Source organism: Lynx canadensis, chromosome F2, assembly GCF_007474595.2.
Source record: "Lynx canadensis isolate LIC74 chromosome F2, mLynCan4.pri.v2, whole genome shotgun sequence".
NCBI lineage: Eukaryota > Metazoa > Chordata > Mammalia > Carnivora > Felidae > Lynx > Lynx canadensis.
In genome coordinates, this window is record NC_044320.2 from 65162075 (window position 1) to 65623939 (window position 461865).

Genomic DNA, 461865 nt, shown 5'->3' on the forward strand with positions numbered 1-461865 from the left:
TAATGGGAAAATGCAATTAAATTTGCTTAAACAAAGAGGAGATCTATTGCCCACTAGAACTGAAAACAGCAGAGATTGAATTAGCTTCAGGTGCCAGTTGACTTAAGGTCAAACGATGTTATGAGGACCAGATTCCTTTCTCATCATCTCTGACTTTGCCATGCATGAAGCTGGCTTTATTTTCAGGTGGGCTACCTCTTAAAGACTGCAGCATGGCTACACTCCAACTACTCTAAAGTTCCAAATCTCATGGGACAAGACTTTGCAACCCTTATGGCTAAAACCAAAGCTTCAGATTTGAGTTGGCTTTGAATGGGCCTGACTCTGAGTCCCTTATAGGTTCAACACTGACTAACTCAGGGAACCAGGGGTGAAGCTCATCTCCCAGAGCACAAGGGCTGTAGTAATGGAGAGCTTGACACCATAATGAGAACTGGGGCTCACCAGTGAAGGAGAAGGAATGAGAATGTGTGACAAGTCACAGATGTTTGCTAGTATACTATCATTATTAAAAGATAACAATCATTTTGTTATATTTTGTTATATAACAATAAGAAATTGGAGCATTTAAAAACTGATTTATAGGAACTTGACACCAAATTTAAAATTCTGTATTACTCCATTTATATGAATTTCTTAAAAAATAAGTCTAAAACAAGAATAGTGGGTGCCTGAGACTGGAGGTGGGAAGATGATAGAAATGTTCTATGTCTTGAAGGGAAACAAAAATAATATAAAAACAGGGAGGGGGACAAAACAAAAGAGACTCATAAATATGGAGAACAAACTGAGGGTTGCTGGAGGGGTTGTGGGAGGGAGGATGGGCTAAATGGGTAAGGAGCATTAAGGAATCTACTGAAATCATTGCCTCACTATATACTAACTAATTTGGATATAAATTTTAAAAAATAAAAAATTAAATTAAATTAAATTAAAAGAAATGTTCTGTCTTGATTATGATGGTGCTTATACAATTTGTCAAAACATAAAACTATACCCTGAAAATGTGTGAATTTTATTGTATATAGTTGTACCTAACTAAAGTTGAAGATAAAACTCAACTAAAAAATAAAAACTGATTTATAATCTTCTCTTTTTACTTTTTAATGTATGATAAGCATTGTTGTATGAGAAGAAACTATTTTCAATTTTATAATTAGCACCAAGCCCCCAAATTATGGAATTAGTAGAGCTGAGTTAAAATTTTCTAAATCAAGTTCAGGAACATATGAAAGATTTTAAACAGAAAAAAACATTCAACTTCATGACTTTTGCATTCGAGATTCAGAGCTACTAATCTATCAAAAACTTTGTATATAGTATCTGAGCAGATCATTCATGACTAATTTTAACAAATGTTCTTAAATTCATTTAAAAGATAAATATAGTGAAAACTAAAGCAATATTTCAGATAGGGCCCAAACCAAAAGACAGAATAGACATGATGAATTATCCTTACTTATGACTGATACATTGAAATTTTTCTCAGCCAAAACAACTTCAATAAAATAATACCATACTGGTCAGGGACCTTAGTAACTGATACCAAGTATAGCAGGGACAGAGTTGGTTAGAAAGGTTCATATTTAAATGGCAATGTAGTGTGTGTATGTATATATGTGTGTGTGTGTATATATATGTATGTATGTATGTATGTATGTATGTATATTCATCTGGTTTAGATTTGTTAAGAATAAAGTATCTGGCATAAGAGAAAGTTTCTACCAATGCTACTAACTGTTCATATTTGATTTCTACTTTAATTCCACAATGGCCAAACTGCATTTATTACTTAGAGGGTCTCAGTAGTCTTCTTATAATCCCCTCTTTTAACTGAATTTTGTGATCTTATAATTTGGGGCATGTAGCATTCACAGGATGCTCCGGTGAGATGTGCTGGACATGAGAGGTGAGCTCTATGATCAAAGAACAACAAGATCCATTGTTTCCAGATATTGAAATGAAGGTCATTTCTCAAGTGTGTCTCCTTGGAAATAGGAGTATGTTTATTGTTGGTAGTACAAAATATATATGTGCTATTTGAGATGGTCAAAAGTCTCCAAACAATTTTTACATGCCATCTCTCTCAATGGCTGGCCCGGATAGAGTGGCATTTTTTAAAAAAATTTTTTTTAACATTTATTTATTTTTGAGACAGAGAGAGACAGAGCATGAACGGGGGAGGGTCAGAGAGAGGGAGACACAGAATCTGAAGCAGGCTCCAGGCTCTGAGCTGTCAGCACAGAGCCCGACGTGGGGCTTGAACTCACGGACTGCGAGATCATGAGCCGACGTCGGCCGCTTAACTGACTGAGCCACCCAGACGCCCCTAGAGTGGCATTTTTATATAATATTTTACAGGTGTCGGATCTAAGTCAGCATCAACGGGTAACAAAACCAATGGAGGGCCTTGACTCCAGGACAAGGAATTACTCATGATTATTCACGATTCCTTCCAAGAGATAGAAAATCATTGGATTTGGAACAAGAGAAGGAGTAGACTTGGAACAAGAGAAGGAGTTTTCAGCAGAAATGTTTTTCTCTTTTAGAAAGATAATTTTGGCAGACTGGCAGAATGGATTGGTATGTGGAAAGAAAAATTTAGAGGTACAGAAAAAAGTTGGAGTGTATTACAATAGGTCAGGCTTGAGGTGACAAGGGTCAGAACAAGGATTTAGCATTTCCAAGTGTAGGTGTAAATAATAATAGTGAAGAAACACAGTCTGAATGCCTCCATACAGACAAAGGTTTTGCTCTATACTCCTTGTTCACTGAGTCAAGGTAAAAGTCACAACTGAAGTGGGACAAAGCAATGGCATCACGAAGGGAAAACCAGGTTTCAGTTACGGGAAAGGGCAAGAAGATAGAGAGGATCAGTGTATTCTTTCAGCAGGTTGGACAAAACAGAAAAGTTCAGGTCTGGAGCTAGAAATACCCGTTTGGTGACCAGACCCATTTTCTGAAAGGTTCAGAATTTTAGGTGAATGGATTCCAGAGAAGGTGAAGACAACCAACAGATGGGAATCTAAGTGGGTAGGTGGCATCAGGATGGTTTAAGGAAGTAAAAAAAAAAAGTGTTGTCAAGATTAGACAGACCCAAGGGGCACCGGGGTGGCTTAGTTGGTTAAGCGTTCAACTTCAGCTCAGGTAATGATCTCACAGTTCATGGGTTTGAGGCCCACATCGGGGTCTGTGCTGACAGCTCAGAGCCTGGAGCCTGCTTCAGATTCTGTGTCACCCTCTCTCTGCTTCTTACCTGCTCTCTCTCTCTCTCAAAAATAAATAAACATTAAAAAAATATTAAAAAAAAATTAGATCCAAAAGGTGAATGTGGGAACCAGAAAGATGTGGAAATCTAAGTAGCAGTCCACTAGGTAGATCTGATGTCTGATGAGGCAAGACCTGTTCTAGGTCCTAGCACACTGGGCGGGTATTTGACACAAGGGACCCAGCAAGAACAGGGCCCAAGGCTACTGGTACTAGAGGACGAGTGGAAACCTGGTTAATGCTCAACTATGAAAACTGAGACACAAAGTCAAAGTGGGGTTGATTTAATGTTGAAACATTTGAATATTGAAGCAAAAAGGATAAACTGGCCACAGAGTCCAGAGCCAGTGGTCATGTGGTCCTTTCCATGTATAGAAAAGGAGTATAAAGGTAAAGAGACACTAGTGTTTTCTGAAGTATTTTAGGGAGTATTGAGATCAAAGGGTAGTTTGTTGAAAACAAGGCTTCTAAAGGAATGATGAAAAAAATTATATGTGACAACTATTTAAAGTCTAATTTAAGAAGAAAATATAACTTTCTCAAAAGGTAATTAAAACTTCTCCTTTCTCCTTACTCCATGGTATTATAACAGGAAGGTAGGAAAGAAGGAAGGAAGGAAGGAAGAGAAAGGGAAGGGAAAGGGGAAGGGAAGAGACCTTCTTTCAAGAAAGAGGCTCAAGGAGTTGCATTCATGACGTTGTTGTTGTTACTCTTATATTATTGGTATCACATGACTCTCTTTATCATCAGGACCACCCAGTGTTTTTTTTAATGTTTATTTACTTTTGAGAGTGAGAGAGACCGAATGCGAGTGGGGGAGGGGCAGAGAGAGAGGGAGACACAGAATCTGAAGCAGGCTCCAGGCTCTGAGCTGTCAGCACAGAGCCCCATGCAGTACTCAAACTCACAAGAGGCGAGATCATGACCTGAGCCAAAGTCCGATGCTCAACCAATTGAGCCACCCAGGTGGCCCTAGAATCCTGTTTTTTGAATCTGTAATTCATTATTGTCTTCTTACTTTAATGATCAAATTGTTCCACATTTCATCTGTTGAAGCATCCTTATGTGTGTTAGCACTTGTGTCCTTTTAACATGCTTTCATCATTTAAAAGTGTATATATTTTCTTGTTCCTAGCTTAACAAGACTTTTTACTCATTTTGTACTTTCCCTTCCCTGGCTCTGGAAACAACTATTTCTCTGAGGAGCCCTGGTACTTTTAGTGGGGAAAGGTATTACAGAGCAAGATGTGAGCACTAGAGGTACCCATACTCTTGGAATGCCTCTGCTTCTTGGATCTTTCAGCAGATAGAGCTGGAACACACACACACACACACACACACATGCACATTTGTGTACATGCACACATACATATACATATTTTAGAATTCATGAGTTCACACCAACATCCCCATTCTAGTTTATCTCCATAGGGACCTTCCTTGCCTTCTCTCATTCCAAACATGTATGACCTTTCTTCCTTGCTCCCAAAACATCAACACATTTAGTTATTTGCTTGATCCTATCATATAACTAAAATAGTTACAGAATTGCTTCACCAATACCACTATAAAAACTAAGCCTAATAAAAGTGATTCTGTATTTTCTTGCCTTTTTTCACACCATCACCACCACCAAGAAGATACATGGTCAACACTGTGTTCATAAGTTACTGAAATTCATCTCTCCCCTTCTTTAGTGCAATATGTTATTAATTTGAAATACAGTTGGTTCCTTTGTTTCAGTCTGCTTTCTGTTTTAGTTTTTTCCCTTTCCCATCTTTGTTGATTTCATGTTATTTTTTGATATGTAAAACATTAGCAGAGTTCCAAAAGTCAAAAATATTACAAATGATACACTCAGAAAAATGTCTTGAATCTCTTCCAACTGGGTCCCCTGTACTAACCATTGTAGGTGACTAACTTCATTGTTTTCTGGTTTTTCATTCCTGTGCATCTCTTTGTAAAGACTAGTGTGTACACACACACACACACACACACACACACACAGTATGTGTGTGTATACACACACAGATATATATACATGTATAATATATACATATATATCTGTGTGTGTGTATGTATCATTTCCCCTTCTTTATTAAAGGTAGCAGAGCACATATGCTCTATATATGCCTTAATAAATCCAGAGAATCATTCCAATCAGTTTATAGAGATCATCCAGTTCTTTGTTACACATGGAGAATACTTCATTGTGTTGATTTAGCTAATCTCCTATTTTTGGAAAATTAGTAATTTCCAATACTTGTTAGAATTTGTTTTCTTTAGGGGCGCCTGGGTGGTGCAGTCGGTTAAGCGTCCGACTTCAGCCAGGTCACGATCTCGCGGTCCGTGAGTTCGAGCCCCGCGTCGGGCTCTGGGCTGATGGCTCGGAGCCTGGAGCCTGTTTCTGATTCTGTGTCTCCCTCTCTCTCTGCCCCTCCCCCGTTCATGCTCTGTCTCTCTCTGTCCCCAAAATAAATAAACGTTGAAAAAAAAAAATTAAAAAAAAAAAAAAAAAGAATTTGTTTTCTTTATCCACTTACATGTTATTTGATGTCCATGGCATTCTCTGTCTCCTACCAATGCTGAAAAGTCTGAGTTTTATATGATTATATTTATTTTTGTGTTAATTTTATGTCATTTTGAGAGAGTATGGGAAGATTTGAAATCAGGTGGTTAGCATTAACCTCCAGACTATCAATTGAACTTTTAAATTTTAAAAATTATCTTTCTTTACTGCTTTTTTATAGCAATCTATTCTTGTCTTATAGATCAGTATATTTCAAAATCTCTCAGAGCACATTAACAAGATTTTTTAAAAATTTCTCTTCTGATCTCTCAATTGTCTGTTTTATCCAAGGTCAGTTTTGTTTTTTGTGTATGTCTTTATTGTCCTTGAAAATAAATGATTATTAATTGTCCATTCCCATTCATGGATAAAGGGCTGAGATGCTAATGTGGTATACAATATGGACATTCTGAATATGTAGAGTCTAATTTTCCTACTAACTCCTCTACCTGAATGGGAAAGTTAACTGTAGTCTCCATGTACATGAGTGCTACCTGTCATTTGGCAAGACAGGACACACCCCCTAAACTCCCATCCTCACCAGACACAAAAAGGGCTTTACTTTGGAGTATCTATATCCACACTCAAATTCCTATCTTCCTCACACAGACCAGCTGACGTTTTTAGAGATCATTGCTTCAATTATATCTTAGGAACTCACAGTGCCTTGAGGAGATGATAGCAAGTGATGGGGTTGATAGCCCAACCTCAAAATCCTTCTTTAGCTAACTCTTTAATAAATCACCTGCCAAGTCTTATCTTCTTTCTTACCAACTCTTGGTCTGTAGTCTCTCTGTGGCTATGGTAGTGACTGCTACCTCCACTGTAGACCCTTTCCTGGTATTCTTTTGAAATTGAGTTTCTGCTCTAATTTATTTTTCAATATCATTGTTTTGGTTTTTTATCTTCAAGAAACCAGTTTTTTAATTGAAGTACAGTTGACCTACAATGTTATGTTAGGTGCAGGCATACCACATAGTGAATCAATAGTTCTACATTGCACAATGCTCCCCACAATAAGTGTTGTTGATCTCTGATCTTCAGTTGTTCTCTCATCTCAGGGATATCACGAATTAATTCTAATTTAAATTTCCGTATAGTCATTTCAGTGGAATGCATGGAGGGGACGGATGTCAATGTGAATATTCAGTTAAATAAACTTGTGTAATTGTCTTTATTGAGCATAAGTAGCACCATGAATTCTGGACGGATGGTGTAGGGTGAGACTACTACTTAGGACAAGTGTTAAGGCACATGAGGTTTTGCACCCGGGGTAGGAACTGTGGCTCACAGGAACCATGTTGTAAGTTCTACTTCAGGCTGAGGGCACAAGTCATTGAGGGTAGAAGAGCTAATGGAGTAAAAGAAGTGCTTGGTTAGTTGTTCTGGTTGGTGCAGAGGTTCCTAGTGGAATGTTTTGCTTCTTCAGTAAGTTCATCCCTTGGTATATCACAACATGCAATTCTACCACCTTAGAATATAAAGGGGTTTTATAGGATGATACAATCATAAGTAGATACCAGGATTTCAGTCCCCTAGTCTTCCCACTTTCTAGTACTTCTGTACACACAGAACATTTGAAGACTCTGTTTATCTCACTATGGCGATGCTATTCGTCTTCCATACTAAATAATATTAGATACAAAAGAGAGACCCCCAGACTAAGTCAACCTCAGGATTCAACTACCAAGAAAAGCTAGGCTGCTTTTCCCATTTATATATTACTTCTGCACACAGTCATTTTATAACAGTAGCAGTAATATTCCATTTTTGAATATCTTTATTAGATTAAGGAGAAGGTTGAATATTTCTCAAAAAGCATTTATAGTAATGGCATTCTATTTTTTGAGCTAAACTTTAAGGATTTCATGAGAGTCACTTCAATTTTTTAGCATTGGCTGTGAAAACTGAAAGATACTAGAAAATGAAAGCTATTTTTCTTCATAGGCATGGGTAGAGAGGAAATTTTAACATTTGGTAAGACCAAAACCCATTTAATTGCTGGATGATTCTGCATTCATTGTACAAGAAGAACTGGAGAGGCTTAATCTCTCCTCAGGCTCTCCTGTAGAGTTTTTATCTCTGCATGTTGCTTTGTGCGTGCTGTAGTGATTAATCAGCAATATTGTCCGTTCTGCATTTCATATTTCCTTTTTTTAAATCCCTGTGTGAAGTTTCTAAATATTCATTTCCTTATTTCCTCATTTGTTCTTGAGCCAGGCCTTCTACGGCTTTGCAGATTTCTTATTAATGATCACACATAAAAAGTTTGCTACAGGGAAACTCAAGCTCAGATTAGGAATGACTTTTTTTTTTCTCAAGAATCTGACTCTCATTCTCCTTACTCAGTGTCTTTTGCGGGTTTTGTTTTGTTTTGTTTTTGTTTTTTATCTGCTATGTGACGTTTATTAACTTGTATTCACATTCATAGAAAAAAGACTTGTCACTGTCATAATCACACTTTCAAAAAAGGGATGCTAAGGAAAGGATCTCAAGCCTGAGTTGCTAATGCCATCTAAAATTCTGTTTGATTTGTCATCTCTCTTTCTTATTTTTTTTTTCTTACCTATTCACCTGTCAGTTAGCATGCTTTAAGGATAAGGGTTTCAAAAAGACCAAAAGGACAGATAAGGCAGATATAAAGTTGATGGGAGCTTACCAAAATCTGGTGAAGTCTTTGATATAAATAGAATTCTTTTTAAAAGTGGATTTAGAATTTTCAGCTTCAAAGTCTTATTACTGTATCTCTTCCATCAAAGATTTTAAAAGTAATAAATGACCTTCTGGCTCAAATAAACTTCTGGCTCAATAAATAACCTTCTTTAATAGTTTATGAAGAGTACTTTACTGGGTGTAGAACAGCCCACTCATTCTATTATGTACTCAACTTTACAGAAGTATGGTTAAAAACATGGGTTTTATAGTCAGAAAGACCGGGGTTCAAGTGTATCTCTAACACTTATTATTTACATGGTTTGGAATATGTTACTTAATATTGATGAGCTTCATTTTTTAAGGTATAAAATAGGGTTATAATAATAGTAATAATAATAATATCTATTTCCTAGAGTTGTTACAAGGATTGAATTAGATAATGTATACAAAGTACTTAGCAGAGATCTTGGTTAGCAAGAGATCTTAGCAGAGATCTTGGTTAGTACTTAGTTAGCAGAGATCTTGGTGCATAGTAAGGACAGTAAAATATTAATAAACACAAAGAAATACCTTTTGAATAGTATTTCTATACGGTTACAAAAAAGTTCTCTTATTTATTTGTTATTTAAATATATTTTATGAATGGAATTTTTACCTTCTAGATGTAACTTCTAAAAATACTTAATAAAATATATTTTTACAATTCTTTTGGAAGACCGAATAAGCCTGTGAGAAAGTGTGAGGGAAAAAAACATGAAGAAGAGGAGCAAAGCAGAAGCATGAGATGAGGGAAGAGACTGAGCACCAAATCTGTGGAATGCTTAGGAGCAATCCCACCCCAAAGCCTGGAGCTTCTGAGCACAAGCGGGACTGGGGGCAAAGCCTTGGGCCTTTGTAGAGAAGGGAGCTGGATCAAAGGTCACTCACTTATAATCAAGATTATAGAGGAAACATACTCCAATGAACAGGACAAACTAGGGGGAAAAAATAACCTTTCCACAAAAGCAGTTGTCAAGTAAGTTTTCTGTCTTGGTTGTAGATACAGGTGGGAAAAGAAAAAGTCTCCCCTAAGAATTCTTGCTGACTGGCCAGACTTCATGTGTATTTAGGGTCTAATGATTTACAATCTTTTTATGGTCCTAAAAACTGCAAACCGAAAACTATAAAGTCTGTGAAAGCTTATAATACCCCAGGTAATGGTAGGAACAAACCTAAGTACCCCTTGAAGGAATAGATACTCATGTCCAGATTTAAAGAATTCTCAGAAAAACTTCCAACATTTACAAGTTCACGCTAAAAAATATATGAAAATCCATAAGAAAAATGAGTCACCATGAATGAGAGTCAGAAAAAAACAAACAAAAACAGAATCAGACATGCAAAAACATAAAACACTAGAATTTTCAAATCCAGAATACAAAATAATTATGCTAAATGTGTTTAAGGGGGGAAAATGGAACAAAATGGAGCAGGAGACTATAAAAAAGCACACAGGCAGATTTTTTAAAGAACCAAAGAGAAATTCTAGAAATGAATTACATAATAACTTAATTTTAGAACTATCTAGAATAGTCAAACAGCACACCTGAGATAAGAATTAGGAAGCTTGAAGGTATTGGATAAAATTACCCAGAATGCAGAAAACATAGAAAGAGGTGAAAGATACTTAAAGTAGATTAGTAGAAATTGAAGACCTAATGTGAAGCTATACCATTTGTATCACTTGGGTTTCTCTTCCCAGTGCTCCTCTAACTCTGGAAGCAGAGGCCAACTTCTTGCTCTCACTCAACTCTGAATTACAATCCTCTGTACAGTTTCTTAGCATTCCTGTCACCTCTGTAACCAATTCCTTGTATTAAATTCCCTCTCCTGAAAGACTTACTTACAGTGCTGTCTGTTTTCCTGGCTGGACCCAGAATGATTAAAAAACAAACAAACAAAAACCAAAAAAACCCCAAAACATTGACTATGTTTGAATTTTCTAAGTTAAATATGCAGGTTATGCATTTAAGAGTAAACATGGGGGGGGGGGGAGTGGAAGGAGGAAAGAGAGCCCAGTCAATTTAAAAATAGACAACAAAGGAAGAGGAAAATAGGAAAGAGAAAAATAAGAAAAGCACAAAATAAAATGGTATGGATAAATGCATATATATTAGTATTTATAATAAATTTAAATGGATTAATGAAAATAATTGAACTCTTCAGTGAAATGGCAGAAAATCATATATGAAGTCAGTATTCAGCTATATGCAAAAAGGAAGTGATGCATAAGGGGTCCAAAGGAAGGTTGAAAATAAAAGAATAGAAATAGTTATATAAGGCAAATACCAACAATAGAAAATTGGGGTAGCTATACTAATATCAGGAAAAACAGAAATTAGGGCAAAAATACTTTTGCAATGATAAAATGCTTTTGTTATGATAAAAGTTTCAGTTCACCAGAAGGATAAAACAGTTCTAAGTTCTTTTGTACCTAATAGCATAACTTCAAAAATACAAGCAAAAAATAATAGGAGAAATAGGCAAATTCACCATTATAAAAGGTGATTTTTGACACATCTCTCATAATGGATAGAACAAGTAGATTTTTAAAATAGGTAAACAATCATGAATGTCATAGTTAACCACCTTGATCTAATCGACATACATAGAACCCTAAACAACAATTAGAGAATACCCATTTTCCTCACGTGTGGGAAAACTTCTATATCATGAATTATGATCCTTCAGCAGAAGCACTGCTCTGCAGGATTCTGTGGTTTCTATCAGCTTGCTGAGTTGTTTTTGCTCCTTCACAGACTGAAATGCCAGGGGCCATCCTGGTGCAGTCTAACTTGTTCAACATTTTTCAAACCATTATGCACAATATCTGATCTCCCTTGGTCCCTAATGTTCTCACAGATGCTAAACAAAGTTTTCCTCTTCCCTTCCTTTCACAAAACTCCTCTTCAGAGAAAGCTAAAATTGCCCATTTTAAGTGGATTCCCAGGAAGTCCTAACCAGTGTTCATCCCTCAGTCATAGCAGATGCTTCTGGAACATGTTTACTTGTTCTTAAAATCACTTAAATTCCCCACCCTGTAAGTTCAATGAAAACTCAATTAAAAGATGGTTTTCTGTTTGGTAATTTGCTTTTCATGTTCTCTCTAAAAACTTTTATAAGCACCAAATATGTTTTTCTTTAAAAAAAAATCTCCAAATACATAATCATGTAGTACATAAAAATAGTTTTGAGGGGCGCCTGGGTGGCTCAGTCGGTTAAACGGCCGACTTCAGCTCAGGTCACGATCTCGCCGTCCGTGAGTTCGAGCCCCGCGTCGGGCTCTGGGCTGATGGCTCAGAGCCTGGAGCCTGCTTCCGATTCTGTGTCTCCCTCTCTCTCTGACCCTCCCCCCGTTCATGCTCTGTCTCTCTCTGTCTCAAAAATAAATAAACGTTAAAAAAATAGTTTTGAATGATACAAAATGTTCATATAGTATCTGAAGTTACAAGGCAGAGAAAGCCTTCCCAGGGATGATACCATCTGCCTGTGTGTATCAGGGGCCAATGGTCAAAGAGGTGGTGAAGCAGAGAGCTTATTATAAAGTAACAATGTTGAGCTTCATCTGGGCCCTGTGCTCCTGGACAGTAGTGACAGCTGAGAAACCTCCCCATCCTTTTGTAACTCTTCTTTGTTTGGGATGTGACAAAATGGCTAAACAGGTAACCAGTTAACTACAAAGGACCACCATGACCTTGTAAAACCTCAAGTTTTCTCCATATTCTTTGAGACCTTTATCATAACAAATACTCTCTCTGTTGCAATGGCCTGAATAAAATCATTTCCTTAACTGTCTGGAGCCTTTTGTCTTTTGGGGTTAGGTGCCAACAACCCAGATAGTATTTGTCCTTGCCTCAGGGTCCTGTTTACTCCTACCGGGTAATGAGACCCCCCTCAGAGCCTTTGTGCTTCATTCCTATGTGGTGATCCAAGGACCCAAAAGTGAGCTCAGTTTCTGATCCTGTGTTCTGGACTCTTGTCCATTCATAGCACGATAAAGATTTGATTCAATACCTTTTGAGTACTTGCTTCATATCTGGTGCCCAATTCTTCTGGTTTCATGGTCTGATCATTTTATGATTTCTGTAAATGTATCAATGGTTTATACAGATCTTGTTTTCTCAGTTGAAAGACAGAGAACTGGTATATTGGTCTTTTCTGTTTATCTTTTTCCCTGTTTTGAGATAAAATCAGCTAAGAATTTATTACCAACTGGTAATAAAACCCAATAGAATTTAGACCACTGATATTTTATTTCTGTGTGTATGCTTGACCCATGGATCAATTTTTTGAATAAAGTTGTAAGCTGTCTACTTATGTCTGTTTGTATGTTTATATATCTGTAATTCAGAAAGGTCTTTACATCTCATTGTGTAAGTATATAATATTTTCCTGCCCTTCATGGTATTAATAAATTAGATTGTAAAATCTCTTAAGGGAGCCCTACTCTGATTGGCTTAGTGATAAAAAGCACTTATGTAAGCTGAATGTTCCATAAACTTCCAGATATTAAGGAAATTAAACCTCACATATTTTCAATGTAAAAAAGGAGGTATCCTTATAGAAATGAACCCAGAAATGTTTTAAGAATTCAGGCGCACATAATTTAGGTAAATCCGTGGCAAGCAAGACTCGTTATTTTGATTTAATTGAAAGCAGCTACAGGGGCTTCTGGCTGGCTCAGTCGGTTAAGCGTCCGACTTCGGCTCAGGTCATGATCTCATAGTTCATGAGTTTGAGCCCGGCATCGGACTGTGTGCTGACAGCTCAGAGCCTGGAGCCTGCTTCAGATTCTGTGTGTCTCTCTCTCTGCTCCTCCCCTGCTCATGCTCTGTCTCTCTCTCTCTCACAAAATAAACATTAAAAAAAATTTCATTGAAAGCAGCTACATATTTTCCATTAGATCAATGTTAAGTGTAGACTTTTATTCTATTTAGATATATCTTTCCTAAACATACACAGGTTTGCTGAATGGAAAAGATATCACTACTTTTACTAAATGTTTAATCTTATGAGATATGTAAATATTTATGACCAAAATTGAATCATATTTTGACAAATTTTATTCCAACAGGGTTGTGGACACTCTTGCAAAGAAAAGATGAACATCCACCCAAAATGTGGTTCAAACTGGAGACTGATGATGCCACAGGAACACCAAGAAGGTAGGAATATTACTTACATTATGAAGCTCTCTGGAGAGAGCAGGGGAAGCCTCCCAAACAGGTCAAAAGAGGCTTGAAAGAAAACAAGAAAGGAGACTGGCATGGGTCTTTTATGTTGGTTAGGGGCAGGGCTGGAGTGAAGTTTCCTACATACAGGCAGGGACTTGGTATGATTCAAACTTACCACCAGTAGCAAAGGAGGAAGCACCTTACTTTTCTTATCAACTCTCCTAAATGTGGGACAGAAGAGGAGGAGGAGATTTAAGGCTTAAAAGCTGTCAGCAGTCAAACATGAACTTAGGCATACTCCTAACTGCAAACAGTATTAACATTTTGTAATATGTCCACTTGAAGATAATTTCTAAAATTTTTAGGTAACTTCAAATCTTGTATTGGTATCGAGTTAGTTAATCAATATTTACTAGATGCCTAGATCATTTCTATGTGAGACAATACTGAAACATTAATTACTAAGCATAATTTTAAATTTATATTTTTCCCTCTTATTTTATGATACAGAGAGAGTATGTATTTGGGTCTGTTAAAGAAGATGTTCAGGGGCACCTGGGTGGCGCAGTCGGTTAAGCGTCCGACTTCAGCCAGGTCACGATCTCGCGGTCCGTGAGTTCGAGCCCCGCGTCGGGCTCTGGGCTGATGGCTCAGAGCCTGGAGCCTGTTTCCGATTCTGTGCCTCCCTCTCTCTCTGCCCCTCCCCCGTTCATGCTCTGTCTCTCTCTGTCCCAAAAATAAATAAACGTTGAAAAAAAAAAAATTAAAAAAAAAAAAAAAAAAAAAAGAAGATGTTCATTTTTTGCCACTTTGAGACATTGTACTATAAGAGATGTGTTTGTGTTAAGGAGATACGAGTAGTTTTGCCCTAAAGTTAAATGACTGGTTGCTCCAGAATAAGAAGAGGAAAATGTAAGACAAAACCCAAATGAATATAGAAAGTTATGGAAGGTGTGCTAGAAGGGATTTGTTTTTCTTTTTGTAATGGCCAAAGCTGACTAAAGTTTGATGGGTGTATTAGTTTTCTTTTGCTGCTATAACAAATTACCACAACTAGGTACCTTAGTCCAAAAGTCCAAAATGGGTCCCACTGGGCTAAAATCAGGATAGTAGGGCTGCATGCCTGCATTCCAGGTTCTACGAGAGAATCAATTTTCTTGCCTTTTCATGCTTGTAGAGGCTGCCTGGAATCCTTGATTCGCAGCCCCCTTGCATCTTCAAAGCCAGCAATAACTAGTTAGTCTTTTTCACATTGCATCATTCTGACACTGACTTGTCTGCCTCTCTCTTCCACATTTAAACAACCATTGTGATTACATTGGGTCCACCAGGTAATCAGGGATGACTTGTTATTTTAAGGGCAGATGATTGGTAACTTTATTCCCCTCTACAATGGAACTAATTCCCTCTTGTCATGTAACAACATATTCACAAGTTTCAGGGATTAGGAAGTGAAAATCTTTGAGGGGCCAATTTTCTGCCTAATACAATGAATTTATTTATAAGATTTTCCAGGGGCGCCTGGGTGGCGCAGTCGGTTAAGCGTCCGACTTCAGCCAGGTCACGATCTCCCGGTCCGTGAGTTCGAGCCCCGCGTCGGGCTCTGGGCTGATGGCTCAGAGCCTGGAGCCTGTTTCCGATTCTGTGTCTCCCTCTCTCTCTGCCCCTCCCCCGTTCATGCTCTGTCTCTCTCTGTCCCAAAAATAAATAAACGTTGAAAAAAAAAAATTAAAAAAAAATATAAGATTTTCCAAAGGAGAATTCATGACAAATATTATAATGGTACAAAGATAGAATTTTGTCTTCTCAGTTAAAGTGGAAAATTTTTCTTGGATTATTAGCCTGCTCTAAGAAGTGGTTGTATAAAATTATTCTCATCTTCTGTGTCATCTGTCTATATTACTGCCCAGATCACTATCAGGACTTTAGGTTTTCTGGCAGGTGGCCCTTTCCTTCAGAATATGAAGAACCCTGTGAGCTGAAGCCCGAGGACTTAGTATAAACCTCAAAGCACTCACCACCACAGTAGACCATGCATGGGCCAGAGTTCCTTCTGGATATTAAAGGAGATGTAAAGACATCTTAGTGGATGTCTAGGCCGCTAAATTCTCTCCCTCTTCTTTGAGACATTCATTAATGAACATTCTCTCTATTACAATAGCCTGAACAAACATTTCCTTAATTGTCTAGTACATTTTATCTTTCACAAAATCAAAAAACCATCCTTAAATTCCCTGTTTTCCAAGCTGACTTATGCTTCACTTGGAACTCTTGCTCTTGAAGAAAAGTGTAGCTTGATCAGCTTGATCAGTCCAGAGCATGGGGTCTGGAGCAAGTCACAAATTCTGGCTCTGTGTGACAATGGGCAGGGACTTGATCTTCCTGTGCCTCAATGTACATGTACATAAATGGAGATGATGATGATGATGGAGATGATGATAATGGGGATGGTGAAGATGATGATGGTGATGATGATGGTGATGATGAAACCTTTTTGTTACAAAAAGAGCTCAGAGTAAGTGTCTGGTTCAGATTGCTGTACATGCATCTGCTCTTATTATTTGAGGAACAACTAAGGCTCACCAAGTGCTAATATTCTGAGGAAAGTTTATTTTCCATTCCATTCTTTTCAACTGAAATTTTATGCTCACCTTTTAACTTCCACGCTTACACGGCACATAGATTGTAGGAGCACAATAAATACTGAGTGAATCAATGGAGGATGAGTGAATGGGTGGATTTTTTGAGGAAGGAAGGAAATATGGGTGAAGAGGCAAGTATTAGTAGAAGCAAAAGATGACTGATTTTCATCACCTGTAGTATTTCTTTACAATTAAAAGAACAATTTGAATTCTAAGCTCTGTCTCAAAGATGTTTCATTAATTCTCAGAAATAAAATTAAATACATTTCATTTAGGGAGTGGGTGCTACACAGGCAGCTGATATGATTAAGAACATTGACTCTATGTTCTGGGGTCAAGGCATGTGAGGCAGTGTGTCCTATCTTCAGTTAATGACGACTATCTCTGGAAACCTGGTTTCTTTCCTTAGGGAAACAGTATAAATTAAGGTCTACCCAGATTGAAATGCATCACTGTTCAACTGAGTACAGAAACTTGAATTCACACTTTGATTTGTCAGGAAGACAGAAATGCTTTCAACATCCAATCAGCCCCGTCATTCTTCACACCAAACGGAAATACACAGCCTGATCCAGGCACCTAATGTGGGGAATCTTTTTAAACTTTAAAACAGACAACAGAACTGTATGTCATTTTTTAAAATTAAGCTGTAATGTGGTATTCAGTTTATGTTCTGAAACAATCAATATTTCAGGCAACCAGCCATAACGCTTGCTATCTACTGCCCTCCAGTGGATTTCTGTCAGATATAACCTCTGAAAATTATTTTAAATAACCTATACACAAGCTTTCCTTTCCAATGTGATGTTAAATCTTCAACATAAACTTTAAAAATTCACTTGTAAATACTCAATAATAATCCTCAAGACTTTTTTGTAAATCACTTGGTCTTTAAATGACCTGATGTCAAGGTAAAGTTCCCATTTATTTCCCCCAGAGCTTGGCTCTCCCTCAGGAGTTTTATTTCCGTTTTGGCCCATGTCATTAGGCCCTGAACCTGCTACTACTTCTAACTAAATTCACTCTGGGCAAAAGGAATGGCTTGATACTTGTCAGAAGAAGCTCAAATAGCTCCTGTAGACACTGCCTTGACACTGCTGCAAGCAACCATTTCCTCTCATTTTACAAACAGAGGTCACAAATCAGTGATACCCGTTGAGAGTAAAACTGAGATGCTCCCGCTCCTGGTGACCCCTGGATGTAGCAAGTTCTGATAACAGGAAGCTGACTTCCAGTGCGCTGAGGTTTGACTGTTCTGTTCCATCAGAATGTGGTTTGATGAAGTGTTAGCTGTCTTTTGGTGGCTACTCAATTTCTCACTGCCTCTGTTTTAGTAACATTTTTGTTGTCTTAAAATAATACACCTCATGGGGCACCCAGGTGGCTCAGTCAAGCATCTGACTCTTGATCTCGGCTCAGGTCCTGAGCCCCACGGCAGCATGGAGCCTGCTTGGGATTCTCTCTCTCCCTGTCTGTCTGCCTCTCTCCCACTCTTGCACTCTCTCTCTCTCTCTCAAAAAAAAAGTTAAAATAAATACATACATACATACATAAATGAATAAATAAATAAGATAATATACCTCATAATAAGGGCTGTTCCTCATAAGGTACATTGGTATAATTGTCTTCCTCATTTTCCTTTGGTAAACATAGAACAAACATTATGCAAAAAATTGGGAATTTAATGCATGAGATTTTCTCAGGGCAGGAAACTATGGTGAATACCAACTAAATAACAGGACTCTCACAGGTAACTAATTACATGGAAAAGATAATGACCAGGAAGACATTTCTGGAAGAAAATTACTGGTTTTTCCCTTTAAAGTAAGCATGACTAAAGCTAAGCTCAATTTAGTCCTCTAAATATACACATAAAATATGAAATCATTCAGCAGAAACTAGCCTCCTTCTAGCTGGGGTTTTAGAAGTGGGGTTCTAAAATACTGCTCCACCAGTAATTCACCACCAGATTGATGAACACTGAAAATACATTTTCAGTCTAATGAAATTTTGAGATAACACAGCACTTCAAGTCGTGCTATTTGGGTTCATTAGAATGCATTTTCTTCTATATTCTATTTGCTTATCAAAATACTCCCTCAAGACCCACAAAAGTGAATATAGGAAATTGTCTGTTTAGCTTATTATAATAATAGCCTCAGTTACATTTTAGATATGCTGCAACTGAACTCTGAGATAAATCTCTTTACATAATGCTTTGACAAAAAAGACAGATTAAGAGGAGCTCTAGAAAGTGACTGATTAAATTGGACTCTAGTCTAATTTTATATATTCAACATGTATTTCCTTATTCACTCTCTTGCTCTAAAAATATTCATTGAGCATCTACTATATACCAGAATGTAAAATACAGAGGGTTCAAACATGATCAAGAAGGTCCTGCTGAGAAGTTCAACATTTAGTGGGCAAGACAGATGGGTAAATACATAATTAAAATACACCATAGTTAAGTGTTATAATAGAGAGTGGTAGGGATTATTATGGGAACATATAACTCCAAGTGGGGACATTGCAGAGAAGGGGCATTATTTGCATTTTTTAAAATAAGTGAGTTTATTGGGTACACAGTCTGCAGTGAGCTCAGTCCAAATGCAAATATAGCCAGGTGCCAAAAGGCTGGCTTGTATGAGAAATTGCAGATAGTTCCATTTGGCCTGAGCAAGGGCAATCTGGCGGGAAAGGGGGGGTCTGCTGGGTGGGTGGTGGCCTTATATGTTTCAACAGGTGCTTTGGAAAGTTTATGGAAACAGTTGAAGAATGCTATGATCAGAATTAAATTTTAGAAAGTGTACTCTGATGGAGGAAAAAATTGTGAGAGACATTTCATTAGCAGCAGGAGGTATTGGAGGTATTCCAAATATGAGATGATGAGAAACGCAAAACCAAAAAGACATAAATCCAATCGAATACATCTTAAGAAACTTACATTATTTTCCATATTTATAAATTCTGTAAAGTGAGTGTTTTATAAACCATGCCAAATCATTTCTCAGGTAAAAAATGTATACAAGTAAATTTCTAACCAGAAATATAACCACATATTTTTAATATAAGCAGGTGTTGTTCATATTTACTTATTTTTTTCTTTTTCATGGGGTATCATTCTGTACACCTACTTGTTTCTGCTCATGTCTCTTATTTGCCAAGTATAGAATCAGATCCGAATTTTGCCTTCCCCAAGTATATCCCAGCCCTTTCTAGGTTATTTGAGTTATTTAAAAGTCTTATTCATGGGCCAAAAGAAATCTCTGAAATAAGAGCAGCAGGGGAAAGAATTGGTAGGAAAAAATGACAAGAGACAATGATAGACACTTAGGATAATACACTGGCCCTCCACAATGACTAAAGACAATCTAGATCACAGTGCACTGATCCTTAATGAGACAGAACTAATCTAAGAATCATTTATAAAGGCACCTCAATCCTGGGCCAAATAAAATAAAAATGAGCCCAATTTCAATGCTTAAATGAAATCATATTGCAGGGGGGAAAAGCCAAAACTCTTTATGACAACTGAACTCCATTTCAGTAGGCAAAAATTAAACAAGAGTGCTTAGTTTGGAGGGTGGGGGGGGGTGGGGGGAAGCAAATGTGGGTGTGTTGTCATGACCTACGTGCACTTGAGCGTCCACTCCAGACTGGATGAAGAAGTCTCTTGATGCAAATCCTCTAGGTGCCAAGGTCTGCACAGCCACCTGCTGGCTGTGGGTCCTTGGACACATTACTTAGCCTGTCGAGGCCTAGTTTCTTCATCTATAAAAGGGTTTCATGGGACTATTGACATGTTTAGGCCAGGTTCCAGGGGGAAGTCTGAAACATAGTCTCAGGCTGTTTACCCAGGAGATTCTGAGTGTATTTCCTCCAGTGTGAGGTGAAGCCCCTGCCTGTGTTCAGCCTCATCCCCCTATGGGTGACTGCTCATACACACATCTCCACATTGTAGACACCATGCACCCAGGCTAAATCTTTGCAGAGAAGAGCAGTGTTTCCCAAAGAATTAAAATCTACGAGAACGACACTCTGGCTGAAACAAAAGGAATTCACATTGCAAAGTAAACCTCTAGGTTTTTAGTCTTTTTTTTTTTCAATATATGAAGTTTATTGTCAAATTGGTTTCCCATACAACACCCAGTGCTCATCCCAAAAGGTGCCCTCCTCAATACCCATCACCCACACTCCCCTCCCCCCCCCCATCAACCCTCAGTTTGTTCTCAGTTTTTAAGAGTCTCTTATGCTTTGGCTCTCGTCCACTCTAACCTCTTTTTTTTTTCCTTCCCCTCCCCCCATGGGTTTCTGTTAGTTTCTCAGGATCCACATAGGAGTGAAACCATATGGTATCTGTCTTTCTCTGTATGGCTTATTTCACTTAGCATAACACTCTCCAGTTCCATCCATGTTGCTACAAAGAACCATATCTCATTCTTTCTCATTGCCACATAGTACTCCATTGTGTATATAAACAACAATTTCTTTATCCATTCATCAGTTGATGGACATTTAGGCTCTTTCCATAACAAATAATCCAGTGAAGAAATGGGCAGAAAACATGAATAGACACTTCTCTAAAGAAGACATCCAGATGGCCAACAGGCACATGAAAAGATGCTCAACGTCGCTCCTCATCAGGGAAATACAAATCAAAACCACACTCAGATATCACCTCACACCAGTCAGAGTGGCCAAAATGAACAAATCAGGAGACTATAGATGCTGGCGAGGATGTGGAGAAACAGGAACCCTCTTGCACTGTTGGTGGGAATGCAAACTGGTGCAGCCACTCTGGAAAACAGTGTGGAGGTTCCTCAAAAAATTAAGAATAGATCTACCCTATGACCCGGCAATAGCACTGCTAGGAATTTACCCAAGAAATACAGGAGTACTGATGCATAGGAGCACTTGTACCCCAATGTTTATAGCAGCACTCTGAACAATAAGTTTTTAGTCTTTAAACATCTGCATCCCACTCACAATTTTCCTTAAGAATCATAGTGTGGATTATTAATGTTTGGGTAAATAAAGAATCTATTTATTGTTGTTCATGAAAATAAAAGCCCTATCCAAATTCAAGTTTTTCTCTTTTGCTAGATAGAAACGGTTTGCATGCACATTTGAAGCCAGAGTTTGCCCTAACTTCTAGCATTAACAAAATGTTATGTTCATTTAGTTTATTGATTGATTTTAGGAACTGAGTTTTAATTTAGACATCTTGCTACAAATATGAATTTCATCCTTTTTTTGCTTGCTTTTAAATTTGGACTGCTAATTTTAACTTCTTTTTAAAACTTGCAAACTACAAAGCCACATCTGATGGCCAATTTAATGTAAGAAGGGTCTAGGCTCCACTATTAGAGGATATCTTTTTCTTCTTATTTGCCAATTTGAAAACATCTTGAGCTTTTCTTTTATTGACACATCTTCTCTATCATTACTTCTTCTGGGTGAATAATTGAACGTCCAGAGCTAAAAGATGGGATAAAGAGAAAGTTATGTATCAAGTAAACATGGAGATTTTTAAGTTTTTTAAAAATATTTATCGGCACTCTCAGTTTCTAAAACAGATTTTTAGATAAAATATGTGGAATTTGAAGCAAAAAATTAAGATGACTTGTGTGGCCTAAGACACAGCTGAGGGATTCTAAACCATCCCCCACCATGTCAGAATGTCATCTGCTATCAGCTATTAGTTCTTCAGCTATTGCTTCGCGTGTTGAGGACAAAGAAATGACCCCTGAGCCCACTTGAAAAGTGTTGAGCCATGCAGGAAGCAGGGGAAGACATTTAAATATCTTTTGTGGCTTTTGCCATTTCTCTAGGCAAAGGACTTCAAACTGCTCCATGTGGTATAATCAACTACAAAAATAGAAAATTCTCAGAGAGGTATTAGATATTTCTCTTTCTGCCCTCATCAAGAACAATAGTGTTAATAATTATAATCTAGGGTCCACTAAATTTTATGAAACGTTGTAATAGTCTCAGTAAGCAGGCCAAATGACACTTGCCTAGTTGCTTATCCTTATAATTACATGCTGATTTTGCCTGAAAAATAGAAATGATTAGCTTCCAGCAAATCTCACCAGGTGCCACTTCTGTATATGGGGAATCACTGCCAACAGGGTGTGAGTTTATGGATATAAAGAAATATCTTCTATCCCAAATACCTCTGCTACGCTTTTCTCAGGCATTTGGGTTTCATGTCTTTGAGATAAGGGGTTCCTTCATCTGCAAAGTGGGAGTAATAATAGCTCTGTACCAACAGGGCAGTGAAATGAGATACACGTGGAGGAGCTGAAACCTAATGACCTGGGCACTGCCATGGGAAGAAGGAAACCTAAATAGGAATGGGGGCAAATATTGAAGACAAGCTTGCTCACTACACAATTTTTCCAAGGGCAAATCCACTCCAATTCCCATGATTTACCTCTTCTCTTCTGACTTATTGAAGTCACAATTGTGGGATCTAAAAGGTCAGTTTTCATTTTAATTCCAGTTAGTTAACATACAGTGTGGCAAGATTTCAATATTTTTTATGGCTGAATAATATTCTATTGTATACGTATGTATATATATAGTATTTCCTCTTTATCCATTCCTCAATCAGTGGACATTGGGCTGCTTCCATATCTTAGCTTTATGTAAATAATGCTGCTATAAATATAGGAGTACATGTATCCCTTTGAATTAGTGTTTTTGTATTCTTTGGGTAAACAATAGAATGATTGCTGGAACATAGGGTACTTCTCTTTTTAACTTTTTGAGGAAACTCAAAAAACATACGATTTTAGAAAGTGACTGTACCACTTTCTATTCCCACCAACAGAGTAGGAAGGTTCCTTTTTCTCCACATCCTCTCCAACACCTGTTTTATCTTGTGTTGTTGATTTTAGCCATCTAACAGATGTGAAGTGATCTTATTATAGTTTTGGTTTGCATTTCGCTGATGGTAAATGATGATGAATATCTTTCCATGTGTCTGTTGGCCATCTATATGTATTATTTAGAGAAATGTCTGTGGATAACTTCTGCCCATTTTTTAATTGGATGATTTGTTTTTTGGGTGTTGACTTTTATATGTTCTTTATATATTTTGGGTACTAATCCTTTATCAGATATGTCATTTGCAAATATGTCCTCCTAATCCATAGGCAGCCTTTTAGTTTTGTTGATTGTTTCCTTCACTGTGCAGAAGCCTTCTCTTTTGATATAGTCCCAATAGTTTATTTTTGCTTCTGTTTCCCTTGCCTCAGGAGACATATCTAGAAAAAAGTTGGTATGGCCGATGTCAAAGCGTTTACTGCCCATATTTACTGGAGGATTTTTATGGCTTCAGGTCTCACGTATAAGCCTTTAATCCATTTTGAATGTATTTTTGTGTATGGCATCAGAAAGTGGTCCAGCTTCTTTCTTTTGCATTTTGCTGTCCAGTTTTCCCAATACCATTTCTTTAAGAGACTTTGTTTTCCCACTGGATTTTCTTTCTGCTTTGTTGAAGATTAATTGACCATATAGTTGTTGGTTTATTTGTGGGTTTTCTATTCTGCTCTGTTGATCTAGGTGTCTATTTATGTGCCAATATCAGAGTGGTTCGATTACTACAGCTTTGTAATATAACTTGAAGTTTGTAATTGTAATGCCTCCAGCTTTGCTTTTCTTTTTCAAGATTGCTTTGCCTATTTGGGGTCTTTGTGGTTCCATACAAATTCTAGAATTATTTGCTCTAGTTCTGTGGAAAATACTGTTTGTATATTGATAGGGATTGCATTAAATATGTAGATTGCTTTGGGTAGTATAGACATTTTAACAATATTTGTTCTTCTGTTCCATGAGCATGGAATATCTTTCCATCTCTTTGTGTCACCTTCAGTTTCTTTCACCAGTGTTCATAGTTTTCAGAGTACAAGTCTTTCACCTCTTTGGTTAGGTTTATTCCTAAGTATCATATTGTTTTTGGTGCAGTTATAAATGGGATTGTTTTCTTAATTTCTCTTTCTGCTGCTTCATTATTAGGGTATAGAAATGCAACAGATTTCTGCATGTTGATTTTATATTCTGCAATTCTACTAAATTTGTTTATCATTTCAATAAGTTTTTTTGGTAGAGTTTTTGGGGTTTCCCATATAGAGTATATGTCATCTGCAAATAGTGAAAGTTTTACTTCTTCCTTACTGATTTGGATGTCTTTTATTTATTTTTGTTTTCTGATTGCTGTGGCTAGGACTTTCAGTACTGTGTTGAATACAAGCGGTGAGAATGGATATCCTTGTCTTGTTTCTGACCTTAGGGGAAAGCTCTATGTTTTTCCCCTTTGAGTATGATGTTAGCTGTGGGTTTTTCATATATGCCCTTTATTGTGTTGAAGTATGTTCCTTCTACACCTACTTTGATGAGGGTGTTTATCATGAATGGATGTTGTACTTTGTCAAATGCTTTCTCTATTGAAATGATCACATGGTTCTTATCCTTTCTCTTGTTGATGTGATGTGTCATGTGGATTGATTTGCAAATATTGAACCATTCTTGTATCCTGGCGATAAATCCCATTTGATAATGGTGAATTATTTTTTAATATACCGTTGGATTTGGTTTGCTAGTATTTTGTTGAGGATTTTTACATCTATGTTCATCAGGGATATTGGCTTGTTGTTCTCTTTTTTTGTGGTGTCTTTATCTGGTTTTGGTATGAGAATAATGAACTCATAAAATGAATTTGGAAGTTTTCCTTCCTTTTCTCCTTTTTGAGTAGTTTGAGAAGAATAGGTATTAATTCTTCTTTAAATGTGTGGTAGAATTTGCCCATAAATCCATCTGGTCCTGGACTTTTGTGTTTTGGGAGTTTATAAATTACTGGTTCTATTTCTTTGGTGGTTATTGATCTGTTCAAATTTTATATTTCTTCCTGCTTCATTTTGGTAGTTTCTAGGAATTTATCCATTTCTTCTAGGTTGTCCAACTTGTTGGCATATAGTTTTGAGTAATATTCTCTTATGATTGTTTGTATTCCTGTGGTGTTGGTTGTTATTTCACCTATGTCATTTGTGATTTTATTTGAGTCATTTCTTTTTTTTTTCATGTTAGTCTGGCTAGAGGTTTATCAGATACACTGATTTTTTTCAAGAACCAGCTCCTGGTTTAATTGATCTATTCTATTGTTTTTTAAGTGTCTGTATCATTTACTTCTGCTCTTATCTTTATTATTTCCTTCCTTCTGCTGGTTTTAGGTTTTATTTGTTATTCTTTTTACAGCTACTTTAGGTGTAAGGTTAGGTTGTTTATTTGAGATTTTTCTTACTTCTTGAGGTAGACCTGTATTGCTATGTACTTCCCCTCTTAGAACCACCTTTCTGCATCCCAGAGGTTTTTGACTATTGTATTGTTCATTTTCACTTATTTCCACATATTTTTTTATTTCTTCTTTGATTTCCTGGTTGACCTATTCATTATTTAGTAGGATGTTCTTTAACCTCCATGTATTTCTGGCCTTTCCAGATTTTTTTCTTGTGGTTGACTTCTAGTTTCATAGTGTTGTGGTCAAAAAAGATGCATGGTATGATTTCAATCTTCTTGAATTTGTTGAGGTTTGTTTTGTGGGCTAATATGTGATTTATTCTGGGGAATGTTCTGTATGCACTTGAAAAAGAATGTGTATTCTGCTGTTTTAGGATGAAATGTTTTAGATGGATGAATATATTAAATCCATCTGTTCTATTATGCCATTCAAAGCCATTGTTTCCTTATTGATTTTCTGTTTAGATGACCTGGCCATTGATGTACGTGGGGTGTGAAAGTCCCCTACTATTATTTTATTATTATCAAATAGTTTCTTTATGTTTGTTATTAACTGTTTTATGGATTTGGATGCTTCTCTGTTGGATACATAAATACAATAAAGCCTTGTATTGTGAATAACTTGTTCTGCAAGTGTTCCATAAGACAAGCAAACGTTTCTAATAAATCTGAACTTGATAAACCAGTGATGTCTTGCAATATGAGTAGTACATGATGCCTAATGTTACATGATCACAACTGACCCAATGGTTGTTAAAATTCGCTTTGATATGTGAGTGCTTTTTACGAGCATATTTCCAGAACAAATTATGCTCTCAAACCAAGGTTTTACTGTATTTACAATTGTATTATCTTCTTGTTGGACTGTTCTCTTAATGATTATATAATGTCCTTCTTTATCTCTTGCTATATAGTCTTTGTTTTAAAGTTGATTTTGTCTGATATAAGTATTGTTACTCCAGCTCTCTTTTGACATCCATTTGCATGGCAGATGTTTCTTTGTCCTCTCACTTTCAATCTGTAGGTGTCTTCAAGTCTAAAAATAAGTCTCATGTAGACAGCATATAGATGAGTCTTGTTTTTTATCCATTATGTCACCCTATGTCTTTTGATAGAGCATTTAGTGCATTTACATTCAAGGTAATTATTCATAGATATGTATTTAGTGCCATTTTATTACTTGTTTTGGGTTGTTTCTGAATATTTTCTCTGATCATTTCTTGTTTTCTCTGTCTAGTGTTTGTGGATTTGATTTTCTTTGGTGATATGTTTGGCTTTCTTTCTCTTTCTTCTTTGTTAGTAGTTGTTTATATATGTGGTTATCATTAGGTTTGTATCTATTCTCTTCTGCATATAGCAGTCTATAAAGTTAATGGTTGATTAAGTTTGAACCCATTCTTTTCTCCTCTCCTCCCCATATTTTAAGTATATGTTATTATATTTTATATCCTTTTTTGTGAGTTTCTTGACTGATTTTTTTATAGAAATATTTTTGTTACTGCTTTTGTGTTTTCTGCCTCTATAATGTCTCCTTTGGTGTCTCTTTTCCACTCAATGAGTCCCCTTTAATATTTCTTGCAAGGATGGTTTAGTGGTCATGAACCTCTTTTGTTTTTGTTTGTCTGGGAAACTCTTTATCTCTATTTCTACTCTGAATGATAGCTTTGCTGGATAGAGAATTAGGGGCTTCAGATTTCTCCCATTCAGCATTTTGAATATATCATGCCACCCCATCTGACTTTCAAAGTTTCTGTTGAAAAATATCCTGCTAGCCTTATGGGTTCTCCCTTGTAAGTTAATGAGTTCTTTTGTCTTGTTGCTTTTAAAATACATTCTTTATCACTATTTGTTGACAATTTAATTACAATATGTCCTGGGATGGGTCTGCTTTTGTTGATTTTGACGGGAGTTCTTTGTGCCTCCTGGATCTGGATATCTGTTTCCTTCCCCAGATTAGGGAAGTTTTCAGCTATTCTTTCCTTTTTTAAAATTTTTATTTACTTATGGAGAGAGAGAGAGGGAGAGAGAGCGAGGAGGGGTAGAGAGAGAAGGAGAGAGAATGCCAAGCAGGTTCCATGCTTATCACAGAGCCCAGCCTAAAACTTGATCTCATGATTGTGAGATCTTGACCTAAGCTGATATCAAGAGTTGGACGCTTAACCAACTGAGCCACCCAGGCTCTCCTATTGTTTCTTCAAATAAGTTTTCTGCCCCCTTTTCTCTCTCCTCTTCTGGGACTCCTATAATACAAACGCTATTGCATTTGATGAAGTCACTGAGTTCTCTAAGTCTGTTTTCATTTTGTGTAATTCTTTTCTCTCTCTCTCTCTTTTGTTCAGTTTGATTACTTTCCATTACTCTGTCTTCTAGTTCACTAATTCATTCCTCCCCTTCTCCCAACCTGCTGTTCATTCCATCAAGCATGAGTCTCATTTTATTTCTCATTTTATTGAGCCCTTTATCTCTTTTATGTTTTTCCTATCTCAATGTGTTAAGGATCCTACTCATGTCTTCCACTTTTGTCTCAAGTTCAGTGAATATCCTTTCAATTATTGCTTTAAATTCTCTATTGCATATGTTACTTAAATCTGTTTCACTTAGACCTCTGGCTATGGTCTTGTCCTGTCCTTTCATTTGGGATAAATTTCTCTGTCTTCTCATTTTGTCTGCCTCTTTGTGTCTGTTTCTGTGTGGTAAGAAAATCATCTCTGTCTTCTGCTCTTGAAAGTAGTGGCTTTATGAAGAAAAGGTCCTGGAGTGCCCTGCAGTGCAGTGTCCCCTGTGCACAGAACCTGGCACTTCAAGAGAGTATCCTGTGTGTGTTGCTTACATCTTATGTTGTGTCTGAGTCACTTCTCCTTTCAGTGCAGTCATGTGCACTGACTCTCTGCCTGATGTGGGTTGTGCTTGCTTTCTGTGGTGTTAGTGGGACCCAGGGAGGACAGCTCTGAGGGGGGGGGGCAATGCCCTCTGGGGAACTTGGGAGGGGTGTCAGTGTTAGCAAAATTTACTTTGGGACACTAGCCCTATACTGGATCCCCCAAAGCACTGTGACAGCTCAGGGCTGTGTGCCAGGGCAGCCAGGGGCATGAGGCTGGGTGCAGCACATGGCAGTGATGGGGGGCATGTGGCTGAGTGTGGGGCATGGCAGTGGCTGCGTATCCAGTGGCTGTGTGGAGTGTGCATGCAACTTTAACAAAATTTGCCCTGAGCCCTAGGCCAAGGATAGCAGGCTTGGAGAAGGTGAGTTCTCAGGATAACTTGTGGGCATGGTATGCTGCTAGAAAGTTAGGTAGCAAGTATCTGTGCATCCTTGCCTTCCACAAGTTGCTCTGTGTTTCTGCTGGGAGGTGGGGGAGGAAAATGGAAACTGCCAGCTCCCTCATTTTTGGAGAAGTCTCCCAATATACTTCAAAATCAGTATGAACAGGTCTGTCTCCCATTTGCCCCTGGTGTTGTGTAAACTACCACTTTTATCACTCACTAGCTATCACTGGTGAGTGATTTTTATCACTTCCAGCCATCACTCACCCTCCTGGCTTGTCCAGTGCTGAGTCAGCTGACTTTTAAAGTTCCAGGTTCCAAGTCCCACTGTTTTTAAAAACTGGTAAACTCTGGTAATTCAACCCTCTGGATTTTAAAGCCAAATGTTAATGGAGATTAGTCTTTCCAGTGTGAGCTCCCTGGTGCCAGGGCTCATTTCTCTGCCCTTTCCACCTATGCAGCTCCCTCCCTCCTGTAGGCAGCCTCCTGCCTTTCTGACTGTCCTAACCTTTCAGATGAAGCTTATTCTCTATGTTTATTTGTGGGGTTTGTTTTGCTAGTCTTCAGATTACTCTCCAGCTTATTGACTTGGATGTTGATGGTATCTAGTTGTAAACATGGGACAGGGTGAGTTCAGGGTCCTCCTACCCCACCATCTTCCCAAGTCTCAAGTTAAAAATTTTAACTGACATCATCACTGCCCAGATGAATGTTACAATTTTAAGACTACTTTTGTAGTAAAGGTGTGACAATATGTCTAATTTCCAGACAAGAGGGAAGGAATCCCTCTTCCAGCTTCCAGGTCTTGTCCTTAAAGGAAAAACCACACAGACTATTTCCCCTTCACCCAGCTCCCACTGCTAGGATGTGGAAATAGCCATCTTAAAACACAACTAGACACTAAATGTTGATAATTGTTAAGCAACAGACGAGGAGCCTGGATTCTTAGGATCATACAGCTACCATCCCAAGCATGAACTATGTATTGGGACTTTTGCATTACAGAGAAAAAAACCTTCCATCTTGTTTAATTGACTGTTATTAGCACCAAACCAACTCCCTAACAGACCATTACATCTTCACAACAATCTTAAATAGAAAGTGTTATTATTTTCATCTTACAAATGAGGAAATTGAAGAGAGAAAAAAAAACAACTTGGTAGTTTCCAGAACCAGTAAGTGGCAAACCTCAGCTTAAAACTCAAATCCAACTTTCTACTGTATTACTGAAACTCTTACTGTGCTGAAACAGTTTTATGCTAGATCTGGCTTTTTACGGCTTTGGAACAGTCATACTTATCCCATTGCAGCCTCAGTTTTTGTTGTCTGTAAAGCCTAGTGCAGGAAACAAACCACTCTAAGTATTTAAACAGAATAAGATTAATACAGAAATTTTCATCTTTACAATACTCTGAAAGTTCTGGATGAGCTTCCACTGGATTTTAGGTTTTAAGGGCATACCACCTTAGATGTGGCCAGGAAATAGCTGCTTTTACTACTAAGGCTGCTTCTACACATACACTGCCTCACAGGTATGATTCAGAGGGCAAACTCCACCCAGAACCTTAGCTGCAGAGGAATCTGGGAAATCTAGCTTTTACCTTTTCAGCTCCTCCATATAGGAGGAAATGTGGAAGGAAATGAAAATGAATCACAGAGAAAATTAGAAGAAGTAATCTCCAAGAATCCCGGCCCCACTTCTTACTTGCTGTATGTGTGTCTTTTGGTAAATTATTTAACCTATTTGTGCCTCAATTTCCTCATCTAAATATGAGGATAATAATGGTACTTACTACATGGGATTGTTGTGAAGATTAAATTAGCATAAAAATATGTAAAATATTTAGACAGTGACTGGCACATGGTATTATATGTGTTATCTATTATAATTGTTATCATTATCATTAAATCTCTTCTAATTCTAAAATTCTCCAATATTTGTTTCTTAGTGAGTCCAAAAGTTGAAGAACATAGGTGACCAACTTCAAATTCAAACACCTTGAGCTGAGAAGTATAGAATTTTAGAGACACATGTACCCTCAATTTAAGAAATTTCAAGAACATTCACCCAGCATTCTCTCACATTAGCTGCATGAAGAACCTTTGACTGTTGGAGCAAATCTGTGACATATCTCTTCTGCTGAGATTTCTGGTCAATTTTTATTTTATTATTTTTTAAATATAATTAATTGTCAAATTGGCTTACATACAACACCGAGTGCTCATCCCAACAAGTGCCGTCCTCAATGCCCATCACCCATTTTCCCCTCTCCCTGCCGTCCACCCTCAGTTTGTTCTCCGTATTTAAGAGTCTCTTGTGGTTTGCTTCCTTCCCTCTCTGTTTGTAACTATTTTCTCCCTTCCCTTCCCCCATGGACTTCTGTTGAATTTCTGAAGATCCACATATGAGTGAAAACATGACAGCTGTCCTCTGACTGACTTATTTCACTCAGTATAATACCTTCCATGTTGCTGCAAATGGCATGATATCATTCTTTCTCATTGCCAAGTAGTATTCCATTGTATATATAAACCACATCTTCTTTATCCATTCATCAGTTGATGGGCATTTAGGCTCTTTCCATAATTTAGCTATTGTTGAAAGCGCTGCTATAAACATTGGGGTACATGTGCCTCTATGAATCGGCACTCCCGTATCAGTTGGATAAATTCCTAGTAGTGTTATTGCTGGGTCATAGGGTAGATCTATTTTTAATTTTTTGAGAAACCTCCATACTGTTTTCCAGAGAGGCTGCATCTGGTCAATTTTTAAATAATACTATGGAAGAGCATGATGTTTTTCCTGAAGTAAATATTCTCTCTCTATGTCTCCTAGTGATAGGTACCTGTTCTTTGGCTAAATATATGCTAATCAGAGCAAATATGGCATTTCAACATCCTTGCAGCTAGGACGAGCACGTGACTAAGTTCTGTCCTATGGTCATGAACAGAAGTGGAACCTCATTTTACCCTTAAACAGAAAGCTATACCTTCTCCTTACTCCTCCCCTTTTTTCTGTCTGTGTTATGCTGCTTTCCCCTAAACCTGCCTTATGAAAGGTGATTGTTAAACATGCAGGAATTTTGCAAGACAGTTGTTAAACTGATGGTAGTTTTATCAGCCATGGTAGAAGTATTTATAACATGGAAATCCACAAATATTACAAATCAGAGCCAATATCCCCCAACTGGGGACTTTTTTTTTAGAGAGTCATTTTACCAACACACCATTGTCCCTGTTCTCCTAGAATCAGGATATGTGAGTAAGATCTGTGGGCCCATATGATAAGGGCAGGTCCTGGAGATGGCAAGGCAAGGAATCTGAGTTCCTAATGCAGAATGAAGCCATTGTGTCAGCTTAGACTCTTTATGTGTGAGATAAACATTTGTATCTAGCTCAGTGATTCTCAGCAGGGGACAACTTTACCCACCACACCCCAGCCCCCAGAGGACATTTAGAAACGTAAGGAGACATTTTTGGTTTCATTAATTTGGAGAGTGTGGTTGTTTCTGGCATCTGTGGGTAGAGCCCTGTGATGCTGCTAAACATCTACAATACACCAGACAGCTCCCACTTCCAAGAATTACATGATCCAAGATGTCAACGGTACCAAGGCTCAGAAATCCCGATATAGTTTAAGCCACTATTTTGTTGGGTTTTTATTACAGCCAGAAAACCTGTAGCCTAACACTAATATAAATATACAACTGAAATCTCCAGTATTCTTTTATATAAATACAAATGCACACATATACCTGCATGTACATGCATATATGTACATGCAGTTATATAATAATAACTGTTATTTAAAATAAAGTTTGAAGGAAACCTATCATATAATGGGTTTCTTAGCGTTTTTCTACTTTTGAGCACTTATTCTTTGAAATCTCTGAACACTGTTCTGGGCAATGGAAGAGGTAATTTACCAAGTGGCTAGAGAGGTCTAAAAGAGTTAATGCTTCTTCAGAAAATGAGTAACTCACTCCTACCTAGAATCTTATATTGGGAGCAAGAGGTGAGGGTGTTAATATTTCCCCTCCAAGAAAGTGGTAAACCTGAGTGCTGTCTGTAATTTCCTCCTGAAATCACACCAAGGATGTTATTGAATTTGACCAATAGAGTTCTTCTGATCACAGAGAAGTAAAAATGGATTCTGAAGACATGTCCACTGGGGAAATAAAAATGTTGACAAAGATAAAGAAATAGAAATTCAAGCTGTCCACGAATGTTCTGTTGAAATAAAACTGAAAATGCATATGCTGTTAGACCAGAGTGAACTTGAGAATGAAAAAGCAATAAATACTTCCCAGTCTTTATGTAAGGGAAAAATGGACAGAGTTCTGATCACTCCAAGGCAAATAGACTTTTTAACAATTAAGTATTACCAGAAGTTTATCTCATTTATATAATGTGAACAGTATATCTATAATATAAATTATATAGATGTGTCTGTATGTGTATGTGTGCATATAAACTAAACTGATGAGTTCTAAAATTTTAAACATAATTATAATAAACATTAATTTAACTTGATTTTATCTCTCATATTTTACCTGATTAATGAATCATACTTCTGAAAATAATAGTAACTTTTCTTTCCATCATTCCAGACATACCCTGTGGTTTCTACCCCTTAACACTGTCTGATTTTTTTCTTTCTACCTTTCTTTCTCTCTAAAATTCATCCTGGTCTGTGATTTCTTCTATCCCTCACCTTCTTGAGCAAAATTACCTGGTGCTCTAGATTGTCAAGTACACTATCTCCAAAAATTGTCTAATATTCATCATCATTATTATTTATAATCAAAGCACTTCCTTCCCAGCCCCTCAATTCAAATCTTTTACTGATTTATCAAGCTTAAAAGCTATTATTAATCTAATCACCACCAGACATATATTTGTTGAATAGCTTTTATGTGCTAATGCTCTGGAGGAGACACAAATGAATCAGACAGGTCCTCCTCTAAAGAGGCTTATAATCTATTAAGGGAGTTCAGACATTTTAAAGAAATTATATTTCATTTACTTCATGCTTGAAGAGGAAGTTGTTATGGCTCATTAAATCATCATAATACTAAAGTGACACATAGTACTTTGTGTTCATATATTCTTTTTTTTTAATGTTTATTTATTTGGGGAGAGAGAGAGAGAGAGACTGAGGGAATGGCAGAGAGAGAGGAAGACAGAGAATCCCAAGCAGGCTCCACACTGTTAGCACAGAGCCCAACGTGGGACTACAAACTGTGAGATCATGACCTGAGCCAAAATCAAGAGTCAGAGGCTTAACCAACTGAGCCATCCAGGCGCCTCTGTGTTCATATATTCTCGAATTTTTATGCTAAATAATTAAATATCTTTTGGATAATGCTTGCTTTTTCAAAGAAAGGTAAATATTTAATTTTGAAGAATCTCTAATTCCTCTTCATAATTTTCTATACAGTAATTATTACTATTGGTTTCCCTGCATGTACACAAATTCAGCCTTATAAATGTTAACATGTATGTGCAAAGTATGAACAGAACTGTAGCCTGCATTCCACTCCTGACTCAGGGGTTGCAAACTGGCACCCAAGTCACTTCTAACCCCAGGTGTGCTTGGTTGAGCACATACTATCATGTTTTTTAAAAAGCATTATTATTTTTCATACTTCAGGCAATTTATCATGCACATTATTATTTCCATACTTTTTCTTTTGTTGTTCCTCTGATCTTCAGGTTTAGGCCATTACCCCGACTTGGCCCTTTGAGATATGCAAATTCTGCCTATTCTTTTAAACCTGGGGACCCAAGTCTTGCTATAAAGCTTTTCTTAGTTGTGCTAGTTCTCATTGATCTGACTCTACACTCTTTCTATTATCCATGTAATTTATTCATACATCCTTTCTATATGTGAGATCATGTCCTGAAAGATTCATTCATTCTTCATCTCTGGAAGTGGCTTCTCCTACAAAGACAAACTGACTACTACTATTCACTTCTGGGGAATCCCCTAGAGGTCTTGAATGTCTTAGAGCTTCATTTGTGGTCTAAATTTTCTATACCAATATGCGATTTGGGTGTCACCCGGATATCATATCTGTTGTTACTTCAGGTACTACATGTCTGTGTAGGGTTTTATGAATATAAAACATAATGATTTCAGAATAATTTTTCTTGACATACAGAAAGACAACATTTATTTCACTCAAGCTTTCCTATAAGAAGTTAAACAAAATAATCCATAGTTGAAGGCATTACCAAAAATATTCTTAACATTGTTTCATGTATCCCTTCAGTGATCAAATAAAGGAAAAAGTTATCTGAATGAAAGAATAAGAATGACCATCTTCACAGTGGGTTTACTTCGGCATGTGGAGAAAAAAATCCATATAGGTTGGACATAAAATAGCAAATGAACTTACTAGGTTCGTACAGGTGATGGAAATCCCACTGATGTATTAAAGTTCTCAAGAGCTCCCAAGACCTGGGGATCACTTTTCAACAATTGTAGAACAGCCATAGTTATTCCCGTAATTCACTGCCCCCTTTTCCCTCAACCATTTTACAGCTAAGAGAGGAAAATAGAAACAAAATACAATTTTCCCACTCCCATGTCAGACTCTTTCTATCCTTATTGTGGGAACTGATTTCAAAAGAGTGATACCTAACCCATGGCATGTAGGAACCTGTCACCAAAGTTCTAGTGAATGTGAATATCATATTGCCAGAAAACTTTGAAATTTACTGTTTTGAAAAATACATACTAGATATTAATATAGCTATAAATGGCTATGGAACAACACAAATCATTTTTTCAGTTGCGTACCCAACACACAGGGAAACTGTAATAAACCAATTACTCATGCATAATTTTAACTATTAGAATTACTGATGGTGAGATATGCTAATTCTTTATACACAATACATCACTATTATTCCTAAATAATTCCTTAAGACCCATGTATACCTAAATGTAATATTTATGATGGATAAATACATGTAATCATTTGGTGTAAAACCAAGAAGAAGAAAACAAATGAAGCAAAACAACTTCACTCCCTCAAAAATAAAATGAAACCTATAGTCCTTAGTAACATTTCAGATTAGAATTCTTATTGAAGAGTTTTCAGTTTGTTTTCATTATATTTAATTAAGCTTATTTCCTCCCAAGCAATATACTCATAAGTCTTTCTCAGGAGGATGATCACTCATATTGACAACATGCACTGTGCTAATTCTAGGGCAGAAGGTATGCTCGATGACAAATGTTCTGATTTAACACTGACAAACCACCGGAGTCAGGCAGCGACAGAGAGACCGGATTCCACGGGCAGCTAGGCTCTCCTTTCTAAAGTGAAGAGTTGGGATGGAAAGGCAGGTGTGCAGATCACTTTACAGATGTACACAGAGAAGGTGTGACTTTGCGGCAAGATCTTGTCCATGGATGTACACCAGCATCACCAGGGCTGGCTTTGGACAGAAGCACATTAAGCTTCGATATTGCCTGTTTGTCCTCCAGCAGCCAGATGAAGAGTGAAGACCATGTGGGATGTTGGGACCTCAAAATTGAAAGAGACTCAGTCCCTGAATTCACCTGGAAAAAGCTGCCTCCTGACTATGAACACACACACTTGACTTTTACAGGAACAAAACATTTCTGGTGCTCAACCGCTAGATTTTGGTTTTGCTGTTATTGTCTTGATATAGCAAATATAGTTAAGTAAACTGTACACACCCCCTTTTTTTGCACAGCACCTGGTCAAGTTGACAACTATAATACTGATAATATGTATACTACTGGGTTGTGTTATAAAGTCGTGACTTTCAGTGAAGGGTTGTTATTATTCATGATACTAGTCAAATCCAACATAAGGTTCCTATTAAAATGGAAGTAATTTACTCTCGTGAAAACTCATCATTCTCTAGTTATTTAACATGTAATTTAGATATGGACAATTGAAAGTTTTAGTACCTCTGGCGTGAAAGGCTCTGTTTTCTTCCTATGTCCTCTCATTTGAAATATATTGAGCATATAATCCAAAGAGTAGAATGTTTCAAAGAGATTTTTTTTGACATGCATGATTGTGATGGTTAATTTTATTGTCAACCTGTCACGGGGTACCCATATTAAACACTTCTGGGTATGTCTGTGAGGATGTTTCCAGATGACATTATCGCTGGAATCATGGACACAGTAAAGCAGATTGCCCTTCCCAAGGTAGATGAGTAGCTGGGATATATCAAAAAGCAGAGAATGGGAGAATTCACCCCTTTTTCCTGCCTCACTGCTTGAGCCAAGACATCTCATCTCATCTTCTGCCCTTGGTCTGGGAGTTACATCATTGCCTCCCCTGTCCCTCAGGCCTTTGGACTTGGGACTTTGGACTGAATTACACCACTGGCTTTCCTGTTGCTCCAGCTTGCAGTTAGCCACCTTGTGGGACTTTTCAGCCTCCATAATTGTGTAAGCCAATTCCTCATAATTAATAAACAAACAAACAATCACACACTACTGATCCTGTTTCTCTAAAGAACCCTAATACAATGATGATCTTTCTTTCTCCTCACTTTTGTTCAAATGAATTTAAAACAAAGTCAGGTGTTTCAGAAATATGTTTCCCAGAAATGATATATTTTCAAAACTACATGTAATGCTTAACTAGTTTTTATGCCACAGAAAAAGAGATACTGTCAATAATCATATCAAAGATATCTTAAAATGATCTTTTTAAGAAGTTTTAAGTCAGTAAGTTACATAGAATATATTTTTCTATCAAGTACTATATAATTCTCAGTTTTTATTCCAACGTAATATTCATTTTTATAAAAGATTCAGTTTTACTTAGTAGTTCAATTTTTAAGTTTCCAAAGACATATATTAATTAGGAACAAATTTTAACAAATGAGATCAATTACAGAGTAAAGGTAACATTTAAATTAGTGCTGTCTGCATATTCCTAGGTCTTAACAAGTGATACCCATGATCACTGACCTACTAAAGCTTTATCTTTCTCAGTCACTTCTCCAATCCTTGCTGTGGCTTTAATTGATCTACTTGAGTGTCCTAAAAATGTTTCTTTGATACTATTTCCAGAAGTCTCCGAAATGGTTCAAGATATTATTTCAACAATATTTACTCCAAGGCCACAGCAAGTAAAAACTAATGTTTCCTAAACCTGGATATGCATCAGAATTATCTAGAGACTTTGTTAAATGGCTTCACCCTCATAGTTTCTGGCTTAGTAGATTCAGGGAAGCATGCTGAAGCATAAAGAATGGGTCTAGAAGAACAATTCCCCAATATACAATGAGATGGTACAATGAAGGGGTATCAGTGTAGGGTTCAGCAAGCCAATAGGTGGTTCAAGCCACTCACATTCAAATAGTGCACAATGAAGGACTGCCTCCTGTGGGATGAGTCATCTACATGGTGTATCACTGTACTTGCTGATACACCTTCTTTACTTCTGGAATCACTGCCATTCTATTTCCCAATTTAAATGAGGAATCATGTTTTCATCCAAAAGTAAGAATAACCCCTTACTACGGACTAAATGTTTGTGTCCTTCCAAAATTGATATGTTGAAACCTTACCTCCCAATGTTATGGCATTTGGGGGTGGGGGTTTTAGAGGGTAATTAGGTTTGAATGAGGTCATAAGGGTGGAGTTCTTATGTTGGGAATAGTACCTTTTAAAGAAAAGATAGATCTAGTTCACTCTTTCTCTGCCATGTGAGGATATAAAAAAGAGAATGCCGTTTGTAAGCCAGAAAGAGACCTCTCACCAGAACCCAACCACCTTAGCACCCTAATCTTTTCCCCACTAACATTCCTGAACCCCACTGTCTTGTTCCACTTTTTTCCATAATATTCATTGCCCTCTACCATATTTCAGAATTCACTTACTTTTACATGTATTGTACTCACAAGAATTTAATTCTATAAAAATAGAAATCTTTGTCAGTTTTGTTCACTGATATATTCCACATAGCTAGAGCAGAGCCTGGTATCTAGTTGATGCTCTACAAACATTGGTCAAGTGCTCAAATCTCACTCTTTCTCTTTTGTTCCTAGTATTTAGTAATATGTAGCTTAATATTTACAGCTTATCCTTTCTGCTGTCCTATCTGCTTCTGGAAAATGCACTGTATATAAAACTATATGATTCTTATGAATAAAAAAATTTTCTCATGAGTTCCACCCTAAAGGTTTATTCACCATCCAAGCCCCTTACCACCTCCTCTTCAAAGCCAGAAGGTTTTTTGGGCTAGAATCTCTACAGTTACTTTAGCTGTTTAATACCTGTGTAAGAATATCTTTCCCTGCCTTACCATTTATAACTATCACCAAAATAAAATACCATCATTTTCTCATTGATTAACATAAAATATCTGAACTGCCTGTCTTATAAGCTCATCTTTTCATGTTTTGGAAATTGGTGGCATCACAATATTCTGGGCCACAGGCACAACTGTTTTGGGGTCTTGTATGCCCCTTCCATTCTCAAATGTCTCTCAGCTGTGACTCTATAAACCAAAGATAGCAATGCATCTCAAGACTACTTGGAAATGTCCCAACCTATAATTAGGAAATCACTTTGTATTTGGGAAGTTTTCATATGACCCTTCCTATCCAAGAATGACAAGTAGGGAGCAGGTAGCATAGGGAAAGAGGCATCATCCAAGGCCTGCCTTATTTGAACAAATCATTCATGACATTCCCAGGTGCCAAATTGATGCAGACACTATAATGGGTTTAGGGTCCAAAACCTCAAAGCAAAATAAAATGTTCCCCTGGGTATAGTATCCCTCCAAGGACTCAGAAGGGCTGACAGCAACCACTCTGTTCTCCTGGTCATGGCTGCTATGCATGGGTGTCCTCTCTGCCTATCTCCCTCTTGAATCTGCTAGTACATTGAGCAGCCAGGGGGAAAGCAGGGCATTCAGGATATTGGCTATTTTATTCTCCATGTGCATCCAGCTTCACCTTGGAGTTGTGACTAACACTTATTACCACACAGCTTTCAAGAGTCAAACTGAATGAAGGTGGGAACAGAAAATATTAGCTAAAGTGGAATGTGAGATTATCTCTAGATTTCAGTGATGTGTTTTTTCTCTCCTATTTGTTTGCTTTGGTTTTGGTTTTTGCTGTGCTTTGTTATTACTGGTGCAAAATTGTGTGCAACTTAGACTGGTAAGAGGAGACAAAACCCTTACCATTAAAATACTCATATTTTGCTGCCAAGCCAACACCAAAACCTTATCTCGGTTTTGAAATAACAAACAGTTTCTTGTCTTCCCTGGTCTTGATCTCTCTGTTGTGAATGCCAGTTAGCACGCCATCTTGTTCTCAGGTAGACTTTGGTGATATTTGTGCTCATCCCCAATGCCCTTTCACTTCTTGCCCTTACCATGTGCTTCATCAGCCCCCAGCAATATGTAAGTTAGAAGCCACTGAATTTCTATTTTCTCATTTCCCCCTAGTCAAAAATAAGTCAAGCCCACTGCCCAAAGATAAGGATCTAAAACTGAGTCCCATGCTCTCTATCAGGGATACAACCAGGGCACTCTAACAATTCAAATGGTTTCATGCAATATCAATGCATAAAAATTGCATAAGCAAGCCTTAAAGGAATAAGAGGGACCTCCTGGTATTAAAAAAAAATCTGTCCCCTCGTATTAAAAACACCAAAGGACTCCCAAACAGCTGAGTTTAATAAAGCATTTTTCAATGTATGCTTCATATAGAGACATTTCCAATGTGTGTCTCATGCTATAATGCTCAACAGCTGCATCTGTAACCCTCAATGTGTTCCATATGGAGCTGTGGTTATAATCGGCTCCTTCTGTGAAAGGCTCTCTTGGACTTCTTCTGTAATTAGGATTAAAATGCACTGAGGGCCCACAGGAGATGCAAGAGAGGCCTTTTATTTCAGTCATTATCATTTCTCTCAGGCAAGATTACCTTTCAGAAAAAGCTGTGTAGATTCTGTCTCTAATCTTCACCAAAAGAGGTCCAGCTTGTTAAACTAAATTCCTTCTTCTTCTTCTTTTTTTTTTTTATAATCTGAAAATGACTTTGAGGCAGCAAGCTTTAGCAGAATAGCAATTGTTCATTGCTCTACAAAAAGATGCTGCTGGGACCAACAGGGAATTGGAGCATTTGTAAGGAAATTAATAAATGTGAACCTCATTGAGAAGAGCAGACACAGGAACCTTAGAAAGAAAACTGATGGGTCATTTTAATGAGAGAATGTTCCCCCCAAACATTATCTATGACAAGGCAATTATTTAAATGAACATACACTGAAGGCTTGAGCGATCTCAGTAAAAGAGCTACCAGAAATCAACTATGTGCACAAAAGCAAAATTCATAAAAGGAATAGATAGATCACTTGACTGCTAAAACCATAAAGCTACTATATGACAAAACACTAGAAATAAAATCAAAATGCAAACAACAAACCTGGGGTGGGGAGAGGAGATTGCAATATATATGTCAAACTGAAGGTTAATATCTTCCATATAGGAAAAGCTCATACAACTCTATAAGAATAAAATATATAAAACACCTCAATAGAAATTTTAGTAAAGCCAAAGAATAGGAAATTCACAAAAGAACAAGTACCAGTAGATATAATCAACAAAATTAAACCTTATAGTTAATCACAAAAATTCAAACTAAAGCAACCAGGAAAGATCAGTTTCCACTATTAAATGGGCACAGAATTAAAACAAAAAATTTTAAGAGGTATTTATGAGGAATTTTCTTTAAAAGAGGTGTTTTAAGGAACTAAGAGAGACGTAACTTCCAATATGACAAGAGTATCAGGAAGAAAGACTAGAAGGAAAACAAATTGCTAGAAACTTTTTGAAGGAAAATTTGGCAATAAATACTTAAAAAATTAAAATTGTACCTATCCCCTTATTGGAGGAGGACGTTGAGAGAGCGTGGCTGTGGGTTGACCCATGAGCTAGACCCGAACAATTGGAGACTCCTCACCCTCTCCCCTGTCCTTGAAGTGTACAATTCTGCCCACTGTTCCCATAGTAGGAGCCAGTTTCAAGGATGCAAACTCAAGAGAGTAATGTGGTGTTGAGACCATACATTTCTAGATAGAGGACTGAACCCAGTTAAGATCTGTCTGTGTATAAACTTTTAAGATCTGGCAGATGGGTATGGAGATCTACTTATCTTGTGGCACCCAAGATAAGTATGTAAGCTCCCTCGCTTATTAAATCTGCTAACTACCAATCTGGTGTCTTGGTCTCCCTTTGCCCTCCATGTACTAGGCCAGTTTCAGAATTCATTTGGGAAATTCCTGCATTTGTAACCAACACTCCTTGACCCAGTAATTCCACAGCTGGGAAAAATGCAATTATTTGCCTTTAATTGGAAGGTTGATATTGAAATTTATATTTTTGATATTTAAATCTTTTTATGTTTAAATTTATAACTTAATGAATTATTAACATTTTAATAAATAACATTAATATTCATTTAAATGTATTCAAAACATCTAAACTATTGATTTCTTAATATAATACCTATATTTTCTTAAAAATAATATGAAAATGGAAAAAAAATTACCTCATAAGAATTCTCCCTCTGATCATGTTCTCATTGTCATGTACTTCCATTTCTTCCCTGCTAATGACTCTGCTTCATTATCTTCACGGAAAGAAGAGACACCATGACAGTGGCTCTAATGTTAGGTGACCTGAGTTAGCACTTCAATCTACCTCTTACTACCTGTGCATCTGGGGCAAGTCTTCTAGCCATGGTCAAGTTCAGTTTCCTTATATGGCCACTTGGGAATAATCATCCAACCTAAGTCTTGGGACAGGTACAAGGATTACATGAGCTACTATGTACTGGTCACTTAGCACAGTACCTGCCTCAGATTGAACACCTAATGAAGGGTAATTCTTATATAAAAAGTGTAGAAATAAACATTATGTATATTTTATATGTTACTGACTACTGATGCCTTAAATGTGGTATTCTAAAATCCCATTGCTAACAGAATATTGAAGTTCTGGTCCATCACATAAAATTAGCACTATCTCACCTCTATGATGAATAGTAGTAGTATGGAGAATTGCCCGTAATGGTGATTTTGAAAAAAAAAAAAAAAGTAAATTCCTACAAGATGGAATTCATTAAATCAATTATTATATCTATATATATATCTATATATATAGGATGTATACTATATACCTATTGAAATTATGTTATAGATAAGTCTTAAATGTATTTAATGGATATTTACAGGGCCCTTGTTTTCTCATCTGTGAAACCAGACATAGATTAGAGATGATACTTAGTCATTTTGAGCTATTTTCTTCCATTTTGGCTGTAGATTTTCATTGTAATTTAGTTTTTTTAGTTTGCTATCAGAGGGTTCTTTTTAAATTTATTTATTTAAATTCAAAGTTAGTTATCATACAGTGTAGTATTGGCTTCAGGAGTAGAGCCCAGTGATTCATCAATTTTTAAAAAAAATTTCACGTATTTAAACTCAGGTTCATTATTATACAGTGTAGTATTGGGGATATGAAGGTATTTTACCCACACTGAAAGAAAATAGATGGGAATGAAGAGAAGAGGACATCACAGCAACTAGATTTTCAGGAAATAGTGAAAAACATTCTGCCCATAGAACTGCAGCAAGTTGGAGTTGTGCAGGATGCAGCCCTGTGGTGAAATCTACTTGCTTCAGGTAGGAGAGGCTTTTCCACAGAACATGGAGTTAATGCTGAGACTGATGGGTCCAATCAAAACACATCAACAATCCAAAGCCTTCCCCAGCAACCAGCAGCAGAAATTCAATAGGCATTTGCCTATCTAGCAGAAGAGAAAATATTTTGTTTTAGAAATGTGTATTTAATCTTGTCAGTGTCTAGAAAATCGTGCAGAAAAAAAAATTCCGAAATAAAAGGACACAATCTTATAACAACCACTTCAAAATTCAGAAGGTGATACCAAACATATCAAATAAATACCAAACAGTTAACACTGGTTGCCTTTTTAACTGTAGGAAGTTCATCCTGAGTAGGCACCCAGTCCCTTCTCCCTGGATCTCTCTCCCTCTTTCAGCTTTTTTTATGCTCTTTTGCCTGGTCCCTGGGTCCCAGACTCATCCTCCCACAACCCCTTGTGGTGAAGGTAGAGGAATGTCTTAGGTCTGGAGAGAGAAAGCAAAATCTGCAAAGCCAGGCAGCTAATCAGACCTATCTCTAGGCCAAAAGGTCAGAATCAGAAAGGTCTAAATTAAAAATTCAGAATCAGAAATTTTGGGGTGGGGCACAGCCATCTGTGTTTTCACAAGCTCTCTTCTGATGCCCTAAAATTTGAGAACTACCAGTCTCTTCCATTCTGTTGCTTTGCTCCATCTTTGGCTCAGTCAAAACAAGTACGTTCACAAGGATATCATCTCAATGGCATCCTTTGAAAATGCTCCCTTCTCATTTTTCTCTCTTACCTCTGCTTATGGAAGGCTATCCTTACCTGGATAATATATTAAGTTGGATAAAGTGACGTTTATTCTGCCACAGTTGTGTGTGTGTGTGTGTGTGTGTGTGTGTGTGTGTGTGTGTTTGTATTTTACTCAGAGGGAGTGGACTGACAAACTGAAGCCAGGGGTGCTTGAGATTTTAAATACGTTTTATGATGTTTTGAGTGTCAGATTAAGTAATAGAGTACCTACTTTGCATTCACATGTTCTGTTTCTTTTTTTTTTTAATATATGAAATTTATTGTCAAATTGGTTTCCATACAACACCCAGTGCTCATCCCAAAAGATGCCCTCTTCAATACCCATCACCTCCCCTCCCCTCCCTCATGTTCTGTTTCTTTCCTACAGCTTATTCTTGTAGTTCAGCCCTCATTCCAATGTTATAATTCGTAGGAAAATCAATTCAGCATCTATTTCATTATAACTCTTTTATATAGTATATTAAATGTGTTCTCAAGCATTTGGTGTTGATCTCTCAGTTCTTTCTCTGGTTAGTGCCAGTGAAACTTAGGTGTGATCTCCTAACGATTGAAGACCTCCAAGGTGGGCTTTATTTTAAAAGCTTAGTAACTAAAAGTCAGACAGGGAAATAATCCTTAGGTCTTTGACCCACAGCTGTGGCATTTGCCAACAGGTCCCATTGTCACATTTGTGTATGCCACAGTGTTAGGTGTCCTGGCCACCCTCCAAGGTACTTTGTTTGCTCAGGGATAAGAAAAGCACACATTTCATCATTCAGTAAGAGTTGAAACAGTTTCCAAAAGATCTAACACCAAACTGATACAACTGTGCACTACTGAAGTCAGCTTTTATTAATTGAATGTCATACAATCTTTGTAGTTAGGTTCACAAAACGAATTTATCCAGAGGGATTTGCTTCCCTTCTGATGGCATTCTATCCAGAAAGCAATCTCCTGTTAAGCCTCATAGCAGGTTGCAAGGAATGACATAACTCACACATTCTGCCCTCAATGAAGTACACTGCTTCTTCTTCAGCATGGGAATCATTTTCCATTTCAATCCAGGAACAAAACATATGGCTCTGTGTATTTTCCTCTTCAGAACACTAAAATGTAGAAGCACAGGGCTGCTTTCTGGCTTTTGCAGCAAGAGCTAAATTATTGGCCTTAAGAAACTCTCCATAGAAATACGTGCTTTATAGATTGCTCATAATTATAAGTAGGAGGCTGAGTAGACTGACTCCATTTCATAAACATCTAATGTAAAGGAGCAGCTGTCAGGCCTCCCAACAAGATGGTGGTTCAGTGACTTTCACTGGTACCGAGCATCATTTTCTGGTTAAACTATTGTGCCCCATGGATTAGAATTTAGGGCTTTTGCTGTCTATCCCCAGAGTCCCTACGTCCCTTCACACCAGTTCTCCTATATCCCAGCCACATCTCATTGAGATACCACAGGTAGAAATTCAAGGGAATGCTTCTCCCATCTCGAAAAGCCTCATAGAATTCTACAAATCAGAAGTTTCATGGGGGAGAGCGTGGGACACCAGAGGCTTGTTCTCTGCCTTCATTTAAAGACAGCTGGCAATTTTCAGTGTGCCCTAACATGCAGCCTTCCCACCCTATCTTTGCCAACCACATAGTTACATACCAAACACATGTATTTGACCCCAGGACTTCAAATTCACAATGAATACATAGTAATAATATCCATGCCAGAGTATGATCCAAGTTTAGCATTTTCTTATATTTGAAGTTCACAGTTTTATGGAGTATCATTTTATTTCTGCTTTCAAACCCTATTAAAGGATCCTCCATAACACTGTTTTCATACCTTTTTCACACCGTGACAAATGCATAAACTTACCGGGAGAAATAGGAAGTGGAAGAGGGCAGCCCAGTCCACCTCTTCAAAGGCATCCAAAGGTCGACCATCTGTCCCGCCATCTTGCCTGCCACCTCAGTTGCTTTATTTGAATACATATAAGCACAGACACCAGGTGTCCCCATCTTCTATGGCTTTCTGACCAACTATACCCTAAAACAAAACTTGGTAAAAACAAAACAAAACAAAGAAAGACTGCAGGCAGACAGGACTAGATCAAGATAAAACTGTGAAGTTGGTAAGGTCCTCTTTGGTTGCCTTTTCCTACTTTACATTTCAGAATCCTCCTTCCATTCAGGGTACCCACACCCTGCCAACCCACTCTGCCCTTATGCTATTTCCAATAGCCGAAAGCAACTACTAGGAGATCCTATCTGGCTTGTCCTTCCTGAGTTGCACCTGGTTATCTGAATAAGAAAAGTTCTCTCCTCTCCTCACACATGCCATCAAATATTATACATTCTATTTCAATTGTATCTCTTAGAACCCTAATCTCTTCTTGTTTCTCTGACAAAAACTATAATCGAATTAATAGGTACAAATAAATTAATATTACTTTTCCTAGAAAATAGCATCTTTCTTCATGTTTCTTAGTGACCTAGCATCTATTAAGTACATACTGTGAATACAGCCCCATGCTACAAAAGGGAATAAAGCATGGTTTCTGCATTTAAGAAGGTTGCAGTCTAGCTAGGAGCAATGGTGCCCAGCCAAACACCACTTAAACAGAAAACACAAAACATGATATCACTAAGTGCTATGATGGAAATGTGCAAAGACTGATATGGAGACACTAGACAGAAAAAAGAATGAGGAGAAGAATGGACAAGAGCATCTGGAAGTGAAGCTACAAATAATAGCTAAAGACCAGTTATGAAAAACTGTGTTGTCCTAATGACTTAGGGCTTTCTTTCTCCTATAAGTGGCAAATTTAAACAATTACTTTCTGAAGATAACTTGACCCAGTGAAGCAACTATAAGTGGAAGGCTGTAGGGGTACCCCCTTTGAGGTTATGCTTTGGGTCTTGCAAGATCTTCCAGTCTATGTAACTCTGTCTTCTCAGAGGATTTTGGAAAAAGGCACTTACACTTCCAACTGAAAGAAGTATAATGTTACCTAAATGAAAAGGTTTGGGAGAAAAATATTCTTGCTTGGAAGCAGCAAAACCCATCAATAGACAACACTAAAAGAAAGTATATAATTCATATTTAACTGACAAACAGATTGTCAGCAGATGTCAGATGAAAAAGAATGAAAGTGCATAAAATAAAAGGTATATAATAAAAACTGTGGTTTAGAGGTTAGTAATGAGTCTTTTGTTTCTTTAATATAATGCTTAGAAACCCAGCATGTAATGTGACAAAATATAACCTTTAACATTATACATCTCCCTGTGAATTTTTTAAACCATTGCACATAATTTTGACAACCACAGCTATGTACTATGGGAAAGTCTAAGCCAAAAACCACAGCAATCGGAGCCAGTGAGTGAAAGGAAGGAGTGTGAGATTAATGGATGGTAAACTTATGAAGAAAAAAAAATGAGAACTTCCCCAAAGTACAGAATTAAAGTCAGTCCCATAGCTACATAAAGAAACTCTGAACTAAAATAGACGTGCTATTCAGTATTCTGAAATTATAATTGGCCTTTAGCATTATTTTGCATGGAGGTAGTCTCCTCTATTAACCCAGAAATACCAGCCCCAACCAATGCATCTTCCCAGTACCCCCAAAATTTCATAAAAATCATTACTTTCTTTAGTATACATGAATTTCAAATTTTTGCCGAATGATTTCTTAAACTACATTCTAAATAGGATTACATGCATTGGCACACAGGAATGCCAATAAGGAGCTACAGCCGTTCCCAATTTAAAACTTGATTGCATTCCAAAAATGTATTGGAAAGTTTGACTAATTGGAGCACAGAATATATCTTCTTGTGGAAATAAATGGTAGATAATTTCCTGGACAGACCCCACCAGGTAAGCCAGGCCACGACATACCTAAGCCACCATTCCAATAGCCCAGCCTAAACTGTAGATCCAGACAACAGGTTCTTTAGGGAAGAGTAGGTACAAAGAAGATATAGTGAGGTTTGCTCCTCTTTTGTTTAAGATTACTGTTATTATACATTAAATAGGTTAAGAGTGTCTTAGCCATTCTCTCTTCCCATTTAATATCTCTCCAGCCCTCCCCACTCCTGCTAGTGAAGTGCTCCGAGCTCCAAAAGTACCTTCCCTACATCCATCCCAACCCTACCCTATGGTCTTCATGCCAAGAGTTCAGTAGAATGGGAGGCAGTGATAGAAAGACACATTTGCCGTTAGTCAGACCTGCCACTTACAACCTTTCTTATTGGCCAGAATGATATTAGTAGCAGCAGTTCCTCTAATTGCTTGTTCTGGCTTTTAGGAGCTCAAACTGTCATTAAGAAAAAAAAAAAATCAGTAACTTTTCAGATGTTCTATTCTTGGCAGGAAAAGGGCCCTGGCAAATGTCCAGATAGCAGAAGTCCCTGCTGCCATTATTTCTTGCTCCTGTGCCAGTTTTGAATTGGTTTTTAAAAAGCTGTCTATGGAGTATGTCCCTCCTTTTCTCTTTCCTTGAATGTTCTTCAGCACATTTTCTTTAAACATTCAGTGCTCCCTTTAAGGGAGATCTGCGTCTTTTGAAGCAGGTGTGTTTATCACTGTCTCCTTCTGATCATGAGTTCCGTTACTGAAGACCATGTTGTCTTTGCATCCAGTGTGAACTTGGATGGAGAGACAGCAGGCGAGGAACAGGCATGGCAGGAAGGGTTTGGCTCAATGCAAACTCTGGCAATTGATGGAGGTTGCCTGGAAAGTGACAAATGGGGGCTGGCAAAAAGAGAAAGATTCTGAGGAGAATTGTTGACTCTGGCAGGAGTATTGACCAGAAGTCCACAAGGGATCCCACACACTTACATACTTTCAATCCCTGGCAGTGTGAGGTCAGACTAATTTGGGTTCAAATCCTGCTTTTCCATTTGCTAGCTGTGTGGCATCAGGTAATTTTCTTTTAGTGTCTTCTTTTGAAAACTTGAGATAAAATCTACATCAAAGAATACTTGTGATAAATAAAGTTAACATTTGTAAGGATACAAAAATTCCAAAATGTTTATTCTTATTCCCTTCACTAACACTTCCTGCCATTCTTTTAATTAGCTGTGTTAATAAGTGTTGGTCTTGACTCTCTTTCTAGTCATTTTCTCTTAAATTAATGAGATTTTTATTATTTAAAATTTAACAGATGTACTTTTTTTCTCCACAATGATTGCTTGGAGCAGATCATATGTCTTTCTTCCACATAATCCCTCACTTCTAACATGGCATTATTTGTAAGATGTTTTGCATTGAGTTTATAAAATAGCTTTTTGATGGGGGTGGGAGGTTACACATTTGGATTAAATGTACACATCACCTGTAAATCAAAAATTCCTAATTTTCATAAAAGTCAAAAGTAATATTTCTAAAAATTGAGTAAATAGTTTCTCCTCTATTTTGTTACCTATCAAGAAACAGGTTGTATAAAGTAATAAAGTTTTCTTTAATTCTGACATTTAAGATTAAAGATATTAAATTAGCAAATTCCTAGTTGTTACTAGAGTTTTCTATAGTGTATACCCTATGATTATAAAGATACAGGTCAAAGATGGCCAAGTGGTAGCTAGCAACAACACACCAATTTTTACCCAATAATTTTAAAATCATGCATCAGACTCTGAATAAAAATTTTTGCCAAACAAAAATGATATTTGTTACACTAAAATTTAGCACTTTAGTGACAGCCAGAAGTTCTCATATTTTCTATCTCCAAATTCTCTAATATAATTTTATTTTCTGATACTGAAGCATGCAACTTGTTCACGTAAGGCATGAGTGTGTTATTTTTGTCACTAGAGGGCAGGAAATTAAAGTACATTATTTCTAAAACCCTTTATATCTAGGGAATCTTAAATGATTTTCTAAAAGAAGAAAACAATCTGATAAACACATATTATCCTAGCAAGAAATTCATAAGCACTAGTAAACATAAAAAAATAATAAGCTCAATTGTTTTTGTTTTAATAAATTTTATAGGAAAGAAATACGAATTTCTATTGGATGATAATCTCAAGAATGAACATTTCTCCTAACACAATACATCTTCTGTTTAGTGGTTTTCATTTGCTGTAAAAAAAATCCTTTCTTTCTGCTATGACTATTCGTCATGCAATATGTTTCTTTTCTCAGAAGTTTATTTAACCTTGTTAAATGTTTAGCTAATGGTTTAAGTTTTAAATAATGGAACTCCATCCATTGATTTCCAGTCACCTTCCAAACGGCTTTCCAGGTGCTCTTCCTTATCTGGCACACCTGTGAATACCTCCTTGTATGAGACCTCCAGGTAAATGCCCTGGGAGGTATTTGCCCGCCTAACATTTCTGGAAGTACCTTCTAAATGAACTAGACAGAGCTCAGTGCCTTCCCATGTCTCTTGGATTCGAAACACAGACCCAAAGTTAGAAATTCAAATAACAAAACAATAGAAAGGAAATAACCAAATGCGAATTCTGTGGACAGAGAACTCAAATCAGATGATCTAAGGCTTTCATTGATCATTTGTCTCAAACCTAGTGTGGTATGTGGAATAATTTCCTCTCAGAACCTGTGACTATGTTACCTGCTATGGCAAAGGAACTCACAGATGATGAAGGTTAATAACCTTAAAATGGAGACATTTTTTGGATTCTCCAGGTGGACTAGTCTAGTCCCATGAACTCAAATTCAGAAAAGGGAGACAGAAGGAAGGGGGCCAGAGGATGAGATGGCAGGAGGAGGGGAGATCAGAACAAAAGTGTGAGAGGGGACTGACCATTACTAGCTTTGAAGAAGTGGAGGCAGGACCACAAGCCAGGGGATATGAACCTCTAGAACCTATGAGTGGCCCTCAGCTGAGAGCAGCAAGAAAATAAGGACCATGGAACAGAATTCTGCCAACAACCTGAATGAATAAGGAAATGGATTCTCCCTTAGAGCCTTCAGAAAAGGACACAGCCTGAAGAAACCTTGACCTTAGCCCAGTGAAACCTGTGTTGGGCTTCTGATCTCCAGAACTGTAAGTGTCATTTAAGCCACTACATTTGTGGGAATTTCTTACAGCAGCCCTAGGAAAGAAATACATCTGGTCACTGCTGATGGGATGGAAGAGTTCTCCCTTCCAGGTCCCATCCAATACTGTCCTTAGGTTTGCAAGGTGTGCCCAGATTCTGGAACATACCCCAAGTTTTTTAGCTTACCTACAACTTGGCTAAGTCTTTCTGCAAGAGATGTGCCTGAGTCTTGTAGTAGGAGTTAGCCAAAAGAAGAGGGAGTTGCTCCAGGCAGAAGGGACAGTGCCGGGAATTGTATGCCTATGCCACGTGGGAAGGAAGTGAAGGCTGCCCTACCATCTGAAGCATAAACTGAGGCAGGGAGCATAGAGAATGAGGCTGAAGAGATTGGCCAGAGCCAAACCAGGAAAATAAATGCCATGTTAAATACCACCTAAACCTATAGGCAATGGGGAGCCATTCATACAGTGTTAGGCCGAGTTTTTTTTTTTTTTTCAACGTTTTTTAATTTATTTTTGGGACAGAGAGAGACAGAGCATGAACAGGGGAGGGGCAGAGAGAGAGGGAGACACAGAATCGGAAACAGGCTCCAGGCTCCGAGCCATCAGCCCAGAGCCTGACGCGGGGCTCGAACTCACGGACCGCGAGATCGTGACCTGGCTGAAGTCGGACGCTTAACCGACTGTGCCACCCAGGCGCCCCTAGGCCGAGTTTTTTTTTAAATTTTTTTTTTCAACGTTTATTTATTTTTTTGGGACAGAGAGAGACAGAGCATGAACGGGGGAGGGGCAGAGAGAGAGGGAGACACAGAATCGGAAACAGGCTCCAGGCTCCGAGCCATCAGCCCAGAGCCCGACGCGGGGCTCGAACTCACGGACCGGGAGATCGTGACCTGGCTGAAGTCGGACGCTTAACCGACTGTGCCACCCAGGCGCCCCTAGGCCGAGTTTTAAACAAGGTTTTAGATCATGCTTCATAGGTGACTCTTCTTGCAGCTGTCAGGGAAAAAGATGCAAGGGAAATGAAACATTACAACATCCATGTAGAAGCCCAGGTAAGATACAATGCTGACCTAAGACATTGGTAGGATGGACAGCTGTTTGAGGATGAATTCAACAGGCATATAGCTCATAAAATCAGCAAAACTTAGTGATTGATTAGATATGGGCTTTGAGTGAGAAGTAAAGCCATGCCTAACTCCCAGAGCCTGAGTAAATGGTAGTATCTCCAACAGAGATGAAAATATACAAAAGGAAGAGGTGTTTAGTGGAAAAGAAGGTAATATGCTATTGTTGGCGAATGCTATGGAATTTGAGATGTCTATGGTATATCAAGGATTAGCTATCTACCACTCAGCTTTCAGACCTGTGTTTAGGAAATTCAGAGGAGATGTCTCTGTTGTAAGTATGAATATGGAAGTTACCAACGTATGGCAAATGGGGAGTTGTGAAACTCATGAGTGGCAACAATTCCCAGAAAAAAATATGTAGAATGAAAAGAGATAAGAATCTCAGCTTAAACCTTTGAGCACACAATATTAGAGCCACAGAGAGGAAAAAGAACCCACAAAGGGACCAGAAAAGGAAAAGTTGGGGGTGGAGTGTGATATAACCAAAATAAAAAGAAAAGAGAGATTCCAGAAAAAGGAAGTGGCTAGCAGTAAGGTAAGACCTACAATATGTCCTTGAATCCAGCATTAAGCCATTGGTGATGGCCCTCTCAGTAGCACAGGCAAAGATGAAGCAAGTTACAAAAATTGAGGAGTATATAGCACATGACAAAATAAAGAGAGTGCTATTTCTTCCTTAATATTGATTGCATTTTGGCTCTGACATCCATTCATTGTCTTACCAGGGCATGGAATCTTGCCTGTTTCATTAAAAGTAAAGTTTACTGAGCACCTACTTAATGTATTACAGTGACATAGGAAACTATGAGGAAGACAAAGATACATTAAAATGTAGGTTTCCCTTAAGGAAGTTAGAATTGAAAGGCAAAATAATGCATAATAAAAATGTTTATTCAACATTTTCGATGTGCCAGGCACTGATTTCATTAACTCTTTTAATCTTTATAACAAACCATTAAGTTAGTCATGGTTATTATCCTTGTTTTCCTTTTTTTAGATGAAGAAACTGAAGCACAGAAATATGAGGTAACTTGCCCAAGGTCACTCATCTAGTAAATATTCACATAAGAATCAACTTTGAGAGATATGGTTCCAGACTATGTGCATTTAACTACTATGAGCTACAACTGTAAGGAAAGGTTGAGCAAAATAGGAGTCAGGAAGAGAGGAACCATGAAGCACTTCAGGTGTTCAGAGGAAAGAGAGTAACTTCTGCTGAGGGAACCAGGAAAGAACCTGTGAGGACATGGCATTTGGGTAAGCCTTAATGAACACATGAGCCATGGTATGCTGACAGCGAGGGCAACTGGTCAGAGGAGGGTAGATGATCAAAGCTCCAGAGGTGCAGATGGGATTGCATGTGGGATGCACAGGGCAGAGGTGTGCCTGGTTTGCTATAAAAAGACAAAGAGGAGAACTAGGGCTAAAAGGGAAGTGTGGGGGCGTCTGGGGGGCTCCATTGGTTTAAGCTTCTGACTTTTGATTTCAGCTCAAATCATGATCTCACAGTTCATGGGTTCAAACCCCACATTGGGCTCCGTGCTGACAGTGCAGAGCCTGCTTGGGATTCTCTCTCCCTCTCTCTCTCTCTGTCTCTCTCATCATTAAATAAATGGGAACTGTGTCCAGAATATAGAGGAAGTTAATTAGACTTTCTAAAAGTCATTCCTCCACCAAAAAAACCCTACAGATTATTTTGAAAGGGGTTAAGAACATGATTGGTATTATATTTTTAGAAAGATTAATTCAGCAGCAGTGTTCAGGGAGAGTTAAAATACCAGCTCTCTTTAATCCCACGAATCTCCCAAAGTTGTCTTATCAGAAGTTATTTAAGAATTCATATTTGTCTCCCATGGCTGTGATAACAAAGTACCAAACTTTGTGGCTTAAAACAACACACGTTTATTTTACAGTTCTGGAGGTCAGAAATCCAAAATGGGTTTCACTGGGCTGAAATCAAAGTGTTAGCAGCGCCTTGCTTCCTCTAGAAACCGTAGGGAAGAATCTGTTCCCTTGCTGTTTTCAGTTTCTAGAGCCGCATTTCTCGCATTCTTTTTCCTGTGGCCCCTTCCATCTTCAAAGTCTTGAAAGCCAGTAGTGAAGCATCTTACTTCAGCGGTCCCGTTGTCCTCCTTTTCTGTCTCAAATCTCCCTAAGATGTTATGCCTCCTTTTTGTAAGAATACTTGTGATTGCATTTAGGGCCCACCTGGATAATCCAGGCTCGTCTTCTCCTAAATCCTTAAATCAATCACATCTGTGATACCCCTTGTTGCCATTAGAGGTAATACTCACAGATTCTAGAGATTGAGACTTGGATATCTTTGGAGGCCATTATTCAGCCTCAAGCAACATCCATTTAAAACGACAGTTCCAAATCTTTGGCCTGTTTTTCATCCTTGCCCTTGAGGGACTGAATGGTGACAGAAAAGATTTCCATTCAATTGGAAGAGTGGTCTGGAGTTGGCAGTGGGGTAAGGGGAACATGCAAACCCCTCTGCGCACCCCTGTGGTGTTATAGGAAGAAGGGAAGGACACACTAAGAGACCATTTGACCAAGAGATTAGTGAGATGCCCACTACAGTTCATGGTGGGGGGGGGGGGGAAGTGGATGATTTACTTACAGAACATGTATTCGTGGAATGACAGAAGAGACCAGTATGCAGGTATACTGGAGTAGAGGCACTGCCATCATTTAGGACCATGCTGGCTGAAGACAAGGAGTTTGGGAGAAAAAATCAGGGCACAGACCAGTTATAAAGACCAAGTACAGAACCCCCAGTTGTAGCTGAGGTACATGGAAAGGATAGGAGTCCTAGGCGGGAGGAAGTCCTGAAAACTTGGATGCCGTAGAGAATGGATTTACGAAGAGGTTAGTTTAGCCCCTTTCATGATAATCAGAAATTCTGAATGTAAAGTAACTAATTCATGAAACTTTACAACACAATTGACTCACTTTTTGCTACATTTCCCCTATTAATACAATTTTTTGCAAAATTTGATTTTAAATCTTTTTATGTTGCTCTGTGCAACTTAAAATAAGTGTACAATGGCTAATAATAGTGAGTCAAATAGGTAATTAATTTGTATTAAGGAAATAGTGAAAAAAAATATTGCTAAAGGAGATCAAGCCTTTGGGGACTGAATTACAATGATCTTTCTTAAGGTATTCATTCCATTTGGGCCAGAATCAAAACTGGCCAAATCCAAAATAGTGGATTTCTATAAATACACTATTAAAAACTTAAACTATTTTAAGCTGATAATGCACATTACCATATTGATAAATCTCCAGGACGGAAATGGGGGTTACCTACTTTGGAAACCCAGTTATCTTACTATGAAGATGTTTGCACACTAGATATTTCAGTCAAGGTCCTGGAACTGGACAGATGACATCATTAGCTGGGATTTTTGAGGAAGCCTTTTTGGCGAAGGAATCGTTTGCAGTGGTGTAGACAGGGTTAAGGGAACCAGCAGGAGATGTTGAGGCATGCTCAAGGACTAGCAGCAGCTGAAAACGATTACCATCCACAGGCCTGAAGGGTAGGAGGAGCAAGGCTTTCCTGGAACCGGGAAAGGCCAAGGCCTTGGGAGACGGAGAATAATCATCACACTGGCCAATAACATATACTTTGGTAAGGCTGGAAAACTTCAAGAATGAAAATGTCAGCAACTTTGCCCCTTCTCCCACCTGTCACGGCATACAATATGTTGCCCTGAGGTGTAAGAGTTGGCCACAGTCCAGAAGAAAGATAATCTTTCCTGGAGATCGCCTTTGAAAAATTGTGTGCACCCTCAGTTTCAGCCAAACACAGGAACTAAGGTGCCTCTTAGCAGCCTTATGTTTATGAGAGCTCTGATTGGTTTGACACAGACTGGAAAGGATTAGAGCAACCTGAAGCATGGGCTCCTATCATCAAGCCTGTATGAAATAGGGCCTCGTTTACGCCCTAGGCAACAGTTCTGACTTCACTTAATGGAAGAAGACAACATACCTTATTTCTCATTTATCATAGCCCGATGCACGGTGTGTTGCCCAAGGTGAGCCCTGAATGCAAAAGCTGGAAGGAATCCTGGTCATCCTTCAAGCCAGCAAACAATTCCTGTAGGACTTGACACCCGAAGAGAGATGCCTGGAAGGTAATATAAAAGCTTTCAACAAGAAACGCTTTTGTTAAAGGATTTTCCATACATTCTAAATGGGAAATGTCAGTACTGGAATATTATTTTTATTGTCATTATTATCACTTTTGCTGGAACAAGCAAATCATCACATATGGACTTTACAGCTGAACAGTATTTCCCAGCTTTTCAGTTCCTCTGACAGGCCCAAAATAGGTAATTACAGAAGCAAATGAAACTCTTTACACAATCCAAAGGTTTGGAGGGAGCCATCACCACCTACACACTGGGCAGCAGGTCCCATGGGAAACATTCAGTGTGAGCCACATGTGAATCAAAGTGGAAACCGACAGCTTCAGTTCTGGCTTTGGAACATATGGTGCGGTAAATTATCAGCATGCAGTCTATAATTAAGGACACAGTTTCTCATAATAATGCCTAAATGTGCATGTACTCAGCTGCACATTATCTTCTGGAATGGAGTCAGATATGACTGAGCTTTGGTCTGAGGCCACACTGATGCTTTGGGGACTGTAATGAACAGCCCCTGAATTATAAATGCCTTCTTCACCTACTCCCACCAGCTTCCTAGTAGCCAGCAGTACTGTCTCACTCACATGTTTCATATCTTGTATCATGTGACCCATCTGGCCACAAGCAAATGGGTCAGGGACTGGGGTCTGAGCCAGCATCTATGGTCAGCAGCCTACGACATAGTTAGGCCTGAGAACCCCACAGAGGCACTCTGCACTAAAAAGTGTCAATGCAGTGCAATGACATATTCTCTCTAGAGAAGTCTCAATGGAAGCAGAAGCCAGGCAGCAGAAGCATCCAGGAGCAGGCACAAACTGTGATATAGAATGCAAGAGAACAGTGAAGACGGCAGTAGGAGGTGACAGAGAAGCTGTAGCTTGGCATAAAGCACAGCAGTAGAAATTGAGGGTCCAGAATAGCAGTGTAATTAAAATAGAGAGGAGGGAGGGATGGATGCCTGATTCGGGTACAGCCACTGAAGCAGCCTGAGCAGCCGTGAGTGACATTTCACTTCCTTAAGTGCCTGGCTCTGAAATTGCAGGTATCATTTCCCTACATATCCTTACAGAAATGCCTATGACTGAGGATGCTTCTGTGAAACCTCTGAGCATGTGGTGTCTTTGAGCATGATCTGTGCCTTGCAACTTGAAAAAAAAAAAAAAGAAAGAAAACAGAACACAGAAGATTTTGGGTTGAAACCACATGTGCACAAATGAAAGTCATCTCCCTCAGGAACGTTCTCTTTGCACATATAGGATAACGATGGATGAGTATACGGCTAGGAGAAAATCAAGCTTCTATCCCAAAGCAGCATTCCATTTCAGCTCTGCCAAACCAAGTGAATAATTGACCATGTGTCAGAAACTGTGCTGGGACAAAATTGGTCACTGGGAAAATCGTTGCAAATAACTTGTAAGAAACAGGAATGCTTGCAGAGTTTAATTCTGGCTGAACATAACACTACAATATTCACACCAACACGACTACACTGTGGATTCCTTGAGCATCAGAAATTCATTAGCGCTCTTTGTGCTTATACAGGACCTTGCAAGCATATCGGACTATGTGACTCTGGTCACTACTTCTTAGGTCTGGATTGTCAAGGCACCTGGTCTGGCATGTACGTAGATGTGGCCTTGGAACAGCATTGTCTTAGATTTCTGATTGCATGATTTTCCCACCTGTAAATCAGTGAAATAACAAAAAGTAATCTCTTGAGTATAAGTGTTAACACCCACCTCATTATGAAGAGCAGGCAAAAGAGAACTTCCACCAATTTCTTGGTAGAAATGGCTTGTAGTTTGCAATGGAAGCAGTTCTCATTTCATGGGAGAGGGCTGGCTAGTTGACCCTCACAAAATGGCAGTGAGTGGTCAATTCCCCAACAACACGTGGTTAGGCCTGTTTTGCAGACACACAGAGATGAATGTCTAGAGTAGAATGTCAGTTTACAAATTTACCTTAACAATGTCACCGCCAGGTGGCAGGCAATTCACATCTGCTTTAGCAAGGTCTCCCAAGAGGGGAGGTGCATGGAAAGCCATATTCCAAGGGGTTCCTAGTTTGAACGCATCAAAGGAAGAGGGGTGAAGCGTATGCGTTTCCTTTTGTCACATCAGGCTCTGTTTACTTGCTGCAACCTTCTCTAGCATGGGCAGGTTTCTGCCTGGCATATGAACCCTTTCACAGGCCTGATGGGACACCCTTGCTACTAAGCAGGGTTTGGATGAGCACTGTCACCTAGTTCTGGCCTTCCACATCCCTTTTTGATGTTACGGGTCTGTAATTTTTAACTTTCTTGGCCACCAACTCCTTTGGCAGTCTGACAAAGCCCATGAATCCCTTCTTAGAATAGTAATTTTAAATGCATAAAATAACACATAGGATCATAAATGAAAGCAATTATAATGAAACATAGTTCAATCCATTCAGGTTAAGATCCCCTACAACCTGACCAATTCAATATAGTTTTTCTCCAAATATGGTATAATAAATTTGACTGTATTTCCCCTCGCTAAAGTAAGTTCATATTTCTGCCTGGCCTCTTTATTATTGTTTAGATTGCCTTAGTTAGAGTTTGGCAAATTTCCAACTCTTTTGTTCTTTTGCTACATAATCACAGACCACTTCCTGGTCATGAGAACACATGGCTTCATACATGGCCAACCAAATCCATCATTTCTTTCATCTCCAAGTCCTTGAGATTTGGTGTGATGATGAGGAAACCCCACTATCCTCCTGAGTAATAATACAGAGTAGAGAACTAGTAAGAAGCTATTTAGTGCAGTGAGACAACCTAGAGATGGAACCCCCTGATTGTAGCTTGCCTCATGTATGCTAAGCACCTACTATGTATCAAATTCTACACAGCGATCCACTCCCTGCTCTCAGCTTTGTCTGGAGTCGGAAAACTTGTTTTGCAATTCAATCTCATCTCCTAAACAACTCTGGGCAAATCATAACCCTCTGGGCTTCAATTTCCTCATGTGTAAAATATGTAAATAACAGCCATAGCTCTGGAGATTGTTGTGCATGAACTAAATAAAAGAATGGATGTGAAAGGGCTGTGTGTTAGCAAATTGGGCACTGAAAGTACCAACACCTAAGTAATTTGTAGAGCCTTCCTCACACCTAAATTCAGTTCTTGTTAATTACTGTTGCATGGACCCCCTCCTCTTCCCAACTTCCTTCAAGTTCAGAAGCGTCAGGATCTTATCCACTCTCACTGTAGCCTATAATCCTTTCTATTATAATTACTAAGATAGAAGTTGTTTTTAAAATAATAGCATCTTAAAATATCCTTGGTCCTCCTAGGATATTTTAGCCCAAAACACAATTGTGGGGGGGGCGGTAAGCTCCAGGACTGTAACTACACACTATTGACATCTCAGAAACTGAACTCCCCATCCTTAGAGCTATTTAAGCAGGAGCTTGATGTGTCTGTAACACTTGTTGAGAGGGTCCAGTCTTCATGACCTGCATTCCAGGAAGCCAACAACCTGTACTGTTTTTATTTTACACATTTCCTAATCAGAACTTCTGGAGCAATCTACCTGCCCTTGCTCTGCAAGACTGGTGTTAGGATTTTCCTTCCTAGTCATCCTTTCAGATTGCCTCCCTGCTTCATTTCCAGGTTGAATGGGTTACAAGCTACACTCACATGTAAAAGAACAGGCAAAATGACTCTGGCCCTCTTCTTCCTATAAACCTGCCAAACACACCCCACCTATGTAGACATTTGTCACTGAAATCTAAACCCTGCTAATATGAGAGAAGACTCCCAGCTCTTTTTCCTATGCTCACCATATCAGACTTCTTTTGGGGCGTGGAGGCATGGTACAAGAAAAAAAAAGAAACTTTTTTTTTTAAATGTTTATTTATTTTTGAGAGAGAGAGAGATACAGAGCGTGAGCAGGAGAGGGGCATAGAGAGAGGGAGACACAGAATCTGAAGCAGGCTCCAGGCATTGAGCTGTCAGCACAAAGCATGACATGGGGTTCAAACTCATGAAACGCAAGATCATGACCTGAGCCGAAGTCTGATTCTTAACCCACTGAGCCACCCAGGTGCCCCAAACCTGTTTTTTCTTTCTCTTTCTCTGTAAACTACAAGAGCAACCCTATTATTACCCCTCATAGACATATGACAACCTTACTACAGTCCTCACCACTGTCTTGGTCACAGAAAAATTCTCTCCTGCTTGAAATTAATTCACAGGAAATAAATTCTGCTAGCTATATCAGACTCCCAGAAACTACACATTTTCTAGAAATGTTAAAAAGTCGGAAAATGTTCTTGTCCTGAAGCTTTGAATGCACCGGAGCAGCTTTTATGCCACGGAGCAGAAATACCTTCCCAGCCACAGTTGTTCTCCCTGGGCTCCTCCCCGCCAGGTCCACCGCGTTTCCCTCTGCAGCAGGTGTGTGTGAGGTTGGCACCGGCCATATAAGTTTGAGTGAGACACAGTCTCTGACCTCTAAGAATTTACGGTCTTAGTACAGCTTTCAATATTGGTATCTGTGTATACGAGTTACGAAGTAATTTGTTACCATCAGTGGTACCACTACTGACCTACTGAAGATCGTGGATAATTTACTTTCTTTTTTATAAATTAGATCACTTTATAGTCACCCCTATAGTTGCATGTGGATCATTCTGATTTGCTTTTTCTTTAAGTTTATTTATTTTTGAGACAGAGAGAGAGAGCAGGGGAAGGGCAGAGAGAGAAGGAAAGCCAGAATCCCAAGCAGGCTCTGCACTGTCAGCACAGAGCCCAACACAGGGCTCGAATTCACAAACTGTGAGATCATGACCTGAGCTGAAATCAAGAGTGTGGACGCGTAACCAACTGAGACACCCAGGCGTGCTTCGATTTGCTTTCTCGAGTGAGATGGAAAAGGGTGGAGTTACAGTGATACCCAGATTTTACATGAGGGATAGATGAACATTACATTTCACAGAGAGGAAGAGGGGTTGAGAACAGGTGCCCTGGGACATGCAATGATGTGCAGGTCTTGATAATTACAAGAAAGTTAAGACATGGCTCCTGGCCTTAAGGAGTTTATAATATAACTAGAGGGCTATATCAGATAGCCATGTGGATAATGTATAATTAAGAGCTGAATTATGGAGTTTGACTACAGAAGTGGGAGAGAGCAGGACAAAGGGAGAAATGACTTCACATCAGTGTTGGGACGTTTTGTAGAGGTGGGGAGACTTCAATGTAGGGAAGGTTTGGACAGGTGAGAGTCATAGAGACAAGCATATCAGAGAGGGGAGGCTCCCCCCAAAGGGAGACTGACAGGCTTCTCCTGGTATCTTCAAGAGTCTTCCCATGACCATACTAATGTGCTCAGAGCTGTAGCTCTCACCAGGCCAAACTTCAAATCCACCCTCTTCTCTGTATCCCCACCCACATCCACCTTAACTCAGGACCTCATCAGGGCTCACCTCTATTCCTGTGACAGCCACCAAATGGTTCTCCTGGCCTCCATTATTGTCTGCCTTGAATCCATCCTTCCCAGAAAGACCCTCCCAATATCAAATTGACCAAATACTAACTCTTCTGCTTAAAATCATTCAGTGACTCATCTGTTACCTCCACGAGGAAGCCTAGTCATGGGATGTAAGACCTTTAACAGTGTAACTTACTCTCCTGCCTTATCTCTTGCCTTTCCCCACCTTCTATCCTCCTGAGCCATTGAATTAACTTGTCTTAGTCGGGTCATGTTGCTATAACAAAATACCTTAGGCTGGGAGGCTGAAACAACAGAAATTTATTTTCTCATATTTCTGTAGACTGGAAATCCAAGATCAAGGTGCCAGCAGGATCAGTGTCTGGTGAGAGTTCTCTTTGGGTTGTAGATGGTAGCCTTCTCATTATGTCTTTGCACGGCCTTTCCTTGGCATGTATGCATGGAAAAGAGTGAGTGAGCTTGTCTCCTTTTATAAGGACAGTAATCCTATTGGATCTGGGCTCTACCCTTATTACTCAATCTATCCCTAATTACTTCCCAAAGGCCCTATCTCCAGATACCATGACATTGGGGGGAGGGGGAACACAAACATTCAGTTCATAACACTTGTTATTCTCTGAACACACCATGTTTTCCCACGTAACCCAGTGCCTTTGTATAAGCTGTTCCCTCTACCTGGTGTGCCCTTCTCTGAACCCTCCCCAGCACCCTTATCTATCACCCCCTCTACCTCTTATCTTTGTTAATTCCTTTATCACCTCGAGACTCAGTTCAGGCTCAGCTGTGTGTTCTTAGGAAGGTTCCAATGGGGGGTCTTACATGCCTCCATCAGAGATGAAATATAGCTACTAATACAGGACTGTGATTTCCTTCTGGGGGAAACTATGTCTTATCCTTATCCATCATCCTATCCCTAATGCTTAGCACAGTGCCTGGCACATATTTGTTGCATGCACGCATGCATGAATAAATGAATGAATGAATAAATGAATAGTGAATAATAAGTAAGGTAAGGCTATGTTGTGGGGAAAAAATGAGGCAGAGAATTTAGGCTTGATTAAATAAGTAGTGTGAAGGCCTTATATGTTCTTCAGCATAAAAGTATGATTCAAGTTGGGGGGACCTGGTTGGTTGAGTCGGTTAAGCGTCCAACTCTTGGTTTCAGCTCAGGTCATGATCTTACAGTTTGTGGGTTTGAGTCCCACATCAGGCTCTGTGCTGACAGTGTGGAGCCTGCTTGGGATTCTCTGTCTCCCTCTCTCCCTTTGCCCCTCCCACACCTGCTATCTTTCTCAAAAAAATAAATAAACTTTAAAAATATATATATGATTCAAGTGGTTTTAGAAGGATGACTGGGAAGGTTTATTCATGAATGTTAGAGGATGGGTAAGGAAGACAGCTAGCAGAGTATTGTAATCATCCCATATTTATATAATGATATTGGACATAGGAATGGTGACAATTATATCTAACATTTATATCTAACAATTTATATCTAACAATTATATCTAACAACCCTATATGCCAGGCAATGTTTTGTTTTGTTTTCTTTCTCAGGTTTTTAAAATTGAAGTATAGTTGTATGTAGTGTTACATTAGTTTAAAGTGTACAACATAGTGATTCCACAAATTTATACATTATGCTATGCTCACTAAGAGTACAGCTGTGATCTGTCACCATAACCACTATCATAAACCATTGACTATATTCACTGTGCCACGCCTTTTATCCCTGTAACTTTTTCATTCCATAACTACTGGAAGTGCCTGGTACTGTATTAAGTGTTTTCGATATATTAACTTATTCTCAAAAGAACCCCAGCCTAAGGGATCAAAATGTGTGTGTGTGTGTGTGTGTGTGTATGTGTGTGTGTATTATTATTTTTATCCTATTTTACACATAAGGCAGCTGAAATACCAAAAGGTTAGGTAACTTACCCAAGGTCACAGATCTAGGAAGTGGCAGAAATTAAAGGCAAACCGTGAGATATTTCAAAGGGAAAAGAAACACAGCTTCCTAAAAGGGTATAAAATAGTGGGATGTGAGAGGCAAAGTTGACTTTCAGGTTCCTGACCTAGGAAAAGAGAAAACTGAAGAAGTCAGGATGGAAAGTCAATTTGCTGAGGGATGCTGCAGTCATCTGGGATGAATTGACCTTAATGTAATGACTGGACATCCCCATAGAGATGACCTGTGGGCAGTTATAAATATTCATAGCAATCCCACATAGATCTACTGAAAGCCTATTATAACAAACACACTTGTCTAGGTCTAAGGAGTTGCAAACATGGTTTTATATGACATTTTCCAAAGTATTGCCTTTATACTATGTAGGCAAGGGGAGTCAGTGAAGGATTTAAAACAGTAGGTTGATGTGGTTTTAGTTCATTTCAGAAACCATGTGAAGGCTGGAATTAAGGAGGACATAGTGAAGTCAGGGACACAGGTTAGGAGTTGAGGGTTTATACACTTAAAAATGACCGAAATGGTACATTTAGTATTATATATATTTTACCACAATAAAAAAGAGTTGAGAAGCTGCTTCAGGGGTCCAGGTAAGAGTTGATAAAGGCATAAACTGGGAAAGGGTCAGGGGAAAACTTAATAAGGAGGATTTACTGAGTTATCCATATAATAGAATAGCCCAGTTATTTTAGCTAGAAACATAGGAGCTATTTATTATTTAGCATTTATTGACCTCGTACTACATGCCAGGCACTGTGCTAGGGCACAAAGGTGAATAACAATCCCTATCCTCAAATTGCACAACGCACTCAATTGTCTAGTGAGATAGATACATATACAACATTCATAATACAATATATCAGGGCAGCATTGAAGACAAGTATAGGGCATTATGGAAGCACAGAGGAGAGCAACCAGTAAGTTGTGGCAAATAGTCAGGGGGAGGGGTTTTTAGAAATGGTGGCTCCTGAGTTGAGTCTTAAACAATGATGAAGATCTTGCCGGGTAAAGGACAGTTGCAGGGAGGAAGGCATTCTGAGTAGGAAAGAGCATATAAGTTGTTAAAATATTTGCTGGGAGGCACAGAGGGGCAAAGGAAGGGTCTGGGAGGCCCTGGCCCTCAAGGGACTCTTGCTATACCAGCACACCCACTCCTACCAAGACAGGACCCATTCCCCTTGCCTGTAGATGGTTCGAGCCCCGAGTCAGGCTCTGTGCTGACAGCTCAGAGCATGGACCCTGCTTTGGATTCTGTGTCTCCCTCTCGCTCTGCTCCCCTTGCCAGAAGCCCTACATACCCCAGGTGGGGAGAGCAGCCCTATCAGGCAGTGTAGACAGCCTGATACCTTTAGAAGCATTGGGAAAAAAGTGTCTGGGTCCCCCTCCAGAAGGGAAAGCAGTGGAGAGGCCTTTCAGAAGATTTTGAGGACAGTGTAGACCTCAGGAATGGTGTAGTTAATACCAAGAGAAGATTGAGTAAGAGTGGGGAAATGGAAGATTCCCAGGGCTAACTTTACAGTTTTATTAATGAGTGCCCTTGGGACACATCTTAGATATTCCCAGAACAAATGTAGTAGTCACTTGAGGGGAAATGAACTTCCAGGAGCATCTCTAATGGTGTCTGAAGGAAAAAAAAAATGCATCGCTTAGTAGGTAAGAGCAGGCCTTGAAATCAAGCAAAGTTGCTTTAAAATTTACTCTACCAGTTAATAACTATCTGAACTGGGCAATTTTGTTAAGCTTTCTGAGCCTCTACTACTTTTCCTATAAAATGAGGATTATAATTGGGGCACCTGGGTGGCTCAGTCAGTTAAGTGTCTGACTTCAGCTCAGGTCATGATCTCACAGTTCATGGGTTTGAGCCCCGCATGGGGCTCTGTGCTGACAGCTCAGAGCCTGGATCCTGCTTTGGATTCTGTGTCTCCCTCTCGCTCTGCTCCTCCCCGACTCACGCTCTGTCTCTCTCTCTCAAAAGTAAATAAACATTTTTTAAAAATGAGGATTATAATAATATCTGCTACATGATGCTGCCATAGGGACTGAATGTTAAGGACACCCCTGTCCTTCACATAGTCACATAGTTGCTAACACATGGTAAGGCATTCAGTGTTGGTTACTACATCCATTACTACTAAAGTGACACCATTTTACCTTCCCCAGTCAGAAGGACGAGACGTACAGAAATGAAAATACCAGTGGTAACATTTTTCAAATTTATAGTGTAAATCAGTTATTTTTCTTAAATGCTTATTTATTCCTGAGAAAGGGAGAGAGACAGAGTGTGAGCAGGGTAAGGGAAGAGAGAAAGAGAGAGAGAGAGAGCTAGAGAGAGACAGAATCCTAAGCTGACTCCAGGATCCGAGCTGTCAGCACAGAGCCCTACACGGGGCTCGAACCCATGGACAGAGAGATCACGACCTGAGCTGAAGTCTGACGCTTAACCGACTGAGCCACCCAGGCACCCCTAAATCAGTTATTTTTGAGAGAGAGAGAGAGAGAGAGAGAGAGAGAGAGAGAGAGCACACATGAGTGAGAGTGGTGGGCAGAAGGAGGGAGACAGACTCTTATGTAGGCTCCACGCTGAGCATGGAGCCTGATGCAGGGCTAGATCCCATGACCCTGGGATCGTGACCTGAGCCTAAATCAAGAGTCGAATTAACAACGACTCAACCAACTGAGCCACCCAGGTCCTCCAGTTACTTTTTTAAATATTGATTTCTTAATTTAATTTAATTTAATTTAATTTAATTTAGTTTAATTTAATTTATATCCAATAAATATAATTTATTGTAAAGTTTGCTAAAATTTGGTGTATACAGTGTGCTTTTGGCTTTGAGGGTAGATTCCTGTGATTCCTCACTTATGTACAGCAACCAGTGCTCATCCCAACAAGTGCTCTCCTCAATGTCCATCACCCATTTTCTCCTATCCCCTGCCCCGCCCACATCAACCTTCAGTTTGTTCTCTGTATTTAAGAGTCTCTTATGGTTTGCCTCCCTCTCTGTTTGAAACTATTTTTCCCCATCTCTTTCCCCATGGTCTTCTGTTAAGTTTCTCAAATTCCACATATGAGTGAAAACATATGATATCTGTCTTTCTCTGACTGACTTATTTTACTTAGCATAATACCCTCCAGTTCCATCCATGTTGTTGCAAATGGCAGGATTTCATTCTTTCTCATTGCCAAGTAGTATTCCATTATATATATAAACCACATCTTCTTTATCCATTCATCAGTTGTTGGATATTTGGGCTTTTTCCCTAATTTGGCTATTGTTGAAAGTGCTGCTATAAACATTGGGGTACATGTGCCCCTATACATCAGCACTCCTGTATCCTTTGGATAAATTCCTAGTAGTGCTATTGCTGGGTCATAGGGTAGTTCTATTTTTAATTTTTTGAGGAACCTCCACACTGTTTTCCAGAGCGGCTACACCAGTTTGCATTCCCACCAACAGTGCAAGAGGGTTCCCATTTCTCCATGCCCTCGCCAACATCTATTGTTTCCTGAGTTGTTAATTTTAGCCACCGTGACCAGTGTCATGTGGTACCTCAATTTGGTTTCTATTTGCATTTCCCTGATGATGAGTGATGTTGAACATCTTTTCATGTGTCTGTTACCCATCTGAATGTCTTCTTTGGAAATGTGTCTATTCATGTCTTCTGCCCATTTCTTCACTGGATTATTTGTTTTTTGGGTGTTGAATTTGATAAGCTCTTTATATATTTTGGATATTGACACTTTATCTGATATGTCATTTGCAAATATCTTCTTCCATTCCGTCAGTTGCCATGTAGTTTTTTTTTTAATTTTTTAAATCTTTATTTATTATTTTTGAGAGAGAGACAGAGTGTGGAGCAGGGGAGGAGCAGAGAGGGAGACACAGAATCCGAAGCAGCCTCCAGGTTCTAAGCTGTCAGCACAGAGCCCAATGTGGGGCTCGAACCCACGAACAGTGAGATCATGACCTGAGCCAAAATTGAATGCTCAACCGACTGAGCCACCTAGGCGCCCCAGTTGCCATTTAGTTTTGCTGATTACTTCCTTTGCAGTGCAGAGTTTTTTATCCTGATGAGGTCCCAATAGTTCATTTTTGCTTTTATTTCCCTTGCCTTCAGAGACGTGTTGAGTAAGAAACTGCTGTGGCTGAGTTCGAAGAGGTTGTTGCCTGTTTTCTCCTGTAGGGTGTTGATGGTTTCCTGTCTCACATTTAGCTCTTTCATCCATTTTGAGTTTATTCTGTGTATGGTGTAAGAAAGTGGTCTGGTTTCATTCTTCTGCATGTTGCTGTCAAGTTCTCCCAGCACCATATGCTAAAAAGACTGTTTCTTTTCCATTGGATACTCTTTCCTGCTTTGTCAAAGATGAGTTGGCCATACATATGTGGGCCCAATTCTGGGTTCTCTATTCTATTCCATTGGTCTATGTGTCTGTTTTTGTGCCAATACCATACTGTCTTCATCACAGCTTTGTAGTAGAGGCTAAAATCCAGGATCGTGATGCTCCGGCTTTGGTTTTCTTTTTCACCATTCCTTTGGCTATTCAGGGTCTTTTGTGGTTCCATACACATTTTAGGACTGTTTGTTATGGCTTTGAGAAGAATGCTGGTGCAATTTTGATTGGGATTGGATTGAATGTGTAGATTGCTTTGGGTAGTATTGACATTTTAACAATATTTGTTCTTCCAATCCATGAGCATGGAATATTTTTCCAATTATTTGTGACTTCTTCAATTTCTTTCATGATTTTCCTATAGTTTTCAGCATATAGACCATTTACATCTTTGGTTAGGATTATTCCAAGGTATTTATGATTCTTGGTGCAATTTTAAATGGGATCGATTCCTTGATTTCTCTTTCTGCTGCTTCATTATTGGTGTATAGAAATGCAACCTGTAAAAGGGGAACATCAACACATTTCAGTGAGTTTTTCCCCTGGGAAATTGTGCCAGGTACATTGATTTTGTATCCTGTGACTTTGCTGAATTCATGTATCAGTTCTAGCAGCTTTTTGGTGGAGGCTTTCAGGTTTTCCATGTAGAGTATCATGTCATTTGCAAAAAGTGGAAGTTTGACTTCTTTGCCAATCTGGATGCCTTTTATTTCATTATATTGTCTAATTGCTGAGGCTAGGACTTCCAACACTATGTTAAACAACAGTGGTGAGAGTGGACATCCCTGTTGTGTTCCTGATCTCAGGGGGAAAGCTCTCAGTTTTTCCCCATTGAGGATGATATTAACTGTGGGCTTTTCATATATGGCTTTTATGATGTTCAGGTATGTTCCTTCTATCCCAACTTTCTTGAGGGTTTTTATTAAGAAAGGATGCTGTATTTTTTCAAATGCTTTTTCTGCATCTACTGACAAGATCATATGGTTCTTATCCTTTCTTTTACTAATGTGATGTATCACATTGATTTGCAAACAGTTATTTTTTTTTTCAACGTTTATTTATTTTTGGGACAGAGAGAGACAGAGCATGAACGGGGGAGGGGCAGAGAGAGAGGGAGACACAGAATTGGAAGCAGGCTCCAGGCTCTGAGCCATCAGCCCAGAGCCTGACGCGGGGCTCGAACTCCCGGACCGCGAGATCGTGACCTGGCCGAAGTCTGACGCTTAACCGACTGCGCCACCCAGGCGCCCCGGAACAGTTATTTTTTAAAAGAGTTAGTGTTCTAGATGTTTCCTCCCATGGAGTGAAGCACACCAATGGGAGGGTGTGCTTTTAACAGCTGAATATCTATTTATGAAGCAAAAAATGGGAAAGTTACAGGTTATTGAGAAATTGCTTTCAGTTTACTGGAAATACAAAATACAATATGCCAAATATGACTGTCTCAACATTAATTTTGGAATGAACTAATTAACAAGAATTTTCTTTTTCTGTCCTTATTTTCATAGTTTCTTTGTTTAGTAAGAGCCAAGCAGTCCAGCTAATGAAGTTAGTTTATTAGACAGAGTTGATGTCCTCAGAGACTCTTGCAGGGGAAGGGCTTATGTTTCACACACAGAGTAAAGGAGCACGTGGCAGCTGTTTCTAAAGCTGAGAAAGGGGAACATCAACACATTTCAGTGAGTTTTTCCCCTGGGAAATTGTGCCAGGTACACATTTTATGTTTTCAGATGGTAAGATACTAAATATCTTAAAATATAGGAACTAACTCATAACTCCAGTGCTATATGCTAACCATCTTAAATCACTCTTATCATACAAAGGATCCAAAAGTGAAATGAAGCTTTCTATTTTTTTTGTAAGAAGAAAAATAAAGCCAAGGAGGGAAATGTTGCCTGCCTTAAAAAAAAAAGTATGAATTCTAATGAATACAAATATAATTTGTAGGGAAAAACATAAATTTTTTCTATGTGAAATTAAATCTTGAAGTCATTTTAGAAAACAATACTCCAAGTTCTTTATTGAAAACTGATGCCTTAAAAATTGGGGGTACAAAATTATCTGGCAATGTTAATTTCTGCCTCGTCCATTGGGGTGAATGATCTTCCAACTGTGCAGATAGGACAAGTGTAGTGAAGAGGGAAGTGAATCCCAAGATATAGAGAAGAGTAGAAGAGTACTTGGTCACAATAAATATGACCATACTTTCAGACCAAGTTATATCTCAGGATACAAAAGGAATATGCAGGTACAGTCAAGGATCCAAATATATAACTACTGAGAAATCATATAGAAATTGAGAAAAATCTTAAGACTTGAGGGGAAAAAATGCCTCTCTTTTCCAGAAGATAAGCCCAAGAAACTACCAACAAATACACTTTAAGTTTATGTATTTATTTTGAAAGAGAAAGAAGAGTGAGCATGAGAGGGACAGAGATTCCCAAGCAGACTCCACATTGCCACTCCCTATGTGGGGCTCGAACTCACAAACCATGAGATTATGCCCTGAGCTGTGATCAAGAGTCAGGTGTTTAACTGACTAAGCCACCCAGGTGCCCCCTACAACAAATAAACTATACCTAGCAAACTCCTAAAATGATTTATAGCTTTCCAATACTTAGCAAACAAAGAGGTGGTCAGGGATCAATAGAATCCAAATGGGTTCACTAAAGGGAAAGAATTGCCCAACTAGCAGTTAAAGAGTTGTCACAGGTATCAAGTACCAGGATTTTAGCAATGCAGTTTAAAAGCTTCTCAAAAAAATCCATTAGCCAAGGGCATATTTGCATGCTTAATGTAGGTGAATTCACAGGTGGTTGAATAATGTTAAATATGAGTAAGAATCCACTTAGAGCTTTTAAGGGTTTTGTATCTGGTCTAGTTCTTTCCTGTAGTGATGGCGAAAGGACACCACTAAGGCACGTAAATCTCAATTGCATGATTAATTCATTAAATTATAAATACTTCAATAGATTTTTGCCTTTTTTTCCCAGACTGGTGAAAAACTGGGTCCAAAATAAGTACGATGAAATTTATGAAATGTAAATAGAAAAATTTTCATGTCAGTTCGAAAGGCAAATATGTAAGGTTTTTCTAAATTTATTTTTAGAATGACTCCGCGAGGTGGGTATTATATTCACAATGTTGAGGATGATAAAACTGAGGTTTGGTGAATTAGTAACTTTCCCAAGTCATATTACAACTTCTTCTACTATCTCATCTCCATTTATTCAATCTGACTTTCCTACCTCCCTCTTATAAGGAATCTTGTGATTACATTAAGCCTGCCTAGATAATCCAGGATGATCTCCTCATCTCAAAATCTTTAATTTAATCCTATCTGCAAAGTCATATATATATATATATATATATATATATTTCAGACATGGACACATTTGGGGGCTATTATTTAGCCAACCATACTGGTGCATAGTGAGCAAGGTGAGGAGTAGTTGGAGATGAGATCAGAGAGGTGACTAAGAACTAAATCACCTAGCCTTGAAGGCTATCATGAGACTCTTGGGTTTTACCATAAGTTAAATGGAGAAATATGCAGAGTAGTGACACAGTTGAACTTGTGTGTTTCAAGGACCATTCCAGTGGCTGTATTGAAAAGAGATACAAGGAGGCATGATAGATGCAAGAAGACCAGTGAGAAGGTGCTTGGAGTGGTCTAGGGGACAGAAAGTGCTTGGGGAAGGTGCTAGGGGACAGATGGTGCCAGCTCACACCAGGCAGTGGGAGTGGCCAGAAGTAGTTGGATTCTGGAGATACTTTGAAGAAATCCAACAGAATTTTCTGACAGATTCAGTGTGCTCAGAGAAAGAGCGATCCAGGGATTATTTCTTTTCAGTCTGATCAGCTCAAACAGTGGAATTGTCATCAACTCAAATGGAAACTTCTATTAGAAGGAATAGTTTTAGAGGAGTGGTTAGAATAGAACCATATATTCTGGTTTTCAGTCAATATTGTCATGACTATTGGACATCAAAGTAGAGATCTGAATGGAGAGTTGTATTTTGGAATTTGGAATTCAGGAGAAAATTCAGAGCTAGAAATATTAATATGGGAATATAGGAACTGTCAGCATATAGATAGTGTTTTCAGCCACAAGACTGGATGAGATCTTTAAGGGGAATAAGCGTAAAATAAACAAGAAATGATCAAGGAATGAATTCTGGAGCACATCCTTGTTAGGAGGACAAGAAAAAAAAAAGGGAATTTCTAAACAAGAGCTAAGAGAAAACAACAGTGCAACTGCAGTTTCCTGGAAGACAAGTGAAAGAGTAAATATTTTAAGGATGAAGAATTATCAAATGTGACATGTGAGATGAACATCAAGTACTGCATTGACCACCCCATGTGATCTAGGTTAGTCTCACAACTCAGAGTAGTAATGGTCCAGATGGTGAGTTGATATAGATGTATCACTTAGAACAATGGTTTCCAAACTTTGCTGCATTTTGGAATGAATCACCTGAGAATCTTTTAAAAATAGTGATACCTAGCCCCACCCCCCAAAAAGAAAACCCCATTCTGATTAGGATTTTTTAAATACATTTTTTAATGTTTATTTATTTTTGAGAGAGAGAGAGAGAGTGGGGGAGGGACAGAGAAAGAGGGAGATACAGAATCCAAAAGCAGGCTCTAGGCTCTGAGCTGTCAGCACAAAGCCCGATGTGGGGCTCGAACTCACAAGCTGCAGGATCATGACCTGAGCTGAAGTCGGATACTTAACCAACTGAGCCACCCAGGCACCCCTGATTTGGATTTTTTTAAAGCTCCCCAGCTGAATCTCACGTACAGCAAAGTTTAGGACACACTAGTTTAGAACAATGCCAGCAAAAAAAAAAAAAAAAAGGTTTTGGGGACAAATTAAGTTGAGGAAGCTTGTGGGAAAGGACAGGGTTTGGGGGAAAGGGAGTTGAAATTACTGTGCAATTGACAAATTATGGAGGCAGAATAATTGTAAATTGATTATTCATGATCCAAGGGCTGCCTTGGCAAGTATAATTACATCAGTTTTTCCTCACTTGGCACACCAAAACTTTTGGTCCTTCTACCCAAATTAAGTAGATCTTTAGCTCTGCTCAGCAACTGTTGAACAAAGGCAAAAAAAAAAAAAAAAAAAGTCTCTATGAGAGATTAATGCTTCTGAATGGTGGACAAAGCCAGAATGCACAGACTGAAAAAGAGCCAGTGATGAGTCACCCTCAGCCCCAGTGACAATTTGCAGTGACACTTTCCAAGCAGCTCTGAAAACAGTTCCTACCACCACTTCAGACTGCCTGAAAAATTAAGATCACAGATAGGTTTTATTTCTTCTGTAGCTGATGTAACCCTATCCAGACTATTTGTTCTCTCTTAGAAATCTTGCAGCTGTGAGTTTAATGCCAAGTTGCATGTTTCAAATAAAGATCAATAAAAAAGACCTAAGTCAGAAAACAAGAGACTCTCTGAGATTCTTTATACACCAGCTGTTAACTTTTGTGTTGAAATTCTGGTTGGATATTTGATGCTTTCCTTTAATTCAGAAAAGCACTTAAAGCACTTAGGGAAGCACTGGATTGATTTTCAATTTGGGAATCCCATGTCTTCAGAGCAACTCAGAAATAGTTCAATAAAATTTTGTGAGTAAGTTTTCTGCTCTAGCAAGCAGGTAAATGGAGTTAGAAATGCATTCTGGAAAAACGAAAGTTTGCTTATGATGCAATAAGAAGCTCACAAAGAAGGAAATGTGGACACAATCGGGAGGGAAATCAGATGTGAGTGCCCTGACTAGGTAGGAGGGTTCCAATTTGTGTGTGTGGGGGGGTCAAAAATTAGGAGTTGCAGCGGCAATTGTAAAAGAAAGAAAAACCTGGAAAAAGAGAGATCCCTGATCAGAGAGAAGGGGTAGATAAAAGAATAAAGAATCATTGTGAATAGGAGAAATAAGAAAGGAAAGAAACATGCAAAAAAAGAGTCCCAAGACAAGAGTGAAGAGGCATAAGAAGGCCAGTTAACTGGAAAACTTTGGGGCAGGAGAAAGGAAAAGGGAGTGTTCCTGGAACTGACAGGGACCGGTGGTTATGGCCGAAGCTGGGAGAAAGGTTCTGTCCTGATCTGAAGGAGGAAGAAGGATCAAACTCTCTGTTTTCTGCCATTACTGATGACTTTTCAAACTGTCATCCCTACAGCAAAAAAAAAAAAACGTCGGAGTAAAACAAAAACTATCTGTAGATGACAGAAATTAAAATAGTTGTGGTTAATTTATTGCTGATCATTTCCAAATGTGAAAGGTCTGATGAAAGTTCATAACAAGAACAGTGCAACTGACAAGCAAATTTGGCTGAATACGTGGCATGAAAAACAAAATCGGAGAGTCCTTTCAAAACACTTCAGTGAATGAGTAAGCATATTTGCAAAGAAGTCAGTGGATGTTATATCTGATTTATAAAATTAAATGAATATACAGAGGAAACACTTTTGTGATACAATAATCCTGAGACATAATACACATAACATACCAACAATATGCAAATAGTATGCTAAGAATATCCCAAGATTATCCAATAAAGAGATCTAATAAGTATGGTGTATAGACATCCATATTTTTATAAAACCTCATGGAACCGTCTGATGTACATCCTCAACTGAGAGTCACTGGCCTAGAAGATATTAGATCCAAATGAAGAAGTTTGTGGCCAATAAGCATTTTAAATAATAACTGAAATTTATGACTAATAACAGTTTAGTATTTAGTTTGATGCCTAATATCATAAGGCAAAATAGCACCAAGTAGAATCATGTAGTGGACAGCAAGAGCATTGACAAATCCCTAGGAACTTCATATACGTTGAAATTTCTGAAATATTTATATTAATAATATTTCACTTATAAAAATTTTACCTAGGGGAAGGATAAACATCTCTTTTCAATTGACAGCTCTTCTCAATAGGAACATAGATTTTTTTTAAGCCTAATTATTTCTAGTACTTTCCAAGATGAAGGAATAAATCTTCGTGATTTTGCAGGGACCCTCTGGGAAATCACAAATATAGTTCTAGGTACAAAAACTATCCTGTAAATTTTATGTTATTTTTCTTCCTATACTGAGAGCTTGATTTGGGGAAGGCAAAAATAAATATTATTGGAGGAGATTTAGACTTATGATAAGACCATGGGTGCCTATAAAATAAAACTTGCTACCTATTTAATTGAGTGACAGAAGAATTTTAAAATACACATAGAAGGTAGCATAATTGTAAAAATGTTAGCTTTTTCAGAAGTGAAGCTTCTTTGTTCTTCTCTTTTTTTAATTGTTTTTTTAAAAAGTAATACAGGATGTAATAAAGACAACATAAAGCACAGAAAGTTACTGATAAGACAATCTTTGTTATGTAGGCAAATAACACAGAAAGATTAACCCTTCATATTATAATGAAAGCAATAAACAGTAAATCAAGGAAGCAATCCCATCAACACTGAGCAAACTTTGCCAAGCTATTAAAACATTCCATAGCTTTTCAGACTCAGGTATTATAAACCAAGGCAAATAAAATTTACATTCCAAGCTTTGGCCTTTCATTGTGCCTTCAAGTATTCTGGAACATACTGGGCCTTTAGGATAAATATTGTAAGACCGTGAGAACTAATTTCATAAGAAACAACATACAAGGCTTTCATCATTACTACCTTCAAATGAACCAATAAAAGAGCATTTTAAAAGATCTCAGTTTCCAATACATTTAAAAATCAGTAGACATAACCCACATAAACACTCTTTGGAGTCCTTGATAAGGTATAAGGGTATAAATGGGTCTGAAGAACAAAAAAAAAAAAAGGGAGGGGGTGGACAGAGAAGTACTGTGTTAGGAAAAAACTATTATTTTCCTTGGAAATAGAAGTACATATGTAGTCATATTTTCTGTCACTATTGCTCCTAGTAGTCTCAAGCAACAATATTAATGATAAGTTTTAACCAAAGTAACTGAAGTCTATTTCACAGAGAAAATTTGGGTATGGATAATGGACACCAGTCTGTCACAAATTAGCATTTTAGCCCACAAGCAGAACTCATAAGTACATGCTTTCTATAGACACATACTTTCTATAGACACATACTTGCTACAGCCTAATATGCCTTCTGAAAGTGGCAAAACTTTACTAAAGATCTAGCATATCTGTAGCATATTAAAAGCAAAAGCATATAAACAAAAGTATGCTTAGTCATCAATTGTCCTGTGTTCTTACTTAAAAATGATTTAGCTATCCAGGATTAGCTCACTTCAATCTGTCTAAAGTTTCAAGTTCCCTAAAGATATTTTTTTTTAATTGAGGTATAACTTACATACCATAAAATTCCCCATGTTAACATGTACATTTCAGTGGCTTTTCGTATATTCACAAGATTGTGCAACCATCACCATTACCCAATTCCAGAATATTTTCATCACTCTCAAAAGAAAACCCCATACCCATTAGCAGTAACTTCCCATTTTCCCCTTTCCCCCACTCTTGACAACTGCTAATATACTACCTGTATGTCTATTTGCTTTTACCTACTCTGTACATTTCATATAAATGGAGTCCTACAACATGTGGCCTTTTGTTTTTGGCAGTATGTATCAAAATTTTCTCCCTTTTTATGATCAAATAATATTCCATTGTATGAATATACCACAATATGTTTATATCTCCATCAGTTGGTGAATATATGGGTTGTTCCCACTTCGGGGCTATTATGAATAATGCCTCTATAAACATCTGTGTACAACTTTTGATATGAACATACGGTTGAATTTTCTTGAGTGGAACCTAGCGGTTGAAATTTCTGGCTCATATGGTAACTCTACATTTAATTTTTGAGGAACTACAAAACAGTTTCCAGAGCAGCTGAATTATTTTCTATTCATGCCAGCAATGTCTGAGGGTTCCTATTTTTCTACATTCTCACCAACACTCATTATTGTCTTTGATTACAGCCATCTCAGTGTGTGTGAAGTGGTATTTCATTGTGGTTTTTAATTGCAATTCTCTAGTGACTAATGAGGTTGAGCATCTTTTTCATGTACTTCCTGGTCATTTGTATATATTCCTTAAAGAAATGTTTATTCAGATCCTTTGCCCATTTTTCAAGTTGTTATTTGTCTTTTTATTGTTAAGTTCCCTAAAGATCTTAGAAATTATCGTCAAGCTGGCATACTTGAAAACATGATTCCTATTGAAATAGTTTCAATTTAGTGTTTTGAATAATAATGAATTTTAAATACACAGTTTCACATTTTTATAAACAATCAGTATACCTTCATAAGTTTAGATAAAGCATGCCCAAATAGAATTTTAAAAATGCACTTTTATATTATATTCAACATTGGTAAATATTGCTGTTATCATACCAAAATTACTCAGTTAGTCCTATTTGCCAAAGTTTTACCTTAATTATGTGAACATGGATTCTTAAAATGTTTCTGAGTTTCTGCAAGAGTGCTTTTAAAAAAAAAAAGCTGTAGCACACTAACAGTATTATTAGCTCAAATACCATATTTTCTTGGAATTTTAGAGATATTCAAAGTATACATTTATCTCTAAGCTAATTGGAATAGAGCTCCTTTATTTTTCTATTTACTCTTTCTGTCCTTCAGCACCAGGGAAACAGTCTTCTCCCTCTGCCTGAGTGTCCAGTGGTCTGACCACAAAGCATTACTGCCTGCCTGACTTCTCTCATTCCTCCCGGCTTTTCTTTCTCAGGCCAGATTCCATGACCTACTCTCTTGATCTTTGTTATATCTGAAATTTCCCCTCTACCTCATCTTTTTTGTAAAAGTCTTGTTTATATCTGAGTCTTTTCTGTCATTACTTTTCCATTCTTATTTGTTTTTGTCTTTTTTTCAACTGTTGCCCTAGGCAAATGGATAAAAGAGTAGCTCTTCAATCATTTGCTTTACTGTTGCTTTAGACTTTTATCCTTTTTTCAAGTTTATTTATTTTGAGAGAGAGTGTGTGTGCATGCATGTGCAAGCGGGGTAGGGACAGAGAAAGGGAGGGGGGAGAGAGAGAGAGAGAGAGACAGAGGGAGAGGGAGAGGGAGAGGGAGAGGGAGAGGGAGAGGGAGAGGGAGAGGGAGAGGGAGAGGGTGAGGGAGAGGGAGAGAGGAAGAATACCCAGCAGACTCCATGGTGTTAGCACAGAGCCCAACATGGGGCTCCATGTGGAACTTGATCTCACGAACCGTGACATCATAACCTGAGCTGAAACCAAGAGTCAGACTCTTAACAGACTGAGCTACCCAGGTGCCCTGCTTTAGACTTTATTCTAATCAAACTTTCTTAATCTCTATTTTATGCTCCATCCATCTCAAATTTCTTAATTTTCATTAAAGCACTTAATGTTACAAACAGTATAACACAAACATCCTTTCTCTGTCATTTGAAGTAGTAATCTTTAAAGTATTTTTATCTACTATGTTTTCCCTACCGTCTCTCTTCATAAGAACCTTGGAGACAGGTCTCAGGAAGGAAGGGGAGCCAGGAGGGAGAAGAGGAGGGAAGGAGGGAGAGAAAGAAAAGGCAAAGAGAGGGAGAAGATGGGAAGTCCCTTTGGCTGCTTGGACTCAGCAGATAGAACTTGTTCCCACCTTCCTGCATTAGAATACTTGGGCTTTGCTCCATAAATTCTATAAAACATCTTTGTAACATAATTACAAGTGCTTAAAAATATAATAATAGGTTTGTCCATCAATAACACTTGCTTCAAATTGCTCTTTCATCCTAGTGAGCAAGACTCTTTTTGTGAGAGAGCTAGCCAAGGATAAGGGTGCATTCTGGGGTTCTAGACAAGGGCTCCCCTTAACAGTTGAAAGGTCCCAGGAGGTCTAAGCTGAAAGGTAAGCCAACAACTTGGTTGTTAATGGATGTCAACTATGGATCCAGCAGAACTCCAGGCATTGTGGAACATGAAGATGTACACAATAGAGTGCCTGCCCTCAAGCAGTTTATAATAAATGGTAATACTGAATTAAGTGTCTATATACACCAGAACATAAGGGTGTACATGAGTGACTATATCAGTGCTTAGAAGGTGAGCACTGTGGACAGAAATGAGACTAGCTTGAACTGTACCTAGAAGGAAGGGAAGGATTTGGCTGGATAGAAGACATGAAGGCTGAAGAGAGATGGCCATTATTATCAAATAAATGTAAGCCAACCCAGAGGAAGGAAAAGATACAGAGTATTCAGAAAATATTGAAGAAGATAAAAATGAAAATGTTTTCAAGGGCCTTGAAGGCCAAACTGAGGACCCTGAATGTTGCTTTTTATCCTGTCTTGACTGGAGAAAGGACTGTAAATTCTGAACAGCACTTCTTTGCCTGTGCTATTCCCTCTACCAGCAATGGTCTCGTCTTCACCCTCACTCCCACCACCACCCTTTTCTTGCTATGGCCAGCTCTTCATATTTGCTTTGAAGGTCCACTTCCTCAGAACACCCTGCATATGTAATCTACTCCCCCTTAACTTTCTGTCACAGAATCTGTGATTTGTTTGCATATAATTAATTCAACCACCAAGTATAACTCTGTATTTATTTATCTACCTAGCTCTTCCATCAGCACCAACTTTCACAAACTCAAGGACCACATCCTTTGTATTTGTTTATGATGTTTCCTTGATAATAATGGCCACCTCTCTCCAGCTTTCCTATCTCAATACGGCCAAACCCTTCCTTCCCTTCTAGACCCAAATCAAGTCACTCTCATCCACAAAACTATTCCAGCCATTTCTGTCCACAGCACATCAAGAAGAGAGAGGGCCAACACCCCTGTGAATGTCAACTTTGTAAGCAGTTAAAAAATAGGAGAGGGACTCTAAGAAAGAGAGGAATGGAGGAGACAATGTCCCCAATCACAAGAAAGAAGAGTTTCAAACAGGGCAGGGGCGTGGTGGTGGTGGTGACAAATAGCCTTAGAAACCATACAAATGCAGAATGACAACAAAGGGTTTCCCACTTAGAAATAACCATGGATCTTTAAGAGAAAGTTTCATAAGTGTTCAGGATGGAAAGCATACTAATAAGCATAATAATAATAAGCATCATAAGTAGGGATGGAAAGCATATTGTCAGAATTCAAGAGTGTACTTTTGAGAAGTCTGGAAATAGAAGAAAGGTAGGTTGCATTTAAAGATAGGAGAAATATGGATAGTTGACAAGAGAAAGATTAAAGATGTAGAGGCAAGAAGGGATGGCTGATGGTGTTGAATAAGAGAGTTGGGTGGGAGTCATTAGTGTTGCATTGTTAAAGGAAGCTTCACAACATTCTTCACAGAATTGCCAAGACTGCATAAGGCAGTAACTTAACATCACATGTGCCAATTCCTCATGTGTTGGGACAATAGCAAAAGGCCATAAAAGATGCCTGACAAGCAACAGGTCTGTGTTAATAAGACATTGAGGAATGAGCACAAAACCAACTGAGGTAATTGGGGGGTTGCCCAACCATACCCATTTAACTTCTCCTCCATTTATCTTTACCAAAATAAATTTTCAGGGCTTTCATTCATATACTTAAGAAAATGTTTTGCAAAATCTTTCCCTACAACATCATAGAATTCAGATTGAGAAAGGGCATTAACGTTATGTAATCAGCAATGGGCAGGAGATGTGAATAGACATTTCTCCAAAGAAGACACAGATGGCACATGAATAGGCACATGAAAAGATGCTCAATATCATTAACCATCAGGAAAATGCAAAATAAAGCCACAATAAGATATTAACCTTATACCTGTCAGAATGGCTATCCTCAGAAAAACAAGAAATAACAAGTGTTGGCCAGATTGTGGAGAGAAGGGACCCTCTTACTGTTGGTGGGAATGTAAATAGGCACAGTCACTATGGAAAACAGTATGGGGGTTCTTCAAAAAGCTAAAAATAGAATTACTCTATGATCTAGTAATTGCACAAATGGGTATATACCTAAAAAATACAAAAACACTAATTCAAAGGGATACATGCACCCCTATGTTTATTGCAGCATTATTTTTAATAACCAAACCATGGAAGCAGCCCAAGTGTCCACTGATACATGAATGGATAAAGAAGATGTGGTATATATACAAAATGGAATATTATTCAGTCATAAAAAGGAATTAAATCTTAACATTTGCAACAACACGGATGGAGCCAGAGAATATGGTGCTAAGTGAAATAAGTCAGTCAGAGAAAGACAAATACCATATGATTTCACTTGTATGTGGAATTTTAGAAACAAAACAAACAAGTAACGGGGGGGGGGGGGGCGGGGAGGAGAAAGACACACCGAGAAATAGACTCTTAACTATAGAGAACTGATGGTTACCAGAGCAGAGGTGGGTAGGAGGATGTTTGAAACAGGTGATGGGGATTAAAGAGTACACTTATCATGATGAGCACTATGTATAGAATTATTGAATCACTGTATTATACCCCTAATATAACACTGTATGTTAACTAACTAGAATTTAAATTAAAAACTTAATAAAGAAAAAAAAAGAAAATGAAAACACTAACTTGAAAAGATACATGCACTCCCATGTTCAATGCAACATTAATTACAACAGTCAAGACACAGAAAAAACCAAAGTGTCTGTCAATAGATGAATGGATAAAGAAGATGTGGTATATACATACATATATATACAACAGTAATAACTCAACCATACAAAAAGAATGAAATCTTGCCATTTATAACAACGTGGATGAACCTAAAGGGTATTATGCTTAGTGAAATAAGTCAGACCAAGAAAGACAAATACTGTATGATTTCACTTATGTGTGGAATTTAAACAACAAAACAAAAGCAACTCAGATAAACAAAACAGAATGATGGTTTCCAGAGGAGAGGAAGATTCGGAGGTGGAGGGAGGGGGGGTGAATAGGTGAAGGGGACCAAGAGGTATAAACTTCTAGTTATAAAATAAATAAGCCACGGCAATAATAATGTACAGCATAGGGGATATAGTCAATGTCGTATTAGGTTTCTGTGGTGACAGATGGTAACTGGACTAATTGTGGTCACTATTTCATAATATATATAGATGTTGAATCACTATGTTATACATATGAAACTAAAATAATATTGTGTGCTAACTACACTTCAATAAAAAAAACTTATCTAATCATGGACAACAATGCACCCAAATCAAGAATGACATTTTCTTTTCCCAACTGTAGTTTCCTTTTGCTTCTCTGTAGGGTAGTATTTCTTTTTAAAACATTTCACTCTTCCACTAAAATATGACAAAGGCATAGTCAATAAATAGAAATTCTCATCTTTCCATGTCCAAATCTCTAACTGGTTTAATAATTCACTCCCTCTCAGTGCCTAAAAAATGGGACTTTTATCTTTGAATCTATCTGTAAAGCCATTCTCTTCCCCTCCCACTTGCTAAATGGACTCCATTTATCACTCATTTTATGGGAGCTTATCTAATCCAGGAGAAGTTTGATCAGATAACCTGGTCCTTAGAAAACCAGAGGAAGATTGCTAGGAATGACTTCTATTGTTTGAGAATCTCTCTTTGATCTGAAATTTTTAGGAAGGCTACAGGATGTCTCCAGGGTCTCTTGCATTTTTGATGGTCCAGGAAATGATTACCCTGGTCTCAGAGTCTGCAGAGTCTTTGCTGAACGTGCTCACTGGATTGAATCCTTCAGAATGATTTGAGGATGAGCTTAATCCCCAGTCAGAGACCGAACATTCCTAGTTTAATGTTGTGATATAATATGACAGATTTATACATTGTTCTGACATAGTGAAATGCAAAGGAATGAAGTGTTTTATTTACAAAATAACCTCTTATTTCCACAGTTCATTCATAGTTACATAGGCTTTCTTGACCTTGTCAAAATGGCCCCAGGAAGCATCGCCATGAACCTTGCAGAACAGCCTGACCACTTTACAAAGACCAGAGCATTGGGCCAGAAAGTCATGAGGGAAGGAAACAACAACATAAACAAGAAACAAAACCAGGAGACCTGGGACCATCCACTCCTCAAGAGCCTCCATCCTTTCCTCTGTGTGGATACAGAAGTCACAGAGTAAATGTTGAATGAATCCCTTCTCAGGTTCATCATTCACTCAACAAACATTGCTGATCATTGCTTCAGCAAACATTGTGTTCTCTCTAGGAGATATAAGGAAATGCATACAAAGATGAAAGGGGTACCGTTCTACACTCAAGGAGAAGGCAGCCTCGAGAGAGAATGAGGCAAATACTTAAATTCAATGTACTATACCCTACAGTAGAAAACATACAGGTATTAGGGGGTCACAGAGAAGAGATTAAACTAATCCTGGGGTAGTTAAGGAAGCCTTAGAGAATCATTTTAACTGAAAATCATTTCAGCTGTGTTATAAACCAAACTCCTATGAGTTTGGTTCAACTCCCCATGTAGAGACCATGGGGAAAGATTGGGTACTTTCTCTTCTAAACAGTGTTCTGGCTATAATATTAGAGGGTACAGAATCCTTGGCTATGACTCTTCAGGAAATTTGGAAAGTGTTTGAGTGAGTGTATAGAGAGACACTGATTCTCACTCTCTTCCAGAGTAGTACAGGGCCTTGGCATGGGGTATTCCCCATATCTAGTCACTCTAGATAACGCCGTTCTTATTTACTAGAGCAAAGTACATGCCCCCAGATGGGTTTTCTGGTATATATGGGTAGGAGCAAGTGGATAAAAAAAAGAAATGCCTTTTTCATCATCAAAGTTTTTTATTCCCCCCTAGTTTTGAGAGAGAGGAGAAAAAGCAGACCTCATTCTCAAGTACAGCTCTGCTCAAAATGTGGTGGAAACATCAGCAGCATGAGCATCACCTGAAAGCTTTTTAGAAATGCAGAATCTCAGGCCCCAGGCCCAAACTACTGCATCAGAGGCTGCAGTTTAACAATCCACAGGTGATTTGATTTCTATGCCTGTTAAAGTTTGAGAGGCTCCGCTCTAGACCAGCGTGGTGGTTGAACACTGCAATCACCTGAGGAGGCTTTTAAATTACTGATCCCACCCCCCCCCCCCCCCAGGAGTTCTGATTTAAATGGTCTGGCTTCCTAAATGATTCCAAATGTGAGAGAAGGTAGTAAAGCACATGGAAGCCTCCTGTTCCCTATAAGAACCTCTGAAATCGCAGCGGGTCTGGGTGCTGCTGACGGGGAGTGGGTAGGAAGAGCTTCCTGAAGCCCAGCGAAGCGGCTGCCCCTTCATACAGGTAGGAGCCGGGACCAGGCTGTCTGTTCAGGTTCAGGGGCTGGACTTACCCTTGGGCACGAACTCGTTAGGGCTATTCACCAGGCACTTCAGTATGTGGAATCCATGTAGAAATTTGTTATGGTAGATCAAAACCTTAAGCCTGGAATGTTCTACGTATGCTTACGTGTTTAGCTCATCCTCAGGCAAATCATTTGCATTCAGAGGAGGGTCCTGCTGTGTGGAAGGTAATAGAAAGGGAAAAGTCCAAGGAAAGCGAGCGGCCTAAAGCTGTCAAGCAAGAGACAAATAAAAAACCAGAGAGGAGTTACTCAAAGGATGCAGCACCCAGGGAACCCCAGCCATGAGTCAGCACAGGGGAGGCCCAGCCCCTTCTAGGGGAGCCTGACTGAGGATCAGGCTCAGCTGCTGGGCTGGGCAGTGCGTGCTGCTGTTTCTCGTCCCAAGACCAAGTCTTAATAGCAACTTCCCTTCCTCGGCTGCTTAGACTTTTTTCCCCCCTGTGGCTGGAAAGAAGTGTCACATTTTACTCTTAGCTCTCTCCCCCCACCCCCTCCCAGAGAGCATTTGCCCATGGTGGGGGGGGGGGGCGCGGCACTGTGAGTTCCCTCCAGCCTCGGGTGACTGCTGTAAGTAACTTTCAGCTCCTCTCCTTGTAACACCATGACGTTCCTCCGGAAGCTTAGGAGCCGGACAGCTGCTTTTCTGCCTCTCTCCCTGCTCTTTTTGAAGATTCTGCAACCAGGGTACAGCCACCTTTATAGCAACCGCTACGCTGGGTGAGTGGAGCGACTTTCATTCCCTATATGGCTTTTAGTTGGAGGAGGGCGCTGATTTGCTCCTGAACATGCCTCACTTTTCCCCCCACGTCTGTGGTCTCTGTGTGAATCTGTACACTTTCCTGGTCACATTTCCTAAAGTAAAATGTGCGTGCAGCTCCCGGCTCTTGGGTTTAGCTCACTGAGAGAATGTGACGGTCCCAACTGTAGCTTTTCATACTTCTTATAGTGGGCCAGCCTGTGGCCCGCAGTTGAATGAGATTCTGTCCTTGGAGGAGCCACGGCCAGTATTTGCGGTGTTTGCCTTGGTTGATGCTCCGTAGGAAGGATGCTGTTGTTCCATGTGAACTATGACCTGAAAATGAAGACTTCTCCTTCAGAATTGTACACAGGAGTGGTTGAAACTCCATGGTGATTGAGAATGGTGTGTGAGGGTGTGTGAGTACTTGCTAACCTACGGAGTAGTTACTAGATCTTCAAATCTGAACAATGCAAATGAGCCAACTCAAAATAAGCAGAATAAAAGTAGCCAATTGTGAAGCTATCGTATTTTTCTCAAGGGAGGAACTTAAACGGGGAAAACAATGAGGTACCTCCCCACCCCCACACAGGTTAGGGTAGTTCACGTTTGCCTCTCATAAGGAGGCCCAGGGCTGCGTATAAAGCAGTGTGACTATGCACCTTATTCTGAAGGCTTGCTGTGGAATATACGGCAAGCGCTTTGCTCCTATTTGCAGGGGGGTGGTTCTTCGAATCTGGAAGTTAGGGCATTGCTGCATTTTTAAAGCAGGAATGAACCTTCGATGGCTCATCTAGCTCAATTGCATTTTGCAGAGGAGGAAAACCAGGTCTTGGATCTTTTGACCCAATCCTTGAAGAACTACCAGTTGAGGAAAGTTTTTCACCTAGATGCGGAGTAGGACCAGGTAGTGCCTGGGATCTTAAGGCAAAGTTGTTTTTAACAGGAATGGTGTAAAGAAGAGTTCAGAAGTATGACCCTGAGAAAGCAAATGTTTCCCTTGCTCAAAGAATCTAAGCACTGCCTTCACTGTGTCTCCTGAATACAGTGCTTGCAGAGGAAACTTCAGAAAAGCTGTCCTCCATTTTAGGGGGTGCAGGCTGGGGGTGGAGGCATTGGCTGAGATAAGGGCTATAGATAACTCAATCCCCAGTTTTTACACCAGGGTGTTCCCGGGAGGCACAGAAAGGCATGAACATCTGAAGGCTGCTTTCCAGACTCCTAGACACATGGTACAGGCTTTACATTCTGTAATGTCCTTGCCCTTGGAGATCTGGGCAAGGGAACCATGTTTAATGACTGGTGGCGCAGGCCCAGCTGTAGAATTTACTGACTCTCCTGGCTGGCGTCAGACCAGGTGATAATCTATCTCGGGGCCCGTGTGACCTAGGATTGCTCCTCCATTCAGCTGTGGCCCTGTTCTTCATTATCTCAGTTATGTGGTGTTGACCAAGTTCCCGGACCTGCTTCAGCTGAGCAGGTGTGTGCACTTCCCTAAGTGCCGCTTAGAGGAAACGAGGCCAATAGTGGAGACTTGGCTTTAGGGTTTGCTACCACTGGAACCTTTATGGAGGAAGCTGAACTACCTTGTCTGTTCTGCAGTGAAAGCCTCAATTGCCGTTTTCCCTTTGGCTGCTATGTAAGTTAGTCCCAAATGTATAAATTACCAAATGTCTGAAAGTTGGAGGAAAAAGCTGAAACACTCAAAACTGAAAGTAGCCTTGTCCATCACTGTGGAAGCCTAGAGTTGCTGTAAAACCAGGAGTGTCTCAGAACACTTCCATCAAAAATGGGTTTTAACTTTGCTTTATTCTCATTCTCTCCTTACCAAAGACAGAAATGCCACTTTGGTTTGGGATTATTTTGCTTTATTTACTCAGGAACTACTTTGTGCAAGTCTAGCTCTTCCGCAAATAAAAACCTGATGAGGGTGCATCTGGGTGGCCAGTCTGTTAAGCGTCTCTTGACCTTGGCTCCAGTCAGGGTCTCACTGTCATGAAATTGAGCCTCGCATCCTGCTTGGATTCTCCCTCCCTCTCTCAATACTTTTTTTTTTTTTTTTTTTTTAAACACTAAAAACCTGATGGATGACCTGGTGCAATAGTTAAGCCCCTATGAGGAGCTCGAACTCCCAAATTGTGAGATCATGACCTGAGCTGAGATCAAGAGTCCAATGCTTAACCAACTGTGCTACCTAGGCACCCCTGGAGCAACCCTATTTCTTGGATGTTAGTAAATCATTTTTGTATGTCTTGGTTGAGTCTAATAAGCAATTATCATTTGTGGGACTCCCTACCTGAATAAAACAGAACACTCCAGGCAGACCAGCATGCTTCCTGAGTGCAGCTAATGAGCTCAGTCCTCTTTCTACATAAACTATTAACAGTTGTGCAATGCCAATTGTATAATGCTTAGTAAGTGGCAAATTGAATCATCTGGGGGTGGGGGAGGAATTAGACCAGGAAAACTTGACAAAAGTTAATACCTTTTTAGAGAGCTGTATTACATAATTACAAGAGAAATCTTAAAAATACATAGAAAAATGAAGCCAAGTACACAAAAATTTCAAATGGTATTGATGGATACTGTCAGAAGGCTTCAGGGATTACAAATCCATAGTCCAACATTTCTGTGTTTAACACCAGTCAGTGGGATTCCTACACAAGCAACACTGCCTTTTTTTTTTTCCTTGCCATGAATTCCTGGAAGCAGACTTAATGGTTCTGTGATTATATCTGAAGCAAAAAAACAAGGATCTTCTGCATCACCTGAAATCTGTGTGCATGTGTGTGTATACTCTAAGGCCATGAAACAAATTCTGGAAGTGGTGTAAAATCAAAGTGGGTATGATTTTTAGAACTACAGTATCTTCTTCGTGCCAGTCAGTGAGCATAACGTTTGAAAGTCCAGAGGTTCAACTGTCTGGGTTTCCATTTGTGCTTTGCCACTGTTAGTAGCTCTGTTACCTGGGGGCAAGCTCCTTAACCTCTCTGACCCTCCATTTCCTTATCTGGGATAATGGAGATAATCCGAGAACCTTCCTCAAATTGTGAGGATTGAATGCAATAGGAGGTTATTGTATGGTTCTTGACACTAAGTTAACAGGGTGATAAAGTAGCTAATACTTCCCAATACTTGATATCAACTGTTTTAAAAATTTCTGAACAACCTCATGTAATTCTGGGTATCCCTCTTTTCCAGATAAGCTAAATGAGGTACAGACTGGGTAAAACCCAAGTTCAGAGCTAACTAACCCAAAGTCACTATACGAGCAGAGATCGGATTCTAACCCAGCTGGGTGTGACCTGACAAGCTCTATTTCACACTATCCCCTGTCTAGATACGGGGGAGGGGGGGAGGGAGAGGGAAAGAACTGCTCTTAAGGAAAACTGAAGGTTTAACCTTGTTTGGGGAACTGCTAGTTTCAGGATAAGGTGTGGATTATGTAGATAAAACTGAAGGTTTAGTTGTGGTTCTTATCTAGGGTGAGGAGTCACTGATGTCTACCTGCTTTTCTAATAAGGGATAGGAAATGGAAGGTGAAGGAATTTTAGGTGGTCACTACAAAGCACAGAAAGTAGCCATGGATGTGTGCCTTCATTCAAGTAATACCCTGTGCCAAGAACCGTGACCAACAGAGTCCATGCTGATGGTCTTCAGTTTAGTAAAGAAAATAGCCCCACACACCACCTTAGTAGACAATGTATAAATGTTGTATGGGATGATCAGACACTAAGTATTGAAGTAATCTCTGAACCGAGAAGGGAGGAATAGAAATCTCTTCCAGGCCTGGCCTATTTCTGGTCCCCCAGCCCTGCTATAGCTCAGCTGGGGAGGAGAGAGCATATGTCCTGCTGCCAAAATCTTGAACCCACTGGTATTGATCTGCCTGCCAAGACCTCACACACTCCTTCCTCATTCTGCCCTGCCCATTTTGAAGACACCTGTCTGTGTGGTTATTTCCCCTCTTAGGGGAGCAGCTTCAAGGACTAAGTATCTTTCCCATGACCATAGGTACATGTGTGTAGGACTGGTTCCAGCCCACTAGCCAGCTGATGCATTCTGCTTAGGGTCCATGCTATACCCACACACCCAGCCCCAACCCTGTTGTCCCCACTGCCACCCCCCACCCTAGTAACTTGTCAACTTCACTAGTCCTTCATGGACATAGGATATGGAGACTGAAGACTTGAAGGAAATAAAGGGGTGGTAGTGGTGGTTTTAAAGCCATTTGGTCCTTGAAATGCTATAAGCAAGGAGGTTCCCAATTGGGATGTGACCTATTGAAAAGATAACTGAGAAATCCAGTGACTCAGTAGCATAGATTGAATTTCAGAGGCCTTGTATTTTCCACCTTACCTCTCTGGTTATTCCCCTAGGTGTCTCAACAGCAGCTTTTTATTCTTATCCCTGGATGGTGGCTTCATTTTAATGTCCTTAACTTCCAGAAACTTGGGGCTAGAGTTGGAGATCAAATTGATTGTGTGAATCTGAGTCCTCCTCTATGTTGGCAGTTAAAGCTCTTTTCAGGTAGGGTGGTCAGAAATCCTGATTTGCCCAAGACTGGCAATCTGCTGTTCTGGCCTGGTAATTGGCAATGCCCCATTTCAGTCTGAGCAGGGTCCTTATCTGGATGGTAAATCATGGGTTCAGCCTTCTTATTCACTATATTTGCCTTTTTAATGAGCTTTACTTCACGTCCTCAACTATTCAGAGAGCAAATTTAGCTCCTTCTATTCCTATAAAAAGTATCCTACTTGTCCTTGCCTCTCCTTTGCAACAGCTACCAGTTGTGTTCGGGATTTCCTTATCTCAGCCTAGATTAAGGTAGTTTTCTCCTGATCTACCTTTACCTAGTCCATTATCACACTGATGATCTTTCTAAAATAAGACTGTGTTCCTCTCTTGGTCCAAGATCTGTGGCTCCCTGTTGCCAGCTACATCAAATCTAGAATCCTTTGCCTGGCCTTCAAGGCCTCTGTGTCAGACTCTCTGGTCCTCTTGTCTTGATTTCACTCTTCCTCAGCCTCGAGACTCCTCTATATCAGGTCAGAGAAATAGCTTCAGCATTGCTTCATCCTTAAAACAGGTAGGCTCCATTCATCATGAGGGCCTAAAGCAAGAATGAGCCATCTCAGATCATGAATGATAGTTTGAAATGTGTGTGATACAGATTTGGGGCATTAGGAATTAAGGATGTACAGTGGGTTTTAAGGCTGGTTTTGAACCTATTCTTCACAAGTCAGCATGTGGCCAATAAAATAGGTCTTCAGTATTCTCTGGAAGTTCCTTTGAGTTCTTGGCCCTTATAAACGGGAGAATAACTAGTTTTCCTTCTGCATTAGATCAAAGTGCAACTTGTAGGTGCTGGTTATCAGCTGTTTATACCCAAAGCTTTATGCCCTGCAGTCTCTTCTGTGTGTTGAGGCCTCTTGCTTTGCTTGCAATGCTGCAGGTCTCTATTCCTCTGACCTGAGCTCCCCATGGAGTACTGCCTGTCTGGGATCTGCATTCCCTCTGTCACTGAGCTAGTATAAAGAGAAGTGTTTTATGTGCTTCTGGACCACTTTCTCCTTGGAGCCCAATCGGATAATGGAGCCTTTATTGTATGGCACCCAGATACATTCTGGGTAATACCATTAAGCATAATCACTTCCACTCCCTGAAAAGCAAGGAAGGAGGTTACTATTTCAGAACTTCAGTCTATATTGTAAAAGCTACATAAAGCATTAAACTTTTTGCCTGTGTAAATGGAACCACTGATCAGAAAATGTCTTGTGACTTGTTATGTTCATTATGAGCACTCAGATAACTGGTTTATAGGATTAGAATTTGCATTGCCAAACATCCCTGCCCAATTTGCCTCTGGGCATCAGCTTCTTAGGATAAAGTAGAATGTAAACTATGAAGTTTTCAGGTAGCTCTGGGTAGTAAATTTCATAAATGATTTTACTAAAAGTTCAAGCAAACTTCTAAGTACTTTGAAACTTTCATGTACTTTGAAAATCATAAAATATTATGTTATTGAGGATACTGTTGTAGGTTTCTTTTTCTATAACCCCAAATCTCGATGGTTTAAACAAAGTTTTTCTGTAGAAATCCATGCGGGTATAGTTGGTGGTACCAGAGAACTAGGCTCTCTGTCCTGTCTCTCTGCCATGCTCAACACTCCCAAGTGTGATTCAGTGAATCTTCTAGCTCTTGCAGTCCAGCCAGCAGGCCCATAGAAAGGGTCGGTCACTCTCCTTTAAGACCACAGTCCTTTAATGTCCCTCCCTACTGGCCACAGTTGATTAGAGGGCTTTGGCTGCATAGAAGACTATGAAATAATGGCTGAAGATGGAGAAGAGGGGTGTTGGGGAGAACACACTAGGAAATCAGCATCTATCCATGGTCACCCTGATATTTAATAACTACCAACCCATTTTCCCTTCTACTTGGTTCTTCTAAAGTAGTGTATCCAGATGGGCTTCTATAATTCTGTACTTCACATGGATTCGAAATGTGCATTTTTATTCTGTAAATGGTTTTGAAGTCAGTGTCAGAACTGAAAGAGACCACAAAATAAGAGCTCAGTCCCCTTACTGAATATGTGAAGAAGCCCAGCTTCAAAATAAGATTTGCAGAGCTGGGCGGGACTTGTAGCATTCCTAACTGTTAAACAGTTTGGTGAATCCAGAAATCTTAGTCTTCCCTATTCCCTAGGGTTATTGAGGATGAAGTAAAGGGATTTGGCAAGGCTGGGAAGTGCTTAATGAGGGAGGATTTCATTTCATTTCCATAAATATTTGTAGTGTATCTGGCCCTCTGCTCATCTGGGACTACAGATAAAAGAGCGGTTCATGTGCACGGCATAATGAGTAACTTGGGCAAGTAAACAATTCAACTCTGGCATCACTGTGCCCACAGACAAAACTCTGTGCTGACCAAGTACAGGAGAGGGTCACTTAATCTAGGACAAAGAGTGGAGAAAGTCAAAAAGGCTCTTGGGCTGTGAGAGGAGTTGTTAAAAGATAAGAATCTGGAATCAAAGTGAATTATTAAATATGCAAGATATTTTACATTTTTCTTTTGAATGATTGGGAGTCCAAGGACCTGGCTCTCCTCTCAGTCATAAAGAACAAATAGAAATTAGGTTAAGGCTTTCGGGGCACTGAGAACATATTTCCTGTGCAAAGAACTACAGGTGAGCATTCAGTCCAAGTCTAGAAAATCAGAGTAATTAAGTATGACCAAAATGCCACTTCTCTGGGAGTGAGGAGAGGTGAGGTAAGCCTTCAAGGTCATGAAACCCTTTATGTCCCATAATATGGAGTTCTGGTTTCTCCCAAAGATGACAGGGTGCTAATCAAGAATTTTACAAAGGAAATTTAGAGGACTTTTTTTCTTCCTCCTGAAGAAAGCTCCCTCTGCCATCATTGAGAAGGGGAGACTTGAAAGCTAAAGATTTGGAGCCAAAAGAATGGATATCATAGTGACCACAGCAATACGTGGCAGAGCCTGGCTTCTGGAAGTAATGAAAGGAGGGAACCAATTAAATAATTACATAGTTTTCACAATTGGGTAACTAAAGGGGATAAGCAGAAATAGTGTAAAATGATCCTTATGATTGGGTAACAGAACTGAGCTCTTTGCAGAGAAGGTAAGTACTTCAGCCCTGTAGTTTGAGGTAACTATAAAGTGCCCAACTGAATAGATGGCTCTGAAGCTCAAGAGCTCTCTAGGCTGTGTAGTATATGCCAGTAACTTATGTATAAATATAATTTCTTAACCACAAGTGTATAATGGAACATCTAGGAAGCACTCATTACATGAAGAACAAAGTGCCAAAACCAAGGTGGAACCGGGTAGTGGGGTTGAGGGGTGGGACAGCCAGTCAGAGAAACAAAATAGAAAGGCCAATAAAGAAACCCAGGGAAATATTCTAGAAAGGTGAGGCCAGTCACATTTAATACAGTAAAGCAGTATCCATTGGCTTGGCCATTAAAGACCTCAAATCGTGTTCTCCTTAGAGGTGCTCTTGGTGGAATGAATGGTGAGGGAAATCCAGAGCATGATAAGTTGAGAAACAAATGGTATGTGAGAAAATCAGGGAGTGTAGACTGTAATTTCAAGAAACATCTCCATGAAGTGGGAAGTGGAAGTAGAGAGTTGAGAACTAGTGGAACGGGTTTTGTTCCTGCTTTTACTAAAGGTAGGGGAGTATGTCCATGTTTTATGTCAGGTGGTAGGAATGAGAAGAAAAACACTATACATAAGAAATGGAGTTGGGTCTCCTCTACACAGGGTTAGCTGGCTTCTTTCCTTTTTTTTTTTTTTTTTTTTTTTTTTTTAAAGTCCTGGTCCTATGGAGACTTAAATGACCTGATGAAAGATTGTTTTGTTTTTTAAATTTAAATTTTATAGTGCAGAGCATTCCCATACACCCTTGACCCAGTGTCCTCTGTTAACATTTTACAAAATGAAGTACTTTGTAAATTGGGATATAACCTAGGGTATTAATTGTCTACTACTAGTTGGAAAGGCTCTCATGTAGGTAACCAGTTATAAAATTGATTGATCTTCTTGGGACTGAAAGATCTGTGACAATGTCTGTGTCATCTTAGCCAAAAAATGGGGCTCCTTTCTCCCTCTTCCTGTCAGTTACCTAAGGATTGGAGGTCCTCTTCCATCGTTTCAGTCCTTCCATCCTTCCTCCTCCCCCCACTATGCTTAGCAAGTACCAGCGATACCAATGATGCCTTATTCCTTATCCCCAAGGAGGGTTAGAAGTATTCAAAGTAGAGTGAGCAGCAGGGTCTGTTTCTTGAGGGCTGAGCTTTTAGTCCAATGATGTGAATGGATCATGAAAATGTGACTGTTATCAGGTGGACCACCCTCTTCCTACTCTTTCTGGACCTTTAACATACACATTGTATTTTGTTTTTCTGTTTGTTTCAAGTTTATCTTTCTAAAGACCCAGGTGGCGTGAGTGGGGGAAGGACAGAGAGGGAGGAGAGAATCCTAAGCAGGCTCTGCGCTATAAGCACAGAGCCCAACATGGGGCTCAAACTCTCAAAACTGCGATATCATGACTTGAGTGAAACTGAGTCAGATGCTTAAGCAACTGAGCCACCCAGGTGGTTTTTGTATTTTTATAGAAGGCACTTCAGCCTTCTATTGCCAACTGCTAAATGATAGAATGTGTGGTACCATAGAAGTTTCCTCAGCAGGTGCTTATTTTTGCACTTCACCTGTGACCACTTGTACTCGTGACCTCATTTGCCATGTTTTCACATCCCCTATCTACCTTCTAGATTTTCTTATCTAATTCATGAATCCTCTAAATGTCTAAGTTCCCACTTGAGATTTTTGTGAATGTAATGAAGACACAGTTTGTAGTATGATAGGCTGTAATAAGACCCTAACCATATCAGTCCTTTTTTCCATGGAAGGTACATGTGGATGATGTGATTGCAATTTACTTGGCATCAAAATTACTAAACATATGGAAGTGTAGAGGCATTTGGGACAAGCCTGTGTAGCAAGATGTTTGGAGTAAGAAACTTGCTGAAAAAATTTATTCTATGCCCTTGACTTACAGGACAGAAAAGCAGGACACGGGGAACTGGACTCCCCCGTGTGAATTTTCAGGTCTCTGTGTGTCAGTAAAAGGGGAATGACTGCAAATGACAAGTAGAAAATCATCTTAATAGACCATTGGATAGAAAAACTACTTCTGCGTTTCAGAGAAATACAGCCTGCCTGGCTTCCTTTGCCTAAAATGAGGGTGTTCATCCCCTCAGAACTTAATTTGCCTTCATAATCGTTCTTGTAAAACCTCCCCAGTTAATTCAAGCCCTTACTCTACTTCACCTCCCTTCCTCCCATCCCGGACCCCAAACCTTTTGCTAATAAAAGCAAAGATGCATAGCATTACTGATGAGATGGAGGTGATGTGGTGTACAGCCTGAGTTCTCTCACCTTCCATCCTCTCTAACTCAAACCACGTAGGTCCCAGTCCCACCTCTTTCAAGACCATTTCTGTTATTCAGTCAACACTGTTTTTTCAAAGTATAGTTGACAGTGCCATTAACTTCAGGTGTACAACATCGTGATTTGGCAAGTTGACACCTTAAGCTCTGCTCTTCAGAGCAAGTGTAGCTACCATCTGTCGCTGTACAATGCTGTTACAATATCATGAACTATTTCCCTATGCTGTGCGCGTCATCCCAGTGACTTCTTTATTCCATATCAGAAGCCTCCAGAAGCCTTGCCCTTTCACTCATCATGCCCATCCCCCACCCCTCTCCCCTCTGGCCATCATCAGTGTGTCCTCTGTATCTGAATCTGTTTCTGTTCTGTTTTTTAGATTCCAATGCATAAGTGAAATCAGTTTTTTTCCTCTAACTTCTTTCACTTAGCATAATAACCTTTAGGGCCATCCATGTTGTTGTGAATGGCAGGATTTCCTCCATTCTTTTGACAAGTATTCTTGTGTGTGTGTGTGTGTGTGTGTGTGTGTGTGTGTGTGTACACATCTTCATCTATTGCACAATGGGGTTGTTTGCATATCTGGTCTATTGTGAATGTTGTAATAAGTACAGGGGTACATCTATCTCCTTAGTATATTCCTTTTCTTTGAGTACATCTCTAGAAGAATTACTAGGTCATATGGTATTTCTATTTTCTGAGAACCCTCCATAGTTTCTGAAAACTATGGTGTATAGCTGTTCCAGTGTACATTCCCACCAATAGCACATGAGGGTTCCCTTTTCTCCACATTCACACCAACACTTGTTACATCTTTTTGATTTTTAGCCATCCTGATAAGTGTGGGGTGAGCTCTCAATGTGACTTTTGATCTGCATTTCGCTGATTAGTCATGTTGAGCATCTTATGTGTCTGTTGGCTACCTATAGGTCATCTTTGGAGAACTGTATATCTACGTTCTCTGCCTATTTTTAATCAGATTATTCTGGGATAATACCAGCACCAAGTGGGCATGGTTGCAACTGAGCTATTGATGGTTAGTACCTTTTTTTTTTTTTTTCTGCTCCTCCCCTTCAAATAACCCTCTATTTCCTTTTTCTTTATCTCCAAAGATGACCCAGATTATCCTGGGATTCTGTGGAGTTGTATTCTCAACGGGTTACTATCTAAAATACATAATGGGAGAGATCACATGCATTCCCCCATTCAGTAGGTTGCCTTCTCATGTTGATGGTTTCCTTTGCTGTGCTAAGCATTTCATTTTGGTGTAGTCCTGATAGTTTTTGCTCTTGTTTCCCTTGTCTAAGACTGATCTAGAAAAATACTGCTAAGGCTGACGTCAAAGAAATTACTGCCTAGGTTTTCTAAGATTTTTATGGTTTTCAGGTCTCACATTTAGGCCCTCAATCTATTTTTTTGAGGGTGTGTGTGTGTGGAAGTGGTCCGTTTCATTCTTTGTTAAATAGCTGACCAGATTTCCCAGCACCATTTGCTGAAGAGACCATCTTTTTCCCATTGTACATTCTTTCCTCCTTTTGTCTGTAGACCACGTAAGTGTGGGTTTGTTTCTGCGTTCTCTACTGTTGTGTTGCTCTTGTCCATTTTTGCCCTAGTACTGTACAGTTTTGACTACTATAGTTTTGTAGTAGATCTTGAAATCTGATCTTGTGATATCTCCAGTTTTGTGTCCCTTGCCCCCCTCCCTGCCCAAGATTGCTTTGGCTATTTGGGTCTTCTGTGGTTCCATATAAACTCTAGTATTCTAGCTCTGTTTAAAAAAAATAAAAAATAAAAAATGATAGGGATTGCACTGAATCCATAGATTGCTTTGGGTAGTATGGACACTTTTTAACAACAATTTTCCAATTCATGAGCATGGAATATGTCTTTATTTCTTCAGTGTTGGTTTTTAGAGGACAGGTGTTTTACCTCCTGGACTAAATTTATTCCTAGGGGTTTTGTTTGATACTAGTCAACACTATCTGCCTACCATGTGCCCAGTACTATTTTAAAACCTAAGAACACAGAAATTTAGGTGCTGGGAATGACAGCACTGCTTTAGGCACTAGTGAATAAATCCCTCCTGGACTTACATTCTAATTGGATGACAAAAAATTAAACCATAGTGCTAAGATAAAGATTATGAAGATAAAGCATAGATCAGGGATAAAGAATGTCAGGAGAAAAGAATAAAAGGAGCCCAGGAGCCATGTGAATATCTGAGGATAGAAATTTCCAGGCAGAGGAAATAGCAAATAGAAATGGCAAATAGCCTGTTTGCCATATATCCTTTGACATTGGTCCTCAGACAAGCAGCATCAGTATCATCTGGGAACTTCTTAGAAATGCAGATTTTCATGTCACCCACTAATCCCCTCCCCCAACTCCCCGTGAGGAAATTCCTGGGGTGGGGGGACCTGGGTGGCTCAGTCAGTTAAGCTTCTGACTTCGGCTCAGGTCATGATCTCACAGCTCGTGGGTTCAAGCCCTGCTTCAGGCTCTGTGCTGACCGCGCAGAGCCTGGAGTCTGCTTCAGAATCTGCCCCACATGAAAACAAAAACAGAACTTCTGGGGTGGATCTAGCAGTATGGGCTTTAACATATTGTAAGCGTAATGTTTGAGAACCCCTGTGGGAAACAAGCACCAAGTGGGCATGGCTGCAACTGAGCTGATGGTAGTAGTTACTCTTTTTTTTTTTTCCCTGCCCCTCCCCTTCAAATAACTCTTTCCTTTTTGTTTATACTGTAAAACCTTTCACAATCCCTTCCACCTCTTCCTCTGTGCCCTTGTCTTTGTGACACACAATTCTGGGTAATCCCTCCTTTTCCCTCCCTCTGGAGCCTGCCTGCCTTTCATGAGCCAGTTCAAACACTACTCCTCAGACAGGGGTTCCTTGATCCCACCAATCAGCTGTGATTGCTCCCCCTCAGTGATCCCATAGTACTTGATCTGTCCTTGAGTGCAATCACCAACAGACTGCTGGGTATTAGTAGCTTTTGGTGGGTGTCCTATCTTTCCTTTTCAAGGAAGAAAATTGTTGTACAAGCAAGTTGAAAATAAGGTGCTAGATTTCCTTTGTATTCTACCAGTCTCTAAATAGTATTTGGCATGTTCAGTAGAAGTTTAGGTGAACGGAAGGGGGTAGGAAAGGATTGGGGAAGGCAGGCAAGGAAGGAAACTAATAAATTTAGGAATTCAACTGCTGACATTTGCAGGCAGTTCTGCCAGACCAGATTTCATAATGATAAAGACAGTAGTGAGAAATAGAAACAATTTGCCCCCTCAGGGCTGCGGCGGGGGGGGGGGGAATGTGGGGATCTGGAGAGCTGCCACTTCTATGTCCCTTTGTGTGATATTCCCCACTCTCCTGTCCTTGTCTCCCTGTTCCATGCATTTCAGGTATCACTCAAATGGTTACCCAATTTCGGTCACAGATATTTTGCTTCTCAGCCTCTTAAAATTTGTTTTGAACAGCATTGAATTTTAGGGAGATGTGAGGCCAAGCTGCTATTTCCTGTATAGTTGCCAGAATGGGCACCAGCTGGTCAACTCTTGTTAGCCATTGCCATTTTACCAAATTTAGAGAAGTAATCCCTGACTTTGTCATTTTATTCTCTAAGGAAAACCTGTGAACTCCTTTAAGATTACACAGGACTTCTAAGTCCTCAATTCATGTTGAGTTTAACCTCTTGAGTCTTTGAATAATTTTTGTGAACCAAAGGCCTTCCAATTTATCTCCGATTTTATGGTCCATGTATTTCCTTTTAGCTCCTCTTTGTTTAACTGCAGTAACAATGTAAGTTTGCAGTTCCTATACTGTTACCCCGTTCAGATCTCCATATAAATTCTAAGCACCACAAAAACCAAATGGCCCTGGAGAGTACAGGTAGGCTTCCTTTAAAGTAAGTCTAACAATTGGGGTGCCTGGGTGGCTCAGTCCGTTGAGAGTCTGACTTGGGCTCAGGTCATGATCTCGCAGTTCGTGAGTTCGAGCCCTGCATCGGGCTCTGTGCTGACAGCTCAGAGTCTGGAGCCTGCTTCAGACTTTGCGTCTCCCTCTCTCTCTCTCTCTGCCCCCTTCCTGCTCATGCTCGCGCGCTCTCTCTCTCTCTCTCTCTCTCTCTCTCTCTCAAAAGTGAATAAACACTAAAATTTTTTTTGTTAATCTAACAATGAAAATTTGAACAGACAGAATTGATCAAATAGAGTGCCATTGTGGTTCAAAGTGTCCTCAAATTTACAGCATTTCTTAAGTGGAGTTCAGCATGCTTCGCATGGCAGTATTCAAGTTTTAGTAAAATCTGAATGTCTAGCTAGAAATTGTGAGGAAATTGGTCTCTCTGAGGATTTGTATCTGTCAAAGTCTGACTTGAGCTAAGGAGTTGTGGAAGAAGGAGATGAGGACCAACTGAGAAATGCTAAGAAGGTCCCAAAGTTGGAGAATTACTTTCCAGTTGTGAAAATGGTTTCTCTAGAAAACATGACCTGCCAAATGACTTGCCATCATCTTGGCCTTTGTTGCCTCCGTGTGTGTATGTGAAAAGGCATTTGTTTTTGTCCTTTAATGAAACTTCTCTATAGAACATCTAACTACAGGATGAATAGCTTACCATGGGCCCAGCAACTGGTAGGTTGGTTCTTTCTAGAAAAGGCCTCTTTATGAGGAAAAAAAAGTTAAATGCTAAAATGGAATTACCAATTCAACGAACCCCCCCCCCATTAAGTATTTCTAAACCAGTGTAAAGATGCAAAACCAATATAATGGCCCAGTCTCATTTCTGTAACAGTAAGATTGCTATAAATAAAAAGAATGACTTGAAAATACTTAAAGGCTCTTATATTTAACACATGCCACTTATTTATAGGTTATTCAGATTCTGGTAAATGCATTGCATCGTTAAGTATTACTCCTAATATTCTTCTCATAGTACAATGGAAATCAGTTCATTTCGCCCCACCTAAAAATACCGGTTAACTTCAAAAAATAAAAACAAAAGTGGGGCCCATGACAATCATGCACCCTAAGTGGTAAGACGTGTAAACTCTCCTTACCTGCTATCACTATGAAGGATAACATAGTCCTTAGTTTTTCAAATGGTAATTGGTATCTCTCAAACTTTGTGGAGCACCTTATATTCTTAACCAATTGGTTTTAATTAGGCTGAGAAGCTTACAGTGGTGCCCATTTAAACCTTTGACTAAGGCTTGCATACCTGCCTTTTTTTTTTTTTTTTTGCCTTTAATAGAGGCAAATAATTGTTTTCTTCCGTGGTGTGTATTTTCCAGAATATCCCTTAACTTTCTCCAGAGGTCTCAGAATGCTCTCCAGTAGTACTTCTCACTTTGCACTGTAATTGTCTGTTACTTTTTTTTTTTCTTCCCGAGTAACCTATTCTTTGGGAATAAAGAACCTCTTAAGTTTGATCTCTATACAAACTGCCAATACCTGTAAGTTTTATTGTTACTTTTCTACCCACTGAAGTTGAACCACACTAAGGTACCAATATCCGTCTATCTGAAACAATTTCATATGGTTTAACCTAGTATAAGCTTTAAGTGAGAACTTTTTTCTTGCTGTGGAAATACTAGCAGTTTACATGCAGTTTTTCCATTGAAATACCAAGAATTCATCAAGTTTAGTGTATTGCCAGAGCTTCTCAAACTTTGAGCAGATGAATCCCCAGGGGATCTTGTTAACATGCAGACTTGGCTTCAGGAAGACTGGGGTAAGGCCTGAGATTCTGCATTCCTAACAAGCTCCCAGGTGGGGTCCATGCTGTGGTTCATGGACCATGCTTAGAATAGCATGTTCTGGACTACAGTATGAGGAGTTGACATGTAAATTCTAGATCTGCTATTAGCTATCTGACTTGGTCACTTAATTTTTCTGGGCCTTTCTGTAACATCCAGAGATTCAGTTAAATGGTCTATTCCTTCCAAGTCCAAGGATCTGCTCAGATCCTATTTAAGTGACTAGAGTATACAGCATAAAGGTTAGCCACCAGCTCAGTCCTCAGCCTGGGGTTAAGCATCCCAGCTTTTCCACTTACTGTGTAACCTTAGAGAGTTACCTAATCTCTGTGCCTCATTTTCCTCATCTGTAAGACTGAACTAACATTAAATTTATATGTGGAGTGTTTAGGACCGAGCCTAACAAATAAACATAAGCTATTGTCAACACTAATATATCCTCTGTAGTGTCATTTCTAACAAGCTTTCCTAAGGGAATAGCCTGAAATGTGAGCAAATACTTAGAGTGTATGGAAAGAGGTTTATCACCAATTTCATCAAAACCTAGGAAGCTACATATATTTTCAACAATATGAAAAGGGTTACTTACAGTACATATTATGGAATGTGCCTATTATAAGGGTTCAAGATACAAATTGAAATGGTGAGAAAACAGGATATAGAACTGTTCTAACAGGTCAAGTTGAGGATTTCTTATTATCTGGTTAACTGGGGGGAAATGCCCTAAAATATTAAGTGATTGTTATGACCCAAGTAACAGTGTTACAGGTGACTTTTTTCTTCCTATATTTATGAATTCTATATGAAGTACGAACAACTTACATTCAGCAAAAAATTAATCTTTAACATGTGTAAATCTCCCCATCCCGCAACAATATAGTAAGGATTTCAGCTTCTGTTATGCCAAAACCGTTCCAGAAGCATTACAAATAAAAATCAGAAGTCAGTCACTTAATAACACAGCACTCAGTGCCAAACTAATGACTGAAAAGAAAAACCGACATGCTCATTTAAGTTCTGAGCAAAAATGAGATGGTTGGGTATTGAAGCATTAAATGGTCAAAGCGGCTGTCTTGCTGAGTGTCACAGACACCGGGGAAACTGGAAAACACAGGAGCAGGACTTGAGACTTTGCAGTTTAGAATAATGTCGGAAACAACCAGCATCGTATGTGTGTTTAAGTAGACTTTCAAATAGAAATTTGGTGGTCTCCATACCACACTGATTCAATTTGTGTTTAGGTTTTCATTTAGAAGGTAACATAACGGGTCAGGAAAAACACATTTGAAATGACTGGAGGGAAAATCCATTATGCTTTTTAGATCTATTCCTTATATGTATTTTTTCCCAGACTGAGCTAGCCCATTCATATCTTGAGAAACTCAGGAAAAATACTTACTCGTAGTCGTCTTACCCATCAGTTTCTCTTTAAAGCTGCCATGATCATAACTGGAACCTAGTCTAGGTTGAATGTCTTCTGATTTGCCAAAGAAGATTGGGGGCTATTTCATCTTGTCTCTGTAGGACATGGATTGAGAAGAAAGTTTGCATAAATTTTTCTATGCCACTGTCAGACAAAATTCCTCATCCTTAATTCATACTTGACTTTTCAGTACTTTGCGCTTCTCATGTTGTGAGTAGACCTCCTCTGATTTATGGATGTTTGATTCTCTCCCTTCCCAGTAATCTCAACCTGAAAACTAGAAGAAAAAGAACGTCTGAATAAAAACTACTTTTCAATCACTGGCAAATCATTTTTCTTTGCCTCTCACTCCTGCATTCTAGAACCTTGATTAAAGGGATTTCTGCCTTTTAAAACCCAGGCGTTTTCTTAAAGAAAATTGGAAAGATTAGCTTTGCAGCTAACTTTGTGACTGATTGCAGTGTAACTCTGGGTAACAAATTGTCATACAGAAAAAAATGGTCTAACACCTATCAACACTTTCTCATTCTTTAACTTCTGTGTATGTTTTATAATGTAGTGGTATTAAAGACATGTAGGTAAGTTAAGCACAGTAACTTGCCTTGTCTGTGGAAGTATGTTCCAAGACCTTCATTGGAGCCCTGAAACTGCAGATCGTACTGAACCCTTCATATACTAGACCTATTTTCCTGTACATAAATACCTATGATAAAGGTAAACTTCCAAATTAAGTACAATAAGAAGAAAATAAACTGAATTGTAATACCTACACTGTAATAAAAGATGAATGCAGTCCCTCTCTAAACACTGTACTGTAATCACCCTTCTTGTGACGGGAGACCAACTGCCTCTGAGATAATTTGAAGTGGGGTCAATGACCCTGGGCATTGTGAAGTCACTATGAACACTACTGACCATTTTGAGGATTTGTCAGGATTATCTGCTTCCAGACCAGTTGGTTGCAGGTAACTGAAAACCTGGATAAGGGGAGAGTACCATATGTAGAAACTATTGTGAGCATGCCCATTCATGGAGTTCTGAAAAATGATGGAATTTTGAGATCACCACTTTCAAGTCTGCCAACAAAAGCATAATACTAGAACCTATATTAAATTCTCATTGAGCTCCTATATGTCCCAAGTTCCAGATGTTAGGAATCCATAGGCCTAGGAATAAATAAGGTGGGCAAAGCCCCAATTCTTGTGAAGCCTGTAAAAGAGCTATACCATGTACGAGTGAACAAAGAGGCATGATCTAAGATACTGTGACTTTCACTTATTCAATGTATGTCTGTTGATTATCTGCTATGAGCCTAGCACTGTGCTAAGCATCCCACAAAAAAATGTGGTCCTTTCATTGTGTTTATACTCCACTTGAGGTGGCAGACCTTAATTACAACTGTGATATCAAGAAATATTAGGGTACTACCTATTCAGGGGAGGCGGGAACTAATAAGGCAGAAAGGTCTTTTTGAGGATGTTATTCAAGGCAGGGCTTTGAATGATGCTGATTTACTGAAGTAGCGTTATAGCAGAAGGTAGTTGGTAAGAGATGTGCTGTCTCCAAGTAAGGGATAAGGAGCAAGGGGTCTCTGATGCTCCCGCTGATCAGATTATTTTTAACTGTAGATTTAAAAAAGATTCTGGTCCAAAGACTATCTAATACCTTAGGCCTTACAAAGTACTTGCGAACTCTCAGGTGTTCCACATCTACACTGGAATATAAGAAAGTGCTTTAAATCCTGTATATAAAAGCAACACAAGTGCCTTTTTTCTTTTAATTTTTAATGTTTATTTTTGAGAGGGGGAAGGGGCAGAGAGGGACACCCAGAATCCAAGGCAGGCTCCAGCCTCTGAGTTGTCGGCACAGAGCCCGATGTGGGGCCCGAAGTTACCAACTGCAAGATCATATCCTGAGCTGAAGTTGGATGCTTAACCGACTGAGCCACCCAGGTGCCCCCACAAGTGCCTTTCCTAAACTCAATTTCTAAACTATAAAACTGGATGTGATCCTTCCATTGTAGGGTATACCTGAAATGGTGAATGGTGCTCAGTGGGGCTGTTTCATGTACAGAATTTTCTGAATATTCATTATGGACTTGAAGAGACCGTGGGGCTGCTGGGAGTTGGCTGCAGAGTTGAAAGGGAAGGCTGGAGGGAAATGTCAAAAGGAAAAAACTCACAAGGTGATTAGTAGGTGTATGAAGCTTACCAAAGACCACACACCACCTGAGGAAATCAGACCCAAGTGCCAAGAGGCTCTGTAGGCAGAGAACAGATGGGAAGAGGGGGCACCTCATATAGGAGACCCACCTCCTATTCAACAATCTGATGTAAACATGTACTCTGCCTATATTTTAAACACTAGAATCCTCAGACTGAGTCAGGGTGGGGAAAAAAATCACTGCCTTTTATTTTTTCCTTTTGCCTGTATTTGTTTTTGAGAGAATCCTATATCAGGAATGTTAATCACTTAGTGTAAAAAAAAAAAAAAATTATGATGCAATCTATCATTTCCTTTTTTTCCTGTAAGGCAAAAGACTAAACAATCTTAATGGTTATAAATTCAAACCTACCTTAATTCTTTTGTGGCATTTAGGTTTATCTTGTTTAAACTGTCAAGCATCTCTTCTCACTGATATGAATATTCTGGCATTTTTTTCTTCTGACTTTGCTGTGTTTCGATCTTTAATCTATGTGGAATTTCCTTTGTACATGGTGTGCAGAAGAATATTTTATCCTAGAAGGCCATTCACAGAAAAGGACATGCAAAGAGCCAACATACACAAAAAGGTGTGTTTCATACACAGAATTGCAAATTAAAGCAATGAAATGCCATTTTTTTCACACAACAGATTGAGCATTTTAAATCCTTTGAAATTTCACCAATGTTGGTGAGGCTTGGGAGAAATGAACTCCTACAGTGCTGATGGAAGTGTGAAATTGCTACGAACTCCTTGGAAAGCAATCTAGCAGAATCTAAGAGTTAAGATCCTCATACCCTTGCACAGGTCAATCCCATTCATAGAGAACATCTGTCCAAAATTAGCATGTGTTGCAATGTTTATTATGGCACTGAGTGATTTTTTTTTTTTAAACTAAGAACTGAAAGTCCAGTAGGGGGATGACTGGAAAAAATCATATAAATCAAGATGGGTCTATGGAATACTACGAAGCTATTAAATGAGTTATGGGCACATGTGGACCTAGAAGAATGTGCATGATATATTAAAGCTCTACAGTCATGTTTTTTTTAAATATGCTTTTGCATCATAGGGCTGTTTTTCTAGGTTATTTTTAGGAGGTAAGGCGAAGATAGCAGTAGTAGTTTTGAGAGGGTAGATTATCTTCTCCCATTCCTATTAAAATGCTACTAATGTGAGACTTAAATTTCTCCCCTAATGGCATATTTTAGAAGAACTGGACTAGGAAAGAAGTCTCAGTTCTGTTTTGATTTACACGCCATGGGTATATCATTTTATTCCCAATCTCTTCTTCTAACATATGATGAAGAAATAGGGAAATGTCAAATGCTTCAAGGTAATCCTAGAACAGGACGTTTCTCCTGCACTTCTTACATTTGCTATAGTTACATACCAAGATTTACAAGTTCATAAGTTAGAAACTCCATTCTGTCCCACTAGAAAAGGACCATCATTTTTTCACTTGAGATTAGTGCATTGATGCCTATACTTAACATATGGAAAATGTACACTCAGCCTGGGTTACAGCTTGCTTTTCAGACTCTTCCAGTCATAGAATGCTAATTTAGAAGGAAATGAGTGGAATTAATGCTCATCAGAATTACCTGCAGATTTTACAAACACAGATATGCCTTATGCATACCCCAAATGTATAGATAGAACCAGAATATCCAGAAACAGCCTAGGAATGTCTTAAAAATGACAACCAAGGGACTCTGGTGCATCTTCTCTGTAGACTAGTGTTTGTGAACTATAGGCAATGCTTATCAAATAAGGTTAAGGTGCCTGCCAGTGTTGATCCTAGGCAGTGAAGACCACAAACCTTTGTAAAGCCTCTATAAAGAAAGTACCTCTCAGTGCTAAGCCCTCCTCAACAGCTAGTAAGATGTATGAAATTTAAATGTTTGCAAAATCTCATTTTCCTGTACTGTGAGCCTTTGGCCCTTGATAATGGAGTTTTTGTGAAAGTAACCTACTGGGTTTGCCGTAGTGTTCCCCTCAGCGTCTTTAGTTCATCTGCACCTGACTCGCTCAGTGTCCTGATATTGACTGTGTCTTCCTCTGTAGCCAAAATGCGTGTATTTTGGCCAAAAATTCAGTCATATGGAGATACCATTCTTCAAAAGTTTCATGAAAGTAAAGCTAATGTTCAGGTTGTAGTTGTATATTCCCTTTTTGAGGAATGGACAGGAGTACTTAAAATCTATTAACACCAGACCTTCAGTGTCTAAAACCCTGGAATATTACCACTAACAAAGATCAAGTGGAAAGGGAACCTTTTAGAAACACTGAGACAAAGCAAATGGCACGCATGGTATTTCTCTTTAGCCTCTAAGGCAGTAAAGTACCAGATGTCATACAACAAAGTCTATGGGGACTGTGGAACCTAATGGGCGTAGCCAGAGTGCTCAGCTTTAAAAAGCTCTTGTGCTTATAAAAACAAGCAACTTGGCACCATTAACTCCATATGTTAGGTTTAAGACTTTTTCCAGCCTGCGTTTGATTTACTTAAACACTTGTAATGCTTACCTTTTGCATTAAAAGGGAGAAAATAAATAAGAGGTTTGTTCAGCTCCTAATGGGGTCTTTCACATAGTAGGTTGCTTAGTAAATATTTGGGGACTGTATTAGCTGGCATCTTCTAATTGTGCAGTTGGAAAAGGAAAAGTCAACTTCAGTTGATCTCTCAAGTTGCTTAAGCTACACAAAATACACAATGACTTCATTATCTGGTGGGGAGGTCAGGAGATAGTCAACATGATGAAGAAAATCCAGAGCAGAACTGTTGAGTACAAAGTCCCTAATTCAACCGTCTTAAGGACCATTGGTTAAATTCAAGGTACATAATGCAGAGATATAGTTACAAAATGACCAAAGACCACTCCTTCAAGTTCTATTTCCTGAAAGCCTACAGACTATCCAGATAGGGTATTAGCTGAGATAGCATTATTCAAATGCTATCCCTGTAAGCTGTGTTCTGTCCCAAAGATGCTGATTGTTTTCATGCCACAAGTTATGTCACCTATGTCCTGATGCGTTTCAAGCCTTCATTTCCAGCTCTGGTTTCTTACTCCTTTCAGTCCCATATGGGAAAATGGCTACTGGACATTCCTGTGTGGATGCCAACTTCCTTGAAACATATATTCTCTCTGTCTCTCTGTCTCTCTGTCTCTCTGTCTCTCTGTCTCTCTGTCTCTCTGTCTCTCTGTCTCTCTGTCTCTCTGTCTCTCTGTCTCTCTGTCTCTCTGTCTCTCTGTCTCTCTGTCTCTCTGTCTCTCTGTCTCTCTGTCTGTCTCTCTGTCTCTCTGTCTCTCTGTCTCTCTGTCTGTCTGTCTGTCTCTCTGTCTCTCTGTCTCTCTGTCTGTCTGTCTGTCTGTCTCTCTGTCTGTCTGTCTCTCTGTCTGTCTGTCTCTCTGTCTCTCTGTCTGTCTGTCTCTCTGTCTGTCTGTCTCTCTGTCTGTCTGTCTCTCTGTCTGTCTGTCTCTCTGTCTGTCTGTCTGTCTCTCTGTCTGTCTGTCTCTCTGTCTGTCTGTCTGTCTCTCTGTCTGTCTGTCTCTCTGTCTGTCTGTCTGTCTGTCTGTCTCTTTTCCCTATTCTCATTCACTTTGGAGAAATCCAACCACCCAGGGTTAAAACAGCTCATTTTTCTTTCTCCCCTACATAGTTACTCACTGAGCCCTACCACTCTCCCTCCTACCCCCCCCCCCCCAATTTCTTCTGGGTTTCATTTCTCTCCTTTGGCCTTCATTATGTCCATGTGGCCGTAATAACTTCCTAACTTCCAGTTTGCCACCTCCATTCTGTTCTGTGCCTCACTATCCAAATTAATCCTCCCAAAGTGCCTTTCTGTCACATAGCTTTACTGATCCAGAATGCTTCAGTAGGCCACAAAATCTCAAGAATGCTGTTCAGACTCCTTTGTCGGGCATCCAAGTCCCTCTACAGCTCTTTCCTTTTCCCCTCTCTTCTGCCCAGAGGAGTCTGCCCCTTTCCCCAAACATGACCAAAGCATGCTCCTACTCCATCCGCTCCATTTGTGTCACCTAGGGTGTGTCCTTCACTGTGTCGTCACATCTGGAATGTCCCTACCCTTCAGCCTTTCGTTTGAAGTTTCATTTCTAGCATGACGAAACAAGCCCCCAGAGCCCTCCTCTAACAGCTTTTCTGTTTAACTTGAGGCACCTTCAGTGTAAAGCCTGTATCTTCAGCTACTTCATATGCTTCTCCTTGTGCTTCATAAATAGTAAATGCTCAAAAGGTTTATTTTGATTAGATTTAGAAACTGGCCTGTTGTCTTGATTATGATTCTCAGTCCAACTTGCCCAAAACCATGAAAGAAAAAGCCAAAAGAAAATATTGGCAGCTAGGCTCAGTACCCCCTCCCCCAAAGTTCAAACAAAGTTCCATGAATTGGACCCTTTGTCTTTACAAATAATCCATGTCTGCTAGGACTGGGAGAAGTAGCCCAGATGAAGATGTGGAGAGACTCTTGCCAAAGGAAATTTTCTAACTTCCCAGTTTGACAAAATTCCTTTAGGGGGATTTTAGAAGATGCATATGTCTTACTCACCATAGGCAGTAACTGGTCCTTTTCTTATGTGGGGGAGGCAGTTCGCCTAGACTCGAATGATTTCCTTAAGATTCTGCAAATTCTGTGCTTCTGGGTCTTACAAGCATAAGTTAGGATTTTACCTAGCTGTATTCTCTTTAGCCCAAACCAGCTTTTCAAAAATATTAAAAACAGAATTACTTTTCCAGACAAAAATAAGGAAAAAAGTTTTATTAAATTCCAGTTAACATGCAGTACAATATTGGTTTCAAGAGTAGAACTCAGTGACTCAGGACTTAGACTTAACACCCAGTGCTTATCACAAGTGCCCTTCTTAGTACCCATCTAGCCCGTCTCCAACCTACCTCCCTCTGTCAAACTTTATAGTTCTGAGTCTCTCTTCTCTACCCTTCCCCTATATTCATCTGTTTAACTTCCACATATGCTATCATATGGTATTTCTTATTTCACTTCACATAACACACTCTAGCTCCATTTATGTCATGGCAAATGGGAAGATTTCATTCTTTGGCTAATACTCCATTTTATCACTTTCTTATATATACATGCCCGCATGTGCACACACATACACACCCCACATCTTTATCCATTCATCAGCCAATGGACATTTGGGCTTTCTCCATACTGTGGCTATTAATAATGCTGCTATAAACCTTGGGATGCATGTACCCCTTTGAATCTGTATTTTGTATCCTATAGGTAAAAGTGAAATTGATGGATCATAGGGTAGTTCTAATTTAGTTTTTTCAAATATTCATAGTAAAAAAAAAAACTCCTAAAAATCATTGTATATGAGTTTCCACATAAAATTAATTGTGCTAACTAGGACAGATCAAGACCTAGTACATTTTACTGTGAGGAATTGTTTTAAAAATAGGTTAAATATTCTAGAAAATGGTGGACCCAGAGATTGAACCAAGGTAGGCTAGCTTGGAGAATGTAAATGTAGTTCAGAAAAAAAACATGAGTATTAGGCACACCCATCTCATTGTCTTCAGTGTTCTAGATTCAGTCCCAATGCGTTTAACTCTCAAAAGCCTGCCTCTACTAACAATATGACAGTTAAGCTGAAATTAAGTATCAACAGGCCACACTCCCTCTGGCAGCTACGGAGGAGAATCTGTTCCTCCCTTGCAGCTTCCGGTGATGGTGGTCCCCTCCCAAGCTTTCTCCGTGGTCACATTGCCTTCTCCATGTGTGGCAAATCTCCTGCCTGTCTTCTAAGGATGCTTATGATTGCCTTTAAGGCCTTTCCACATAATCCTGGGCAATCTCCCATCTTTGAGATTTTCAATCACCTCTGCAGTGCCCTCTTTTGCCATGGAAGGCAGTACATGTTCCAGGGATTAGAAGGTTTACTTTGGGTGCCATTATTTCAGCCTACCACAATGACTATCTTATGTACACCCAATGTACATATATATGAAGTATTATGTATTATATATAAAAAAAAATACAACCTATAAAACAGAAAAAATAGAATATACACAATATGGTCAATAATGGTTATCCTTGGAAGTGGGATGACCAGGAATTCTCACATTCAATATTACATGCGTTGGGGACAGTTTACTCTTCTACAAGGAGCACATAATCGATACGTTTGTATTGAGGGATAAAACAATAAGGATTAGGGGAGAAATAATTCCAGCAATATTAAAGTAAGTCCATGATGCCCTAATTTGGTATCTTTCCCCTTTATTTCCTAGCACTTCCTTCCAGCACTCCCCTCCCTCATCCTTGTGCAGCTGCTCCTTCACTCATCTATGCAATTTGGATTGAAAACACACTTCAGGCAATTACATCCAAACTCTGATTTGCTTGGCTTCAAAGTCCCTGCTGTTCCCTCTGTTACAGGCTGTTTTTCCTAATTTCTCCCTTTAAAGACAGGGACTCCTTTCAAATTCTTTCTGGAAAGAATTTTCCAGAAGGGGACAGAAGAATTGGAAGGAATAGAAAGGTTTTTTTTTTTTTTTTTGACCTGTGCTCTGAGATCTTTTTTTTTTTTTTTCTCCCCCTCAACAAGGGGCGTGTCCTATGTGGGGACAAATCTAGCCTTCCTCTCCATGTCTAAATCTCTACCATTCATGGAAGGTTTTTTGCTGTGCTTTGTATCACTTGTTCACTTTCACAACCTGTGTTCTTGGAGCAGTTGCTATTTTTCAGGCACTGTAAACAGCTGTCTGAGGATAGTTATAAGGGCCACATCCAAAGAAGTCCAATTCCCCCTCAATCAGCTGCCAAAGTCCAGTATCATACATTCGAGATGGAGATATCATTGATGACTAGTAACTTCCCCTGTCCCTTTCTTCCAACATCCAGTTTCTTTATAAATGTGTGAGGCTGAAGAGTCCACAGGTCTGAGCAAACCAAGCACTTGGAATTAGACAGCAATGTTTCCATTGAAAGGAGACTTCACGTTAAAGGGCAAACTTGGAAATCCATAACTCCTCTATAAATACATTAAAGAATTATTCACTGTTACAGTATGTCTACTTGGCCCTACTTTGCATTTTTTGCATGACAGACATTTCCCATTGTTTTGGTGAAATAACCAACTGTTTTAACATGTATATGCAATCAGGCATTTAATTCAATTTCATTTATCACTAGGTGCATTTATTGTACTGTCTAATCACAGAGGTAAACACAGCTGCTATGGGCATGTGGCTAGAATACTCTGGAAAACGGGGGTGGGAAATCTGTTTTAAAATCTGTTTAATCTATCTTTTATTCATCTTAAATATTGCAGAGAAGGGCTAGTTTTCATTGACAACACAGCAGTCAAGTATATACTTCGAAAAGACATTACCTAGATTTCACAGAAATGAATCATAGAAGCTTGGCTTTACATGTTTCCTAAAAATGTGCATAGAAATCACTGGGATCTTGTGAAAATAAAGATTTTGATTTTAGTGGGACTGGGCTGGGGTCTGAGATTTTCGAACAGGCATTTCTAAAAGGCTCCCCCTGTGGAGCTGATGCTGCTGGGGTTGGTCCTGTAGATTAGCAAGACTGACAGGAGCCCAGTTACTCATGGTTACCAGCTTTGTGAAATCGAAACCTCCATGACTTGGCCCTGAGATGGTTGGAATCACCATACCTTTGCATTTTAGGTGCCAAAATGTATCTTTTTGGGTGAATTGAAGAGGCTCTAATCCACAGGGGGCGTGTCTAGCCTGCAATAGCTTTTCAGTTTTTTCCAGTTGCTTAGTTTACTCTGGGCTTTAAAAGTGTATATATTTTTAAATTCCCAAATGATACTATAAGCTTGAGAGTAGAAACAGGATCCTGCCAGTGCTGGATGCATATTAAATATTTAACATATGTCTCTAATTGAATGTGACTCTACTGTTTCTATAAAGTATTTCCAGTAAGCCCAGTTGGTGAATTGCCACTTTTGCCAATTAAACCATTGAGAGAGCTTAGAAGGACACTTAGTTCTAAGCTTTAAATATGAACAGGGATTGAAGGCATATTTTAGGTTAAGGCTCAGTATTAGATTTCAAAGAGATCCTGAGATATCTGGGAAGTTGTCAACACCTGAATGCACTATCCTTGCCATCGGAATTGCTATGCTGACACCTTGACATTGCTTCTCATTCAAAATGAGCAAATTGCTCCCTCTTCACTTTTTCTTCTGTCTTTATATAACCCTAATACTCCACTCTCTGTCCACGGGGTAGTTCTGGGTATCTTTTAGAATGGAGGTGGGTGAAGAGATACCATGTATGTCCCAGCACCTACCATGACACCTCTCAATTGTGTATGATCAGATACATTTATGCAGAATTTAAATTTAGGGATATTTTGAATATGCCAATCTTCAAAACTATTTGTAGACAAAACTTCTAGCCTTGACATTTTCAAAATAAGATTCCAAAAGTAGGTCTTCTATAAAACCAGCAGGATTAAAGTTCATTTGTGGCTAGCATTTAACAATTACCAGGGCATTCGAATTTCAGCTTAGTTCTGGGTTAGAAGAAAGGAGCAGAAAGTAAATAGTAACTGAATGCAGCTGTGTGGAAGTTAATCTAATAGAGAAAACTAAAGTAGCCTTCCACTAGCCAGGATACTGTAAAATCAATCTTCTCTTAGAATTAAGGAAAAACTGAAGCCATTAGGAGACTATGAAGCACTTTAGAATTGCTTATTGCATCAAATGCTTATGATGGAAATTGCAATTATAAATCCGGGTGATTTAGAAATAATGGAAGAAATGTTCCCAAACTGCCTATAAACTTCCCAGGGCCGTTAAGGTCTACATATTATACACAATGTATCTATTGCCAAATTCCACAAGCTTAATTGCTAGAGCAAGGAAAGATGATTTCCCCTTCTTATTTGAAAAGCAGAGCTGTGAGCTGATTACATGGAGTAAGTGACTTGTTAGGGTCCCCTATATATACTTGAAATGAGAAAATATGGCTAAGTGCCCACTGCAGACTGGCTTCTTAACCAAGTTTCTCTATTTAGGCTGTATTCACTTAGCAAAACCTTGAGGTAACCACCTTTGATCTATTAAAATGATCAACGTGGCTACTGTAAAGTGAATTGTGCCTAATGAAGTAGCTAATCTCTAAAATGAGTTCCCTTTTTTGGGAGAAGGCTTTGAGTATCCTAACTCTTCCATTTCAGTGACCACAAGTCCAGAACCTCTCCCTGGCCTTCTAGAAGGAATTTTCATAGCCTTGTGAGGAATTGTACTCCCATTTTAACTTTCCCTAAAAACGATCTTAGCGGATCTGTATCTTGGTGTATTTAAGACCCTGTCCTACACTGGCAGATCACAGGCACTTAATCTATCCTGTGTTGCTTTGTGCTAGCAAAGCCTCGAAAGCTGTGCTGATTTACGTGCTGATTTCAGTCTCTGACCAAATTCTCCCTGCTACCTCTCCAACAGAGCTGGCAGTTCACTGGAGGTATAAATGTATGTCTACAAATCGGCCTGCTGGCTCTTCGGATGTTGCTGGGCCCTCCAGGACTTGAGCGTGTAATTGTTCAACCATACGGTTTGTCTGTACCCAAGCTGCTCCAAGGCCTGGGTGGGGAAACTGTTCCCACTGCATCCTTCCCTCTGCCCTGAAATGAATGATGTGGTTTCCTGTGGCTGAGCCATCTCCAGACCAGTTGGGCTAGGATGAGCACCCACTTAGTTCCTCTAGGTGCTAGCCCAAGCCTGTGTTCTCTGTGTGGACTGCTGCAGATTCATCAGGCCAAAGGGACTCGGATGACATGGAGATGTGGAATCCATCCCAGTATAGGTCAGTGTGGAATGCAAGTACTACATGGCCTTGTGATTCTGCCCACAGCAGTTTCTCCTTGGGATAGCCATGTTACAGGGGTGTTGAGTGGGGTACCGCCACACTGTCTTCTTCCTTAACCCTTTCCCACCTGATATTTAGGACTCCCTGCTGCCTGACTCAGATACCATCTCCTTTTCTCCCAAGTTATTCTAGAGGCTCTGACTTCCCTCTCTGAGAAACGGCTTATGTAAGGTGTGTGCCACCCGCATCTTTCAGGTGTGTGTATGGTTTGTACACATACATATTCCTGTTAGGGACAGGGTTCAGATCCCACCCCACACCCTAAACCAGAAGCCTTTCAGGCTTGTGTCAAAAAGTTAATGCAAATAGATCCTTAGGGGAGATGGTACCCAGTTCCTTCCACGCACTGGATTTTTCTGTCGGACAAACAGAGCCCCTACACCTACATCCTGGAGCCTTGGAAATGAGTGCTGTTACAAGTTTGCTTCAAATTCTCCATAGAAACCCTGATGAATCTGATATTTTCCAAACTATCATAGTCTGGGTTTTCTAACAAATTAGCATTTGAAATGTGTATTTAAGGGTTTATTGTTTGCTAAGTAACAGAAACCATTTTGACCTACTTTGGACCAAAATGGGAAAATTGTTGGAAGGATTCAGACAGGTCTCTGGGGGCTTGAAGGCGCCATCGTGGACCTTTCCTCAAGAGCCCTGGGCTTATCGGAACCCTGTCTGTAATCCCTCAATAGCACAGTACCTCAATTGTGAAGAGCAAGAAGTGGGTGTCTATCCCTGTTCAAGCCAGCTAAGGCCAGGGACATAATTTTAGGTAATTCAAACTAAAAGCCTGGGGTCAAGCCCTACAGACAAGATACAGAGATGGGGATCTCTGGACCAGACTCTAAAAAGTATCCACTACAGGGAGCATTCACTCATGTTTTTTTAAACATTAAGGCAACAGTAATGATCAAATAACTTAACCTATGGTTCATACAAGACTACTTAAAATGTCTTTTTTTCCCAGATGGGAAGGGAACCTTGACTGTAAACACAGTTGTTCTGAACTTGGGTTTCCTGGACTCTTAAAGGCATACCCTGGGATTCGGAATGTTCTTCAACCACTCCAGTGTTTCTAAGAGGCCTTCACTTATTTACCATGATAAAGGTGCACACCATCACTAGCACTTGGGTTTCTTGGGTTTTTTGCTAAAATGTTACTAGGTTGATGTGGTAATGCTCTGTCCTCATGAGAGCTAGTCATTAAATGTAACTTTGCTTAATCATAAACATTTGCTAAATTAAACTCAGAAATAGTCATGTACAAATAGCAAACACTTAAGCACCGTTTTCTATGTGCCTACACTCTTCCAGTGCTGCTGACATGATCTTTCCAAACCAGCAGTTTGTTGAAGAGGGGATAAAAGGTATTTAAGTGGCAAAGAAGATTGGAAGACACCAAACCAGGTCTTGAGTCCTAGTTCAATGTCAGCAGTGATGCTGATGCAGAAGTAAAAACGTTTTGCTCTTAACAGGGAGTTGTATGATCCTTGGGAAAAGCTTCACAAATGAGCCTCCTTGTGCTTGCCTCCCACGAGTTTGGTTCTAGCCACAGTTTCACACATTCCTAAATTGTAGTTTTCATCTGTGTTTGAAGTAACCCATCAGGGTGTTTGCATTTCCATTACTATGCAGGGTGTTGGAGGTTAGATGTTTGGCAAAATAAAATATCATTAGGCTATAGAGCACTCTGATAAACCTGTCTCCTAGGGCTGTTGCACTCTTGTTCTTAAAGGATCTGAAATGTGTTTTCAGTCTTGTCTATCACTTGTCTATCGCTTAAAAACTACTAAGTAGCAGTTTAATAACAATTCAGCTCTAACTGCTACTTCTTTGTTAGATAACGAACTAACAAATAGCGTTGTAATGAATACATATGAAAAGTATCTAAGATTCCCTCTCCTTTACAGATGAGACAACTGAGGCTAGGCAACTAACTTGATAGGAAGGTTAGTGACACCCCTGGATTGGGAGCTATAAAGTCGCAGGTAGCAGGGACTATATCTGTATTTCCTATTCTCAGTCCCCAGCACAAAAGGGGCCCACAGTAAATAAATAAATGACTTTCAAAATCCATGCTTCTGCTGTATTAGGTTTCCTTTGAGATTACCCTGGCATGTTTTGTGCCTAAGTGAAGAAGTAATTGTTTTCATCAGCACTAATAGGAGTAAAATATTCTATTGTGATGGAATACTCCCATGGCTGGTCTTCTTGTGTTGGATGAAGGTTAGTTGCAGTATATGGAAGTAAATCACCATAAATCCATGATTGGGGAGACGGGGCAGTCAGTTTTGTTTGAATGCCAATGTAATATCAGAGCTACCAAAAATCACTTAATTTTGAGATACTTTTCTTCCCAGATAATGGATACATAAGATGCAACTCCCTTGGTATAATCTTTTGTCAATATGTTTAACTGATGTTTCCCGGCAGTAAAAATACTTACTGTAAACCTCAACCAAAGTTGCTGGAAGGAAAGATGAATACACAGATGACCTATGCTATGGAAATCCTAGGGCAGAATTGCTGCAACTTACACATTTGACTGTACCACATTGTTTTAAATGTTGTCATTCTAGCTCTAAGGATTCATCAGTGTGAAATACCCTAAGAATTAACATCCATTGACTTGCAAGTCTTAAAAAGGGCGGGGGGGGGGGTGGCACAAAAGACTTCTTTTGTCCAGAGAAAATTGCCCAATGATTGCTGGAGAAAATGGCTCTATTGAGGACAGTGGTTTATATTACCTTAGCAAATACGGTTTGAAGTCAATTGCCGGAAATGATCGTTTTTCATTCAGTTTATAGACTCCTTTGTATTTATAAAACCGAAAGAATGTGTGCTGTTCAACTTGGAACCAGGATTATTCAGTGAGCCCCTTTAAATCTATAAACATCTGGCTCCAAGAGACCAGCAAGAACCTCCCAGCTTTAGATCTGTAAATAGTGCCTCTCTAATAAAACTCCTATATTAGAGTGTTTAAAACCTACTCAATGTTCAGGGGAATATACAAGACTAATCTTGGTCTTGTAAATTCCATGATTCTATGAGCCAAAATATAGTATTTGGACCGGAGTGTGATAAACTGCTTTGGAGTTGTGGATCCTGTAGTGAAGCAGATGACTACACTATGTACTTGTCCCCTAAAAATGGAAACGGACAAAATTTTACATAGAACTTTAGATTTTCTGATCTGAGGTTTGTCCATCTCCACTATGAATATAAATATCACTTCAGTTTTTAGGCACAGGTGTACATGATTTAAAAACGTACATGGATAGGGGCACCTGTGTGGCTCAGTTGGTTGTGTCCCACTTCGGCTCAGGTCACGATCTCACGGTTTGTGGGTTTGAGCCCCACGTCGGGCTCTGTGCTGATAGCTCAGAGCCTGGACCCTGCTTGGGATTCTGTGTCTCCCTCTCTCTCTGCCCTTACCTGATTCGTGCACTCTCTCAAAAATAAAAATTAAAAAAAAATTAAAAAAATACTTTAAAATATATGGATTTAAAATGTACATGGATTTAAAAATGTACGTGGATTTAATATATATTATCCTGTTCTTCTATTTAACCTCGTTACTACCTTTGTGTGGCTGTGGGTGTTGAAAACCTAACAGTCTAGCTTTTGGGAAAAGTTAGTCTAGCAAAGTGGCATTCATGCCATTTATCCAGGATTTTCTTTTTTACACTGTGAACTATGCAGTAGCTTACATTGCTTTACCTTATGTGGAGTGGCCTGCCATGAGCTTCTGGTTGTTACAGTGTATGGCTTCCTCTGGAAACTTACTTAAAGCCATATTCAGGAAACAAAAGAACTGAACCTGGAATGTAATAATAAAGCTTCGGGGAACAAGGCAGCATTCTTGCCTTTCCAGCTAATTCCATTGTGATATTAAGCTAAAATCAATACTCCTATCTTTCCCTTTACTGAGTAGTAATTATCACAAAGGTTCTATATGGCACAAAGAACTGAAATAGATACCTGTCTTGAAGATCTTACAAATCCAATTGGAGAAAGGAGACCATACATGAAACAGGGAGTAAAACAAGAAAATGGTGAATTATTCAGTATTGGTGCATATTGGGGAAAATATTGATAGGTGATAATTGATACTAACAGCAAGTATAAAATGTCACTATAAACTTAATGAGTATCAGTGTGTTCCCAAGCTTATCTGATCATCAGTCCTATTTTATAACACCAATTACTACCTAAACAAACTAGGGACCCCTTATGTAGGACTACTAGAAGTTTTCCTGACAGGAAAAGGACCTTGAGATAGGATGTGTTTCAGGTATGGTCCAGAATTCCCTGCACCAGAATCATGAGGGGTTATTTGTTTGAAAAAACAATTGTTTACTGGGTGCTACCCCTGTCATATGAAATAATTTTTGGTGCGGGGACCTTGGCTCTCCACATTCTACCACCACCTCAGGTTATGTTTATACAGTCAAGCATGAGAACCCCCATGTGGACATGCGTAATAAAGAAGAAAGTCATTTATGCCACGTAGACAAATATTGTTAATAAAATGCTTTGAGCTCTTTAAACCTCAAAACTTGAAAACTTCAATTTTTGCACAGTGACCTCTTCCAGGCTATCATATGCTGGACCTAACAGAACACTTCCTATTTCTAAAAAAGTCCTTTACGATTCCATTTAGGCATATAGTTTCAAACATTTACTTCTTGCCCCCCCCCATGTCAAATAATGCAAGTTTTTTTTTTGCATACAGGTAAGTCATATACACTCACATAATGTCTTTTGATTTTTATTGAAACATCTGTGGAATTACTGATAACCTAATATGTCAGACTTCATAGAAATGAAGCAAGGGAAGAATAAAGGGAGTTTCATGTACTTTTTTACCTCATGACTGCAAGATTCTGGGTAGAAATTCTAAGGGCCAGATAACTTTCATGCCCAGAAGGGCTCTTGATGAAAAAAATCCTCCTTTTCCTCAGTGAATTTTTTTTTCAAAACACCACCTAAATCCTTAAGGTCTGAATGTTTTTCTCTCAAGCGAAAAGGAAGGGAATTTGCTTCTAAGGATCTGGTCCTTTATTTCACTCTTTTTCAACACACAACAGTTGAGTAAGGGAGGTGGTAGGCCTTTAAGTCATTTTCCTAGGTTAAGGAACTGAGGCTGAAAGAAGGTGAATGGCTTGCTTAAGTTATGACTGTTAAGTACCAAAGCCAGAGTTTTAACCCTGTTCTGTGCACTGTGCTTATTTCCCCATAGCACCTTCTGAGAGCAGCAGAATCTCTAGACACTGTGTCTCTGGCCCAGGACACACTCTACACTTCCCAGTGCAGAGCATTTCTATAGAGGGGAGCAGTCCCCAGTGGCTCCAGCTTGGGTGGGGATCTGCTAACCCTAGGAACTTGCACCAGCACCATGCTGTTTCCAGTGTCTCCTACATCCCAACAAGCAGAATGGAGCAGTGATTACCAGTGGGCTGGGGTTTGACAATGACTGGCTGCTTAACCTTAAATAAGTTACCCAATCTCTGAGACTCTTCTCCCAGTTGCCCAATGGGAGTAATGTCTGCCTTGTAAAATTGTGTGGGTTTCTTTAACAGCTTTAGTGAGGCATAAGTAAAATCCCTACATTTAAGTATAAAGTTCAGTGAGCTTGGTAAATGTCTTTAGTTGGGCAACTGCCATCATAATCGAGTTCTAGGACCTTTGCATCACCCCATAAAGTAAAGGGCCTTTTCAGTCAATCCCCAATTCCTGTCCTTGGTTCCAGCAACCATTTGACTGCTTTCAGTCACAACAGTTTGGCTTTTCCCAGAATATCCTGCAAATGGAAACAGTGTGTAGTCTTGTGTGTGTTTAGTATCTTTTATTTAGCATGACGTTTTGTGGTGCACACATTTTGTTTGTACCTTGTATCAGTAGTTCATCCCTCTTTGTTGAAGAGTATCTCATTGTGTAAACATACCATATCTTCTCAATTGATGGAGATTTGGGTGGCTTTTGTTTGGGGCTATCATGAATGCGGCTATAAGTGATCATATTTCTATGGCCATAGGTTTTTATTTCTTGAGTCAACAATTCTACTTCTAGGTTCGTACCCATGTAAGTATGTTTAATGTTAGAAGATACTGTCAAACTTTTTTTTTTTAATTTTTTTTTCAACGTTTATTTTTTTTTTGGGGGGGGGGGGGGACAGAGGGAGAGCATGAACAGGGGAGGGGCAGAGAGAGAGAGGGAGACACCGAATCGGAAACAGGCTCCAGGCTCTGAGCCATCAGCCCAGAGCCTGACGCGGGGCTCGAACTCACGGACCGCGAGATCGTGACCTGGCTGAAGTCGGACGCTTAACCGACTGCGCCACCCAGGCGCCCCTGTCAAACTTCTTAAACTAGCTGTACCCTTCTTGTATCCCCACCAACAGTGCATGGGGGTTTCAGTTGCTCCTCATCCTCAGCATTTGGTATTGTCAATGTTTCTAATGTTAGTTATTCTGGTGGGCATGTAGTGTTTTCTCAATGTGGGTTTAATTTTAACTTCCCTGATCAATGATTAGCTTCTTTGTGCCTTGTGGGCCATTGCATATGTTGGGTGGAGTGTTTGTTAAATGTGTGTATCTTTTTTGGAGTCTTTATTCATAAAAGAAAAAATCTATCTCTTTTGTGAGGTCTGTTAAAATATTTTGCCCAATTTAAAATTGTTTTCTTACTATGTGTTTTAAGAGCTCTTTATATATTTTTTTGGAGACCAATCTTTTGTTAGACATTTCTTCAGGGATTTTCTCAGCCTGTAACTTCATTTCCTTGACGGTGTGCTCAAAAACCAAAGTACTTCTAATGAAAACTGACTTACTAGTTTTCTTCTATTTTTTTCTATTTTTTCTATTCACAATAAGCACAAGCCAGAAAAGAAGATGCTTTTGGTGTCACATATAAGAAACCTTTGCGTAACCCAAGGTCATGGATTTTTTTCCTAGGTTTTCTTCTAGAGATTTCATAGTTTTAAAATGAGTTCTCATTTAGGTTTCTGAGCCATTTTGAGTTAATTTCTGTGTATAGAAGAGTCAAGTTTCATTTTTTGCATGTGGGTGGCCAATTATTCTAGCACTACTTGTTGCAAAGATTTTCACTATGGAAATACTCCCCTTTGTTTAACGAACTGAGCCACCCAGGCATCCCCCACATGTTTGTTAAAAAACAAAATCAAGGGGCGCCTAGGTGGCTCAGTCGGTTAAGTGTCCGACTTCGGCTGAGGTCATGATCTCGCGATTCATGAGTTCAAGCCCCCGTTGGGCTCTGTGCTGACTGCTCAGAACCTGGAGCCTATTTCGGATTCTGTGTGTGTGTGTGTGTGTGTGTGTGTGTGTGTGTGTGTGTGTGTGTGTCTCTCTCTCTCTCTCTCTCTCTCTCTGACCCTCCCCCATTCATGCTCTGTCTCAAAAATAAACGTTAAAAAAAAAAACACAAATCAACCATATAAATGCCTTTCTAGATTCTCCATTCTTTTTCATGTCTCTACTATTGGCACAGGAATAGAAATCTATACTACATGATTATGATTCTATATTTTGAAAGCAGGTAGTGTAAGTCATCTAACTTTGCTGCTCTTCAAAATTATTTGGTATTCTAGACATTCTTGTCAATTTCTCATAAAAACATGAGGATTTTATTTGAAATTTCATTGGTTGAAACCTACACTTCAACGTGGGGAGAGTTAATAGGTTTCCATGAACCCAGGATATATTTCCATTTGTCCTATTTAATTTTTCTGTGATATTTTAGCGTTGTGAGGTTTTATACATAATTTGTTACATTTATTCCTGAGTCTGTCTTTGCTGTTACTATGAATGGAGTGGTTTCATTTTTGTAATTTTCCCTATCCATATATAGAAATAAAATTTCCATGTCGGTCTTTGTGTCTGTTTCCTATTCAATTGTAACAAATTGCTTATAAGCTTAGTGGTTTAGCAACACAGATATAATCTTCAGTTCTGGAGACCAGAAACCAGTTTCACTGAGATAAAGTCAAGGTGTTAGCAGGGTTGACTCCTTTTAGAAGCTTTGAAGGGGAAGCTTTTTTTCTCCCAGCTTCTGGTAGCCACCTGTCTTCCTTGGCTTATGGCCCCTCCCTCCATCATCAAATCCTGTTTTTTATCCTCCTGTCACCTTCTGTCCTCCTGTAGTCAAATCTCTTTATGCTTTCCTCTTTAAGGACATGGATGATTTAAGACCCATCCAGATATTCCAGAATAGTCCATCTTAAGATCCTTAATTTAATCACACTTGGAAAGTTTCTTCTACTATAGAAGATAAAACTTGTAGGTTCCAGACATTAGAACCTGGATATCTTTGGGGGCCATCATTTAGCCCACCTTATAACTTACTAAATTCACTTATTACCTCTAGTAGGTTTTATGTATATTCTTTAGGATTTCTACATGAACAATCATGTTATCTCTGGGAGGGAGGAAGTTTTATTTCCTTTCCTATTTTTATGCTATATACATGTGTATATACATACACCCACACATATATATTGAACATACCATTCCAATATCTATTTTTCATGGTTTCTAGTGAGAAGCTAGCCATTACTCATATCCTCCTAAATGTTCTCAAGACTTTCAGTTTTTAAAAATTTGACTTCCATATATTTGGATGTGTTTCCTTTGGCTTATTAATTTCTTGGATTTGTAGATTGTTTTTCACTGTATTAGGATAGATTTGAGCCATGTTTTCCTCGAATTCTTTTCTGATCTTTTTCTCTCCTAGGATTCTATTACATAAATTTTGCAATGATTTTTTTTTTTTAGTTTTTATTTTAACTTCAGTTAACATACAGTGTTACATTAGTTTCAGGTTTACAACACAGTGATTCAACAATTCCATACATCATTCAATGCTCATCATGACCAGTGTATTCTCTAATCCCCATCACCCATTTAACCCATCCCTCCACCCAGCTCCCATCAGGTAACCACCAGTTCTTTAAAATTAAGTTTGTTTCTTGATTTCTACTTTTTCCCTTTGCTCATTTTTCTTAAATTCCATATATGAGTGAAATCATACGGTATTTGTCTTTGTCTCACTTATTTCACTTAGCACTATACTCTCTAGCTTCATCCATGTTGGTAGAAGTGGCTAGATTTCCTTTTTTATGGCTGAGTAATGTTCCATTGTGTATATATACCACATTTTCTTTATCCATTCATCAATTAATAGACATGGGCTACTTCCATATCTTGGCTATGGTAAATAATGCTGCTAAAAGCATAAGGCGATGTATATATCACTTCAAATTAGTGTTTTTGCATTCCTTGGGTAAATACCCAGTAGTGTGATTGCTGCATAATACGGGAGGTCTATTAACTTTTTGAGGAACTTCGATACTGTCTTCTACAGTGGCTGTACCAGTTTGCATTCCCACCAACAGTGCAAGAAGGTTCCTTTTTCTCCACATCCTCATCAACAGTTGGGTTTCTTGCATTGTAGATTTTAGCCATTCTGACAAATGAAAGGTGATCTCTTTTGTGGTTTTGATTTGCCTTTCCCTCATGGTGATGATTGTCTTTTCATGTCTGTTGGCCATCTGGAGGTGGTCTTTGGAGAAATGTCTGTTCATGTTTTCTGCCCATTTTTAATGGGATTATTTACAGAGTTTTGAGTGTTTTATAAGTTCTTTATATATTTTATATACTATCAGATATGTCACTTGCAAATATCTTCTGTTCCATAGGTTGCCTCTTAGCTTTGTTGTTCCCTCACTATGTAGAAGCTTTTTATTTTGATGTAGCCCTAATAGTTTATTTTTGCTTTTGTTTGGTTTCCTCAGGAGACCTATCTAGAAAGATGTGGTTATGGCAGATGTCAGAGAAATTAATGCCTGTGTTCTCCTCTAGGATTTTTATGGTTTCAGTTCTGTTTTGAATGTCTTTGGTGTATGGTGTAAGAAAGTGGTCTACTTTCATTCTTTTGCGTGTTGTCCAGTTTTCCTAGAACCATTTGTTGGAGACTGTGTTCTTCCCATTGGATATTCATTCATGCTTTGTAGAAGATTAACTGACCACATAATTGTGGGTTTATTTGATTTTTCTATTCTGTTAATCGGTGTCTATTTTTTTGTGCCAGTATCATACTGTTCTGATTACTACAGCTTCGTAATATAACTTGAAGTTGAGAATTGTGATGTCTCCAGCTTTGCTTTTTTTCCATGATAGCTCTGGCTATTCAGGGTCTTGTAAGTGGGATTTATTTCATAATTTCTCTTTCCACTGCTTAATTATAGACATGTGTATAGACATGCAACAGATCTCTGTACATGGATTTTGTATCTTGCAATTTTACTGAATTTGAAAATGAGTTCTAGCAATTTTCTTGGTGGAGTCTTTTGGGATAGTATTAAGTCATCTGCAAATAGTGAGAATTATACTACTTCCTTACTGATGTTTATATGTCTTTTATTTCTTTTTGTCTGATTGTGGCTGGAACTAGTACTATATCAAGTAAAAGTGATGACAGTGGACATCCTTGTTTTGTTCCTGATTATGGGGGAAAAGTTCTGTTTTTCCCCATTGAGTATGATGTTAGCTGTGAGTTTTTCAGATAAGGCTTTTATTTTGTTGAGGTATGTTCGTTCTAAACCTACCTTGTTGATACTTTTTGTCATAAATTGGTGTACTTTGTCAAATGCTTTTTCTGCATCTATTTAATGATCAAAGGATTCCTATCCTTTCTCTTATTGATGTGATGTAATCATGTTGACCGATTTGCAAATACTGAACCACCCTTGCAGCCCAGGAATAAATCCCACTTGATCGTGGTGACTAAGTTTTTTGATGTATTGTGGAATTTGGTTTGCTAGTATTGAGGATTTTTGCACCTGTGTTCATCAAGGATATTAACCTGTAGAACTTTTTTGTTGTTGATCTCTATGGTTTTGGTATCAGGGTTAACCTAATAGAACTTGGAAGCTTTTCTATTTTTTGGAATAGTTTGAAAAGAGATATTCTTGTTTACATGTTTTGATAGAACTTACCTGTGAAACTATCTTGTCCTAGACCTTTTTGTTGGGGTTTTTGATTACTGATTCAATTTCTTTGCTGGTTGTAAGTCTGTTCTAATTTTCTATTTCTTCCTGTTTAAGTTTTGTTGGTAGTTATGTTTCTAGGAATTCATCCATTTCTTCCAGGTTGTCCAATTTGTTGGCGTATAGTTTTTCATAATACTCCTATATTTCTGTGATGGTGGTGTGGTTTCTCATCATTTGTGATGTTGAGTCTTTTTTTTTTTTTTTCTTGGTAAGTCTGGCTAAAGGTTTACAATTTCATTTTTTCAAAGAACTAGCTCCTGGTTTGATTATTCTATTTTTTTTTTTTTAGTTTTTATTTCACTTATTTCTGTTCTATATTTCCTCCCTTCTGCTGCTTTTAAGTTTTGTTATTCTTATAGCTACCTTAGGTATAAGGTTAGGTGGTTTGAGATTGTTCTTCCTGACGTAGGCCTATATTGCTGTTTACTTCCCTCTTAGAACTACTTTTGCTGCACTCCAAAAAATGAATTGAAATGAATTTTCATTTGTTTCCATGTACTTTTTCTGCTCTTATTCCCTGGTTGGCCCATTTATTGTTTAGTAGTATGTTATTTAAATTCTATGTATTTGTTTTCTTTCCAGATTTTTTTCTTGGGGTTTACTTCAAGTTTTATAGCATTGTGGTGAGAAAAGATGCATGGTAGGACTTCAGTACTGAATTTGTTGAAGCTTGTTTTGTGGACTAACATGTGATCTACTCTGGAAAAAGTTCCACGTGCACTTGAACAGTGTATTCTGTTAAAGGATGGAATGTCCTGAATATGTTAAATATATTCCAGTGTGTCAAAGCCATGGTTTCCTTGTTGATTTTCTGCTTTATATGATATGATTATTGATGTAAATGCAGTGTTAAAATCCCCTACTATTACTGCATAATTATTGATTAATTTCTTTGTTGTTAACTGTTTTATATATCTGGATGCTTTCTTGCTGGGTACATAAATATTTACAATTGTTAGATCTTGTTGGATTGCCCCCTTCATGATTATGTCTTTGTCTTATTACAGTCTTTGCTTTAAAGTCTATTTTGTCTTGGGGCTCCTGGGTGGCTCAGTCGGTTGAGCAACTGACTTTGGCTCAGGTCATGATGTCACGGTTTGTGAGTTGGAGTCCCGCATCGGGCTCTGTGCTGACAGCTCAGAGCCTGCTTCCGATTCTGTCTCCCTCTCTCTCTGCCCCTCCCTCATTCATGCTCTGTCTCTCTGTATCTCAAACATTAAACAAAAATTTTTTAAAAAATAGTCTATTTTGTCTGAAATATTACTCCAGCTTTCTTTTGACATCCATTTGCATGATAAATGTTTCTCCATCCCGTCACTTTCCATCTGCAGGTGTCTTTAGGTCTTAAATGGGTCTCTTGTAGGAGCATATAGATGGGTTTTGGTTTTTTGTTTTATTTTTTATTTTTTTATTTATTTTTTTTTTAAAATTTTTTTTTTCAACGTTTATTTATTTTTGGGACAGAGAGAGACAGAGCATGAATGGGGGAGGGGCAGAGAGAGAGGGAGACACAGAATCAGAAACAGGCTCCAGGCTCCGAGCCATCAGCCCAGAGCCCGACGCGGGGCTCGAACTCACGGACCGCGAGATCGTGACCTGGCTGAAGTCGGACGCTTAACCGACTGCGCCACCCAGGCGCCCCTGGTTTTTTGTTTTAATCCATTCTGTCACCTGTCTCTTCTGATTGGAGTATTTAGGGCCATTTACATTCAAGTACTTATTGATACATATTTACTGCCATTCTGTTATGTGGTTGTTTCTGAAGTTTTTCTCTGATCCTTCTTTTTCCCTTGTGTGGTTTGCTGCTTTCCTTGAGTGATATATTTGGCTTTCTTTATCTTTGCGTATTAGTAGTTTTTCATATATGGTTACCATTAGGTTTGATATATATTCTCTTCTGTATATAGCTTTCTATTAAGTTGATGGTCTCTTAACTTTGAGCCCATTCTTACTGTTCTCTCCACATTTTAGGTATGTTTATATTTTAGATATTCTTATGAGTTCTTTGATTTTTTTTTTTGAGAGAAATATTTGTGTATTGCACAAAACTGCTTTTTATTTTTTTTTTTGAGAGAAATACTCGTATTTCACAAAACTGCTTTTGTGTTTCCTACCTCTATACTGTCACTTTTGGTCTCTCCTTTCCACTCAGAGTCCCCTTTAATATTTCTTGCAGGGCTGGTTTCGTGGTCATGAACCTTTTTTCTTTGGGGAAACTCTTTACCTCCACTATTCTGAATAAAGTATTCTTGGCTGCAGATTTTTCCATATTCAGTATTTTGAATGTATCCTACCAGTCCCTCTGGCTTTCAAAGTTTCTGTTGAAAAATCTGCTAGCTGTATGGGTTTTCTGCTTTAAGTTAATGACTTTTTTGTCTTGTCAAAAGTATATTCTGGAATAGCTCTGCTTTTCATTTGATGGGAGTTCTCTGTGCCTCCTATATCTGTATATTTGTTTCCTTCCCCAGATTAGGGAAGTTTTCAGCTATTTCTTCAGATGAACTTTCTGCTTCCTTTTCTCTTGTGGGATGCCCTTAATTTTTGTTAACGTTTATTTTTGAGATGGAGAGATACATAGTATGAGCAAGAGAGGGGCAGAGAGAGGGAGACAGAATCTGAAACAGGCTCCAGGCTCTAAGCTGTCAGCACAGAGCCCAAAGTGGGGCTTGAACCCACAAATCACGAGATCATGACCTGACCTGAAGTTGGAAGCTTAACTGACTGTGTGACTCAGGTGTCCCAAATATGTATGTTATTACATTTGAAGTCACGGAATTCCCTATGTCTCTTCTTGTTTTGTGTAATTTTTTTTCCTCTTTTGTTTATCTTGATTATCTACCATTCGGTCTTCTAGGTCACTAATTGGCTTTTCTTCTGCTTCTATCTTGCTGTTCATTCCATCAAGCATGTTTCTCATTTCACTTATTGAGCCCTTTTCTCTGTTGTTGTTCCTTATCTCTGTGTTAATGGTCTCACTCTTGTCTTCCACTCTTGTCTCAAGTCCAGTGAGTATCCTTATGACCACTGCTTTACATTCTCTATCAGGTGTGTTACATCTTTCTTAGGTCTCTGGCCATGGCCTTGCCCTATTCGTTCATTTGGAATACATTTCTCTATCTCCTTATCTTTCCTGCCTCTCTGTCTGTTTCTGTGTGTTAAAGTCAGCTATGCCTTCTGCTCTTGAAAGTAGTGACTTTATGAAGAAGAGGTCCTAAAATGTCCTGCAGTGCAGTGTACTGTTGATCAGAACCTGGCACTTCATAAGCATACCCTGTGTGTGTTGCTTACACCTGCTGTTGTGTCGGAGTCACTCTTGCTTTCGGTGCAGCCATGTGTGTTGTCTGCCTGTTGTGGGCTGTACTTTCTGGTATCAATGGGACCCAGGCACACCAGCTCTGAGGAAACATTCCCACCTACTTGGAAGTAGGGCAGTGGTGTCAGCAAAATTTGTGTTGTCACTAGTCCTATGCTGGATCCCCTGAAGAGCTACAGTGGCTGGGGGCTGTGTGCTAGAGCAGCCAGAGGCATAAAGTAGAGTATGGTTGCAGCAATGGCTGGGCAGGGTGCATGTGCAGCTTTAACCTAATTTTCCCTGAGCCCAGGCGGTGCTATATTTTGCAATACTTGGTCTAGACCCACAGATCTTCAAGATTCTGTTCATTTATTTTATTTTTTGCTCCTTCAGATTGAGTGGTATCTACTGATTTTTTTTCATTCATTTTTCTTAACCATCTCAACTCTGAGTCTATCCAATATATTCTCATTTCAGTTAATATGCCTTTTAGCTCTACGCTCGCCATTTGGTTCTTTTTTATGGTTTCCTTATCTTAGTATTTACTATTCATTATTCAAATATGTAATTTCTTGAACTTGATTTAATTTTTTGAATGTATTTATAATAGCTGTTTGAAGTCTTAAATCAACATCTGAGCCCACTCAATGTCCGTTTGCAATGGCTGCCTTTTTTCCTCAATATGGGTCATTCCTACTCCTTTTCACATCTCCTAATTTTTGGCCAAAAATTAGAAAAACATTTAAAGATGTACTTGTAGTGACTCTGAAATCTGTTTTGATTTCTGGAGGGATTTTGGCTTTGTTATTAACATGCCTGGAGTCAAACTGAAATCTCCAGCCAGTGATTTTTCTTTTGCCTGGCTCTGTAGGGGGTCCCTCCCTGCACCTGCATAGTTCAGAGACCAAATGATAACTAGGGCAGAGGATTATATTCAGAGACTTTGAGCTAGTAAGGCTTTCATCATTTTCTGTTGTGTATAGATTTCAGTCTGCATTCAGATGCGTGGCAAATTCACTCTTTGCTCCTTTTAATTTTTGTTAGGTTCCCTGGAGTACCCAATAAGCATGCATAGTTTAGCAGTCAGCCAGGTGTGTATGGAAAGATAATTGAATCAGCTTCTCTATAGTTCTCTCACATCTAAAATCTCCCTCTCAAATTTCTAGCTGCTTTGCTGCCTGCTCCTGACTCTGTCACCTCCAATTGATAAAGTTGGATTTTCACTGCCCATGTTAAGCAGTTGGTAGAGTATGGGAATGCTTCCAGACTCCCCCCCCCACCCCAAATATCTTAGTTATTACTCAATGTACTAGCAGTTTTTTATAAGTTAATAATTCTCAAGTTTTTACCTATCTTTGGGTATTTTCCAGTGCCTTGAAATGATTGTCATAAATGATTTTGTCCAGTGTATAGTCACTTTCTATGGAGCAGAGTCCTCTGACCTGCTCATGCTGTCATTACCAGAAGTAGAGTCCATAGGACTATTTTAAGGATTAAGAAATGGTGTACATAAAACATCAGATATAGTTAGTTGCTGGCATATAAGTACTAAGTAAGTATTCAGCTATTTCTGTTGTTACTTAACAGATTCTAGATCCCTCAATGGGATTCTCCATATTCAACTTTTCTGGACTAAAGCTTTCAAACTATATGCTGGAGAATCAATCTCATCAACCCTCAGGTTTCCCGTTACCTCCACCTTACCCAGGATTCCAAATTTACCCATTTACCCAGTGTTTCCTACAAATCCTATAACTTTCTATATGTGTCATGTGGAAAGGCTTAGGAAACATTACCTTTAGGGGACATCCCAGTGGAAGATCCCTATGGGTCTTCTAGATCTGCTTTCAAACAGGTTCTTGGGAACAAGTCTTTTAAAGGAACTTATTCAAAGTTCTCTAAAACAGGAGCTCCCTCATGTACAAGACCAACCATTCAACAAGTAATTTGAGGATTTGAAATGTGCCAGACCCCTTCTTCTTAAGTTTATTTACTTTGAGAGAGAGGGAGAGCAAGCCATAGAGAGGCAGAGAAGACTCACAATCTGTGCAGAGCCCAATGTGGGGCTCAAACCCACAAACTGAGATCATTACCTGAGCTAAAATCAAGAGTGAAAGGTTTAACTGAGTCACCCAGGTGTCCCACTCCACCTTCTCTTAATTCCAGGAATAATCTGGGGGTCCTGATTTTAATGTCACCCAGGGTATGCTCTACATTACCCTAGGAGATTGAAAGTGGCCCTAATTAGATCTGTTGGCTTTGCCAAAGACACCTGTGTGTGTGCATGCATGCAAGACAGGGTGGCTCTAGTAATGGTCCTAAGTATCCTATCATTTGTTCCCTAAGATAGTGCTGCAGAATAAGGTAATGGTGATCCTGAGTTATACAGTTTACAAATGCTGCATGGAAAACAGAAGGAATTTCATTTGTTATTTTCCTGCTTGGGGCTAGTCTTTGCAGTCACCAATACACTGATACTGTTGCAGCCATCAGCCTTACTAACTAGAGATGGACCTTAATGTGGTGTTCTAAGTCATTGTTGGATTTTTCGGGTTTCTATTCCTGTTTGTGTGAATTGGTTCTCACTAAAGTCCTTTGTGTCCTAGACTTCTGACTTTATGCTGTTTGGTATAACTTAGTGAATGTATATCTACTTATACAACTCTAGCATATAAGCTAATAAAGATTACATTTGAACTACCTTGGGTATTACTTTGTACTGATTATCTGTGCCCTGATTTGATGGAAAAAGGCTAACATTTTTATTAGAGATCTATGGTTTAATGGTAAAGTACACCAACTTCCCACTAATAGGACCATGCATTCTGTTGCCACTTAATAAACCCATCAGGTAAGGGTCAGCATTTCTGCGTGATACCAGGTTTAGTGAAAGTAGCCTAGCATGCCCACTTTTGAAGTAATAGGGTTAAGAAATATGATCTACACATAGTAAATTATGGTAAGAAAGATAAGGTTCACTGTTAAACATGTCCCTATTAAGGTTTTTGTTTTTTTCTATTGGTCATTAAAAATGTTTTACAGGAAAGTTTCACGAAAAATAGTACAATGATGAAGTTTATTGTTAGGCTTAGGAAAATAGATATTCAAGCAGTTGCCAGCACACAGTTCACACCTCAAGAAGGGAAACGCCTTCATCACACTGAATTTTCACTGTTCTCTTGTTCTTTAAATCTTTTTCATCCTTGCACAGACAACTGCTAGTACAGAAAGATGTGTTAATTAAATAACTCCAGCATAGTTCATAAGGGAATTATTCTCTATCAACCAAAAAAGTGTTGGAATTGGTGCCTAAGGTTTGGGATTTTGTTTTAACTTAATTAGTTCAGATTTTGGTCCCTGCAGGTAATACTCTCCTTCTAAAATGAACCTGTATTAATAAAACTTGGCTATTTTCACTAGAAGCCAATCTCCTGAAATCTATTCAGTGTTTCAAAGTTCTGTATAGATAAAACATGAGAATAAATTAGAAAAATGTAAGTGTGTGAAATAACTTGGTAAAGTATTTAACCAAGATATTTATATCTCAAATTTAACATTTTTAAATATTCTTATTTTTTAAATGTATGTTTATTTTTGAGAGACAGAGACAGCACAAGTGGGGGAAGGGCAGAAAGGAAGGAAGGCAGAGAACCCGAAGCAGGCTCTGAGCTGTCAGTGCAGGGCCCGAAGCAAGTGAGATCATGACCTGAGCCAAAGTTGGATGCTTAACTGAGCCACCCAAGCGTCCCTATATCTTGAATTTAAATATAACTGTAGGTGCAGAAATACATAAGAAGTATTAAAGGTTTGCTTGTTCCTCATAACACAATTGATAGGCTAAGAATGCTCCATTCCACAGTCATTTAGGGATCCAAGGTTTTTCCATCTTTCTCCTGTCTTCTCAGTCTTGTAAAGAATCTTCTGTGTACCCCTCAGGAAATGAGGAAAGTGAAGGCAAAGGGGATTTCGAGTGAAGTTTCAGGGCTGGGTCTGAAAGATGCACACATCACTTCTACCCACATGTGATTGACCAGACTGATCATCCCGGGCCACCTAGATGTGAAAGAGCTGAAAATATATCATATGCCAAGGGAGGAAATGAAAATAAAGATCTTGATGAGCACCACTAATCTTGATCACAGTATAGAGCTGTGTACTTACACATATCTATAACATGCACTCTGAATAGATGTATGAAGCCAACAAGGCTTATTTCTAAAAAATACTTGGTTATTATGTACGTTTTGTTTTCGTAAGTTTCCTTTCTGTATTAACATGGAGCTATCAGAATATACGTTTAGTTAATACACAGAGCTTTATTCAGGGAATACCATGTAGTTAGACATTAGTCACTCATTGTTAAGTACTGTAGGTTTACTGTACAAATATTTTTAAAATACTGTAAAGTTGTACCATATCAACTATGTAATACAGATTTTCCATCTCATTTGTATTCATAGGCATTTTATTGTCTCTTGAAATATATCCCATGTTTGAATATGTAATTGACATATTCCCTGCAATGTATCCAAAAGTGAAATATATACTGAAGTAACTTTTTTTTTTAAAAAGGCTGTTGCTCTACTATGGTATTTTATAAATTGTATTTTTAACTCCTAACTAAAGAAGGAATTTCTTAACCTTTCTACAGTGTTCTCTATTGAGAGCTTAAGTTGATATGGCTGCTTACATTGCTTTTAAGAATATAAGACTCTTGATTTCATAACTTCAGACTCAACACTAACAGTGCTTCACATGCACTTGTGGTTTAAAATAACCTACCTTTAAGCACTTATCTGCACATTTGAAGATGTGACCAAAAACCTCAACCTCTCTAGAAGATTGCTAGAACCAAATTTCTTGACATAAGTTTATCTGATGTGATAGTTATCGATGGCTATTTTAAACTTTGAATTTTTGGTAGTAGTTAATAATCATGTTACTGTAAATCTGTCACCATTGAAAACTTTCAATATTATTAACCTCCAATATATTAGTAACTAAAAAGAATAATGAGCATATTCTTGTAATGAGCAAGTCTAGTCTTGACAAAATGAAATTTTAGGAAATTCGATCAACATTGAGTACCTAGGAAATATAAACATGAATAACAATAATTTCTATACTTAAGCTTGCATTCAAGTTGTGGGTGGGTAGGAAAGCTAATACGTGAATACATGAATGTTTATAACAGACCTAGACATGAGGGTAACTTCTAAAAATGGAAGAATAGGGGAGTCCCATGGAGTCATTGATTTTTAGTGTACAGAATTTATGGACTGCTTCAGAGAAGATCTTAAGTACAAGATCTTTAAAAAATGATTAGGATTGCAACAAAGGATGGGGTGGCGTATTTGAATCTGAGGAAACTGTACTAGCATATGGGGGCTTCCTTAGACACTACGTTTTCTGTATCTCTCTAATGTTCAGCATAGTACCAGAGTCACAAGAGTTTATTCTAGAAATGGATGAATGGATAGGTGGATAGATCAAAGGATGGTCAAACAAATGAATGTTAAGATTGTTTTTATTCATTTATCCAAATGGAAAACCCAAACTAGGACAAGACTGTACAATATCCTAGAAGATGGGATAGGAAAGAATTTCAAGATTGGGTCATACTCTCAAGTTCATATCACAAATGTGTGTTCTTCCACACAGACCTCAGATTCAAGGGTATAGCCTGTAATTAAGGCATGCCTGAAAATTTCACAGTAAGGTAGCTAGAACTTTGTGAGGTGGTTCATGTTTCTAGGCTTTAAATCTTCAGTTAATGAGTCCTGTGAGCTGATTGCTCCTAAGGAGTACCACCTTCTATTTGCCCTCAAGTTGGTCTCTCTCAAGAGTTAAAGGATGTTATCTTTCTTTGTGGAGAATTGGCAAACGATTCTAGAGTTAACTTTCTCAAATCATTGATTATTTCCTGGAATTGAGTACTTGTCAAGTCCTCCTACATCTTTTCTGTCTCCTTGGCTGTTACGCTGCCCTTCTCGAGAACCTCTTCAGAAGTGTTTTGTCTTTTGGTGGTGGTTTTTTTGTCGTTTTGGTAGACTTTAAAATTCAAATTGTTTTATTGAAGTATATTTGGCCACATAGTTACATTAGTTTCATGAGTAAAACCGATTCAGCTCTACATGCTATGCTCATGAGTGTAGCTACCATGTGTCACCACACAATATTACAATATCATTGAGTATATTCTTTTTATCATACCTCTTAACCACAGGACTTACTCCACATTATCCTTACTCCTTTTATCCTTCACCCATTGTACATATTCTACAACCCACTGCCCTGTAGCAACCGCAAGTTTCTTCTCTGTATTTATGGGTCTGCTTCTGACTTCTTTAGATAACACATACAGGTGAAATCACAATATTTGTCTTTCACTGTCTGATTTATTCCACTGAGTTTAATACCCTGTAGGTCCATCCACATTGTTAAAAATGGCATGATCTCATTATTTATGGCTGAGTAATATTTTGTGTGTATACATCTTCTATAGATATATCACCTCTTCATATATCAATGGACTCTTGAATTGCTGCACTGAACATTGGGATACAAATACCTTTTCAAATTAGTGATCTCAGTTTTGGGGGTAAATACTGGACAGTGGAATTACTGGATCAATAGTATCTCTAATTCCAACCTTTTTTTAACTTTTTTTTGAGACCGTGTGAGCAGGGGAGGGACAAAGAGGGAGAGAGAATCCCAAGCATGCTCCCTGCTGCCAGCCAGAGCCCAACGCGTGGCTTGAACTCCCGAACCGTGAGATCATGACCTGAGCCAAAACTAAATTGGACACTTAACCAACCGAGCCACCCAGGCACCCCACTATTTTTAACTTTTTGAGGAACCTCCATCTTGTTTTCCATAATGGTTGCATGAGTGTAAATTCCCACCAGCTGTGCATGAGGGTTCCTTTTTCTCCACATCCTCACCAGCATTTATTTCTTGTTGATAATAGCCATTCAGACAGTTAAAAATTGATCTCATGGTTTTGATGTATATTTCCCTGATTGGTGATGTTGAGCATTTTTTCATGTCTGTTGGCCACCTGTAGGTCATCTTTGGGGAAAATGTGTATTCAAGTTCTCTTCCCATTTAATCAGATTGTTTGGTGTTGAGTAGTGTATTTTGGGTACTAACCCCTGATCAGATATATCACTTGGAAATATGTTCTCCCATTCAGTATGTTGCCTTTTCATTTTGTTTGTTTTCTTTTGCTGTGCCAAAGGTTTTTATTTTGTAATCCCAGTACCTTATTTTTCCTTTTGTTTGCCTTGCCTCCAGAAAAATGCTGTGGCCAATGTCAAAGACATTATTGCTTATATTTCTTCTAGGAGTTTTATGGTTTCAGGTCTCACATTTAGATTCACTAATCCGTTTTGAGTTTATGGTATAATAAAGGGGTCTGGTTTCATTCTTTTGCATGTAGCTGTCCAGTTTTCCCAGCACCATTTATTGAAGAGACCATCTTTGTTCTATTGAATATTCTTGCCTCCTTTGTCATAGATTAACGGACCATATAAGTGTGAGTTTATTTCCAGGCTCTCCTATTCTGTGCCATTGATCTATGTGTTTGTTTTTTGTGCCACTAGCATAATTTTATTACTACACCTTTGTAATATATCGGAAAATACCTGGGACTATGATACCTCTAGCTTTGATCTTTCTTGGGATTGCTTTAGGTATTCAGGGTGTGTGTGTGTGTGTGTGTGTGTGTGTGTGTGTGTGTGTGTGGTTCCATACAAATCTTAGGACTGTTCTAGTTCCTTGAGAAATGCTGTGTTAGTATTTTGACAGGGATTGCATTGAGTCTGCAGCTGATTTAGGTACTGTGGACACTTTACCAAGGATCTTTCAAACCATTAGCATGGTATATCTTTCCATTTGTTTCATGTCGTCTTCAATTCTTTCAATGTTTTACGGTTTTCAGAGTAGGTCTTTTTAAGTTTATTTCTAAGTATTTTATTCTTTTTGGTGGAATTATAAATGGAATTATGGAGTTTTTGTTTGCTACTTGAGAAATGCAACAGATTTCTGTGTACTAACTCCATATTCTGCAACTTTACTGAATTCATTCTAACGCTTTTTGGTGGATTCTTCAAGGTTTTCTATGTATAGTATCATGTCATTTGCAAATAGTGACAGTTTTACTTCTTCCTTACCAATTTGGGTGGCTTTTATTTCTTACATGATTGCTGTGGCTAGAGCTTCCAGACTATGCTGCATAAAAGTGGTTACCAGAGTGGAATCCTGGGCTCGTTCTTTGTCTTAGAGCAGAAGCTCTGTTTTTGGCCATTAAGTGTGATGTTAGCTGTAGGTTTTCCTGTATGTGGCCTTTATTATGTTAAGGTATATGTTCCTTGTAAACCCACCTTTGAGTTTTTATGATTAACAGTTGTTGAGTTTCATCATATGCCTTTTATGCATCTATTGAGATACAATTTTTATCCTTCATTTTGTTAATGTATAGTACATTGATTTTTGTAAACATTAAGCCATTCTTGTACCCGTTCCCTCCCGCCCCCACTCCCTGAGTAAATCTCACTTGATAGTGGTGATTGTTTTAATGTGTTACGTATGCTTTGCTAACGTTTTTGAGAATTTTTACATCTGTATTCATCACTGATATTGGCCTGTAACCTTTTCCTCCTCTCCTTCTCTTTGTGGTGTGTTTGTCCGGTTTTGGTATCAGGGTAATGCTAGCCTCATAGAATGAATTTAGAAGCTTTCTTTCCTCTTCTATTTTCTGAAAAAGTTAGCGAAAAATAGAAAATACCTCTTTTAAATATAATAGGACTTAGGTGTGAATCCATCTGGTCCTGGATATTTGTTTCTTGGGAGTTTCTTGATGACCAGTTCAATTTTGTTACTAGTAAATTAGTCTGTTCATATTTTCTATTTTTTCCTGACTCACTTTTGGAAGATATAAATGCTATGAACTTATCCATTTCTAAGTTGTCCAATTTGTTGGCATATAATTTTCATGTCTAATCCTTTGTATTTCTGTGGTGTTGGTTATTTCTCCTTTCATTCCTGATTTCATTTGAGTACTCTTTTTTCTTCAAGTCTTGCTATGTTTAATCACTTTTATTTTCAAGGAAGCACCTACTTATTTCAGTGGTCTTTCCTATTTTGGTATCTTCTTAGTGTCTACATTTGTTTCTGCTCTGATATTCTTTCTTGTACTATTTTCGGGTTTTGTTACTTTATCTAGATCCTTTAGGTGTAAGACTAAATTGTTTTTAGATTTTTTTCATTTCTTGAGATAAATTTTTCTCACTGTTTACCTTAAAACTACTTTTACTGTATCTGAAACATTTTGGACTGTGTTTTCATTTTCATTTGTCCCCAAGTTGTTTTTGGTTTTTTTGTTATCTTGGCTGACTCATCGGTGGTTTAGCAGCCTGTTGTTTACCCTGTACATGTTTGTTTTTTCCAGTTTTTTCTCCTGGGAATTGATTCCTAGGTTCATACCATTGTAGTGTGGCAAGAAAAAAATGCTTGATATGGTTTCTATTTTAAATGTGTTGAGACTTGTTTGGAGGTCTACCATGTGATCTATCCGGGAGTATATTCAGGTGCACTTGAAAAGAATGTATATTCTATTTTTGGATGGAATGTTCTGTATATAGGAGTCTGTCTTGTCTAACGTGTTGTTCAAAGATAATGTTTTCTTACTGATTTCTTTTCCTGAACGATGAATCCATTGATGTAAGTGGGGTGTCAAAGTCCCCTACTATTACTATATTACTGTCCATTTCCTCCTTTACGTCAATATTGGCTTTGTGTTTAGGTACTCCAATGTTGGGCGCATCAATATTTACAAGTATTGTATTCTTTTGGTTGGATTGATCCCTTCATCATTATGCAATGCCTTTTTTTTTTCCCACTTCAATTTACATGGAATATTTTGTTTTACCCTTTCATTTTCCATCCGTATGTATCTTTACGTTTGGGGTGTCTTGTATGCAACATAGAGATGAGTATTGGGTGTGTTGTTTACAATTCAGTCACCTTGAATCTTTTGGAAGATTTAGGCCATTTACATTTAAAATATGTATTTCCCATTTTTGCTTTCTGATTATTTTTGTAATTCTTCTCTTGCTCTGGTCATTGAATTTTAGTGTTCTGCTTGGTTTCATTGATGTCAATTTTTTGTTCATCTATTACAAGTTTTTGGTTTGTGGTTACCAGAGGTTCATCTATAACATCCTAAGTATATAGCCATCTGTATTAAGTTCAAACACATGGTAAATAAACTTTATTTTTCCTCCCCACCTCCACATTTTATGTATGTTGTCATATTTTATATCTTATTTTGTAACTGATTTTACTACTTTTGTCTCTTCACACAAGCTTTATAAGTGATTGATTTATTACCTTTAGTGTATGTTTGCATTAGTGGTGAAATTTTTCTTTTCATACTTTTGTTACAATTATGGCCTTTGCTTTTTTCCAAAATACTTGTGTATACACAAAGTATTTGTGTGATACATATTTAGAGAAAGTTATGGGGAGTTATATATATAATTTTCATAAGCCAAAACGGACTGGCATGATCTATTAAAATTTCTGCTGAAAAATCAGCTGATCACCTTCTGGGGGTTCCTTGTATGTAATCTTTTCCTTGCTACTTTAAAAATTCTTTATCTTTTATCTTTACCATTTTAATTATTATGTGTCTCAGTGTGGACTTCCTTGGGTTCTTGTTATTTTCTGTGCTACCTGAAGTGGGATGTCTATTCCATCCCTGGGTTAGAGAAGCTTTCTATTTGAGTAAGTTTTCTGCCCTTTCTCTCTCTAGGACCACTATAATGCAAATGTTTGTTTGCCTGATGTTATCCAAGGGTTCCCTTTACCTCATTTAAAGATTGTTTTTTCTATTTGTTTTTGAGTTTGGGTGCTTTACATTACTCAGTTTTCCAAGTCACTGGTCTATTCTTTTGCATCCTCTAGTTTGTTTCCCTCTAGTGTATTCTTCACTTCAGTTTTTCTTCAACTCTGGTTATTTTTTATAGTCTCTCTAGATCTTTGTTGAAGTTCTCACTGAGTTGATTGACTCTTCAGTCTAGTGAGCATCTTTACTATTATTTTGGGTTTTTTTTCATGTTTGTTTATTTTTGAAAGAGACAGTGAGTGGGGAAGGGGCAGAGAGAAGGAGACACAGAATCTGAAGCAGACTCCAGGCTCCAGCACAGACCATTGATGTGGGGCTTGAACTCAAAACCTGTGAGATAATGACCTGAGCCAAAGTTGGACCCTTAATCGACTGACCCACCTAGGCACCCCTATGATTATTTTGAACTGTTTATCATGTAGATTGCTTATGTTTTCTTTTTCTGAGATTTTTGTCTTGTTTCTTTTGGAGGATATATCTGTCTCCTCATTTTGCTTGACTTTCTGGGTATGTTTCTATGAATTAGGTGGAAAAGCTACTTGTCCTAAACCTGAAAGAATGGTCTTGTGTATCATCATCCTCTGTGTACACTTGTGTGCTTGGTGACTTTGGACAACTGGCTGGAGCTGTGGCTGGTGTGGGCTAGATGTCCTGGGGTACTCCTCGCAGGGTTCACCCTGGTGGGATGGCTGGAGCTGAAGTGGGCAGACTGGTGTGGTCCTGGCAGGCAGGGTTGCTGAAGCCGATGTGGGTACAAACTGGGAAGTCCTAGGACTCTCTATGTAGAGGACATTATTTGCCAGTGCCCTGGGGCACTCCACAGAGAGGGTGCACTGGCAGGTTGGCTGCAGCTGAGAAAATGTGGGCTGTAGTTTCCCAGAGCTTTCTACATGGGGTGGGGGGAGGGGGGACTTTGTGAGCCAACTGGGGCTGAGCTAGGACCCAGGCTGTAGAGGGTCACTGGGTGCTCTCCTCAGGGGTATTCTGGCGAGTTTTCTTAATCCAAAGCAGGTGTGGGCTGAGAGGACCTGAGGTTCTTTGCACTGGGAGTGCCAAAAAATTCAGGAGCTGAAGTGATATGGTGATTTGTGCCTGTGTCTTTTAGTGAAACAGTTGGTGCTATAATGAGCACTGAAAAGAGGTGTCCCAGTATGTTAGGCCTGCCTTGGTGGGACCACTGGAGCTGGTGTGGGGTAGGAGCCCAGTTATCCCTGAAGTAGAGCAGCTATGGTGCCCAGATCCTATTTCCATCTGAACTCTCAGGGTGGAGGGGTAGCATAAAGTATGTTGCTTGCTGGCCCTTTGGACCCACAAAGCATTCTAGCAACTCCCCTGCCATTTGGCAGGGCATCAGGGCCAGTTGCTTTCAAAGGGCAACTAGAATTTCAAACAGCAGTACTAAGAACAAATCTGCAGATTTGTCTGTTCCTGGGGCCCTTATTACCACCCCTTCCCATGGCAGTTGGGAAGCATCAGTGTTGGGGGTTCCCTTCATTATTGTGTCTCTGCCTCTCTTGCCATTCCTTTATAATTGGTTGTACAGAAGTTGTTCGATCAGGTATCAGTTGACCTTGGCCAAGCTTAGGTCACAGTAATAGAGAATGAAAGAGTCTGAGCCTTTGCCAATAAAGGAGATAAGAAAAAAAAGCTATCATCTACTGTGGCTTATTAATTATGTAGATACTAAATACTAACTACTGTCCTAAGTACCTCCTACATTTCTATAGTTCTTAGAACCAGTAGCCCTATTAGGTCAAAACAGTTCAGTGATGTGCAGAAGCTCATAGGGCTCATAAACAGCAAAAAAGTAGGACCTTTGCAAGATCTTTGCCAGACCCCAAAACTCCCCAATCCAGCAGAGATCTTCTAAGTCCATTGTTTTGTTCTTGGTACATCAGGCAATGCTTCACAAAACCAAACAGTTTTGGGGTCTTCTCTGATAACTCGGGGCTTATCCTACAAGTAGTTATCTATAAGAGTGACAACCATTCCGGTTTGCCCAGAACTGCAGGGTTTCCCTGATTGTGGGAATTTTAGTCTTAAAACTTGAAAGGAGCAGACAAACCAGGATGACTTGGTCACTGTAATTATCTGCACTCTTGTATGCATTAGTGCATCTTGTGGAAAATTCCCATTTTGTATCCCAATTTGCTATCTTGTTTCCTAGAAGAGCTATTTTATTACTAGAGTGAGGACATCACCTTTAAGAGGCAGGAAAGGAGGAATTTGAGCCCTGACAGGTATAGGTAACTTTGAGTAAACCATCAGTTTCTTTGGCCTCTGAAGACCTAAAGTAAGACTACATGTGGGTATCCATTATGTACCACATTTTAGTTTAACAATTCTTTTTCAAATTTTTTCTGAACTCTCCCACACTTATATAAAAGTCAGTTCTATGTATTTTCCCTTCCCTGACCTCTTAAATTTTAGGATTTCTTTCTGAGAAGATTCTCCCAAACTCTCCCCTTCTATATTTAACTTGTGTCTATAAATTTATTCCTTAACTGACATGTTCCCTAAGAACAACATCAACATGTAAACTGTTCCTTTATACAGTTTTGAATTGTGAAATCCCTATTTGGAACCTAATCACTAAACATGTAAACACAAAATTGAATTAAGTTCTGTTTTGTTTTATTACAGTTTTGCTTGAGAGCTTACATACTAAAGACAAGGCTCCAACAGCATTCTTTTGCAATATAAAGTGGGTTTGTGGTCAGCTAGGGAAGAGTCCCTAGGCCCAGAAGCTCATAATTCCTGTTACCACCACTAGCCTCCTTCTTGGCCATATGTACACAGTTCTTCCATTTTGGCTATATATATAATATATATATATATATAATATATATATTATAATGTATATATTATATATACATATAAAATGTATAAAAGATTTTTTTAACATCATTGTTTGCTGGACCAGATTTTATGAGAGTTGAGGAATTAAATGACAATGGGTGGTAGTAGCAGGGTAATGGGAAAATGTGACCCCCCCAAAAAAACCATCCTAATGGCTTCATTTTCTGTCATAGTGATACCTCAGATAGTTGAACTGACCTACTCATATTGTCTACTCATGTGAATGCTGCCTGATGAGAGAAGTGAGACTAGAAGGGGATCATGTAAAGCTCTGCTGGCACCAAAATGATTATGTGTTGACTAGAACATGACAGAATTTTGCCTTATTGGTCTGAATGAGAGCATGACCAAAGAAAAAGGGGTTCTAGCCATTCATTGATTCAACAAGTGCTTTTTTGAGCATCTACTGTGTGCCAGGCATTATTCTAGGCACATAGGCTCCACTTATGTTGGAGAAGAGACCCACAAGTTAATAAATGTATCAAGTGGCTATAAGTGCTTTACTGAAACCCAACAGGATAAGGAGATAGAAAGGGAGGTTGGGGAAGGTGCCCCCAATATAATGGTGACTAATTAGAGCTATGAATAAACTGCAAGTGAGCCATGCCTGTGTCTGGAGGAAGAACATTCCAGACTGAAAAAAATGGTCAAGGGGACAGATCAGTACCCTTTGACCGCCTCCTAAATCAAGGGAATGGTGGCATAACACTGCAAAAAAGGAGAAAAGGCTAGGTGGTAGCAATGGGAGTGACCACTGTGAATCCTTTTACAAGCACCATAAACATGATATCATAGTAGTTAACAATTCTATTTTTTAAATGTTGAAACACAGTACCAAAAAAGTAAGCCACTGGGCTAGCTATACCATGAGGATGGCTGGGAGTCGCAGAAGATAGGGAATAGATTCTCTTTAGGTTACTGGGAACTGTCGGACATAACTGGAAACCCAACTAAAAAGGACCTGCTTTTTGGATGCCCATAGCTCCTGAGACCATGAACAAGAACTGCTACTTCTCTAAGGTTAGAGATGATTGGGACTTGACTAGAGCTCAGATTTCCCAGGCATCAGGAGAGTCTTGAGCTGTGGAAAGACTGAGGTGTTTATGTGGTTTCATTAGCATTCAGGCATTTTTTGGCATTACTCACCTTGTTGCAAAATCACTCCACATACGAAGCTGCTAATTTGTTCCTGAAGAGAAAATGGTAAGGGAGGGAAGAACTTGAAGAGTTCCTACAGCCTACCCCTTGAAGCATTGCAGAGCTGACAGGTTATCAGGAGTAAGAAAACTTATATTGGCATTTTTAGCAAGAAAACATAAACAGGACAGAGGATGACCATGGAGTCATGGCGTAGAATTTTAGAGGATCCATAAAGGAAGTAAGACTTAAACTCTTTATTGAAAAATGGTAGAATTTGAATAGGCATAAAGAAGAGTGTTCCTTATGGGGAGAATATCCTAACAAGGCAAAGAGATGTGATATGCACAAGCTGTGCTGGGAAGCCCGGTTTAGTTCAGCCTGGTTGGAATGGTAAAATGTAAGTTTGAAAAGCTAAATGGAGGTCAGATTGTGGAGGATCTTCCATGCCAGACTAGAAATTTTAATTGCATCCTGAAGCCAAAAGCAGCCTTCACTTTTTTTTGAAGAAAACCATGATATATTCAATTTACTGGGGCTGAGTTAGAGTCAATGAATTGCCTGTAGCGGAGATGAACAGGGAAAGTAATTCGAAAAATTACAATAGTCAATAGTTCAGGTGTCAAATGATGTGACCTAATAGGTGAGTTGTACAAAGATTGATACAAGAGGTTTAAAAATGCATAGCAACTTCTACCTTTGGCCAAGAAGAGTAGCAGGGATTGGATCTAACCTTCCAAAAACAACTAAGTACAACAAAACCTTTGAAACAAGGTTTGCAGGTAATATCAGGTGATAAGACAGTGATCAGAGGTTGGAAACAAAGTCAGCACTAGGACTGCTCCAGCTTCCTGACTAGAGTTTCCAGGAAGCAGCATAGAGAGGGGAACCCAGGTGGAGTCTAGCAGTCTCTCCCTGAGTTGAGATAACTTGGGAGTTGAAGGCAGCAAAAGCTTACATGGAGGAGTATGAAAGGTAGTGAGGAGAGAGAATACTAATACATGTGTGTGAACTATCAAGGCCTGGGGAAAGAACCACCGGCAAGGTATCAAAGAATAATTCTTCTATCTCAGGGCAAGCATAGCTTCTCTCTTAAAGGACAGAGTAGAAAAACCCAGTAATTTATATAACATCAGAAGACTACTCAGAAGGGTCTGCGTTCAGTAGAACTAAACTAGCGATGGAATAGAGACTACTCTAATCCTGACGAACAAAGCTTTAAAGAAAGTTATAGAAGAATCTAATTGTTTCCAAGTAATTTCACAGCTTCTGGAAAAACAAAACTTCAAAAATATGTCTAAGAATACAAAAACTGAATAGCCAAGGTGGAAACAACCTAAATCAGTTGATGAATGAGTAAAGAGGTCGCCCTCATCTCTCGCCCTCTCTCTCGCCCTCTCTCTCGCCCTCTCTCTCCTCCCTCTCTCTCGCCCTCTCTCTCTCGCCCTCCTCATCTTTCCGCCCTCTCTCTCGCCCTCTCGTTCCGCCCCCTCTCTCGCCCCCAGCTCTCTCCCCTCCTCGCCCCCTCTCCTCGCCCCCTCTCTCCCCCGTCTCTCCTCTCTCCCACTCTCTCGCCCCCCCTCTCTCGCCCCTCTCTCCGCCCCCCTTCTCTCTCCCCCTTCTCTCGCCCTCTCTCTCCCCCCCCCCACTCCTTGGCTCAGTGCGGTCTCACAGTTCATGGGTTCCAGCCCCATATCAGTCTGTGTGCTGACAGCGTGGAGCCTGCTTAGGATTCTCTCTCTCTCCCTCCCTCTGACACACACACACACACACACACACACACAATTCAGCCATAAAAGGATTGAAATCTCGCCATTTGACAACCTGATGACCTGAAGGGTGGTATTCTAAGTAAAATAAGTCAGGAAGACCAATACCATGCTATCACTGGCATGTTAAAAAAATAAAACAAAAAAACCCCTCATGAATACAAAGACTGGTGGTTGCCAGTGGGGAGAGGGTTTGGTGGGTAGGCAAAATGGGTGAGAGGGAGGTACAGATTTCCAGTCGGGAGATAAATAGGCCCTTGGAATGGGTATGAGCATGGTGACTACAGTCTCCATGGTATTGTGGAGCATATTTGAAGGTTTCCAGGAGCATGGATATTATGTTGGCACTACAAGAAAAAAAATTTTTGTACCTTTTTATGATAATTGATGGTGACTAGACAAACTTATTGTGGCAATCATTTCATAGCATATATAAGCATTGTTTCATATTGTACACCTGAAACTAACGTTTCATGTCAACTGTAACTCCCCAAAAAGTATCCAGAACCCAATAAAGCAAAATTCCCCATGTCTGCTATCAAATCAAATATATCAGGTATGCAAAACAGTAGGAAAATGAGTCCTGATGAGGAGAAAAATTAATCCATAGAAAGACCCACAGATGCCACCAATGATAGAATAAGCAGATAAGGACATTGTAACAGTCATAACAGTATTCCATATGTACAAGAAGGTAGGTAAGATTAAGTAAACTCCCAAATATCAAACTGATTAGCATAAGCATTTGATCTTTGAGTAGTAAGAAACAGTAGTAAACTTAATGATTTGAAATTGAAAATGTTTAATTTAGCACGTTATCACTAAAAAGACTTTTGGAGGCATTGAAATCCATCCAAAACAGATGTCTAAAAACATTTTGACTCAAGAATGTTTTCTTTTCCAAATATCAAGTAAGGTTTTTAACAGACATATGCTTGAACAAAAATGTCCTTTCTGTAAAAAGGATAACACCAAGGATTGTTTTAATAAACTCTGATGGATAGAATACCTATTAAAATGGTATTGGTTTTTTTGGAATGTTTGGGGCTATTTTTTTAATGTGAACTTTTTTATTGGCCTTGTATACACACAAAAAGTGCGCAAACCATGCCTATTCAATTGAATGACTTCAGAAATGAAACACCCATGTAATGATAGACCAAGATACAGCATATTACCAACACGTAGAAGCTCCCTTGAGCTCCTCTCAGTCATCCCCAAGGATAAGCAGCATCCTAACTTTGAACATTCTGGATTAGTTTTACCTGAGTCTGAACTTTATGTAAATAGAATCCTGCTCTTTATGTCTGGATTTCTTTCACTCAACATTATGTTCAGGAGAGGTGTCCGTGTTTGTGCATGTAATTGTAGTTCATTAATTCTACTACCTCAATGTATCCATTGTATTGATAGACCTTGGGTTGTTTTTAGTTTTGGGCTATGACAAATATTACTAGTATAACTATTCCTGCATGTCTTCTGGTGAATGTATGGATTAGTCCTGTTGGGTATATGCTGAAACTTACTGAGTCATTGGGTACCTTGAGGATGTAGATGCTATAAAGTTTTCCCAAATGTTTGTGTACACTTTGATCATCAAGCATTGTAGTTGCACAATTTAGCTAATACAGTTGGCCCTTAAACAACATAGGTTTGAACTGCTCACGTCCACTTATACAGACTTTTTTAAAATAGTACTGTAAGTGTATTTTCACTTAAGATTTTTAAACACTTTGTTTAGCTTTATTGTAAGAATACAACATATAATCCACATAACATACAAAATGTGTTCATTGACTGTGTATTATCAACTAGTAAGGCTTCCAGACAACAATAGCTAGTTAAGATTTGGGAGAGTTAAAATTTATACATGGATTTTCAAATGTGCAGTTGCCAGTGCCCCCTAATCCCTGTGTTGTTCAACGGTCAGCTGTACTTGATATTATTTGCCTTTCATCTGAGCCATCCTGGTGAATTTGCGGTGGCACTGCACTGAGTTTCAATTTGCATTACTCTGATTATGGATGAGCTATTTGGTGTGGTTTGTGGCCATTTGAATGTCTTTTTTTCATAAAGTGCCTATTCAAGTCCTTTGCTCATATTTCTATTGGATTGTTCTTGAGTTATAGAAGTCCTTTATTTTGGATCTAAACTCCTATTGGAAATACATAGTAGTCATAATTAGTAAAAACTTAAAAATATCCTTTCCTATTGTATGGTGCCTTTTGATGAATTTCTTATGAATTAAAATGAATTCATTTTAATGTCTAATTCATGAAGTTTGTCTAGCACTTTTCTGTTTTTTTTTTAAAGAAATCTTTTGCTTACTCTGAGGATTTGAAGATAATCTATTTTTTTCAAAAAAGTTCTGAGTTACAGTTCACATGGAATTTTTGTATATTGTGTGAAATAGTCAAGATTTTTTTCTATATAGCTATCCTTTTTCCTAGATACTTACCACCCTGTTCATTTGATTATTTCTCTCTAGTGGAACAATGACAGGAACTTCCAAAGAATAACACATGTACATATATGTGCACATGATACATATACATACATATATCAAGGTGCAGACTGTATTCCAAACATTCATTTGTGAGTTGGCTTCTTTATGCTTCTACATAAATCCAGTGCTATTGATAGATTTCCAGGACAGCTTACAAAATGTTCCTTGGCACCTACTATACAGTATAGTGGAAAATGAAATCGTATTCCATTTCTGCAACCCCGGGACATCTTCCTCTTCACTTGGAACAAGATAAAATGGTGCTTTGAGAGTGAATAAAGAGATGGGCTCCAACAGGAATGGTATGAAGGAGTGAAGTAGCTGCTATTGAACAATAATAATTCTCATCAATAACTCATGGATAACAAAGTCTTCATCTCTTCCCAGATGTTCTGAATTCAGAACTAGTAAGTACCTCCCACGGCAAGGCAAGAATTTTGTCAGATTCCAGGCTCTCAGTAAAAACTATGAAGATTGTATTCCACGCAACTCCTGGGAAGGGGTCACCATTAATACCCCTCAATATGAATGTTCTCAGTGTTGTGCAGTACAGTTCAGTACAGTAGCCCTGCTGGGATGGGGATGTGTAGGACCTATTATTCATCCATTTCCCCACGTATCAGGGAGGAATTGTTGCTAGAATATTGGAATGTCAAAATTTGCTGGGCTGTTATCCTTATTCATAGTCAGTAAGAACTTGTGCATTCTAAGGCTTTTATACTAGATGCATCTTAAACAGCAATGTATTTTAATGAAAGAATATACTGTACTAGAACTTTTCAAGTTAACACAGACTTCTTCCTTTTATTTCTGGTGCTAAAGTTCAGTGCTGTAAAGGAATATCCACTAGGCATGTAAAAGCCTATCCAGGGAAAGGAATTAAAATTAACCTATTGTAACCAGTGCTGGTTATTTCTGGGCAATTAATCTATAAAACTTTTATGACATAGCTGAGTGTCCAAGTTGAAAGGTGAATGGCAATACAGTAACCCTCTTCCCAAAGTGGTCTGACACAAGCCAAACCTTTTGAGGTTACTGCAGAGTTACTATCAGCTTAAATAAAATATCCGACGTGTCCAAACAACCACAGAGAATAATTAAGACTAAGAGTTTAAAAGAAGATGTAGACTTGCCTGAGCTTGATATTTTAGTAAATGAGATCTGATTTCTTTCAAACGTCATTTGAATGAGGGTCAAACTTTATAAATGCCGACTCTGGATGTCTCTCAGTGGGAAGTGAAAGCCTAGCTGCCCATCTATGAACTGTCCAAAAAGAAGTATCTGTGCAGACTAAATAATTATTCCATACCCTCTGCTAACACTCTTCTAACCCTATGTCACGCCCATTTCTGAAAGCACTATAATTTAGGAATGTGGCTCTTAGCAGAAAAATAAGATTTTGCTGATCTTAACATGAGTAAGACCTTGATCTCTGCCAAAGGAGCAAATGTGTTTCAGAGCAAGGATACCCTGCAATATCAGTTATAGGTAGACAGTGTATCAGTCATGTGATTTGAGAGCTTGCACAAAGCCCCTCCCCAGTCCTACAAATATCTCTTACATCAAATTAGATGGTCACTGAAAAAAAAAAAAATCTCAGTGGGCAAAGAATTGCTTTAAGACAAATGGCCAAGAAAAGGGTCCCATGGAAACATTTAATTAGGCAATCAGATCCCAGAGAATTAGTGGGCCAATTAGTCAGTTTTGGAGTGGAGGAGGGGTAAAAAGACCAGGGAACAGGGTAGTAAGAACTGAATTAGATGAACTTACATAGCATATAAGCTGTGGGACCTAATGGAATGAGTAGAAAGAGGCAAAGCTACCTCCAGCACAGCTGCCAGAACTACAGGCAGGCATCCCCTAGGTTGCGGGCCAAGGGGAAGTCCCAGCAGGAGCGGGAAGAGCAACCAACTCAGCTATGAGTGGAGTGTGGTGGGAAAACTACCCAAAGCCAGTACCACTATGGTGGTATCTTAGTCTAGAAGCTTTAAGCTTTCAGTAAATCTGCAAAGAGTAACAGTTGTATGGTCTCCATCTGCGTTTTTCAGTGGACTTTTAACTAGAGTCAGATGCTTATAGATATGATAATGGGCAAGAGTATTCTTTCAATTGAGATCCTTGAGCAAATAATAGACTTATCTTAATTAGACCTGTGGGACTTTAGCATTAAAGCAACCTTGGAGTTCTAGCATAATCTTCCATTTGAAGTAGGCATCTTCTCCGCAGTGTTTTTGGAAAATGCTCAATGAGCCTTTGTAATATGCCTGCCTTCTAAGCCTGAGCTATGAAATCAGATGAATCTCCATTCGAATCCTAGCTCTACCACTAGCTATATGACATAGAGCTTAACCCCTCTGAGTGTCAGATTTCATAAGTATAGGGTAGAGTTCATAGTCTCACATAAGATTGTCCTGAGAACTAAGTAAAATACTACATATATCACAGAATATAGCATATAGTAACTCCAATAGATGATTACTATCTAATTGAATATCCTCCCTTTACTTACCACTACCTCATAAAGCCACCCTTGCTAGAAGGCTTTATATACAACAATTTTGTTAAAACCTTCTCCAGAACAAAGCCATTTGTGTCTTTGGCCTCCATTTTAGTGTCTTTGGTCAACACCAGACTCCCAAAGTCTTGAATAGTGCCTGGTGCATAAGATGTACTTAATGTCTTTGTTACATGAATTTTGATGAATTCAATCTTTTCCATTTCATGTAAGTGCTGAATGTTTTCACAGGATAAAAAAAAGTGAAAGACATTTTGTATTTAAAATGAAATTCAAAATTGTTTTACATGCTAGTATCAGAAAACTCAAATATCCTTTATTTTGCCTGTTGAGGATCTTGTTTTAATCCTGCCAAATAAGGTAAGAGAAATAGATATAAGAAAAACAAGACCAAAGAATTGAGACCTAGTGTGCTATCCTTCTTTCATCTGAACAGAAGTTTTGTGTCTCCTTTTTTCTTTTCAAAATTCATCGTTTTTATATTTCTCACTGGGCTGCATTTGATTAGCTCTCTAGTGTACCTGCCTATACCTTCAAATCACACCTGGTCACATTGTTCCTTATTGCCAAATCTGCTATAGCTTCCAAGTTGCTATCACCTACAACCTTTGAAACAAAGTTTATTACATTTTAAAAAAATAGATTTTTTTTTTGAAGCTTGGTGAAATAATCCCTTGCTCTATAGTGCTTAAGGCATCCCATAAGCTTGAAGCAAATGAAGCAATTAGTGCTTATTGGTTTAAAGACTGGGCATTTCATCAATTTTAAAAGAAAAACCTCATTTTATGGGACATGGAATAAAGTATCTCAGTTGTGTTCTGAGCAGGACTTCAGACAGGTTTGGTGCCTGTGTTAATGGCATCTTAACAATGATGCTTTATAAATGAAATAGAAGTTCTTCTGGTTTTTGCTCCTGCACGCTGATGTTAGACCACAGCTCTCTGACAAACCTCCTCTCAAGAATTCTGGTAGAACCCCAGGATTCTGGAGAGATCTGGATGGATTTGGCTTGATACTGGAGGTAGAGTTAAAAAGGACTTGATGGACGGGATGAGTAAGGAAGATAAAAGAATGACTTCTAGATTACTGGCTTGAGATTCTGAATAGAAGTGATACCATTTATTGAGATTGGGCCAAAATGTAAAATGAACAGCCTTGAGGTGCATACAAATATAAATTTTTTTAATGTTTATTTTTGAGAGAGCATGAGCAGGGGAGGGGTAGAAAGAGAGGGAGACACAGAATCTGAAGCAGGCACCAGGCTCTGAGCTGTCAGCACAGAGCCTGGTGCAGACCACAGGATCATGACCTGAGCCAAAGTTGGATGCTTAACCACCTGAGCCAACCAGCTGCCCCAACGTGCATAGAAGTATAAAAGGGTGTTATAGGAGATTTGCAGGTAGGAGAAAATTTTGCACAAGAAATGGAATGAAAATAAGAATTCAGAGGAAAAAATGTAAAATTTCCCACTGTTAAATGGTATTTATATTCCTTTTGATACATTTAAAAGTATGATACATTTTTTAAATACCAATATTTACAATACACTGAAAAACTATATCCACTGTAGCTAACTGTCTGAAAAATATTAGATGCCAACTTTAAAATGCGTGAAGAAATAGTTCTTCAAAATTCTTTTAGGGTATATGTAAGAAAAAATCATTGAAGGCCACTACAGAAGGGAACCTGGGTGGTAATCTTCTAGACTGCACAAGAAGCCCTAATGTCAAGTGTTTTTCTTAGCAATAGAAACGTAAAAGCTCTTCCTAGAGCTTCCTGCTTCTGCAGCAGACTACACACTGGTGAGTTTAGATTCAAGGGCATCATGTCTTGTAGTCAACTGGCAGACCTGGTGCCACAAATACATAAAACATGAGGCCAGAATGAAGGCACATGAGGAGGCAGCAGGGTTTTTATCTTGTTTCATGTAATCTACTTCAGGTATCACAGCCTGATCCTTAATCATTTCCATTAGCCTCACCAATGAACCCTATAGAATGCTTACTGACATTAAGGAGCCAAAACATCATCTCTCTGCTAGTTTTAGACAGATAGGTACTGCAATGTGATACCACTGAGGAGTACCCTCATGAAAAGCAGCTCCTGCCAAGAAAGCTGCAGTGGGGAGAGAGAGGGAACATGATGAAGGAAGATAAAAGGAGGTTGGGGGACCCAAAACTCAGGATGGAGGAGGGGGGTATAGAGTTAGACAACTGAAAGACAAATGTGTAGGCAAACTTTGATTCCACAAAAAAAATAGTTAACGCCTGTCATGAGCTGGACACCACTGTGAGTTTGAAAGCAAGATTAAGATGATTGCTTTCAAGGCTGACCACACAAAAATGTTTTAAATGAACCCTGGGCTCCACAGCAACTGCAATCACTGCTCAGAATAAGAACTCCCATCAACATACAGGAAAAATCCTTTTACTCCCCAAATAAAACTGAAGATACCTTCCAAGCCATCATTTTGAATTACAAAAAGGACAAAAGTGGTAAAACATGCTAGTTTGTGTTTGCATAAATAGATGAATTAACATACAAGTGTTTTCTTTCTGAGAACATTCAGAATCATGACTGAGATGTAGATAACATACAAAGATTGGTATAATGTTTCTCGTCCAGTATGCACTGTATATTGGGAGGATGAGGTTTGCCTACACCAGCAATAAATGGCTTGTCAGTTATCTAATCTTTAAACAGCCTTCATTTTAAGAGCACTACATGGAACTTTGCTAGTAAGTGTGTATTTTGTGTCTTAGATGAGTAATTGAAGAGTTTTCTTAGACCCCCTCAAGGAATTTTATTCTGTATAGACTAGTTTTCTAGGGGCTGAAAACAATATAAACATTGATGTTTTGGTTTTAACTATTTCAGTAGGAAATCATTCTAAAATGTAACATGTCCTAACTGAACACAAGGCTAGTATTTAACCTTTTATGACCAAGAGTGATTATAATCATCATTAGTTGTCAGACACCTAAAAGCCTAGGTCTCTTGGTTTCCATGTTATATGGTTCCCACATACTGTTTTTTTCCCTTATGTCTGTTTTTGAACAGTTTCTGCTCCTCATGACACCAATACAAGCAAGAAGCACAAAATATCTGTTAAACTCTTTAATCCCTTGTGAATTCTTGCCTTCTTGTGATTCTAGCATAGTGATAGGAAATGATAGATGTTCAACAGGGGAAGGAGGAAGGGAAGGAAGTTATTAGTTTAGTAATCTAGTTTCTCCACTAATTAGTATTTTTTTTAATTTTTTTTAACGTTTATTTATTTTTGAGACAGAGAGAGACAGAGCATGAATGGGGGAGGGCCAGACAGAGGGAGACACAGAATCTGAAACAGGCTCCAGGCTCTGAGCGGTCAGCACAGAGCCCGACGCGGGGCTTGAACTCATGGACCGAGAGATCATGACCTGAGCCGAAGTCGGCGGCTTAACCGACTGAGCCACCCAGGTGTCCCATAGTATTTCTAAATTCAAAGAAATTCCTGTTGAACTCTATTACCTCAATATAGACTCTGATCTTGCTCTTGGTAGCTTGGAAATGATTTTTGCATCTTATTCTTGGGACGGATTGTAGAAAGATTCTGTACCTCTGTAGGTGTACATATATAACTTGATCAAATTAACCATCTAACCCTTATTTAAAATTCACTCGGCTCTTTGGTCCACATACAAAGAAATCTCAAACAATAATTGGCTGTCTACATACTGTTAATATTGCCCACACTTAAGAATTTAATATGAAAATGGCAAGATTTCATTCCTTTTTTTTAGGATGTGAACTGGAAACAGGGGCAGAAGGAGAGAGAATATTAGATTCCATGCTCAGCACAGAGCCTGATGTAAGGCTCTGTCCCATGACCCTGGCATTATGACCTGAGCCAAAATTATGACACACACATACCACACGTTTATTCATCAGTCAATGGACATTTGGGCTCTTTCCACACTTTGGCTATTGTTGATCATGCTGCTATAAACATTGGGGTGCATATAACTCTTCAAATCTGTATTTTAGTATCTTTTGGTAGTAGTGCAATTACTGGATCTTAGAGTAGTTCTATTTTTAACTTTTAGAGGAACTGACACTCTTTACTGACCTGGATAGAGCTAAACTGTATTGTGCTAAGCAAAATAAGTCAGAGAAAGACAAATATTGTATGATTTCACTCTGATGTGGAATTTAAGAAACAAAACAGATGAACATATGGGAAGGGTGGGGGAAAGAAGGAAACCAAACCATGAGATGCTTAATGATAGACACCAAACTGAGGGCTGATGTGCGGGGCAGGGAATGGGCTAGATGGGTGATGGATATTAAGGAGGACACTTGTTAGGATAAACATTGTGTATTGTATGTAAGTGAATCACTGAATTCTCTCAAAACCAATATTGCACTGTATGTTAACTAGAATTTAAATAAAACTTAAAAAATGGTGATAATGTGAATAGCTAATTTGCAATTAGCACTGAAGTGAATCAGATACTCAGAGGATCTTTTCTAAGTGATTTGCTAGTTGATTTGGGCAATAGATCTTTGGTTAGCAGGGAAAGAAAGCTGATGGGTAACTGTACCGGTTCTTAAGGACCTGTCTCCAATACACCTTTTCACCAACACTGGAATAATCCTTCATGACCACCCTGACCTACATCTGCCCCCTCCTTTAGCTGTCTACAGACAAGCAGCCTTCGTTATTCTAGCTCAAACACTGCTTCTTGCAGAAACATTCCTCCCAGAAAGACAGGAGTGCCCTTTTCTCCTTTGTTCCTGTGGTACTCCATAACACCTCCATTTTAGCAAACATGTTTTAGTTGTAAATTTACGTGTTACTTTCCTCTCCTAGTTATTTACTTCATTGTTGCATACTTAATCCATGATCTAATGCTGGGTGCATAGTAGACACTTAAAAATATTTTTGAGTGAATATCGGGATTTTGTTATAAATCTCCAGATGAACATCTGAAACAAACTGATATTACACCTTCCAACAGATGTCCATTTTTCCTAGAATATACTTTCTATATAAAACCTATATTTATTTTGAAGTGTGAATTTATTTTTATAGCTTTGATGAAGTGAATACAGAAAATACAGATGAATTCATTCAAAGCGATTGAGATTACTGTGACAAAATATATTTGATCAGTATATTGCAAAAAACACAAAACCTCAGCCATAAAGTGAATAAACTTAAACTTTATAATTATAGGGGGAAAGCATGTTAAGCAAAACCTTTTTAATGGGGTTACAGATATTAATGCATATCCACAATCTTCTGTAATCCTCAAAAAGGATGATTTTAATATATAAATACGTGGAAAAAAAAACCTGTGTGCATGACCAGTGCCAGCTTAACCCAAATATTGGAGAGCCTTCTATGTGGGTGCAAAATAGAACCATGTCAATACCATTGAACAACCTTTTGATTTGTGGTCACAGCAATGGCTGGCTGTACATGTTGTTACTTGAGAAACCCCTGTCCTCCCAGCAGCCTGAAAGGCGGGACCACCATCCTAGTCCATCTGTTACTAGTAAGTGCCTAACATCTGAGCTCTCCTGAGAGTAAGCAGGCTGCTTAACCACGCAGGGCTGGGCATGCATCATTTGTGTCACATCACTGAAAGCTGACGTATATCTTGTCTTCAGTTGGGATTAAACCAATTTCAGATTCCCATAGCAAAAGAAATTGGGTGGAGACTCAGAAATCTAAACCCAGGTTCACTTTTTTTTATGTTTATTTTTGAGAGAGAGACAGCATGTGGGGGAGGGTTAGAGAGGGAAGCACAGAATCTGAAGCAGGCTCTGAGCTGTCAGCCCAGAACGTGATGCAGGGCTCAAACCCCCACGAACTGTGAGATCATGACCTGAGCAGAAGTTGGATGGCTTAACCAATTGAGCCACCCAGACACCCCTCCCAGATTCATTCTAACTCTGAGATTAACCCTCAGATGAGTCACCTAAACTTGCTGAGCATTGCTTTTTAAGTGTGTAAAGGAAGAGGAAATTTGAAAGTGGATCCAAAGTCTTCTAAGGCCTTACACAACTTGAAAATTCCTTTATACCTTTTCGTGGGGAAATTGGAAGAGATTTGGGTGGTGTTGGCATTGGTCTCATTCCCACAGGGTTGGAGTTAGGACACCTGGGTCCTGGTTCTAGCTCTGATAATTAGTTTTGTGACACTGGCCTGTGTGATCTATATGGGGTGGGGGAGGACTTGGGGGCTGAAGGGTGGGCTCCGTGGTCCTTTCCAAATCTAAGACTCAAAAACCCAGTCACCAAGCCACCTGTGACATCATTGAACATGAAGCCCTCATTCTTGATCTGAAATATTGGGCACCATCAAACTTTTCTTGGCACACTGAACCAGTGGTTTTTCAGCAGTCTTCAAAGCAGCAATGGAAATTCACCAAGAGGCAATGTTTTTACAATGAGGGCACTTGTTGGGATGAACACTGGGTTTTGTATGGAAACCAATTTGACAAATTATATTAAAAATAATAAAATGCCTAATCGGAAACCATACAAACTAAAGTTTCAAATTCTTTTGGCCAGTGTGACAACTGGTTAGCTCATGATACATCATGATTATGTAATGGTAAATGGTTGTCTGCCCAGCTTCACTGACTGATACCAGGAAAGATACTGATACCACTGGAAAGAGTGACTCCTTTTAGCTGCCTCTCACCAATACCTGAGGTGTCCTTGGTTTTCCTGAGGGAATAAATAACGCTCTGGAGAACTTGCTGAAAATCTTCCCACTTCTGTGATTCTCCTCACCGAGCAAATCTTGCATTCTCTACACGGGGCAAGTATAGCAGTGAATTATGGCTAGAAGTAGCAGTGTATGTCACTTGTGTCTGGGAAAGGGGGAGAACTCTTGAAGTGGTCATGTCGTTTGGGTCTTTAAAGGAAAGTATGCTTTAAAATATTTTAAAAAGGGGTGCTTGGGTGGCTCAGTCAAGTGTCCAACTTCAGCTCAGGTCATGATCTCACGGTTTGTGAGTTTGAGCCCCACGTCAGGCTCTGTGCTGACAGCTCGGAGCCTGGAGCCTCCTTCGGATTCTGTGTCTCCCTCTCTCTCTGCCCCTCCCTCCACTCATGCTGTCTCTCTCATAAATAAACTTAAATACAAAAAAAAAAATTTGGAAGTATGAGTCTGCCATCTTACACAGAATAGTATAGCATGTTCACATAACTCAAGTAGTTCAGTAGCTCTGAAATGCAAGGTATAAGACAGAATAGCAAGAGATGAGTCAATGGGGATGGGCACAAGCCCTAAGAGGATGAGTATATTTCTAACTACCTAGGTTTAATTTTTTTTAACTTTTAAAAAATTTGAGTAAAGTTGATAGTGTCCCATTAGTTTTGAGTGTACAACATAGTGATTCAGTAACTATACCTTAGGCTGTGCTCCCCAGAGATGCAGTTACCATTTACCAGTGCTATTACAGAATCAATGACTATATTTCTCATGCTGTGTCATTTATTCCCATGACTTATTCTATAGCTGGCAGCCTGTATCTCCCACTCCCTTTCACCCATTTTGCCCATCCCCTAACCTCCATCCCTTCTGCCAATCCCCAGTTCTCTATGGGTCTGATTATGCTTTTAGTTAGTTATTCACTTCACAAACATCACACATCTTCCTTATCCATGTGTCTATTGATGAATACTTAAGTTGCTTCCATATCTTGGCTATTGTAAATAATCAGTAAACATGGGTATGCATATATCTTTTCAGATTAGTGTTTGTGTTTTCTTTGGATAGATACCCAATAGTAGAATTATTGGATTGTATGGTATTGCTATTTTTTTTTAACTTTTTAAGGAAACTCCACACTTTTTTTTCCCCACAGTGGCTGTACCAATTTAAATTCTCACCAACAGTTTTTTCTCTACATCCTCACTAACACTTGTTATTTCTTGTCTTTTGATTTTAGCCACCTTGACAGGTATAAGGTGATATCTCACTGTGGTTTTTATTTACATTTCCCCGATGATGGGTGATGTTAAGCATCACCTATGGAAGGTTTAACACTTGCCAGGCACTGCCATATGAGCTTATTTGTATTAATTTATATCACAACCCAATGAGATAGGCACTATCGCTATCCCCATTTGACAGATGAGGAAATTGGAGACTGGAAGGGTTAACTTGTCTAGAATCACACAGCTTGTCAGTAGCAGAACTGGAACTCAGACTACCGTTTTTTGATTCTGAAGCTCACATTCAAACTTTGTTTCCTACAACCTTGAGAATCATTGACATCAAAATCAGGGGCCCACTGGAAGCTCCGAAACAAGAGGAATGGTGTAATAAAACCAGAGTCACAGAAAGAGTATTACGTATACAAGAGGCTAAAAAAGCAGACCAGAAGGAGAAAAATTTCAATGAATTTGGATGTGGTTGTTTAGGCAATGAGAAACTACAGGTGTGATTAATCTGAATAGATCCATCTATATTTTTAAAATGACTTTCAAAATAGTGTACAAACTGTACTTTCTACTTTCAGTCTTTATTGTTGGAGATATTCACCCTATTTCTTAAGAGATATGTTCTTGTGTCATTTTTTCTGTTGGTGTCCTACTATTCAATTTCAGCAGTGGAAATTGAGGTCAGAAAATAGGAAATTACAACTTCATGTAGAGAATCACTCATGCAAGTTTCTGAAGATCTTAGTCGCACACAGATGTGCCTATTAAGGACCCAGGAAAGGAAAGTAATGAAATAAAAGCTTAGCACAGTTTTAATCGGAACTATTTTCAGGTGTAGTTCATTTCTTTTCCCTAAGAAGAAATAGAAATTTTGTAGAACAAAGCCACAAGGCTGTTACCAATTATCCATTTGACTTGTGGAGGTGAAACCTTTGCTAATATTTGGTTGGGCAGGGTGGGGGGGGGGTGTGGTGAAGAATAAGCAGTTTTAACTTCACAAGAAGATAAATTGCTTATGATTTATTGTGTTACTGTTTTGTTTTCCCATTTGCTAGGTAGTACCTAGAAATTTTTTCTTTTGATTAAGTGTGCAGGAAACTAAGTGTTTGAGTATGAAGTTTCTTTTTTGTTCTTTAATGCACGTAACTAGCCTTGTAATTGGATGAGCCATTTGTAACACAAATACAACCAGGATGATAATTTTTCTCTGGTATTACAGCTAGTGTTACACCCCCTATACTTGGGTGACAGGTACCCATGCCCTGGGTGTCATCCTCTGTTCCTCCTCCTGCTCTACCTCCCTCCCACCCTACTCAGTGTGCCCATTCCTTTGGGAATCCAGGGCCCTGGGATCCATGCACAAATAGCTCAAGGTACTTGTAGGGCCTTCAGGAGCCTTGCTGCTATAGGCCTATTTGGTATTTAGGGGCAGGTATTTTTGTGGGCTGTATTTGGAGCTCAGGTATACAGAGTAGGGTATCCAAAATCCAAGGGTAGAATGTAGCTGATGGGCAGCAGTCTAGTAGCCAACCTTCTCTGCTGCTACATTTGGGTGTAGTACCCCTATGGAATCCAAGAATTCTAAATTTGAACCTGGACTCCCAGGCTTGTTAGGAAGGCATGCCTGTCAAGAGGATAGAATATTTTACCTTTATTACCTTGATTTGTAACTTTTAACATTTACACATTTTTAAAGTTCTTAAATTTCAGTTAGTCAATATATAGTATAGTGTTTGTTTCAGGTATACAATATAGTAATTCAACCTTTTCATACAATGTCTAGTGCTTGTCACAGCAAATGCACTCCTTAATCTCCATCACTTATTTTACCTATCCCTCTACCCACCTCCCCTCTAATAACCATCAATTTGTTCTCTATAACTAAGAGTCTGTTTCTTGGAGAGTTTCCATTTACAGTTTAACTCAGTTCCCACAAATGTTAGAGTTTTGGATTGACTCTCCCCCAAAACCATTAAATCAGATTCTCTCACTTTGAATGTGGAATTGGTATTGGTTTCTGCTAGTCACTGGAACTGAGAACATCTGAACTTAGAAGTTGAGTCCCAACAATTGTAGGACAGTCCATTATAGTCTATGAACGTTTGAAATAAGAACTTTAAAGGTACCCTGATTCCTGTTCTAAATTTTCTAAGATACCCCAGCATCCTTCCCATAAAAGCCCTTTCATGCTTACTTTATTTTGAGAAGGGTGTTCATTACTTTGTATAAGCTACATTTCCCCCTAGACAGTGAGGATTAACAAATCCATTGCTTAATAGCCTAAAATGTTTTGTTGGACTTTTTTTTTCTTCCAAGATATTATTTAAATTCAAGTTAACATACAGTGTAGTATTGGTTTCAGGATTAGAATTCAGTGATTGACCATTTACATATAACACCCAGTGCTCATCCTAACGAGTGTCCTATTTAATGCCCATCTCCCATTTAGCCCATCCTCCCTGCCCACCTTCCCTCCACCAACCCTCAGTATAGTCTCTCTAGTTAAGTGTCTGTTATGGTTTGCCTTCCTCTGTTTTTATCTTTTTCCTTCCCTTGCCCTGTGTTCATCTATTTTTTTCTTATATTATGCATGTGAGTAAAATCATATTTGTCCTTCTGACTTATTTCACTCAACATAATACACTCTAGTTCTATCCACATCATTGTAAATGGCAAGATTTCATCCTTTTTGATGGCCAAGTAAATTCTATATTACTCCTACATACACACATATCACATCATCTTTATTCATCAGTCAGTGGACATTTGGGCTCTTCCTAAAATTTAGCTGTTGATAATGCTGCTATAAACATTGGGGTGCACATACCCTTTCAAATCAGTATTTTTTGTATCCTTTGGATAAATGCCTAGTAGTGCAATTGCTGGGTCATTGATGGAGACTTGCAAAGTCGTTCATAAAAATTGTACCTGCTGTATCAGGCAGTTCAAAGAGTCTCATTGTAAGACTCTTATAACTGGCTAATAACAGGCTAAAAGAGTTATATATGCTTAACCAAATCTATGCCTATGTCGTAACTGAAAAATGGTCTTAACTAGTTTTCAATTATTACTTCATCTTTGTTTTATATTTACCTTGAAGTTCAGAGCTTTTCTTTTCTTCTGAGGCAGTGCAGTATATACATTTAGGTTCTTTTTTTTCCCCCACGTTCTGAATAAAGAATTTTTCATAGAAAGGACAGGTAGTAGGAAGATGCAACCTCTTCTGGAGAGGTGTTAGGAAATAGTCTGTGTCACCAACAATAGCCATCAGCCACACAACCCCATTTTTCAGAGGAGATCCTTCCAAACATACCAGGTCTTCCTTTTCCCTCCCATCATTCTTCTTCCTGTCACCTCAGTGTAACCCCACTCTAGTTGAGATGGTCAGGAAACTTCTTTTCTCTGAGGGTTGGTAGGGGAGAGGAGAGATGTACCTCTGTATTACTAACCTCAAATAACTTTCCAATGTGCCTACTGCATACCATTTTGTCCCCTTAACATGTATATTAAAATAACACAACAAAGAATTTTATCATAAAGACAAATAAGCAATGAATCATTAGGTGCAGGAGTAATGTTCCCTCCCTTAGAAATAGCTATGTAGTCTGGGATCTCATTGCTTTTAGAGCTGTATCACAAGTTATTAACTTATTCCACAAAACTCAAAGATGAGTGCTGGTACCTGAAGTGGAGATAGAATTGGAATGGACGGCCCCATGAAGTTGTCGGCTTCTGGTCACCTCATACATTCTTTGTAGACTATCCCGATGTACTCCAGAAAGCAATTAAGCCAAGAAGGGCTAACGATCTCCCATGCCACTCTGACTCTAAACTTACATACAGTTGCAGTCATCCTGGACTCCTTTACTCAGTGAAACTCTTTTGTATTTTGAGCTACCGGCCTCCTGCAAGACCCTCCCCCAAAATTGTCTGTGGAGGTTGTGGTGACCTGAATGGAAGAAGGAATGTCCAAGGTGTTGATGTTGGGCTGAATGAGTAAATTTTAAAAGTTAAAGTGTATCCATGCAGTGTACTTTATTACTCAACCTTAAAAAATGAATTTCTGACACATGCCACAAACTAGATAAAATTTGAACACCTTTTACTAAGCAAAATAAACCAAACATAAGAAAAATGGTTCCATTTAAATGAAATTCGTAAAGTAGTCAGATTCATAGAAAACAAAATCATAGTTGTCAAGGGAGGTGAGGGGGTGGGATATGCACAGCTGATAATTATTCTCTGGACCCCTGCTTGCGGTTTCTAATATTCCATTTCTTAGAAACTTCTAGAGTATATTCCACGTTCTATGTAACTTGCTCTTCTTGCTTTTACCCCAGACTTTCTGGGATTGTAATAGAACAAACAGTCTCCATGTTGGGTTGTAGTAACCCGAAGTTTGCATGGTACCCAAAGAACCTATTGGATGCTTAAGTTTTGAGGGGACCAGCCCTCAAGGTGGGCTGCAGAAACTATATGAGCAAGAGGCTTCCTGCTTCATGAACAAATTCCTTTACTCCACTCAGATCACACCACTTCTTCATTTAAAAACTTCTAGTGACTTACCCTCTCGCTTGAGTTAAAAACCAGAGATCCTAATGGCTTCAGGCCCTGCTTCTCTAATGCTGCCCCCTTCTTCCCCTTGCTCACTCCTTTCTAGCTGCACTGGCTCTTCCTTATTCCTCAGTCACCAGGCACGCATCTCGGCCCTTGTTCTTGTTCTTCCTCTGCCCAGAAATTTCTCCCCCAGAGCTCTTGTTGCTTTTTCACTCCTCTCCCTCATGTCTTTGTGCAGGTATCGCCTTCTCAATTACACCCTCCTAGGCCACCATAATTTAAAATTAGAAGACCCTCCTCTGCTACTCCATATAAAGCTTCCCTGCCTTCTAGTTTCCATAATGTTCCTCACAGTCTTGGAGCCTGTATGATTTACTTGTTATGTATGTGTGTTGCCTCCCGGAGAAATGTCAGGGATTTTATATTTTTGATCATTTGTTTGCTCCTTAGAATGGTATGTGGGACACACTTAATGAACATTTGAGTAAATTAGTAAAGACAAGAATGAACTAGTGTTGGCTTCGCAGACTGGTTAGAAATTGTAAATATGTGAGCAGGAACATGAGACAGATTATAGAGATAAGAATTTAAGAGCTATACCAAAAGCTTTTTCCCTTTAAAATGGAATTATAAATGGAAGCTGCATAGGTCCACAATAATCCCAGGATTCTAGGACAGTTTTAAGGCATGTTAATCTGTATTGGCAATCGTCCTAATGTCAAAGTCACTAAACTCACAAGTGAACAAATATAAAATTAACCTATCTTTTCCAGAAAATCCATGTCCTTTAGAAAATCAATGGTATTAGTCATCATATTAACTGCGACTACTCAGTGATATGAATACCAAAGGCATCTTGTGGCATTTTCTTTTGTGAATAAGATCAAAGGAAGTTAAAAAGCTTTATATCATCACAATTCATTAAAACTGCAATTTTTAACCCCTGCCACATGTCAAACACTACAGTTAAGCTCACTTTAATTCATCACTCTGCTAGTATATGTAAGCTTATCCAGAGAAACCTAAGGAACAAAGATGTTACTTTCCCAAATTTGCACTGCCAGGTGATTCAAACTTAGGTTGTCTGAGACCAAAATCCAAAGCCCTTATATGATGCTATACTGCCTCCCTAAGTAAAAGCAGCAAAAAAAAAAAACAAAACAAAAAAAAACTAGCTGGGGTTTGTTTTTGCTGACACTGAACTAGATTTGAAATAATCAAGCACCTATAATTACTTCCTGGATTATTAAAACACTATAGTGATAAAACTTCTCCACAGTAGAGAGAAATGATATTTTAAAGGTTGCTATCTTTCCCAATTCATTTTTTTGAAAATCATCTTGACATATTGGGAAAAATCTTTACACAATAAAATGAAAACAAAAGGCAATGTATTATAAAGTGTCTTGCATGTTGATAATGTGATTCATTGATTAGGATAAATGTGAAAATTGTTTTTGGTGAAATTCATGAATAGGACAATTTGGGTCATATGAAGTCCTTTAGCATTCAGTTGGTTGAATACTTTGTTGAAACACACAACAGGTCCTTGGGGAAGTTTTTCAAATAAAATTAGGTTTTTGGTTTATTAAAATAAAGATGTGAAGTACTCCAGTATTTATATTTTCAATAATCAAGTGCTAAGAGACTCTTTGAAAGAAACATTGAAGAAAGTGATATGTTGGTACTTTGCATCAGGGGAGAAAGACTAAATCTATTCCATTTTTTTTCCCTAAGATAAACTATATCCTAAATGATTACAGCTAATTTTAACTAAAAAAAAATAAGTTGGTATATTCCTTTCCTACCTTAGGTACTGCTCAGTTACACATACATTGCTTTGTCTCTTAAATAGCAATTACTCTAATTTGATGACTGGCAGCCATAATTTAATCAGGAGTATCTGCATTTCCTGGTAACTGGTATAATCTGAATATGAATTGTTATATATGTTTCCATTCAGTAGGGAGAATTCTGGGCTATATGTCTGGAGCATAAAGAGTGAGGAGTGCAGTAAAAGCCTCGAGAAGAAAGCAGGGGCCTACTGGCATAGAGTTTTACAGGCCATGCTAAGACTTAACTTTACCTTTGTGTGAATGGGAAGATACTGAATAGTTTTAGGCAAGGAGAGACAGGATGCCATTTGCATTTTTTTGAGTTGACTTGCCTGCATTGTGGACAGCAGATTGAAGGTGGGGGGTGTGTGTGTGTGGGCAGAACAGTAGCAGAGAAACCAGTTAGGACACTTGGTAGTAAACCAGGCAAGAAAGAGCAGAGGAAGAGCACTAGTGATGAAGAATGACTCGAGATCTGAATTAGAGGTAGAAGGCACTAGATTTGGTAATGAACTGAATGGTTGAGGAAGGAACTTTCAAAGATGTAACCCTCATTTCTGGCTTGGGGGTGTCTGGGTTTTGGGTACCACTTAACAAAATGGAGAAGTGGATTTGAGGAAAATACTACCTTATTGTTGGATACTATGTTTGAGATGTCTGGGATACATCCAGGAAGAGAAAACCAGTTACATAGTCAGATACGTGAGCAGGAACTTGAGAGCGATTTTAGAGACAAATTTGGTGGAGTTATCAACATACGGACGTATTGAAATAAGAGAATTAGTTGAGATTGCATAGGAAAGAGCTGTGGAGTTAAAAGAGAGGAAGGCCCCAAAAAACATTTAGAGGCAGGTACAGGAGGAGGATCCACAGGGAAGCTGGTTTCATAAGTTAAGCCTATTTTGCTTTTCTTTTAACAAATGTACATTACATACCTTTATGAGGTGCTGGGCATGCCAAGAGGCTCTAGAACTAACTCCTGGCCTCAGGATGCTTGGCCTGCAGGCAGGGAGACTACCACGGACAGAAAGTATTACAATCCAGTGCTGTATATGTGACCTATGTATTACACTTATGTAATGCTCAACCAAGTGCTGGAAAGTACTACTGTAGCACTATGAAATAAAGTGTGCAATACTACCCTCCATCTAGGTTAGAAAAAGAGATCAGAGGAACCTTTACAGAAAAGCCCCCCAGCTGGATGTTACAAGATGAAGGAAATACTTCAGACCAACAAGATGGGGAAGGGTTTTCACTGCAGAGGGAACAAAGACAAGAAAGGATGAATCAGCATACCACTCTCCGGAAACAAAAAGGACTCTGCTATGGCTGAAAAGCCAGCATGTAGGATGGGTAAGGGAGGCAGGAGACGAGGCTGATTATCACATAATTCCATACATGATGGAAGGTTGCTGAGGGGGTGGGGGGTACTTTAGAACCTAGCATAGTGGCTGGCAGGAAGTAGAAACTCAGTAAATACTGCCTGAATGCATGAATATTTCACAGACACCATATTAGTGGCGATTATCCTACTAGGAGAATATATTGGCTTGAGGAGAGGGACAAGTAGAAGTCCACTTGGAAGCTCCTGCAGAACCAGCTAAGCCATTAGACTTGGAGGGAAGACAGAACAGGAGGGAAACCAGGCAGGTATATGGAAGAGCTGCTAAGACTACCCTGAGTATTACCATTCTGTCACACACACTCACACACACACACACACACACACACACACACACACACACACACACAGCCAGAGCAAGCCAGGGGGAGATAGAGAGACACACAGAGACAGGGACAAATGGGGAGAGAGACAGACACAAACACATACTTGAGATCCTTCAAGGTTTTTGTTTTTTTTTTTTTCAACGTTTATTTATTTTTGGGACAGAGAGAGACAGAGCATGAACGGGGGAGGGGCAGAGAGAGAGGGAGACACAGAATCGGAAACAGGCTCCAGGCTCTGAGCCATCAGCCCAGAGCCCGACGCGGGGCTCGAACTCACGGACCGCGAGATCGTGACCTGGCTGAAGTTGGACGCTTAACCGACTGCACCACCCAGGCGCCCCGAGATCCTTCAAGGTTTAAGAAAACTTTGGTTCAATGAATATTTGCTGAAGGCCTACAAGAAGTGAAGTTGGTTGTCAAAGATTCCATTTAATGTAAAACATCACAGGAGGAACAGACCTACCGTTAGTAAGGAACACCAGTGGAACAGTTACCTTCTGTTGACTTCTAAAACCAGCTTTTCTGATATTTCTCACCTTTTAGAGAAAGGAAAGAAGGCTACTTTAAAAATTTTCAGACATATTACACAGATACTCTTTGGTTGACTGGCTTTTTAGTTCTGTCCTATTTAAAAATTGTTTGGTTAAATTTATTCTCTAGCAACATGGAATTATTTTCCAGAATACACAATGATTGATTTCCACACAATCACAAGTCTGTTATGACAAAGAACTTGATTTTTTTTAACCACTGTGACTTTCTATCATTAAGTGTCTTTAGAAGTTACCTTTTCAACTTTGTTTAATCTGTCTGGAGGGAAATAGAAGAGGAAGCCTGCTTTTTTTGCTTCTATCCCCAAATCTGTTCTCTTTGTATCTTCCTCACCCCAGTCCAGATTTGCAATCATGATCTTGTGAGACAGCATTTCTGCTCTTCCTGGTCTGAATCGGAAAAATCATGTGTTTAAGCAAAAGAAATCTCATCAAATGTAGGGACACAGGAGATAGGTATACATGGTGGTGCAGTGTTTTTCATATTTTGGTTTTATATTTGAGAGGAAAGAGGAAATGGAATAATAGAATCTCGGTTTCCCCAACTCAGTCAGCCTTTGAGGTCAAACTAAGATACTTTGCATAGATCCAGAGGTCTAGACAAAGGGACATCTCCATTTACAATTTCTGTTCTGGACCAAAAAGGACCTCCACCAAACTCCTAAAGACCATCCTTAAATCCCGATAGCTTAGACCCAGACAGAATCTCACTTTTATATGGCATTTGACTGACACAGAGCCTTCATTTCCATTCACATTCAGTCCTCCCAAGGCTTTGTTACCCAGGTGAGGTGTCACCATTTTATAATGACCAGACATGAGGGAAGTTGGATGATAGAGCCAAGTCTTGAAACCCATTTTGATAACCTGAGTGCCAGTGCTCCTTCCATTCAAAACGGATGTTGTAAGGTCAGGATTAAAACTGGGCATCACCAAGAGTCCTCGGAGTTTTTTCGTGTGTGCTGCATAAGTAATAAGTGATAAATGACCTGGATTTGGGGCTGACCAGTAATTGCTGTACTGATCCATGTTTCCTGTTCCATGGCATTTGTGGAGCTATTTGGAGGGAGAAGAATGGGATCCTGGAAATAAGTGTCTCAAACAGAAACTACTTCAACAGGGTTTAAGGTTATGAGTTCATGGGAAAGTAAAATGGTTTCTGAAGTCAGGAGTGTGAGGAAGGTCCACTATGCCTCTAATTGACTAGGGCCAGCAAAGGACATCCCAGAAGCCCTACTTGTCCAGACTTTTCTCACCCAACCCCACTTATAGCCTGACCAATGTAGGAAAAAAACTAAATTAATAGTAGTAATAAGAATTTCTCCAGTTACTCTCCCTGTTTGCTTCTCTGCTTCCACAGAGACTAGGAGGATTCTAACACACAGCAAAACCGAGAAGCCTGCTGAAAATATCAGTGACAGATATTTTATGTCCAGGAAGGGGACGGATAAGAAATAACCTAAGGGAAAACAGAGCCAAGGAAAAATGAAGGGAAAGATTCTGTGCAAAGAGAATTTTTTTTATTAAAAGTCCTTTTCAGATACTTATCTTTGCTACCATGAGCTCCTTCGTGGTGAGTGTCTCCGCCTTCAGATTCACACAATAGTGCCTGTTTTAATGTCAGGGATTGCAGAGATTAAACACTCCTTTTTAATGATCCCATTACAGAGTCACATAGGGATCTCCCTGTCATTTTCAGCTGAGTGCATCCTCTCTTTCAGGAACTTCTGAACGGGCATCAAAGCCAGTCTGTGATCTCCTGCAAGATTAGGTTGAGAGGAGATTCACTTTCTTTTCTTCATAGATCTTGATTAACGCTGAACAGAAGAATTCTAGCAGAACAGGATGTAATTTTAAAGCAGTTTAGAGTAAAGACTGAATGTTTTCGTGGTCAACTGCAAAGGGGTTTTAGAATTAAGCTCAAGAGGGACATATATCCTTATGTCTTTCCATCAAAATCCATTTATCCTGCCTCTTGACATTTATGTATCTCACAGTGGGCGTTCTCTCTCTTCAGCTCATTAGAGCAGGTGAAATCACAGAAACCACACTAATGGTGAACTTGGATCCCTGTTATGAGATTTAACTACCATTCTACTTGAATGATGGTAGCCAAAATACTTGGGTGTGTTATTTTCCAATATCTAATTTTATAAAGTAGAAGCATCTTTGTGCTCTGTTTTTAGGATGACAAACTGTATCATCAGTCTGCAGTAAGAATTCCTGTTAAAAAGAAACCTCAGGCTCATTGAAGGAATGTACTGTTGCAACACTCCAGACCATTTTGGTGTTTGAGACATTAAATAATAATTCTCTACCATTGTGTAACTTTATAATGCCTGTGTGTTACCTGATTTGATCCTACTCATGGGGCTGTAATGAAAAGGCTGCATTACCCATATCTTCTAGAGATCACAAAGGGGGAATCTCATTTGCCTCCAATCATACAGTTAGAAATAGAAAGCCAGGACTAGAATCCAAAGTGCAAAAATGGAAAATTAAATGGATCTGGCCACCTGTCATTGTAAGCCCTTGAGGCCTGCGGTAATGTAGAAAAGGAAGAAGCCAGTTTAGATGTGTCAGAATAATTTGATACCCACAGAACTGTTTCTAGCTTCAGAGGACGTTGTCACAGATTTTATAGACTGGCACCCATCCTTTACAAAACTCTCTTGATTAGTTGCCTTCAATCCTGATCCACCTCTTACTATAAAAGGAAGAAGGGTATGGAGTGGAGTGGGAGGGGAAGCCAGTAAGAGGGTTGAGGTTTCTGCTATTTGCCATCAGGAGCCCTAGTTTCTTTTCACATCCCCTGCTGCACAATACAAATAAAGCCATTCATATTCTGGAAATCTCCCACTATTCCAGACTTAATTTTATAACTTGTTAAATCTGTGTTTCTTTCCAGCATTTACCCATATATTAAAAAGTCTACATCCTGGGCACCTGGGTGCTTCAGTCGGTTAAGCATCCAACTTTGGCTCAGGTCATGATCTCGCGGTTCGTGAGTTGGAGCCCCACATCGGGCTCTGTGCTGACAGCTCAGAGCCTGGAGCCTGCTTCAGATTCTGTGTCTCCCCCTCTCTCTGACCCTACCCTGGTCGCTCTGTCTCTGTCTGTCTCGCAAAAATAAACATTAAAAAAATTTTTAAGTCTATATCCACTTGGATTTTATTCACCAAATGGAGAAAATTAAGTACCTAGTAAGAAGGCACTAAAAATGCAGCCTGAAGAAGTGAAGAGTAAAGGTCCTTATATAATTACAAAGCCATTAAGCTTTTTGGAGATACATAGAAAAGCAATAGATTTTAGTTTTTGCCTTTGAACATAGGTGACAATTCTTTGACTCTTGTGCTTCTGTGTGGTTAATTTTAGACTGCTAATAATAACATCCCCTTACTGATTATTCTTAATTAAACTCACTCCTGAGCTACTGTTAAATGCCAAAAGTCTACATCCTCAGAATATTCTTCTAAAAGGCTTTGGCTTATAGGAATCTGACAAGATTATTCTCCACTCCCACCACTGCAAGTTGCCTGGTGCATTAAATGCCCTGTACATTAAAACCTGCCACATTCCCCCCAGCAGACATCCCACCAATCCTCTGTGCAGTTTGGAACAGACCATAAGATCATCGAGAGCAGGTGCACATGGGGTCATGTTGTGGTTTCTGTGTGTGAACACTGAGGATGTCCTCATTGTGAAGCAGCCCCGGATTGCTCTATGGTGCCTCTTCTAGCATCACTGCTACCTCCCCACCTGCAGGAGTGAGGCTTGACAGCATGAACCAGTGAGCACAAAGCATTCTTGCACCATGATTGGTTCAAGGGTGAGCTCACCATCTTAACTGATCCACATCTAGTTAAGGACTTATTTTTTTCAGTCGCTGGAAAAGTAACCTCTTCTTTTAGACAATGTGTGGTATATGAATGGAAGACCTGACCCTGCCACAATCATTCTGTGACTGGAAGGGAAGCTGGGTAGAGTGAACATGAGGGATGCAGAGCCACTAAAATTGTAGAGAAATCAAGTTGGTGCCCTGACCAAATGTTGCTGACCTATTGCTAGACTTTTTATTTATAAGCAAGTGATTTCCCACAATGGCTCAGTACAGTCTGAAGTGGGTTTCCTATTAATTTGGAACCAGAAAACTCCTAATTGATGTGGTAATTACAGAATGATATATCTTAACCCTTGGTGGAAGTGTTCCAGAATTGGTTAAACTTACAGAGCCAGATGGTTGTACTGCCAACAAAGAAAACTGTCTTTCCTCCAGGAAAGGAACTCCAAGACCTAAACTACCTGGCCTCATACAGAGAGTCACCACATACATTTAATAAAGGACACAAAGACAGATCCAGGGCTTCAGGACTCTGCTGGTTCTTTGGTCACAATGGGAAATGACAAAACCTGGCTGCCTCTGATTCATTGTCCTCATTTCCCTTCAACTGGTGCTCTTCTCTGTCAATGGGCAGTTTGAAGTGTTGCCACTTTTCTTTGCCTACCCTTTAAGTCTTTACAATATCCACCACCATTGCCATTGAAAGAGTTGTTTGTCAGAGTGAGCTTAGCCTTCAACATGGTTCCTGTTTTTTAGAAATGTTCAGATTCAAGGGACAAGTCACAGGTGAGTATAGCTATTCAGTTGTCATGCCAACTATTACTTACCTAGTGAACAATTTGGACCAACCACAAAGTACTCCTCCTAACACACTGAATAACCTTTGAAAAAATTCAACCCTAATTCTCAAAGCTTTGCGTATATACAGATAATCATTGCCTTGGTTTACCATTTCTTCAATTCTTAAAAGATAGAAATAATATACTACCTTAAATTTAGCCACTTACTAGAAATTCAGAAGAGGATCAGACGAGAATATATTTTTAAAAGCTTGAGAATAGTAAGCTCAAAAGCTATTGGGTAGCATTGTAATTTATTTTTAGGATTAAAGTAAATACATCAAACATAGTAGTCACAGATTAATCAATTTAGGCAATTACTGTAGGACTAATTATTCACAAAACCAGATAACTCCATATTCACATTTCATTCATAGGTCTGCAATATGACTTTTAATAAGTTCTAGACATCTTTCTCAACATCCCAAAAATTCCTAAGCAGAGAAAACACAGAAATTTATAGCTATTAAAGTTTTATCCAGCTATCTTGTCCTATGCATGAAAAAAATTTAATACTTGAACCTAATTTTTTCAGCCTTTTTTTATTGACCTATTAGTTTTGGGCATACAACATAGTGATTTGACAATTACATACTTCACAAAATACTCCCCTCAGTAAGCATACTTAACATTTGTCACCATATAAAGTTAATACAATATAATTGACTGTATCTCTATACTTTGCTTTTCATTCCTGTGACTTATGTATTTTACAACTGAAAGTTTGTGTGTACCTCTAATCTCCTTCCTCACTGACCTCTGGCAACCCCAAGTTTCTTCTCTGTATTTGAGTCTATTTTTATTCATTTGTTTTGTCTTTTAGATTCCACATAAAAGTGAAATCATACGGAATGTCTTTTTCTGACTTACTTCACTTAGCATAATACTCTCATAATCGGTCCATCCATCTTATGGATGAGTAATATTCCATTGTTTATATACCACATCTTCTTTATCCATTTGTCTGTCAATAAATACTTATATTACTTCCATGTCTTGACTCCTGTAAATAATCCTGCAATAAACATATGGGTGCAATAATCTTTTCAAGTTAGTGTTTTCATTTTCTTCAGGTAGATACTCAGAAGTGGAACTACTGGGTCCTGTGGTATTACTATTTTTATTTTGTGTGTGTGTTTGAGAGAGTGTGGGAGTGGGGGAGGGGGGGGAGAGGATCCTAAGCCGGTTCCATGCTTTGCCGGATGTGGGACTCCAATTCATGAACCTTGAGATCATGACTTGAGCCAAAATCAAAAGTCGGATGCTTAACTGACTGAGCCACTCAAGTGCCCCGGTATTTCTATTTTTAATTTTTTGAGGAACCCCCATACTGTTTTCCGCAGTGGCTACACCAATTTACATTCCCACCAACAGTACACAAGGGTCCCCTTTTCTCCACGTCCTTGCCAACACTTGTTTTTGATTCTAGCCATTCTGACTGATGTGAGTTAATATCTCATTATGTTTTGATTTGCATATCCCTAACGGTTAGTGATGTTGAACATCTTTTCATGTATCTCTTGGCCAATTAATTTCTTCTTTAGAAAAACATCTATTCAGGTCCTCTGCCCATTTTTTAGTTTGTTTTGGTGTTGGTGGTGTTTGGTGTTTTTAGTTTGTTTGGTGTTGAGTTGCAGAAGATTTTTATATATCTTTTTTGGATATTAACCCCTTACTAGATGCATTCTTTGCAAATATCTTGTTCAGTAGGTTACCTTTTCTTTTTGCTGGTTTCCTTTGCTATATAAAAGCTTCTTACTTGGTGTAGGCTCGATATTTTTTTTTTATTTTGTTTGAGGAGATGGATCAGGAAAAATATTGCTAAGACCAATGTCCAAGAGATCACGGCTCATGTTTATTGTTAGCAGTTTTATGATTTCTGGTCTTATGGTTAGGTCTTTAATCCATTTTGAGGTGGGTTTTTTTTTGTTTCTTGTGAATGGTGTAAGAAAGTGGTTCGGTTTCATTCTTTGACATGTAGCTGTCCAATTTTTACAACAATTTGTTAAAGAGCATCTTTTCCCTATTGTATGTTCTTGCCTCCTTTGTTGCAGATTAAACATGTAAGCATGGGTTTATTTCTGATATATTCTGTTCCATTGATCTGTGTCTATTTTTGTATTTCATGCTGTTTCATTACTATAGCTGTATGGTTTGAAAGCTGGGATTTGTGATACTTTCAGCTTTGTTCTTTTTCAAGGTTGCTTTGGCAATTTATACATTTCTTTGGGTAGTATGAACATTATAATCTTCTAATCGGTGAGCACATTTGATCTTTTCATTTATTTGTCTTCATTTTGCATCAATATCTTACAATTTTTAGTGTTCAGGTCTTTCACCTTCTTGGTTAAATTTATTCCTAGGTATTGTTCTTTTTGAAATAATTGTAAGTGGTTTTCTCAATTTCATTTTCTGCTACTTTGTTTTTAGTATATAGAAACAAAACAGATTTCTGTATATTTTTCATACTGAAACTATACTGAAATAATTCTAAGGTCTTGGTGGTCTTTAGGGGTTTTCTATATGTAGTATCTACAAATAGTTTTGCTTCTTTCTTACCAATTTGGATGCCTTTAATTTCTGGTTTTTGTCTAATGGCTGCAGCTAGGATGTTCAGTATTATGTTGAATAAAAGGAGTGAGAGTGGACATCTTGTCTTACTCTTGATCTTAGAGAAAAATATTTCAGCTTTCACCATTAAGTATGATTTTAGCTGTGGGTTTGTTATATATGGAACTTACTAAGTTGAGGTATGTTCCCTCTAAACCTACTTTGTTGAGAGTTTTTGTTATGAATGGATGTTGAATTTTGTCAAATGTATTTCTGTATTTGATCAGATCATGATTTTTATCCTTTATTTTGTTATACCATGTTAACATACACATGATGTATTATATTGATTGATTACCAGATACTGAATCATCCTTGCATTCCTGGAGTAAATATCACATGATCATGGTGAGTGATCCTTTGGTGTGATGTATTGTTGAATTTGCTTTGCTAATATTTTGTTGAGGCCTTTTGTATCTATATTCATGAAGGATATTGGCCTATAATTGTCATTTTTTGTAGTGTCTTGTTCTGTTTTTGGTATCAGGGTAATGCTGGCCTTGTAAATGAATTTGGAAGCTTTCCTCCTATTTTTAGAATAATTTGAGAAGAATACTTGTGAATCCCCTCTTTAAATGTTTGGTAGAATTCACCTGTTAAGCCATCTTATTCTGGACTTTTGTTGGGGAGTCTTTGATTACTAGTTATAAAATTGAATTGATAATCAGTCTGTTGAGATTTTCTATTTCTTCCTGATTCAGCATTGGAAGATTGCATATTCTCGGAATTTGTCCATTTCTTCTAGGCTGTCCAATTTGATAATTTCTCATTGTCTCTTACAATTGTTTAGATAATTGTGTTGTCAGTTTTAACGTCTGTATCATTTCTGATTGATCATCTACTAAGTTTTTTAAAAAAAATGTTTATTTTGGGAGAAAACAAGCAAGGGAGGTGCAGAGAGGGGAAGAGAATCCCAAACGGGATCCGCTCTGTGAGGCTTACACCCACCAACCATGAGATCATGACACTCCATATTTAAAAGTCTCTTCTGTTTTGTCCCTCTCCCTGTTTTTATATTATTTTTGTTTCCCTTCCCTTATGTTCATCGGTTTTGTCTCTTAAAGTCCTCATATGAGTGAAGTCATAGGATTTTTGTCTTTCTCTAATTTCACTTAGTGTAATACCCTCTGGTTCCATCCACGTAGTTGCAAATGGCAAGATTTCATTCTTTTTTGACTGACAAGTAATATATATATATATATATATATATATATATATATATATATATATATATATATATATATATACATACACACACACCACGTTTTCTTTATCCTTTCATCCATCGATGGATATTTGGGCTCTTTCCGTACTTTGGCTATTGTTGATAGTGCTGCTATATACATAGGGGTGCATCTGTCCCTTCGAAACAGCACACCTGTATCCCATGGATAAATGCCTAGTAGTGTAATTGCTGGGTCATAGGGTAGTTCTATTTTTAGTTTTTTGAGGAACCTCCATACTGTTTTCCAGAGTGGTTGCACCAGCTTGCATTCCCACCAACAATGCAAAAGAGATCCTCTTTCTCCTCATCCTCACCAACATCTGTTGTTGCCTGAGTTGTTAATGTTAACCATTCTGACAGGTGTCAGGTGGTATCTCATGGTGGCTTTGTATTTCCCGGATGATGAGTGATGTGGAGCATTTTTTCATGTGTCGGTTGGCCATCTGGATGTCTTCTTTGGAGAACTGTCTATTCATGTCTTTTGCCTGTTTCTTCACTGGATTATTTATTTTTTGGGTGTTGAGTTTGAGAAGTTCTTTGTAGATTTTGGATACTAACCCTTTATCTGATATGTCGTTTGCAAATATCTTCTCCCATTCTGTCGGTTGCCTTTTGGTTTTGCTGATTGTTTCCTTTGCTGTGCAGAAGCCTTTTATTTTGATGAGGTCCCAATAGTTCATTTTTGCTTTTGTTTCCCTTGCTTCCAGAGACTTTTGAGTAAGAAGTTGCTATGGGCAAGATCAAAGAGGTTTTTGCCTTCTTTCTCCCTGAGGATTTTGATGGCTTCCTGTCTTACATTGAGGTCCTTCATCCATTTTGAGTTTATTTTTGTGTATGGTGTAAGAAAGTGGTCCAGGTTCATTCTTCATGTTGCTGTCCAGTTTTCCCAGCACCACTTGCTGAAGAGTTTGTCTTTATTCCATTGGCCATTCTTCCCTGCTTTGTCAAAGATTAGTTGACCATACATTTGTGGGTCCATCCGAGTGTCTGTTCTTGTGCCGGTACCATACTGTCATGATGATTACAGCTTTGTAGTATAGCTTGAAGTCTGGGATTGTGATGCTTCATGCTTTGGTTTTCGTTTTCAAGATTGCTTTGGCTCTTTGGGGTCTTTTCTGGTTTCATACAAATTTTAGGATTATTTTTTCAAGCTCTATGAAGAAGGCTGGTGTTATTTTGATAGGGATTGCATTGAATATGTAGATTGCTTTGGGTGGTATCAACATTTTAACAATATTCTTATCCAGGAGCATGGAATCTTTTTTCCATTTTTTTGAGTCTTCTTCAATTTCTTTCATAAGCTTTCTATAGTTTTCAGCGTATAGATTTTTCACCTCTTTGGTTAGATTTATTCCTAGGTATTTTATGGGTTTTGGTGCAACTGTAAATGGGATTGATTCCTTGATTTCTTTCTCTTGCTTCATTGTTGGTGTACAGGAATGCAGCCAATTTCTGTGTGTTGATTTTATACCCTGCAACTTTGCTGAATTCATGAATCAAATCTAGCAGTTTTTCGGTGGAATCTTTGGGGTTTTCCATATAGAGTATCCTGTCATCTGCAAAGAGTGAAAGTTTGACCTCCTCCTGGCAGATATGGATGCCTTTTACTTCTTTGTGTTGTCTCATTGCCGAGGCTAAGACTTCCAATACTATGTTGAATAACAGTGGCAAGAGTGGACATCCTGTCTTGTTCCTGACCTTAGGGGGAAAGCTCTCAGTTTTTCCCCATTGAGGATGATATTAGCATTGGGTCATTCATATATGGCTTTTATGATCTCGAGGTATGCTCCTTCTATCCCTACCTTCTTGAGGGTTTTTATCAGGAAAGGATGCTGTATTTTGTCAAATGCTTTCTCTGCATCTATTGAGAGGATCGTATGGTTCTTGTCCTTTCTTTTATTGATGTGATGAATCACATTAATTGTTTTGTGGATATTGAACCAGCTCTGCATCCCAGGTATAAATCCCACCTGGTCGTGGTGAATAATTTTTTTAATGTATTGTTGGATCCGGTTGGCTAATATCTTGTTGAGGATTTTTGCATGCATGTTCATCAGGGAAATTGGTCTAGAGTTCTCCTTTTTAGTGGGGTCTCTATCTGGTTTTGGAATCAAGGTAATGCTGGCTTCATAGAAAGAGTTTGGAAGTTTTCCTTCCATTTCTATTTTTTGGAACAGCTTCAAGAGAGTAGGTGTTAACTCTTCCTTGAAAGTTTGGTAGAATTTCCCTGGAAAGCCATCTGGCCCTGGACTCTTGTTTTTTGGGAGATTTTTGATTACTAATTTGATTTCCTTACTGGTTATGGGTCTGTTCAAATTTTCTATTTCTTCCTGCTTCAATTTTTGGTAGTGCATATGTTTCTAGGAGTTTGTCCATTTTTTCCACATTGCCCATTTTATTGGCATATAGTTGCTCATAATATTTTTATTTCTGCTGTGTTGTGATCTCACTTCTTTTATTCTTGATTTTATTTATTTGGGTCCTTTTTTTTTTTTTTATCAAAATGGCTAGTGGTTTATCAATTTTGTTAATTCTTTCAAAGAACCAGATTCTGGTTTCATTGATCTGTGTACTGTTTTTTTGGTTTCGATAGCATTAATTTCTGCTCTAATCCTTATTATTTCCTGTCTTCTGTTTTTGGGTTTTATTTGCTGTTCTTTTCCCAGCTCCTTAAGGCATAAGTTTAGATTGTATATCTGAGATCTTTCTTCCTTCTTTAGGAAGGCCTGGATTGCTATATACTTTCCTCTTAGGATGGCCTTTGCTGTGTCCCAGAGGTTTTGGGTTGTGGTGTTATCATTTTCATTGACTTCCATATAGTTTTTAATTTCCTTTTTAACTGCTTGGTTAGCTCGTTCATTCTTGAGTAGGATGTTCTTCAGTCTCCAAGTATTTGTTTCCTTTGCAAATTTTTTCTTGTGGCTGATTTCGAATTTCATAGCGTTGTGGTCTGAAAATATGCACGGCATGATCTCGATCTTTTTGTACTTGTTGAGGGCTGATTTGTGTCCCAGTATGTGGTCTATTCTGGAGAATGTTCCATGTGCACTGGAGAAGAAAGTATATTCTACTGCTTTAGGATGAAATGTTCTGAATATATCTGTTAAGTCCATCTGGTCCAGTGTGTCATTCAAAGCCATTGTTTCCTTGTTGGTTTTTTGAATAGTTGATCTGTCCACTGTGAGTGGGATGTTGAAGTCTCCTATTATGGTATTACTATCAATGAGTTTGTGATTAATAGATTTATATATTTGAGTGCTTTCACATTTGGTGCATAAATGTTTACAATTGTTAGGTCTTCTTGATGGATAAACCCCTTGATTATGATATAATGCCCTTCTGCATCTCTTGATGCAGAAAAGTCTTTAAAGTCTAGATTGTCTGATATAAGTATGGCTACTCTGGCTTTCTTTTGTTGACCATTAGCAGGATAGATGGTTCTCCATCCCCTTGTTTTCAATCTGAAGGTGTCTTTAGGTCTAAAGTGGGTCTCTTGTAAACAGCATATAGATGGATCATGTTTTCTTATCCATTCTGTTACCCTATGTCTTTTGATTGGAGCATTGAGTCCATTGACGTTTAGAGTGAGTACTGAAAAATATGAATTTATTACCATTATGATGCTTGTAGAGTTGAAGTTTCTGGTGGTGGTCTCTGGTCCTTTCTAATCTTTGGTACTTTTGGTCTTTCTCTCTCCCTCCATTTTATATATACACACACCCACATATACATACACATATACATATATATATAAATATATGTGTGAATATATGTAAATATATATGTATATATACACATATATAAACGTGTGTGTATATGTAAATATATGTGTGTATATATACATATATAAATGTGTGTATACACATGTGTGTATACATACATATATATGTGTACATATACATACATAGACACACACACACACCTTTTCTCCCCTCAGAGAGTCCCCCTTAAAATTTCTTGCAGGGCTGGTTTAATGGTCGCAAACTCCTTTAATTTTTGTTTGGGAAACTTTGTATCTCTCCTATTCTGAATGACAGCCTTGCTGGATAAAGAATTCTTGGCTGCATATTTTTCTGATTCAGCACATTGAATATATTCTGCCACTCCTTTCTGGCCTGCCAAGTTTCTGTGGATAGGTCTGCTGCAAACCTGATCTGTCTTCCCTTATAGGTTAGGGACTTTTTTTCCTTTGCTGCTTTCATGATTCTCTCCTTGCCTGAGTATTTTGTGAATTTCACTATGATATGCCTTGTTGATGGTTGGTTTTTGTTGAATCTAATGGGAGTCCTCTGTGCTTCCTGGATTTTGATGTCTGTATCTTTCCCAGGTTAGGAAAGTTTTCCGCTATGATTTGCTCACATAACCTTCTACCCTTATTTCTCTCTCTTCCTCCTCTGGGACCCCTATGATTCTGATGATGTTCCTTTTTAATGAGTCACTGATTTCTCTAATTCTTAAATTGTGCTCTTTTGCCTTAATCTCCCTCTTTTTTTCTGCTTCATTCTCTGTAAGTTTGTCCTATCACTGATTCTCTGTTCTTCCTCATCCATCCTTGCTGCTGCTGCATCCATTCGTGATTGCAGCTCAGTTATAGCATTTTTAATTTCATTCTGGCTATTTTTTACTTTTATCTCTGCAGAAAGGGATTCTAATCTTTTTTTGACTCCAGCTAGTATCTTACTATGGTGATTCTAAATTCTGGTTCAGACACCTTGCTTGTATCTGTGTTAGTTAAATCCCTGGCTGTCGTCTTCATGCTCTTTGTTTTGGGGTGAATTTGTTCATTTTGTCATTTTGAAGGGAAAAAAGGAATTAATGAGGTAGAAAAATGAAAAATAAAAAATATTAAAATTTAAAAAATACTAAAATTAAAAAATATAACACACACACACACACACACACACACACACAAATCAAATGATGCTATATCCTAGGTGTGTTTTGGTCTGGATGTTGAAAGTGGTTTGACAGATTAGAGAAAAAAGGGGGGAATAAAAGGAAAAAAATCATTTGAGAATTTGAAAAAATGAATACACTGAAGTAGACTAAAATGGGAGTAAAATAGAATTTGAAAAAATTGACACAAAAGTAAAGAATATAGTAGGAAAAATTAAAGATATTTTTAATAAAAATTAAAAACAAATTTTGTCTCTTTATTCAAGAAAAAAGAAAAAGGGGAAAAAAGGAAATCGTTTGAAAATTTGAGAAAGTGAAAACACTGTAGTAGATTAAAATAAAATGGAAGTAAAATAGAATTTGAAAATACACAAAAGTAAAATATAGTAAAAAAATTAAAGAATACTTTTAATAGAAATTGAAAATAAAAATGAATGTTTTTTTTCTGTATGCAAGAAAAATAAGTGAAAAAGAGGGAAAAAGAAAATTGGATAGACCTGCTAACAGATTGAAATAGGACTGAAATTACTTGGTTTCCCCTAGAAGTCCAACTATGAAGTGCTTTATAGTCCATAAACTAGGTGGTGAGACGTGTTCTTGAAGAGTGAGGTTGGCCCAGTCGGGCGGGGCTCAGTATAATAGCTCTTTTCTCCACTAGATGGCGCTGCCAGCCTACTGGGGTGGATTGTTGCTGTGCTTGTAGGTGCATATACACATGCATGGGAGTGGTGAAAATGGCATCACCCAGCTACCCAGTCTCTAATATCGGAACTCCATTCTCCCCGATCAGCAGTCGCACACCCATCCTGTCTTCAGCTTTTGTCCACTCCATGCTTCTTCACTGTCCATGACCAAGCCCCAGACAGTACCTCTCTCCCAATTTTTGTCTCAGATGTAGCTGTTTTCACCAGCCCCTTACTTCTGAAGGACTGCTGCTTTGACCCATTCTGCCCCTCTGTGGGAGGGTCTCACCGAGCAATGGCCTAATGCCGGCTGCACCCAGGAACGCTTGCGGGACCCTGCTGCTGCCAGTGACCGAAGACTGTGGCCAGGTGCCAGCCCACCCCAGAAAAAGTTCGTGAGATCGTGTAGCAACAGCTTTTCAGGGATTATGGAAAATCACAACACACATCTGGCACCAGCCTTCACCCTTAACTACCTTGTTCCAGCACCAGCGAATGTGGTCATTTTCTGGGGTCTGCTGGGACCAGGTGGCTTCTACAGTCTCTACCAAATGTCCCTCCAACAGTGGAACCACTTTCCCCCACGTGGCCCAAGAACCTCCCAGACCCCACTCTGTTCCTGAGGATTTGCCCTTCCCACCAGAGCACCGCCAGATATTGAGCTGCAGAGTTGCAGACTCTCTGAGCTCCCCTTGTTTACAGTCTTAATGGAATTTAAACCCTGTCCTTTCTCCTTTCTCCCTTTTTAGTTTAGTCCCTGCAGCTGTTTCCAATTTTCCACTTTCTTTCCAGCTGCTTTTGGGGAGGGGTGCTTTTCCCGTATTCTCCCCACCCCCACCATCCTCTCTGTGCCCACAAAGGCACCTCCCTTCCTGCAGCTTTTCGCTCCCCAAGTTCACCTATCCACACCACATACCTGCTGAATTCTGTGGTTCAGGTTGTGCAGATTGTTGTGTTAATCCTCCCATCAGTTTTCTAGGTGTGCAGGATGGTTTAGTGTTGGTCTGGCTGTATTTAATGGATGCAAGACACAAAAAAACTTCCATGCTGTTCTATCATTTTTTTAAAAACCAATTCTTTGTTTTGTTGACTTTTTCTTTTAGTTTTTTTTCATTCTGCTCTAATCTTTATTATTCTAACTTTGGGTTTTGTTCTTCCTTGTCTAGTTCCTTTAGACATAAGATTAGATTGCGTATTAGAGATTTTTCTTCTTGATATAGGCCTGTATTGCCATAAGCTTCTCTCTTAGAATTGCTTTTTTTGTATCCCAATTTTGAAGCATTGTTTTTCCATTGTCATTTGTCCCTAGATATTTTATTCCCTCTCTAATTCCTTCAGTGAATCATTGGTTATTTAGTACCATTATTACCATGTTGTTTAGTTTTCATGTATTTTTGGTTTTTCCATTTTTTTTTTGAAACCAACTTCTAGTTTCACACCATTGTGCTCAGAAAAGATGCTTGATGCAGTTTTAGTATTCTTAGATTTGAGATTTGTCTTGTGGCCTAACAGGTAATCTATCCTGGAGAATGTTCAATGTACACTTGAAAAGAATGTGTATTCTATGATTTTTGTATGGAATATTTTTTATATATCTGTTAAGTCCATCTGGTCTAATGTGCCATTCAAAGCCAGTTTCCTTATTTTCTAGGAGGATGATTTATCCATTGACGTAACTGGGGTGTTAAAGTTCTTTATGTTTAACATTTGCTTGATAAATTTAGATGCTCTTATGTTGGATGAATAGATACTTACGGGTTTTATATTGTTGGGCTGATTTCTTTGTCATTACATAATATCCTTATTTCTCTCTTTCTCTCTCTTTAGTGTTTGAGAGAGAGTGAGCGAGCACACATGCAAGTGAGCATGAGCAGGCGAGGGGCAGAGAGAAAAGGGGGCAGAGGATCCGAAGTGGGCTATGTGCTGACAGCAGCGAGTCCAATGTGGGACTCAAACTTCCCAATCTTGAGATCATGACCTATATAAATATTGCTACCTCAGCTTTTTTTTTCCCCATTTGCGTGAGATATCTTCCCCCCCCCATACTTTCACTTTCAGTCTACATGTGTCTTTAGGTCTGATGTGAGTCTCTTATAGGAAATATATAGATGGGTATTTTTTTTTTTCAGTCACCTAAAGTTTTTTGATTGGAGCATTTAGTCTGTTTACCCTAATTATTGATACGCATGTACTCCTTGCCATTTTGTTAATTTTCTAGTTTTTATAGCTCTTTTCTATTCCTTTCTCTCTTCCATTGTGACTTTTAGATTTCCTTTTTATTTTTTGTGTATCTATTACAGGCTTTTGGTTCATATTTACCATGAGTTTCATACATAGCAGTGTATATTAAAATGATGGTTGCTTAAGTTCAAACACATTCTGAAGCACATTTTCTTCCCCTCTGTTTTCTGTATATGATGTCATATTTTACATGTTTTTCTTTGGTAAATACCTTAACTAATTTTTTGACAGAATTTTTACTACTTTTGTGTTTTAACCTTCATACTAGCTTTATAAGTGATCTACTTCCTTCAGTATAGGTTTGATTTTTAGTGGTGAGGTTTTTCCTCTTTCATAGTTTTCTTCTAGTTTTGGATTTTCTTTTCTACTTCAAGAAATCCCTTTAACATTTCTTGTCAGGTTAGTAGTATGAACTCCTTCAAGTCTTGTATGGGACACTTTTTATCTCTCCTTTAATTCTGAATGATACCTTTTCCAGGGTAGAGTATTCTTGGTTGTAATTTTTCCCTTCAGCACTTTGAATTTATCATGCCACTTCGTTCTAGCCTGAAGAGTTTCTGTGGAAAAATCAGTTGATAGCCTTATGGGGTTTCCCTTGTATGTAACTAGTTTTTTCTTTTGCTGCTTTAAGATTTTCTTTACATTTAATTTTTTAAGACAGGGAATACTTTATTCAAACCCATTAGAGAAATAGACAGCTTGGGTCTGTAACAAAGGGTGTTTTAAAGCACAGATCAGTAATTGTATATGAGAGTATATACTGCTACATAAAAATTAAGAGCACAACTCTGTTTAAAACAGAATAAGCTTCCTTGTAAAAGCAGCACCTTTGGACATTTTTTTTTTTTAATTTTTTTTTTCAACGTTTATTTATTTTTGGGACAGAGAGAGACAGAGCATGAACGGGGGAGGGGCAGAGAGAGAGGGAGACACAGAATCGGAAACAGGCTCCAGGCTCCGAGCCATCAGCCCAGAGCCTGACACGGGGCTCGAACTCACGGACCGCGAGATCGTGACCTGGCTGAAGTCGGACGCTTAACCGACTGCGCCACCCAGGCGCCCCTTTGGACATTTTTAACTTTAGCATTCCTCTCCTATTCTTCACCCTCTTCAACAGAAACCACATCAACCTTCTCATAATCCTTCTCAAAGTCAACCGTGTCGTCACAAGACTCAGGAAACTCTCCTTCCTCCATGCCCTCACCCACATACCAGTGAGGAAAAAAAGCACGCTTGGCATACATCAGGTCAAATTTGTGGTCTAGGAGAACCCAGGCTTCAGCAATGACTGTGGTGTTGCTCAGCATGCACACAGCTCACTGTACTTTGGACAGGTCTTCACCAGGTACCACAGTGGGAGGCTGGTAATTAATACCAACTTGAAAGTCAGTGGGATACTAGTCCACAAACTGGATAGTATACTTGGTCTTAATGGTGGCAATGGCACCATTGACATCTTTGGGAACCACATTGCCACAGTACTATAGGTATCAAACCATGTATTTACCATGATGAGAGTCACATTTCTCCATCTTTTTGGCCACTCAAAGCATGCAGTGGTGATCTTTGCTACAGAAAGCTGTTCATGGTAGGCTTCCTCAACAGAAATGATGGGCATATGTGACCAGAGGGAAATGGATTTGGGGATAAGGAACCAGGTTGGTCTGGAATTCTGTCAGATCAACATTCAGGGCTCCATCAATTCTGAGGGAAGCAGTGATGGAAGACCCAATCTGACCTACCAATCTACCAGGTTATGTATGTTGGGTGTTCAATACCAAAGTTTCTGTGACAGATGTCATAGATAGCCTCATTGTCTACCATGAAGGCATAATCAGAGTGCTCCAGGTGAGAAGGAAGTTGTAGGGCTCAACTACAGCTCTGGGGCTGGGTAAATAAAGAAATCCAGCTTGGACTTCTTGCCATAATAAAGAGACATTCCATCAGCAGGGAGGTGAACCCAGAGTCAGTTTCCACTCTGAAGCTGTGGAAAACCAAGAAGCCATGAAGACATGTCCATTGGCCAGCCAGTTTCCAAATTCAGTTGAAGACTAGGTCAGTGATTTCCTTGCCAATGGTGTAGTGCCCTCAGGTATAATTATAGGCAGCTTTTTTCTTGCCTGTGATGAACTGCTCAGGGTGGAAAAGCTGGAGGGTAGGTACCAGTGCCAGCCTTACCAATTACTATAGGTTTCAGGTCTACAAACACTGCTCTGGACACATGCTTGCCAGCACCCGTTTCACTGAAGAAGGTGTTAGAGTCCTTTCCTCCCCCAGTGGTCTTGTCACTTGGCATCTGACCATCAAGCTGGTTGCCACGTGCCAGGCAATAGAGCTCCCAACAAGCATTGCCAGTCTGGACACCAGCATGGCCAACATGGATGGAGATGTATTCATGTATAGTTGCTGCCAATCAGATGGTGGAGAGGAAGAGGACATGTTGCTTCTTCCAGCATGACTCTTAGTCAGTCTAAGAGAACCAGCTTTTTATGTTTAATTTTTGACATTTTAATTATTCTGTGTCTTGGTGTGGACCTGTTTGGGTTCATCTTGTTTGAGACTGTGCTTCCTCAACCTCAATTCCTGTTTCCTTTTTCAAGTTAGGAAAACTTTCAGATATTTTTCATGTAAGTTTCTTGCTCTTTTATCTATTTTTCTAAGATCCAAGTAATGTGAATGCTAGTATGCTTACGTTCCAGAGGTCTCTTAACCTGTCCTTAATTTTTTTTTTCTGTTCAGCTTTATTACTTTCCATTACCCTGTCTTCGAGATGGCTGATCCATTTGCCAGCATCCTCTAGTCTGCTGTTGATTCCCTCTAGTGTACTTTCCATTTCAATTATAGTATTCTTCAACTTTAATTGGTTATTTTAAAAAATATTTTCTCTTTCTTGAAGTTCTAAGTTCATCTAGTCCTCTCTCCAGTCTGGTGAGCATCTTTGTGACCATTATTTTGAAATTCTTACCAAATAGATTGCTTATCTCTGTTTCATTTATTTCTCTTATTTCATATGGAGAATATTCCTCTGCCACCTCATTTTGACTTTCCGTGTTTGCGAATTAGGCAAAACTGCTACCTCTTCAGTCTTGAAGGAGTGGACTTTATAGGAACATCCTCTATGTAGACTCGGTGTGCCTGGTGGCTTTTGCTGGATGGCTGAAATAGACACAGGCTGGAGTCCTAGGGCACTCTGCACTGGGGGCCACCTTGGCAAAGTGGATGAAACTGGAGTGGGTGCAGACAAGAGGAGGATGCGAGGTGCTCTTTGCCAGGGCTGCTCTAGCAACACAGGTGGATATGTAGCAGGTGCACTTTGGGGTGTCCCTGTGTGCACCACACCATGACATCCTGGTGGGATGCCAGGAGCAGGGGTGGACACTGTTGTAGGTGGGAGAGCACTGTGGGGATCTAGGGAACCAGGATTTCTTAGGCAACAGACTAGCTAGAACACTGAGACTTTGCTCCCTTCTGCATTATCAAGGTGGAGGGGGGACAAAAACAATGATGCTCTGTAGCATCTCCAGTCCTTAAGAGACTTCAGTTTCCCCACAATTTGGCAGGTGCTCTGGGTTTAGTAAATGGGTTTCTTTCACTTATTGTCTTGTTGCCCTTTATTTTTTTTATTTTATTTAATGTTTCATTTTTATAAGGCGGGGGGAGACACACACACAGAATCCAAAGCAGGCTCCAGGCTCTGAGCTCTCAGCACAGACTGCCAAAGTTGGCAGCTTAACCGACTGAGCCACCCAGGTGCCGCTGTCTTGTTGCCCTTTAAACAGCTAGAGCTTTTTGGTGTACCCCAGGGTGGGTATATCTGCACCTGGGTGTCATGGTGGTATCCCTCACTCCCCCCTACAGTGGTATCCCATCCCTCATTGGGGGTTCCCGTTGTTAAAATATTGGGAGAGACAGAGATACAGTAAGTATGATCCCTCTATCCTTTATTGTGCATCCTCCATTCTTATTCAGGAGGAATTGCTGTATATGTAGGTGTAGATTTGGTGTCCATGGGAGGAGGCAAGTTCAGGGTCTTCCTACACTATCATGTTGAACCCCTCTTTCCAGCTCTATTGAAATATAATTCACATAAAATTCTGTGTAAGTTTAAGGTGTACAATGTGATGATTTGAAACACTTCTATAATGTGAAATGTTTACCACAATAAGGTTAGTTAACACATCGTTCACCTCATTAATTACCATTTTGTGGTGGTGACATTAAAGTTCTACTGTCATATAAGCTTTCAGGTATAAAACAGTATTGTTAATCATAGTTACCATGACACACATTAGATCCTCATAATTTATTCATCTTAAAACTGGAAGTTTGTACCCTTTGAGCAGTATTTCCCCAATCTCCCTACCGCCCAACCTCTGACAATCACTGTTCTGTTGGTTTGGCTTTTTTAGATTCCAGAGACCAGTAATATTACACAATATTTTTCTCTGACTTGTTTCACTTAGCATACTGCCCTCAGGGTCCATTCATGTTGTCAAATATGGCAGGATTTCCCCTTTTTGGCTATATATCACATGTTTTTATGCATTCATCTGTTGATGGACACTTAGATTAGTGTCGTGGCTATTTGTGAATAATACTGCAGTGAACATGGGAGGTTGCACTCCCAATTTTGCATTCTGTGTTAATTGTATATCCCTCAAGCAGTAAAACACAGTAACATCCAAAGATGTAAAGACCATTCACATACCAAAATGAGTGCATTTCCCAATTTAAAAAATATTTTAAAATCAAAAAAGAAAATTTCCAAACTGAACAACACATTTGACAAGAATGTAAACAGATTCTGGTTTATTTGCCCAATTTCACTGATTATATCCCCCCCAGTTCTGTCATTTCACGAACTCTTACTTTTGGTTAACAATTAAAAGACTAATTTAGAAAGCTGGACGACAGCTTTCCCGGGAAATTTTCCATAGCTTTCTGTAGCTGCTCTTTTTTTTTTTTTTTTAAACATACCATAAGAAAGAAAACCTACACAAAAAGTTTCCAATAAATATTCTTCAAATGTTTTATAGAACTAACTTCATTAAAAGCTAGTGCCCACATTTTTCTTACCAGCGGGGCAGTCACTGGATTGTCTCATTCACCATCTATTCCAGTCTCCTCCTAGGGTCACTTTCTGACCAGCAAAGGCTACAAAAATCCCACACGCCTTGTAGTGAGGGTTCCAGATGTGATTTAGTTTCCTTTTGATCAAGACTCAAATTTGGAACTAAATGGGGAGAGACACTGTGATACCAAAACAGCATTCTTTGTATGAGGTGTATCTAGTGACTTAGCAACAATGCTGTTCTCTGCCTAAATTTCCGGTGCTTCAAATGATTTATATTGAAATCTGAAATCCTAATTTTGTCAACAGAAGGAATAACTAAGAAAAGGGAAAGTCTGGCAAATAACTTCAAAGAGATCTAAATCCTATTTATATTTCATCTGTTCTTTAAACAGCTTATGCAGTACATAGGCTATACAAGTGAAATGAGTATGATAGTGTTAAATACTAACCACATGCTGATGACCCCTCAATGTAGATCTCTGGTCCTAACTTCCTGATAAGCCCCAAACTTGTGTGTTCAGCTGACTGTTTTACATTACATACTGAGGTTACCTAGCACTTCAAATATAACATGTCCAGAAAGAAATAAAAGCTTGAAATTTCCTGTCAAATCTGTCTGCAGTCTTCTCAATCTCAGTTAATAGTTAAAATACAGGAGTCCTCTGTCCTCCTAATTCTCTATCAGTTGTGTAAATTCAGTAGTGAATTTCGTGGGCTCTATTTGAAATATATCCTGCTTCTAGCCTCTTGCCCATTTCTTTAGCCACCTCTGTCCTAACCATGTCAGTCAAGCTACTGGTAACTTTTCCTTCCCCCAATAGTCCATTCTCTACAGAGCAGCTAGAGTGAGCATTTAAAAAGTAAATACCAGATATCATTCTCCTGATTAAAATGCTTTAAGATCTTTTATTGCGCTGACTATAAAAGCCAAACACTCTAGAGTGCCTAAAAGGCACACTATCTGTTCTTGCCTTCTTCCCTAACTTGGCCTCCTTCCACTTGCCCCATTCTCTCAGCTACTGCAGAAACCCTGACTTCCTGTCCTCAAACAGACCAAGCATATTCCAACTCGGGACCTTTGCACTTGGAATTGCTGTGTGTAAATCATTCCTCCACTGAATTATCCCTTTCAGGTTGATCATCCACATTTTAATCCAAGAGCTGAATCAGAGACTCTTGCTTAACCCCCCAATCTGAAATAGCACCCCCACTCTAGTTTCTCTCAAATTACCTTTTTTTTTGTTCAGAGCTTTAATTACTATCTGAAATGGTATTAATTTGTTTACTCTTTATTAGTCTCCCCGCCCCCACCGACTATAATGTAAGCTGGATGACAACAGAAAACTTCTTGACTTACCACTGTCGCTCTAGCACCCAGAGAAACAAGTTGAGCAAACAATTTGCTTTACCCAACAGATAAAACATGAACAGTTTTAGAAACTCTGAGCCCCTCTCTCACCTTCAACAAGAACATGTTTCTGTCCTCCCCTGGTTTTCTTCTGACAACTCCACAACACTGCCACAGAGGCTTGCTCACTCAGGCATTACCATATTTTCAGAGAACTGGAAACCAGCCCAGATGCCTAAGGAAGTCCTCTCCCAACTTCTCTACTCACATTCCCCCAAAATAATTCTGGAAAATAATACTCCTGTTTTTGTTTAACCTGATATCCTCAAAGACTTGGGAAAATTGAAATATTTTTAACTTCATTACATCTATGCCAATATAACACAATAGTATTTGGCAAAAAGATGTTATCACATATTTTAATATTCTCTACACCTACAGACACAGCTCATTTAGGAAACCATGTGCCATATCACCTAATTGGTAAAGGCAAACTCCATTGTTAAACCAATCAGCCAAGTCAGACTTAGCTTCTGTCAGAAAAGTCTGCTTTGATCTTTCAGTTCATACTTGTGTTTTTATGTACTGCCCCTTCACAACCCTTTTCCTTCTTAGATTGAATTCTAGGATATATGAGTAGATAAGATAAAAGCTTGACCAACAAATGTTAACAGGTGATAGAGGAAGTGAGGTTGCTAGATGTAAATTGTTATCATTCCTTCCCTTCACTCTTTGATGTATCTGAATATAGACTTTCCCATGTATTTTCAATATCCTACTTATATGATATGACAAGGAAAGGAATGACATTTTCAATCTTACAGCAATGCATTATAGCAAGATATAGAATGAAATAAGATTTAGTATTTATTCTGAAAAGCAGAGGTGCATGACTGTGAAGGATGGTGTTGTGTGGAAGGAGGACTAAATTGGCAACACAGCCTAACCATATAGATGCATTCCCACAAAGTATTGCTTTTGACACGTGCAACTCAAGACTCCCCTTGTACACTACTAGTTTATCAGGGCAAGTGACTCCCCCCCCCCAAAACCTAGAAGTTCTCACGGTCTACAATATATCTTTAAGTCTGGCACAGAGACCTGAACTTGGGCACATCTAGCAACAAGAACAAGATCACAAGAGCTCTGCATGAGCCAACTCTTGAGAGTTGTGCAAGCTCATCTACATTACCTGACATTTATTTCACCCCAAACATGCTTGCAATATCAAGGTAGCTGTACTGGAATGGGTTTACAATAACAGCCATTCTGTCCTCAAGACACCACCCATTCTTTCAATCTGCATCTTGATAAGAAGAGTTTAATGATGTCACTTTCCCTCAGAATATTAAACCAACTCTCATTGCTCCTTCAGGATAGTTATTCTTTCAGTGTAGAAAGTCCTTCTCCTTATACTGAACCAGTATAGGAAGTGTATAGACTCATCTGCTTTGGATGCTTATGAGACCTGCTGAGTCAAAATTTATGGTGCTGGGCCTGAGAATCTACATTTTACACCAGTACCCCAGGTTAGTTTTTATTTGAAATATCATATGTAAAAAAGAATATAAATATATATATGGCTTAAATAATTATAAAACTTTTGTCTACCACCCAGTTTAAAATATAAAACATTGGCAATACATTTGAATCCTCCCATGCATATACCTCTCCCTGATTACACCCCTCTTACGTCTCCTTTTTGTTCTGAGGTTATCTCTATCCTTAGTTTTTACTCCCTTGCTTTAAAAAAAAATGACTACATATACATGTATTGCTAAAATATAACTTTGACAGTCACATTTCTGAAATATATTAAAAATTATACATGAAATATTCCTGTACATTGCATTTTCACTCCATATTATGTTCATAAGATCCATCTATATTCATAGACATAGTTGTATTTCATTTTTTTATTGAAGCATACTTGACATTGTTACGTTAGTGTCGTGTACAGCAGTGGTTCAACATTTCTATACCTTATGCTGTATTTGTCACAAGTGGAGCTTCAATGCTATTACAATATCATTGACTATTTCCTATACTTTATTTTCTGTCACCCTGACTTACTCATTCCATTACTGGAAGTATGTACTTTCCACTCCCTTTGACCCATTTTGCCTATCCCTCCCACGACCATCAACTCTGGCAACCACCAGTTCTCAGTATTTAAGGGTTTGCTTCTATATTTGTTTTTTCTTTATATTCCCTTTATTGGTTAAATCATATGGTATTTGTCTTTGTGTGACTTAGCTCTCTTACCATAGTATCCTCTAGGTCCATCCATGTTAAAAAATGGCAAGATTTCATTCTTTCTCATGGCTGAGTAATACTTCATTGTGTGTATGCTGTATGTTCTATATCTATTCATCCCTGAATGGACACAGGTTGCTTCCATGTATTGGCAGTAAATAATGCTGCAATAAAAATAGAGGTGTATATATCTTTCCAAATTCATGTTTTCCTTTTCCTTGGGTAAACACCTATATTGGAAATATTGGCTCATACTGTATTTCTGTTCTTAATTTTTTTAAAAAAAATTTTTTTAGTGTTTATTTTTGAGACAGAGCATGAACGGGGGAGGGTCAGAGAGAGAGGGAGATACAGAATCTGAAGCAGGGTCCAGGCTCTGAGCTGTCACCACAGAGCCTGACGTGGGGCTTGAACTCACAGACCATGAGATCATGACCTGAGCCGAAGTCGGACACTTAACCAACTGAGTCACCCAGGCGCCCCTCTGTTCTTAATTTTTGAGGAAACTCCATTCTGCCTCCACAACGTTTGCACCAATTTACATTTCCAGAAACAGTGCATGAGGGTTCCTTTATTCTCCCCAACCTCACCAACATTTGTTATTTATTGTCTTTTAATATTAGCCAACTGACTGATGTGAGGTAGTATTTCACTGTGGTTTTGATTTGCATTTCTCTAATGATTAGTGATGTTGAGCATCTTATGTCTGTTTGCCATCTGGATGTCTTTTTTTTTTTTAATTTTTCAAATTTACATCCAAATTAGTTAGCATATAGTGCAACAATGATTTCAGGAATAGATCCCTTAATGCCCCTTACCCATTTAGCCTCTCCCCCCTCCCACAACCCTTCCAGGAACCCTCTGTTTGTTCTCCATATTTAAAAGTCTCTTCTGTTTTGTCCCCTTCCCTGTTTTTATATTTTTGTTTTCCTTTCCTTATGTTCATCTATTTTGTCTCTTAAAGTCCTCACATGAGTGAGGTCATGTGATATTTGTCTTTGACTAATTTTGCTTAGCATAATACTCTCTAGTTCCATCTACGTAGTTGCAAATGGCAAGATTTCATTCTTTTTGATTGCTGAGTAATACTCCATTGTATTATGTACCACATCTTCTTTATCCATTCATCCATCAATGGACGTTTGGGTTCTTTACATACTTTGGCTATTGTTGATAGTGCTGCTATAAACATGGAGGTGCATGTGTCCCTTCGAAACAGCATACCTGTATTCCCTGGATAAATACCTAGTAGTGCAGTTGCTGGGTCATATGGTAGTTCTATTTTTAATTTCCTGAGGAACCTCCATACTGTTTTCCAGAGGGGCTGCACCAGTTTGTATTCCTACCAGCAATGCAAAAGTGACCCTCTTTCTCCATATCCTCGCCAACATCTGTTGTTGCCTGAGTTGTTAATGTTAGCCATTCTGATAGGTGTGAGGTGGTATCTCATTGTGGTTTTGATTTGTATTTCCCTCAGGATGAGTGATGTTGAGCATTTTTTCATGTGTCAGTTGGCCTGTCCATGTCTTCTTTGGAGAAGTGTCTCTTCATGTCTTTTGCTCATTTCTTCACTGGATTATTTGCTTTTTGGGGTGGTGTTTGATAAGTTCTCTATAGATTTTGGATACTAACCCTTTATCTGATATGTCGTTTGCAAATACCTGCTCCCATTCTGTCAGTTGCCTTTTAGTTTTGCTGATTGTTTCCTTCGCTGGGCAGAAGCCTTTTATTTTGATGAGGTCCCAGTAGTTCATTTTTGCTTTGGTTTCCCTTGCTTCCAGAGATGTGTTGGGTAAGAAGTTGCTGTGGCCAAGATCAAAGAGGGTTTTACCTGCTTTCTCCTCGAGGGTTTTGATGGCTTCCTGTCTTACATTGAGGTCTTTCATCCATTTTGAGTTTTTTTTGTGAATGGTGTAAGTGGTCCAGGTTCATTCTTAAGCATGTCGCTGTCCAGTTTTCCCAGCACCACTTGCTGAAGAGACTATCTTTATTCCATTGGATATTCTTTCGTGCTTTGTCAAAGATTAGTTGACCATACGTTTGTGGGTCCACTTCTGGGTTCTCTATTCCATTGATCTGAGTGTCTGTTTTTGTGCCAGTACGGTACAGTCTTGATTACAGCTTTGTAGTACAGCTTGAAGTCTGGGATTTTGATGCTTCCTGCTTTGGTTTTCGTTTTCAAGATTGCTTTGGCTATTCGGGGTCCTTTCTGGTTCCATACAAATTTTAGGACTATTTGTTTTAGCTCTGTGAAGAATGCTGGTATCAAGGGATTGATCCCATTTACAATTGCACCAAACCCCAAAATACCTAGAAACAAATCTAACCAAAAAGGTGAAAAATCTATACATTGAAAACTATAGAAAGCTTATGAAAGAAATTGAAGACGCACAAGAAAATGGAGAAATATTCCATGCACCTGGATGGGAAGAACAAATATTGTTAAAATGTCAGTACTACCCAAAGCAATCTACATATTCAATGCAATCCTTACCAAATTAATATCTGGATGTCTTCTTTGGAAAAATGCCTATTCAGGTCCTCTGCCCAGGTGATTTGTTATTTTGATGGTGTTATGTCTTTATACATTTTGGATATTAACCCCTTATCAGATATATGATTTGAAAATATCTGTCAATTCAGTAAGTTGCCTTTTCATTTTAATGATAGTTTCCTTCACTATACAAAACTTCTTATTTTGTCATAGTCCCAGTAGTTTTTTGTTTCTCTTACCTTAGGGAACATCTTTAAAAAATGTTGCTAAGGCCAATGTCCAAGATCACTGCCATTGTTTTCTTTTAGGAGTTTTCTGGTTTCAGGTCTCACATGGACATCTTTAATCCATTTTGAGTTTATTTTTATGTATGGTGTAAGAAAGTGGTCTAGTTTCATTCTTTTGCATGTAGCCTTCCAGTTTTCCTAGCACCATTTGTTGAAGAGACTGTCTTTTGCATCTTTTTGAAGCCTTTGTCATAGATTAATTGATCATATAATCATAGAAGTTTTTTCTGGGCTCTATTTTGTTCCATTGACCAACTGGCATCCATTGATGCCAGTACTGTAGTGGTTTGATTACAGCTTTGTGTAGGATACCTTGAAATTTGGGATTTGTGATACCTCTAGTTTTGTTTTTCAATTTTGCTTTGGCTTTTGAGGGTGTTCTGTGGTTCCGTACAAATTTTAGGATTGTTCTAGTTCTGTGAAAACTGCTATTGGTATTTTGATAGGGATTGCATTAAATTGGTAGATTACTTTGGGTGGTATGGACCTTTTAATGATATGAATTATTCCAGTCCATGAGCATGGACTATCTTTCCATTTGTGTCATCTTCAATTTCTTTCATCAGTGTTTTATAGTTTTCAGAGTACAGGTTTTTCATCTCCATAATTAAGTTTATTCCGGGGTCTCTTATTTCTTTTTGGTGTAAATGGAATTGTTTTTATTTCTCTTATCAGTTTATAGACATGCTGCAAATTTCTATTTTGTATCCTGCAACTTTTCTGAATTTCAGTTCTAATAGGTTTTTTTGGTAGAGTCTTTGGGTTTTCTATATATAGTATCCTGTTACCTGCAAATAGTGACAGTTTAACTTTTTTACACATTCATTTATTTTGAAAGAGTGCACAAAAGGTGCAGAAGGAGAATCTGAAGCAGGCTTCACACTGCCAGTGCAGAGCCCAATGTGGGACTCAAACTCCTAAATCATGAGATCATGACCTGAGCCAAAACCAAGAGTTGACACTTAACCGACAGAGCCACCCAGGTGCCCCATGACAGTTTAACTTCCTTACCAATATGGATGCTTCTTGTATCTTATCTGGTTTCTTCACTTAAACTTTCAGTACTATGTTGAATAAAGGGGGTGAGAGTGGACATCCTTGTCTTATTCCTGATCTTAGGGGAAAAGCTCTCAGCTTATCACCATTGAGTATGATGTTAGCTGTGGGTTTTTCATGTCTAGCCTTTATGATGTTGAAGTATGTGGCCCTGTGCCCACTTTGTTGAGATTAATTTTTTATCATTAAAGGATGTTGTATTTTTTTGTCAGATGTTTCTTCATCTATTGAGATTACATGGTTTTTATTTTTCCTTTTCTTAATGACATGTGTCACATTTTTATATGCAAATAATAAAACATCCTTTTATCTCTGGAATAAATCTCACTGAGGAGTCTCTTAATGTATTCTGAATTCAATTTACTACTATTGAATGTTTTTGCATCTATGTTCATGAGAAATATTGGACTATACTTGTCTTTTTTTTTTTTTTTTTTTTTTTTTTTTTTGTAGTGTATTTGCCTAATTTTGGTACCAGGGTAGTTCTGGCCTTACAGACTGAATTTAGAAGTTTTCCTTCCTCTTCTGTATTTTTGAATACTTTAAGAAGGAAAGATATTAACTCTTACTTAAACTTTTGATAGAATAGGGGCGCCTGGGTGGCTCAGTCGGTTGAGCATCCAACTTCAGCTTAGGTCACGATCTCATGGTCTGTGGTTTCGAGCCCCACATCGAGCTCTGTGCTGACAGCTTGCTCAGAGCCTGCAGCTTGCTTCGGATTCTGTGTCTCCTTCTCTCTCTCTGCCCCTCCCCCCCGCTCATGCTCTGTCTCTCTCTGTTTCTCAAAAATAAATAAATGTTAAAATTTTTTAAATTTTTGATAGAATTAACCTGTGAAGCCATCTGGTCCTAGACTTTTGTTTGGAATTTTTTTTATTACTTATTGTTTTTTGTTTTTTTGTTTTTGTTTTGTTTTTTACTAGCAATTGGTCTGTACAGATTTCCTGTTTGTTTCTGATTCTTTTCTGGAAGATTGTATGTTTAGAGGAATTTATTCATTTCTTCTAGGCTTTCCACTCTGTTGGCATATTATTTTTCATAGTATTATTTTATAATCCTTTGTATTTCTGTGGTGTTGGTGACTTTTCCTTTTTCATTTCTGATTTAAGTTTTTTTATTATTTTGAGAGACACACAGACAGCATGAGTGGGGGAGGGGCAGAGAGAGAGAGAGAATCCCAAGCAGATTCCTTGCTGCCAGCACAGAGCCCAACGTGGGGTTCGAACTCCTGAATCTGAAATCATGACCTGAGCTGAAACCAAGAGTCAGACACTTATCCAAATGAGCCACTCAGGCACCCCTTTCATTTCTGATTTTGAGGTGTCTCTTTTTTTCTTCATGAGTCTGGCTATAGGTTTATGAATTTTATCTTTCCAAAGAACCAGCTCTTGGTTTCATTGATATTTTCTTTTTTTTGGAGGGGGGGTGTCCATTTATTTCTACTCTAGTATTTATTTCTGACTTTAGCTTTGTTCTTTTTCTAGTTCCTTTAGTTATAAGGTTAATTTTTTCATTTGAGATTCTCTTTTTAGTATAAGCTGGTCTTGCTATAAACTTTATTCTTAGAATTGCTTTTTCTATGTCCTGGAGTTTAGACCACTGTGTTTCCATTTTTATTTGTCTCGATGTATTTTTTTTGTTAATTTCATTCACCCGTTGGTTGTTTAGTAACGTGTTTATCCTCCATATGATGGTTTTCTCCAGTTTTCTTCTTGCAATTAATTTCTAGTTTCATAACATTGTTGAAAGATATACTCTCAATATTCATAAATTGTTTTGTGGCCTAATATATAATCTTTCTTAGAGAATGGTCCACATGCACTTGAAAAGGCATACTCTGCTGTTTTGGGATGGAATGTTCTGTATATATCTGTTAAGACCATCTGGTCTCTCGTGTCATTCAAAGCCACTATTTCCTTATTGATTTCTGCCTGGCTGATCTATCCACTGATGTAAGTGGGGTGTTAAAGTCCCCTTTTATTATTATATTACTGTCATGGTCTCCCTTTATGTCTGCTAATATTTCCTTTATATATTTTGGTACTATGTTGGATATATAGATATTTATAAAAGTATTGTCTTGTTGGATAGATCTTTTTATCATGTAATGCTCTTTGTCTTAATGTAATCTTTGTTTTAAATTCTATTTTTTCTGACATAATTATTGCTACTTCAGATTTTTTTGTTTCCATTTGCATGGAATATCTTTTTCCATTCCTTCACTTTCTGTCTGCATGTGTCTTTAAGTCTGAGGTGATTCTCTTGTAAGGCAATCTATTATGGATCTTTTTTTTTTTTTTTAATTTTTTTTTTCAACGTTTATTTATTTTTGGGACAGAGAGAGACAGAGCATGAACGGGGGAGGGGCAGAGAGAGAGGGAGACACAGAATCGGAAACAGGCTCCAGGCTCTGAGCCATCAGCCCAGAGCCCGACGCGGGGCTCGAACTCACGGACCGCGAGATCGTGACCTGGCTGAAGTCGGACGCTTAACCGACTGCGCCACCCAGGCGCCCCTGGATCTTTTTTTTTAATCCATACTTTATCTTTTGATAGGAGCATTTAGTCCATTTACATTTGAAGTAATTGATAGGTATGTGCTTATTGTTATTAATTATTTTCTGGATATTTTTGTAGTTCTCGTTTGTTCTTTTCTTTCTTCCCCTGTGGTTTGATGGCTTTGTACTTGGTTTCTTCTTTTTTTTTCTATAAGTTTTTGATTTGTGTTTACCATGGGATACATGTATAACGTGTGTATAGCAGTCCATACTGAGTTGATGGTCACTTAAGTTTGAACCCAGTAGTATATTTTTACTACCCTGCCCATGTTTTATGTTTGTGATGTCATAACTTACATCTGGTATATCCTTTGATTAATTTTTGTAGGTATAATTGATTTTCTACTTTTGCATTTTAATCTTTATACTGGCTGTATAAATGATTATTCTGCCTTTACTATATGTTTGCTTGTATAACTTTCCTTTCATAACTTTATTTTTTTACTTCTAGTTATCTTTTTACTTAAAGAATTCTCTTTAACATTTCTTGTAAGACTGGTTTAGTGGTGATGAGCTTCTTTAACTTTTTTGGGGGGACACTTTATCCTTCTTAATGATAACCTCACTGGGTGGAATATTCTTGGTTATACGTTTTTCCTTTTCAGCACATTGAATATGTCATGCCACTCCCTTCTGACCTGCAAGATTTCTGCTGAAAAATTAACTGATAACTTTATGGGGTTTCCTTTATGCATAACTATTTGCTTTTCTCTTATTCCTTTTAAAATTCTTTCTTCAGATTTTGCAATTTTCATTATTATGTGTCTTGATGTGAATGTCCTTGAGTTTATCTTGTTAAGGTCTCTCTGGGCTTCAGGACCTGAATGTCAGCTTCCCTCTCTAGATGAAGGAATGTTTCAGCTATTATTTAAAAAAAAATTTTTTTTAATGTTTATTCTGAGAGAACGAGGGAGAGAGAGCGTGAGCAGGGGTGGGGCAGAGAGAGAGGAAGACCCAGAACCCGCTCCAGGCTCTCAGCATTCAGCACAGAGCCTGGTGCGAGGCTAGAACCCATGAACCGTGAGATCATGACCTGAGTTGAGCTGAAGTCAGACACTTAACTAACTGAGCCACCCAGACACCCCTCAGTTATTATTTCTTAAAATAAGTTTTCTGCCCCTTTCCTTTTCTCTTATTCTGGGACCACTATAAGGCAAATTTATTGATTTTTTTTTTTCCAGTATTCCCTTACCCTATTATTTTTTATTTTTTATTTTTGCTATTCAGCTTGAATGCTCTTTATTACCTTGTCTTTGAGATTGCTGATACATTCTTGTTCATCCTGTAATCTGTTGATTGCCTGTAGTATCTTTTTTTTTTTTCATTTTAGTTACAGTATTCCTCAGCTCTGACTGGTTCTTTTTTATATTTTCTCTTTGTTGAAGTGTTTACTGTGTTAATCCACTCTTTTCTCAAGTCTAGGGGGTGTCTTTATAACCACTACTTTGAACTGTTTATCAGGCATATTTCTTACCTCCATTTTGTTTAGCTTTTTTTTTTCTGCGTTATTGGCCTGTTTTCATTCATGACCTACTTCTTTATCTCTTTGTTTTGTCTGTTTCTACATATTAGGCAGGTCAGCTATGTGTCCTGGTCTTGTGTTGAAGAGTTCCTGTGGTGCCCTGTAGCACAATGATCCTTGATCATCAGAACTGGAGACACACTCATGAGGTGTCCCACATGTGGACTGCATGCACCCTTCTGTTTTGGATGAGCTGTGGATGCTGTGGGCATGGTGGGTGGGACTGGGCCTCAGCTGGCTGTAGTGACCCACTTTCCTTGCTACTGGCGCACTGGACAGGATTTGTTCCCTGAGCTTTTGAGGCCTGTGGGCTCACTGGTGGGGGAAGCTGGCACTAAGCCTGACTGCTCCTGAGAGCTGTGACAGCTGTGGGCACACCAAAGCAGAGGGTTTGTCCACTGAGTAGCCAGCTAAGAGGTCCAGCTGCAGGAAATGTGAGGGCACTAGTGTTTGGAGTTATCCCCCTCCACCATACCCAGGGCAGGAATCACTTTGGAGGGTTGCCAGTCTCAATTGGCATTGCTTGCCAGGTATGATGGGGCAAGAACTGCTTTGGAAGGAGTACCTAGCAGGTTGGGTGGGGCAGGTTCAGAAAGAATGTGGGGGAGCAGGGGATGTCAGTAATGTAGATGTTAACTACTATAAGCATCCAATTATCTATGCTGGGGGAGGGCAAGAAAAAAAGCCCACCAGCCCTACACTTTTGTTCTAGAGAAATTTTCAGGTCCCTACTTCTCTGCCACAGACCATAAAATTAGTCAAAAAAAACTTCACGTCTACCCCAGCTGTTTTCAAGCTGCTGCTTCTGTGCTATCTTGGGCTGGATCTTTAAGGGTGGGGACCTGGTTTCCTATCATGCTCTGACTCTCTGAATTAAGCCCTGATGATTTTCAAAGTCAGACATTATGGGGACTTGTCATCCCAGTGTGGGGCCCCAGGGTTGTGGGTGGCCAGTGTGATTGGTGTGGGGGGGGGTCTGATCCCCTTGTTGTTCTATATTATGTCCCTCCTATTGGTGGTTAGTTGAACTGGGGTTTGGGTTCCTAACTGTGTCTCCACCCTTCCTACCCTTTTTGATGGGGTCTTCTGTCTATGACTAGCTATGAAAGATCTGTTCTGCCAGTCTTCGATCATTTTCACAGTTAGGTGCAATATATGCAATAGTTGCCTTGGTGTGTATGGGACAAAGTGAGCTCAGTATGCTCCTACTCTGCCACCTTCCCTCTGCTCTCCTAGCTTGTGGTTTCAAATTTTCAATGACTCTACGTTTGTTTCCTCTGTCCACAACAAACCCATAACTGAGAAGTTTCCCTACTCTCCCTTCAGAAGGCATTTTTTTAGTCATCTTTTCCTTGAGGTTATTATCTTTAAGAGTTTCTATGACTATCTCTGATTTGAATTCCCACCTTTTGCAGACTCTGGTGCATCAAGGACTATTATGATGCGATCAGGCCAGGTAACCACTGGTCTCAGTATTAGCTTATCTGAGCATTTTTGGCCTCCTAGGCCTCCCCCTACTCTATTGCCACCCTACCCATGCATATTAAAAGATATATCACACACAAGCATGCATGTTCCAGTATTGCTAAGTTTTATTTTTATTTTTATTTTTTAATATTAAATTGATTATTAAATTGGTTTCCATACAACACCCAGTGCTCATCCCAACAGGTGTCCTCCTCAATGCCCATCACCCACCCTCCCTCCCTCCCACTGCCCATCAGCCCTCAGTTTGCTCTCAGTTTTTAATAGTCTCTTATGCTTTGGCTCTCTCCCACTCTAACCTCTTTTTTTTTCTCCCCCCCCCCCCCCATGGGTTCCTGTTAAGTTTCTCAGGATCCACATAAGAGTGAAAACATACGGTCTCTGTCTTTCTCTATATGACTTATTTCATGCAAAGTGTTTTATACTGGAAGATGATTTTAGGATTTTTTTGCCCAACAAATTAGGCTGGCAGATATATTCCGCAGTGAATATTATGCACATTTAAATTTGAAAACCACTAAACTAATATATGCCAGTGGTTTCCAGTTCACTTGGGACCAAATCTTAGTTTCAAGTGTCAAAGTCCTAATGTATACTTTTTTCTAATCATTCCAGCTGAACCTAATAAATTACATTTTCTATGTAATTTATAAAACATTGATCACATGCTACCTTATATTACAATAATAATATTTATGCCTTATGCACCCACCTTTGAAAGTTCTTTCCTTATGCTTTGCAGCTCCTCTCCTTTTTCCTCCCCACCAGAGACTTGTTTGGAGTAATTGCCACATAGGTATCTGTTGCATTAATGCTTTGTTCTCCATCATGGGTAAGTTTTCTCAGATTGAGTCCCTATTCTTAAACACTACAAGAACTAAATTGAAGAATCATAATGGTTTGACAAAATACATAGCAAATTCTTGAGACACAGTGAAGATAATATTGTAAGAAATTAATTTAATGGTGGGTTATGTTTTATTGCTTTTTTTTTCTTCTCTGACCTGTAGTAACAGGAAAAGAACTTAACCATGGAAGCCAATTTCAGAAATTTAAAAGATGATGCAGTTTACAGAAAGTCAGTTTTAATTCAACTCAGCAAATATTTATTGATCCTCCAATATGTGTGGGATGCCATGGTAGGTATGAAACCTCTTGAGAAAATGTCTGTTAGAAAGTGAAGTCCATCAGTAAGTCTTTTGAAGGCTGTGTGTATGTACGTTTTCCACTGTTAAAATACTACAGCAACCAAAAGAGAATAAAGTCCTCACTTCTATCTAATCCAAGAGTGAAGTCTAAATCTTTATGTCCTAAGAAAACTGCCACAGGGAACTTCTTCATGTTTTAACTACTTTATATTGCAACTATAAACCATGACCAGAGAAGAGAAGAATCTATTTAGCTCTCTAAAGTATTCTCTGCCAAGTTGTCTCTTATTTATTGCTTTTTAATGAAATTTTTCATGTGCATCAAAACATAATCTTTCAACAAAGGAAATGCAGCACTGAGACCCAAGCACTTTATAATATAGAATCTACATGTGAACATTAATTTATCTAGGTGGGATTATACAAAGGATTTCTTTATGCTTAGGCATGAGATTTTTTAAGTAAACATCCTGTTATTAACTGTTCCATGGGCTACAGGCTTTCAGAAAATACAGCAAATATTTTAAACTGACCTATTTCTCTTGAATATGAGATGGGTTTTAGCTATTATCCTAAGTCTTCCTTTCTGAAAGCGCACACCCTTTTTGAGGGGTCATCAAAATTAAAGGGGTGTTTTAGAGAAAGGTATTCAGGGAGGGAGGAAAGAACATTGATGTGTTTTTCCACCTGTGAAGACTTGAACAGTAAATTCATGCAGCACCTGGCTTGATTAAGTGACTGACTTCAGCTCAGGTCATGATCTCACTGTTTGTGAGTTCAAGTCCCATGTCAGGCTCTGTGCTGACAACTCAAAGCCTGGAGCCTGCTTCAGATTTTGTGTCTTCTTCTCTAACCTTCCCCAGCTTGCTCTCTGCTCTCCCTGAAAAATAAACATTAAAAATTTTTTTGGAAAACCAGTAAACTTAGTTATTCCATGGTTTCCTTCTCATTCCTTAAAAATAAATTACTATTGTAAAGGGTGCTTTTGGGTAGGACACAACCTGACTCAAATTGGCCTATGCAGTAACATTTTTCTTTACATAACAGGAAGTCAAGAGGTAGGACTAGGTTAACGGTTGGCTAATTCAACAAGACCGCTCAAGAGCTACATTGATGTGTTCTCTCCACTCAGCAGTCCACAGAATCTGATTGACCCTACAGCTCATACCCTTCCTAATCACCGGCTGCCAGTGGCAAGCAGAGTTCCTCTTTTCCTTCTTTACATTTGACAAGAGCATGAATAACCACCCCCCAACTACTCAGTAATAATCCTTCTCTTAAATTTGATTGGGCCAATTCATAACACATGTCAATCTCCACACTAAAAAAAAGTTGCTGGGAGATCTACAAGCTCTGATTGGCTGATCAGGACCCATCCCTCAGGGGATGGGTGAGTATCTGAGCACATCCTTCTGTTAGAGTCTAAGAAAGGGAAAATAGATTTGGAGGAGCAGCCAACAGCATCCCCAGCAGTCATCTAATCTTATACTTCCTGAAGAACAGCTTTAGATATCCTTTTCTTCATCTGGGTAAATTGTGCCTTTGGAAATACTGAAAAATTGAACTGTACAGCTTGCACCAATAGAACATGTATACAGAACTTTCTCCTGAAATGTTCCCTTTTTATTTTATGTAAGGTGTCGTATATGTCAATATCTCTTGCAGAAAATATCATCTAATGTGTGTGATTCTCAATGCCAAAGAGCTGCCTGAGAAGAGAGGAAATAGTTACAAATTAAGAAACTGATCAATGGTTAGATTCAAACACCCATGGAAAGGTCAAGAAACAATAACACCAGCAATAACAGAAAAAATAAATAGATCCATAACAAAAGTATTTTATTGTTTCTACTGTTCAGTGAAACATGTGGAAAACCATCTGCTTTCAGCTCTTTAGGTTCTAAAGGAGAAGAAAAAAATTTTCCTGTAGAAGTAATAACGAAAGTAACTATGCATTGAAAGGCTATAGTAAGTTAGGCATTTCCCAGACAATGTCTCATTGGTACTATGACTGTAAGCCCGTCATGGGCAGAAAATGCTATATCCCTAGCACCTACCACCATACATGCCTGGCACATAATGTAATTTTAACAACTGCGTATGAATAATATAATTCTAACAAAAACCTTATGCAACAGTATATTGCTGTTTCCCCCAACTTAAGAATTAGGAATCCTTGACTCTAAATCTTTAAGCAATTCAGTCAAGTAATAGAGCACAGATTAAAATCCAGCCTTACTCTCTTTCCCTACCTGAAGAGGAAATAGATAAGATAAATCCAGTGACTTGGAGACTGGATGTTTTTTCCCTTAAGTTTAAATATTCTTGGCACTAATAAATTTGTTAGGTTTAAAACAAGACCTGCCCTAGATAGATCAGATGATAAAAGCTTATTGTAAGCAATCCGAGAATGGAGACTGTTTCCAAACCAGGTCCCTAGAGCCTAAAACATTCACAAAGGGCAGTGTGTCCAGTTCCTGTGCTTCTTGCTTAAGAACTTTATCATTGTGATAACTGAGCTATTACCTGTATCTACTGCCACTGCTCCTGATACTGCAAGCTAATTTTTTCATTGCTTCAAGTGTAAACTCTCTCAAAGACAGGATCCGACTGTCTAGTCACTGTCTAGTAGAGTGAGCCCAACTGGGCAGGACTCACTTGTCATTCCACCTGATCTTCCACTGAGTACCTTTAAGTTAGGTGTAGGATTAGGTGTGGCCACATGGGATGGAGTTACAGGGTACTAGGTGAAATGATAACTCAAAGGGAGACCATGGACAAGTCATACAGTCTTAGGCTCTCCAGATGTCTGCTGCAAGTAGTTTTCTCTTAAAAGAATATTAACCCCCCCTTTTTTTTCAATCAACATATTAAAGTATAATAGAACTTAAAATACTGAGGATTTGTAGTCAGGAACCCTAAAGTATAAATACTGGATAAAGTGAAAATCTGACAAAAATATAAAAATCTCATAATACCAAACATCTATATAGCTCTTACTCTGTGTGAGGTGTTATTTTAAGCACTTGACATGTATACTCCTTTAATCCTCACGATAACACATGAATTAAATACCAGTAACTCCACTCTATAGATGGGCTGAGGCACAGAGAAGTGAAAAGCATTGCCCGAGGTCCACAGCTATTGCTGGCAACTGTCTCCAGAGTAAATGCTTTTATCGTACTGTCATTTGTTTTAGTATATAACTTTGTAGAAAAAGACATTTCCAGACGCAAAAACAATTGGAGGCAAAAAACAAAGCTAAAGTGGAAAGGAAAAGCTGATACCATATGCTTCTGGGAGTCAGGACTATGAAAAGGGACTGTCAAGACTGAGGCTGGGATTCTAATGCCTGTAACAGGGAAGACATGGAGAGCTGCAAGACAGTTTAAATAGAGAAAGTAGGGAACTTCAAAGTGTGGAGAAAAACTCCCTACAGCTGGCAAAATGGAGGTTTTAGTCTCCTAGAGATTTGGGTGATGGGAGATCACTAAAAAGCAGATCCCCCAGGTCTCCCAATGTATGGGTGTGGACTCCTAATTTACACTCTTAATGATCTAGAAGTTGGAGTTGAAAACACAAACCTAGCCTTAGACCCCACAAGGCAAGCTTCAAACCACTCTATAGAGACTCTCACAGGACTCCTACAGAATAAACCAAAATGCATTGAGTTCCTTATATGGAGTTCGGAGCTCAGGAGATAAAGATCCTAACAAATAACCACAACAAGTATTGTGGTAAGATCTGTATGCAGCTTTGGGAAAATATAGAAACAAAGTAAATAAAGTCATCCCGATATCAAGGAATGGCTCCTTGAGGACATAGCCATTAAGCTGCCGTCTTCAGTTTATGTATTAGTTTCCTAGGGCTGTGGAAACAAAGTACCACAGACTGGGTGATGTAAGGCGCAGGAATTTTTCTCACAGTTCGGGTACTGGAAGTCTGAGAACATGGTGTCATCAGATTTGCTTTCTACTGAGGCCTTTCTTAGCTTGCAGATGGCTATCTTCTTCCTATGTCTTCACGGTGTTTTCCCTTTGCATGTCTGTGCCTAAATTCCCTCATCCCAGTAACCTCATTTTAACTTACTTACCTCTTTAAAGACCTTATCTCAAAATATACTGATTTTGAGATACTGGAGGTAGAACTTCAACATATGAATTTTGAGGGGACCCGATTCAGAGAGCCACACTTAGACAAAATGTGCTACAAAAATCCTAGGTGACTTTTAAAAAATCATGGAGAAAAGGAGGAAAACAGGGAGCGGGGGGAGATGAAAAAATTCTTGATCTTGTTCGAGGAGGAAATATACGAAGTCTCGATTCTAGACATGAAAGAAGTATCTGTTTAAGTTTGTAAAATTTATAAGAAATCACTTTAAAAAAATTGAAATAAGATGCATAGCTGGCATACTACTAAATAGGAAAAGCTGGTGGAGAACTCCAAGAAGAGAAAAGGTAAGAACCCATAACAAAAAATAGGGGTGCCTGGGTGGCTCAGTCAAGATTTCAGCTCAAGGTCATGATCTCACGTTTCATGGATTAAGCTTTGTGTCGGGCTCTGCGCTGACGGTATGGAGCTTAAGATTCTCCTTCCTCTCTCTCTGCCCCTCCCCCACTCTCTCTCGCTCTCTCAAAAGTTTAAAAAGGTCACATGTGTATATATGTATTTTTTTGACATCAAGCTTTTATTTCAATTCTAGTTAATATATAGTGTAATGTTGATTTCAGGAGTAAAATTTAGTCGTTCATCACTTACAGCGCCTAGTGCTCATCAAAAGTGCCCTCCTTAATACCTAACACTAATTTAGCCCATCCCTTACCCAGCTCCCCTCCAGAAACCCTGTTGGTTTTCTATAGTTAATAGTCTCCTATGGTTTCCCTTCCTCTTTTTTTTCTTCCTTCCCCTGTGTTCATCTGTTTTTCTCAGATTCCACATGTGAAATCATATGGTATTTGTCCTTTTCTGACCTATTTTGCTTAGCATGACATACCTTATCTCCATCCACGTCATTGAAAATGGCAAGATTTTCTTCTTTTTGATGGCTAAGTAGTATTCCATTGTGTATATATACCAAATTTTCTTTATCCATCAGAGCCATTATGGGCTCTTTCCATAATTTGGCTATTGTTGACAATGGTGCTATAAACCTCAGGGTGCACATGTCCCTTTGAGTCTTTGTATTTTGGATAAATATCTTGGAGTGCGATTACTGTGTCATAGGGTAGTTGCATTTTTAACTTTGTGAGGAACCTCCATACTGTTTACCACAATGACTTGTCCAGTGTGCATTACCACCAACAACATAAGAGGGTTCCCCTTTCACGTTCTCACCAACCTCTTTGGTTTTCTGTGTTAATTTTAGCATTCTGGTATGAGGTGGTATCTCATTGTAGTTTTGATTTGTATTTTCTGCATGATGAGTGATGTTGAGAATCTTTTCATGTGTTTGCCACAGGGATGTCATCTTTGGAAAAAGTGTTCATGTCTTCTGCCTGTTTCTTGACTGGATTATTTTTGGGGGCATTGAGTTTGATAAGTTCTTTGCAGACTTGGGATACTAACCCTTTATCAGCTATGTCATGTGCAAATATCTTTTCCCATTCTGTAGGTTGTGCTTTAGTTTTGTTGATTGTTTCTTTCACTGTGCAGAAGCTTTTTATCTTAAGTTTCAAAAGTTCATTTTTGCTTTTATTACCCTTGGATCCAGAGACGTCTAGTAGGAAGTTGCTATAGCCAACATCAAAGAGGTTGCTGTAGGTGTTCTTCTCTAGGATTTTAAGGTTTCCTGTGTCACATTTAAGTCTCTAATTCATTTTGAATTTATTTTGGAATATGATGTCAGAAAGTGGTCCAGTTTCATTCCTCTGCATGTTGCTGTCCAGTTTTCCCAACACCAGTTGAAGAGACTGAAGGATATTCTTTCCTACTGTGTCAGAGATTAGTTGACCAGATGGTTATGGGTCTATTTTTGGGTTTTCTGGTGTTTTTTTTTTTTAATCTATGTCTGTTTTTGTATCAGTAATGTACTGTCTGGATCACTATGGCTTCGTAATATAGCTTTAAGTCTGTAATTGTGATGCCTCCAGCTTTGCTTTTCTTTAAGATTGCTTTGCCTGTTTGGATCTTTTGTGGTTCCATACAAATTTTAGGATTGTTTATTCTAGCTCTGTGAAAAATGCTGATGATATTTTGATAGGGATTGCCTTATAGATGTAGATTGTGTTGGCTAGTATAGACCTTTTAACAATGTTTTCCCAACCCATAAACATGCAATTTTTTTTCCATTTCTTTGTGTCGTCTTCAGTTTCTTTCATAAGTGTTCAAAGTTTTCAGAATACAGATCTTTTATATTTTGGCTTAGGGTTATTCCTAGGTATTTTAGGAGTTTTGGTGCAATTGTAAATGGGATTGATTGCTTGATTTCTGCTTCATTATTGGTGAATAGAAATGCAATAGATTTTGTATCCTGTGACTTGGCTGATTTTATTTATCATGTCTAACAATTTTTTTGGTGGAGTCTTGTAGGTTTTCCATGTAGAGTATCATGCCCTCTGTGAACAGTAAGTTTGACTACTTTCTTGCTGATCTGGATGCCTTCTATTTCTTTTGTTGTCTAATTGCTGAAGCTAGAACTTTGAGTACTACATTAAATAACAGTGGTAAGGGTGGATATCCCTGTCTTGTTCCTGATCATAGAGGAAAAGATTTCCCCATTGAGGATGATCGTAGCTGTAGATCTTTCATAAATGGCCTTTATGATGTCCAGGTATGTTTCCTCTATCCCTACTTTGTTGAGAGTTTTTCTTTCTTTCTTTTTTAACAAGAATGGATACTGTATTTTGTCAAAAGTTTTTCTGCATCTATTGACGGGATCATACAGTTCTTTTCTTTTATTAACATGGTGTATCACATTGATTTGCAAATATTGAACCCCCTTGCAGCCCAGGAATAATTTCCACTCCATCGTGGTGAATATTTCTTTCAATGTACTCTTGAATTCTATTTGTTAGCATCTTGTTGAGAATTTTAGCATCCATGTTCATAATGAATATTGGCCTGTAATTCTCCTTTTTAGTGGGGTCTTTGCCTGGCTTTGGAATCAAGGTGATGCTGACCTCCTAGAATGAGTTTGGAAGTTTTCCTTCCATTTCTACTTTTTGGAAAAGTTTAAGAAAAAAATATTAATTCTGGTAAGAATTTCTTGGGAATTTCCCTGGGAAGTAATGGGTCTGTTAAAATTTGCAATTTCTTCCTGCTTCAGTTTTGGTAGTTTATAAGTCTCTAAGCATTTATCCATTCCTTCCAGATTGCACAATTTGTTGGCATATAATTCATAATATTCTCTTCTAATTGTATTTCTGTGGTTTTGGTTGTGATCTCTCGCTCTCATTCATGATTATCCATTTGGGTCCTCTCTCTCTTCTTTTTGACAAGTTTGGCTAGAGGTTCATCAATTTTAGTCTGAAAAATCCAGCTCCTAGTTTCATTGATCTATTCTAGTGGGGTTTGTTTCTATATCATTTATTTTTTCTCTAATCTTTATTATTTCCCTTATTCTGACTTTAGGCTTTATTCTTTTCTAGCTCCTTTATTCTTTTTAAAATATAATTTATTGTTAGCTAACCTACATAGTATACAGTGTGCTCTTGGCTTCAGGAGTAGATTCCCATGATTTATCCCTTAAATAAAATACCCAGTGCTCATCCCAACAAGTGTCCTCCTCAATGCACATCACACATTTTTCCTGCCCCTCCATCAAACCTCAGTTTGTTCTCTGTATTTAAAAGTCTCTTATTGTTTGCCTTCCTCTCGGTTTGTAACTATTTTTTTCCTTCCCTTCCCCATGGTCTTCTGTTAAGTTTCTCAAATGCCATATCTAAGTGAGAACATATATATCTGCCTTTCTCTGACTGACGTATTTCACTTAGCATAATTCCAGTTCCATCCACATTGTTGCAAATGGCAAGATTGCCTTTTTCATTGCTGAGTAGTATTCCATTGCATATATATACACCACATCTTCTTTATTCATTTGTCTGTTGATGGAAATTTGGGCTCTTTCCATAAGCACTCCTGTATCCTTTGGATAAACCTAGTAGTGCTCAAGAGTGTTCCTGTTTCTCCACAACCTTGCCAACATCTGTGGTTTCCTGAGTTGTCAATTTTAGCCACTCTAACGAGCATGAGGTGGTATCTCAGTGTGGCTTTGATTTGTATTTCCTTGATGGTGAGTGATGTTGAGCATCTTTTCACGTGTCTGTTGGCCATCTGGATGTCATCTTTGGAAAAGTGTCCATTCATGTCTTTTGCCCATGTTTTCACTGGATTGTTTTTTGGGTGCTGAGTTTGAGAAGTTCTTTTTAGATTTTAAATACTAAATCTTTATCCAATATGTCATTTGAAAATATCTTTTCCCATTCTGTCAGTTGTCTTTTAGTTTTGTTGATTGTTTCCTTTGCAATGCAGAAGTTTTTATCTTGATGAGGTCACAATAGTTCATTTTTGCTGTTATTTCTCTTGCCTTTGGAAACGTGTTGAGCAAGAAATTGCTGCAGCTGAGGACACAGAGGTTGTTGCCTGTGTTCTTCTCTAGGGTTTTTATGGTTTCTGTCTCACATTTAGCTCTTTCATCCATTTTGAGTTTGTGTATGGTGTAAGAAAGTGATCCAGTTTCATTCTTCTGCATGTTGCTGTCCAGTTCTCCCCAGCACCATTTGCTAAAGAGACTGTCTCTTTTCCATTGGATATTCTTTCCTGCTTTGTCAAAGATTAGTTGGCCATACTTTTGTGGGTCCAATTGTAGGTTCTCTATTGCGTTCCATTGGTCTATGTGTCTGTTTTTGTGCCAATACCATGCTATCTTGATGATTATAGCTTTGTAGTATAGGCTAAAGTACAGGATTGTGATGTTCCTGCTTTGGTTTTACCATACTTCTGTCATACAAACTAGACTTTAAAGAGTGTAACAAGAGATGAAGAAGGGCATTATATCATAATTAAGCGATCTATCCATCAGGAAGAGCTAATAATTGTAAATGTTTATGCCCCAAACTTGAAAGAACCCAAATACATAAATCAATTAATGACAAACTTGAGCAAACTTGCTGATAATATTGTAATTGTAGGTGACTTTATTACTCCACTTAAAGCAATGAACAGATCATCCAGGCAAAAAGTCCATAAAGGAACAATGGCCTTGAATGATAGACTGGACCTGATGGACTTGATGGATATATTGAGAAGTTTCCATCCAAAAGCAGCAGAATGCACATTCTTCTTGAGTGTACATGGAACATTCTCCAAAATATATCATATACTTGGTCACAAAACAACCCTCAACAAATAAAAAAAAAGGATTGATATCATACAATGCATATTTTCAGGTCATAATGCTATGAAACTTAAAATTAATCACAAGAAAAAAATTGGAAAGCCTCCAAATGCATGGAGATTAAAGAACACCCTACTGAAGAATGAATGGGTCAACAGAAAATTAAAGAAGAAATTTAAAAATATATGGAAGCAAGTGAAAAAACACAACAATCTAAACTTTTTGAGATGCAGCAAAGGCAGTCCTAAGAGGAAGATATATTGCAATCCAAGCCTATCTCAGTTAGCAAGAAAAATCCCAAATACAGAACCTAACCTCACACCTAAAGGAACTAGAAACAGAGCAGCAAAGAAACCCCAAAGTCAGCAGAAGAATAGAAATCATAATGATTAGAGCAGGAAATTTTGGGACCCTTCTTGAGGTAGACCTGTATTGGTATATACTTCATTCTCATGACTGCTTTTGCTGCATCTCAAAGGTTTTGGACTGTCGTATTTTCATTTACTTACATGTTTTTTTTTAGATTGCTTTTGAAATTTCCTGGTTAACTGATTCATTCTTTAGCAGGATGTTCTTTAACTTCCATATATTTGTGGTATTTCCAATTTTTTTGTCATTGACTTCAAGTTTCAAGCATTGTGGAGAGAGAAATATGCATGGTATGATCTCAATCTTTTTGTATTTGTTGAGGCCTGATTTGTGATCCAGTATGTAATATATTCTGGAGCATGTCACATATGCTTCAAAAAGAATGTATACTCTGGAGCACCTGGTTGGCTCAATTGGTTGAGCATCTGGCTGATGATTTTGGCTCAGGTCATGATCTCGTGGTTTATGGGATTGAGCCTACTTGAGATTCTTAATCTATTTCTGCCCCTCCCCTGCTCATGCTCTCTCTCTCTCAAAATAGATTTTAAAAAAAGTGTATTCTGCTACTTTAGTATGAAATCTTCTGAACATGTCTGTTAAGTCCATCTGGTCCAGTGTGTCATTCAAAGCCATTGTTTCCTTGTTGATCTTCTGCTTAGATGATCTGTCCATTGCTATAAGTGTGGTATTAAAGTCCCCTACTATTATTTTACTATTATCAATGAGTTTACGTTTGTGATTAACTGACATATATTTGCATGCTTCCAACTTACAGGCATAAATATTATTGCTACATCTTACTGGGTAGAATCCTTTATTATGATATAGTGCCATTCTTCATCTCTTGTTACAGTCTTTGGTTTAAAATCTAGTTTTTCTGATATAAATACGGCTACTCCAGCTTTCTTTTGATGTCCGTTAGCATGATAAATGTTCTCTATCCCCTCACTTGGTCTGTAATTGTCTTTAGGTCTACAGTGAGTCTCTGATAGGCAGCCTATAAATGGGTCTTTAAAAAAAACTATTCTTTTTTTTTCTAATTTTTTAACGTTTATTTATTAGAGAGCATGAGCATAGGAGGGGCAGAGAGAAGGGGAGACACAGAATCTGAAGCAGGATTCAGGCTCTGAGTTGTCAGCCCAGAGCCCAGTGCAGGGCTCGAACCCACAAACTGAGCTGAAGTCAGATGCTCAACTGACTGAGCCACTCAGGTGCCCCCCAAAAAAACCCCATTCTGATACCCTGTATCTTTCGATTGGGGCATTTAGCCCATTTACATTCAAAGTGATTATTGATAGATATGAATTTAGTGCCATTGTATTACCAGTTAAGTTGTTTCTGGAGATTTTCTCTGTTCCTTTCTATCTTTGTCACTTTTGGTCTTTGTATCCCAAAGAGTCCCCGTTAATATTTCTTGCAGGGTTGGCTTAGTGATCACAAACTCCTTTAGTTTTTGTTTGGGAAACTGTCTCCCTTCTATTCTTAATGACAGTTTTGCTGGATAAAGTATTCTTGGCTGCATTATTTTTCCCTTTCAGCATGTTTGAATATATCCTGTTACTCCCTTCTTGCCTGCCGAGTTTCTGCAGATCAATTTATTGTGAACCTTATTTGTCTTCCCTTGGAAGTTAGGGATTTCTTTTCCCTCCTGCTCCCAGGGTTTTTTAATCTCTGTATTTTGCAAATTTTACTACAATATATCTTGATGATGGCCTGCTTTTGTTGATTTTGATCGTTCTCTGTGCCTCCTGTATTTGGATGTCTGCTTCCTTTCCCAGAGGAGGGAAGTTTTCAGCTATATTTTGCTTAAATAAAACTTCTGCCTCCTTTTCTCTTCTTCTTCCCTCTTTTCTTCTGGGACTCCTATGATATGAATGTTATTATGCTTTATGGAGTTGCTGAGTTCCCAAATCTACACTTGTGATCCAATATATATATTTCCCTCTTAAGCTTCATTAGCTTGCATAATTTTATTTTCTATATCACTTAATTTGTTCCTGTTTCTTCCATCCTTGTCATTATATCCACTCAATGTTGCATCTCAATTACAACATTTTTTTATTTCCGCCTGTCTGCATTTTAGGTCTTTTATTTCTGTACTAAAGGACTCCCTGGTATCTTCAGTGCTTTTCTCAAGCCAAGCTAGAATCTTTGATTGTTTTAAATTCTAGCTCAGGCATATTACTTCTACCTGTTTTTTTTTTTTTTTAATGTTTGCTTGTTTTTGAGAGTGACAGAGTGCAAGAGGGGGAAGAACAGAGAAAGAAGACACAGAATCTGAAGCAGGGTCCAGGCTCTGAGCTGTCAGCACAAAGCCCGATGAGGGGCTTGAACCCATGAATTGTGAGATCATGACCTGAGCTAAAATTGGATGCTCAACCGAGTCACCCAGGCACCCCTACTTCTACCTGTTTTAACTAGAACCCTGGCCATGTCCTTTTCTTGTTCATTCTTTTGGGATGAATTCTTCCATGTTGGCATTCTGTTTAGGTTAGGAAAGCCTGATATGTTTCCTTCTCCTGAGAGCAATAGCTATATTAAGAAGAGGTCCTATACTGTCCAGGATCTGGCACTTCAGAAAGTGTTTCTGGTGTATGCTGTGTGCACTCTGCTGTTGCGTTTTGGCTGCTCTTTCCCTCTAATCAGTCCTCTGCAGAGTTTCTCCTTGCCTACAATGAGGAGTGTTTGGACCTTGTCCCATGTGTGGCAAGTTTTAAGGGGGTATACTTTGGTCTGCTTGTTAAGAGGCTAGATCCTGTTTACACTAGAACGAAGTTGTGCAGCACTCTATGGTCAGTAGGTTTTGTGCATGTGAGGGATTTGTGCTGTTCTTCTGGGGGGAGGGGCCTGCTGTTGGTCTGGCTGTCAGGCACAGTTGCCCTAATACAGAAGCACCCTGCAAGGTGCAGGGGATGGGGCTTGGTGTAAGTGCCTCAAATCTCCACTGTGCAAGCAGTACTGCTCACTAAAGTCTATTGGTGCTGACATACAGGGATGGAATGGCATTAGTCCCCTCTCATCCTTGGAGAGGGGAGTTTGCACCCACCACCATTCAGGAAACCTTCACAGAAGAGCAAACAATCTTTTGTGTGTCCTAGACAAACTTCAGATTCCTACCTTCACCCTGTGTCCGGGCCACCTGCCTACCTGGCAGCGCAGTGCACCTGTGTTTTATCTCCAGAACACTGGAGATAAACTGGAGTTTCAAAACTCCAAACTTTAGATCTGGCATGATGCAGACCCACACTGATCCTCTGGGGGAAGGTCTTGTCATGCTGTGGCCAGTGCGGTTTTTTCCAAGAAGGGCACTTGCATAAATTCACAGGGGCTTGGAGTTTATGGTAAAGCACAACAAAAAGCTGGTGTCTAGATTAGCTACCCTCAGCAGATGTCTCTGCTCCTATGCTGATGAATGGAGCAATGGGATGGCACCCATTGTCTCTCTTGTCCCCTGAGATGCAGTTAACCTCTACCAAATGTACTCCAAGACAGGGAACTGTCTTTCCCAGTGCCACCCAGGGTATCCTCAGACCACACTGTCTACTCCTAGGCTTCTACCCTCTTTCTCCACAAAAGCACCCCTATGCTTGCCAAACTCTACACCTGCTGACTTCTAAAACTTCATTTTTTAAGCTCTGCTGCTCATAAAAGCTCATGATAATCAGTGTCTCATTTTCCAGGTCAGTGGTTTGGGAGAAGTGTTTTTCCTATACAATCCCTTATGCATCTCTCCCCCCACTCCATAATCAGGGCTCCCTCCCCTTGGCAGCACCCATGATCACGTCTGCACCTCCTGCCTTCCACAGTATGGTCTAATTTCTCCTTCTAGCTGTGCAGTTTGTTCTCACAGTCCTCAGATAAATTTCTTGGGTGTTCAAAATGATTTGGTAATTACCTAGCTGTGTTTGAGGGATGAGGCAAGTGCAGGATCCCCCTACTACACCGCCATCTTCCCTCCATCTCCTGTAAAAGTGTATTAATACTAGAAAATGTATGTGCCTTATGTTTTTATGCATATTAAATTTATAAAAAGAAAATCACACATATTAGGTATTATAATTAATGGGAATGAGTAAAATTCTCCACTTAAAATTCAGAAAAATCTTACTAGTTAAATTTTTTAAAATTCAGTATTATGTTTGCAAGAACCACATTTGTAGGGGGAGGGAAGCATAAGAAAGATATAGGCAAAACTGTCCCAATCATTTGGCAAGAAATGAATTTTAAGAGTATTAAATGAGCCATAGAAGGATTTTCTAGAAACATTTTAAAATAAAAGCTTTATTCCATTCAGAAGATAGTCATTAATATTTATAGCTACTCATTAAAATACATGAATTAAGAGTTTTTAAATTAAACTGACAAATCCAAAATAATAGTAAGCATATTAAAATTCTATCAAAAATTGTCAAATTTAGCAATGACAAAAATTTAACATAATTAAGCATTTTTAATAGACAAAATTTTTTGACATCCTTCAAAATAACTCTTTAGTAAAGACAAACTAAAAACCACAATTATCCATCCCATTTACAACTGCATCAAAAAGAATACAATACCTAGAAATCAAGTTAACCAAGGAGGTAAAAGATGTATGTTGAAAACTAAGACCTTAATGAAAGAATTAATAAGTGGAAAGACATTCCATGCTCATGGATTGGAAGATATAATGTTAAAATGTCCATACTTCTCAAAGTGATCTACAGATTAAGTGCAATCCCTATTGAAATGCCAATTGTATTTTTCACAGAAATAGAAGACACAGTCCTAAAAATCGTATAAAACAAGAGCCCTCAAAGAGCCCAAAGTAATTTTGAGAAATAAGACCTAAGCTGGAGGTATCGTACTCTGATTTGAAAGTACACCACCAAGGTGTAGTAATCAAAACAGAATGGCACTGGTATGAAAACAGATACACAGATCACTGAGGCAAAATAGAGCACCCAGAAATAAACCTACACCTATGTGGTCAATTAATTATGACAAAAGAACCAAGAATATACAATGGGAAAGGACAATCTCTTCAATAAATTAGGCTGGGAAACGGGACAGCTACATGCAAAAGAATGAAACTGGACCACTATCTTACACCATACGTGAAAATTAATGCAAAGTGAATTAAAGACTTAAATGTAAGACATGAAATCATAAGACTCCTGGAAGGAATCATAATGAATAAGGCCTTTGACATAGCCCTTGGTGATGATTTTTCAATCTGACCCCAAAAGCAAAAATAAACAAGTTGGGGTTACATGAGATGAAGCTTCTGCACAGTAAAGAAAACCATCACAGAATGTAAAGGCAGCCTACCAAATGGGGGAAATTATTTACAAATCACCTGTTCCATAAGTGGCTAGTATCTGAAATAAAGAATTCATACAACTCAGTAGCCAAAAACTGAAAAATAGGCAGAAGATCTAAATACATATTTTTCTAAAGAAGATGTACAGATAGACAGCAGGCACATGAACAGGTGCACAACATAATCATCAGGGTAATGCCAATCAAAACCAACATACAATATCACTCCCCTTCTGTTAGAATAGCTATTAAAACCATAAATGTTGGTGAGGGTGTGGAAAAAAAGAATGCCTTGTACACTGTTGATGGAAATATAAACTGGTATAGCCACTATGGAAAACAGTATGGAGATTCCTTAAAAATTACAACTACCATATGATCCAGTAATTCCACTTCTGGGTGTTTATCAAGAGATAAAACACTAATTCATAAAGGTATCTGTACCCCATGTTTACTGTAGCATTATTTACAATAGCCAAGATAGTGAAGCAACTAAGTGACCATCAATGAATGAATGGATAAAGAAATTGTGATATGTATATATATACACATACACACAATGGAATATTATTCACCTATTAAAACGTAACAAAATAGACCTAAAGAAGACAGAATTCATATAGTAGAAAACATATACATACAAAAAACAATTTGTTGACAAAAATGATTTTTTTTTAAATGTTTATTTCTGAAACAGAGACAGAGTGTGAACAGGGGAGGGGCAGAGAGAGGGAGGGAGACACAGAATCTGAAACAGGCTCTAGGCTCTGTGCTGACAGCTCAGAGGGGCTTGACATGGGGCTTGAACCCACAAACCGAGAGATTATCACCTGAGCTGAAGTTAGAGGCTTAACTGACTGAGCCACCCAGGCACCCCAAAACAATGATTTTTTTTAAAAAAAAAAACAATCTTTAGAAAGATTTTTTTTTAGAAAAAACCAATTCTTAGAAAGTCTGAAGAATTTTTTTTAACATTTATTTATTATTGAGAGACACAGAGCATGAGCAGGGGAGGGGTAGAGAGAGGGGGAGACACAGAATCCGAAGCAGACTCAAGGGTTTGAGATGTCAGCACAGAGCCCGATGCGGGGCTCGAACTCACAAACTGCAAGATCATGACCTGAGCCAGTCAGTCACTCGACCGACTGAGCCACCCAGACACCCAAGTCTGAAGAATTTTTATTTAAAATCACAAACAGGGACCTCTGGATTGCCTAGTTGGTTTAGCCTTTGACTCTTGATTTCAGCTCAGGTCATGATCCCAGGGTCTTGGGATTGAGCCCTGCTGAGCATGGAGCCTGCTTAAGGTATTCTGTGTGTGTGTCTGTATCTGTCTCTTTCCCTCTTCCTACCCCTCTTCCCTTTCCCCCACTTGTGCACTCTCTCTTTCTAAAATAATAAAAAGTAAAAATAAATCACAAATTAGCACATAGAAAGGGACAAAACTACAGATGAAGATAAGATGCCTTAAATAAAAGACATTTTAATTAAGTTTATCTTCTATAAGTTTTTCAGGAAATGTAAATTAGCAAAATTAACTCAAGAAGCCCAGAAGAAAACTGAATAGACCAATATCCACTTAAGAGATCAGAAGGTAGATATCTGACCCTAAACTGTCGAAAAGAGTTTGTTTCACCTTGAGTAACTTTATGGGTGTATTCTACAAAACAATCAGGGACACAGTTTCTGTGCCATTCGAGTTGTCAAGGCATATTACAAAGCTGGGAAATTTCCAATTCTGTGAGGCTAGCTTTTAATGATACCAAAAATCAAAAAAGGGTAATTCAAAAAGAACATGTTTGTTTATAAAAAGCTTATTTTTTAAAATGTCTCCCTTATGAATATAGGCCTAAAACCCCAAAACAAAACAGTAACACATAGAGTCCAGCTGTTTATTTTAAAAAGTGTTTTAAAAGTTGCATATTAAGTGAAAATTAAAAGCAAATTACGAGATGTTGCGAAACCATCGTATGTGAATATACCCATGTGTAAATGCAAGACAGCCAGGAATGAATCACAGAAAAATTAACAGTGGCCACTAGGGGACAATGGGAGAGTTGGCATGAAAGAGAACTGGGAGGGGAATTTTATTTTGTATCTGCTATGATTTATTTTTACAAGCATAGATTTATAAATTGGCTCTATAACTTACAAAGAAACTTAGAGTTTAATAATGGAATTAATTGTGAAAGTTTATGCCAAGATCCAGGAGGAAATACCTGGAGTTTCAGATCTCTGTCTTTCAAAAGGAGTCTGTGGACTCTCCAGTTGCCCATAAAACAGGCTTTCTCCCATAGGAGTTGCAGTCGAGGCATAGCAATAAATATGGTAGGCATCAGCTTTGAGCAGCATAGTTTTAGAACTTGAAAAGGAAAATGAGTTAGTTCACTGCTCACTCCTTTGATGAGGAAACTGAAGTCCAGGAAGATTGTAAAAAGGTAGAGAAGGTATTCTTTTGCTAAATACTCTTCTCGATGTGTATGTTCTTATTATGCATTTAATAATGCTTTTTACATTGATTAAGTGTGTTTAATATTCCTATGGTTGTTACTGTACATAAGGATCAGTAATCAACTTGCAGCTTGGTGCTAGCGTTATAGCAACATAACTTAATTAGTCCTGGAAGGTAAGGGGCAAAATTGAAGTATATCATGAGTGAATATAGAGTTACTCGGCAATTAGCTGTCTGGAATATCCTGCCTCTATATGACATACTTAAAATTGAAAGTGCCTATGCTTTCTAAGTAAACTATATAGATTTCCTGAGCTTGAAATACCCGATTTACAAACACATGTGCATACCCAGTCAGCTTTCTAACCTCAGCCCCTATTCAGACCTGTGATTTCTCTCAATCCCAAAGGGTAGCAAAGGGGGTCTTAAATTGATGTTGCCACCTAGTGGTTGAAAAAATCAGTTCTAAGGAAAGCCCCTCCAACCATCTTTAATGGTTATGTTTAGCTAGTTTTTCCTCTGAGTTCCAGGAGCTACTTTACATTCTGAAACCTTCCTGTTTGTAGTACTGGATTATTATTGGCCACTTCAGAAAAGACTAGCTATCAGATCTAGGGAGAGTAAGCTATTTGGTTGAACAAGTGGGGCATTTGGGGTGGGTGGGTGGGGGCATTTAGTTTTGCACACTGAATAGAGCACTCTTGTTGGTTTCAGTTACTGGTTAGTGTAATAAAACGTACGGGTTTAAAATATATGAAATGTATTGGGTTTTCCTAAATAACTTTCCTTATTCTCCTTTTTCTCTGATAAGTAATCAAATAGTAATAAACACATATCTCAAGTCACACTTGAGAATTTCTACAAGTTATGATGAAGTGAACTTTTTGTGATAAAGGTGACAAAGCTGGGTTTGAGCAATCACTCTCAGAATTAAATAGTCCCAGGAGTGGTCATCTTTTATCCTTTTATCCTCCCATCTCACAGGAGAAGAACCAGTTGCCAGGTTGCATTATCCATCATTTAAGAAAAAGAAATCTTCCTATGGCTGTAAAACAGCTTCAGATTGCTTTCTTTGCACTCTTGAGGAGGTGATAAGGGCCCAGATGGAGGTGTGTTTCAGCAAGCTGTCAAGTGATCCATCCCTCAAAAACAACCATATCACCCAGTGGAGTTGCCTTTCTCTGCCAAGAATTATATTGGGTCAGGTGGGAGAGGCCAGAATATGATGAAGCCAGGAAAAATAAAGGACAGAGAACTGTGTACCAGAAATGAAAGAGAAAAGGTGTGAATTACATTTAAATTACAAAGTCATGTTTGGAACTGCTTCACAGTGACTTGGTTTTTTTCTTTCCCTGTACTTTTATTTTTTCCTGGGAAAATAGACTGCATGACATTGATACTGAGAGGTGGTTTTGTGTGGTTCTGAGGAAACCTAAGTGACATTAGGTTAGTAGTGCCTAAAACATACTAAATTATGAACAAGTCAAGGGCCTTTTAATTCATAGACCTAAAGAAGGTATAACAGGATCATTTGAGATAACAAAGCTAAAGTGATTGGAAATGAACACATAGCCCTAAGGAATAATTTTCCAACAAATCTGGAAGTCTCCCTTGGGGTCTAATGACCTCCATATTAATCTTACCTAGCCTTGAACACGGCTATTCATCTAAGTAGTAAAATCATAGAAAAATATGCCAATCCTATCCTTGTTCCAGTATACCTTTGAGGCTGGAGAGAGAAGTTGTGGGTCAACTGCTAGAGTTTTTGTTTTGTGCTGTATGTATATATATGTACATGTATATATGGTATTAATCTTTATCTTCAGTCATTGTAAAATGCTATAAAGGGTTATGAAAAATATTCTGGTTGTACCTATTTAGTACAGGAAACTTAAATTTCTAGAAATCAATTGCTCTCAATGATCTCCTTTATACCAGCCATTAATAAATAACTATATGCAAAACACATTGAGCAGTTGTGATTATTATATACTAGAGCTGTGCTTTCCAACCTGTCCTCATCATGATATAATGATACCTCTTTGACATACCTTGTGGGGAGGTCACTGCTATAGAGAATGACTCATCTAGTCTTCTCAGACACTTCAGGATCTTTACTGAAAGAAATTTTAGAGTGTTCAAATATCATCTCAGCTTTGGTACAATTTTAATGGCAGTAAAACTCAATTTTAAGTTTTTATCACTTAAAAGTTTTTATAGCCATCAGCATCTTGTGGGACACCTGAACAATTGATGGCCCTCTAATTTGTCCCCCCATGCCAGTTGGGAAGCTCCATACTGTAGAAATAAGATGACCCATAGAGATGGGCTTCTCTCTACTGTTCTCAGTGGGAAGAATCCAAATCAGAAGAAATGTTCCATGTTGTATGGCTTTCATAAATTCTCTTCTTGAAAGTCACTTTCCTTCTCAGCATTAAGTTTTAAAGAGTGCTTTTACCTCTGTCATCAGAAATTGCTTTCTTAGTATCTTCTCTGAGCTATTCATGAAAATCCTTGCTCCTGTTACCCCTGTCCCTGTGTTTTTGGACTTTCTCTGCTTAAGTGTGAGTTTGTAATTTTCAAAAGCTGATTAAAAAACAAATAGTTTTATTATTTTTTGAAGTTTATTTTGAGAGAGAGAGTGAGAGCATGTGCATGAGCATGGGAAGGGGCAGAGAGACAGGGAGAGAGAGAATCCCAAGCAGTTTCATCTCTGGCAGCACAGAGCCCAACACAGGGCTCCACATGGGGCTCGAACTCATGAACCCTGAGATCATAATCTCAGCTGAACCAAATCAGTTGTTTAACTGACTGAGCCACCCAGGGGCCCCAAAATAAATAGTTCTAAGGCGGGGGGAAAAAAGACCAATGTGATCAGAGAGTAACAATAACCGGATAAAATACCTGCTGGTCCAGGTATTGCTGGTGTCAGTCTAGTCCACAGTTTTGCTATTTCACTTCTTAATTGCAAAGGCAGTTGCTAAAAAAGCGAGCAGATAGAGATGGCTAAATCTTTAGTTTTGAAAGATGAATAACACCATTTTTCCCCTTTCTTACAGTGATAAGGTGATCAGACTTACTCCCAGTACAGAAGAAGAAGCAAATGCACTGAAGAAAATGTACCACCAACTTAAGGTAAGAAAGCGTCCACTCACTTATAATGCTTATAATGTGTTTACAGGGCTTTGCTACAGGAATTGAGTAAGTGGAGTTTATTAGCCAAGGGAAGAAAATGCTAAGGGAGAACTTGAAAGAGCTTTTAAAGAATAAGTTAAGGTTACTCAAAATATGATCTATCTGACCCATTATCTAGTTATGGGTTCATTTATTTTCCATCTCCCTTAGTAGAATGTAAGCTTTGTGAGAGAGCTTTTATCTACTTTTGCATTGCTGTATTGTCAGTGTCAGGAATATCCTACAAGTTCAGTAAATGTTTTTTGTTGTTTTTAATGAATAGGTAAATTTAGTTTATAATTTTCTAGAGCTTCACTTTTACTTTTCCTTCTTAAAATTTTCCTGCTGATCATCTACACTTCATTTTAATTAAAACTTCAAGCAGAAGTGAGGAAATTTTTTAAAAAATTCAAGTTAATTAATTTTGGTATGTTTCAGTGGGTCTGATTAGAAAATTCTGTTGGCAAAGGTTGAAGGGCTCTGATTATTCAATCTTTGATGAATTTTGTGGATTTCAGAGTTAGAGAATTTCTCATCTCCAGATTATTGCATATAATTGAGTGTTAGCTTTAGCTAAAAAGTTATAATGAGAAGTGTGGTGATGGGCTTTTGTTCTATGCCTATGAAGAACAAAGGCAAGACCGCAAAATATGTAGTGGTTTAGCTTCATTTTAATGGATAGCAAATCAGGTTACCAAGAAGGCCTCATTAATCTTCAATATGGGATAGAAAAGCACATATCCTGGATGACTGCAGGACAATCCTACCTGGAGAAGATGTTAGGGAGATGAGAGAGGAGGGATAGACTCCGTGTCTTCATGAGATGCAGTTATTGAACTTTCGGTCTTTTCTTTTTGACTTGATTTTTCCCTTTGACATCTTTCCTTCAAATATTGAATGCACTTGCAAATGAAGTTTGGAACTTTGAGTTTATCCCCTTCTGTCCTTCCTCCTCACTCCCAGCTTTGACATATGCACTGTCCAACTTAATGTTGGGTCTCATGACAAGGGCTCAGAGTGAAAATGCAGGAGCTCACCCCAAATTGTTGTGATTGTATCCAATACCAGAGACTGCTCTCCAGGCATGTCCTAAACTTCATCTTCTCAAAGGAATTTCTGCTTCAGGATATTGACACAAACTTTCCTCTGGTCATGTATGATCATCAACCCCACTATAGTCTTTTCAGCAGCAATATCTCAACACTACCTAAACAGCCCACCAGGGACTTAACATTTGCAAAGAAGCAGAGCAGCTTTCAAATAGAATTTTCTGTCTCCATTAAAATTGTGTTTTAGATACACTATCGGGAAAATAGCCACTTTACATCATGGAGTCCAGTATTTCATGGAACAAATATGCTTAACCAAACTTTGGGAGAAAACATCTGTGAAACGATTCCTCCCCCCATTTGTAAATATATTTGCATGGGAGGCCTTACAAAGTTATAAAAATGAAATTGCATAGTTGCATATGTGATGATCCCATGTCATTATCAAAAGCAATAAAATTACATCAGTGAGGGCTGGGAGGGTTACTTAAAATCTCTTGTAAATCGTAGTAGATGGAACAAAAAGATGTTGAGCATAGGTCAGACTGAACACTGAGAATACATGATATTGTGCTCTTTTCTGGGCACACTTCTGTACACACTTAAAAAAAATTGCTGTATATGTTCATTGAGTCCTTGAGGAAAGGAAGTAGGGAGTAGGAGACATGGTTTGGACGCAAAGGAGCTTTAGAGGACAACTAAAGGGAGGGAAGGAGAGGGGGCTGGTGAGGAAGAGGGGAACAGAGTTGAAGGGAAGAACAGGGGTTAATACCAGAATGTTGATGTTCTAGTGGCTCCACACCACAGAGAATCCAGCCCCTCTTAGGCACTATGTGCTAGTCCCAAGGCCACCTGCTTCGTATAAATTGTCCCCTTCGAACAACTCTGTGAGGTGGATATTATTATTGCTGTTTACAGCTAAAGAAATTGGGCAAGACAGAGGTTAAGTAACTTGCCCTGGGTCACAGTGTGGAGTTGGAGCACACATCTAGACAGTGCCCAACGCTCTAGAACCCATGTGAAGCCTTCCTGCCTCCTGCCTCTGTTTACTCTGATCATTTTCTCAATGGAGAGGAATAGGCCAACTTTGCTGGGACACGGAGCCTAGACTCAATGTGCACACAGCCATGTTCTCATTTACTTTATTCCTTGAGTCGCAAATACCACCCCCAGGTTCAGAAATTTGCAAGACTTAAATTCAGCTGATAATCCTACTCATGGCTATGATTTATTATAGCAGATACAAAGCAAAACCTACAAAGAGAAAAAGCATGTGACATGAAATGCAGGTGAAACCAGGCACAGGCTTCCAAGAAGCTTCTCCTTGTGGAGTTACACAGGGTGTTCTTAATTCCCCCATCAAGGAGTTGTGAGAACATATGTGAAATATTGTCCACCAAGGAAGTTCATTATAGACTTAGTGTACAGGGTTTTTATTGGGCCTAGTCATGTAGGCCCCCTCTGCCAAGCACATACCAAAATTCCGGATTCTCCAAAGCAAAGCAGGTGTTCAGCATGAACTATATAGTTTGTGCAGTCTGGGTGTGCATGAGCCACTCCTTAGATTTCAGGAGGTATCCTACCACCCTAAATTTCCAGATGCCAGCTAATGGCCAAACTTGCAAGCAGACCTAACAACAGCAGATTCAGGCCTGCTGTGTTAATTTTTTCTGCACATTACTTCATTTCTTTTTGTTAAAGAAATAGTTTTATGGGGCTGAGATTTGAGCACTGAGCTTAAATAAATTTGCTTTCTAAAAGCATCATGCTAACTGGATGTCATTTTAAATTCAAATCTTATCATCGAGTGATCCACTTGCACCACTGAAAACAGCAATTCTGGCCAGGCAAAGAAAGCAGCCGGCAGACAACAAAGAACATGACTGTCTGTCATCTTGTGCCCTGTGGAGCTGATGGGATGGAATTGGTACTGTTGTTAACAGCTCCTTTGCTCACACCCCCACTCCATGCACCTCCTCCAAGGGGAGGGGAGCTTTTAGTTGCCTCCTTTCCCTAAAACACAGTGTGGTAGTCAGAATTCCAAGATGGTGCCAAGATTTCTACCCACTGGTGTATCTACCTTGCATAATCTCTCTTCTGAGTGTGGCCAGAGCCTGTGAATGTGATGGGATAGTCATCTCCCTGAGAGACAGAAGGGAGATAACCTGAGATGGGCTTCACCTAATCAGATGAGCTATTTAAAAGCAGAGTGTTTCCTCCAGCTGTTCATGGAGGAAGAAGTCAAAGAAGTGCTCCTGCTGTCTCAAAAGAGAATCAAACTTCCAAGTTGTGAACCATCCATGGGAGCCATGTGATAAGAAATGCTACTGACCCTACCTGATGAAAGCCACCCCCAGCTGATAAGCAGCAAGGATATGGGAATGTCAGTCCTACAACTCTAAGGAGCTGAATTCTGCCTCAACCATCTGAGCTTGGAAAATGACCCTGAGGTCCAAATGAAGCTACATCCCAGCTGGTACTTTGCTTTTAGCCCAGTGAGACATTGAAAAGAAAATCCAGTCAACTGTGTCTGGACTTACGACCTACAGAACTATGAAATGGTAAATGGCTGGTGAGTTTGTGGTAATTTTCTCTACAGCAATAGAACAGCAACATAAAAGTAACACATGGTAAGGTAACCACCCTACATCCTGGCTTTTCAGTGGCCTTTAGTTTAATGGCATATATCGATGCTTTAAGTTAATTTTTCTGACTTCACCGGCTACAACCAATCATCTTTGGAAAAGTGATTGGGGTTACATGCTTAAGCTATAAATTCACAGCATCTTATCTGAAACATGAACAAATGCAAAATGTATATGCCATGTTGAGTGAAATCTGAGAAGATACAGTTACAGAATAGCTAATTAGACCTAGAACCGCTGTTACAAAGCTGGTTACTTTCCTAATTAAATTTTATGGTTTGGCTGAAGAATTAAAACAAGAAAGTTAAACAGAAAACCATGCCTCCAGAGAAATGGAATGAGAAAGCACCAACCAATTAAATTGTTAATTAAGAGCATAGCCATGATTTAAATAAAGTTATGATGGAAGGGAGACAGTTTGCAGGTGAGCAAAATTAGAGTCTGAACACTATGTTCTGCCTACATTTCTTCACAAATTCTTTGTGCTTGGAAAGAACAGAGTTGGCCTTATATAAGACCACAAAGTTTCTATATAGAATTGACAGATCCTGTTAAAAGAAAAACTAATGATGCTTGTTTCCAGCTCTAACATCAGAGTACTGGATAAAAAAAAAAATTTCTGTACCTAAAAGTTTGACATTTTTTCAAACTAAAACATAGCCTCAAAAACATTCATTGGTTTGACAGGTGCCAGTGAGTGCCATGTCAAAAATTGCACAATTCCTTGGGGGAAAACTGCATTGTCCCTTCTCCTTTGCTTATATGTGAAATTCACAGTTGCCTTTGCCAGGTGTGACTCCCCCTCCTCAGCCTTGTGCTGAAGTTGACTGTTGTGTAATCCTCCTTGGTGGTCTTTCAAGTCAGACACCTGGATCTACAGGAGCTTTGGAATACTTGTGGTCTCTACACCTTGAAGAGCTCCAACATGCAACTGGGCAGTTTATTGATTGGGAAACTTGTGAAGAAGAGGATGGGTGATAGGATTCATTCTACTTGGAGTCATTTGTTTCCGTTTTCAGTAGTAACCGATGGTGCCATTATAGGATCTCTTAATCATGGGTGTGGTAGGCAGAATTCTAAGATGGCCCTCAAGATTCTTGGCCCTGGTATATACACTTTCCCCCAGGTATCCCATCAAACACTAATCTAGGTACTGCTATAAAAGGATTTTGGAACTTTAACTAGAGTCCCAAATCATTTCACTTTTTAACAGGGAGGTTGTCCAGGTGGGTCTGACCTAATCAGGGAGAAATAATGTTCCCTCTAGCTGGATGCAAAAGAGGAAATCAGAGAAATGCACTCCTGCTGGCCTGGAGGAAATCAAACATCGTGCTAAGAACTGCCACGTAGCAAGAAATTTCAGGAGGCTCTAGTTGCTGAAAGCTGTCCTCAGTTGACTGAGGGAAAACAGAGACAGGCCTCAGTGTATAACCACAAGCAAATAAATTTCACCAGCACCAGGGAGAATGTAAGAAGATCCTGAGTCCCAGATGAGACCACAGCCTGAGCTGACATCTTGATTTCAACCCTTTGACACCCTGAACAAAAAAATCAAGCCACTTTTGGTTAAATGGTGAGATAAAACAGAAATGCTACATCAGTGGTAATTAAGCAATGAAAATCCAATACAATGGCCTTAAACAGCCAGTAACTTGGTGAGCTACCTGAACACACACACGAGTATTATAAATGATAATGAAAGATAAAAGTGAAGAAGAAACAAAAACTTTGTTTGAGGCAGGAAATAAAATTTCCATTTTTTTTTGTTAGAGCCTTTGTAAATCATCAACCAACATTACTTTTGCTTTCTCTGGCATGATTTTTGAAAGAGAAAAAGTTCCTCATAATCCAGGCAGATGTCCAAATGTAGTTGTGGATTAAATTTCAGGAATACCAATTTGAGATGTGGAATATAGTTTTCTCTGTGTGCCTAGTGATAATTAGTAAACTCAATAACAAAACATATTAAGAGAAACAATACAATACATGGAAAAATAGGAATACATTAAAAACATTCTTTCAAAAGTACAAGACCTTCTATAGCATTATTACAATGATTACCTTAGTGATTCTTTACTCAACTAAGTAGACATGACTTTGGGCCAATACCATAGTATTTTAAGTTGACTGTTTCCTTTGTTTGTAAGACTTTCCAATTTTGATGTTTAAACAACCTAGTTTGTTTGACTAGTTTTTGAACTTTAAAGTAGTTGCTCTTGATATCTGCCATCCCTAAAGTTCTTGTAACTGGACAGTTTAAGAGGTTAGGTCCAGCACAGTCTTCCATACAAGGTGATCTCAGATGGGATGGTTCATGTATCTGCCATCACCTATAATTGCCTCACTCATGTCTAGTGGTTGGCAGGCTGTGAGTTGGGATGACAGGACAATTGGACCATGTGTCTCTCATCATCTATTTGGCTAGCCTGGGTTTATTTACTCAGGGGATCCAAGACTAAGAGAAAACTGACAAAGTTCCTGGAACCAAAGTTGGAACTCCAGTAACATCACTTCTGCCACATTCTACCAGCCAAAGTAAGTCACAGGGCCAGTCCTGATTCAAGGGGTGGAAAAACAGACTCTGGTTCTTGATGAGGTGATTGCAAGTTGTGGAAACATGAGGAAAAAAGTGTGGTCATTTTTATAATCCACCTCATCCTCCACCCACATAGCTGTTCTAGTCTGTTGCCAGATCCAGAATGGAAGATGGCAACTACTTCACTTCTCCTCTGCTTTCTCATTGCCACAGTTGTGGCCCTTATCTTCTTCAGCCTGAATTGCACCAGTTTCCCAAATTGCCTTTCTGTCACCTCACATAGGACTCCTATTTGTTCGCCATTCTGTAGACAAGGTGATCTTTCTGAAATAAAAAACTGACCACATCACATGTTTACTTAAAACCTTTTAAGTGTCCTCGTTGTCAGCAAGAATTCCCAACCCTGACCATACATCAAATCCCCTGGAAAGATTACTCTTGGCCCCACTGCCAGAGATTGACTAAGTTCCTCAGGTGAAACTTGGTTATAAGTATATTTTTAAAAGCTCCCTAGGTGATTTAATACACAGGGAGGTAAATCACTGGCCTGGAGTATAGACCTCAAATTATTGGACATGACCCATAGGGCCCTTCAAAACCACACCCAGATTGCCTCTTAAACACTTCTTAGCTTCCATCACTATACTTGGCTCAGTGTTTATTACCCTAGCTACACTAAACTTGTAGTTTCTCTAAGTGCCTTTTTTTCAAGTCATTCCTCTTGTCTGGAATGCTCTTCTCTTAGTCCACTTGGTGGACATCTTGAAAGACTAGGTTAAAGCATTCACTTCTTGAATTCTTTGACCCCACTGAATTCTACAGACAGTTATAGCCTAGCATTTATCACTTTATGCTTACAATATTTTTTCTCCCCTATTTCATCCCCACTGAAATGATTTTCTTGCAGATCTGAGACATAATCTCTGAATTGTGTATAGTAAATAGAAAGGCATTGATGAAAGAGAATAGAGTGACTCCAGCTGGTGCTAAAAGAAGTTTATGTGCACAGTCAGGACCTCAGGAACGTAGCCAGCTGAGACATAGACTATTGCTCCTTCTTGACCCACCCCTCAGGTTTCCTTTTTTTTTTTTTTTTTCCTGTTCTTTACAGGTTACCCTTTGTATTTATTCTCATAATTTCACCTGGAAACATACCAAGGATTAAAGGAATGATTTGTTCATTGTCAAATGTGAATTTCTCACCGTTGCCACTTTAAAGGACATTACCATGTGATCAAGGATATGGGAATAGAGCTAGTTCCTTTTTCAGGGGCAGAGAGGGGCTTAGTGACTAACAAGTTTTCCATGAAGTATACAAACTATACTTTGGTGCCATTTCTTTTTTTTTTTTTTTTAAACGTTTATTTATTTTTGAGACAGAGAGAGACAGAGCATGAATGGGGGAGGGTCAGAGAGAGAGGGAGACACAGAATCTGAAACAGGCTCCAGGCTCCGAGCGGTCAGCACAGAGCCCGACGCGGGGCTCGAACTCACGGACCGCGAGATCATGACCTGAGCCGAAGTCAGCCGCTTAACCGACTGAGCCACCCAGGCGCCCCACTTTGGTGCCATTTCTTGAACCCATGAACTTAGAGCAGCCTTTGCATATTCATCAGCCACAGCCACAAAGCCTTTACTTGATCAAAGAAGTTTCCCGTTTTCGACCATATATTTTTCTAGCTGCATAAATGTGGAGTGATTTCCACTGCCTTATTTGGTTTCAAAGGTCATTGGTAGTGACAAGAATGGAACCTGGACCACAACCATTTTTATTTTTTGAATATAATTTATTGTCAAATTGGCTAACATACAGTGTGTAAAGTGTGCTCTTGGTTTTTAGGATAGATTCCCATGCACAAGCATTTGTAGAGAAATAAGTTCTTCCCTGATGACTGATACAATGTAAATGAGTATTAATGACCTACAAGAATTGACTATCACCATCCAAATGCATTTATTAACTATGTGAGGTCTTAAATAGGTCAAATGTGGGAAGCAGTTAGCATGGTGATTAATAAGAGCATGACCTCTGGAGATACACTTTCTGGGTTCATATTCAGACTCTTCCATGTCCTAGTTGTATGAGTGTCAACAAGTTACCTAATTTTTCTGTGCCTCTGGTCTCTAATCTGTAAAGTAGAGAAATCCAGAGAGAATTGATCATTTCCATGTTTGTGCTAGCATATTGCTAGAACATACATATTTCTACTCTTTTTTACATATTGTGCATCCCTTACTGGATTGGGAACCCCTGAAAGCATACTACTTACCATTCTTCTTTGGGTAGGATCAATTTCTGACTCCTATTTCCCTGGTGCCTGGCAGTTGTAGGAACTCAACAAATCTTGAATGAATGAATGAATGAACAAATTAATTCATCCATCTACTTTCCTATAATTATAAAAACATCTTTAACTTGGATTCTAATCAAGAGCATATGTATGGCTGAATAAATATTCAAAAGATCAAAACAATGAAATATAGGTAGGAAGAATTATTATACAATGATGGGTTTAAGGGATCAAGGAATAGCAATTTAGGGAGAAATTATCCATTTCTTCAATTTTTAAGGAAGTTTTATGGAGGAAGTAGGATTTCTATAAGAGCCTGGCAAATTTCTGGAGGGAACCATCTCTGAGAAATGCAATCTTACATTAGAGCCTCATGTAACTTTAAAATTTTGCCTTAGGGTGTTGACTAAATTCAACGAATACAATAATGCTAATTATCAGAAATATTTTAACTTGAAAATCAGAGTTCAGGTGTTCTGCTTAGGAGTCATTTGTTTTTTTATATAATCAGAAATGTCTGTGTCTCTGATATACTTGATTAACAAATCAATTCCTTTCTTTTAACCTAAAAACAGCTATTGGGATGCCTATATGGCAATTCTGTGTCCTAAAAAAAATTCAGAACACCTTTTGCATATTCATCAGCCACAACCACAAAGGCTTTGCCTGATTAAAGAAGTTTCCTGTTTTCTACCATTTTGTTTTTCTAGCTGTATAAATGTAGAGTGATTAAAATTCCCATGGTCCCACAACTGTATTTTTAGATCTTTTCCTGATAATTGCATTTGCTTTGAGGCTATCTGATCATGAGTGTTCTTCTATTCTCTCACATTTCCATCACATTCTGAAAATGGACTATGATCTAAGAATCTGTATCATAATTTTGAGAAAAGACAAGTTACAGGGCATGGAACATATTCTAGCAGAGGGAAAAAATGGACCCAGTGTAGGTATTGGTGATCTTTGAGAAGTAGGTGAATTTATTGGATACCAGCAGGCTAGAGCTGGTCTAGAGGAGATTGCTCATATTCTTGACTAATGTGTTTTAACCAACTAAGCATGTTTTAACCTAGTATATTTAAATCAACAGCAAACATTAAAAATTTTTCTAATATAAAAATACGAATAATGGAAGAGATGCTCAGAGATTGGAGGAGAAACATTGACAATGAGTATGATATTTCTTTTTTAACAAATCTAAGGTTGATTCCACTTATCACAGATCCTGTTTGTCATTTTCTTTTAAATACTGAGAAGAGCACTTTACAGATTGCAAAAAAAAAAAAACCACCGTAGTGATTGTAGAATAACAAAATCTCTTAGGGTTGCCTGAGTTCTTTCAGGAGTGTTGGTCAAGATAAATGATACATACTAAATTTCGAGTTTCACAGGACTCAGGATATTGCCTAGATTAATTTATTCCTTAACAAATTGTACACATAAGGTCCATATCATACAATCACAAGCGGATTTAATCCTAGATGAGAAATGTAAGAGACATTAGCCATAAAAGTTAATTCTCTGACCAATAATGTTTAGCATCTTTTTCTTCATCAAACCTATGAATGTGTTTCTAGACAATATAAAGTGAGAAAATGGCATCAATGGATAAGAAGGCTTTTAATCAGAATTCTAGGTAATTTCAATAAAACAGAAGGTTCAGCAACACAAATGTTAAAGTTATCTTAAGGACAAATGCAGAATAAAGCTTGCAAATATTTAGACTGTTAGTCACACAGAAAGGAAACATTAAAGATGATAGTGAAATGTGACCTTATGAACAGTGTAAAATTGTACATCTATAAGTCGGTGTACCTATTAGGATGTAAGGACTCTGGGCTTTCAGAGATTCCTGGAGTGACCTTTGTATGGCAGACTGTTAGAAAACAAAATTCCATTTTTTCTTCTTAGCACTATATTTCCAACTTCCCCTTCATTTACTTATGTATGTCCCTACAATTGGGCATATCCATTGGGATATACAGAAAAGTGATGTGGGCTGTTTCTGGGCCAAGACTTTATAGAAGTTTTCCCTCCAAGTCCTCTTTCCTTTTCTGCCTGAATGATAGTGATAACAGGGCCCAAGAGGATGAAGCCATGATGTGGAAAATTTCTGGATCCTTGAATTACCACATAAAGAAAAAGTTGTCCACCCTCAAATGTCACCTTGGTTATGTATCTAAGGAACAAACTTCTCTTGTATTTCAGTCATTTTATTGTATTTGACCACTGTAGGGGAGAAAAATAATTTTCCCTCTACCTTTATGATTTCTTAGCTGAGACACTACATAATTTTTAAAAAATTACCAAAAGAAAAACAAATAGAAGTTTATATTCACTTTCTCTATTAAGATGTTACTTAAGTGTGAATTCTAAGCTACCTTGGAGTTACTCACTTTTTCCTGGGCATCTCCCATGAATGGGCATTTAGAAGAATAGGAGGTATGACAGTTTGTGACACAGTTCATCTGGTGGTGGTATCAATTTCTAATCTCTCCTGTGATGAGAGTCAGTCTTCCCTTGTTGATGAAACTCCTGGGGGGGAGGGTATTTATGGCATATCCTTTTAGGGGAGTAAAGAAAAAGCCATTCCCTGCATTTCCTATTTAATAGTGCCTACAGCTCAAAATAATCCATATATCAAAGCAGCATACTTTAAGGTGGCATGTTCTAAACTCCTGAAGTCATATTTTGGGATAGCATATTTTACCTGTCAGCATCACCACAACTAACACTGAAGATGGTGCATTATAGTACTATCTTAACAAAAACAAAAATAAATATGGCATTAGCTTAGCAGTTGGGAAGTAGCTGAAAGGAACATAGATATAACAATCTGGAAAGAAAAGACTAGTATTATGCAAACATAACATTTGGTACACTGTCCGAAGAACTTGTAAGACAAAGTACCTATTGATCTTAGAGCTCTAAGGAAAGTTGTTGCAAATACCCAGAGTATTATCATGTTTTGGTTCTTCTCACTGTTTATAGAAAAGTATCACAAGAAAGAGTTAAGATCAGGCAGGAATTTACCAGTTTATAAGCAGAAGCAAATGAGAAATTGGGAGTATAAAAGGTCAGGAAAAAAAAAAAAACTACTTCTAGATTCTAAACACAAGAAAATAAGACCAAAAAAGGTTTTGAGCAAAAAAAGATCTGTTAAGATTTTCTCAGGGTTGCAAAGTGACTTAGATTACATTTCCACTCTAGTCTGGTCCCTAAATCACCACATGGCAGAAATCCATCTGCCCGCAAGGAACAACTGTCTCAGAAATGAAGAAAAACTATTGAGTTGGAGCCAGTCCACATTCTGGGTCTATTTGTTGACCAAGCTCTGTTACTTTAACGGAGCTGGTACCTCTAAGATTGACCCATCTCTTGAACTCCTAGCTATAAGCTCTGTGAACCCACTGAACAGCTTAGGAGTTTAAAATTTAAAACTAGCATAGCTTGAGAATTTATAAACATGTTCACTCTCTCAATAGATCTTAATTCAATACTGTATGTTGGGCATTGTGTGAATTAAACTCTGCCTTGGGGGTACAGCAGTGAATAGGAACTAGACCTAGAGACCAAATAGCTCAGAGATATTCATTAGGCCATCCAGAGGTGGGGGGGGGGGGAGAGAACGTGGTAGAAACTATACAGATTTATTTCAAATTTATCTCTTACACGTATTTAACTGTATAGCCAAACTTGCTTATCCACTATTCCCCAAAAATGTTCCATATGTCTCCATCTCTAAGCCTTGTTTATACAACATATGAATGTATTCCAAAATGTATATTAGGTGACTACCATGTGCTGGGCATTGTTCTAGATGCTGAGGGCTACAGCAATAAACAAAATCAACAATAATATCTGTACTCATGAAACCTATTCTAATGAATTGAGATAGGTTATACTCGTAATTTGTTTTGTTTTTGTTTTTGCCAATCATGGTCATAGTTGTAAAGTAGGGAAGAAAAATAAAGTAGGGAAGAAGGCTGGGGGGGGATATGAAATATACTTTTAAATAAAATGATCAGAGAAGACATCATTGAAAAGATGGTATTTGAGCAAAGGTTTGAAGGAGGTAAGGATGGGCTGTCAGTTCCCTACTTTTGATAACTCCGTTATCTACCTGTCAAAAGGGCCAGTCTCAGATGTTCACTCATCAGAAGTTTTTACCAACTGTCATACCTAGATGTGTTCGTTCTCCTTACTGAGCCTTTGAATAACTTTATTATTCTCTTGTATACTCTGTTCTTAAATTTTGGCTTTCTTAAACACATGTTCTCATTCACCCGTGAGTTTTAGGGAACCACAAACCAATTTGATAAGGATAACCCATGTTGAAAAACTTGTAGCGCTCTCTGCCATAACTCTGTACCACCCAACTTTTTGATATTAAAAATTGACATTTTCTCAACATCCTTTAACCCTTTCCAACCAAACTGCTGTGCTCACATACCCTTTCCACATAGTAATTCTGCCTTTCATGCTTCATACACAAGATACATTTTTTGAAGGTATATAGTACAATCTTAATCCAAAAGACGAAAAATGTTAATGATACCTATAACTGAGTCAAGGGGATAGGATGGTATAGAAACCAAAAGAGAGAGACTTGTGAGATAGTTTGGAGGAAAAAGAAAAGCAAAACCAAACAATTACAGAATTTAGGTTCAGTTGGATCCGAGGTTAGAAAAATAGCTTTAGAGATAACTTAACACTTAGGGATTCAAGTATGTACCTTGGTTATTCTCAAAAGGAGGGTGGAAGGAAAACTCTGATTTGCTTAGAATCTTGTTCAGATTACTGAATGTATACTACAACCCCAGGTTATCTTAAAGAGAAACTTAGTAAATACTGACTACAGATCTGAATGTTCCCATTACTCTTCAAAGAATCTCCTATTGTTTAAGATTTTTTAACAAAACTCCATGGGCATGCTTTAGAGACTTAGTTTCATTTGATATCCATTTAAAATGTATAGATCCATTCTTCCTTTTAGTAATATCCTTCTTTCCTTTTGAAACACCATAAACCTGAAAGAAGTATAATAAAATACAGAACTCTTTCATGAGTAAATGTTTGCAATTTAATAAGTTAAATGAATTTCTAAATTTTCTCCTCAAAGGATTTAAGAAGAATTGCTAAAATTAAAACAGTTTGGAACAAATTCTGCACCCATCTCAACATGGGAGGTTAAGAGTACATGCGTGTAATTGTAAGCTCAAAATTGACCCTCTATACTTGATTTGTAAACACTTCAAAAATGCAAGCCTCATATAGTTGAGGAGGATAATTCATAGCAACAAAACTATCCTTGTATCTAAAAGCATTTTGTATAAGGATAAAATGCACAAGGGTGCCTGGGTGATAGGCATCCAACTTTTGATTTTGGCTCAGGGCATGATATTGTTTGTGGGTTCAAGCTCTGCTCTGTCAGCACAGAGCTTGGTTGCCCCCTGTCTCTCTGTCCCTCCCTGATCTCTCTCTCTCTCAAAATAATGAAACCTTAAAAAAAAACAACACCTTTTTTTTAAAAAAGGATATGATGCACAAAACCCAGATCAAACCTCAAAAGTAGGAACTGCACTCTTGCCAGTATGGCTGCCCAAAGAGATCAATTCAGTTTCTCATTTGTAAGCAGAACGTTACCTTTTTTTTCTTTGTTAAGAAAGATGCAGAAAGCACAGGATTATAAAACTCTTATGTAACACTTTTCTATCAAGGGATTCCAAGCTCTTTATAAAATGTTAGTTTATTTAATTCTCACAGCTCCCAAGCAGGTAAAGAAATGACAAATGGTGTTTGTGATGAGCTTTATTTCATTTTCTGCTAAGAAATGAGTCACAGTTATTCTTGAAGCTGAAATGAAGCTACAATTTCCTAACACCTGACTGAGGTGATGTCCTGACCCCATTCCATTCCACTTCTGAGTTAAGCAGTTATGTTCCAATTTTGGTGTTATTTCTAACGTTTGGTGGTAAACTGTCGTCATCCATACCTTCACACAGAACTTGATAAAATGAGGAAAATGAAAGAAGCCTTTGAGTAGATAGCAGCTTTTGTTTCTATTTTAAAGGAAATGAATATTTAGGGTATTGGGTCTCAGTGCATCAGTGTTATTCTGCTAATGAGTAATTCCTTTTGTCTTTACATCTGTAGGGCTCAAATGGACTTCAAAAAAGTGGGATGTGTTTATTTTTGAATACCTAACACAATAAATGGATGTTCAGAATTCAAAGTGTTTAAACGATGTATAGTAAAAGTCTCCTTCCTGTTTCTCTCCTATAGTCACCATTCCCCTACAGAGGCCATCAGTGTTACCAGATTCCAATAGAAATAGTAGATACAAATCCAGGGAGGGAGGGAGGAAGGAAACACATAATAAATATATAGAGATAGACATTTCTCTTCCTTTTTTAAATTTTTTTGAAATGTCTGTTTTGAAAGAGCATGAATGGGGGAAGAGGAAGAGAGGGGATGAGGGAGTATCTCAAGCAGGCTCCATGCTGTCAACACAGAGCCTGAGGCAGGGGTTGATCCCATGGAACCATAAGATCATGACCTGAGTGAGCCAAAATCAAGTGTTGGACACTTAACTGAGCCACCCAGGCACCCCTCTTACTTTTTCCATAAGTTATAACAAACTGCCCACACTGTTCAACTACTTGCTTCCGTCACTTACAAAACACAAAATATCTGTTCTTTTTTTAATAGCTGCATAGAATTCTCTTGCACGGATATACTGGAATTTGGTTGTCTTCTAATATTAAGATTGCTTCCAATCTCACACTATTACATTGTTGGAATGAAGAACTTGATTGGAAAGTCATTTCAAATACATACATAGTACAAGTTCTCAGAAATGGAATTCCTGGGTCAAAGAGTATATGTACTTTGATTTATAGATATTTTTCAAATTGCCCTCCATCGAAACTTTATGAATTCCCACTCCTACCATAAATGTATAAGAATTCCTATTTCTCTATATCCTTGCCAGCATAGTATACAATAGTCATTCAAGTAACGAATTTTCTAATTTTTGTTGATACAAACTTGTTATACATAATTGACCTATAACATTACTTTCAGAAGTACATGATTTAATGTTTGTATATACTGCAAAATGATCACAATGTCTAGTTAACATGCATCACTGCACAGTTTTTTTCTCATGCAGTGAGAACTTTCAAGATCTATCTAAGCAACTTTCAAATATACAGTACAGAATCTGAGCAACATGCTGGAGCTTCTTATACTACGATTTGGTCACTTTTAGGAAAATCTAAATATAAAGCAAAAAGTAGAATACTATTTTAAATATGGTATTTAAAATATATATCCATAAAGTACTTGACAAAGTACGACATCTATTTCAGATAAAAGCTCTGAATGAGGTAGATTTAGAGGGAACATACCTCAACATAATAAAAGCCACATGTAAAAAAACACATAGCTAACATCATACTCAATGTGGAAAAACCCCTAAGGTCAGGAATAAGATAAGAGTGTCCACTCTCACTACTGTTCATCATAGTACTGGAAGTCCTAGCCATAGCAATAAGACAACAAAAAGAAAATGCATCCAAATTGGTAAGGAAGAAGTAAAACTTTGACTATTTGCAGCTGACATGACACTATATAGAGAACCCTAAAGATTCCACCAAAAAACTACTAGAACCAATTGATGAGTTCAGGAAAATTACAGGTTACAAAATCAATGTGCAGAAATCTGTTGCATTTCTACACGTTAGTAATGAAGCAGTAGAAAGAGAAATCAAGGAATCAAACCTATTTGCAACTACATCAAAAATAAGTTCTATAGGAATAAACCTAAACAAAGACATGAAAGACCTATACTCTGAAAATTATAAAACACGGATGACAGAAACTGAAGATGGTGCAAAGAGATGAGAAGGCATTCCATGATGGTGGATTGGAAGAACAAATTTTGTTCTAAATTTCTCTACTATCCAAAGCAATCTACACATTTAATGTAATCCCTATGAAAATACCAACAGCATTTTTCACAGAACTAGAAAAACCAAGAAAATTTATGTGGAACCACAAAAGACCCTAAATAGCCAAAGCAATCTTGGAAAAGAAAAGCAGTGCCAGAGGTATCACAATCTCAGATGTCAAGTTACATTACAAAGCTGTGGTCATCAAAACAGTATGGAATGGGCACAAAAACACACATCGAGCAATGGAACAGAATAGAGAGCTTAGAAACAATCATAATTATATGATCAATTGATTGTCAAGAAATATTGGGCCACTCTCTGACATCAGCTGTAGCAGCATTTTTCTAGGTATGGTTCCTGAGGCAAGAGAAATAAAAGCAAAAATACATTATTGGGATTACAATAAAATAAAAAATTTCTGCACAGCAAGGAAACAATCAACAAAGCTACAAGGCAACCTATGGAATGAGAGAAGATATTTGCAAATAGGTTGATAAAGGATTAATATCCAAAATGTATAAAGAACTTTACAACTAAGTAAGTGAAAAATGTATCCAATTAAAAAATGGGCAGATGACATGAACAGGCAGTTCTCCAAAGAAGACATCTCAGATGGCCAACAGAAACATGGAAAGATGCTCACCATCACCAGGGAAGCACAAATCAAAATTACAGTGAAATAATACCTCACAACTATCAGACTGGCTAAATATTAAAAACACAAGAAACAAGTGTTGGCAAGGATATGGAGAAAACAACTCTCATGCACTGTTGGGAATGCAAGCTGGTGCAGCCAGTGTGGAAAACAGTATAGAGCTTCCTCAAAAAGCTAACAATAGAACTACCCTATAATTCAGTAATCACACTACTACTGGGTATATTTCCAAAAAATACAAAAGCACTAATTCAAGTGGATACATACACCCCTGTGTTTATTGGAGCATTATTTACAATAGCCAAGTTATAGAAGAAGCCAATCAATAGATGAATGGATAAAGAAAATGTTGGGGAAGTGTTAAGATGGCAGAGAAGTAGGTGGACACTGGGCTTTCCTTATCCCTCAAATACAGCTGTATTGAGATCAGATCGTTTGGATGGAACACCCGGGAAATTGATCTGCATAGTGGCGGAAGGATCTGCACAGTTGGAGGGAGATAGTGTGGCAGGTGGAAGATGGGTAGAAGTGAATTTGGGGAGAGAAAAAACAGTGGTGCCATGGAGAGGAGAGAATGTTTTCCACAGAGAGACAAAAGGGAGTGAAAGAGAAGGGTTGAGAAAGTGTAGCATTGAGTTTACACAAGAGGAAAACCTCTCTGGACCATGAACTGGGGAGCAAGAAGTACTGAGTGTCACAGTTTGGGTTTTTCTCTCCCCCCACTATCCCCAAACAGCACCTGGAGCGCAAACTCTGAGGTTTTGAGAGTGCCCCACTTTCCCCAGAGTGGAGCTGTGGCACATGCTCTTGGGGTGGAGGGTGCTGGTTCTGGAGTACATAGCCTGTATTAGGGATCTCAGGGGTACATTGGGAGAGAAATTCCCCTTCCTGAAGTACTTCTGGAAGAGGGTATGTTACCTCCCCGAAGACAACACCCTTCAGGTACCAGCCAAAGACATTTCATCAGCAGGGGATAGAGGCGCATCCAGAAGGAATATAACCTTTGCTGCTTTTAGTGGTGCTACACCATAGAGTCCATGCACTGTGCAGGCATTGGACTGTTTTTCCAGGACAAGGGGTTTCAAACACAGTGTGGAGAGGCTCTACTCCAGAGGAGGAGAGCAAATCCACACACTGCCAGGTATTTTAAGACTTTGGGTTTTGAATTCCAGCTGTGCATCCAAGAAAAAACGCAGGAGAGTTGTGGCGCAGGCCAAGCTGACTGCCCTTGCCATTCTGTGAGGGCTGCCTGAATGTCAGGGGTTGGGGAGGAGATCCACCCTCCAGGGATGAGAGATTGGGGTGGTGCCATTTTCCCCCCAACACAATGGGACTTGAAAGAGCAAGAGCAACACAACAGTCCCCAGTAGAGGCAGGACCCACTTACACCAAACTCTGCCCGCTCGCCATGCCTGGCAACTACTTATTTATTGGGGCAAGACTAACTCTGAGCCAATGCAGCAGGCGTCTTCTCCAGAAGACCAATGCAGCCAACATCCACCATGCACCAAGTGCACTGAAAATTAAGTGCTTCAAAACAACACCAGCAGTTCATTCTTTCGTTCTTTTTTTTTTTTTTTTTGGAGTCAGGCTCATAGCTTTTTTTTTTTTTTTTTTTTAATTTCCTTTCTCTTTTGGATCAGTCTTTTTAATTTTCTTTTTATTTTTTTCCCCTTTCTTTTTCTTTGGAACCAGCATTGTAGTTTTTTTATTCTCTGTGGGGGGAGTGTTGTTTCCCTTTTCTTTTTTGGGTATCAGGCTTCCTCTCCCATTTTTTCCAGGCTTACTTCAACAAATCAAAGCACACCTAGTTAAAGGTCCAAGGACTCCCCCACTACAAGCAAGGAGGAGCTCTGCAGAGGCCTGACCAGTGGGAAAGAGCAGGCAAAACGCAACAGCAGAGTGCACACTGCATCCACCAGAAATACTTGCTGAAGCACCAGGCCCTGGACAGTGTATGACCCCCTTTTAATACAGTAGTACTGTTAGGTGCAGGAAACATAACAAGATTTTAAAACACCCAAAAGACAGAAACTTATCCAAAATGATAAGATGGAGGAATTCTCCCCAAAAGAAGGGTCAAGAGGAAATCACAACCAGGGACTTGCTCAAAACAGATATAGGGACTTGCTCAAAACAGATATAAGCAATATATCTGAACAAGAATTTAGAACAACAGTCATGAGACTACTAAGTGGACTTGAAAAAAATCATAGAAGACACCAGAGAAACCCTTGCTGTAAGATTAGACCTAAAAACTAGCCAGGCTGAAATTAAAACATGCTATGAGCGAGATGCAAACCGACTGGATACAGTCACAATGAGGATTGAAGAAGAAGAGGAGAGACTAGGTGACATAGAAGATAAAATTATGGTAAATAGGCTGAAAAACAGAGGGAAAGGAAATTATTAGATCACAAGGGGAGATTTAGAGAACTCCATGATTCCATAAAATGAAACAATATCCATGATAGGAGTCCCAGAAGAAGACCAAGAAAAAGGAGTAGGTTCATTTGAACAAATTATAGCTGACAACTTACCTTAATTAGGGAAGGAAACAGACATTCAAGGTCAAGAGGTACAGAGAACTCTCCTCAAAATCAACAAAATCAGCTCAACCCCATAACACATCACAATGAAACTTGTAAAATACAAGGATAAGGAGAGAGTTGTGAAAACATCTAGGGACAAAAGGTCCTTCCCCTACAAGGGTAGATTCATAAGCTTAGCAGCAGACCTGTCCACTGAAACTTGGCAGGCCAGAAGGGAGTGGCAAGAAATATTAAATCTGGTGAATGGGAAAAATATGCAGCCAAGAATTCTTTACCCAGAAAGGCTGTCATTCAGAATAGAAGGAGAGAGAGGTTCCCAGACAAAAACTAAAGGAGTTGGTGGCCACTAAACCAGCCATGCAAGAAATTTTAAGGGTGGCTCTCTGAGTGGAAGGAAAAAAGACCAAAGCAGCAAAGACTACAAGGAACCAGAGAACATCACCAGAAACACCAACTCTACAGGTAACACAATGGCACTAAATTCATATCTTTCAATAATCACTCAATGTAAATTGATTAAATTTTTCAATAAAAAGACATCAGGTATCAGAATGGACTTTAAAAAAGATCCATCTATATGCTGCCTACAAGAAACTCATTTTTTTAAGTTTATTTTAAGAAAGTGCAAGTGTGGGGGGTGGGGGGGGGAGAGAGAGAGAATCCCAAGCAGACTTGATGCTGTCACTGCAGAGCCCAGTGTGAGGTTTGAACCCACAAAACTGTGAGATCATGACCTGAGCCCAAACCAAGAGTTGAATGCTGAACCAACTGAGCCACCCAGGCACCCCAATACTCATTTTAGACCTAAAGACACATGCAGATTGAAAGTGAGGGGATGGAGAACTCTATAGCATTCTAATTGATGTTGAAGCTGGAGTAACCATACTTCTATTAGACAAACTAGATTTTAAAACAAAGACTAACAAAAGATGAAATGGGTCTATTCATCCAGAATATCTAACTACTGTAAATATTCCAACTTGGAAGCACCCAAATATATAAATCAATTACTAACATAAACTCGCTGATGATAATACCTAATGGTAGGGGACTATATAAGTTTTTTTTTTAATGTGGTATAGATACAGAAAGGAATATTATTCAGCCACTCAAAAAAGAATGAAATCTTGCCCTTTGCAATGACATGGATGGAACTAGGGACTATAATGCTAGTAAAATCAGTCACAGAAAGACAAATACCATATGATTTCACTGATTTTGAATTTAAGAAGTAAGCCAGCAAAGGAAAAAGAGAAAAGCCAAGAAACAGACTTAAAATTTTTTTTTTAATTTAAATTCAAGTTAACATACAGTGTAGTATTGGTTTCAGGAATAGAACCCAGTGATTCATCACTTACATACAACATCCAGTGCTCATCCCAACAAGTGCCTTCTTCAGTTTCCATCACCCACCCAGCCCATCCCAGCAACCACCAGCTTACTCTCTGTATTCAAGAGTCTCTTATGGTTTGCCTCCCTCTCTTTTTTTCTTATTTTTCCTTCCCATTATGTTTATCTGTTGTGTTTCTTAAATTCCACATATGAGTGAAATCATATATTTGTCTTTTTCTGTTTTGTTTTGATTAGCATAATAGCCATTTGCCACAATGTGGATGGAACTAGAGTGTATAATGCTAACAGAAACAGGCTTTTAACTATAGAGAAGAAACTGATGGTACAAAGGGAGGTGCATAGAGGGATGGGTGAAATAGGTGATGGTGAACAAGGAGTGCACTTCTGATGAGCAATCGGTGATGTATGGAATTGTTAAATCCCCATATATACCTGACACTACTATAACCGTTTATTAAATAACTATACTGGAATTAAAAGTTTAAAAATAGAAATATAGTAACTAAGGTATATATCCATATTTGGAGTAGGCATTTCAAAAATATGTATGGGTTGATGTTTGTAATATTAACAGTTGAACTACAGAGAAGTTCTGCTCAGTGAGAAATTCACTTTTATGTGATGTTTAAATGTATGTTACATATGCTAGCAGAGCCAGTCTACTACACGTTATTTATATAGCATTTGCAAAAGTGTGACTGAGACATCTGATATTCCAAATAAGGACTTGTACTTAACTATAAATTATGTCACAGATGTCTTGTAATAGTTCTTTCCATTTACATAAATTGCAGGAAATTCTCAAGATTGTATTACATACGTGTGTACACATGCTTCAGAGCCTCACTGTTCTCTGTAAAAAGTGGTGTTTGGCAAAGTTCTAAAGTATTAGACCTTGTTCAGTTAGGTAAAAAATATTTGATTGATACTGTAATATCATCAAAAGTTTAGTATTTATTTATGGCCTTTAAATTCTTTGTTCTTATAAGGTTCTTTGAGGAAACATTCTTTTTGGTTATATTAAATTAGAAAAATTTAACATGTCTAAATTGGTATTATTAGATGTTCATCTGGCGTAAACACTCCCTCTCCCTTATACTGTTATAATACCAAACATTATCTGATATTAGTTGCATTGGCAACTAAAAGAAAATGGTTCTTTGATGCTCTTAAGAAAAGTGTCCTTAGAAATATTGCCTTGTGTTATTACTAATTGGTTTCAGTTAGCCAGGGTTTGATAACTGTTGTGATAAAAATGTGATTAAGATACATAGTTTGTACTACCTCTCTGGGTCAGTCTGTTAAACCTATAGTTAAAAAATACTTTGCTCTTGACATAATATTTTATATAATAATATGATTGCGAATCGTAATTTCTAGCAGAATTTTGCAAGGGCACTTCTCTCTAGCCTAACATTTATCAATCATGAGAACCTCTGGAATATCATCATGGTGCTTTCAAGATTGCAAGTCGTTCAACATGGTAATGGTATCTGTCACTAGGTTCTATCAGTAAAATAAATATCCAAACATTTTCCACTTGAATTGGAGTGGTTTCACTTTTTGGAATGATTTTATTTAGGAGCAGATCAGCATTGGCTCATAAGTATTTAAATAGATTTTAATATTAAAACCAATTTATTAAAACCAGGGACAAGTATGATTGAAAACATAGTTTATTATATGCATAGATCCCAAGACCGTACACATTTTGCTACAGGGCAGTGGGGGTACACAGCGAATCCCTTGGGTCAGCATGGTGGAGATTTGGGAGGTACAATGGCAAATGCCTTTGTTCTGTTCTTGCAGAAGGTCAGGCAGGGTAAATCAATGTAGGGTTGGCTTGTTTGGATAATTTCAGCAGGCTCTGAGGCATAAAGTCTGTTCCTGGTTGCCTGATACCTGACTCTGGGGTAATTAGAACAAATGTAAAGTGCTGTAGAGTCGGAGAGCCCAATAAGGGAGACAACTGGGGGGGTGTAGACTCCAGATTAGTTGTTTTGTATCAGAAAACAACACACCCAGGAGCAGGACTTCTCCCAAGGAGGTGCAGCAACAAAGGAGGCAGGGCGGTCAAGACAAGGTGACTCAGGTGTATTATCATGTTGTCTAGAACAAGGTGTAACCAGCATATGCATGCAGAGCAGATGTTAAAGCATTGGCTTTACAGAAACTTGGTAAAAGCACCAAGTTTACAAAACATTGTTGATGCACTAATGTTTTAGCTACACACTACTAGCTCTTTGCTATGGCTATTTGGCTGCTGTAGCACTTACCAATTACTCTTGGTATTTTTACATATAATTATATACGTATATATAGTTATATGTATATGTAATACAAGAAATTGTATTTTAAAGTTCTTAGTCAAAGCCAAGTGGCACAAAATACACATGTTAAAATACCATATGGTTAATAAGAATTATAATAACAATTCAGATAAAAATTTTCAAGATTTTCACCAGATCTATAAACTGCAAAATATTATTTTTTAAAAATGGTATATAATACTTTATAATGGTTCTAGTACTTTAAAAGACGTACAAAAGAGATTACAATCTTTTCTACTTTTGCTTTTTCTTTATTGGTAATATAAATTACTCATACATATAATGTGTTAAATATAGTAAAGAACTTGTAAAGAGTAGCCCAAAACCTCTATTAGCAGGTAACTGAAAGAAAAATCAATTTATTTAGAAACAAATTATTTTTAATAAATAAAACAGGTATATGATCATTTTACAGTATTCAGTTGCTAATATTTTGTTGATTTTTGCATGTATGTTATCATGGCCTGTAATTTGTGCAGGCTCTTTGGTTTTGGTATCGAGGTAATGCTGGCCTCGTGAAGTGAATTTTGAAGTGTTCCATACTCATCTATTTTTTGGAATAGTTTGAGAAGAATAGATATTAATTGATCTTTAAATATTTGGTAGAAGTCACACGTGAAGCCATCTGGCCCTGGACTTTTTGTTTCTTGGAGGTTTGTTTTTTTTTTTTTTTTTTTTTATATATATGAAATTTATTGACAAATTCTTGGAGGTTTTTGATTGCTGGTTCTACCTCCTTTACTAGTAATTGTTCTGTTAAGATTTTTTTATTCATGATTCAGCTTTGATAGTTTATATATTTCTAGGAAGCTATCCATTTCTTCTAGGCTGTCCAATTTTATGGTGCATAACTATTCATGGTAGTCTTCTAGGATTCTTTGTATTTCTGTGGTATCAGTTGTAATATTTCCTCTTTCATTTCTGCTAACATCCACCTTTTCATATAAATACAATAAAAAAATTCTCCTTTTGATAACTCAAGATTTAGTCTCTTAAAAACTTGTTTATGTATCATACAACAATGTTACAATCATCATGCTGTACATATAACATCCCTAGTAATTATAAACAGAAGTTGTGTCTTTTGACTGCATACCTCCACAATTTCTTCTCCATGCCCCCACCTCTGGTAACCACAAATCTGATCTCTTTTTCTGTGAGTTTGGTTTTGTTTTCATATTTAGGTGACACATTACAGTATTTGTCTTTGACTTATTTTACTTAGCATAATGCCTTGGAGGTCCATCCATGTTACTGGAAATGGTAGAATTTCCTAGTTTTTATGGCTGACTAATATTCTCTTATGTAAATACATCACAATTCCTTTATTGATACATCAATAAACATTCAAGTTATTTCTATGTCTTAGCTACTGTAAATAATGCAGCTGTGACCATGTGGATGCAGATATCTTTTGAGGTTAGTGTTTTTGTTTCTTCTGGGTATATTCCCAGAGTGGAATTGCTGTATCACATGATAGTTCTATTTTTAATTTAAGTATATTCCATACTGTTTGCCATAATTGCTGTACCAATTTACAATCTCACCAACAGTGCACAAGGGTTCTCTTTATTCCCTATCCATTGCAGCATTTGGTGTCCCTTGTCTTTTTGATGGTAGCCATTCTAATAGGCATGAGGTGATAGCTCATTTTAGTTATAATTTGCATTTCCCTAATGACCAGTGATGTTGAGCATCTTTTCATGTACCTATTGGCCTTTCATATATCTTCCTTGGAGAAATGTCTATTCAGGTCCTTTGCCCATTTTTAATTGGGTTGTTTTTGTGCTACTGAGTGATACAAGTTCTTCATATATTTTGGATATAAACCCCTTATCAGATACGTGGTTTGGCAAATATTTTTTCCCATTTAATAAGTTTTCTTTTTCACTTTATTGATGGTTTTTTTTTTGTTTTTGGTGTGCAGAAACTTTTTAGTTTGATGTAGTCTCATTTGGTTTGTTTTGTTGTTGTTACTATGCTTTAGGTGTCATATCCAAAAACTCCTTACCAAGATTATGTCAAGGAACTGTGTTTCTATGTTTTCTTCTAGGAATTTCATGACTTCAGCCCTTACATTTAAGTCCTTAATCCATTTTGGATTAATTTTTGCAAGTGGTATAACATATTGGTCCAGTTTTATTCTTTGACATGTTCTACCCCAGCACCATTTATTAAAAAGACTATCTTTTCACCATTGAATATTCCTGACTACCCTGTTAAATATTGGTTGATTGTATATGCTTGGCTTTATTTCTGGGCCCTCAGTTTAGTTTCATTGGTCTCTTTGTTTATGACAGTACTATACTGTTGTAATGACTACACCTTTATAGTATAGCTTGAAATAAGGAAGAGTGATGCCTCCTGCTTTGTTCTTTCTCAATATTTCTTTGGCTCCTCAGAGTCTTGTTCCATATAAATTTTAAGAGTGTTTTTCTACTTTTGTAAAAAAATTCTATTGGAATCCTGGTACAAATTGCATCGAATCTATAGATGGCTTTGGTAGTATTGACATTTTAACAATGTAAGCTATTCTAACCCATTAAGATGTTGTACCTTTCTGTTTGTGTCATCTTTGATTTCTTTAAATGTATTCCTAAGTATTTTGCTTTTTCAATGCTATTATGAGATTAATTTCTTTCATTTTCAGAAAAAAATATTAGTATACAGAAATGCTGCTGATTTTTGTATGTTAATTTTGTATCCTGCAACTTTACTGGATTGATTCAATCTAACATTTTGTTGTTGTTGAGTCAGAATTTTGTCTGTATGAAATCATATGTTTGCAAATAGAGACAATTTTACTTCTTCATTTCCAATTGATACCTCTTATTTCTTTTTCTTGCCTGATTGCTCTAGCTAGGATTTGCAGTATTTTGTTGAATAAGAGTAGTGAGAAAGAACATCCAGTCTTGTTCCTGATCTCAGGAACAAGAACGTTTTCAACATTTCATCATTAAGTATGATGTTAACTGTGGGCTTGTCATATATGGCCTTTATTTTGTTGAGATAGGTTCCTTCTATGCCGAATTTGAGTTTTGATCATGAATAAATGCTGAATTTTGTCAAATGCTTTTTCTGCATCTGAGATTATCATGTGATTCTTGTCTCTCTATTAATGTGATGTATCACATTGATTGATTTGCGTATGTTGAAACATTCTTATTTCCTGGGGATAAATGCCTCAATTGTGGTGTATGATATTTTTAATGGGCTGCTGATTTCAGTGCGCTAGTATTGAGAATTCTTGCATCAAATTCTCAGGGATATTTACCTGGAGTTTTCTTTTCTAATAGTATCCCTTTCTGGTTTTGGTATCAGGACAATGCTGGCCCTATAAAATAAGTTTGGGAATGTTACTTCTTCTCTGACTTTTTTGGAAGAATTTGAGATGAATTGGTGTTAATTGTTCTTTAAATGTTTAGTAAATTCACCAGTGAAGCCATAAGTCCTGGGCTTTTATTTGTTGTGAGATTTTTGATTAATAATTCAATCTTCTTATTAGTAATGGTCTTTCAGATTTTCTATTTCTATTTTGTCCTGAGTCAGTCTACATAAGTTGTATGTTTTTAGGAATTTTCCCTTTTTTTCTATGTTGTCCAGTTTATTGGTATACAGTTATTCATAGTAGCCTCGTGATCCTTTGAATTTCTGTGGTGTGAGTTTCAATGTCTCCTCTTTCATTATTTTGCTGATTGGCATTTTCTCTTTTTTTCCAAGGTTACTTTTGCTAAGGATTTGTCAACTTTGTTTATCTTTTTAAAAAATCAACTATTTTTCTTATTTCCTTTCTTCTGCTAATTTTGGGCTCATTTTTTCTTCTCTTTCTAGTTTCTTAAGATTCATAGTTAAGTTGTTTATTTGAAATGTTTCTTCTTAATGTAGGCATTTCTTGCTATGAACTTTCCTCAGAACTTGCTACATCCAACAAATTCTCATGTGTTTTTCTATTTTCAGTTTTCTCAAACCCTATTTCTTTTTTGATCCACTGGTTGTTCAGGAGAGTGTTGTTTAATTTCCATGTATTTATGAATTTTCCAGTTTTCATCTGGTTACTGATTCCTAGTTTCATGCCATTGTGGTCAGAGAAGATACTTGGTATGATTTAAATTTCATGAATTTGGTAAAACAAACAATCCATGTGAGCTGAGAAGAATGTGTATTCTGCTGTTATAGAATGTTCTGTATATGTCTATAGATCCATTTGGTATATAGAGTTATTCAAATCCACTGTTTCTGTGCTGATTTTATATCCGGATGATCTATGCTTTGTTGAGAGGGGGGCATTAACTATTATTGCATTATGCTTATTTATCCTTTTAACTCTGTTAGTGTTTGCTTTATTTAAGTGCGCTGATATTGGGCACATAAGTATTTATAATTGTTATATCTTTTTGATGTATTGATCCTTTATCATTATACAATGACTTTCTTTGTCTCCTTTAAACATTTTTTTAATGTTTTTTGAGAGAGAGTGAATGCAGGAGAGGGGTAGAGAGAGACAGAAGATCAGAGCCCCTATGCAGGGCTAGAACTCTTGACCTGAGCCAAGACCTGAGCCAAAGTCAGATGCTTAACCTAGTGAGCCACCCCGGTGCCCCCTTTTAAACATTTTTAAAGTCTAATGTGAGTGTAGCTACCTCTGCTTTTTTTTTTTAGTTACTATTTGCTTAATTTTTTTTTCCATCTGGTTAGTCTCAGGCTACGTTTGTATTTAAGGTTAAAGTGAGTCTATAGGTGGCATATTGTTGGATTTTGTTTTTATTCATGCAGAAATGATCTTTTTAATTGAAAACTTTATTCACATTTAAAGTATTTTTTTCTTGATTTGCATTGATAGGTAAGGACTTACTGTTAACATTTTGTTAATTGTTTTGTTGTTTGTAGATTTGCCGTTACTTGTTTCTTGTCCTGTATTTTTTTGTTCTGGTGTCTTCTCATATCAGAATGCTTTGACTTCTTTGTCATGTTTGTGTATTACTACAGGATTTTTCATTATAGATAACAACTTAACTTTGATAGAATTTGTAAATCATACAATTGTAATCCACCTCTACCTAACATTTGAGGTTATTGCTCTTTCACTTACATGCTTTTATTTATTCATTTGTTTCTTTGCAATTCTGGTATAATTAAAGTGAAGTATTAGTTTCAGATGTACAGTAGTGATTCAACAGTTTCATACGTTCCTCAGTGCTCATCATAATAAGTGGACTTTTAATGAAATATGGCCTTTTGTAGCAACGTGGATGGAACTGGAGAGTGTTATGCTAAGTGAAATAGATCATACAGAGAAAAACAGATAGATTTGTTTTCACTCTTATGTGGATAAGAGTGAAACTTAACAGAAGACCATGCGGGAGCGGAAGGAAAAAAAAAAAAAAGGGAAAGAGCCAAACCATAAGAGACTCTGAAAAACTGAGAATAAACTGAGGGTTGATGGGGGGTGGGAGAGAGAGGAGGGTGAGTGATGGGCATTGAGGAGGGCACCTGCTGGGATGAGAACTGGATGTTGTATGGAAACCAATTTGACAATAAATTTCATATTTAAAAAAATAAGTAAAAAAAAAACTTAATTGAATAAAATAATAAGTGGACTTTTAATGCCCTTCAACTATTTAAGCCATCCCTTCACCCACCATTCCACTGGTAACTACCACTTTGTTCTCTAGAGTTTTTTGTCTATTTGTTTTCCTTGTTGATGTGTTTTGTATCTTAAATTCCACATATGAGTGAAATAATATGGTATTTGTCTTTCTCTGAGTGGCTTATTTCACTTGACACTATATGGATGCACCTCTTGCTGCAGATGGCCAGATTTCATTTTTTTTATGGCTCAGTAATATTCCATTGTGTGTGCTATTCTTTATCCATTCATCTATCAATGGACACATGGGTTGCTTACATAATTTGGCTATTGTAAATAATGCTGCAATAAACATAGAGGTGCATATATTTAGAACAGAACAATAAAACCAGGAGCTGGTTCTTTGAAAAGGTCAATAAAATTGATAAACCCTTAGCCATACTCATCAAAAAGAGAGGACTCAAATACACAAAGTTACAAGTGAAAGAGGAGAAATTACAATGACATCACAGAAATATGAAGGATTATAAAAGAATATTATGAAAAACTATATGCCAACAAGTTGGACAATATAGAACAAATGAATAAATTCTTAGAAACTATAAGCTCACACAACTGAATCAGAAAGATAGAGGGGCACCTGGGTGGTTAAGTATCCAACTTTGGCTCAGGTCATGATTTCATGGTTTGTGAGATTGGGCCCCACGTTGGGCTCTCTGCTGTCAGCACAGAGCCTGCTTCAGATCCTCTGTCCCCCTCTCTCTGCCCCTCCCCCACTCACTCATGCTCTCTCTCAAAAATAATCATTAAAAAAAAGGAAGAAATAGAAAATTTGAACAGACCAATTACCACTTGAAACTAATATAACACTGTATATTAAGTATACTGTAATTTTAAAATTTAAAAATTTTTAATGTTTTCTTTTGGGAGCAGGAGTGGGCATGAGTGGTGGGGAGAGAGGGAAGGAGGGAATGAATTCCAAGCAGGCTCCATGCTGTCAGCACAGAGCTTGATCCCACAACTCTGGGATCATGACTTGGGCTGAAATCAAGAGTTTGATGCTCAATGAACCAGGCTACCCAGGCACCCCCAAAATTTTTTGAAATAAAAAAAATGAAAAAAATATGAAGTATTATGAAGTACTTGGGTATCATGTCTGCAAACTTAAAAATCCAAAGCAAGGTTTAAAAAAGTAAGGGAAGATATGCACACCAAAATATAGTGAAACTACAAAAACCAACAGAATACTTTGACAGGAGGAAGGCAACAGCAGAAATAGAGTGGGGAATGTAATATATTTCTACTTAGTGGAGCAAACAGATTAATACCTTATTTCTCAGTAGAAGAACTGTAAGCAAGAAGTCAGTGGAATGATAGATTTTAATTATAAAATAATCAGAACAACCACACCAGTAAATGCTGTCAAATGTAAAAACTAAAATAGTTGAGTGACAAGTTTAATGTCCTATTTTTAAAGGAAAGATCTATGGATTGGAGCAGTAGGTTATCTCACAAGTAGTGGGGTGCTCTTCCTGAGGGATTTGGGGCAAAAGTGAGTTTCATAGAGCTCATAGAGCATTAGAAGGAGCAACATGGAAAGACCATGCTTGGCTTGGAGGTCAGAGATTTTTTGTATTAGGCTATCAAGTCCTCTTTTCTCGGGTAAGATGAGCTAGCTAAGGCTGAGTTGGAGGATTGTGATTGGTGTGTATTAGGTTTCCTTGATAGGTATTACAAGTAAGTGCAAAGTGACTTAGGTTTAGATTTGTGACATGGGCTGGACCACTAGGGCACACTCCATTTTGTGGATCCAAACACACAAATTAACTTTATTGAAGCCAACCTCCAAATATATACCCAGCAAAAATATGTTTCAAGAACAAGGGAAGGATATGTCAAACAAAATTGGAAGAATTCATTAGCAACACTCAGGAAAAGAAATGTTAAAGAGTGTTCTTCAGGAGAAGGTATAACTTCCAAGCTAATAGAAAAAAAAAATAGAACAGAAAAGGTCAATCCCCAAAGTGACAAGAATATCAAGAAAAAGCATCAAATGGGTGAGATAATTAAAAAAGCATTTGTTCAATGATAAAAGAAAAAAAAAAAAACTCAAGTGAAAAACAACAAAGGAGTGCCTGTGTGAGTCAGGTAAGCCTCCTGACTCTTGATTTCAGCTCAGTCCTTGATCTCACGGTCACGAGATCAAGCCCTGTGTCGGGTTCCATGCTGAGCACGGAGCCTGGTTGGGATTCTCTCCCTCTCCCTCTTTCCCTCCCCTGCTTGTGCACCATTCAATCAAAACTACTCATGCTCCCTGTCTCTCTCTCTCAAAAGAAAAAAAAAAAAAAACAGAAACAAGTGCTTGCTATAAAAATCAGGGGAATTGTCTTTAAGGGTGCGCACAAGGTTTTGCTTAATCTAGGTGGGGTTACATGGATTTTCACAATGTAATAATCCTTAAACTGTATGCTTCTATTGGCATTACGTCAAAGAAAAAAATGTTTTTAAAACTTGACAACATTGTGTGAGCCTCCTCTTATCACGTATCATATAAAAATGATAAAATGGCCCCTCAAACTCCTGAAGAATCTCACAAGGTTAGGTAGGCTTCAGAGTCAGAAAATGTTTAGAAAAGCTCCCAACCATCCCTTATTAAACATCCTACCCTGCCTCTCCAGGTAGGTGCTTTCTGAGATTCATAAGATATGATTTTCTGTAAACTATAGCCCCATAGGCCTTTCTCTGATATTGAATTACTGTCTGTTTTCCTCTGTGTTGCTTTCTTTCACTAGCAAGTATCTCATTTCATTCACAGGAAGTCTGTCCAAAGTGAGGATGCTGTGCTTCCCAGAGCTAGTTTTGATCAAATCCTTTATAAAAAAGACTTTTTCATTTTATTTTTTTTAAAGATTCAATCAAAACTACCTCAGCAATTTAAGAGGGTAGATCTTAATGTTCTCACCATACATGCACACACACACACACACACACACACACACAAATGTTAACAAAAAGCAAATAATATTACTTAGAGAAATTTGAAATAGGCTAGAAAATGTTTGACACATTATAAAACCACATTTCTAGATATTGTACATGAAGATTCTCTGGACATTTCCAGTAGTCATGACACCCCAACGCTGATCTCTGATGTAACTCTGTCTTCCACGTTCTGTCACGATCTTGGAAAACAAATCACGCTTTGGGGCTGAGCCAGAGTGAAAACTCAAAAAGTAAGAAGAATTTGACATTCAGAATCCACAAACTGCTCTGATTTTTGTTTGAGAATAATTTTCTACTTAAAGAGGCATTTTGAGTTTCCCATTCATTGATCACTTCTCTTTTTAAAATACAGCTCTTTTTAAAATATTAAACAATGGAAGGACTACAGGATTCCTGCCTTGATTTCAGTTTGATAATTAGGAATTACATTGATTATATCCCCCAGGCTTATTTTTCCTCTCCATACAATTTTCCCTCTCTATTGCTCTTTCTCTATCTCCATATGTTTCCTTTTTTTTAAGAGATTAGATTTTCTGGAATATGAAAAATGGACCCCAAATAATAGTCTGGAGGCATTTCAACTATTCTTTTCATGAGTTTACTGAAAGGCAATGGCAACCAAAGGGTCAGAACCTTCTCTGTTCTCACCTAGTGAACATAGTGCTTAATTATGACTTGACTTCTGGTTCAGAAATGCTGCAGAAATAGTTTGTGAGGAAAGGTTATGTGTCTAAATTATATGAATCAAATATACATCTATTTTGCATTTTAAAACATACATGCAAATATTACATATTTTTAATGATATGATGACAGGAAAGGCAGAAGTTAAAACTTCAAGCTTAAAACTAGGGGGGTTGACATGTTGCCCAGAGACAGACTTCACTGAAATACTTCGTTAGAACCATCTGTCAAGGCAAGAAATCAAAATACACAGAAGATGGGTGAACAAGATTATAGGAAGCCACTCCCAGAGCACTGCCTCCTAGGAAGTGTGAGCAGTACCCCTGTGGCTCTTTGGCTGCCAGAGAACCCCAAAAGGATGCTCAGACTTATATCCCTCCTATCACAGCAGGTAGGTAGGGGGATGTATGGGACAAGGGGCATCTTTCTGTCCTTATACCAAAAAGTATGTTGTGGTTTTTCCCTTTCCTTCCTATGTTCAGTCTTTACCATTTGCTGTTCTCTGGGCAAATGGAAGAGGGAAGATGATAACCTTTTTGAAAGAAGCTCTTCTCTTACAAGAGCTTTTGAAAGAAGCTCTTTGCCCTTAGTCCCCAAATAACTTTCAGGGAAAATGTTCTATGACCCTTTATTTGGGTTTTTGAAATTAAAGCAGCACAGCTTGACTTGTATCTTCTTAAAAAACTGGATGGGGGTCGGGGATGGGTATGTCAGCAAACTTTTTGCAAAGGGCCAGGGAGTAAATATTTTAGGTTTGAAGGCCGAATGGTCTCTGTCTTAAAGATTCAACCTGACATCTAACCTGAAAGCAGCCATAGACAATAAATGAATGAAAGTAGTACTGTTCCTATAAAACTTTGTTTTTGGATGCTGAAACATTGTTTATACATTTTCTTCCAACCATTTAAAAATGTAAAAACCATTCTTGAGGCCATACCAAAGCAGACCAGATTTGGCACTAGACTATACGGAGCTTACTGACCCTTGACTTAAATAAAAGGTAAAGTCTTTTACCCCAGAAAGCTTTAAAGTTAAGAATTATTGAAGGTAAGCAGATCCATATTACCTGCACTTTTGGAATTAAGTTTAGGTATAGGTTTTATCATCATTGGGATAATCTGATGGGTTGGGGATTCCAATTAAAATATAAAATTGATGTGATTTTAAGTTGGAAGTTGGATATTTACTGACCCTTATAAACAATAGCAATGTTTAGAAAACCTTGAGAGTGTCTATAATTTGAATAATGCATAAGTTTAATTTGCATTGTTTATGTAGAAAGGATTTGTTTAGATAGTAAGTTTGGTGAGGCATTTGAAGTAAAGTTCATTGAATACATGTATAAATGGAATGTAAAATGCTTAAACAAATCTGATAAACTGAGGATATTTATTTTCAACTTAAGCATTAATCAAAGAAGGAAAGGTTAAATTCTTTAAACACAGATTTATAAAAGGAGTAATATTTGTTATACTTTTTTAAAAGGTAATGAAAAAGGTGTTTTAATTTATGTACCATTACCAGATTGATGTTTCTCAAAAATATAAGTAACTGAGACTAAACCTTTCTGTGCAAAAGCCTTTTTGGATTACATGATAATGAGCCCTTATGGACTATGATCATAAGAGGAACCCATATGGAGCACAATGACAAGAGGCCAGTAGGTACAGACAGGTAGAGTGGCCAGTCCATCCTGATAATCAAGGTGCTGCCTGTTTGCCAATTGGGCAACCAAACTGTGTTGTGGCCCTGATGCTGCATTGGTACTATGTCTTTATAATGTACACTCTTTATCCAAAGCAATAAGCCAATTCAAACTATTAACCAATCAAAAGTCACGGGCAGGGAAGGTCATAATGTTGCTTTTGAGCACTTTGAGGAAGGAAATCCACAAATGTGTTTTAGATCTTTAGCATGATACTTACCAAATGGCGGATACACAGATTTACCTCTAATTTGAGAAATGCCCTCTGCATAGAAATGTAGAACAGAAAAGTAGTGTCCATAAAAAGCTGTCACCAGGCTAATCCTAAATCTTTTCTGAACGTATTTTAGAATGAAGATCAGCAAATTATAGACTGCAGCAAAATCTGAACTGCCACTTGTTTTTGTATAGCCTTCAAACTGAAAATGGTTTTCATATTTTTTAACGGTTAAATTCAAAACAAGAATTTTTTTGACCCATGAAAAATATACAAATCAAATTTCAGCATCCATAATAGAGTTTTATTGGAATATAGCCATGCCCATTCACTGGCATTTTGTCTATTGCTTTGACAAGAGGAGAATTGAGTAGTTGCAACAGATACTCTATGGCACGCAACACCTAAACAATTTACTATTCGATCCTTTACAGAGAAAGTTTGCTAACCATGTTCTCCACAAGACAACATCATCTCCAGTGAGTTAATATACTGGGTGGACAATTTATGACTACAACATATTTTTTATCCCGGGAGGCCTGAGATGACTTGGTGGCGGAGTTTTTTTTTTTTAATACTTATTGTCAAATTGGTTTCCATACAACACCCTGTGCTCATCCCAACAGGTGTCAGAGTTTTAAGAGAATGCTATAGCCTCTTGGGCTGCAAACATGCAGAGTGTGTCTACCACACAGGTATTCCTCATCCATATTATTTAAGTGGGATTGGTTTCTCCTAAGATTGTTACTCTCTTGAGTTAGCAACAGGTTATAGGTAATTTCTTACCTTTTGCTCTCATAAAATTTTAGTATTTCATCTGACTCAAAAGACACTTTAGTCCTAACTCTTCAGATCTCGAATACCTCTTAGACCCTGTCATCTTCAAAGAGGGTTAGGAAGATGCCTGTTTTTCATTTAGTATAGGGCCGTAACCTACCTTCCCTCCTAGGAACCTCCAGATTATATGCCAGTCAACACTTAACAGCCCAGACTGCAAAGATGAATTTACTGTAAAGATAATAAGGCATAAGCTTTAGGGCCTCTTACCTGGATAGGCCCCTTCATGTGTTCATGTGCTTTTATTTGTATCAGAAAAGTAAGATTTTTAACTCTAATCTTTTGTGATTAGTGTCTCATTTCACTTAGACTTTCTCTCCACCTCTCATTTTCTCTTGTCTTTGAAAAGGCCAAAGGTCTTTAGGGAATCCAATACCCAAAGGGAAGTGAAATTTTGGGCATATTTACTTTGAGTTAAATGGGTTTGAGTTCATATAACTTAAGGTCACAACTAGCTGTCTCCTACCCACTATGCTAACATAATGACTTTGCAGAAAGGAAAACGTAACATGGTGTAAACACCCCATGGCACCCAGGTCCAGAAGTAGTTTTAAAGGAACAAGGTTTGAAATGTATGAAGCCAGACGCTATACTAAAGAACATTCTTCATATCATCAGATATATGTAATTGTAAGCAAAAGGTTTATTTCTCTTCACCATCTAGTCAAAACAGACATTTGCTGCTGTTAGGAATATGTTTCATAGTGAAGCACATACAATTATAAATGCACAGTATATATTAAGTGAAGTAAAACTTCTATGTTTTTAGAATTTATTTTTCAAAGAATAAACCTGTAGCACTTCTGCAAGCAATGAGTATATTTGTGTGAGAGGCCATATGTTTTATTCATCCCAATGTATCATAACCAATCTAACTAGTGTACCTAGCACATTTTGGCCTGGTTAGTCTGGTGGTTCCAGACAAGATGTTTTGTGAAACTACCACTGACTGAGTTAATCAGCCTGAAGAAACCGATGTTTCTGTGACAAAACTTGATTCATTAATGAGTCAATGATTGCCATATGAAAGTAACTTGATTACATACTTTAGTAGCTCAATACAAAGTACCAACAATTTTTTTAAGTTTGTTTTTTTTTTTATTTTGTGAGACACGTAGAGAGCAAGAAGGGGAGGGGCATAGGAAGAGAGATACTAAACACCAAGCAGGCTCTGTACTTTCAGCACAGAGTCTAATGTGGAGCTCCAACTCATGAGCCATGCATGAGATCATAACCTGAGCTGACATCAAGAGTTGGACACTTATCTGACCAACCCAGGCACCCCAAATCATCAATTTTTAAATGAAGTTGAATTTGCTTTTTTGACTATGTTAATTTTGTATATTTTTAAAAGAGGACACCTCAAAATTGTATGAGTTTCAGGTCCCACGAGACCTGGATCTGCCCCGGACATGCCCACCTACCTGATCCTTCCCCCCACCCTCATATGCCCTGGTTTGTCCACTCACTCTACCCTATTTTCTAAATAATAAAAGCACGTATTTATGAAGAAAGAAGTGGGTAGAGAAGAACCTCTACTGTTACTATGAATCTTACTCGCTACATGTCTATTCCTCCTTGTCTCCTCTGACGCCGGTTAATTATTCCCACTCATGTTTCAGCTTATCAGTGCAGGTGGTCTTACCTTTTCATGCCAGGCCACTATATAGCTTGCTGAGTGGCTTATGGAGTGGCCACCCTTCTATTCCAACCAATAGCCATTCTTATGTAAAGAACAAACTGTGCCTCCCCAGCAATTTCAGATCTCATTTAATATCTCCAGTACATGAATATGGAAGAGGCTTGAAAGGCAGCATTAAGTGTTGTGCTGAGATTAGAGATCATTTAGTGGAACCACTATACACATTCCCTGCATTTCTCCAGCAACTCTGGCTCTTTGGGTATAAAGATGGAGAAGGTAAATTGAAGCGTTGGTTTAAGGTTAGGGGTTTGGTGGTGAGGGTGCAACAGCATGCAGTTTTATGGTGAGATTATTGTAAATGCTGACAACCACAGTGCCCAGTTTGGGTAAAGAAAGAGTGGGGGCTGAGAGGGAGCTGGAAGTCTGGAGAGAGTAGAGGGATCTAGGGCCTAGTTATCTAAATGAGATTAAAACTCAGACTGGTGAAAGTGTGGTTACAAATTTTGTGGTTCAAGAGTGGGAAACTGAAATTTAAGATGTTGGAGGTGTTAGAAGCTATGGTCCTTAAAGTGGATGTCTGCCATGAGTGGAGATTTGGGTCATGAGAGTAGAGAAGGTGGAAGCTTTGGTGTCAATATGGTGTCAACATTGTCACATATGGTGTCAATTTGGTGTCAACATTGATAGTTTCCAGGTGGTTTTCTGAAGGTGGGTGCTGAGACTATAAAGAGGTGCCCCATCTCAGGGCATGAGGGAAAGTGACTGCAAGCTCAGTACAAGGCAGCAGTGAGTCCAGGCAGATGGTGATACATCCAAATAACATTATCTTTGGAGGGAGATGCTCTCCTTCTGCAAGAAAACTAAAGAGTAGTAGTATTGAAGCAACAGTGAGGAACAGGGAGAATGCCAACCAGGAGAACTGTGAACGATTGGCTCTTCTCTCCCTTGAGATTTGAGCTCTTTTATATCCAGAGGTGAGAATTTGCTTTTTCCCTGGAAGGTTCTTCAAAAGCCATTTGGGTGTCAGGCAAAGAAATGAAAATCATGAGTCAATTGTAACAATATATGAGTGAAATTCTCTCTGAAAATTTAATTTCACCTTGGCAACAGCCGAGGAAGGGTTCACTTGTTATAGTGACCCTTGTTATCTAAGTATTTGCAGGAGGCATTCTCTAAAGTGGCACATGAGGAGCCTGATACTCTCTGATAACTCCGTCAAAATGAAGATGACATTTCATTTCAAAGACCGGTCTCCTCTCCCTGAGAGGGTGTCTGAGGCAAACCTGAATTAGAAACCAAACCACATTTTTAGAGTAGACCCCCAGGTAGTTTGATCAATCCTAACTAATGATTTGTCCATCCTGTTTTCCCATGGAAAACACTGATAGCAATTTGGCAAGTAACCACCATTGAATTTACAGTCCTAAAGGTCTTTTTTCAAAGCAGTTTTCTCCTTTGAAAACCAAAGAGAGTGGTATTTTTGTACAAGACTGTGGCTTCTTACCCATTAGCCACTCTGTTTTTCTGTTTCTGGAGTGTCTTGTGCTAGCCGTGTCCCTCATAAGCAGTGCAAGGTGCTTCCTTTGAACTATCTTGTCAGCAGTAAGGGAGGCCCTTAGCCTAATAGAGGACTGACTAAAGGACAGACTTCAAAGTGAGTGTCATTTTCAGAAATACATACACTCTACCAGATCTGTATGGGGTTTTTTAATCACATGCTGACAGAACATTCCTCATCATTTTTGTTTTTCTGTGTCCCATTATTCTTCCAGTCTTCCTCCTTTGAAGTGTTTACACATAGTCTGTACCTCTGGGTTTTGAAGGGGATTCTGCAGTCATTTACAGCATACCTAACAGAGCAAAACCCTCAGGGCGGGTGGAGAAAACCATGGCATTGTCCCAGATCTTCTCTCTAATTGTCTCTCACCTGCTCTCCATTATCCAATATACTTAATATGTTTTGGGGTCATGCTGATTTAGATATCTGTCTCTAGCTTTAATTCATATGGCATGGCTGATCTGATCAAATGTTACATACTAAATGTTTAGAAGACCACACTGTGATTCTTAATTCATTTCTCAGTAAATATTTTTTGACACTGAGTCGACTAATTCTTTTGAAATTCTTCTAAAGGACAACATTACTCTTGTTTGCGATGATTGTTTTGATCATTGTTTAATTAGGATGGGCATAATGCCACACTATGGCTCATTTTACACTTAAAAATAGAATTGGTAATTTTACTAATTAAAATACATCAGCATCATACTTAATGTGTAAAATGAGCTGAATTAAGCCTTCTTACATTAGAAAATTCACTTTATGCAAGAATAGTACTTGAAAACAGACATATCCATTCTAATGGATAATGGGCATAATCATTTTACTGATATGGTGGTTTTAAGAGCATTCTGTGCTTTTCAGCTCTATGCTGATCTTCTTAGGATCTCGAGAACTCATTTATGTAAGAGAAGAATTAAGTTTTATCTAAGGGGGTATATTCTTGAGGCACAAGAAGGAAGCCTCAATTAAATAAACTAACATCTTAAATGCAGTCCTTTCTGTAAAGCATCAAAACACCCAAATAGCTTTAGTGGCCACTGACTAGCTTGCATCACAGTGGAAGCACAAGCTACCTGTCCCACTCCCCCAACAAAAAGCTTCGGGAGAGTAAAAGGAGAATAATAGGCAGAAAATAGAGAAATCTGGGTTTAACCACTATAGTTTTCAGCTAGCTTTACTTCTAGAGCCAGAGACGAATTGCATGTTTTTTTGTTTTGTTTTGTTTTGTTTTGTTTTCTACACCTACAATTTGTCTTGGCACCAAAATTATAAACTCTTCTGGGGGCAGTCATGTCATTTTTTTCAACATTAAGCGCTTACCATGTAGCAGATGCTTTTCTGAGTACTGGAGGTACAGCTGTGAACAATTTAGGCAATGCCCCTGCCCTGGGACCTCTTAACGGACATTCAACACAAGTAATTTGAGCCAGTAAAGCACTATAAAATGCTCCTCCATACTGAGAGCTTTGAAGAAGTGGCTCACCAATGAGCTCCCCAAACCCCAAAATATGAAATAGACTTCCACCCCAGGATGACTGCTTCAGTTATGGAAGGGGCAGTGGATAAATCATTCTAACTGTGCCCCCAGAGAATGCCATGGAAATCAGTTCAAATTAGCACCAAAGACAGTCCTGAAAGCTGTGGGCTAAATATTCAGAATTGCAGCTTTAGAGGGAAGGTGTAGAAACAAGTTGGGAAAAAGTGGCCTTACTAAGGGACAGGAGTGAGATTTTAAGGCTGAGTCAGATCTCTTTGTACCCACTCCCTCTGAGCTCCACAGCCTGCCTTGTGTAATGCTAATCAAGAAACGGAACTCGATATAAAATGATTTCTTCTCCTTACCTGAAGCCTGAATGGACTAGTCTAGTAGGCTCCCTAGCTGAAGTATCTTAGTAAGAATGACCTCCCTGGGGCACCTGAGTGGCTCAGTCGGTTAAGCAGCTCACTTTGGCTCAGGTTATGATCTCACGGTTTGTGAGTTCCAGCCCTGCATCATGTTCTCTGTTGACAGTGGGAAGCCTGCTTCAGATCCTCTCTCTCTCTCTCTGTCTCTCTCTCTCTCTCTCTCTCTCTGCCCCTCTCCTGCCTGCCCCCCGCCCCCATCTCTGTCTCAGAAATAAACATTAAATAAAAAAAGACCTCCCTGAAAGAATTTCAGAGCTATACTTTCCCATTTTCTATCCAAAAATTTTAGGGATAAAATTAATCGTAATAGCTAACCTCCCTTGAGTTCTTATTTACCAGGCACTCTGGATTTTTTTTTTTTTTTTTTTTTTACAAAATGATCTAATTTAATGCAAAAATCTTAAGTGTCAAATGCTACTAATAATTCCAGGATTACAAAGCTAGGAGGCAGCAGAGCAATGATCCAAATGCAACTCAGGAAGCTGGCTCCAGGCCTGTGTTCTCAGACACCAGAGTTCATTTCCACGGGAGCAGTTGCTTAGTGGATATATTTTTACAGTTCCTGTTTTAACTAAAGAAAGCATTATTTCACATCCTGTTTAGCACTGGGTTTTAGTATTTTGTCATTTAGTATTTTTTTACTCCATTCAGTTCTGTAAACATTCATTGAGCAACTACTCTGTGCTCATCACAGTGATGGTTGCTGTGAGAATACAACGTCTGCCCCAGAAGAGCTTGCCACCGTGTGGGTAAAGCACAATGTATAGAGAGGAAAGAGCCATACCGTTGCAATATATTACATCAGTTATAAGAAGGTATGATACCAGCTGCACATATAATTCATGAACACACGCAGAGTAAGGAGCTGCATTGAAAGTGGTGTTGGTCTAAGGACAATTTATCGGGAAGTTTTTGTACTCTCAAACATCAGCGCTGGCAATGGTGATTGGATCACCTTTTCAGGCTGGAAAAAGCATGAATTTTGAACAAGACCTGAGCAAAGTGTAGGGCTTTGAGTGCTTGAGTGGAATGTGCAAGGAACAGAGACACGGAGAAGAAAGAAGTACAGCAGGAGGAAAGAAGCTATAATAAGCCAAAAGGCGTAAGTCTATTGACGTGTTTCTACTAATGAGGTCAGAAGGGCCTAGGTGGGGAGAATTGGAACTTAAGGCTCTCCTTCATGGAACCACAGTGACTTTCAGTTTCCCTAATCAGTACTAACACGGTTCCTCTCTCTCTGCCAGACACTGCATCTCAGAGGAGTCTTTAACTTTCTAGCGACCACCTGGCATCTAATGGTTTTAAGCCTGTAGAATTTACCTGAACAAATTCTCACTTGCTCACATCCTTTTCTTCCAACAGCCAGCCCACTACTCTCATCTGGATAATTGCTAACATCTTCCTAACTGCTCCACCTTTTTCAGGGTCACTCTGAACCAATCCCAATCCCTCTACACAACACAGACCACCTTCTCTAAGGCATGGTTCACATCGTCACTGTCCACATCTTTGTCATCATCATTGCAAGCACTGCCGTGTGGCAGGAACTATGCCAAACCCTTTACATATATAACTACATTAATTTTCAAACACACGAACATCAGCTTTATTCTTATTTTACAGATGAAGAAACTGGGGCTCACACAGTCAAGAGTCACATTATTAAAGACAAAGTCAGCATTTGAATCCTGGTCTAACTCTAGTGTCTGTCTTAGCCACTTTTCTACATCCTACTTCCCTGTTCAAAAACTTAGTTTGTAAGGCGGTAGGGAAGTACTAAATGTGTTTGAACACACTGCTTTTTTTACATAAAAAAGTTTCCTTCTTGGGACCACCTAAGTGGCTCAGCCAGTTAAGTATCAGACTTTGGCTCAGGTCACGATCTCTTGGTTCATGAGCTCGAGACCTGCATCAGGTGAGCCCGGCTTCTCTCTTTCCCCCTCTCTTTCCCTCTCTGCCCCTCACTCGCATATGTGCTCGCTCTCTCAAAAAAAAAAAAAAAAGTTTCCATCTAGACCTTTCTACCTATCTAAATTCTCCCCAAATTCCATCTCCTCCATGAAGACTTTTCTAAGCATAAAATATACTTAATACCTCTATGCCCAACCAGATGGTGGTAACATCTGCTTTGAAAAGAAAAGCAGAATAGTACAAGTGAGAGTATGTTTTTCTAATTGCTTTTATTTTGAAACAATCTTAAATTTACAGAAAACTTGGAAGTATAGTACAAAGGGTCTTTTCCCTGAACTATTTGAAAGTAAGTTGCTCCATTACACTGAACACTTTAGAGTATACTTCCTCCAAACAAGGACATTCTAACAGGACCCTCGTGATCAGAAATTAACACCGGTACCTTTCCACCATCGAATCTTCAGACCTCACTCAACTTGTTTTCCCCCAATAAATAACATTCTGCATAGTAAAAGCACCTGGGACAGAATCACATGACTGGATTTAGTTTCCCTCAGTCTGAAATCAGGCTTTCTTTGACCCTCACAACCTTGATACTTTTGAAGATTCCAGGCCAGTTATTATGTAGAGAGTTTCTCAGTTTGGGTTTGCCTGATGTTTCCTCATGACTAGAATATGGTTGTGCTGCTTTGGCAGGAATATCAGAGAAGGCTGCTGTGTTCTCCATGTTTCTATCCCGGCTGGTTCGAGTTTCAGTGTGTTCCTTGGCTGATGATGGTCACAGTGATTACCTGATTGATTGAGAAGGTGTCTGCCAGGCTTCTCCACTGTTTTCCCACTTTGTAGGGAGGCACTTTATAATGTCCCATTTCTCATAAAACTTTTATTTGTCAATCTACATATTTACATTAATAGAAATTAATGGCTTATTTTTATTCAATAGATTGAATCTATTATCATGCTATCATATTAAATTGATGCTAAATTTGTCCTATATTCGGCCAGGGGGAGCCCCTTTAAGTTGGCTTCTCTGCCTTTTGACATGTTCCATTCATTTTTTTGAGCTACTTTCTTTCTGGCACAAAAGGAAGTTATCAACTGATGATGTATTTTCCTTGCCCCAGCCTTGGAATTATCCGTTTTTCAAAAAGTCCTGGTTCCTCTTATTGGGAAATATGGCATTTAGAAGCCAAGGTCTGGGTACCAGGTGAGCTCACTAATACCAGAGCTAGGAAACACATGTGCATAAACCTATGTATACATTCTGATATTTACATGAATATTTATTTTTGTATCTACTTAAATTGAAAACTATAGGTTTATATTAACACCTATTTTAATTTTATTCTGTTTTTATTTTGTCCTTTTCCTTATTTATATGCCCCTTTGGCACTGAGAAACCGGACTCCCATTACTTGAAATACGTTTACTTATTTGACCAATCCCTAGTATGTAACCCATTCCCACCACTCACCTGCTTTTACAAACACATATCCCAAATGCCCTCCTCACTCTATTTGGACCCTAAAACCCTAGCCAAGCCACCACCGAACATGTGGAAATCCTCCTTAATGTCCTGAAGACACCCTCATGACTCTGCCCAGGTTCTGAATTTTCACACCCCGTGCCCAAACAAAGACTCCTACCTTGCTTTGGCCAACCTTGTGACTTTAGCGATGAATTGTCCAGGAAGGGAAAGGAATAGGAGAAAAAGGAAAAGAAAGCAAGCATATACTTTGAAGTAAAATAAATCTTTTAGCCCTTATTGCCACTTAAGCGCTTCATGAACTCTGATGAGCTGCTACTGACTTTCTCTGAGCTCTTTTTCCTAAGAAGGCACATGGCATAGTCCCAAAAAAAAAAAAAAAAAAAAAAAAAAAAAGACTGGATTTAGTTAGACCTGGGTTTGAAACTTGGGTCTGCCACTCTCTTAGTCTATTTGGGCTGCTAGAACAAAACCCCACAGACTAGGTAACATGTAAACAGAAGACATTTATTTCTTACAGTCCTGGAGACTGGGAGTCCAGGATCAGGGTGCCAGCATGGTCACATTCTGATTAAGGGCCTCTTCTAAGTTGCAGATTGCCAACTTCTTACTGTGTCCTCACTTGGTGGAAAGGGTCTAAAGAGCTTTCTTGGGTCTCTTACATAAAGGCACTAATCCCATTCCTGAGTGCTCCACCCTCATGGTCTTACCATCTCCCAAAGGTCAAATACGGTCACATTGGGTGTTATTATTCCAACCTGTATATTTGGGACAGAGTTACAAACATTCATACCATAGCAGCCACTGACTAGTCCTTTGACCTTGGGTAAATCATTGGCACTCATTTATAAAATGAGGGTTGTTGTGGGGATAAAGTGTGATCATGTATACAAAGCACCTGTCACTGGTAGAAATTTGTTGCTATTGTTATCTGTAATGGAGATACCAAGGTCTCTGTTCTAGGATTGTTGTGAGGACTCGTGATAAGAGATGTGAAGTGCTGACATGTAATAAATGCTTACTATATAATAGCTGTTATGTGCCACAAAGGAGACATAAGTAATGTATCTGCCTTGTAGTTATTTTTGCACATACATTTTCTCAATTAGGTTGTAATTTTTTGAAAGCAGGAATCTTATTCTCATTTTGTATCCTTGGCAATGCCTAGTGGATTTCTTGGTATGTATTTTTTCACTAAACAGAGAGCTTTAAATCACCAAGATTAAAATTTAGGAGTTTTGTTCTACAGTAATTTGTAGTAATTATACGTCTGAGGGTATTGTAGAGACATCAAAAGTGTTGTTAAAAATTAATTAGATAGTTAAATTTAAGATGAATTACACTAAGAATTGAAAGAGGAGATTTAGGGGCGCCTGGGTGGCGCAGTCGGTTAAGCGTCTGACTTCAGCCAGGTCACGATCTCGCGGTCCGTGAGTTCGAGCCCCGCGTCGGGCTCTGGGCTGATGGCTCAGAGCCTGGAGCCTGTTTCCCATTCTGTGTCTCCCTCTCTCTCTGCCCCTCCCCCGTTCATGCTCTGTCTCTCTCTGTCCCAAAAATAAATAAAAAAAAAAACGTTGAAAAAAAAAATTAAAAAAAAAAAAAAAAAGAAAGAGGAGATTTAGAAATTGTCTATTAGGTCAACTATATAGAATCTTCCATATTTGCATGTTTACAATGTGGTTTCAAATAATCAAGGTTTGATGCAGCAAATAATTTGTTTAATTTTTTTAAGCTTATTTATTTATTTTTGAGAAATCCCAAGCAGGCTCAGCACTGACAGCACTGAGCCTGACGTGGTGCTTGAACTCACGAACCATGAGATCATGACCTGAGCAGAAACCAAGAGTCACACCCTTAACCAACTGAGCCCCCCAGATGTCTCAATAATTATTTGCTTTGAACAGGGGTGGAGAAATATTTTTATTTGTAATGCCTGGGTGAACAAGGGTCTAGGACTGAGCAGAGGGTAGCATAAAAGCACGGAATCACAAAACAGGTGGTTAAAGGGGATCTAGAAGGAAAATGGAAGATGCCCTAGCAGTCCATTTCCTGGCCTAAGGATCTGGTGTGAGATGGTCACTTAGGATGTCAACACTCAAGTGAAAAAGTGAAACAGCTCAAAAGTTGGCAAAACTCCACTTCCTCCAGTTCCACCCTTTCTCTTCCATGTGAGCCTCTTCTTATAAAAGAGAATGAGCAGTGATTCTAGAGACCCTTACCCCTGAGCCTCTTCTCTTCACCATTTAACAATATAGTTTATTACATGATACAAAGTCTTTCCCAGGGTGCCTGGGGGCTCAGTTGGTTAAGCTTCTGACTCTTGGTTTGGGTTCAGGTCATGATCTTATGTTGATGAGATCAAGCCCCACATTGGGCTCTGTGCGCTGACAGCACAGAACCTGTTTGGGTTCATTCTCTCTCTCTCTCCCCCCCCCCTCTCTCCCTCTCCCCCTCCCTCCCCCCCTCCCTCTGCCTCTCCCTGGCTCGCACACACGCTTTCTCTCTCTCTCTCTCTCTCTCTGTAAATAAATAAATAAACAAAATTTTTAAAAAGCCTTTTACTTTCCACAGGGGCCATTGTTCTGTACCCCTAGGAAGATCAAAGGCCTTACAGAGTACTGTCAACTAATCTACTTCTGAAAGCTTTGTATTTCTTCCTAACACATACCTATACTAGAGGGTAGGAAGTCTGAGAAATCCAAGTTTGAGAAAGTGTAGCTTTGTCCTACTGAGGGAGACTGTAAATCAGATGAGCAATACTAAATGCCATAAATGACGGAGCCTAGCAAGCACTGTCAAACAAGCATCATTTCTTTCATAATTATAGTGTCCTCTCCATCTCGCTGTGCAATGGTTTAGAACCAGAGTCCTGCCAAAAGTACATCTGGGAAACCAAGGATATTTTTTGGTCCAGATCATCAGCAATAGAAAGTCCTAGTGTAGAATCATGTGTTTTTGATACTACATATTTCCCATTTTGTCTCTTTCTCTAAATGACTCAAAGCATGATGTCTGTGGTTGTAAGCTGTGATGTAAAAGGTATTTATACTGAGTTTTGTCAAGGCCTTAGAAATCTGAACAGAATTAATAAGCTTGCCTGTATTTCCACACTTGGAAAATTTGAATAGACTTGGGATATTGACAGTGAAGAAAGTCAATTCTACTGTTCCTATAAAATGATAGTGATAGAACATGAGCAGAAATCTGAAGACAATTTAGAAATCTAAATCTTATACTTCAGAAGGGCATGATTGTAGGGTATTGTGGCCATGGAGCAGTGGGGGTTTTGTGGTCAGGCTGGTAACATCATCCTGAGATTGAATTTACAGATGAGACTCGCCTAGTTAATTTCTTCCACCCAGTTACCTATGTGTGTGTGTGGGGGGGAGGGGGGAGATAAATACTCTCAGTGGAAGAAGTAGAAGACTTGAATAATCAGTTGGGAAATCACTTCCTGCATGATGAGATAAATTTTTTTTTATCAATCTTAAGTCACATGTATATAAACATTAAATGGTTTAGAAACATATGATTGATGGTACAACTCTGGTACAACAAGACTGTGCCAACATATAGGGGCAAAAAGAAATTTCAGCTGACTCTTAATGAAACATAATTCTCAGGGTGTCCTGGTGGCTCAGTTGGTTGAGCATCCAACTTCAAGTCAGGTCATAGTCTCACAGTTCGTGAGTTCAAGCCCCATATCAGCTGGCTGCTGTCGGCGCAGAAGCTGCTTTGAATCCTCTGTCCCCCTCTCTCTCAGCCCCTTCCCTGCTCATGCTGTCTCTCTCAAAAATAAACATTTTTCAAAAACGAACCACAATTCTCAAAAAGTATAATATAGTAAATCAGGCCCAAACATTGATTTCATGACACTGTAATAGTCAACCCTCTGATGCAAGGGGGCCTCAGATATATGTTGAAAAGCAAGGGAGTCCATGTTAGTACAGTAAAGCTTGTTGGGTCACTATAATTTGACAGGGCTTCATTAAAGTTTTTTCAATTTCATTGACTTGGACTTGGCATTAAAATTTTGCTTGCTTGACAAAATTGTACCTTTTTTCCTTTTGAGCCAGTGTTCAAGGCATGTTTACAGACCCTTTTAGGCTCATGATGGGAGTGTGACCAATTGGGATGAACAGCTGTAAGCATACAAGACTTGTGATGTGTGTTGCTAGGATCAAACACATTGTAGAACAGTTTGCAACAGCTCTTTTTTGCTCTGACAAGGTCTTGCATTAAACTATACTTAACCCTCCTGCTGCTGATCTTTTTCTAAGATGACTTACCATAGCACATGAGTGGTCCACCCTATGAAGATAGTTGACCATTTGCTCAGAGTAGGCACAGAAGAATAAAAAATGTTATGTTTAGGTCTTTGAGCTTCTGGGTTCCTTTGAAGAATAAGGGTAATCAATTTGAATTGATTTACATATTTTAGTACCAAAAGCAAAATTTACTTTTTATTCAGTAGATACTTAAAGAGGTAGGGTAATCAATATGAAAGAGAAAAAAAATGAATGCTCTTATGAGCTTATCTGCTAGTCATGGAGAAGAAAATAGATAAATGAAGAAGTAAACTAGTTATAGACTGTGGTAAATGCTGTGAAAGAAATAAATAGGATTAAATAGAATGGGATTCTTTTTAAAGTTCAGGACAGTCCTCCTCAAGAAGGTGATAAGGTTATAACTTGTCATACAAAGGTCTGAAGAGAGAACATTCTAGGCAATGATCATCGTAAGTGCAAAGGCAGATTTGCCTATCTGAGCTTAGATGTTTGGACAGGAATAAAGCTAGTCTGGCTAGAATATAGAGTAAATGGAAGGGAGAAGCAGTAAGATAGATCTGAGAGTCACAGCGCTGGGAAAGTTCATACAAGACCTTGAGGAAAGGATGAAAATTTGGACTTTTGTTTTGAGGTCAGTAGGAAGCCATTAAGAGTTTATAAAAGATATGAGGTGGTCTAAAGAAGAGCCAATTAGCACATGTTTTGTATGTTACACGTATTATATACTGCATTCTTACAATAAAGTAAGCTATAAGAAAGACCATGTTATTCATAAGAGAAAATACATTTACAGTACTGTAGTCTTTTTATAAAACACACACACACACACACACACACACACACAAGTAGACCCACGCAGTTCCAACTGTGTTGTTCAAGGGTCAAGTGTACTTGAGAAGTTTGCAGGAAGGCTCCCAAGAAAAGGCACTCCTTGGCTGATACTGGTACCCTAGGAGCTTTGAGCAGCCACCCTGCAGAGCTGAGATCAAATCTCTGAGGATGGAGGAATTTGCTGCCAGATGGTGCTGGTCATTCTGAAGTTTCACAATGACACTGTTTCTGATAGGGTAGGAAAAACTGCAGAGTGAATCTGACTACTATTGGAAACAACAGATACATAAGGGGCAGCGACTACATTTGTAAGGAGTAAAATGGGAGCTGCACGCATTACTTCCACTCATACCCTGTTGGTCTAATAAGCATAATAAACTGGTTTAAGAATAAATACGACTAATTCTTAGCATGCAACTCATGGTGAGAGCAGAGATGCAAAGATCCTTTGTAGAGAATAACCTACAGGCTTGAAGCATCCAACAAGTCTTGGGCTCTAGTCGCTTCCTTTCCAGAGAACATGGAGACTGCTCATTAATCTGGCAATTGGTTAACTGCAGTACAATCAAGTTTGTTCAGGACACTCTCTGACTTCTGGAGGTGCTCAAGCTTCACTATTTGTCCCTATCTCCAAAAGCAAAGAATCCTTTTATTATCCAGAGATAAAATGTAGCCCTCAAAGAGTTACAAACTTAAGGGGACAGATAAAGAACCATAAATGGGACTTAACGGGATTTAAAGCTGTTTTGAATTATCCTGTCTTTCCCCATGCTTGCAGGGTCTGGCAGGAATGGGTAAGGACGTACAGAGAAAGGTGGCTCAGCTTCAGGCCTTAGCAGGAAAAGAGCCTTATTCTCCTTCCATAGTCCAAGTGGTAATCTCAAGTGCCAGGATCAGATAGGGTCCTATGACAAAGAGCCTAAGCAACCGATCATTGGCCTGGTTTTTGTCTGGGTTTTGTGAAAATGGAAACAAAAGGAGTTGAACATTCAAAAGTGGCCCCTTTCGGTTTGCCAAAGTCTGAGTCCAGGTAAGGATTTGGGAAGAGAACTCTAGCTTATAGTAGAGCATGATTTTTTTCCCTGGAGTGTGTTCATAGCAGTGGTGCTTTTGTATGTGTAGTGAGGCTAAGCTGGGACTATACTTCTCAGAATTCCCATCCAGTTCTGAGTTAGGGCTGGCCACAAAAAATTGTTGAAGATAAGCAAGACTGAGGTAAAGCAGGAGCCAGATGGCTCTGAGGTCTGAGCTGGGGGACAGGCACCTGTAGCAGTTCACCCTCACTGTGTCCATGGGGCAGCAGCCTGGCCCACAGCTTCTCAGGTCCCGTGAATCTCCTCCCTCACCTTCTTCAAGTTCTGTGTAGGTGCACTCGCAGGTCTTTAACACAGAATGTCAGCTCCTTCTGCAGATACCCACGTGGTAGAGGCCCGAGGCAGTAGGGGACAGGAAGATTCCACTTTGTCCTCTCCCTCCTCCAGCCCTGCTGACCTGCAGTGGCTCCAGGCTTACCAGGAGATCAGAGGCAACACCCTGTGACAGACTCTTTCCCCAGTTCCCACAACTGCATAAAGTCTAGCTGCTATAATAAATTGCTTTTCTCATATCACTTGAACTTTGTGTGTGTGTGTGTGTGTGTGTGTGTGTGTGTGTGTGTAGAGAGAGAGAGAGAGCACTCAAAAGAAGGGGAGAGGGGCTGAGGGGGGGGGGAGATGGAGAGAGAGGAGAATGTTAAGCAGATTCCACACTCAGTGCAGAGCCCTATGCAGGTCTCAATCCCATGACCCTGGGATTGTGACCTGAGCTGAAACCAAGTAGGACTCTCAACCAGTTGAGCCACCCAGGTGCCCAGTATCACTTGAACTTTAGTACAATAAGCTAGGTTATGCTGTGGAGACAAGTTATGCCTTAACAAGACTTATTTCTTGCTCACAGTTCATCCTCAGCTCTCTGTTCGGCATCATCTTGGTTCTGATTCTGAGACCCAGGCTGAAGGAGCCAGTCTCTGTTGAGAATAATGCCGGTCATCATGACAGATGGGAGAGAGGGAACCAAACACTGCTCTTAAGGCTCTGCCTGGCAGGGACTCCTACCACTTACCCTCCCACTTCCTTAGCCAAAGCAATTCCAACAGAAATGCATCATTTGAACAGAAAAAAAGGGTGAATGTGATACAATTTGTTTGTGGGTTTTTTCCTTGGCACCAAATACATGTCGTTTTTCCGTGTCAGTTCTGTTCTCCAACATCAACGGGGTGTCCAGAAGTTCAGTTCAATTCTGACCCTAACTCCTGGAGTTACTACAGGACCCTTAACCTTAACCCTTCAGGTTAAGGGCCCAGTGCCACAAGACTGGCCCACCGTCAGTTACAGTTGGAGTTCTCAGACTACCCACACTTCTGCCCGGCCAATTACAAATTCAGGGGTGCCTATGACCCCCTCCTCAGGTTTGATCATTTGCTAGAATGACTCACAGAACTCAGGAAAGTACTTTAATTACCAAGTTATTATAAAGGCTGCAACTCAGGAACAGCCAAATGTATTGGACAAGCGATGGGGGAGGGAGCCCTTCTGTGCACTCTCTGAGCACACACTCCACCCTCCTAGCCCTTAAGCAAGTTCGCCAACTTGGAAACTCTCCAAACCCCATCATTCAGGAGTTTTAATGGAGATTTCTTTACAGAGGCATGATTGATTAAATCAATGGCCCTTAGCGATTGAACTTGATCTCCAGCTCTTCTCCCCTCCCCAGAGGTCAGGGAGTGAGGCTGAAAATTCTAATCTCTAATCACATGGTTGATTTTTCTGGCAACCAGCCTCTATCTGATGCTGTTTATACCCCACCCCCACCATGAGTCCTCATCAGCATACAAAAGATATGTTGTAAGGGTTTTAGGAACTCTGACAGGAACCAGGGACAAAGACCACGTATTTATTTTTGGTTATACCACACTACGCCACAATTGTTAAGTACACACACACACACATACCACTCTTCAGGAATCTAGCATGGTTGGCAGAAAGTGAAGGATTCAGGTTTGCACATCACCATGGTCTCTATCACAAATGATTATGTTGTTTACTCAGCCCTGTTTGGGGACCTGAATTGAGCACACACACTGTCTTTGGGGTTATTTTAAGACCAAGTCATTATTTTATCTTTATTTTTAGTAGTTCTCCTTTGGGACTAAAATGTTATATTTTACTTCAGCTGCAGGATGGTAAAATATCTGAGAAAAGAATGAACTGAATATTGGTTCATTTCTGAATCTTGATACTCAAGAGGAAAATGATTTTTTGTTTTTGGAACTCTAATGTCTCAAAAATAGACAAACTTTAAAGTGGCTGTGAGGAAGTGATATTGCAGGTGCTTGAGAAATGAAGGACTGTTCCAGGTCATTCCCTGTTTGCTCATAAAACCATAAGTTGTAGTTTTTAGCTAAGGTATAATCAATATCCCTTATGTAATGATGTTACCAGAAGGTTTCTCCTTGTGTTTCAAACAAAATTAACTTGAGAACTTATAAGCTCATTACTCTTTACCTGTGAAATTGTTGATCTACTTTTTTCCTCCCAGGCTTCAAACTTATTGAGCATATGAACTGTATCTTGTTCATTTCTGTATGCCCAGGAGTTATGACAGTGCCTCTCCTAGAGAAGATGCTCAGTAAGTGCTTATTTGATGACCACGTGTTACCTATTTTAAGATGCACATTGTTTTCACATTTTAACATCTCTGCAGTTGGGATGTCTTAAAATTGATAATGCTCTAAGTCACTGCCAGCCAGGTTTAAAAATCTTCAACTGATACCTCCTGATAAAATCAAGAAAGCACCAAACTCACAACATATTAAATTTGATGAAGTATTAACAGGTTACTTTCCTTAAGTTGTTTATTATAGTATCGGTTCAAATGTATTTCATAAAGGGGTGCTATGAGTATGACCCTCAATATCCTTTTTACAATTTTACAACCTCAAAAATTATATACTTTAATTCAATTTGTTTTTAGCTTTTATTATTACTTGTAAGTTCAAATAAAAATGGAATTCGGCTGGCTCAGTCAGTTAAGCATCCGACTGTTTATCTCATGGTTCGGGAGTTCAAGTCCCGCATGGTGCTCTGCACTGAGAGTGCGGAGCCTGCTTGGGATTCTCTCTCCTCTCTCTTTCTGCCCCTATCCAGCTCGTGCTTGCTCGCATGCATGCTCGCTCTCTAAATAAATAAACAACCTTTAACAAAAAATGGAACTCTACAAGTGGAGTTTTATCATTTTAACCAAGTTAATTACCTTTATTCTGCCCTGTAATTGAGAAATGGGCCCTTCAGATTTGGTTGTTCTTCTAATTCATTTATAATTGACTCAAAAGTGTTAATACATGTTTCACATTAATCTGCGTTTTTGTATTAAACCAATTATTGTATATTAAGTACAGACAGTAACATTCTGCTAAAAGCCATGGGGATAAAGTGATATTTCTATTCCTGTGGCATCTCAGACCCTTAAGCCATAGGCAAAACCTCTACTAAGCCATTAATATTTGTCTACATTGTGAGCAACACTCTTGCAAGCTTTAGTAAGTAGCCAGCTCCTGTTCTGTTTATGAATTTCAGTTTACTTATATGTATGTGCTGCTTTGTCCTAATTCTTCACTCAAAAGCTTGGTTGTTTTAAGAGCTTGGGGGAAATGATTTCATTATAAACCGCGTGATCATATTTGTTTAACTTGAAAGGATTTGGAAGGAAGGAAAGAGGTATTTTAAAAAGTTTTTGTATGCTGTAAGGTATACAGATGAAAGGAATAAAAAAGTCTGATTTTTAAAGCTCTGCTTATCATAGAGGGTGATCAGAAATGCCAACTCAGGGGCAACCAGGTGACTTAATTGTTAAGGTTTGGACTTCAGTTCAAGTCATGATCTCGTGGTTCGTGTCAGGCTCTGTGCTGACAGCTGAGAGCCTGGAGCCTGCTTCAGATTCTGTGTCTCCCTCTCTCTCTGCCCTTCCTCTGCTCACACTCTCTCAAAAATAAACATTAAAATTACATAAAATTTTTAAAAAATAAATGCCAACTGAAATTCTTCACTAGACCATTTCATCATCTGCAGTATGACAGATTTTCACATAATCCCAGTGGTTTGCAGATGTACATAGAGGCAACTCCTAATACATGAAAAGAATGTTTAAATGTACATACTCTTGGGGCACCTGGGTGACTCAGTCGGTTAAGCGTCCAGACTTCAGCTCAGGTCATGATCTCACAGCAGGTGGGTCCAAGCCCCATGTTGGGCCCTGTGCTGACGGTTCAGCCTGTAGCCTGTTTCAGATTCTGTCTCCCTGTGCCCCTCCTCCACTTGTGCATGCATGCACTCTCTCAAATATAAACATTTTTTAAAAATTTAATGTACATGCTTTTTCACAATTCTTTTAAAAAAATTTTTAATGTGTATTTCTGAGAGAGACAGAGGGTGAGCAGGAGAGGGGCAAGGAGGGAGGGAGACACAGAATCCAAAGCAGGCTCCAGGCTCTGAGCTGTCAGCACAGAGCCCAATGAGGGGCTGGAACCCGTGAACTGTGAGATCATGAACTGAGCTGAAGTCAGATGATCAACTGACTGAGCTACCCAGGCACCCCCTCTGTCACGATTTTTTAAATAAAAGTTTGTTATATATGTTGCATACTAAATATGGAAATTGAGACTATTTTTGGATAAGGGTCAAGTGGTCTTTTACCAGTATTTGATACTGCATTCTTGGGCATCTTTTCTACGAAAATTTTGTTTACACAAAAATTTGTACATAAATGTTCACAACAGCTTTATTCATAATATCCCCAAACTGGAGAAAGCTCAGTGTCCTTCAGTGGGTGAATAATTAAACAAATTGTGGTGCATCCATGCCATGGAATGCTACACAGCAGTAAAAAGGAAGTAACTATTGAAATATGTAATTATTTGCATGTATTTCAAGGGAATTGTACTGAAAGAGGCCAATCCCAGAAGGTTACATACTGTATTATTCCACTTATCTAACATTATTTAGATAACAGAATTATAGTGGCAAAGAACAGATTAGTGATTTCCAAGGGTTAAGGATGATGGGGGTGAGGTGATGGGTGTGGCTATAAAGGGTTAGCAATACAAAGCCCTGTGGTGACAGAAGAGTTTTATATCCTAATTGTGATGGGAGTTACACAGATGTACATCTGTGACAAAGTTGAATAGAACCACACACACATACACACACTCTGATCACCTAAAATTGGTAAAATATTACTTATCCTGGTTATAGTATTGTTCTAAGTGAAGGGTATATAGGACTTCTCTGTTCATTTTTTTTCCAAATTCTTGTTAATCTATAATTATTTCAAAATTAAAAGCTTTAAAAAGTTATTCTGTATAGACAAGAGGAGCCATATCAAACCAAAAATCTGCATAGCAAAAGAATCAAAAAAGTGAAAAGGCAAACTACAGAATGGGAGAAGATGTCTGCAAACTATATGTCTGACAAGGGGTTAATACCCAAAGTATATAAGGAACTCTATAACTCGATAGCAAAAAATAACCCAATTTAAAAGTGAGTAAGAAACTGAATAGACCTTTCTCCAACGACAACATAAAATATCCAAGTGGAGAATGGAAAGGTGCTCACCATCAGGTAAAGGCAATAGTCAGGTAAATGCAAATCAAAACCACAATGAGGTATCACCTCACACCTGTTAAGATAACCATTACCAGACTCAAAAAAAAAAAAAAATGAATATAGTAAGTGTCGTGGAGAAATTGGAATTCTTGTGCACTATTGGTGGGAATGGTAATTGGTGCAACCACCATGGAAAACAGTATGACGTTTCCTCAAATAGTTAAAATTAGAACTGATGTGATCCAGCTTCCCACTTCTGGGTATATTTCCAAAGGAATTGAAATCAGGATGTTGAAGAGATATCTGTATTTCCATGTTCATTTCAGCATCATTCACAACAACCAAGAAGTGGAACAAGAAATGGAAACCACCTAAATGTCCACCGATGGGTGAATGGATAAAGAAAATGTGATATCTGTATACAATGAGATATTATTCAGCCATAAAGAAGAAAATCCTGCCATTTGAAACAATATGGATGATAGTGGATGACATTATGCTAAGTGAACTAGGCTAGTCCCAGAAGGAGAATACTACATGATTCCACTTACATCGGAGGCATTTAAAATGGTCAACTTCATAGGAGCAAAGTAGAATGGTGGTTGCCAGAGGCCAGGGGGAGAAATGGAGACAATTGCTGTTTGATAGGTATAGAGTTTCAGACACTTAAAACAGGAATTTACAATATTGTGCTTATACTTAAATTGCCCAGCTCTAGCCTCCCGCAGAATATTTCTGAGAATTCTCAGGAAGGTTTGCCTGCCTCATGCTCCTTCTCTATCTTTCCATGATGAAATACTGTGTAAGCCAGTTCTCTGGCTCTATTTTAAGATTTCTGTAAGGGAATTACAACTCAAAAAAGAGGAAATTTTAATTTGATCAAGTCTGTGGAGATTATTCCACTTCCATTAGATTCACTTTGCCATAGGAATCCTTTACCATTTATTGCTATCAGTCTGTCCCAGCAATAATGTCATTAAACCCCAATATACAACTGGTCTGTCCCAGAGTCTGCTCCAGAACAAAGTGGAGAGAAGCTTTGATTCTTTTCACTGACTTCTATGCTCTCATAAAACTTTGATCATACCAACATAAATACTAAGTAATTTACCCATGGGGTATTCTATTTTATATACAAGATGTAACCAATATCTATGGCTATTAAAACTGAAATTAAAATTTAAAAATAATTTTAAAATTATTTGTTCCAGGTCATGGGTCCCAACAGTAAATTAGGGTTATGGTCTTTCCAAACCTTACCTGTCAATTTCCAATTTTAATGCCAATGCCAAGTTCCGTCCCAAAGAGGGATCCAGAGCATTGGGCAATGGTTCCCCTTTCCTATCCTCCGGAACCTACTGCAGCTCCACACAGAGAAACACACTACATTAGGAATGTTGGACTGTCCTTGTCCTTAATCCCTAGTAATCTCAGCCCTTCAGGCTACTGAGAGCAGTTACTTCTGGTGTCGAAAGTGGTAATTCTTTCTCGAAATGATACTATAAAACCTTTCATAAGATGGCCTTCATAATCTTTCAAATCTTCTTACTTCGCCCTCCATCCTCTTCTCTCCTGTTTTCTCCCTTTTACTCCTCAGAAAACTAAATCCTTAGATAAATAAAAGCAGTGTATTTCTGATTATTTCCTGTAGGTACAAGTGTTGCTCTAAATTTTTAAAAAGCTTTTTCCTTGTTGAACAAATTTTCTTTTGTTATTCATAAGTTTCTTAACATTATGCTCCACTCTGCCTCCACTCTGTCATTTTCCTCTGCTTTTTCAAAATCTTAATATCACTGTATACATCTTAAACCCCATGGAACTTAATATTAAGTATTTTTGGCCATATAGAACATGTTCTTAATATTAAAAACTCATGGGTATAACTTTAATCAAGTACCATCTTACAGATACTCTTTAATTCTTTGGTTGTTATCTTTGCAATAAGAAAAATAATATGCCCTCCTCTAGAATAAGAATCTGGTGTTGATAAACATTTCCCTGAGTACTACGTAGAATATGTAATTTAAGGAACAGTCTGAATCTTTAAAATTCTGCTTATTTTCCTTCTTTCCTTTTAAAATGTGATCAAAGACTAGAAAGACCACATATTATTACTCAATATTGTTAATCACATTACTGGAGAATTCAATTTCAATTTTTGGTTTATTTTGAGACAGGGAGGGAGGGAGAGAGGCAGAGAGAAAGGGGGAGAGAGAATCCCCAGCATGGTCCATGCTGTCAGCACAGAGCTCAACGCAGGGCTAGATCTCACAGACAGCAAGATCATGACCTGAGCCATGATCCAGAGTCAGACACTTTAACTGACTCAGTCACCCAGGTACCCCTAGAAAGTTAAATTTTTATAATCTGCTTAATTGCTTTTCTGTTTACACATATTTAAGCATCGATCACAAACAAGGAATGTGCTTACGATGAATGGGACTGGGATGTAGCTTCTGTACAGTTTGCCCATCAGCATCACCTGGGAACTCATTAAAAATGTAAATCTTCAAACCCTGCTCCCAGTCTGAGTCAGGAACTCTAGGAGTGAGATTAACAAATTCTTCAAGCTGATTCTGACATATGCCAAAATTTGAGGATACTGGTTCACATGAAACAATCAATTACCATGCAGTGTGGAAAGTATTACATGAAATGTGTCTACAAAGCACTCTAGAAAAAAGGAAGAAACAGCAAATAAACTGGAAAAATTAAGGAAAACTGTAGAGAAGTGACATTTGAGCTAACTTTGGAGGTGAGCAGGATTTTAATCTTTAAACAAATCTTTATATACACATACTGTCCTAGTCACTCTGCCAGACGTTTAATAAACAATAGTTCAATAAAAGTCATTAAGCAATAATTCAGAGGCAGTTTTACCAGGAAACTAACCAAGCTGAAGCTTCAGACTTCTTCACTTGCCTGGCACCCTTCCAAAGCCCTGTCTCTACTTTTAATTATAAAAAATTATGAGAATACATAATTGTGTACTTTTTCCTATATTGGGCCCCCCAAATTGTATAAGCCTCAAGTCCCCCACAAAACCCAGATATATACCTCACACTCGCTATGTTTGGCAGTAGAAGGGAGATAGTAAGGAAGCAAGCATGACTTTCCAGCAAAGGAAACCACGTATGCCAGGGGGTGGAGGCTGAGAGTGTTAAGTCTGTCAGTGTGTCTGGAGCTGGGGTAACTGGCAGGGAGGTGATGCTGATAAGGTGCATTACCAGAGCCCTTGGACTCATTGCCAAGGGGTTTGGACTTTATCCTCTACACAATGGATTGCGTTAGATCCCTCAGTAGATGCCTGAATCTAACAAAGCTAACTGTAGCAACTATGGAAGCAAACAGATTGATGAAGGGAGAGACTAAAGCCAGGGTTATCAGGAACATCATGAAATAGCCCAAGAGGGAAATGTTGAAGGTGTAGGTTCAGGTAATGGGGGTGATTTTGAGAGAGACACTTGAGAGAGAATCTACTTGGAGACCAATTGGAAGAGCTATTAAAGGTGACTTCGATTTATAGCTTGGGTGGTTTGGGTGCATCATAATGTGGATAATAAGCCTCTCAACTCAAAAAACTACGTGGAGGAGCAGTGAGTTTTACAGAAAAAGTAATGAGTTCCTTTTCAGTAAGTTTTTCTATATTTGTCTATCATTCTAAAATATATATCATTCTAAAAAAAATGCTTTTTGAAAAGAGCTACATATTTGAAAGAAAAAAACATATAGCCCAGCACCTTATAGATACGTAGTATCATTCTAAAAATTATTACATTCTGTAGTCATTAAGTCACTCTTTCTAAAAAACATGAAATGGGATTTAAGTATACAAGCAAAAGTCTGTCTTGCTAATTAAATATGGAACCAAACAGGCTTTAATTTAACACCATCTTTGGCTAGAAAAATGGTTCTAAAATCCCTGCAAAAAGATTCTAGGATGAAAAGGTCCGAAGACTCCCCATTTATATTGTTAAATGGAAGGTAGCAGAGTAGGTGAGGAGGAGAAGGAAGAGTAAGCTCTGCTTGGATCCAGGTGGAGGTTGGGGGTTAATGGAAGAAAGTTTAAAGTTCTGTATCGAGAGGGGCGCCTGGGTGGCGCAGTCGGTTAAGCGTCCGACTTCAGCCAGGTCACGATCTCGCGGTCCGTGAGTTCGAGCCCCGCGTCGGGCTCTGGGCTGATGGCTCAGAGCCTGGAGCCTGTTTCCCATTCTGTGTCTCCCTCTCTCTCTGCCCCTCCCCCGTTCATGCTCTGTCTCTCTCTGTCCCAAAAATAAATAAATGTTGAAAAAAAAATAAAAAAAAAAGTTCTGTATCGAGATAAACATGACGAAGCAGTGAGTTAGATCTGTAATCCACATCAAAGAACACGATAAACAGATTTGATGCCTTGACGTAATTATACAGATATTTAGGAAAGCATAAAGCAGCATGATGTCTCGAGAAAAAGGTCATCTAAATATCCCCAAAGGATTGTTCACTGAGATTATTCAGAAAGAGAGAACTCTCTGAGGATGAGGTACATCTGTTTTTGTTGCATGAGCTTTGCAGTGCTGTTAGACTTCATGAGTCGCTCGTTGCCACTTATTAGGAAAGATGTTGCCAGGGCACCACACCCCTAATTTAGTACTCTGCTTGCTGGACCATGGCACCACTAAGCACAACAGAAGGAAGCAGTGGATGCTCCAGAGTTGCCACTGAAGTCCTAGGGCCCCCTTAACATCTGTCAAAGAGTTCCTTGCTGGGACTTTTGAATTAATACACCTCGGATTCTGATAGTGTGTCCTGACAACATTTCTACACTTAGGATTGAAGATATTTCTCTCTCTTCCTGGATTTGTCCCATGTCTGGTTCAAGTTAGTTCCCCTGGTTCTCTGAATTTTTTATGACATTGCAAACTAAAAGTGATTTTAGATATTAACACAGTTCACCCCATGTTTGACAAATGGTCAGGAATTTTTTTAAAAATACATGCACTCCAATTTATAGCAGTGCTATCAATAGCCAAAGTATGGAAAGAGCCCAAATGTCCATCGACTGATGAATGGATAAAAGAAGATGTGTGTGTGTGTATGTGCATACACACACACACAATGGAATACTACTCAGCAATGAAAAAGAATGAAATCTTGCCATTTGCAACAATGTGGATGGAACTAGAGGGCATTATGCTAAGCGAAATAAGTCAGAAAAAGATATCCTATAATTTCACTCATGTGGAATTTGAGAAACTCAACAGATGAACATGGGGGATGGAAGGAAAAATAATATAAAAATAGGCAAACCATAAGAGACTCTTAAATACAGTGAACTGAGAGTTTCTGGAAGGGAGGTGGGTGGGGGATGGGTTAAATGGGTGATGGGAATTAAGGGCACTTTGCGGGGTGAGGACTGGATGTCACATGTAAGAGCTAAATCACTGGGTTATATTCCTGAAGCCAAGGCTATACAGTATGTTAACTAACTTGAATTTAAATTTTAAAAAAATAGAATGAGGAGCAGGGAGGGAAATTGTTTAATGGGTAAAGATGATGTTCTGGAGATCTATTTCCCAACAGTGTGAATATACTTAACGCTACTGAGCTGTACACTTAAAAATAGTTAAGGTGGTTTAAAATTTCTCATTATTATGCCACAAAAAACCCAGGCCTCTAAGGAGTACCTCAGATCTTCAAGATCCCTCAAAGAAATCTACCTCTTTCCATACTTTTGTTTTGGGTTCCAGGCTTGATTCTTGAGTCTTTAACTGTATGTTTGTCAGACAGAAATTGAGCAGCATATTCAACTGATAGGTATACAGTTTGAAGCAGAGTTGAAAGAATTGTGTATCTGCCACTGTAAGAAGTTAGGTGATTCATAAACCAAACCCCTTGATGTGGTGCAGAAAAGCAATACTTAATGATTGCAAACTCAAAGCCAAAACCCATCCATTCTTCAGGATTCCTCTTCATGGAGAAAAACAAAAACCGCAATGACTTCAAACAGCATGCAGGTAGATGATTATTTCTATTTTTCTTAAGAACATAGGTGTTTTTCAATGAACTACCACCTCACACCAATCAGAATGGCTAACATTAACTCAGGCAACAACAGATGTTGGTGAGGATGCGGAGAAAGAGGGTCTCTCTTGCACTACTGGTGGGAGTGCAAACTGCTGCCGCCACTCTGGACAGTATGGAGGTTCCTCAAAAAGTTAAAAATAGAACTACCCTACCACCCAGCAACTGCACTACTAGGTATTTATCTAAGGGATACAGGTGTGTGCTTCTGAGGGGGCACACATACCCTGTTTATAGCAGCACTATCGACAATAGCCAAAGTATGGAAAGAGCCCAGATGTCTATCGCTGGACTAATGGGTAAAGAAGACATGGTATAATACGATGGAGTATTAATCAAAAAGAATGAAATCTTGCCATTTGCAACAACATGGGTGGAACTAGAGCAAATTATACTAAGCAAAGTTAGAGAAAGACAAATATATGACTTCACTCATGTGGAATTTAAGATACAAAACAGATGAACATAAGGGAAGGGAAGCAGAAACAATATAAAAACAGGGAAGAGGACAAAACATAAGAGACTCTTAAATATAGAGAACAACCTGAGGAATGCTGGAGGGGTTGTTAGGTGGGGGGATGGGCTAAATGGGTGTAAGGGGCATTAAGGAAGACACTTGTTGGGATGAGCACTGGGTGTTCTACGTAGGGGATGAATCACTGGAGTCTACTCCTGAAATAATTATTGCACTATATGATAACTAACTTGCATGTAAATTAAAAAAAAAAATAACATAGGCGTTTTTGCTCTAATGCAATATATGTATTCCAGAACACCTTGCATTCTACAAAATTACACAAGACACGTGACAGGGCTTGCAAGAAAATTTGGATTAGCAACAGATCGCTCAAACTTATGCAATTTTACTTACAGAATGCTAACAACAACAAAAAACGAATACTAACATACTTTAAAAGGTTAAATCCCTAATGAATAACTACCATAGTTAATATAGGCACAGTAAATATAGGTATTTGTTGCAGGAATTAATAGTAGCTTGATGGAAAGGGGTAACAGGAGGGTTGAGACCACTGAGCTATGTAGTAACAAGGGCAACATTCAAAAGGATCAGCAAAAACCAAGGGAGACTTTTAAGGCAGGTCAGTGGCCAAGCACAGCCAAGAGTGAAAATATCGATGGGATTCTGAACAGTCCTGAGTTTCCTTTTTAATTTTTTTTTTCAACGTTTATTTATTTTTGGGACAGAGAGAGATAGAGCATGAACGGGGGAGGGGCAGAGAGAGAGTGGGACACAGAATCGGAAACAGGCTCCAGGCTCCGAGCCATCAGCCCAGAGCCTGACGCGGGGCTCAAACTCACAGACCGCGAGATCGTGACCTGGCTGAAGTCGGACGCTTAACCGACTGCGCCACCCAGGCGCCCCTGAACAGTCCTGAGTTTCTTTGTACCTTGCTGTGTTCCTCTGTAGTAATGCATCTTATGCTCAGCTCCTGTTGCCTGGCAGTGTAAAAGATTAGTGCACTGGGAAAATCCTGGATAAACCAATCCAAATTCAGTATTATTTTGATATTACAGCGCATTACTGCTATTGCTGAATGTGTCCCCCACCCCCAAATTCATATGTTAAAACCTAATCTCCAAGGTGATAGTATTAGGAAGTAGGGCATTGATGAGATTGGTTAGGTCATGAGGGTAGAGGCCTCTTAAGTGGGACTTAGTAACCTTATAAAAGAGACCCCAGAGAGCTCTCTTGCCTCTTCCACCATGTGAGGACACAATAAAAAGATGGCATTACTAACCGGGAAACAGTGCTCTCACGAGACATCTAATCTGCTGGCACTTTGATCTTAAACTCCTAGCTTCCAGAATTGTGCAAATTTCTGTTGTTTATAAACCACCTAGTCCACGGTATTCTGTTATAGCAGCCCTAACAGATTAAGGCAATTACCAATCATGTTGAAGCAACATGAATTACAGAAATGCACATTATCCCAGAACAGACTGTACCTACATTTGAACATTTTCTAAAAATTCATATAATGTGTATATTTGATTCAGATTTGACAAATTGGGAATGGACTGGGTTCCTATCCCTGCATCACTAGCTGTATACAAACCCTTTTCTGCAGCCTAATGAATTTTCCTCTAAAACTTTGTCCAAGAGTCATTGAAAATGAATACTTAAGTGCTACTAAGGGTTTCTTGATGTACAAAGTAAGCAGAGAAAATTTTCGTATCTTTAAAACTATTGTTACTTTCATTATTGTCATTAATGGCTATTTGAAAGAGCAGTCCCTAAATGCAGAGGGCTTTGATAAAGCATGGTCCTCAGACCAACTACTTCAGAATTAGCTAGTGGGCTTCTTAAAAAGGCAGATTCCCTTGAGCCAACCTAAGACTCTTGAAATCAATATACCTAGCAACAGGTCCCAGGAATCTTTATTTTGTCAAAATATTCAGTTAAGTATGATGCTCCTTGAACTTTGGGAAGCAGTAATATAATGGTTTTCTGCCACATGCTACAAATGGACAAGTGTGTAGATAGTTGTCTAACAATGTATTTTTCAAACCATGTACTAGTGAGAATCTGATATGATTTCATGACAGGCACTGAAGCAGGGAAGGTATTGCAAGAATAGACCTAGGCAAGTGCTACCTGATATGTTAGGGTATGTTATACCTGATACATTGATTTTCATTGTGCATCTATTCCCTGACAGGAAATTCAGGTCTTCTGTTCAAGTCTTGAATCCATTTTTTGATTTTTGAGTATGCTGTAAAATTGGGTCCCGTTTCATTCTTTTGTATGTGGCTGTCCAGTTTTTCCAACACCATTTATCAAAGAGAACTTTTTGCCCCCATTGTATATTCTTGGCCCCTGTGATGTAAATTAATTGCCCATAGATGCATCGGTTTATTTCTGGGCTCTCCATCGTGTTACAATGAGATATGGGTCTGTTTTTATGCCAGTACCATACTGTTACAGCTTTGTGGTATAGTTTGAAATCAGGGAGTGTGATACCTCCAGCTTTGTTCTTTCTCAGGATTGCTCTATTGGGAGTGCTTTGTGGTTCCATACAAATTTTAGGATTGTTCTATTTCTGGGAAAAATGCCAATGGAATTTTGATAGGGATTACACTGAATCTGTAGATGGCTTTGGGGAGTATGACCTTTTAACAATACTTTAATCTATGAGCACGAAATGCCTTTGCATTTATTTTTGCCATCTTCAGTTTCTTTCATCATTTTCACAGCTTTCTGTGTGCAGGTCTTTCACCATTTCGGTTACATTTATATCCAGATATTTTACTCTCTGACGCAATTGTAAATAAGATTTTCTTAATTTCTCATTCTGATAGTTACTAGTATGTAGAAACACAACTGATTTTTGCATGTTAACTTCATATCCTGAAATTTTACTGAATTTATTCAAACAGTTTTTTGGTGAAGTATTCAGGTATTTCTATATATGATATCGTGTCTGTAAATACTTTTGCCTCTTTATTTCTATGCCTTTTATTTCTTTTTCTGAAATACAATTTTTTAATAGTGTTCAGGGGTTAGAGTCATGCAAATGAAACTATCACTTTAAGAATGAGTGTTCTTAAAAAAAGAGGTTAGAGTGGGAGAGAGCCAGAGCATAAGAGACTGTTAAAAACTGAGAACAAACTGAGGGTTGATGGGGGGTGGGAGGGAGGGGAGGGTGGGTGATGGGTATTGAGGAGGGCACCTTTTGGGATGAGCACTGGGTGTTGTATGGAAACCAATTTGACAATAAATTTCATATATTGAAAAAAAAGTGTTCTTATTGGTTTAAAAATCTTAATCACCTGAACACTTGGAAGTTTTTAATTCTTCAATTAAGTTGTCTTTAATATAGAAGAACCACACTTGGCTGTCAGCATGACTATTCTTTCTAGTTCTTTACCTTCTCACTGTTATAGCCATTTTCTTGTCCCAGGTAGATGACTTACTCCAAGATAGAAGGGTGGAAGTATGGTTTTAAGGGCAAGCAGTCATCCATTCCTCTAGCCCCATTAAGAAAATGCAGAATTACACAACTGAATGTTTTTTTTGTTCCAGTTAAACTATAAATAAGAGTAGCAAAGGCACCACCATTTCTATTACTGTCTAAGGAAAATCTTACCTGAAGGAAGTCCAGTTCCTATTTTTTTATATTTTTTTTATCTTTATTTATTTTTGAGAGAGCACGTGCAGGGGAGGAACAGAGAGAGAGGGAGACACAGAATCCAAAGCAGCCTCCAGGCTCTGAGCTGTCAGCAGAGCCGGACGCAGGGCTCGAACTCGGGAATGGCAAGATCATGACCTAGGCGGAAGACAGACGCTTCACTGACTGAGCCACCCAGGGACCCCAATTCCTTTTTTTAAAATTTTTTAATGTTTGCTTATTTTTGAGATACAGAGAGACAGTGTGCAAGTGAGGGAGGGGCAGAAAGAGAGGGAAACACAGAATCTGAAGCAGGCTCCAGGCTTTGAGCTGTCAGCACAGAACCGCGAGATCATGACCCAAGTTGAAGTCAGACGTTCAACCACCTGAGCCACCCAGGTGTCCCTAATCCCTGCTAAACCTAGAATAACACATTGTTTAGTTAGAACACCCAGTGGTACAAACACCTAAATTTACAAATCTACATCTAAAACATCTATTAAATCTAGTGTGTTTGGTCTCAAAAATTTCCAAATGCTCCTGTGCCTTGTTCCTTTATTAAACACTCATCTTTTCTCACTCATGACATTTAGAAAACAGATCAATAAAAAAATTTCATGGTCCCCATTTGACCACCAGAAATATGAAGGAGGGCAATAAAGTATGAATATAATGACAACTCTATGGAACCCAGGCCAGCTAAAGGGAGCCTACATTTATTTAGAGGGATGAGAAGAGGACACAATCACACACAGTCCCAAATCCAGTGAGCTCAAGGAGTATTTAATACAAGGTTCTTTGAATTGTCAATTGATACTAACAAAGCCAGTATCCCCCTGTTGAGTATTGAGTAGGCCTCCAGATCACTGGATTCACTGTAGCATTAGAAGGCCTATAGGCTATACTGATGTGTGTTTATCATCATTGGTTTTTCCTGGACTTTAGAGATCATCCAGAACAATCCAGAAAAGATAGAATGGGATGTCAGCAACAACAAGGTAAAAAACAGAATCAGGGCTACACCACTTTGTGAAGCCTCCCATTATCCCCTAGGAATGTATATGGTTTATTCAAGTGCAGAGAACCTTGGATGCAAAGTTCCAACAACAGAACAGAACCAACAGCTTGGTCATTTAAAAAGGCAACATAGTTGGGATGAGCACTGGGTGTTATATGTAAATAATGAATTACTAAATTCTATTCCTGAAAACATTAAAAAAAAAGCCACATAGAAGAAACATCTAATAGGCAACCAACAACCTACTGTGGGAAAACCCGAGTACCAGAAATAACATCACTTCAAGCCTATGTCTTTTGAATTTGGAAGAGTTTCAGGAATATAAGAAAAAGTATGCTACAAATAAATCTGTCTTCAGATATTACAGAGAGTGCCTGAGTTGCATTTTTGACATTAGTTTTCTAAGGATCCAAATTCATCAATGACTGGTGCCCCCACACAGTGTAATAGATCTGTATGCAGTAACTTGAAAAATGTCCTTGATACATTGCCAAGTGAAAAAAAATCAAAAGAAATACCCACCTGCTTTTAAGTAGTTAGGTAGGTCTGAAAAACTTAATTCTGAAGTCTTCTCTCTCGAAAATTTTACACCTCCCACGGACCCTCTATGTACTCCTTGTGATTGTTCCAGGATATCAGCTGTTTAGGAAACACAGCCTGGGATATATACCTGCGAGTGGAATTGATGAGAAATACATGTTTATTCTTTACCAGAAATTGGCATGTGCTCTCCAAAGTGTTTCTACCAATGTGCTTCAGGAGCAGTGTAAGAAATTTTACATCACTCCACACTCCAGACTCCATTTGGTATTGTCAAAATTTTTAATGTTTGTAAATCTCACATCTGTTTGCTATTTCATTTTGACTTAATATATAATTCCCTGATTACAAAGGAGACTAAACCGATCTTCCCATAGTTACCAGTTGCCTGTCCCTGGTGAACAGGCAGGTTTCAAAGCAGAATGTATGAAAGAGTTGAGAGGAACAAGGAGGTGATAAAGGAAACTTTGTAAATGGCAGTAAGGTAGTATTCTCTGCTAGTTATCAACATTCTCTTATAGAATTCAAATGACCTTGTTTGAATTATTGCTCTTTTCCCTCCCTGCCAATTTTGTGTTCACCCAATTTGTTATGTACTTAAATATACATTTTTTTGCAAAAATGTCATCATACTATAGTCACACTTCTTATTTTCAGCTTTCTTAGGATATAATTGATATACAAGCTTGTAAAAGTTTGAGGTGTTCAATATGTTGATTTATATATATTTCAAAATGATTACCACTATACCATTAGCTAACACCTCACAAAATTACCATTTCTTTCTGGAAGTGAAAACATTTAAGATCTAGTCTCTTAGCAACTTTAAAGTACATGATATAGCATGGTTAAGCATAATCAAAATGTACATTAGATCCCCAGAACTTATTCATCTTATAACTGGAAGTTTGTACCCTTTGACCACATCACTAGATTTCTCCCACCCCCAGCCCCTGATAACCACCACTCTACTTGCTGTTTCTATGATTGGTTGTTTTAGTTTCCACATGTAAGTGAAATCATGCAGCATTTTTCTTTCTCTGACTTCTATCACCTAGCATAATGTCTTCCAGATTCATCCACATTGTCACAAATGGTAGGGTTTCCTTCTTTCTCAGGGCTGAATAATATCTGTTGTATATATTCTCCCTCTTTATATATAATCATATATATAACTAATACATATATATCATCTTTTTTAAAGTTTATTTATTTTGAGGTAGTAGGGGGTAGAGAGAGAGAGAGAATATGAATCCCAAGCAGGCACCATGCTGTCAGCACAGAACCTGATGCAGGGCTGTCTCACAAACTGTGAGATCATGACCTGAGCAAAAATCAAGGCTCAGGATGCTCAACCAACTGAGCCACCCAGACACCCCTATAATCTTTTTTATGTATTTGTATATAGATGAAATTATCCATATGTATATAAATGGATCCATTGGCACACACTTAGATTATTTCCATATATTATTATAAATAATGCAGCAATGAATATGGGAGTGCAATTTCTCTTTAATATCCTGTTCTTATTTTCCCATTTCCAATTGGTATTTTTTTATGTTAATACCAGTATACTTAACAGTGTTATATTGGTTACAGGTGTACAATATACTGACTCAATTCTATGCTTGTGATGTGTACTCTTAATCCCCTTCACCTGTTTCGCCTGTTGCCCCCTCCGTCTCCCCTCTGTTAACCATCAGTTCTCTATAGTTAAGAGTATGTTTCTTGGATGTGGCACCTAGGTGACTCGGTTAAGTGTCCAACTTTGACTCAGGTCATGGTCTCACAGTTTATGAGTTCGAGTCCTGTGTCGGGCTCTGTGCTGATGGCTCAGAACCTGGAGTCTGCTTCGAATTCTGTGTCTCCCTCTGTCTCTCTGCCCCTCCCCCACTCACGCTCTGTCTCTGTCTCTCAAAAACGAATAAACATTAAAAAAAAAAATTTGTTTCTTGGTTTGTCTCTTTTTTCTTTGTTTTTAGATTCCACATGAGTGAAATCATATGTTTATCTTTATCTGACTTATTTCACTTAGCGTTATACTCTCGAGCTCCATCCAGGTCGTTGTATATGGCAAGATTTCATTATTTTATGGCTAATATTCCACTTAATATATACCACCTCTTCTTTATCCATTCACCTAGTGATGGGCACTTGAGTTGCTTCCATAATTTGGCTATTGTAAATAATGCTGCAATAAACACAGGGGTGCATATATCTTTTAAAACTAGTGTTTTCATATTCTTTGGGTGAATACCCAGTAATGGAACTGCTTGAAGATTGGTAGTTCTATTTTTAATTGTCTGAGGAACCACCATACTCTTTTCCACAGTAGCTGCATAAGGTTGCATTCCCACCAACAGTGCAAGAGGGCTCCCCTTTCTCTACATCCTTGCTAACACTTGTTGTTTCTTGTGGTTTTGATTTTAGCTATTCTGACATGTATGAAGTGATACTTCATCGTGGTTTTGATTTGCATGTCCTTGATGATAAGTGATGTGAAGCATCTTTTCATGTGTCTGTTGCCCATCCATATGTCATCCTTGGAGAAATGACTGTTCTCTCTTCTCAATTTTAAATGGAATTTTTTTGGCATTGAGTTTTTTAAGTTCTTTTTTTTTTTTTTAATTTTTTTTTAATGTTTTTTTTTATTTATTTTTGAGACAGAGAGAGACAGAGCATGAGCAGGGGAGGGGCAGAGAGAGAGGGAGGCACAGAATCTGAAACGGACTCCAGGCTCTGAGCTGTCAGCACAGAGCCTGATGCGGGGCTCGAACTCATGAATCGCGAGATCATGACCTGAGCCAAAGTCAGACGCTTAACCGACCGAGCCACCCAGGCGCCCCTTTAAGTTCTTTATATATTTTGGATACTAACCTTTTATTAGATACGTCATTTGCAAATATCTTCTCCCATTCAGCAAGTTGTGTTTTTATTTAGTTGTTTTTTTTTTTTTTTTTTTTTTTTTTTTGCTTTGCAAAAGCTTTTTGAGGTAGGCCCAATAGTTTATTTTTGCTTGTTTCCCTTGTTTCAGGAGCCATACCTAGAAAATGTTGGTATGGCCATTATCAGAGAAATTACTGCCTGTGCTCTCTTTGAGGATTTTTTATTGTTGCAGGTCTCACATTTAAGTCCTTAATTGATTTTGAGTTTATTTTTGTGTATTGTCGTAGACTCTAAGTGTAAAGTTCTCTTTTAGCCAGCAAATGAGCAGGATGCAGGATGAAAAGTGAGAGATGGCTAATGTTCGGGAAGAGACCAGAGCCCTGAATAAGGGTCCTTGCCCTGTTTTTATTAGGATCAGAAGGCTTACAAACATGGCCATGGACATGCACAAAGAGACAATGAATCTGTGAACATTAACTTGTGGATGTGAGGGAAAGGGGGTTTTGAAGATGCTTGGGGTTAGGGGTTTGGGTTAAAACAAAAATATATTGGCTCTGGGCAGTCGGGCGGAAGGTTGTTTACAGCCTACAGGAGGCACCACCTCTGTTTACCTTAGCTAGCCTAAAGGATGAGACAGGTAGGACATGTGACCTCAGAGTTAACAAGGCACATTTACTTTTGTTAATCATCTCCGCTCTGGGCTGCTTCACCTGCAACACAGCCAGCCAGCAGTCTATAGCCCAATTTACCTGTTTACCTGATTTGGTCCTTCCTTCCTGTGAAAGCAGCTTTCTGCTATAGTACCAAATTGGTAAAGAAGTTCTACTTCTCATCGGACTTTCTCATCTACTTTTTCATCAGATTGCTGTGGCTAGGATTCCAGTACTACATTGAATAAAAGTGGTGAGAGTGGACATCTTGTCTTGTTCCTGTCCTTTAGGGGAAAAGCTCTCAGTTTTTCCCCATTGAGGATGATGTTAGCTGTGGGTTTTTCATATATGGCCTTTATTTAGTGAGGTATATTCCCTCTAAACCTACTTTGCAGAGGTTTTTTTTTTTTAATCATGAATGGATGTAATTTGTCAAAAAGTTTTCTGCATCTATTGAAATTATGTTTTTTTTTTAATCTTTTGCTGATGTGATGTTTCACATTGATTGATTTGCAAATATTGAACCACACTTGCATCCCAGGAATAAATCACACTTGATCGTGGTGAAAGATTTTTTTAATGTATTGTTGGATTCAATTTGCTAATATTTTATTGAGGATTTTTGCATCTATGTTCATCAAACATATGGGCCTTTAGTTCTCTTTTTTTGTAGTGTCTTTATATGGTTTTGGTATCAGAGTAATGTTGGCCCCATAGAATGATTTGGAACTTCCCTTCCTCTTTTGTTTTTTGAAGTAGTTTAAGAATAGATACTTACTTTTCTTGAAATGTTTGGTAGAATTCACCTGTGAAGTCAGTGGTCCTGGGCTTCTGCTTATCTGGAGTTCTTGATTACTGATTCAATTTCATTGCTGGTAATTGGTCTGTTCAAATTTTGTATTTCTTCCCAATTCAGTTTGAGGTGGTTATATGTTTCTAGGATTTATCCATTTCTTCTAGGTTGTCCAATTTGTTGTCATATATGTTGTTTGTTTCATAATCTCTCATAATTGTATTTCTATGTCAGTTGTTATTTCTGTTTCAATTATTTTCATTTGAGCCCATTTTTTTTTCTTTGAGGAGTCTGCTAAAGTTTTATCAGTTATCTTTTCAAAGAACCAACTCCTGGTTTTATTGACCCATTCTATTGGTTTTTTAGTTTCTATTTTATTTCTGCCCCAATCTGTATTACTTCCTTTCATCTGACTGATTTCTGGTTTTGTCTTTTCTTTTTCTAGATCCTTCAGGTGTCAAACACCTTTTCATGTACATATTGGCCATGTGTATGTCATCTTTGGAAGAATATCTACACAGTTTCTCTGCCTATTTTTTAATTAGATCATTGGGGTTTTGTTTTCCTTTTGCTATTCAGTTATGTAAGTTCTTTATATATTTTGTATATTAGCCACTTATCAGATATGTGATTTGCAAATGTTTCCTCCAATTCTGTAGGATGATCATTTTGTAGATTGTTCTGTGCAAAGGCTTTTTAGTTTGATGTAGTCCCACTGTTTATTTTTGCTTTTGTTGCCTTTGCTTTTTGTGGCAGATCAAAAAGTCATTGCCAAGATCAATGTCCAAGGGCTCATTCCCTATGTATTCTTCTAGGAGCTCTGTGGTTTCTATTCTTACGTTTAAATCTTTAATCTATTTTGAGTTATTTTTGTGAGCAGTGCAAGATAAAGGTCCACTTTAATTCTTCTGCATGTGGTTATTCACTTTTCCCAACATCATTTGTTGAGGAGACTATCCTTTGCCCATTGAGTATTCTTGGATCCCTGATTAAATGTTAGTTGACCATATATGTGTGGGTTTATTTCTGGGTTCTCTATTCTGTTCCATTGACCTATGTGTCTGTTTTTATTTCAGCGTCATACTGATTTGACTACTATCGCTTTATTGTTAGTTTGAAATTAGGAAGTATGATGCCTCCCATTTTATTCTTTTTCAGAATTGCTTTAGCTATTTAAGATCTTTAGTGATTCCACTCAAATTTTATTATGTGTTCTCTTTCTGTGAAAAATGCCATTGGAATTTTGATAGAGATACCTTGTATCTATAGATGGCTTTAGTGAGTATGGACGTTTTAACAGTAATTCTTCTAATCCATGAACACAGAAAATCTTTCCATTTATTTATGTCTTCAGTTACTTTCATCAGAATCTTGTAGTCTTCAATGTACAGATCTTACATCCCCATTGTTAAATTTATTCCTAAATATTCTATTGTTTTTGATGCAATGGGTATTTTTAATTTCTCTAATAGTTCACTGTTAACGTATAAAAAAATACAACTAATCTTTGCATATTGATTGTTATATTCTGCAACTTTACTGAATTTGTTAGTTCTAATTATTTTTTGATGGAGTCTGTAGGATTTTCTCTGTATAAGTTCATATCACCTGAAACAAAGACAGTTTTACTTCTTTTCTAATTTGGGTGTCTTTAATTTCTATTTCTTGCCTGATTGCTCTGGATAGCACTTCCAGAACCAAATTGAGTAGGAGTGGTGAGAGTGAGCACCCTTGTCTTGTTGATCTTAGAGGAAAAGCTTTCAGCCTTTCATCCTTGAGTCTGATGTTGGTTGTAGTCTTATCATATATGCCTTTATTATTTTGGAGCATATTCCTTCTATATCAATTTGTCGAGTGTTTTTATCATGAAAGTATGCTGTATTTTAACAACTGCTTTTTCTGTGTTTATTGAAAAGATCATATAATTTTTATCTCTTGTTCTACTGTCATGTATCACATTAATTGATTTGTATGCAATCCTTGTTTCTCAGAGATAAATCCCATTTGATAACAGTGTATGATCTAATATGTGTTAAATTCAGTTTGCTAAATTTTTTTTTGAAAATTTTTGCAGCTATTTCATCAGGGATATCAACTCATACTTTTCTTATAGTATCAGGGTAATGCTAGTCTCATAAATTAAGTTTAAACTCCTTTAAAGGAGTATTCCCACCTCTTCAATTTTTTGGAAGAGTTTGAGAAGGATTGGCATGAATTCTTCTTTAAATGGGTGGTATAATTAACCAGTGAAACCATCTGGCCCTGGACATTTTTGTGTTGAGAGGTTTTTTTATAAATGATCCAATCTCCTTACTCATGATTGGTCTGTTCAGATTTGCTATTACTTCATGATTCATTCTGGGTAATTTGCATATTTCTAGGAATGTATCCATTTTTTTGTAGGTTGTCCAATTTTTTGGCATGTAGCTGTTCATAGTAATCTCATTATCTTTTCCACTTCTGTCTCATTAGTAATAATGTCCCTCTTTCCTTTCTGACTTTATTTGAGGCTTCTTTCCTTTTTTCTTAACCTATCTAAAGGTTTCATCAATTTTACTTATTTTTTTTCAGAAACCAGCTCTTGGTTTTGTTAATTTTTTCTATTTTTCTGATCTCTGTCATTTCCCTCCATATGCTGATTTAGGATATAAGGAAACAAACTTTTTAAAGTTTTTTTTCTAATTCCTTGAGGTATAAAGTTAGGTTGTGTATTTGAAATCTTTTTTTCCTAATCCAAGTGTTTTTCACTCTAAACTTCCATCTTAAAAAGTGTGTTTCCCAGATTCTAGTAAGGCAGGAAGAAGTTGGAACTGACTCAGGTTGGCTGGCATCAGCAAACATGAATACCTGTGATACGAAAGCTAGTGAAATCTACTAGAGGTCTGTGGCAGCTGTGCTGGCCATTGCTTCCTTCTTCAGTGGTGAAAGCTACTGGTTTTGTCTTTAGAGCAGGTCACGGTGAACTGTGATCACTCCCACTGTGTGGCTGCTATTGACAGCCCCGGCTTTTCTTTCTTGTTCCTAGCCATCTATCTGCATCTCAGCTTTGATAGTCTGGGTGGGATGAAACTGAAGCAGGGTATTCATGCGGTGTTCCAAAAGAGTAGAGAAGCAGGTTTCTCACCCTAGTTCTCCTTTCCAGATAAAAGAACTCTTTCTAGTTAGGAAGTTTCCCCTTGGCCCTGAGCAATGCCAGCTTGGCTGATGGAATGTTGCACACAAAATGAAGCTGTCTTCCTTCTTGTGCAGTTATTCTCAGGTGTTTTGTTCCAGTGTGTGACTAAAATTTCTTAAGTGGACTCCAGAGCTCTTCCAGAATTGTTTTTGTTCATGTATAGCTGTCTAATTATTTTTGTTACAATACAGAGACTGGGATCTCCTATGTGACCATTTTGGTGACATCACTTACACCTCCTATTCTGTAACCTGTTTCATTTAATGTTATTTTAGTAAAGATATTTCAAGGCCAACAAGTGCATATTTACATTGATGTGTGTATATATATTTACATTGATACTATATCTGTAAATGCTGCTAATGTTTGATTTTTCATAGTTTACCTGTAGGGAATCTCTTGGCTTCTCTGTAGATAGTAGCTTGTGAATAATGAAAATTTTGTTACTTCCTTCTGATTGTTGGCCTTTTTGTTCTTTATTCTTTAGCTTCTTGGCAATGATCCTCAGCATGAGAGTCTAAAAAATTGGTATTACAGTACATTTGCTTTGTGTCTGACTTGAAAATAAATGGTTCTGACACTACCATTGTGTATAAATGTTTCCTGAAGATTTTGGTGCATGCCCTTTAAAAGGTTCAGAAAATGTATGTTTTCATTATTAATTTCTACAGATATTTTATAATTAACAGACGTAGAATTTTGAAAAGTGATTTTTCTGAATGTATTGATATCATAGAGTTTTTTAATAGTCTATTAACATGATGAAATACATTAATAGGTTTCTCTAATGTTAAGCTACAACTGTATTCAGTCATGATTTTTGAACCTTTCTATATCTAGTTTGCTAATACACATTTTTAGGATTGTCACCACATTTATAAGTAAGTTTGGCTTATAATTACTTTACTCATGCTATTCTTGCATTTTTTCTTCTTTCATGTTAAAGATTATACTAGCTGGGGCTCCTGGGTGGCTCAGTTAAGCATCCAACTCTTAATTTTAGCTCAGGTCGTGATCTCACAGTTCATGAGTTTGAGCCCGCATTGGGGGCTTTCAGGGTGGAGCCTGCTTGAGATCTTCTCTCTCCCTTTCTCTCTCCCCCTCCCCCACTTGTGCTTGCATGTACATGTGTCTCTCTCTCAACATTTTTTTTTAACTAAAAAATAAGATTATACTAGCTTAATGAAATTATTTTAGGGAAATTTCTAATTTGTCTAAACTGTGGAAGAGTTAAAATAAGATTTGGATATTATGTGTTGCATATGTGTTAGAGCTCCCCTGAACCTGCTAGTTTTTTTTAAGGGGTCAAGAAGGATATATATTTTTAAATAATTCAGTTTTCTTAATTGATATTAAGTATATTCAGATTTTTTTGTTTCTTCAGCTAATTTTTTTTAAATTTATTTAAATTAACATACAGTGTAGTATTGTTTTCAGGAGTAGAACCCAGTGATTGATCACTTGTATATAACACCCAGGGCTCATCCCAACAAGTGCCCTCTTTAATGCCCATCACCCATTTATTCCCTTCCCCACCCACCTCCCCTCTAGCAACCCCCAGTTCTCCTTATTTAAGATTCTCTCATGGTTTGCCTCCCTCTCTGTTTTTATCTTGTTTTTCCTTCCCTTTGCTTATGTTCATCTGTTATGTTTCTTAAATTCCACATGAGTGAAATCATGTATTTGTCTTTCTGTGATTGACTTATTTCGCTTAGCATAATACCCTCTAGTTCCATCCACATTGTTGAAATGGCAAGATTTCATCCTTTCTGATTGCTGACCTAGTATTCCATTGTAAATAGACTACGTATACTTTATCCATTCATCAGTCAATGGACTTTGGATTCTTACCACAATTTGGCTCTTGTTGATAGCGCTGCTATAAACATTGGGGTGCATGTACCCCTTCGAATCAGCATTTTTCTATCCTTTGGATAAATACCTATTACTACAATTGTTGGGTCATCAGGTAACTCTGTTTAATTTTTTGAGGAACCTCCATACTGTTTTCTAGAGTGGCTGCACGAGTTTGCATTCCCATTAGCAGTGCAAAAGTGTTCCCCTACTCTGCATCCTCGCCGACATCTGTTATTTCCTGAGTTGCTAATTTTAGCCATTCTTACAGGTGTAAGCTGGTATCTCATTGTGTTTTTTTTAATTTTATTTTTTATTCTTTTTAAATACATCCAAATTAGTTAGCATATAGTGCAACAATGATTTCAGGAGTAGATTCCTTAGTGCCCCTTACCCATTTAGCCCATTCCCCCTCCCACAACCCCTCCAGTGACCCTCAGTTTGTTCTCCATATTTATGAATCTCTTCTGTTTTGTCCCCCTCCCTGTTTTTATATTATTTTTGTTTCCCTTCCCTTATGTTCATCGGTTTTGTCTCTTAAAGTCCTCATATGAGTGAAGTCCTAGGACTTTTGTCTTTCTCTAATTTCACTTAGCATAATACCCTCTGGTTCCATCCACATAGTTGCAAATGGCAAGATTTCATTCTTTTTGATTGCCAAGTAATACTCCATTGTCTATATATACCACATCTTCTTTATCCATTCACCAATCAATGGACATTTGGGCTCTTTCAGTACTTTGGCTATTGTTGATAGTGCTGTTATAAACATGGGGGCGAATGTGTCCCTTTGAAACAGCACACCTGTACCCCTTGGATAAATGCCTAGTAGTGCAATTGCTGGGTCGTAGGGTAGTTCTATTTTTAGTTTTTTGAGGAACCTCCATACTGTTTTCCAGAGTGGCTGTACCAGCTTGTATTCCCATCTAATTGTGGTTTTTATTTGTATTTCCCTAATGATGAGTGATATTTAGCATCTTTTCATGTGTCGGTTGGCCATCTGGATGTCTTCTTTGGAAAAGTGTCAGTTCATGTCTTCTGCCCATTTCGTAACTGGGTGGTTTCTTTTTTGGCTATTAAGTTTGATAAGTTCTTTATAGATTTTGGGTAATAACCTTTATCCCATTGTCATTTGCCAGTATCTTCTCCCATTCTTTTGGTTGCCTTTTAGTTTGTTGATTGTTTCCTTTGCTGTGCAGAAGCTTTTTATCTTGATGAAGTCCCAATAGTTCATTTTTGCTTTTGTTTGCCCTGCCTACTGAGACATGTCAAGTAAGAAGTTACTGCAGCTGAGGTCAAAGAGATTCTTGCCTGTGTTCTCCTGTAGGATTTTGATGATTTCCTGTCTCACATTTAGGTCTTTCATCCATTTTGAATTTATGTCTGTGTATGGTGTAAGAAAGTGGTCCAGTTTCATTCTTCTGCGTGTCGTTGTCTAGTTTTCCCAATACCATTTGCTGAAGAGACTTTTTTCCATTGGATACTCTTTCCTGCTTTGTCAAAGATTACTTAGCCATACATACATTTGTGGGTCCGTTTCCAGGTTCTCTATTCCACTGATCCATGTGTCTGTTTTTTGTGCCAGTACCATACTGCCTTGATGATTACAGCTTTGTAATACAGCTTAAAGTCCAGAATTGTGATGCCTCCAGCTTTGCTTTTCTTTTTCAACATTACCTTGGCTATTTGGGTTTTTATCTGGTTCCATACAAATTTTAGGATTGTTATCTCTAGCTCTGTGATTTCTCTTTCTCTGCTTCATTATTGGTGTATAGAAATGCAACCAATTTCTGCACAGGATTTTATATCCTGCAACTTTGCTGAATTAATGTATCAGTTCTAGCAGAAAAGGGCTTTTCTTTCTAGGGGGAAGTGTGAACAAGGCTAGAAAGAACACATGGAATGTGGGCAGAAAGCTAGAGGGACTTGACCAGACAGTAAAATCAGAGGATGTTTCACTGAGGTCAGTTAATGCTCAGGAAGGACTGTTACAGAGAGGCTGTAGCAAGTGAGGGTGGGTAAAAGTTCTGAGGCCTGGTGGAAAGAGAAAAGCTTAACTAACGCTTGTCAAAGTAACAGACATTTTGTTTAGATTAATCAATGGGGACAAACAATTCAGCTAACTATTAAGCAAAGAATGAGAATCTAAGGGTCTATGTCTGAGCTTGTCATAGGTAAATAAAGGGGAAATTTGTGAGGTTTTTCAAATTTATATGGGGAGAATGGTTCCTTACAGTAAGCCATTCTAGAATACGAAGGGCCATGAGATCACTGTTTTCCAGGATCATAGGGCTCAGGTAAACTTGAAGATTTCTCTTCCATTCCTGACACAAACCGTTTCATATGGAAGCCTCTAAATGATGCCTTTTATCCCCACTTCCCTCCACCTTTTCCAAGTTAACGCCTACTCACCCTTCAGTATTATGTATAAATAACACCTCTCCTGGGAAACTTTTCTCAAACTACTTCCCAAATGTAATTAAACAGCCTTAGTGTGTCTTCCCTCTATAGACTAAGCATGTAATGTCTGCTTAGTCCTGGCAGGCCACGCTGTGTCTTACTCATCATTGCATCCTCAGTACATAGCTTGATTGATGGCTGAGACACTGCAGGTGCTCAGTAAAGAGTGAAAGGACGTAGGGTAGTTACCATAGCTGATTTTTAGAAATCAGCCTATTCTCGTAAACAACAGAGAGACAGAACAATCTATAAATCCTCTAGGTTGTTCAAAGGATGATGATCTGTTGCTTGATCATTCGGCCCTCCAGTTTGAGAATTCCTCCCTGGTCTTTTCATCAGCTAACAACTAATATAGAAAAAAATTATGTGGTTTCCATTTAATCTTCTAATTGCTTTAGAAAAATGCTTGAAAGTAACTTTTTAAAAATTAGTTTTCTTTATATATCATTTTCCATACTGACCTAATAAGTCAATATAACTGATCACTCAAAGATGATACTAGTGCAAAATTGTTGAGAGGGTCTTTTCCTTTTTTTACATTTTTTTTAACGTTTATTTATTTTTGAGACAGAGAATGAACAGGGGAGGGGCAGAGAGAGAGGGAGACACAGAATCTGAAGAAGGCTCCAGGCTCTGAGCTGTCAGCACAGAGCCCGACGCGGGGCTTGAACTCACGGACCGCAAGATCATGACCTGAGCCGAAGTCGGCCACTTAACCGACTGAGCCACCCAGGCGCCCCGAGAGGGTCTTTTTCTAACTCTGAGAGTAAGAAGGTAAATGTGGGTGAACTTGAAAGAGATTTTCCTAGAGAAATGTAAACCTTTATATTCAGAAAACCACACTGAGTCTGACAGAATTTATAGAGTATGAGGGGAACTTGGAAATAATGTAGTCTAAGACCTTTATTTGTAATTAAGAAAATTAAGTCTCTGGAATATGACATAGCAAACTTAACAAAGAGCCAGAAAGAAACCATTTTTTTTTATTTCCTAAGTTAGAATTTTTTTTTCATGAAAGCAAAGATGAGTTTTGTTTGATTTTTGAGATAAATAATAGAATTCTTGAGTTAGCATCTGAAAAAATGAATGCATAACAAACTCTGAAGTGATTTTCCACTGAATATTAAACCCCAGAGAATAGCCAAAAACATTTTATTGTGAATGCATTAGCATACTCTTGTTTAGTACACCAAAGTAAATACTTCTGGATGTAGCAATCACATATCATGGGAAAATTATCTATGCTAAAACCATAAATCATCAATAGAAAGTGGAGGGAAATCTCTATTACTTGAGATGCAGTCCAGGGGCTCTTGTCTTCAAATGTCCTTGTTAATGGATATCCAGGTGATGCATGAGATAATTTCTGATTATTTTTATCCATTCTACAAAACCAGGCTAAAAATGCTAACTCAATTCTTAAGAATAGAATTATTTTAAGCTAGCAAAATATAGTGAAACAATATTGCCTTCATCTAACAATATTGCCTTCATCTTCCTGAGTGGCTGCTAAATTCTCAGAGTCTCTAGTGTAGCAGTTAGGAACCTTTCCTTAGTATTTATAAGACTTCAAGTGTTCACTTAGAGGGCAGGAATTAAGGTAGTATCGACTCTTTTATATGAAAAATGTGGTGATCTGCAGGCGCTACAGAAAGATGCAGGGTGCCAAAGTCAGATGTCATTGAGTTTCTAATTTCTCCTGGGCAAACCATCACAGGTCTACATCCTTCATTCCATAACCCCAATGACCCTAGTACTCAAATCACCCCCCCCCCCAAGCCACTCTGGCCTGATAATGCAGAGTTCCCACCCCTCATCTAGCATACCATTAGTTATCATAAGAATTTAGTAAAATAGTAATTATCCTGAGATGGGGGAAAGCAGCTCCTGGCAGCCAGAAGCCAGGCTGACACGAACAGCCAGACCTTGGTGTTCTTATGTTAACCATTTTACAGAGTACCAGCATCAGACAAGACTATTCTATGTTCTTCATGAAATAAGATAAAAATAAGACCGTGTCTAAACACAGGAAAAACAAAAAATAGACCAAAGCAGAAAAATGACAAAACATCCCTTGTTTTGGGTTCTTTCGTTTGTGTTTTGTTTTTTGTTTTTGTGTGTAGCTAATATGACTACTGCTTCTTTATCAATTATAGTCCCAGTTGTTTCTTTCACCTTCTAGATGCGATTATCAAGATATTCAGTGATGGAATTCCCTTCTTTCTGATAGCATTCAACCCAGAGAAAAATCTGAGTTCCTTAAGCCCTACACAAAATCACCTAACAAAAGCCCAAATCCCCTAAATTCTTTGTCTTTCTGAGATTACCCCTTGTTGAAACAAGCCAATAAATTAAATCTTTTTTGACAACCCATATATTCCATCTTTGATGGGCTTCAATAATCCTTTCAAATTGGTGAATGTACCAATTAATAGTTCAGGGAAATGTTAAAAATCATTTTCTTTTCCAATGTGTGCTTTATTGAATAAATGAGACTTACTATCCAATTATGATGATAAGCATTCAGCCTTGAAGAGAATTGGATGGAAAACATGGACACCGAAACAGAACTTCCCACCTTTACCTGATGTCACTGATATAATGCTTTTCTGATAACTAGAACAGTAAAACCTTGGGTTGCAAGTAATTTGTTCTGTAAGTGTTCTGAAGGATGAGCAAACATTTCTCATAAATTTTAACTTGGTAAGTGAGCAATATCTTATATTACGAGTAGTACGTGCTGCAGAACATTACATGATCACAACTGAGCCAATGGTTCTTCTCTCTCTCTCTCTCTGGGATTGTGGTTGATCGTCTTCCATGCTTGGATGCTCAGTCTCAGGCTTCAGTGCTTGGCAGAAATCAATGATTTTTCAGAACATTACTAGTGTTTTTTTTGTCACTTCAAAGCACCTATGGAAAGTCTTCTGCTTTTCCATACAAGAGTAAGCTTAGGAATGCTTTGCTTCATACTAGGTCGGGCTGCTTGCAGATTTAGACCCTTTCCTCTGCTGCCTTATTGCCAGTTATGTTAAATACAGTATATGACATGCGTTTATTAATACTGTACTGTAGTCAACATCCGTGCGAGCATATGCAATGGCCCCATGCAGAAAAAGGTTGGAAAGAAAGGTGGTAAAAAGATGATTATGATGGAAGTTAAGAAGGAAATCATAGAGAAATGAAAGTGGCCGAAATTGCAATATTTTATAGGAAGTCTATGTCTGCATCTCTTCTGCAGAGGAGGAGAAAAAGGCAGAAGAATCTCTCACTGCAAACGAGATTAGGGAGATGTGTAAAATGTGGGAAACAGTGTAAAATTTTGTAGAAAAGCACTACCCTAATAAGGCTGTCATAGCAGTGATCAATCTGTTTAATGACAATGCAATGTCGTTAAGATCCTCAAAAAGACACAAAAGCAAGTGTCATTGGATAGGTTCCTTGTTAAAGTTCATGAAAAGAAAAAGATTCCATGGAGCCAATGGATAGCAGTAATTCCATTAGTGATAGTGAAAGTTGTCCTACACAATAACCCTCCTCTCTCCTGTCTCCCTCACACTAGCCATGAAGGTTTTCAAAGGTAAGAGCAGGTTAATTTGTTTATTTTTCTCTATTATTTTGTATTCTAGTACAGTATTATAATCATTTTTATATGAATATTTTTGAGTTGTGGAATGAATCATCTGAGTTTCCATTATTTCTTATGGAGAAATTCGCTTTGATATACAAGTGCTTTGGATTACAAGCATGTTTCCAGAACAAATTATGCTCACAAACGAAGGTTTTACTGTACTCATGCTATGGTATTAATTTCTGCTATACTGAAATTTATAAGTAATGCTTTCATTTGGACTTATCCCACTTTTGGGCCTCCACTAATTTTTATGACTATTTATTTTAACCCCTAATTAGTTAATAACATATTTTCATCTTTCTTCAGTGGTGAAACAATGAGTTGCCTAAATTCCTGAAGACTTTTGTTGTATTTATTGGGTCTGTGCTTTAGGGAAGTGATAACTTAGCATTTTGTAGGAGAGAGAGGATGAAGCTAGGTAAAATGAGTCCCACAATTTTAACAACCTACCATATGTCTGGTTTACCAGAGACCATATTCTCTGGCTAAGTTTACCTTCCAGCAGCCCCCTGCTATTTGAAATGTTAACAAGTCATAAGAAGTAGAGCAAGGACAAACAATAACCATAAAATAAAAGCATTTCTTTAACTGTGTTGCTGAAGTGGCCACTACTGGGGATATGGGGCCACTATTGGGGCCAAGCATTGGAGATATGGGAGGGAGAATTTCGCAGTTTCTGCTCTCATGAAGATAATATGAAAACAGATATTAATATGACAATTGCCCCCCAGAATATATGTCTCTAGAACTTGTGAACATGACCTAATTTGGAAAAAGAGTTTTCAGATGTACTTAAGGATCTCAAGATGAGAGAGATGAGAGGCCCTAAATCCAATGACAAGTATCCTTAGCAGACATGGAAGAGGAGAAGATACAGAAACAGATGAGAAGACCATATAAAGATGAAGATGGAGATTGGTATAATATGGCTACAAGCCAAGGAATGCCTGGAGCCCCCAGAAGCTGGAAGATGCAAGGAAGGATCCTCCCCCAGAGATTTCAGAGGAAATGCTGCCCTGTCAACACCTGGATCTTGGACTTCTGACCTCCAAAACTGTGTGAGACTAAATCTCTTTGTTTTAACCCATCCGGTATGTTGCAATTCATTATAGCAGCCCTAGGAAACTAATATAATCACTGTAAAAAATGAGATATAATTAAAAGTTACATGAAAGCAGATAACAAAGGTACTTGACCTAAACTTGGGTGTCAGAAAACTTCTTAAGAGGTCATAGAGATCCTAAAAGAAGATTCAAGAAGGTTAAGTGGATCCAGACCAAAAAGACAATTTTAAGGGTATATAAGAGAGAGTATTTTCTGTGCATTAAGTTTTTTATGTGTGCTAATATGTAATTAATATGATTATGTAAATTAAACATTAGCTGACCACAAACTTGATATTGAGGTTTCTTACTTAGAAACCTCTTATGTGATACATAAGTGCCTAACACTTTTCCAAACCAACAGAAAGTAAGAGTAAATACAGAGTAGGACTTTCCTCTCTCATGCGTCTATGTTACTTCAAGCAGCTGGGAGGCAGGCCATCTGTTCCCAAGCTGAAGAAATACCACCTGTCTTCCCATATCCACATGTAGGACTCACTCAGAAACTGCTGGGGGACACTGACTATACCTCCAGTGATACCTCAACCAGGTATGTAATCAGTCACCTGAAAGACAGGTGGATGCTTCATGGAGGCTGGACCAGGCCAGTAAGTAAACACAGCACAAGAACCAAAAGAGCCATGAAATTAGTGCTAGACTAAAATATGATATTTTTTCATTGCAGAGAAATTATTTTTGAATTTTGAATCATTTATCATTTAACAAATGACCCCTGTTCACCAGGTGCTATTTAAAGCATTTCGTACGTATTAGTTTAAGCCTAACAAATCTATAAAACATATAGTATTGGGGCGCCTGGGTGGCGCAGTCGGTTAAGCGTCCGACTTCAGCCAAGTCACGATCTCGCGGTCCGGGAGTTCGAGCCCCGCGTCAGGCTCTGGGCTGATGGCTCGGAGCCTGGAGCCTGTTTCCGATTCTGTGTCTCCCTCTCTCTCTGCCCCTCCCCCGTTCACGCTCTGTCTCTCTCTGTCCCAAAAATAAATAAAAACGTTGAAAAAAAATTAAAAAAAAATAAAACATATAGTATTTATAAGCCCATTTTATAACTGGAGAAACCAGCACAGAGAGCTAAAGTAAGTTGCCCAAAGTCAGACAGCTAATAAGCGGCAGAACCAGGATTCAAGCTCAGCCTGCCTTGAATCCCAAAATTAATGCTCTTAATGACTGCATTTTCTGTAGTCTCTATAATCCCAATCTATAACAACAACAACCAGGAAGTGTAATCATCACCTTCATTTTACAGATGAAGAATGTGAAGCCCAAAGAGATTAAGGAATTCACCCTACATCACACAGATGCTAACTGTGGAGAGCCTAAATGTAATTGTAGGAAGTCAGACTCTGGAATCCAGAGAATTAACCGGCATGCTACAGTGGTTTCAAATCCAGTTGTTTGCATTAGGAAACATTCCAGCCTTACTCATATTCTTGGTGTATTTATTGGCTCCTCTCTTCCTTAAAGCCACCTACAGGTTTTAATGTCCAAATAAAGGAATAATCTCATCATAGTCTTCATTTTAATCAGAAATATGTGAAGTAGAACTTTACTGCTTCCAGCTTTTCTTTTCGTATGTGTTCAAAAAGAAAAAAACAACAACAAATAGCTAATATTTTTTGAGTTTTCACTACGTGCCAGACTTCGTGCCATGTGTTTTACTTCTGTTTTTCCAACTCATCCTACAGAAAAGTCTGTAGATAGGCTTTTTAATTACATTCCCAATACAGATAAGGAATTTGAGGCTCAGAAATGTTAAAAACCTCCCCTGAAGTCACACGGCTGATACTAGCAGGGCATTCCAGCTCAGGGCCATCAGGTTCCAAAGTCCATGCTTTTGACCATACACTAAATTTCCTCCACCTCTTAAATAGATCTGACTGTATGTGACTGGTCATCATATGAGGAAAGGAACACATGGGAACAAACACCAGATTCCAAGGCCAGAAGTTTCCATAGAGGAGCGTTCTCTCCTTGCAATATCACATGGCTGTTTACAGCAAAACCCTGTGATAGTTGGCATACAATCTGAGGCCATCCTGACAAGGTTACTGATCCTTCGTTGTCATCATCATAAAGTGTCACCCAGCTTTGCCATTCAGAGGCAGTTTACCATTCATCCAGATGGGATGACACCCTAAGGAAATGATGGTAACCTGCCCAGAGTGGGCTGATTTGAACTTTGAAATACCCACATACAATTTATAGGGCAAATAACCCCTGGCAGAAAAAACCAGGGTGTGAAACCTGCCAACCAAACCCCCTCAAACACTAAGGAGGTTGGATGTTGCTTATTCTCCTGGGGGTAGTCTCAGAAGATCCCAAAGACACTTAACCCAGTCAGCACATATGGGCACTGGAGTGTGGGCACATCCTGTGTCACCGTTTTGGAGCTGTGCATCCTTGGAAAATTGACTTCACCTCTACGAATCTGAGTCTTCTCATTCTTTAAGTATATCTACCATTAGCTCCTACCTCAAGCATTATTGAAAAAATTAGAAATACCTAAAAAGTGGGTGGCACTTTAAAAATCTCACGTGAGTATTGCTGTCCCTATATCTTGTTATAAGCATATGCCTGCCACCCAGGGTTAAATACCCATGTATTATATATCCAAGAACCCTTTCCCCAAAATATTACTGGAGAAAAGCTGATAATTCATTTTAACTTATTTTCCTAATATCACAACAGTACAATTCCTGATTTTGCGAATTAGTTTTGTTTCCTTTAGACCCATTTCCTAGGAAGCCTTCTCCAGGTGATGCTATGGGGTATGTTCCTTGAATGGAACCTCCGATAGGAAAGCTACTTTCTTCTACTGGATGAGGAGTCTTATTTTAGCATGTACCCTGGAAAATGACACACAAACTAATCTCCAGGGTGGCTATTCACAGTATTTTTGGTTCTTATGGCTCTCTACCCTCCAAATATAGCACTATTTCCTCATCTCCACTGGCGTTAAGGGATGTAACAAACCTTAATATCAAAAATATGTCTCTGTAATGGGTTTAGAGGCAAGTCCCAAAGATGATTACAAGATCAGAAAATCTATCATATAAAGAAAAGTGAAAGATACCAATGTACTTTATCTCACAGAGACAAGAAACCACCCATTCCTTACTGAAGAGTGGAACAAGAAAAAATGAAACTGTGCTGCAGTGTAAGGGATTAAGAAAAACATCTGCAATCTTGTTAAACATGGATATGAGTTAAACTAGGATTTTTTAGACTCTCCTCTTTTGGAGACTTAAAAGATGTGGTTTGGATACGTCTATTAGGGACAGGTTTGTTCAGTCCTCGATGTATCCTTGCTCAAGGGCTGACAGATGGATGAAATGACCTCTCAGCATCCCTTCCAGCCCCACACTTCTGTTTTTCTATGATTGTTGGACTAGCATGTTAGCTGAGTCAGATTTGCCCTTGCAGCTTAGTGGAGGAGTCAGCTGCTTTGGAAAAAACAAAAACAAAAAAAAAAAAAAGAGAGACTTTTCGTCCCCAAAACAAATGCCTTTCTGCCCTGTTCAAGATTAAATTATACCACCAGAGGTGTATTTCCTTGAGTCACAAAGTATTTTTGGTCTTTTAGAGTTCCCTAAAAGAATGAAGACACTGACACCTAAGAGAAGATAAAGTAACTAAATCTTACCAGATCAGAGATCAAGGCCCTGTACCAGATTAAGGCTGGAAATGCAGAAAGAGAAGGTCCCATGCGACATGACTGTAAAGGTGAACTGTGCCTAATCGAAAAGGTAGCTCTCGGCTTGTGCAGAAGATAGGGCTCTCCTCCCTCCCAGATGCGTTCAGTAATTCTATCAATGAATGTAAAGCACTACCTACCAGATATGGAGCATTAGACAAGGCACTGGGAACACTACAGTGAGCTAAAGAGACACAACTCCTGCTTTCCTGCAAAACACTGGGCATGTGGTGAACATATAGTGAATTATTACATGGAGTCTATACGTACGCAACCGTGAGTTGCTGATGTGCACAAGGCTCCATTCTAGACACTTAGAATGAGGTGGTAACCTACAGGAGCTTACATTCTGATAGGATTAAATTACATAATGAAAGCATGAGTTGCTCTAAGAACTATGACCAGGAGACTACCCTAGCTGAAAAGTCCAACCTGACAAAGGGATGTTTCTATTGTCATGTGAAGGCTGAGTAGGAATTGGTAAAAGGCATGTGTTGGGGAAGGAAGAAATACCTGGAGAGTGTTCCATTTAAAGTTATCAAACTTTGTTGATGGCTGTTGTCAAGCTACCATAATTCGCTTGGGTAGTAAAATATAAGGTAATTTATATCTTTCTTATTCAAAGATTTGTGTAATAATTTTTAAGAATATCAAAGGTATACTTAAAACTATTTTATCTAATTTTTACCTTGTGACTTTATTGTATATTGGTCTTTATTGCTTATAAATGATGATCAAATTCTATGTGGATATGATATAATTTGGAGACCAAATTCAAATAAGAATTTTACCCTGATGGTGAAAGCATTGAGTCTAAATCCAAAATGTGACATGTTTCATGCCATGACATGGATCTTTCCCCACCTGAACTGAATATGAATTATAGGTTGGTTCCTGCACTATAGGTGGACCTGTGGCATCCCAGCAGTATCTTCCATGTATCAAAAGGAGCAGTTACTGATGTTCATATTCCCAAAAATGGTTCCCAAGTCCTGTTAGCCTTCTTACAGGAAGCCAACATCCAGTACAAGTAAGCATTCTTTTTCACTTGTTTAATTCATTTGTACTAAACTGAACTGAATGAGAGCTGTATTCAATTCAGGTTTTTATTGAGTGCCTACAATGGCATTTTAGGTACTGTTTTTCAAATTGGGGAAAACAGACTTGAATGTAACACAGTTATATTCACCTTTGAAGAGCTTATTAGTGTAACAGCGAGGTGGTGGTGGGGAGGAACAACACTGACATCTCATTTCACCATTACCACCAGGTGATCACTGTAAACACAGAAGGTCTTCTCTGAGGAATGGAGAGCAGCCTAGCAATGCTTAGAAAGTGGATAAAAATGCAGGGGCAGATAAAACTTTCTGCAGGAGCAGTGACCGCTAAGCAGAAGATGAGCCTTGGGACTTACAGGCAGAGGGGACAGTGCAAGCAAAGGGAAAAAACAGTATAATACCTGTGTAGGGAACTGAAGTGGCTCAGTATTATTAGTGTACAAAATCAAGTCAGGGAGGGGCGCCTGGGTGGCTCAGTCAGTTGAGCGACCGACTTCAGCTCAGGTCATGATCTCACAATTTGTGAGTTCGAGCCCCACATCGGTCTCTGTGCTGACAGCTCAGAGTCTGGAGTCTGCTTTGGATTCTGTGTCTCCCTCTCTCTCTGCCCCTCTCCCGCTCATGCTCTCTCTCTGTCTCAGAAATAAACATTAAAAAAAATGTTTTTTTAATGTCAGGGAGTAGAAACAAATAATGCTGGAGAGGTTGAGAGAAGACCAGGTTGTGGGAAGTCTGATGTAGAGGGCTAGGAGTGCAGGCTATCTAGTATGTGGTTCTGCACACTTGAAAGAGGTAAGCAAGGAAGCCATGTGTAAGTAGGGGTGGAGGGGCAATAGGAGACTACAATAGTCCAAGTAAGATGTTGTGAGGCCTTGAGTCGGGACCAGAGTAGTGGGATAAGGAAAGCTTTAAAAAAAAAAAAAAGTGAATAGGCAAAACCACCTGGACTCTGCACTTAGTTGGATGTAGGTGGAAAAGGAAGAAATTGAAAACAGCCTCAAATCTTCTAGCTTAGGTGATTGAGTAGATAGATTGAAATAAATTTGGATATTTGGTTTGGGTTTTTTTTTTTTAAAAGAATCGTTAAATAGTAAGAATGGAGCAAATGGAAGATAGTCACAGAAGTTAAGAAATGAGAGACTTTCAGGAGGGAGAACATCAGTGATGCCACGTGGTGCAGTAATATCCAGCAAGAAAAGGACTGACTGGTTTCCTTTGGATTTGGCAATGGAAATTGTGTTGGTAACTCTCATGGTGGGATTATACTGTCAGGAGCAGAAGACAGAGAAAGTACAGAGAAGTGAATAGGAGGTGAGAACATGAAGAAGCAGAGCAGAGTACTGCTCCTAGAAGTTAAAATAAGCTGAGAGGCAGAGAATGAGGAGTGACTACAAGGAGATGCAGCATCAATGACTGCTTCAAATTTGGGATTTTAGGGGGGTAGGGGGAAACTTTTGTATGTCTGTAGGCTGAAGGGAGGGACCAGTAGGGAAGGACACACTGATGGTACAGGATAGAATGCGCCAATGGAGAAATGGGTTGAGCACTAGAAAGGATGCCTTATCCGGGAAGACTGAAGAGGTAAATGTGAGTCTAGTTAAGATTATAAACAGGGGAGTCAACAAGTTGAAAGATATCATAACTAAGGGCTAAATTTTCTACGTGGAATAAGAAGCAAAATTATCTACTGAAAGGGAAGAAACGAGCTAAAGAGGGTTACCAAGAGAAAAGCTGGGGTTTTTGGTGCAAAGAAGGGCGATTGTAGCACTCATACAGAGTTGAGATTTTGTTGGATTAGGACCACAGAAAGGTCAGGATCAAAGAAGTTGAGGTTCCTAGTGAGATACTAGCTTAAGTATTCATCCATGGCATCAAATCTGGATAGGAAAAGAGAAGAGTCTAGGAGGAATTATGTAGTCAAATTTAAGAATCAAGAGAGGTATAATCTTTATATTGAAAGAAGATACAGCATGACTGAGGGCAACAAGGAAATGGAGGGAAGAAAATCTTGACAAAGTGTAGGCTAAGATTAAGAGTCCTGGTGTAGAACATTCATGGCTGGTGACAAGATTCAGGTGTTAGTCATGGAGGTTATGGCTGAAGTGGAGTGTAAATCATTGAGACTGATGTGATTGAGAATGGATGGACTAAATCACCAGAGAATCATCATAGCAGTTTTGAATCTCATTGGCTGATGATAAGATTAGAGGTGGAGAGACAGATGTGCTCCTGGGACAGTAATATCAGAAAGTACCCAGGAGTCAGAGGAAAGAAACAAGGAATGGCATGATGCTGAAGGCAGGATGAGCTTTTTCTGGAAGTTAGAAGATTGATGAGAAAGCATGGAGAATGCTGGGGTTCAGGAGAATGCTGACCTCCTTCCCTTTGGTCCCATGATAGGTGGTGTGGTGAAAGAGAAAGCCACAAAAGAATCTGTCCTTGAGAGAATTCCATTTCCATTAGGGCAAGAATATGAAAAGAGAGAGTTCTCTGAAGAGACAAGAATACAGGAAGTTTATTTACAGAGAAAGCAGGATTCCAGCAGACACAAGGGAAAAGGAAGTGGTGGAGAGATAGAAAGTCAATGCAGGATCTGGGCAGAGAAGTGCAGTGTAGTGAATCAATGACATGGGAAGGAGTGACCTGCCTTTCATTTGGAAACTTAGGATTTCAGGGCTGTGAAGCATGTTTGTAAATGACTAACCTCAATTACTCCAACTTCTTAGCAAATGGTTGTACTATCAAAACTGGCACAAAGATCCCTGATGATGTCTGGTAAGGCCTGGGATGGGCCTGTGGCTCTTTGAGTCCATGGTGAAAGCCCTAGTCTCTCTGGAAGGCTGAGCCACAGGGTGCAAAGTGACAGTGACATTTCTCCCTGGTCCACACAAATACTTCCCTGCCAGAAAGATAATTACAGCCTTATTAAAGTACTTATATGCTTTTTGCAGAAAGGTACTTTATCTGTCCTTCTAGAACAGGGCAGAGTCACAGCTGTGCATAAAACTATTGTTCATATTGAACACATTTTAGTCATCACTATAACTTTGAAGGCGTGCTTTGATTCTCTGAATGCCTGGAAGGAAGGAGCTTAGTAATTATATCTATAGGTGCTCAGCAACAACTCGCATGCTTCATTAATTATAATTCAGTAGAAAGGAATATACCAGTTATTTTAACAAGTCTCTATTTCCTGCCATTAAATATAGGTCATGCGGAACTGATATAGACTAAAATATCACACTTTATGTCACAGAGAATAAAGTCTAAAAAATGAGTATTTTAAATCAGTTGTCTCCTCATGGAGGACAATCATTTAGAATTATTCATTTTGTTGGTCCCGAGATAATAACACATAAGAGTCGATTAAATTCCACAGGGCAGTAGATAGAGATCATTTTAATTGACTTTTATTATTGTAGCCTGGGGTATTTCCAAAAGATTATCATTAACTCTGTACAACTATACATAATATATAGCTGTAGTCATCTTTAAGGAAGAGATAATGTGACCTCATGTGTCTGGCCCCTAGGTAATCAGCCCCTCTCAATGACATGAAAGATGAGATGATTCATTCTGTCATAAAAAATTCAATCATTTTATAAATTAAATACCTGTAAAAATTGGCAATGGAATTTCAAATATTGAGCCTCACTCACCCACCCTGGAAACTTTGGGGACATGGTTTTACACTGAATGTTGACATCACTTGGAAAGTTTTCAGTGACTCTGGTCGCTGTTATATTATACTACATGCACCTAGGGTAGGGATAATCATGAACCACAAAGGACTAAGAAAGTACAACACTTACAAATGCCATTTTGATCTCCTTCTCATTTTTCTGCTGGTGTCAACTATTTGACAAGGAAAATGAGGCTAGACCTGCCACACCACAATTATTTTAATTTTCAGGTTGGTCTTTTAGGGTCTGTATTAAGGTATAGTCGTTGAATAGAGACCTGTATTAGTTTGCTAGGGCTGTCATAACAAATCCCATAGACTGGCTGCCTTAAAAAGCAAAAATGTAATGTCTCATGATTCCAGAGGCTGGAAGACTGTGAAATGAAGGTGTGGGCAGAGTTGGTTCCTTCTGAGGTCTGTGAGGGAAGGACCTGTCCCAGGCCTCTCTCCTTGGTTTGTAAGATGGACATCTTTGCCTCTTCATATCTTCCCTCTGCTTGTGTCTTTGTGTAGTAATTTCCCCCATTTTTTAAAATTGTGGTAAAATATGCAATATGAAATTTACCATTTTAACCATTTTAAATATACAATTCAGTGACATTAAGTGCATTCACATTATACAACCATTAGCACCATACACCTCCAGAACTTTTCCATTTTCCCAAACTGAATTTCCTCTTTTTTAAATGTTTATTTTTGAGAGGGAGAGGGAGTGCACACTTACATGTGTGTGACCTGGGAAGGGATAGAGAGGGGGACAGAGGATCCAAAGCAGGCTCTGTGCTAACAGCAGAGAGCACAATGTGGGGCCAGAACTCACAAACTATGAGATCATGACCTGAGCCAAAGTCAGACACTTAACCACTTAACTGACTGAGCCACCCAGGTGCCCCTGAATTGCCTCTTTTTATAAGGACACCCGTCATATTGGATTAGAATACATCCTACTGACCTCAGTGTAATTACATCTGCAACAGTCCTATTTCCAAATAAGGTCACATTCTGTGGTGCTGGGGGTTAGGACTCCAACATACAAATTGGGGGAGAAGGGGACACCATTCAACTCATAACAGATCCCCACACACAATGGATTTAATCACATATAATTTATTTCTCCCTCATGCGACAGTCCAGAGGTCCAGAAGCTGTTGCTGTGATAGTACAGCCCTCACTGTTGTGATGATAACTACCTCTCTTGCTGCAAAGCTGGTGACTAGACACTGGAGTGCTGAGTCCAGCAACCTCGACTTTCCCTGAATAGTCACATTTCTGACCTTGACATGGTCACAGCAACAGCAGGAGATGGCCACTGCATTTCTTAATTTCCTATCGTACCAGTGTTCACAAATTTGTACCCGGGATCCTAGCTGCAAGAGAGTCAAGAAAAAGTAATTTTTGGGTTCCCAGCCCTTGCAGTACAAGAAGTCCATATGGAGAGTAGGCAGCTAACCATATCTAGCACAGACACTCAAGAGAGGAAAAAGGAAACAAGGGTCAGCTATATTCTCATATTCTCTTCCATTTGTTTTTTTTTCTTCCATTGGTATTTAATATGGAAACTGAGAGGACTAATACCAGTGGGTTTCCAGATTTAATTAGCCTAAATTATTTGTTTCCAGATCATTAGCCTAAATATCCCAACAATATATTAAAATCACTAGGTGAGCTTTTAAAAAGGACTTCTACCTATTCACAGATATTCTTGTCTATGCAGGGCCCAGTGTGGCATTTTTTTAAAGTTTATTTATTTTTAAGTAATCTCTACACCCAACCTGGGGCTCCAACTCATGACCCCAAGATCAAATGAGCCAGCCAGGCACCTCAGTGTGGCATAGTTTTTAAAGCTCACGGGTGACTTTAAAGCAATGCAACTCAAGAATCACTGGCCTAAATGACTAAACAAATATTAGGAAATCCAAAAACTAGCTCCATATGGCACTTGGAGATTTTAAAAGGAGACAGAGAAGCCCAAGAGTTTAATCATCAAAGAAGCTAATATCCGACTGGAATGATTCCATACAACTTGAAACTAAAAAACTTTACATGATAATTTTCTTACTTTGGTGAAAACACTAGCAAACTTGACTAGAAAATATTAAGATAAATCTTTTGTAGGAGCAATTCTCCATTAGAATTATTTTGACAATTCTCTGAATGGGCATTTCATTATGCGATTAGTAATATGTTAAGTCTTTTATCAATTAATAATGATAAATGATAAAGCATCTAAGAATCAATTAAGAGGCATAGTTTTTTTGCACTGAAACTCCTAGGAAAATACTGCCTTTCTAAAGGGAACAATGGTGGTTCTATCAAGAGCTGCCAAACAAACAGATGTATCCACATCAGAACTTCTTAACTTTCTGGTGATAAATGTGAGGAATTGCTCTTGAGTGGAAACAAGTTTCACTTGTTTATTTTTAGAAGGTCTGTCCACTCTGAAAATAATGCAAACCCAATATACCCCAACTCAATTTTGCAAAAATTTAAACATTTTTTTAAACCTTTGAAAACTTTTCATATTGTGTTGCCTTGTCTTGTTTTGGTGTTCCTAATGTCACACTGGGCTTAGAGTCTAAAGACTAGAATCCAGGTTCACATTCCAAGCTCAAACTCTAGCTCTGTTCTCACTAGCAGATGATATTGGCAAGTTCTTGACCCTTTTGAGGCTCATTTTCCCCATTTGTAAAATTTAAGAGTAAAATTTACCTTATAGGTTTGTTAACTAAGCTTGTGTACGTAAAATACATAGCGTGGGGCCTAAGTAGGTATTCAATAAATGTAAATGCCCATAACCATCATTCGGTTCTTGTAGCTGCTCAATAAATGGTAGTAATTATTATTATTTGAGACCATCTTCTTTAGTTTTAGATTTTCATTACCCAATTTAACAGTTTCTATTTCCCAAAAGAGAATACTTTCCCAACATTTGGTATTTTTAGAAATGTCATTATTTGCTATATTCTTTTTCACTGATGCATGGTTTTCTTTTGATATTGCCTGATTTTTATATGCTCTCCATTCAATTTTCATCATGTATATCATTTCAAATCCAGGATCCTTATAGAAGATCTTCAGAAAACACTGGAAAAGGCAAGCAGTTTGCGAACCCAGAGAAATCGAAGATACCTTTCTGGATATAATTATGAAGTTTATCACTCCTTAGAAGAAGTATGTAATCAAAGGAACTTTCATTCTTTTTAATAAGTGCATCTTTATCATTCAGGTCTAATGATTGGGAGAGAAGCATAAAGACAGAGGTAGGGGCTATATGAAGAATACATATAGCTCTTATATTGTCTAGCCACCTCAGTTCAATCATCCCTTCTATTAAGCCTTTAAAAGAAGTAGCAAAATAATTTGAATTTCATTTGCTTTACCCAACCCACCCCCACAGAGGACATGGAACTGCAATGTAAAAGCGAGGGAATGTTGTGATAATTGCAGTTGAGAAAACCTTAACTAAAAAAGGATGGAAGGTAGATCTAGTCAGAGTTTGAAGGCAATGATTTGGTTGAGGGATGGAATGAATTTTGATGCTCGCCCCACAGCGTCTGCACAGGTTGGGACCTCCCACAGGCCAGGCTTCATTTGTGGAAACTCAGGGCCTTTTAACATGTTATTTACTCTTCCTAGTATTTATTCTATAGCAACTTCATTCCCACAACCACATCTTTGACTATTTCACCTGGACAATAGTTACTCCTTCAATATCAGATCAAGCAAAAAGATGGCTATTTCTATTTTCCCAGATTGGATTAGAACTCCCCAGCTCCAACCCCAGCTTATTACATGTACCCACAGCACATGGATAGAATATCTATCATAGTTTTTATACACATAATTTTAGGATTATTTGATTAATGCCTTAGTCGTCCTCAAGTTCCAAAGCAAGTTTCATGAGGACAGGCCATTTATTAAATGCATTTTTAAAAATTTTTTTAATGTTTATTTATTTTTGAAAGAGAGAGCGAGAGAGCAAACATGAGTGGTGGAGGGGCAGGGAGAGAGAGACACACACACAGATTCCAAAGCAGGCTCCAGGCTCCACACTGTCAGCCCAGAGCCCGATGAGAGGCTGGAACTCACAAACTGTGAGATCATGACCTGAGCTGAAGTCGGACATTTATCCGATTGAGCCACCCAGGACAGGCCATTACTTTCTTGTTCACCACTATATCCATAGTGGCAAGCAAATAGAGACCTCCAAATAGGTAGCTGATGACAGAATGAATAAATTAATAAATACACACATTTTCCATGCTTCCCCTGAATTGAGCAAAGGAATGTCAAACACAGAATTAATGAGATCCTGTTATATTCTTAGGAGAATTTTTGGTCCTCTTGATAGTTCTTTTCAAAATTATTCTTTTCAAAATTATTTTCACATGTTTCTTGTTTCAACATGTATTTTAGAAGCTTGAAATTAGAAGCAATGGAAGTTTTAGATAGCCTGGAACACAGAAGTGCTATGACATGCACTAGAAAAAAGTCAAATTTTCAAACTATATGTAGATATGTACATACATATACATACATACATATATATACACACATACATATATATACACACACACACACAAGATATATATATATATCCTGCTCATTAGACTCAATAAGAATAGAAAGGAAAGAAAATATGGATACTTCTCAAAATCTGCTTTTTCAGCACAGACTCTCTTGCACATCATGGAACAGCGGGACACTTCTGTGTGATTTCCTTATTCGTAGTAAAGCTTTTAAGTCAGAAATGTCATCCATATTTCTAAGTGCCTTATTCATCCATCTCAAATATTCCTTCTCCTGATGACAGATAAGTGTGTGTGACTGGATCAATGCAAATCTATCACTGTTCTTAGGGAAATTATTCAAAAAATGCCCTCTGATGGCTTGAATAACCTTTAAATGCAGAAGACAATGCCTTTTTCTTAGCATCTTCTGTTCAGTGACAAATTGCAATATATAGGACTTTAATAGACACTTTGAAGTAGTTTGGATGGTTTTCGTGAAGGTGATTTATTTCTTTTCCTCTTAAGTACTTAGGGGGAAAATGGAAATAAATTTTTATCTTGAAAAGAACCCAGAATACATTGATTAATTTTCTGTAAATCTCCGCCATCAAGATATTAATGACAAATGGTAGTAGAATGTATGCTCTAAAAGGGGAACAATATAAAGACATGAAGCTACTATTTGTAAAGACAGAAAATAAAATATAGTCTTAAGTATCTTGAAGAAAATTAAAAACACAAAATTGATTTTTGTTCAACTTTATAGTCATGTATGTCCTTTGAGTTCTGAGACCTATTATTGCCTTTTGTTACCTTTTGTTCTCTGAAGCCTCCATAATTGTGAAAGTCTGACATGGTTTTTATTTATCTGATTTTAGATTCAAAATTGGATGCATCATCTGAATAAAACTCATTCAGGCCTCATTCATGTGTTCTCTATTGGAAAATCATATGAGGGAAGGTCTCTTTTTGTTTTAAAGGTAAAAATAAATTATTAACAAAATAAATATTTATTAAACATTCATCCTTTTCACGTTTGACTTATGGGGAAAAGAAAAGAAATGGTCTTTCACGGCGTCTCATACTTAACATCGTTTTAATTTAAGAAAAAATTTCCCTTAGATTTTTGGGCCATATTTAATTTTTACCATTGAGTATTCCAGAGAATGCTGTTTCTAACATATTCAGAGTTACCTATGCCCTTAAAAATAATGGCTTTCAAAATTATTTGTGAGCTGGTGCTACTCAAGGTGAACCAGTGAAAAACTACATAAATTTGTAAGCAGATATGCATTCTTCCCAGCTGTTGACCCTGAGTTCTCTTCCAGCTACTGACCCAGAGCTCTCCATCCCTTCTCAGCCAAGCATCTAAAAAGATTTCCTATAGGGGCAGCTGGGTGGCCCAGTTGGTTAAGCATCCAACTTTGGCTCATGATCTCACTATTTGTGAGTTCACGCCCACATCTGGTTCTGCACTGACAGTGCAGAGTCCATTTAGAATTCTCTCTCTCTCTCCCACTCTTTTTGCTCCTCCCCTGCTCACGTGCACACTCTCGAAAGAAAGAAGGGAAGAAAGAAAGAAAGAAAGAAAAGCTTAAAAAAAAAGATTTCCCTATATCACTGTCTCTATTTCTTCACTTCCCATTCAGACTCACTGGCCTTTGGCTCCAAAGCTCCTCTAAAACTTGTCTTGATGAGGTAGCAATGACTCCTAATTTGTTCTCTTCCTGTCTCTCTGACCATTCGGTGGCTCATTCACTGGCTCTTCTCCTCCTGCCTTTCCAGTGGGTTCTGTTCATCCCAGGACTCCATGCTCAGATGTGCTGTCCCTCCACCAACCTTTCTAGATGAACACATCCACCCTATGGTCTCAATAATCATTCCATATTCAGTGAAGTCCACCTTCTGGACTTTTACATTCATATTCTATTGCCTACTTGACCTTCTCATCTGAATATTCACAAAAGTCCTTCAAGCTCACAATGTCATTGCTGTGATTGCAGTTAAGAAACATGAGCATCATCCTAAATTCCTCTGCCTTGTTTTCACCACTTCCTTTAAATCTACCACCAAGAACTGATGATTTTTTCTTCTAAGTATCTTTTGGATCTGCTCCAATTCCTCCTCTGTCTTCCCTGCTGTTACCATAATTTATCTCTGGATCTCTTCTCCCTGGACTATTGCAGTAACGGCCTCAGTACTGAACTTTCTTTCAAGTCCCCATCCTCTCCTGTCTGATACTGTCATCCATCACTGCTGTTAGTGTTCTTGTATCCATTCCTCTGTGTCTCTCTTTCACATACGTATACACTTCTGTGTCCACCTGCCATTTCTTCCTCGTACCCCAAAAGCCCATTCTTCAAAGAGGATGTTCCCAGATTCTCTTCCAAGCTTGAGATGCCTTCTTCTAACTTGTCTTCTGGACCAGCTCCAAGTCTTACTCAAGTACTTAAGTGTTTCTCGTCTGAAAAGCCTTCTCCTACTCCCCGGGAAAATTACACATAACACCTCCCATGTTCCCTAAACAACTTCTGCATCTTCACATCATAATGGTTAATTGTTCCCATGTCTGCCCTCCCTACCAGCATATAAATTCCTTGTCTTTTCTTCTTTGAGTCTCCAGTGTCAAGAACAATATCCCCAAAGGATTTCCTGAAGTGTTAGTTGAGTGAAGTAATGAATGAAAACTAGATTCCCTATGAAATAATGTTAATACCTACCTATTTATTACTGAGTTAGAAACCACATTTAAGTAATATTGATATAATAGGATTATAAAGACAAATCTGTCACTTGATTCTACAAATCAAATTGTTTTGCTTTTCCATTTTGTATTGTAATAAAATTTGACTTTGTCCACCTATAAAACATAGTTATTACTTAAAGAAATATTCCTTGGGAATTTGAAGCTGATTGTCTTAGAATGCTTGGGAGGACGGGGAATTTAGCATTTTACTTAACAGTCACAAATTATATTAAAGGAGAAGCAAGCCTATTTAAGGAATTGCCCTTTTTGTGTATTTTCCAGTTATTTGATTTGTAATTCAGGCAATAAAGTCATTGTTTCTGCATAAACAAGCCTGCACTTCTGGAAAGATAGGAAATCTCTTTATCTTTTTTGTGAGTTACCTAATTAATCAAACTATAGTGAAGAACTATTCTGAAACCTTATTAAATTATGCTTTTCAGTGAATCTAAAAATAAAAGCCTGACTTGGTTACTATGAACACTCTTGTTTTCAGCTGGGCAGAAGATCACGAACTTACAAAAGAGCTGTCTGGATAGACTGTGGTATTCATGCAAGAGAATGGATTGGTCCTGCCTTTTGTCAGTGGTTTGTAAAAGAAGTAAGTTAAACCCTTTATACAATGTCCATTTCAGCTAATTGATGCTTCCCATGTGTTTTTATTCAGTTCAAGGAACAAAACCAGCAACTAGAAGCCAGCAATACCTGATTGAGTAATAATAACACCTTGATTTTGCTGGGTCACTTTCACGTTTCTGAAGACTTCTCATAACCTGGCTCAGTTTATCCTCACCTCTGCCCTTAGAGGTTGGAGTTGCCAACACTCATTAAAGAGAAAGAATCAGTTTCAGAGCACTTATGAATTCGTAAACAAATTAGAAATCAGCCAGGTAGCTGATATGTGGCAAAAAGATAAACATCCAATTTATGGTGCTCCAGAGAAGTTTCTCATACACTATCCAAGTTGGAAAATTCTACATCACTTATCACAATGATGTCACATATACTTTAACAATAAAGGGATGAGCAAGTGATTGCATTTTGCTCTCCTGCTATGGATCTGCAATGTAATCCCAAAGACCTTTGGCATCTGTGGATTTTGCATTCAGTTTTAATGCTTTTCAGCAACTCTAGTGATTGAAGACTCATAGTGATTTCTTATTATCCAAAGGCTTCATTTAAATCATAAGTCCTCTGATGCTAGTGTATCAGGTGGATCTCTATCTTATGCATGGGCCAAACTCATGGACCAACATCTTGATATATGTTTTGAAATTTTCTATCCATCATCAAGAATGACTTTCAAGGTTATTTTTACACTTTAGTAATTTTTAAAACTCTAAAAAGAAAATCAATCACGAGTACTGGTAATGAAAGTGAAAAAGTCTAAGGAAATAAAGGTTCTAAGCTAGAAAATAACCCTACAAATTTCTTTAGCCCTGTGGTATAGGGAACCATTAAGAATACAAAAGATCTTTAAATATTTTAGTTCTATTTCACAGTATTTTGTGGGAAAATTATGTGCCCTGCTGAGGTTTGTGATTTTGAGAACACTCCTAGTCTTGGGAAAATGTCCCTCACAAATGTCAAAGATGTACTAAATTTGTAAAATCTGCCTCTCTGCCACTACCAAACCCACATAAGTTTATTTAATTTTATAAATATGATAAAAAAAATTTTAACTATTCCCATTAAGTGTATTAAAGAATTCATATTTTCTTAAAATGTCATCCTGGTAGGACAAATATAAAGTCTAATAAGGATTAACTCTATTAACTTGTAGTAAATACCCATTGTTAGTACATACAACATATTGTCTGCTGCCTTACGTTTCAAAAGGGAAAGGAGGAAACATGGTTACATATAGAACATCTATTGTTTATAAACTGTGGTCCTGTGTATTATTGAAGCACATAAGAATGTATCTCCCAATTTACCTTACCCTCACATGTGCTTACTTATTTGTTCATGTAGTTATGGTCTGTCTCTTCTTGTACCACTACCAATGGCAGAAACTCTATCCTGTTCATTGCTAAGTCCTTGGAACTTAGAACAGCACCTGGCATTTAATCTTCAAATATTTGTTAATGGGAATAATGAGAATCCACTAACAATGATGTGGAAAGATTTCTGGGAGATGACCTGTCAAATCATCTCATAGGGTATAAATGGTACCACCTGGATTTTTTCAGTGCACAATCTGTAGAGCCATATGTGGCAGCCCTGTAACCTAAGCTAAGTTTCCAAAAAGGAGGAGGACAGTTTAACCACAGAAAAAAGATGAGGTGTATATAATGATGATCAATCGAGGGTAGTTGATTTTGGAGCAAGAGCAAGAAGCATCAATTAAGTCTAGGCTCCATTTCACCAAAGATGAGTAAGGAAAAGCTTCATCCCTCTTTCACCAGGTCATCTTCAAATCATGGGGGTCTAGCCATTTCCATGTCTCTGCTACCCTTCCCATGCCCCTCTCACTCTTCTTCATGGCCATCCACCGGCTCCTCCACTTAATCACTTAAGTATCCCATCTGAGTCAGGCAGTAACCAGAAACTGGGAAAAGAAGCCTTAGGTGTCACTTGTCCCTGTGTCTTTGTGAAAGCAGTGGGGCTGCTAAGGTGGTAGCAGTGACTGTTGTGCACTGACATTTACACATTACAGGCATATAGGAGATGTTCTCATCTTGCTTTGAAGCCACCATTCCCACTAATGGCGGTAGTGGGGACTAAGGGAAAGGGGATGTCAGTGATTTAAATAACTTTAAATATGCTAAGCATTAGAACATCATCTCTTATACACTAATTCAGTCCCTTATTAAATTCTCAGCCTCCCAAAATAGGCAGGAGGCTGCTGGTCCAAGAAGGGGCTCCAGGTAGTGTCTCTTTCACAGGCCACCTCCCCTCTACCACAGAAGTCCCATGACCAAGTCCCAGGCTCTCAACTCATCTCATTTCCATGCCTTCTCTAGGGATACCAGGGAACCTCTGAGCTTGCTCTTTGCCTTCTAGGAGGCTCTGGGATGCTGTGTCCAGCCCTCTCTCGGATGACTCATGACACACTGCCAGTTGTCTTCTCCTGTATTTGCAGGTTATTGGCATATGAGGGTCAAGTGAGATGATGTCCTCTCAGAGAGACATGGTGAACAGAACAGAGGTCCACTTTTCTTACAATTTTTACCCCAATCTACTAGATTCTACCATCTCTTGATTTCTCTGGAATTTCAATCCCTTGAGAGGGAGTGGTATCAGAAGCCAAAAGTTTGGGTTCATTGTTTTGTTTTCTCTCTTTCTTGAATGCTTTCCCCAAACTGCACAGCTTAAAACCGCATTTATAACCTGACAGTTTCTGTGGGTCAGCCATTCTGGTGTGACTAGCCATGTACCTCTGGCTCAGGGTCTCTCACGGGCTGCAGTCAAGATGTCAGCTGGATCTTCAGTCATCTCGAGGCTTGTGGGGGGAGATCTGTTTTTGAGCTCACTCACATGGCTGCTAGCAGCCAGAGGTCCTCCAGGGCTATTAGTAATAGACGTTCATTCCTTGCCACGTGGGCCTCTCCATAATGCAGCTCACAATACACCACCTGGCTTCCTTCAGGGTAGATGAGAGAGTGAGGGAGAGCAAAACAGCCTCTTTGTAAACTAACGTCAACAGTGACATCCTATCACTTTTGCCCTATTCTGTTAATTAGAAGTGAGTCAGTAGTACCAGACCATATTCAAAGTGGGGTGGGGGGGGCATGGTGATTATTCAAGAATGTGAATACCAAACATGCAAATCACTGGAGACCCCTTAGAGGCTGCCCACCATACTTTGGTGGGACTTTCCTCATAGCTACCACTATAATATTTGCATCCTTACTCAAATGTGAACTAGGACAAAATTTATCAAGCCCTTCTGGGATCCTTATAGAATAGCATATTGCATAGAAGTTACTTACACACCAGTTAGTAGTTAGACAACCCTGGATTGGAATGCCAGCTCTGCAATTTACTAGCTGTGTGATCTTGGAGCAAGTTGTTTAACCTCTCGGAACCTCAGTAATAATAATACGTGAACAATAATGGGTTATTGGGAAAATTAAATGATATAATACACGTAAAAGAATTAATAGAGCACTTGGAATATAATCACTTAATAAAATCAACTCTCAGTACTAGTAGTATCTAATTTGGTGTTTTTATTTTATTTTTTATATTTAACATTTATTGAAAAATACTACCTCAGTCATACTGCTATAGGGAACTTGTCTAAGAGCTATGTAGTATCAGTTAAATAATAGGGTGGATCTGAACTAAAAGGAACAATGGGTATGGCTTGAGGGAGAAGCACAGGTGCGGTTGTGCTGTGGTTGTAGGTGTTGATGGCTGCTTGGAAGCTGAGTCAGACCAGCAGGTGATCCCAGGCCTCAGAGCCCTCCCAGCACACACTCTCCTGGGCTCCTGGAGATGTAGGGGAGCCCCCACCCTCAAAGGAAGTGGGAGGCTGGGGGCAGAAGAGCATGAGCAGAGGCAGCTTATCCCTGTGGGACAGGCTGGACTGTGGACCTAACTGGGCCAGCCTCTGCCTGAGGCAATGGATTTCTGTCCTCAGCTGGTAGAGCTCTCTCTCCACTGTCAGAGCCACCCTCCAGCTCTTGTGATCCCTCTCCTCACCCAGAAAGACCTCATAGAAGGAGGGGGTTCTCTGAAATTCTCTGCCCAGGTCCTCGGCCATCTTCTTGTAGAGGCTGAGGGTTTGATGGGTGGCATTCAGGCTCCTGTACACCTTGGGAAGTTGCTTCTCCATTTCCAAGAGGTGTGTTTTCTCCTCTGCCGAGTTTCTCTCCAGATGCAGGATGTGCTCTTCCCACATCTCAAGCTTTATTTTGAGCTTCAGCTGGAACTTCTGAATCTCACTTTCCAGGTAGGCATTTTCAATGTGAAAAGACACTTCCTCAGCTTGGAGGCTTGTTATTTGTCCTCTGAGCTTCGCATTCCTCCGATTTTCCTCCATCAGTTCTCTGGACAACTTGTTCTCCACATGACACCTGCCCAAGGCACAGTGGCATGGCCATGGCCATGGATTTTCTGATGGACTGCTGACAGGTGAATGGAGCCATCACCATTTTCCACTCTCCTCCCCCCCTCTCCTGAGCCCCAACCTTCTATGTGATGTCTAATGAGCTCCAGCACATGCAGCAACTTCAGCATGGTCTGGCCTACGGTCTTGAAGTGGCTCCCATCCTCACTGGCATCCTGGTGTACTTCTGGATTGGGGGCTCTGGCCTTCCTTCCTCCTCTGCCTTGTCCTGCACTCTCTGCCTCAGCTGCCAGTTTTCTGGACCAGGAGGGCTAGACTTCCATGCAGATCAGGGCTATCATTTGAACCTTCTGTTATTTTCCTCCCACAGGGTTCTCTATCTTCCTGTGATGCTCCCAAGATGGGATTTTCATCAGTTAGTTGAGAAGGTCTTACGGGCTGGCTTTTTTTTAATTTCCTTCAGCAGTTGCACAGTGTCCTCCTCTGAAAACCAGCTGAGATTTTCATTCAGGGCAGCCAGAGCAAGGGCTGTAATGGGAGAGGACTGGCCTCCCACCCAGGTGGTGTGAGAGCTTCATGGGCTTGTGCCTTTAGTCCTGTCTCCTCCACACCTTTCCCAGATGCTTCATTCTGGGCATATTGCCTCCTAAGAAGCCCCTCTCCTCTTCTTAAACTGTGTCCACTCTTTACTATGAACACCATCACTGCAGTGCATCTGAGGATCACCCAGAGAAACCCAGAGTCTCCTGGCATGTGTGGCATACTTTCATACATCACCAGCAAGGCAGCCCACAGCTGCTCCAGGACCAGCTGGGGAGACATTTCAGTGGCCACCAGCTGGCTCCAAAGGGCCTTATGGCTCTGCCTCCCAGCACCAGTGTCCTATGGGCCACAAGTAACTGCTTAGAACCCCAAGGAGGGTTCCATCTCCAACACAAACCAGTGCCTGGCAACCAGGACTGACATTAGTTGGACTGAGGGAGGGCGTGCCCAAGTTCTAGAAGACCCTGCTGCCTTCCTTTGCTTGTTCGGTGGACAGAAAGAGAGACTATTTTACACAGTGCATGGGGGAAGTGGACAGGCTGATTCCAGCCTGGAGCTGGGCCTCTGTCAGCACCTCTAGAGGGTTATGGCAGGGCCATACCATTTCTCTCCTCTGCACATATCTCAGGCATAGGGGCACCCATCCCTGATTGAGGCTCATTCCCCCCATTCACAGAAACCTGGTCCCAGAGACCTCCTCCCTCTGAGGCTCCCTCTGTCCTGGCTGAAGGGTGTCCCCAGAGGTACGAACCAAGAGAGTAGATATCCACTTGTAACAACACACAAGGAAGCAATACAACTGGCAGGGTCAGAGATTTTCGTGGATGTTCAGTGGAGCCTGTTTTTCTCATTAAATCCATGTGTTCATGGAAGTAGGTGAGTGTCTATGGAGGTGGCCTATATCATTTTCCTTCACCCTGAAGAAATTTTTTTATACTTTTTGCATGGCAGATGTACCAGCAATACCTTAACTTTTGATCTGTGTGAGTCTTCATTTCTCCTTAACTTTTGAAGGATAACTTCAGAGGCTACAGGTTTTTAATTTGGTGGCTTTTTTATTCCACTCCAATCCTTGGTTGCATGGTTTCTAAAGGGAAGTCTTTTTGTAGTCCCATCTGTGTTCCTGTGTAGGTGAGTGGTTTTCCCCAGTGGGCCCTGTTCCCTTTTTGCTGTTTCTTTAATTTCCTGCAGTTGATGATATTCCTATGTACAGATCCTTTTTCGTTTATTTAAGTACCTCTACACCTAATGTGGGGCTCAAACTCATGACACCGAGATCAAGAGTCACATGCTCTTCCAATTGGAGCAAGATGCCCTCCATGTACAGATTTTCTGGTGTTTATTGTGCTTGGTGTTCTCTGAACCTCCTGGACCTATTACTTAATGTCCTTTTTTCTTTTAATTCATAGCCATTATTTCTTCTAATCTTGTTCCTCTTTCTTCGCCTGGTATTCCATTGCAAATATGTTACACCTTTAATATTGTCCCACAGTTCTTAGTTCTGCTCTGGTTTTCTTTCTCTCCCTCTCTCCCTCCCTCCCCCTCTTTCCTTTTTACTTTGAGAAATTCCTATTGATCTCTCTCCAGTACAAGTTCCCTAATTCTGTCCTCAGCTGTGTGCAGTCTACTAATGAACCTATCAAGTTCGTTGTTCACAATGTTACATGTTTTTTTTTTACTTTAGCATTTTTTTCATTTTTTTCTAGAATTCCCATCTCTCTTCTAACATTGTCAATCTGTCCTTGCATGCTATTTTATCCTCTAGAAACCTGAGCATATTAATCATCATTGTTTTATATCCTGGTCTCAGAATTCCAACATCTATGTGTGTTTGAGACTGGTTCTCATGCTTTCTGTGTCTCTGCAAACTGTTTTTTGCCGCTGAGTCTGCCTTAAAATTTTTACTTGTGAACCAGGCATGATGTACTGGGTATAAGGCACTGCCTTCAATGACAGGCCTGTAGTAGCCTGTTGGGTATGTGGAAGGGAGGCATTCTTAGTCCCCATCAGTCTTGTCTCCACTGCCCCCGAGCCCCGAGGGTTGTAACCTCCTGCATGCTCCCAGTCATTTCTGTCAGGCATGACAGGAGAGCAAGACAGTGAGGGTAGGCAGAGTGGGGTGTTCCTCTTTCCTAGGTCAGTTATGCTCGGGTAAAACCTCAGCGGGTTAGGCTCAGGTTAACTAGATTACCCTCAAGGCAGGCCTTATTAAGAAGAACAGGATACTCTGGTGAATTTCAAAACTTGTTTTTCCTCTTCTTACTCAAACGATGAGGAGATTTGTCTCAGATCTTCACTGAGAGAATCTGGTAGCACTCCTGGAGTAAACTCACAAAAACATGACACCCCACCCACTGTGACTGAGTCCACTTCCCCAATACAAGTCCACCCAATGTACAGAGAAATCATTAGAAAATCAATAAAGACATAAACTCAACAACACCATCAACCAACAGGATCTAAACAACATTTATAAATCGCTCTGCCCACCAACAGCAGAGTGCACATTATTTTCAAGTGCCTATGTTCCATATAGTCAAGGAATATATTCTGGGTCAAAAAACAGACCTCAGCAAATTTAAAAGAATGAAAATCATGCAGACTGTTCTCTGACCACAATGAAATCAAACTAGATATCAAAAGGGGAAAGATAACAGGAACATCCAAACACTTGGAAGATAACATTCTTCTACATTATCCATGGATCAAAGATACAATCTCAAGTTAAGTTTTAAAAAATACATTGAACTGAATGAAAATGAAAATGTAATATATTAAAAATTGGTGGGACACAGCTAAAGCCACGGAGAGGGAAATTTATAGCATTCAATGCATACGTTAGGAAAAGTCTCAAAACAACCTAAGCTCTCACCTTAAAAACATAGAAAAAGAATACAAAATAAATCCAGAGAATAAAACCAAAAGAATCATTCTACCCAATTTCAAGATACATAGCTACAATAATCAAAAATGTGTGGTGTTGGTGAAGAAATAGACTGAGATAAATGGAAGAGAATAAAGGATCCAGAAATAGACCAACAGATTTTTGACAAGTGAAAAGCAATGCAATGGAGGAGAGAGAGCCTTTTCAATAAATGGTGCTGGAGAAAGTGGGCTTCCATAGGCAAATAAACCACAACCTAAGTCTCATACTTTATGCAAAACTTAACTCAAAACTAATCACTGACTGAAATGTAAAGCTATAAAACTTTTAGGAAAAAGGAAAAAATCTCCAGGGTGTAAAGCTAGGGTAAAGAGTCCTTAGATTTGACATCAAAAGCATGTTCCATAAAGGAAAAGTTGATAAATTGGACATCAAACTTAATCAAAATTATAGATTTGTACTGTGTGAAAGACCCTCTTAAGAGGACAAAAAAGACAAACTACAAGCTGGGAGAAAATATATGCAAACCACATATCTGATAAAGGACTCGGATTTGAAGTATAAAAATTCAAAACTTGATGCAAAGAAAGCAAGCAATTCAGTGAGAAAATGGGCAAAAGGCCTAAAGAGACGTTTTACCAAAGAGTATACAGATGGCAAAATACATAAAAAGTTGCCATTAGACAATTCAAATTAAAACTACAAAGAGCTATCGTTACACACCTATCAGCATGACTGAAATAAGAGAAAGAGAGACCCCACCACCAAATGTTGGGAAGGATATAGAATAACTGGATCAGTCCTACATTGCTGGTGGGAATGTAAAATGATAGAGCTAACTCTCAAAAACAGTTAACGGTTTATTGTTTTAAGTTTTTATTTAAATGCCAGTTAATATACAGTATAATATTTATTTTTAGGTGTATAGTAGAGTGATTCAGCACTTCCACACAATTTCTTTTTAAAATAGACATGCAACTACCATATGACCCAGTACTGCGCTCTTGGCATCTATCCTAGAGAAATTAAAACTTATGTTTGCTCAAAACCCTGCACATAAATGTTTATAGCAGCTTTATTTATAATAGGCAAAACCTGGAAACAATCCAAATAGCCTTCCATGCCCAAATGGGTAAACAAACTAGTACATTCATACCATGGAAAACTACTGAGCAATAAAAAGGAACAAATTATGGAAACACAAAGCAACCTAAATGAATCTCCAGAGAGTTATGCTGAATGAATAACTAATCCCAAATAGATAGATACTGTGTGGTTTCATTCATATAATGTTCATGAAGTGATAAAATTGCACTGGAGAACATATTGGTAGTTGCTGGGGTTAAGAAGAGGTGGAGATGGGAAGAAAGTGGATGTGGCCATAAAAGGGCATCCTGAGGGATGCTTGTGGTGATGGAAAATTCTGTGTCTTGATTAATGTTAGTATTCTGATTCTGGTATTATGCTATAGCTCCTGAAGATGTTACTATTTGGAGGAAGTAGGAGAGGGTACGTGGGATTTCTTTGTATTCTTACAATTATATCTCAAAATGAAAAATTTATTATGAAAATAATACCCAGGTCTCAAATTCCTGGATTCCATTCTCTGGAACCAGGTACTATGTCTTGCCTAGAGAATCAGAGGCAGTTTTATTATTGCTCTTTCTTCCCTGCTGTATAATCCTCAACTGACCTGACCCTCTATGCCATGGACACCAGAAGTATAAAGATGTGGCTCTGGTTCCATATGTCCTTTTTGTCGGCCAGATCGATTATCCTGTGCCGTGCCCTGAGAGCCCCTTCCACTTCTGCTCCCCACTCTAATTTAGCAGATGGATCCATGAATATCTCGGACACACAAAGCTCAGAAAACAGTAATACAAAAGCAAACTACCTGGCTTAAATAAGGAGATAGGCTCAATTATTTTGTTATTCTGAAAATTGTTCAAATTGAATTCATTATCAACATATAACTGATAGTTCATTATCTCGAATAACTGCTGGTTGGCAGACATTTTTAAAGTGCAAAATACATGATTGTGGGTTTTTATCTTTTAAATTGAAAATTATGTTGAAAAATATAGAGCCATCACTTTTGATTTTAATACTTGCCACCTCTCCCTTTTTTCTAGTATTCATATCACAAATATTTATGTCTCGTAGGGAAACAGGTATGCTTGGATTGCAAAATCTTTGTTTTGTTAAATGCTTGCCTATACCAGGTTAGCAGATGTTCTATACCATCACTGATGTTCTATTCATGGTATTGTGGGGGTTTTTGTGGGGAGAAGGAAAAGAGGAAGCAGACTTACTGGACCTACTATTGAATTGTGTTCTACAGATGCTCCTTTACCATGAGACCAAAAAAGAGCTTTAAGAAACAATACCTGTGTTGGGCGGGGGGAGGGGAAGGGGAGGAAAGAGAAGCAAACCAGAATATAGACTTTTATTTTATTTTGTTTTATTTTGTTTGAGAGATAGTGAGCAGAGGAGGGGCAGAGAGAGAGGGAGAGAGAGGGAGACAGAGGATGCGAAATGGGCACTGTGCTGACAAACACAGAGCCCAACACGGGGCTCAAACCCATCAACTGTGAGCTCATGACCTGAGCCAAAGTCAGACATTTAACTAACTGGGCCATTCAGGCACCACAGGAAACAGATTCTTAACTGTAGAGAACAAACTGAGGGTTACTGGAGGGGTGGTGGGCAGCGGATGAGTTAAATGGGTGATAGTTTAAGAAGGGCACTTGTAGTGATGAGAACTGGGTGTTTTATGTAAGTGATGAATCACTAAATTGTACACCTGAAAATAACAATACACTATAAACTGAAATTTAAATAAAAAAAGAAATCCTACCTGTTCATAATAAAGTATTCTTAAATTTGTCATGGGCCAAGAGGAACTATACATATACTAAATTCATCAAAGAAAGAAAATTAGATCTATAAGGAGAAGGAAACAAATATACAGGTACACATATTTATATATATAGATATTTATATATTTTATATTTACATATATTTATATGTATATATTTACATATTTATATACGTACACTTCAAAGGAAAAAAATCATTCATTTGCTTCATTTCTCAAAACATCTCCAACTGAATGAGGCAGTTTGGGTTTTGTTCACTTTTGAGAGTTTGAAGTTATCTGTCTCCCAGATCGGATATCTCAAGCCATGGCTGGTCCTAGGTGGCTCAGAATTATGCATAGCACTTTATTTCTGCCTCCAATTCTATATTGCTTAAGTAAATTTTGCCAGGGTTTTTATTCATGGAATTTTTAGAAAGTAACTCAGGGAAATATTTGATTTCCAACTGAGGAAAACTTTTCCAAGCATAAAAGCAAAGGAGGGAGGCATAAAGGAAATGATTGCTAGCCCTGACTTAAAAATATTTTGGAAGAGTATTTAATGATATAAGAAACTGTCCATGACTTGCTATATCAAAAAATAAAAGACATGGATATTTAATTTCAATGTGGTAAAATTTGTCTCTGAAATATATATGCATGAGAAATATGCTAAATGCTAAAAGAATTATGGGTGATTTTATTTTCTTCATGTTTTTCTGAATTTTCCAAGTTTTCTATATTAAGCAAAACAAAAATATTTTTAAAACAAATTTAACCCAGTCAAAACTGAATGCATTTCATTCTCATACTAAACTTGTTTATGCTTGAGTCATATATTCCTACAGGTATTTTAGAATACTTGTACTCTAGGTGGTTGAATTCTATTTAACTCAGCAGCAGACCAAAGATAAAACAAGAATTGGTGAGATGATCCAAGGGCAAATTGAGACAAAAACAGTCTAAAATGGAAAGTTCTTCCAGACTTTGAAGAAGTATAATATACAGGTGGATCTAATTTGATCCTGTCACAGAAAGTGAAAAGCACACACAAAAAATTTTTAAAAAAAAAAATTTTTTTCTTAGTTTCCTAAGTCAGCCACCATATTCCTCTGCTGCTACCTAATTTAAAAGTTCAGCCCTCCAGGTCCAGCCCAATACAGTACAAATACACCTCCATTACACATTCCCACCCATCTATATGCTGCACTAGTGATGGCTAATCCTGGTGCCAAAATCTGGCATGTGATTCAGATGTTCTACGTAGATAATTCAAATAGCCAAAAATAGGAATGGTGACTTTCAGAGAAGGGGGAGTTATTTTCTAAGAACCAGGAGATGGTTCTGGGCAGGGTAAGTAGAAATATTTGGAGACTATGGTGTGTTGTGTGTATAGGACAGAGCTCTAAGGAAGATTTGGTGGTTGTGGGAGAAGTCCTTAAACTGGGAAGGCTTTCTGGAATGGGAAGATTCTTTGTCCAAGGATCAAAAAGCTTTCTTAGGAATACTCCTTTGGCTAACCACCCCTTTCAGTGTCATTATGTCTTGCTGGTGACTAAAGGTAAAAATATAAACCCTTAAATGTAGGTATAAAACTCAAAGTTTTGGTTCAAAAAAATGTATTACTAAAAATAAAACTTTTAGAGAAGAGAACTTAAACTGTATGTATAAAAAAGTGCCCGAAGCCAGGGAACAAATAAGTAATTAAGAGGGTTATTAAGCCTGGATCAAATATGGGTTCAGTTGAGTAAGGCTTTGTTCATAATTGCATGATAAAAAACAAAGTTTATCTTATAAAAATGATCTGTATTTTCAAGTTGTCTGACTTTGCTCACTACCACTGCAAGTAATAACAACATTTTGCTTACCAGCCTTTTAGTACCTTTAACTCACCATATTCTCCCATCCTCCCCAATCTGCTCTTTAATCCTTTGCATCCTCCAACCCAGCTGTCTCACCCTTTTATTCAATTTATAAGGTCTTCTACATAGCAGGGGATATGTTAATGTTCAGTTTAAGCTTAAATCCATTGCATCCATTTTACTCCACTGTCCAGTATTTGAGAATGTTCTGGACATTGTTTCTACAGACAGTCCTTGCTTTTCTTCCAAGTAGTGCAGGACTGTAAAAGTGACCATGAAAGCTGAAGCAATAAAAATCTATCCTAAAAATCAATGGGGGGAAATTATGTTTCTCCCGTGACCTCTATTTATTTTTTCAAAAGTTTAAAAACTCTGTTATAAATACATAGGGAAATGATCAAAAAATAGTAAAACTAGTATTTATTACACCATGACTTAAAACATTAAAAATAGGGCGCCTGGGTGGCTCAGTCGGTTAAGCAGCCGACTTTGGCTCAGGTCATGATCTCGCGGTCCGTGAATTCGAGCCCCGCGTCAGGCTCTGTGCTGACAGCTCAGAGCCTGGAGCCTGTTTGAGATTCTGTGTCTCCCTCTCTCTCTGCCCCTCCCCCGTTCATGCTTTGTCTCTCTCTGTCTCAAAAATAAATGTTAAAAAAAAATTTTTTTTAAAAGATTAAAAATATTGTTTCTTTGTCAAAAATGTTATGGGTAATTTGGATAGTGCTTGCCTTCACATTATATAACTTACATGAAGTTAGCATCATTTTTATGCTGTGGCAATTGGCATATTCCTTTCTTAGTTTGGATCAGCTTCCAATTTTTTTTTTCCTTTGCACTTTCAAATCATAAAATATCTAAGAATTCCTTTAATGTGAAATATTGACAGCATCTTTACTTTGGGATCATCTTCCCCCTTTTCATCACAAGCACTTTTCTCATTTTTGTCCGCAAGTTTATCTTCATTAAGTTCCTCTGGTTGCATATCCAGAGTTGAATGGTGACCATGTCAACGTTTCCTGTGGTCAGCCATTTCTTCTATAGCTCCATTAAAATTGGTTCAAATTTCACCTCTACATTATCACTTTTTATTCTTTTGTTGCACTTTCATCTGTTAACCCATTCCCTCTTACCATCAACCATTTTTGTAAAATGCCACATAGGTGGGAAACAAGGGGGAAACGGCCTCACACTTTGCTGTTGGTGTATAAATTGAAGAGCAGACACACAGTGACCAATCCACCCACTGACCAACTTTAAAAGAAGTGGCATAATTGGTCACAGATCTTGATGCACATCTGTTATTTATATAGTGTTTGTAGATGAAAGATCTAACCGTGGTGACTAAAACTTGAACTGCACTTGTTGGAGGACTGACATTATTTAAGCTGTGATAGCTGAACTTTGTGTATACTGGAGACCTACAAACTGAGAACAACTATACTTTCTTTTAGTAGGTAAAAAGTTGTGATATAGATTTTCATAATGCCACAAAGTTGGTCGTGGCCTTCTACTCTGTTGTTCCTGAGTAAATAAGTATAACTAACCGTTGTTATTAGGCAATCTCATATAAAAGCTCTAGAAATGAAGCATGGTATTAAATGGAAAAAGTAGAGCGGACATGCACCTGATATTATAGTCTTCCTGGTGATGCAGAGCACTTCAAATATTTATATTTCACTTAGAAAATATAGATTTTTCAATCATTACTTGCCTGCTATATTAATCCCTGGGCAGTTCTGAGTATAAATTAAGCATAAAAGTAACTAGAATTTAAAGGATTAGCATATGATTTTCCAATTCTCCATCCTTCATTCACAGAACCTTTTTGCTCCTTTTGCTTTCAAACTATTATTTAGTTACCATTTTGTATTTAATGAGCTTCTCACAGTGTGACATCAAATATCTATATAGATCAAGCTCCCTTTTTAAAATCTCCTTGAAAACTCCTCTAATTAATTTTCATCGTATTAAATTTTAAATACTTTCTTTGTGTTAAAATGCACCTGTGTTGGTATTACAACTCTTTCCATCCTAAATAGTTTTACTTCAGTCCAGATGAGGCTATTCTGCAGCTTGACTAGTAACTGTGCCCTTCCTTTGGCCTCAGCTGTAACATGACTTGTTATCCCAGTGTGCCCTTGTTGAATATGGTTATTATTCTTAGGTCCTCTGTAGTGATTCTAGAACAAAAACAAATGTAAAAAGGTAAAGGATATCTTTTTTAAAGCCAGTAACACCAATTCTAAAATTAAAAAAAAAAAAAACACCTCTGACATTCCAAGTTGTCCTGGGGTAAGTCTAAGAAGGCAATATTCAGTCAAACCCAAAAACTGAAAAGGAGGGAAACCCTTTAGCCCAACTTTGTCACACTATACAAAGACTTTAGTAGTTGTGAAATTTTTCTTCAAATTTATTTGATGAATTTGGTATATGACATGCATATATTTATGGGAAAACCAAAATAGTTTTGGCGAGTGGTGAATATGAAATCATTCTTTGTCACTCTTGAGAAATTCCCTAACCTAATACCAAACATATTTTCCCAGCAAAATAATATTCAAAACTTCTCTGTTTATTTTCAAATTAAAATCTATTTTGGCAAAGTATTTTTAAATAAATTGATGAAGTGAGGTGAGTGTAGTACCTAAATACTGCCACACTGAGGCATGTGGTGCATTGTTTTGTGACTGCCTTTCAGATCACAACTACTAGTCTTCCTCATCAGCAACAATAGTAGTCTACAAATTAAACTTGCTTAGCCCAGATGGCACTTGATTAGTAGGCATCTCCTTTCCTGTGTGTATGGGTGGTATAAATTTATCGCCAAAAAGAGTCCCACATATTAGAAAGAGAGCACACCCCCTACTTTATGGTTATCATATGTTAGGATAATAGGAGAGAGTCATATGGTCATCTTTTTTCTAGAAACTCCACCTAAACCATAAAAGAGAAATGATCTATGTCCTATTACTTAAAGCACTCAGACAAGAAGGTCTCTCAATTGTCCTATTCAGGATTGAACAGCCATTACATTGTGATCATTCCCGCTTTGACCAGATGGAGAGTAGCTGTAATTCTTAGAGAGTTATAAAAAATCACAAGTATAGCATATGCAATACAATGACACTCAGAAGAAGAACACGCTCTGGCTAGTCTTGGAAATTAAATCCACTCCAGAATAGAATACTAGAAAACAGCTTTCTTATTTAATACATAATTTGGATATGAACAGCTTTAAAATGAGTCTATGTTAATGACCTCAAGTAAAATTTGACAATTATAAGAAAAAAATGACAAATTTAAAATGTTTTTAACACAATTCTCAGTGATTAAGAAAACAAATTTTTAGCAAGACTATAGATGATATAAACCATGTGACAAATTTAATAAACACATATAGAATCCATTCCCAATAATTAGAGATCGCATATTCTTTTCAAGCCCAACTGAAACATTTACAAAAATTGACTATACACTAGGTCACAAAGCAAGGTTCAAGAAATACTAAAGAGTCCATACATATAGACCATATTTTCGGACTTTAATGGAGTTGTTAGAAATTATTTATAAAAATGGGATTTAAGGAAAACTCACCTGTTTTAAAATTAAAAATATGATTTAAATAAAGGAAATTTTTCAATATTTACAACTAAATGGAAACAAAACTGTTAAAACATATAGAATATAACATAGTACTGAAGAGGAATTTGTAGTTTTAAATATATTACAAAAGGATAAGGGCTCCAAATTAATGAGCTAAGATTTCAACTCAGATTTGAAAAGGATAAAGTGCAGAAACCAATGAAACAGAAAGCAAAGATACACTCCTCCCTGTGTGTCTTCTTTTTATATTTAATTTCTGCTTTAAGCCTAGATGGTTTTCTCCCATAATATAACTCTGATACCAAAACCAGACAAGGACAAAATAAGGAAGGAAGGAAATTATAGGTCTCAGGAATATAGATGTAAATATTAGCAACCTGAATCCAGCTAATATAATAATACATATCATAACCAAAGGAGCTTATCCCAGCAACATAAGGATAATTTAACAATAGAAAATTACTAATTAAAATTGATTATAACTATGGTTAATATAAGAAGAAAGATTACATGCAAAAATTCAACATTCATTAATGACAAAAAAACAGCATAGAGCAGACATCTTTAATGTGCTCAACCTTAATTTCAAATCAGTGTGAAGGGAGAAGGGTCAAAAATAGCCAAGGAAATTTGAAGAACGTGAGGAGACATATCCTATCAGACCCAACTGATTCTATATCAACCATTGTGTGGTTTTGGTGAATGAATATAAACCAAAGTACATAGAGCAATTCCACGCACAAATGAAACTTGACATTTGACAGAGGTGGAACATGAACTCACTAGAGAAAAGGTGAACCATCCAAATGGGTACAGTGGCACAATTGGTCTTCCATAGCAGAAAACTAAATCCCAACCTCACATCCTATAAAAAATTATTTCTAGGAGATTTAAGGCTTACATTTGAAAACAAACTTTAAAACAACTTTTTAAAGAAAATACAGGGTAACGTCTTTATGATCATAGGGCAGAGATGAGTTCTTAAAACTGTATACATATAATTGTGAAAGAAGTTTACAACAAGGATATGATGAAAATAGGAACCAATAAGCTACAAGAAAGGAAGATGTTCATGATGCACTTTAACAAAAGGATTAATATCCAGAATGTGAGAATAAGAGTTTAATTTTTTAATGGGCATAAATGAACAATTTATAGAATTGCATATATATGTGTGTGTGTGTATATATATATATACACACACACACAGTTCAATTTAATGTGAAATGAGAGAAATGTGAAGTAAAAATTTCATGAACCCATTATATATTTTTTTAACTAAAAGGTTAATATCAAGGGTTGGTAAGGTTGTAGAGCAATGGGAACTCTCATTCATTGCACATGAGAGTGTTTACTAACTTTGAAATAGCATTTAGTAAAACAGAAGGCATATATAAATCCATGGCCCAGAAAATCTATTCCTAGATTTATCATAAACTCTCTAAGGGGTCTAACTATCAAGGTCTAACCATTATAAATATGCCCCCAACTTGAAAGCACCGAAATAAATAATCACAAACATAACTCACTGATAATCCAATAATCATAGGGGATGTTAAAACCCCCACTTACAGCAATGGACAGACCACCTAAGCAAAAAATCAGTAAGGAAAAAAATAGCTTTGAATGACACACCAAACTAGATAGATTTACAAATATATTCAGAACATTTCATCCTAAAGCAGCAGAATACACATTCTTCTTGAGTGCATATGGAACATTCTCCAGAATAGATCACCTACTGGGTCACAAATCAGCCCTCAACAGGTACAAAAAGACTGAGATCATACCATGTATATTTTCAGATCACAATGCCATGAAACTTGAAGTCAGCCACGAGGAAAAGTGGAAAGCCCTCAAATATATGGAGGTCAACATCTTAGTAAAGAAGAATGAAAATTTAAAAAAATACATGGATGCAAATGAAGTGAAAACGTGACAGCCCAAACCCTTTGGGATGCATCAAAGACAGTCTAAGAGAGAAATATATTGTAATTCAGGCCTTTCTCAAGAAGCAAGAAAGGTCCCAAATACACAACCTAACTTTACACCTAAAGGAGCTAGAAAAGGAACAGCAAATAAAGCCTAAAGCCAGGAAAAGAAGGGAAATAATAAAGATTAGAGCAGAAATAAATGATATAGAAACAAAAGAACAGTAGAACAGTCCAACAAAACTAAGAGCTGGTTTTTTGAAAGAATTAACAAAATTGATAAACCCCTAGCCGGACTTCTCAAGAAAAGAGGAAGTACCCAAATAGATATCACGAATGAAAGAGGAGAGATCACAACCAACATGACAGAAACACAATTATAAGAGAATACTATGAAAAATTATATGCCAACAAACTGGACAATCTGGAAGAAATAGCATTCCTAGAAACTCACACACTACCAAAACTGAAAAAGGAAAAAATATAAAATTTGAACAGACCCATAACCAGGAAAGAAGTTAAAACAGTAATCAAAACTCTTCCAACAAACAAGAGTCCTGGGCCAGATGCCTTCCCAGGAGAATTCTACCAGACACTTAAGAGCTAATACCTATTCTTCTCAAACTGTTCCAAAAAATAGGGAAAACTTCCAAACTCATTATACAAAACTGGCATTACCTTGATTCTAAAACCAAAAACCCTGCTAAAAAGGAGAATTACAGGACAATATCCCTTATGAACATGGAAGCAAAAATTCTCAAGATACTAACAAACTGAATTCAACACTATGTTAAAAGAGTTATTCACCATGATCAAGTGGGATTTATACCTGGACTGCTGGGATTGTTCAATATTCACAAATCAATGCAGTATACCACAGTAATAATAAAGGATCATATCCTGTCAATAGATGCAGAAAAACATTTGACACAGTATGGTACTGACACAAAAATAGACACTCAGATCAATGGAACAGAGTAGACAACCCAGAAATGGACCCACAAAAGCATGGCCAACTAATCTTTGACAAAGCAAGAAAGACTATCCGATGGAATAAAGACAATCTCTTCAGTAAATGGAGCTGGGAAAACTGGACAGAGACATGCAGAAAAATGAACCCGGACCACTTTCTTACACCATACACAAAAATAAAATAGATGAAAGACCTAAATGTAAGATAGGAAGCCATCAAAATCCTCGAGGAGAAAGGCAAAAACCTCTTTGGCCTTGGCCACAGCAACTTCTTACTCAACATGTCTCCAGAGGCAAGGGAAGCAAAAGAAAGAATGAACTACTGGGACCTCATCAAAATAAAAAGCTTGTGCACAACGAAGGAAACAGCAAAACTACAAGGCAACTGACAGAATGGGAGAAATTTGCAAACAACATATTACATAAAGGGCTAGTATCCAAAATCTGTAGAGAACTTCTCAAATTCAACACCCAAAAAACAAATAATCCAGTGAAGAAATGGGCAAAAGACATAGACACTTCTCCAAAGAAGACATCCAGAGGGCCAACCGACACATGAAAAAATGCTCAACATCACTCATCATCCAGGAAATAAAAATCAAAACCACAATGAGATACCACCTGACACCTGTCAGAATGGTTAACATTAACAACTCAGGCAACCACAGATGTTGGCAAGGATGCAGGGAAAGAGGATCTCATTTACACAGCTGGTGGGAATGCAAACTGGTGCAGCCACTCTGGAAAACAGTACAGGGGTTCCTCAAAAAATTAAAATTAGAACTACCCTATGACCCAGCAATTGCAGTACTAGGTATTTAACCAAGGGATACAGATGTGCTGTTTCAAAGGGACATTTGCACCCCAATGTTTATAGCAGTGCTATCAACAATAGCCAAAGTATGGAAAGAACTCAAATGTCCATTGATGGATAAATGGATAAAGAAGATGTGTATTATATATATATATATATATATATATATACACACACACACACACACACACACCAAGGAGTATTACTCGGCAATCAAAAAGAATGAAATCTTGCCATTTGCAACTACATGGAGGGAACTGGAGGGTATTATGCTAAGTGAAATTAGAGAAAGACAAAAATCATATGACTTCACTCGTATGAGGACTTTAAGAGACAAAACAGATGAACATAAGGGAAGGGAAACAAAAATAATATAAAAACAGGGAGGGAGACAAAACAGAAGAAACTCATAAATATGGAGGACAAACTGAGGGTTACGGGAGGGATTGTGGGAGGGGGGATGGGCTAAATGGATAAGGGGCACTAAGGAATCTACTCCTGAAATCATTGTTGCACTATATGCTAACTAACTTGGATGTACATTAAAAAAAAATTTTTTTAATTTGACAAACTACAGCGTCCTTTCTTGATAAAAACCCTCAACAAAGTAGAGATAAATGGAACATACCTCAACATTATAAAGACCGTATATGAAAGGCCCACAGCTAATATCATCCTCAACAGGGAAAAACTTAGAGTCTTTCCTCTATGGTAAGAAAAAGACAAGGATGTCCATTCTTACCATTACTATTTAACATAGTATGAGAAGTCTTAACCTCAGCAATCAGACAACAAAAAGAAATAAAAGGAATCCAAATCTTCAAGGAAGAAGTCAAACTTTCACTCTCACAGATGACATGATACTGTATGCAGAAAAGCCAAAAGACTCCACCAAAAAAATTCTGGAAGTAATACATGAATTCAGCAAAGCTACAGGATATAAGATCAACACGGATGTATCTGTTGCATTTCTATACATCAATAATGAAGCAGCAGAAAAAACATCAGGGAATCAATCTCATTTTCAATTGCACCAAAAACAATAAGATACATGAACTATTGGGACTTCATCAAGATAAAAAGCCTCTGTAGAGCAAAGGAAACAATCAACAAAACTAAAAGCCTACAGAATGAGAGAAGATACTTACAAATGACATATCTGATAAAGGGTTAGTGTCCAAAATCTATGTAGAACTTATCAAACTCAACACCCAAAAAACAACCCAGTTAAGAAAGACAAGAATAGACACTTTTCCAAAGAAGACATCCAGATGACTAACAGACACATGAAAAGATGTTCAACATCACTCATCATCAGGGAAAAATAAAACTACAATGAGGTATCACCTCAGCCATAGAATGGCTAAAATTAACACAGGAAACAACAAATGTTGATGCTGATATGCAGAGTAAGGGGAACTCTCTTTCTCTGCTGTTAGGGACACAAACAGGTACAGCCACTCTGGAGAACAGTATGGAGGTTCCTCAAGAAACTAAAAATAGAACTACCCTGTAATCCAGCAATTGCGCTATTAGGTATTTACCCACAGGATACAATAATACAGATTCAAAGGGGTACATGTTCCCCAATGTTCAGCATTATCAACAGTAGCCAAATTATGGAGAGAGCCCAAATATCCACCAAGTGATGGATGGATAAAGAAGATGTGGTATATACAATGGAACATTAGCCATCCAAAATAATGAAATCTTGCCTTTTGCAATGACATGGATGGAGCTAGAATGTGTTATGCTAAGCAAAATAAGTCAGGCAGAGAAAGACAAATACCATATGATTTTACTTATATGTGGAATTTAAGAAACAAAACAGATGAGCTTATGGGAAGGGAGTGCTAGAGAAGAGAGGGAAACTACAAGAGTCTCTTAATGTTAGAGAACTGAGGGTTGCCGGAAGGAAGTGGGTGGGAGATGGGCTAGATGGGTGTTGGGTACTAAGGAGGGCACTGGTGATGAGCGCTGGGTATTGTATATAAGTGATGAATCACTGAATTCTACTTCTGAAACCAATATTGCACTGTATGTTAACTGATGAAAATTTAAATTAAAAAAAAGGAAAATTCACACATGTCTAGGAGAAATGTGCAAGAATGTCCATTGCAATATTGTAACAAAGCAAGTTAATTCTCCATCAACAAAATGAGGAATCAATATATTGTGGATTTATCTATAATAGAATACCATGGTGCAGTTAAAATGAATAAATCAAGTGTCAAAAATATTGGGGAGAAAAGTAGACTGTAGATTGATACATAATGATTTGCATGAAATTTCAAAGTATATACAATATTATATACTGTTCCTGAATCTATGTATATATATGTCTATATATCTGTATATAGATATACATGGCAAAACAGAAAATCATGTATGGGAATGATAACATAAAAATTAGAATAGTGACTACTTTGGTGGAGGAGGGGAAAATGGGATTAGGGTATGATAAAAAGGGAGCTTTAGTTTTATCTGTAATATCTCAACTTCTTTTTAAAAGATTTAATAGGAGTGCCTGGGCAACTCAGTTAAGCATCCAACTGTTGGTTTTTGGCTCAGGTCCTGATCTCACAGTTTGTGGGATCAATCCCCCACATTGGGCTCATGCTGACAGCACAGAGCCTACTTAGGATTCTCTCTCTCTCTCTCTCTCTCTCTCTCTCTCTCTCTCTCTGCCCCTCCCCCACTCGCATGCACACTGTCTCCCTCTCAAAACATATAAACTTTAAAAAAATAAAAAATAAAGATTAAATATGGCAAAATGTAGTTGGTCACATAGATGTAATATTCTCTGTTCTTTTTTTATTTGCTTAAAATGTAATTTTTAAGAAGGAAGTTAGTATTCTTTTAAATACAAAAGCACGATGGGCACTTGCATTCGAAGAGGAGAAGGCAGAATAAGATGAGAAAGTTACCGTTCAGGTCTCTATCATAGTCTGGTGCTGAGGTGCTAACATGATCCATGCTTGGAAAAGGTGAGACTTCCCACGTTTGGACTGAGACAAATGAGCTACAGTCCCCAGTGCTAGGCAGGGAGAGAGAGAAATTACCATGACTTTTTCCTACACCTTCTTTCTTCCTTGTTGCCTCAGTTCTCTCTCCTTTCATCTGTTCTCTCTTCTTCACTAGTGTGACACAGAAACCACAGCTGCCTAACCTTATGGAAGGAATGTAGCTAACCATATAGCTCTGTCTCTGCCATCCCCAGCAGTAGACTTCCTCCAGGCATTGGAGAACTTCCATTAATTAGAGGAAATCAAAATTCTAGGATATGAACAATCATATACCAGGAATTTTCCTCTGGTTTGAGGCATTAGACAGTTAATAGAAATTCAAGCATGTATAAAAGTTCTACCAAAGCTATGTGGCCAAAAAATTATAATTGAGCCTTAAAGGAGAAGAGAAAATTGTATTAGCATTTGTCAACTTGTGTTAAGCCCCTAAATATTTAAATTATATTCAATAAAATTGTTTAACTTTTATATTCTTTTTTTTAACTTGTTTTATTTTTTATTCTTTTAAATTTACATCCAAATTAGTTAGCATATAGTGCAACAATGATTTCAGGAGTAGATTCCTTAGTGTCCCTTACCCATTTAGCCCATCCCCCTTCCCACAACCCCTCCCGTAACCCTCAGTTTGTTCTCCATATTTATGAGTCTCTTCTGTTTTGTCCCCCTCCCTGTTTTTATATTATATTTGTTTCCCTTCCCTTATGTTCATCGGTTTTGTCTCTTAAAGTCCTCATATGAGCGAAGTCATAGGATTTTTGTCATTCTCTAATTTCACTTAGCATAATACCCTCTGGTTCCATCCACATAGTTGCAAATGGCAAGATTTCATTCTTTTTGATTGCCAAGTAATACTCCATTGTCTATATATACCACTTTATCCATTCACCAATCAATGGACATTTGGGCTCTTTCCATACTTTGACTATTGTTGATAGCACTGCTATAAACATGGGGGTGCATGTGTCCCTTTGAAACAGCACACCTGTTTATCCCTTGGATAAATACCTAGTAGTGCAATTGCTGGGCCGTAGGGTAGTTCTATTTTTAGTTTTTTGAGGAAACTCCACACTGTTTTCCAGAGGGGCTACACCAGTTTGCATTCCCATAACTCTTATATTCCTAATCATATCCCTATATTCATTATTTCAAATATTAGTGATAGTTTCTAATATATTGGATTATTCTCTATGAACAGTATTCTTATTATATAAATGCAGATGCGTTATGATGAGTTCAGAAATCCTAACTATATGTAAAAAAATTGAAGTTTTAAGTATTAAATTTTCTAAGGCAGTATATACATAATTTAAGAATTCTCTTATTTGAATTGTGTCTTTAATATGGTAAAAGTTCAAACAATCCAAATAGATAAAATATTAAAGGTAATTCTCTTTCCCATGAGTCCCTTCCCCAGAGGCAGCCATTTTCAAATTTCCTATGTTTCTCTGAGATACTCTATACATGGACAAATAGGCACCAAAAAGAATTGTTTTAAAAGTATTTCAAAATGTCTGTATTCTTAGCACATTCGGTTTTTTTTGTTTGAGGCCAAACCTGTAGTCCAGAATCTTCAGACTTGGGGCCAGACACAATATAAGTAAAACCCAATCATAAGAGCAAGATTTCAAAACAGCCATGATAAAAACAATAGAAATGTTATAATGTTTATTAAACTTTTTATAGCGGGGCGTCTGGGTGGCTCACTCTGTTGAACATCCGACTTTGGCTCAGGTCATGATCTCATGGTTCATAGGCTCTGTGCTGACAACTCAGAGCCTACAGCCTGCTTCTGATTCTGTGTCTCCCTCTCTCTTTCTCTGTCCCCTCCCCCCACCCCACTCATGCTCTGTCACTCTCTCAAAAACATGTTTAAAAAAATTTTTTTAAATCAGGAGAGAACAGTGTCAGTGCAATAAATTTGAAGACTTGAGTCTGGTCCCAGTTAGACAGAAACAATTAAGTGACATATATAAATAGCTTTTGTTATGAAATATCATGTAAGGACACCAAAATATTTGGGTAATTATTTTGTCCAAAATGAAATGTAATCTTTAAAAAAAACTGATTATACAAAAGCATATCTGAATAATTGCTTTCTTCATCAGCCTAAAATTTAGCCAGTTCTGAAATACTGTTAGAGGCTACCCAATTAATCTGTTTAGCTACCTTTGCTAAAATGTATAAGTTACAAAAAGTTTGGGACAAAAATCTCAAAGAATATATGATGTGGGTGTGGGATGGGTTAAACAGGTGATGGGGATTAAGGAGGGCACTTGTGATGAGTATCAGCTGTTGTATGAAAGTGTTGAATCATGGGGCACCTGGGTGGCTCGGTTGGTTAAGCATCAACTTTGGTGTAGGTCATGATCTCACTGTTCCCAAGTTTGAGCCTTGCATCAGGCTCTGTGCTGACAGCTCAGAGCCTAGAGCCTGTTTCAGATTCTGTGTCTCACTCTTTCTGCCCTTCCCCACTCACACTCTGTCTCTCTCTCTCTCTCAAAATTAAAAATTTTTTAAAAGTGTTGAATCACTGTATTGTACACCTAAAACTAATATTTCACTGTATGTTAACTAACTAGAATTTAAATAAAAACTTTTTAAAAATAACAAAATTTTTTAATTAGAAAAAAAGTATATGATGTCACAGAGTATATATAGTTCAATTAGCTTGTTATTTAAAAAAAAATGTAATGTTTGTTTATTTTTGAGAGAGACAGAGACAGAATGAGAGTGGGTTAGGGCAGAGAGGGAGGGAGACAAGGAATCCAAAGAAAGCTCCAGGTTCCGAGCTGTCAGCACAAAGCCTGACCCAGGGCTTGAACTCATGAGCTATGAGATCATGACCTGAGCTGAAGTCAGACACTCAACTGACTGAGCCACCCAGGCACCCCTAGCTCGTTACTTTTTAACCCAACATATTTGGTATTTCCCATGGAAGGATTTTCATATATTTTTTTTTAAATCTGTATTTGAGATCAGTTTGTAAGAAAAATATCACCTTTGTCTTTTAGGCTCTTCTAACATATAGGAGTGACCCAATCATGAGAAAAATGTTGAATCATCTGTATTTCTATATCATGCCTGTATTTAACGTTGATGGATACCACTTTAGCTGGACCAGTGTAAGTTGCTTTGCCTATCCAATTGAAAAGAAATGGAATAAATAGAAAACAGTCATAGAAGAGGAAGGAAGCTTGGTAGGCAGACAGCCTAATGATTCCAGAACTACAAAAGGGACCTCCACTCCCTCTCCCATCATAGAAACAACCTTCTGTTTATATGTTTGTGCATAAGATTTCACGTAAGTAAAGATTTCTCCTTCCAAAGAAATTGTGAAAAATCCCTAGACTAGTCCAGCTTAATCAGTTTTGCCTGTGAAGAAATAGGCCAAGAGAAGCTAACAAGTGTGTGACAGAAATTGGAGCATGAACCTGGGTCTCTGTTGCTAATTCAGTCCTCTTTCTTCTCCCTGGATTTGTCTGTTCCTAAGGAACTCTCCCTGCAGTGCTGTGATTCATTCACAGCTACTAAATGTATGTGGATAGCCTTTTAAGTATTCTTTTCTGCACCTGTTTTCTTAATTGCATCTAGGATCGATTTTGGAGAAAAACAAGGTCAAGGAACTCAAGGTTTCGCTGCCGTGGAGTTGATGCCAATCGTAACTGGAAAGTGAAATGGTGCGGTAAGTTGGAAACTAACTGGGATTCAGATCCAGAGGTTTCTACAGCTTTCACTCTCAAAAATGATGAGCCCATTAGGATTTCAGTGTAAGGCTAATGTTTTTCTTTATGTGAAAATCTAATAGAGAAAAACACAGATATACACATGGTAGCTATACTTTACAAAAGAAAATGAAAGTGATTTTTATGCAAATATCAACAATTTAAATCTCTCAACCCAATCCTGACAATTGAAACTTTAAACACAGATGTAAAAGCAGAAAACTGAGGAATATTTGACATTCAGAAACTAAAACAGAAACTGTGGTTTGTAATATAACTCTGATTAAATGTTTTCATCCTTTCATTGAGAGAGTTACTCTGATCTTGCCTTCATCTGTCTATGACAATCAAAACTACCAAATCCTTGTCTAGAATCTACCTATCATACGTCGATTGGTCACTCACATGGCAATTATATTTCTGCTACATTCCATGCTTCACTAATACGTTTCAAGAAAAGAGAGAATGTCATTTTAAGGAAGGAAACTTGCAAAATTCAGAAGCATGTAGGTACTACTATAGAGGGGGAGAAGAGGGAGATAATTAGCCATAGCTAGTATAGAGGAGGCAAAACTTTACCTCTCCTCACCTTGGGTTTTCAGCTGAAGCTCTTAAAAAGGCAGATTAGCAAGAGAAAAACAGTTTATTAACTTGTGCAGCATATACCACATGGGAAAAAACCTCATGAAAGGTAACTGGAAGTGGCAACTTAGAACTCCAGCTTATATAGCATCTTCAGTAAATTTGTAGAGATGACAGGATGAAGGAAGCCCTTGGGCTTTGCAAAAGCAGCAAGCTGTAGGAAGGTAAATTTATGGGAGGCAACTAACGGAGTAGGGTTTATTGGCAGATTCTTGTGGTGCTGTCTCTGGGATGATAAGAGTCTGTCTCCAATGAAAGGAGAATTCATATCCTCTCTTTAGGCAGAAAAGAGCAAGGTAGAGAGCTTTCTCTGCATTCGCTGCTGCTTAATTGCCTTTAGCTCAAAACAATTTGTATGTCAAAGAGGTGTACTTTGGGGTGTGACATTCTGGTTTCCTTCACTAGGAGAGAGGGAAAGGAAACGTATTATCAAAAGGCAGTTGTAGGGGCATCTGACTGACTTAGTCAGTAAAGCACGTGACTCTTGATCTCAGGGTTGTAAGTTCGAACTCCAGGTTGGGCATGCAGCCTACTTTATTAAAAAAAAAAAAAAAAAGACAGTTGTAAAGAACTCTCCTTCCACAGAGTCCTTCCTTAGCGCCCTCAAATAATAGACCATTGTGTAACAGAAAGTATTCTGTTAGTCCCTTAGAAGTGAGGCCTGTCCCCCCAAATTACTCATTCTATGATGCCTTGGGTTCTGCATTAGATACCACTCCTCCCATCCTACTCACATTAGGCAGAGCAACTGGGCATGGTCTTAGACTCCTTCCACACATCCTCTCCAGGCAACCTCCCTTAATCAATTAAAATTGGCAATTAAGAGCAAGACTCTAGAATATGACAGATATGGTTTGATTCTACCATTATTAACTCAATGATTAGGGTGATTTTTTTTACCCATCAATTTATAACCTACCTCATAGCATTCTTACAGGAATTAAAGGAATTTACATATGTTTAATGCCTAATTCAGTCCTGGTTCCAAACAGAGATCTAATTATCAGTGACCTATCTCTTCTCCCCAAAACTGCAGAACAGTCAATTGACCTCTGAACCTCAGGACCATTGTTTGTTAAAGTACTTCTCTCCTTCAGGAGGATTTTGCTATGAAGAGCCATAAGGTAACCTTAAAAGTGTTCCCACTTATGAGAGAAGAAAAAGCATCACATAAACACTATAAAATGGTATTATTGGTGGATGTTTCAATGAAAAAAAATTTTCTTCAATCTGGACTGAGACAAAAAGCTCTTTCACATTAACTCCCTAAGACCACTATTCAAAAAAAAACAAACTCTTTTCCCCCCTCTCTGATGTGACAGCTTTGCATGCTCATAACTGTGTCCTATTTCTTTTTTTTAAGTTTATGTGTTTTGATAGAGAGCATGAGTGGGGAGGGACAAAGAGAGGGGGCGGGAGAGAGAGAATCCCAAGCAGACTCTGTCCTGTCAGCACAAAACCCCACATGGGACCAGAACCCATAAGCCAAAATCAAGAGTCAGATGCTTAACCAACTGAGCCATTCAGGTGCCCCAAGTGTGTCCTATTTCATTAGTTGGCAGGTATCTGCATACATATGTATGTCGTACAAATAATGCCCACAGTCATCCCATCCGAGTGAGTGCACTAGCTGGGTAGCTAAGCTCAGTTACACTAGCAGGCCAGCCAACTCTGCCTGTGTAAACTTAGACTCTTGTTTATATCCAGTTACAAAAAAGTGTCTTGCTTTCCATTGTTCTTTTTCCTTTACTCAGCTTGTTTCCTTCATACATATCCCTTCATTGATTTCTTAGTTTTACCCACAGTCCTAACTAGAATTCCTTTGATTCTTCCCATTTTTGAATCATTATGATTCTTCCTGTGAGTCCACACTCCAGATGTACAAGGGGATTATGTCAAATGTAAGTTGCAAAATGATATTGATAGATGTGAGTGATGTGGGAATGCAGACAGCCTGGCTGGGATCATCTCTTCCCCCAAGGTGTCCCAAGGGAATTCAACTGATATGACAAGTAGGTAGATGTGACCTTCTTCCCTCACAGCATCAGAACCATTTCCCCACAGTTGTTTTTTTGTTTTTTTTTTTTTAATTTTTTTTTTTTCAACGTTTATTTATTTTTGGGACAGAGAGAGACAGAGCATGAACGGGGGAGGGGCAGAGAGAGAGGGAGACACAGAATCGGAAACAGGCTCCAGGCTCCGAGCCATCAGCCCAGAGCCTGACGTGGGGCTCGAACTCACGGACCGCGAGATCGTGACCTGGCTGAAGTCGGGCGCTTAACCGACTGCGCCACCCAGGCGCCCCATCCCCCACAGTTTTTTGCCTGGTCCAAGGAACAGTGAACCTCACTGAGGGAACCACTCTTAGGTCGAGAGTCTAGAAGTAAGTGAAGTCCCTAAATGAAGCTCCAAATAAATAATCACAGTATAAATGACATAAGAATGCCCAGGACTATTGAAAACACTATAGAGTCAACATTGAACTGACAAAAACAGCTGTTTCTTTCTCTTAAGCCCATGAGTCTCAAACTTAAAGAGTAGAACATGAAACTGCTTTTTACCATGAAAAATCTGTTGACTCCCATATGACAGTGTTACACTTCAGTGCACTTAATGTAGAGTAGACAGACAGCTGAGAGCATCCACATGGAAACAGGTACATCTTTTCAATACCTCATAGCTCCCCCTGCAGGCCTTCAGGCCATGAAATGAGTATCATTGCTCTAAAAGTGGATCCAGCAAAGGGATTCAGTTAGAGTAGTGGTAGGAACCAAGAATAAATACGTAAATTTTATTCATTCATTTGCCAAAGTTAATTGAGCACATACTCTCTACTGGGCATTGTGGGTTTTTTCTCCTTCCTCTATGCACTCCTTATAGAGAATGTTGTGAGCACTACTTCCAAACTGGAATAAATCCAGAAGAGAGGTAAAGAGTTTGGATGACATCTATACCTAAGCTTTTTCCCTGAGTAATTCAAGTGTTGCCTAAACATAAATTGCTATTAGGACAACCTACAGAATGGGAGAATGTATTTGCAAATGATATATCTAATAAGAACCTTTTATTTAGAATATTAAAATAACTCTTACAACTCAAAAATAAAGAAACAACTCGGTTTTAAATGCACAGATGATTTGAACAGACATTTCTTTAAAGAAGATATACAAATGGGAAAAAGCACATAAAAAGATGCTCAACATCATTAGCCATGAGGAAAATGCACTTCAAGATACCACATCACAAGCACTACAATGGCTATAATAAAAAAAGATGGGCAAAAACAAATGTTGGTAAGGGTATGGAAAAATTGGAATTCTAATACTTGCTGGTAGGCTTGTAAAATTATGTGGCCACTTTGGAAAACTGCTTAAAATCAGTCACATTTTAAATACAGAGTTACCCCATGACCTAGCAATTCCGCTTCTACATATATATCTAAGAGAAGTGAAAACATTCATCCATACAATGACGTGTACAGAAATGTTTATAACAGCACTATTTATAATAGCCAAAAAGTGGAAACAGCTCAAATGTCTATCAAGCAATGAATAGTTAAGCATGGTATATCCATATAATGGAATATGATTTGGCCATAAAAAGAATAAATACTGAAACATGCTGCAACATGGATAAAACTTAAAACATTGCAAGTGAAGTAACCCATTCACAAATAATATTATAGATTTTCTTTACATGAAATGTCTAGAATAAGTAAATCCATGGCGACAAAGAGTAGATTAGTGGTTGCCAAGGGCTAGGGAGAGAGGGGAATGAAAAGTGACTGCTGGGGCACCTGGGTGGCTCAGTTGATTGAGCGTCCAACTCTTGATTTTTGTCTTGGGTCATGATTCCAGGGTTGTGGGATCAAGCCCTGCATCAGGGTTTTGTATGTAGCCTGCTTGGGATTCTCTCTCTCTCCCTCTGACCCTTTTCTGCTCGCACATACATGCTCTTTCTCTCTAAAAATTAAAAAAATAATAATAAAAAATTAAAAGATCGAGTGAGATCTATCCCAATAATTCAAGATTGGCTCAGAATTAGGGAATCTATTAATATAAGTTATTATGCTTAGTTGTTTCCTTTTTTTTATATGAAATTTATTGACAAATTGGTTTCCATACAACACCCAGTGCTCATCCCAAAAGGTGCCCTCCTCAATACCCATCACCCACCCTCCCCTCCCTCCCACCCCCCATCAACCCTCAGTTTGTTCTCAGTTTTTAACAGTCTCTTATGCTTTGGCTCTCTCCCACTCTAACCTCTTTTTTTTTTTTTTCCTTCCCCTCCCCCATGGGTTCCTGTTAAGTTTCTCAGGATCCACATAAGAGTGAAACCATATGGTATCTGTCTTTCTCTGTATGGCTTATTTCACTTAGCATTACACTCTCCAGTTCCATCCACGTTGCTACAAAAGGCCATATTTCATTTTTTCTCATTTCCACGTAGTATTCCATTGTGTATATATACCACAATTTCTTTATCCATTCATCAGTTGATGGACATTTAGGCTCTTTCCATAATTTGGCTATTGTTGAGAGTGCTGCTATGAACATTGGGGTACAAGTGCCCCTATGCATCAGTACTCCTGTATCCCTTGGGTAAATTCCTAGCAGTGCTATTGCTGGGTCATAGGGTAGGTCTATTTTTAATTTTCTGAGGAACCTCCACACTGCTTTCCAGAGCGGCTGCACCAATTTGCATTCCCACCAACAGTGCAAGAGGGTTCCCGTTTCTCCACATCCTCTCCAGCATCTATAGTCTCCTGATTTGTTCATTTTGGCCACTCTGACTGGCGTGAGGTGATACCTGAGTGTGGTTTTGATTTGTATTTCCCTGATAAGGAGCGACGCTGAACATCTTTTCATGTGCCTGTTGGCCATCTGGATGTCTTCTTTAGAGAAGTGTCTATTCATGTTTTCTGCCCATTTCTTCACTGGGTTATTTGTTTTTCGGGTGTGGAGTTTGGTGAGCTCTTTATAGATTTTAGATACTAGCCCTTTGACTGATATGTCATTTGCAAATATCTTTTCCTATTCCGTTGGTTGCCTTTTAGTTTTGTTGGTTGTTTCCTTTGCTGTGCAGAAGCTTTTTATCTTCATAAGGTCCCAGTAATTCACTTTTGCTTTTAATTCCCTTGCCTTTGGGGATGTGTCGAGTAAGAGATTGCTACGGCTGAGGTCAGAGAGGTCTTTTCCTGCTTTCTCCTCTAAGGTTCTGATGGTTTCCTGTCTCACATTTAGGTCCTTTATCCATTTTGAGTTTATTTTTGTAAATGGTGTGAGAAAGTGGTCTAGTTTCAACCTTCTGCATGTTGCTGTCCAGTTCTCCCAGCACCATTTGTTAAAGAGGCTGTCTTTTTTCCATTGGATGTTCTTTCCTGCTTTGTCAAAGATGAGTTGGCCATACGTTTGTGGGTCTAGTTCTGGGGTTTCTATTCTATTCCATTGGTCTGTGTGTCTGTTTTTGTGCCAATACCATGCTGTCTTGATGATGACAGCTTTGTAGTAGAGGCTAAAGTCTGGGATTGTGATGCCTCCTGCTTTGGTCTTCTTCTTCAAAATTCCTTTGGCTATTCGGGGCCTTTTGTGGTTCCATATGAATTTTAGGATTGCTTGTTCTAATTTCGAGAAGAATGCTGGTGCAATTTTGATTGGGATTGCATTGAATGTGTAGATAGCTTTGGGTAGTATTGACATTTTGACAATACTTATTTTTCCAATCCATGAGCAGGGAATGTCTTTCCATTTCTTTAAATCTTCTTCAATTACCTTCATAAGCTTTCTATAGTTTTCAGCATACAGATCCTTTACATCTTTGGTTAGATTTATTCCTAGGTATTTTTATGCTTCTTGGTGCAATTGTGAATGGGATCATTTTCTTTATTTGTCTTTCTGTTGCTTCATTGTTAGTGTATAAGAATGCAACTGATTTCTGTACATTGATTTTGTATCCTGCAACTTTGCTGAATTCATGTATCAGTTCTAGCAGACTTTTGGTGGAGTCTATCGGATTTTCCATGTATAATATCATGTCATCTGCAAAAAGCGAAAGCTTGACTTCATCTTTGCCAATTTGGATGCCTTTGATTTCCTTTTGTTGTCTGATTGCTGATGCTAGAACTTCCAGCACTATGTTAAACAACAGCGGTGAGAGTGGGCATCCCTGTCGTGTTCCTGATCTCAGGGAAAAAGCTCTCAGTTTTTCCCCATTGAGGATGATGTTAGCTGTGGGCTTTTCATAAATGGTTTTTATGATCTTTAAGTATGTTCCTTCTATCCCGACTTTCTCAAGGGTTTTTATTAAGAAAGGGTGCTGGATTTTGTCAAAGGCCTTTTCTGCATCGATTGACAGGATCATATGGTTCTTCTCTTTTTTTTTTTTTGTTAATGTGATGTATCACGTTGATTGATTTGCGAATGTTGAACCAGCCCTGCATCCCAGGAATGAATCCCACTTGATCATGGTGAATAATTCTTTTTACATGCTGTTGAATTCGATTTGCTAGTATCTTATTGAGAATTTTTGCATCCATATTCATCAGGGATATTGGCCTGTAGTTCTCTTTTTTTACTGGGTCTCTGTCTGGTTTAGGAATCAAAGTAATACTGGCTTCATAGAATGAGTCTGGAAGTTTTCCTTCCCTTTCTATTTCTTGGAATAGCTTGAGAAGGATAGGTATTATCTCTGCTTTAAATGTCTGGTAGAACTCCCCTGGGAAGCCATCTGGTCCTGGACTGTTATTTGTTGGGAGATTTTTGATAACCGATTCAATTTCTTCGCTGGTTATGGGTCTGTTCAAGCTTTCTATTTCCTCCTGATTGAGTTTTGGAAGAGTGTGGGTGTTCAGGAATTTGTCCATTTCTTCCAGGTTGTCCAATTTGTTGGCATATAATTTTTCATAGTATTCCCTGATAATTGTTTGTATCTCTGAGGGATTGGTTGTAATCATTCCATTTTCATTCATGATTTTATCTATTTGGGTCATCTCCCTTTTCTTTTTGAGAAGCCTGGCTAGAGGTTTGTCAATTTTGTTTATTTTTTCAAAAAACCAACTCTTGGTTTCGTTGATCTGCTCTACAGTTTTTTTAGATTCTATATTGTTTATTTCTGCTCTGATCTTTATTATTTCTCTTCTTCTGCTGGGTTTAGGCTGCCTTTGCTGTTCTGCTTCTATTTCCTTTAGGTGTGCTGTTAGATTTTGTATTTGGGATTTTTCTTGTTTCTTGAGATAGGCCTGGATTGCAATATATTTTCCTCTCAGGACTGCCTTCGCTGCATCCCAAAGCGTTCGGATTGTTGTATTTTCATTTTCGTTTGTTTCCATATATTTTTTGATTTCTTCTCTAATTGCCTGGTTGACCCACTCATTCGTTAGTAGGGTGTTCTTTAACCTCCACGCTTTTGGAGGTTTTCCAGACTTTTTCCTGTGGTTGATTTCAAGCTTCATAGCATTGTGGTCTGAAAGTATGCATGGTATAATTTCAATTCTTGTAAACTTATGAAGGGCTGTTTTGTGACCCAGTGTTTGATCTATCTTGGAGAATGTTCCATGTGCACTCGAGAAGAAAGTATATTCTGTTGCTTTGGGATGCAGAGTTCTAAATATATCTGTCAAGTCCATCTGATCCAATGTCTCATTCAGGGCCCTTGTTTCTTTATTGACCGTGTGTCTAGATGATCTATCCATTTCTGTAAGTGGGGTGTTAAAGTCCCCAGCAATTACCACATTCTTATCAATAAGGTTGCTTATGTTTATGAGTAATTGTTTTATATATTTGGGGGCTCCGGTATTCGGCGCATAGACATTTATAATTGTTAGCTCTTCCTGATGGATAGACCCTGTAACTATTATATAATGTCCTTCTTCATCTCTTGTTACAGCCTTTAATTTAAAGTCTAGTTTGTCTGATATAAGTATGGCTACTCCAGCTTTCTTTTGGCTTCCAGTAGCATGATAAATAGTTCTCCATCCCCTCACTCTGAATCTAAAGGTGTCCTCAGGTCTAAAATGAGTCTCTTGTAGACAGCAAATAGATGGGTCTTGTTTTTTTATCCATTCTGATACCCTATGTCTTTTGGTTGGCGCATTTAATCCATTTACATTCAGTGTTATTATAGAAAGATACGGGTTTAGAGTCATTGTGATGTCTGTATGTTTTATGCTTGTAGTGATGTCTCTGGTACTTTGTCTCACAGGGTCCCCCTTAGGATCTCTTGTAGGGCTGGTTTAGTGGTGACAAATTCCTTCAGTTTTTGTTTGGGAAGACCTTTATCTCTCCTTCTATTCTAAATGACAGACTTGCTGGATAAAGGATTCTCGGCTGCATTATGCTTAGTTGTTTCTTATAAAGAAAGTAAAGGGTATAGAATCTTAGAGATTTAGAAATTTAGATAATATGGGGTTTGCTCACTGGTTTTTAATAATTGTTATTTATATCTATTATGCCTAACATTTATTAATTTTTCACTATGAGCCAAGCATGTGCTAAGTGCTCAAGATTATTCTTTCATTGGTAGATGCTATTATTATCCCTATTTAACTGATGAAGAAACTAAAATTCTAAGAAATTGGGAAACTCACTTCAGATTATACACACGTTGAGCCACAGTGAGAAGCCAATCTGACTGACTCTAGTGACCCCTGTTTTAAGCCATTACATCTGACCTTTTAGGGATCAGCTTGTCGTGAATGGTCATTTCACTTTGTTAAAAAGTTAAACAATGTGTGGTTGCAAAGGAATAGTTTAGGTATCAAAATAATAATAAGACTGGGACTATTTTAACCACAATTATGCAACAGAGACAACAGGGAAATTGGGAATATATGGTAACAGAGGAGAAGAAGCTTCCCAGGTGCTATTTTTGATGTTGGGCCACTTCATACCATGCAGGTAGTTTGACTTTACATGTGATATCGAGTATATGATCATGAATTCTCCAGGAAGACATTTTCCTCCAGGTAGAACTTGGTATCTTCCCATGGAGGCAGACTTTTTTTTGCAACTTTTATTGAAAGTGTTACCCTTTGAAGGTCCCAGGTGAATGCCTGGGCCTTATTCCCCTTTCCTGCATATTAAAGATCCAAATCCTGATCCCCCGCCTCTACCAAATGAATGAAACAAGACTCTGAGCCAACAGATACCCCAAGAACAGCTGCAGCTTTTGCTTCAGCTATCGTCATTCCAGCCCCCTCTTCACATTTGTTCCCTTGGGAGTATTTTTCAGAACTCTCATGTGTATTTAAATTGATTTATTGAACATTCAGAGGGGTTTCTAGCAGGAGCTTTTATCACAGTGTCTGTCACAATTCTGTCATATTGCCAGAAAACCCAACTATCATTTTAGACGTTAACACAGTTGGAGTTAGTTTAGGCCTCAATTCTTGATGATGGTTTTAAGACCTTCTATCGTTACTCTGATTCTCTGCAACAATCCTACCTGTACCTGCTCATATGGAATCAACCACGCTACCAGGCAACTTACTTTCTTATTTGCTGACTCCTGCAAGTAATCATACCACAAAAGCAGTACTATCACAGTTTCAAAATGAAAGTTTCAAAATAAAGTATGTAGCTTTAAGGTATTACTACCTCTTTTCCCAGATGTTCTTCTTTAAATACCTTCTGTAATAGTTCTTCTGATATTTAGGGAGGGCTGACAATGCTAAAATGTGGGAAGAACTCTTTCTTACTGAATTTTATGGTTTTGTTTTGTTTTGTTTTTATTTTTCCTCTCAAATGTCATCACTTTGGTGAACTTGCTTTTGAGGGGAGTGTAGTTGATGTGAAATATTATATTTGTTTCATGTGTACAACATGGTGATTCAATATTTATATACATTACAAAGTGATCACCATAAGTCTGGCTACCATTGGTCACCATACAAAGTTGTTACAGCATTATTGACTATATGCCCTACGCTGTACATTACAACCTCATGATTTATTTATTTTATACATGGAAGTTGGTACCTCTTAATTCCCTTCACCTTTTTCATCCATTTCCCCCCAGCCCCACCCCCTCCCCTCTGCCAGCAACCAGATTGTTCTCTATATCTATGAGTCTGTTTCTGCTTTGTTTTGTTTGTTCATTTGTTTTGTTTTCTATATTCCAAATAGAAGTGAAGTCACACAGTATTTGTCTTCCCCTAACTTACTTCACTTAGCATAATACTCTCTAGCTCCATCCATGCTCTTACAAATGGCAAGGTTTCATTCTTGTTTATGGCTGAGTAATAATTCATTGTATATATGAATATACATACCACATCTTTATCCATTCATCTATCAATGGATATTTTGATTATTTCTGTACCTTACCTGTTGTAAATAATGCTACAGTGAACATAGTGGTGCATGTATCTATTCAAATTAGTGTGTTCATTCTCTTCAGATAAATTCCCAAAATCAGAATTGCTGGATAACTATGGTACTTCTGTTTTTAATTTTTTGAGGACCCCCATACTCTTTTCCATAGTGGCTATACCAATTTGCTTTCCCATCAGAGAGCACAAGGGTTCCATTTTTTTCTCTACATTCTGGCCAACACTTATTATTTCCTATCTTTTTGACAATATCCATTCTGACTGATGTGAGGTGATATCATATTACGGCTTTGATTTGTATTTCCCTCATGATTAAATGATGTTGAGTCACTTTTCATGTGCCTTTTGGCCATCTGTGTGTCTTCTTTGGATAAATGTCTATTCAGGTCCTCTGCCCATGTTTTTAATCAGATTTTTCTGGTACTGAGTTATGTCAGTTCTTTGTATATTTAGATATTAGCCTCTTCACAGATATATCTACAAATATCTTCTCCTATCCAGTAGGTTACCTTTTCATTTTGTTTATGGTTTCCTTCACTATGCAAAAGAATTTTATCTTGATATAGTCCCATATGCTTATTTTTGCTTCTGTTACCTTTGTCTACAGACACAAATCCAAAAAACTATTGCTGAGACTAATGTCAAGACCTTACTGTCTACGTTTTCTTTTAGAAGCCTTATGGTTTCCAGTCTTATATTTAAGTCTTCAATCTATTTTGGAAGACAGCGATGCTCACCACTATCCCACCAATGCTGCACTCTTTAATCCATTTTGGGTTTATGTTTATATGTGGTGCAAGAGAGCAGTTCATTCTTTTGCACATAGTTGTCCAGTTTTTCCAACAACATGTATTGGAGAAACTGTCTTTCTCCCATTGTACATTTTGGCCTCCTCTGTCAAAGACTGATTGATAAGCATGGGTTTTTCTGAACTCTCTATTGTGTTGCTCTATGTATCTTTTTTTTGTGCCAGTACCATACTGTTTTGATACCTTTGTAGTATAGTTTAAAATCAGGGAGATACTCTGGTTTGTCTTCAGATCGCATAAATCTTTCACCTTTTACTAAAATCAGGGAGCATGATACTTTGAGCTTTGTTCTTTTTTCTCAAGATTCCTTTGGCTACCCAGGGTCTTTTATGGTTCCATACAAATTTTAAAATTATTTGTTCTAGTTCTGCAAAAAAAGGTCATTGGAATTTTGATAGGAATTACACTAAATCAGTATATTGCCTTGAAAGGAATGGATATTTTACCAATGTTAATTCTTCTAATCCATGAGCATGGATTATCTTTCCATTTGTTTGTGATATCTTCGATATCTTTCTTTGGTGTCTTTATAGTTTTCAGAGTATAGGTCTTTTATTTCCTTGATTAAATTTTTCCTAGGTATTTTGTTCTTTTTGATGCAATTGTACATGGGACCATTTCCTTAATTTCTCTGATTGTTCATTATTAATGTATAGAAATGCTATTTTTATGTATGTTAATTTTTTATCCTGCATCTGTACTGAATCCATTTGTTCTAATCATTTTTAGAGGAGATTTTAGGGTTTTCTAAATATAGTATTATGGAACCTGCAAATATAGTGAGTGTTTTACTTCTTTTTCAATTTGGATGATTTTCATTCCTTTTGATTGTCAGATTGCTGTGGCTAGAATTTCAACTAGTATGTTAAATAAAAGTGCTAAAATTGGGCATCATTGTCTTGTTCCTGATCTTAGAGGAAACGCTTTCAGCTTCCCACCATTAAGTATAATGTTATCTCTGGATTTCTCATGTATGGATTTTATTTTTTGAAGTATGTCGCCACTACACCCACTTTGTTGAGAGTTTTTATCATAAATGAATGTTTAATGTTATGAGATGGGTTTTCATCATCTATTGAGATAATTATGATTTTTTTTTGGTAAAGTTTATTTATTTTGAGAGAGAGAGAAAGAGGGGGAGGGGCAGAGAGAGAGAGAGAGAGAGAGAGAGAGAGAGAGAGAGAGAGAATCCCAAGCAGACTCCACACTGTCAGCACAGAGCCCAACACGGGGCTGAAACTTCAAGCTGTGAGTTCATGACCTGAGCTGAAATCAATAGTTGGATGCCTAACCAACTGAGCCATCCAGGCACCCCAAGATAACCATGATTTTAATTCTTCATTTTGTTTATGTGGTGTATCATGTTGATTGATTTGTGGATATTGAACCATCCTTGCATCCCTGTAATAAATTCCACTTAAACATAGTGTATATTCCTTCTAATGTATTGTTGACTCTGGTTTGCTAATTTTTTGTTGACAATTTTTGCATCTATGTTCATCAGGAATATTGGCCTATAATTTTCTTTTTTGTCATGTATTTGTCTGATTTTGGCATCAGGGTAATGTTGGCCTCATAAAATGAGTTTGTATAGTTTCAATTTTTTGGAATAGTTTGAGAATAAATGTTAACTTTTCTTTAAAATTTGGTAGAATTCACCTAGTAGAAGCAGTCTGGTCCTGGACTTTTGTGTGTTGGGAGGGTTTTGACTACTGATTCAATTTCATGACTAGTAATTGGTTTGTTCACATTTTCTATTTCTTCCTGCCTCAGTCTTATAACACCATATATTTTTAGAAATTGTATGGTTTTTATCCATCTCTTCTAGATTGTCCCATTTGTTGGTGTATAATTATTCTAGTAGCCTCTTCTCCCTTGTATTTCTATGATATTCATTGTGACTTCTCTTTCACTTCCAATTTTATTTATTTAGGCCCTCTTTTCTTTTATGAGTCAGGCTAAAGTTTTATAAATTTTGTTTATCTTTTCAAAAAACTAGCTCTTAGTTTCATTGAATTTTTTCTGTTTTGTTTGTTTGTTTCTGTTTTATTTACTTCCACTCTATTAACTTTGAGGTTTGTTTCTTCTTTTTTTAGTTCTGTAGATGTAAATTTAGATTGTTTATTTGAGATTATTCTTGTTTCTTGGAGTATACCTGTGTCACTATAAACTTCCCTCTTAGAATTGCTTTTGTGGAGCACCTGGGTGGCTCAGTCAGTTGAGCATTCAACTTCGGCTCAGCCCCATGACCACATGGGGCTTGCTGCTGTCAGCTCAGAGCCCACGTCAGATCCTCTGTCCCTCTCTTTCTGCCCCTCTCCCACTTATGCTCTCTCAAAAATAAATAAAACATTTAAAAATTATAATTAATAAAAATAATTGCTTTTGTTTGCTCCATATATATTGGAACATTGTGTTTCTATTTTCATTTGTCCCCAGGTACTTTTTTTTTTTATTTTCTCTGTGATTCCTTCATTGACCCATTGGTTGTTTAGTAGCATGTTGTGTTATTTTCCAGTATTCCTCTTGTGAATGATTTCTACTTTCATACTACTGTGATCAGAAATGATGCTTGATATGATTTCAGTCTTCTTAAATTCATTGAGACCCATTTTGTAGACTAATGTCAACTATCCTGGTGAGTGTTCTATGTGAACTTGAAAATAACGTGTATTCCACTGTTTTTGGATAGAATGTTCTGTGTGTGTGTGTGTGTGTGTGTGTGTGTGTGTGTGTGTGTGTGTCCATCCATATATCCGTCCGGTCTAATGTGTCATTTAAAGCCAATTTTCCTTATTGATTTTCTATCTGGATGATCTATCCGCTGACATAAGTATGGTATTAAAGTTTGCTGCTATTATATCCTATTGTCATTCTCTCTCTGTTAGTACTTGCTTTATGTATTTTGGCCCCCCTATGTTGAGTACATAGATATTTACAAGTGTTATCCCCTCTTGTTAAATTAATCTTGTTATCATTATGTAATGCCCTTCTTTGGCTCATATTACAACCTTTGTTTTAAAGTCTGTTTTGTCTGATATAAATATTGCTACCCCAGATTTTCACTTCCTTTTGCATGGGATATCTTTTTCCATTCTTTCACTTTCAGTCTGTATGTTTTTTAGGCCTGTAGTTAGTCTCTTATAGGCAGCACAGAAATGGGTCTTGTTTTTTAATGCATCCAGTTACTATATGCTTTTTGATTGGAGTATTTAGTCCATTTACATTTAAAGTCACTATTGACAAATACATATTTATTGTCATTTTGTTGCTTGGTTTCTGGTTGTTTTGGTAGTTCTTCTCTGTTCTTATTTTCCTCTCTTCCCTTGTGATTCGATGACTTTCTTTAATGTTATCTTTGGATTCCTTTATGTTTATTTTTTGTGTATCTATCATAGGTTTTTAACTTGTGATTACCATGAGATTCATATATAATATCCTCAGTCTATAGCAGTCTATTTTAAGCTGATGGTCACCTAAATTCAAACATATTCTAAAATGTTTTACTCCCCCTTCCACATTTTGTATATGTGACATAATATATTACATCTTTTTGGGTATCTCTTAACTCATTATCATAGATATAACCAATTCTGTCTTTTAACCTTCATACTAGCTTTATAAATGATTGATCTACTACCTTTACTATGTATGCTTTTTCTGGGGAAATTTTTCCTTTATTAATTTTCTTATTTCTAGTTATGGCTTTTTCCCCCCATTTAAAGAAGTCCCTGTAACATTGCTTGTAAAGCCAATTTTAATGGTGATCAATTCCTTTCATTTTTGCTTGCCAGGGAAACTATTGTTCCTTCAATTCTGAGTGATAACCTTGTTGGATAGAGTATTCCCAGTTGTAAATTTTTTTCATTTCCGCACTTTGACTATATTGTGTCACTCCTTTCTGGTCTGCAAAGTTTCTGCTGAAAATCAACTTATATTCTTGTGGGGTTTTCCTTGTACATAACTGGTTGTTTTTCACTTGCAGCTTTTATGATTCTTTATCTTTGATGTTTCACATTTTGATTCTAATATGTCTTGGTGTGGGTCTCTTTGGGCTCATTTTATTTGGGATTCTCTGTACTTCCTAGACTTGTATGTCTATTTTCTTTGCCATGTTATGGAAATTTTCAGCTATTATTTCTTCAAATGGATTTTCTCTCCCTCTTTCTCTTCTTCTAGGACTCTTATAATACAAACGTTATTATACTTGCTGTTGTCCCATAGGTATCTTAAACTATCATTTTTTTAATTCTTTTATCTTTCTGCTGGTCCAGTTGGGTGACTTCCACTATCCTGTCTTCCAAATTGCTGATCCATTCTACATCATCTAATCTGCTATTGATTCTCTTTACATATTTTTCATTTCAGTTACCGTTTTCTTCAGTTCTGATTTTTTCTTTCTATGTCTCCTATCTCTTAGTTGAATTTTTCACTGTGTCTATCCATTTTTCTCCTGAGTTTGGTGGGCATTTTTATAAAAATTACTTTGAACTCTTTATCTGGTAGATTGTTTTCCTCCATGTTGGTTAGCCTTTTTTCTGCAGTTTTATCTTATTCTTTTATTTGGAACACATTCCTCTGTCTCCTCATTTTGCCAAACTCTCTGTTTTTATGTTTTAGGTAAATCAGTTACATCTCCCAGTCATGAAGGAGTGCCTTTAGGTAGAATGTGTCCTATAGGGCCCAGCTGTGCAACCCCCCCTGGTCACTTAAGCCAGGTACTTCAAGGGTATTCCCTGTGTAGGCTGCATGCACCCTCCTGTTGTGGCTGGGCTGCATTTGTTATGAGCATGCTGGTGTGTGGGGCTGTCCCCTAGTGTGGCTGTCTGTGAGGTCTAGTCACAGTGGCTGTAGGTACACTGGTGTGTGTATGATTGGCCCCCAGGGCAGCTGGCTGTAAAGCTAGGTAGGCTGCCATAGCTGCAGGTGCATTGGTGGGTGGGGCAGGCCTCTGGCTATGTAGCTGTGAGATATGATCAGAACTGTTGCAGGTGCTCTAGTGTGTGGAGGCTAGCCCATCATCATGGAGGCTTCTTGGGAGGGGTACTGGTACTGACTGAGGCTGCCTGCTGAGTGTGGCAGGGCAGAGAGCCTCTTAGGGGAGCGCTGACCAGGCAGGTTGGGAAGGGTGAGTCTGCAATGGAAAACTGGGGTGGGGTGAGTGGTGCCAGTTGTAGATGGAGAGTGTCAAAAATGGTGCCCACCAGCACCAGGATAGCTAGGTAGAAGGGAGTGGGGGGAAAAAGGCATCCACTAGCACTTGCATCCCTGAAGAAAGTCGCAACATATCTCTGCCCTTCCCCAACACAGTCAACGAATCTCCTTTATATATAACCCATGAGCTCTTCAAACTGCTACCTCTGGGCTGAGCCTTGGAGTGAGATTGTGCACATGACATTTTAAAGCAGAATCTTAATTTCTTACTGTCCTTTGGCTCTCCTGGAAATAGGGCTCACTGGTTTTCAAAGCTAGACACTATGAGGGCTCATTTTCCTAATGCAGATCCTCCAATCTGGGAGACAAATGTGGGGGCTCAGACCCCCCATGTCTCAGGGAGGGCCTCTACAGTTGTGATATCTCTCCCATTTGCAGACCACTGGGTCAGAGGTGTGGGCCCCAACTAGACAGTATCTGCACCCCTCCTACCCACCTCAATGTTGCTTTTTCTTTATACCCTTAGTTATATAAAATATGTTCTGCTAGTCCTCAGGTTATCCTCAGAAAGGCGTTGTTCTATATGTAGCTGTAGTTTTCAGGTTTCCATGGGAGAAGGTGAACTTGGGATTTTTCTGTTCCACTATCTTGATCCAGCTCTCTGTTGTTACTTCATATGTTTTATAAGTTTCTCTTATAATGAAATCTTTAGTGAGTGTCATGGATAGGCACTGTCCATCCATTCCAACCTCTTTCTAGAGACTTCCTGCACTGTTGAGACCACAAAGATAGACTGCATTTCCTAGACCCACTTAAAGATAGATCCCTATCTGAGTATGATTTAGGTTCTACACTTTTGGTGCCCTCATGTGAAACTTAGAATGTGGAAAGTAAGATGGAGGTCATTTTGTTGTGGCTTCTGTCGTTCCTGCTGTCTTGCACCATTGTGGAGGTCTGTGGTTTATCTGAGGCAGCTTCCCCATCTTGACTCTTACCTGAATGTACTGCTTCCTCCTCTTTGAAAAAGGAGGAGTCCTGGTAACCTGCATCATACCTCTTGAAGTCATCCAAGGTGGCTCAAACTAGAGTTTCTTTGCTGATGGTTCTGAAAGTCATTTAACACCTTATTTAAAAAAAAAAAATTAAACCAGCTTCAGCTTAAACTAGCTGAAGTGGATTCTGTGCCCTTTCATGAAACCCTGGCCAGCACAGGGTTTTCTAGTCATTTCATTTTCTAGTCCCCATCTATTACCTTGGCCAAAAATTCTATTATTTCATAAGCTTTTTCTTATATTCAGTGCAGTTTTTCTTGTTCTTTGTTTTCATTTTTGGTACTACACCACCTTGTCATAGTCATTTACCATTCATACTATTTTGGTTTTTAAAATAATGTGCCTAATAGACATATTAGCGTATTATTTCTATTTCCTTAGTAATACTTGTATGAAGAAGGCACTGTCGATTCCTTTCAGTGCCCCTTTAACTCATCAACCTCAAACATGTTTTTGCAAACTTCCTTCTTTCTAGGATAGAGAATCAAAAAGCTAAACTGAAAATCCTTCTAAGACTTAGAACACAAAAAGCTCTTATCTTCTTCTCTTGCTGTTCAAACATATATTTTCCAGTTAATACACCCACTTAAAAGAGCTATTTTATCATTTGTGAATTTATCCTTACATCCTTTTTTTCTCTAATCTAGATATTGATTATATGCAAAACTCCACCTCCCTATTTTACCCTTCTCACTCCTGAAACAAGACCCACCCATGAGCTTTTGTAACCACAGATTAAATAATGTTTAGTACTGATAGTATGTACACACAAAACGATATATTTTTATTTCTGATCATTCTTGTGGGTAAATATATAAGAATTTGCATTTGAGGGACAATATCTCAGTTTATTTATAACATCTATTCCAACATCATAAGTAAATATCTTTGTTGAATTTTTAAAATGATGTTACAAACAAAATGTAAAAGCCATTTACAAATAATTTATTTTTTTGAAAGTCACTTAAGTAGCATGTAAAAATGACATTTTTAAAGTGAGGCATGATGGAGGTGGCAGAATCACTCCCTCAGTTCCTGAGATACTGATTTTTTTCATTTGTACTGATTTTTTTTAATGTTTGTTTATTTTTGAGAGAGAGACACAGAGCACAAGCAGGGAGGGGCAGAGAGAGAGAGGGAGACAGAATCAGAAGCAGGCTCCAGGCTCCGAGCTGTCAGCACAGAGCCCGACATGGGGCTCCAACCCACAAACCACAAGATCATGACCTGAGCCGAAGTCGGACGCTTAACCGACTGAACCACCCAGGTGCCCCTCATTTGTACTGATTTTTTAAGTCCAGTAATTTTATTGCATCTGTTTCACCAGGTAACGCTCCCATGCTGCTCCCTCTTTAGGAGGCCTCTAGTCTTGCCTTGGGCATACATACAAGAAAGGTTTTTAAAGCTTTTATCTACTAATTCTTTTTCTACTATGCTGGTTGCTTTTTAGCATTATTTAATTTCTGAGCTCACCAAAAACAAACTACATCTCTCTGATAATTTTCCTCCAGCTGTATCATTTGCATTTGGCAAGTCATGTTATTTTTTTTCATAAATTTCATTTATATCTAGCTGCCTTGAATTTTTCAGTCCTCATTACTGTTTTTAACATCTCATAAGCATTATTGCATTATGTTCCTTACGGGTCACTAATGTTATTAAATATTTTCTTTGTTATCAGATTTTCAATTCCTTTCAATCCATATGCTTATTATTAATCCAATCTCCTTTTGAAGTCACTTTTGTTATTAAAACAATCTTTTTTTTTAAAAAAAGTGTTTGGGGCGCCTGGGTGGCGCAGTCGGTTAAGCGTCCGACTTCAGCCAGGTCACGATCTCGCGGTCTGTGAGTTCGAGCCCCGCGTCGGGCTCTGTGCTGCCTGCTCAGAGCCTGGAGCCTGTTTCCGATTCTGTGTCTCCCTCTCTCTCTGACCCTCCCCTGTTCATGCTCTGTCTCTCTCTGTCTCAAAAATAAATAAACATTAAAAAAAAAATTAAAAAAAAAAAGTGTTTAAACAATCTCTTCTAAATGCTATTCTTACATGCAGAAATAGAAAAGCAATGATACTCTTTTTATCTACCACTTTCTGTAATTGTTTGAAAAGCTCTGTTATGCTCAATGATGACAGGAGACTCATGGGCAGTTACATTGCCTTTATACTGTCATTTCCCAAGCCACAGACAATCCTAGTGAACTGCAGCACCTGAGCAGTCCAGGAGAAGCTATTAGGTGCCTGGAAAATAACTTAGTCTGTTTGGGCTGCTATAACAAAACACCAAAGACTGGGTGTCCTGTAAAAACAAACGTTCATTTCTGGCCGTTCCAAAGGCTGGGAAGTCCAGGATCATGGCACCAATCGTTCTGGTGTCCAGTGAGGGCTTCCTGGTTCATTGATAACACCTTCTCACTGTGTTCGTGCATAGTGGAAAGTGTAGGGAGTTCTCTAGCATCTCCAATCCCATTCATGAGGGCTCTACCTTTGTGATCTAACTACCTCCCAAAGGCCCCACCTCCTAATACCATCACATTGGGCATTAGTATTTCAACATATGAATTTGGAGAGGACACAAAAATTCAAACTGTAGCAATAACTAATACTAATGATGGCACTATTTTTAAGTTGTAAGAAAAACTTTTACAGTGTAAGAAAAAATGCCAAATACATTTTATATAGTTACCTCAACAGTTATCAGATGCATGACTAAATTCATTCATTCATTTATTCGGTTACTATTTACTGAGCTGGTTATTGGGAAAACTGCATTAAACAAAACAAATTCAGGTTGTTATACATGCTGTGGAAAATATATAGTACTAAGTAAGTAATAGAGAGGGCCAGGGGTAGGTGTGGGTTAGGTGTTTTTAGGTGGCATAGGGAAGAACATTCTGATGACACGAGACTTGAGAGCAAAGGAGGTCTGAGGAAAGAGCAGGTAAAGGGAACAATTGTGTAAAGGCTCCAAATTGGAAGCATCTTTGATGTATCTAGGGAAGAGCAAGGAGGGCTATTTGTCTGGAGCCGAGTGAGGTAGGAAAGAGGAGTAGGAGATGAAGTCAGAGAAGTGGTCAGAAGCCAGATGTTACAGGTCCAGCGTTAAGAACTCTGGAGTTTGCTCTGAATGGCATGAGAATTTGAGTTGAGAGGTGACATGATCTAACTTTTTAAGACAACTATTCTGGCTACTTTGTATCAAAGGGATTGTTGAGGGCAGATATTTCTATTCAAATTACACCTTCCCATTTGAAAGCATTGCTTTCAAAATATAAAAAGTCTAACTTATAAATATTATTATCCACATCTTTAGACAACCTTTGCATAAACCATACCAAATTCTAAATGTAAATGTATCTTTATTGTATAAAGAACTAAGTTTTTTTTTTATTTGATTCATACATCTTCTTCTTTTGGCAAACATCAGATAATATGAGCAAAACTATATTGCTCACTATAGTTACATACATTCTTTTTTGCTTTATATAAGTTGGTAAACATATGTAAGTGGATAAAATTCTTGGCTAAAGACGTATTCCAAAACCCTTATGTATACTTTTCTGAGTTAAGAGAAAAGAAAACTTACGAAACTTCCATTAGACCATAATCATACAGCAAACTAAATTAGCATATGCTGTTTTTAAGTTAACATCTGCCATTTTTTAAAAACTTCAATTTTGGTTACAGCTAAAACGATTTTTATCTGATGTTTTATGAAAGAACAGAAGTTGACCACACAAATCTTACTCATAACCATGTTGGCCATTTAAAAATAATAAAAAAAATAAACCTATAATCAAGAAAATTCCACTTATTAGAAAAAATAGCTACCACAAGTTATTTTAAGTATATGGCATTTATAATAACTAGGTTGGTATTTGTTTTATTACTTCTTAATGCTTACCTCTTAATTTTAAAGTAACAGAGGGGCACCTGGGTGGCTCAGTTGGTTAAGTGTCTGACTTCAGCTCAGAGCATGATGATCTTGCAGTTTGTGAATCTGAGCCCCACGTCAGGCTCTGTGCTGACAGCTCGGAGCCTGGAGCCTGTTCCTGATTTTGGATGTCCCCCCCTCTCTGTGCCCCTCCCCCGCTCATGCTCGCTCACTCGCTCACGCGTGCGCGGGCACTCTCTCAAAAAAATGAATGAACATTAAAAAAATTTAAAGGTTAAAGTAACAGATTACTTCATAATAAAGCGAAGCTAGCTAGCATTTTATAATTTAACTCTTTTATAAGTTTCAGACCCAAAATTTCAGATCAAGGATTACAAAACAGTCAGCCTTCAGAATATATAATGTTTAGCAGACAGAATGGTTTTTCATCTTTTGAATTAGAACACCTTCATGCAGTACTTACTAGCTCTACCTGCCCTCAGTCCCCACCAGCTTCCCACATTGTCACCAGCTGGGCATGTGAGACTGACACCATTTTTAATACTTAAAAACCCAATATTTACTTACAAAAATTAGTTACAGCCATGGATCAAAAATTCAAATATTATAAGCTTGATGCTAAATCTTAATACATATTTCTAATTTGGGAATCAAACCAAAAAGACCTCATTTTTATCATACGTGGAACTAAGTGTTTTTTAAAAGAAACCACAGTAAAGATAAGCAACCATGCAAGAAAAATTTTGCAATAAATATAGCAGAAAGGTTTTACTATTTTTTTAAATTTTTTTCTAATGTTTATTTTTGAGACAGAGCATGAGCAGGGGAGGGGCAGAGAGAGAGGGAGGCACAGAAACCGAAGCAGGCTCCAGGCTCTGAGCTGTCAGCACAGAGCCCGACAGGGGGCGTGAACCCACAAACTGCGAGATCATGACCTGAGCCAAAGTCAGACGCTCAACCAACTGAGCCACCCAGGCGCCCCAGGTTTTACTATTATTTTGATATAAACACTTCAGAGTCAAACATTACATAATAAAAATAGTTTTTAAGAGTCCACATAAAATGTGAAGAAAAACTCCCAGACTCTAGAAGTTAAAATTTTTTAAAGGTCATAATTTGGGGCGCCTGGGTGGCTCAGTCGGTTAAGCGGCCGACTTCGGCTCAGGTCATGATCACCCGGTCCGTGAGTTCGAGCCCCGCGTCAGGCTCTGTGCTGACCGCTCAGAGCCTAGAGCCTGTTTCGGATTCTGTGTTTCCCTCTCTCTCTGACCCTCCCCCGTTCATGCTCGCTCGCGCTCTCTCTCTCTCTCTCTCTCTCTCTCTCTCTCTGTCTCAAAAATAAATAAACGTTAAAAAAAAATGTAAAAAAGTCATAATTCATGAAAATAAACCAACATGATAAAATGGGGAACCTCCTAGTAATCAAAAACAATATTAAAAGAAGATAGCATTTTATCTACTAAATTATTCCCCCAAATGCTTAATATGATAACCTAAGCAATGGTAACAGTAAAACTGGGACAGCGTGTTCTAATGGGGTGTTAGAAAGCAACCTGACCAGATACTTCAACAACACCATTCATTCTGCCATTCATTCATTCAAAAAGAAAAGAAAAGAAAAGAAAGTACTGCATGCATTCTATTTCACGCACTGTGCTAGGCACTTGAGAAGCAGAAACAGATCCAACAGATTCTGTCCTTAACAGGGTTTTAAATCATTGAGGTTAATTTGCAACAACATCAATGGAACTGGTGTGCATTATGCTAAGCAAAGTAAGTCAGAGAAAGACAAATATCATATGATTTCACTCATATGTGAAATTTAAGAAACAAAACAGATGAACATAAGGGAAGGGAAGCAAAAATAATATAAAAACAGAGAGGGAGACAAACCATAAGAGACTCTTCAATGCAAAGAACAAACTGAGGGTTGCTGGTGGGTGGTGGGAGGGGCAATGGGCTAAATGGGTGAGGGACATTAAGGAGGACACTTGTTGGGATGAGCACTGAGTGTTATATTAAGTGACGAGTCACTAAATTCTGTTCCTGAAATCATAATTACACTCTATGTTAACTAACTTGAATTTAAATTAAAAAATAAATTAAAAAAAAGGAAAAGTTCAATTCCAGAGTTTTCAAAAATTAAAAAAATAAATAAAATCATTGAGGTTAGAGAAGGTGAAGAGAAGAAAGAGGAAGGACAGGGAAGGGAAAGAAAAAAGTGAAAAAAAATTTTTAAATATTACGTAGAAATATATACAGTATAGACAAACATATAAATAGTCCAGTGGAGATATAAAGGAAGAAGGGGCCAATTCTACTTGATCAAGTCAGAAAAATCTTCATAGAAGAAATAATAGTAGATATAAATATTAAAAAATATATTTGAAGGTGCCTTCTTAGCACAGTGGGTCAATCTCATAAAAAATTTGTCTTTGGGTAGACCAAACTATAGGGCAAAAAGTAAGTAGCAGAAATGATTCAGAGTCAAGAGGACATTCCTGGTAGGGGAAACAGGTGTGTCCCTGAGAAAAATATGCAGCATGAAATAGAATGGGGTGTTGTGACAGTGGCAGGTGGCCCTGCATGGCTGCAAGGCAGGATGACTGGAAGGACTGGTGAGGGACAAAGCAGGAGAAGTTCCCAGAGCATAATCCAGTGCTGCGCTGACACGAATTTTATTCTAGAAGCCATGCCTGTCAAACTGAAGGTTATGTGTATGTGGAGTTACATCGGAGAGAAAGTCACAAAAAGTCATAGCACACATATCAGTGTAATTTGAAGATTTCAAAGGGAAAATTATTTTATGTTAGAGCAAACAAAGGCATAATTGAGTGGACCGAACAATTAACAATTTTATTTTTTAAATGAAGTTTGTTTTTTAAATAATGTTTAAGGTAAAACAAAGATTTCAAAATGTTAAGGACTTAGAGTCTTTGTTGATTTTTCCTGTTAGGGGTATTTTGATGAAAAGTTTGACAAAGAGTAGATAATTGGGAGCCTTAAATAGAGCCTTAAATAGAGGAATAATTGGAAGCTCTGAAAGCTGGGAAGAAAATAACTGGTCTCTGAGAATCACTTGAACACCAGTTTAGCCAAAGTTTAGTAAACTACAGCAGGACCATAATCCAGGAGGGACTAGCAAGGATGGGGAGGAAAAGCACACTAGAGAAATATGGAAACTGCAGCATTCACTTATACCGCTGTGGGATGTAGCCAAGGAAGTTCAGAAGGAAAAGAGAAGAGTAGGATGACTCTATTTCTGGTTAGAGTGACTGGTGGATAGAGGTGTCATCTACCAAGATTTGGCATCTAGTAAGAGGTTAGGATTTGGTGGAAAATAAGCGTCCAATTTTGAGGAGTGGATTTGAAGTGTTTGTAGGAATCTTGGGGAAGATGTGCAATAGGTAACCGGATATAGACTTGGAGTAATGAAAAGGGCCTTGTCTAAACATAGGAACTTGTGGGTCCTTAGCACATAGGGAGTAGTTGAAGCTACTGGGACAGATCAGATCGGTACACACTAACAGTCAAAATAGAGTCAGAGCAGAACCTTAAGCTGTGCATACCTTTGGGTATGAGCATCTCATTTTGAAAACATATTAAAAGGAAACAGAAAAAGATGCTGACCACAATGTAATCCATAATAATAAAATATTGAGTACAATCCAAATGTTGAATCACAGGACAATGGTTAAATAGATTCATGTTTATTTGATGAATTTTAGGAAGCCATAAAAATAGTTTCATTTAAAAATAGTAAAAAGCTTATAATACTGAGTCTAATTCAGGCTACATAATTTTTTCACTGTATATTCTATATATGATTATTGTATATGTGCATGTATCACACATGTATGATATATATACATTTATATACTAACACATAGGGGAAAAGACTGGGAAAAAATAGACTAAAATACTAGAATTGGAGGATGAGTGTTTTTTCTTCTTTTAAATGTTTTCTAAACTTAATTTTAGAATCCCACCTTGGGGTGGCTGGGTGGTGCAGTAGGTTAAGTGACCGACTCTTGATCTCAGCTCAGGTCATAATCTTGCAGTTCGTTGAGTTCGAGCCCTGTATCAGGCTCTGCGCTGATGGTGTGGAGCCTGCTTGGGATTCTGTCTCTGATTCTCTCTGACCCTCCCCCGCTTGTGTGTTCTCTCTCTTTCAAAATAAATTAGTCTTTAAAAAAAAAGAGTTTAGAATTCCACTTTGAGGAACAAATTTACCTTTAATAGCGTGTATTCTGCTTTTATTTTTTCCTAATAGCTTACAAGTGGTTAGCCAAACGACTAATCATGTGACGTGATTCTTAAAAAGATGCATAATTAAGTGAATTTCAGAGATAAATACTATTTAAAATGTATGATCTTGTTGCCACTATGAGACTTTGTTAGGCCACCCTACTGTATCACTGAGAATTTAACAAAACTGCATATAGTCACAGGAGTCATTCAATAAGTTTTTATTGAGCACCTAACATATGCAGGTACCCTGTTTGGATGCTACTTTGGAATGTGTCTTCAAATAGAAGAAATAGTTTGTAATTTTCTTCTTTAAATGTCTTTTTCTCTATCTGTTTAAATGACACTTTAGATAAAAATACATTTTCTAACCATCTAACTTGGACCTATTGATATTCTTAAAAGACAGGAAGAATAAAAATGTGAAGGCTATGGGCAAACAGGCAATATTATACATTCCTGTTGACAGTGTGAATGAGTACAACTTCTGTGCAATGACATTTGGCAATGTCTACCAAAATTAAAAATACACCTCTTTTTTTGACTAAGTAATTCTCCTTTTAGGAATTTATCCTCTTGCTAGACTCACATGTGTGGAAAATAACATATGTATAAGGATGTTTGTTGTAGCCCTCTTTATAATAACAAGAGATTAGAAGCATCCCAAATGCCCATCAACAAAGGACTAGTAAAGTAAATTAGGCTATAATTACACAGTGAAATGGACAGAAACAGCCAGAATTAGATAGCTATTTTATGTGCAAATATGGAAAAATCTCCAGGATTACAAACACACACAGTTAAACTAAGAAAGCTTTAAGGTTAATATATATAAAGAATATTATTTGTGTAAAAAAGATAATAAAACTGGCTTTTTGTTTATAAATGCATAGACTAACCCTGGAATAACACAAGAAGGTAGTAAAAGTGATTGCTTCTGGAGAAAAGAAATAGATGGCTAGACAGCAATTTACATGGCATAACCATGTACATCCATTGGCCTTGCAAAAACAGTAAAAATAAGTCAACATTCTTTTCTTTAAAAACTAAAAATCATAACTAAAATCAAGCTCCAGAATGCACTGCCACCATTCAAAGCACTTCTTCTCCTTCTTTATTATTTAGCTTTTTTATTTAGCTTAGTTATAATTAGTAAAACAGGAGGGAGTAGTACCAAAAGAGACAGCTTATAAGTTTATAAGGAAATCATACCCTTCTACCACCATCCCTCATTGCCCACACTCACCACCCCTACCAAATGGGGTAGGGGTAGGAAATGTCAACACAGAGTTCCCACTTAATTACGCATTGTCTAATCTAATAAACACGCGATGCACTGCCCTCTACTCCTCTCGTCTCCCCATCATCTCTCTTGATAACTCTACTAAAGGTGTTGACTGAAATAGATCGAGAGAAAAAGTCGAGTTTTACAGTAATTCAAACATTTTACAGAACATGTTTTATTATGTAAAGAGATATAAAGTGTAAATGAGCAAAAATATTTTAATGTGACCTGTTTCATTGGAACACAGTATCTGGAACCTATTTAGAATAAGGTTGTAGCATGCCATTCTAGCCTGCGTACTTCTGAAAGAGAGATTCCAGAGTAGCTTTCCAGCAAGTTCCACAAGAAAATAGCACTAATTCATCTCATTCACGTCCCCTAGATTCAGAAGGTATATGGGCAACAATCAAAGATGTAGTAATACGATGCAAACCTATGGATTCCCTTTTTATTCTCATTCTCAGGCACAATTCTTAAGTACATATTTGCACATGTTTTAAGGGTGTGCCAGAAAGGTAGAGAAAAACATTGTTGTTCAGGCTCTGGTGCAATGTCTTAACTTTTATTGTAACCTTAAATTATAATAAAACTGACCTTAAAATGTAAAGCACAAATGGAATTTTGATGTGCTAGACTAAGAGGGACCTTGCTATAGGGCAGATTGATTCACTCAGTAAACATTTATTGAGCCCCTGCTGTGAGCAAAGCACAATGCCAGACAAATTTTCCATTCTTGTTTTTGGGAACCAGCATCCAGTGAGGGAGACTGGCATGTAAACAACCTGTTATGATTTGACGTTGAGTGAAAGCTCATAAATAGAGGCATGAGTGTCACACTAACAGAAAGGAAAGAGAAACTCTGACTGGGGTCAGAGTGAGGAAGCTACAGACAAGTGGCTCTTCCCCCGTTGCCATTCTACGAATTACCAAAACTTGATGGCTTAAAACAAATTTATTTTCTTAAATTCTAGAGGCCAGAAGTCCAAAATGGATTTCACCAGGCTGGAGGTGTGGCAAGACCATAGTCCTTCAAGAAGCTCTAGAGGAGAATCCATTTCCTTGCCTTGCAGCTCCTAGTAGGCACCTGTTCTCCTTACCTTGTGACCTCTTCCTCCACCTTCAAAGCCAGTGGCATAGCATTTTCCCTCTCTGACTCAGCTTCTCTTTGCTTCTGTCACATAGCCTTCTCTTCTATTATCAAATTTCCCTTTTATAGAATGTTTATGATTACATCTAGGACCTACCTGGATAATCCAGGATAATCTCCCCATTTCAAGATCTTGATACATCTGCAAAGACCCTTTTCCATATGAAGTAGCATTCACAGATTCCATGGAGTAGGACCTGGCAATCTTTGGGAGCCATTATTCAGCCTACCTCAGGGGTTCAGAGGGAAGGCCCCTAATCCAGCCCCTTTATCCTGAAGTCTGTGGTGAACCAGTGAAAAGTTTCAAGCATGGGAAATGCATGGTAAGATATGTATTTTAGTAAAAATTAATTTAGGACTTCTGAGGATATAGGTGAAAGAAGAGACTGGAGTCCGTGAAAACCTTGTAATAATTCAGGACAGTTTCAATATGACCGTAGTAGTTGGGGTAGATGTACTGAAGAGGAATTAAGACAATGGCACTAACAGTTGTTTGCAGGCTATTGGACAGAGTAAATGATTTCTGGTTTTGGCAATCAGGTACCATACACCAAGATCTGTAATACAAAAAGAGAAGCAGATTTGGAAGGTAGTTGGAGGACCTTAGGCAGGGAGGGAATTTTTTACCTCAGAAGTTTGGTCTGGGAATTAAACAATTTACTTGCAAACTAAGTTTGAAATTGCAATCCATTCCTGGAGACCGCCTCTAAGAACAAAACCGGAAATCAAGTAACACAACTTTGATTACTAAATTTTATTCTCACTTCCTTAGCACAGAATCTAGAGACATTAGGAAAAGTAATTATGGAATTACATTTAGAATTTGTTTTCATCTTCATTGGAACCATAAACTATCAATGCTCTAAAGAGTCTCAGCAATCTTTCTAATTCCACGCTTCCCAGCCTTTTTTTCCTACTACCACACACCCAATTGATGGGGACTGCACACCACCTGTGGTTAAGTCCAAGCACACCCACTCTAATTTACCTTTTCTGTCCCCCATTACAAGAGTATATTCGAATAAATTAAGAGTTATTTATCACCATCAAACCAGTTTTTTAGTTCACTAATTTTATAGCCTGTAACTAGCTACTGCGAGACAACTCCCACAACTGATAGCACCACATGAGAACCAGGCTTAGGGTCCTTATTCCAGGACAAATGCTGTCAGACCAGTGACATGTCTGTCCCTGAGCTCATTAGTAGAATAGTTCTGACTGGAGCCCAGTCTCGTCATGTTCAGTCCATTGTTGCCTCTAGTATCCCATCCTTCTCCATTTCCTCTCTACAGACTATCTTCCACCTCAGGGGTGCCAGGGTGGCTTATTGGGTTAAGCGTCCAACTTCGGGCTCAGTCATGATCTCCTGGTTCATGGGTCCACATCGGCCTCTGTGCTGACAGCTCAGAGCCTGGAGCCTGCTTCAGATTCTGTGTCTCCCTCTCTCTGCCCCTCCCCGGCTTGCGTGTGCTCCCTCTCTCTCAAAAATATAAACATTTAAAAAGAAATTTTAAGACTATGTTCTACCTCATTTTATCAGCCAGAAGGACTAAGGTTCAAAGGAGCAACAAAGCCTTTATTTTTTTGTCCTTTTTTTTTTTTTTAAGTAAAATTGTATTTTTTCAAGTTCCATCCATCTTGAATCCCATTGAGTCTCTGCCATTACGGTCTCCCCAGGGCTCCTAAGCCTCCCTGCTCTCCCTCCCTCCTTTGTGTTCCTGTGCACAGTCTGCACCACATACTTTATGATGGTATTATTTCCTACATTGTCTTGTCCTCGAATTTCCTCATAGGTGCACATCTTGTCTCGCCTCTAGATTTATGAGGTCCTTGTAGAGTTTTGCATCTTAATACTCCAAAACTAAAGAGGTGATGTATGGTATGGAGGCTAAATTGCTGAAGCGTTCAGAACAGAGATGTGTGCTGTTTTATTTGACAAGACTAGAATCTCTTCATTCTGCACTGCAGAGATCTGTTATATATTCTGCAGTTGTTCTGCATGTAAAGATGGGGAAAGAGCATTTTGTCTCAGCTTGAGAAATAACATACTGGCTCCTGCAAACTAAAGGAAAACTAATAACCTATGGACTCTCATGCTTCTAAAACCTAAAGAGGGATGAATATGATGCTTCTTGTTCCTTTACCCTAGAAATCTGTTTTATCCTTGTTTCCTGGATATTAAATCATTTTGGTGGTTTTTACTTGTTTCCTTGAAATGCTGTGTCCTGGTGTTTTAGCTTTCTGCTATCTTGATCTTTTTTAGTACGTCAGATATCTCTGCTCAGAATCTGTGTAATAGAGGCTAGATCTGGACAGCACCTTTCAAATTGTGTATCCAGCACAGCTACTTGAAACCCCAAAGAGACTTACTATTCGATAGTATTTGTGAGCTGTTTCTTTGCATTTTAGTAAAGCCTGGATAGTGCCCCCAAAAGGCTATAAATAAAATTAGATTGTCTTAGTGGTTTTCTTTCCACCTGGATTAATTTATTTCTATCTTAAAGGCCTTGCTATTCAGGATTCTGGTTAGATTTTTTTTTAAGTTGGTATAAGAGATGAATAAGGCAAAAAATTCACACAGAAACATTGGCATAAAGAATTTTGAATGTGATATTTCATTTTGCTGCTGAATCAATACTTAATCTGTAGTAAATAACATTGGCAGAAAGCCAATCTATAAAGTAAACCATAAAATGCTATAGAATATTTCAGTGTCTAATGTGCTTCTCGGGCAAACAGCATTAAATTGAGGTATGGCCTTTCTTAATATTATACAGTTTAGCTCATTTATAATAATTATTAAATAAAATAGTTTATTTTGTATGCATCCACTCTTGGTCAAACATGGTGCAAGGCTCAATTGAGTCGGAAAATGGGTAAGCATAAGTTTTAACACTGGATACTAAATTTTATGACAAATGCGGAAAAAGAAGGGTGTTAGGAGCACCTAACCCAGCATAGGGGCATTGGAGAAGATGCCAAGAGGAAGTGGTAACTGAATTCTGAAGCACTGAAGGACAAATAAGATCAGACTGTGGAAAAAAAAAAAAAGATGCTTCAAAAGAAGGGAACAGCATGTACGCTCTTAAAGGCAAGGGAATATGGAACCTCAGGAAAATGACCAATATTTTAGTAGGAATGAAGGCAGAAGTTTTACTTTTTTAAATATAATTTATTGTCAAATTGGTTTCCATACAACACCCAGTGCTCATCCCAACAAGTGCTCTCCTCATTGCCCATCACCCACTTTCCCCTCGCCCTAACCCCCCATCAACCCTCAGTTTGTTCTCAGTATTTAAAAGTCTCTTATGGTTTGCCTCCCTCCCTCTCTGTAACTTTTTTTCCCCCTTCGCCTCCCCCATGATCTTCTGTTAAGTTTCTCAAGATCCACATATGAGTGAAAACATATGGTATCTGTCTTTCTCTGACTGACTTATTTCACTTAGCATAATACCCTCAGTTCCATCCACGTTGCTGCAAATTGCCAGATTTCATTCTTTCTCATTGCCAAGTAGTATTCCATTGAATATGTAAACCACATCTTCTTTATCCATTCATCAGTTGATGGACATTTGGGCTCTTTCCATAATTAGGCTATTCAAAGCGCTGCTATAAACATTGGGGTACATGTGCCCCTATAAGGCAGAAGTTTTAGAGCAAACTAATAGAAGGTGAAATTTTAAGCATTTTCACCAAAATCAAATCATGAGGGAGTTTATCCCATAAGCATTTGGTTAGAGGAAAGGAGCATGACTCCCTGAATTCCAAGGAAGGAGAGAACTATGTAACCTGCAAACTATTATAAAGCCATGAAAAGCACATGAAATTATATAATCAGTGATAAAATATCAATCACAAACTTATCCGTACAGCAATAGGACAAAATCACCAATGTTTTAAGACAGGAAAAACATACAAGATAAACTATAATACCTACCACTACCAAATTCAAACATTTTGATCACACTATCTCTGCCTTTAAGTGGTAGTAAGATTTCAGAACTTTATCCAGAAGACCACCATTGAAGACTTTTAAGCAGCAAATCAGATTTATGTTTTTAGAATAAATAAGATCAGACTTATTTACATTACAATGATATTGACAGGGCTGAATTCAAGGTAGGCCAGACTGAAGGCTAGGAACTGTTCTGATAACGTAGGGGAATAATGACAAGAGCCTGAACTTTGTTGGCAGAATTGTCCATAGAGAGATGAGCAGATAGAATCAACAGAATTTGTTCTCCAGTTGGAGGGAGGGATAAGGGAGAAGAAAACTTCTAGAATTGTTCCACATAAGTTTTGACATAGGCCACTAGATGAATGAGGGGAAACACAGGTTAAGAAACATAGCAAAAGATCAATTTGGTGGGTAAGAAAAAGAACAATGATTTCATCTAGGGACATCTTGAGCTCTCAGAACCTCTGAGACAAGTAGATAGAAATGTCCAGAAGGTTATTATATACCTGAGTTTGAAGCTTGAGATAGAGATTCAGGAGTCATGGACTTGTGCTAGATCACATCCAGCTTGCCTACACAAGAATAGCATTCCGGCTTCTGCCTAGAAGGCCAGACACCAGCAGAAGCCAATTCTGACATTTTCCATCTACTTTGCTAGTACCATTCACCCTGCCACAGCATTCTCCTGCAGACCTGCTTCACCCAACCCAACTGCCCCAGGAGGCATCCCTCTAAAGCAGCCTCTGCCCTACCACACTCAACAGGCAGTCTTGGTTGGGGCCAGCATCCCCCCAAACCCACTATTGCCCCTACCATACCAGGCAGACAGCCCCAGCCAGGGCCAGCACCCCTTCAAAGTGACTCCTGCCCTGGGGTGGTAGGGAGCCGGCCCTTTCCACCAGCATGCCTGCAGCAGTTACGGCCAGGTCTCTCAGCCCAATATGCAGGGAGCTAACCCCACCCACCAGCAAACCCACAGCAGCTACAGTTGGGCCTCTCAGCCAGTTCCACCAGGGACAAGCCCTGCCCACCAGTGCACTGGCAGAGGTTGTAGCCCAGTCACAACAGAAGAGCACATACAGCCCACACAGAAGATACCCTGGAGTGCTTTGGTTCTGGTGGGTAGACCCATGGGGACTCATAGGATGCCTTCTACATAAAGCCACTACTTTCAAAACCAGGAGACATAGCTAACATACCTAATATGTAGAAAAAACCTAGGAAGTCAGACAAAATGAAGCAGAGGAGTATGTTAAAAAAGAATGACAAAATCTCAGAAAAGAACTAATCTACCTGATAAAGAGATCAAAGTAATGGTTATAAAGGTACGACATGAGAGAAGAGTGGATGAACTTCAACAAAGAAAGACAAAATATATAAAAGAACCAATCAGAGCTGAGGATTACAATAACTAAAATGAAAAGTACATAAGACGGAATCAAAGCAGATTAGATGCAAAAGAACGAATCAACCATCTGGAAGACAGGCTAGAAAAAGCACCTAAGCTGTTCAGCAAGTTTTTTTTTTTTAAGTTTATTTATTTATTTTGAGATAGAGTGAGCAGGGGAGGGGCAGAGAGAGAGAGGGAGAGAGAATCCCAAGGAGGCTCTGCTCTGTCAGCACAGAGCCTGACGCAGGGGTCGATCCCACAACCCTGGGATCATTATCTGAGCTGAAACCGAGAGGTGGACACTTAACTGACTGAGCCACCCAGGCACTCTGCAAGTTTTTTTTTTTTTTTTTAATAAGGAGGGAGGGGTCTCAGCAGCATAGGGAGACCCTGAACTCACCTCCTCTGTTGGACACTGAATTCTTGCCTACCTATAGAGTAATTCACCTGAAGAAAAACTGAGGGGTGACTAAACAGCTTCTGCACAACAAAGGAGAGCTAGAGACATAGTAATGATAGGAACTCCAGCCCCAGTGCTGTGAACTTCAGCAGAGAGGGATATAGCTGAGGGGCCCACCTGCAGATTCACCCAACTGGAGCACAGCAGAAAAACAGTCTGGAAGGCAACTAGACATAAGGGAAGGAAACTCATCTCCTAACCCTAGAACATCAGCCAAACAATAGGGGAGCTACTGAAATCCTTTCTGATGTCAGAGGTGCTGCCTAACACCATTGCTGACATTTCCTTTCCACCTTGATAGTACAGATGGGAGCAAGATCGTGGTGCTCTAGGAAGCCTGCCACCACAGCAAGTCCTAGTCTACACCACCTTCAACCATCCCCCCAGAGGCAGCTCCCATATTCACACCCATTCCAGCTCCATCCACCCCACCCAGAGTACTCTGGCCTGCACCCACCCCTGCTGGAGCCATCCCACTGGGACAGCCCTGTCCCAGAGCACCCAGGGCCCCACCAGCCCAATGGGGCAACCCAATGTGAAAAACCTTGGGACACCCCTGGCCCATGCCCCACCAGCTGCCGCCATCCTGCCTGGGCACCCAAGTGTGGAGCACCCAGGACATCCCAAACCAAGCCTGCTCAAGCTGTCCTGCTGTTACAGGAGGGTGGGAGAGACACTGGTCCTTGTCTCACAGAATCAAAGAATGAATCTCACAGACAACAGAGAGTAAGCAAAGTGATAGAGTTTATCAAGAGAAAGTATAAAGCTCTCAAAACTAAGGTCCCAAGTGGGTTGCCGACAAGGATTTTTGTCCCTGACTTTTTATTAGGAACTTATCAAAGTTTGTGAGACTCCACTCATGGCATCTAGCCCAGGTGGGTTTAGTATACCTTTATCCTTTTTTTCCCCCCAAACCCTGCCCCTTCTTCAGCTTCCCACTTACAGCCGCAGCCTGCCTCCCCCAGGGTCCCTTTATCTCTCCTTGCCCAATGCTAACCCTTTCCCTAAGTGCCAGGCACACACAGGTGACACGGGAATGTTCCTACACAAAGCCACACCTTCAAGGCTGGGAGAGGTAGCTGTTTTGCCTAATTCATAGACATAAACACAAAAGTCAAAACGAGACAGGAACATGCTCCCATTGAAAGAACAAAAACTTCAGAGAATAAGCTAAATGAAATGGAGATAAGAAAATTACTTGATGAAGAGATCAAAGTAATGTTCATAAAGATGCTCACCAGACTTCAGAGTCGATGAACTCAGCACTTCAGCGAAAAGATAGAAAAGAGAAAAAAAAATAACCAATCAGGGTTGAAGAATACAGTAACTGAAATGAAAAATCTAGAGAAAATTGACAGCAGACAGGAGGATGCAAAAGAACACATCAGCAATCTGGAAGACAGGGTCATGGAAAGCACTCAAGCTGAATAGCAAAAAGTAAGAATTTTAAAAGTGAGGATGGGTTAAGGGACCTCTAGGACAACATCAAGCATTGTAACATTTGCATTATAGGAATTCCAGAAGGATAAGAGAGACAGAAAGGGACAGAAAACTCATTTAAGAAATAATAGCTGAAAATTTCCTTAACCTGGGGAAGGAAACAGCCGGTTTTAGGAAACACAGAGAACCCCAAACAAGATGAACCCAAGCAGGTTGGTCCCAAGCTCCCTAATAACTAAAATGTCAGAAATTAAAATTAGAATCTTGAGAATCTAGACCACTTTCTTACCCCATACACAAAAATAAACTCAAAGTGGATGAAAGACCTAAATGTAAGACAGGAAGTCATCAAAATCCTCGAGGAGAAAGCAGGTAAAAACCTCTTTGATCTTGCCTGCAGCAACTTCTTACTCAACATGTCTCCGGAGGCAAGGGAAACAAAAGGAAAAATGAACTATTGGGACCTCATCAAAATAAAAAGCTTCTGCACAGCGAAGGAAACAAACAAGCAAAACTAAAAGGCAACCGACAGAATGGGAGAAGATATTTGCAAATGACATATCAGATAAAGGGTTAGTGTCCAAAATCGATAAAGAACTTATCAAACTCAACACCCAAAAAACAAATAATCCAGTGAAGAAATGGGCAAAAGACATGAATAGACACTTCTTCAAAGAAGACATCCAGATGGCCAACCGACACATGAAAAAATGCTCAACATCACTCATCATCAGGGAAATACAAATCAAAGCCACAATGAGATACCACCTCACACCTGTCAGAATGGCTAACATTAACAACTCAGGCAACAACAGATGTTGGTGAGGATGCAGAGAAGAGGATCTCTTTTGCATTGTTGGTGGGAATGCAAGCTGGTGCAGCCACTCGGGAAAACAGTATGGAGGTTCCTCAAAAAACTAAAAGTAGAACTACCCTACGACCCAGCAATTGCACTACTAGGCATTTATCCATGGGATACAGGTGTGCTGTTTCAAAGGGGCACATGCACCCCCATGTTTATAGCAGCACTATCAACAATAGCCAAAGGATGGAAAGAGCCCAAATGTTCATCGATGGATGAATGGATAAAGAAGATGTGATATATATAGACAATGGAGTATTACTCGGCAATCAAAAAGAATGAAATCTTGCTATTTGCAACTACATGAATGGAACTAGAGGGTGTTATGCTAAGTGAAGTTAGAGAAAAACAAAACTCATAGGACTTCACTCATATGAGGACTTTAAGAGACAAAACAGATGAACATAAGGGAAGTGAAACAAAAATAATATAAAAACAGGGAGGGGGACAAAACAGAAGAGACTCATAAATATGGAGAACAAACTGAGGGTTACTGGAGGGGTTGTGGGAGGGGGATAGGCTAAATGGGTAAGGGACACTAAGGAATCTACTCCTGAAATCATTGTTGCACTATATGCTAACTAATTTGGATGTAAATTTTTAAAAATAAAAAAATTAGAATCTTGAGATGGAAATAAAAAAGCAACTACTTATATACAAGGAAAACCCTGTAAAACTATCAGCTGATTTTTCAGCAGAAACTTTGCAGGCCAGAAGGGAATGGCAGGCTATATTCAAAGCGCTGAAAGGAAAAATACCTACAACCAAGAATACTCTATCCAACAAGGTTATCATTCAGAACTGAGGGAGAGACAGTTTCCCAGACAGAAATTAAAAGAGTTCATCAATATTAAATTGACCTTCTAAGAAATGTGGAAAGACTTTAAGCAGCAAAGACCATAACTGATATAAAAAAAATTGTTAAAAGAAAAAACTTTACTAGTAAAAGCAAATATACAGTAAAGTTGGTAAATCAGTCACATAAAGCTATTATGAAGGTTAAAAGACAAAAGTAGTAAAATTAATTATACCTTTAAAAAAATTAAAGGATTCAAAAAATGAAAGATGTAAAATATGTCACATACGTAAAACATAGCGGAGGGGAGGAGTAAAAATGTAGTGCTTTGAAAATGTGTTCAAACTCAAAACCATCAACTTAATACAGACTGCTATATACTTAGGATGTTTTATATATGAACCTCATGGTGACCACAAACCAAAAACCTGCAATAGATACACAAAAAGGAGAGAAAAATCTGAGCATAAGACTAAAGAAAGTGATTAATCACAAGAGTAGAAGAGAAAAAGAGAAAGAAATAGAGAATATGAAAATAACCAGAAAGCAATTAACAAAATGATAATCATATGTCTATCAATAATTACTTTAAGTGTAAATGGTGCAAATGCTCTAAATGATCCGATCAAAGGACATAAGGTAACTGAATGGATAAAAAAACAAAAAAGACCTATCTATATGCCATCTATAAGAGATTCACTTCAGACCTCAAGATACATGTAAACTGGAATAAGGGATGGAAAAAGACCATGCAAATGGAAGCAAAAAAAAGTCTCCGTAGCAATACTTAAATCAGGCAAAACAGACCTTGATACAAAGACTGTAACAAGAGACAAAGAAGGGCGTTACATAATGATAATCCAATAAGATAATATGACACTTATAATATAAATATCTATGCAGCCAACATAGAAGCAATCTGATTTTATGTAAAGTAACAGACATAAAGGGAAAATTTGACAGTAATAGCATAATAATAGGAGAGTTTAACACCCCAGAAAATAAGGAAATAATTACTTTGAATGACATGTTAGACCAGGTGGACTTAACAGATACATGCAGAACATTCCATCCAAAAAGAGCAGAATGCACATTCTTTTCAAATGCACCTAGAACATTATTCAAGACAATAACCACCATGGAAAAAGAGTATGGAGATTCCCCAAAAAGTTAAAAGTAGAAATACCATATGATCCAGCAATTCCACTTCTGGATATTTATCCAAAGAAAATGGAAATGCTATTTCAAAAAGATATATGCACCCCTATGTTTATTGCAGCATTATTTACAATAGCCAAGATATGGAAAAGACCCAAGTGTTCATCCATACATGAATGGATAAAGAAGATGTGGTATATATACACATTGAGCCAGCACTCATCCAGTAAAAAAATGAAATCTTGCCATTTGCAATAACATGGATGAACCTAGATGGTATTAGCTAAATGAAATAATTCAGACAGGGAAAGACAAATAACATGATTTCACTTACATGGAGAATCTAAAAAGCAAAACAAACAGAAGAGACTCATAAATACAGAGAACTGGCCCTTGCTAGAAAGGAGTGGGTGGAGGATGGGCAAACTAGGTGAAGGGGATTAAGAGATACAAACTTCCAGTTATGAAACAAATAAGTTTCATAGGATGGAACATACAGTATAGGGAATAGAGTCAGTAATATTGTAATAACACTGTATGATGACCATGGTAACTACACTTATTGTGGCGAGCTTTTCATAATGTATATAATTGTCCATTCACTATGTTGTATACCTGAAACTAATATAATAGTATATGTATAACTATACTTCAATTTAAACAATTAATTTTAAATATCTAAATAAAAATAAGAACAATAAGTATATATGTGTTTATAAATATACTTTGGAAATACTACTCTAGTGTTGCTATTAAAAAGTCAAATGTGAATCTAATCCCTTTTTCTTATAGATGACTTGTTTCTTTCTCTCTGGAATTGTTTTCTTTTCTTAAATTTCAACCTAGTGTGTCAAAGTGTTGACACATTTCCTCTTTATCTCTCTTGTTTTGTATACAATAATCCCATTCAACCTTTCCTCGATTGTGGGAAATTTTCAATTAGCAGTTCTTCAAATATTTAGCTTTTATTTCTTTCTCTATTTGGGTCTCTATTAATCAGATGTTGACAGTTATTCTATTTTTCATACTCCTTTAATTTTTCTTTCATTTGTTTGATGCCTTCTGGGAATGTTTCAAAACATATTCCATCTCATTAATTCACTCATCAACTGTATTCTTTCAACCCATGAATTAAGTTCTCTATTTCTATTCTATCTGAGTGGTACTTTTAACTTCTTGTCCCTGATTAATGTATCCAATGCCCTTCTATATGCCCTTGAGAATATTTATTAGGATTACTGTAAATCCTTTTTCTCTAGATCATTAGTTTTGCTCCCTCTGGAATTAGTTGTCCAGTCTGTGATCTCTCCTTTCCAGTGCTTTACATCAGTGTTCTTCAAATGTCCCTTTATTTGTCCTGTACCTTTCAGAGCATCAGCTATAGTGTTCATATTATATTCTGAGTTCCATCCATATCCCACTTGCTTCTAAGGCATGTCCAGAATTAGACTCAAAGGAGGAAAACCACAATTGCTATAAATTCCCCATCTTAACTCACCTGTAACACAAACTAGATTTAATCATCTCAAGATTTATCCTGATTTGGCTTGGTTACCTTTTCATATTGAGTAGAATTAGACTATCTCACAGAATCACCAGACATTTCCCATTTGTTTATGGAAAAAAAAAAACAGTTTTCTAGGGCTTTTGGGAGGGCTAATCATGGCCAGTGGCAAATAACTGTAGAAAAGGTAATTCTTTCTAAATGTAAAAATGTCTTGGGACTTTACTACTTTGTGATTGTTACAGTGAATGTTATTTTCCTTCCTCCCCATCATAGACCTACGGGATATATATTTGTTAATTCAAAAATTATTAAATTTAAGTTTCAAGGATTTTTTAAATTTTTTTCGTTTTTTTTACACTTATTTTTGAGAGAGAGGCAGAGCGTGAGTGAGGGAGGGGCAGAGAGAGGGAGACCCAGAATCTGAAGCAGGCTCCAGGTTCTGAGCTGTCAGCACAGAGCCTGATGCAGAGCCCAAACCCACAAACGAGATCATGACTTGAGCCAAAGTCAGGTGCTTAACCGACTGAGCCACCCAGGCGCCCCTGTTGAGGATTTCTTAACTAAATTCTTACCCCCAAGATAGCTGGAGAAGCCTCTTGCATTTTACAAAACCAGTTTGGATATTGCTTACCTAAAAATATAATAGAAATTGTTTTGGCATGTTTTGTGGAATTATTTCTGTCTTGCCTTCATGTTCTTGATTAATCAATGTGTGTATCTTACCAGACACCTGTGCAGATGGCTAGCCTTTTCTTTTGATCTGACATTCACTTATCAACAAATATTTGTTGAACATTTGCCATACTACTGTTCTAGTTGCAGGTGCCCAGCAAGCTGAAGACACACAGTTCCTGCTTTCACAGAGCCCTAGAGTTTAATAAAGAATTCAGACTGAATGTAGTTTCTATTAGAGCAGGGTTTTTTTTTTTTTTTTCTATATTGTTGTGTATTGAATACCAGGCACCTAGAACAGTATAAATATTGGTTGAATGCTAAACAGGTAAATACTGCAGACTAACTACAAGTATGTCGAGTGTTACAGAGGGAACGTGCAGGGTGCCGTGGGGTATAACAACAGGAGCCTTACCTGCTCTGGAGGATCATAAAGAATTAGGTCTCTCACTGACAAAGTCATCCCTTCAGAGTAGTTTATGCAGGCTCAGTTAAAAAATCAGTACTTATTTCCTATTCAGGCCATTGAAGCTTGAACCACCCTGGATTTTTCAAAACTGATTCCTATAAATGAGAAATTAGATGAATTGCTTAATAGTACCATATGTTGATAGAAATGAAAGAAAAAAAAAGCAGTTTAACGATGCTCATTTGTGTCTCTTGCTTCTTGTCTCTCCACTCCCTCATCCCATTTTCTTTTCTGTCTTACAGATGAAGGAGCTTCTATGCACCCTTGCGATGATACCTACTGTGGACCTTTCCCAGAATCTGAGCCGGAAGTGAAAGCTGTAGCCACCTTCCTCCGAAAACACAGGAAGCACATTAGGGCTTACCTCTCCTTTCATGCATATGCTCAGATGTTGCTATATCCCTATTCTTACAAATATGCAACAATCCCCAATTTCAGCTGTGTGGTAAGGTTTTGACCATGTATATGTGTGTGTCAAGCTTTCTTCTTTTCTAACACTAACATGGTTCTAAGCAGTAATGACATATAGCAAACACATATTGTGTTTATGCTAATAAGCATTCTTTACGTATTGACTCATTTTTCATAATTATATGAGGTAGGTAACTATTATTATCCCCATTTTACAGATGAGGAAACTGAAACCTATGGAAATTAAGCAATTAGACTAACAACATACACCTACTAAGAGCCATAGCCAGGATTCAGCCCCAAATCTAGCTCCAACATTGTCGCTTTTGACTGCCATGCTGTGCTGCTTCTCAAATGCAATCATTTCAAACCGATTTACATTCTTACCACAGGTTATATGGAAAGTGTCAGGATGGATTTGATTAGTATTACAGCTTCAGTCACATGTTCAGGGCTATAATTAATTTTATTGAGTAAATAATTGTTCATAAATTATGGTCTGACTCTCATTAATTAAAAGCAAGTTTTAATTTATAAGCGCTCTTTGCTTAATGGTACTAAGTCTCTGGGCATCTATTTGACAAGTTAGCACTCAGAATGAACAGCCCTTCAGGCATTAGATTACTTGTCAGTGATTAAGCAGAGTTCCTTTCTCTCCTCATCTCAGAAACCCAACAAGCTATCCACTGTAGGGCAAAATTCTTTGTAAAGTGAGTCTCGTTCAGAGCCAATAGCATCTAAAGGTCTATAGAATTCAAAACTAGGTCAAACTAATATATAGTGTGAGGAATGAGGAAGAAGGAAGAGGTAAAGGGGAGAGGGCTTTGGGGTTGCTGTTGATGTTCTATTCTTTGACCTGGATACTGGTTATATGAGTGTGTGCAATTTGTGATCATTCATTGAGCTATAAACTTAAAATTGTTATATTATTCTATATGGATGTTAAACTTGAATTAAAAGCTTTGATAAAAGATAAGCACCCCTTTCTTCCTATACCTTGAACTCTAAATCCTTCACCAGTTGGTTGGAGTTGCAGGAATCCCAGATCTAGATGTCCAGGACCTGGAAGGAATGGGGAACATGAGGAAGAAGGCCTGAGGGAAGGCTTGTATTCTGTCCAAAAGAGGAATTTTGTTCTTGGCATTCCAAGCAAGAATTCTGAGCAAATTCTCTTTCTTGAGAAATTTTGTAAAGGTGGTAGTTCTATTCTTCAGCTATTCTTCAGCTACTCTGTGTCAACAGACTTGTTGTTGTCGTCATTGTCGTCGTTGTTGTTGTTAACTTGACAGCTTAACCACCCTGTATCACACAAAGCTTCTCTAGGCAAATATTCACCCCTTTCTGAATTGGGCACAATGTCTATTTATGTTCTCACAACAGATAATGTGGAGTATGCAATATATTAAATCTATTACATGAGAATGTTCTCCATATTTTGAATTTAGCTTGCTATCAGAAGTTAAGCCTATTTTAATTTTGTCTTAGGTTGGAGGTTGTGGTATAAAGAGTAGATCAGTGATTCACAACCAAGAATGAATTTGCCTCCCACGGGACATTGAACAAGGTTGAAGACATTTTGATTGTCACAACAAGGCTGGAGGATGCTATTGGCATCTAGAGGATAGAAGCCAAGGATACTGCTAAATGTATAGGACAGCCTCCACAGCACAGAGTTATTTAGTCCAGACTGTCAATAGTGCCACTGTTGAGAAATTCTGTTACCAGGTTACATATAAGCTAAGTCATTACAGCCAAGATTAAAATTCTCAGAAACTAGGTAGTCTCTGAATGTTAACCAGAAACCATTAAATTCTAATAAATTGTTCAAAAACATTTCCATCAATATGGTAGAGTCTGTGTTTCTGCTAACATTTTTAGGTCATTCATTAAGCTGCTTTAAATATGGAAATAATTGGGAACACCTGAGTGGCTCAGTTGGTTAAGCATCTGACTTTTGATTTCAGCTCAGGTCATAATCTCAGAGTCATAAATTCAAGCCCCGCTCAGCATGGAGCTTGCTTGAGATTCTCTCTCTCCCCCTCTCTCTGCCCTTCCCCCACTCACTCACACATTCTCTCTCAGAAAGAAAAGAAGAGGAAAAAAAGGAATAAAAAATAAGCCTTATTTAGCTGAGGTTCAATAAGTGAGACCTGGAGGTGCCTGGGTGACTCTGTCAGTTAAGCCTCCAACTTCGGCTCAGGTCATGATCTCGCGGTTCATGAGCTCGAGCCCCATGTTGGGCTCTGTGCTAACAGCTCAGAGCCTGGAGCCTGCTTCAGACTCATGTGTGTGTGTCTCTCTCTGCCCCTCCCCTGCTCACATTCTGTCTCTTTCTCTCAAAAATAAATGAAAACATTAAAAAAAATTTTTTTAGTAAGTGAGGCCTGGGACAAGTGCAAAGAGGAAACAATAAAGAAAGGAGGAATTGCTTAAACTCTTTCAAATAGGTGTCTAGCTACACAACCCTGGAAAATAATTCTTGGAAAATGTTATGAAGTTTTCATTTTTTGTGGAATGATCCTATCTAAACCTCTCACCAACATGCACCTGCACCTGAGTGGCAGAAGTGCAGGGAGCTCAAAAGGCTAAAGCTATGCCTATGGTTTTTTTGCAAAGAGGCCAAGAGGTTGTGTTTTTTTTTTTTCTTAGTAGATTTCGGGGTGGGAATTTAGTCCTCCGGAATAATGAGGAACAAAACTCTCCCCACCAGCAGAATGCAATAATCTTCTAAATGTAGAAATATCTGCCCTTGCCATGGAATATTGCTAAAACCATTGGAGAAGATGTTAAAATCTTAGAACATTCTCCATAAAGGTTTTTGGTATTAGGGTGTTTACATTCCTTCTCTGTTGGCTCCTGAGAGGAGAAATTCATCATCAGTGAGATCAATAATAAATTGTCTGCCAGGTTCTGGAGACTGGCCCCTTAATATCCACAAGTGGCATTTGCTGCAGAGGCTGCTTTGTTCATCCCTGAGGTGAATGAGGACAGCAAGCTGCAGCCAAGGCCAACACACGGCACCATGTTGCCCAGAGTACTTCAACTGATGTATTAAATTATTCATAGGCAAATTGAAACGGAGAGTTGTATACTGGTTTCAACATACTTCTTTTCCTCTTGCTGGTCATACAATACTTCTCTGACTCCTTATTGAAACTAATGCTGCTATACCATTTGAAAATGTTTTGAAGTGTAGTCCGTATCCTTTCAGTTCATGTTAGAATATTCACCTTTTAGTAGTTTTGTTGTGTTGATTATTCTTCCGATTTTTGGCATTGATTGGAACAGTTCCACCTCAGAATTTCTACATCTTAGCAGTACCTGAGCTCCGTCAGAGGCGTATGTAACCTTAGAAGTCATGGAGCATTCTGAAATTGTATTCCCATTCCCCTGGGGATAAATGAATAGCATAAGAGAAGTCACTCTTCCTGAACTAAAGGGTTTCTTAATTGATGCAAATGTGCTTTAAATACCTTGTACATAGCCACTGAAGTATGTACTTAAGGATCAATAAGATTATCTTGATACTCTTGCAGAGCTATGCTTATTCAACATTCATGCAAGAAATATTGATTAAGCATCTGTTATACACAGGCACATTGCTAAACACTGCATATGTAGCCTTGAGGAAGACTGACGTTCTTCCCTATCAAGTATTTTGTAATTTATAAAAACAAGTGCCTCTGAATAAAAGTGAAGAGGACAGAACACTAAATCAGCATCAGAAGATATGGGTACTTAACTGCTCCTTGCCATGTAATCCCAGCCTTGCTGAGCCTTTCTTTTCTTGTCTATCAAGTGGAAATATTACTGATCACTGGTCTGCTGTGAGCATCAGTCAAAGCAAATAATGTGTTCCAAAACACACTGTAAACTGCAGCACGTGTCAAAGAATAATATTATTATTAAACATAGCTATTACCTAATGTGCCCAACCTTGCTCTCCAAATTGATGACTGATAATGCTCAGACAACATGCCAGTGTTTCCAAAGGTTTCAATGCAGTGATGGAAAGTGATAGAAGTTTTCCATTTTCCCTCACAGGAATCTGCAGCTTATAAAGCTGTGAATGCACTTCGGTCGGTATATGGGGTACAATATAGATATGGACCTGCCTCCAGCACATTGTGTAAGTTTCCTGTGTATTTTGTTTTAGAATCATCTCTTGAACCAAGATCCTGTATAATGACTTCCCTTTAAAAAAAACAGAAAGTGTGTTCCCCTTTAAAGAGAAATTTTTGACAACCAAATTAACCAAGGAAGATGGAGGGAGTTTATATCTGATTAGTTTTACACTGCATGACAGAAATCATTGTACCAATTTAAATAAATTCTAAGCAGAGAATATTCTAAGCATGTAGTAATGACTACAAAGCTGAATTGAGATCTTATGACAGTAGAAAGTGCCCAAGTGGGCTCCTTAAGCAATTGTAACTACTATAAGGGTGGAAATGGGCCTTGAGAAGGTAATGAAGTAATATCTCAGCCCTAAAAGAGCTTCCCTTTTATTCCTTTCCTCCACCATTCTTGTTAGGAAATTCTGTTTTTTACATAACACCTAAAGCTGAATTTCCCCTTAAAAGGTAATTAAAATATTTCTTACTTTATATGAAATAAAGAACAACTGGGTATATGGAAAGAACTTGAAGAATCAGAAGACATGGATTCTAGTCCTAATTCTCCTGCTAACTGTGATACATTCTTGGCCAAGATACTAATCCTGGGCCTCAGTTTCCACCACTTTTTTTTTTTTTTAATTTTTTTTTTCAACGTTTATTTATTTTTGGGACAGAGAGAGACAGAGCATGAACGGGGGAGGGGCAGAGAGAGAGGGAGACACAGAATCGGAAACAGGCTCCAGGCTCTGAGCCATCAGCCCAGAGCCCGACGCGGGGCTCGAACTCCCGGACCGCGAGATCGTGACCTGGCTGAAGTCGGACGCTTAACCGACTGCACCACCCAGGCGCCCCAATTTCCACCACTTTTAAGTGAGGGATTGGACAAGGTCATTTCTCATGGTCTTTTAAACTCTAAAATTCATTAATTATATAACTTGGAAAATTTAGCATGAAATCATATACATATTAATGTCTACATATGCGCGCGCGCGCACACACACACACACACACACAGGTTGTATGTGTATGTATAGAGAGTGGCACCCAATCTCGCTTTCAGTGAAGTACGAAATTTCTCCTTGATTTCTTTAACCTACCCATTATTATATTCCTAACAACTCACTTTCTTGAGCCTTCAGAAGAAAAGCTTGGTTTGTCAATTAACATTGCTTCTCATGTAAGTTTCTCCTAATAATGAGAATGTCTTAAGTATTAGAATTTTTTGCAAAGTCTATGATCATTGGTCTCATGCTGACCTCTTTAGAACTGTTTTTCAGTACGGCCATGCTGAAGGAGGAAAGATAGCATTTTTTTAAAAGTCATATTCCTAATTATCACCCACATAATATACATTAGTTTTTAATATGAATTTTTAAAAATCTTACACTTCACCTTTTAAGCTTGGTATGAAGTTACAGTCATGGTATTATATTTACCAAGAACAATCTGTTACCATAGAAATGAGGCTGTCACATCACCATGACGTAACTCTTGGCACATATTGACTCTGACTTTGGCTTTTATGACCACTATTTGCAGTTCCAGTGTACTCTAATCCAGAGGGACAATGAAGCCACCGCCTACCTTTTGTCCTTAACCAAAGCAAGAGGAGCCTGAGAAACAGCAAAGTCATTTAATTGTCTTAACTTAATAATCTATCTCTAATTTGTCCTGACAGAAGCAGCATAAAAAGTGGTATTATTTGAGCAGATGAACATGCTCTGAAAAATTTTTTAATAGTAATAGTGTCAGGTCAGTCTGGATCATATTGATTTCAAGAAAAAAGTGTATAAAGATTCTTCTCTTAAAAATTTATTAAACAATTATTAAGAGCCTGTTATGCTAAAAAACGACATACTAGGCACTTTGGGGTGTCAAGATGCAAAATAATAGGGGCTTATGTCCCTTAGCACATTATTTCATTTAATTTCCACAACACCACCATGCAGCAGGTATTATAATCTCTTTTTCTAAAGAGGAGATTATGGTTCAGACAAGTCACAGTAGGTGGTGGGATACATACAGCCTGAGCCCTTAGTCTGCCTTCAATGCCTGCACTTTCACCTCTGTGCCGACAAGCTCACAAGCATGTGAGGTCACAGGAGCCAGAGAGAGGAGAGAGTTGCCAGTGGATTATCAGCTATGCTAAATGTTGTTGAGAGGTTGAAAGTGGCATCTGAGAGGGGGGAAGAAAAACCACCACCACCAACAACAACAAGAAAGGAGATTAGGCCTGCTGTCATTGGTGACCTTCAAGAACTAAGGTTTCATGGACAAGTAGAGGCAAGAACCAGATTGAAAGTGGCTGAGGATACAGAGGCAACATATATAGAGTCTCTTTGCATTCTAAAGCAAAAGGACCAAGACAAGGAGGATGGTATATAGCATAAGAAGGAAGTGCTATAGGAAATCAGTGCTTGAATATTGTGGTCAATGCAGATGCAAGAGAGGGTGGTTTAATTAATGAAACGAGGTCCCAGAGAAGACCAGAGACCAGAGAAGACCATGATGAATAGAATCAAAAGATGACACCTGTAAAAAAACAAGCATCCTCTCCTCCTCTGAGCTGGAAGGAAGAAAGCCAGAGGGCTGTGGTGTCAGTAGAGGAGGTGGTGGGCTGATTACCTTGTGTGGACCTGGGGACAATGGTAAAGTGAAGGGCAGGACCATAAGAGCGTGAGAAAAGTTCATTAAGTGAAGGTCTAGAAAAAGGAGCCTGGAGCAGCTGGCTCCAGGGAGCCAGGAACAGGCTGTCAGTGACTAGAGTGATTTTACAGCAAAGACTTTCTCCAGCTTCCTTTCAAGGAGTGAAAGCAAAGAAACTGAGCCAGGGATTAGTTTGTAGAGGGGGAGAGGTGGGGGCTGAAGTGTGGGTGGAGATAAATGTTATTGGAATTGAGGCTGAGAAATCTTGAGATCATCACACTAGAAAAGCATTACTACTTACACTAGATCCTCAAAGATGATGGCAGGTAGGATTTTTAGTTCCATGAGCCCACTGCCAAGGAACCACTGTTAAATCATTCTTGTTGAAACAGTATTTAATTGTGAGGATTTAGGATAGCTTAGTAAGCAAGTACTATATATAAACTTTGAAAGTTATGCAGACTCTTTAGTGAGGCTCTTTTTTTTTTTTTTTTTTTTTTTTTTTAGATGTGAGCTCTGGTAGCTCAATGGATTGGGCCTACAAAAATGGAATACCCTACACATTTGCTTTTGAACTTCGTGACACTGGACATTTTGGATTTTTACTCCCAGAGATGCTCATCAAACCGACCTGTACAGAGACCATGCTGGCTGTGAAGAACATCACAATACACCTACTAAAGGAATGTCCCTGAGACAGCCCAAGGGTCAGGGCAACCACCAGAGAGAGAGCTAATTCTGTGCAAGAGCCACCCGGCAGTGGGGGAAATTTTATTTTAAAGAGAAGAGCAATTTCTTAGAATGAACATATCTGTGCACTTTAAAAGGACCAACTCATGCAATTCACATTTCTGTGGCAATAAAAAATTGGTAAAAAAAAAAAAATTGAACATACCCTAGTTTGCTGTAAAAGAAGCATCCATGTTATATACGTTTAGAGTTCTATTTGATTAAGGGGGAGAGGGGATATTTTCAAACTCTATTGTCTCAAGAAATGTACACATTAAGGATTTCACTGCAATAAATCTCCTTTTCTCAGTTAAGATCTAGGCTACTAATGTTGTGTAATCTCTTGGTTTTCATTTGAAACGGAAACTTTTCAAATGAACTATATTTCTTAATAAATATACAACTTAACGAGACCTCAGGTGCTTCACATCTTCATCACTGGCATTAGTGCCTCATATACCTATAAAAATACAGCAAGATAAAGCATTCATGTTCAGACTCTGAGAATACCATTTACAAAAAAAGAAGAAGAAGAAGAAGTAAACATAAATTGAGGTGCCAGACACAGTGTTAAGAACTTTATACTGATAATCTCATTTATTACTCAAATATATGAGGTAGATACTACTATCATCCTCATTTTTCAGATGAGTAAATTGAGACTTAGAAAAGTGTTATACGGGGCACCTGGATGGCTCAGTCAGTTTAGGATCTGACTTTGGCTCAGGTCATGATCTCAAGGTTTGTGGGTTTGAGCTCCAGGTCGGGCTCTGTACTGACAGCTCATATCCTGGGAGCCTTCTTCAGATTCTGTGACTCCCTCTCTCTCCCTGCCCCTCTCTCTCTCTCGCACTCTGTCTCTTTCTCTCAAAAATAAATAAACATAGGGGCGCCTGGGTGGCTTGGTCGGTTAAGCGTCCGACTTCGGTTCAGGTCACGATCTCACGGTCCGTGAGTTCGAGCCCCGCGTCGGGCTCTGTGCTGACAGCTCAGAGCCTGGAGCCTGTTTCAGGTTCTGTGTCTGCCTCTCTCTCTGCCCCTCCCCTGTTCATGCTCTGTCTCTCTCTGTCTCAAAAATAAACGTCAAAAAAAATTTTTTTTAATAAATAAACTTTAACAAAAATTTTTTTTAAGTGTTATTTCCATTTTCAAGAATATGACAGGACAGGTGTCTGGACTGGTGGAAATAACTAAAACTTCTGGACAAAATATAATTTTTTAAAATGTTTACTTATTTATTTTTAGAGATAGAGTGCAAGCAGGGGAGGAGCAGAGAAAGAGAGAGGGAGAGAGAGAATCCAATGCAGGCTCCGCAGTGTCAGCACAGAACCCAACACAGGGCTCAATCTCATGACCATGAGATCATGACCTGATCCAAAATCAAGAATCAGTCACTTAACCGACTGAGCCACCCAGGTGCCCCAAAATATAATTTTTTAATCATCTTTAAGACATCAAACAAGAAAGTAAGAAAATCTCCAGTTAGGCATTGAGTGAAGGCAGGAACCTAGAAAGGTAAGTGGTACACTGTTATCCTGAGAGCATCTGTCAAGATAGGTGAGTGCAGACTTTGATTTTCACAGCATTTTGGAGGATGGGAACAGAGAACAAAGCCCAAGGCTACTCCAAGGTGGGAAGTCTAATAACAGATTCTCCTCCTACCAGAATTCTAAGATTCCAAAGGGCTATACCTTCAGTTTAAGGGTAAATTATAAATAAACCCCCATACTGTCTTCAAGGGACAATTGACTATTTCAAAATTTGGCAAGAATAGAGAGGGGAGAAACTACAGCTGAATCATAGGTCAGTTCTCACCAATTTGTGGGCCAAATTCAAATTACTTAAATGGTCTGATAAACCTCTAGCCAAGAATTTAATTCAGACTAATCCCAGATTGGTTATCCCCTCCAAGAATTTGGTAGAAGGAAACGCAAATCCTCTCAGGATGAAAAGATGAGCCTGAAAACTTCCAGAAAGAGTGGGGGGGGGGGGGAAGATGATCACAAAGGAAAGAAGACTAGAGTAACATGAAACTTTTCAACAGCACCACTGAAGTTTGAAGACAATGGAGAAATGCCTTAGTTTTCAGGGGCCATTCTGTCCTAAAAATCTACACCCAGCAAAATGATAATGAAAAGTGAGGGTAAAATACAAACACTTTCAAAGAATTGAGGTCCTAAATTATTAACCTTTCTCAGGAAAATCCTGAGGGATCTACTCTACCAAACTGAGGGATTAAACCAAGAAAAAGATATAGGATCTCAGAAATCAGGAATTCAGGAGAAAGGCATGGGGAAAAAAATCTCAAGATAACAGTGAAGACAAAAGTCTAATAGCTGCAAAACAGGCTTAAAGAACCACCAAAGTGGAATAGAAGGAGAACTAAAGTCTCAGATGAAATTCTCCAAGATAAACATGAAACAGAACACATGTTCAGAGACAATTTTTACTTCTATCAGAAAATCTGGGGATGGATTAGTAATAAAAGCACAGAAACCAAGAAAATAATAACAAAATGCAGCTGTTAATTGTGGTGCAAACAATGGCTACAGGAGAGAAGAAATAATAATATACTATATGACTTAGCTATAAACAGTATTCATATATTTAATTTTAGCCCTAAATATCAATTTAACCAAAAACAGTGATATAAATATATTTGAAGGGGAGGAAGAAGTACTGTATGTGAAAGAAGGGGTATAGGAGAGTTAAATCTTCATCTGCTGTAGCAGGAAGTCAATAGACAATATCTAAAACTGAAAGAAAAAAATCAAGAAATAACAGGATATGCATGTTACCTAGACATAAGAAAGTAAATTCTAGAAGAAACAATGTAAAAGATTAAGAATTATTGGGCTAAGGAGAGGGAGTTGGGAGTAAGGAAGGATGAAGTAGAGGACTACTGTTTTTAATATAAACCTTGTTATTATTTGACTGGCTTTGTTTTTTTTTAATTATGAAAAATATACAAAGTATATTCCTTTTAAAGGAAGAGTGTTTTTTTGTTTTGGAAGTATTCTAACACTTTTTTTTTTAATTCTTTAGTTAACATATAGTACAATGTTGGTTTCAGGAGTAGAATTCAACGATTCATCACTTACATATAACACCCAGGGCTCATCCCAACAAATGCCCTTAATACCCATCACCCATTTAGCCCATCCCTCCCCCAATTTCCTCCATCAACCCTTAGTTCTCTATTGTTAAGAGTCTCTTACGGTTTGTTTTCCACCCTCCTCTTTTCCCCCCTTTCCTGTATGTTCATCTGTTTCTTAAATTCCACATAGGAGAAAAGTCATATGATATTTTTCTTTCTATGACTTATTTCGCTTAGCATAATACATTCTAGTTCCATCCACATTGTTACAAATGGGAAGATTTCATTCTTTTTTATCCCCGAGTAATAAATATGTATATCCATTCATCAGATGATGAACATTTGGATTCTTTCCATAATTTGGCTATTGTTGGTAGCACTGCTATAAACATTGGGTGCATGTGCCCCTTCGAATCAGCATTTTTGTATCCTTTAGATAAATACCTAGTAGTGCAATTGCTGGGTTAAGGGTAACTCTATTTTTAATTTTTTGAGGAACCTCCATACTCTTTTCCACAGTGGCTGCATCTATATGCCTTCCCACCAGCAGTGCAAAAAGGGTTCCCCTTTCTCCACATCCTCGCCAACACCTGCTGTTTCTTGTGTTGTTAACTTAGCCATTCTGACAGGTGTGACATAGTACATCATCATGGTTTTGATTTGTATTTCCCTGATGATGAGCATCTTTCATGTGTCTATTAGCCATCTGGATGTCTTCTTCAGAAAAGTGTCTATTAATGTCTTTCCTGCTTTGTTGAAGATTAACTGACCATAAAGTTATAGGTCCATTTCTGGGTTTTCTATTCTGTTCCATTGATTTGTGTGTCTGTTTTTGTGACAGGACCATACTGTCTTATGACTACAGCTTTGTAATATAGCTTGATATCAGGAACTGTGATGCCTCCAGTTCTGTTTTTCTTTTCCAGAATTGCTTTGGCTATTAGGGGTCCTTTTGTGGTTTCATAAAAGTTTTAGGATTATTTGTTCTAGCTCTGTGAAAAGTGATATTTTGATAGGGATTGCATTAAATATGCAGGTTGCTTTAAGTAATATGGACATTTTAACAATGTTTGTTTTTCCAATTTATAAACATGGAATGTTTTTCCATTTCTTTGTGTCCTAGGAAAAGTGTTTCTTAAAGTGAACTCCCAACTATTTGCCACCCAGTCTTTTTGATGTTAATAAAATGTACATTATTTCAATAAAAATTTAAAACTAAATTTAAGAGAAATATTAAATGAGATCATATGTGAAATGCCTAGCACAGAACCTAGAATATAGTAGACAATCAGGAAATACTAATCTTTTCTATGCTTTACAAATCTAATATATCTTTTTATCTTGTAATTCCAGTTATATGTTTGTAGGAATGGATCTCAAGCAAGTTTGAGGCTCAGTCCTGCTAAGAAATAGTATACCTGGGAATTTAAACTTCAGTTCATCCAGTCTGGTGGTAAATGCTCACAAATGACCTGGGACTGGAGGGTTGTTTTTATACTAATTATTTCTACCCATAGAGCAGGCGAAAACCAAAATGTCCAGAATGACCAGAAGGGCCCGAAGCTTCTGAAGACTCCCAACGATGGAAGGGTGCTACTTCTCAAAGCACCTGACAAAAAGGCATACATTTGCCTGCTGTCATCCACTGGCCATCATGAGTCCTTGACACGAGGAAACTCTCCCAATTGATTGCGAGCGTGCTGTGCTCCCCCCAGTCTGTTAGCTTTCTGTATCTAGACCATTTGCTGGTGTCTATTGATGCTTTCCCATCAAACATGATCTCCCCTGTAACAACCCAACAACAAACAACTCTTGAATATCCAGGAAGAAGAAAATAACTTATAGATAACCCCCCCAATCAAGTTTGTATTATATTTTTAATTGCCATCTATTCCATGCCCTATGGCATAGATTAGCAAGTTAATATCAAGAACTTACATTTATATTATTATTTTAGTTTTCTCTGCCCTTCACATAGTGCAGGTGCTGAGTATTTTTTTTTTCAAAGCCGAAAAGAGGTCAACAGAAAATATACAAGCTAAATAATCCACAGACTAGCTGGGTATATAGTTTCTCTATTATCCAGTCATCAATTCAGAATGAAATTTTGCCTTCATGAACCTCATGTAAATTCTTTTCAGTGATTACTCTTGCATTTCGGTAGCACTGTATATATTTTACAGCTCAAATTCTATAAGTGGATATTTTAATATTTATAGGCTATTTTCATTTTTAATCTTTTAAAACTAAGTCACAAAATGTACTGTTGGATGATGTATGTTCAAAGCACATTGCTAGGTGCTATGTGTGAGGAGGGGTGCTGAGAACAAAAAGTGTTTTATTTATATCAATACTTGCTTAGGAATGGAAAAGTTAACTTCAAACTAAAAACAGCACCTGCATTTTTGAAAATAGTTTAGCAAGACACTTCCCCATCCCCACTACTATTAAAAGCAGTTTTACAGATTCTGGTTATGTTAAGTTGTAACTCTCAGATCGTTTTAGTGAGTATATCAGTTTTGTAGGACTGCCTCAGCAAATTTCCACAAATTGGGTGGCTTAAAACAATAAAAATTTGTCATCTCAGTTCTAGAGGCTAGAAGTCCAAAATCAAGGAAGGTCAGGGCACTGCCTCCTCTAAAACCTATAGGGAATCCTTCCTTGCCTCTTCTTAGTTGCTGGTTGGTTGCCAGCAATCTTTGGTGTTCCTTGCTGCTACATAATTTCAAACTTAGCCTTCCTCTCACATGGCCTCCCCCCACTGTGTGTCTCTTGTCCTCACATGGCCATGTTCTTGGAAGGACACTAGTCATATTGGATTAGGAGCCCACCCTACTTCAGTATGAACTCATCTTAACGAATTACATCTGCAGTGACCCTGTTTCCGATAAGGTCCAATTCTTTTTTTTTTTTTTTTTTTAATGTTTAGTCTTTCTTGAGAGAGAGAGAGACAGAGCACAAGTCGGGGAGAGGCAGAGAGAAAGGGAGACACCGAATCCAAAGCAGGTTCCAAGCTGTCAGCACAGAGCCGGATGCAGGCCTGAACCTATGAACCACGAGATCATGACCTGAGCCAAAGTCGACACTTAACCGGCTGAGCCACCCAGGTGCCTCCAATAAGGTCCCATTCGGAGGTACAGGCAGTTAGAATTTCAACATATCTTTTTGGGATGAAACAAAACTCAACCCATGAGGAGTGGACAAATATCATGAGATATTGATGTTAATGAGCCTATTTACAAAGCCAAAAAGTGGTCAGTCTTGCTTGAGATTAATCTTTTGTTCTCAAGCCTAACTGTTGGGGAATACATAAAACAATAAAGCCTATTTTTTAAATTCTAACACTCCTGATGAGATTGTTTTTAACATACTATTAATGGAGACATAATAATCTATTCTTTATAGTTAACTTTTCAAATAATAAAATTATAGCTCAAATTATGATTTACTTTTCTTAACACAGGAAATTTGTTAGTTTTAGGTAGCATCATATATTACCTTTACTCTTAATAATTCTTTTGAGCTGCTGCATCATAAAAAGTATTTACAGCTAAGTTATACTAGATCAAATCTAATTGATTAAATCAGAATTCTGTGCAATGTTAATTAAAGTATGCTTTAGATTAAGCAAAGTAATTACATGAGCGATTGCATTTAATGGAATATTTTCATGAATCAGAATATTGCATAATAAACCTGAAAACAGCCACACTGAATACCTAATATATTTCACAAAACAAATTGCACTGAGAACTGCTAAGACATCTGATTAATTCACATGAAAATAAAGGCAACTTGAAGATTTTCTAGAGCAGACTGTAACTCCTTATTTCCAATGTGATGCCAGTCTCCCCGCTGTGTTTCTGCAGTTCTGCCTTTTAGGACTGCTTCCTCTATCCTCAGTGGATGCTAAGGAAGGTTCTGCCTAGGGCATCCATCCTTGTTCCACCTGCCCACGGTAGGTGAGGGAAGCACATCAAATGATAACTCAAGTCTTTATAGTGTATAGACTCTGGAGTACTATTCACCTTGTAGGTTATTTATAAATTGAACTAAGAGAATAGCTCCCCACATAACACTGAAACAGTGCATTCCAAGTTTCAGACTCAAAAGTAAATGTTTCCCCTGGGGCACATGGGTGGTCAGTGGGTTAAACCTCCAGCTATTGGTTTTGGCTCAGGTCATGATCTCACAGTTCATGAGTTCAAGCCGCACATCGGGCTCTGACCTGACAGTGCAGAGCCTGCTTGGGATTCTCTCTCTCTCTGCCCCTCCCCCACTTGTGTGTGTGCATGCATGCTCTCTCTCTAAATAATAAACTTTAAAAAAAAAAGTAAATTATTTCCCAGTTGGGAATAATTAAAAGGTAACAGGAACACCCAGCCCCTGCATGAAAGTGAGCCAGCAGTCCAATGTACATGCTCTGAAAGAAATAATTTGCAACAACCGATGACCGGTGTCAGGTTCAGTTATTGAATTTCTAGTACAGCTATATTTTTGGCAGAAGCACAGACCCCTGCTATCCTAGGTAGAATTCTTCAGTAATTTAAAGCTATATTCAATATTCTAAGGGAGACTGATATCCGCTAAGCAGAAATTGTGTTGCTGGATGTGTTTAGATCCAGCTGTCTATCTCAAGCAATATTGGTCTGAAATATTGTATAAGGTATTCATTTGGTAGAGCAGCAAACATGAACAGACAATTCAATGGCTTTGTGCCAGGGTCAACAGAATTTCATAAAAGAATGAATATTTGGAATAAGTGTCACTGCACCTGTCACAAACTATCATGCGAGGTGTATAAGGACATCCTAAAGAGGTAGCACTGGCTAACCAGGAGTGTCCAAGTATAGACTAATCATTTGTGATGATAATAATAACTGATAGAATTTACCACCCCCCACCACCAAATTAATTTTGTACTGGGAAATTGAAATCAAAATAATGTTCTTTTTAGACCCATAAATATGAACACTAGTCTTTATCGTCCCTTTAAAATACTTGAGTCTATTCCTTTTTATTTATTATCTTTAGCTAAACTGCTTTCATTTAGAAGTCTCTTTGAATAAGAATCAACATTTCAACCACAGATCTTACAGCGATCTGCATATTTTGTTAAGACCAGTTAATTATTTTAAGTAGTTCTTAAATATCACTAGTAAAAGTGACTATGACTCGATACAAATGTTTAGTGCAAAACTGTGTTCTCCCCTTCCTCTTCTTCCCTTAAGGGCCAAAGATAATTCTGATAATTCTAGTTTTGCCTCTCTTAATCTCTTTCCTCTGCCCCCCTCCAAGGACAGTTCTAGACACTTACTAGACCAGTTCTTGAGCTTTTGCAAAGGAGAATTAGGATGGAGAGCAGAAGGAGGACAAGAGGATCCTTAGACAAGGAATGGGAACTCTCCCAGGGACTTTGAGGGCAGGAGGCAGCTGCAGTCAGTAGGACAATGGGTAGGTCAGAAAAGGAGTTTTAAAACCGTTGCTGAAGATCATGTATTGCTTTTGTGGTGTTCAACAAAGTCTTTGAAATTACTAGGGCATGTTCTTTTAAATATATCATTATTTGAAAACATTAAAATCTGTACCAGACATTTATTATAATCTCTGTGTGTTCTTGCCATGTCTAGGGAATATGAAGCCTTAAGAATCCTGTCTTCCCAAGATAGAATCCAGAAAATGTGGTTTGCCAATATCTTCTGCAGAACACAGACATGTGATTTAGGCTCCCTGAGTAAGAATAGGTTCAGAAGTGAGAGTCGCTATTCAACGGATATGAAGTTTCAGTAATGCAGGATGAATAAGTTCTAGAGATTTTTGTACAATATGGTGCCAACAGTTAACAATACCGGGTTGTACACTTGAAAATTTGTTAAGAAAACAGATCTCATATCAAATGTTCATACCCCAATTTTTTTAATGCTTTATTTATTTTTGAGAGAACGGGAAATTTTTGAGTGGGGGAGGGGCAGAGAGAGAGGAGGACAGAGGATCCGAAGTATGTTCTGCACTGAGAGCAGTGAGCTCGATGCGGGGCTTGAACTCACAAACCATGAGATCATTACCTGAGCCAAAGTCAGATGCTCAACCGACTGAGCCACCAAGGCATCCCTACCATAATTTTTAAAAAACAATATAGGAAATTTCAAGGAGGAGGAGGAAGAAGAAAAGAGGAAGGCAACCTGAGAAAAGAGGCACCACAGAATCCATGTGATGGCAAAAATGGCAGGCAAGTTCACGTTGCAGAAATGGCAGTGGTGGGGTGGGGCAGCAGCAGTGTCCCTAGTGCTTATGGGGAAGCATTGGGGGGCTGTGGTTAAACTCATCAAGCCAGTTCTAAAGCCTGTCATATCATTTCCAGACTCAGCTTTGAGTTGGTTCTCTCATAAATATCTATAGAATAAACTTTTTTCCTGCTTAATCAACCAGCACCAATTTCTGGGACCACGCATTTTATTAAAACTCCTATTGGGTTGCACATAAGAATATGGCTCATTTGGGGTGCCTGGCTCTTTGGCTCAGGTCAGATCTCACAGCTGGTGAGTTCAAGCCCCACATCAGGTTTTGTGTTGACAGCTCAGAGCCTGGAGCCTGCTTAAAATTCTGTATCTCCCTCTCTCTCTGCCCCTCCCCTGCTCACGTTCTGTCTCTCTCTCTCTCTCTCTCTCTCTCTCTCTCTCAAAAATAAATAAACATTAAAAAAAGAATATGGTTCAGTTTTCCATACTTTATTTTTTTTTAATTTAAAAAAAATTTTTTATCTTGTTTTATTTTTTATTTTTTAATTTACATCCAAGGTAGTTAGCATATAGTGCAACAATGATTTCAGGAGTAGATTCCTTAATGCCCCTTACCCATTTAGCCCATCCCCCCCCCACAACTCCTCCAGTAACCCTCTGTTTGTTCTCCATATTTATGAGTTTCTTATGCTTTGTCCCCCCTCCATGTTTTTATATTATTTTTGTTTCCCTTCCCTTATGTTCATCAGTTTTGTCTCTTAAAGTCCTCACATGAGTGAAGTCATATGATTTTTGTCTTTCTCTGACTAATTTCATTTAGCATAATACCCACCAGTTCCCTCCATGTAGTTGCAAATGGCAAGATTTCATTCTTTTTGATTGCCGAGTAATACTCCATTGTATGTATATACCACATCTTCTTTATCCATTCATCAGTCGATGGACATTTGGGTTCTTTCCATACTTTGGCTATTGTTGATAGTGCTGCTATAAACATGGGGGTGCATGTGTCCCTTCAAAACAGCACACCTGTATCCCGTGGATAAATGCCTAGTAGTGCAATTGCTGGGTCGTAGGGTAGTTCTACTTTTAGTTTTTTGAGGAACCTCCATACTGTTTTCCCGAGTGGCTGCACCAGCTTGCATTCCCACCAACAATGCAAAAGAGATCCTCTTTCTCCTCATCCTCACCAACATCTGTTGTTGCCTGAGTTGTTAATGTTAGCCATTCTGACAGGTGTGAGGTGGTATCTCATTGTGGCTTTGATTTGTATTTCCCTGATGATGAGTGATGTTGAGCATTTTTTCATGTGTCGGTTGGCCATCTGGATGTCTTCTTTGGAGAAGTGCCTATTCATGTCTTTTGTCCATTTCTTCACTGGATTATTTGTTTTTTGGGTGTTGAGTTTGAGAAGTTCTTTATAGATTTTGGATACTAGACCTTTATCTGATATGTTGTTTGCAAATATCTCTCCCATTCTGTCGGTTGCCTTTTAGTTTTGCTGATTGTTTCCTTTGCTGTGCAGAAGCTTTTTATTTTGATGAGGTCCCAGTAGTTCATTTTTTCTTTTGTTTCCCTTGCCTCTGGAGACGTGTTGAGTAAGGCATACTTAATTTTCTATACTCTAATTTTATAGTTAGCCCAGTGATTATTTGCTGGGTACTGTGACTTGTAGATTTTAATCACTGGATTTCAATTCAAAGTAGTATTTTGTTTTTAAAATATTAACAAAAATGGCATAAGCACGCTGTGGAATAAGGAGTTTTTAAATTTTCAAATGTAATTGCTCTTGTAAAAACAGAGGACAGAATGAGACAAGGAGTATGTTTGGCTTTACTTCTAGAAAAGAGAACAGGTTCTGATTTGCAGTCCTGGGTCTGTAAGTCATACTCCAGAGGAGTCATCCTTTAGGTTTTATCTCTAAGACAGGGATAACAAGACCTGTACCACAAGTATATTGTGAGGATTAAAGAAAGTAACATATGAAAACTATTAGCGAAGAGTTTGAGCCCCACATCATCCCTACCAATCAAATTTTTCTAAATTTTACAAATATGTAGGAACATAGGGTAAGAGATACAAGCAAATATTTTTACTGGGGGAAAAACTGATCTGATCAAAGCATATAGATATTTTCATTGATTATGGGTAAATGATCATTAGGGTTCTACCGTATCTACTTTTCTCATACTCAAGATACTGGGCACCTTGTTTCACTACAAGAAATTCAGTTTGTTTGTTTTTCTATAGCACACTGTTGACAAAGTAAGTCAACTCAGAAGAAATTTTTTTCAAAAAATATCTCACCTACAGGAACAAGGAAATCATTTAAATATAGGCTTTAATGGAGGGAAATATCCCAATTCAATGCTCCAGGGTAGTAAAGATTTATTCCTAACAGCCTAAACCAACAAGATTAAAATAGTTATTGGACACATTTATCATTCTGTGTATGTGGTGATGAAGCCATCTGCCAAAGAAAAATGCATGTCCCAAAGGAGTTCGTGCATTTATCTAAAGATTTATTGAGCAACTATTCTGTGATTTATAGTGTCTCCTGCCAAGGTAATCCACAAGCAAAATGGTAAAGAAGGTAAAGTTGGCATCAACGCCTTCTCTCCTGGTGACGTCTCTGTCTCTTCTGGATAGCCATTACCCTCTGCTGCCTCTCACTCCTCAGGAAATCCCACAGCCTCTGTCACTATCCCCAGCTGAAGCACCCTTCTCTGGTCTGCCTTTCCAAATACAGTTGATCCTTGAGCAATATGGATTTGAACTGTGTGGGCCCACTTATATTTTTTACAGTACAGTATTGTAAATGCATTTGCTCTTATAATTTTCCTAACATTTTCTTTTCCCTAACTCTCTTTATTGTAAGAATATAGGGTATAATACATATAACATACAAAATATGTGTTGACTGTTACTGGTAAGGCTTTCAGCCAATGGTAGGTTATTAGTAGTTAAGTTTCAGGGGAGTCAAAGTTATGTGAGGATTTTTTTAATGTTTATTTATTTTTGAGAGAGAGCACATGAGCAGGGGAGGGGCAGAGAGAGAGGGAGGCACAGAATCTGAAACAGGCTCTAGGCTCCAAACTCTCAGCCCAGAGCCAGACATGGGGCTTGAACTCACAAACCATGAGATCATGACCTGAGCTAAAGTCAGATGCTTAGCTGACTGAGCCACCCAGGCACCCCATGTGAGGATTTTTTACTTCAAATAGGGTCAGTCCCCTAACAATGCCACATTGTTCAAGGGTCAGCTAGCTGTAGGTGTCAAACTCCAGATCCCTTTCCATACCTCTTCCTACCCAAATTGACCTCTCTGGTGCAACCCGGAAGAAGTGTGCTCATGTAGCTATCAGAGGTTATATTAGTCTACTCAAGCTGCCATAACAAAATGCCACAGACTGAGTGGCTTAAACAACAGACATTTATTTCCTCACTGTTCTGGAAGCTGGAAGTCCAAGATCGAGCTTCTAGATAATTCAGTTCTTAGTAAGGCCTCTCTTCCTGGCTTGCCTTTCACTGAGCACATGGGGGAGGCAGAAGGTGGGGAGGCAGAAAGAGGGGGAGGAGGGAGGGAAGATGGGGAGGGAGACGGGGGGATGGTGAGAGAGAGAGAGAGAGAGAGAAAGCATACAAGCACCCTAGTGTCTCTTCTCATAAGGGCACCAATCCTACTGGATGGAGCCCCACCCTTATAACCTCATTTAACCTTAATTGCTTCCTCAGAGGCCCCATATCCAAATACATCTGTACAGTGGGTTATAGCTTCAACATATGGGAGGGGAGAGGACACAAACATCCAGTCCATAACAGAGAAAATGCTGTTAAACACACCACTCTATGAAATAATTTTAACCCTCTTTGCACAGAACACAACTTCTGGCAGGGAATAATAGCTTAATAACCTCAGGAAAGAATTTCTAATAATTCAGAAGGGCAAGTACACCCTACACTATTCATATAGTACCCATGTACACCCTACTCCCCTGGGTGCAGGCATATTCTCATCCTAGCTTGCACTTGTTCCTGTGTCTTCAGTGCCAGTCAGGGGTACTCAGTGTACCACTCCACTGACAGCTGGACATGCGGTCACACACTCCTGGCCCCGGACCTTCGGGCCATGGCCCATTTCTGGACCTGAACAATGCCCATGGCTTTAAGTTCACAAATAAGGGGGAAATCGTCTCCCCTCTTCTGTATGAAGAACATGGTCATGCCTGGATTGCATTCTAAAATTTCTAAATTCTTTATGCTCGTGCACACACAGCAGACACATAAACTTGCATATTCATGACCTCTAAGTTTTCCTTCTATATTTACCTGCCTTTGGGGGGAATCAACTGCAAGTGTCCAAATTCAATTATTTTACTTTGTTAGTAGATACAGATGGTATTTAGAAATCTTAAAGATTGCTTAGCTTTTTCCATGAAAACACAAAAGAGTCAAGATGTGCAATATATTACTTTTTAATTTTTTGCCTGTCCTACCTTTATGTATTCTTGAGTCTGAGCCACTCTGCTATTTCAGCAGATACCTAACCTAAATAACTATTCTTAAACACAGACAAAAACACACACAAAAGAAAAGTCTTCAGGAACCTTCATTTACCACAGATCTGTGCTCTAAGCATTTGTACTCAAAGAATTTCAACAATAGATTTTGTGACAATAGTACCTGAAAACTGGTTTTAGTTTTTAAAAGTACATTATACTTTCCAGTAATCTGACAACGTCCCTGGGAATTTAGATAGTAACATCTGAATGTTACCTATACAATAAGACTAGCTTAATTATTACATGCTGATTAATTGCTATCCAATCATTTGTAAAAATGGAGGCACAGAATATTTAAGTAATTTGATTACAATTTTATTATATAATTAGTGTCAAAGCTGAGAATATAAGCCAAGTCCTTAGATTTTTTTAATGTAATATAGGAAATTTAAAACTGTACTATAAAGGTAGTATAGTATCAAAACCCCCAGGCTCCCAACACCCAGTTTCAACAATTATGAACATTTTATTTTGCCAAATTTATTTCATCTTTCCTTCAACTTTATTTTGTTGCAGTATTTTTTTTAAGTTTATTAATTTTGGGGAGAGAGCACACAAGTGTGGGAGGGACAGAGAGACAGGAAAGAGCAAGAATCTCAAGCAGGCTCTGCATTGTCAGCACAAGCCCAATGTGGGGCTTGAACTCATTAGATGTGAGATTATGACTTGAGATGAAGCCAGACGCTTAACCGAATGAGCCACCCAGGTGCCCCTTGTTGTAGTATTTTAAAGCAAATTCTAGACATCATATCATTTCACCCATATATACTTCAATATACATCTGTTAGGGTATTTCTTACATTTTATGTGTATTTATGGTAAATCAACAATTTCCTAATAGTGGCTAAAGAACTCAGACACCCAGCAAAATATTCTAGTACGCTTCTTTCATTTTTTCCCTATGTATTTCTCTCTTTCAAAAGAGGATATTCAAATCAATTTTAATAGACTAACAAAAGAAAGCTAAAAAACAAAAACCCAATAATCTTTCAAGAGTAGAAATATAAAATGTAAGCTTCAAAGTTACTTTTTGAACATTTCACTATGTTCCAGTTCTACAAAAAGTACAAGCAAGTCTGTCTTTTATCTTCCTCCAAGAAAACCAGGTTCCTGGCAAAAGTCATGGTGTAGAAATTCCATTGTGGGTACTCCAAAACTCCAGAGGTTCTATGAAGGCATGCAAATACACAATTTGCTATGGAAATTGTGGTGCTGTTTAATCAAATACAAATACAATTCCTGAGGATCTCATCTTGTTGAATAATTATTTGGTATATAATTTAGCAAAGGTTCTCTGATGTTCCCATTTTATAAGCTTATCGAAACGTTAATTCTGTTCTAATTTTAATGTGGAATTTTAATGTCACACATGTTAAAAGGCAATCCACTCACACCAAAGGCACTTAGGCTATAAAGCCTGGCAACACAGGCAACTAAATATAATAAATGGTTTGTTGATACTACATGACAATACATGATATGTTTGATGTGTCGCCCCTCATTAGTGATGCATAGTTTAGTGTGCTGAACAGAATGACAATGAATAGGACACATTCACACAGTATTTCTAGCAATCACTGCACATATATCTGTAATGTATTGCTTCCAATCTGTTCTCAGATGTGATTCCTGGGATCAGCAATGCCTGGGAATGTTAAAAATGAAAATTTACAGGAACTCACCCCAGACCTAGACAATCAGAAAGTTGGGCTCAATAGTCTATTTTAACAAGCTCTGCAGGTGATTTGGATGCAAGTTCAAGTTTGAGGAACACATGCTCAAATTTTTTTGTGTCTCTGATTTTCAGTGAAAACCAACCAACCAAAAAAAAAGAAAACACACACACACACACACACAAAACAAAAACCTGCCCTTTCAGCATACCCCCAGCATAGGGTTGCCAGATTTAGCAAATGAAAATATAGGAGGACACCAGTTAAATTTGAATTTCAGATTTAAAAAAAAGTTTGTAGTATAATTATGCCCCTTGCAGGTATGTCCCATGTATATGTATGTATATGTGTGTGTGTGTGTGTGTATGTACATCCCACTTATGAAAGGGATATACAAGTATCCCCATGCATAGTTATACTAAAAGATTATTTGCTGCTTGTCTGATATCCAAATTGAATTTTTCATCCTGTGTCCTGAGTTTTTCTGGCATCCATACTTAAGGGTGTTCTGATCTGGCCAGCATTTGGCATACTCCACAGAGCTATGTCACCTCATCCAGTTTTAGAAATTATCATCCCACTGGTCTCTCACCACTCTGTGGTCATGTGGTGGTTGGTCTCTGAGTGACCTGCCCTTGACTGTCAAGAGCATACACTGATAAGTGTTCACTTAAAATGGTCCAATGGGGGAAAGAGTCACCTATATTTCCACACTTTGTGGCCACCCTATAGGTGGAAATATTGGGTGTTAGCTGAAGAGAAAAGCTAAAGAAATGTGTACCAAATCTTATCTAACTTGAGTTTATGAAATGTAGAAACAATTTTTCTCTCTGTTCAAAGAACTTTGTTTCATGCAAGATTCTGGATTTCTATTACCATTTGCAACAATGTGGATGAAACTAGAGTGTATTATGCTAGGCGAAATAAGTCAGAGAAAGATAAATATAGGATTTCACTCATATGTGGAATTTAAGAAACAAAACAGATGAACACAGAGGAAGGGAAGGAAAATTAAGATAAAAACAGAAAGGGAGGCAAACCATAAGAGACTCTTAAATACAGAGAACAAACTGAGGGTTGCTGGAGGGGTGTCAGGTGGGGGGATGGGCTAAATGGGCGATGGGTATTAAGAAGGGCACTTGTTGGGATGAGCACTGGGTGTTATACGTAAGTGATGAATCACTAAATTCTACTCCTGAAAGCATTACTATGCTATATGTTAACTAACTTGGATTAAACAAAATTTAAAAATTTAAAAAAAAAAGCACAGTGGAGATGTTAAGAAATCTTTGGAAGTGGGGGACGGCACTTGTAAAAAATATACACTCCTAAAAAGAATAAGTTAATTAAAATTTAAATTAAAATTAAAAATGTTCTGGATTTCTAATAAGAAATAATTAATTATAAACATATTATAAAATAAAAATGTTTTGGGGCACCTCTGTGGCTCAGTCAGTTAAGCATCTGACTCTTTGTTTGGGCCCAGGTCATGATCTCACAGGTTTGTGAGTTTGAGCCCCACATCAGGCTCTCTGCTGTCAGTGCAGAGCCTGCTTGGAATTGTCTCTCTTCCTCTCTCTCTGTCCCTCCCCAACTTGCCTGCATGCTAGCTCAGAATAAATAAACTTTTTAAAAAAGGCTTTTATATCTCTTAACAGAGCTGCATGCTACTGATGAGTCCTTTCCTATAACTGTCCCCATTTAAGTCAGAAAATTAAAGCCAAAAAGTTTGAAATCTGAATCTCACCTAAATTAGTTTTATACAGTCATTTCTCTTTCATTTTTGAGCTGCCATCCTGTATACGTTTTAAATTTACATAAAACTAAGTGTATGGATTTTAAATACGCAGTACAATGCATTTTGACAAACATATACCCCCACCCCAGCAAGATTTAGAATATTTCCTTCACTCTAGAAAGCACCCTCAAGTCCCTTTCCAGTCAATTTCCCTTCCAGAGGCAAGTATTCTGATTTTTGTCACCTTAGTTTTGTTTGTTCTAGAACTTTATGTAAATGAAGTTGCTTTTATTTTCACACATTCCAAACATACCTTGCTATATAGCAGGAAATTTATCATGTATTTTTATTTCCTCTGAAATCACTGTAAAGCCCTAAAGATAGTACCCCATCTCCCACCCTCAAAGAGAAGACAAGGATACTGGTCTCAGGGGAGCCTTCAGAACCTGAGGAAGTAACTATAGAAAGGGACAAGAAAGGAGGCTTTAGGTCATGGATCCCTGGGTCCCCAAGTCAAGAGGCACGGGGGCCAGGGGACTCAGGAAGGGATGGCCGTGAGAGGTACCATGAGAGCACCTGGGAGATGTGCCAGGTAGAAAACAGAGTCAGCCTCTCAGCACCTGCCCCTGCCTTCGTGGCAATGCTCGCCATCAAGCCTCCAGTCATTTAGGGACCAGGGTCACCCCACTGCCCATATGTTCCAAGATACCTGCGATGAAGGCAGATCTCTGTAGCAGGCCAGGACCCTTAGGGTGGGAAGGAGCTCCTGTTTCTATACGTTGGGGACAGAGTAGACTATAGTGGCATACCCTAAAGTAAGGGCAGAGGAGTGTAGATCCCTGCTCCAGTGAATGTAAGTTAAACATTTAAGTTTTTAATATTTTAGTGCTTCTCAAGGTGCCCACTCCAGTAGCATCTAATTATCATTTTAAAAGTCTACTACTCAGGACATAAAATTTTAAATGCCAGCAGTATGTAATCTAATATTATACTTTATGGAAAAAAATATTTCTATGATGTTCTCTTTTGCTCACATTCCTGGGGGATCCAGGGATAAAAGACTATGTAAATCCAAGCAGACATATTACTAGTAGGGTTAGTTTACATAGATATATGCAATGTTTACATAGTTATATATGCACTATAACAAGTTATATACGCAGTATAACAAATAACATCTGAGACAAATTTAGAAAAATACATACAAAGAATAAAATGCATTTTAAATGCACCCCCCCAAATGTTGATGATCATCACCAATCTTCACTCCCCCTGAGTTGCTGTAAGACTTCCAGCATCTCTCAAAGGCAAACTTACCTGCAGATCCTTCTGTGAGGTCTTCAAAGTTGTTCCTGCTCAGGGTATGTGAAGTCTGGCCCTATCAGGTCTCAAAGATCCTCATTTCCTTGGTGTCTGAGGAGAAGCCTTGCACTATTACTTGAGTCACAAGGCCTTCCTGTTTCCCTGTTACTGGAGTAGTAACAGAACAAATTCTAATGCATACAGTATTTGAGTAAGATGTTTATTAAGGATCAACACCTGTGAAAGAAAGCAGGCAGAAGCAGAGTTGAACTGAGGAAGTAATTGAACTGCAACGCAGACACAGCACATGTAGCCAGGAGCTGTGGGGCAAATACTGAGCAGGGGAATGTTGCCAGCCAAGCCAGATGGCTGTGCTGCTATATCCCGGTCTTACCCAGTCACCAGAGGCAGGCAGCTCCAGGAAGGGCATGACCTTGGGCAAGGTGGCTCTCAGGAGCTGAGGCACACCTGAAGGAGCTCATAGCTGTAGACTGCTGACCACACACTCCACAGCTGGACACCAAGTTCCTCCTTAATGGGACATGTGAGTGCCTAGCACAACTATGCTCCAAGTCTTTCTGCAAGAGCCATGTGGATTTCTGTCAGTACCCAAAGCACCATCTTCACGCTTCTCTTACAGTGGATCTATGTGCCTGGAACATTTCCCCCACCCTCTGCACCTGGCTAACTCCTTCTCCTTCCTCAGATCCCATCCTTATTAGGCCTTCTCTCACCCACTCCCTCATAACATTCATCTGACTTTTGCTTAATGCCTTTATTCCCTGCTTAAACATCCACCGTGAGAGCAGGGACGATGTCAGACTTGTTTGTGCTGTATCTTCAGTGTTGAGCAATGTGCCAAGCACACAGTAAATATTTAGTGTATATTTTATGAACGGATTAGTTAATACACTTGGTATCTTAGTTTGGATTCCCCCAGAAGTAGACCCTAACAAAGGCAAGCATTGGGAAAGCAGGAAAGTAAGACAGGAAAGGCAAGGCAGCCAATTAATTACCCATTACCACTGTGGCCAAGGGTTTAATCCTGCTGGGGATATCTGAGAACCAGCGCTGAACATGTGCCTTGAAGTCAGCCATCCAAAAATGAGTGACCACATATTGTATGATTGTGTATGTAAGGAAATGTCTACAATATACCAATTTATAGAGACAGCAAGTAGATTAGTGGTTCCAGGGGAGAGGAGAGCAGAGGTTCAGGAGAAACTATTAACCATTATGGGTTTCTTTTGTTAAGTGTAGAAACTTTCTGGAATTAGTGGCGATTATTGTACAACATTGTGAATATGTAAAAAATCACTGAATTTTATACTCTAGTTTTATGTTATGTGAATTATATGTCAACAAAATAAATTACGATAAACAAATGAGGGGCCTGGGATATTTATAAACCACCTCCATTCAATAGTCATGGCTGCTGGGGGGGGCGGTTGGGGGAGTTAATTTCTGCAGCATACCCTGAGCAGACAGAACAGGCTCCAAGACTAGGGTGACTTTCAGGCAAAGAGATGCAGATACCAACCAGCACTTTGCCGTTTGGAGGTGTGATTCATGGAAGGGGGAAGGATGAGCGGGTGTGGGTCGGGCACAGATTAGGTCTGCTGCATTTAGTGAGAGATAAATCTAACAAACCCACCTGATGTATTCAAAGATGAGCCATTCTGTGAAGAAGGAGGATTCACTCAGAAGCTTCCAGCTCCAAGAACATATTTTTCTAAACTTATTCCTAAACATACTGTGACCCCCTCAGCTGTGATCCCTAATCAAGTAAATCCAAAGGAGAAAAGAACTGTGCTTTCAGTGGAAAGTGGTATTGTGGTAGGTTGATTAATGACCTCCCTGCACTTGCTGGGATTAGCACTGGGTGTTGTATGAAGCCAATCTGACAATAAATTATATTTTAAAAAAAATGACCTCCCCAGGGGGCACCTGGGTGGCTCAGTCGGTTGAGCATCTGACTCCGGTCAGGTCATGATCTCACTGTTTGTGGGTTTGAGTCCCGCATCGGGCTCTGTGCTGACAGCTCAGAACCTGGATCCTGCTTTAGATTCTGTGTCTCCCTCTCTCTTGGCTCCTCTCATGCTCTCTCTCTCAAAAATAAATAAACATTAAAAAAAATGACCTCCCCAAATATGTCTACATTCTAATCTTGAGACACTGTGAATGTTCCTTTTTAAGGCAACATTGTGGGTGTAATTAGGCTCAGGATTTTGAGATAAGGGAAGCATGCTGAGTTACCCAGGTGGGCCCAATGTAATCACATGGGCCTTATAAGAGGGAAGAAGGAGGCTCAGAGTCAGAGGTAGAGATTTGCAATAAGGAGAGTGGAGGTCTGGATGATATGTTTTGAAGACGGAGACGGGAGCCCCTAGAACATAAAAAAGGTAACAACACAGGTCCCCTCAGAGTTTCCAGAAGGAACCAACATGCTAGTAATGCTGACATCTTGACTTTTTAGCTCAGTAAAAATTATTGCATATTTCTGGCCTCTACAACGATAGTAGAAGAAATTTTTGTTGAATTAATCCCCTAAATTTATAGAAATTTGTTACAGTGGTGACAGGAAGCTAATACACTTTTCCAGAAGCGATTTAAAAAATAATCACCATCACCTCTTCCCCAGAATACATTATAAAATTGCAAGGGTCTTAAAATCACAATGAAAATAAAACACCTTGTATCTTTGTGGGGTTTTTTTGTGTGTGTGTTCAATATAGTTAATGTAATTTTTAATTTCTTAAAATATCATACTTGTCTTATGATTTTTTAGAATACACAAATACTGTTTCCAATAGAGTACTTTGTGGGGTTTTCTCGTTTCAATTTACCTTTTATACCGTGGATTTATAAATTATATTCTGCCAAGTGAAAATTCTTACTAGTATATTGACATAAAAAAATAGTGGATGAATTCCCAGAAAATAACATGTTTACAACTTTAAAAGTACTGTAAAATTCAGTAAATTAAATAGAGATATTCCTACCAGCAAATTTCTGAGCACGCCCAGTGTGAGTTGAAGGGAGCTAACTGCCAGGCATGAAAGTGGATGTGTGAGGTTCTTGGAGGTGAGAAGGGGACATAGGGTAAGATGAGGGAAGCCTTAGAAAAAGATGGGGAATATGCAGGGGGTTACAGGACTAAAAGAATTGAGCTGTTCCAGAACTTTTTAATAAAAGGCTCACATAACTTCTCTCTGATTGCAGTCCATTCTCTACATTATCACCAGATAATAGAAAATAAAAGCCAATCATGTCATACCTCTGTTTTAAAATGATCTGAGGGGTGCTTGGGTGGCTCAGTCAGTTAAGTGTCCAACTTCGGCTCAGATCACTCACAATTCTGAGTTCAAGCCCTGCATCAGGCTGTCTGCTGTCAGCACAGAGCCTTCTTTGGATCCTTTCTCTCTCTCTGCTCCTCCCTGCTCATGCTCACTAGCTCCCTTGCTCTCTATCACACTCTCTCTCTCAAAAATAAACACTAATAGAGACAAAGAGTCGTTTGGAAACTCTTTTATTTAAAAAAACAATGCTCCAAAATGTGTTGGGTTACAATGAAAAGCCATGCTCCATAATCTCAATGGTACGCAAAGCCCTCAATGACTGGATGCCAGTCTACTTATTTAGCCTCATCACTACCGCTCCAATCATGTCAGACTTCCATTGTTCCTGAAACCTCTCTGTGTCTCTCGTGCCGCCTTTGCAAATAATGCTCTCACTAACTTAGGAATGAGTCCTTCTTGTCCTTACCAAATACTTGTTCATCTCAAACTAAATATCCTCTTCTCCGTGAAGTTTCTACTGGAAGAAATCCATCTTGGGCCCTGAGTCTCCATTGTCACGAACACAAAGCCCTGATCACTATCCTGTCTATTTCTCAGCATTACATTTGCAGAGAGAAATCTTGAGGGCTGGAGTAACATCTTGCTTGTCTCTTACTGCAAAAATGGTAAATTCCATAGACTCTGGGTTCTTCATAAGATACACAGGCATTCATCTAGGCCCACCTGAGTGCCCCCCACATATTGGGGTGGGGGGGGGGGCACAGAGACTGGTGCTGTTATCACACTTGTGCTATTAGCTGTGCTGTAATACAGTCATTTGTCTCTGACCTGGGAATCTCATGTCTTCTATCAGAATCCATGCAATAGTACCATACTTGGTTGCTAGCTTACAAGTAGGGTAAAATCCAAGATTCTGCACAGAACTTAATAGCTCTCCATCTTTCCAGACAGTGTTTGTGGCCTCTTAGATCTGTGATCCTGCAATATTTGCTCCAATAGAATGTGATGTTGTTATATGAGGGCATGGGTTCTGGCACATAGGAGATGTTCAGAAAAATGTCAAAAAAGGGAATATTTCCAGTTCAGTAAAGGTACCTGCTCTGATAACTGCTTCACTTTCCCCTAACCAAAGCTGGACCCATTTCAATAGAACAGAAAAATGAGACTTTTTTTTTTTCATTGTCACAGGAAAGTGTTTCTGAAATGATTACGTCCCTAGAGACCTGGGAGAATCTGAGTGACAGTATTAGGCTCTTTCAGTCTTTCTTCATGTCAATTAAATTTGGCTGCATGATCCTGTTAACAATTCCTAGAGGTTTTTTTTTAAAAAAATCCATTTTTAAAGCATTCTTTATCCTAAAGAATTCGTTTTCTGTTCTTAAGGATTAAAGGTTAAGTTCACATTTCAAGTTTTTTAAATAAGATTTTGATCTGAATCTTTGTAAGCTGGGGGGGGGGGGAATAAGTCTTCATTAATTACTAAATATTTTTCTCAGTAATTTGTTTTTCATTTTTTTGCAGCCAAGAGGCATGCCAGTACATTAATCAGCTGAAAAAAATAAATGAATAAATCTTACTTGGTTATGAGATCATGAAGAGCATTTGATAAAATCCTACGTAGCAAACAGAACTAGCTGTTAGCCCCAGAAGGATATTATAAAACAGCAGACAATGCTCTAGCCAAAGGCAACAGGTTGGCTTACAAAATGGAAGCCAGAGCTGTTACACAAGAAACGCCTATTTCCACATACTTTACTCAATTCGAAGCTAGTCAATGTTTGTATTTAAATTAAGAACTGAAAACTCAAAGGCTCAAATATTTGAGGTCAGATTTATATTGATGAAACGTATGTCTTATTTTTCAGATATCCTGTGGGCGGGGCTGAGCTCCAGCTGTAAATGGACTCTTGTTAAATGGAAGAGACGATCTCGTCCCTCACTCCCTGACATCACCGTGACCTGTGAGGCCACACTGACATTTCAGCAATACAGGTTTGTGCTCTAAGCAGCGCCACTCACCTTATATCCTGGCTTCAGGGCTCCAACTGTGTGGAAAGTTAAAAACAAACAACCCAGCCAGATGTTTTGCCAAAACATTCCAAAATTTGCAATGGCTTGAGAGAACATTGTACATTTTATTCCATCTTAATCTATTTTCCTTAATTTTATCCTGCTTTTGAAAGTGGGAAACTAGCCCCATGGAAATACCATAAAGCAACATGTGTGGAGAGGAAAGATGAGTGTTCTAACATTTGAAGGAAAGGATAATGTATATCCTCCTAATTTTGTCAGCCAAGTTGTACTGTCTTACTGTGCCTCAAACCAGAATGCTTGATCTGTGTCTTGGCGCTCTGGGGAGGAGGGTAGCTAATCCCCAGGAGCTTTACCCATGTGGTCAGTGCTGCTCCTGCTGCTCACACAGAAGAGAGGGAAACGTGGAAATGACCAAGGATTCCCACCTGCCCTTTTTACCAGAATAGCATGGTGCCTTCTACTTTCAAGTTTCTTGTGCCAGTTATAACTCCCTCCACCAATACCTTCATGATAGCTCAGGGACCCGGAAAAATGAAACTGTGTTGAACCATTAGCCTTTAATAATTAGAGAACTCTGAATTCAGCAGTGGATGAAAGGGAGGAAATGTGCTGAAGAACAAAAACAACTCAGTTGGAAAAATCAACTGTCTCAACCTTCCCCTTCCCATTCCACCCTCCCTGTTCTGCAGGGCAGGGTCCTTTGCCTCAGGCTCCAAACTCTTCTCACCCATGAAGGTTCCCACTGACAGCTCCTTCAGGGAATATGGCTAGGAATCCAGATTGTCAAGGATGTGTGTTTTGATACGTTCTGTACTACAAGCTGATCTAGTGGTATGAATGCCATTGAAATCCTCCCCCCCGTGCCATCTTGTGTACCTGGATAATAAGATGAGGACCACTGACAAAGCCATCCTCACAGGGACCCGCCCCCCCCCCCCCCCCCAGAAAATCTGGAGCTCCTGACTCTGGTTTATACATCATAATAAAAGCCATTTTTAATGTAGTCACTCAAGTTTGTGCTTGGGTCCACTAAATTATGGGTTTGGGCTATTCTGAGGATATGCCTTTTGCCTTTTCAAGTTGGGGAGGGGCACCTGGGTGGCTCAGTCCATTAAGCTTCTGACTTCAGCTCAGGTCATGATCTCATGGCTCACGAATTCAAGCCCCACATTGGGCTGTCAGCCCAGAGCCCGCTTCAGATCCTCTGTCCCCTTCTCTCTCTCTCTCTGCCCCTCCCCTGCTTGTGTATTCTCTCTCTCTCTCTCTCTCTCTCTCTCTCTCTCTCTCTCTCTCTCTCTTGCTCTCTCTCTCTCTCTTTCTCTCTCTCTCTCTCTCTCTCTCTCTTTCTCTCTCCTTCGCGCACTCGCGCTCGCGCTCTTTCTCTCTCTCTCTCTCTCTCTCTCAAAAATAAACATTAAAAAATATTTTTTTAAAAATTGGGGAAACAACTAATGAGTGAAAAGTTTTTTTTAACTTCCTTATTTGTAGTAAAAGAAATAATAGGGCTCAAAAATTAGTTGCCTAGTTACCATTCTGCTTAATGGTTACCTACTAGAGGCTGGTACTTATCAGTTCTATACTGCAGGTATCTGCATATGCTCCACCACAGGGTAGAAAGGTAAGGGCCACAGAAATAATCTTATAGACCTGTTTGTCAGGAGAATTAGACTTATTAGAATCCCTAGATGGCCAAGTAGCTGATAGCCACTCCCACTTTCCAGGAATACTTCTTAAGGCCTGTAAGGGTTGGGAATATTTTTATATTAATGGATTCTACAGGAAATTATACGTAAATCGGCTGTTACAAACACAACTGTATTTCAAGGGAGTTATAGGGGTACGGGGCTGGCTCAGTTGGTGAAGCATGGGACTCTTGACCTCAGGGTTGTAAATTCAAGCTCCACATTGGGTATAGAGCTTACTTAAAAATAAAATCTAAAAAAAAAAACCAAAACAAACAAACAAAAAAAAACATGGGAGTTATAGATGAAACACTAAGAGACAATAAAGCAAACAAACAAAACAAAACATACACACACATTGAATTGTTATATTGCACAATATTTACTTTCTCCGGGTTTTTACTAGAATGATAAGAATATTCTAAGAGACCTCACTACTCTTGGTTAATTTGTAACTACCATTTAAAACTCAATTACCCTGAGCCACATTTCTCATGTAATCCCAAATAGCTGTTACTCCTGACTATCCTATTTCTGTTAGTGGCACCAATATTCTTCTGTCTGCCCAGGCATAACATATCAGGCCCATCTTGGATTCCTCTTCATGACACTCCTACTCCACCCAATCAATTGACAAATCCTGTATTTCTTTTATTTATTTAAATTCAAGTTAGTTAACATATGGTGTAATCTTGGCTTTAAGAGTAGAACCCAGTGATTCATCTCTTACATATGACACCCAGTGCTCATCCCAAAATTGTCCTCCTTAATGCCCATCACCCATTTAACCCATCCCCCCACCCACCTCCCCTACCGCAACCTCAGTTTGTTCTCTGTATTCAGAGTCGCTTACGGTTTGCCTCTGTATTTTCTTAATAAAATGGACCTGAGGTACCTGAGTGGCTCAGTTGGTTGAGAAACTGACTCTTGATTTTGGCTCATGTCATGATCTCCTGGTTTGTGAGTTCAAGCTCTGCATCAGGCTCTGCACTAAAAGTGAAGAGCCTGCTTGGGATTCTCTCTTCCCCTGCTCCCCCTCTCTGCCCTTCTCCTGCTCTCTCTCTCTCTCAATAAACTTAAAAAAAAAAAAAAAAAGGCCCCTACTCTCCCTTTCTACTGAAACCCTAGTTCTGATCCTAGTTCTGGCCTTAAATGTTCTCCCAGCTCCCAGCTTCTCCTCTCCCCAATCCATTTTGCACGTGGCAGTTAGACTAACCTGCCTATATCATCACTTTGGTTATGGATCCACCTGTTTAAAGGTCTTTTAGAACTTTCTATTGCCTACAGCAATGGCAGGCATCTGGTAAGACACAGCACTTTGTCCCCATACCTTGCATGCTTTGCAAATAGATGACCACCTTCTGATCAGTAGGTAAAATTCCGTTTTTCCGAGATTGAAAATTTTAACAAGAATTTCTGTCAGAATTAAGATTTTGCAACTTGAGGGTGTTAAGTAGAATGCAACTTGCTACAAATAAGAGGAAAGAGGCTTAGGGTAACATCAAGTGTACACCAAGGGAACTACCTTGTGCTTATTGGAGCTTGTGAGAACATTGCCTTCCAGGATTCAAGAGTGTATGTCTGGGAATAAATAGCTGTATTCAAAAAAAAAAGGAAAGAAAAAGAAAGAAAAATGTGCTGAAGGTCAACCAAGTGAGTAGTGAGGTAACTATGGATGCTTTTATAGACACTGTGAGACTATAGCTCTGCTATTGTTTGTACTGTAATTGCTGCTGGCTTGATTAATGGTTCTAGATGTTTGATCCTTTCTGTTGTCCTGCTAAAAATCCTAGTATTTGAAGGCGTGCCACAAAATCAAATGTTTGAAAATGACTGGAGACTTAAGCCCAGATTCCTTACCACACCGACAAGGTCCTTCTCATTTTGACCCCAGTCTTGCTTTCCAGCCTCAACTTCTAATACTTGCCCCTGAGTCACAAGGGGCCACGTGCTGCTCTTTGACTAAATCAGCTTTTCCATATCTCTGAGACTTTGTACGCAGAAGAAACATTATGTTCTTGTTTTTTCTGCACTTAGTTATCAAGACCCAGTTACAATATTATCTTTACCCTAGTGTTTTCCCTAACTCGCCCAGTGAGAAGTAATTGTTCCCGTAGTCCTTTGCACATATCTTCTTCATCGCATGTACCCTCATATTTTAGAATTATTTCCTTACGCCTAGCTCCAAAGCATCAGGTATGGGGTGTCTGAGTTCCCAAGGACAAAGGCTTCGCTTCATTCATCTTTGAATTCCCAATGCTTGAGATATTATATCCTCAATAAATGTTTGTACAATTGTCTGGTTTGCCCAAAATTCAAGCCCCTATGACTTATTGCTAATTAATCTTTCAAAAATTGTCTCCCACAACTCTGCTATATGTACTTTATACTCATACCAGGCTAGATTACTTTCTGTTCGTGAAATAGGACTTACCCTTTCCCACCTCTACAAATGTGTTTATGTGATTCAAGAGATTCTTATGTTTGGGAAACTCACCCTCTCGCCATGATAGCCACCTACAAAACTTCTATTTATCCTTATGACCAAGCTCACATCCACGTTCTCCCGAGAAGTCCTCTCTTATACCCAAATGAAGCATTTTCTCTGAGCTTTTTAATGCTTGGTTATACAGTTCGCCTGACCCTAAGCACAAACTGCTTGGATTGTAGTCACTTGAGTATATTTTATCTCCCTCACTAGGTTACAAAAATCTCCTTGATGCAAGAAATACACCTTATTAGTTTTTGTTTTCTCATTAGTACCTATGCAATATCTTGCACGTAAAGGTAGTTTTTCAAGTGAGTGAAATGATGGATACATTCCCACCAACAGTGCACAAGAGTGCATCACACTCTTCACTCTATTCTACCTACATGTGCTATCATACAATTACGGTCTATGTAAAGGAGCCATTTCAAATTTCCTTGGTACATTATACAATTGTTACCTGTGTAGCAAATTCTTGTATCACGCTTGCCAGACTACTGCATGCTGGTTTCCTTACTGAGATAATTTATTTTTATTTGCTTTAATATTTATTTATTTTTGAGAGAGAGAGAGAGAGAGAGAGAGAGAGAGAGAGAGCGCACAAGTGGGGGATGGGCAAAGAGAGAGGGAGACAGAATCCAAAGCAGGCTCCAGGCTCTGAGTCATCAGTACAGAGCCTGATGTGGGGCTGGAACTCACAAACGGTGAGATCATGACCTAAGCCAAAGTCAGACACTCAACTGACTGAGCCACCCAGGTGCCCCAGAGATAAATTTTAAAACTCTACTCAGGATGGTTAGTTATTAACTAACCTTATTGTAGTAGTCATTTTGTAATACACATGTGTATGAAATCATCACATTGTGCATCTTACATATATTACATGCCACTGATATCTCAAAGCTTGAGGGGAAAAAAAAAACCTTACATAGATGTTTTCCTCTTACTCTGGAATCTGAAAATTCTAATTTCTAACACAGAATAAGTCGTCCTAATAAAAGTGAATTCCAATTCTTCTCCTGCAGGCAAAGGTAGTCTCTATCTCCTCTTTGTTTCAATTCACACATCTATAATTAGCAATTATTTCTACTGCTTTGTACTTTGTTTTCACCTTTGTCTCCCCTGCTAGATTTTGAGCTTCTCAAGGCTGATAACCATGTATTCTCTATCTCCATCACTCTATGGATCAACCTATCGTAATTAGTTTACATATATAAACATGTTTTATTTACTTTTTTATTTTTATTCAGTTGAACAACATGGGGGTTAGGGGCACCAACGCTCACATAATCGAAAATCTGCATGTAACTTTTGACTCCCCAAAAACTTACTACTAATAGTCCACTATTGACCAAAAGCTTTACCAATAACCTAGTCAATTAACACATACTTCGTATATTACATGTATTATATACTGTATCCTTACAATGAAGTGAGCTAGAGAAAAGAAAATGTTAAGAAATTATGAGAGAAAATACATTTACAGTACTGCATATATGTTTGTTGAAAAAATCCACACAGAAGTGGACCCCCACAGTTCAAACCCATGTTGTTCAAGAATGAATTATATATAAATATTGTTTAAATATTTTTAATATTTATATACAAATGTAAGAAGTACCTATAAATTATATAACTATTATGCCTGGCAATATTCTCCATTCAATAAATGCCTGCACCTTTCTTATTTTGTAACTGGAAGTTTTGCACTTCCTAATCACCTTCACCTATTTTGCCCATCCCCCACCCCCACCCGCACTGCTTTCTGGCAACCACCAGTCTGTTCTCTGTATCTGAATAGGAGTCTTTCTGGTTTTGTTTGTTCATTTGTTTTTTTATATTCCGTGTATAAGTAAATCATATGACATTTGTCTTGCTCTGACTGATTTCACCAAGCTTAATATCCTCTAGGTCCATCCATGTTATCACAAATGGCAAACTTTTGTTCCTTTTTATGGCCGAGTTGTACTTCATTGTGTATATATGCCACATCTTTATCAATTCATCCTTTTTTTTTTTTTTAAATGTATGTTTATTTTTGGGAGAGCGTGTGCACACAGGGAAGTGGCAGGAGGGAGGGAGCAGAGAATCCACAATGAGAACAGAGAGCCCCATGTGGGGCTCAAACTCACGAACTGTGAGATCATGACCTGAGCTGAAGTTGGCCACTTAACAGACTGAGCCACCCAGGTGCCCCTATCAGTTCATCCTATAAGTTACTTCCCATACCTTAGCTGTTGTAAATAATGCTTCAGTGAACAAAGGGGAACATATATCCTTTCAAATTACTGTTTTCCTTTTCTTTGGATAAATACCCAGAAGTGAAATCGCTGGATCATATTTCTATTTTTAATTTCTTGAGGAACCCCATAGTGTTTTCCATAGTGGCTGCGCTAATTTACATTCCCACCAACAGTGCACAAGAGTTCCTTTTTTGCTGTATCTTCACCAACACTTCTTACTTCTTGTATTTTTTTATTCTAGCCATTCTGACAAGAGTAAGATGATATCTCATTGTGGTTTTGATTTGCAGCTCCCTGATGATTAGTGATGTTGAGCATCTTCTTATGTGTCTGTTGGTCATCCGGATATCTTTTTCAGAAAAGTGTTTATTCAGGTCCTTTGACCAATTTTAATCAGATTATTTGCTTTTTTGGTGTTGACTTATATGAGTTGTATGGAAATTAACCCCTTATCAAATATATCACTTGGAAATACCTTCTCCCATTCAGTAGGTTGTCTTTTCGTTTTGTTGATGGTTTTCTTTGCTGTGCAAAAGAATTTAGTTTGATGTAATTCCAATACTTTATTTTTGCTTTCATTTCCCTTGCCTCAGGAGACACATTCAGAAAAAGGTTGCTAAGGCCAGTGTGTAAGAAATTACTGCCTGTGTTTTCTTTTAGGAATTTTTATGGTTTCAGGTCTCACTTTTAGGTATTTAATCCACTTTGAGGTTTTTTTTTTTTTTCTGTACAGAGTAAGTGGTTCAGTGTAATTCTTTTACATGTAGCCATCCAGTTATCTCAACATCATTTATTGAAGAGACTGTCTTTTCTCCATTTCTCAATTTTAATTGACCATATAGGTGTGGGTCTATTTCTGGGCTCTATTCTGTTGATCTATATGTCTATTTTTGTGCCAGTACCATACTGCTTTGATTACTATAACTTTGTAGTATAGTTTTAAATCCAGGATTATAATGCCTCCAGGTTTGTTTTTCTTTCTCAAGATTGCTTTAGCTATTGGAAGTCTTTTTGGTTGACTACAAATTTTAGAATTTCTTGTTCAATTTCTGTGAAAAATACTACTGGTATTTTGATAGTGATTGCACTAAATCTATCAATTTTGGGGGGTAGTATGAACATTCAGCATATTCTTCCAGTCCATAAGCATTGTGTATCTTTTGGGTCATCTTCAATTTCTTTCATCAATGTCTTATAATTTTCAGAGTATAGCTCTTTTACTCCCTTGGTTTAATTTATTCCTAGGTATTTTATTCTTTTTGATATAATTGTAAACGGGATTATTTCTTAATTTCTCTTTCTGCTTCCGTGTTATTACTATATAGAAACATAACAGACTTCTATATATTTTATATCATGCAACTTTACTGAATTCATTTATTCTGTCAATGTTTTGGTGGAGTTTTTAGTGTTTTTTTTATACATAAGATCATGTCCTCTGCAAATTGTGACAGTTTTATTTCTTCCTTATCAGTTTGGATTCCTTTTATTTCCTGTCTGATTGCTGTGGCTAGGATTTATGGTTTTATGCTGAATAAAGGTGTCAAGAGTGGGCACCTTTGTCTTGTTCCTGATCTTAATCCTGATCTTAAAGGAAAAGCTCTCCATTTTTTACAATTGAGTATCAGGTTAGCTGTGGGTTTGTCATGTATGGCCTTTATTATGTTGAGGTATGTTCCCTCTAAACCAACTTTGTTGAGAGTTTTTATTATAAGTGGATGTTGAATTTTGTCACATGCTTTTTCTGCATCTATTGAGATGATCAATATGATCAATGTGAGGATGATAAATATGATCAAGATGATCAATAGGATTTTTATCTTTCTGTTAATATGATATGTGATGTTGATTTTGCATATATTGAAGCATCCATGTATCCTTGGAATAAATTCCACTTGATTGAGATGAATGACCCTTTTAATGTATTGTTGAGTTCAGTTTGATAATACTTTGTTGAGGATTTTTGCATCTATGTTCATCAAGGATATTGGCTTGTATTTATGTATGTATGTATGTAGTATGTATGTATGTATGTAGTATCTTGGTCTAGCTTTAGTATCAAGGTAACACTGGCTTCACAGAATGAAATTTGAAAATTCTTCTTCCTCTATTTTTTTTTTTTTTTTTGAAAAAGTTTGAGAAGAATACACATTAACTCTTTTAAAAATGTTTGGTAGAATTCACCTGTGAAATCATCTTGGACTTTGGTTTATGGGGGGTTGTTGTTGTTGTTGTTGTTAATTACCAATTCAATTTTGTTACTAGTAATCAGCCTGTTCCAATTTTCTATTTCTTCATGATTCAGTCTTAGAAAATTGTATTTCTATGAATGTATCTATTTCTTCTGGGTTGTCCAATTTTGTTAACATACCATTTTTCAGAGTAGTCTCTTTATAATCCTTTGTATTTCTGTGTTGTCAGTTTTACTTCTTTTCCATTTTGGATTGTTTTTGAGTCCTCTCTCCTTTTTTCTTAATGAGTCTGACAAAAGGTTTATCAGTGTTATATTTTCAAAGAACCAGCTCTTTATTTCCTCGGCTTTTTTTTCTTTTCTCCTTTTTTTTACTTTATTTCATTTATTTCCATCTTTATTATTTTCTTCTAACCTTTGGATTTAGTTGTCTTTCATCAGTTCTTTCAGGTATAGAGTTAGACTGTTTGACTTTTTTTGTTTCTTGACCTAGGCCTGTACCACTATAAATTTCCCTCTTATGAATGCTTGTGTTGTGCTTCAAAAATTTTGGACTGTTGTGTCTTCAATTTTATTAGTCTCCATGTATTTTTCTATTTCCTCTGATTTCTTCATTGATACATTGGTTTTTTAGTAGCATGTTGTAGCCTCCAAGTGTTTGTATCTTTTACCAGTGTTTTCTTATAATTGGTAATTAGTTTCATATACTGTTTTGGTTGGAAAAGATGCTTGACATGATTTCAGTCTTAAATTTTTTGAGACTGGTTTGGAGTCTAACATGTGAGCTGTCTGAATAATGTTACATGTGCACTTAAAGTATGTGTGTTCTAAAGTTCTTAAAGTATGTGTGTTTTGTATGTACATGTAAATCGACCTAGTCTAATGTGTCATTCAAACCACTGTTTCCTTATTTTTGGGGGGGGGGGGGTCTGGATAATCTATCCATGTATGTAAGTGAGGTGTTAAAGTCCCTTTCTTAATACTGTCAATTTCTCCCTTTATGTCTGTTTAATATTTGCTTTATATATTTAAGTGCTTCTAAATGTTAGGTGCATAAATATTTACAATTGTTATCTCCTTTTGTTGGCCTGAGCCCTTTATCATTATATAATGCCCTTCTTTGTTTCTTGTTATAGTCTTTGATTTAATATCCATTTTGTCTGATACAAGTATTGATACCCCAGATTTTTTTGTTTCCATTTTCATGGAATATCTTCCTCCATTCCTTCACTTTCAATCTATATCTGTTTTGAGGTCTAAAGTGAGTCTCTTGTGGGCAGCATATAAATGTGTCTTTTTTTTTTTTTAACGTTTATTTATTTTTGAGACAGAGACACAGCATGAAGGGGGGAGGGTCAGAGAGAGAGGGAGACACAGAATCTGAAACAGGCTCCAGGCTCTGAGCGGTCAGCACAGAGCCCGACGCGGGGCTCGAACTCACGGACCGCGAGATCATGACCTGAGCCGAAGTCAGATGCTTAACCGACTGAGCCACCCAGGCGCCCCTAGATGTGTCTTTTTTTTAAAATCCATTCAGTCACCCTATGTCTTTTGATTGAAGCATTTAGATCATTTACATTTAAAATAATTATGGATGGGGCACCTGGGTAGCTCTGTCCATTAAATGGCTGACTCTTGATTTGGGTTCAGGTCATTATCACATTGTTCTGGAGTTCAAGCCTCACATCAGGCTCTGTGCTCACAGGGTGGAACCTACTTAGGATCCTCTGTCTCCCTCTCTCTCTGCCCCTCCCCAACTCGTGTGCTTGCATGCTTGCTCACTCATGCTTGCTTGCTCGCTCAAAAATATTTTTTAAAAATTTTTAATAATTATGGATAGACATGTAGTTATCGGCATGTTGTTGCTGAGTTTCTATGTGGTTCTTCTATGTTCCTTCTTTTCTTTGTGGTTGAGGTCTTTAGTGTTCAGATTCCTTTCTCTTAATTTTTTGTATGACTATTATAGGCTTTTTGATTTGTGCTTACCATGAGGATCATATATAACATCCTAAGTATAGAGCAGTCTATATTAAGTTGATGGTCACTAAATTCAAACACATTATAAAAGCACTACATTTTACTCCCCCAACACATACACACATTATATATATATATATATATATATATATATATATATATATATATATAGTATCTTACTTTGCTTATTTTGTGAGTTCCTTAAGTAATTTTTTATCTATTTGATTTTTACTACATTTGTCTTTTAACCTTCATACTAGCTTTAAAAGTTATTGATTCACTCTTTTTGTATATATTTGCTTTCACCAGTAAAGTTTCTTTCTTTCTTTCTTTCTTTCTTTCTTTCTTTCTTTCTTTCTTTCTTTCTTTCTTTCTAGTTTACTTATTTTGAAAGAGAGAGAGCAGGAGAGGGGCAGAGAGAGAGGGGAGAGAGAGAGAGAATCCCAAGCAGGTTCCATGTTGTCAGTGTGGACCCCGATGCAGGGCTCAATCTCACAAACCATGAACTCATGACCTGAGCCAAAATCAAGAGCTGGGCACAACCAACTGAACCACCCAGGTGACCCCAAAGTTTTCCTTTTTATAATTCTCTTTTTTTTTTTTTTTAAGTTTTATTTATCTTGAGAGAGCATGCGTGCAGGATAGGGGCAGAGAGAGAGGGACACAGAGAATCTCAAGCAGGCTATGAGCACTATCAGTGCAGAGCCTGATGTGGACTTGAACTCAAAAACCGTGAGATTATGACCTGAACTGAAATCAAGAGTTAGGCGCTTAACCTACTGAGCCACACAGGCACCCCTTATTTTTTCTTTTCATAATTTTCTTCTAGTTACAGTCTTTTCCTTTTCAAGAAGTTCCTTTAATACTGCTTGTAAAACCTTTCAGTGGTAATGAACTTTAACTTTTGTTTGTGTGGGAAACTATCTCTCCTTTTAATTCTAAATGATAATTTTGCCATGTGAAGAGTATTTTGGGGTATAGATTTTTTTTTTACTTTCAGCACTTTGAATATATCATTTCACTTCTTTCTTACCACAGTATCTGCTAAAAAAAAAATTAGCTCATCACCTGATGGGGCTTTCCTCTTGTACAGAACTTACTGATTTTCTCTTACTACTCTATATCTTAAAACTTTGGCATTTTAATTACTACGTGTCTTTGTTTAGGCCTCATTGTGTTCATCTTGTTTGGCGCTGTCTGTGTTTGTTTCCTTAACTTGGATGTCTGCTTTTCTCCCCCCAGGTTAGGGAAGTTTACAGCTGCTATTTAAATTTCTCTCCCTTTCTCTCTTCTTCTAAGGCCCCTTTAATGAAAGTGTTAATATGCTTGATGTTGTCTCAGAGGTCCCTTAACCTATCCTCTTTTTTTCTTTAATGCTTTTTTCCTTTTTGCTGTTCAACTTGGGTGCTTTCCATTACCCTGTCTTAGAAACCACTGATCTGTTCTTTTGCATCCTCTAATGTGCTGCTGATTCCCTCTAGTATTTTTCAACTCTGATTGGTTTGTGTGTGTATACATATATTGTTTGTATATATTTTTCTGTCTCTTGAAGTTCTCCCTGAGTTCATCTACTCTTCTTTTGAGTCTGGTGAGTGTCTTCATGACCATTAGATTTAACTTCTGTAGATTGCTTAATTCCATTTTGTTCTTTTTCTAAAGTTTGGTCTTTTACTTTCATTGGCCCATATTCCTCTATCTCCTCATTTTGTGTGACTTTCTGTATTTTTCTATGAATTAGGCAAAACAGCTATCTCTCCCAGTCTTGAAGGAATAAACTTGTATAGGAACATATACAAGTGTAAACTGTAAACTGGATACGCTTGTGCAGTTTTGACTAGCTGACTGACGCTGTAGTGGGTGTAAGCTGGGGATACTGGGACACACTTGGACTGCGTGGCTGGCATGGCTGGAGCTATAGTGAGTTCAGTCTGGGGGATATTCTAGCGTGGATTTCGCTGGGGCCACCTCAGTCAAATGACTGGAATTCAGGTGGTCATGAGCGGGTGGGCTGTTTGGGGGAGGGAGACTGTGGGCTAGGGGCCCAAGGTTCCCTGAGGCTGTAGGCTGGCTATAGCACCCAGACCTGCTCTTGTCTGTGCTATCAAGGTGGGGGGAGAACATACACAATGGCGTTTGCCAGCATCTCTGACCATTTGGTAGGTATTCTAGGGTGACTTCACTTATAGTCGAGTTGTCCTTTAAACTGTGTCTTCTTAGGAATAAACATTTTAAATGGCCAATGCTTTCCTTTTTATTTTAATTCCATTGGAGTTACCATTCAGTGCTATATTAGTTTCAAGTATATAATATAGTGATCCAGCAATTCCTTGTATTAAATGGCCAGTGCTATTTATCACTAACAAATTGTTTTTAGATCTACTAGGGGAAGAAAAAAAATTAAAGCAAAGATACTAAGACCCATTGCTCTGAAAGCAGTAATTAGAGATGAATATGCAGTACCTGTGAATGAATAGTAGTAAGTCAACAGTCAAATATGATTCAATTTTCACAGAACTTTATACTTTAATATTATTGGTCCATAGTTTGATATTATTTACCCATGGGTGATATTCCCCTTCCATTACAGTTTAAAACTGTGTTTCTCAAACTGGAGTAATGAACAGACCTCTTTAAAAATAAAACTCTTCCTTCCATGTGTGGAATTCTGAATCACTATATTGTACACCTGAGAGTAACACTGCATGTTAACTAATTGGAATTAAAATTAAAACTTTAATAAATAGGGGTGCCTTGGTGGCTCAGTCGGTTGAGCATCTGACTTCAGCTTAGGTCATGATCACATGGTTTGTGAGTTCAAGCCCTGCATCAGGCTGGCTGCTATCAGCACAGAGCCTGCTTCAAATCCTCTGTCCCCTCTTTCTTTGTCCCTCTCCCTCTCACACACTCTCTCTCTCAAAAATAAACATTAAAAAAACTTTAATAAATAAATGAAATAAGGGGTTTTATTTTAATTTCTTAAATTTCAGACTCACAGATTTGCCCTAATTTATGTTTATTATGTTACTATTTAAACATGTATGAAATTAAAACAAGTTACAAACATCTTATGCTTATGGCCTTCATATATTTTTTTGGCCTTCATATAATTTTAAGCCCACAATAAATTTAGAAATTCAAATAAAACCAGAAAAATGAATAAAACCCAAATTAAAAACAATGTGATTGGGGCGCCTGGGTGGCGCAGTCGGTTAAGCGTCCGACTTCAGCCAGGTCACGATCTCGTGGTCCGTGAGTTCGAGCCCCGCGCCAGGCTCTGGGCTGATGGTTCAGAGCCTGGAGCCTGTTTCCGATTCTGTGTCTCCCTCTCTCTCTGCCCCTCCCCTGTTCATGCTCTGTCTCTCTCTGTCCCAAAAATAAATAAACGTTGAAAAAAAAATTTAAAAAAACAATGTGATCAATTTCCCTTTTGCTGAAACCAAATTGCCATTTGCAATGAGATAGTGGTACCCATGTCTAACATGGGTTCTCTTGGGTTCCTGTGCCCCTACTAAATACATATGTTTTTCCCTCAAATCACTTTGTTCTGTCACTACTTTTCTCTGGTCAGATGCCATTCTTCTTACAAGCACAGAATGACTCAGTGGATTTTACTTGGCACAAATACATTATTTACTAGGTTAACCACTACTTTTATCATTAGCCCATGAGAATCAGAACAACTTGGTGATATTTTACACCTACCTAATAGTAAATTTTGCCATGGGATTATTAGACAATACTATTATAGTCATCCTAGTGATTCATAATATGCTTATGTGAACATTTTAGAAGATTATCATCAAGTAGAAACCATCAAATTAGACCCAAGGACCTACCTTTCTCAAGAATATGGGGTTCAACCTCTTTCACTGTTGGTGGAAATGCAAACTGGTGCAGCCGCTCTGGAAAACAGTGTGGAGGTTCCTTAAAAAATTAAAAATAGACCTACCCTATGACCCAGCAGTAGCACTGCTAGGAATTTACCCAAGAGACACAGGAGTACTGATGCATAGGGGCACTTGTACCCCAATGTTTATAGCAGCACTCTCAACAATAGCCAAATTATGGAAAGAGCCTAAATGTCCATCAACTGATGAATGGATAAAGAAATTGTGGTTTATATACACAACGGAGTACTATGTGGCAATGAGAAAGAATGAAATATGGCCCTTTGTAGCAACGTGGATGGAACTGGAGAGTGTTATGCTAAGTGAAATAAGCCATACAGAGAAAGACAGATACCATATGTGTTCACTCTTATGTGGATCCTGAGAAACTTAACAGGAACCCATGGGGGAGGGGAAGAAAAAAAGGTTAGAGTGGGAGAGAGCCCAAAGCATAAGAGACTATTAAAAACTGACAACAAACTGAGGGCTGACGGGGGTATGGGAGGAGGGGAGGGTGGGTGATGGGTATTAAGGAGGGCACCTGTTGGGATGAGCACTGGGTGTTGTATGGAAACCAATTTGACAATAAATTTCATATATTAAAAAAAAAAGAATATGGGGTTCAAAATCCAGTTTAACAAATGCTATTCCAAGAAATCTCCCCCACTGTGAGTTTCTCTTGGAATCCCATTCACAATCATACAAGGGACCTTGAAGGTTCTGTGTAAGTTAGCATGTTCAAAAGCAGTGATAAATGTGTAGCATCCTTAATATGAGAATATTTCTTCCATTTACTATAGTTTCTCCCTCTCCTCTCTTCCTCTTCTGCCTAACTCATCCTTCCTTCTTTATTAACCCACTTGATACTCTACTCTCTTTCACCTTTCCTATTCTATTTTACCCATTTCTTCCTTCTCACTCTCCTTTAACTGGACGTTACATGAAACTGAAGTGTACTTCCAAGTTATTTTAGGTATTCACTTTACCAATGGTCTTGTAAGGATTAGTAGCCACAAAGAGGGGGGAAATGTTTTTTCATCCCTGACGGCATGGTGAGATGCAACATGCATAGCATCTCCCATGAAGATTGGGTGACTTGTGCTCTGTCCCCAGTTTCCCAATTTCAGCAAATGCCTCTCTGAGAAGACTGGCTTGTTTTAATTGTACACAAAATAAGAACAGATCCTGTTTCTTTCCTTTATATGCAGCAAAGTTTAGAGGAAATGACTGACATCTGCATTTACACAGTGCTGAACATTCTTATCAAAGACTAAATATTTCCACTTAAGCTTGCCTCTTTGACGCTAGCAACTGTTTCTGAACTTCCACAGGTCATCAAGGCTTGATGGCAGACACAACAAAACTCTCTTAGAGAAAGGTCTGTATGTTTCCAGAAATATCCTTCCTTTCTCTACAAATCACAAAGAAATGGGAGGAGAGGCCAAGGTATCCTGGGCTCCAGATAACATTTCTCCCTTCAGAGGAATAAATGCTTATCTGTTTGAGCTGACCAGTGGGCAGCATACTAAAACTAAGTGTGTATACAACAAAATGGAGTTGATTATCCTATGACTCAAATAGGGTATCTAGAGGCAATTTCTAAAATATTTTGATTAGTAATCATTTCTGGGAATGAAAACAGTCTTCTAAGCAGTTTCTTTGAATGATGATGCTGGTAGCGGGTGTGTGTGTGTGTGTGTGTGTGTGTGTGTGTGTGTGTGTGTGTGTGAATAAGACTTAGATCCAATACCACCACTTTGAAAAGCTTTCCTTGATCTTTTTTTTTTAATTTTTTTTTTCAACGTTTATTTATTTTTGGGACAGAGAGAGACAGAGCATGAACGGGGGAGGGGCAGAGAGAGAGGGAGACACAGAATCGGAAACAGGCTCCAGGCTCTGAACCATCAGCCCAGAGCCTGGCACGGGGCTCGAACTCACAGACCGCGAGATCGTGACCTGGCTGAAGTCGGACGCTTAACCGACTGCGCCACCCAGGCGCCCGTCCTTGATCTTTCTTGTAAAAATTCATGGTTCTTTTTATTTCCATAAATGTACCTCTATTGATTATCTGTCATTCTGATTCATATTGTGATTAGTTCCTTAAAAATTATTTTATTGCAAGCCTCTTGAAAGCAGCAGTTAACTTTATTTTTTTATTTAAATGTTTTCAATGTTTTTATTTATTTTTTTTTTTGAGAGAGAGAGAGAGAGAGTGAGCATGAATGAGGGAGGGGAAGAGAGAGAGGGAGACACAGAATCCAAAGCAGGTTCCAGGCTCTGAGCTGTCAGCACAGAGCCTGACATGGGGCTCAAACCCACAAACTGTGAGATCATGACCTGACCCTAAGTCAGACACTCAACCGACTGAGCCACCCAGGTGCCTCAAGCACTTTAGTCATATTCTTCAAGTTCTATGCAGGTGCTTACAAATAGAAGGTCTTCAATGCTGATTGGACTAAAAACCTATTAAGTTGTTACTTTAGTCATTAACAATTACAAGGCTAGTCGAAAGAGGTGAAAATCTATACACTGAAAACTGTAGAAAGCTCATGAAAGAAATTGAAGAAGACAGAAAAAAATGGAAAAATATTCCATGCTCATGGATTGGAAGAACAAATATTGTTAAAATGTCTATACTACCCAAAGCATCTACACATTCAGTGCAATCCTTATCTAACATTCTTCACAGAGCTAGAACAAACAATCTTAAAATTTGTATGGAACCACAAAAGACCCCAAATAGCCAAAGCAATCCTGAAACAGATAACCAAAGCTGGAGGCATCACAATAGCGGGCTTCAAGATGTATTACAAAGCTGTAATCATCAAGACAGTATGGTACTGGCACAAAAACAGACACTCAGATCAATGGAACAGAATTGAGAAGCATGAAATGGACCCATAAACATATGGCCAACAAATCTTTAACAAAGCAGGAAAGAATATCCAATAGAATAAAGACAGTCTCTTCAGCAAATGGTGTTGGGGAAAACTGGACAGTGAAGAATGAACAGAAGAATGCAGAAGAATGAACCTGGACCAATTTCTTACACCATACACAAAAATAAACTCAAAGTGGATGAAAGACCTAAATGTAAGACAGGAAGCCATCAAAATCCTCGAGGAGAAAGCAGGCAAAAACCTCTTTCACCTCAGCCACAGCAACTTCCTACTCAACATGTCTTTAGAGGCAAGGGAAACAAAAGCAAAAATGAACTATTGGGACCTCATCAAGGTAAAAACCTGCACTGCAAAGGAAACAATCAGCAAAACTAAAAGGCAACCGACGGAATGAGAGAAGATATTTCCAAATGACATATCAGATAAAGAGTTAGTATCCAAAATCTATAAAGAACTTACCAAACTCAACACCCAAAAAACAAATTATCCAGTGAAGACATGGGCAAAAGACATGAATAGACACTTCTCCAAAGAAGACATCCAGATGGCCAACCGACACCTGAAAAAATGCTCAACATCACTCATCATCTGGGAAACACAAATCAAAGCCACAATGAGATACCACCTTACCCTGTCAGCATGGCTAACATTAGCAACTCAGGCAACAGCAGATGCTGGCGAGGATGCAGAGAAAGAGGAACCCTTTTACACTGCTGGTAGGAATGTAAACTGGTGCAGCCACACTGGAAAACGTGTGGAAATTTTTCAAAATACTAAAAATAGAACTACCCTATGACACAGCAATTGCACTACCAAGTATTTATCCAAAGGATATAGGTGTACTGTTTCAAAGGGTCACACACACCACAATGTTTATAGGAGTGCTATTGACAATAGCCAAAGTACTGAAAGAGCCCAAATGTCCATCAACAGATGAATGGATAAAGAAGATGGGGTATATAAGAGAGTATTACTAAGCAGTCAAAAAGAATGAAATCTTGCCATTTGCAACCAGTGTGTATGGAACTAGTGTATTATGCTAAGCAAAATTAGAGAAAGACCAATAACCTATGACTTCACTCAATGTAGAATTTAAGACACAAAACAAATGAACATAAGGGAAGGGAAGCAAAAATAATATAAAAACTGGGAAGGGGACAAAACAGAAGAGACTCTTAAATATAGAGAACAAACAGAGGATTGCTAGAGGGGTTGTGGGTGGGGGGATGGGCTAAATAGGCAAGGGGCATTAAGGAGGACACTTGGGATGAGCACCAGGTATTATATGTAGGGAATGAATCACTGGATTGTACTCCTGAAATCATTATTGCACTATATGCTAACTAACTCAGATGTAAACTTAAAAAAATAATAAAAATGAATAATTAACAATTACAAGGTTAATAAGTCTGTCACCTGGTCTTGAAAACGATGGCTGCTGAGAAGTTAGGCTTCATGAGATAATAAATGCTGTGTATTATTATTTTGCATATCTACCACCTAAAGTTTAAGGACATCTTTGGAAACATTGTGTCCATAGTATATGTGAAATGGCTTTGGACACCAGAAAACTTCATAAAAATGCTAGAGGTGACTGTTAGATTCTGATATAAACCAAGGGTATAGCATTTCAGTGGCTAGGTAGCCCAGTGATCTATGTTTTATTAAATGAGGTGGTCTAAAAGTAGTATAGTATACCTCATGGCTATGATTCATTCATACTCCACTAAAATTTGAATTCATCACTATGATCACATGAACTGAAATGTATCTTTGCTCTACCAATAGCACATGGTTTTGTTAAAGACGTTTTTTTCAGAGTTTGATAGCCTGCATAAACAAATTATAATAAAAGTAATAGCTGTGTTATAAAACATTTTCAGAGACTGCTACCAAGGACCCCTATGTGACAACACTTTGGCCTAATGGAAGGGTGTCTCCATGGCTACTGAATCAGAAAGCATTAAAGCTGCCTAGCTATTAAAATAGCTGTTTGCCATTTATTTCCTTATTTTCTTTTAGCACAATTAATAAGGTGTCTATCTTGTACATAGTTTATTTTAAATTATTACAGACACAGATCATTGGAGAATCTGGGCAATCCAAATTATTTTATACAACGCGATAGAAAATCATTTCAAAAAGACAGGAATGAACAAGAAAAATAACCTTCAGTTTTTATAAGCATGTAAGTCAAAAACCTGATTACATTTGTAACAATCTACTATTATAAAACATGACATGAAAATTAAAATTCAGAGGAATCCTTTGGAATTAAACAAGGGGATTCAGAAAGACCAAGATTGCAGGACCTCACCCCCACACTGCTACAATCAGAAAATCAGACATACTGGCCCATTGACATTTGGGTGTGCTACTGTTACTGAACAGCTAATATTTGAAGGACCTAAAACATCATCCAACAGTGTCAACCTTCAACAAAAAGAAGTCTAGAATTGTGCAATACTTCCAGAGCAAAAGTAGAGGAAAAACTTATAAAAGTTATCAGGAGCTCAAATATATTCCACTGAGTCGGAGTTACCCATTCTTCAAATTGTTTTTATTGGAAATTTTAAGTGGAACAATGATAGAAACGTTTTCCAATCCTAATTTAAAAAATAAAGCAAGGCAACACAGAGCACTCCCTAAAACTGGCATTCGAGTGAGGAAAAATCTTCACTTGGGTTTGAGAAAATGTATGACCAAAGACAATGACACATGCAGAGAAAAGAGAACTACGATGAATTTTAATTTTAAGGAACAATATCTGTGATCACACTTTTAGTCTTTCATTATAAATTTTACAGAATAACATTTGAAATGTGCTGCAAAGTATTCATGTTTTGAAGTAAGCTATAAATATAATTCTCGGTAAATGAAAATGCCACAGTACTGTATTTAAATGTTTTCTCTGTCAGGCCATATTCTAATCTTCTGTCTCATGAGCTTATTTTTATCTGCCTTTTTTCATTACTCCAGTAAAAAAACTAGAAAATATAGGTAAGCAAAAATGAAAAAAAAAAAATTCTATATTGTCACCACCCAGAGATAAATAATATAAACATTTTTGGTTTCCAGACTTATGAAAGCTCTATTCACTATACTGTAACCTAATTGTTTCCCCCAGTTACTAAAATGTGGACATCTTTCCTTGTCAACAATAGACATGTCATCATTTTGAGGGCTTCACAATATTCCATATCATAATTTATGTAACCAAACCTGCATCAATATGATGCAGGCTGGCGGGGTCCGAGTATCCGGAAGGGATTCTTGCAGGACCCAGCAAGAGGGCACTTGGCTTTGCACAGGATAGAAATCAAACCTGAGTCGAGAGGCAGTGAGAGCAGAAGGTATTGAAGACCTAGAGAGAATGCAGATACAGAGTGTCTGGGAGACTCAGAAAGGAAAGAAGGGTGAGCTTCGTCTTTGTTTGGGACCTGGGGTTTGTACTGAGGATTGTGGTCCAGTGTGTGTGTCTGCTCAGGCATCCAGAAGCAAAGATGAGTGTTGAGGTGTCTTCCGTAGGTCACATATGCCTTGGAGCCAGGGGTCTTAGTGAGTCAGTGGTTTTGGGCAATCTTCATGATAACTCTGCCTGGTCACTCCTTAGGTGTTCTCTATTATGCTGGAAGACTCTAAAGAAATCATTAATGCCTTGACTTTTACAAAGAGGACATACATAATCTGTTCTATTAGGCCTGTGTAGGGTGGGGGAGAACAGAGGCAGCAAAAAGGCAGTCTTTCATGAGGTCCTTTCAGTTTCCCGGTCTCAAATAGATGTTTGGGTTGTTTATTATAAAAAGGTGATAAACAATCTATTTTCTTTCCTGTACCTGGAATGACCTTTTACAATGTAAATGAGATAAGTTACTCCCCCTACTGATAACTTCATTTTACTCTTGGGGGAAAAGACCTTAACTCCTCCTCCCCTGGCCTACAGAACCCTACCTAAGCGGGGTCCTGGCTCCACACCAAGAACCTCCTATCTCTCTTCCTCTCATCTGTTCTAGCCTTGCATAATTGTCTCTCTGGTCAGACAAGCCAACAATGTGTTTCTGCCTCAGGAACTCTGAACATAGCTTACCTTTAGCTAGACACTCTTTAGCAAGCTCCTCACTATCTGGGCCTCTGCACCTGGTAAGGCTTTCTGTTACCATCTGCCCACTCTGCCACCAGTTTCAGTTACTGCCCTTCATACTGTCCAAAAACATCCTTCATTCTTTTTGTTGTTGTTGTTGCTGTATATTTTGTCATCCCCTTGAGGCTGTAGATAAGCACAGTACTAGGCACATGCCAGACCCTTAATGTTTGTTAAATTGATTTGTTAATTCAGGACAGAAACTTAACAAATGTCCTTCCTACCTTAGTTGTGTCTTCAGAGGCAGCATTTGCAGGGAAAAGAACATTGGTCTAGGAGTAAGCCAGGCTTTTCTAATCCCGGGCGCATTAAAAGTCATCAGGGGAAAACTTCCTCTAACTCTCACCCCTTTCTGCCACAACCACACCCTCGGAGGTAATACTCAGCAATTCTCCTTTGTGGTATTTACTACAGTTGTTAATTATTCACATCATTGTTTGTCTTATGGGGAAGAAAGGTTGTTTTTTTTTTAATATGAAATTTATTGTCAAAATGGTTTCCATACAACACCCAGTGCTCATCCCAACAGGTGTCCTCCTCAATACCCAGCACCCACCCGCCTCTCCCTCCCACCCCCCATCAACCCTCAGATTGTTCTCAGCTTTTAAGAAAGGTTTTAAACAAACTCCATGAGGTTCAGGACTATGTCTAACTCCCCGGCTGGGTTCCCAGCTCTGGCAATCATGCCTGGCACACAAAAAAATATTTGTTGAATAAAAGAAACATTAGTCTTCTCTGGGCTGAAAATACTGGAGTTTAATAAAAATTTTAACCCTCTATATTTTATCTTAAGAGCTGGCACTAGAATTCTTAGGAAATATCCGGTAGACCATTTGGAGTAGGTGAACGTTGAGGACTGTGAGAAGGTGCTGAGGCAACAAAAGAAAGGACTGACCGGTTCTGCATGACAAAACGAGAGGAATTTGTTTTGGCTCTAAGAGAGAGGAGGAGGCCAGTGATGTTGACATAAAACTGGGGCACCAGGTGAAGGAGGAAGGGTGGAGGAGTACAAATTCCCTTGGCAAGGTCTCTACTTCTGTCTTTCCATCTTGGTAAAGAGAATGGCCGAGCAAACCACCCTGTGAGTGTGGTGTGTATGTGGAGGAGGCGGGGCAGGGGGGTGAAAACAGGAAAGAACCTGAATGTCACATCTGAGTCCATGTGCTGCTGAACAAAGGCAAAAGCACGTGACACTGAAATAATCCATAAACCGAGGACACAAAAGTGTAGAGCCAGAGGTGCCTTTGAGACTGTAAAGTGCCTGGGAATTGAGAGAAATCAGCCACAAGCCTTGGGATTGGGGGATTGATTTCATTTTAGCTATACCTCAGGGGACAAGGAGACCGCAGGTCACACCTGAATTGAAAAAAGTGACTCCTATTATCGCCTATATCTGGCCTTAGTTGCCACCCATCCTTGCACCAGTTTGGAATTTGGGGGATGAGAAAGGGAGAAAAGTTGGAATGAGAGACCTTCTCCCTTATCACCACATAAGATTAACTTTGCCAAAATGTCTCTTCCTCCCTGTCTTTTAAGGGATAACTTAGTAATTCAGTGACTTACAGTCTTTGGGCAAAGGGTGCTCTATAAATAAATGGCATCCCCTTTGCAGTTAGAATTAAGGTACTCAAAGTAAACTCCACATGATTTTACTTAATTACTCAAACAGATAATGCCATTTTGAAATGTTTTCAAGAATGAATTGCTATACTGCTTTCAACTCCCTACCTAGAGAATAGTCTGTGAGGACAATCCTATAAAATCTTTGATGATGACTCATGAGTAACCTGCCAGCAGAAAAATATCTGATATCAAGAGTACTATTCTTTACATTTGTGTAATTGTAGAACACTGCAGGAGAAAGGAAATAGTTGCCCATTCAGACACAAATTATTAGAATGTATAAATAAGTTCTTTTCTTTTTCCCAGAACTCAGTAGGCTAAGCTGTGTTGTGTTACAAGTGTGAACATATCCAAGTTTCATTACTGCCAGTGGCTCCTGTTTTCATTGGAACAACTCTGGTTCTTCCCAGGAAGAAAGTTTTAAAACTTCTTGACAAATTCAACTGGCTCCTAAGTCAGCATACACTAATATATTCACTCCACTTCCTCTGTCTTCTGAAGGGAGAAAAGGCAATAGGCAGGGACATCTTTATTGACTCTTCAGTGTCTACTTATTACATTCAAAGTAGTTTTATTGATTATAAACCAGAGGAGAATGACCTACATGTTATTCAGAAAACTGAAACCACGGTCTATAGCTATTCAGAAAACCCTATTCCCAACATGGACATTATCCTACTTTAAAGCAGGAAAGAGTCTATTACATACAGTTCATATTTGTATATATGTGATTTTGACAAAGATTAGGAAATTATAGGTATTTATGATTATTGATTCTGAATAGAGATTATGGTTATGATAGAATAATGATACTCCCCAGCCCCCCAAAGATATCCATGTCCTAATCCTTAGAACCTGTGAATGTGTTTTACATGGCAAGAGGAGTTACGTTTGCAGGTGCTAATCAGTAAATAGATTATCCTGGACCATCCTGGGTTATTCAGGTAGGCCCAGCGTAATCACAAGGGCCCTTAAGAGTGGAAGGAGGAGGCAGAAGAGAGAATGGATGAGCTGTGACTATAAAGGAGCAATGATCAGAGATGAAAAGCTGCTGGCTTTCAAGATGGAGGAAGGGGGCCACAAGCCAAAGAAGATGGGCTGCTTTGATAAGTTGGACAAGGGAAGGCAATAGGCTGTCCCCTAAAACCTCCAGGAAGAACACAGTCCTGCTGACACCTTAACTTTAGCACATTGAGACTTGGATCAGATTTCTAACCTCCAGAACTATAAAAAAATGGAGTTGTGTGTTTTTTAAGTCTATTTGTTTTAAGAGAGAGAGAATGAGAGCACAAGCATGAGTGGGTGAGGGACAGAGAGAGAGGAAGAGAGAGGATCCCAAGTAGCTCTGCACTGTCAGCGGAGAGCCCAACACAAGGCTTAAACTCTCGAAATTGAGATCATGACCTGAGTGGAAACCAAGAGTCAGATGCTCAACTGACTGAGACACCCAGGTACCCTACAAATTGAGTTGTTTTAAGGCACTAAATTTGTAGTAATTAGTTACAGCAGCAATAGGAAATTAACACAGGTGAGTCTGATTATTGTTAAATGGAGGATTTTAAAAGACTGGGAGTTTGGTACTTTCCAAATTCTATATAATATATAATATCTTTTAATTCGGAAAAAAATCTCATGTTTGTTTTTTCAAATAATACTAAAATGGTAATGAGGGGGAGCAGGGTGGCTCAGTCAGTTAAGTGACCGACTTCAGCCTCAGGTCATGATCTCACAGTTTGTGAGTTCCAGTCCTGTGTCAGGCTCTGTGCTGACATCCTGGAGCCCACTTCAAATCCTCTGTCTCCCTCTCTCCCCCCCCACCTCCCCACCCCAGCTTGTGCTCTCATTCTCTCTCTTAAAATTAAATAAACATTAAAATGGTAATGAGGGAGGTGGTAAATTTGAGCACTTAGGCTCAAAACTGAAAACACCCTAATTGTTCCCAAAAGTTCTTAATACCACTTACTGAGCAAATTGACTTATGAAGACCCACACAACAAAAAGTGGCAGAGTTTATTTTAATCCCGTAACTTACAAACAATTAAAACTCAATATTTATTGACTACCAGGCACCATCTAAATCCATCAGCTGATGTGTATCTTTTCCACACAATTCCTTAATGGACAAAGCATAACATTCTCCACAGGACATGTGCAATTACTTTCTGACACATTTCCCTTGTTTGAGTTTTACCTGCGGTGCTTGGTGACTGTGGCAGTCTGAGCTGGTTCAGAGGGAGGTTGTCAGACATAGTGAGGTGGAGTTAATGGTGTTGTAACCCATAGAAGGGGTGGTGGCACTGATAGGAGAGGGGTCTGGGTGGGTAGAAATGATGGACTATTTCACAATGAACTACAACACTTGTGTCCTTGTTTGTTGGAACATGCTGGTTTTCATGTTTTCCTTTGGTGTTTGTGGACCAGAGAAAAGGTGATATGTCTGAAAGGGGATGTGGGGAATTACCTAGCCACCTTTTTTTCCTTCATTTGCTCCAAACTCCATGGCATGTTACACAAAGTCCCCAGTGCTTTGTCTAACCTAAATCCCTGCGTCCTGTTTTCTCTCTCCAGGCAGTTGGCTGGAAGCATACCATCAATCATTCCCCACCTCACTCTTGAGCCTCAAACTGTCAACTTCTATCTCCATGCTGTTCCCTCAGCTAGAATACCCTTCTCTTCATTTTCAGGTTTTTATCCTTCAGAGCTCAACTCAAATGCTAACTGCTTCTTACAACAATAAGGGAAACCATGTGCCAAGGACTTTCATATACATTATTGAATCTGTTCCACTTGAGCCTTGCTTTCTCCTCTTACAGTATGTTTACTTGAACCTGAGTCTGTATGCTACAGGTGCTACTGCATAAAACCTCCCTTCAGTCAGGACCCATGGTTGGTCACCCTTGGCTCCTTGCTCCCTTAGCTCTATGCTTAAATCTCTGTTATTGATTATTGTATCCTGCTTCACAATTAGTTACTGTTTTCCATGTTTGCATCCTCCCTTCAGACCCCACTGTCAGTTTGTTGAAGCCTGGTACCTGTATTATCCTCCTATGAGATGTATATCCACAACGCGCCACACGTAGGGCTTTATAAACTAAAACATATACATATATTAAGTTACAGAACAGGAATTTCTTCTTCAGCTGCTTTTCCTGCCCATGAATACTGACAGTCACAAGGTTTCAAAAAGTTTAGAATTTTCTTTATACACTACCACCATTCTTCATGTGGAAAGTTCACAGATGGGTCACAGACTGGAATTGGGAAATGCTACTAAAATTATTGTTTGCTGCTGCTATTTTCTTTTAAGGTTTAACTAACAGGACCTGTTGCTTAATGAAGTGGAGTAATGAACCTTGTAGAAATGTCTCTAGGATTTCAAGGTGGATTGGGGGATAATATCACTGGAGAGGCAGTACAGGGAAATAATAATCTTCAACTGAGCAGAGGCCACCCCTGCCTCTTCCAACCAAGCTTACTTTTGCCTGCTAAAACATGGGGGGTCGGGAATAGACAGATTCTGGGAGACTGGTTTAACCTGTTGGTTCTAATGCTCAGCCGAATGAGGCAATGGTAGTTCAAGCCAGATTTGAGACTCTTTACAGGAAATTATTGAAGAATTTCAAAGCCAGTTAAAAGATGCATTAATATAAGTGAAAACTAAATAAATTTCTCATGAGTACTTTGGTTGTTTGAAGAATAAGTGGGTCTGATAATTCTTAGAGGACATAAATTGTTGATGCCTTCCAGGAATGGCATCTCCTCAAATTATATTGCTAATTTGCCCTAAGTGAGGCAAAACTCTAGAAACTATTACATGTTTACAAAATAAAAATCCTAATGTAAAAAATACAAAGATATCTCTCTTTTGCCAAAATCTGTTTGTTTCCAAAGTTAGGGATTATTTTCTATTCTTTGAAAGAATTGTGTGTGTGTGTGTGTGTGTGTGTGTGTGTGTGTGTATTTTTTGCAAAACTATATAAATATTTAACTTAGAAAAACAGAATATATTTGCCCAAAATAAAGCTTCTTCATACCCCTTTTCTTTTCCTGAAACACATGTTTCCAGAAGCAAAGACTTCTTTTTGTGGAATGTGTTTTTCCATATAGATAAGTTTTTCCAAACAAGATGAAGGAATGAATTAAAAGTGCCATGATGCCTGTCACTGGCTACAGCAGAATGTAGAAAAATAGTCATTCTTCCTGTACCCTTTCTCAATGACCTTCTCCATCAGGAAGGAAAGGTTACCAGCATCCCTAGCATCCCTCCGGTTCTCTGGTGGTAAGAAGGAAGAGGCCCACAAAGGCCTCATGCTGCATATTCTGGGACCAAACACACTTAATCTTCATCTATCAAAGTAGAAAGGAAAGGCAGTTACATATAAATACAATCATTTTTTTCTTTCCAAGTCTTTCTCTTCGAAACAAATATCCAGTTACAAAAATGTTAGCCAAAGAACACATTTTAGGATACCTTGGAATTTTTTGAGGGAGGAAGATAACAATCCATTTCATAAGCTCTAAATTCCACTCACCCTTTCCAATGGCCAATTTTGTCATGGCCATTTAGCAATTGTGTTATAATTTCAAAGATTAGTGAAGGTTTCTAAGAGCATTGGTGGACCAGGATCCTTCTAGCTTTCATTTTGAGAGAAAACTGAGGGGGCGGGGGGTGGTAGGAGAAGGAGGGGGAAGGAGAGGACCAAGAATAGGAAATTTTCCAGACACATTCTTCAGGTTAATGTTTACTGACATAACTAGGCTCCCAGTCACAGTTAACTAACCAAATCCTAATTATATTTCATGGAGCAAATTTAACCCTCTACAACAATAGTGCTCAAACCTTAGTCCATCAGAATCATCACAAGGTCTTGTCAAAACAGATTGCTGGGCCCTATCCTCCGAGCTTTAGATTCTGTTGGTTTGGAGTGAGACCTAAGCGTTTGCCTTTCTAACAAGTTCCCAGATGATGAAGATAATATCCTTGGTCCAGAGAACACACTTTGAGAACCATGGACCTAAAGCAGTTATTCACAGTCCTGACTGTATCAGAAGGCCCTTTGGAAGTTTTATAAAATCCTGATTCCTTGACCACACCCTAGATCCACTGAAACAAAATCTCTGGGGTTGATCTTGTCAAAGATAAATAAATCTGGACACTAGTTAAAGCAGTAAAGATAGATTTTATTCAGTAATTACTGAAATAGGAAGAAAGATCCAGCATGAACTGAAATCAACTTTGTCGGAACAAAAGGCAAGAGAGTTTTTAAAAGTTGAGGTATGCTAAGGGAAAAACATTAAGATGTGTTAAATGTCTGTTGGACAGGCCATCTGGGTTTGTTAATTGGCACTTATCCTGAGGAGAAACAAACTTCTCCTATTTTTAAAGCAGGAGGCAGTAGAACATGTTAGAGCTGGCTGAAGCCACCAAAGTTAGGCCTTACCCCCCTACTGTGACTGGGAGCTAGGTCAAGAGTGAGAGTTCGCCTGCCTTCGTTCTTGAAAAGACTGTTCTGGGTGGTAGCATTTTACATCTCAAAGGGACAGAGAAAAGATTTATAGTTGCAAGCTTTCTAAAGTAACTGCTGTATGAGAGGGTTTAGAGGCCTATCTGCCTATCACCAGGTTTTGGCTAGAATAAACCGTTAACTCACCTGGCAACATTGAGCTTTCTCCGGCAGGAATTTCAGGGGGCTGCTGTTATCATCCCAGGGATGCAGCCTTGAGCTGTTAGAAACTATGCTAGTGTTTCTTCAAGTCTCTTAGTGTGTGTGGAGAAGGGGGTGAGGGGGCAGGGGAGTGGATGAAATCATTAATGCAGAGAGTCTGGTTTTTACTGGCCAAGGTTGAGTCCTGGTCAAGAAGAGAACTCAGAGGAGACTGAGTAGGATTTGTTAAGAAAAGAGTCTGGCATCTGTATGTTGAAGCTTGTCCATTGATGATTCTAGTGACCAGGGTTAAAAAAACAATTCTTACAGTAAGGAGATATACAGTACTTGAAGAAAGGCAGTTTGATTAAATGTATTTCTAAGTTGTTCCTAATACTCAACTGCAGAAGCAATTGCCAAACAGGAAAGATTTCTGCACTGCTCTGTGGTGTGGACACATAGCATTTCAGAGCAGTTGTAATTACCTCGCATTTCATAAAGTAGCATTTCATTCAGGTTCCAAGTCAAGGAAGATAAGGGACTGAAAAGTAACTGCAACAAACACCCTCAATATTTTTTCTTCAATATTTAAAAATATATATTCAGGGACATCTGACAATTGGCTGTGAGAGACCTAGTGCAAGCCCTTACCTCTCCATATAGATTTACCCCTGCACCCAGGGAAGAGCATATCAAATGACATCACCTGGCTGCAGCACTTTTGTCTAGGGGAAGTCATGTTAAAATAAATACCAGATGCAGCATTGAATGGGATAAGAATTTTAAAAAATGCAGCCTAACAGGGCAATTTCTTTGGTGGAAGTAAACTGATGGTGAAATCTGCTATGGACTGAATTGTGTCTCCCCCCCCCCCACTCCCCAAATTCATATGTTGAAACCCTAATCCTCAACATGACTATTTGGAGATGCAGCTTTTAAGGCTAAATGAGGTCATAAGGGTGGGATCCTAATCTGATAGTATTGGTGGCCTTATAAGAAGTAGGGGGTGGAGATCGCTCATGCCAGCACTGAGGAAAGGTCATGCAAAGACACGGGGAGAAGGCAACCATCTGCAAGCCAGGGACCCAAACAGCCCGCACCTGATCTTGGACTTCTACCTTCTAGGACTGAGAAACAAATTTCTGTTGTTTAAGCCACCTAGTCTATGATACTGTGTTATACCAGCCCAAGTGGACCTAAGACAGGATCAATTGTTGATTCATTCATTCATTCATTCATTCATCAACTATCCCTCTTTTAGGCACTGGAAATATAGCAATAACTAAAGGTCTAGCCTTTGAGGGGCACCTGGCTAGCTCAGTCAGTAGAACATCCAACTCTTGATATCAGGGTTGTGAGTTCTAACCCCATGCTGGGCATGGAGCCTACTTAAGAAAAGAAAGAGAGGAAAAGAAAAGAAAAGAAAAAGAAAATCGAGCCATCAGTGGAACATGGAACTCTTGATCTTGGGGTTGTAGGTTCAAGGTCCACAAATATATATTCAAGCTCCAAAAAAAATAGACTTCAAATAGAAGAGCATAGTTTGCAAGCTCATTATCTACACCCTGATTACATTACTGGCCTCCTATCTTACTCCTTCCTACTTACACAGATATGGTCAGTTCCTCTTACAGACATATACATTCACTGTAAATACTAGCTGTACTAAATTGCTTTTAGGTTCCTATAGCACCATACCAACCTCACCATTTCCATTTTCACCTAACTATCATCTACTAACATTTAGACTTTCAATTAAGTGGCTTCTACATCCTAGAGGTATTCCCTAATTCCTTCTGTCTGGGTTCAGAGTTGTTTTATGTTCCTGAACATTTTCCCATAAGTCCTCTTGCAGACTAAACCATTGCTTGTTTTAATTGCCCACATTTTCCCACTAGACTGTAAGCTCTATAACTATGGTTATCTTATTCACTACTCCATCCATGAACCAAGCATAAATATGGAAACATAATGCATAATTAATCAAGCAAATGGACTTTTATTGCTAATGCACACAAATTAACTGTAAATAATCTTTTAAAGATATTATTTTATTTTCTTTTAAAGGCAGTATGTGTTCATTGTGGAAAATTTGCTAAATCCAGATACAATTCTTAAAGTTACATTTATCCCTAATTATAACACATAAAAATAGTAGCAATTTTTGAAAATCCATCATCTACTTTATTTGCATACAATTCATAAAGTTATATTGTTCTCTAAGTTGCTTTTTAATATTGTGTTCAAGGTTATTTTATAGTATGCATAAATGTGATTTGGTTTCTTTGAAAATCAGCAATACTTACATGTTTACTTTTCCTGATACGGACTTAGAAATAATAAATTCAGTGAGACCAAAAAAAAAAAAAAAACACAAAAACTCTAGCCTTTGAGGAGCTTATATTCTACAGGGGGGAAAAAATCAAAGCAATAAATAAGTATATGAGAAATGGTGAACAAGAGTAAAGATCTGGAAGCAGAGCACACTTGACAAGTTCAGGAAATAACAAGAAGTCTAGTGTGGCTGGAGCTGAGCAAGCCACCAAGAGCATAGTTGAGTGACTTAGGTGTAGGTGCATTGCATACAACCTCGTAGGTTTGTGTTAGGACTCTGGCTCCTATTATTCTGAGTAAACTGGGGAACCACTGAGAAGTGTTTGAATGTAGGGGTGATATGAATTGACTTCTATTTCAGAAGAATCCCTCTTATTAGCTAAATGGTGGTGGGATGGGGGAAAAGGCCTAAAACACGGAGACTTGATAAAAGTGGATAGATACTTACCAGAAGTTTCAGTTTATTTTGGTTTGGCTTGTTTTTTTTGGGGGGGGGGGTAGGGGCAGAGGGAAAGAGAGAGAATCTTACACAGCCTCCACACCCAGCATGGAGCCCCACACTGGGCTCAATACAGGGCTTGATCTCATGACAGTGAGACCATGACCATGAGATCATGACCATGAAATTATTACCTTGGCTGAAACCAAGAGTTGGACGCCTAACCAACTGAGCCACCTAGTTGCCCTATATTTTGATTCGGCTTTTAAAACAGCTAATGGACGCATCTTGGGGGGCATAGCTTTCAATGATTTTGCTCATATTCTTGGGTTATTAACAGATGAAATGGAAAATAAATTGCATTTTTACTTACACCCAGGAGCTAGGATTTCCCTTTTGACTTTAGGTGTTAGGATCTTTCTAAGATTCCCATTGGTTCTTCATCAAACTTGAGCAAAGCCTGCTCAGTGACCTTTGTCTCTCTACTCTGACAAATTGACTATCAATTTGTCTAACATTCTAGGGTTATTGGCATTATCTCCATCCAACTCCACCCTGCCTGTTGGAGCAGTACTTCTCACACTTGAAGGTGCACGAAAGTCCCCTGGGGGTGGATTTTATTAAAGTGCTGACTCTTTGGTAGGTCTGGGGTAGGACACAAGGATTCTGCATTTCTAGCCAGTTCCCAATGCTACTGGTCCTTACACAATACTTTGAAGAGCAAGGTATTAGAGTATTCAAAGTGTGTAGAGTATCCTACACACTTAAGATTTTTTGTGAGAGGAAAACAAAAACCACATCAAACATGTACAATGAGAAATTTATTTTTCAGTGCATTTCTAATGAGTGAGACTATGGGGGCCCAAAAAGGAAATCGAATTATTGTTTCTTCTTTTTTTCTAGGGAATTAATTTTTTTATGTTTGTTTGTTTATTTTGAGAGAGGAAGAAAGCACAAACAGGGGAGGGGCAAAGAGACGGAGAGGGAGGGAGAGGGAGAGGGGAGAGGAGAGGGAGAGGGAGAGGGAGAGGGAGAGGAGAGAGGGAGGGAGGGAGAGGGAAGGGAGAGGGAAGCTTTTCTCTCGGGAGAGGTTCGGAGGAGAGAGGGTTGCTTTGCTCTTTTCTCTTTCACTCTTTTAGGGTCGGCCCCTTTGACACAAGGGAGGAAAGGAGATCTTCTTTCTCTCTTTCTCTTTCTCTTTCTCTCTTTTTCTTTCTTTTTCTCTTTCTTTCTCTTCTTTCTCTTTCTCTTTCTTCCTTCCTCTCTCCTTCTCTCTTCTTTCTTTCTTTTTCTCTTTCTCTCTTTCTTTCTCTCTCTTTCTCTTTCTCTCTTTTTCTCTCTCTTTCTCTTTCTCTTTTCTTTCTCTCTTTCTCTTTCTCTCTTTTCTCTCTTCTCTTCTCTCTTTCTTTCTCTCTCTTTCTTTCTCTTTCTCTTTCTTTCTCTCTTTCTTCTCTCTGCTCTCGCTCTCTCCTATTAATCCCAAACAGGCTCCACACCATCAGCGCAGAGCCCGATGCGAGGCTTGATCTCACAGATTGTGAGGTCATGACCTGAGCTGAAATCAAGAGTCGGGATGCTTAACCGACTGAGACACCCAGGTGCCCAATTAAATTTTTTAAATTATGTAGACACTCTGTTTTGAAGAGAAGGGGAATGATTTTTATTTTAATTTATTTTTGTAATACGCAATGCATTCAAGGGTTCAAAATATAGAAGATATAAAGTGGTCACCACCAATAATAGCTCCCAATTCTCAGCCCAATTCTTAGCACCTAATTCCTCACTTCTGTATTCTTCCAAAAATGTATTTACTTAGACTAAGTAACTGCACATGTGTGTTTGTGTATAAACTTTCCCATTTCCCCACAAATAACATGCCTACTATTCTGAAGCTTACTTTTTTTATAGACATCACTTCATATCAGTCCTTATTCTTTACTATGGCTATAACATGCCATAGATGGATGTATCATAGTTTATTTAACTCGTCTCAAAAAGTAACTTTAATATAATTAGAAACAAAAACTCTAAAAACTGCAAATGAAAACAAATTATAATCCACTTCTCCAGCCATGGAGGAAACATATTTATACACAAGATTAAGACTAAATTGTTATTATTCCCATAGTAAGTTCAAATTTTTTTTAATATTTCAAAAAATTAAAAACTTAGCTACATATCTGATGATATTTCAAAAAGAAAACACTGGATTGTTTAACGTGGATGGAACTAGAGAGTATTATGCTAAGCAAAGAAAGTTGGAGAAAGATATCATGATTTCACTCATAAGTGGAATTTGAGAAACTCAACAGATGAATATAGGGGAAGGGAAGGAAAAATAAAAATAAAAACAGAGGGAGGCAAACCATAAGAGACTCTTGAGTACAGAGAACAAACTGAGGATTGCTAGAGGAGAGTAGGATGGGGGGATGGGTTAATTGGGGGATGGGCATTAAGGAGGGCACTTTTCAGGATGAGCACTGGGTGTCATATGTAAGAGATGAATCACTGGGTTCTCCTCCTGAAGCCAAGACTACACTGTATGTTTACATACATTAAATTAAAAAGAGAGAGAAAGAAAGAAAATAATAATTAATAATAATAATAATAATAATAATAACAATAATAAAGAAAACAATGTCTTCAAGTATGTAAGAGATTCCCTTGGAATTATGAATCGTGTGCTAGGAAACTGCAGTAACTCTTTCATGTGAAAACGGTGGTAAGTCACTAAAAGCTTTGAAAGTATGTAAGCGTTCATGGAGAGTTCCAAAAAATTTAACTTATTGCAGTGGAATTATTTATGCATTTAAATAAGAGTCTTGCTTGCTTATACGTGAGAGGAATCATGTGTAATGATCCAGAAAATTCCATTCATGGCCTATCTATATGATTTAGCCTCTGTACTACTAGCCAGACCTTCCTCATTCCCCTCCTCATACCACTTATATTTTTCTCCTGCTTGATACATATAGCAAACCTATGTTTCTTTCAATTACCTAAATTCTAACTACCTATGTGGAATTTAAGAAACAAAACACATGAACATAGAGGAAGGGGGGCATTGGCTCTTTCCATAATTTGGCTATGGTTGATAGCATGGCTATAAACATTGGGGTATATGTGCTCCTATGAATCAGCACTCCTGTATCCTTTGAATAAATTCCTAATAGTGCTATTGCTAGGTGGTAAGGTAATTCTATTTTTAATTTTTTGAGGAACGTTCATACTGTTTTCCAGAGTTCCTGCACTAGTTTGCATTCCCACCAGCAGTGCAAAAGGGTTCCTCTTTCTCTACATCCCTGCCAACATCTGTTGTTTCCTGAGTTAATGTTAGCCACTCTGACCAGTGTGAGGTAGTATCTCAATGTGGTTTTGATTTGTACTTCCCTGATGATGAGCAATGTTGAGCATCTTTTCATGTATCTGTTTGCCATCTGGATGTCTTCCTTAGAAAAGTGGCAGTTCATGTCTTCTGCCCATTTCTTCACTGGATTATATGTTTTTCAGGTGTTGAGTTTGGTAAGTTCTTTATAGACTTTGGATAATAACCCATTATCTGATTGTCATTTGCAAATATCTTCTGCCATTTCATCAGTTGCCTTTTAGTTTTGTTAATTGTTTCCTTTGCTGTGCAGAAAGTTTATCTTGATGAGGTCCCAATAGTTCATTTTTGCTTTTATTTTCTTGGCTTCAGAGACATGTCAAATACGAAGTTGCTGTGGCCTAGATCAAAGAGGTTGCTGCCTGTTTTGTCCTGTAAGATTTTGATAGTTTCCTGTCTCACCCTTAGGTCTTTCATCCTTTTTGAATTTATTTTTGTGTATGGTTTAAGAAAGTGGTCTAGTTTCATTCTTCTGCATGTTGCTGTCCAATTTTCCCAGCACCATGTACTAAAGAGACTTTTTTCCATTGGATACTGCTTTGTTGAAGATTAGTTGGCCATATATTTGTGGGTCCATTTCTAGGTTCTGTATTCTATTCTATTGGTCTATGTTTCTGTTTTTGTGCCCATACCATATTGTCTTGATGATTACAGCTTTTGTAATACAGACTAAAGTCTAGGATTGTGATGCCTCCAGCTTTGGTTTTCCTTTTCAACATTACTTTCGCCATTCGGGGTCTTTTGTGGTTCCATACAAATTTTAGGATTGTTTATTCTAGCTCTTTGAAGAATGCTGGTGCTATTTTGATTGGGATTGCATTGAATGTGTAGATTTTTTGGGTGGTATAGACATTTTAACAATATTTGTTCTTCCGATCCATGAGCATGGAATATTTTTCCAATTTTTTGTGTCATCTTCAATTTCTTTCATAAGCTTTCTATAGCTTTCAGTGTAGACATCTTTTACCTCTTTGGTTAGGTTTATTCCTAGGAATTTCATGGTTCTTGGTGCAATTGTTAAGGGGATCAATCCCTTGATATCTCTTTCTGTTGCCTCATTATTGGTGTATAGAAATGCAAGTGATTTTCTGTACATTGATTTTATATCTTGCAACTTTGCTGAATGTATGTATCAGTTCTAGCAGTATTTTGGTGGAGTCTTCTGGATTTTCCATGTAGAGTATCATGTCATCTGCAAAGAGTGAAAGTTTGTCTTCTTTGCCAGTTTGGATGCCTTTTTATTTCATTTTGTTGTCTGATTGCTGAGGCCAGGACTTCCAACACTAGGTTAAACAATAGTGGTAAGAGTGGACATCCTTGTCATGTTCTTCATCCTAGAGGAAAGTCCTCAGTTTTTCTTCATTGAGGATGATATTAGCTGTGGGCTTTTCTTATATGGCTTTTATGATGTTAAGTTATGTTCCTTCTATCCCAACTTTCTTGAGCGTTTTTATTGAGAAAGAATGCTGTATATTGTCAAATGCTTTTTCTGCATCTATTGAAAGGATCATATGGTTATCCTTCCTTTTATTAACGTGATGGATCACACTGATTTTGCGAATACTGAACCAGCCTTGCAGACCAGGAATAAATCCCACTTGATCATGGTGAATCATTTTTTTAATATACTGTTGAATTCAAAACAAAAGACCCAAAATAGCCAAATCAATCTTAAGAAAGAAGAACAAAGCTGAAGGCATCACATGCCCTGATTTCAAACTATATTACAAAGCTAAAGTGATTAAACAGTATGGTATTGCCAACAGTATTAACACAAAAACAGACACACAGATCAACGGAACAGAATCGAGAGCCCAGAAATAAAACCATGCATATTGGGTCAATTAATTTACAACAAAGGAGCCAAGAATAAACAGTGGGGAATGGACTTTCTCTTTAATATTTGGTATTGAGAAAACTGGGCAACCACATGCTAAAGAATATAATAAATAGACTACAATTTTAGACCACACACAAAAGTTAATTCAAAGACCTTAAAACCTAAAGCTCCAAGAAGACCTAAGCAGTAATAAGCTCCTTGACCTTGGTCTTGGTGATGATTTTTTAGAACTGACTCTAAAAGCAAAGGAAATCAAAGCAAAAATAAACAAGTGGGACTATATGAAATTAAAAAGCTTCTGCACAGCAAACAAAACCATCAACAAAATGAAAAGTCAGCCTACTTAATGGGAAGGAAATATTTGCAAATCATATATCCAATAAGGCATTACTATCTAAAATATATAAGGAACTTCTATAACTCAATAGCAATAGATCTGAATAGATATTTTTTCCAGACAAGACCTACAGATGGCCAACAGGCACATGAAAAGATGCTCAAAATCACTAAAAATCAGGGAAATGCAAATCAAACCCACAAAGAAACACCACTTCACGCCTGTTAGAATGGCCATTATATATATGGCCATATATATAATGGCCATATATATATATATTATATAATATTATTATATATATATTATATAATATATATTATTATAATTATATAATATATAATTATAATAATAAATATAATTATAATTATATATTAATTATATATATGACATTACTATATCTTCCTCTCTACTATATCATACATCTCATCTACTCTATCCTATACTCATCCTCTTCTATTATCTCATATCTCTATTTCTTCTCTTATATCTATCGCTTCTCTCCTCCTCTTATCCTTTCTCTTCTTCTCTCTCTTCCTCTCTCCTCTTCTCTCCTCTCCTCTCTCTCCTCTCCTCTCCTCCTCCTTCTCTCTCCTTCTACTCCTCTCTCCCTCTCTACTCCATCTGGCCCTATCTATATATATGTGTGTGTGTATATATATATACGCGCGCGCGCACACACACACACACACACATATATATATATATGAGAACAAATAATAGGTGTTGGCAAGAAATATGAAAAAAAGGGACCCTTGTGCACTGTTGGTGGGAATGCAATTAGGTACAGGCACTATGGAAAACAGATGATGGGAGTTTCTCAAATAATTAAAGATAAAACTATCATAAATTCTACATCTTGGTGTTTATCCAAAGAAAACAAAAGTACTAATTTGAAAAGGTATATGCATCACTGTTTGCTGCAGCTTATTTATGATAGCCAACATGGGAAAACAACCCACATGTTCAGTGATGGATGAATGGGTAAAGATGTGGTGTATACACACCCACACAGTGGAATATTACTCAGCCATACGAAAGAATGAAATCTTGCCATTTTGACAACAGGGATGGTTCTTGAGGGTATTATGCTAAGTGAAATAAGAGAAACT

General features: G+C 38.4%; 1 protein-coding gene and 1 long non-coding RNA gene across 2 annotated transcripts; one reads left to right on the forward strand and one right to left on the reverse strand.

Annotated features, from left to right (window-relative positions):
• The first annotated feature begins 85379 nt into the window (after positions 1 to 85379).
• CPA6 (carboxypeptidase A6) lies at positions 85380 to 399856 on the forward strand. The gene is made up of 11 exons (XM_030304409.1): positions 85380 to 85495; positions 223505 to 223580; positions 312211 to 312335; positions 319102 to 319216; positions 321435 to 321536; positions 323799 to 323903; positions 349823 to 349933; positions 350403 to 350493; positions 392039 to 392241; positions 396252 to 396336; positions 399479 to 399856. The coding sequence occupies exons 1-11, from the start codon at positions 85380 to 85382 to the stop codon at positions 399664 to 399666; spliced, it is 1317 nt and encodes a 438-aa protein (XP_030160269.1). The 3' UTR covers positions 399667 to 399856.
• Positions 399857 to 403887: 4031 nt separating this feature from the next.
• Positions 403888 to 438109, reverse strand: LOC115506425. Its single transcript, XR_003966372.1, has 3 exons — positions 438062 to 438109; positions 418327 to 418548; positions 403888 to 404582 (listed from the first exon to the last, which is right to left on the reverse strand). It is a non-coding gene; the product is annotated as an uncharacterized LOC115506425 (long non-coding RNA).
• Between the last annotated feature and the right edge of the window lie 23756 nt (positions 438110 to 461865).

What these genes read in the sequence shown, in the direction of transcription:
- CPA6 (XM_030304409.1), top strand. Translation starts at nt 85,380, where the DNA reads ATGACGTTCCTCCGGAAGCTTAGGAGCCGGACAGCTGCTTTTCTGCCT. An exon ending in AAATGTACCACCAACTTAAG is followed by an intron (nt 223,581 to 312,210) that starts GTAAGAAAGCGT and finishes CCTGCACTATAG; the next exon opens with GTGGACCTGTGGCATCCCAG. An exon ending in CTGGAAAGTGAAATGGTGCG is followed by an intron (nt 350,494 to 392,038) that starts GTAAGTTGGAAA and finishes TCTGTCTTACAG; the next exon opens with ATGAAGGAGCTTCTATGCAC.